Source organism: Pezoporus wallicus, unplaced genomic scaffold (assembly GCF_028554395.1).
Source record: "Pezoporus wallicus isolate ANWC-B61680 ecotype Strahan unplaced genomic scaffold, APGP_CSIRO_Pwel_v1 contig_11996, whole genome shotgun sequence".
NCBI lineage: Eukaryota > Metazoa > Chordata > Aves > Psittaciformes > Psittacidae > Pezoporus > Pezoporus wallicus.
The window spans coordinates 1-541,921 of NW_026641627.1; the positions used below are offsets into that span (position 1 = coordinate 1).

Here is a 541,921-nt window from a genome sequence, read left to right on the forward strand (position 1 = left end):
CGCCGCGCTCCAGTCGCCTCGCCCGCCGGGATCCAGGCCGCGGTGCCGCCGCCCCCCGCCAGGTGAGGGTCCCGGGTCCGCCGCTGCCTGGGCTCCATTCCCTTCGCCCTCCCCCGCCGCCGGGGTTGGGCCGCGCCGCTGCGGCTCCGCGGGAGCGTGCGGGGGAGGCCTCCGCGGCCTGCCCCCACCTCCGTCTCCCCGCAGGCCGGACCCGTTTTCTCCCCGCTGGCCGGCCCGGCCAGGGGCTCCCGAGGCCGCAGCGGGCCGCGGGGTCTGCCCCTGGCGCGCCGCGGGAGCGTCCCCCGTGAGGGGCGTGGGGGGGCGGTGGCGGGTCCTGCCTCCCCCTTCGAGTAACGGAGCGACCCTCCCTCGGCTGCCGCTGCGGGGCCCGGGCGGGCGGTGCCGCCTCCTCCTCCCCCCCCCTCCCCAGCTCCGGGCCCTGCCCCGCCCTGGGTGAGTCACTCGCTCCCCGAGGGCGAGGCCGGCCGCGCACACCTGTACCGAGCGCCCTGGGCAGTGCCGCTCATAGCCCTGCCCTTTCCGAAGGCTCCCGTTTGCACCGCCCCAAGCCCAGGAGAAGGGATTGGGGCAGCCTCGCGGGGTCCCCAGACCGGGAGCTCCGGCCCTGCCGGAATGCTGGGCTCGGGGAGGTGCCATTTCTGTGCCGGTTGCTGTGAGCCTGCTCACGTAAGACCCAAGGCGATCACGGAAATGGCCTGAACGCTTTAGAAGAAAAAGAAATGATTTTATTATTATTTTCGAATTTGGGTCGTTTGTGTCTATTTGCGAATAGAGGTGTGCTTAGGGAGGGTGCCAGAGGGAAAGCAGGTTGCTTCAAGCCAGTCCCAGCCTACAGAAGGGCTGGGCAGTAACTCGGAACTACCAACTGTAGGTTTTATTTGAGGTATGTACAACCAGGTATTAATTGGGATGATCACGTATCAGTGGTGTGCATTCACTGTGTTAGCATACAGGAGCAAAAATGCATCTGATGCAGAGATCACAATATTGATTTGTTGCTTTCAGCCAAATTCGTTATTAATAGTTAAAATACCTTTTCTAGTGGTAGGAAAGCAAAAAGCACATCATGTAGCACTGGCAAAAGTGAATTCCTAGGTAAAAATAGCAGAGATTTTGAGAAGGTGTGGAAGGTTTTGTAAGTTCAGCTGCTGTGGGAGTAGTCGTCTTCACCCATTCACTGCTGTGGGACACCTCAGTCAGAGATTTCTAATATTTTGTGGAAAGAAAAGCCCTTGTTTTATAGTAATAATGAGATATCATCTGGTTTAGAAAAGAAAATAAGAATGCAGTGCCTTTTTCACTCGTCATATTAAAGGACTTCAGAAATATACTGTGTATAATTTGTTTATTAACTTGGTGCCAATAAAGTGATAGACTCGTTGCACAGATGGGCCTGGTGCAGTTTTCTCCACCTCATTATGTCAGTACCGCATGTTCTGATCTCTGCTATTTTGATGTTGTCTCTTTTTTTCCCTCTAAGCAAGGCCTTTGCCAGTCTGCAGCTTTTTGCACTGCATCTGAATAAACTCTGATGAGGAGGAGTTGAGTAAATAATGATTTGAATAATGAGGTAAAAAGCTAGTACTGTAATGCGTCTGGTATTCTGATACCTCTAGGATCAGATATAAGACCAGGCGTTATCATAGCATGTCTCTTCTATGGCCATGCTTCTTGCCCCACCCTGTAATAGAAATGTTCTCAGTTTAGTATTAACAAATGTGATTTACCGGTGATATGAACACATTAGTTTGGCATGAACTTTATGCCTGGGGGAAGATTTTTGAGGATAGCTCACTATTTCCACCTGGACTCTAGCCAAAACCAGTTCTGCTAGTTGGAACAAAAAGGTATTACCCTGTGAGTATGTTGTGCTTTGGAACCACGTGCTTGTCTCCACCTGCAGCTGTCTGATGTGAAGTGCCATGGGTATGAGGAGCCTGGTCCCTCATTTAAATGACATGAAGAAGAACAAGACACTGTGTTTAAGTTGTCTGTACAATATCCTACATGCTATTGGTACTTGTCATTGAAATTTCTTAATTGTCTGTGGAGCTTGGAAATGGTTGAAGGTCACTTTATTCAAAATTTAGATTGGCCTTTAGGAAGCAACAAGTAGCAATGGCAGGGGATGGCCAGAGCAGGTTTAGGCTTGGCTTTAGAGAGTGTTCATTTTATCTGAACATGTGCAGAAAGGTTTGAGCTGAAGGCCAGGGCAAACGGTTAATCAGGAGATGCAGAGGAGGCTGAAGTTATGTGCTGTACAAGGTCAGCAAGAATATCACAACTATGAAGTCATTTTCCTTTTTCCCTCATTATGAATGCGGTATATTTTACTGAACTTGTTGTTTAAGCTCTTGTCAGGAAGATTTTACTGTTCAGCTCTTACCAGGCACATTAATTTTATCAGTTATTTAGCAATAGGCTTTGAGGGAACTAAAATAGAAAAAACACAACTAATAAAATCAAATGCCTGATAGTGCAGTCAAGCAAGAGACGTTTCTTGCGCTCTATTTAAAGAGTTGATTCCTTTCCTATAAAGACTATCTCCTGGGAGTGACAGTCAGGTGACAGTGAATGCCATCAACATCATCCAGATCCTTGGGCCAGCGTGTGTGTACCTGAATGATGGAGAAGGATTTTCCATTTGGTTTAGAAATAGTAACTCCAGAGCTCTTCCTCTCTGTAATTCTAGAGCTTTAATTCAAAATACCACATACCTCATGTGAATGTTCAATTTCGGAGTGAATTGCCCATCCAGGAATCAAATAAGGTATGTTCGCGGACTATTGGAAGATTGAACAACAAACTCTGGACCAGTCTGCTGCTTTTCCTGTTATAATTTGAATGGACTTGCAGAGTTGGTGACTGAGAAGTGTGGTCACATCCTATCTCACCAAATGGGGTTTTACGTTCCTTTTGCAGTGTAATGTGCAGGTCTGTTAACCCACATCTCTACTTGACTCATTAGGGACCAACATGTCAAACCAGTAACCACTCTGCATTCTCACCAGTGTTTATTTACAGAGTGAAAGTGTTTGTCTGATAGATTCTCATGCTTGCTATAAAGAGAAAACCAGTACACAAAATCAATGACTTAATTATCAGAAGAAAAGGTCATCAGGCGCAGCAGACTTCAGGCCAATGTAGGCTTATTGGTGTTGTCTTGTCAGTTCAATATGTTACATAAGGCAGATTTTTTTTTCAGTCTCAGTTTTCACTTGATTTCTGCAGACTTTAAACACAGTTGCTTCTGGTCTGTTCTGGATTTGTCCTAAACAGCTCATAGAGATTGGAAACAATATGAAGCAGATGGGGTAACTGCTGAGTAGTAAGATGTACTTCTCGAGCTCCTGCAGTCTTCTGAAGAACAGTATCTGCATGTCTTACTCCTCAGCTGTTACTGATACATAAACCTCCAGTTCTATGTGTCCATCCACTCCTGAAGGATCCGTGTTCTGAATTCAGGTGCTGTTCCCAGGATGGTCACACCATCCCCTTCATACCGTGTCTTCCACTGCAAGTAACAAGGCAGTTACAAACGAATGTGTTTTACAGGTTCCTAATACAATTCAGCCTTTTGTCTACACAGGCATGAAGCTTTTCTGGGGGTGGGAAGTAAGCACTTGTAACGTTTAGTAACTGCATACATGCTCTTCAGCATTTGTAAGAGAGATTGAAAGAACTCTAGGCTGTATGGGAGGTAGAGGTAAAAAAAAGTAATAAATCACATTTTAAGTGTGGGATTTAGGATGATACAAATTTCTGGCAGCTGCTACTTTCAGCTGTGACTGCTGGTGATTGGTGCCCCTTATTGTAACTAGGGTCCAGCCACTTCCTTTTTGGAGGGCTACTCGCTCGTGGTTTGACAGATTCTTAAGACAGTGTCTTAAGAATTTGATATGTATTAATGCATCTAATATGAGAATCTTCTGCTTAGAATGGGCAACTTCCAGGACTCCTCCGTGGCTGAGATCTGCACGTCTGCTCCTTTTTCCATCTTCCCTCTTTTCCCCTTGCCAACATGGCATGGCTTCCTTAGTGCTAGAATAGATCATTCCTGTCGGCCTTCTGTTCATCACCTCTGTGTGTATTGCTCCTAGCTGCAGGTAACCTTTGTTAGATGGCTTCTGTTTGTGGCCTAGGAGTATTTTTAGCTCTGGGCTTTGCTTGTTTCAGACTGTGGCACACTGATCCATTGTTGGTGTGGCTTTCATCTCCTCTGTGGGAGGGACCAGTTATAACTGATAGTTGCTTCTTTGCCTTTTCAAACATCACTCCTTTCCTTATATCTTTTTTCCTTCTGGCAAACACTTCCCTCTTTTGGAGCTCAAGCCAGCATAGCTCTGCAAAGCTCTCTCCAAGCTTCTAACAAGGTAAGCAATGGAGAATCAAATTAGGATTTTAAGTGTTCCTTTATGCAGCACCCTGTGAACGAAATCATGGCAGGCTTATCGTCAGTTGCAGGTATTTTGGTGTGGACCATTATTTTCTTACTGCATGTAACTCCTGTTAAATCCATATTGTTGAATAATGTTTTGTGTTTCATAGCGAACTTCCTAGCAGTGCGGGTATTAACTAAACAGCTCAAGCCCCTGCATACTGAATTTTTATGTCCAAACGAAGCCAGTAAAGTTCTGAGGACCTCCATCTTCATTAATTGGCTTGAGTTACATCTAAGATGTGCGTAAATTAGATTACTGAAGAAAGTTGTTTGATGAGAAACAACATTCTAATGCTTTGTGCTGGTATTTTGCCTGTATAATTGATACGTTGAACTGGTTTCTGGATCTCTTTATCCACTAGGTCTTTATGCCCTTGAAGTTCCCTTTGTGATTTCATTCATGTGTCCTTATATGAACCCATTGACTGTCCTGAACTGACTTGCATCTAAAGATAAATATGTCAGTGAGCCTGATAAAACAAACTACACCATTTCTAAACTAAACTGTAATGTTTGTAAATGGAATTCTGCATGAATGACTTGTCTGGGAATCAGACCACTATTGGCAAAGTGCAGATCAAAGATAAAACTGACCTTTCAATGGCAAAATGTAAACTTTGTTGGAGTTGCTTGCCTCTGGACTTCCACAAGCAGGCTTTTCCTACATAATAATCACATTCCATAAGAAGAAGAGAAGATAAGACAGCCGCAATAGAAATGCTTCTAGAAGCTGTGCAGACTGTGAGGAAACTAGAACTGCTCTGAAATGGTTTTGTTTAAATGCCCTGTTATTTAAAGTTGGCCCTTGTAATGTAAAAAGCATTCTTCAGGTGTACTTTGTTCATGCTCAGATTTTAGTGAGAGGGTAAAGAAATGCCACTCACAAATTGCTGCCTGCATTAAGCGCATAGTCTCGGTTTAGTGCTGAGATAAGGGAATGTTTATGAGGTTCAGCAGACTCCACAGTGAAAACTGGGGTGGTTCTCTCAATGGTAAATGGTCTGATGATATCCTGAGGCTTGTTATATGTTGGTACTATGAAATCCTTCGGAGCAGGGGAAAAGATGCACATCACAAGTTCCACTTACTCCTTCATCAGAGTAAGTGGATAGCTCTTTTGATAGCTCTGCAGAAAACAATGATAATACAACATGCCCCATGGTAAAAGCCTCTTGGGGAAGAAACAGCCAAATTAATCATGCCTTACAAGACCATGTCACACTGGTACCTACAGTCAGTCTGTCTTGTCAGGGGTTTTGATAGGAAGTCTGTGTGTCACCTTTAAGTAGGTGCCAGAACCCACTAGTTTAAAGGTAGTATTTGAAATTGAACTAAACTACAGCCCAGCTTTACTTAGGAGTCTAAAGAGGTCTCTTTCTAGGAGGCTGGTTTTAGTATTGCATATCGTTACTTGAGTGCCTTACGTGGATGGATGCATTAGGCCAGATCTGCAGAGGATCAGATGCAAGCAGGAGTGAGTGTGACTTGCAAACGTACAGCAGGTAGGACATTTGATTGCTGAGTTTACTTGAGCTTTCATGTACAATAACATTGACCTTTTATCTTTGGTGATTATTTTTGCTAAAGTGGAGTATCTCCATCTGAAGGGATTGAATATGCTCATCTCAGTGTAATTGTGTAGTGAGGACTCCAGCCTTGGCAGTAGGGTACTCTGAAACTGCTCATGCGCACGATGGGAATTTGGGGCTGCAGCTCATTGTCCTGGTTCAGGTTTTAGGATAGGGAGCTGGTTTCTTTGCATGATAGTGTGGTAGGTGATACTTGGATTAAAATACAAGCTGAGCAGCATGTGCGAGACATTCTCCATCAGGAACTTGTCAGACTGGGATCTGCAAAGGAGAGAGCCAGGAAGAAGGCTACAGCAATCACTTTCAGCCTGTTGGTTCATTATAATAGGGCTGCAGATTTTTGTCTAATGAAGGTAAGTCCATGAACAGCAATTGTAAACTTACTGTTCTTGTTTGCTTTTTATTGTTTCTTTAGAAGTTGTTTTTAGGCTGTTAGGTCTCAGCCTGAAAACTTCTTAGCTTGGACATTAATTGTCCTGGTTGGGATTTAGGGAGTAGGAGAGGAACATTGTTGCTCAGTACTGACAAGAATAACAGTTCTGGGTCTGTCCCAAAGTGAACCTACATGCCTGAGGAAACTACAGATGAATTTGGGGTGTCTGTGAGTTCATGAAGTATTGATGTCCACTTTGATAAAGGAAAAGAAACTTGTTTAAATTCTGTGAACCTGGCCCTAGGTGGTTGAGTATAAGGTTGGAAGCTTGATGGCTGAGTTAACCATATGTTAGCATCATCTTGCAGAAATAAGCAACACTGAGGCTGCCTCACTGACATGTTCTGTACTAACTTCATTTGTCATTGCTTAAGCTCTTCAGGGGCTGTGTAGTCACGTGATGCATTTTTCTTGGCTTCAGTTGCTAAACTGCCTTATCAGAAATGATAAACAAGTTGTTTCCATGTAAGCAATTAGCTTTGCAGTAGTAACCATCATGTGAGCCATGTCCTGTTTGCTTTTTGGGGAATGTCAGTGTTATTTAAAAGGTTTTGAAAACGTGAGGCTGCAGCCACCCTTGTCATGTAGAATAATCTATGGTATGTACGTTGATGCATGTATTAAAACCCAGTTTTCTGGCAGAACAATATGAATGAACTTTCCATAGTTGCCAACAGCTACAGCTTTCCTGGGTATGGTTTATTTTAAACACACAGAAACATCTCTTGTAGTGTGCAGGAATCTTCAGTGTGAGGAGGAGCTGTCCAGGGCTTCAGTGCTCCTGAGTTGCTGCTGCTGTATAATAGTGGAGGGAAAACCAACCAACCAAAAAATCAAACCACAGCTGTACCTGGTGGTTTCTGGGTTAGAACATGCAGTGTCTCCCAAGCTGAGTGTGGCCAGTATAGGAAAGGGGAGACATTTACATAAGGAACATATTAATGTGCTTAATGCCAATATGAATTTTGCTGCATTTTGAAGAATAATGCTCACCTATCTTCAGGATTGTGATTAGTCATTTACACACATAGAAATGACGCATATTTGGCAAAAGGTCAGGTAAATTCTTAAAAAGAAACCCTTTGTATTACTTTTCTAGAGTTGATAATTTCCCCCTTACTGGTGACTGTGAATTCTGCTTCACGCTTCAGCATGAACTTCCACAGTGCAGACAATCAAAGAGACTTTTTCTCTTATTTGTATTCCCCACTGATTACAGGAGAGCCATGGATAAAAGTGAGTTGGTACAGAAAGCCAAACTGGCTGAACAGGCTGAGCGTTATGATGACATGGCTGCTGCTATGAAGGCTGTCACTGAGCAAGGACATGAACTGTCCAATGAAGAAAGGAATCTACTCTCAGTTGCCTACAAGAACGTGGTTGGTGCCCGTCGTTCGTCCTGGCGTGTCATTTCCAGCATTGAACAGAAAACAGAGAGGAACGAGAAGAAACAGCAGATGGGAAGAGAATATCGTGAGAAAATTGAGGCTGAATTGCAGGATATCTGCAATGATGTTCTGGTAATAATCCAACAGCAAAAATAACAGTAGTTGGTACTGCAGCATTCTTCAGAGAGGCTTAAGGAATCTTGTGCTGTAGATACTGCAGCACCTTAGCAAGGGAATAATTTTGCATAGCCTCAAGCTTGAGTACAATTCTAGCTCCTAGGGCATCTAGTCTGTTTCTTAGGGAATTTGTTATAACAGAGCATTTGGATTTTTTCAATAGAAAACAAGCAAGGCAGTGTTGAAGGCCCCTGGTTGCTGGCTAGGGATCACCATGAAAAGAAAATTTGAGATCTGGGGCACTGGCATGAGTCCTGCCTACCATTTAAATTCTTAAATGCTGACATTCTGAGGCGTGTTCAGTACTTTTTAGGTTGGAGAAGGTGTGTATTTCTTCCCCAAACTGGTTTTGCTATTTTTTCCACTTAGACAAGAGGGATTCTTTTCGCTGCTGTTCAGTTTGCTAAAGATCAGTCAGGAGCAGTTGCTGTCAGTACTGTCAGTTTTACATCTCTGGATGCGCATGTGCTGACCATCCACTGTCCAGCTTTTCAGCTGGAGTTGCAAGTAAATCATTTTTTTTTGTGGATAATTTCATTGCTCTGTATAGAATTCAGGTTTGTGGCAGCAAAAGTGACCTGACCCATGGTAATGTCAAGCTGCTGCTTTTCATTAGCTTGGTTGTAGACACAGGTTCGCCTCAGTATGCTTCAAGGAAGATCCTTGCACTCTTAAGCCGCAAGATTCTGCAGGAGCAAACTGTGGGTAGCCTCAATAGGGCGAGTTTTCTGCTTTCCAGGGATTAGGTTACCAGTAATTCTTCTTTTGTTCTGAGTTTAGACAACAGTAGGCAAAGCGATTAGCACGTGCGTATATGTCAGTCATTGTTATAACAGTTTGTGCTTACTATTGTAATGAAGGCTGTTTCAGACATTATTTTTATGACTGGGGAAAGAAAAAAAAAATATGTTTCCTTTCTCAGGAACTCCTGGATAAGTACCTTATTGTCAATGCCACACAGCCAGAAAGCAAGGTCTTCTATTTGAAAATGAAAGGCGATTACTACAGATACCTCTCAGAAGTGGCATCTGGAGACAATAAGCAAAGTAAGTAGAGCTGAAATCTCTCATTCTGCTGGGGGCCGTGCAGAATAAAGTATAAAAAATACTTGTGTTCTTTTCCCCATAACATGAAGTATTTCTTTTTGCTGCTGCTCTCTAGTATTGAAGATGTGCAGTGCAACTCACTTTTAGAGAAAGACTTCATTGCAATTAACAGACATTCATCAAACCTGTCAAATTCTGTTTGCAGCCCATAACCTCAGTGACTGATTTTCAAGCATATTTGTCAGTGTAAAGTCCTGTTCCTGGAGAATGTGTTTTTTTTTTCTCATGGAAAACGCTTTCCTATCATATCTTATTTAAACTATGAATTTAGCTCTCAACTTCTCACTGCTTGCAAGCTTTATGAATGCAAATATGGGATACTGGGTTGCTGGGTCCAAAGCCAGTTCATCCTGAAGTGGTAAAGCAATACTGAACTGTGCCTGAATTCCTGGTGTCTCATTGTGGTCTGTCTTGCAAACTCAGTTTGAAATGCCCTTCTAGAACTTATTGTTACCTTTTAGCCAGGAAGGAACTGTTGTCTTTCCTCTGAAATGTGAAACTGAAATACAAAGTTCATAACCCAGGTGTTAAATATGTCCTTCAGTTTAAATAGGTAGTTTGTCCCTGTGTGATTTTGTCTGGATTTATTATTCAGAACTACTACTTCCTCAGCTAGGCTGAAAGCAAGTGTTTAATCAGAGTGTACTTTGACTTAGGTAGAGCCTTCTGTGCATTCAGATTGGTTGGAATTTATTTTGAATAAATTCTGTTTTAAGTCTCTATAAAAAACCTGAACTGTTTCTGCCTGAATAGTTCAGCCAGTGGTAGGCTTTTACATCTGAAAGCACTGAAAGAAGCATCTGTGCATATGAAATTGTATGAATTTTTGGTGGCACAGTAGTCTAGACCAAGCTCTAATACTTCCATCATGAAGTCCATGTTGTATTGTGCATTAATATGATTGTAATTACTTCTTGCAGCAACGGTAGCAAACTCACAGCAAGCTTACCAGGAGGCATTTGAAATTAGCAAGAAAGAGATGCAGCCAACACACCCCATTCGACTTGGTTTGGCTCTAAATTTCTCTGTCTTCTACTATGAGATCCTAAATTCTCCTGAAAAGGCCTGTAATCTGGCAAAGACGGTAAGCAGACTCCTCATATTACCTGTTTTTTTGAAGCCTAAGGAGATAATTACATGGTTACAGTAGCCCTTTTATAGGTTATTATGCTTTTTCATTACAAATTCCTTAAAAATGCTGGCATCTTTATTGTTATCCTAGTATGTTTTCAGGTAAGTTAGCTATACTAGCCAAGCTTCAAGTAAAGCTGGTTTGCTAGCACAATTGATCCAGTGAAAGGGAAGAGAAAAGCGCCTCTTCTTAAGTCTGTAATTCTCTTAGAATGTGCTTGTGTCACATTTGAACACACTTGGATTCATTTAGCACTTCTAAAGTGAAACATTTAAATTTGAACGCTTAGCAGATACATGAAGAGTCATCTTTGTGACTACAGTTGTAGCCCTGAATGTCCTTGTATATCTGCATGCATGTGTGCCTCTCTCTCCAGAGACCAAAAAGACTGTGTGATGGGTTGTGCCAAATGAATAGCTAGTCATTCTTTTTCTTGCCCTTCTCCCTAAAATAGGATTAGAGCCTTCTAAATGGAGCTTTTTGCATCTGTGAAAATTGTCTGGTAGTAACCTTAATAATACACCATTAGGTGAATCTTTGTGTTCTTAAAATGCACTTGGATAATACCTTGTAACAAGGAGTGATGTTTTGCTGTGCAAAACGCTGCTGCTGTTCCTGCTTTTTTAGTGAATGTGCTTACACTGGGTTTGAAGCAGGAATGAAGAAATAGCACTTATTCATGGCTTTCGGCACTCAGGCTTGCAGCGTGGGCTTTCACATGTAGCAGATCAATGGGAGGAATGGCTTTATTAATCTCTAGGGGAACATACCTGATTTCCTATGCTGTTTTGGAGAGAAGTCCAAAACCTTCCACCCCACCATCAAAAAACCCTTGTCTTCCCTTTTCTTGCCTACTTACTCATGTACAATATATATCAACATAATGGTATCTTTGTCTTTTACTGCAAATTTACACCAGCAAGACCTTCATTTTTAATGAAAGTATTGCTTTGAAGTGTTGTTCTTAAAGCTGACTTCAAGCTGCACGAATCATTCTTCAGTGTGGCAGAGAGTGCACTTGCCTTTTCAGTACTTGATGTTGGCATGGTAGTGAAGTTGTTCTGGGCTTTAGGCTGGACCCTGAAGACTTCTGTTTTCCCACTGGTTGTCTAGTGATCCGGTGCTCACTTTGGTTTACGTTTCTTTTCTGTTGGTGGAAAAGAAATATACTGGGAGGTTTTGTCACAGAATTTGGGTAATTGAATAGGGATGTGGCAAATGTGTAAGCTGTGTGTAAGCAGAAGTAAATCCCAGAGCAGAGTGTGAAAGAGCTGTCTTGCATATTTGTAGGCGTTTGATGAAGCGATAGCAGAGCTGGACACGCTGAATGAAGAGTCTTACAAAGACAGCACGCTGATTATGCAGCTGCTTAGGGACAACCTCACTGTAAGTATCTTGGGGCAAACCATTCCACTGTGCACTGTTACTTAGGCTGCTGGACTTAAGTGTGACTTGACATCAGACAACTTACGTAGTTTTGTGCCATTGAAAGCCTTTTCTGAGACATTAACTGCACGTTAGCTTTTTGTAATCAGACCAGTTAACTTGCTTGTTTAAACCACAAATCACTCGATAACCACTGTAACAAACTCAGAATCTTCTTGGTAGCACAAAGTGGAGTTTGTCTGTTTACAATAGCCAGCTTTATGTTGAGCTTGCAAACTTCTGCTGCCTTTTTGTTTGTTATTCTCTATTCATTTTCCAGTTCATTATTCTGTAGCTTTAACTGTCATGTTCTGTATTGCTCTTATCTGAAAAAATTGCAGACTTGCTGCTCATTGTACTGTCTTCCCTTTCCTGACAGTTGTAATTAACTGCATGCTTTAAGTATGAACATATGTTTGTATTTTCTTACAGCTATGGACATCGGAAAACCAGGGAGATGAAGGGGATGCTGGGGAGGGAGAGAACTAATGGCTGTCACGCTTCACTATATGTTCAATGTCACCCTGTATCCTACACATATATCCCTTTGTGCGACAAGCAAAAAGAATAGTACATCGACTTTCACAACCTCAACGTAGCAAAAACTGTCTGTGGGGTAAAACCGGTTGGTTGGTGTTTTGTGTACTTCAAGCGGAGGTCGGTTATTACAATGGCATTCCGAACTTTCCTATTAGGAACATTTCCAGTTATGATTACCGTGTTTATATTTTTAACTGAACACTGTGATTATGGGTTTTGTGAATGCAATTGACCTTACAAAACTCCTATTGGTAGAAAAGTAGACATCAATTATGGAAACTCCGGCGAACTTCAATTTGGCACCAAAATAGTCGAAGTACAATTCTGTTGTAAAGTTGTACAGAAAGTTATAGAGATTCTATTGTGACACTGGGGCATGGAAAGAAAACAATCCAGTATATGGCATTCCAGTTAGTGACACTGCTATGGGTTAGTTTAACAGGCACACTGTAGACATTTGTAACCAAGTCTGAGGCACCGCTTCCAGTCAAAAGCTCACTTTGTCCATCCTGTCTTTCTGGGGATGGGGTTTGTTTTGGGGAGGAGGGTAACGGGGGAGTTAGCAGCTTGATTTCCGAACTCTTTACACTGGCAGATAACTGGGATTTGACTTCTAAAAGTGCTTTCATGCTCATACAACATGCATGACTCAGCCCCTTCCCACAGCAATAACATAACGTAATTACACCTTAGCCTTCAGTAGTGAGGATTCTTGGTTCACTACCATGGACTTGCAATAGGAGAAGATTCAATTTTTTGAATGGCCTTATTAGTTTGGATGATACCATGAAGTGATCTGCCACTTTTGCATTACTTTAATCTTAGGTGAATCAAAATCTCCATGGTATTCCCATTTTGAATTTATCCTGAGAACTTCTAAAGTAATCCACTGAGCCACCTTTTAGTTCCCTTTATAGCAGTTTTTCTCCCACTGGACTCTGTTCATCCTCAACCCTCTCACATGTTAAAACTCCATTAAAGCAGTTTTGGACTCCCACATATGCGTCATCCTTTCTTTGATTATGGGTGATGTCAGGATGGTGGGTGAGACCTGCTCAAGGACAGGTTTCTTTCTTGGATGTCTGAGAGCTGCCAGGGCTGTTGCAGTCTTCAGCTCTTGTCTGCTATTTTTTGGTAGTACCAGGATCTGGCTCAGACGTTCAGGATCTCCCATTTATCATACTGGAATGCAGACCTACACATTTGTGATGCTTGTAATATTTGAGCTCCACACCTCACCTAGTTATGTTTCAAACATGTCCCATTAAAGAAAACCTAATGAGAGTTGCGTGAATAATGCAGTGGAAAAGATACGGGATAGTCACCCATCAGTCTCGCGGTATCATCCCCCTCCCTTCACATTCCACTTAGGTATAGGCTCCATCTGTTTGTCTATCCATCCATCTGCTGAAGAGAATTTCATGCACTGATTTTAAAACTCCCCTCTACTAGCTGAACAAATTGTGCAGTTAATACTTGGCGCTTGATAAATGCAGTAGTGAATGTGGAACCGAGCCTGTCTGTATATCTGGTAGCTCTTTTCGCTTTGTTTTTACTGACCAGTATTCTGCCTAAAGTTTGCTTCTGTGACGGTTATATTGCCTAGCACACACGTGGTTGTGAGAATAGTATAGCAAAAAGAAATACCTGGTTATTGATGTACTAGATTTGTGTATGTCTTTTAAACAGTTCTAGTTTCACCTTACACAAAATAATCAGGAAAAGTGTAAAAGAGTTCAAAAGTGAATAATAAAAAATTTTATCAGTTGTTTGTGTCTCTTTTCTTTGCTCTACTGGGTCCAAAACCCCTGTGGTTGGAAAAGCACCATTTATATTAAATGCTCACTTCTTGGATTGTGCGAGTCGATTCGGGGTTTCCAAATGCTTCATTACTCAGTCCTTTGCAGAGAGACTTCCCCACACACAGTGTTAGGGCAGAATCTAACTGGCTGCTGACCGAGTACTGATCTGTCCTGTGCCATGGCTTTACACGGTCATCCCTCATTATATCTGAAATCACTGCTGCTTTGTCAGTTTCTTCATGCTTTACGGACTTACCTGCTCTTAAATCATTTCATAGTGTTCACTAACTCCCAGTCTGGCTTGTGCTGATGACACTGTCAGCTCTGAGAAGGAAAATCCCAGATCCTGCTAAGCTGCTCCTGTTTATGGGGCCTCCAGTTAACATCTCCCATCTTTATGTCTCTTTGTGGGGGAAATAGTCTGGGAGAGTGATCAGCAGCTGGGGACCTTTGCTGATCCTCAGCTCCATAAAGTTAAGGATCAAAAGGAAATGTTTGTATTTTGGAAGTTACTCTACCTTTTTTTGGGACAGGGCGCTCCAGCTCCGCTGGGAGCCCGGGTGTGCTCCGCATTTAACCGATGTCATGGGTGCTGCTGCGGCTTCTCATTCCTGGCACTGGTGCTCGCCTGACCTCTGGGTGAGGCAGCTCCCTGTGGGAAACCACCAGAAGGCTTTTCCGCAGGAAAAGCTGCTCCTACTGGTGCTGCCACCGACCCTTCCCAGAGCGTGGAGTGGGGTGGAGCTGAGCGACCACACAGGGATGGGGTGTGTGTTAACACGGTCTGTGCCGCCTGAAGCAGGCTGGTGTGTCTGCTGAGCACCATTCCAGATACAACGGGGGCAGGTGAAGTGCCTTTTTTCATGGTGTCCAGTGGCCCCCTTCAGCTGAAGTCAACACGAGGCACTCCCCCTGCTGCAATCACTTCTTCCCTTCAATGTGCAGAAGTAGAGGGTGTGTGTTCGAGGAACAAGTCCAGCTGAAACATGGTGTGAGGGGCGCAGCACAGCCCTGCAAACACTGGGGGAGCTGCTGGTGACACTGCCCTGCCTGCCCTGGGCCTTGTCACATCAGCAAGCTCTTCAATGACAAACCATCACCTCCCCTACACGTGCAGCACAGCTGGGGTGTGATCTCGGTGGATGAAGGCGACCATGCAATACTCAATCATCCAGACACACGGTGACGGCAGAGGGTGGGTTACGGATCCTGTGGGCCCCCACTGGATGGCGAGGGATCTTCCTTAGAGTCATGAGATCACAGAATCGACCAGGTTGGGAAAGACCTTTAAGATCAGCAAGTCCAGCCATTGCCCCAGGGCTGCCAGGACTTTGGGAATGCATAAAGCGCAGTGATGACGGGTTAGTACCGAGCTGTTGGTATCTTCCCGGCTCCTGCGTGGATTTCTTAACTTGAGGCGATCACCTACCAGAGCCTGCAGGCGGTTTCCCCGGAGCGGGCGGGTTGGACACGGACACGCACCCGCTGTCAGCGTTCAGGGGCAAAACACGGCACCCGCACCCTCCCGCTTATCCCAAACGACCCGAGACGCGCGGGCGGCCCCGGCGGCCATCTGCAGACCGGGGACACGTCGCCGCTGGCTCCGCGGGGACACCGCTGCCAGAACCGAACCTGCCAGCGGGGCGCTGCCCGCGCAGCTCGGGGCGGGACGGGGCGGGACGGGGCGGGCCCGCACTCGGCACCGCCGCGGGAAGAGGCGGGCGGTGCGGGCAGGCGCAGCCGGAGCGGTGCTGAGCGGTGACCGGAGCTGAGCCCAGGCTGCCGGAGCGCTCGGCGTGAGTGCGGGGCTCCCGGCTCGGGCGGTGCCAGCCGGGGCTGGGTCTCCGGTGGAGCGCAGCGGGGCCGGGCAGGGCAGGGCAGGGCAGGGCAGGCTGCTCGCTCCTCGCTGCTCGCTCCTCGCCCCGCTGCGGCTCTGCCCGCCGCTGCCTGTTTGTGCTCAGCCCTTTCGCTGCAGGGGCTCGGCGGCCGCGGGTCCCGCAGCGCTGCTGGGTGCGCCCCGCCCGGGCGGCTCTGCGTGCCCGCTCCTCTCCTCTCCCTCTCCTCTCCCTCTCCTCTCCCTCTCCTCTCCCTCTCCTCTCCCTCTCCTCTCCCTCTCCTCTCCCTCTCCTCTCCCTCTCCTCTCCCTCTCCTCTCCCTCTCCTCTCCTCTCCCTTTCCCTTTACTCTGAGCCCGGCTTTGCGGGCTCTGGGAGCCTGGGGGGTCCCATCGTGGCTGCCCGAGGGGCTGGCTCAGCTCGCGGAGCGGGTGCGCGGCTCTTGCTGTCCTGCCCGCGGCGGTCACTGGTTTGGACTGAGGAATTGTTTACTGCAGCTCTGTTATGTGTGTGCGGTGATTTGGGGCATCCGTAGGGTGCCTTAATTGGTGTCTTAGGCCTTTTGAGCTTGAAGGTAAGAGCCCCAAAAGTGCGCTTGAAGCTTTTAGGGCAGGAGCTGCATTTCTGTTCCTTAAGGCAGCACCCTAGGGGGCTCAAGCAGCGACTGTCATCTTCATGCACAAGCTTGTACCCAACTAAAACCAGCGAGAGACTGAGCATCGATTTTCCTGCGTTGGGAACCTCGTCATCAAGCTGAGGAATTGGGAAGGGCTGGTTAAAAAGGCGTGTTTGCCTTGCTGGAGGTGCTGGGAGCATTGGTGGCAGCAGGGTGGGCTGCTCCTGGGCAGCACTTGTGCATCAGAGCAAACCGGTGCTTCCTCCCTCTCCTCCTCCTGAGGGAGGAGTTAACATGGAATTCTCTGGTGGAGAAGGGCTCGTTCCCTTCCGAGGAGTTAAACTCCATTTTATTTCTCTTGGGGTTTGAGTGGGGAAAGGAGCAAACGGGGGCTGTGGTGTGTGTGTCCCTCTGACGCTGGTGTTGTGAGGGCTGTGATGTGCGCATCACCACGGCTCAGCTTTTGCACCAACAGTGAAGTGTCCCTTAAAAACTTGGGAACTGCAGCATCCTTGGGACATTCCTGGTCCTACTGATGGGAAGGGCATGGACTGCATTGCTGTGCATTGCCAGCCCTGGTGTGGGTCTGTGGTTGCCGCATGCAGTCTGCACCCTGCAGCCTTGGGTCTGTGTTCCTCCACAGCAGAGTTTTGTGGTTCACCATGAACGCCAGCGGCCCTGGCTACCCCTTAGCCTCTCTCTACGTGGGAGACCTGCACCCGGATGTGACCGAAGCCATGCTCTATGAGAAGTTCTCACCTGCTGGGCCCATCATGTCCATCCGAGTCTGCCGGGACGTCGCCACGCGCCGATCACTGGGCTATGCCTACATCAACTTCCAGCAGCCTGTGGATGGTACGAGCCCAATAACACAGTCACGATCCCAGTAACGCAGTCCCAAGGAGCTGCCCGGCAGCGGGGGTTTGGGGATGTGCAAGAGATGGCAGTGGGAAAGGGAGGAGCAGTTGTCTGAATGGTTGTGTCCATCAGCTGTTGGGGCTTGGACTGATGCATCTGCTGATGTTGAGTTTTGGTTGTAACTAATCCCAGTCTGCTCTCAGCTGGTGACCCATCCCACTCCCATCTCTTCTTAGGGACTGGGAGAGGATGCAGCAACCAGGCTTTGGGTTTGTGGGCTGAGGAAGGTGCCTTGCAAGAGCTACCTCCCTCCATGAGCTGGCTCATGCTGCAAAGCTCTTCTTCTTGCAGGCATCACAGTGATACGGAACTGTAACCAAAAGGTGTTTCATGCTGGGGATGGGGAGGTGTTGGCTTAGTTGCCCTGGAGACCAAAATCTGTACTGAGAAAACGAGTTTGACATCTGCCAAGCTGGAGTGTGGATGCAGTGGGTGATCGCATGGGAATCGGACATGCTTTGGAGATTAAAATAACAGTTAAAAAGGAAGGAGTGATGTGGCTGGAGGGGAGGAGAACAGCCCCTGCCTGGCCCTGCTGCCCTGGGAGGCAGAGCCTGGCCCGTTCAGGTTAATGAGCCCTTGTCCAACAGCATCCCTGCTTCCTGTGCCCACCTCAGCTGCTGTGAGATGTGAAGGGGATCTGTCTCTATTGTCCTCTTCTCTCCCCTGTGTTTGCTTCTTTGCCAGCGGAGCGAGCCCTGGACACCATGAACTTCGAAGTGATCAAAGGCCGTCCCATCCGCATCATGTGGTCCCAGCGGGACCCCGGGCTCAGGAAGTCAGGGGTTGGAAACGTCTTCATCAAGAACCTGGATGACTCCATTGATAACAAAGCCCTGTACGACACGTTCTCTGCCTTCGGAAACATCCTGTCCTGCAAGGTACGCGCACCCACGGGTGCTGCAGGGACGGGCTTGCTGCAGAGCTGCCCCAGGTTCTCAGCAGGGTGCTCTAGCCAGCTAAAGTCACTTTCTTGTCTTGCTTCCCACAAAGCCTCCTCTAAATTCCCACCTGCTTTGGAGCCAAAAGGCGCTGCTGTGTTTCCTCTGGAAACAGGAGGTTTTCCTTCTGTCCCTTCTTCTTCCCAGTCCCCGCACAGATACATTCGTGTTCTATCTGAACTGAGTGCCTCGGTGGCGCTTGGGTCTTGGTGAGCCACAAGCTCCTGGGAATGGGATGTTGGGGAGGGCAAATGCCCCTGGGAGATGAGGGTGGGTTTTGCTGTGTCTTACTTGTGTGGCCATGGAGAAAACCAGTGTCTGCCTCTTGCCTCCACCTCGCTCGGTGTCTGTAGGTGGTTTGTGATGAAAATGGATCCCGTGGCTATGGCTTTGTTCACTTTGAGACTCACGAGGCAGCAACTCGGGCCATTGAGACCATGAATGGGATGTTGCTCAATGACCGGAAGGTGTAAGTGCCGGAGAGGAGAGCATCCCCTCCGCTCTGCGCTCGGCTCTGCTCCTCCTTTGCCTTGGTGCATGCTCAGGATCTGCCACCTCCTGCTGCTCTCTGCTTTCCCGTCCTATCCCCACTGGGCGCAGCAGCTCCAGGGCAGTGAGTCACTTGTGGTCAGTGCCGGTGGAAGTGTGATAGTGGTTTGGAGCCATTCCTGCTGCTGGGGAAGGAGTCCAGCCCTGGGCTGTGTTTTATCGCTGAGCAGTGCAGAGCACCCACAAAGCAGGGCTGGTCCTCAATTGTTGTCTGTCAGCATCAGATAATCTGGGCAGGAAGAGGTTTTGTTGTTCATCAGCTCTCTGTTAATGTTGCATCATCTTATTCTCTATATCCCTGTCTTCGCAGAGACAAGCAGCTTCCCAAAGGGCTTGGGGATACTTTGGAGTAAGAGAGTTGGCACTTGGTGGCATCCTTTGTGGGAGTTTTGGAGTGACATCCCCAGCGTGGGGCTGTGCCCTGTGTTACTGCCCTCCCTGTTTCAGTAGCTCCAAGTGGGGTTTAGACAGGGAAGCACTGAAGTGGGATGTGCTGAAGTTGCTGGATGTACAACACATGGTGGGTTTAGGGGTGAGCAAAGCACGGCCTGAGGTGATGGGGTCTCTCTTGGCCTGTACCAAGACAGAAGTGCCTGCATCCCTCTTCCCTCCCCAGGGAACGGGGAGGGTTTCAGGCCCCTTTCCTTTCCTCCTGCAGGTTTGTTGGCAATTTCAAATCCCGCAAAGAGCGCGAGGCAGAGTTTGGGGCTAAAGCAACGGAGTTCACCAACGTCTACATCAAAAACTTTGGGGATGACATGGATGATGACAGGCTGCGGGAAATATTCTCCAAATTCGGTGAGCAGGGTTCTGGAAGAAAGCATCCTCACAGCGGATAAAGTGGAGCTGTGGCAATTGCAAAGAGAGTGGGGGAGAGGGCTTGAAATACCGAGCCCCTTCTCTCAGCATCTGACTTGCTTAAACACTGCCTCGCTGAAGGGCACAGTGGTTTAAATCATTGGGACATTACATGAGTTTTCCTGCTGTGATGGAGGAAAACTTGCATTGGGTTCTCTCCTGACAAAAAAATACAATTTTTTTTTCCTTTCTTGGGTAACAAAAGTGAGTTTTCTTGTTTATTAGGTTTTTAAATTGTCCTGAATCCACCGTGTCATCTGGCTATGGGAGCCCTGGGAATGAGAGATGCTGGGTCTGGATTTAAAGCCAAAAAGGGTTTTCAGTTTAGTCCATTACTGGAGCTTGCCTCTTGTGACAGCGCTTAGTGCTGTGCCAACCCATGGATCCTGCTGTCTCTCCTCCCACTTGGCTCCTCCGTGCTGCCATGACCGCACTGGCATCTCTTGGTGCTGCACCCCTTTGGTGGGCACCCTTCAGACGGGCGCTTTCCTTCCCTATTGCAGGAAAGACGCTAAGTGTCAAAGTCATGATGGACAGCACCGGCCGCTCAAAGGGCTTTGGATTTGTCAACTTCGAGAAGCATGAAGAAGCCCAGAAGGCAAGAGGCTCCTCACTGCCTGCCGTAGACCTGAGCTTGTTGCCTGCTGATGCCTCTCCGTAGGGAAAGGACCTTACTGGCTTCATGCTTGCCTGGGTGCTGCGCTGTCAGGGGTGGCTGGATGGGCAGGATGTGGTGGGGAGGAGCAGAGGGGAGGACGGCTCTGCTCCCGGTGGGGCTGGCCTGGGGCGGGGGTGAAGGGCAGAGCCGTGGCTGTTGGCCTCGCCCTGTGCTCAGAGCCCTTCCCCGCGCTGGCAGGCGGTGGCTGACATGAACGGGAAGGAGATCAACGGGCGCATGGTGTACGTGGGCCGAGCGCAGAAGCGGCTGGAGCGGCAGAGCGAGCTGAAGAGGAAATTCGAGCAGATCAAGCAGGAGCGAGTGAGCAGGTACCAGGTAAGGGGACAGCGGGATGCTCCGTCCTGCAGGGCTGCACCAGCAACAGGCGCTGGGCACCCAGAAGCACCCTGTGGGCACAGCACAGGGCTCTCCAGGGCAGACCAGCGTGCTGGGTCCTTTCTGCAGTTAAACCTCTGTGCAAGGGTCCAGTCACTGCCTTGTAATGTGCTGGGAAGTAGTATTGGGAAAGAGGAGAGAGATCTAAACCCAAGAGGATGTTGGTCAGTGAACAAATGGGGCTGCTCTTTTCCAGAAACTAAAATATTAGTCTGGAAACAAGGCAGCTTCCTGAGGTCCTGGAGCAGCTTCCTAGCCATGGTCTGGGTGCCTCTTCACTCGGGGTGTCTCACCTGTGAGTGGAGCACACATGTGGTTCTGACTCCTCTTGTTAGTGGGATGTCCCATCCTCTGGCTGAGCTGCTGGTGAAACAAGCTTCCAGCTTGAAAAGCTGCCATAAACTTCACGAGCCTAAGGCGCTTTTTTGCCTGTTTGCAGGGGGTCAACCTGTATGTGAAGAACCTGGATGATGGGATAGATGACGAGAGGCTGAGGAAGGAATTCTCTCCATACGGCACCATCACCAGTGCCAAGGTGTGCGACTGGGGCTCATGGGGTGCTCTCAGCCCTTGGGAATGGATTGGGATTGTTACCCTGTTGAGTTGCAGATCCCTGCTGATGGCTTGTATCCCAAGCCAAGTGTGAAGCCCTGCCCCTTGTACCCCACGCTGTCCTGCGAGCTTGTTGATGCAGCGAATGTTCTGTAGCTTTGCCGAGTTTCCCTGGCCCTGGTGAGGTTCAGGGTGTGGGACCTTAAAGCCACATCATTCTGAATGCTGCACAGCTGCTCTGTGGTTTGGGACCGTGGGACACTGCTGCAAAAGGAAATGACCCACAAGCCACCTCTCTCTGAGGAGAGCAGGGTGACAGGCTGGGGTTTTGTCTACTGGAGAACCGTCAAAGTGGCAGTCTTGCCACCAAGACTGGTGTCAGCCTTCTCCTGAAGGCTGTGCCCATGGGTGCAGAGGGATGCTCTGGCTTTAAGGTCAGCTACCTGCAGCCTGCTGGCTGCCAGGACCAGTGTCCCACTGAACCCAAACCGTGCTGGCTCCTGCAGCATTAAGCACTGGAGCATTGCTGACCCATGGGTCCTGTGGGGCTGGGTCACAGACCCTCTGGAAGATCAGAAGCTGCAGGTCTCTGGCTGGCCCAGACTCTGCCTTCACTTCCCAAACCTGCTGCTTTTCCCAAGGAAATCTTCCCATTCCCCAGGGAATCCTCCCTGTGCAGCCCCAACCATCCCACCCTGCACTCGGGGGCTGCAATGGGGTGCCTGTACCTGGCAGGTCCCAAGTCCCCCCTCCCAGTGCGCTGTGCTTTGCGGGTGCTGCAGTGATGTGTGGACTTAGCTGTCTTGTTCTAATCTGATTTTAGGTGATGACAGAGGGTGGCCACAGCAAAGGGTTTGGCTTTGTATGTTTTTCCTCCCCAGAAGAGGCTACCAAGGCCGTGACAGAAATGAACGGGCGGATTGTCAGCACTAAGCCTCTCTACGTTGCACTCGCTCAAAGGAAAGAGGAGCGGAAAGCAATCCTCACCAACCAGTACATGCAGCGATTAGCCACCATGAGGGCCCTGCCTGGCCCTCTCTTGGGCTCTTTCCAGCCCCCCCCGGGGTACTTCTTACCCCCTATTCCTCCGGTGAGTACCTAATGCTGAATGGCAGCATCACACAGGGACCAGGATTTGCCCTAGTCTTGAGGAGGGAGGAGGCAGTTGGGCTGAGGAGCATCTCTCGGGTTGTGCAGACTGGCATATGGGATTGGTGGGACTGGTGGGATCAGCACCAGGGCTCCCCATAAGCAGCGGGGCTTGCCAAAATGCTGGTGGGATGCAGGTGCCCCAGGCAATGGACTGCAGGTTTAGCAGCTACTGACTGCACCTCAGAGGAGGGAACCAAGGAGGAGTTTGGTGGGAGGGTGTGAGCATGGAGAACAGGTCTGCTGGTGAAATGAGGGGAGGGAGAAGGGTTACAGAGGCACCAGAGCTTGTGAGGAGGGGATAAGTGGAGCTGCTGGAGGACACAAGGCAGCAGGGCTGGAGGTTGATCTTTCAAGTGCTCTGGCACGCTGCAGAGCCTGTGTTTGGCTTGCGGCCATGCGGCAGCGGCTGGAATGCTCTGGGTTAGACGTGGCTCAGCTCTGCTCCCAAGTCACCTTGGATAATGTGTTCTTTCCCAGCCACAACCCAGAGCTACCTTCTACAGCTCCAGCCCAGTTGTCCCAGTCCGTCCTGGCACTCGCTGGAGTGCGCAGCCCTCCCGGCCTCCCCGTGAGTCAGGCTCTTGGGATGGGCTGGCTTCAGTTGGGCACCGGGGGTCTCTAAATGCAGCACAAAGTGTTGCCTGGAGAAGTACACAAGGGTTTGGTGCAGGGGTCACGGTGATGGGCCCTGGGGGATAAGGCATTAGGTTGACCCCAGAGGTGAGGTGCTCCCGAGCTTCTCCCCCACTGCAGTCACACATCCGTCCATGCCTTATGCTGCCTTTGTTAATCACACTCCATCTCTACAGCAGCGTATCCTGCAGTTACTCCCATCCTGAGAGCTGCCGTGCAGCCCCGGCGCCTGCTGTCCAACATCAGCACCATGAGACAGGCATCCACCCAAGTGCCCCGTGTGCCCCCCCAGGCACAGAGAGTGGGTAAGGACCCAGCTCGGACATCACCCTTGGCAAAGGAGCTTGTTGCGAGCTTGGGTCTGCTCCCCAGCATGGACTGGTTTGTGGGAGTGCTCGTGGAGGAGCCTGGGTGGTGCCCGTGGATGTGGTGGGACTGGAGCAGTGCCTGTAGTAAATAAGTGTGTAACTCTGGAGGGAGGTTGTGGTCTTTCAGGTAGTGGGGTGGGTCTCTAATATGTAGGTTGGTGTTGTTGGCTGCTGCTCACTGAGTACGTTCAGTGAAGATGATGGTGATGCAGACACGGCACCCTGAGGTGGGTGCTCGGGCTGAGGTGGAGGTTGGGACCTCTTGGGCAGGAGCAGAGGTTCTCGCAGGCTGCTGCCAAGGCCAAGCCTCCAGTAGAACACATTCACCTTAGAGCTGTTTGGAGCTGTGGCCTGAGAACCAGGCCTTGCTGGTATGCCCAGTGCTTGGTTGTGCTGTCCTGGTGTCCCCTCCGCTGTGCCAGCATCACATGGCTGTGCTCCTGCAGGGCTGGGGATGTGACCCAGAGCACTCCTCACCCCCAGAGTGCTGCAACCCTGTGTCCGCCTTTGTGTGAGTGAGGAAGAGGAGGATGCTCGCCAGGGCTTGCAGTGTTAGCCCCTGCTGGGCTCCTCTGTGGACGGGCTTTGAGGGGAGGTTTGAGTAGTGCAGAGTGGAAGCTGCTCAGCTGGTGGGTGGGTGAAGGTCTGATGTCCCCCAGAACATAGAACTGCCTGGTGGGGCAGCATCCCCTGCAGCCCCAGCTTTGTGTGGTTTAGCCCAAGTCATCTCTGGCATTGGGGGTCTTCTTGATGAACTGAGTGGTGGGATCAGGACTGTCCTTGGCTTGTCCCCTCCCTTTGTCCTTGTCAAAGGACCTTGGGGTATTTCTGGAGCTTAGGCAATGAGGTGTGGGTGCCTTTGCCAGTTCTCTGCCCTCTGTGCAGTCAGACCAGCCTGGGCTGGGTGGCTGTGCCCTGCCTGTCCTGGAGAAGCTGCCTTTCATCTGGAGGCTGCTTTGAGCCCAGGAGGGTGTTTTTCAGGCCCTCTGCCTGAGCGCGCTGCCCTGGTGGCTTCAGCCTCCTTACTCATGTTCCTGTCCCATTGCAGCCAACATCGGGACGCAGACAGTCAGCACTCGGGTGTCCTCGTCGCCCACCCTGCCGCGGAGCACCCCGCAGTACAAGTACTCCTCAGCCGTCAGGAACATCCAGCCCATGGGGCACATGTCGCCTGTGGTGGCCCCGCAGGTAACCACAACGTGCATCAGTCCTGGTCCTGCTCTGGGTTAAAGTGGCTGCAGACCCCAGGCAGCCCCATGGCCCTGTCTATGCCTATGGGAGGGATCCTTCCCAGGGAGCTGCTGGGGTAACTGGGGCTGTGGATCCAGTAGGCACACTGCTGTGATGCCTGGCTTCAGCTTGCCTGGAAGCTGGTGGTTGGATGCAAACAGGCAATGCCAGAGCCTGCATCAGCATCTCGGAAGGGTGAAATACCCTTCCTGCAAGCGAGGTAGCTCACGCATCCCTTCCAGCCTTTGATTGCTGCTCTTCTGTTTCTTCTCCAGGTGGGAGAACCTGCTGTGCACGTCCAGGGGCAGGAGCCCCTGACAGCATCCATGCTTGCAGCAGCCCCTCCTCAGGAGCAGAAGCAAATGATAGGTGGGTGTCACGGTTGCTGTGCTAGAGTAGGCTCAGCTGTGAGGCTGTGCGTGCGTGTGAGGCCATGTGGACTTGGATGCACCAGGGAAAGCGTAGCTGCTAGGAGAAGCTGTAGAACTGTGTGGGATTGGTCTGAGATGCTGCTTAAAGAAAAACACAAACTAGACATTAATGAATTCGGGCTCTGTTGAAGGGTGTGGAAGCAGCAAACTCGGTCCTTGTCTGTATTAGCTGCCTGGCAGTCAGCGTCTGAAGCTCTGCAGGAGAAGCAGGGCTCTGTGCTTCCAGGGAGTTTGTGATTTGAACCCCGAGCCATCCTGCATCACTGCTGCAGGGGTTAGGGTCAGCTCTGCTATATGGTTTGTGGGCTTTGGGTGCTGTTTGGCATCCCAGCGGTGGAACAGACTGTGCCATGGTGTTGGAGGGGTCTCGCAGCTTGTGCTTGCCCTGCTCTGCCTGGGAAGAAACTGCTCCTGCAGAGGCAGGTCCCTTCACATGCACGCCGGTAGGCAGCATGGGCAGCATACACCATTCCACTGCCCTTCTCCTATGGCAGTGCCTGCTGCTGCCTGGCTTCATCCAGCTGCTTCCCTGCCTGCAAACACTGTTGCTGCGAGATGCTGAAGTTTGCTCGTGAGCAGTGATTTTTTTCCATCACCGTCCTTGTATCCCTTTTCAGTTAAAGGGACAGAAGTGGGAGGGCAGGAGGGCTTGCACTGGGTTTGGAAATGCCGGAGTTCTTGAACAGCACTGATGTCCTCCCTGCTGTTTGGAGCAGGTGAGCGCCTCTACCCTCTGATCCATGCCATGCATCCCACGCTAGCTGGCAAGATAACTGGGATGCTGCTGGAAATAGACAACTCTGAGCTGCTGCTGCTCCTGGAATCACCTGACTCCCTGCACTCCAAGGTAAGGAGGCATCAAACACATCACATCCCAAAGGGCTAACTCCCTGCTGCTGCAAGGGAAGGTGATCATGGCCCATAAGAAGAGTGGGAAGAGAAGTAGCTGCTGGTTTGGGGGGGTTAAGTGAAAAATGAGCAGGAAGGGCCCCGGGTTGATTGATTTGCACCCAGTGCCTGACCCCCTGCCCCGCTTCAGAAAGAGGAGAAGCTCAGAGCAGCTCCTTAAAAGCACAGGGAAGTGCTGGGAAGTGAGGGTGGGGGGAAAGCAGGGCAGGTGCTCCCTTGAAGGAGATGGGGATGTGATCTTTCCCGAGAATAGAACCCAGACAAGCGCTGCCTGCCTGCAGCATCTTCAGCTTCCTCCTTAATCCTGGTGAATATTTTGCTTTGGTTTCCATCAAAACAGTTGCAATGAATTGACTGCATCTCCACTTTGCTCCGGGGAGGCAGGGCTCACTTTCATCCTTTCATTGAGGATTTTTAAAGGAGCCTGGGTTCTTTCAGTTTTGCCTATGGAGAAGTCCGATTTCTCTCTGGCCAAGTTCTGACTCCTATAGAAAAGGTGAGGTGCCCCAGCATTTCTCTAGGGAAGACACAGAAGAGGTCTTCAGGCTGATCAGTCTCCTGCAGAAGTAGCGGGCTTGGAATTTATCGTCATTATTGAAGTCCTTTATGTGCCAGATCAGGACCTGGAATTTCCTGGGGAGCGCGCTCCTACACTGGAGCAACTCAACTCCCTCCCCTCTTGTGCTCTGTTGTAAGATTGAGGAGGCGGTCGCTGTTCTCCAGGCACACCAGGCCACAGAGACCTCGCACAAGGGCAGCGCTGGGTTGTTCCTGCAGTAACCCAGGTAGGTGCAGGACCTGCCGCTGGTGTCAGCGGGTGGTGACGTGCTCAGTGGCTCCGGTTTCTGCCTCTGGAGCTGGGCATTGGGTTCCTTGTCCAGGAACCAAACCAGGGTAAGGCTTGAGGAGCATCCTGAGTATCTTTGTAATATCCCGTTTCTTCAGTTGCAGCCTTCATTTTCCAGACTTAATCATACTGCAGAGACATGGTTCTGTGGGGGTTTTTTCTATATTGATGAGAGCAATGTCTGTGCAACCAGGAAGGAAGATCGGAAAAGACCTGTCTGTAGCTCTAGTGGGGACCAGCACAATCTTTCCTGGGACTTCCCAGTGTTTTGTTTTTTGTAGACCCTTATCAGTCGATACCCTACAACATATTAGTGTGGACTTCATCAGGAGAGCTGCCCCTGCTGTTGAGGCTGGGACAGACACATCAACAAGCAATTCAGACTCATGCACTCCTTTGAATAGAATATTTCTTGCCTTGTGGTCGCAAGGAAGCCCTGTGTTAACCCACGTGCAGCTGAATTTCATCTTGTCTGAGTGAAAACTTCCTAGCAGTTGAAAATTGCATGTGTGGGTTCTTTTGTTTCTTGTAGTCTTCAAGAGAGCCCTGAGAACGTTGCCTTTGAAGAACAGCAGCAGCAACCCCACCGTGCCTTTGGAATCGTGCCTGTACAGCGACTCTGGCTTATCTTCAGTGCCCCATCCTATTTCCTGTGTGTATCGTAAACCTTGCCAATTGCTTCCTCCTGTACCTATAAAGAAATTACCCCTGTTAATTCTCTTGTTTCCCCTGAAAGCACATAGCAAACTGTAGTGTGGAACCCAGCCTGGTTCAGTTGCCCAGGAAATGACAAGTGATGGTGAATCATCATTTTAGTGAACTTATTGGGTTCGGTAGTTTTATTTGTTCTTGTAGCTGGCACTAATAAAGAATTGATGCTTTCACCCCTCAACAAATGGGTTAGTTTCCTTTGCAGAAAGCCAGTAAATACTTTCCTCTGTTTCGTGCAGGTGGAGGGATGGACTGGAGTCAGGCTGCTGTCATTAGTGTTTGAAGCTTGTGATGCTGGTGGAGCAGCAGTCCTGAGAGCTGGTGGGAGGGGACATATAGGATTAAGTGAATGAATGTCCAACCACCAGGGTCTCCTTGTCCTTCCTGACTCCAGGAGGATGGCTTTAAGCAAATTTCATACAACCTTCATGGGTTTTATCCTTTCTAGATAGCTAGTTTTAACTTCCTTTTGAAAGGCGTCATCTTCCTGTGGTTTTCCTTTTGTAATGGACCCTGTATGCCTGCAGGAGTGCTGGCACCAAGTATGTTCTGCTGTTCACCCTACCATGTGTGTGTCTGGTACATGGGACCCAGCTTCTGAGGTACTGTGGAGTAGCTGTAAATCAAAAGCTGCTTCTCCTCTGTGTGTTCCTGACCAGTGGTTTCAAGGAGTTACTGATGGGACTGAAAACCTTCAAACCTGCATCATCCCATTGGGATGCTCCCTGCTTGCAGCTGGGATCCATTATTACTGTGTTCTGCTCCCTGGGCCTCTCCCAGAGCATGTTGCTGTCAGCATCCTGGCCTTTATGTTCTGCTCCTCCTATTTAAGAAAGGAATTTCAGTCCCTAGATGCTTCATGGTGCTTGAGACTGGCGATGCATTGTCCTTATTTGACTGCTTCCTTGAGCTGACAGGAGCACACCTCCGTCAGCACCACCCACCTTGTGTGCTGGTGTTGCTGTCTCAATCTTCCTTCTGTGCTGTATCATACTGTCAGCTCAACCCGCTGCTGAGTCATCCCTCCTACCCCTTGTTTTCCTTCCAGTGTTTTAATAGAGTTGCTTACACACTTCTTCCTGCACAGCGTCTGCTCGGCTGGGGCTCTGCCCTGCAGCTTTTCATCATTCCTTTTTCTTGCCTTTATTTTGTCAGTTCTTCTGACCTCCATATTTATTTTCCACATAGTGGACACCTCACCTTTAACTGCATTATTTAGGTATCTCCTTCTCAGTGAGATGCTTATAAAGGACTTGAATCCACTTGCTTACAAGACCTTCATTGGTTATTTGTCCCAGAGCGTAACTGTCTGGAAGCTTTCATGCTTTATCCCTAAAGGAAAACTAAATATTTTCATGAGTGTAATGCACATGAGGAGCTGGAGGGGAACTGTAGGGGTGCATCCTGCTGTTGACTGGCTTGTCTGCCAGTGTAATAGGGAAGTTCAGGTGTACTGAATGACGGCCTGGCTGGAGAAGACTGCAGTGAATCTAAAGGGAATGCAGAGAATGGGACCAAGGAACACAGGGACATCAGAATAGCTTAAGAAAGGATGTGAACAAGGACCAGGGGCTTTAAAAGGCTTATCAGAAAAGGTGCAGCTGTAGCTTGGGTCCCCATGTGTACTGGAGAACTGGTTTGCAGAGTAGCTTCCTACCTGAACTCCTCAGGGAAGCCTGAGGCTTTAGAGAGCTGAGGCAGGAGCAGCGATGCAAATGTGAATCTGGAGATCTGGGGACAACAGTCTGGAACAGCTGCTGTGGCTTTTGCAAGGGGTGGATGAAGGCTTGCCTCTGTGACAAACACTGGCTGCCCATGTAGACAGTGCTACCGCTGTGTGCCTGAGAAGTGTCTTGCACGGACAGCAGCACTGTTGCTAGAACAGAAAGGGAGATAGCAGCAGAAGTGACCCTGAACTTTGAGCAAAACAAGACTCATTGCTTCATGTTTGTCTACCTGCGGGCATGTGGGGGGAAAGTCTTAGAGATAAGGTACAAAAAAGCAGTGCTGCTGCTGAGAAGGGAAGAGGTGAATGCTGCTGCTTAGAGGTGTTGTCACAAATGGCTAAACAGTGCAGGTATCTGCCACTCCAGATAACCGCAGGGCTGTTAAAAGGACAGCTGTTCACTAAGTGAAGCCAATCTTCCTGCTGTATTCTGTGACCTTCCTCTGCTTATCTGTGTACCTCTGTCCTGTGCTTCCCCACCCTGAAATCTATCTATCAATCACACTTACTTGTTTTGAGCTCAGCAAGCACTGGTTGCATGGGAGCTGGTGTGATCTGTGCCCCTCAGTGAGTTGTTTTAAGCCCTGGCCATTCCAGCTGATGGAGTACAGCCCTGGGACCTACAAAAAGCTACTTAACATCAGGCTAAGGTAAGAAGTTTTTGTCTTTACTGGCATTAGAGGGATTGCCTGCTTCCTAAATTTACTTCAGTGGGGTACCTGCCTGAAACATTGGCTCCTGGGAGAAGCAAGGTGGGAAACAAAGGTATTTGCAACCCTGACTTAAGAGCTAGCTTCTGGCTCCCAGTCTGTACTGTAAGTTTGCTCAGCTCTAGTGTTGTCCAGCATCTCGACTTAGTATTTAAAGTACTCTATCCATGCACAGTGTGCAAAGCTGAGCAATTGTTAGAAACCTTCATGGACTGTCACTGACACAGCCAAGGCACTATACAGCAGTGACTGAAGCCCTCTGACAAAAGTGGGGGGGACAGTATGAAGTGGTTAAAATGTTCCAGTTCCCCTATACCATCAGTCACATAACAAACACAGCTCTAAAGTGAAAATAAACATGGCTTTAATGCGAAACAGTTTTAATGGTTTACAGGATAGCTCCAAGTATCTCTTCACCTACCATTTCAAGTCAGTGCCATCAATACCAGATAAGCAGAAGAGCACAAAAAGTATAAACATGCATCAAAGTAGTAAGCCAGGCCTCACTGGGATGTTACTGCATATCCCCCTCCCTGTAACACCATGTAGCAACTGCTCCAAAAGGCACAGAGGAGCTAGAGTGGTTTAAAAAAACCAACCCAAAACACAGGAAACCAACCCAAAATAACAATTGTAAAATTGCCAAGCACCCATAATCTTAAAGAAGTAGTGCACAGTGTAACAAGGCAGGCTTCACTTGCTGCTATCTCCTTAAATGTGCAGATTAATTAAAAGAAAGTTGCTACTGTAAACACTGCCCAGCCACACTAAGCAGAAGAAACTCAGCTGAGGGCCAGCAGGCATCAACTGGGAGAGAGAACAAGCTCAGCCCTATGCAAGTAACTGTGCCTGTTATAAGAATGGTGCGTGGTGCTAGGGCGACTGCAGCAACCTCATTTAAGTAGCAGCAGCACAAATGCAGCAGAACTGTCACCTGAATAAGGACAAATAAAATCTCTGCAGCTCTTCAGAAAGAGAACAGCCACGTCACATGCATCTTAGCTAACATGGAAAAGAGTCCCTGAGGCTGATGGTTACAGGGAAGTTAACCTATATGCCTCTGAGGGAGGGGCATTAAAACTGAATGATCTTAGAACCAGATAATAAAGAGTTTGATACAGATTGTGTGTCTTAGCATTCATTGTGCTGGCACAGAACTTGTTACATCTCAGCAGCAGTGGATGATGGATTTCAGTACTGATCCTGATTAAGACTGGTCCCTGTAACAACACCAGAAGGGAAAAAGCTTTCTTCTGCGGTGGAAAACAAAGCTTTCCTCGTTGCTTGGTTACTCTAGGCTCTGTTCAGTTCCTGCAGTAATCTCAGTGCAGCTGTGTTCTTTGGTTCAGTTTTCAACAGGCTCTTGATATCTGCAATACTTGATTTGTAATCCTAGAAGGAGAATATTTTTGAAGTGTTAATGTATTAAAAATTCAGTCCAAGGAATTACTACCCAGCAACAGAGGCAAACGTAACACAACTAAGCCTGTGACTCCCTCTCTGTAATTGCTTAAGCACTGGCATCGGTGTAGCTGTTCTAAAACATGTTCAAACTAGGGCCGAGAAGACAATTCTGTCACTCAAGTGGATTCCAAGTCCAACATGAATACAATATGTCATCCAGTACTGCCTACAGAAACTCTCAGCAGACACGAAGAGATAAAACTCTACACATGTAGCTGCTTTCAGCATCTCCAGAAGCAGGACCTGACACTGAGAAACTCACGAGAGACAAATAGCAAATAGTGATGTGAAAGAAAATCCCCCCTCAGCCAGTACAGGTCCTAGCTATCTGACAGCAGATAGTGTCTAGCACAAAAACAAGTTCTAAAGGGCATCTCTGGTTCTGATCATGCATGAACAGCCTAGAAGTGTTCAAAACCTCCTGACTTACCTTCAGTTCTTTCAGTGCCTGAGCACGCCTGTAGAGCGCCTTAACATTTTTAGGATCTAATCTCAAAGCTTCTGTGCAGTCCTCTACTGCCTCCTTGTATTGCTTCAGAGTTAGGTAACAGAGTGCTCTGCAATACAGATACCTAGTTAGAGACCTCTGGCTAAAAGCAGCATCTGCTGCTGCAACACATGTAGCAGATCTCAGCACAAAGCTGGACTCCAAAACCGTTATGTCATCTTACTCCTTGAGCTCAAGTTTCAGTTAAAAGCAGGAAAAAAGAAAAAGGAGTTTTTCAGTCCAGAAAATAAAGAGGATTTTCAGAGCAACCCGCTCTAAAACTAAGAACCTGTATTTCAATATGCAGGTTCCTGTCTACATTAGCCAGATGTGCTCTGCTTGCAGCAATTGCCTTAAAAGTACTTTATAGCAGTCTGCAATTTGTGGCTCATGGGACATCAGACACTACTCAAAATACCGCAGTCCTGGCAGACAAGCATTAAAGGGGGAAATCCCTGAGCACCTCCAAGGGCTTTTGTAGTACCTGATCACAGAACATTATAGAAACTACAGGGAAGACTGCACTTGGGGTGAACATGTGTGGTACTTTTGTTTTATTCATTTGTTTGGGAGTAAACATTAGCCAGCTCTGTCACAAGTACCATGATGACTTCTATAAGGGCCAGGAGCAGTGAGCTCTGGGGCAATGAGCGGGGTAGTACCTGTTGGTGTAAGTTGCACATTCCTGGTTGAGCTTCAGACTCTCACTGTACTTCTCAACTGCTTTCTTATGGTTTCCTTTCTTTACAAGTTCATTTCCTTCTTCCTTCAGAGTGCGAGCTCTCTCCAAGTTAGCAGCAGCCTTGTCTGGAAACAGCATGAAAGAATACAGAATGCTATAAAATAGGCAAGAGCAGCACAGCCTCCCAGAAAGCAAATATCCCCATACCAGAGGTGAGACACAGAAACATCATAGAATTCAGAATCAACAGAAAAGGCTGTGGCAGAACCAGGCCCAGATTTCTCCAGGCCTCAGCCCCAGCTGCAGGCACACCAAGCCGGTGTGGCAGCACTCTTGCTCATCACCCTCCTGAGCCGCAGGGCTCTCTGCCCTGCCCAAGGGCTCACTCTCACCTGGTTCTCTTTGCGGTGCAGTTGCAGGAGGAGTGTTTGCCCCAGGGGCTCCAGCAGAAGGAGCGCTCCACCTCGTCTGGGCAGAAATGGGGACTGTGGGGATTGGTGGGAGCTTCTGGCGCCAGTTCACACCATCCTTCTCCAGGAGGGCTTTAGTCATCCTGCAAGAGAGAGCTGGCAGTCACCCGTCTGCTGGCAGGGTAGGTCATGCATAGCCAGTCCCTTTTTAACCTGGCTCATGTATCAAGAACAGCATCTCTCCAGTAATCCCTTTACACGTGCATCTAAACTAAATTCCTTCTACAGCCAGGACAGTAATGAAAGGACCTTTGTATCATCAGGGCTAAAAATATCATAGGGCAAGACTGTTAGAGCTCAGGCAAGAGAGAGACGTGTGTGTCACTCCTCAGTCTGGCAAGCAATGAAGTAAAGCAGACAGGTCCAGGCAGAGAAAAGCATAACAACAGCCTGTAACCCCCGTCAGCACAGGGAGGCTTAAAGGACAGGGTGCTGGAACATGCAGATGATTATTTCCTTTAAACCAGGCACTGAGCAAAGCAGAAACAACGCCATGGAATTAATTCCCCCCCCTCCACCAAAATCTTGTAAGGAGCTAAGGGCACTAGCAGACAAATGGAGCATGGCCAGGTCCTGCATGAAGCATCAGAGGCTTCTGTTGCTTCATCCGTGTGCTTGGGACCCACCTTGCTCCTGACGCAGTGGCAGAAGCAACGCATGGCTCACCGTGCTGCCGCGCTCCCAAGCCTTTGGGTGCTGTCTGCAGAGAGCGTTACCTGTTGACACCATCGTGTGCCGCCTGGACGGAGCAGTCCACCTGCAGCACCGTCTTGTAGTCCACGTAGGCCTGCGGGTACCTCTCCAGAGCCTCGTACGCCGCTGCCCGCCTGAGGAGGGGCTTGATCCCGAAGGGAACCAGGTCGAGAGCGCTGCGGCACAGAGGAGAGAGCGGCCGGGACGGCGTCAGCCCGGGCGGTGCGGGAGCCCCGGCACGATGCGCCAGCCCAGGCCGGCGCTGCTCCGGGCCGGTCGCCCTCCCCGCCGTGCCTCCCGCCCTTTCCACCGGTGGGGAAGCAAGGGAACGAGCCCGAGCCCCAGCCCCGGCCCCGCCGCGGGCCCCACCGGCGCTCACCTATTGCAGTCGGCAACGCAGAGACTGCAGGCGCCGTCCTTAAGGCGGCAGGCGGCGCGGTTGGCGAGCAGCACGCTCCGCTCCTCGGCGGCGGCCTCCCCTGCGCCGGGGCACAAGCGAGAGAGGTGTTGAGCCGAGGTCCGCCCGCTGTCCGCCCCCCGCCCGGCCCGGGTTGGGTTGTGCCGTACCTGCGGCCTCCAGCAGCTCCAGCGCACGGGTGTAGAGCTCTGCGGCAGGCCCGTACTGCCCGCGGCGGAACTCCTCATTGCCGGCCCGGCGCAGGTCGCTGGGCGATGCCGCCATCGCGCTGCTGCCCGCGCCGGGCCGGGAACGCCCCTCTCTGCCCGGGCGGGCCGGGCGCTCCCCGCTGGCTTCCGGCGGCGGGCGGAAGCGGCGGTGCCATGGAGGGGTGAGGGAGTGACCGGCCGGAGGAGCGACCGCCGCCCGCAGCGCCATGGAGGCGGTGCAGCTGCGGAACCCGCGCCGGTGAGCGGCGGGGTTATCCCTGCGGGGAGCGGGGGTGCCGCGCTGCGGTCGGTCCCGGACCTGAGGGGTGTTGGTGCGGGGCCTCACGCCAGCGGGAGCGGGGCGGCCGCGCTGGGCTCCTGCCACACCGGCCCCGAGCTGCAGGGAGGCGGCCGGGGCTGTCGGCTTAGTTCGCTTCGCACCGGGGCAGCGCCGGTAGGTCCCTGCTGGGACAGCGCTGGGCTCAGGTGGTGGAAAAATGGCTTCAAGTGAGGTAGCGGAGAGGACGCTGCGTCCGGCGGCTGCGGAAGCTCCCACCGGTTAACGTGGTTGTACCGAGGGCGCGCTGGTGTAGCGGCTGAGCCCGCGGTTGCTTACTTTTCCAGCTCTTTGGGTGAGCTTAGCGCGGGTTTGTCACCGTCCCGAGCCCAGTCACGCCAGCAAGGAGCGGACCCGGTTCTCTGAGGGGTTTCGGGGCGATCTCTGTATGAAGCCGTGAGCCCCGTATCTGGGGAGGCCAGGCGGCAGCGGAGCAGGGCTGCAGGGGGCTCATCTGGAGTCAGCGGCAGTGTGAATGAGCGTCCGGCTGTCAGAATGCTATCGGTGGCTTGCAGCTGGGTCCCGGGGAGCGCTTTGGGCAGCGAACAAAGGAAGCTGCTGGCTCCCGCCTGCAGTGAGAGTCTTCTTTTGTTAAACAAACCAGCAGCGTGTCTCCTATTAAAGAATAATCTGGTTTTGTTCTCTAATTGCTTAGGCCGGTGTTTGACTGGAAGGTGATTCAGAATAGCTCTGGATAACGGCTTAGGCGAGACGGGGGTTGTGTTGCTGTTCTATCCGTGTTGTATAAACACCCCGTGGAGAGGCAGAGGTGGCTTTGACAGCAGCGAGCGCGCAGGACGACCTGGGCAGTGCAGAGTCCATGTGCTCCTGCACTGCAGCAGAAGTGAGGCAGTTTGATGCAAGCAGAAGTTGTCCGGTTGTTGTGTTTGGTTTGTGAAAAGCCTTTTCTTGTTTGTTTTGACCGGATGTGGACCCCATCTTAATGGCACTCAAAACGATTTGCCCCTTGCATCACTGCTTTTTGGGCTCCTTGGAAGTGGTGGCTTGTGTGGTCACTGATGCGTGAAGGTTTTTTCCCTTTCCTCCTCTTCCCTGCCCTTTCTCCTTCCACGTTCTCACGAGGACAAGTAACATTCTGTTGGTTAATGCTTATCTTTGCAGGGAAGCTAGTGACTGCTTCAGTATTTCACCACTTCCTGAGTCTACTTCTTTATGTTTCCTTTGCTTCAGGAAGCCATTGTATATACTCCATGCGTGAGCTGCACCTCCTGTATGGCTTTTGTACGTAAACATAATAGCCGGGGGTCAGTGATTAGGTTCTCATTCTGTTTAAGAAACTGGGGAGAAAATATATTTAGTATGAAAATTCGCATGTCCTGTGGTGGAGTCATGATCTTTAAAGCAGTGAGAGCTTTCAGTAGTTATTTGCAGTTGCAGGCAACCACGCATGTTTCATTTTAAGTGCTGCTCGCTGTGAGACCAGTAAGTTCTGAAAACTCTGAGAATAATGAGTTTCTGTGTTTCATAAACTTGTAAAAGCTGGTTTGGGGCATTTGGAGGGTTTTTTTTGGGTGGTTTTTGTGTTGTTTTAGTTTTGTTGTTGTTGTTTCAGACTTTAGTTGTGTGAAAACCAAAGAACACTCATTTGTGGGCTCTTGCTCGACAGTAAAATACTTTGTTTTCAGCTCATTTTTTTTTTTTTCTATGTAGTTCTTAACTGTTTCAGGAGGTTTTTTGATGAACAGCTGTTGGTGTGGTAGGGGTAGACTGAAACAAATGTGGTCAGTTCTTGTTGCTTTGTGGATGGAATCTCTCTGAAAGTTGTACTGGAGACCAGTGCGGCTGAGTGAAGGATCACATAGCATCCCTTCCCTAGGAAGTATTTCAGCTGACTCTTGTTATTAATGCATTTAAGAGGGATGGACCAAGCAGCATAAAGATCCTGAAAGATCAGTTTCCTTTTATTTTTTTTTCCTGTTAGAACTTTCCTAGTATATGTCCAGGCTCACAAATTTAAGATCTGAACTTCTGGTATTAAAAATGTACAGGTGAGATGAGTATTGCATCCTTCCTTCTAACAAATGTATCTCAAACATACTCCAAATGCATTAGGGAAGATGATGTTGCCTTTTGCATGGCCCTTACTACATATCCTTCTGTTCAAGACTTTGAACTTTAGCAGGTGTGTCCAATAGCTGCAAGACTGCAGTGCTGTGCTGGGATTTGACCACCAGCATATAGATCCTGAGGGGTGTTTCCACCAAGAAGGACTGTTATTTGTGTGCCAGATCGAATCCTGTTCTCTGCAATTCCCAGTCCTCTTTTGCTATTTGATGCTAATAACATTCACTCTCCTGGTTGGGTGAAATAAACTTAACTTCATAATCAATTTACTTCTTGCTAAGCCTTGCATATGTTTAAATGGTGCTGTTTATTCTTCTGTTTCAACAAAGCCCAAACTGCTGTACAGTTAAATATAATCATTTCTTTATTCTTTCATATGCAGGCAGCTGAAGAAGTTGGATGAAGATAGTTTAACCAAACAACCTGAAGAAGTATTTGACGTGTTAGAGAAGCTTGGAGAAGGGTACGTGTTCTATTCCATGTGCCCAGTGTATGTTTCTCTAAGAACAGATTAGTGTAATGGGTATGTGTTCAGTGGTCTCTGATTTTTCATTTTTGTCATGATGCTGTTACTGCAAAGGTATGGACTAACATAGCAACAGTGCTTGGTTAGTAACAAAATAAAGAATTTGTTTCCCAAAAGTACGATATCTTAATCCAAACAGTAGCTTACAGCTCAGCAGCAGGGAGTTAAAACACTGTTGAAAGATGCTAATTTGGAGCTGATAGGGCTCTGTGGGAGCTCAAGAGGTTTTGTAGTTCATCCCTGGTACCTCCTGTGGAAGCTGCACAAAGTGGAAATTAACTTCTGTTGCTTGGTAAGGTAGAGCAGCATGGGAGCACTCAGTGAGTGACATGTTTGCTGCCTTAAGCAGCTCATTTGAACAAAACCCGAGTTGTAAATCTGCCTGGATGTTGGAAGAAGCTGGAAATAAGACAGATAATATCTGACAAGAGCAAGCAAACCTCTGTGACACAGCTGTAGTTGTTACTGATGCTCAGCTGGTACTGTATGCTGGGAAAAGAGAGAATCTGATTGGTTGGATTTGTGTAGATTTCCAAATTTTCCAAAGCTACAGGCAATGTGGTGGTGGTTGGCTCTTTTCTGACCATCTCAGTGTGCTGCGACTTACTTGTATTAGGTTTAGAAGCTAGTGGACTGATTATTTACATTAAAAACTCAAAATACTCTCAGCAGAAGGCCAGTTAATTTTTCACCTGATGGCTGCACTTGCAAAAAGCATTTGCATTTTTAAAATGTTAATGTATTCAGTGTTTGTTTAATATTTTGTTTCATAGTTCCTATGGCAGCGTGTTCAAAGCTATTCATAAAGAAACGGGTCAAATTGTTGCAATTAAGCAAGTTCCTGTGGAATCTGACCTGCAAGAGATCATAAAGGAAATATCCATAATGCAGCAATGTGACAGGTAAATGTGTACTGCAAACCCCATTATCGTATGCAAAGAAAATGGCATTTAATCAAATAAAAGCCATGATGTTGCCTTAAATGTTTTTTAAAAGGCTGGACTTGTACGATCAAGTTACCTCGTATCAACTGAGTCATGTTAACTGACCATTTGGGTAGTGTTAACCCCCCACAGGTAAGACAACAAAAATGTAGCTTGCACTAAAAGAGCATTAAGCTGAGTTGAATAACCTTGCACTTGCTGCCAGCAGAGAGCTGAGCATGTGAGCGGTTACTGCAGTTCTGCCCATGTGCTATCACTTGTTGAGCATTGGTAACTTGATGGTGTGCTAGAGCAGCAGTTTCCATGTCCAGGGGGGTAATGACTTCTAAAAATGCTTCGGTGTGGACACAGAAAACTGTTAGAAGAGGTTTTTTTGTTGGCTTGTTTAAGGGGCACGTGGACGAGAGCCACTAACGCATGACTGCTCTTGCATGTGCGTAATCAATGTGCTGTCACCTGCTTGGGTGGCAGAAGTGTCCTTCATGGCCTTTTTTTGCCTGTGGAAGTTCTAGCACAGTACAAGCTGTCTGCTGATGTGAGCATCCCCAGAATAACTTGTTGGTAGCTCTCTGGGCTGATGGTTGGCTCTTTGGGTTGTCTTTGCATGCTTCTTATGGCAAAAGATTTTGTAACAACTTAATGAAGAGCTCAGGGGTGTAGAAGACCTCCTCTCAAAGTGTGTCTAAGGCTTAGTTTAAATAAACTATTTTCTTCTGGTATTGTGAATCTGGCTTTAAGAAACATTGCCTTTGGATATCAGGCATGGCAAGCTGTTTAAAATAAGTTGCATTAGCACTATGGAACTGTGAGGCCAGTCACTCACTCTTACTGTGCTTCGCTCTCACTGTCTTTAAATGAAGGTGACTGGTGGCAGACAAAAAATGTAACTTGAAAACAATTTGTTTGTGAAAAATCTTACTGTGTAACGTGGAAATCATTACTAGGAGTCTCTTTCTTAAAAGAAATTAAATATTAACATTGCAAGGCCTGAGATGAGACCTTACAGTTAAGAAGAGCAGAGGGGGCGAGTCACTGGATCGTCGATTAAGTAGGAACATTGTGCACTGTGACGTGACTTGCCACTTCCACGGTTTTTCCTTAGAAAAAATTCAGCAGATTGTACATTAAGTGCACTTTTGTTTCCTAGTTCTGTTCCCATAAATTCAGGAGTAGCCTTTCTGTTAGTGGTCTGCAGAGGACAGATAGTTATTCTGACCAACGTACTTTACTAGGATTTTGGTTTTTAGGCAGCCAGAGGTCTGACTGTGAGAGGCAGTCCTAGGTTGCACTGGATTCCTAAAATACATCCTGGACTCACTTGTGAAAACAAGTAGGTGCATGTGGTAGTGGGGAAACATTCATATTAATTAACATGATAACTATTTTCCAGTGAACTTTGGACCTTATTTAATGTTTCAACTTGGTTGCAAATGCTCTGCAGCAGCTTTACTGGGGACTGCTGTGGTCTGTTTCTCATTCCCTTGTCCTGCCTTCTTGCTTGCCACAGCACTGACCTTGCTGTAATCCAATTCAGGGAGCTAAACCAGATTGAAGCTAATCACTTCTTATTTCTACGGGATTTATTTTCAGATGGTTTAGCTCCCTGAACTGCCTTACTGGCGGGTCGGATGAGCACCACTCTGGGGAAGAAGCTTGGCAGGGCTGCAGCAACCCTGTGCAAGTTCAGACTGGTTTGGAATACTTTTAATCAGGGTTTCAGCGGCACTTCAGCTCTGAATTTCTAAAGCATACTTAGGGACTCTGCAGTGTATTGTGCTTATTCAGTTATGCTGGTGACTGATGTCTGATGCTTTGTTTTCTTCTTCTTTTTTCACATTTCGTAGTCCTCATGTGGTGAAATATTATGGCAGCTATTTTAAGAACACGGACCTGTGGATAGTCATGGAATACTGCGGCGCTGGATCTGTGTCTGATATTATTCGATTACGAAACAAAACCGTATGTCCTTTCTTCTTTGAATATGTAAATGGGAAATAGGGGTGTCCAGCAGCTCAGGGGAGCTGAGTAGTCTGGACATAATTCTCATGTTGTTCAGTGCCTGACACAACCATTGACCAGAACTTGAGATGCACGTCCTTTGTTCCTCTGAAAGTAAGGGAGTTGATGACATTGATAGAGTTTTGCTTATCTGGGTAATGTAATCAGTGGAGCAGATTTTGGTTTGTTGGCTTTCCTGAAAACCCAAACCAATTCCAAAGTAGAATTTGTAGTCTGTTTGACTTGACTTTGCTTTATTTTGGCTATTGCAGGATAAGAATTATTAGTTGAGAAAGGGTTACGGTATGTGAAGTGGTACATGTGTATGCTGACTGGCATCTAGTTCTACGTAATGCTGTAACTCACTGACTAATTTCCCCATTAGTACAGCAACCTTTAGTGAAGGCAATTAAATGGCAATTAGTGAATCTCAGGAAGCATAGACTGAAACACAATAATGCTACATCTCAGCAGCTGATGGCTTGGCAGTAACTTTTATTTTCTTTAGCTCACAGAGGAGGAAATTGCTACAATAGTGCAATCAACACTGAAAGGACTAGAGTACCTGCATTTTATGAGGAAAATACACAGGGACATCAAAGCTGGAAATATATTGCTAAATACAGAGGGACATGCTAAACTTGCAGATTTTGGCGTGGCAGGACAACTTACAGTAAGTAAAACCAAGATGCATGTGTACACTTCAGCTTATCTTTTTAACCTGCATGTGAGTGTGATGAGCTTGTGGAGACTTTGAGGAGTTGTTCTGAACTGGGTTTTAGCACTTTACATTGACATAATAAGATGCTAAACCAGCAACAGATTAGAGCAGAGCTTCCTCTGTGGAAACCTTTATACCCAAGTAATGGCTTGAGGTAGCATTTGCTGATTTCTGCAGGATATCTGTAACTTCTGTAAGCATATTTCAATTCCTCTTTGCAGCTGTCTGTATCCCAGCCTTGCTGAGCCTAATAGTGTGCATGTGAGTGGAAGATAATTAGGGTGATAATTCATTAATGAACATTTTTGACTAATACAGTTCCCTTTGCCTGGATCTTGATCCTTCTCTTCTCCTCAGGACACCATGGCAAAGCGGAACACAGTTATAGGCACCCCATTTTGGATGGCTCCAGAAGTGATTCAAGAAATAGGGTATAATTGTGTTGCAGACATCTGGTCTCTGGGAATCACTGCGATAGAAATGGCTGAAGGCAAGCCACCATATGCAGATATTCATCCTATGAGGGTAAGGACTGTGACCTTTTAAAAGGTATGGAAAGGACATCTTGCTGTTGTAGCTGGCTGAATAACATCTTGGTGTGCCACCTGCTTTGAATTTGTTTTCTGACAGTTCTTTGCACTGTTGATTAAATGAAAAGCAGGTCTTTGAGAAAGAGAATCTACATGGGAAAGAAAATCACAATCCTCTTCCATTAAGACATAGCTGAAGCTCCCTGTGTTAAGTGTGAAGAAATACATTTTCAGCTGTATTATCCAAAGTGATTTTTTTCTTTTAATGCAAATACAAATTTTTTAAGACAAAAAAAGCAGATTTGCATCACCTGGGGCACAAAATGGCTCAGACAGAAGTGTAAGCACCTAGTGAGAAAAGTCTGATTTCTTGTTACTTGATCCCTCTGAGCAAATTTATGTATAATATTGGCACAAACTCTTCAGAAGCAGCAAACTCGAAATGTCTGTTGTTCTTTAGTACCTATGTCTGTTTGTGTGTGTTCATGTTGTATTGTTGGAAAGCATTAAACTTTGTTTGCAAATCTGGACTGTTCTTCTGGTTTTAGGCAATTTTCATGATTCCCACAAATCCACCTCCAACATTCCGGAAACCAGAGCTCTGGTCAGACAATTTTACAGACTTTGTAAAGCAGTGTCTTGTCAAGAGCCCAGAGCAGCGTGCCACTGCAACCCAGCTTCTGCAGGTGTGCCTTTTCTTACCAGTACATAAGCTCTAGAGAAGGCTTTCTAGAGCAGGCAGTGCCCCGTGGCTGTTGAGATCTTGGTTTCATTTCTTGCTACTCTTGCTCACTACAGACTTTACTTTTTAATATGTCATTTTGAAAATCTTACACTCAACTTCAAATTTTCAGTTCTTTTCTAAGGCCCAGTCTGACTTCAACTTCCCATCTGTGTCTTCTCTGGGTTGGGTTTTTGTTTGTTTGGCTTTGGAGGGGTTGTTGCTGTTGTTTAGTTTTGGTGTTTTTTTACTTTAAAGTTTTCACCAGCACAGCCAAGAAACTGCCTCTTAAAAAAGGGGATGCTAAATGAAAGTGATTGCTCTGAATGGTCTCAATGGTGATGATCTGTGTAATGGTTCTTGACATCTAAGCTGCTCAGGAAAGTAAGTGGAGTTGTGGAAGGGAGTGAGCCAAAGGTCTCACAGCAGTAGTAGTGCCTTTGGGGCATGGTCTTGTTTGGAGGTCTCCCTCCTCTGCCAAACAGAAGTATTGGATTTTTATTTTAGTAATGTATTAAACCTTAACTTTGATTGGAAGTAGACTATAGTAACCATGTTTTATAGTTAGATCTTGGCTTGGGTGCAGTGCTTATTTGTTTTCAAAATCTTTTTCAGCATCCTTTTGTTAAAAGTGCCAAGGGAGTGTCAATTCTGCGAGACTTAATAAATGAAGCAATGGATATCAAGCTGAAACGTCAAGAGGCACAACAGCGTGAACTGGATCAAGATGATGAAGAAAATTCAGTGAGTATTTAACAGCAACTGTGTACAAAGTCCAAACTCTTGCTCCTTTCATAAGGCTTAGCTGCTTTGGTTTTTGTTTTGGCAATATTTTATCCACTTGCTCTCGAATTTTATGCAGTTACTGAGGTTTATACTTAACCCAATGCTTGGTCCCTTCTCAATCTTTATACAGTGGGATAGCAAGCATGCATGGCTTGCTGTTTAGCTTATAGTGTAGCTCCAGACCTGTGATTGAATAGGTCTGCAAAGGAGTGTATGCAGAAGACTTGATGTATTTTCCCAATTGGATTATATTATTTATTCAGTAATGAGAATTGTTCATTGTAGATTTAGGTCTTAGACTGCTCTCCTGGTATAAAGTAATAATATCACCTGTGATGCACTATGATATAAGTATGTTGTGTTGTTTTACTATTGTTGTGCTTTAGAACCTCCCTTATAGAAACTTTCTACTACACAAGAGCAACCGACAGAAACCTGAGGTGAGGGCATGACAAGTGTCCAGGGGATTGCTGTGAATTTAAATTTGAGCTCCTTGTTTCAGTGGTTACAGCATGTAAATATGGCAAGCATGTTGAAAGCTGTTTTTTGAGCCTCTGCCTGCTTCAACCTGAATAAATGAAATGTGCTACAAAAGGCATTATATGCCAGACCTTTTCAGAGGTTAGACTTGAACAGCATGGCCCACAGTCTGGATGGTGAAGACATTGTTCATCTAGTTTTCCAGTTTAGGACTGCCTATTTATTCAGTGTGGAAGTAACTTTACTGGTCATGTTGCCATGATGTTGGCTCCAAGAGTATTGTCCCTAGTCTGTATTTCTTCATTTCTGACTGGTCTGGAGTCACATTGCTGAGAGATGATGTCTTTGTAGTGGAGTTGGTCTCTGTCAGTGTGTGTGTTCTCTTGAAGCTTCTCTACTCCTTGTCGGCTAGCAGAAAAGTGTTCCTAAGCACTTCCCAAGTGCTATGAAAACTCCTGCTTTAGTCCTTTGTTAAATGATGTGTAGCTAGCAAATCTGTTACTTCCTCTCACCCACTCATCTCCACATAAAATTACTTTTCCTCCATTAGCATTTCATGTAGTTTTCTCCTCCTTTTGCTATTGGTTTTGAGGCTGGGAAGTAAATGATGTAGACACCTTTGACAGAACAGATAAAATGCATGGAACACCAGAACATGGAGGGGTGTACTTCCTTTCAGTGACATTACAGCTTGATGTGCAAGACCTGTGTTTTTCCTCTAACGCTAATACAGATCAGTAAGGCCATGGTCACACATAAAGAACTGTGAACTTTATCCTCACAACCGAAGTTGAGTATCTCATCTAAGGTGAGATGCCTAGAAACCCTGCTGTAAACCTGGGAAATGACTTTCATTCTTTAAGTTGAATAGCTGAGCCACGTTTCCAAGAAACTAAATAGGTTGTGGAAATTTTGACCTTATTTGTGAAATCCTGGTCACAATCTAAACTTAGTGAAGCACACACCACCTAATGAAACTACCACCTCTGGCTGACTTCCTGGGCCGGGAAGTTGTCCGACCAGAATTTGTTTCCGGAGCTTGTGTTTTCCACAGAGTCAGTCTCTTGAGCCTTGACAGCTATAACTCAAACTTGTATAGCATTAGCACCTGTTAGCAAGTGAAAAGATAAGAAATAGTTTTCATGCAAAAAAATCACTCACTTTAATAATTTCTTTCATTCCTTTTAAAATAATTTCAAATTCAGTTCATTTTTATTCAGTGCTTCTGAAGTTGATAGCAGGTAAAATTACCTGAATGTTAAAGACAGGCTCCTAATAATTTTTCATCAGTGTGCCACGTGCACTCTAGGCTTAGACCTATTGCTAATAACTAGTGACTCCTCAGTGAACTGTACCACTTGAGACAGGGGTTTTAGATCAACTGTTAAAACTGGTAACATGACTAGGAACACTAATGACTGAAGGAGTGTAGTAATCTACTCTTGCAGAGGGTCACCAGGTCAAAAATGAGATACAACTTGTATTGAGAAACTTCTGATCATTTATCTGTTCTCTTACTTACTACACTGGCAGAAAAGCACAGAGACTTTTCATTACCTGTTTGGAGATGACAGGGAGAGAATTTAAGTGCATAAAACAAAATGTTGCTTCTGTGTGTATTTGTAAATATCTCTGGATTAGTAAGACTTGTCTGTATTTAAGGACACGTTCTTCATGGGCCTTCACCATCACCAGTAAAAATGTATTTGACATTCTTGTACAGGAAGAAGATGAAACTGATTCAGGTACCATGGTGAGGGCAAGTGGAGATGAAACTGGTACCATAAGAGCTGTCAACACCATGACTGATGGAGCCAACACAATGATAGAACATGATGGCACCTTGGAATCCCAGCTGGGCACAATGGTCATAAACACTGAAGAGGAAGAAGAGGAGGGCACCATGAAAAGTAAGAAAACATCTTTAGCTTCTAGAATATTACTTAAGACGTAATGCAGGCTATGATGTGTATTTCCAACCTGCTTTGATTTTTTTTGTGGTTGCTTTTAGTTGTAGGGAGCTAGAACTCTTAGGTGAATGCTGTCTGGCAGTGAAGAAGAGACCCTTTCTAGGTCCAAGTTTCAAGCCATTCTTTTTAGTCTTGCACTTGGTGTAGCTGATGAGTTGTGCACAATGTCCACCAGTTTCTGTGGTGATCAAAACCCATCTGATTCTTGCTAATGTGGGGGGTTTTGTTGGTTCTTCGTCATTTTCACAGAACGTAGAGGAGTGAGACTAGCATAGGGTTAATAGAATAAATTCTGTTGCTTTAGCAGGTGATCTGGCATCTGAAAATGGTAAGTATGTGTCAGAATTGATGCCTCAAATTAAGGGCTATGTTTATAAAGTGACAGATATCTCCCAGGTTTCAAGCACAGCAAGGCATGCAGTGGGAGGAGACAGCATGTCTCTAGACTGGTGCGTTTCTTTAGCGTTACCTTAATCACTGAGGACAACTGAATAAACTCTGTGTTGCTGTTTTGAGGCATTCAAGTTGAAATCTGTTCTACCCTAAAATAGAAAAACTTAAAAAAACTGCAAGCCTTGTCACAGGATGGACAGGTTTTTAAATGATGTAGCTCATGGATATTTGCTCAGGGACTGAGGAAAGTGCTGAGTGGAGGCTCAGCAGTGGTTAAATACGACTATCATGGGCAAGGCTTGTTCTCTTGCACTCCTTCCAAAGACTTCCTTGGCTGTCTGCTTTTGACCCTTCAGCTATTGTGAGAGAGGAGAAAAATTTTCAACATGAGTTTTCTTAGGAATTTCTCTGTTCAAAGCTTTTTCTGTGTGGGGTCCTTCTGGAGCTTGTGGAAAGATGCTGGTTTTGAGGGTGAAATTTCATCAGAATCTGTTTAAAGTTTTCAAATTTTGACAACCACTGATTGAGCACATGAAAAGCCAGATGTGTCAGCCCATGTAGCAGGTTGTGGCAGCAAAGACAATGGAGTAATGCTGTTGGGCTTTGTGGAACAAGGTAGCTTTGGCAAGGAGACAAAGGGATGCTTAGAGTAGCTAAAATGTCACTTGAAGAATGGGACGTTAACAGCCTTAAACCTAGAGCAATTGCAGTTTCTTTACAAATAGACAACACTGTTAGTTTCTCATTGCCAGTGTGTATTGTTCCATTTGGTGATTCATGATAACAGGGGTTTTACTATTTGTGGTGCTCCTGCCTCGGCTGCCAAAGGTGTGTAAGTGCCTCTTCAGTTGATCTTCCTGTATTTTAAGATTGCAGCGCTTGTAACTCAAAAGCATCTAATGCTGGCTACAAACTAGTGTGCAGAGATTTAGAATCATAGAATAGTTAGGGTTGGAAAAGACCTTAAGATCATCTAGTTCCAACCCCCTGCCATGGGCAGGGACACCTCACGCTAAACCCTGCCACTCAAGGCTCTGTCCAACCTGGCCTTGAACACCACCAGGGATGGAGCATTCACAGCGTCCCTGGGCAACCCATTCCAGTGCCTCCTCACCACTCTTACAGTAAAGAACTTCTTCCTTAGATCCAATCTAAACTTCCCCTGTTTAAGTATTAACCTGTTACCCCTTGTCCTATCACTACAGTCTCTCCCCAGCACCCTTATAAGCCCCCTTTAGATACTGGAAGGCTGCTCTGAGGTCTCCACGCAGCCTTCTCTTCTCCAGGCTGAACAACCCCAACTTTCTCAGCCTGTCTTCATACAGGAGGTGCTCCAGTCCCCTGATCATCCTCGTGGCCCTCCTCTGGACTTGTTCCAACAGTTCCATGTCCTTTTTCTGTTGAGGACACCAGAACTGCACACAATACTCCAAGTGAGGTCTCATCTTTGAAGAGATGCCTTTGATAATATCTTTTGCAAGGGCATAGTCTCATTTTGAGTAAAATCAGTTATGAGAGTATAGCAGTGTCTTCAATATAGTGTAGTATCTGACCTCAAGAGGGAGCTCCGGAACTAGCTCTACATCTCTGTGACTTGAAAGTCGAGTTATTACTTTAAAGCTTCCTTAGCCTTCAGACTCTAAAGCACTCTGTTCTTCAACTGCTGCTGCATCATGGTATTCAAAGCTGAGTATGCAGCAGAAGTGCCTGAGCAGCTCTGCCTGCTGAAGGAAGTGTTCTGAGAACCTAGGTGCAGGTGATGGTTGACACTGTACCACATTTGTGTCGATGGGTGTCACGCAGTGATATCCAGTGAAATCCAGCTGTGCTCAGCACACTCGGGCTGTGCTGTGTTTTCATAGCTGGTACCTGCATTCCAAGAAATGTGATGTTAATGAGTATTACTGTACCAGACTAAAACTTCATTTTTAACACCTTATTTTCTTCCTTTGCCAGTACTGTAATTCTGGAATACAGGCTGCTGCACAGAGCTGTTCTGTGTGTATTTCTCAGCCGCACTGCAAGGCAATGTCTTTGAGCAGCTTGCCCTTCATGTGAATTGCCTGTAGCTCCATTTTTCAGCTTGCCATTTCGATATTCGTGTTCTCATAACAGTCTGTTAAATTGATTTAATGGTGAAGCTCATCAGCCTGCTGCAGAATTCTCTGGAGCAAGTTCTTTTTGTAATCTTAAATATAAATGTAATAATGCTGTTTGAGGTTGAAGAAGTTTCATTGATTTGTATTTTTAAAGACATCTCTATTTCATTTGGCAGCTTGTGTTATGACTCACAATAAAATCTGTTTTAGGTCAATAAAAATGTTCTGATTTTTCTTGTATCGCATTAGGAGAAGAATTTAGCTTCCTTACATGTCTTGGGTTTTTTAACTGCAGGCTTCTGAGATCGTTCTCTAGCGCTTCTTCCTACTTCCAAAATACAAATCTCTGTCTTCACCAGTTTTTGGCTCGGTTTCATTTATTCTTAATGTAAAAAGTGTTTATAGGATACTGAAATACAATGCTTTTGATAGGATTGTCTTAGAAATGTTCAGCAAATAGCTTTCAATAGCCTTGAAAGTGATTCTTTTCATAAATCAATTAATGACTTTTCAGGCTCAGAGGAAAAGCATTTGTAAATCCCAGTATATTACATTGCAGGGGAAGTTTAGTTTTGTGGTCAATTGAGCTGTAATTCTGTTTGCTTAAATTCTTTCATTTGCGTGGCTTTTTTCTGAGCACTCAATATAAATACTCTGTCAGCATTAAAAATGTCACTGTGACATTCTGTTATGCGTTTTGAAAGCACTCAAGTGATTGCCTGAAACCGCAGATACTAAATTGTGCTGTGATGCATTTTACTTATAAATCGATTGCTAACAGATTACTTCTGGATTGCAGTTAAACTATTCCAAGGAGACTTTGGAAGTAGCTGAAGAGCTGTAGATGAACAATGATTTGTAATAAGACATTTCCATTGTGGTTGAAAGCTGGACTAACTTTTGAACTGTTAATATGTCTGAAAGAATCTTTTCCCCATTTTTCTATGAGCGAATACAAAGTGCTAGTAAACAGTGCAGCATTTTTTACTCTTTTTGCTTTTTCTACTTTATTTGCTATAGGTCTTTAGATAGTGGAAACTTGGCATGAGTTTTTCTCTTCAATTTAGAGAGTGGAACATAATTTTATAATATAGCAGATAAACATATTGCCTTCCTTGGACACTGCAATACAATCAGATCCAAGTGAAATAGGATCTAGTTTGTCTACTACTATAATCTGTCCTCTTTTCTACTTTAAAGGGCCTCTTGCTTGTTTAAGCACCAAATAAAATGACACTGGAGAACAGAACTGCCAGCAGTGGTGTGCATTGGGCTGTCTGGTTTTGAGATTGAAATGAATGAGGGATCTGGAGATGGTGGAAGAATTGTGGGTGTGGGGCTTTATTAATGCAGCACGTATTCAGTAGTGTCTGCTGCAGAGGTAGACCAGAAGCTCTAATAACGCTGTTGCCTCTGTCTTGGTAATGTAATGTGCAGGTAAAAATTCTTCATAGTTTGTGAATGTTTAAAATAAAGAATTCTAGGCTTTGTTCTCATAATACAGTTCTGGGTGGTTTGGGTTTTGTTATGCTTTGAGCATGCTGACACTGCTAAGTATGGTTGTGTCCTTTCAAAAAGATATTTCCCCTTCTGGGGGGAGATTGGATTTCATTAGTAAATTAAATGAGCTAAGATGCAAACTTCACAATTTCCCATTAGAAAAATGACTTGAAGTAAAGCTTGTTAGTCTTGGTGGCTTTATGAGACATCCAGTAGGCGATGCTTAAACCTGAACCTGAGAATTGTTACTGCCAAGACTTAGGGAGCTTTTTTCCCCTCAGTAATTAACCTGTGACTTTTCTAGTAAAGCAATGACTATAAAAGCTGTAACATGAACAGCAAGAGGAATATGGAAGCTTTATGTGATTGTGTTAATATTTTAATTGAATGAAGTATTACTGGTATGTAGCTGAGGTAGCTGTCGGTGGTGTAATACCAGTATTTGTCAAAAAAAGTGCAGATTCATGTTACCCAAATACCTGATGCAGGTACTGTAGAGAATAGCTCTGCATCTTGTCAGGATTTACATCACTTGGGTATCAAAAGATGTTGGCTGTGTTTTACCTCTGGTTTCCTCCGTAGACTATAGCTCTTTGTAGCAGCTTCACTACTTAGAGTTATTAATGTCCACTGGTACAGTTCTGTGTTTTAAGTAAATTGGACCATTTAGGCATCATTGGGCCATTGAACACTCTTAGCATTATGTGTTTAAATAACACACTGTTTATAGAAACTCCTACACTGATTAAATTCTTCTTGACTGTAATAAGCATTGTACTGCTACTCTCGAGGTGTGTGGAATACAAATCTTCACAGGTAGGTCTTCCAGCTGTGCTGCTTTCTGAGTTCTATCTTAATAGTGTCCTTGCTGGCAAACTTGACATACACAGGGGCTAGCACAGGTTAAGGATATCAAGTTGCGTGGACTGCAGGCTGTGGTTCTGAGCATTAGGAGGAGTTGTATATGCTGTCACTTTGTTGTGGGGTTTGTTTTTCCTGTTTGAATAGAGATAGGAGCTCAGTGCAGGGTGTTAGCGATTGAAATAGGGGTTCTGTGCAGACTGAAGCATGAAGTGATAGCCGGGAGCTGAGTTGGATGCTTGTCCACCTTTGGTTGTCCTGAATATTTGACAAAATGTTAACACTAAGACAGAGTTAATCATCTGTTAATATTTTTGCTGAGACATTGAAATTGAAGAGATGTGTGTGTTTAACACAGCTATTTTTGCTGTTCCTAACACGTTAAATACTCCTGCATTTGTGATGAGGGCGATAGAAAGTAGAGGAGTTATTTCTTTTGTTCTCTGAGAAGCAGCATTGTCTTGAAGATGGGAAATATTACTAACAGAGTCCTGAATAATGTATAGGGGCAGTATGCTTCAGGAGACTCAACCAAGAGACAGAGTAAATCACTTAGTAGGTATAGCCATGACCCATAGCCATGCATATATTTGCATGTACAGGCAAACTGTAACCTACCTGTCTCTTCTAAGAATAAGCTTGCTTTCTACTGGATCAAAATAAATCCTGGAGAAAGCTTTCCTCCTGAGCAGGAATGAGAAAACCACAATATAAATGCCTCAACTGCGGAAGTTTAAAACCAAATTAATTTTTACCAGCAAACTTTTCAAGCTTTGGGAAAAAGATGTTCCATGCCATGTTTTTTTCTGTTCTCTCTAGAGAAGCAAATGAGTTTCTAGGTTATGAATAGAAAGGGTGTTAGCAAATACTTACTTGGTTATATGCCCTTTGGGGAGCCTGAGCTGTTACCCATAGGGTGCTGGACCTGATGACTGCATACCTGTCATGAGGTTGTTTTGCTGTTAAGACTCATTAGAACATGAGCCAGATGATGCAGGGTATGAAATGTTTGCTTCTTTCTTGATGCACCTTCACATCTCGCTGTCTATGACACGTTCTGTGGTTGCTGGACTAAATTAACAGTTCAAGCTAATGAGGTGAAAGACATAAGGTGTCCACTGATAATTTGTGAATGCAGGTTTCTTCCTCCATTAGAAATACATAACTGCTTTCTTTGCTGAGTTTTTATGTAAAAGGATTCAAAAGGACGTAACCTGGTCTTTAGCAGCTCTCATTACTGTGAGGATTTCCTCCTCTTTCAGAATGAATCCTGTTATATGCACTACAGCATTGAATGAGTGTTGGTCCTCTTCTCCTTAGATGATTTTTATAGAATCATAGAATCATTTCATGTTTTATATTCATTAAAAGAGAATAGTTCGGATACCAAGCATTGATTTTTATGGTAATTTAGGAGCTCTTTCCTGATAGCAACACCTGTCAGGTATATTCTGGTTTGATTTAGTTTGAGATAGGCCATAATTATGGGAAGACTTGTCCCCATAACACTTCCTATCTATTGAAGCTTATGTGGTTTGCTTTTCATATGAGGAAATCTCAGCTTGTATCGCCAGTGGGTGAATTCATTAATGATGGAGCACTTTTTGCTCTGGTTGAATAAATTGGCATCTCTCTGCTCCACTGCATAGAATCACTGGGTCCTGATCATACGAATTACACTGTTCAGCTCCTAAAGATAATCTGTGATCTCTTAAGAAACAGCCTGAGGCAAGTAAAATTGCAGTTCCATTTAAAATTTAATATTAATGAAGCATTGCTTGCACGTAATTATCAGGCAGTGTTTTGTGCATCCTAAATACAGGTGCATTTTCGGTCTTAAATTCAATCTAAAGCAGACAGCAGCTCACTGAGACTGCTGGGGACTGAGCCTGTGAGGAGTCAGTGAAAGATCTATGCTTATTTAGACCTCTAAAATGAAAGATGACATTGGATATGAGAACTCCTTAAAATAAAAGTACTAAAAAAGGGCAAGGAGAGAAGGTGAACACTGTAGAGGATGATGGTTTGAATGCCAAGAAGCTGAGGCTTGCTCAAAAGCAAGTGCGTATACACTGGCTACCCATAAACTGCAGCCTGGAAATGCGAGGGTTTATGACTCCAGAGGAGCAGCAAGCCTGTCAACAGCAAGGACAAGGCACCAACTGTTTTACAATAGACCTTGATCCCTCTGTGAGAGGGACTGTATAGTCTTGTATATGGTAGCAGAAGGCTGTGCTGCTTGTCCCAGCGGCTCCTTTCTGGCATTACAGCTGAATAAAGGCAGGTAATAGCTCTGCTTCTTCAAAGTTAACATGAGTGCTCTTCACTGCATGTCTGCAGAGCTCTTTTGAGCTCCTGCCTGCAGGGGTGCAACTTCTGAGCTTTGTGCAGGGCATTTGTGATACTTTCCTAGCACAAGTCAACTTAAACCTGTGTTGCTCCTGACACCTCGTTGTCATAAACCCAAGTATTATCCATTGCTGAGGCCAGTTGTCCTTCTAAAGGTTGAAGCCTTCTGAAATCTTGACAAATACATGCTCCCAGTATCAGGTTTTAGTTTGATGTTGCTAATGTAGTTATTGATCGCTTCATTGTTGATTTACATTACCATCTTTGTAGATGAATTTGTAGCATGTTCTCATGATAGTTCCCATCCATAACTTCAGCTTTAATTTTGTGAAGGGAGGAAATCTCTCACCATGGTTTCCAGGATAGGTATCATAAGTATTAACTGTCTAAACTGACTTGAGTAGAGAGCACACAAAAAAGTGTTCCTGAAGTTATCTTACTTTCTCTCATGACAAGTATTGCAGCTCTAGAATATTCACCCTATGGAGATAACGGCAATCTCTTTCAAGAGGAAGAATAATAAGTCAAGGATTCTTCTGCTGTCAAGTTTGAGTAGAGAATAATAATTCTAGAGAAAAGCAGAAATTCTGGTTTCATTACCCAGCAAGCTTGACAGAAGGACTTTGTAAATCCCACTTTCCTTTTGAAGGCATCCTTTGAAGCTCAAGAGCTTCTGAAAACTGTCGATTGTGAGAGCTAATTTGACAAAATCAACAAAATGAGTGCTTTGATTTCTGGGATTAGATGTTACTGAATGATCTGGTTTCATGAATGCTCTTTACTGCTGGGAGAAAAGAAAAAAGTAAATCTCCTGTTGGTTTAATTGACTGTGTTGTTCCTTCTCTGTCATTCTACTTTCTCTGCAGCATTGTATGGAAATACAAATGGCCTGAAGGCTCTCCACACCCTCTTTGTCATCTTTTGCTTGATGTAAGGCAGTATGTTGCAGTCAGCCACTACCCCTGACCTCTTCCATTCCTTCCAGTATTGAGGCTGGTGATGTTTTTGGGAAGGGAGCACATTGCTGTTTAAGTTTTTCTTTAAAACTTGCCCTTGCTGTAACCTGGCAGAGGAGAGGCTCTAGTGTGCTGAGGCCACTGGCTGCTGCTGATGTTGCCTTGCTGGTTTCTTGCAGTGCCCTGTATCTGTCAGTTGTCTTTTGTCTCATCTGGGCTGTTTGTGCTTTGGGTAAGGTCTGTCCCATCTTTCATGGTACCTCATGCAGTTAGACTTTGCTTTCCACTGCTGAAAGGGTACACTTAAATCAGTGGTGAGCTTAGCATGGTGCTCCCTTAAAAGTCAAAATCTAAGGGGATATTTGTTCGCAATTTACAGCATTCTCTACCTTTGGACCAACCAATTTCAACTCTTCTTCTGTTCTCACACATAATACTGGTGTTCTTAGACTTTTCTAAACATGACTTTCTACCAGGCAGCACTTGTGAGCTTTCCGTGGAGGGCTCCTGCCAGCGTCTGTGGCTCCCTACAGCCAGCCCAAACCTGCAATTCTGCAGTCAGCTGGACCGGCTCCAGCAGAGCTGTGGTGTTCCATTTGTGTAATTAATACAGCTCCTAAACGATGACTACATATCTAAATGGTAGACCGTTAATGGCTCCAGGGACTTCTCGTGGCTCATCCTTATAAGCAACTCTTTAAGTTCCAAAATAAATGCATGATGAAGCCTTTCTTGTGACTGCAGGGTGACCTTCTCATAAAAGGCTCTTCTCTGCCACAGCTGTGATCTCACTTTCTGTCAAACCTTCATATTTTAGTCTAACCCTATAAAACCAGGAAGTTAAATGCTTTTTGGCACAGACACGTTTAGTTCTCTGTCATCTTTCAGCAGTATCTGCTTCTGCAAATAGCAGTGATCGATTTTTGTCTTTGGCTGCCTGTTATCCAGATCTTCAAGATATAGCAGTGTGATTCTTGTGTTGAATTAATAGCAGATCATCTTTGGAAAGATGACACTGATGTTAAGCACCAACATTAATGAAAAGAAATCAAGTCGTGCTGAGCTGATAATTGATTTGCTATAATGTCTTTCTGTCTCCAGAAGTGTTTCTGTTGGTCTTGCTGCATATGCACCTCTACTGAGTTCATAGCAGCAGCTACAGCTTCGGGCATCTTAAATCTGTATTCTGGCTGTTTATAATTTTATCTCTCCCCCCCCCCCCCCCCCTTTTTTTTGTCAGTTGGCAATCTCTATTTTAATCAGTTCAAACAAAAATGGTTGAGGATGCAGTGTCACACATTGATGTGTATAAATGTACTAAGATTAGTGACTAAATGTACTGAAATTGGTGACTAAAGGTTTCAAGTGCCTGAAGGAAGTGCAGAGTTAAAGGTGTCTGACAGGGGGTTTGAGGGATGTTAATGACAGCTTGGCAGGGACCTCTGAAGGGCATCAGTCTGCTTCCCTGTGCCGTGGCTGGGACCAAGTGCAGTGGTTGCTCACAGCCTTGCGTAGTCATTTCATCCTTGCTGTGTTGCACAACCATTCCTGTTGTGAAAATTTTCTTCAGCTGAGTTGCCCTTGCTACTGTTCAGATCCTTCCTCTCATCCTTTGCTGGGTGAGAGTAGGGCTCTGGTGGCCTGTTGGGATGGGAGAACGCAGTGGAGCCTCTCCTGCCCTTCATATGCTGAACAAACCCCCTTCCCTTCCACCCTCTCACTATGGCAGAGACCCCTTTGGTGTCATGACAGCCTTTTGCTGCAGCCTCCCACCAGCTTTTTGGTCACTGGTAGGGGTGAAAATCCAGTTGTACTCTTCAGGGTTATGAACTCGCCACCACTGCTTCATGTGCTTCCTTCATCTGTTTCATTTCTGCATGAAAACAGACATTTCATTAAATAAAGCTTGGGTTTGGCTATGCCTTTCAATAATTCAAGTTGCCAGGGGAGAGGAACCTCAATCCATCTCACTGTTAGCAGTTTGATGCCAGTGCCAGCACGAGCTGCTCAGAACATGGAAAGGGATTGCAGGTCAGCTGAAGAGCAGCACAGAGGAATTCCAGCCACTCCAGCAGCAAGTCAGCTTCATGCAGGATCCAACTTAAAGACCTATATGCAAATGCATATTGCGTGGGGAATAAACTACTGGAGTTTGAGATCCTTAGGGCAGCATGGAGGGTGCGCAGTAACCCTGGACTTCAGGGGAACAGACTTTGGCCTCTTCAGGAATGTACTTGGTAGAGTACCTTGGAACAAAGCCCTGGAGGGAAGAGGTGCCCATGAAAGCTGGTTAATATTCAAGGATTACCTCCTCCAAGCTGAGGAGTGGTGAATTCCTACAGAGAGGAAGTCAGGCAAAAATACCTGCATGAATAAGGGGCTCCAGGACAAACTCAAGCGCAAAAAGGAAGCCTGCAGAGGGTGGAAGCAAGAACAGGTAGCCTGGGAGGAATACAACCCAAACCATTCCATGATTCTAGGATAATTCCATGATGCTACAATAGGTTGTTGTTCAGTTGGTGTAACCAGTTGTTTACAAATCCTGCAGTTGCTAACACACAAGATGGGGGAAATGAGCATGGTTGTTTCAGTGACACTGAATTAAGCTCTGGCTTGAGCAAACAGTCTTTAAGAAAAAGAACTGGAGCAAAACGCTTGCTTTCAGAGTCTCCTTGCTGCAAACCTTTGTTTTCAAAACATAGAGTACAAATGATAGAGATTTTCTGTCTTTTTTCCTAGGAAGCCTCAATTACTGAGACCTAGGCTGGCTGTGTATAGGTTAGCATCGGTAGTTATGAATTCCTCTATTGCTACAAAACTTGTTGGTGTTAAACATTGCTATGATTGGCCATAGCCACTCGCCTCCTGCTTCCAGCAGGCTGGACAGCAGCAGAATCCAAGGGGTGCATTTACTTTGCTCTAAATAAATGTTTTATCACTTAGCAGTAATTGGATTGCTATTGTGTTTCAGTAATTGTTCCCAACAGCAAATCTGTTCTCTATTTCGTAGATGTGTTCCCTGAGTGACCTTCACGCAGCTTGTTTTGAAGGTGTCTGTCGTGATCTAATTCTGGATGATGAGGGGTTGGGTTTTGTTTTTTAAAAGAAAGGGAGCTGCTGTCAGGGGTAGAATAATTTGTCTTTGCTCCAGTTGTTATGGTGCGGAAGTGTAAGCACTTCAGTTCATGCTTGAGCTTTTAGCTGACCCTGGAGAGGCAGCACGATGCAGTGCTGTTTCAAAATGCATCATGACATTTCGTGCTGTGTAGAACCACGCTTCTCTCAGTATCACAACCCAAATGCCCTGCCAAGGTTTCTTATACTTCATGGAAATTTGTTCTTTAATGTGTCTATAGACAAATAACCTCCTAAAGTATCTCATAGCTGACCAAGGAATTCATACACTTGTCTGAGGATCAGTCAGAGTCTGTCAGGGAAGCTCTGGATCACTCAATGGCAATTTTATGTGCAAGAGTAATACTCAGTGATTAAATTTTAATGGATTTTCAGAGCAGCTAATATTTTTTCAAGAGGAAAGCAGTGCTGAATGTCCTTAGCGAGCAGTCTTGTGATAGCTTGCCTTCTCTACAAACTCTTGCAGGAGAGCCTGCATTATGCAGACTCCACAAGCCCATCAAAGGACAGCTCCATCCCCTGTGTGCTTATCTGAAGCTCTAAACTTTTGGTTGATTGCCTGCCTGATAGACTGTATTTATTTCAAATGTGTGGCATTCACAGTGAACTGATTTCCACAGTCCACAATTAGGCTGTTCTGATGCCATTTTCTGTTAACTCTAGTCCTGCTCCTGCTTTCTGAAAATGATGGTTTCTGTATTGCCTAGGACATCCATTTCAAGTACGAGTAACCTCCTTCAGTATCTAGAGAAGCGTGTTTTATCAGAACAACAACATTTTACTAGGTACTGTCACAGTGCTTACTTCCATTATGGTCACAGGTTTTGTGAAGCATTTTATCATAACGAGCAGCACAGTAGCATTAAGCTGTGAGTAGATTTTAGCTGCATTTGCAGCTGTTGTGGTGTTGTGGTGCAGCCTGTTAAAGCATGTTTGCTGTGCAAGGTTGCCTCTTCATTTAGATTGAGACTCTTTACAAGATACAAGCTGCACTCAAACACACAAGCCAGGCCAGGTTTAAGTGTGAGTAGTCTGGGCAACATCTGATGAACCAGTTGTACTACTAAAGAAATCACATTTGGAGATCACAGAGAGGTTTGGGTTGGAAGGGACCTTAACCTCATCCAGCTCCAGCCCCTGCCATGGGCAGGGACACCTTCCTCTAGAGCAGGTTGCTCCAAGCCCCATCTGATCTGGCCTTGAACACTGCCAGGGATGGGGCAGCCACAGCTTCTCTGGGCACCCTGTGCCAGCACCTCAGCACCCTCACAGGGAAGAATGTTTTCCAAATATCTAATCTCAATCTCCCCTCTGGCAGGTTAAAGCCATTCCCCCTCATTCTGTCCCTATAGGCCCTTGTCAAAAGTCCCTCTCCAGATTTCTTGTTGGCCCTTTTAGGCACTGGAAGCTGCTCTCCAAAGTTATTTTGACTTCTTTGTCTCTCTTTGTACCATTACCCATTTCTTATTATCGCAAGTTTCTTAAATGCAGTCTGGAATTGAGTGGTTAATTTATATATCTGGCTTATTGGAGTAATCCTCTAAGAAAGCGTGTTCAGAGTACTGACTGACTGCTTATAAAAAGAGAACAAGAAGCTTTGCAAACTAATTAAGCCTTTCTACCCAGAAATGCAGACTACTTCTACCCAAGGGGAGTTATGTGGTATTTGTATGGTTGACATGCTTTTGAAAGCCTTGCTTGTGTACTGTTCTATTCATAAACATAAAGATGAGTTTCTGCTTGTAAAATAACGCTTCGTTAGTTTTGGATCTTTGTATATTTTGCGGTGTATGCAACCTGGCTGGGATGAAAAAACCCAGCCTCTCTAGTTGGTAGCACTTTAACTCTAGTATTCAGTGCATGAAGCTTGTTCACGTGGTAGCATGATTTGATGGATGGATTGTAGAGGCCAAGGCCTCCAGCATTGTAATCACTTGTGTGGTGGGCTTTAAGCTTCCTTTTTCCAGTTTTCTTAGTACACAGCCAGTTTTATGATTGAAAAAATAGTACTTTAGCCAGTACTTTATCAGAACTACGTGATTTAGTGTGTGCTAAAAAAAATAAAATCCCTTTTGGATATGAAATATAACTGAAAATATATTTTTCAAAACACTTGTTTGGTTTTATTTTTACTATTTCTAGGGAGAGATGAAACGATGCAGCCAGCCAGACCCTCATTCCTGGAATATTTTGAGCAGAAGGAGAAGGAGAATCAAATCAATAGCTTTGGGAAGAATGTGTCTGGCCAGACAAAGAATTCATCTGATTGGAAAGTACCACAGGATGGAGACTACGAATTTGTAAGTCTATACTTTGAAATTCAATCAGTGTGACAATCTTTAAGAGTTTTAGTCAGAGCTGCTATAAGATTATTTCTTGTTTTGACAGACTAATGGAAACTTGAGGAGATTCTAATTGCTAATGCTTTTAGATGTGGCATTTTGAAACACTCGTTTTCTTTAGGTATTTCTTGTTAATAGGAACCAGTCATTATCTGTATACTTGCCTTGTTTAAAAGCAAACAAAGGAACAAAAATGAGGGTACAAGCCATCTTCCTTTACTTCCCAGTTTTGCATTTAAAACAAAAAAAATACAGAATTCCAGATGGCAGTTGGAAAATGCAAATCCAGAATGTGTAGTGTTTGACAAAGAACAGTGTTAGAACCATTGAATTTCCATGTTTTTCTCCAGCTTTGGCACTGGGCTTTGTTATGTTATATAAACATCAAACTTGTCTTCATTCTTGCAGATCTTCTGTTTCAGTCTTTCTAACTAAGATTCATGTGGTCAAAATTTTCAGGAACTTTTCAGAAGTCCAGAGAAAGATTTACTCTTCATAAATTTGATATCGTTCTTTTTTGTGAGGATGGAAAATTTCTGCTTGGGGTTCAGAATGTCAGAAGATTCATGCTGTCCTGAACGATGCTCCTTCCGCTGTATTTTCTTTCAATAACACTTCACTGCAAGCACTTTGTGTGTTGTGCACCTTTACGATGTCTGTTGGTGTTGCCCGTGATTCAGATTGTCACGCTGCATTCAGTAGCTGGAGAGGTTCACTCCACCTTTACAAAGCAGTGTGGAAAGCAAAATCCCGCTGCTAGTCACGACTCCAGGAGATGCTTTATTTTGAGGCTGGGATAAGAGCTGGAGCCTTTCATTCTCGTTGTGCAGGTTGTATAGACTACTGCTGTTATGTACGTTTTGTTGTCTGTGCTGCTGCCTCTCAAATTTTCTTATTTAATGACTGAAAAGGACAGGTGGCTGAAGGACCTGCTGCATTCTCTCTCCTGTAGCCTGTTGTGGTTTAACCCCAGCCAGCAACTAAACACCATGCAGCCGCTCACTCACTCCTTCCTCCCTGTCCCATGTGGAATGGGGAGGAGAATTAGAAGAAGGTAAAACCCCAGTGTTGAGATAAGAACAGTTTAATAATGGAAATGAAGTAAAATAATAATAGAAATAATAATAAGAATCATAGGAAAAGGAGAGAAGGAGGAATAGAATTCAGGAAACACAAGTGATGTACAGCACAGTTGTTGACTATCTGATGACCGATGTCCCTGAGAAGTGATCAGTGGCTCCTGGAAACATCCTCCCAGTTTCTATGCTAACCATGACCTGCTTGGTATGGAATATCCCTTTGACTAGCTCGGGTCAGCTGTCCTGGCTGTGTTCCCTCTCAGCTTCTTGTGCCCCTCCTCACTGGCAGAGCATGAGAAACTGGAAAGTCCTTGATTTAGAGTAAGTGCTACTTAGCAACAATTAAAACATTGTGTTACCAACACTATTCTGACACTAATCCAAAACACAGCACTGCATCAGCTACTAGGAAGAAAATTAACTCTGTCCCAGCTGAAACCACGACATAGCCCTTCGCTCCATGTATCTTTAGCCTGAAGGCTTAAAGTCTCTGCAGAAACATGTTTTGCATACATAACCTGCAAGCTGCCTGTGTATCACAGGGTCTGGGCCAAACATGATTCCAGTCAAATCAGATACTTCATTTATCTCATTCACCTTACATGCTGTAACTTCATTTAATGATAAACAATTATCTTTCCAATGTGTGGTGTTTCCCAGGAAACCTCCTGGGTTTGGACTATCTTAGAAGTCCTTTGTAGTCTGCGGAAGATGGCCCAAGGGAAAATTTGCTGTAATTATTTCACTTTCTAATTTGGTTGATAACAAGTTTACCAATTACCCTTATTTCCACTGAGTACGTTGTGTTCCACCCTCCATACCATGAGCTGTAGGTTCAGGCTGCACCCAGAGAGCAGCATAAGCAGTGGGGATGAAACAGGAAAGGTCGGTGCCATTCTAGCAAATGGGACTTAGACGTATTTTTAGAACGTGTGAAGCAACTGTTTAACGTGCACGTGGCCTTGTTTTCTGATTTCCATTAGTACTGAAGTATTGCCCTGTGCATGGATTACCAGTGCTCTGGAAGCAATAAGAGCAAGCAGTAAAAGCTAGCAGTAACTCAGGCTTTGGGTCACCTTCGTTTAGTAATCTGTAGAAATTTCACTTCCCAGCTGTATTTATTCCTCCAGTTCAACTGTGTATGAATATCCCAGCCTGTCTTGCATGCAAATTTAGTAACAGAGCTACTTTCTTTTCTGTAGGACAAGAAAAATGTATGAAAGCAACCTTTATAAATACACGTGGGTATTTGTTTAGCTGTTATCTGAGGGTTCGCAGTAACTTCACGTTGTGTATTCAGAATTAAAACTGGGTATTTTTCCCCTTTGGCTAAAAATGTATCAATTTGATGGCTAGTTCTGGGTAAAAGTAATGTTTTTTAATGCTGTATTAATTGAAAGCCTCAATGAAATGAGCATTGTGGAATGAGAAAAAAAAAACATTCATTAGGTGCATCAAGTCCATCTGTCCTAGATACGACTGCAGCTATAACTTACTTCTGCATTGTCAGAGTGGGCAGGTTTGAGCAGACTTGGTAGAATCTGCAGGATTCCAAGTGGAGATGAGAACAGTGAGATGCTGGGTGAATACAAGTTCCTCCTGGGCCATAAGAAATGATTGAAATATTATTGCTTTGTTCTACTGCAGACTAGATAAATATGCCTTCTGTATTCTGTATTCTCTTCTGTATTCCACTCCCTCCAATATGACTCGCGCCTGGAGTCTCCTGTCTTCCGAAAAAAAAGGGCAATACTAAATTACCAAAGATTTTTGATCTCTTCCCCTGTGGGAAAACCATTTGACCTTTTCTTAACTGTTTCTCTGAAGCAGGCAAATAAGACACTCTTTATATCACAGTGGCAATGTCATGTTAGATGGGGGTTAGACTGAGTCAGCCCCATCCACTGCAGAGCTGAAAACCCCAGAGATCCTGTTCTGAAAGGTAATGAACTCCGATACTCCAGACATGGTGCTCTGGCTGTCCTGATTGTGGTCAGAGGTGGCATAAACCCAGTGTATTTCCAGCAGTGTATTTCCAGCCTTGGATTTCTGAGGTAGAAATTGTTACTGACTGATTAGTCAATGCCTGATGGTGTTAATGTTCATCCCTACTCATGTATAAACAGGGATCTCTAAAGATTTAAGCCCTGCTTGATTACAAAAAATGTTTTCAGGAACATTATGATTTATTGAATATGGGGGAAAAAAATACTAATTATTGTCAAAAATTCTTGCATTTAGGAAGAGTATAACAAACTCTAATATGAAAATGCCGCAGGGGTAGACTGTTAATGGGCAGGCTGCAGTGTATGTGTAATTCCTAATTGCCATAATCAGATCTCAGGATTTTTGGAGCTGAATTTCATTTTGCCAGTGAGCGTTAGTCACATACTGCTGCGCAGACTTAAATTAATAATGCCAGAAGATTTGTTTAGACAATGTCCTGCATTTTTTCACTTTAATCTTTCAGTAGTACTGTAATATACAGCAAAATTAATTGTGCAGCATATCCTGCCCTTAGACACAACAAACCCTTTGCTTATTCCTATTTTAAAAGCCTTTTAAATGCTTTGAGTGGGTTCTAATATCACTTGTGGCTAAAGCAGGATCACTTCTTTTCTTCTGGCTGTGCTTGAAAGGCCTTCAGTTCTTGCCAAACCTGTTGTAGCACGTTTCGGTGGATCATCCAGAATGCTGGGTATTATATCACTAATCATTTCATTGAAAGTCTATTTTGTTAGCAAATTAGCAGGTTCCAGCCATTCATGGCTTATGGTAGCTATGACAATACTGAAACCTTTTTGGTGTTATTTCATGCATGTGGTATTGCCTGTGGCAAAAATAGCGGCAGTAGACCCCTGTCAAGCTTGAATTTTGCTATCATGATGCAGCTGCTGGGTTTTTAATACCTGTAGTGTTGAGCTTAGGTTTTGCTGTAACTCTAATTCATAATTTCTCATGTATCAGTGAATCCATGCAAATTAACTATCCTAGGGGCTTGTTTTGGATGTGGAGTCAAATAGGACCTAACTTGTAACAGACACTAGAACAAGAGTACTGCAGGACATCAAGTCTTTCTGCAGGCTTTACACAAGGAGTTGAAGCTGTTTGCTCCAAGGCTTTTTTGATTGCAGTACCTGTGTATGTGCCAACCCTTCCTGGCCCGTGCAGCACAGCCTATCAAGAGCTTAATTGGTACAGACACTTCTGCATTGTCTTCAGCTGCTCTTGCTATCTGTACTTCACTGGAAGACCACCAGGTGACAGCTGAGCTTTTGAAGGGAGGAATTGCCACTCACCTGCAGGACCTCACTGGAGAGCTGCAATCATCAGCAGTCATTTTCTGCACTGGCAATCTCCATCCTCCTGCTGCAACTCTGGGGAGGAGCCTGACATTCAGAAACAAGGTTCATGTCTCTTTCCTAAGAAGTACCCTGGTTCCTTTGGAAAGACCTTGATTTGCTTGCATCTGCTAAGTCTTGGTAAATGAGACCTTTCCTTTTTCCTACAGTTATCAACAGCCGGTAGTTTGGTTCTTTCCTTCTCCCTCCTTGGCTCAGCGAAGAGGATGTGCCTTCACAGGTTGAAGCAGAACTTTGGAGCAGTACTTTTTTCCTTACAACATACATTCTTGAGAGTCTCAAGGTTTGCAGAAGGGAGTAGACAGGGCAAATTCCTCAGCTTTCTATGGAAGGACTGTGGGAGATGGTGGTTGTCATGGCCTTTGTTCACAGTTCAGTGTGCTGCAAGGGAACCTGTTCCAGCTCTTGTGTTTCCATGCTCCAAGCGCTATTCTCTGCCCTAGCTCATCTTTTTAGCTCCCTTTGAGAAGTGTCTCGTTGGCTGCTGATGGGAATTTCTTTGGACAGGAAAGATTGGTGTGATTTCCCCCAGTTCCAAAACAGACTTTAACACTTTTCAGTGCACAGTGTCATCTGTTTCTCTACTGCTGAGGAGGAGCATCCTGCAGGCAGTAGAACTGTTGCCTCTCAGATTTTTACAGAGCAAAAGAAGGAAGATGAGCAGGAGGTGTTAATTGTCTCTAATTGGGGGGAAGAATGAAGGTGCTGATCTGCTGCCACTTTCGCCAGGGCTGCACAGTTAGAGCCCTCTTGTACAAGCAACAGTTTTTGTCTCCACCTCACCATCTGCCAGAGATGGGCAGAGGAAGGACTTTGCTGAGTTCCAGGAGCAGGAGGGAGGGCTGGGTTTGATCCCACAGCTACAGATCTCTTTCCAATAACCAGTTTTCTAGCCTCTTGCTTCCAAAGTGTGTGGGCCCCAGCTTGCTGACCTCCCTGCGGATTGTACTCCTTAAAATTGACTGGGTTTGAAATGAGGCATTTTTGTTTCCAAAGTGTCTGTAGACTGCTTATTGTGGTCTTTGGGTTTGTTTAGGAGCTCTTGCTCCAGACAGAGTTCTTCTTTACACAGAGCCCTGCCAGGGGCTCCTTGGAACAGCATACTGTAGGAATTGGATGGTTCACCAGCCAGGGGGACAGGGGAGCAATAGAAGCATATTTCACAATTGCAGTTAGTTCAAATAAGAGACAAAAGCAATAGTCTGACAAACTGTTGAAGCAAAGCATCTAGAAAACACGTAAATTTTAATAAAGTTCAGCTTCCTGAAGTATATTCACATCTTTTAGAGTTACTGAATTGTACGTACTGCAAGAGCTGATACTGCAACTGCAGCCTCTTTTAAGTAACTTTGAATAGCTCTACGTCCATTTATACTTACCTGATAGGAAAACATGATCTTTTTGTAGGCAGAGCTTTTAACAGCTACTGCTTTTTTACAAGTATAATGGAAATGAAAGCAAGCTTTCCTCTAACCTGAGCGGAGGTATAGTTCTTTGAAGTAGTAAAGGGAAATAGAAGTTTCTGTTTACTGACTCAGTGTTTGTTATCCTGCTCTCATCTGGGATATACTGGGTTTTATTAACATTACATCTATGCTTTTACTTAGTAGTTTGAAATATTACATTGGAAACAAAGATTTTAAAATAGGTAAATAAATAAAAACACTTCTGGTATCATTACCATCCTCCAGAGAAGGAAAGTGTGTTAGCCTAATGGTGTCTTTGGAACGTTTGGTTGAGCAAATGGCTGCTGGTTTGTAGTGAAATCCTGAATGTGAATCCTTCTTCTTAAACACACTGGGTATTGGTGTGATAGCAAGAGACTGAAGTTCTTACTGAGGAGATTATAGAAAGCTTAATTCTTTCAAAGCAAGTCAAATCGCATTAGGATCTTACTGTATTTGTGAGTCTGGTGGCAGACACCAGCCTGACAGTGCCTGTAGATCAGTCTGCTTCTGCAGATCAGGTGTGGTCCAGGCAGAAGGATGCCAGCCCCAACAGATCCCTGCAGGCTGGAGTCCTAGCCAGCACAGCGCAGGGACTCAATGCAGTGATTGATGCTCCATACGCTGCTCAGCCCTGCCATGAGTCTGCAGAAGCTCTGGCTGGTATCACGGTTCACAGTGTTAAGTTTCTTCCATCACACTGCTGCTTCCCCTACACCACTATAGAACAACTACAGTTCAACACAGGTGTCACAGCGTATTTCTTCTCTCAGCTCAAGACTGTGATGAAGAATGGCTGTGTACTGGAACTATCCGTTTCCTTCACTGGAAATGATTTATGGGGATGAACTGTTAGAGGGCAGGTGATTTATTGCTAATCAATAACAGTAAACACATTCTGCTTTACAATGACCAGGGTGTCTAATTTATTGTATTCTGTCTGTGAAGGTGTTGTTTGTCTTGTGAACAGCTTATTGTCTCCAGTACCTGCAACATTCAATGTCTTCTCTGAACATTCATTTGGATAGCATTTATTAGCAATCTAATACTGATGCTTTATAGCTTTACTAGCTTTTGTCCTTGTAAAAGTCCAATCGATTAGAAACTTGGGAATATTTTCTGTATAGTTGCAGTCTTTGGAAATGATGGCAGGATAAATAATTGTCTCTCATTCTGCTGGAACTGGTCTTTGGGTCTTTTTTAGCAGTAGGAGGAAGGCATGCTGAGGATACATGGATAAGGCAGATGCTAGAAGAAAAGTACTTGCATTACATGAGTAAGCTGCTGTTGTGTGACTTTTTATAGTTCATCATTTTATAGTGTTTCCCGATTCTACTGTGATCCTCAGAGTTTTATCTTCTTTTTACTTCTTTTAAGCAGCTTGGTAAAGGTGTCAGATGCAGGCCTCTGCACTAAGCTCTCTGGTCCTCCTTTCTCCCATCCAAATTACACAAGTGAATAATCTGAGCTGGTTACTTAAGACTCCAGAAAGTCTCTCTGCGTGAACAGGAGCAAAAAAAAACTTTATTAGAATGTGCACATTTGCCAGTCATTTAAATGGGATTATTTGAAGATCAAATATTCTTGAGACTTCTGTTGAATTTATGAAACTGGGAATACGTTCTTTATTTTCTAAGAGAGCAATTTGCTCTGACCCGTGTGTGATGAAAGAAGAATGATTGTTCCAAAACTTCATTTCAATGTGCATAGTTTCGCATAGAAGGAAAAAAAAAAAGCTTGGTGAAAGTAGAGCTTTTTTAAATAACATTTTTTATGAGACCAAGCCAAACACTTTGAGTGAATCTTCAGGGATTTCTCTGGCCAAAAGTTTCTTCCCTTCATCTGTCATGAGCTCTCCTTTTTCCCAGCAGTGGATGGACTAAAAATTGCTTGTCAGGCACCGATTTCTTCCAGTAGTTTTACTTTGATCATAAAGAGGGCTTATTTGCCAGGGCATTCATCAGTTTGAGAGATAAAGCCAGATCTCGGGTGGCTGATAGATGGCCCTGTCTGGATCCTATGCAACTAGGGCAGATTCTTAGTTGGGAAGCAAGTAAATGTGAGGAGATACTCCTTTGTGCTGCGCTGAATCTAGAATAAAGCTTGCTTTCAATGGGAGAGCATTAAGGCCATGGGGGGGGGGGGGGATGTCAAAACCACATTCGAATAAAAAGACTGTTTTTTTCTGACAACAGAAGGCAGTCCAGAATAGAGCCTTTTCAAACCTGAAACCGTACCCCCATGGTATCTCCTGCTAATTGAGGGAGATCTTGAAGTACTGTGTAGTACCTAGGCGTAATTTCCACTGTGAAGTATGATTTATAAAGAGAGACAGGTTTTGTGATGTTTTATACATTGGTTTTAAATGTCACCTGCCTTGATTCATAACATTCATGTCCCTTAAATGGATTTCCTATTTTTTTTCCTTCCACCATCTGCCAAGAATTTTTAAAGCCCTGCTAATTGTTTGTGTTTCTTCTAAGCATTACTCTTTCAGCATATTTAGTATGTTCTTCCCAGCAAATACTTTTAATTTGTGACATCTTTATGAAAGAAAATGGTTCCTTTTGTCACTTTGTAATCAAACATACAGTCATTTTAAAAACAAGCCCAGGAACAGCTTGCTTATCTCGCTTATTGTTTGTTAAGTGGCCTTGAATCTTTTGTAACATTTGCATGATGAAGACACTCTGAACCTTACTGCAAACCTCATCAAATTCATAGCTGCTTCAAACCACTGATGTGATTTGCAGCAAGCTCCATGTATGTAGGTTTTACAAATGTTTCTAAATTCCCTTTACAACAACAATAAACCCCCCCTTGAAGATACCACATTTGGTTTTTAAAATCGTTAGTAATAGTTGAAATTCAAAACGGGAGTTCAGTGGCTTCACTCTTATATCTGCTGTGGAAAAGAATAGATTTCTGCTCTCTTCGGTTTAGTAACAGGGTCATTGCTCACCACCTGCTTTCACTTTGGCACATACTGACATTGATTGCAAAGCACTTACTGCCACAACCTGCTGTCAGATTTTCGTTTTTTGCTATATTTTTGTATATAGCAGGCCTTCTGTGACATGAGGCTTTTAAAGGAAACTTTCAGTGAGTGGGAAGTAAAATTGAGTTGCTTTTGTGTTGAATTGCTTAGATCATAACCCTTAATGGAGATTGAAATAATGTAATCTGGAATCAGCTTCATAATGAGAGTGCTCGGACTTGTAAATTCCACATCCCGGACTATCTTTGAGGTCCCTTTCCTACTGTTGCATTTAATCGGCTGAGACATTGACTGAAAGTTTTGTGGATGAACTAACTAACAGAACTTCACCCAGGGTCTTTGATCGTGGGATTTGTTCCACCACCACTGTATGTTTAAGGTCAGGCTGCAACGTGCGTTTCTGCTTTGGAAGGAAGGGAAGAGGAATTAATAATTGAAGGTGATACATTGGAAAAATCTCCGAGCGTACTGAATTCTTTAGAAACCCTGTTTGAGCCTTGTTATGCCTTGAGATCTGTTTTCAAGGCTGGGTGTGTTCTTGGCACAATGTCTTCCTTAAAGAAAGAACACTGCTGCTGAGATAAGATCTGTTTGAAATGCTTCTAAAATCTTCCTGCAACTCATCTGTCAGCGCAAATGTTTGTAAAGGGTAATGTAGCTTAAAATGACAGTCTCCTCCAGGTTTTTCTCATCTGTAGCAAAAAGTGCTGCTTTTGGGGACCCTTTGCATCAGGAGCCTGATGGGGCTGCTCTGGATGGCCTCTTGGAGTCTTTAGACCATAAGGGGAAAGCCTGGGGATAAAGCCTCCATGAAGCCTCTGTGAATACTGTCCAATGGGCAGGGTCTCATCTGGACAAGTGCTTGAAATAAGGTACTGTGGAGGAGCAAAGTTCTACTTTTTCAGTAGAGAAAGTAGTGTTTTATTCAGGATAAGTGATCCTGAATAAATGAATTTGTTAATACTTGTGTAAAGCCCTTGGGAGCAAGGGAGAGAGGAAGACGGGGTATACCGGATTGGAAGGAAGTTCCATTACAGACCCATGTACCCCTCCTAGCAGAACTCGGTTAAACCTCTCAGACTTATAGAGGATTTTATTTGATTTAAAGGAATCAGCATTTTCTGACAGATTGCTTTTCTTAAAGATTAAAACCCCACACTGGTCAGCTGTGTACTTTACAGTTGAATGGTGCAGCTGCCAGATCTTCAAAGCCCAATGCCATGATTTATTTTAGCGTGTCCAGAGGTATTTTGGTACTCTTACTTAAGAAAATTAAAAGCGTAATCACTTAAATGAGGACAAAAAACCTTTGCTGTGTTTTTCCTTAATCGAATCTCTGGCAAGCAAGTGTTTTTTATAAGCAAGTGATGTTCCTTTTCTGCTCTTTTTTACTTTTCTTGTCCAGACAGGCTGACCTTTTAGTTTGGTTTCTAATTCAGTTGCTGAAAAAAGCCCCAGTGAGATAAGTTGTCGTTGTGGTTCCAGGATTAGTCAGCCAGTTTCTAAATCCCCAAAGGATTTTTAAGATTTGGGCTCCCTGAAGTTCAGTGCTGCAGAATAAAACTGACACAACTTGTCATTTCCTTTGTTTAGATTAAGTGTGTACAGTACTTGGGATGATTCTGTGAGTGAATAATGTTATTCATACTCATAATTGATACTAAGGCTAAAAAAGGAAATCTAGTCTTGGAGCTTGGAAGATTAAAATGCATTGCTCTTTCAATTACTGCATTTTTTAAATGACCACTTACATCAATGAGTAGAGCTTCGGATGGGTTTTATTCCTTAATATAACTTCTTACAATGCTGTGAGTAATAACAGTATGCTGAGAGTAATAACAGAGGTGATATGGTTGTGCTGGCCATAACACCAAAACTTTCTTGAGCCTTACAGTAAGGATTACTAAAGTGCAATTCTTGGCTTAGAGCAGCTCAGGGATGCCAGCGTTATTGGTGGAAGCTGTGGTCTTCCTGCAGTTGTGCAGCCTCTTCTGCTCTGTGGGTAACCGCTCTGCATAATCACTGCATAGTTATGTCTGGGTAGCCAGAGTAGCCAGGCAGATCGGGATGTTTGCTATAATCCTCTGAAACTGGTTCCAGTATTGGGGAATTTTCTGGTATCTTGCCAGCAGCAAAGCTTTCCCCTTGACCTGCTGTCAAGAAATGGGGGGAAACCTCCAGACTGTGGGGAGGGTGAGAAAGCAAAGTGACACCACCTCTTAGCTGGTGAAGGAGCAGTTGTGTGTGTCTTCCATAGTGGTCATAGGAATTAGCTACTGAAAGTACACTTGAGTTCTTGCTGAATGCGCAGGGTCAAACATGATGGGTGCAAACATAGCCTGAAACAAGAGATAGTTGAGTAATAAAACTATGGCTGATCTGGCTAAAGAGCAGTGACCTCAACAGCCACTGGTGAGTGAGGTTCCATCAGTGGTACTGGTGCTGTGAGCAGCAGTGTCCCAAATGCAGGGGCAGCTTCCCATGCAACCCCATCAGGCTGTGCCTGTGTGGCAGCTTGAGAGAAGCCTTCCCAAGCTAGCAAGATGCTAAGCTGAAAAGAGGGGTCCTGGCAGTAGATCTTCCTGCAGAGGCAGGACAGAGGGAAGTTTCCAGTACACATGATCTCCATGGTGTGTCTGGCATGAAAGAAAATGGCACACATTGCCTTCCGGTAATTCTGCAGGAATAGTACAGATACAGTGGTCTGGTATCATACAGCTTTATTTTAATCAAATAAGCAGAGCTACGTAGAAAATATCTAGGATCTTTGCTAGTCTTGTGGCAGTAAGATGTTTCAGTAGCCATAAACCTCTGCATTTCTGAAAGTAAGGCAAAGCTAACCCAAAAACATCATCTGAGAAGGCCTGGGTCTCCTCTGCTATAACTCTCTATTAAGATATTTATTTCCAATTCAGCTAGAGATCAAACACTGAATGTGTGTTAGTGTCCATCTGTCCTCCACAAAAAGTGATGTGCTTGTAGTCCTTTATGTATTTCAGCTGCTTGACTTGCACTGACTTAAGAATCAGCTCTAGAGCATGTGATGATCTAGTTGAAAGTTGAGTGTTCTTTCTTTGTGGGAAGTCGCCTGCTGTCAAGATGAGGTGGCCTGAAACAACTGTCTCCAGATGTACACTGAGCACAGCCCCTGTTGGCTTTCTCTGGGAAGTTCTAGCCACATTGCTGTTTTGACTTGGGCTGGGTGCTGCAGCCCGTGGTGTGTTTTGCTAGCACATTTCCTAAATAATTAAGATGCATTAAAAGCAGAAGCTTGTGCTGCCGAGACTTATTTTTCAAGTCCTTTGAAAGATTAATATCTGTATATTTAATCTTGCATGAAATCCCATGGTGAGCGCATTTCATCCACTGCTTTCATAACAGTGAGGAACTTCAGACATGCTGAAATGCTAGAAGGAGAATTAGAGTTTGTGTCGGCACTGGGGTTCGTTCTGGTTTACTGTAGCCCCTCTGTAGCGTGGCTGCATAACAGATTGGTAGAGTTGTAGGGACCTGACAGTCATGATGAAAAAGTGGGTGGTAAGTGCCTCTGCCTTCTTAGATTCTGGCGTCCCTTGCATTTCACATCTTACAGTGAATAAATAGTTAATGCCTGCTCATGCATTACATCAAGGCCTCCTTATGCTAGAAACATTGAAGAGAAAAGGCACTTAATTTTTAGATCAGTGATTGAAAGTCTGCCAAATGGTATTGAGCCAGCATTTCAGGAAAAAATAGAATCCCAGAATCATAAAATGGCTTGGGTTGGAAAGCATCTTAAGGTTATCCAGTTCCAGCCCTTCTGCTGTGGGCAGGCACGCCTCACCCTAGACCATGTTGCCCAAGGTTCTGTCCAACATGGCCTTGAACACTGCCAGGTATGGGGCATTTACCACTTCTTTGGGCAACCTGTTCCAGGGCCTCACCACCCTCACAGTAAAGAACTTCTTCCTTTTGTATCTAACCTGAACTTCCCCTGTTTTAAGTTTGAACCTATCACCTCTTGTCCTATCGCTACAGTTCCTGATAAAGAGTCCCTTCTCCATCATCCTTGTAGGCCTCCTTCAGATACTGGAAGGCTGCTAATGCTAAGGAAATGCCAAGAAAATGCTAAATGCTAAGGAAAAAAATGGCTTGCTATTGCAACATCAATTTATATCGGCATTTTCAAGACCTAAAGTCTGGTGCACTACTTAGCATGAGAAATCACCCTCTACATTTAATTTTGGCCAGAGAAATTGAATGCTTTTTTTGCTGGTTTAAAAAAAGTGCATAGTACTATTCAGTAATCTGTTCCCTCAGAGTATATTTGATAGGAGCATTTAATTGTTACTGTGTTTAACCAGTCTTTCAAGTTACAGAAGGCTAATTCCAGAATAATCTCAGTTCTTACACTTGTCAGAGCTCGCATTCATGAATCCCTGAGATTTGACACCTCTCCTTAGCTTATGGTCTTCTATGGCACCCATGCACTCCCGCATGCTGCAGGCTGAATTATGCTCCGAGGTGGTTGCTACAAATAGTTGCAGCAAGTGGCATCCAATGGGTGACTGCCTCCCAAAAATAAAACTCTGCTTCAGGAGGTGATAGAAGAAAAGTTCAGAAGTTGAGGTGGAAGCGCATCAAGCTGATCTGCAGGATCGTGGCGAGGAACTGCAAGTATGCCCTTGTTTTTATTGGAAGGGAAACATCTTGATAGCATTGCTGATAGCCAAGGTCAAGTGAAGTGAGAGTTTAATCAATCTCTTCTGTCAAGAGCCTTGCATCCCAAAGGACGTCCGAACACTTAATAGACTACTTGTAGGAATTCTGCTGTGCTTATCTCTGGTACGTAGCCACTTCTGGTGTTAAACGTGATCAGTTGCCTTCTGTGAGTGGCTCAGATGTGTTTCCATACAGTCGTAGTCCCAGTTTGGTTGGTTCGATTTGGTTTTGTTTTTCCAAAGTTGCTTCTTGCTACTTTTCATTATCTCTAGCAGCAAATTCCTATTTGGCATTTAATGTTTAGCATAGCTTAGGTAATTTGGTTTGGATAAAAACCCTTCTCAAGTCATGTTTAGATTTTGCTTGTCTAAATACACACAACTAGATGAAAAGTTGTGCTCCTTACTAATATGACTCAAGATGCCTTCAGTTTCTTTGGGGGGCTTTGATCACTGGGCATGCAGTCAAGAACTGACAGATTGCAGCATAAAACTAGGCAGAAAAGGAAGATAAAACAACAAAAGCTATGCTAAATAGACAATGAATTTGTTTTGTCTTTAGTTCCCATCTAACTCATGTCTTTTCTACTAAAAATTTATTTCCCAGTGTAGCGTGGGAAGCTGCAATTTTATTACTTCTGTATTTTAGTCTTCAAACTCCCACTGCCCCTTATGAAGTGATAATTGTTGAAGCCAGTTTTTCCAAAGGCTATTTAAAACCTGAAAGTTTGACATCAAGTTATGTTAAGCAGTAAGTGCCACCTGGAATATTTGAGTGAAAGGCAGACAGACTGCTGCAGCTGGGTGTTCCCCTTCTAAAAAGCCACAGGCTACTGGTGGTAAAGGTGGGAGGATATTCAGAGAACACTCTGTGTGAGTATGTGGAAGACAAGTGTTTGAACTCAGATATTGTGGTAAAGGGGTATGACTGGAGGGCTGAGGAAGGAGAGAACAACTTCCTAATTTTATTTGCAGGATCTGCAGTACATCAAGACTTGAAAATCTCCTCCTCCTGCAAAACTGTTCAAATCCTTCCACTGTGAGGAAAATAACCTCATCTCACCCATGTCATATATATTCCAGTTTTGTTCCAGAAGCCAGGATCCATCTGCACATTTGAAAGATGACTGTAGAGCAACTGCTTCCCCTCGCTGGAAACAGGGTTTGCGTTTGCCACAAGCTTCAGGACTTCAAGATAGTATTTAAAATCAAAGCCCAGATAGCATGAAACATTGCAAAGGTGCAAAGAAAAAAGGCTTTGTGCTAAATCTAGGGATCAGATTCAGTGTCAGCAAGTAAGAGGAAAGTTGCAGGAGGAACATGTTTTTTGCTTGCCCCAAGATAATATTTTTGATTCCTGTGCAGCTGGTAAGTTAGTGCTCTGCCGAAAGTCTTTGTTGGGCGAGAAATGTGTGAAAGCTGCTGGGAAACAGCTCCGTTTCTATTTGATGCTCATAATTCATGCAGCAAGAGGATTTTGCTGGCAGTGTTTTTTGGTAGAGAAGCAAATAAGAATGATAGCTGAAGTGACTTGGGGATTACTGGGCATTGTATTAGTGCCAGTAGTTCAGATTGGTCTGGGGCAGTGGTGACCTTGTACTGCTGAAGGGCCATTGAGGGACTGGAGGAGTATGGTAGGTTCCAAACTGGTCAATCTATAGACCCTGTCGTAGGAAAACCAGGCATGGGTGCTCTTCAGTGTATGGGCTATGGGTACAAGAGAACTAAAATCATTTGCATTAGCCTCTAATTCAGAAATTTTTCACTTATTTTTGGTTTGCTTTTCCTGGGGACAGGGAAGGGCTGAGCTCATTCTTTAGGCTTTGTGTTTTGCAGTAGATCTTGTGTGAAACATAAATCTGGCATGGTCTGTTTAATAATACTGTGGCAGGTTTTTAGACTGCCTCTTGCTCAGAACAGACATGCATAGGTATCAATTTCAGACCATGGTGCCCTTGAGTATCGAACCTGTGGCTCTCTCTAACATGTCTGCAGAGAGCCTTTATTTATTCTCCTTTTGCTGCTTCGATTTTTGCATTCAGTAGAATATCGTGTTGCAGTGACATTTTTACCTGACTATAACAAATGCTTTCTCCCTATTTTTAAAACACTGATTTGAAACGATGGGAACTCAGAAGTTGCTGAGGTGAACGTTCAGTGGAGTCGTTATCTGCAAGTCTGAAATGCTGGCAAAGGGATGTCATGAATAGCTTGCTGCTCCTTTAGGAGGAAATTGTAGATCAAAGGATCTGTTCCTGATTTGCCCACCATTACTGCATATGCATAGAAAGGCTGTAGGTTATGTCTTTCTGATAGACGTAATTATATACGTCCATCTGAATGACATAGTAAAAATCATCAGCATATTAAGACATGATGTTGCTGTTAGTGGTGTTTGCAGCCTGACGAACAGCGAACAGCTCGTGGCGGTAAGGTTTTCAGGTGAACGCTGCACCTCAGGTGTTTGTCTTCAGTTGGGCATTTTTACTGAGTTAGGATTGTTCTCAAAACCTTGAGAAAAAATACACTCTTCATGAAATGGTTAAAAACCAGCTTTCTGCACGTACGACATTGCTTGAACAGTTTCGCATCTCTGCCTCCTCTCCCTGTCAATAACGTGTTTGATCAACCTTAGAACAAGTGTTTGATATCAGTCTTTACATTTGAAATGAGATTCCTTCCTTTAAAAGTTTGTCCTAGCTATTTGATCACTGTGGATGAAAACAGATAGCTTTTACAAAGACATTTAGACTTCTTACACAGAACTGTTGAGGAGAAGTGAGCAGAGGAATAGGACTGAGCCTGTGGTTAAAACCAGCTCTAATTGCAGCTGTTCAGCACTGAGACTTTACCCTAAATAACTGTCTGTCAGGAGGTGCTCTGTCCTTGTCCTTCTTATTTTGCTTCTGGCATTTCTCTAAGAGAATAATGTCAGTATCCCAGGAGTCTGCCACTGCAGAGACAGATATGCTGGAGTTTAAAAACTTCATTTCTGGGAGTGAGTCTGTCTGTGGCATGGGTTTACAGTGAAGTGTCATGCAGTGAAGTGAAGCAAAGGCCATCAGGTATAAACAGTTCTCTTTTTTTTTGTGCCTTTAAAGATGCATGTGCAGGTGGAAGGACAAACTGAGCACCAGCCCATCTGGGTCCCAGGGCTCATGTTGTTTGCACAGTGAGAGCAGAGGGCTGAGCATCCTCTGCAGCTGCGTGGGCTCTGGCTCTCATTAGTCATTGGACGCTTGTCAGTCTCTCATCAGCTCATCTCTGGTGAACAGTCACGTTCTAGACCTTTACTAGTGTTGCCCTTTGGCTTTTCTTCCTCTCTCAGGGGTAGCATGGCGTTCCCGGCCACACTGACATTATTCCCGATGAAAACTCTGTAATTAATTAATCCTCATAAGCACACAGCATTGCACGATGTTTTTCTGTGCTCTTAGATTTTTCATTGCATCGACTCTCCTCACTTCCTTCTCCCATTATCCCCGTTCTGTTTAACCTGTCATCAGTCTCCTTAAGCAGCTGTAAGGAGTACATCGTCTCCTTAAGATGCAGTACTTTGTTCTGCATCACCCACTGTGCAGGTAACCCACAGCTCGATGTGTTCATATTGATATATATCTGTAGGCTTTTGCCCACTCCAGACTTAGCTGTACTCTAAGCATCTTCCATACTGTTTGCCATCTGTCCTGACAAACATAGTCCCAGGAGTTGTCAAAACCATTGCATCCCTTGGCAGGTAGTTGCTTACAGTTAGCAGAAAGACTTTGTGTGTCATTATTGATGAAGGATGCCCTGGGATGCTAAATCATGTTCCAGTACATTAATAGGGAAAGACCATCACTGCAAATCTGCTCTGCCCTCTGGTCTGCCAACTCTGGCAATTTTTTTCTGCCTGTAGGCAGCACCCAGCACTTTAGGAGGGTGTTGGAGAAGGTTCAAAGGGCATCCATGGAAGGTTACAGCCCTAGGAGAATTTCTGACATCTCGTAGTTGGTTTAAGCCATGAGCAAGGTCTATTAGATCTATTCCCAAACTCAGTAGTCTAGCACTGGGTACTGTGGAAGACATGGCAGCCATTTTTTTCCACTATAGCTGCTTAGTGTATGTGTTCAGTACTTGAATTAATGTTTTCTATTCTGCATTTTTATTTGACTGTTCAATTCCTTGGACTGTGAGGAAGGGAAATGTTGAATAATTACCTGCTCCATAATAAATTAGTGTGAAAAGGCAACTGGTGCCATGCATCAACTTAAACTGCTGTCTAGTAAAGTTGCATTAATGTGTTTAAATAATGTATAGCTTTGTGGAGGAAGTGCTTTGTCTTTCTAATGAACAGTTGCCTGATTGGAGAGACCCAAAGACTGTGTACCCTTGCAGGAAAGGTTTTGCTCTGTGTGTGCCTGGATTATTAATGTGGATTTGTGATCCTGTAACTGCAACCAGGAAATACCTCATTTAGCAGAATATGCTGAAAAATTTCAAATGACCTTGTGAGATATCTGCTAGCAGATGACTTTGTGGTTTGGGGACTGGGATCTCTTCCAGTAAAAGGAATAAGGATCAGGATTTCCATATTTTAGTGTTTCTATACATTGTAAGGACTGATGTAAACTGCCATTAAATAGCCAGTAATTCAGTTATTGCCTTAGAACAGGCATCAAGCATTTTGTTGTGTTTTTTGATTCAGAAATAGCTTGAAGAATAACTGCAGTAGCTGACTAATTTAAGAGCTAAACCAGGACAGCAGCATCGCTTGCATTTAGCTGAAGTAAAGATAAGTCACTCAATTACATCATTTGTTGAAAGTCTAAAAATTGACACTTCTTTGTTCCCCAAAAGCCCTCCTGTGTTTCTGGGAATCACGTGGCCTTGGATGGGAACAGGACTGCTGCCTGGGTGAACATCTGAAGCGCTTCCAGTGTCTGTACTTCTTAGCATTATCCTAAGATCTTGTGTGTTCCACAGGTTATACTGTTATGTAAAGGGTGTAGCTGTGGAGATCCTAGACTGGCCCAGGTCATGCTTGGCATCTCTAATCTCAGAATAAAACTTCCTGTGCCAGTTCTCACCAAACTGGCACACACAAGAGAGCCAATTAAACAAAGGGCAGGCAGATAGGGAATTCAGTGAAGGGAAGCTTGTCTGCACGAGCCTGACATCTCCACGTGTACCATGAAATACAAATTGTACTTGCATACTGTATCAGTATGAGGCTGACCCAAACTGACCTGTTCTGTGTGTTCTGGGGTTCCTCACCATGGTTGAGGTTCAGACAGATTGTGCATAAATGCAACTTAAGTGAATGATTTTTTTAATTCCTGTTCACCTACAAGAAAGCTAGAGAGAGACTTTTGACAAGGGCAGGTAGTGACAGGACAAGGGGAAATGGCTTTAAACTGACAGAGAGGAGATTTAGATTAGACATCAGAAGAAGTTTTTCTCCATGAGGGTGCTGAGGTGCTGGCACAGGGTGCCCAGAGAAGCTGTGGCTGCCCCATCCCTGGCAGTGTTCAAGGCCAGGTTGAACACAGGGGCTTGGAGCAACCTGCTCCAGTGGAAGGTGTCCCTGCCTGTGGCAGGCGGTTGGAACTGGATGATCATAAGATCTCTTCCAACCCAAACCATTCTGTGATTCTATGATTCTGTATCCTTTTGTCACTTGCCAGAAGGAAGTTTAGTAGAAAGGGGAGGGGGAGAGAACTTTGCTTCTGTTCCACCTCAAGGAGCATTTCTGTTGTAAGCCTGCAAAATGAAGTGTTAGAAAAGCAACTAATGTGGGACACATTTCCCTGGGTTTGTACACTCTCACTGTCACTAAACAGAGCATGTAATGTGCCTGTAAAATGAGCAAGGGCAGCCCAGAATCCTGAGGCTCATGCCAGTCTCATTGAGGGCAGCAGTCTGGAGCAGAACTGTTCCCCCTTCTTCTACTGGAAGATGTGTTGTGACCATCAGCTGGGCAGCAGAATCTCCATAGATGTGTGGACGGTGGCTGCAGTGATGCTGATGTCTGTTCTTCTTTTGTCTCCCTGCTAGCTGAAGACTTGGAGTGTTGATGAACTTCAGAGGAGGCTCTCAGCCCTGGACCCCATGATGGAGCAGGAGATTGAAGAGATTCGCCAGAAGTACCAGTCGAAGCGGCAGCCGATCCTTGACGCCATTGAAGCCAAGAAGCGGCGGCAGCAGAACTTCTGAGCCACCAGTAGAATATTCCTCCATCCTCAAACAATCAGCCTCTTGCTTTTATGACTACTAAACAGATTGATTTCTATTGAAATACGCTAGCAAAAAATAGAGGGCAATACTTCTGCTCATTTATTTTTCCATAGCACCTTTTGTGAACTCAGGAATGCCATTAAGTGGAAAATCCTGATGGTATGTTTTAATGTTAGACATATATTTAAAACATTATTCCGAAGGAGTTTTGTTACTGTTTTTAGGGGGGGTTGTTTTTAAATGGGAGGAACAGGTAGAAATAGGCTAATGGAAGTTGGCTCGCTCTCTTTTCAGCTGAACTTTCAGTAGTCCATTCTGGTTTTAAGTTAATATGGATTGTGGTATTTAACGGCTGCATCTTTTGTGGGGGTTTTGTTTGGTTGTTTTTCTTTGTGAATGCACAGACTCAATTTCAAGCTCTTAGCTGTAACTTTCTACTGTTAAGGTACTGATGAGTTTTAGGTCACCGGAGAGAGCAGGTGAGAACACGTTCAAACTGTTCCAGCCTTTTGAAAGAAACTGAAATCTCATTTTAAAAGCCTGTAATAAGCCCCATGCCTTACACTGTGTGCTTTAAGCAAGTGTGGTTTCTTCAAGACCTCAGTTTTGTCCTCTTTTTGTGTACATTATGAATTGATACGAGTAGATAAAGCATGTTGTGCCTCCATCAGAAATTGCATTCTGCAATTTAAAATCCACACCGACTTAAAACCAAAAGCCAGTTGGTGATCTCATTCCCCCTCATCTGTCTGCTTGGAAATGTCCTTCAGGGAGACCCTGCTGACGGTGGAGTGTTGGGAAAAGGAAGCAGTATTGGAATGGGTGGAAGTTGTGTGAACCTCTCTCAGGAATTAGGTACTTCTGCTGTGTCTGAGAGGACTTAAAAATCTCCACAGTTTGTGAAACGTTTTGTAGGCTTCATTTTGGATTTACATCTTTAGGTGCTGGAATAAAAACTTAATTTCACAATCCTTCACATTTCTGCAGGGTTTAGCACATCAGAAAAGTTGAACTGGAAGTGAAGACTTTGTTGAATTAACAAAGATGTGCATTTATGGTGGTGGAGAGAAGGCGGAGTTGATCTGGATGAGAAGACAATTACTGATGCCCTACTGGGAGAGATTGTATCTCTTATCTTCCAGTTCCTCTGGACGATCTTGTGTTCTTTCTTCAAATTTCCCTGATGTTCCTGCCTGGTATAGCTCAATCAGTGAACATGCCCCAGCGTGTACAATCGCTGTGAGGGTGGTGCAATTAACTCACACCAGAAGAGTGGAGAGTGAAATGGAAGAAGCAAAGAACATCGTCGCAGGGCAGAGACCAAGTGGTGCCTCTGCCCCGTGGGCTGTAACACAGAGGTGTGTAGGTTTAGCTGTATTTAGCCTATGATGAAATATTTGGACAGAGCAAGTATTTCTACTGATTTATTTTTATTTTCACTCTGATGGAACAGTTTCCGTGTCACTCTTCTGCAGTAGGCCTTGATACATTACCTAGATACTTAAACTAAATAGCAGTGTCTCCTGAATCAAGTGCTGCTAGAGAGGTGAAGTGTTCATTTCATGCCTCCATAGGCTCTTTGTGCCCCTTGGGGCAGACTCTTGGCTACTGTTAACAGGTATTCTCCATTGCTGTGAAAGGAACCAAGCCATTTTTACCCCCTCTGCGGATCTGGTTGCATCCGTTTGTCTCAGTTGATCCACAGTGTGAACAGAGCTGTTCTGGAGACCAGCAAACCAGTTGTCCCTAAGGGCAAGGGGAGGCAGTAAGCAGTGTAGCTAGGGTGCTGAAGGAAGAGTCCATCCTGGGATAACCAGTGAGCTGATAGCCTCAAGTGTTGGGCAAGTTTTGAGTTGGCGAAGCCAGGTAATTAAAACTTCATTGTTGTTCACAGACTAAAATCCCTTAGTCTGGGCCTTCCAGTGCGGTCTGGTGAAGTGCTGTTGTGAACATCAGGGCTCACACAGTGCTCGTCTGGAACCTGTGCAGTACGTTTTGCCCTGGGCGTGTGTTCATTATGAGTGTCCTTTGCATCAAAGAAAATCCTGCATCTGAGGAGGGATTTCCCTGACCAAGTGTTGGATCTTGCATTAGTCACTTGGATGGATCTGGCCCAACCTGTGGATATGTGACATGGTAAATGGTGCACTGCCTGCATGTGGATCAAGCAGATTCTACTTGGAGTAGTTTTACCTCTGCACTGTGTAGGTAACCTTCTAGTGATCGGAGGGCATTAGAAAACCCCAGTTTTAGGTGAAACACCACAGGGTGGTGTTTATTTACAGAATATGCAAGCTGAGACTGCTGTAACTGAATGTAAGCACTCTGGAAATACTCTGCTTTGCTGATGTGATTGTCTTAAAGTACAGCAAATGAACCAAAATAAGTAAAACTGGTCCAATGGCTTAACTGTCTTTGAACCTTTCTTAAATGCTTGCAGTGGCTGAGACTTGATGGTGTTTCTTGCGCTTGGAGCTCTAATGAAGAGGAATTATTTTCTCCATTGATTTTTCAATCTGTTAGAGAGAATAATTCCCTTTTTGGTCCCTTTGTAGAGTGGCTGGGAGCATAAATACCTGCTCACTTCTCAGAGCCCTCTAGGCTAAGACCAAGGCTTGTTCCATCAGGGAAAGCTGTTCCGACAAGGTTCTTGAGCAGAAAGCCTGCTGAATTGTGAAGCTCCGTTCATGTGCTCCTTGGGCCCATCTGCATTGCTGAAAGTGTTCTGGACAAACCATTGTCTTTGCTTCTAAAACCCAGAGATACTGATGATGTCAGTCATGTGAGACTTAAAAATGTGAAGTTTGTAGCTTTAACTTTTTTTGTAACAAAGAAATTAGCAACACTGGCATAAAGTGCTGACTTGAAATGCTATTTTGTAAGATCTGGCTGTTTGTATATAATAGTGTTGGGTCATTAGTTTGTATATGTATGAAACAGTAACTTTTATTGCATTCCTCTGAGTTTGATACAGGAGATTTTGTTTGATCTTTCTCACATACCTTGCCTTATTTGTTCTAAGGTGCAAATAAACACTCTTTACCTGAAAACATCAGTGTGGTGACTCATATTTATGCATTAAACCACTCTGGTGTATTATTGCTTATGAGGACAAGTTTTAACATGGCATGCCTCTGGTCAGCCTGTGGTATACAAAGTTCTGTAGGAGCACACAATTAGTAAACCTGTCAGATACACGTTTTTATACAGGCAGCTCTTTGGCCTTAGAACGTTGCTGATTCTGCACCTCAAGAGGAATCCCAGACTGGTTTGTGTTGGAAGGGACCTTAAAGCTCATTAAGCTCCAACCCCTGCCATGGGCAGGGACACCTTCCACTAGAGCAGCTTGCTCCAAGCCCCTGTGTCCAACCTGGCCTTGAACACTGCCAGGGATGGGGCAGCCACAGCTTCTCTGGGCACCCTGTGCCAGTGCCTCAGCACCCTCACAGGGAAGAGCTTCTGCCTAAGAGCTCATCTCAGTCTCCCCTCTGGCAGGTTAAAGCCATTCCCCTTGTCCTGTCCCTACAGACCCTTGTCCCAAGCCCCCCTCCAGGTTTCCTGCAGCCCCTTTAGGCACTGGAGCTGCTCTGAGGTCTTCCCTGGGCCTTCTCCAGGCTGCCCCAGCCCAGCTCTCTCAGCTTGGCTGAGAGAGCCCTGAGCTGCTCCAGCCCCCCAGTGTGAGAGCTTTGCTCCAGTTCAGGGGCAGGCTCGTGTGCTGCCGGCTCCATGGCACTTCACCAGGACACATTGTGGACAGTTTCCCTGCAGCCAGAAGCATTCTCAGCCCTTCCTGGAGCTGCAGACGCAGGAGGTTCGTTTGCCCCAGAGAGTGCCCAGCAGACAGGCACGATGAGCTCTGCCGTGGCTGTGTGCTGTCTCTGCTCTGTCACTTCACACTGCAGCAACCTCGCCACGCCTGCAGTCGGGTTTGGGACTGGGTACGTGTGAGTTTATCAGCCTCCCTTCGCACCAGGTGAGGCTGGAGGCTCACACTCCGTACCCTCGCTGACTGGCTGCGCTTTCAGCTTTCTAGCTCAGACAAAGATGAAGCTGACAGTGAGTGGGAGCTGCCTTCCATGGAGAACTGCTGGGTTCTACGTGGTTTCCCTGAGCCGTTACTAAATCTGTCCTGGAGGGATGACTAACCGAAGCCGAGATCCAGAATTCATTCAGGAGTCAGCCTTGGTTTAGCAATCCCGGAAGAAACAAAATAGATGTGAGCTTTTAAATGTTAGAGGAAGGAGCGTGGCAACCAGAGGGAGGGAGACTGCGGGCACCTCTAGTAACCGGGAAAGCCTGCAGAGGTTGCATTTCTCAGCAGCACCACAGGCTGCTGTGGAGCCCCAGCACGAAGGAAGGGCTGCCCTGCCAGCACTGCAGCCATACCAGGGGAGTGTTGCCCTGCACTCCCTTCATGCTGGAGTAGGGCACCTTCTTGCACAAGTGTTAGTCCCATACAAGTAACAAACCCAACACTGACAGGCAGCCATGAGCTGAGGCTGATGTTTAGCCAGTTTTTTCATCCCCGGGGTGGGGGGAAGTCAACTTTCCACGGAGCCTGTAGCACCAGCAGTTTTCCTCCTCACATAATAATCATCAGTACTAAGGTCCAGGTATTGCTGTGCCAGTGTCCTTTATGCCCGGCTACTCTTTCCTACACCCTCCTTTTGTCCCATTTCCTCTTGTCCACAGGCCAAAAGAGTCTGAGCACATGCTTTAGAGAAATGCTTTGAGTGCTGGCTGACAGCCCTGACCTGAGAGCGGGCAACTTTTCATTGCATTTATCACCTTGGCAAAGCTCTGAAGAATCAAACCAGGGAATACCCATGGGCTCTTTCCACACTGGAAGTGATTTAATTGCCTTTTAAATTTAAGAGACAATACAGGAATTACAAGTAGTGCTCATTCAATGCGGACCTGCTCAAGCACTGACTTTTGACCCCCTGAACTCTGCTGAGATCAAGATCCTGTGGGCAGGGGACATCCCAGAAACGCTGCCATTGAGGAGTCTTCCCTCCCTACGGAACCATCCCTTTAAAATCTCCCAGTTTTCCCATACCCAGCTGAGCGCACAGCCTGTGCTCAGGGTCGTCACAGATTGGGAAGCTGGCAAGGGAAAAGAAGTTTTAAACCAAAGTAATGATGTTTACTTTGTCTCTTTGTGCAGAGGTGTCTAATTCTCCACTGCACAAAAGAGCTTAATAAGGTCACTCCTCATTGACCATTCCCAGGAGGCAAAATTCCCTCTTTCATCAATCGCTTTGTGATTGTGGGGAGCAGCTTCTGTAGAAATAACCTGATGAAAGCAGGTAATTGATTTACCCACTGTGCCAAGTGAAAACGCAGCCACTCTCGGGAAAACTGATTAGGAATTAGCAAAAGAACATGAATTTCCTACTTGCCTTAGAAATAGCAAGTCAGACCAGTCCTGGCAAGCCATCGCTGCGCAGAAGTGCCTTCCTAACGCGAACGTGGGCTGTGATCACCCACTCCTCTGCTGCTGGGCACCTTCCTGCACCCAGTTCTTCCCTGCTCTGCAGAGCTCGAGCTCTGCTAGATCTGCCTGCAGAGCAGTGGGAGGATTTTCCTGGTGCAGTTACTCAGAGCCATTCAAATCCTGATGTCTTCACCGAGAGCAGGAGCCTAAAAAAAGAAAACATCTTCCATGGCTTTCCCAAACCCGAGCTTGGAGCTCTCACACAGCAGTCCCTTCCAAGGGCAGCCCGGGGGCTCGTGGGATGTCCTTCAATGCCTTGCTTTGAACCCCCACGTTAGGGAAGCTTTTGCCTTGGAAAGATTAGCAGCAGGTGGGGCTTTGGGGTTTTTTTAATGGAAAAACCCTCAAAAGGAATAAAGATTAAACTCTGTTTTCAGCCTTCCCCTCCTATCACATCTAGCAGAGGAATGTGCTTGGCACAGGAAGAGCAGCAGTAAGTCTTCCCCTGCCCAGCCACCCCCCTGCAGACACACAGCCCAGAAACACCCTCCCATTTCAGAGCATCGGAGAGGCTGCATCAGGAGCCAGTTCAACTTTCTCTGCTGCCTTCAGGATGAAGGAGGATAAAGCCAAAGGGGCACAAACTACACCCCCTGAAACAGTGGAGAACCAGCTCCCAGAGAGCAGCCACCCCCTTGCAGACGCTGCACATGCCGGTGGGATATCTGCTCTCTGCAGAGAGCTGGTGCTGGGCTTGCTCATCCTATGAGAGATGCTCAGCCTCTGCTCCAAAGGCTTAAAACCCCCTGCAGGTGCCAAGGCCTTTCTTCCTTAGGCAGCCTGGTGCTGTGCAGTGCTCTCCTTAGGGCTCTTCTAAACCTTCCAAGGGGCTAAGGAACTTCTCAGAGCTACAAGCAGTGGTGGCCAGAAGCAGCCTGTGGTGATGTAGCTTTATCAGTGAGAGCCCTCACCTGCTGGTGACCGCAGTCCCTGTCGTGGGCAGTTTGCTGGCTGGACACTGGAAGCTGAGCTGAGCTTTGTCTTTGCAGCTGAGAGCCATTGGGAACACGCATACATCCTCCAGCCTCCTGCTGACAAAGGGGTGCCTGAACCGGTGTTTAACCAAGTTAAGCAAAGGACTCTTGCTACTTGAGCTGTAAGCTGTATTTCCTTTGGAAACGGAGCCTTTTCTCCTTTTAGCCCCAGACATAACCCACGAGCCTGGGCATAAAATGAGTTTCTTTGTACAAGAGTGGCTATTAGGGGGAATAGCAACTGCTGCTCCTCGGCTCCCAGCACTGGTTTAGTTCTCACTGGCAGCTCAGCTCTCATGCCCCTGGGTGCTGCTGATCACAGTGTGTGTGCTTCTGCAGATTCTTGCTCTTCCTGGAGCCTGCTGCCTCCAACCAATTCCCTCGCATTCCTGGGATGTCCCATTCACTGGACCTCCAAGGAGAGGGGTTATCCAGAATTCTCCATCAGGGACGGCTCCAGTGGTCCAGGCACAAAGACTATCACCCACCACTGGGACAGGGATGAGGCAGGGGCTGTATGAGTGGGAGCTCTCCCGTGCACCAAGAGGGTGCTGGAGATGGCTCACAGGGATGGATTATCCCATCTGTTTCCCAGGGCTGCTTGCACCAACCATGAGCCCAGCCCCACACCACCACGAAACAAAACCAGCGTGCAAAGTGGGTCACTTAGGTCTTTAATAAAATATACAGTATGCATCCCATGCATAGATAGAAAATTAATTTACATGCTCTTTATTATTTGCATAATGCTTTTTAATTAATACATGTAATTCAGTCTTCACATTTTAATACAGTTTGCTACTGGAATACTTACGGAGAGAAGGGGAAACTCCTTCCTTTATTCAAGTAACAGTGCAGTGGGAGCTGGTTGGAGCAGACGATGCTGCTCACCAGTCCCAGCTTGCAGTAAGAACGAGCGCAGAGCGGACCACAGACTGTCACTACTGGAAGACTTATGATGCCAGGAGGGTGAGCACCCCCCGTCCCACACCACTGCTCCTTGGGGACCCCTCCCCGCATCCCACTGGGGTTCATGCTGGCACTGGTTTGTCTTTTCTTCCCTGTGATGAGCAGATGGCTACAGGCAGAGCCAGCACCGCAACTGTGGCTGTGCCGAAAGCCAGCCAGAACAACCCATGGCAAACACCAGGATCCAGGAGCCTGGGGCCACCCTGCAGCCATCCACCTATTTTGGGGCTGATGGAGTGACTGCAGGGAGCACATTTCTCCTGCTCAAGACTGGCACTGCAATACAGGGTGTACTCCTCTGTGCACAAAGGAGCCACGAGTTTCCAAACAGAGAATGGGAGGTGAAGGGAAAACTCCATAGGGAATTAATGCTGTGCTGGGAGCAGCCCCCAGTGTGCTCAGACAGGCTGGGGATCCAGGCAGGAAGGGGGCCTGGTGCTCTGGGTGGATCTCCCTGCCGGCTGTGAGGTGCCCAGAGGCTGCAGTGAGGAGGAGCAGAGCAAGGTCCCCTCTGCCCTGGCCTCTTGCAGACATTGGGGTGCTCCCTCCCTGCAGAGGAAAGGCGAGAGCATCAGCACCCAGGGAGAGGTGATACCTGGAACAGTGTGACCCCCTGCTTAGGCACTCCTGCCCCTGCCTGGCCCCAAGGCAGGGAGGGACGAGGCAGCAGAATGAAGCCAGGCTGGAGGTTGTGGCGAGGGGGACCAGGGCATGTGCTGAACCCGGCTGGCTTTGGTCACCTCGTCCACCCCATCACGAGCTGCTGCAGACCCTGGGCTCCCTGGCAGCTCTTCCTGCAGTGGAAATCACCAGCATATGGCAATGGCACAGACAGCATCCCCCCGTCTGCTCCCTGACAGCCCTTTGCAGGGACTTTGCCTCCTCCCTGCCCCAGGAGCTGGGTGCCAGCAGCCACACAGAGCAGCCCTGTGGCTTGGGAGCCCCATGGAGCGAAGAGCTGAGGGGTCTGAGCCCTCCTGGAGGTAGCCCCTTGATTCCCACGGCTTCACCTCCCCTGGCTGCTCCTGCATTGGAGGGCACTGTCCCTTTTGTCTGTCATCCCTGGCTGTGTCCCCCCTTCCTGGACAGTGCTCCTGGTGCAGCCTCAGCCTCACATCCCTGCGGGTCCCAGCGGTGGCAGCTCAGGAGACCGGTTAAACTCCAACTGCAGTGGAAGGAAGGTGAGGTCCAGTCAATCCCACTGCAGGGGCTGGGGACAGTGGGGCTAACCCTGAGCTGGGCACCACCTCTCCTCCTGCACAGATTCATTTCCAGCCCTTTTCCCCATGGTTGCTGGGACAGCTGAGCTTTTCAAGGCTGCTTCCAGCTGGGGTAGGACTGGGGCTGAGCTGATGCCAAACTTGTACAGGACCTGGAAGGGCAGCCAGCCTGGGAGGGGGCTGCCTCAGTCTCAAGCTCCTAAACCTCACCCTGGGAAACACAAAACCTCAGGGCAGAGGAAGATTCCCCCTTCACACAGCCAGGGCAGAGCCTGATCAGGGTCATTTCCATTTCTTTATTTCTCACTCCCTTTCTGGCAGGGGTCTGTCCAGTGCCGCAGCCTCTGTCTGCAGCCATCGCTGGGTGAAGGCTGAGACACATCCAGGAGGACCCAGCCACTGCATCCCCGGGGCTGGAAGCAGATGGGCATCTCCTTCAAGCCCTCCTTGGTCCTCTGCAGGGCAGGGGCGATGCCAGGCGCCACGTTCTGGTGCAGCAGCTGTGTCATGCTCACCGTGAGCAAGCAGGTCCCCGGTGCGGCAGTGCGGTGGGGTCAGGGTGTGTGGTGGGAGCCAGGGGTCAGACCGCGGCGGTCGGGGCTGCCTCTGCCCACGGAGCTCTCACTCAGAGCCTCCGAGTCTCGGTCGTGGCTGGAAATGCTTTCGGCATCCTCGGGGTCCTTCTTCCCGCTGTTCCTCACGGCCGCCTCCAGCGCCTTCTGCTTGCGGTAGAAGTGGGAAAACTTGTTGAAGATGATGGTGATGGGCAGCGCCACGACCAGGATACCCCCAAGGATGCAGCCTGAGGCGGCCAGCTTGCCTGCCACGGTGACGGGCACCACATCGCCATAGCCCACGGTGGTCATGCTGACCGTGCCCCACCACCAGCACGCTGGGATGGTGTCGAAGCCCACATCTTCCTCCTTCTCAGCGGTATAGGCCACACCAGAGAAGACAGAGACCCCCACGGCCAGGTAGAGCAGCAGGATGCCCACCTCCCGGTAGCTGTGCTGGAAGGCAAAGTAGATCAGTGGTCAGTGATGGTCGGGGGGGCACCACCCCTGTACCAGCCAGGACACTGGGATGCTGCAGTGCAAATATAGCCCTGCACATCCCCAGTGCCCCTGTCCACCTCTGCCATGGGATGACCCCTGGGGCTGGGCTAAGAGGGGTCGGGAGACTTGTGGGTGACCCATGTGAGTGGGGCATTGGGAAATCATCCCTGGCACCCACAGCCACCCTTCTGCCCTCCACAGCAGCGCTGGGAGGGAAAGGCAACCTTGTGCTTCCCAGCCAGGGCTCCCAGGCAGAGGCCACTGCCCTGTCCCAGCGCTGGCTCCAGCCTGATCTCGGCTAACAATGTTTGAACACATCATCTTGTTATCTTGGTGGGTCCCCAGAAACTACCTCATGGACAGCCTCTAGGTGAAGCCAGGCCAGGCCAACCACACACCAGTGCCAAAGCCACCGTCAGCCTCACAGCAGGGCTGGTCCACTCACTTATCGATGGTCACAAGCACATTTCCTGAACGTTTCTGCCCGACAACCTGCCAGCTTCATTTTCATCTTCTGGGGAAAGGAAAGCAGAGCTCTGACAGGGTTTATTTTCTCCCAGTCTCCTAAGAGGCAGGGAATGCTTTATTGGAGACCACACGATGACTAAACGAAACAACATTTGAGCAAAGCAAACAGCAGAAGACGTGGGAAAAGAGCTTCCACGGTCAAGACGAGGCATAAAAGAGGTGGATTCTCAGTAGGGAGCAGGAAGACTTCACTTTGACTGCTGGCAAAAGATGTTCAGCTATTGCCAGCTATACCGAGGGGAAATAATCTCCTCCTCCACCATCGCCTGTGGCTGCAGATGCACTATAGCAGCTCCAAGGGAGCTCCTCGTGAAGGACAAACAGCTCAGAGCCACCAAGCTTGTATCACTTGGCCATGAAAGCCTTGCTCCTGGCTGGAGCTTAACACACGTCTGTACATCCCAGCTGGGGAGCAGCAGAGACAAATAACCTGGTGCATTTTTAAAGGATATCAGTTATGGCCCTGGGATGTGCTGGAGGGTGAAGGGGAAGTCAGGCACCCCAGTAGATCCTACTGCTTTAATTTACAAGCATAGGGGTGGCTCCAGGAATCCCCCAGCTGATCCTCAGGCACCTATTTGCAGCCAATTATCCTGGAAATGTGTGATTTGCCCATTGACCCAGGGGAAGGCAGCTGGGCCTCGGGTGGGAACGCACTTTTAGCCGTGGTTTGGGTGGGATGCCTTGGGAGATGCCATGCTGGGCAATAAAAGGCTGCAGCAAAACAGCACCCTGGCAGCAGTCTCTTTGGGTTCCTGACTCAGTGTGAGGTTTGCTTGCCCTGGGACAGTCGGGGGCTGTGCGTGGGCTCCTTCCTCTGCTGAATGAACTTCTTTTCTCCAGTACAGCAGAAGACAAATGAGATGGAAGAGCACAGTCTGAGCCTGGCTGGAGACACCAGTGTGGGGACCAAGCCCAGAGATGGCCCGTGGTAGCGACAGCAGGATGGTGCATCTGCCATCTGGGGACGTGCAGCTTTGCATCTTCCAATCTATTTGTGTGTTCAGGCCCCTGAGGGGACAGAGAACAACTCCTGTAGATCCCTGCAGATGCCTAAATTACTCAGGGCCTCACACCTATTGACTGCCAGTGGGAGATGGGCACCAAGCCCACACTGGGGAAGCTGCAATAATGGTAATGGATGTCGTGTATGGCAGGAGGGAAGAGGAGGGGGAAGCCTCTTCTCCAATTAAATAGACCCTGGATCAGGCCCCAGGCAATCTGAAGACCGTTCAGGGTTTACGATGCACAAATGGCAGAAATCCCTCTGCTAGCACTTTCGTGGTAGGGGAACAATTACTCAGCTTGCTAGAGCCATCGCTCCCACTTCCTGGCTGTTAACAGCCTTTACTCCTCTGCTGCTGCTTTACGCTCTGGCAAGAGGAAGTAAATTATGATTAACAAGATGTTGTAATTTATGTGCCCACTAAATCACAACGCCAAGCTGCTGCATCAGATTTGTGTCTTCACTCATCCCCGCTTACAGCCGGCTCCGGAGTCCCCAGGAAGCGGCACTTTGGAGCACGTCATTCGGTGAATCAGCGGCTCGGCAGAGGTCGGAGCCGGGATGCTGCTGGCTCCCTGGATCTCGTCTGCTGCTTAATATCATGCAGATGAGCCCATCAGTCCCTGCTCTGCTGCAATGTGCTGTTCACGCATAAGTGGAGCTCAGAAAGGGTTCAGGGAGCCCTTCCCGAGTGTACAATTTGGTTTGAATTTTGCAAGCAGCATTACCCGGGTCTGTCGCTGATTGCTCTTTCAAGGTGAGGTGAGTGTTCAGAAGCGTGATGCAGGTAGGACTTCAGGCATCCTCATTTTGAACAATGCTCCCTGGATGCTGTTTTCAGCAGGCTTTGAGGATGCCAGGAATTTTTTCCCTCTGCTTATTCTGATGCCCTGTGAGCTTTGCAAGGTTTGGGCTGGGCTGGTCCTGCTTTACAGCAGAAGTTGGCAGAACAACTTTCCTGCTTGCTGCCCATCCCTAGCCACACTCCAGGATTGCTTTTCTCCATGGCTTACACATGGGGAATGGGTTCAACCCTGGCAGACAAGTCCTGCCCATACCACAACATCCTGTGCTGGTGCTGGTGCTGCAGCAGCAAGAAATAGGGTGTCCCCCTTCATCCCTGCCCTTCAGAAGCAGCAACACCCAGAGCTGCCAGACATTAAGTGGGAGGAGAGGGTGCCTGACACACCCCAGAGCTGGCAGCTTATTGGGAATGAATCTGTTCACATCCCCAGGCCATACCAGAAGTCTTCTCCTTGCCCAGAGACTAAAGGATTAAAAAGGAGACAAAAAGACAGTTTACCTTCAAGGTGGCTCCCAGTGACCTCAGGCCGGTGGAATGCCGCGCCAGCTTCAGCACCCGGAATATCCTCATGAGCCGAAAGACCTGCACAACCTTGCCCAGGTTGCCCAGCTCCGAGTCACTGCCCACGGTCAAGTCCACCAAGAGGGTGAAGTAGAAGGGCAGCACCGAGACAATGTCAATCAGGTTCAGCGGGTGCTTGAAGAACTTCCTGGGGCTGGGGGAGAGCAGGAGGCGGGAAGACACTTCGAAGGTGAACCAGGAGATGCAGAAATACTCCAGCTTGTGCAGGATGGGTTCATCGAGCACATTGCCGCTCTCATCCACCTCCTGGTACTCGGGCATGCTGTGGATGCACATGGTGGCGATGGAAACCAGCACCACACTGATGGACACGAAGCTGAAGAGTTTGCTGGGGATGGAGTAGCCGGGGTTCTCCATGGTGAGCCAGAGGCGTTTGCGCACGTTGCCGCAGCGCAGCGTGCTGTAGCGCAGCAGGTCGTGGTTGATGTCAGAGATCTCATCGGGGGACGTGTCCACGCTGCTGACCTCGCTCTCCTCGTCCCAGTTGTGGTGCCGGCTCTCCAGCTTGCGCTCATGGTAGCGGTAGCTGCAGCAGGAGTCCAGGAAGAACTCGTTGATGCCCCAGTACTCGATCTCCTGGCAGAAGGAGAAGACGCACAGCTCCTCCATGACGTGCAGCTTCCCCGTCTGGTAGAAGTGGAGCACGTAGAGGAAGAAGCCAGGGTTTCGATCAAAGTAGAACTCCCTGGCGCTCACGTCGTAGTCATCGCAGAGCTGCAGGATGGACTCCTCCGAGTCGCAGGAGAGCAGCCGGCCCAGGCGGGTGTTGGGGAACTTGGAGAGGGCGCTGGAGCTGAGCCGCCTTCTCAGGCCCCCCACGTTGATGTTGATAACGTCCTCCTCAAAACTGGGACCCCAGTAAGTTAAGGTCTTGTTGACCATGATCAGCAGAGCGGGAGCCGGTTCCACCTGCGGGTGAGACACAGCGGGGCTGGAGGGGACGCAGGGCTCCCCACGAACCTGGTACTACAGGGTGGAGGGCAGAAGTACCCTGGGGAGTGAGGAGGGGTGTTTGAATGTTGAAAGGTGAGGACAAGGGAGAGGGGAGAGATGAGAAACAGTTTTGGGCAGTTGATCTTTGATGTGTATGGAAGGCAAAAGGAAAAAAAGCCAATGATTTTTCCAAGCGAAACCTTTCCTTAATTTTTACCTCTTAAAGTTTCTCCCTTCACAGATTGCTAATGGAAAGCAGCTTCCTGCACCCCCAGCACCTCATCGTGGGGCTTTCCTTGTTCAAACAGGTAATTAGTCACTGAAGAGAGGATTTATCCCCCAGAGAGCCTCCCCCATGGAAAAATATCATCATCATCAAATCCCGACCGCAGTGATTCTGTCAAAGAGCTTTGTACCCCGACTCCTACATTGCTAATTAGACCTGGTCAAAAAATTCTTAGGTGGTGCAATCTTCCCAGCAGCAAAGGCAGTTTTGCTAAAATCAAAGTGTTTCCACAGAAGGTGTCACTTTTAGAGGGATTTTCAGTGAAAGAAGTGTCAAAACAATTCATCTGCCTGCTTTGTTTCCTCTTGCGTGCTCTGTCATGTAAAATATTAAGATTGTTTTAATAATGTTAAAACATAACAAAAACACGGTTCAGAATCATTGATGACTGAATTAAAAAATGGGTATATTGGTAGGGAAATAAACACCCAAGTTTTGCTTTCTGTTGTGTTTCAGGATTTTCAAAGTTTCAGGGGGCCAGGCTTTTCCCTGCAGCAGAAATCCCCTTTTTTAATGAGAAGCAGCTGAAGCATCTAACAAAGAGAAGCATTCCCACACCTTCATATGCATTTACACCTCTCAACCAGAAGCTTAGAATAAAAAGGCAAATAAAAAGGTTTGCACCCATATGAAATCAGACTTCTCCACCTACCTTATTTGTCAAAATGCCTGGGGAAACACAGAGCAGCCCCGTACCCACACGGTCCCTCTGCTCCTGGCACCAGCGTTCTGGGTGTCCTCTGGAAGGACGCTGCATTGGCTCTCTTGGTTGAGGGATTACAGTTTTTACCCACACATCAATTAATTGGGAAGAACCCACCTATCAGCATGACTTGCTCCTGAGCTCTGCCCTTCAGGGTCACTGCTGGTACCAACACGACTTTTGTAGTCAATGATGTTTTATGCTGCAGCAGTCACTGAGGTATTTGTGACCTCCAGACTGGCCTGTCTCCTGTCTCAAAAGCTTCCCTCCCTGGTTTTAATCAACCAGCATCTTAGGAAAATCCCTCACCTTCTCTGTTTTGTGTCACCCACTGAAGTCTTCAAACTTTTAGGTGCTGCAGGGATGGAGGCAGCAGGAGCCAAAGGAAGGGCTGCATCAGTCCTTATGGTGATGCTGAGGTGCCACCAGAACCTACATGGGACAGGCTGCTCGGACAGCAGACACCAGGGTTGAACGCCACGTAAGTGATATGAAGTGGGTCCCCCTCACCCCGGTTCCCCTGCAGACCCCATTGCACCCCAGCCTGGCATTGCTCACTAGACATCTCACATCATTTGGGGGCAGGAAAAGGGCTCTGCGTGTTTTCCAGTGTCTGAGAGACACAGCATAAAAGGTTGTCAGACTGGGAAGGACCTGGGGTACCCTTCCACATCTAAATCTGGGGGTCAGAGCAGAGCTGGAGAGGGGCAGGTAACGGAGTAATGGTTAGATATAAACCCGAGAGGAACATTTTTAAGCTGAGCAGGGCTGTGGGTGCAGCAAATGCCAGATCTGTGTGAAATAGCCTGGCAAAGGCATTTGCTAACTCCGCTGCATCTCTCAGCCAGGGCTCCTTAAAGATACAGGCTTTGCACCACAAAGCCAGCACTTCCCACTACACAATGGCTGAAGGAGGCAACTGGGTTGTGGTAAGCCTCAGAGCTTAATGGACTCATTGTGTTGCCTTTCAAAGGAGAGGGGAAAAAAGAGAAGGATCAACTTTTTTTAATGGTTAAGACAAAAGCAAGGGAGAAAAAGGGGTGTAAACACTCCTTTTCAGGGACAAATTGGAATTTCTGTGACATAAGCTTTTCCAGGGAAGACATCACACAGCCCATCTGTGGGGTGGGGATGACTAATCCAGAATCCAGGTTCCTTCCAGAAGGATGCTCATGCATTCAGGCTACAAACACACACACAGGGGCTGTGCGGGTGGGTCTGTGGGATCCTGCTCATCCCACACCCATCCTCAGCCGCTCTTGCACCCTCCCTGTGGAGCAGCCGCTCTGGGAAACCAGGCCAAATGTCACTGTAATCAAAGGCAAGGTGGTCTTGGGGCTGGGCTGAGGCATGGAAGAGCCCAAGTGGCTACCAAGGGCTGCGCTGGGATGTCAGGACAAACCCAAAAGGATGCAGAACCATCCACAGCGCATGGCTGTGCTGTGGCACGGTGGCTCTGGATGGGATGTGCCAAACCCCAAGAGCCGGGAGGGAGATGCCTCACAGCTCAAAAGAAAACCAGCAGGTGTCAGGCCTCTGTGAGCCTTTGTACCCAGGGAAATCCCTCCATCCCCCTCTGCATCCCACGCAGGAAGCAGCACGAGAAGGGTCACGAACTGAGATGCTCCTTTCTGATGTTCGCTTCTGAATAGAGCAAATTTCTGCCCACATACAGCTTTCAAGTAGGAATCTAAAGCAGCAATTAATAGTTTTATAACTCTTTTGTCTACTTGTTTCATGACCAGCTACTCAACTTCAGAACAATACCGGAGTTTGAACTAAGACCTGGCATCATCTCCGCTGTGGATCATCACAGCACGCACCCACCTTGCATTTGCAGCAGTATCTGCTGGGAAACAGAAGCTTACTTTGGAAAGGCTGGGTGGTTGTTTTACTTTAAAGCGCAATGGACAGAGAATACAAATGTGTCTGTCTGCGGTGATGGGAATTGGGAAAATTTCCCTTCAGTCAACCCCAAATTTCCATGAATGATTGGAAAAGAGAACAGAAGAGACCCAGTCTCTTTCTGGTCAATTTTGAAATACATTGTAAGCTATTTTAAAGAGACAACCATCAGAGTTACACAAGCCCAGTGTGAGCTGGGTGTTGGGTGTTCACATGGATCTGTATCTCCTGGAGGAAGAAATCTCTGATGTATGCATTTATGACAGTGAAAATATAACAGATCAAGCATTTCTGTAAGAAATGCAAGAAGAGTTTCCCTTGACAACATAAATTTTCTTAAAGGCTTTCAAGTGGAAGTTAGGAGTATTTATTCTAACTGGCAGAGGGGAACCAAGGCAGCGGGAAGGAAGATGCTAATAGACATTCAAGTGAGGATGCAGCAAGTGCAGGGAGTATTGCACACTGGGCCTTTTCCAACCAGGTACAATGGATTTAGATTAACGGTCCAAATCAGAAACCCTGTACTTACAGCTCAGCAAGGCTTCCCAGACTTGTGGTTTGTCTCAAGGGAGCCATTAGAAATGCCTAGAGGAGGAGGAAACCCTTATCCTTTGTCTGTAGTCCCATCCTAAATGCTCTGTCACCCCGGTGACACCTGCATGTCCTGGGTGTGCAGGTGTTGTGGCTGCAAACCACTGCAGAAGTCCTGCATGGGATGCCCATGGGGATGGGATAGGTTTGGGGATCCCTTCCTGGGTACCTGATGGAGGGAGTGGACTGGCTGACCTCCCAGCTCCTGCAGGATGGTATCCCTAGCAGCTATGTGATGGGTCAGGTCTGGAGAGACGCCTGCTTTCTGCTTATCCAGAAATGGCCCTGCAGAGCCCCGTCTCCATCACTGAGCAGCCCTGTACCATCAGCCTGAAGATACTCAGGACCAAGCCCTTGTTTTGGAGGTGAGCAGCTCTCCAAGCGGGCAGGAAGGAGCATGGAACGGGAATTCCCATTGCTGGCTGCTCCCTGAAACAGAGCATAAGCTGCTGCTGTACACTGAGAAGCTAACACTGAGGGCTCTACACTGAGGGCTGGGGATGCAGCTGGCAGAGAGACTCCCTACTCGTTTCAGGGTGCAAGAGGGAGTCATTACCAACAGCTCGGTTTTCTCCTGCAAGCAGGCAGCCCAGGACCTGCTGCGGATAATGCCTTGTCCTGAGCCAGCCTCTGCTTCCAGGTCTCTCTTAGCGGGTGCACAGCTCCCCGGGGGGACACCCGCACCTAGCCCCGTTCCTCGGAGAGGACGAGGGGTGGCCCCTGTGATGAGGAGGCTTCAGGGAGAAGGACTCTCTTACCCCCGCCTGCAGAGGAGTGTACCTGCACAGAGGAGTATCCCTATGCCCCGCGTCCCAGCAGCATCCCGGCATGTGGGTGCAGCACGGCGGCTCTCTGCTCATTCCGGGATACCGGTGCCTCGCTTCCCCGCTCATCCCGGTGTGTCGCTTCCCCCATCCCTGCTCTCTCCGGCATGCCGCTGATTTCTTTGCCCTCTCACCCCGGGATGCCGGTGCACCGGGTGCCTGCCGAGCCCCAGGGTGCTGATCCCTGCAGTGCCCGGGGATGCTGGTACCCCGCGTTAGCGGGATGCCGGTGCCTCGCTCCGCGCTGGTCCCTGGGTTGCGGATCTCACGGTCCCTGCCGCGCCCCGGGAAGCCGATATCCGAGTCCCCGCGATGCCGGTGGCTGCAGCACCCCGGGATGCCGGTTCCCCAGTCCCCCCCTCCCTGGTGCCTGTGCCCGGGTCCCCGCGGTACCGGAGCCCGGCCCCGCGCCGCCTCTCACCTGCCTCGGCGCCGCTCCCGCCGCAGCGTGCGCGCCCGGCGCGGAGCCGAGGAGCCCTGCGGGGCCGGCGGCGGCGGCTGAAGCTCCGCGGGGCAGAAGGGGGGGCCCCCGTGCTCCCGCCCGCCCCGCCGCCCCTCCCGGGGGTGCCACCCTCCGGCCCGCCCGCCCGGAGCCGCGGGGAGGGGAAGCCGGTCCCATTCCCGGTCCCTCGGCAGCAAGGTGGGGCCGGAGCAGCGCGGTTCCCCTGGGGTAGCCCCCGAGCTCTGTGCAGGGATGCCCCGAGGGGAACCCGGGGCCAGGAGTGGGGACAGCCGCCACGATCGATGTCCTTACCTGGTGGAAGTGCCCTCCGCAGCCCGTGGGACGGCGGATGGGAGCCGCAGCGGGCTACAGGACTCACCAGCACCTTGCAAAGCTGCTCAAGGGGCAAGTGGGGCCCCGGGGGGCTGAGCAGTATGATGGGCAGCGAGCAGAACCCGACCTGGCTGTCAGGCTGAGCAGGGCCCCAGTAGTGGTGACACCTCGCATGTGGACAATGCACCTCTGCCCTTGCAGTCACCCTCCATGCAATCCAGCTCCATCTTTCTCCTTGGGATTGGGGGTACGTAGGGCACCGGGGGCAGCCACCCGGGGAAGAGCCCCCCTGGCTTGTTGAGCTCGCCGTTGGCTCTTGAAAGGCTCGTCAGGAGGTGGGTGAAGGCAGCAAGTCCTGGGCATGGCACACGCTGGGTTTCAGGTCACAGAGCTGCTGTCACCACCTGGAGCCATCCCCACACAGCCTGGCGACCGGTGCAAGCACACCAGCTCCCCCAGAAGTCAGCTGCGGGAGCAGGACGTGGAAGAGAGGATATGAGACCTTCCCGAGGTGATGGCTGGGGCTGCATGTCCTCACAGCGATGGCTCATGGCAACCGTGTCAGGCAGACAGCTCACGCGGAGTGAGACTTCACGCCACTCTCCTCATTGGATCCATCGGCTTGCTAATTCCAGCCCGAGGGGCTGGATGGAGCCTGTGGGCTCTCACCCTTCTCCAGGCTTGCCCGAGGCCGGCTGGGAGCTCTTTTTAGTGGCCAGCATCTTTCCCCTGCCCGCACACCCGCCTCCTTCTGCCGCGTGTGCTGCCAGCCCCGTCCCTGTGCCAGGCAGCTCTCTCCGCTGCGGGGCCATCAGCGTGTTTCCATGTGTGTGATGTGTCAGACTGTGTGTGCCGTGTGCTTGTTTACATGGGAAGGAGGCAGCGGAGGGAGGGGGAAGGGATGACTTTGAGGGAGGCCTCAGAAAAGAAAGAAAAAAAAAACCAAACTGAGGAGGAAAAATAAAACAACCCTGGGGGAAATTCCTCTGTTCTGTGATATGAAGCAAAAAGCGTTTATTTTTATGGCAATTAGGGATGGCTGAGCATCCCTGGAAGCTGCAAGATAAACATGCCCGCCTTTGTCTGCTCGGGGCACTTGCCAGCCCAGCTCTCAGTGGGTGCTGAGGCCCAGGAGGGTGCAGCCCATGGGGAGGGAGGAGGACTGGCTCCCACATGGGGTTTTCTCTGCCTGTCACTGACATAAGGGGATCAGGGTGAATTTCCTTTTCCTTTCTAAAAACATTTCTCATCCATCCACTTTTTAGAGAAGGAGCAGTGCCTCGCACTGCAAGAGCCCCCACTCTGTCCAACACTTTGTCTCTGCACCAGAACCTCCTTTCTGCTCAGCCACAGGGCAGACCTGAGCCCTGTCCCCCCAAAACCAGCTCTCCCAGCACTGGGAGGTTTGCCGAGTGTCCCCTAGGCTGTGAGAAGGCACTGAAGCGTGAGCGGGAAGCGAGGCAGGACTCTGCCTGTAATGCCCCCAGGATGGAGGGGTCACCCCAGGAGGGGAGACACCTCTATGGCCCCTTCTGCAGCTCAAAGCCTTGGCTGCAGGAGAGCTAAATTCACCTTCCAGGCTACTGAGGCCCTGCATAGGCTTGTGCTGGCATCGCAGCATCCTTCAGGGGGGGGCTTGACTGCAGCATCAGTGGCACCTGAGGTGAATTTCCCCTTTGCTGCTCAAACTCAGAAGCGAAAGGCCTGACTCTTCCATCAGCCAACCAGAGCTTGGTGGCCTGACACTGGCGAACTGTGGCAGGAAGAGGAGACTCCCATTTTAAGGCTCCTTCCCAGCAAACTGAGGTGCAAGGGCCCTTACACAGCGGGGTTTGCAGCCGTGCTGGCAGGGTGCAGCTCCTCATGGCACAGGCCAGCCCTGTGCCTCCACCACCACTCCTCAACCAACTGGCAGTGATGTGAAGACAGGAACAGACAGAAAATCAGGTCAACTGGAAGCACTTTGCCATCTCTTCCTTTCATGTCTGCCCCCATCTTCCTCTCCTGGGGAAGGCAGGTCTCCTGCCGCCGAAGCCTGGGGGGGATTTTGTCCATGACCGTACAGCAACAACACATGGATGGGAGGAGAAACCTCTCACCATGGTCTCTTCTGCAGTCTGGAAGCAAATTGCAGAGGCAGGGTGAGTCTGAAGCCAGCAGCCATTTCAGTGCTGCAGTGAGTCATCCCAAAAGGCGCTCAGCTTGTGGCAGCTCCCTTCCTTTCTTCTTTCTGCCTTATTTTATTTAATAGGTGATGTAGCAATAAATTAAATAAATAGGGGAATGTACGTACAAATATAGCATGTCTGCAAGTTCCTTTAATTGAAAGAAAAATCTTCAAGCACTTTTCAGCCCCTTGGACATCCATTGTGAAAGGCCAGAGCTGCTGGGTATGTGCCACATAGGAGATGGGATGGAGAGAGATGAGTGCTGGCACACCTGCGAGCGCAGGGGGATCTGTGGAGCCGGATACTGATAGGGGCTGTTTAATGCCAGGGACATGGACACAAAGCATTTCACAAATAGTCCTTTCCAGAGAGAAAGAGCTAAATTAGGGCAGATGCAAAAGCCTGCTCTTGAGATTCGCACTGGCAAAGACTTAATACATGGGTTTTCCTTAATACTTTATTTTTCCCTGGTGGTTTCTGTGCTCGCTGATGTGTTTGTGCCCCCCAGGCCGCCCATGAGCTCTGGGAGGGGCTTGCTCTGGCTGGATGGGTTTGGGCTTCTCCTTCCCATGCTGTCAGCTGTCCCCGTGCAGCCTTGCCTCTCCCCAGAGCCAGCCAGCAGGATGATGAGGAGGGAAAGCTGAGCCATGGTGGCAGCATCCTCTGAGCAGGAGGAGGGGAGTAAGGACCATCAGCCCTGGGGGTGCCATCCCTACAATCACCATCTTCCTCCCCATCTTCCTCCTCCATCTTCTTCCCCATCTTCATCCTCCCACACTCCATCATCCCATGGGGCAGATTGCTGATGCTGCAGCTCCATCAGCACCAAGTCCTGCTCCTTGGCCTGAAGTGTCCTGCCCATGCAGAGGTGGTGTCTGCAGGAGGAAGAGGCAGAGGAGAACGAAGGAAGCCAGCAAGCCCCTGAGCATCCTTCAGAGCCTGAAGACCCTCTGACATCAGGGCCCCTCTCACTGCCTCCAGCAGTGCTCTAGCCTCCTGTAGGGGCCCAAAATACAGCACCCTTACAGCAATGGGTGAGCTTCTTCCCCTCACGTGAGTGTAATTCTGTCTATACTCACACTCCTGCCAGCACAGATGAAGCTGGAGGCAGAGCTGCAACAGGAGCCTGGTGCTCTCCAAGAACCTAAAGCCACTGGGGCACTTTTACTTGCAAAACAACAATAGTGACAATTCATCAGCAATTTATAGGTTTGGCTTGACATTTCTAGCTGCGTCACCACAGCTGTGCAGGGACTGAAGGGACCCAAACCCAGGGGACACTCTTTGTCCCCAGCTGTGGTGGAGAGGCAGAGCCCCAGGGCAGGTTTGCTGCTCTCACCAATGCCATCCCCTCATCTGTGCTTGCTATGGGATGGAAGTATCTGCAGGATCCACTGTCTCAGGGAAACAGCATCTTTATCCTGACCCTACTACTGCATGGCCCAAGGAAGGCTGCGGAGCTGTGGCAGGTAGCAGGGGGGTCTGATGGCTCCTTGGCCTCTTGTTAGATACTCCTCCACTGCTGCACAGAGAATCCCTGCTGTCTTCATGTCAGAGCACAGATTTGGGAATGCCAGCTATAGATTTTTCCCTGCCGTACAGCTGGCCTGGCATCTTGTCACTGTAGCTTTGAGGGTTTTTAACCAGGATTATTTGAGCAAGCAGCAGAGGAGCAGCCAGGGATGCAGAAAGAAACCTAAGGATGAGAGCTCACTGGCTGGTTGGGAGAGACATGGGCCCTCATTCCTACAACATACACATGGGATCCCAATCTTCATCACTTCCTTCCACCAACATTGCCATGTTGAGGGCACACATCACTCTCCCATTGATTTACAGAGTTCAGGGCTTGCATTTTTAGGTAGATTTGGGTACCCAGACAGGACATATCTACCTTCTTTCCAAAGTCTTGGAGCAGTGGAAGAAGCGTTTGTGTCCCAAGGAAATGCCCACTGGTGGCCAGCCTGTGCTGGAGTGCAGTGTGACACCCAGGCAGACACCCCGTTTTCCTGCAGCGTGGAAGCCTCCTGGTGATAATTTAGACCAACATTCTATTTTGAGTGGCCATAGCGCACGGAGCCAGGGATTCAGTACGTGAGACCCAAGAGCTGGCCCAGCCCCGTGCTGGAGAGGAGGATTAATATGAAAAGCAGTCGTGCATCTCTGACGGTGCTCGGAGCAGCAGCAGGCTGCCCTGGGCTCATTAATGTGATGGAGTCACAGGAGCTCCTGAAGCAGAAAGGTATTTGGGCAATGGCCCACTGCGTACTTTAGGTCTCTGCTCGGTCAGGCTCCAGTCGTGTTGGGACCCGGGTGTTTCTCTGATTAGTACCGTAGCCCTAATTTGTGCCTTGAAGGTCCAAACCTCTCCTTTTGCCTGCCTGTGCAAGAACACGACAGGGCGGTCTGTGATGCTGTGCTGCTTTTGCCCATCTCCCCCTGATTAATGTGAAACCCAGCTCCATGAATCATTCATGAAGCTTTATTTAGTATAATGATTTCTGACATCCAGTGCCTGGGAATAGCATTTTGGGACAGACCGCTTGCGACTGGCGAATGAGCTGACGTTTATCCCATCTGAACTGGGAACATACAGAAGGGGAGGGAGAGGGGCGAAGCAGCCGTGCCTCCTTCCGAGGGAATCACAGGTTGCTCTCTAATTAGCCAAACGTGTAAAAGCTAAATATTGACATAGCTTTGCACTTCCCTGTGTCTTGCAATCACATTGCATGTTATTAACCTACATAGTTGTTGGGGAAAGGAGCATCTGTGTGCGCCTTGGCACAGGCAGGGCTGAAGAGACAGGAATTTCCCTGTGTGATGCTAACAAGGAGCCCATGTGGGGCCCAAAGGAGCTGGGAAATGACTTCCCCTCCTCAGCTGGAGCTGGGGAGTGGCTTGAGCTCATCTGGGCTGCCCTATAAGATGAATAGCCCACCCTCTTCTTCCACAACACCTTGCTATGGGGAGGCAGTGGTTTCAGTGGGGAGGGTCTCTGCAGGTAAGTGGCCCCATTTGGAAGGGGATATGTGGGTACCCTGATGGCTGTGCTGGTGGATTTGGGGGTGATGGTGAGTTTATGACCCTGACCTTGCCCAGAGCATGTGTGTGGGCCATGAGTTGGGAACTGTGTGTTAGTTTGGTGTGTGAGCAGGGACTATTGCAAGGCAGGTGCTTACAGAAGATGCTTTGGTTGCTTCTGGTTCTTTCCTCACTGTAAGCTGCTTTGTGTGAGTCTTCAAGTGCTTCGTCAGCCTTTGCTAGAGCTGTTCTTTGCTTAACATCCCAGCTGCTTGTCTGAATGAAGGCATCAGCCTGAAGAGAGGCTGCGGGTCTGGCCCTGGAGCTGAGAGCTGGGACTGCAAAGAAGGCATGGGAGAGGAGCTCGGCAGCCCTGCCTGTGCTGCTGCCCAGCCTCCTGCTGAGCTCTCACATATGCCTTCATACAGAGTGCCTTAGTGCAGAGGGGAGATACTTCTGTCTGCTCTCTTTCTGCATGGGGACAAGAGACTGCTGCCATGCAGGGATCTCCCTCAGCTCCAGGGTGCTGCCGGGCCTCATTTTAATGCCTTCCTTTCCTTTTGGGTCCCTGGCTCAGGAAACTCCTGCCAGTATCCAACAGGCTTCCTGGGTGTGCAGGCTTGTGTGGCTGCAGCGGAGAGCAGCCTGGTGAGGATCCCTGCTGGGATGAATAGGGATGGAGCCAAGCAGTTCGGCACAGCTCTGCTGGCTCTTGGCTGTCATGGGGCACGCAGAGCTGCTTCTGCATCAGATCGATGGGCTTCATCACAAGCAGCTTGTGAGGCTTGGCAGCACTTCAGGCAGGAGAGACATTGCAGTGGGCTGCTCTGGCATCCTCGCACCATGGCACCATCCCCTGCCAGACCCTGCTGCTCTGGGGGCTCCCCACCAGGCAGAGGCCTGCTGCAGTGCAGAGGGCTGATGTGCTTGAGCCAGGCAGAGCAGACTGATTCCATCCTGGCTGTCTCAAAGCTTCCCAGGTGCAAATGCAGCCTCCTTCCACCATGCAATCCAAGGCTGAAGCTCTGCCCTCCCAGCACTGTGGGTCTAGTGCCGTGTGTTCCCCTCACTGTGTTTGGGGAAGGCACCTAAAAGGGTTATTGGTGCAACCTGGCCAGGCAAACTAAGGCATGTTTAGGGCAAAGTTCCTGAGGACAAAAAGGGCATCCCTGTGTCTTCAGAAAGAAATAGCTGGAGGGCATCAGCTGGTGTGAGGCAGCTCTGGCTCTGACCACCCCTCCCTGCTGCTGGAGAGGGAGTTGGTCCAGGCAAGGAGCTGAGTTTTCTATAAATCACCCCGCAGAAGGAGGCACAGAGTGAATTTACACATCTGTTGACCTTCAGCAGTGCGAGGACTGCTTGTATGTATTTCTTCTATGGTGGGGACCGGCATGGTATTGGCTCCTTTACCCACTGGAAATCCTGCTGCTGCTCTGCAGAGGCCATGAGGGCTGCATGTAGCACCTGAGTATGGGCAGAGCTGCTGCCGAGTGAATCTGCTCCTCCTGGGGTATTTTCTCCTCTGGATTTTGATGTGATTGATGCATCCTGCTGGGAGCTCCCCAGTGCGGCTCTGGTGGTGAGCTGGGTGTTGCTGGAAGTGCTGTGCACACAGGTAGGGGTCTGTGCCTGGGGGGAGGATTTCTTGATGCAGGTGGATGTTCACAGTTGGTTCATTGCCTCGGGGTTTCTAACGCTGCTTTCTGTTTGGGAGCGCTGCAGGACTGAAGCAGACCAGATGTCCCCATAGCATCCTCTAGCCCCAAAGCCATCTCCTGCCAGCCTGGGCCAGCAGCTGGGTTGACGGCAGTGACATGGGCAAAGCTGGCTCTGTCAGAGGGCAGGAAGAGGGACTTTTCCAGGCCATCACATAGAGATGTGGAGACACCAGGCAGCAGGTTTTGGGAGGATGAACCCCTCCTGTGTTGCTGCCTTGCTCTTGTCTCAGTGGATGAGCTGCTCCACCATCCAGCTGTGTGTGACCATAAGCACTAACCAGCTGTGAGATACCCCATGCCTGCAGCTCTGTGCTTAATCAAACCAATTAGCAATTTAATCTTGTTAACAAACCAAGATAATTGCAGCATTATCAAATTAGGCAGCTGTATGGAAATGCCTGCTTAATAGCTGATAATAGCTGATCCTGATGGAGGAGGGAGGGTTGTGGTCTGTGACTAATGACTGGCAGGAGGTGTAATGAGGCTTCTCTGGGCTGCCTGGGTAGGGGATGGTTTGGGGAGTGCTGGGGATCTGCCCCATCACCCCATGGCTTGTGTGGCCACAGGGCTTCCTGCTCACAGGGGTGGGTTGGTGTAAGGGTGCTGGAGTTTCCCCCTGGTAGGACACAGCACTGGTCAAAAGCAAGGTCTGATTTTACATGGAATGTGGCTGTTGAGCTCCAGCCCTTGTCCTACTGGATCACCTGGTGTTTTCAGCCTCTCCTGGCACACAATTATGCCTTCCCTCCGTTGGCTGCTAAGCAGAGAAGTGGCCTTTCACCATAAGGGGACTTCCTCCTTCTCGGTCACTGAATAATTTGAGTCTTTGCCTCCCTCTAGTTCTTCCATGGTGATCCCCATGGAAGGACTTGCTCCATCAGATGCTCTTCCCAGCCTTGGCCAGGAAGCATCCAGTCTCTGCTTTGGGCCATATGAGATGTTGATCCCACAGCCAGAGGCTTTATCCTGCTGTATTTGTGGGTGGTTTTATTATCTGGCCAGTTTGTGCTGCTCTCCAGAAGCCTTGCTCATGCCTAGCAGTGGGGCTCATTAGCTCAGCCCTTGCAGGAGCAAATGGGAGCTGGGCAGCTTATGAGGTCTGCTTAGGACTTGAAGGTGATGGAAGCAAAGCGCCTCCTCCCTGCTACCACCCAAATGCTCCTTTCCCCCTGTTGCCCAGGATTTGCTCATCTTCCTCTCTGTTCTCTCTATTCTATGCAGACAAACCAGGCTCCTCTCTCAGTCTGGGCTGGGGCTGCTTGCTCAGAATATGATGGTGGGATGTGTGAGCTATGGGGCTGGGGAGGGGCTGTTTGGGCATCGGCACAGGCTGGGGAATGCTCTGCCCCTGCAGCACATGTGGCAATGCCTGGCTCTGCTCTTGCACTGGGCAGGTCCCTCGGGCTGCACACACTCTCTCCTGTTGATGTTTCCTGGCATTTCCTGCTCTTTCTGGCCCCAGCGCTCAGCTGTACAAGAGCCCCTTTAGAGCTGTGGGTTTGTGCCCTGCCTGGAGGCTTTCACAGGCAATTTTCAGCTGAGTTTTTCACCACCAGCTCAGGTTCAGTGAGGGGCTCAGCACCAGCTGGGGTTTGGGTCTATGTAACCCCCCTCCTCTGCCCTCCAGATGTGCCCCAAGTGCTTGCAGGGATCTGCCTCCTGCATCCCCCCCAGCCAGGCAATCAGCCCTGTGGGGAGTGGTTGGGGGGGATGGACATGCTGCTCTCCAGAGCACCCCCACCCTGCCAGGAGCATCCTCTAAAGTGTCCCATCGTATTTTGCACCAGCCCCTTCCCATTGCTCTTTCCTCCTGGGATCTGTATGCCTCTGGATGGATTTCTCGCCCCTCCCCACACTCTAGGTGTGCAGCTGATCTGTTTTCATCCTCTTCCCTAGGCGGAAATTCCAGGGTGAAAGCAGCAGTGGGAGAATGGGCCCAGAGAGAGGCAGGAGGAGGTGGGGAAGGGAATCACCCATCACAAGCATCCCTTGGACAAGCTCTTTTATTTGTTCAAGCAGCAGTGGGGAAGTGGTAGCACTGCAGCACTGTCAGCGGTGATCCTGGAGCCGAGGTGGTCTCTGAGCATGGCTGGTGGCTGTTCCCATCCTTCCATTAGCCAGCACTGGGCAGGACAAGCCTTAGCAGAGGTATGTGCAGCTAGCTGGTGCCAGATGTGGCTCGGGCACGCTGAGAAGGCGCCTTGGTCTGTCCTGGGAGCAGGAGCTTACACTGGGGAAAGGGAAAGGAAAGAACAAGCTGGGTCTGGTGCTCAGAGTAACCCCAGCCCAAGAGTGTGGCCATCAATCACCCCACCACTGACAGTGGAGGGCTCTGGCAGCCGGACACTGCTCCATGCCCAGAGCCACCATTGCTGTATCCCCGCTCTGCTCCCTGGGGAGATGGGTGCAGGAGGGGTAGCTCCTGAGGCCCTACCAGAGATCAAAGGGGGGTAGGATGGGCGCGAGAGGCATCTCCTGCCACAGAAGGATGGGCAGCACTTCTTGTACCGCGGGCACTGCCGGTTGGTGAGGCACTTGTTGGGTGGGTTTTGCATCATGCAGCGGTAGCGGACGGGAGGGCAGGACCAGGCGCTGCCTGCAAGAGGAGAGAGGTGTTGGCCACGGGCTGCCTCAGAAAGATGCCCCCATCTCCTCTCCCATCCCACAGGATCCCTGCTAACACAGCTCCCTCCCTACTCCTGTGCATCTCCTCTCTGTGCCTTATCCGGGGCATCTCCTACCTGCTGGCAGCTCCGTCCAGAGGATGAGCATCCCTACCAGGAGAAGAGCAGCCACCGACTTCATGCTGCTGTGTCCTTGAGAGGTGTAAGTGTGGAGAGATGGGGGATATGGGCATTTAAAGCCTTGGGGAGGATGGGGGGCAGGGAATGGGGCTGGGCATGTGCTGATGTTTGTACCTTTTTCCTCTGCTGTTGCATGGCATTTTCCGGACATCTTTTGCACAAGATACACTTGGGGTTGTCCAGTTGCTCAAAAAGCAGTTATTCCATTGCACAACTGTGCCCTGCAGCTACACCTGGGGCTGAGGGACAAGCCAAGGAGCGATTGTCCAGGGCTTTGCCTCTCAAGCAGGCTGGAGGCAGTGGGGCTGCTTTCTCCTGGGCAGGAATGCTTCTCCAGGAGAAACCGTTGTGACCATATTGCGTTCCAACCCGGAGGTCCTTTATATGCGTTTCTCTCTGTACCTTGCTTCCATGTGGACCTGTAAACCAGACCTTACGGCATGATCCAGATCAGCATGGGGCTGGCTGTGCCTTCCCAGGGATGATCCTTTGAGGTTTTTATGGAGGAAACCTGCCCCAAACACTCCTGGTTCCTGCCCTAATGGTGGTGAGAGTTATTGTGGGGAAAGCAGCTTTGGCTTAGCCAGGAGTGAGTTCTTCTCAAGCTCTGTGGGGGTTATCTGAACCTCATACCCTTCCCTGGGAGGCTGCTGCCATGTAGGAAGCAGGTTAGTGCTGAAAGGAAGTGGTTGGCCTCACCAGGGTGGGATAATTTGCTCCATACAGCCCTGTCATCAGCCAAAAATCCCTGTGCGGCACAAGGACAGCAGAACTGAGCCCAGCTTTAGCTGGCTGTAGAGATTAGGGGCTATAGTCCTTGCTCAGATGGCAAAGACCCCACCAGCGTTCAGGCCTCCATCTGTTCCTCCCTCCCAAGGAGATTGGACCTCCCCTCCAGGCAAAGCTGTTTTCTTTAGGTGCTCTTGGGCAATGGGAAATTACTCCATTTCCCACCAATGGTCCCCATTGCCTTGTGTAATACCAAGTTCCTGGAACCTTTGCTTGGGATTTCTGAGGCTAGCAGGAACGGAAAAGGCACAGGGAACGTCCTGGGAGGGAAAGGCACCTGCAGCCAAATCCCCCCCCCCCCCACCAGTGCTTCTGCAAAGGGCAGGCTGGGGTAGCCCCTGATTTTGCAACCAAGCAGGGCAAGGAGCAGGGAAAGCCTCTGCTCCGTGCAGCCCCTGAGCCGTTGCCCTGGAGCCCTGCTCTGCATCCAGGGCATTGTGAGCCTTAATTTACTGGATCTCCGTTAATTATTGTCCGTTTTCCCTAATGACCTTGTGGCTGTATTTAGCTCTTTGTGAAGGCATTTAATAAATAACTGGGAGGATATTTAGCCAACCCAAATAGAGTTTGAGCTGAGCACCAACCATTTAGCATTTTTAATGAGAAATATAAGCATTGGATGATTTCTAAGTGATTCTCTGGCATGCAGCTGGTTGCTGGGATCTGGCTGAAGGACTTTTGATAGTGCTTTATCCATAGGAAGTTCATAGTGTGGAAAGGCAGAACCATGCTTCTATTGCAAACTCCCACAGAATAAGCCAGACTGTGGCATTTCTGTGCACTGGACCACCTGCAGTCCATGTGTTGTACTCTGCCACATGTGCAGAACTCATTGTTCCAGCGTCCTCCAGAGCTGTCCCCATCCCACCCTGCTCATCTCCTCCATGGAATGCACTTCCAGAGCCTTCTCCTGAGGCAGCAAGGCCTGAGCTGTGCAGTGCCAGGGGTGCTGCTGGCTGAAGCTCCCAGCCAGGCCAGGGTTCTTCAGTCCCTGTTTCCATGGGATGGTACGGAGGGACCAGCAGTCACCCAGCTCAGGGCTTGGCCATACCAAGCCCCAGCCCTAGCAGGGTGCACAAAGCACATGAGGAATAGCTTGTTCCCTCTAAAGCAGCCCTTGTCCCCTACCAGGTGATGGAATGTGTTCAGCCCGAGATCCATCTGTCTCTCCATCCATCCATTCATCCCCAGCTCATGGCTGAGGATGCTCCGCTTGTCCCCAAGCCACGTCCACCACCTCAGGGTGCTCGGGAGAAGGGGGTGCCCCCAGCTCAGTGGACCCTCATTAACTCTGGTGTTTGGTGCCATCTAGTGAAAAGCCATTAATGAGGCTCTGCTCCCAAATGCGATCCCACAGATCCCACCTCAGTGGATGCCTGGCTTCTGCTGCTCCTTCTCCCCTCTTGCTTTTCCCGTCCAAGCTGCCAGCCGTCATCCAGCCTCTCCATCTCGCTGCCAGCTGAGCACCACTTGGTCTACAACTTCCCCTAGTATTTGCCAAAATCACACTGGGCCAGCTGAGACTTACTCATGCCCTTAGGGAGTGCCATTATCTGCTTTAATCAAGCCTGTTATTAAGCCCCAAATTCAGCTAATTGCTTCCTTTCCCCTGCAGTTACTGTATGTTTTAGGGAGCTGCATACACCAGGGAAGTCCCACATTTGGGACTGCAGATTTGGGATCCCTGCAGATTGGTCCCTGCACTCTGTAGCAATAGGATATGGCTCGGATGTGGCTTGTGACCATCAGCACTTTCCACCCCCCCATCTTGTCTGCTGGGTTGCAGGGTGAGAGGGATGGGGGGTTATGGGGTGCATGAGAAGATGTGGGGCTGATGGGTATGATATGGGCTGACAGGAGCGCTATGGGGTTGTTAATCATCACTGCTTCATTCAGCAGCCCAGTAAACAGATATAATAAGGCTACAAATGCCCCAGTCCATTCCAGGTAGGACAAGAGCCCTCCTCGCAAGCCATCAAATCCCATGCTGACCTGGGGAAACCACTGCTTTCAATTGCATGTGGGAAAAGCTACTCTTCACCTCACAGAACAAGTGCCTGAGCTCTTCCCAGCTCCCTTCCCCAGAGCAGTCCCACCAAGCTCCACAGCCCAACCCAGGCCCTGCCTTCATCTTCCTGCTCCTCAGCTCCAAATCCCAGTCTCAAGCAAACAGAAGGTAACCAGGTACCAGCTCCTCGAAGCCCGAGGCCAGGGCTCTGTCCTCTGCATCGTTTCTGCTGATGCCTCTGTGGCCCTGCAGCCCAGCCGAAAGGAGAGGAACAGGTCATACAAATCTTGAGGGTGTTTATTGTCAGGATAGAAATTTCTTTATATAAAAGAAGTGTTTAGGAATTTCTTTATATAAGTGTTTAAAATCAGCACTACCCCACTCTCAGTATGAAATCTATATACACACACATGGATAGTTATGGAAAGAATTCTTACCATTTTGCTATGTGACTAAAAAAACCAAACAAGACGACGACCAATTCCCAAACAATTCTGCCAAAAGAGGGCCAAGGGGATCTGCTCGATTCCTGCCATCTGCTTCCCCATGGGTGCACAGCCGGGTGCCATGTGGGAGCTGGCTGGTCTGCATCCATCCCTGTGCACTGCCTGCAGCTATCCTGGCCCCAACACTTGGCGGCTCCCAGGGTACCATCACTGGAGGGGTTTTCTCTTGCAAAGCTGGGTGCTGGGGACTGTGCAGGGGCTGGTTCACTCACCTCGCTCTGGGAAAAGGCCGGGTATCAACGCAGAATCATAGAATCAGCTGGGTTGGTCCCCAGCACTGCCAAGGCCACCACTAACCCATGGCACTGAGGGCCTCATCTACACGGTGTGTGAGCACTTGCAGGGACGGTGACTCCAGCCCTGCCCTGGGCAGCCTGTTCCAATGCCTGAGCACCCTCCCAGTGAAGAAATAGTTCCTAATATCCAATCTAAACCCTCTTCCAAAGCCCAGCCTGCCCACGCAATCACCCCACCTCATCCCAGAGCTACCAGCTCAGAGGACTGAGGCACTGACTCTGGCTGAACCCCTTAGCTTCACTGCAGGGGCTCTTGCTCAAGTTCTTTTTTTGGTTTGGGTTTTTTTCTTTTAGGATTTTGGGGATTTTAAATACTCTCCACACACCCCCGGGGGTTTTGTGATACAAGAACAAACACTGATGCTTTACAATAACCTAGCAATAACAATGCCATGTAGCTACTGTTCATCCCCGTGCCCCGTACGAGCGCTGCAGCCCTCTGTAAGGATCACTTCTTCTTGGCAATCTGCTTTTCCAAGTCTTCAAGTCTGGCTGTCATCTGAGCAAGTGAATGTGCTAAGGAAACAGTGTGAGCCAGACAGCCCCCTTGAGGGACCCTAAGATTTTCCCTGTTCCCATTTACCCATCCCTCCCCACGTGCAGTCTGTCCCTGGGCTGCCCTGCATCCCGGCAAGCCCAGGCATCACCCCAAAGGATATTTTTCTCAGTCAGGCTCTGCAGGATGGCCACGGTGTTCGTCTGGAACTGCACCAGCGCTTCGCACTCACAGGGGCTGCGGATCTCGGTCTCCCCTTTGCCTTCCTCTGTGACCACGGGGGTTTGGGTGCAGTCAGAGCCGCGGCCTCGTGGTGCCCAGCTCTCCCCTGCTCCCGCACAGCTCCAGTCCCTTGTTCCTACAGCCACTCCCTAGGGCAGGACCTCAGCCTTGGGGCTCCTCTCCCCCATTTCCCCCTTTTCCCAGCCTCACTCCTTTTTGCCAGACTGCATCCCTGCCAGCAGGAAGCTCACTGCCAGGCATCACCGCAAGTGCCAGGAGCAGCGTGGGGTACACAACGCAGGGTGACAGACACAGAAAGCACCCCACTGGCTCTGTGGGGAGAGGAGGGCTCCCCCGACTTGGAGCTGTGCCCCCCAGGGCACCCACCTGGGCAGATGTTCAGCTTGAAGTTCTCCACGAGGTGGGTCATGGTGGTGAAGTCTGCTGAGTAGGAGAAGTGCTGTTCCACGGGCTCGGAGGCGATTGCTCTCAGCTCCTCTTCCACAGCCTTACCAACACCCACAGCAAACATAACAATCCCTGCACGGCAAGGACGGATCCTGAGCACTGCGCTGGCCACCCCACATCCAGCAGCCCAAAGGCAGCAAAGCCAAGGATGCAGGGTTTACACTGGGCTTCTCAAATACACATCACGAATTTAGGCAGGAAACCACTGCGGTGCAGGTTGTCGCATGAAGGATGCTGATCAGAGCAGCCTGAACCATGGCAGAGGCACTTCTGCTCCTGCAGACCCGGCTGATGTAGCACCCCAAGGCTGGATGCTGCAGCCTTCCCCCAGAGCCTGACTCCCCGAGGAACCATCCTGCAGTGCTCAAAGCACTGCGGTTTGGGGTTCTCCAGCACCTCATACCTGACTCCTTTGCTCTCCTGGCCCATTCAGAGATGTCATCCTGGGAGCGCCCATCTGTGAAGACGAGCCCGATTCTGGGGATGTTGTGGGAGAGAGGCCTGGCACCTTCCAGCTCGGAGAAGCTGTGCTCCACCATGTGCTTGAGGGCAAGGCCCGTCATGGTGCCCTTCTCCATGTACTCCACCTCCATCACCGCCTTCTTGATCTCGTCCGCGCTGTGGTACTTGTTGAGGGGGAACTCGGTGCGGACGCGGCTGGAGTACTGCACCAGCCCCACGCGCGTGCCGTGCGGGGACACCTCCAGCAGGTCCACGATGCGGTTCACAAACTGCTTCACCAGCTCAAAGTTCTGGGGCCGGACACTCTTGGAACCATCAATCACCATCACCAGGTCGACGTGTCCAGACCCACACTCTGGGGGCACAGGGGTAAGGTGAGAAGGGACAAGCCCGGCCATGGGCACCAGCAGAGTGAAGGTGCCCAGAGCTAGGACTGGGCTTCAGGACCCTGTGTGGACCCCCTGGAACTGCAGCCCACATGAGGCTGGGAATCAGGGCAAAGCATACCCAGGGGTCTCAGCCCCAAAACCTCCACTGCCACCCCAGCATCCCCTAAAAGTCTTTCCTCGGTCTCCCTTTTCCTCAAAGCTCCTGTTGTATCTTCTGGGCCCTGTCTCTGAGGACACAAGCCCATATCCATCCCTGCAGCAGGCAGGGCGCTCCCCAAGCCCAGCCAGCTCTCCATCCTTTTCCAACCCAGCTCAAACTCCCACTTAGATCCCCAGCTCAGTTTCAGGTAAGCCCTCTCCAGGAGCACAGAGCCCAGATGAGGAGGATGCCAGGAGCCTCATCCCAGTACTTACTGCTGCACGCCTTGCCATCGGCCTGGAGCTGCTGGCCCTCGGGGCACACGCAGCGGTAGGAGCCCTCTGTGCTCACACACTTGAACTCGCAGCCATGATCCACCCCATTGCAGAGGTCAGTGGCTGAAAGACAAGCCAAGGGCACAGGGTTATCCCCATTCAGGTCCAGGAACAGCCCTTTCCCTGGGGACTGGGCAGGACATAAGGGTATCTGCCATACAGTGCAGGCTGTGCCGTACCTCTGCAGGACCTGCTGTCGGGCTGCAGCGTGAACCCGCTGCGGCAGCGGCAGTAGTGCCCGTTGGGGATGCTCACACACTCGTGCTGGCAGCTGTGGTTTCCGAAGCTGCAGTAATCGATCACTGGTGGGAGAAGGAGAGGGGTGGGCAGAAAGGGAAAGACAAGAGAAGGAGAGGAAGAGCGAGAAGCAAATGAAGAAGGGACAGGAAGGGGGGGGGGGGGTGGTGCACGTACTGGTGCAGCTCTTCTTGTTCTGGTGGAGGTAGTAACCCGCACGGCAGTGGCACGTGTACGACCCACGAACGCTGACGCACTGGTGTTGACAGCCGTGTCTCCCGTCTGCACACGCATCAATGACTGCAGGGAGCAGGACACCGTCACCCTCCTGCCCCAGCCTCCCTGGGGCAGCTAAGCAGGGCCTGCTTCAGGGCTTCACAGCAGCTCCCAGCACCATGAGACAAGAAGGAAAAGTCCCAGGGTGATGACCAGACCCGCTAATACAGCTTTGCCTTCACCATACAGGGCTAAACCACTGTGCACTTTGGTGGCTGGGATGTGCATCCTCCGGTAACCCTGCCCAGAGCCCCCTCAGGTTGTGCCCACATGAGCCCCAAGTGGCCACCCCAGAGAGGTGACCAGGATTTAGCAATACTGAGTGTCCGCGGTCATTACACACCCAGGAGGCAGAAGGCTCTGTGCACAGAGCACCCAGGCTGCTGCTGCCCTCCCTGGGTCTTGTGCTGCATTTCAGCTTCCCTCCATGAGGTCTGTAACTACAAGCCCCCTACGAGAGTTAGGACAAAAGAAGGGTTTTTACAGGAACAGGTCTTTCCGTCCACGTTGAGCCTGTAGCCTGGGTTGCATTCACAGTAGAAGGAGCCAGGGGTGCTGATGCAGCTGTGCTGGCAGCCGTGCTCCTGTCCCATGCACATGTCCACCCCTGCAAGACAGAACAGGCATCAGAGCAGCCAATGGGCTGATTAACGGGGACCCCAGCTCTGCCACGTGCCCTGTCCCTGCAGGCGAATCCACTGGGATGACCCACACAGCCCCAGTCCTCCCAGCCCCAGTGTTCACCCACTGAATTCCAGTGCACAGACACGGACACTGTGCGGGGCAGGTTTCAGAACCGCCTTGGCTTTTTGATCTACGTGAGTGCTAAATCAATGCTCAGTATTAACTGATACTGATGACAGCTTGAGCTGAGTAAGCAAAAGCTTGAGCTCAGCTGGAACATACCGAAGGAGCCAGGTCTGTGTGCCCATGCAGCCAGGAAGGCAGTATTTGGTGAGCCCTGGAGCCCCCGCTCCAGCACACGACTCACCACAGCACTAACGCAGCCCTGCACACACAGTGCTCCTTGCTAGAAAACACTGCCTGGAAAAGGCTGGCAGTTGTCTTCTGCCCTTCAACAGATGCTGAAGCACACGAGCAAGGTCTTGCTGGCTTGCTGCAGTGACAGGTCTCTGACCCCAGCACGGCAGGTCCCAGCCTGCAAGCTCCTGACCAGCACCAGCATGGCCATGGTGAGAATCAGCCTCCTGGTTTATTAAACACCAATGCGCATGCAGCAGACGCCGTGCATGTGTCTGTGTAGGAGGAGACCCTGTTAGAGCCACGTCAAAACGTACACAAGGCTCTGGGATGTGTCATCCATCCCCGCCATACCCAGGGAAACCAGCTCCACATTTCCTGCTCTTTAGTATTCCCATCACCATTCCCGTGATGTGCTGGCTTGGGGCAGAGCTACCACGCATGGGCGAAGAAAATCACTTGTAATGTTTTCAAAGCCTTCTTTATGTCACCCCAGGAAAGGTGAGCAAGAGGAAAGGCCACCTTGCTTTGGTATCCTTTGGGGTCCTGGCACCACGCTTCCCTGTCCATACTGCTCCCAGCAAGGGCAGCCACCCCAAACACCGCTCTGAAGGTCACCTTTTAGCCCAGGTGAGGAGCAGGCACCAGCACCATCCTTGCCCACCCCTGCAGCCACGGCTCTCACCCACCGCAGAGCTTGTCCTGGAACTGCTTCCCAAACTGCTGGATGAGCTCGAAGGACTCCACCAGGAAGACGTGCTCCTCCAGCGGCGGCGAGGCCATGGCGCGCAGCGAGTTCATGTCTGCCCGCTGGATGCCCACGGCGTAGATCTCAATGCCAGCGTTCCGGGCCTGGGTGGCCACCTCGGTGACACGGTCCTGGGGCCGTCCATCCGTCACGATGATGGCGATGCGGGGGATCTTCTTGTGCAGAGGGCGCGCGCCCTCCTGCGTGGTGAAGGCCACGTTCATGGCGTACTGGATGGCCAGCCCCGTCATGGTGCCCTGGGCCAGCGGGACGATGCTGTTGATGGCCTTCTCCATGTCCGCCCGTGTGAAGAAGGTCTTGAGGGAGAAGATGTTCTGCACCTGGCTGGAGTACTGGATCACCCCCACCCGTGTGGCGTTGGGGCCCACGTCCAGGCTGCTGATGATGTCCATCATGAACCGCCGCATGGTCTCGAACTCGAAGGGGCGCACGCTGCGGGAGCTGTCGATCACAAACACGATGTCCAGAGGACCTGTCCTGCACTTCAGGGCTGGAAGGGGGAAAAGAGACAGTTCAGCCTCACAACTGCCTGTGCAGAGCAGGGCTGGCAGCAGAGACATCCCTGTGGGGTGGCTTGAGGGGTGCTCAGTGGAAGGTGGAGAGGGCACATCTGTGCAGCCCCTACTGCCAAATAACCTCGTGGAGGGTGCTGGCAGAGCAGAAGCAGGGATGACAGGCAGGAAGATAGGCCCTGGCTGTAGGGAAATGGCAGCATCCCCTCCTCCCCAGTACCACCCCTTTAGCCAGACCCAGCTCCTGCTCCCTGCATTTCCACAGCCAGCAGCCCCAGAAGCTGCAGAAATACCACTTTGTCAGCATCTGCCCTGGCAAGGAATAAGCACAGGTTTAGGCAGCAGCATCTTCATCCCTGCAGCAAATCAGAGCATTAAACTGTAAACCAGACCAGTGCTTTGTGCTGTTCTCTGCAAGCTGCAGTCCCTGCCTCAGACCTCTGCACCGCATGGGCTCCTACTCGCTCAAGTGGCAAGCAGGAACACACTGCTTTGGGCAATTCCGTTCCTCCCCACAGCTCCAGCTGTCCCTGGCTTTTACCGCATTTTGCCGGTTTCTGCCTAAAACCGGGGCTTGCTTTGGTGATTTGTCTTTTATTTTTTAATGGCAGCAAATGAGACACCGAGAAGCACAGCTAAGGGCATGCACATGGCAGGGATCAAGCCAAAGAGCCTCTCTTGGACATACGGGTGCTACTTTCAGTGCAAACTTGGAGAGTATTTAGCAAGTGAAATGCCAATGAACATATTTTGCTTGGCTTGTCTGTACTTAAGCCTGGGAGAATTTGGCCCTAATGGTAAGCAAACACTTGAGTCCCCTTGGGATGCTGCCCAGACCCAGGCTGTCATCTCAACTGCTCCGAAGGTCTCCAAGACATACCTGCTCCTTTCTCCATTTGGTGCCTTCACTGTTTCTAAACTGGAATTGACTTGGAATGGACTGGAATTGACTGGGTCTGGTGTTGGGGCCAGGCTCAAGCTCCTTGCTCCCCTGGACACCGCTGGGGATTTCGGGTCCCACGCCTGGGCAGATCCTCCATCCTGCTGGGGATGCCTCCAAAGAAGAGGCATCGAGTCCCCCTCACCTCAAGCAGCAAGGGCTTCACTGCGCTTCTCTCTCCTCCAGGCACTCCCCACCAGCCAGGGCTCACCTGCAGGTTTTGGTCTGGCTTCCAGCATCGTCAGGAGGAGCAGGAGGAGCGGGATGATGGGCAGAAGCTTCATCATGGTTCTGTGCGACCTCACGCTGCAGGGACTCACTGCGGGGAGAAGGCAATGTGCAATGAGTGCTGAGGGTGGGCCAAGCCACAGGGTGACATTCACCTGCGGTGGGTGTCCCCAGGCAGTGCCAAAACCCCTCTGCAACAGCAGTTTTGACAGACCCATCCCCAGACGCCTCTGGACCCACGTGGGACTTTTCCCATTTAAGGACTGGCAGCCTCAGCACAGCTAAATTTCATTACAGCAGCGGCAGTCTGCCACAGGGTCTGATTTTCTGCTCTGGGTGGAGCTGGCCAAGCCTTATTTTCACTCTCAAACCAGGCGGATGGGATGTTCAGCCAAATACTTTTTCACTGGCGGAGCTGCTGCTCTCCGCAGCCAGCCGGAGAGTGGGAAAGCTGCACCCGGGGATGCAGAGCACCTCCTGAAGCTCCCTTTGCCCAGTAAGAGAAGCCCCCAGAGGAAACACCAGCACAGACAAAACCTCCTCAGCAGCGGCTCAGAGTCACTGGCAGGGATCATTTTTCCAAGCAGCTCCATAAATCTATTCTCTGCCTTCTTCCGAACTACCTCTGGAGAGCAGAAGCCTCTGCAGGGACAGGGTGCAACGGTGCCCATGCAGATGGGCTTGCACCCATTCCCCCCAACCAGGCAGGGTGCTGGGTGAAGCATTGCCACTCTCCTTCACATCACCTCAGGGGACCCCACCGCTGTCACCAATGTTTTTTGCAGCTCTCCGTATCCTGCTGGCTGTTCTGAGGGATGCTCTGCACCCCAACACTGTTTGAGGTGGGACAGTTGAAGGAAAAGATGTTTAAATCAGTTACCCAAACCCCAGTTTGTCACTTGTCTCCCTCCCTGACCGCTTCTGTGGTGCCTTTCCCTGCCTTTGCCCAGCTCCTGCAGGGACACGGGTTTAGTTGGTTTATTTTCATCACTTTTATGCAGCCCTGGTTGGAAACCCAAAGAGCTAGGGGGTGAAAATGCCACAGGTACTGCAGCTTCCCCTGGGATACAGCAGCACCATGACTGGGCACAGGTACTAGAAGGGTGCTTTTAGAAAAGAAAAAGCACACGGAAATTCATTCTATCGGTGGTTATCAGCTGTGTTTACTTAGCCCCAGGAGGTCCCAGTTGTAATTCATCACCAGGGTTGCCATTTAATTGCTCACTGGTTACGTGCAGCCCTGAACCTCATGTATTTGATAGCAGGGACATGGATAATAGGTTTCACAGCTGCATCTTAAAATTGTCTCCAGACTCAGCGTTCACACCTGAAAAATGACACTGAGGAATAAGGACAGAAAAGGGCTACAGGAGGAAAGTGGGATCCAGAAGCCTCAAAGGGAGAGACTCAGCCTTTTCCCAGGGAGTGTGAGCACCCAGCTCGGGACGTGGTGGCTCCTGCAGGAGAGACCACTGGGATCACTCTGGTGGGATCACTCCAGTGGGATCCCTCCAGGTTCTGGAGATGAGGGGAGGCTGCAGCCCAACATACATTTTCTAGGAAGCCACGGGGCTTTGTGGGCAGGAGTGCCTGGGTGTCTGTGCACCCTCACAAGAGCACCATGTGCAAGCAGAGGAGCAAACAGCCCCTCCTATCCCAGCTTTGTTTCCCCATTTAGCAGATTCTTTTCCTAGCAATTTTGGGGGGACAGAAAGCAATCCCTAACCACTAAATATTCTGGGGAAAGTTATGCCACCTATAACACTTCTACAGCACTCTGCTCTCCAAGCCTCCCTGCAGTGGCAGGCTGGTATTGAGCCTGCATCACATAGCATCCAGATAGCTTCAAAGCCAGCCAGAGACAGGAATGAGGTTTTGGGCCAGAAACCAAGGAGAAAACCAGTTCAAGACTGATCTATTTTTAACAGCATCTCAGCTTTGGATGAAGTCTTGGCACTCCTCATGGCTGGAGGGGCTGATGCTGCCGGGACAGGGCAGGGCAGCTCAGCCATGCATTCAGCACCAGTCCTGGCAGCAGAGAGCCAGGCTGGAACAGCACCCTGGTCCCCAGTTGAATATAACGCCCAGCCCTGCCCCAGCAGCAAAGCGGATGGGGAAGCAAAAGCAATGGGACAGATGCCCCCAAGCATCTCTCCCACCATTCTGCACCAGACATTGTCCCTGCTACACACTGTCCTCACTCCCCCTGCACTTGCATCCCCATGGAGGGGCTCCCCCACCCCGAGGGCTCCCCCAGTTCCCCCCTGAACCTCCTGCTACCACGCAGGAGTGGGAGGGAGATGGGTGGGAAGTGACCGGCTGGCAGGCAGGTGCTGCAAGCAAGGCAAACACAGCACCGGCTGCAGCACCAGAGACCTTGAGATAACACTGAGCTATAAAGGAGAAAAGGTCCAGGCGGGGCGAGTGCTGCCCTAGCAGGGCTGGCTCAGCCGAACCCAAGCTGAGAGGGACACGTGGATCATCTCCTGACCTTTCTGAGCAACGCGAGGGGAAAACCAGCCATTGCTTGTCCCTGCTGAAGGAGATGCTCAGTTCGTGCTGCAGAGAGGGTGACTGAGGGAAGAGCCACACGAAGGGTCAGCAATGACGCCAGCCTGCTCTTGACTCTCCTCCTGATCTCGGATAAGGAGGACATGGAGACGAACCCCCAGATGCAAACAGGTAAGCCAGCAATGCCTTTCCCAGGGCACCTCCACCAGCAGTGCTGTCCCCAGGGTGCCTGCATCCCTCCCGGTTCCATCACTTGTCCGTCTGCTCTCCCTGCCAAGTGCTGAGTCTCAGGAAAAACAGCCGCTTCGGGTTTCAGCGTGGCCTCCTTGGCAGCTCCCTCCTGGCTACAGGTTAACAGAAACGCTCCCAATATTCCCCTTCTGGTTCATCCACACAGGTTGGATCAGGTGCATCCTCCCCTGGGCAAGCCCAAAGGACAGGGCATGGCAGGGAGCATCTCCCTACCCTCCTCACAGGGTTACAGGGGTGGGAGTTTTATAGACTGAATAGAGGGGATGAAGCAGATTGGGAAAGAAGGAGTGAAAGGCTCAGGAGGTGGCAGTGCATTCAGAGCCCAGGGAAAGCCCCAGCCATAGTGTCATTAGGAGTAAAGCAGGTTGTGGGCCACGGCTATGAGTCATGAGCCAAGTCTCAGGTACAAGATTTCATATATTTGGGCACATCAGCCTTTAGCTGTGACTTCTGTTTATGGCAAAACCCACACAACCCCAGCCACAGGTCCTGCCTGGGCTTGGCAGGCCTGTGGCACATTGTGGGAGCAGCAGCAGCAGCTCTGTCCTGGCTCCAGATCCTGTGAGAAGCAGGACAAGGGATCACCATGCATTGCAAGGAGTGGGGAACAGTCAGGAGCCTCTGACCAAGCACACTGTTACCCAACACGCCAAAGCCGGAGGGCTGTCCATGCAGCATGCCTGTGCATGGGAGGAGGCATGCACAGCGAGCCTGGGCATGCATGGCAGGGGTGCATGGCACTGATGCCACCTCTGCTACCAGCTAATAACACGTATTCCTGTGCTGGAAACCTTGGCTGATGGCAGAGCAGCCCTAGACGTGATGTTCCTGAGGCTCACCCACCTCACTTGTCTCTCCGTGTACCCTGTTTTGCTCTGCAGGGCTTTTCTATGTGCAGACCCAACCAGCCATTTTTGGCAGGGTATAATTCACTCGCGCATCAGTGTTAACTGATAAAAGTGCTCAAAAAAAGGCACAGATTGGCTCAGGAGCCTGGACACAGACTTCTTGTGTTTAGGACACCAGAGTCCTGCCAGGACAACAGCAGAAAGACTGCAAGAGCTGGCCTCAGGCTGGAGAATAGGGAGACGAATTTTAATGTCCTCAGCAGGACAAATCATGGTTCAAGTCCATGCCCAAGAGAGAGGCTGCCCCAAAAGTGCATGGAGAACCAAGGGAGGAAGACAGAAACATGTCTTGCCCCAGGCACAGGGGACAATGAAGCAACCTACTTGGAGAGATGCAAACAACTTACATCAACCTGGAGGCATCTCCTGATACTTGATTTTGCTGTGGAAACCCCTACGGGCTGCTGCCACATTGTCCATATATTTGCATGACCCTCAAGCTGTGTGAACAAATGAGGCCCACAACAGCCCCGGAGCTGGATCTACCCTCTCCTGGAGGGTTACCCAAAGGTTGGTTTCTTTCAGCACAATCCACAATCTCAAGGTGCTCCCTGCCTGCAGGTTTATGGCTCTCAGCAGTGCCTCTGCTGCTTATGAGATGGATTCAGTGCCATTTTACATGCAGCGTTGACCTTGCACTCCATCACAGCTCCACCATCCCAGTGCTCATCCTCCACAGCAGCTGGGTGACGAGCTGCAAATCCCATGAGAGCAATGACAGCAGTGCAGTTTTCAGAGCAAGGAAGAGGTAGGGAGCACAAGCACTCCAAAACCAGGGAAATGGCCTGAATTTCCAGCCCAAAAGGTTTTTCTCCCCCAGTTTAAGGACTGACGTGTCCTTGGTTCTCCCCAAACACACGTGTGGGAGAACAAGAGCAGACTCTTTCCAGGACATTGCAATACTCTCTGGTTACAACGCTACAGCAGCTTTGCTGGGCCAAGTGCCACCTGGAAGGACACGTTGTTTGAAAACCAAGGTTGTATTTCTCAAACAGCTCGTCGTGGCTCCAAACCCAACAGGAGGGAATCGGCAGGAGTGCTGTAACGGGAAAACCTTGCTGGATGCAGAAGGGACTACTCTTGCTCTCTCTTTGCCCCCCTCCAAAAGCCGATTCCCTGTTTTATGGGCCCCACTCCTGCACTCACTAGGATTAGCATGCTCACAGGGAGGGCAGGAGGAAGACAGGTTTCTTGTCCAGGTCTATTTGCAGGCTAAGTGACAGACATCTTTGTCTCACAGCTCATGGACCTAACATCATACAAGTTCTGAGTGGCTTACACTATGAGATGCCATCTGAAGTCCCCTTGGGAAAGAAATGCTGGGTGTGCCAATGGACAGAGCTCTAGGTATTGTTCACAACAGCACATGGGGTCCTTCTCTGCCATCAGTCTGTCTGTAAAAGACCTCTCAATGCTCTGCATGTCAGCTAGGAGGAAAGCCTCTTGCCCAGCCACCCTGTGCACTGAAACACACTGTACCTGGGCTGCTGTGGCCACAGCTGGCAAGAATAAATGCCATATTCATTTGCAAATTAAACATGGCCTTTTGAAGCACATGTATAGTCAGACAGTTCCCCTTGTTCAACTCATGTCAAGAGATGCCTTCTGTTTCAGAACTGTCAGTGGCATTTCCCTATTCCTCTCTGTCCTACTGCAAACCTTTGGCTGCACATGTCCTGAGCTGCATGACGTGGAAACCCACCCTGCTCCTAACTGGTATCTTAAGTAAAACTGGAGGGATATTGGACACTGAGATGTTGATGAAGAGTGGTCAGCAGGGGAAAGACCCACCTTTACTGACTCTCTTCAATAAGCAAATGTTTTTCCACAAACAGGCCCCTGGAGGACAGCTGAACAGGGCCAAGAGACTTCAAACTTTGGAGGGAATGAGGTCCGGGCCATCCAACAGCTGAGGCAGCATTCCATTGCCCAAGTTCTTGTTCTGGGAGGAAGGTGTTAGAGAGCTTTTTTTTCCCCCTAGAAATATGCATATTCAACCACAAAGGAAAGAGAAACAGCCCAGAGCAGCTCCCGGGCTGGTGCAGTTTGTCAGCAAAGCTGGTACCTCTAAGCAGTAAGATTGATACTTACCAGCAGGATGTCCATTTCCCAAATCCACTGGGACCACTATCCCCAGCTGACCTCCGGCAAGCTTACATGGCACAGACAACCACAGAACGCCTGCTATTTCAGCCTCACAACCATAGATTCATTGCCTGACCTCCTTCTCTAAATCTTTATATCGTATTTCTCTGGAGACGTGACTCAATGTGTTGGCATAAGAAAACACGCCAGGAGAATATTCTTGTGCCTCTCCCTTTTATCCTACCCATCCTGCTATGTGTTCAATTGAAATAGCAGAAAGTGAGAAGCATCTGGTGGCTGCAGAAAAGCACGCGGAGACTTTTCTGCCCTCCTCAAGACAGAAAAGCAAGCTGGTTGAATTCTTTGGCTAGGTACTTTTCACAGGAAGAACCACAGAAGCAGCATGGGAAACTGCTCCCACCTAACTTCACTGCTGCCACATCCCCCTGACAGTGGGACAGCCAGAGAACCGCTGTCACAGGGCTGGAACGCTGTCACCCCATAGGGGATGCATCACAGAACTTCCACCAGCATCGCAATGGGCTGCGGTCTCACTTCCACCCGTGCTGAAGAGCTGGTGCATCCGTGTGTCAGCCTGGCCTTGTCAGCATGCTCCAACACTGCATGGAACCCTCTTGCAAGACTTCCAAGGGGACTTAAAGCAGCATTTGTGGCCATGGCTGAGGACCTCTGCTGTTAACAGACATACTCCTACCGATTCCTGCTATAGACCATGGACTCCTACGGGTCCGCAGACTACAACTCAAAGGCTCCTGAACTTGTATGCTGGCAATCAACCAGTGAAGCAGCATGACACAGCCCAGACACAGGAAGGCTGAAGTCTGGAGAGGAACTGAGTTACTGACACCTCTCTGCAAGAGGCCACAGCTGATCCTAATAGATTTCCTTGATAGGCATCAGAGGGACCAGGTTAGCAATGGATTGTATGTGTGCAGCTAAGGGCTTGCAAGGTAAGAGATCAGATGTTTGCAGACAAAGATGCAGGCAAAGGCAGAAAGCTCCTAGGGAAGATGGATCCAGCCTCCAGTAATGAACACCAGGAAGGACAAGCTGCCTGAGAACCAGAAAAGCTTCCAGACACGGGATCAAGCACTGCAGCCTGGGGGCATCCCACATGGAAACACTGCCATAGCTGTGCATCAGCCTCTGGAGTCTCCTGAGCACATGCCAACACCCTCCACTGCTTTAACAGGGCTGGTTTCCAGAACAGGAAAGGGAACTAAAGGCTCCTAAGTGCTAACAAGGTTACTCGATATCTAAATGTAGATCTGTGCTGCATGTATCTGAGGGGTGAGCCCTGCTAGTCTGCAGGAGGTAACAGAAAGCATAAAGTCCAGGTCTCTGCACCAGGCTGCTCAATGGAGCCCTTATGGCAGCTGTGTGAGCCCCCTCCCAATGGAGCCCAAGTGATCAATTTGCTTCTGTTTGGGCCCAAAGTGGAGCAAACACGGTTACTGAGAGGTAATGACAAGTGGCAGGAGCCACTCCGGCTCCTGGCATGGCTGGAGGAGGCACGTGGGACACCTGGCACAGGAGGGACTGACTGGTCTGGGGCAGTAGCTGGGTTTTATGAGTTTCTTTATAAGCACCACTCAATCTCTTGGGGGGGTTCTCCCCTGTGTTTTTCCTAGGTCCCGTTTCTTCACTCACAGCTTGTCTGCAATTCCCGTGTGCGTGTGGATACAAACACTACTTGTAACACTACTTTATTTCCCCCTCCGCGTTTCAGCGCTATTCATGGAGCATTTGTAAATGGCATTTTATGAGCACGGCAGGCACAGGGCTCCACAGTGAACAAAGGGGCTCCTATTGGAAACTTTAAAGATGTTTAAACAAAGGCTTCTCTTGAAAACCTTTAACCCCTAATGCCAACCTCAAGGGAAATGCTATGCTATGAGCAACGGGAGCACAAACATCTTCTGTGACCACAGAGAGCCTACAGCAAGCTGCCTTGTTGGCTATGTCTTCTGTTTACTACTGTGGCCAGCAAGGGTAGCTCCCGGGCTCAGCTTGTACCAATCAAGTAGGATTTCTTTAATTCTTCAAGAAATAATGAAATTACAACTTCCCCCCAAAAAATCAACAACAGCTTTTTTCCCAGTGGGATGCAGCAATTCCCTGCCTGCTTCAATGGAAAGTGCTGCTTTACTACAAACACCAAGAACTCTTGCACGCTTTCCGGATGGGAATCTGTATTTCAGATGAGGCCCAATTTATCCATATCCTGGTGGCAAATTTCAGGGCTGAGATCTGAGAGCAGATTTCCCCCCGCACACACTTTTTGCTGATATCAAATGCCGATCTAATGAATCCTTGCAGAGATCACAAGAATCTGCTTGTGAAAAGCAGTTTATACTTGTTACTGAGGACCTGCACGCTCACTGCCTGTGATTAATTGCTCCTGTGCTTGGAGCCGTTTACTATCAAATCTTTACTATCAAGAGATGCTACTGAGGGTCCCACAGGGACCTCATCATGTATCTGCTCAGCTCCACTTATCTCGGACGGCTGCGTGTGACCATAAATAAGATGAGTGCAGAATAATCTGATTTTCCAAACAAGTTTTCCCATGTAATTGCTCGGAACAAAAGTGCCCAAAGCTAATTTTTCCCTGGGAGATGGTTGGAATTACAAGGCAAAGGTGGGTGATTGCTTGTGCAAACATATTTATGAGTATGCACAGCCCCAATTTTCCAGTCGTGCAGAAACAGCACATAGCAAACCGAGGGCACTCTTTCAAGCTTATCTTCCTGCAGGATCTCATCTCCTATGGCTCAGTTCGCCTTGCCCAGGTGTACCAGACCTTATTATTCTCTGCTAAAAGAGATCCTCGGTTGTATAAGCAGGAACCTGCCCGCCAGATAGGCAAAAGGTGAGCAGAGCAGAGAGACAGCAGAGAAGAGTTTACATCCTCTGCACCGGCCCCCTGCTCAGAGCAGGACATGATCAGAGAGAGGTATGATCAGAGCCGGGTACCAGGATCTCCTGCTGCCCCCCGAGACGCTCATTTGGGGCTCAGTGGCACAGGGCCACACCGACAGGAGCTCGGGGTCTCCAGCCCCAGCTTTGGGGCAGAAACCTACGTCAAAGGCTCTGCTTCCCCAGTCCCACCTCAGCTTTGCTCGCTGCTCTTCACGCCCAGGACCACCAGCCCCGCTCCACGGACAAGTCCCCGCAGAGGGACCAACCCCCGCGGCGGTGCTCGGCGCTGCGCACCGGGACGGGGCCACCCTCACCCTCCTCTTCCCCTCTCCTTCCCTCCCCGCAGGGCCGGCGGCACCCGCGGAGCCCCTCACTCACCCGTGCCGGCCGCGGAGCCGCTCCCCGCCGCGCTGCTGGGTCAGGTACGGCGGGCGCGGTGCGGGGCGCGGAGCTGCGCGGTTCCGAGCGCGGCGGCAGCAGCGGTGGGAGGCGGCGGGGCCCCGAGCGGCATTTAACGGGGCGGGGGGAGCGGGGGGAACGGCGGGGCGGGCCCCGGGGCTGCGTTGGGGGGGGGGTGGGTTGGTGTCTGTTCCGCCGCCTGCCCCGGCGCGGGGGGTCCCGCGGAGGAGCGGAGCTGCGCGCAGGTGGAAGCGGAGACCGGCGGAGCTGAGCACGGACGGGTTAATGCCAGCCCGTACGGCGGGAGCTTAGCGGCCAGCGAGAGCCCCGGCTACTGCCTGTGTCTTTTCCTCCTCCTCCTTCCTTTTTCTCTTTATATTTCCTTTTATTCTTTTTTTATTTTATTTTCTGTTTTCTTCCCCCTTAATGTTCTTTTTTTGGTTTCCTTTATTTTAATTTTTTCTTTGTTTTCTTTTTCTTTCCTTTATTTTCCTTCGTTTTCCTTTGTTTTCCTTTATTTTTTCTTTATTCTCTTTATTCTTTTTTTCTTTTTTTTTTTTCTTTCCTCTTCCCCTCCTGTGGGAATGCACCCAGGAGTCTCACAAACTTACCAGCTCCTGCAAAAACGAGAGTGCAAGCTTAATATCCATTTGACCTCCAATGCCCTGGGACTTTAGGAGCCTCTGCAGGTAGTGGCTGCAGTGTGGGGATGTGGGTTTTGAATCAGAGCTATAGAGCTTCGGGTTGAGATCCCAGCAAGCAGGTCAAGTGACGGGCTCTGTAGTGATGGAGACCAGCAGGAGAAGGAGAAACTTCTTAGACAGCCAGGAGTAGACCTTCCCAGCCCTGCACATCTTCTCAGCACTTAGATCAGTCTAGTGGTGGTAGGAACCACCTTTTAGTGCTTTACACGACTGAGTTTTCCCTACCTCTTTGCACTAACACCAATGGCTACATGAGGAAGAGAGAAAGAAGACTCCAGTATATTTGAACCCACATTATCAGCGTTTTCTAGCAGACAAGGCAATACTGTGCTATCCAAATTGGGTGTTTGGTGCTGGGACAGGAGCAGGGCAGTGGGAACACGCCCAGGATGACCACCCCAGCTGGCCCCCTCTCCCCTGCAGAGCTCAGCACCTCGGCGATTTTGTGCTTCCTGGTCTCAGCTGGTGTTTGCTGTTGGTGTGGTCGATAAATCCCCCAAGCCCAGAAAAGGCTGAATTTCACTTGTGTGTGCAGTGAGGGAAATACAGCATTTATAAATACCCATGCATATACAAGGGCTTGTGGGTTGGGTTGGTCTGGATTAAAGGAGGTATTGAAAAATGAGGGAAGCCAGAAACTGCAGGCTTCTCATTTCTGTGATTTCTAATGGCTTTTCCTTTTGCATAAACATTGCATTGACTCCGTACCCAAGAGCACTGCAGGCATTTTCTCTCCTGCTCTGTACAAAATATAACCTAGACCTCTAAAATGGATATTTTTTATTAGGATGTTTGGTTTCCCCAAGCTGAGGAAAGAACAGTTGCCCTCTGTGGCAGCAGGCACCCAGCAAGCATCAGGCAGCCGTGTCCTGAGGGCAGCCAACAGCAGCTCCTGTGTGCGGGAAAAGCAGCAAATCAATCTCTGCACTTGAATTCAGTGTTTGCTGTGCCTGAGGACACTGTTACCATGAGTTAAAGTTCTTGTATAAGGAGCTGATGTGAAGACCTGGTTTCTAAACAATACCTGTCGGGATTGTAGTTTGGTCTCCTGAGCTGGTACTTTCACTCCCAGGGGACTGAAACAAGCGGATGCCTTCATCTGCAGGCTGAGCTGGTGAACGTTTGTGAACTGGGGAGCAGCAGAGGGTGGTTTGCTTCTCCTGGTGCCCATGAAGTGTTTTTCTGCTCCCGTGGTGGCCCAAGGGTGCACACAGAGGGTGTTTTAGGACTTCCCGGCCTGGGGCTAGCAAAGACCCATGGGTGTCCTGGGGTCTTTCCCATCTGCAACACCGGGGCAGAGCTGCCCCAGAGATGCACCTCAAAAGCGCGCTCACGCCTTCTCCTGAGACACATCCTGACCTAAAGCAAGGGAGAAGTGGCGCTGAGTGATGCCAGGCTGAGCAGGGAGGGGGAAAGACTTAAAAACTCAGTGTAGGAGAAAGGTGGTGGCTCCCCCTTTGCTCCCCCCTGTTTCCACATAATGCCTAACTGTGTACGAGAGCAACCGAGTCCCAGCTGAGACCTTGGGCTCTGAAAAGGAGGCTTTTAGAATGAGCTCAAGGAGCCCAGCCCATGCAGTGCTGCTAACATGACACTGAACTAACACTGCACTACAATCAAAGCATTTTAATAATTTAATATAATAAATTATATTAAGGAAGGAGTGAATAATTCCCTGTAACCCTGAGGAGGCTGGAGGTGCCAGAAGGAGCCAAGTGGGTATATTGAGCTGCTTTAGCAATAGCCCTTTGACTCTCTGAAGGTAAATTTAAACCAGATGAAGGATGCTGGGTGGTCGCCTCTATGGGCAGAATGGCAAGTACTGTTCAGAAGTGCGTCACTGAAACAGTTTAGCCCCCAGATTTGGGAGGCAATGGCTGCGGAGAACAGACAAAGAAAAGAAAACCAAGTTCCTAGGTAGTCATTTCTCCAGCTAGGCACCCAGTCTGAAGAACTATGATCTGTTTACCTGCCTTTGGCATGCACGTTCCCACTTTAAGCAGTAAATAGCATGTGGATAATTATTCCAGAAGGCTCTTTAAAAAGCTCTGGGCAGAAACCCACGTGCCTCTGGTATTACGTGCGGATGCAGGGAGCAGCGATAGCTGCACAAGCCTGGCCCTGCCCCGAGCCGGTGCCGCGGGAGGCTCTGCGGAGCAGGCGTTGCTGCTGGCCATGCTGTCAGCACACGTCTTAATCCACAGGTTTTGGCAGTTTGCTCCTGAACACTCCCTGCCTCTGCGTGGCCTTGGTACCGGGCTGTTCCTTACTCTGCTGATGGGTTACTAGGAGCTCCCAGCAGCGCCGCAGGGATCGGAGCTTTCCAGGCAGACCCCAAGCCACACAGATGGGCAACGGTGGTGGACACTGACGGGGTGGGGCTCGTCCTCTCAACTGGGACGTGAGCAAGGGCCCAAAGTGCTGCTCCTCATTTTGCACTACGTAATGACGAGTCTCACCAGGAAACAATCCCCACACCCAGCCTGGTTCTCCACTGCTCTGCGCCCGTTGTCCCTGACAAACTGCGGGCAAAATGCGATTGAACACAGTCAGCGAGGTTTAGTACCCGTTTATCACTGTGCTGCACTGATGTAAAAGAATATCCAGTGTCTGGCCAACGGACAGCCTGTTCCTCGATTCACTTCCACGTTTATCCTGATCATAATCAGTAGTTACGTTAAAAAAAAAGTGAATACTTTTACAGAGAGACTCCCAAATGGTGCTTTTAGATGAAGGAGAAAGCAGCAAAGGCTGATCAAAGCTGAAATCACATCACTGCTTGGCAGCGATGAGTGAGACAGCTGCCGATTGCCATTATGGAAAAAGATCAAATAACTTTCTGATGGGATTCCTTGGCTGTGCAAAGATACAAACCCTTCAGTAAGCAGAAAAGGGGGAATGAAGCTTTTCAGCAAGACTGAGTAACCCACCCTGAATAGTGTTGGTAAAGTTCAGCTTCAGCATGCTGGAGCAGGAGTGTCCCAGCCCTGTGATGGAGGAGTGGAGGGAACAGATCCAGCCTCTGATAAGAGGTAGTGAAGGCAATCTGAAGGTCTATGTGGGATCTGTTAAGGGTGATCTGAGTGCTTATCTGGAAAAGTTGCTCCTTCTGCCTTGCCATGAGTGCCAACTGGGGTGAGCTGTGGCTGAGCCCAGAGCCATAGCACTGGGCTCCAAGAGGAGCTTGGTTGCAGCACATGCTCTGCAGTCAGGAACAGGCTTTCCATGGCCATAAAACATTCATTTCCCAGACACAGAGCAGCAGCTAATGCTGTGGGTGACACTGGCACCAGCTGTAAATCTGATTTTGGCAGAGCTCTATTGATTTATGCCTGCTGGTGATCCAGCTAACACGTCTGGGCTAAAGAATTGAGAACAAGGAGGGCAGGAAATTATATCACCCGTCTAATAACCGAACCCAGCAGTGATGGGAAAATCTGTGAGGTGCAAAGTGCCAGGTCCCAGGGGGACTACCCAGAGGAGATACTGGGTAAATATTTGCTTGTACGTGAGATGTGTTTGTCTCCCACATACAAACAGGAGAGCATCAGCTCCACCTGCAGTGTGGGAAAGCTGGAAGTGATGTGTGTTTAGCATGAATTGTAACATGGGTCCTAGGAGCTGCCCAGGGCACAGCCTTTATAAAATGCACGTGTTGCACTGGAAAGAACAGAATTGGCATATGAACTGTTCTCAAAGGCTTTTTGCAGTGACTGCTGCTGCTTCTCTCTCTGAGAGCTTGCTCTGGCCTCTGAGCCCAACAATGTCTCACCACCACCTTCCTTGGGGTGCCTGGCAGGACCAGATCTGTCTCTCTTCACACATCTGATTGTTTAAGCCCTCAATTGTTCTCCATTTCTAGTCCATTTAAGAGGAAGAGAGACTGGTTTCAATGGGGATGCTCCATTGCTTACATCTTGCAAGATTATCCCTGGGTTGGCCACGGCTGATGCCCCCCATCCTCACCGCTTCTTCTCTGAGCAATTCTCCAGTGCCGCCCACAGAGAAACACAGAGCTGTTGTCCTAACACCAGCAGGCACAGACACCCCTTTGCAGCAAGTCAAGGGAGCTCAGCGCATGAGAGACGTGAACTCAGGCTTAAGTCCAGACCTTTTCAAAACCAGCCACACTGGGTCCCCTTTCTTGAGTGTGCCCAGCTACCACATCCCAAACACTGGTAGATGTGCGAAGGAGGGGCTTGCAGCACTTCTTCCTTTGCTTCTGGTTTCCTGTTATCCAACCAAAGGTACTCAAGGGGTTGAGGGGCTCATGATCCCTCCCTTCTCATGCCCCAGGTCTTGCAGACATGTCCCCCGTGGCAGACCAGTGGGACCCATGGGCTTGGCCAACCTCACCTCTCTCTAGCCAGTTAACGCCCAACCTACTAAGTTAACAGAGTTAAATACCTGGTGCATGGGAACTCCTTCTAGTTAATAGAGCAGAAACAATCGGCAAAACCACCTACTTTGTCAGCCTTGGAGAAAAACACAGCTATTTTCACCCAACAGCCCTTGCTGAAGCCAACAAGCAGCTCCTCCTTGCGTGACAGCTCCCCAGCTGCGCTCACGGCTCAGCAGCATCATTGCCCAACTCACCCAAAAGCCACACAGCAACAAGCACATCAGGTGGAAAACCAAATTAATGATCAATTTGAGCACTGCCACCACTGTGAGGGACTGGAAGCCTTAGAAATGTGTGTTTCTGTGCTATTAACATAGCGTGTTGGATGAAAAACTGATGAAGTGTTATGGTTTAAGGACAAGCAGTTACTCAGTTATCCAAACTCGTTAGTTTTCAATGCCAGTCCTGGTCTTAGAGCAGCTGAGCTCCAGCGTTTTCCAATGAGAAAACTTTTCCACCTTCTGGCTGTACGCAGAGGGAGCTCCAAGCACAGGGCTGGTAGGGCAAGGCGAGGAGCTCTGTTCTGGTGTTACAGTGCTGGGGCACCCCTGTCTTGTAGATCCAACCCCTACCAAACCAATCTGCTTCAAGACGGCGTGCGGAGGTACCTGCAGCTGCCAGCGGACCAGACAGTGCTGATACTGCATGCCAAAGTGGCACAGAAGTCATACGGCAATGAGAAAAGGTGGGACATTATTCCAGCTTCTATAGCCACTTCCAAACCAGCTGCCTAAAGCTCGATGTCAACCTAGCTAGATTCCTCTGATCTAGGCAAATGATTTGACACGTCCCCTCCCCATCCGCTCACAACCTCTTTGCATTCAGAACCATTATTCAGTCTTACCGAATGACACAAGAAGGATTTTAATCCCCAGCTGCATTCATGCCAGTGAGACATTCCTTGCGGTGTGGTTCCTCCCATGAAGCACTGGAGATGAGAAATCTGAAGTAAAAGAAGGGAAGATGCCATTTGAGTCTTACCAAGAAAGAAATTACGAAGATGAAGGGGAGGGGAGGTTCATGTTTTAAGTGCTCTGGAAATCCAGAGGGCCACAGCAGGGGCTGGGGCGTTCCCATCAGTGCCCACGGCCTCCGAAAAGCTGCTATTTTTGTAAATCCTGCCCACGCTGCAAAAACACCTTGAGGTTCTGGCTTGAATCTCCCAAATCTCTGCTCCTGGGCAGTGACGTCACACTGTGGCACTGCAATATAATTAATTCTCCATTAATCCTTGGGATATAAATAAACCCCCGTTATTATTGAGCGTGAAGTAGTCCTGAGGCACCAAGCTCTACCTCTAAGGAATAACCCACCCAAGCCCCAGAAGACAGCTCTAGGCTGAGCTGGCTGTGCCCACAAAGTCTTCATCCCTTCCAGTGCCCTGATGATCCATAGGTAAATGTTTTAGTTCAGGACTGGGTCTTGCAGCTGGGAGGGAAGCCCCTGTGTTGCTTCTCCTCTGGGACAGCCGCTTTCTCCTGCTCCTGGAGAGCAAGGGATGAGCATGAAAATCAATGCCAGGTCTAGAGAAGGAGAGGAAACCAGCACAGAGCTGCCAGCATAAAGTTTAAAGGTGCTGGTGCTGTTTTCCTTCACGGTGGGAATCAGGGGCCCATGCTGTGGGTGACTTATTTAAATAAACCCGTACCCAGGACTTTAGGGCTCTGAAACATTCAGCCCCCTGCCCTGGTGTTTTCTGTGCTAGTGCTTTATCCAGGATCAATAGGGGATGAATCTGCACCATTCACACAAGTGTAAAGACAGTGGAAACCCAAATAAAACACAGGAAAATAGTTTCCAAAACACTAGCTATAGATTTATTTGCGTTGGGCTCTGAATCTAGCTGTGAATGCAAACTCTGTTCCCAACTGGCCAAAACTGCCGCCTGGCAGAGGCGGGGGGCCTGATCCCTCCTTGGCTCAGGGCATGGGGGGCCAGGATGCCCTCTCCTCCCCCCTGGGGGCTGTCCCATGGCCTGCAGCCAGTGCAGGGCAGAGGGGCTGAGATGACTGCTTCAGCAGAGCCTGGTTCTCCCCACCCAGCCGTTTGCTGTAGCATCACGTACCTCCCAGGGCACAGGCTTGTTCCTGATGCTGGCGTCAGCTCTCACAGCCATCCCACTGACCCCAAGGAGCTTTTCTGGGTAAGAAAATGCTCTCTTGTCTCCCTAGGTTTTTCTGCCCTCCACCTTGTGTTTACCTGAGCGGGCCAGGATGGAAGTTAAAACAGGAGCAGATGAAAGGTAAGTGCTGGGCAGCAGCCCTGGACCTCTCCTCCCGCAAGGCTGAGCCCTCTGTGGTCCAGACCCAGGAAAGATTGGACCCTGGACCTGGGCCACCCAGCACACCAGGAGGAACCAAGCCCATGCCTGTGCTGGTTCTGGAGAGTGCTTCTCCTGATCTCTTCCAGCCAGGGACCCGGGAGATGCAGGTTTTCGGGTGTGTGGGTACATGGGGCTGGACAGCATGGGCAGCAGCCTGATGGAGACACAGAAGCTCAGCTTTGAGGAGCAGCCGGATGCAAAGGTAAGACCCTCTGCTCCCTGGGGCTGTAGGGACACCACTCATGCAGGGGTTGGGCTGTCCCCAGCATCACCCCACACCCTGGGATGTCACATCGTCCTCTTCCTTGAGATGTCACAGTCCTTCCTTCCTAGACATCGCTCCCAGCTCCTGCTCTGCTACCCTGTTGCATGCAGCAACCCAAGCAGCCAGGCAGGCTCCCACACCTTCAAAGAGCCCTGTCTTTGAGCTCCATCTTGTCAGCTCAACAGCCCTGTGGCAGGCAAGCTACCAAAGGTTGCACAGCTCCCTCAGCACTGGGACTTTCTCCCAGTGAGCAGCACTGCTGCTTATCACAAAATGGAAACCCAGGGTTTCATTTGCAGATAAACAGCCAAAAAAACCCTCCACTGACATCCCAAAGTTCAAGAGCTTCAGCAGAGCTCTGGCATCTTTTGATAGAGTAAAAAATAGAAGGAAAAGCATTATCTGGGGTCCCTGAAGAGCACGGGGTCTGAGTCGGGCCAGAAACCTTACAAAAAGAGCCTTTGTCTGCAGTGCTTGCATTGCTGCTAAAGCACAGTGTATCAGCCAGGACAGGGGGGGAAACCATAAACCCAGGGTTATTTCTCATGTTATGTGGGATAAATCACACGTGAACATTCATTTCCATGAGGAATTCTCTGCCCCCAGTGTAAATAAAGCCTCTGCCGATCTGCAGCTCTTCATTCCACCTGTAATAACATCTCCGGTCATTTCCCCCTTTAAATGAACCCAGGGCTCTTTGAAAGGGCACTATTATGCCCTTGTGGGGCAGTGAGGAGGGTGAGGAAGGCTGGTGGGGCTGGGCTGGAGCTGCCAGCAGCCCCTCTCTGCCCTTGGCAGGGATTTGGCTGTGCGAAGGCGCTTTACATCTCGGATGCGGACAAGCGCAAGCATTTCCGCCTGGTCCTGAAGCTCTTCTTCAGCAACGGGCAGGAGATTGGCACCTTCCACAGCAAACTGATCAAGGTCATCTCCAAGCCTTCACAGAAGAAGCAGTCACTGAAGAACACAGACCGTGCGTATGGGGATGGCTGTGCAGGGAGGAAGGTGTGAGCGCAGGGCGGGATGCTGTCCAAGCGCTCACAGCCTGGCTCTGGAGTGGTCCAGGTTGAATCCAAAGCCCATGGAAACCCCCCAAAGAGGATGTATCTGGGTTATTGATGTCTCCTTTCCAAACACTTCACCCACCACCATGTGTAATGCACTGGTGCCAGCATGCTCCCCACACCTTTGAAAAGCCAGCAGGGCTGGCACTCGCATACAGAGAAGGGCAGCCAGGGAGGATGCTGGCTCCAGCCAGGCTGGGGGCACCAGTAACACGGACTTGTTCTCCCCATAGCTGAAGCACAGACCTGGCAAGTACTAACCCAGCCTCCTCTCCCCGCAGTCTGCATCTCCCCAGGCTCCAAAGTCTCCCTCTTCAACCGCCTGCGCTCCCAGACAGTCAGCACCCGCTACCTCTCCGTTGAGGGGGGAGCCTTCATCGCCAGTGCCAGGCAATGGGCAGCCTTCACCCTCCACCTGGGTAAGGAGCCTCATGGGGCTGCTGACACCAGCAATGTTCAGGGCTGCCTCACTACCACCCTGGCTCTTCCATGCTGCAAACTCAATTCCTGGGAGCAAAAGGGGTGGGAATTAGCCTAGGGATGTGGGAACCTGGCTCAGGTCTCACCTCTGCCCAACGTTCCTGATGGGTCTCTGGAGCTGGTAGCTGTTTCCCACTGGCTTTGAGGGTAGGCATCATGCCCTGAGGGCACATGGGCTGTGACAGGGTCAGCATGAGCAGTGTTGGTCTGGGGGTTCATCAATCCCAGCAAGTAACTTGGCTGGGAGAGGCCAGAGCCCAGCAGCCTCCCTGCCTCCAGCGGTGTCCCTGTGAAGTACTGCATCCCAGTTGCACTCTTCTGTGCTGGGCTCCCAGAGAGCAGCAGCCTCTCCAAGCAGTGAGCACCTGCAGAGGGGAGAAAGCAGTAAGACAGCACCAGCATAGCACACAGCAAGGCAGCCCAGGTTAACCTGCTCCCCTGTTCAGGGCAGTGACTGCCTCTCTCCTTCCCCGCAGCCAATGAGCACTGCACCCGGAGCGAGTTCCCCCTGCGGGAAGGGTACATCCGCTACGGCTCCGTGGTCCAGCTGGTCTGCACTGCCACTGGCATCACCCTGCCACCCCTGGTAAGCCTTCATCCCTGAGGGTGTCAGGCACAAGGGCCTGGCTGCTCTGAGCATCGGATACCATCCCAAAGATGCTGCTGCTGCTCCCCACAGATCATCCGGAAGGTGATGAAGCAGTATGCCATGCTGGATGTGGACGAGCCCATCTCCCAGCTCCACAAATGTGCCTTCCAGTTCCAGGGCAGCGACCGCATGTACCTGTGTCTCTCCACAGAGAAAGTGATCCAGTTCCAGGTATGGCAGCAGGAGGAGGGGATGAGGACCCCTGCAGTGTTCCCTGTCCTCTCTCCAAGCTGCTCTGTGTTGCTGCCGGCTGGGGAACATGTCACCAGGAGGGGTCTTCCCTTCCAAAGGGGGTTTGCATCCAAATTAAGGTCAGAATCGTTGCATAGCCATTTGCCTCTGGGTTGCCTGCTTCGGTGGGACATTGTCACCAAGGTCTTTGCAAAGGCATCATGATCCCCATTTCCTAGTGAGGGAAGCAGTTGCTTGCTGGAACTGAGACACCAGAGGCAGAACCCCAGCCCTGGTCCCCACTGCAGTGTGGTGCTGTGAACTCTCCACAGGCATCTCCCTGCCCAAAGGAAGCCAACCGGGAGCTGCTGAATGATGGCTCCTGCTGGACCATCATCGGCACCGAGACAGTAGAGTACACCTTCAGTGAGAGCCTGGCCTGCATCCGTGAGCCCGTCAGTCCTGTGCCGCTCATCACTGCCCTGCAGGTAGGTACAGCACCAGCCATGGGTCACCCCACCTCTCCATCACCTGCTTCCTGAGCCTTTGCAGTCGACGTCTCCCAGTTTTGGATGCTGTGGGAATGACCAGGTCTGGACTGCTGCAGTGGGGACATGATGTGCAGCAGGGACGGGATGTGCAGGCAGAGCATCCTGCAGGAGAAGCAGATTGGATCATTCCACCATGTAACACACTGCTGTGCACTCTGCCCGTCACAGCTCACGGGTGGTGGGGACGTGGCCATGCTGGAGGTGCAGGGGGAGTATTTCCACGCACACCTCAAGGTCTGGTTTGGAGATGTAGAAGCAGAGACGATGTACAGGTAACATGGCCGGGGAGCAGGGCAGGGAATGGCAGCCGGGTTTGGGCTGCGCTGGGCAGCTCTGGGAGGGACGTGGCTGCTGACCTTGGGGACAGGGGCACTTGCACTGCTTGTTCTGCGAGACCAAGCACAGGAATTGCAAGGAGAGGCAGGGATGAGTCTGGCTGGTGCCTGCTCTCTGCCCTGGCTGCAGTCAGGATAGTGATGGTGGGGATGACAGGGACCTCAGAGGGCTGCAAGTGACCAAGTGACCTTGGCAGAGCAGCACAAAACACTGGGGAGGAAAGGGGAAACTTGCTGGAGCTTCACAATGTGCTCAGGCTGGAGGAGACTTGTGGACACTCACTGCCAGCTGCTCCTGCGGGGGACTCTCCTTATTTAACACACATTTTCCTCTCTTGCACTGTCCCAGGAGCCCCAAGTCTCTCATGTGCGTTGTCCCTGATGTCTCTGCCTTCGGCAGTGACTGGAGGTGGCTGCGATACCCCATCACGGTCCCACTCCTGCTGATCAGGGACGATGGCCTCATCTACTCCAGCTCCTTCACCTTCACCTACACCCCAGAGCAGAGCTTCATCCCAGGGCAGCAGGTCCTCTCGGATGTCCCGCAGGACTCAGACAGATTACTTGACAGCATCCATCAGGAGTTCACTAGGACCAACTTCCACCTCTTCATGCAGAGCTAGCAAGCTGGGCAGGCAGAGGCTTGGCCTGGGAAGGGGAAGCAGCCTTGAGCCACGCTGGGGTTCTCCATCCAGGGCTCGGGGTGGCCCCACCAAGGGGTCCACCCCATGCATCAAACACCCACCATGTTCCTGTGACTTGTTGACTTTTTTCTTCTCCATGGCAGCATCTCTACCCTGCGGAGATCTCGCATGAGAGCATCAATAAATCAGGCTTGAAGGACTCTTTACAGATTCAATTGCCTCTTTACTAACCTTCATGATTTACCTCCTGTGCTGGCACAGAGCATCACAGCCCCCTTGATGTCCTCAGTCCATATATTCAAAGGCCAGGATGGAGAGGGATGCTGCATGAATGCGACCTTATGTCTTATTGACCTATACCAGGAATCGTTGCATTGCTTCTGTGCTTTTCAGTAATGGGGAGTTGATTTCCAGCAGCCAAACACCCAGCAACAGATGTTTTGGGTTTTTATTGGAGGCCCAAAGGGGGTTATTTCAAAAGGAAAAGGGAAAAAAAAAGAGAGAGAGAAAAAGCCCTTCAGTGTGAAACCCAGCCCCTTCCTACTGCTGTGGCTCTGCTGAGCTCTGTTGTTTTACACACTTATTCACACAGAGAAACTGCAGTGCTGGCACCAGCAGGAAAGTGCTGATCTGAAGATGCCATAAAAAGAAGCCAGGTTTCTTGAAGCCAGACCTGAGCTTTACACAGAGCGGGTCTTAAAGTTTTATTTAGACTTTAGATCTCCGAGGCATCAAAAGACCCGTGGTGTACATGGAAACCTGCTGGTTTGGCAGCCTTGAGCTGCGTTTTGAAACAACCCGATTGACAGACCCACAGAGGTTTCTAACCCACACTGAACTCAGCAGCTGGGAGCAGGGGAAGCGCGCAGTGCCCCAGGACCCACACACGGGCATCCCTGGCTCATTGCCTGGCTCGCCTGCATGGTTTGGGTGCTGGAGCTGCCCAGACTGAGAGCCATGGCTCCAGATGTTGAATTCAGGGCTGCAGGGGATCAATGGCCTCGCACCATCCAGCATGGAGATGCACAGGGGTGCCTAGTGTCTCCATCTGCAGCTCATGCATGGCCCTGGCTCCCATGGGTCTCCAGTGTCCTAACCCAGGGCTTCCCAGTGGGCAGCACCTCCCTAAACTCCACCAGGAGATGGGTTTCCTTCTTCTGTAAAACAGGAATCTCACAGAAGGTGAAAGGCTCTTGGCAGACACATCTGTGTGCATCTGGAGCTGCAGCTGCTGGAGGAGCGACTCGGGGGGAATATTACAGCTCATGGCAACAGCCAAAGGCTGGTGGAGGAAAGGGCTGGAGGACAGAGGAAGGGGAACAATGTGAAGGGTGTTCACAGGGGAGTGAGTGCCTCGAGCAGGAGGCAAGTCCCAGTGCACTCAGGTGGTGGTAGCAGTGGTATGAGGTCTCACTGCTCCTGTTCCTGTGTGGCAGCTGCTTGGGCCACCCCATCAGCCCATGTCTACCATCCCCTGCCCTCACCTCCCCAGCAAATCCACCCCAGCCATAATGTAACTGAGGGTGAGATGCAAGAAACCCTGCAGTTGACCTGAATCAATCCCTCATATTTCTCCCAAAAGCATTTTCTCCTCCATCTCCCTGGGGAAGAACTGGAGGGCTGTGAAAAGATGGGGCCAAATATTTCCAGCTTCTTTCTTCCTGCATTCCAAACAGGAGTGTCTGGAACCCACGGCCTCCTCGACCCTCTCCTTTTCCTTGGAAGCTGGAGCATAATTCACGTTTTATGAATGGAAAGCACCCCTGGCTATATTTAGCAGCAGCTTGGTCCCAAAGGGCAGGAGGAGCTCTGCTTGTTGACTTCAAGGGCTTGGAACAAGCCTGCCTTGTTATGTTTACGGCACAGCGCTTTGCTGGAGAGGCCAAGGAAGCACCGAGTGGCTCATTCTTGAAGCCTGATGGATTAAGCAAACAGCCACAGTAATTCAAGCCACATGGGGAAAAGAGAGGTGGTGGCGGGCGGGCTGGGAGGGCTCGGGAGGCTCCTGCCTTCCCCCGCCTGGCCACGGGCTGCGTTTAATCTGCTTTTCACTGCAGGACCTGCAAATGGAACCAAGGAGCTTTGCACCTCCTGGAGGAGGCACTGCCATGGGGAACACGTGCGGAGGGTCACAGCGGAGCTGTTTGTTTGCAGAATCCCTGATTAACACAAACGTCTCGCCCAGGCACCAGCCATCCAATTGTGCGCTCCTGCTCCGGGGTCGGCAGCGCCTGCCTGCAGCCGCCTGCAATAGCTCAGCACATGTCAGGGGTGCACGCTCGGGCCATGCTGCTGGCTCCAGTGAGCTGGGCTGTCCCACAGAGCCCATCTGGCAGCTCTGCTGTGCTCCTGAATTGTACGTGGAGCTTCCCCCACCCGCAGGGCAGCCAAAAACATGGGGATAAAATGAACACAGACACCCCCCCCAAAAAAAAAACACCAACCTTCACTCCAAGAAGTAGGGATTTAGGAAAGGTATCAAGTGCTTTAGGGATGCCCAGGATAACTTAACGCTGTGTGGCATTGCATGAGCATCTGCAGGTGATGGCAAAGCTTGAAGGCAACGAAGATCCTCTGCTCCCGTCAGGCCAGGGGGCCCAGAGCTCCACCACTAGGAGCTATTTCAGCTCCCGAGGTGATCGTCCCTACAAAAACACAAAGAAGAAAATAGATCCTGGCTTTCCTTCCATAAAACAAAACCCCGGAGGAACACGAGGGCTGGTCCTGGGGTGCCTCCGTTTCTGCCTGGGCTGTGCAGCACCTCCCAGCCCTTTGGAAGAAGAGCTGCTGCCATCTAGTGAGCCCACCTCCAGCAGCCAGCCTGCTGAGCACCACCACACTCATCGCACTGCTTGCCCCGGAGGTGTGCTGGGTGCTGGGGATCATCGGGGCATCTCCGGCCATCCCCAGGGAACATCATCTGCCACGCGGAGGGTGGGCTGGTTTTTGGCTGGGGATGTAAGGATCGGGGCAGTGAGGCGTTTGCCTTGGCAAGGGCAGCCCAGGGCAGATCCCTGGCACCTCCCTGCATAGCATCCTCACCCTCTCCCCAACACAAGCATGGTCAGGCAGTGGCAGTGCTGCCAGATCCCTGCTATCCCCCAGGCAGAGCCTCCGGGTGGTCCCAACGGGCCCACAGCCCCCACTGCTTGCTATAAATGCCTGCCTCACCAGCCCTTGAGAACAGAGGATATGGGGATGCTGCTCTGCCCACCAGCAGAGGTGGGGCTTTAGCCCATTGCATACACACTCTGCGCAGGGATGCTCAGCGCGATCTTCACCTGTGTCGTGGTTTAAACCCAGTCAGGTAACTCGTTCACTCACTTCCCCCCGTTCTTGCCCTCCCCCTACTCCCGGAGGGACGGAGAGGAGAATCAAACAGAATGCACCTCCCACGGGTTGAGATAAGAACAGTTCAGTAACTAAGGTATAACACAAATCACTACTGCTACCACCAATGATAACAATGATAAAGGAAATAACAAGGGAAGAGAACACATCACCTCAGGACCAACCAACCGATAACTCGCCCCCCCAGCCCGACCAAGCACCGACCCATACCTCCTCCAACCCCGCAGTCTCCCAGCCCTTCCGGCTAACTCCCAGTTACATCCTGGGCATGACGTGCTGTGGTATGGAATAGCTCTTTGGTCAGTTTGGGTCAGGTGTCCTGTCTCTGCTTCCTCCCGGCTTCCCCTCCTCCCTGGCAGAGCATGAGGCTCACAAAGTCCTTGGCCAAACCAAAACATCCTTGTTATCAGCTCTGTTCCCGAGCCGAAACACTGCACTGCACAGGCTACCAAGAAGGAGAAAAATGACTGTTACTGCTGAACCCAGGCCAACCTGCCAGACCCACATAGGGCTGATGTAAAGCCCCCAGCTCACTGCTTGTGAGGGGCTGCCCATCCCACCCTGCACCAAGGGGCTGCCTGTGTGAATGGGAGTGAAGGGAGCAGCAGACCCCCACACCAGCACCCAGCATGGGAGCTCAGAGTCCCACATGCACCGGATGAGGCACCGCAGGGGCAGAAGAAAAGGCACTTTATGAAACCTGCTCCAGCACATGGTTAAATTAACAACAAGGGCAGGATCAGTGCTGAGAGCCAGGGCGAGGTTTGCTCTTTGCTTTCTGCCCTGGGGAGCACAACCAGGAGTATGGCTGCAGGAGAGGAGTCCCCCACCCTCTCTGTGACACCCCGCGTTTGTCCCCATGCCCCTGCCCAGTGCCACCAGCCCCACAGGGCTGCCTTTGTGGCTGTGCGTGGTCACTGATCCCTCGCACCCCGCCAAGAGCCGACACGTGTGTGTGTGCGCGCAGCCCCCCCGGGGCAGGTTTGAAGGGCTCTTTGTTCCCCCGTGTAATTATACCCAAGCGGGGGAATAGAAACGTGCTGAAAACCCCTCGCTGGACCTTTCTGACAGGGGCCGGGGCATCCGGCCACACAGTGGCCCCATTGTTCCCTCCCGCATGCCTGGAGCAGGCAGCCCACACCTCCTGCACACACACATGCACACACACACCCTTCCCTGAAATAACCATCCCCTGGGTAAAAAACGTGTCTTTTCCTCTCCTAACATCAATACTGGGCAAAACACCCCAAGGCTCCCCCTGCCCAGGGCTGGCAAGGCGATGCTGCAGCAGTAAGGGCAGTGCCCCTGGGTGAGCCGATGCTGTTAAGCACTGGGAGCACCCCCAGCACCTCAGGGCCTCGCACCAGTTCAGCAGGGGACATCCACACTCGTGTCCTTCCCTGCCCATGTCAAACCCCACAGAGATGTGCGGTCATATCCCAAGTCCTTGCCCTGCCTTATACAAAAATGGTCCTGCTCCATGGAGGCAGAGCAGCAACGGGCTTACAGCTGCAGCAAACTGGTTTCCAACAATGAACTGGTCGGTGGTGGTTGACCAGGACAGCAGCCCAGGATTGCCAGCCTGCCCCTCATGCTGGTCCCAGCAGATCACCTTCAGAGTTAGGCAGCCCCAAGCTCTGGTTCTGCTTTCAGACTGTGCTTCGTCCTGAAGCAAAGAGACATCCATGAAGTGGCCCTGGCCATCATCCTTCTGGTAGCACCAGGAAGGGCTCAGCAGAAAGGAATGGGGTTTTGGGGCACCTTTGCCAAGCATGGACTTGCAAAACAAACCTTCAAGGAGCACAACACTCACCTTAGCGGCCAGATCCTGCACAAGCATGGTCTGGGAGAAGGACCATGGCGGATGCTCAGTGCCCTGCACATTTGCCTTTCTTGGCCACATATGCCAGCACCTGGGATGAGAGGCCACCAGTCTGAGGTGAGCATCCCGTCCCTGCAGCTGAGTGGAGATGCACTCACAGGCCGGTCCCAGTCAGCTTCCCTCCCGTGGGAATCCCGCAGCAGGGAGGCTGAGCCAAGCCAGCACCCCTGCCCTGCAGATCCCCAGCAGCTGGGGCTCCACAGAGCCACCACCGCCCAAGGCTGGGGTGCCGCTGGGAGCCAGGCTGGCTCCACCACACCCTCCGCGATGCTGGGCACAGCCCTCGCAGGTCCGGGCTTGCCCGTGGCTCTGGGGACAGGTAGCTGTGAATGCAGCAGCTCATGGCAGTTCACTGCCCCTGGGCTGGCACAAGCAGGGAGTCCCACGAGCACCCACTGCCCCTGCGGCCCGGCGGGAGAGCGGGAAGGGCCCTTCCCCGTGGCACTGGGGCAGGATGGGGGTGCTGGTGAGCTGGGGGGCTCTCTGCAGCACAGGGCACAGCATGGTCTGATTCCCAGGCACAGAACAGAGTGGATTTGACTTTGAGGGGTGAGGCGGGTGCCAGCCCCCAGCTCCTGGAACACGTTGCCCACATAGGGAAAGCCAGTCCAGCACCTCCCCAGCCCTTGCTCAGCCTGAGCACCCCCACATGCTCACTCTGGGGGTCTTCTTTGCCCCAGACCCACGCCATGTCCAGCACTCGCCTCCTCCCCACAGCAAAGCCTTTTTCAATGTCTTTTATATGGAAATGGTTTCCCTGTGGGTCCCAAGTGCCTTTCAGAGCCCAGGACACCCCTTTATGGGCAGCTTTGCCCACGAGCTTTGGCTTCAATGGCTGTGACAGAGCCGATGCCTCGGCAATGCTTTCGCTCCCCATAAGGAGCGCGGAGCTGGGCTGGGGAGCACTGTGGAAAGTGCTTGCTTCCACCTGAGGGCTCAGGAGCTGGTGGCACCTCCAAGTGTGAAGCTGTTCCAGTCCCTCCTCTCCAGTCCTGCCAAGAGCTCAGGGCCTTCCGCTGCACTGAGGGTCTTGTAATGAACTGGAAAAGAAAAAGGGTGGAGGGAAATAAGGGAGGAAAGAAAGAGAAACTAAACAGGAAACGGAAAACGAAAAAGGAAACGAGGAAAAAAAAAGAAAACGGGGGGAAGGGGAGGGATGGGACGGAGGAAAGCGGAAAAAGAGGAGGGAAAAATCAAACGGGGGAAATAAAGGAGGGGGAAAAGGACGAAAAGCAAGCAGGAACCGCCCCGTAACGGGCAGGGTTCGCCGGGAGATGGCAGCAGACCCCCGGCGAGCGGGAGCGAACGGCGCCTCCCAAGCGGAGCAATGCAGGTCCGCGGGGCTGCGGTTTTAAACCCAGAGCAGCGCTGGGAGGAAAACCAAGGTCCCTTATTCCCAAAGAGCAGGAGTTCACAGGGCTGCAGTGCTGATGGAGGGAATGGGGACCAACCCATCCCGGGAGCCACGGCTCCACGAGGACAGGCAGGCAGCCAAGGCTCCCGCTGCAGGGATCTGCAGAGTACCCGTCCACATTGCTTTGGAGACAAACAAGGCGCTTTTACGCCGAGGGCGGTTTTGGGAAGATCACGGGATTCCTGCAGCCCGGGAGAGAAAATAAAACATATTAAAAGGAAATAAAACACAAACACAGACCGTTGCAAGCAGCGCTTCCAGGAACTTGGCAGAGCCACACGAGATCACGAAGGCAGTGGGTGAACGTCACCGGTTTAGTGACAAACAGCAGCACCCACGGAGCAAAGGTCAGCCCCGGGACTTGCATCACCCAGTGCTAGCAGCAGATCCACAAGTGTTTGCTATTCCCTCCCCTCTGAGGGAGCCTGAGTGCGAGGCCCGATTTGTTTCCTCCATCCCCGCTAATCCCAACCGCCCAGAGTGGGAGTTCCCACCAGGGAGAAGGGAATTGGTTTTCTCGAGGACGATAATCCAGTTAAATACAGCACTTCTCAGGAGACTCGGTGCTTTTCCCAGTGAGCACAGCCCAGGAACTGCCACGTGCCCAGGGACTTGTGTCCTGTCCCTTGAGAGCACCAAGTTTCAGAGTAGAGGGCTTGGAGAAGCAGCTTCCTCCAAGAAAGATCTTGCTTAAGAGCTGCTTTAGTCCAAAATACCCTGAAGAAGGCACCTATGGACTTGTTCCCACAACAGCTGATTTCAGGGAAGCTGAAACAACTCCACTGGCCACTTGAAGGTCCACATGACTGAAAGAGGGTTGGCTTGAAACTTGGTGGACCACAAACCTGCACACATTGCTCTTGTATCTTTGAGGGTGCAGGCACATGCTGTCACTGGGGGACATGCACAAGCCTCTCCCTAGTCCCCCCTGTTTCTTCCCACTGCAAGAGGACAGATCTCTAAAGGTGCCGTGACAAAACTGATCCCCAAAGAGAGGGTGGGCTCACCTCTATGCCATGCTGCCTCTCCTCGCCTGAAGGAGCTTCAGCAGCTCCAGAAGCCCGGTGACACTGGTCCTCCAGGAGTCACTTGGGGGTCAAATACTGAAGGCAGCTCATGAGCTACAGACAAAGCTTCTTTGAGCTTCAGGCCACCACCAAGCCACATCCCAGCCTCCCCCCTTTGGGAAACCAAGTTACACAAACACGAGCTCCCTGTTTTTCTCACTCCCAAAAAGCTATTTCTGATCAAAAATGGTCCAAAAAGCCAGGTTTAGAAAGTAACAGTTTATTTGAGAAAATAAAATCAGTAACAGTGGAAAAACCCCCAAGAGCAATTACACAAGAGAATCTAAACACCCCGAGAAGCAGATGCTGCTCCTGCCTTTCCGGTACCACTGTCCATTGGCAGTGAAGTCCTCCCTTCTCCTTCCCAGTCCACAGTGACCTCTGTGCAGTTTTTACAGCTTCCCAGCGCCTGCAGATTCCCTGAACACACTTGTACTGGGACCAAGTGAGCCAGTCAAGCCTTGGGAAAAGTCCTTTCACACGGTGTCTCAATACAGGGCTCCCCCTGCATTCCCACTTGGCCTGCCCAGCTCTGGGAAGCAGCTGCCACCAGCTGAAGCTGAACTTTTGTTCTATTGCCTCTGTGAATTTGGCCTAAAGCCGACAACAAACCCTCAGTGAGGAGGCTTCAGGAGTCGATGAAATTGCTGAACAGCCTTCCCAACCAATCTGGTTTTGTGCTGCCTAACGCTCAGTATGGGGGCCCACACTCTGGGCTTCACCTGAGCCACATCAGATTCAGAGAGCTGCAGGAGCAAACGACATGCACAAAGTTCTGTAACACCTTCTTGAAACAAAGGCATTGGACACACACATTACCCTTCACTTTAGGAGTGCTGGGGCAATCAGTCTAACTCTCAGTAGAGGTAGGAGCTATGTACATGATATATTAAGAGAGACCCACCATGGGAGGTTCAGAGCTAGCCCTCTATGAAAGCTCAATGCTCCCAACTGAGACAGACTCCCAGCTACAAAAGCCAGGCCCCTGCAAGAGGCAGGTACTTGGCACAGCACCACAGGGACTCTGCAGTGCAGCCAGCCCCCAGAACAAAGTTATTTCCACCATACTGTGAGCTTCCAAAGAGTAACCCCAGGTGGGGATCTCTGCTCCAAAGAGGACCAAACCTGGCACATCTCCAACCGCCTGCTTCCAGGCACAGTCCAGGGACACGCGACAGAGCCCCAGGGTTCCAGCTGCTCCCAGCTGCATCCCAAGCACCAGGCAAGACACTGGATAAACAGCAGCACAAACGAGACCAAGCCTCTTGCATACAGTAAGGCTGCTGAAGAACAAACTCCAGCCTTTTCACTCTTAACTGCATTATTCCTCAGTAAAATATATAATATATAGCTCTATAGGACCGATTATAATATATTACAGGCTAGAAATACTCTCTCATCTTTTCCCCTACTTCAATCATATTATGAATCCAATTTTGCATACAAATTAATCCTAGAAGTTATTGCTTTGCGTTTATAATTAAAATTCACAGAATAAAGCTTAAATAGTTTTCACAGAGACTCATTATATTAGTGTTTTACATAAAAAGGATAAAAGTTACCAACCAAGAGCAGCCATTTCAGAAACTATAAATAATTCTATTAAAAAAAATCAATTCCTAAAAAAGTTATGGGAAAGCCATAAATATCTTTACCCTCTACAGTAGCTGCTATAGAAATAGAAGAAACCTGTAACACACTGTAGCTAGCTCTGCTTCAGTTGAGAATATGAATCATATAAAACAACAACTCTAGAGAAATGCCCGGCCAAAGGAAACACAAAGGGAATGAAAAAATAAATCTGAGGAAATTAAAAAAGTAGATTTTTTTATTATTATTATTTCAAAACTATTTCTACAAACTTTATATAAAAATTAGGCTATTTTCTTTAAAATTTTATTAAAAAGAACACCTCCTACAAGCAATCCTTACCAAAAAAAAAAAAAAAAGTAAGAGACTGAAGGCAAGGAAAGGGTGCCCCCATAGCCAAACAAAGCCGGCTGTCCTGATTTCATGGACTAATGACCCTTGCCTGGGGCTGACAGGAAGAGACAGAAGTCTCCTAGGGAAGACATTCCCATAGGCCCTTTATGGCATTCAGGGATTAAGCCCCTATGGGCCTTTTACTCCCCTGATAAGGCAACATTATCTGTAGTGTAAGAGATTCATAAATAGTTCTCCACAAACATGCTCCACATCACCAGCCTGCTGCAAGACTTCTATTAGCAAGGTTTATAAAAAGAGCCATCTTCTATAGAAGCAGCCAATCTGAGCTCAGCACATTGGATGCAAACACATGGTGTTTGCTTCCATACAGTCTGCTTTGTGTTTATATACCCTCTATGAAACCAAGCAGAAAATTTGGCATCTTGATTCTCTTTACACTAGCTTTAGAAACAAGAAAAAAATACACTGAGGTTTATTTTTTTTCAGACTCTTTGTATTTCATTGGGCCCTTGGTAGCTGAGTGGGATGGGAAGGGTCACGTAGGAAGTTTGTTTTTTCTCAAAGTCACTTTGAAATTCAATCCAAAAAAGAGCATTTGTTCAGCCCATCTCATCTGAGGGCACAGTGTTTCCATACAGTCTGTTTGTCCCTTGATGGGCACAAGGTGCTGCTGAGCTTTAAGCATAGAACTCATTTGTTGGGGCTTTCTTGTAGATGGGTTTCTTCCCAAGGTCATAACTACCTTCATCCTTTTTCTTCATGCGATAGACTAAGATGAGGATCAGGAAGACAGCAAACAGGAGGCCCACTGCCCCTCCTGCAATGAGAGCTGGGGAGGAAAAGAGAGCATGGAATAAGTCTTGGACAACTATAAACCATCAGCTACATCCCAAAGTCTGCTTCAAGAGAACCAGCCCCCAGAACTGCCTCCAGAGCCTGCATGTCCATGTGCCTGTCACCACATGTGCTGGCATTTTCTGCAACAGGACATGTTATTGGCAGAGGCCAGAAACTGCTTTCAATCTAACCACAGAATAATGCTCCACATTAACCAGTTTGTGTTGATGTTCCTGTTCAGTGCAAGAAAGAGGTTTTGACAAAAAGACATCTCCACGTGTGGAGGCAAAACAAAAACACCCACCACAACCCACAAACAGCCTCAACACCAGGAGAATGGTACAGCTCTGACTGAAATGCTTTATTAACTACCTGTGTGAGCACACTCTGGGGACTCTGCATTTCAATTTAACAGCACTACTACCACCACCTCCCTCCAAAAAATAACTCACACCCACCCCAACAACTAGGAACCACAAACCCTCGAAAAACCCAACAAGGTCTTCTCTCTCCTCATACCAAGGGTGGCCACAAGAATTCAGTAAAGTTTATCCTTTGCTGTGGCACCTACTCATTGAACAAATCAGCTTTGTTAGGTGGCTTTGCAATCCACTCTTCCAGGCACTCCTGACTGGGAGGATGGCTGCAGATTGGCAAGATGTGCAAGGTTTGTACTCGGACCACCAGGCCAAGTGCTTGATGAAGTGTGCCTTCAGACAGATCTGTCCCCCATGCTGAGGGGAAGCCAGCCATTTGGTTTTGCTCTAGACAGAAATACTTAAGATTTTTAACAGCTGACTAGGCATTTAAATCCCTTAGAGAAGTTGTTTGGTTCCTGGCAATGATCAGAACAGGCAGGACTTGGGCCGAGGTTAGACAGAAAATGCCTGCATTTGATACAAAATGATGTAATTGATTTATGGCTAGATACACCTCCTGTTGTGATAGTACCTGGATGCAGAGCAGCTGCCACGTTCTTGTGTAGCACTGTTGGCTTAACAGTCACCTGGCAGCTCAAAACCAAGCTGTTTATCCCAGCAAGGCAAGCAATAGGCTTTTCTGTTCAAGGACTAGAACGCAGAAATGACCCTGCCACAGGCAGTCATGAAAGTAACACATTTTGCTCCCCTCACCAACAAGGAACTGCTCCCCAGGCAGCCATTATGATTTACAGTATTAATGATTTATCAGGGACAAGGTGGAATATTACCTGTAAGGACTTCTGTTCTTTCAAAGATACTGCTGTTGGCTGTACTCGCTGCAGAGATCTTGTTGGGCAGGTTCTCTTCAACAGGTACAGCTTTGCCTGGAATGATTTCATTGTCCACCATTGTGTTTTTCCCCTTCCCTTCTATCTTCCCCTCAGTATCTCCAGGGATATAGTTGTCAGATATCTACAGAATATAGACAAACCACACCCATCAGTAAGCAGCACCCAGCCTGCCTGCAACTCAAAGCGGGAGGGTGTACAGGGAGAAGAAAGTTTGCTTAGTGCATTACGAGAACACTATTCCTGCTCAAGCAGGTGGAGTCATCTTGATGCCATGTTCTGCAGGGGAAAGGGTATTCCACAAAAGCTTCATGGACAGACAAGGGTAGCTCCACATCGCTTAAAACGTGCAGAGGCAATACCTACCACAGGAGCGTCCATGGTGGTCAGATATATGGCATCTTCAGAGTCCAAGTAGTCTGCAAAGGGGAACAAAGGAAAAAGGAAGTGAAAAGGACATGAAATTTTCCTCTCATGACATTCCATTTCTCCAGAATTCAGACACTTCCTGCAAACCAGCAACTGCAGACAGAACTAGGACTGTAATTCCCTCTTATCTACTAGTACTTTTACCATTTAATTGCTTTGATTGCACAAGACCATGAGATGTAATCTTAAAACCAGGAGATGCAATCTTAAAACCAACACCTCTCTCATGGGAGGGGTCTTCAGCTGGACAGATCGGCCCCCCTGCAGATTACCAGGAGCTGCCCTGCTAAGCAACTCTGCTATAGCTTGCTAAGCTGCAGCTAATGGAGGACAATGCTCTCACCACCCACCCCTAAAGGAGTTTGCCAACCCTTGAGTTACCAGATCTGCCTGAACATGTCAGACACCGATTTCAGCACTTGTTCTTTCCTTTTAGAGAACAAATGTTCACATAAAGGGGACATGAAGCTATAGAAACTGGTTTGGGCAGGGAGCTTTGCATGTCACAGAGAGTTCACTTTAACAACAGTTAGTCCTTCACCTTGTTTGGCCTCAGCCAGGGTACTAACTTTCAGTCTTTTAGCACTGCATCAACAATAGATTTTTTAAGTTTCTCAGAAGTTCTTTGGAGTTTGACAGGAAAGAGATCCAGCTCATGAGCTGCCTTTTCACTTGCACCAAGACAAGCTTGGATGGACTCCATCTGTTCTCCCCAAGTGATTCAACATTATGGTACACCACTTTCACTGTTCTCATCTGTGAGTGACTACGATTCACAGGGTGTTCTCATCCCCACCTGACACTGCCCTTCCCTCTGGAGCTCTGGCTGTGCCTTTAGCACATCACTCATGGGCTGCTCCTGGAAGAAATTTCACAGCACCTGCTGAGGGAGGACCCATTCTCCTTCCCCACTTACCTCCAGACCCAGATGTCTCATCTATATCTAACTCATCAGAAGTTAAGTGAGGCCTGAATTCACCAATGTCTTCATCATCTGGCAAGTCTCCGGAGGCAGGATACTCAAGCCATCGGGCGTCTATGGTCTCTGTTTCTCTCACCTGTAAGTGAGGGCAGAGAAGTATTAACTACCAGACAACTCCTTAGAAGCATTTCACAAAAGGCCAGGAGTTCCAGAGCCTGTGCTAAGCACATCGCTTCCATCAGAAGAACTCTAAATGCTGAACCACCTCCCCACCAAAAGCATTATCTGCATCAGCCTGAAAAATAGCTGAATTCCCCTGGAATTTCTCAGAAGTGAGAGCCAGCAGGGGAGGGGAATTTCCTACAGGTTCAGAGGGCAAAAATAACACAGCAGGATCTTGGTCAGGAGTTCGTAGCAAAAGCATTTGGAAAAGGAATACCTTCAGCTTGCGGTAAGGGGGGGATTTGGAAGGACTTGCTATTCCCAGATAAAAAGCTTGGCACCTACAGGTCAGGTTTTTGTATAGGATTGAAGGCTCACACCAAGGCAGTTCCTTGCTCCTTGTGTTGAGAACAAACCTACTTTATCACCCAAGGGTTAAAAACTGGTCTTTCAGTTCAGCTGAACTGCAGTGCAATATAATGTGATGGTTCAAGAGCACTTGCTGTCAATAGGGACTTGCCTGAAGGAAGAGCTTCCTCTGCCTCACCTCTTAAAACACACGTAAACAAGCAAGTCTGTAAAATGAAGTCCATGATCCTATGGGCAGATGACTGCACGTTAGCAGGAGAGCCTCCCAGAGAATCAGCCATTTGGTCACAACAGCAATTTGCACACCAGAACTCATGTGCACTTGGAGCTTCAAGGAGCCACAAGCCCTCACCAAGCTTATGCTATTTCCCCAGCACTATTTCTCCTCACCCCACATCCCTGGGGCCAGCCCCAGTGAGGGTACCACAGGTACGAATGAGATCTCAGGTTGCTCAACACCAGCCCACAGATTCCAGTAGCTCCAGATGCTTCCACAGCCATGAAGTCATCCCCATGCTGGGGGACTTGACCCCTTCCCCTAGGGCAAAAAGCATAACTGGTGGGATGGGTCCCATAGCTATGGGCTAAACTGTCTGTGTTTTTCATGCTGCTCCCACAGAAAGATTGAGAAGTCCTTCAGAGGGATTGTCTTCCCAAGAGAGCATTGTTAAAGCATCCCTTTACTCCACACTCCTGCACATCCAATGGCTCTTCTTAATGAACAGGCTTATCATGAGCCTCACAGGGTGAAGATCAGAGACTCATGGGGACAGTTAGAGGTGGGTGGCACCAGCCAAGCCCCAGCAAAGCAGCAGTGGGCCCTGGAGTGGCTGGGATCTGCCTTCCTGCCCTCCTGGCCAGGGGTGGCCCACCCCACAGCCCAGCAGTGACACTGAGTGATGAATTACATCTGCTATTGATCTCCCAAGCAAAGGCCAACAATCAGGCACAAGCCATGTGTAGGCCTCCTCTGCCCACAGACCCAGCCCTGACCTCCTTGCCCAGCAGCTCACTGGTTTTGCCACAAAGAAGGCCTTGTGGTCAGGACAAGATGTTTCTCTTTTTGCATAAGGAGCAGTGGCTACTAGATGTGCTTCTCATCAGCTTATTGAGGCATCTTTGGTTTCCCCAGCAACTCTGCTGGAGGAGAACTGAATGAACAGCCTAGAGGCTCTCTCATCCCAGATCCCTGCCTGACACTGGGTGGTGGGAAGGGAGCTGGGGAAGGCCAGCTGGGAAGACATCCCCTCCCAGCCTGGAACCGGGCATTCCTAACATTATGGATCACTCACCCTAAGGCAAATTCATTTCAAGATACGTGAAACCCAGCCAAAACCAGACCTGCAATGAAAATTGCTGCCAGCATCCAGTAGCTATTCCCAGGATAGCTTCTGGCCATTCCATCAAAGGGCAGGAAGAGCCCAATTCCCTTTTAGGGTACCAGGGCTGGGGAGCACATTTGCTGCAAGACCTGAGCCTGGGCAGATCCATGTTGGGAAGAGCACCATGCTGAGCTGCACCCCTGTGCCAGCTCATGCTGTGCTTCATTATGAGTCACCAGCCAGTGCCCGAGCAAGGGCTGCTCAAGAAAAGCCAGGTCTAAGCCACGGTGTGGCTGGAGAGCTGCTGCCTTATCAGCTCAGGCCAGCCGTGAGCAGAGAGGTGGCAGCCAGCCATGGGGATTAGTGTATGCTGCAGAACACACCGGGTTTGGCTATCAGAAAACCCTATTAAAATAAGGGGAGACAGTGTTTACAAGCCAGAGGACATGACAAGGAAATGACTGACTCACAAGTGTAAATAAGATTATAAGGGAGCGTTCCCTGAGCTCACTCTTCATCATCCTCTTGTGCAAGGACAAGGAAGTTCCTGGAAGCCATAAGAGCTTCTCAAGCCATATGGGCAACTTTTCCTGTGGGCAGCAAGCCCCATTTTACAGATTAATCTGCCAGGGAAGTCAGAGGGCTGCTGGGCACCTCCAGGTTTCAGGACATGCTTTCCTAGGGAGAAGGCTCCCACTGGGAGCTGCGGCTTAGGGAGCCTGTGAAGAGTTAACAGTGGAGCACTGTGCTCACAGGGCAGGTCTGGGGCAGGCACATTCCTTGCATACACACCTGCAAGAGGGCACACAGGCACTTTCACAAGGGCTTCGGGCTTCCCAAGCCGCCACATGAAGTGCTCCCCAGAGTATGGCTTTAAAAGTGCAGCCCTGTCCAAGAGGATTCAGTCCTCCCTACAGCCCTGCTATGAGGTGAAGCAGCACCACCGAAGGTGCCCATGCTTCCTCCTGGCTGGCAGGCAGCAGCCAAGAGGAAAAAGCCCGAAGACTGCTGCAGGATGACAGTCAACCCTTGCCAAGTCATCTCTGGCCACACTCGGCTTAACACCTCTTGTAACTGCCAGCTGGAGAAGGGCACCGGCTGCTCTGAGTCTGCTTCCCATCTCCTGTCATCCCAGCGCTGGAGCTGGGCCAGGGACTTGCTGGGAGAGCCGGACTGGGCACTGCACGGCTCCACCTCACCCTGGCAGCAGAAGCTGAGCCCTATGATCAATATGCTCCCATCCAGGAGGGGTCTCTACAAAACCAACCTTCCCCTGCAGGAGTCTAGATCCAGGACTTTCCCCCCCTCATGTTAAGCAGCTTTATCCCCAGTAAGCACCAATGGGAGATTAACCAACATGCTGGTGAGCTTTTCCTGCCTGCCAGCGGCAAAATGAATCTGTTTATTCCCTGCCAGCCACCCAGCAGGTCAGGCACATGAACCATGAGCGCCATTCCTGGAAAAGCTGGACACAGAGATCCCATGTTTGAGCCCGGACAAGGCTGCACTGCTGGATGAGGCCATACACTGTTTGCTCAGCTCAGGCACAGGAACTGCACCCCTGGCACCCTGAGCCCTGCTGCGCTCCATCCATAGCCCACCCCATTTGGTGCTCCTGGGGTCTCTGCTTACAGCCCCAGCAACAGCCTCTTCTTAAAGCAAGCACAAGCTTTTATGGAGGCAGCAAAGCAAAGTTTCTGTTCAATGTGTGCATTTCCCCAGCTGCTGGCTAGTTCTGGGAAATGCCAAACCCAGGCAGTTCGCCTGCCCCAGCCCACACGTCCTCACCACAGCCTTTGCAAACCCATTCAAAACAACCCAAATGATGCTCTGGGGCAGAGACAAAGTCCTCCAGACAGGGAACTGGCTTTTACAGCTGGCCCTTGTCTCTGATAAAACACACCAGGGCTCATTAAGTTTCTGTGAAGGGTCACAGGCAGCACACTGCAAAGGGTGTCAGAGCCCACAGAGGCTCGGGCATCCAGAGCAAGGAGATCTTTATTAAGTTTATAACTTCAGTGTTATAAACTTCAGAGCCCCAGCACTTGCTCCTGCATCTGTCTCCCTCCCCAGCACTGTGTACACAAGTCCTGGAGTAAACAGGAGCAAGGTGAAAGTCAATCTTTCCTAGACAAAAGCACATGGAGCTGGGCCAGCCTGGGAGGTGGCACAAGAGGGGGCAGAGGCACAGATCTGTTAACTCGTTGTAGCCTGCAGGAACACGTAAATCCAGGCTGCTCCTGGGGCTTTTCTCAGGTGCTCTGTAGTAGGGAACAGTGGCACAGATCACCCCAGTGAGCAGCATTACACCAAATACCGCTCCCAGGCCTCTGCTCTCACAGACAGAGGTCACCTCGCACCACCACAATGCACATCTACAAATTAGACAAGAGAGGGCTCCTGTATGACAGGGGCAGCTGCCCACATGGCCCAGCCTGGTTATTAAGGGCTCATTCTCACAAAGCCACAACCCTGGCCCTCGTGCTGCCCGGCGTCACGAACCAAAGAGCACCGAATCCAGTGGGACCTTTTCAGTGCAAGGATGTGAAAACTGTGTAAACCACGACATCCAAGAGAGGGGATTTCCATATGGTTCACTTCCACCCAGCTCCTGCAGGAGCAGACAAACCAGGAAGCTAGGAGTGAGCTCAACCCCTTGAATCACTTCCCAAAAGCAAGGAAGCAGAATAGGAATACAGTGCTGGAAACAGGCCAGCACAGACCAGTGCTGACCTCCAAAGGAGGGAGGTGTGCAGCGAGGTAAAGGCAGACAGCTCTGACCCCTCCTACAATCCTAGAATAGTTACGGGTGGAAAGGACCTTAAGATCATCCAGTTCCAACCCCTCTGCCATGGGTAGGGACAACTCACACTAGACCATGTCACCCAAGGCTCTGTCCAGCCTGGCCTTGAACACCGCCAGGGATGGAGCATTTACCGCTTCTTTGAGCGCCCTGCACCAGCACCTCACCACCCTCACAGTAAAGAACTTCTTCCTTATATCTAACCTGAACTTTCTTGTTTAAGCTTGAAGCCATTGCCCCTTATCCTGTCACTAGAGTCCCTGATGAAGAGTCCCTCTCCAGCATCCTTGTAGGCCCCCTTCAGATCTTGGTAAGCATTAAATATTATTAGAAGTGACATGAGCTTCCAGCACAGGCAGCTCCTGCCAGCCTAGTAAGGGAAGGGTCTGTATTTTCACCCCAAAACACTCTTTATTCCCTTCCTCCATGCTCCAGTTCAGTATAGGGAAATAATAATAATAATAATACAATAATAATGCCAAAGATATTTTTGCCTTGAGAGCAAAGCAAATATCACTATTGCACTCTCGGTCGCACCTAAGTCCTTCAGCACAGCACCTGCAGTTAAAGAATAAATATATTAGTAATTCCCCTTGTGCCAACTCCTGGTGGCCATGCTCAGAGGGTCCCATTTTTCCTCTCATTCCTGGTCAGTCTGTCCCACATAACTTGCAGCACACGCAGCCCACACTGTGCCAAGGGACAGAAGTTAAACAGGTCCCATCCAGGCACATGTTTGTATTTAGTCGCATGACAGGCTCACCCTGAGGCTTCCAGACACGGTTAAATACTACTGTGCCTTTGCTCAGCACTTTTCAAGCAGTCCTAGAGCAGGACCACAGGCGCAGCAGCTTTGGACAAAGCCAGCCTTGCTCATCTCCTCTCCAACAGTCAAGTGCACTCCCATCACAGTGAGCCATGAAGGTAAATCCAAAACACCTCAGAGGACTAAGTGGGACATCGGGGACAGAAGTCCAGATCAGCTTGCAAGCAGCTCATGGCTGACAGGAGGGGATAGCACTGCATCACCAGTACCCCAAAACAGTTGCTGCATGCTATCTCCAAAGAGAGGAAAAAATACATCTTTTAATTGTGTTCAGTAACACAGGCAAAGAACAGGGTCTTTCTTAACTAGAGAGAGCAATGTGCAGGCTGATGAACTGTTCAGCTGCTAAAAGCATCACTAGTTCAAACTGACTTCAGAGCAGCATCCCCAGTCCCTGTCCAACCAGGTATCCATCTCCCTGCAGCCACATCACCATCCTGTGTGCTCCCGCTCTGCAGCCCATGTGCGCAAGAACACGCACCCAGCACTGGCATAGCCTTAGCCTGGGTCATTCCCCCACTTGCCCTCACTAGCCGGGTGATTCCTTAAGCTGTGTGGCCACAAGCAGCTCTCCAGGCAGCAGTGCAGCCATAATCCCTGCAACAATCACACCGTAATCCCAGGCTCTGGAGAGGACCTGCTCTCCCAGTGCCTCCCCTGCAGCAGGGATGGATCACCCTGGGCTCTGCTTCTCAAAATAGGTTTCCCTGCACTTACAAAGTCAAACCTCTGTTACCTTTTAACTCACATTTTGCTTACACACAAACTGCTGTCTTCAGACCACACCATACGTGCGTGTGCCTTTCAGGCCATGCCATAGAAGCAAGCAGGAGGAGGCCACAGAGATTACAAAGGAACGAATTCTTGTTTAACTACTCTTGCCTGATTATCAGCCAAGAGCAAAGCCATAAAGATTGAGTTCTTTGCCAGACAGGCACATGCTGGGATCTGTTCACTGCAAAGGTGGCAAAATAGCTGCTCTAAACACTCAATACCCAGTGCCAGAGACCTACAGAGCCAGAGAAGGGGACCATGGCTTCTCCCCTCCAGCTAGAGGGGATAAAACTCAGCAGGCAGTTGCAGATGGCTGTTTGTCAATCACTTACCCTGAAGCAAATAAAGATAAGGCTCAAAGGGAAACTGCAGGAGAGGAAAGCAGGAGCTCTCATGTGACTCGGAAGAAAAATAACTGTGGCAGAGACATTTTGTGCCCTGAAATGTTCTCCTGGTCACAGGCAGTGACACACACCTACTTCATAAAGAGATTATGGGGTTTTATGGTATTTACAAGCCTAATCATAGGTATTTCATATACTTCACTGCCCAGGCTCAGTTCAGAAGCTGGAGGAATCTATTCAAGGTTAAAGAAGGAATTCAGTCTTTCCAGCTCACGACTCACTGAGTTGCCCTACTCTATACCAGGAAGCTCCACTGCATCCTCATCCATGGAAGGTAAAAAGGATACAAAGGCCCCAGCAAAGCAGCTTTTCCATAAAGGGTGCTTTCTCATGCTGATACCTCAGGCTTGGGGTATTTCATAAGATCATATTTCCCCCTCACGCTGGAGAGAGGCTTGCCCTTGCTGCCCTTTCCTAGAAAACAGCTATACCCCAATACTTCCCTGTGCACGTACCCAAGCAGAATTTCCACTTGGCAAGAAGCACGTGACATGCATTTTCAGGATCCTTATGCTCCCTCGTGCCAGTGTTAGCAAAATTCAGCCAGGCAGACACCCAACTTCAAAGGGTGCCTTTCCCAGCTGGCTCCCAATGCTGCTAATCTCAGCTTGTTTGTTCAGTCAAGATTCCCAAAGCTGCTCCATACAAATGCTTCCCCTCCCACAATCCATTTTAATCTAATCACAAATAGTAGCCCAAAGACTTAAGCTCAGCCCAGGCGGTTGAGCTCTGCCAGCAGTTACGCTGTTTAGTTTTGCTCTGTTGGCAAAGCTGCCAGCAGAAAGTTGTAGCAAAGGAAGTTATCAGCATGAAAGCACTTGAGACAGTGGAGCTGAACCACTCTGCTATCGGGCTATACCCGTGTGAGCATTTATTCAAACAAACATCTCAACAGCAGGGATTTTCCTAGTTAGCTGCAGCAGCAGAGCCTGGGTTCTCAGTGCATGGGTTGTGTTGTTTCGTTTTGAACAGAGACATTCTCAACTTGTGCAGAAATTGCCTTGGCTCGCACCCAGAAAGCGGCAGACACAGTTTGTGCTGTTGGGGATAATGCAGCTGTACTGTAGGAAACCTGTCAGTCCCCAGAGCATTTTCTTCTCTGGGATAGCTCTGGACTCCCAGCCAGGCTTCCTTCCCAATCTGAGCAGAGGGTGAGCAGCTGCCGGCAGTTTTCCAGCCCTCTGTGACCACATCTCTGCACCCACAGTGTCACAACCAGGAGCAGAGGGACCCAGCTATTGTTTTCGTCACTCCTTCCTTGGCTCTGCGAAGCCCGCGCTGGGCTGGCCTAGCAAGTTGTTTAGTAACCAACGCGCAGGACCAGCTCCTCATACTCAGCCTCAGGAAATTTGGAATTAGCGCCAAGAACAGCCCGCACATAAACAGTCTCCTGAAAGATCCTGGCTCCAGAGTCTGCTCCCACTGCACACCGTGGATTTGCAATAAATATTTATCTCACTGGGGAACAGTCTTCCAAGCAACAGCTCCTGACATCACTAAGACTTCACTTCCATTTGGGGCAGAGGAACAGTTTCTCTGCTTTTAAAGGGGGCCGCTAGCCCACAAAAGCAGCTTCTGCCACCCTCACAGCACCACACTGGCCAGGACCTGTCCCTCCACCTATGGGTCCCGCTCCTCTCCAGGCCAGCACAGGGGCACCCCATCACACCACGTACCCTCCATCCAGCCATGTTCCCCCTTACCCACAGAGATGTATAACTACTGTGCCGTGCAGGCTGATCCCAGTGCAAGTCAATGGCACTTCCAGAGTCATTAATGCACGTTAACACTTCTTTTTATTGCTGTAGTTTGACTGTAACGGCAGCTGAAGGGCAGAAGGCAGAGTGAGCCTCACAGCAAGGTAAACGGGGCAAAGCCACATCACTTTGTATTCAAGTTTTAGAGCAGACAGCAGCACGGGTTTAGCTGAACTGCGGTGGAGAGACCTTTTCCCCTTCAGCAGCTAAGACAGAGCAACATCAGAAGAAAGAGATCTTTCCCATGGCAGACTCTGCTTTCCCTGACAGAAGACAATTTGTTTAGGCAAGAGGCAGCCTTGTTTTTGCTTGACGTGACACCAGCTGCTTGGATAACTGTGCTATGGGTCTCCAAGTCTCCTTCCTGCCCCAAGGAGTGTCTCTCTGAGATTTTAATTAACTGCTTTGATTTTCAAGTTATCCCAATAATTTGTCTAACAACAGCCCTTTGGCATTTTACAGGCACAGTCTCAGCCTCAAAGGATTTAAGGATAAAATTGTCAAGAGTGTGTATTTCCAGCACAAATAGGACTTTCACAAGCAGTGTATTTTTGAAGTCAGCCAGCCCTCAGAAACAGAGAGGGACACAGCTACATCTTGTGTGCTTTCCCCTCCTACGCTGACATTTTCTCTGGATTCAGGATTAAGTATATAACCCGCCCTTCTGAGACTTTCCCCTCCTTCAACTTGCTTTGAAGGCTTTCAGTCATTTCAGATAACACTGCTGCTTCCCTCTCTCCCCCGTGCAGCTCTCATTTTGAACTGCCTGAAAACACAGCAGCTACACAACTGCCAGAGCGAGCTGGTGACTGCTCAAGACATGGCCATTTTCCGATCTGCCTTTGCCAACACCGACTCAGCTACTGGCAGTAGTTATACAGCAGAGCCCGATGGCTTTTTTACCCACCATAAGCACAACCCCAGGCAGATTAGAAAGGCAGCAGTGAAGGCAGTGGGTGCCAAGGGAGCACAGTCTCTCTGCCATGAGAAAGGATCCACCTCTGTGCTGCAGCTCCGCGGAAGCCTGAGTCACTGTGTTCGGTAAGGGGCCAGGGCCGTTACTCAGAGGTGACAGCAGAGTCTCCAGAGCTGTGGGGCCAGGCAAGTGCCAGAAACCCTGACTCAGAGCATGACCACTGCGAGTCAAAGCCGAGGGCAATGCAGCAGAGCTGGGCAGAGGCGGCAGCGTTACTGGACAACCACACACTTAAAAACAAAGCAAAACACCAAACTAGAAGCCTGAGCCAATGTAGAGGCGCAGCAGTAACAACTCACTAATGTATGATCTTTTACAGCCCCTCCAAGCAGTAGCCTATTAAAAGTTAAAACTCTTCAACCACGCTGCCCTGTCTATTCAAGAGCCACCAAACCCGGTCTCATCACAAGAGTCTCATTCTAGTGTAGTCCATTTGAATCCTTAATCTAAAGCATTTGCATTCCACCGAGGCTCAAACAAACAGCCACACATGCTCTGCAACACCAGCCCTGAGGTCAGGCATGCGCGAGGTTTGGGTTTGTAGTGTTTCAACTGCATTAGCTGCTAGTTTAAGGGTGCAAAAGCAGCACAACCCTGCTGTTGTTACAGGGCATAAAGGAACAAGCTGTATGGAGAGGAGTGGGAGAATGCAGCTACAAGCATCCGAGAGCAGGCTAAAGAGGATAAATGTTAACTCAAGAGCAAGGAAGTGTTTTGAAGGATAGACACGCTGGCTTGCCTAGCCAAAGTGATAGCTGGGGGGTTCTGGAGGATCAGCTTGCCAGGATAACTCAATCGAGTAATCTTATGAGTCATTTATATTGCTGACCACAGAACCACAGTTATCACACTTGCCTTATTGCTAGTTATTATCACTGAATTGAAAAAAAGATAGTTTTAAAGACAACCCATCAATCCAGCCACTTGAATAACACCACAACACATAAAATGCAACAACTCGGTGCTAACTTGCAGGCAAGTGGATTCAAGCAGCCAGCACACTTTCAGCAGAGCATTTACCAGCATCAGGGGTCAGAGGAAAACTAAATGTAGCTGCAGGAGTTGTGCTGAAACCTGCATGCAGAGCAGCCAGGGTCCCTCCTCTCCATCACTCTGAAAGCCAAGGTAGCAGCCTGTGGTGAAGTGGGGCAGGATTTTATCGAGAAGGCAGTAAGTGATCACAGGAAAACCACAAGGTCACATTAAACTCCACTTCAGGCATTTGGGAGCAGCAAATGGCCTCTCCACCCCAAACGTTCAGACAGCTACAGGCAATAGTAAAGCCATTAACAGAGGCTTGGAGGGGAGAGAGGAGGGGAAGACGCACCGGAAAAAAAACATTTTCACTGTTGTTGGACTGGATACAGGATTCTGCAGGACCACGAAGTGCCAAGGCCTTGGGAGTCAACAGCAGGAGGGGCAGGAAAAGGAGCAATCTCGTTGGCTAACAGCCTGAACTTCCTAGAGTGAATGAGCCTCTGCTATCCCGAGCCCGAAAAGTACCAGTGCAGCCCTGATGCGCTTCTTGCATAACCTGCTCGGAAAACTGAGCCACAAGAGAAATGCTCTCCAGCCTAGGAGCTGGCAGGCATTTTGGGATGAGGACTGGGCAGCAGCACAGCCTCCCTGCCTGTGCCCCAGGGGTGATGGGTCCCACCATGTGGGTGCCTCCATGGCTCACAGGAGTGAGACAAGACCATGTGCCCCTGAACTCCCACCACAAGAGCTGCGCACTTGTTCACTGCACCCCTGAACTTCCACCCCAGGTGGTGTACACTTCTTGTTGAGAGAGACTTTTTCTTTCTACACATTAAAGGCATTTCATCCAGCCAAACTGCTCTAGGTTGGGCTACCAGAAGTCATGGGTTCCTTCCCTTCATGACTAAGGGACATCACCTTAAGACACTGTAATTTTGCCACTCTGTGTTTTAAGGAGGCTGAGCAAAGCAAGGGCTTGCTCTAAATCTTCATCTGCCTTGTGAGTTTGCCAAGTTAGAAGGTAAAATAAAGTAAAACGTGCACAGAGCGATGTCTTGATTTGATTGGGAGGGACAGATGAGAAACTGGGCAAAGAGCAGAAAGAACAGGCCTCCGGGATCAATGGCAGCAGGACAAGCCAAACCGGTTTTAACATTAATAATGCTGCACTACTTTCCAAACACAGCTATCATCAACAAGACACCAGCTTTGCCAATCAGGCAGCCTCCAAGCATGATTGCTTTAAACCAGCAAACACAGCCCACAAACAATACTGAAGGCTCCCCCCATCCCTGAGCGATCTTCTGCCAGCAGCTCCTGGGTTGGATTTGTGCTGTCTATAGGGACACAGACACAATGTGGTGCTGCACAGAGACTTCTCCTGCGTACTTCAAGGCAGAAAAGTAGAACAGCTACAACAAGGTTGCAGCCTGTGAGCACTGCACAGCTCAGGGCTCTCAGTCCTCTTGCAGCTTAGAGGCAGAGGCAGCCCCAGCCCACAGCTCACAGGCTCCTCGGTCGGGGGGAATATCCTTTGCTTCCCTTCTGTGCTTCCAGGGTACTTTTAGATGCTAAAAGCACAGGAAGGCTCAACAACTCTGCCCAAGCAAGGACCCCGAGTCCTCCAGCAGCTCTGCTGATCCCTTCCTTGGCTGCACTAGCAGCTTTCTCCCCATCTCCATCTCCAGGCCCCTAAAGCATCTTCTGTAGGACCCCCATCCTCACACAGTGCAAGCACAGGGGAGCACCTTGCCCACACAGCCTTGCGCTTTCTAAAGCACCCAGTCGGAGAGGGCTGGGGACCAGCGGGAGATGTCAGGCTTCAGTCCCTGCCCCACAGGAACAAGACATGTTCTCACCCTGAGCTGTTGTGACACAACCCACCCACAGCCCGAGCACCCACGTCACCCCGGCACTTCAGCACTATTCCCCACCCTCTTACACATTCAGGATTGCTTCACGCGGAGAAATCCCATGGACACAGAAAGCTGTGCGAGGGGAAAGGAGCCAAAGCATTTCTGTTTGTACAGGCTTAGGGGAATAGCTGAGCACCAAATCCCTCGCAAAAGCCAGGCTCTTGCATAAGCACCAGAAACACAATCCTGGTCTTGTTAAGGAACAGCTACCTGTCTGCACCCTGTGCCACAGAAACACCAGAGCCGCATGCTGTGCAGCCCTGCACGTTTTGGCAGGGCTATTAAATAAAGAACTTAATATGGGAGGAGCGCCAGCAGAACTCTCCCAAACAGTGTGTCATCCTCAACTCCTCCCCAGCTGCCGCAACCCAAACCATTTGTTTGGATAAGGCTTTATAGGGGACCAGTGTTACTTCTCAAGCACACACTCCACCTTAGGTAGCTTAAAAGATGCAAACACTCGTCTAAACTCTATATAAGGGTTTACAGAATACATCTGTTCAAAACTTGTTGTCTTTGCAGAAACCCGATGCTTGCAGACCACTCGGCTCCCCAGGGAGACCAAGCTGCATTTCATACCAAACATGGTCAATGCAACTTCCAGATGCTGTCTGCCCCAAAGGTTTGCCCTACTAGTTTGGGCCAGTTCTCAAGCGAGCGATTCACATGCTTAAGAGCAGGGATAAAGACACCAGATTAAAGTGGATTTGGGCTGGCTGGTCATCACAGAGAGTAGCTGACAATTACTACAGATGCTCTCTGTGGGAGTTTCCCATTCCACAACCAGCCCCACAGCCCTCTTAGAGGGCAGTTGAGCAGCTGAACCTTATCTGTCCTATTCAGTCCAGAACAGAGCAATGGGGATGATTAAATCTAGTTTGGAGAACTGATTTCCTGCAGTTACCTTAATCTCAGCAGCTCTTTCCTCTTTTAGCAGGGGAATCTGCCCTGTTTGCACTACCAAGAAAACGGATACATGGACCCAAACAAACAGCAGGGAAGGCAGAATCCCAAAATCTCTGCTTCACCCAAAGATCCCACGTGTCTGCCGCTTCAGGCATCCAAAGTCTTTCAGTTCATTATATATTTAAGAGACTCTTAAACCCTCCATGGTAATGCATCATTTTTTAAATCTCATATGGAAGCGAGGAAGGCTTAATGCAGACAGAAAAACAACAGGGACTGGCAGAGCCGAACTCAGGTAAGGCTGGAAAGCCTGCCCAAGCACTGTAAGGCACTTATCTAACCCATCGCACATTCACAATAAAAAAGGGATTAAGGGACTTAAGTTCCTGACCAGCGGTTGGAGATCAAAGCTGTAATGGAGAGTGGATCATTCCTATCACATACCCTTGTACCCTGTACTGCTCTTACTCGCCAGCCCTGATTGCAGAAGGACAGGACGAGGCTCACCAGCGCACAGGGGACAGAAGGGACAGGACGAGGCTCACCAGCGCACAGGGGACAGAAGGGACAGGCGATGGAGCTAGAGCCAGGGCTTTACCCGGGGCAGGACCGGGCCGACACACCGCTGCTTCGGCACCAAACGGAGAAAGCAGCGTGCGAGCCAGGAAAGAGGCAGGGAACCGGAGGAAGGAATGGGAATTGCCCCCCTGCGCCGGAGAAGGGCGAACGCGTGGGGGCAGCTCCCGGACCGGCAGCGATGCTGCTGCCGAGCGGGACCCCCCGCCCCGGAGCGCCCATCCTGCCGGGGCGCGCAGGCAGGACAGACCTGACCCTCACCCCTTCCCTTCCCTTCCCGGCCGGACTCACCGACTCGGCGGCAGCGGCGCGCAGGAGGAGGCCGAGCAGCAGAGCGCGGAGCAGCGGCGAGGCGCGGGGCAGCGGCATGGCGAAGAGGAGCACGACCACGGCAGCACGGCCACGGGCAGAGCGGGCTCTGGCCGCCCCCCGCCGCCGCCGCCCCACTTATAGGGATGGCGCAGCCCCGCTGGGCGGAGCGCCCGCCCTGTCCCGCCCCGCCGGGAATGCCCGCGGCCCCCGCCCCGTTCTGCTGCCCAGCGCGCTGCGAGCCGGCCCGGCGAGAGGGAGCGGGGAGCGACACTGCTGAGGGGGGGAAAGAGGGGGCGGAAGGGAGGGAAAAGGGGCAAAAGGGAAAGAGTGGGACAGCGACTTTTTATAAGGACATGGCTGCCCCATCCCTGGCAGTGCTCAAGGCCAGGTTGGACACAGGGGCTTGGAGCAAGCTGCTCCAGTGGAAGGGGTCCTTTCAAGGTGCTTCCAACCCAAACCATTCCGTGACTATGAAAGGGAAGGGGTGAAAAAGAGGGAGGAGGGGAAAGAAAGGGGAAAAGGGAGGAGGGAGAGGGAGAGGAAAAAAAAGGGGGGGAGAGAGGGAAAGTGAGGGGGAAAAGGAAAGCAAGGGGGGAAGAAAGGGGGTGGCTGGCACACAGCATCTACTTTCGCAGCACTCCACAAGTGATAGTCTCACATTCACACCAAACCAAGAACCACTTGGGCTGTGGTGTCACCACTGGTTATCAGGGGTGTTACATCACTCGGGTCTTGCCAGAGGTGGAAAATGAAACCGCTCCATCTGTTTTCTCTGAAAGTAGCAAGCACAAAAACCCCACAGAGACAAAGAAGGGAAAAACCCATCCCCACAGTGCAACTATTTTAGTTTTCTTCTCTCATTAATAACTATTCCTGACCATTGGAATTTGCTTGAAACATCCACTGCAGCCCCTTCACAACCAGAGGAACACTCCAGCTACCACACTGGTACTCACCGTGTCAGGCCCTCTCATTCATTCTGCAGTCACACCAGTTTGCACTTGTGCTCTTGTTTGTAGGGAAGACTTCCCTAACAGGGAAGCAATATACAGGCTACAAAGAGAGTGAGCATTGATCCCAACTGCCAGGTAGGGATGGATGCAAACTCTGCCCCGGTACTACAAAGCTCTCCCAAGAAAACTTCCAGCCCTCCCCTTGTTCCACTTTAGCATGCCAGCCCTCAATCAATCCAAAAAGATCCCTAAGGTGAAGCAGCCTTCCCAACTGCCTGTTCCTTTGGGAATGAAGAGGTACTAGGGTGTGAGCTGCGGTAAGAGGTCTCCTTGATGTTTGTTACGATCATGCCTGCACACATGAGCAGGAGAATCTCTGAGCTGACTGGCTGGCATAATACAAAGTGACAAGGAGAGCTGCTCAGAGCTTTAAAATAAGGTCTGCAGACAACATGCATCCAGGTGAGGGTAGGAGCCAGCCTGGAGGAGGCTGTGGTGGAGCCTCCTCTAGCACATGACCCTCTATGCTAAGGACAGTGATGTACCACTAACCCTCCGGTTCACCTCAGCGTCCACGGCCACCAAAGACACAAGGGAGGGATATGTGCTGTTACAACCTTCCTTATGACCCTCACTTCATTACATAGAGGAACTGATGCAAATCACTCCTGGTGCAGCCAGAAAGCCCAGCCCAGCAAGTCTCCAGCTCTGGAGAGCCAGCAGAGGTGGGCAGCAGAAGATGGAGAGGAACAAGAGTGATGGAGAGGCTGTGTTGACTGTTAAAGACTGGTCCATACCATGGCACCATCTGCCAGATGAGAGACAGCAGTACAAGGTGGCCAGAATTACTCCACTCCTCCCTAACCCCCTAAATGGCACCGGTTATTTGTGCGCATGTGGCCGTGACTCCTCAACACCTCCTTCCAGGTAAAGCAACCACCACAAAGATGCTTTGAAAACCATCACTCTATTGCAGCTACAAACACTGCTAACTTGCTTCTTCACTTCCTCTCCAAACACGCACATTACACTGTGCTCCTCCTGGTTGTCTCACCTCCTGACACACGCCAAGAAGTCCCCCTGCATGGCACAGGACAGCATTTTCTCACCAAGGGACTTTCTGCTTTGGTAGAACAGAAAGGAGCCAGTCTGCCTACCTGGCCCAGGGACATGCAGATTATGCACCAAAGTCACACTGCACACATAGGCCTTCAAGCAAACAGATGGAAACCTTGGGCTTCTGGAAACAAAAAGTTAAACTCAACCCTCAGGTACTTTCCAACTTTGAGAACAAATTTATGTGACTTTACCAATGACATTTTGAAAGAGCATTGATTAGATCCACCTCCCTCACACACACACACACAAGCTTTCTGCCACTGTATCTTGGAAGAATTCATATGAAAGGAAATGCAGCCACAAAAGTCATAATATGGCTCTGTAAACACAAAACAAAAAATAGCCTCATTTTGCTGCATTTTGCCCTTCAAATGTCCCCTCTCAAAATGCTGACATTCTCCTCTCTCTGGAATCATGGGTGCATGTCACACACAGAGAGCAACAGGACAGACAGGCCCAGAGAGAAAAAGTGCACAAGTGGAATGGGTTTTCCTGTAACCTCACTTCAAGTGAGAGAAGCAGAATTACAATAAAGCACATGTAAAGCCACAGGCTTGTTCTGGGTGATGAATTCTCACATTCAAGGTGTGTCAGTTCCTTTCTCCATTTTAAAATTACTGTTGGCAGAGATCTAACACAGCCCGGTTACCATTGTTCCCAACCCAGTGTTCAACAGTTACTCAATTGTTGCTTTGAAAATAAAAATAAGGACCTGTCAGTTCCCAATACATGACCCAAACATGCTGGAAGTAGAATGGAGTCCAAATACAATACATTGGGAGGGTGATGAGAATCACATTTTTATATGACACACCAAGAAATGTCTTGAGAAGGCCACATGCAGAGCTCTTTAGACAATTCTAAATCATAAATGCTACTGCACTAAGCCAGGGAAAGAAAGTCTTCAGCCAACCTTAGCACAGATCCTACAGGCAAAAATGAGCTTAGAGCAGGATTCTCAAGCAGAAAGAAACCTTAAGTAGAGTTTTAATACCTCTTAACTCCATTCAGTACACTGAGCTCTTTGGGAAAACACACCTGCACACTGCACGGGTGGAGGAAGAGGAACGGCTGAAAACTCTGAGCTTGCATTTTGAGCTACTTAAGGCCAAGTTATTCTGAAAATCATAGAATGGTTAGGGTTGGAAGGACTTCACGATCATCTAGCCTTACTGTTCCTTAGCACAAATCCTACCTGTCTGGCAAAAGGGAAATGAACCCCAGGAAAGGTCAGTTCAGGCAGCACTGCCCTTTGGACACCAGCTGGTAAACTATGGATCACCTACATAAACAGCTTCCTGTTTTTCTCCTTCCCGAGGAGGAAAAACAATACCATCCTGTATAGCTATTTCTTATGAAAAGAATCCCTGGCTAAATAGGGCATTATTTTTCCTCACTCCTTTTAAAGAAGTGACCACGGTAGTTGCATGTGACGTGGGTACATTCCCAGGGATCTGCTATGTCCTGGGCATATCGCCACTTCTCCTTCCACCTGCTGCTCCTCACGACACGCAGATGTCACTCACACAACAGTCAACTAGCTAAAAAGGGACATTCTAACCAGAAACCAGGCCAGCAGCATGATCTCTGTGTTTTGACATCCTTTTCCCCTTCAACACGTCTTTCCTTCACAGCCATCTCACACTTTCATTTGAAATAAAATGGAAGAGAAGTAAAATTGAAACTGCTGCTATTTCCCCAATGCTTGCTTTCCAGGTCCACTTCAAACTCCTGCCACAGAGCAGGGCAGTGGGGCGAGGATCCCTGTGAGGAGAACACCCCCACTTCCAGGAGAAGGACATGATCCCCTCAGTGGGATGAGCCTGGAGAGGAGGGACAGACGAATCCACGCCACATGCCCTCATGGAGTCAGCCAGGAAATGAACTCGGGAACCGCGCTGCAGCTGAGTCGCAGCACAAACATCTTTATGCCACAGCGCTTCACTGCGTCCGTCCTGGCACACTGCGGGAGGGAGCCTGGACTCCCAGGCTGAGCGGGGCTGCCCTCAATTGGCAGCAAGCAAGCAGGGAGGAGTCTCGAAGTTGGAAGGAATTTGAGTCAGTGCCTCCCAGAACACCAGCTCCTATCCTGTGGCCCCAGGGACTATTGGATAAATAAGAAATATCGTTGCTGATGACTTTGGAAAGACACCCAGCAATTAAAGCAACAGCCCCTACCTCCCACAAGCTTGAGAGTTTTAGTATCTGTGCCTAACCAACCAACAGTTTTTGGTGGCAAAGGGGAAGACAGTCCTATAAAGCTTGAAAAGGAAACACGGAGTGAACAGTACTTTCTTAGTTGTGGCTTGCACATCTTGGAGAGGCAAGCACAGCACATTTCAAGAAAAGATACCAATTTCTACTAAGAATTAACAGAGGAAGTGCTGAGTCTCACAGTTCATGCTCAGCAATGCGCTGGCAGCAGACAGCCCTCACAGGGCTGGGATTTTCCAGTGTTCAGTTCTGCGCTAAGGCTGAAAGCTTCTGCAAAGACAAATTCTCTGAAGGGCCAAGTAAGAACTCAGCAGCAGTGCCCCACATCCATCACACGCAGCCTCTAACTTGCACAATCCTTTCTAGGAGGAGCAGGTCTGGAAACAGAGAGGAAAATGTGTCAAACCTGCCTTGGCACGTGACATCCACAGAACGAGGAAGGAAAAACACGCAGCAGAGTGGCACAGGGAACTTCCCATAGTGGAACATGGAAAAACGTCATGAATGTCAGAGATCATAATCTGAGTTCCCATAGCTAGAAGTATTCCACACCCAAAAGTGATGTGAGTCTACAACCTCCTGTAAAAGCTGGGTTGCCCTTTTGCCCTCCTCCTCTCTTTTCCAAGTAACAAGAGCTCTGTGGCAGCTCCCACAGCCATCGGAGCAGCCCAGGGGTACTGCCTCTCCTTTTTCCAGCTCCGTTGTCCCATGAAGCCTTGGGGATTGTAGCATTCAGGTAGCCACAATTCTCACATCAGAAGCCAAGCGAGCAGGACAGCTTACTGAAGCCACTAGAACAAACTCCAGCAGCCAAGAGCAGATCACAGAACAGTAGAGCAGGGCACGAGGGACTCCGGCACTTGCCCATTTCATGAGGCATAAAAAGAAGAAACCACCACATACCAGAAAAAACTTCCCAAAAGAAGCCAAGCCCTACCCATGACCAGCAGAATAACAGAAAGATGCCACCAGTGTGTACCAGTACTTGTAATAACATCTTGGTGTCCTACAGCCTAAAGTTAAAAAAAGTACCTCTTTGCAGCAACTACCAACAGTTTCAGCACCTATGGGAACTGGCATGAAGATGAAAGCAAAATATCCCAGGACAATCATTGCTTCTGTGTTCAATATTTGTGTCTTTCTAGCAAGGGCTGCTCAGACAAATTACTGAATAACAGAATCATCATAGTCACAGACTGGTCTGGGTTGGAAGGGACCTTAAAGCTCGTCCAGTTTCAACCCCCTGCCACGGGCAGGGACACCTTCCACTAGAGCAGCTTGCTCCAAGCCCCTGTGTCCAACCTGGCCTTGAACACTGCCAGGGATGGGGCAGCCACAGCTTCTCTGGGCACCCTGTGCCAGTGCCTCAGCACCCTCACAGGGAAGAGCTTCTGCCTAAGAGCTCATCTCAGTCTCCCCTCTGGCAGGTTAAAGCCATTCCCCTTGGCCTGTCCCTACAGGCCCTTGTCCCAAGCCCCTCTCCAGGTTTCCTGCAGCCCCTTTAGGCACTGGAGCTGCTCTCAGGTCTCCCCTTCAGGAGCCTTCTCTTCTCCAGGCTGCCCCAGCCCAGCTCTCTCAGCCTGGCTCCAGAGCAGAGCTGCTCCAGCCCTCGCAGCAGCTCCGTGGCCTCCTCTGGCCTCACTCCAGCAGCTCCACTCTTGTGCTGTTGCCGCAGAGCCGGATCAGGACTGCAGGGGGGGTCCCCCCAGTGCGCAGCAGAGGGGGGGAATCCCTCCCCTGACCTGCTGCTCACGCTGCTATTGCCGCAGCCCAGGGCCCACTGAAACAAACCCGTGTCAGCCCTGTGCAGAGATGGGCAAAGCCCGGAGCCTGCCAGCACGAGCTCGGGGGCTGGCTCCTGTGCCACGAACCAAAGCCGTGCCGTGCCCTCCACCGCAGCCCGCTCTGCGCCCGCAGCGATACCTCTGCCACTGCCCAAGGCCCAGTCGCTGAGGCGAGGCCTGCCGGGCTCCTCCGGGCCGAGTTAACCAGCGGGCTCGGCTCCCTGGTTCTTACCTGCCGTGCAGGGAGGGCTGGAGCAGCGGCTCCCCGGCTCGGTGCCCTCCGCTGCCCGCCATGCCGCGGCCCGGGCTCGGGGTCAGGGCCAGGGCCAGGGCCGGGGATAAAGGGTTAGCTCCCGAAGAGGCCCTCCACTGCGCTAGGGGGCGCTGCTGCGCGGGGGTGGCCGCCACTTCCGGGCGCGCCGGGGCGGGCGGGCGATGGCGGCGCAGTTCCGCAGCTACGTGTGGGACCCGGCGCTGATCGTGGCGCAGATGGTGCTGCTGCAGGCGGGGTACTACAGCTCGCTCGGGCTCTGGCTCGCCCTCCTCGGCACCCTGGGCAGCACCGGGCCCTCCCTGCACCAAATCTTCAGCGACGAGGTGAGGGCGCGGGGAGGGGGCCTGGGGGGGGGGGGGGGGGGGGGGGGGGGCGGGCGGTGTTCCCCGGCGTTAGGGACAGCCCCCCCCAGATAGAGACAGAGCGGCTGCAGGTGTAGGTGCCCCCAGGATGGAGGCAGGGCCCTTCGGTCAGTAGAGGTGCCCCCGCTATAAAGCCAGCACGTTGCTGTGTGGCGGTACCCGCAGCAGGCAGACACCCTGTACAGGTACCCCCCGTATAAAGTCAGCATCCCCCCACAGGTGATCCCAGTATGGACATGCAAGCCCCCCTCCACACTCTTGTGTAGATGGCACAGGAACAGACCCGTCCCTTTTCTATAGGCACCCCCGGACAGAGCTCTTGGAACGACTGCTGTAACTGCTCGGGCTCCTCTCATAGATCCCAATCAGTGCAGGGCCATGCCGGTGCGGTGGGGCCGCAGGAAGAGATTGCTTGCTGTGGGCTGCGATTTGTGCAGTGGTTTCCTACTAATAGTCCCATGTAGATTTTAGGATTCTCAACCCCGCCGGGGAGGCTCTCCATGATGGCTTTCGTCCTCAATGCGCTCACCTGGTAAGTCAGCAACTAGCTGGAGCTCCTGTGTCTTGTTCTTTCTTAACATTAAACTTTAAGAGAATTCAGCATCTCCTGAAAGCCCCGTGCCTGACTGAGTGTGTCTCTTGAGGGCAGTTGGGAGCTACTGACTCCTGACTTTCGGGATCCTGAATAAGTTATTACACTTCACTGCTGGGAATAAGATTTGCTTCTGTGAGAGATTTTACTGGAAGTTAGAATTAATGGATGTCAGCAAATACTTATCCATAAACAAGAATGTATTTTTTCTCCTGCCACTGGGCAGAGATTCAGGATTTAAAAATTCCTGCCTCATTCTCTACATTAAAAGCTCATTTCCCTGCCGTCATGTAATTACAGAGCTGTAAGCCTGTAAGTCTTGCTACAGCAGCCTGGAAAAAGGTCAGGAGCAACCCATCCTTAAAATATTTAAGAAGCTTCAAACCAGCTAAATAACCTGCATTGACAACTGCTAATAGCTCTTGCTATATCCCCTCATCCAGAGGCATGGCACAGTTTTATTAATCTCCGTGTTTATTTTGCAGTGCTTTGGGCTTGCTGTACTTCATCCGCCGAGGAAAGCAGTGCCTGGATTTCACAGTCACAGTTCACTTCTTCCACCTTCTGGGCTGCTGGATTTATAACTCGCACTTTCCCTCCACGCTGACGTGGTGGCTGGTGCACATCGTGTGCACCGCGCTGATGGCTGCCATCGGGGAGTACCTCTGCATGAGGATAGAACTCAGAGAAATCCCCCTCAATTCTGCCCCCAAATCCAATGTATAGACTCGCTCTGGCAACAACATGCTGCATTATGTTATTGTTTCCAGCACAAGTGCATCTAATGCCCAAGAATCATCACTGAAGAAGCACAGCAGGTCTGTTTAGACTTGGGTGGGGTTTTTTGGGGGGACCTTGGTGACTGCATGAGTGTGAGCATCTCCTCTGGCCTCAGTCAACAGCAGGGGAGGAACAGATGTTTATTTTGCTAACACAAAGCATTTAATATGACTGTATGGCGAGTGTGCTCTTAAACTCTTTGCTCATGAGACTGTTCAAAGTCAGGTAGCAAAACTTGATGTGTGAGGAGCATGTGGAACTAAACGTGGGAATGCCCTGTATGGGTAATGCAATGGTCAGCTCTTCTTGGAGGAGCTGCACAGTGAGCAGCAAGGCTGGGAGCTGTCGCTTCCAGGAAAAATAGTCAAAGTGAATGAATGGGGAGAAAGAAAATAGCTGTACTTACCCAAATCACCAGCTGAGACCCTAAATAACCTATAATGCTGGATGGATGTTTGCTGTTTCCATGTTTAATACATAGAGATATGTCAGACAGCAGTTTGCTGAAGAAATCTTTTGTAATAATAAAAATATTATGTTGCTGTGAGCATGTTACTGTTCTCCTGGGAAGCTGAGCACTTCAAGGACACCTTGAGTGTCTGTGTCATGGCAACAGAAGGATACAGCCAGAGAACACGTGGCTGTAAAATGCCCACTCTAGGACACAAAAATTCCTACAACAGCTGTTTCATACCTCTGCTCCAAAATGAAGACATCAGCGAGTGCTGTGCTGGAGGTCAGCAGCATAACCCTCACTTCAGGAGGAATATTGGCCAGTCCAGGGTCTCCACATGTTCAGCCCATGGCCATGCTGCTCTTCCTGGCAGGCTGCAGAAGTCTAGCAACAGATCTGGTCTGGCAGAGGTGATGTTTAGTTAAATGTAAGGCTGCTGCTTGTTCCTCACAATAACAGGATGTGCCTATAGTTAGAGACACTGCAAAAAAGCATTACCTGTGGGCAGGCAGGGACACCCTCTTACTGCCAAGGGGCCAGAGCTGGATGGTTCCTCGAGATCCTGCAGACCTGTATCCTGCCTGGTTTCCGCTGAGGGGTGGCCAGTTTGTGCAGTCCCCAGTGAGGGCAAATCCACTTCTGAAGACAGATTTTTCTTCTGTGCAGCATCTTGCTGCAATAACTTTCCTTTGTATGTTAATAAGTGTTAATTTGAGGGAGTTATTTGCTAATTCACCTTGTTGAAAAGTGGTGGGATGATTTGAGATGCACAAGTTGATAAGCTCTTTGAAGCTGCTCTTTTGGCTTTTGTTACTGGGGGAGCTGTATTTCAATTCTGGCTCTCTTACTCAGATCCTGTAAATTAAGGCAGGATAACATCCTGATGTTTTAAATACTTGGCAGCTGTGCTGCAGAGGAGGATTGCCGGTTACATTTATTTAGACAGAACTTTTTTTACACTCTGGGATTACACCAGGACCTTTTCCTACCCAAAAGCCCCTTCAAGCACAGTTTGAATCTTTCAGAGGAAAGACTTGATGCAAGTTTCTTTCTGGGCAGGAGCCAGCGCTTGCTGGAGGGACGCCCTTGCTGGAGGGACACCCAGAGGTCTCTTCCGAGGGCTTCCCCTGCAGGTCTGCTGTGCAGTCAGCAACACAGTTCATCCCTCCTCAAAACCCTGTTTCTCGTACGCAAGGATTCTTGCCTGGCTTCCAGTCGCCTTCAGCCTGGATATAAACTGGACTTCCAGTAGGTGCCAGTATCTCCTTCGGAAAAGAGCAGTGAGCAGGGTGCTATTGGCATCGGGGAGAGCAAAGGGCACACTCCGCCTCGGGGCAGACAAACACTGTCTTGGTGTCAGTGGTATTTTAAGGCTGTTTCAGGGTCATTTTGTCCTCTTCTGGTTTTTGTTGCTATTGTTGAGAAGTAGTCCTGCACAGGGAGAGTTTGCAGATTTAATTCAAGGCTCAACACCACAGCACAGTGGAACTCCTGTGTTCTTTAGGCAAGTGGAAGCTGATTAATTACAGTGACTATGAGTGCAAAAGGGAAAGCCACATTCATCCCATTTGTTCAAGGAGAATGGGCAGCTGATCCCAGAGCTGCTGTGAGATCAGATTGGCTCTCCTTTAAGAACAGACACGAAAACTGCAGACCAAGGAACACCCCCTTACTCCCTGAATACATGAGGTATGCTCTGAGTGCTTCAGCAGCCTCCATTGCAAGGCAGGAAGTCTGGGGTCATCTTTGTAATCTGGAGAAACTCAGGACAAGGCCACAGGAAGAATCCTTGACAAATGCCAGGCTGTGGGACATCCAACAAGCTGCAGTGGGTCAGCAGCGCTATAAGATCCGAAACGCTTTCTGAAAGCCTGCTGACTGCCTATGAGGGCTGAGTCTGTATAGTACTGCTTTTTCAAGGAAAGCTACTGTAATTGTAGAAGTTGTGCTAAAACTGAAATACTGATTGAGGAGGGAGGCTCTGAAATTCATCACTCTCATAGTGAGATACCCAATTTTCACTCACGTGCTTTCAGCCACATTTAGAAGCACCTTTGGCTTAAAAAAAACCAATCCTCTGCTCTATGCCAGAACAGTGGCAGATGGTCTTTGTTTCTTAATAAATCTTTGGGTTCTGTGTGCAATAGATGAGGGATTTTCTTCCAGGGAAGATATGCCCCAACACCTGCTCTTCTTAGAGACAGCAACAGTGTCAGCTATTTGCATCCATGGCTCTGCAGAAAGACTTCTTGGATATCTCTGCTGAGACTTCCGTATTCCCCTTCCCCAAAGCTGTTTAGAAGTAGGAATTTTTAACAGAGAAAAAGTTGCCAAATCCAAGGAGAAGCCAAGAGTTGTGGGATTTTGGGTGGCTGTGCTGATTTCTTTTCCTAAGGGCATTAAACACCTATTCCGAACAAAGAGCAGGTACAGCATTTGGATCCAAAGGACTCCAGACTTGGTTATACCCAGTACCCACCTGCTTCAGCTTTCCCCAGTGCAAGCCACAGGCAGGAGAAGAGAGAATGGGAAGTGGGGAACAGGATCAAAGAGCACACACTGCTGTTGGAATGGAATAAGAACAAAACCCAAAGTGTTTCTTTCACTCCAGGTTTTGCAGTGCTCTGCTTTACCCTTTCTCCACTGCTTCTCGTAAGACTTTGGGCCCGAGATGCCGAGTACATCCCTAACAGCTCTGCTGTCTCTGGAGAGCCCAGATGCCTCATGTTGAAGTGCTGTTTGAACACCAGCTGCTCCTCGACTGACTTCTTGGAATTTGCCTCAATTTATTCACTCCCTCCTGCTGCTGCAGGAGCAGAGTTAAGTGATAGGGAAGGTAAAAGGAAGAACACGTGAATGCCAAGTGAGAGCAGTATAACCCAACACCACTATTGGCAGGAAGATCCTTTGCTGTAGGAGCTTGCCCACATGCCTACAATACATCCAGTGGGATCTCTGGAACTAGCAGGGCCTCAGATTACCTGCTCACACTGTAAAGCACGTTTTCAGGTTTTGGGACACCATTTCAGAATGTCCTTATCATTTATGGGTGATGTCATGTACTGCTGTGCCCACTCCCATGGTGGGCAGTGCTCAAACCATCAGCACAAGGTCCTTGTTCAACGTTTCTCAGGAGCATGTGGAGCCATGAGCATGCCCAGCTCCACACAGGGTGGCTGCCTGCCCCATAGCAAAGACAAAGCAAGTGCCCTGGGAAGGGGGCAAATGCTCTGTGGAAACAGCCAAATTGATGTGTGAAAGGCAGCCTGAAATACTCTGCAAGGCATAGCTCCTATGGGCTGTGCAGCCAGGCAGGGCACAGAGCTTCAGCAGCATCCTCAAACACCGAACTGCCTTGTACTGCCCAATAATGTGGTGTTTTCCCAACATACCCAGGAACCACTTGCGAGCCCCTCTCTGTTGCAAATACTTTTGTGCTTGTACTGAAGCTGCAAAGCTAGCAATGCCCTGAGCTGCAAAGGAGACAAGGGAAGACAAGAGCCAGGACAAATACCTTCTCCCACGCTGTAGGCTCTACAACAAACTTTAATACTCTGGAATTACACTGGCACCCACAGAGCTGCTTACAGGTACCTTGGGGAAAGCTTTAAAGCAAAAGAGTTGCTAGAAGTCCTCTATCCTAGCTTGACATTCCTTCACGCCACTCCCCCCCCCCCCCCCCAAATATTTTTGCCCTCTATTTCCTTAGAAAAGGGATTTACACATAACACAGGAGTTACTCAGGAATCCAGATGCATGCAAGAGAAGACATCATGCACCTGTGATTAGATACATGGGAATGCAGGGGTTTCACCACATCCTCAAATTAAAAGGGACAGTACATGGAGGCAAGGTCTCATTTCTGCCTTTAACTGCATGTACACCATCCCCTGCCCCTCACAAGTCAGCAGTGAAGATTCCCATCTTGGTTTCAGTGCCCAAATCAAAAACCTGGAGAGTTGATCTGGTGGAAAGAGTCAGCAAAGCAAACAGGTTTCCTTCCAGCAGCCACGGAAGAATGCAAAAGCATCCAGAGTTCAGAACCAATTTATCCTTTTTCTCCACATCCTCTGCCCCATATCTGCAAGTTCCCAAATTCTGCAGTCTGCCAGATCTGTCCCTGCCTTGAGGCAGAAGGGGAAAGGCCTTACTCCAAATTACAGAGGAACAGCAAAACCCAGGAGACGCTGCCAAGCAATTCCATGTCTCACAGGCGCAGGATGGAGCCACGTGTTCACTGAGCACCACACAGTGTATTCCTCAAAGGTTTGGAAAGGTGATCAGGAAGATGCCACAACACACACTGCCACCACCTCTGTTGTGATACTCACAGAGCTCCAGTTCATAAGTTCAGCCAAGTGACGATGAGGGGGATACCGAGGATGGAAACGTTTGGAACACGGGTCCAGGCAAGGCTCTGGGCAGTGCTGGGGCTGCAGAGCTCAAACAAACTGCCTTGAAATTTGATTTTCCGAGACTCCGTTCTCAGCATCTCCCAGATGGCTGCTGCTTCCTTCTGGCACTCCCAGAGCGCCGTCAGCGCACACGCATGAAATTCATCCCAGTACCTGCAGCCAGGGAACACGGCATCATCAGCCCCTTTGGACTAGAACAGCAGCAAGATGCTGAGCAGGTCCCTGCTTCCCCCTGTGCTTTGTGCAAGCGTCCCAGACTACCCATCCCCTCCACTGTCTCCCAGAGCATCTTGGCTAAAACCCCAAACCTCAGAACACAGAAATCATTTCATGCCTTTTCCTCATACTCTGCAAGTCACAGGCCATCCCCTCCTCTGGAAGTGCTTCTCCTGCAAAATAAAGACTTCTCCAAGGCACAGATAAGGCCCCAATGTGACGCTTGCCACTAACCTTACCCCCATAACTTCTTTGAAAAAAAAGGAGTTTCTTTTACCTGAAAAGAGCTTTGCAAAAGCATGTTTTTACTGCAGCTGCTTTGGAGCAACAGGGCAAGGCAGGGACCAGCCATGAGCAGCATCCCCAAGTCCCAGCAGGCTGCCCTTGCTCTCCCTCCACTTCTCTTTTCCTGTCCCTCCTTTTGCTGGGGCTGGGCACCACCTTTGAGCCACAATATTCCTGCAGCTGGGGACTGCATACAGGACAGGAGCAATTGCTCTGCCACCTTCCCTGTGCCACCAGGACACCAGGCACACATGCCACCCCTCGGAAAGGGGATGCAGCCGAGCAGGGATTCTGCACATGGGAAAGGAACATCTCGGTTTTGTCCCACGTGCCCTGTGCTGGACATGCCAGGCAGACCCCAGCCCTCTGCTTAGTTCTCCTCCCGGGGCTTGCGTCAGAACACCAGCTGTGAAGGAGTTCATTAAACGGAGCCACTGGGGCAGAATAAATATCCCAGACTGTAAGAAAAGCTGGTGCCAACCCGGGTAACCTCTGCACTCACACCCGACCTGCAGCCGCAGCAGAAGGCGGCTCTGCCAAGTGAGAGTTAAACCTCTCAGGCAAAGGATGGCTGGGGGCAGAAGGGGGATGACAGTTCCTGCCTGGTTCTGCTGTCAGCCAGGATGGCAATTCCCAGAGTTTCACCCTTCACAGCCTCCATCTGCTCAGCCAGGCAGGCTGTAGGCACCCCACGCTGGCTCCCAGCTCTGCATCCATCCCTCTCCCACAGTCCCTCAGCAGGAACCATGGCAGGAAAGCAGACAGCAGTGGAGAAAGCTGAGGTTAAAAGCTAATAATTCAGAAACATTTCCTGGCAGGAAGCTGGGACATCATCAACCTTTGCCTCCAGCCACAACCCTGGCTAGCCATGCACCAGGACCAGTGGGAGAAGCTGGCACATCCGAGGGGTGCAGAGCCCCAACCCTGTCAGCGGGGAAGATCCCAGGACCTGCTCTGAGGTTGTTAGTGCCCCAGAGCCTGCAAAAACCCCTCAACTCACACATTTTATGTGAGCTTCAGCAGAGGAATCGCCCTCCAGCAGTCAGCCATGGCACACACTGCACGCTCTGTTGTTTCCTAACACCAGGAAGCCACATTTCCAGGCAAGTGTACTGCAGCCCAAACCAGAGCAGTTCCAATTTCAACCCTGCCTTCAGTCATGCCCCATGGAAGCTGTTAATCCTGAACTAGGACTGTCCCATGGCGATGGGGGAATAGAGCAGGTCACAACCAACCTTCGAGTGCCAGGCACATTTGCTGGCACAGGAATGCATGAACAAAATACGTTTAAAAATAATGGCGAGTAGTTAGCTTTCCATTCGCCTTGAGCAAAAGGGTTTGTTCAAAGAGAGAAAAACTTGGAAACAAAGAAAACCAAAGGGAATGGTTTCCACACTGGCAATAACCAAAGTCAGGCAGGAGGGTTGGGGACCTTCCACTTACCTCGGCAGCATCATCCCATCCGCCTCCACTGACTGCCCCATCCCAGATGCTCCTGCCCTGCCACAGCCCCATCCACACCAGCCAGCTCTGCCCAGCCCGAGGAGCACATCCAGAGCCTCCATCCCGTGGCTGAGGGCAATGCCTTCCCCTGCAGCCCAGGGCAGCTTTAGGCAGCTTGGAAAGCCTGACCCAGAGGGCACTGCACCCTCTGCCTCTCCCTGGCAGGATTCCACCCCCCAAGGCATGTGGGTTTTCCTTTAACTGCTGTCTGCATTTCCTTCCATCTCCTTTTCACTGCTCACAACTCACTGCTGGGGACACAGAGCTGCCCCGTTTATCTCCACAAGCATTTTATATCCACCTTTCCCTTGCTCCCCACTCCCGGCCCCACTGCTTCTGCTTTTCAAGCAGACCTTTCCCGAACCTGCCCCACACCACTCCTCCTTACCCAACTCCACTACTACCGCTGTGCTGATGAATGTCCTCCCAATGCTCTGACCTTGGGACACTTGCTACAAACTCACCAAAACCAGAGGAGAGGCAAATTCCAGCCAGAAAGATGAAGGCTCTTGGCAGGGAGGTAAAAGGCTTGGTTCAGGCTGGAGGATCCAACTGGAGGCTGGGTGCAGGCTGCTCCCCGCTGGACCCCGGGACACCGCAGCCATGGGCGAGTTGCTGGATGAAACCAGAGTCCCAAGGGAGACTTCCCAGGGGAGCAGAAGGGGTTGGATCCCAGCAGCCTTGCTCCTCCCGGCTGTGGGTGTGCAGGGAGGGGGTCGCAGGATGAATCCTGCAGTTTGGAGCTATTGCCCAGCTGGAGCTGAGCAGCAGATGGGTGGATGGAGCCCACCAGCTCTGTCTGAAACTAGAGCAAGCTGGGGAGCGTTCAGGAGACTTCAGACAGCAGCCTCTAGCACAGGGGCAATGCCCAGAAGCCACACTGGACGTGTGCCATAGATAACCCCGGAGGTGGGACACGCAGGAGGTCCCGGCATGAGGCTGTACTCACCCACAGACTCGGTGCAGCCCCTGCAGCTCGATGCCATCTGCCTCCTCATACGTAGCCATATTCTTCCCCAGCTTGAGGACGCAGTCTGAAAAGCCTTGGTAAATGTTGGTGCAGGCAGTGCCCGATGCCAGCAGCCCAGCAAGGTGCCCTGCAGCCAGCGAGGGGTCGGTGTGAGCACCCCAACCTTTGGGGACAGGGCTCGCCTCCTTCCCGCGGTGACATGGGCAGCCCCGGACCAGTGCCACTGCCACCCGGGCACTGTAACACCCACCACCCCCCTCCACGTGGGACACACACAACCCGTGCACCGACCCTCACCCATCCCCAGCCCTGCCTGCAAGTGCAGAGAGCCTGAAGGAGCCGCTCTGCCAGGGCAGGGAGCCCACGTGAGGACACTTGGGGTGCCCCAGCACCAGCACCCCGGGCAGAGAGCAGCTCAGCACCGGCAGCCAGGACCCACCTGGGAGAGACAAACGGCACCGGCCCCAAAAGAAGAAAAGGAGGGAGGGAGAAGGGAAAGAAAGGGAGCCCGCATCGCACTCCGGATGCCACCTGGGAAGCGCCCCCGAACCTCCGCCGGGGCACTGCCCCCCCCCGGGACAACCTTACCCATGGCGAGGAGCAGCACGGCCGTGCCCCACCGCTGCCCCATCCCTCCGCGGCGCCAGCCCTGCTCCAGCCGCTGCCGGTATCCCCATGGCTGGCAGCGCTGCCCGCCCGCCTGCGCGGAGAGGGCGCCCGGCCCCAAGGACCGCTAATGAGCGGCTCAGGCTAATTAATTAAGGAGGGGGCTGGGCCGCGGCTAACGAGCACCTGGGGGCAGCCCCGTACCCACACGCACCCCCCGCCCCCCACCGCCGCTGCATCCTGCACCCCTGGATCTCACAGCATCGCATCCCCTCGGGACTCACTGCCAGTGCCCGCGGCTCCCCATGCCCTGTACCACGCATCCAGGGCCCCATGGGCCCCATAGCACCCCTTTGACCACAGGGCAAAGGTTCACAGAACCCCAGACTGGTTTGGGTTGGAAGGGACCTTAAAGCTCATCCAGCTCCAACCCCTGCCACGGGCAGGGACCCCTTCCACTAGAGCAGCTTGCTCCAAGCCCCAGCGTCCAACCTGGCCTTGAACACTGCCAGGGATGGGGCAGCCACAGCTTCTCTGGGCACCCTGTGCCAGCACCTCAGCACCCTCACAGGGAAGAGCTTCTGCCTAAGAGCTCATCTCAGTCTCCCCTCTGTCGGCCTAAGCCCATTCCTCCTTGTCCTGTCCCTACATGCCCTTGTAAAAAGTCCCTCTCCAGCTTTCTTGTAGCCCCCTTTGATCTCTTTAATGGCACAGAGCAAGGCAATGGAGTACATGAAGGAAAGAGCTGAGTGTGCATCAGTTCAAAGACATACATACCAGCACCTACAGCTACAAAATATTTTCCCCTGATCCAGGCACCAGCCATTTCCAAGGCTGCCATGGCCGCTAGAATGTAACTTAGGATTTTGATCCTGGCTCTTGCCCCATGAGTCCCTTCTCCATCAGGAAGGGGAGTGGAAGGTTTCACAGCAGCTTTGATGGCATCGCTGCAGGGGTTGGCCGTAACAGAGCTCTCTTTTAGCTGGTGACAGCTTTGCTGTTCGGGACACTACTCCCCACCAGGCCACAAACTGCTGCATTGTGGGGTTATCACCTACCACCCATCTCTGCACAGACATGAGATAAACAAACATCTCAATTTGGAGTGTTAATTGGCTATGTGCACACCGGTTCATGACGACTGATTTTGGGATAACACTGGGATGGTTGTGCAAGCACCCTACACCCCAGGACCCCAGAGCAAGTGGAATCCACACTGCCATAGCTACACGTGCTCAACGAAAATGCAAAGAGAACGTGGGTCAGAGACCAACAAAAATCTGTAAATGGAAAAAGAGAACAACACAATAGACAACCAGTTTTCTTGGAAGCTTCCTTCCCACTCTGGAAAGTCCGCATTTTGATAAGTCCTGAACGAAAACAAATCCCTGCATGACAGCACTGGCAGGTGACCATGGCTCCAGCTGCAGCCGCCAACACCTGGTATCCCAAAGCAGCTCCAGCCACAGACCCTCTTCCCAGCGTGTGGGATGGGGACCGAGGGACTCAGTGGGAGAAAGGGACGGAAGGGGGAAAAGGCTTGGTTTGGGCAGCAGCAGCATCCAAGAGGATGCCGGGCGCAGGCTGCTCCCCGCAGTGACGCGAGCCTGGGCACGCTGTGATTCTGGGGTTCCATGACTGATGCCTTGTACGTGGCCGTGTTTCCCCCAGCTTGAGGAGCAGCCCGAGAAGCTTTGGTCAGCGCTGGCCCAGGCTGTGCCCGATGGCAGCACCAGACCAGGTGCCCTGCAGCCACCAAGTAGTCGGTGTGAGCACCCTCACCTCTGGTGCCTGGCCCGTGCCCATCCCTGCCCACAGCTGCAGAGAGCCTGAAAGAGCCGCTCTGCCAGGGCAGGGAGCCCACGTGAGGACACTTGGGGTGCCCCAGCACCCAGCGCCAGCCCCCATGGCCCCTCCAGCCCTGGGAGCTCAGAGCAACTGGAAACCACTTGTCTGCCAAAGCCACGTGTGATCGCAGTGAATACAAAGAGACTGGGTCAGGAGAACGTCAAGAAATGTATTTACAAAACAACAAAAAATAAACAAAATAAACGACAAAGAACAACCGATCTTCTCAAAAATACAACTCTTCTACCTAAAACTACACCTATTCTACGTAAAGAACAACACTTATTCTTAAAACTACGTCTATTCTACCTAAAAGAACAATGCTTATTCCTAAAACTAAGCCTATTCTACCTAAAAGAACAACGCTTATTCTTAAAACTACACCTATTCTACCTAAAAGAACAACGCTTATTCCTAAAACTACACCTATTCTACCTAAAAGAACAAGGCTTATTCCTAAAACTAAGCCTATTCTACCTAAAAGAACAAGGTTTATTCTTAAAACTAAGCCTATTCTACCTAAAAGAACAAGGCTTATTCCTAAAACTACACCTATTCTACCTAAAAGAACAACGCTTATTCTTAAAACTACACCTATTCTACCTAAAAGAACAACGCTTATTCCTAAAACTACACCTATTCTACCTAAAAGAACAAGGCTTATTCCTAAAACTACACCTATTCTACCTAAAAGAACAACGCTTATTCCTAAAACTACGCCTATTCTACCTAAAAGAACAACGCTTATTCTTAAAACTAAGCCTATTCTACCTAAAAGAACAAGGCTTATTCCTAAAACTACGCCTATTCTACCTAAAAGAAGAACGCTTATTCCTAAAACTACACCTATTCTACCTAAAAGAACAACACTTATTCCTAAAACTACACCTATTCTACCTAAAAGAACAACGCTTATTCCTAAAACTACGCCTATTCTACCTAAAAGAAGAACGCTTATTCCTAAAACTACGCCTGTTCTACCTAAAACAACAACGCTTATTCCTAAAACTATGCCTATTCTACCTAAACCTACAAGTCCTATGTGAAAACCGAACAATCTTCTTAAAAGAGCAACAATCTTCAACAAAAACTCTTCTACGGAAAACATCCAACAGCGTGAAAACTTCTCTGTCGACCAGCCCTGGAAACAGGCAGCACAAGGTCATTTCAGTGAGGCTACTGATGGTCATTGTGTTTGCCACACGCTGGGGAGAGCGGGACTCTGCCGCGGGGCTCAGCCCTGTCTGGGGCTGGGAGCCGGGCTCTACGCGATCACACTGGGCTCGCGCGTCCCAGAGGCAGCGCAGGGCAGCGCGGTGGTGGCGCTTGTGCCGCCGGGATGAGGCCACCGGGCACCACGTCCCTGCAGCGGGGCCGTCGCACACAGCCCCAGCCCCAGCGCGGCAGCAGCCGACCCACCCTGACTGCCAGCAGTGGATGGGGGGCACATGCTGCCTTACCACTCATCAGCTGGTATCCATCACCTCCTCTACATCCACCTCCATCGGCTCATCCACCACCCCATCCACCTCCCCATCCACCTCCATTGGTTGTTCCTCCTCCACCTTCATGTCTACTTCCATGGACTGCTCGCACAGCCTCACTTGGCTCTGCATTTTCTGCCTCGGATACAGTGCCCGAGGGGCAGGGAACAGAGCAGTAGGAACGGGAAGGAACGAAAAGGGCTGGGAGTAGGGCAGGAGGGCAGAGCAGGAACAGGGCAGAAGGGATGGAGCGCACAGGTGGGAGCGAGGCAAAAGTGTGGGCTCAGGGGTGAAGGCGTGTGCTGTTGCCTGGGCACGGGCGGTTGCCACTGTAACGCCGGCTGTGACATCACCCCAGAGTTCCAGAACTGCTGTGAGCAGGGGATGGGGACGAGCCCTGAAGGGGCTGCAGCTTCCTGGGGGACACTGGGCAATCGTTACGTGACCTCCTGAGACCACAGAGACAAACTTTAGAGGATCCTAGAATAGTTCGGGTTGGAAAGGACCTTACCATCCTCCACTTCCAACCCCCCTGCCATGGGCAGGGACACCTCCCACTAAACCCTGCCACCCAAGGCTCTGTCCAACCTGGCCTTGAACACCGCCAGGGATGGAGCATTCACAGCTTCCCTGGGCAACCCGTTCCAGTGCCTCACCACCCTCACAATAAAGAAATTCTGCCTTATATGCTATCTAAACTTCCCCTGTTTAACTTTGAACCCGTTACCCCTTGTCCTAGTACTGTAGTCCCTAGTGAAGAGTCCCTCTCCAGCAGCCCTAGAGCCCCCCTTCAGATACTGGAAGGCTGCTCTGAGGTCTCCACGCAGCCTTCACTTCTCCAGGCTGAACAGCCCCAACTTTCTCAGCCTAGCTTCATAAGGGAGGTGCTCCAGTCCCCTGATCATCCTCGTGGCCTCCTCTGGACTTGTTCCAACACTTCCATGTCCTTTTTCTCTTGAGGACACCAGAACTGCACACAATGCTCCAGGTGAGGTCTCACGAGAACAGAGCAGAGGGGCAGGATCACCTCCTTCCACCTGCTGGTCACGCTCCTTTTGATGCAGCCCAGGATACGGTTGGCTTTCTGGGCTGCGAGTGCACACTGAAGCCGGCTTATGTTCATTTTCTCATCTACCAACACCCCCAAGTCCTTCTGCGCAGGGCTGCTCTCAAATCTCTTCTCTGCCCAACCTGTAGCTGTGCCTGGGATTGCTCCGACCCAGGTGTAGGACCTTGCACTTGGCATGGTTAAACCTCATGAGGTTGGCATCAGCCCGCCTCACAAGCGTGTCGAGGTCCCTCTCGATGGCATTCCTTCCCTCCAGGGCATCAACCCAACCACACAGCTTGGTGTCATCGGCAAACCTGCTGAGGGCGCACTCAATCCCACTGTCCATGTCAGCGATGAAGATGTTGAACAAGACCGGTCCCAGCACCGATCCCTGAGGGACACCACTCGTTACTGGTCTCCAGCCGGACATTGAGCCATTGACCACAACTCTTTGCGTGCGGCCATCCAGCCAGTTCTTTGTCCACCCAGTGGTCCATCCATCAAATTGATGTCTCTCCAATTTAGAGACAAGGATGTTGTGTGGGACAGTGTTGAACGCTTTGCACAAGTCCAGGTAGATGACATCAACTGCTCTACCCCTGTCCATCCCTTCCGTAGCCCCATCATAGAAGGCCACCAAATTGGTCAGGCAGGATTTCCCCTTAGTGAAGCCATGCTGGCTGTCACCAGCCACCTTGTTGTTTTTCATGTGCCTTAGCATGCCTTCCAGGAGAATCTGCTCCAAGATTTTGCCAGGCACAGAGGTGAGACTGACTGGTCTGTAATTCCCTGGCTCATCCATTTTCCCCTTCTTGAAAACGGGGGTCATATTTCCCTTTTTCCAATCATTGGCAACTTCACCTGACCTCCATGATTTCTCAAATACGATGGCCAGAGGCTGAGCAACTTCATTTGCCAGCTCCTTCAGGACGCGCGGAAGGATTGCATCAGGTCCCATGGACTTGTGCGCGTTCAGGTTCTTGAGATGGTCTCGCACCTGATCCTCTCCTAGAGCGGGCCTAGGGTCTTCGTTCTCACAGCCCCTGCGTCTGCCTTCCAGGACCTGGGGGGTGTGCTCAGAGAATTTGCCAGTGAAGACCGAGGCAAAGAAGTCATCAAGAACCTCAGCCTTCTCCAAATCCAGGGTAGCCAGTTCTTCCGATAGCTTCCAGAGGGGGCCTGCATTGTCCCTAGTGTGTCTTTTATTCGCTGCGTACCTCTAGAATCCCTCCCTGTTATCATTAACATCCCCAGCCAAGTTTAATTCTAACTGGGCCTTAGCTTTCCTCATCTGGTCCCTAGCTTCCCAGACAACATCCCTGTATTCTTCCCAGGCCGCCTGTCCTCGCTTCCACCTTTTCTAAGCCTCTCTTTTCCTTCTAATTTTCCTCAGCAGCTCTTTATCCACCCAAGGAGGTCTCCTGGCCCTCCTGCTGCACTTCCTTCTAGTTGGGATGCAACACTCCTGAGCTTGCAGTAGGTGATCCTTGACTACCAGCCAACATTATTGGGTCCCCCTGCCCTCTAGGGCAATATCCCATGGAACATTCGTAAGCAGGGTCCTGAAGAGGCCAAAGTCTGCTCTCTTGAAGCCCAGGGCAGTGAGCTTGCTGTGCGCTCTTGGCACTGTCCTGAGGCTCTTGAATTCGACCATCTCATGATGGCTGCAACCAAGGCTGCCCTGGAGCATTATATTTCCTGGTGAGCACGAGGTCAAGTATGGCACCTCACCTTCTCGGCTCCTCTATTACTTGCAGAAGGAAAGTTGTCTTCCACACAATCGAGGCACCTCTGGGATTGGTTGTGCCAGGCCCTACCCTCCCTCCAACAGATATCAGGGTGGTTGAAGTCCCCCATGAGAACAAGGACCGGTGAGCTTGAGGTTGTTCCTATCTACCTATAGAGTGCTTCATCCACAGAGTCCTCTTGATGAGGAGGTCTGTAACAGATCCCCACAGTAGGACTCTGTGGGACACAGTAGGACACTTTGGTGCTTAAATCATCAATAAAATGGGTGAAGCCTGTGCTGGCCACCTCCAGATGTGCCAGGACCGCCTCCTGTGTTCCTTCCCTGTCCCACAAGCAGTCAGTGATCGACCTGAGCAGTGCTCCTGTGATGCAGTTGGGATGCGTCCATGGGGTTGGGATTCAGCCCTGCTCAGCCACGTCCTCCAGCCGTGCCCGTCTCGGGTGAGCCCGTGCCAGAACCTGCACCCTACGCACAGCGAAGGCTGCGAGGGCAGCACAAGATGTGGTGCCAGCAGTGTGTGTCCATCCCTGCCTGCTTCAGGAGGGCTCTGCAACAGCTCCGCACCTTGAACTCGTGCGTCCCCGTTGCATTTGCACGCACACCTCATGCACGCAGCAGCTCCCCCTGCACCCCACTGCCATTCTCCTGCTGGCCGCTCCCCCTCCCTGCCCGCGTGCAGGGTCCCCACATGGCCACATCTTCCAGTCGGGCCCATCACGTGTGAGCCCGTGCCAGAGCCTTTGCCCCATTCGCAGTGAGGGCTGCGAGGGCAGGACAAGATGTGCTGCTATCCCAAAGGCAGTGCAGGGCCGCATGGTGGTGGCGGTTGTGCTGCCAGGACAAGGGCACCAGGCACCATGTTCCTGCAAGCAGAGCCCAGCCCTGCTCCAAGCCCAGCCCCAGCCTCAGGCCCAGCTGCCTCTCTGGGATGTGGCCATCGTGGCTCACACCAGCCATCCATGGCTCTTGGGCGGTCGGAGGACAGGCCAGCAACTGCATTCACTGCAGCGGGGGAGCACTGTCGGCTGCACATCTAGGGAACAGGTCCTGGGAGCCAACCGCCCTTATCCTGCTAGCAGGGTCCCTGTGGAATGGGAGTGCAGGATGCTTTGGATGGCAGCACCTTCCTGCTGCTCTTAGACAAGAGGAAAGCCTGCTGCAGGGCTAACAGGGTGGTAAGCAGCATGGCAGAAGTGACCGTTGTCCCTACCTAGAATGGTGGATCGGCACCTCCTCTTGTCCTCCATGGTGCATCTGGTCCTGGGCATCTCTCACAGCTCTGTCTTGTTCTCAGCACCGTGCTGGGAATCTCTCAGCACCTTCAAGCTGAGGCTTGGTGCTCGCTGTCAGCCACTCTTCTCCCTGGTCTGGCACTTGTCCCATGTTGCTGTCCCGGTGTGCTTCCCTGCTGCCATCCCCTGCTTGCAGTACCGGGATGACTCGGAGCAGCACCTCGCCAGGCCAGGAAAGGTGTTTCCCAGCAGCCACGTTTAAGCACAGAACAGAAGCAAGAGCCTGTGCTGCAGATGACAGGGGCTGGAGGCACTCGGTGCTGACAGCACGGTGAGCACTGCCTGTGGGGCAGCAGTAGGCTGAGCAGCCTCCGGGCAGAAGGGGCTGGGGCACCTCTGTCCCTGAGGGCACCTCCTCCAGCAGGAATATTATGGACTGCTTGCCCTTGGCTGGGCTGGGACGGGGCCAGCCTACAGGATGCTGGGGCTGCCCCCAACATGCTGCCTGTGCCCAGCCTGGCCTCCCAGCCCCTCACCTCTGCCTTCACACAGCACTGACCCTCTGAAGCCAACTCCCGGGGCTGCTTCTACACAGGAAGGGCAAGAAGAAGCCAACTGCCAACACAAGAGGGGTCCCCACAATGCCCATACCCATCCCTACCCACCTGTTTGCCTCCATTCTGCTGTCTCCCAAAGGATCATCCCATGCGTTGGTCTATTCCTGGTCACTCTGCCCAGTGGTCATGTACTGACAGTGCCGAGATACATCCTGTGCCGGTGAGCTCTGGTCCCTGCTGCTGCCAACAGCAAGCATGGCCTTTGCACTACCCCAACAGCACTGCCCAGGGGCCAGAACAGGAGATCAGGGGAGCTGCAGGTGGAGGATTTCATAGAATCATAGAATCTACCAAATTGGAAAAGACCTTTAAGATCATCAAGTTGAACTGCTACCCAAGGATTGCCAAGGCCACCACTAACCCATGTCACTAGGGGCCTTGTCTATGCAGTGTGTGACTACTTTCAGTGACAGTGATTTCCTGGGGTGCACAGCAAGTACAGAGCTGCACCTCAGCCTCTGTGCAGCGTGGGGCATCCAGAGGAACCTGTGTGCTGGCTTTGCCTACCTGAATGTCTACCCTGGAGACCAGGACAGGCAGGTGCATAATGTACCATCCTATGGAGAAGAGGGAACACTATGGGACCAGAGGGTCCTCTGCCCACCCTGCCCAAACACACAGGGTACATGGCAGTCACCAACACATGCAAACACCCTTGCAATCCCACAGCTCTTGTTACCCAAACCAACTTCATGGACTCTGCAAATGTTGTTGCAGAGCGGGACCAGCCAGCCCTGAGCAGCTCCTGGCCTCCTGATGGCCGCATTGGTGCCATTTCTCAAGGCCATGTACACAACAGTGCTGTAAACCCCAGCCAAGCAGCACCTCGGTGCAGCCCCGCTCCCCCCGCCTCCCCCCTGGCCCTGTGGAGATGCTCGTTTCTCAACAGCCACATTCCTCTGAGGGTGTTTATGGCTTTTCTGTCTCCCCACTGTCCCAGGCTAAAATCGACCCTTTTAAGGGAGCCACAGGACCACGGGTTGCTGGAGCCTTGCCTGCTGCGGGCTGCTCCCTCACAATGTATTGCCTCGTTCACTGGGAAAGCAGCCCTGCCTTGTTTTTCTCTTGGCTCCACAAGTTACTGATGGAGTCAAGCTGCGGCTCAGTCCTAACCCCATCCACACATGCCTCCTAGAGAATAAGATCTATTTTCATCAGCAAGTGATTCACCTGCCTGGCACTGGTTTACCTTTCCTGTAGCAGCTGACGACTCCTCAGCTCCATCCTCGAAGGCAGCTCCCTTGACTTACCACCCAAACCTCTAATAGATGAGAAACCTGAGCAGGAAGGGCAGGAGGAACAAGTCACATTACATTTTCTCCTGATGACGGGTGTACTTTGATGCTGGCTCCCCTGGGACTTTTGGCGGCAGCTGAACTCTGTTGCAGAGAGAAGAGGCATTATTCCTACCTGGGCTTGTGACCTGGATCTCCAGGGCACACTTCGCAGTGACCTGGTCCTTTGTGGTTAGGGTGAGGGCTGTTGACACAGGACAGTGTGCTGTCACCCTATGCTGGAGGCACAAGGGAGGCAGGGGTGCTGTGGCAGCCGAGGCAGACCCTGCAGGTATCTGGCAAGGCTTATTCTTAGAGCTCTTCACTACAAGGGGAGACTCTCAACTGACTTCAGCATCACTTCTGTCTTCTCTCACCTTTTAGCCAGGAGCAGGCACACTTGGCCACAAGCAAAAACTCATTACATGGAGCTGGCTTGCCTGTGTTGGGTTAATTGGAATAAAACATGTACCCTGCTGAGCAGCACGGCTTGTGCTGAAGAGCTGGGATGAGTCAGGCTCCGTGCCGATGATATCGCTGCTTCTCCAGCCGGCTCCCACAAGGCAGGACAGAGGGGCTGCAGCAGCACGGGTGTGTGTCACCCTGTGCAGGCAGCACACACACACCCCATCCCGCAGTAGGGGCCACAGTGAGTCCAAGGGAACTTGGGGTGCTCCAGGGGACACAGGACCAGTCTCTGTCTTGCAGCAGTAACTGGTGCCAATCGACACAGACGTGTCACATAGCAGAGATGTGAGGTAGTTCCCTGGTCCTCGCCTCCCTGCCAGCAGGGCAGGGGGTCAGCAGGGAATGGTTGATGCTTCCCAGAGGCCGTGCCAGACCACACAGAGCTGTGAGCAAGCCAGAGCCGGCAGATACCTGGTGGAGATTTGCTCCTGCACCTCTTCAGAGATCATGAAACCTTCCACCCTACACCAGCCTGGCTCCCCCGGCCCTCCAGGTCTAAGCCATAGTGCTGGCAACACACACTCAGGTGGAAACCATCAGGCAGGATGAGGGTGCTTCTGGATACAGATAAACACATGGGCAAAATTCATCCCAAAATTCAATCACCATGTGAGTGAAGCCAGCAGCTATGGACAAGTGCACAGGGTGGGGACACCAGGTCCCCAGCATAAAGCTGGGTTTCAGGAGCTCCCAGAGGAAATGGAGGGGACAGCAGAGCAACAGTAGCTAAAACAGAGCTGGGAGACAAACAATAGCCAGTTATCTTTAGTCATCCAGACAGCGAGAGAAGCACATTGAGAACGGAGCAGGCGGGACACGCCACAGACACTGGAAACTCCCTATCAGCCAGAGAAAAGGGCAGAGTGGATGCTGCCCCCGTCCCGGCTTGGCAGTGAGCGGCTGCGGGCAGAGCCGGCGCTGGGCACGGCGAGGCACTGACTCACCCTGCTGAGATACAGGAAGGAGGCGGGCGGCCAAGTCCACTTCTCTGCCAAGGAGCAGCCCTGATGTGCGGAGCTGAAAGTGGGAGAAAACACCCCGGAGTGGGATCAGCGGGGGGATGAGGGTCTCAGAAGGCTGGAGGCGGGCTGTGAGGGACCCCACGGCCCATGCACGCAGTGTGCTGTTGTCTCTTCTGCATCACTGCGTGAGCTGGGCATTTAGAGAAGAAAAGCATAAAAGAAAACCCCAAGCAAGAACGGGGACAGTGCTCCCTACCCAGGCAGAGCCCCCTGCCTCCAGCTCTGCCCACCCCTGCCCAAACAGCACCTTCAGCCGGGCACTGCGTGCGCAGAGCCGCGGCGCACGGGCTCTGTGGGGGACGCTCTTTGGGGACCGTGGACCCTACATGCGGACTTTGTGCGCCCCGAGAGAGCAGAGACCCTTCGTGAGGAGCGGGAACTGCGCACGGGACCCTTATCTCCGCGGGGACCCTGCACGGACGCCCCTGAGGACCGGGGTTTTCGCCCCGCAGGACCGAGCAGCAGTAACCCGGGGACGCAGCCGGTAGGCGCCGCCGCGATGCCGCGGGGCTGGGCGCCCTGGCACCGCCCCGCGCAGCGCCGAGCACCGCCCCGCAGCGCGCAGCATGGGCGAGCGGCGGCCGGCGGTGGGGGGGTGCTGAGCCGAGCCCGATTGCCCCGGTCCGGTCCGGTCCGGTCGCAGCAGGCGCCCGCCGCATGTCGGGGCCCGGGGCGCAGAGCCGCAGCCGGCGGCTGCCCGGTAAGTGTCGGCGCGCGGTCTGCTCGGCAGGAGGGTAGCGGGGCACCGCACCGGACGGGCAGGGCTCGGGCTGCCCGTGGCCCCTCGCATCCTCCCCGCAACACCCGCCCCATGCCCCTTGCAAAGCAGCCGGGCCCTCCCTTTCCATCCTGGAGCGCCCCGACCCCACCTGCTCCAACCTGCTGCTTCCCGTCTGCTTCGGGCAGGGGCTGCCCGGGAAGCTCCGTGCCTGGGATGGGGATGCTGGGATGGGGAGGCACCTGCGTGGGATCTGAGCCGGGGACCTGTTGGGCAGCGGGCTTGTTGTGGAGTGGCATCGGTACCCCTCTGAGCCCTGAGCCCCCGGTGGGGTGTAGGGAAAGAGGAGACTGAGCAAACCCGGCGAGCACGGGGGATGAGGGCAGCCGGGGTAATGGGAGCTCGCATGGGGACATCCTGCCACGATCCGGGCCCAGCCTTAGCACACCATGCCCTGGGCATCGTGCTGTCCTCATGGGTTTCTTGTCCTCACGCTTCTTTTTGCAGGAATCAAAGCAGGGCCCCATAATGGCAGGGTCTTGTGACAGCCTCTGCCGCTGGGGAAGGAGCTCTGGGCGCAGGGATATTTTTAGTACTGAGACTCAGGGGATTTGGAGATGGCTCGGAGGAGCGCAGGCAATGAAATCACGGCACAGATAGGGGTTACGAGGTGCCATGTCCTCCCTCTCTCATTCCCCCCCCTGCTTTTTCCCAGCAAGTACCTCTGCCAAAACCACTGCCTCCTTCGCACTCGCCTGGTGCATTTCCTCTCACGGGGGCTACGGTTATTTTTTGCTGTGCTGCAACACGAGGTCAGATGTGCTGATCGAGAAAAGACTGTGAGAGAATTAACACTCAGGCAGCCAGCGTGTCCGGGCATCCTGTCTCCACACAGCCTGATCCTGCCTTACTCTTTGGGGCATTCCCAGCTCTCCACACCAGCTGCTTCTCCAAGGGCTAAAGAAGTTCAAAGGCCTTGGGATTTACCCTTGTCCCACAGTGGTTTTGGTGGGACAGGGTGATGGGGAAACGTTTGCGATCTCAGCAGAGTCTCCTGTCAGATGCTGTGGCAGCTGAGGATCTGCATCTTCCTCCTACCCGACCTCCTCTCAGCATTGCACACAGGGACCGGGAGGACAGGATGCAGTCTGGCAGCAGTGGGATGCCCAGCTCTGGAGGAGTGGAGTCAGGGATTCGGGCTCTGGGAAAGCACAGGGAGGACAAAAGCTGGCGGGGCCAGCCTGCCCCAGCTCTTTCATGCACCAGGAAACTGGACCGTGCTTGGAGTGACCCCTCGTTTGTGCTCTGCTCACCTCCCCATCAACCCCTGGAGCTTTCCACAGCCCAGATTATATTTTAGGACCTTCTTTAAATCCCTGCCAGGCTGTAGCCTTAAGAAAAGGGCATCCCCGTCCTCTCTTGGCCTTGTGCCGGCACTAGCAAACCCTCTACCACCCCTGAATACACCCCTCCTGTTCACCAGCACGGAGGGGGGTTGTACCGGGATCCCACTGGGCAAGGAGGAATGAAAAACACATCCCCTCCTATCTGAAACACAGCCAGATAGTTGAACTGTGCTCTGCTCCCAGCCTGGATGCTGGGTCACAAACACCCTGAGCTGGTGCTCCCAGCACCCTCAAGCCTTGTCTTGCTTTCACCCCATGCTAACTGCACCCCAGGAATGCTCCTCTCCCAGCCTGCTTCAGCAAGGGTGAAGATGGGAGAGCTCGCGGCAGTTTCCTTCACAGCCTTTCCCTGCTGCAGCAGTGGCTGTGAGCCCAAACCCTGCGAGGGCAGAGGGACCAGCGGGGCCAGTGTCCTCACCCACAGCCCACCCTGGCAAGGAGGAAATCCCTGTCTGCACCTCCTGGGGGGATCCTGCCCTGCCCGCCCAACCTCTGCACCAGCGCCTGGCCCTGGTTCCTCTCCAAGCTGCGCTGGCTTGTAAGCCGTGAGAGCCGGAAGGATCTGAAGGCAGCGGGGCGCTCCGTGCTGTGGCAGCCGTGCTGGGCGGTTCAGCCAGCGGGGAAGAGCCTGGCCCTGAATGCTGATCAGCCTCAGCTCCTTTGCTGTAGTAATAACCATGACAATAGTAATAAAAGCCAGGCCACCAGCAGGTACCAACAGATCCCCCACAGTGCACAGGGGCCGCATTGTGCGTGTGAACGTGTCCCGCGGTGGGAACATGCCAGCGGGATGAGACAATCCCCACGACTGACAGCCCGGGAGTGTGAGTGGCCGTCACATGGGGAAGAGCCGCGGTAGGGAACGCCACTCTCCTTTATTTCCCCGGCAAGGGCTGCTGAGAGGTGGCTACACTGGCAGGGCTGTTCGCATCCCCCAGGCCCGGAAGAGCCCCGGGAGGGGGGAAGGCTCCATCCCCGACTCTCACCACGGTCACGGGTCAGGCAGGGCCAAGCGCAGCCCAGCTGCTGGCGTTCCTTACATAATGGGATCTCAGTGCTCGTGCCTGTTTCCTCAGCGAGAGCTCAAAAACAAGTTCATAAACAGGTCCTGCTAATTTCTCCTGCAAGAGAAATCCTGGCGCCCACAGGAATGCAGCATTCCTGACTCTCCCCAAGCACACTTACCGTGAGTATCGGTCACGTGCTCTGGAGAGGTGGACAGCAAGAACACCAATGGCACAGCTCAGCCGTGATCATGGCGTTTGGGACAGCACCTGCCAGCATTCAGGTTTATTTTGTGTTTGCACTGCAAGAGGATTTAGAGCTTCTCGTTCTTACCTCCACAGTGCCATCCCTTTGGCACAATGGTGCACAGTCTGTCACCCTGAACCTGGAGCCAGTGCAGCCTCTGCCCTGAGCCCAGCCTTCCTGGAGCCTGATGAAGTCCCCTCGGTGTGGTGAACTGCTGCAGTTTGCCATGGATTTGGCACAGCTGGGCTGAGAAGCAGAGCTCTGCCTGGCACAGATAGTACAGGTCTGGCTCCAGCTGCTGAAGTGAGCCACCTTCATACCCAGTGCCCTGGTCACCTGCTCCTTGTCGTGGTTCCATTCTCTTGCAGATAGCACAGGGGAGGTAGGAGTTTTTTGCTGTACCCCAGTGGCACTGGGCTACAGCTGCCGGTCAGCCTTGTTAGGAAAGCTTCACCGGCACGGTGTGTCCCTCACTGCAGCCATCAGCCTGGGCGCTGCACAGCACACTGAGCCTCTGCACCACAGCAGGCACCCAGTGCCTAGGTCAGACATGCCAAGGCAAAGGCCCCTTCAGGCAGCCCAGATTGCTGCCCTGGGCATCATGGGATGAGCAGCCTGAAGAGGACCAGAGTCTCTTCCAGAAAACACATGGTGACCGGCCCTGAGTCACAGCACATTCCGTGCTGTGCCCCAGGCACAACCTGGCCTCCCAGGGCAGTTGCCTGCAGAGGATGGGGTTTACCTGGAGGATGTCCCAGAAACAGGGTGAGGAGGAGCTCTGGGGAGGGCTTTCAGCAAGACATGACATCGTACTCCAGGACACCTCACCAGGCTCACCACCTCTCTCCCATTTGGGTCCTGTGCTGCTACACACTGCTGACAGGCAGCCTTCCCGCTGTCCTCACCCCACTCCTGCCAGACAGGGTGGGGATGCTGCTCCGGCCTGGAGGAGCAGAGGATTTGGGCCATACTCAGGCAAAGCAGAGGATGTTTGTTTGGTTTCCTTGGTTACTGCACTGCCTGCTCTGCTAATCACATTTTCCTTGTGCCGCTAGGCCAAGAGCGGCAGAGAGGAAACCTGGAATGGCTGAGGTCAAACACCAGCCTGGGAACAGCCAGGACCACCGGCTCTGGACCATTTGGGTACCTTGTGGGTACCCAACCTGAAAGGGAGGTACGATGCCCAGGGATGCAGCAACAGCCCAAAGCCTCCCATCATTCTCTCTGGTGTGAGCTGGGCCACAGGCACCGGCACTGAACTGCAGGAGGAATTACAGGAATGAAAATGTTTGTAGAGGCAGAAGCCAAGCTGGCTGTGCGGGCGGGGATGTGAATAAGGAGCCTGCAAGCGTGGGTGCGGCTGTATTTATAGTGACGGTGGTGGCAGGGGTGCGCGTGTGTGGAGTGACAGGGTTGCTGATGCCTTTTATTCCTTAATACATCCCAGAAAGCCTTGGAGCACTAATGCCAGTTTGTCCTTGGGAGTTTCCTCAGCTTGTTAGCGTTCACAGACATCCCTCTGTTTTATAGCAAGGAAACTGAAACTTGAACATGTGCAAAACATGGCTGATCTCATAACAACACCCTTTGCCCCCTTGATAACTCACTTCAGCAGTTGTGAACACAGCCTATGAGCTCCCCACTTCTGGCTGCTCTGCATTTCAGAAGTGAGATCTGAGGTTCCAACACAGCAAGTGCTGGTGATGCTGCCAGTCTACTGTGTAACAGCTATTCACGGTGACTAAATCAGTGTGCGCTGGTAAAGCTGAACAGAAGGGACTCACCTACCTTCCATTATGGCCATACCGCGTGAGCTGGGCCAGGCAGAAGGGCTTGGACAGCCCTGCCTGGTCCAACCCTCCCCACCTTTCTCCCCAGCCAACATGGAGCAGGCACAGCGGGGCCTGGACACTGAGCAGATGCAGCAGCAGCAGCTGAAACTACGGGACCGACAGAAGTTCTTTGAGGAGGTTTTTCAGCACGATGTGGATTTCTTCTTCCCTATGTCTCACCTGCAGATAGAGCATCGGAGACGTAAGTGCTGCAGGCACCAGCATGGGGCTGGGGTGTTTCAGGGAACAGTGACACAGGCAGTTGAGATTGGTGGGACATACCCAGTCTAAAGACAGCTGGCGACACGCATGTCCTGCACTGAGACAGGACCACACAGGCTGCCTGTGGGTGTGCTGTGCATTACTCACACCACTTAACTGAAGTCACTGCACATGGGTACCCAGGCTAGTGCCCTGCATAGTCACTGGCTTCAGACAGGCGCCTCCAGACAGCAGTTTGAGACAGGGACAAGGACTGCAGTGAGACAGGAGGCGATTCCAAAGCAATGTTTTAAGGAAACATGATTTTTCTGGGAGCCCCTTACCAGCAAATAGGATTCAGTTTCCCAGGGCAAGGCTGGCCTCCCTCCTGAGGGTCCTACCTGCACAGGACTCATGGAGCCCTTTGCCTGGCACTAGCACTCACCTTTTTGCTGGCCTCTGTCTCTGCAGCACCCTTAGGCAGCATTTCCTCCATGGAGGTGAACGTGGACATGCTGGAGCAGATGGACATGATGGACCTGTCAGACCAGGACACCATGGATGTGTTTCTGGGCTGTGGGACAGAGGAGAGCAGTGCTGCTGGGCCCCTGCCAGGTATGTGCAGTCCCAAACGTTCTGTGGACCAGGCTGGGAGCCTTTCCAGTGCCCACATCAGCTTGTTCCTCAGCTCTGGCCACCCTGCGTGCAGATACACACACACTCATGCAAAGATACTTGGTGCTGGCGTCTGTGAGGCTGGAGGGACCTCAGGCTGGGCTGGTCCATGTCAATATCTGCCTCCACAGCCCAGAGATACAGACCTCCTGTAAATACCTTATGGTGGAGAAGACAGGAGAGCCCAGGCACTCCCCAGAGTTTGTGGGGCAAGTTCTCTTGTCCTGAAGCTCCTCTGGAGCAGCCAATGTCTTGTCATGATTTCCCTGGTCCCCTCCAGACTGCAGAGCTCCCTGCACTGAGCAGAAAGGCTGCAAGACCCCTCCACATCCCAACCAGACCTCAGGGAGCTGGGCTCAGGTCCTGCAGGGTGCAGCATCTTCCTCCACACACGCACAAGTTGAAGTGATTCACCGAGGCTAAGCAGAACGTCTCCTTGCCTGCTGCAGCCAGTGGCTTCACACAGCATGGCTCCAAGCTGTGGTTCACAGGAGATGGAAAAGGCTCCATTGTCAAAAACAGGGAAGGAATGTGCAGCACTACCCAGAGCCAGGCTGGGGGTGTGAGATGGGGAACAGCTACAGCCACCACATGGGGAGCAGCCAGGAAAGCATATCATGCCAGGGAGTAAGACACGTATTGGAGGGGCTCTCCATGAAGTTTAGGGAGCAGTAAGCCTCCAGAAGCATTTTTATTTCTCTTACCACACTCTCTTCCAGGGGCAGATGCCAGCCAGTGCCCAGAGGAAATCACCCTGCAAGTGCCCAACGCAGCTGAGAGCAAGTCACGCATTTCTTCTACATCCTCTGTCTCCACGGATCTGAACAGCCTGGACACCAGCGAGGAGGGGGCTGAGACCCCTGTGGTGCAGTCAGATGAGGAGGATCTGCAGGAGGACGGTCCCAAAGAGCAGGCAGCAGCAAGAAGCTAGCAGCCAGCTCTGCCCTGCTCCCAGCTTCCTCACATGGACCTGCCAGCCCAGAGGAAGGAAAGCTGCTGGCACTCAGTAAACCCCTCACTGGACTGCTGCCCTGCAAGAGGGGCGAGATGAGTTTCCCCTCCTCTCCCTCTGCAGGTTCTCCTGGCAGCCAATGGAGAAGGAACAAGGGGTACTGTAGGCTCCCCAAATTAACTCTTCAGGCTTTGCTGCTAACACTCCCTGCTTCACTCCCCTGAAACGCTCAGCAACCCACAGCCCCACCATTCCCAGAAAGCCATCCCTTGGGATCCCAGCTCCCCCTGCCCTACTGACAAAGGTCCTGTCCAGAGAAGCGTTTAACGATGGCATACAGAGAAATAACACTCCAGTCTAAACAACCAGTGGCTGTGTGTGTTCTTGGGAGAAAACAGCACTGGGGGTGAGGGTTAGGTGGGGCTTGTACAAGGGTGAGTGGTGTCAATCCAGCGTGCAAAAGGTGCCATGCAGGAGCATACACAACAGCAGCAGCCACTGCTGCCCCAGCACAGCATCACAGCAGCAGCCCTGGCTGGAGGAATAAAGGAAGAGCCGTCAAATGAAGCCACTTTTTAGCCCACTACAGTTGCTCCCTGCAGGACAGGTCAGGAGGAGCTAGGCACAAAGCTGGCCAGAAGCCTGCTGCTGCTATCAGTGGCTGCAGGCCAGGAAAATGCTGTTCCTGCTCTGGCTGTATCAGCACAACCGTGGTCACCCCCTCGAGGAAAAGAGCCTGGGAGATAAGCAAGAGGAGCCAGGGAACACTCCTCATCCCGGCTGCTTCCGGGGGGGGGGTCAGACCTTACTACGCTCCTTCCTGCACAGCCCACCCTCGGTGAGAACGGCTGCAGCACTCCGGTTATCCGGGAACGACCGACGGGAATAAGACGTGAGCTCCATCGGCACAGCCTCGCAGCTGGTGGAAGTGGGGTGCTTCCAGACGGCTCTGTGCCCAGAGATGGGCGCTGCCCTCCGGAACGGAGACCTCAAGGAGCGAGTGAGAGCAGGCAGCGGCGGGGAGGGCTGACACGAGGAGGTTACCCGGGGACGGGCACGGTGGTGGCAGAGCCCTCGTACACGGCAAAGCCTTGCAGCGAACCGCCCGAGCCCGGGCCGCTCTGGAGCTTCCCCTGCGGCTCCCGTTCTGAACGCCGGAGGAGGGAGCACCCGCCGGAACACCCTCGCTCCTGGGCCGGGAGCAGGCACAGCCGCGCAGGTGGCGCCCTCCCGCCGCTCCGGCTTCGCTCCCCACCACGGGCCGGAGACCGCGAGCCGCGGCCAGGCCCTCCCCGGGCGGGAGGAGACGAGACCGGGCCTGCAGCGCCGCGTCTCCTTGGCAACCCCGGAAGCCGCCGCCATCGGCCCTACGGCCGGAAGCGGAAGTCGGCGGCGGTGCGGGGTGGAGGGATGCTGGCGCTGGCGGTGCTGCTGCTGGCGGCGGCCGCGGGCCCCGGGCGGCGGCGGCGGCGGGCCCCGGTCGGGACGCGCTGCGGGAGGAGCTGCTGCTGAGCCCGCTGCCCGCCGGAGACGTGGCCGCCACCTTCCAGTTCCGCACGCGGTGGGACGCCGACCTGCCGCGGGGCGCCGGTAGGGCGGGGCCCGGGGGCGGAGCCGTTGAGCGAGGTGACGGCGTGCATCGGGGTGGTGACGTCACCGCGTTTGGGGATGACGTCAGCGGGGCGAGTGACGTCGGAGGCGGGGTGAGGTGGCGGGGTGCTGAGGTGAGCGGGGCAGGGCGAAGCGATGGCGGGGAGCTGAGGGCTGCGGTGACATCAGCACGAGTGACGTCACCGCGGTGATGCCATCGGGCTGCTCGTGATGACGCGAGCAGGGGGTGGCACTAGGGGTGACATCATGTTCCTGGTGTGACGTCATGGGGGGGATGAGGTGACCCTGCCCATGGATGATCAGCATCCGTTCCAACCCCAACTGTGCTATGAGCTGGGCAGGGGCTGATGCCGGCTGCAGTCTCTCACTACAGGCTCTTCCCGAAGGCGCTGGGGCAGCTGGTGGCGGCGCTGGGCGTGCGGGAGCTCCACCTCGCCCTCACCCAGGGCTTCTGGCGCACCCAGGCCTGGGGGCAGCCGCCCCTCCAGGCACCCGCCGGTGCTGAGCTCTGGGTCTGGTTCCAGCCCACCGTCACTGAGTAGGTATCCCAGCCACAGATCTGTCCCGCTGGGTGCTCTCTGCAGCCACCGCTCTGGGGAGCCGCCCCTCTCTCATGTCAGACAGGCAGGGCTCCTGAGTTGCAAAATGTCTGCTGGAATAAAGAGCCTATGAGCAGCTGTAACAGAAAGCAGAATATAGCCCCCAGCTGAATGCATGGGGCAGGGTGTGGTGCTGAGGGCAAACCCCTGTTCGCTAAAGGAACAAATAACTCCCTTATGGGCTCTGTGATGACAAACCTCTTGTTCTGTTAATATGACGGGGTTATATCTTGACCTCTCATTAGTGACTCACTTCCTTTGACTGCCATCCTGTGCCTGTCACCATCTCCCTTATCACTCACACCCTCTTTCAGCCCCAGCAGCCCTCTGTGTACTCAGAGCTCTCTTCTGCCTACAAATAGCCTGTTCTGGATCTGCTGGTTATGTCAGCCTTCAGAGCTGCACCAAGGTGTCACTTGACAGCAGCCCCTTCCCCATACACCATATATCACCTTCTGCATGCGCCCTGTTCCCCCAGCCTCTCACCCCATGTACCAGCTGCACCCACTACCATGTCCCTGCCTGAAGTGGCTGCCCCTGTCCCCCAGATCTCATGCATTAAAATAAAATACCTAGAGAGCCAGAAAGTACATGACCTGCAGCCTCTACCTGCATGCTCCTTGCAGCTTCTGAAAACCACAGTGAGCTCCCTGGTGTATTTATTGAATGTTGCTAACTTCATGCTTATTTTTCCAAGGATTTGAGCTGCTGAGTAATCTCTGGTATCTGTTCTCACACAGTGTTGACAAAGCCTGGAAAGAGCTAAGTAACATCCTCTCAGGAATATTCTGTGCTTCTCTCAACTTCATTGATGCAACCAACACAGTCACTCCAACAGCATCCTTCAAACCTCTGGGCTTAGCCAATGGTGAGCCAGGCATTGCCCTCTCACTCTTGCTTCTATCTTTAGTACTGCCCTGTGCCATTGCAGGGAGTCCAGCCACAGGTCCTGCAATAGGTCTGGGTCTGTACAATAGGGTCTGTTAACCTCCAACCTCTTCCTGGAAGCATTTCCTCTCCCTACAAGAGAGGCTTGGATTTGAACAGAGGAAACCCACAAGCAGTACGTGGCTGAAGCTCCCAGGCCCTTGTCTGTGTCTGAAGAATACTTTATGAAACAGGACTAGAGGATTTAAGGACTCATGAAGAAAAAAATCTGCTAGAATGTGCCCTCCCCTGTTCTTTCCAAATCACTCTGAACACAGTGGGATCTATTCCTGATTGAGCTCATGGCATTTTGGGCACATTGAGAGGGTGGTGGGCTGTGAGGTGCACTGGGGGTGGAAGGGGCCCTGCATCTGTTCTCATGCCTGTAGCAGTACCAGCATGTTGACTCTTCACCTCCCTGCCCAGGGACAGATCATGATCTCCTGCGATACGCTGTCCTGCCCCGGGAGGTCGTCTGCACTGAGAACCTCACGCCTTGGAAGAAGCTGCTCCCGTGTGGCTCAAAGGTAACAGCAAGTCCTGCTGCCTCGTTGGGCCACTGCTGACGGCTCTGGGTTCCTTCCAGTGATCCAGGAGTGTGCAGTGGGAAGTTTCAGCAGGGCTTTTCTGTCAGTGGAGGGAGAGGACAGACCTAGGCTGAGTTTCACCTTCTCTCCGTGCAGGCTGGGCTTGCTGTGCTGCTGAAGGCAGAGCGCTTGTTCCACAGCAGCTACCACTCACAGGCAGTGCACATCCGCCCCATCTGCAGGGTAAGCACAAGGCTCAGGGCTCCCTCCTTTAACACCCCCAAGAGAAAACGCAAAGCCTTCTTGTGGCACTGCAAGGTGACACGCTGGTTTGCCCAACTCCCCTGTGGTGTGTTCAGCACTGTGTCTAACACAACTGTTGTCCTGCTTCCCTGGTCTTACTTACATTCCGATGGGATTCTTGCATTCCTGGTGGAGTTCCAGCTCCATCCTGGTTTCCTGCCCCTTTGGAAGGTGTGATCAGTCACCTATCTCTCTCGTGTCTAGGATGCCTCCTGCCTGGCTGTGTCCTGGGAGCTCAGGCAGACCCTCACTGTGGTTTTTGACACCTTTTCTAGTGGCCAAGGAAAGAAAGGTAAACTTGGCAGCTCTGTGCTGTGCTCCCCTAGTGCCCCAGCCTGAAGCACATCACTGCCTGCCACTAACTTGGCTTCCTGCAGACTGGTCCCTATTCAAGATGTTCTCCCGCACACTTACTGATGCATGTCCTCTGGCATCGCAGAGCAAAGTCTACGTTGACATCTCCCCTAAGAACAAGGTAATGCATACAGACTAGAGAATACCCCCTGCTTCCTCAGATCAGCCACTTTGTGTGACTCAAACATCCTCCACCCAGCATGGTGGGATCCCCCAGAAGCCCTTCAGGGGAGTTCCCTCAGGGCAGTGGGGTTGAATGGGGGGGTATTGTAAGACCACTTGAGCTGGCTGTTGGGTGGGGAAGCTCAGGGCGGGATGGAGTGGCCTTGCTCCAGTGCTGCCAGTTCCTTCAAGGGGCACTTTTCCTTTAATGGTCCATTTGTTTTCAAAGGAAAAGGAGTTACTGGAAGTAACCCCTGCTCCAACATCTGTATATGAAGCTACTGTCCAGGGAGACAAGAAGACCTATGCCGTCTATGACCTACTGAGCCCCTCACTCTTTAATACCTCTCACAGCCTCAATGTGCAGTTCAAATGGAAGCGTCCTGAAGACAGCTGTGAGTGACCATAACTTCCCTCCACCTGCATCACTGGCCAGGACTTTAGGCCTAAAACTCACCTGGCATGGCTCCCCGTTCCTGTCTCATTTTCTCCTTCGCAGCGGAAATGCCGATACCCGTACTCCATGCTCAGCGCTACGTGAGCGGGTACGGGCTGCAGACCGGAGAGATCAGCACCCTCATCTATAACACCCACCCGTACCGGGCCTTCCCCGTAATCCTGCTGGAGACTGTGCCCTGGTATCTGCGACTCTATGTGCACACTCTGACCATCATCACAAAGGGGAAGGAAAACAAGCCAAGTAAGTAAACCCTCCCAGGAGCCCATGCCACCCAATTGATTCTTTTGGCACAAGTGGCTCATTCCAGAGGTGGTTTAGTCCCTCCCTTGGGCCTCAGTGATCACTGGGAAACAAAACATCATAGGATGTTTTCCTAACCTTCCCTTCAGCCCTCACAGCAGATGAGACTTTATTAAGTCTGTTTTATAAAAGGCTCATGGATTGCATTTCATAATCCAGTAACAGGCTAAACAAAAGTGAATTGATTTTTGTAGTAAAGGAAATTCAAAACTGATGACTGGGTCTTATTTTGCATTTGTACCTTTCCTTAGACTTTCATGGGTCATCAGATTTATAGCTGTAACACATGTTTTTTGAGCTGTTCATGTTCACTTGCCCAGGAAACCTTTCCCAGAACAGTGGAAGCAGGAGCTCCCACCCCATGGGAGATGTCCAGGCACTGCGAAATGGAACAAGGTCTCCCTGGTGCCACTGACACCTCTCTTTGGGGTTAGGTTACATCCACTACCAGCCAGCTCAGGACCGGCAACGGCCTCACCTTTTGGAAATGCTGATCCAGCTGCCAGCCAACTCCGTCACCAAGATCTCAATACAGTTTGAGAGAGCCTTACTGAAGTGGACAGAGTACCCGCCAGATCCCAATCACGGCTTTTACGTCAGGTAACGCATACCTCGGCTCCTTGTCCCCTTCTGGGCCTATGTAGGACTTGCTGTCCAGGTCTCTGGGGACAGGGAAAAATTCTTGCCATCTCTTTGCTGACAGCACTGACACTAATATGTCCTCTGTCTCCTTAGTTCATCTGTGCTTAGTGCCCTAGTGCCCAGCATCATTGCTATGAAGGACATGGATGTGGAGGAGAGCCCACTCTTCACCTCACTGTGAGTGTACCTGTGCTGAGGAGCAGGGCTGTACCTCAGCACCGGCGAGCTGCTGGCTGCTGTCATCCCAACTGGTGAGCACGAAGCAGAAGTCCTGTGTGGGCTGACTCTCCCTTTCCTGCTTCCACTCTCCAGGTTTCCTTCCTCTGATGGCTCCAGCTATTTTGTGCGCCTGTACACAGAGCCACTGCTGGTGAACTTGCCAACGCCAGACTTCAGCATGCCCTATAATGTCATTTGCCTGACCTGCACCGTGGTGGCAGTGTGCTACGGCTCCTTCTACAACCTGCTGACCAGAACATTTCATGTGGAAGAGCCGAGCCGGGGCGGGCTGGCCAAGCGGCTGGCCAACGTCATCCGCAAGTTTAGGGGGGTGCCCCCTCTCTGAGAGAAACCACGGCAGCTCCATGGAGAGATCCAAGGAGCAGAGCACTGTTGGCCCCTTGTCTTTGATTGAAGCAGTCTGCTCCATTCTTCTGCCTGGATATCTCGTCGGGATCCAATAAGCTGAGAGATTGGTTCCATCGTGAAGATGGGAAATGACTCTAAGCCCATTGACTACTGAACTGCACTGCTATGGGATTGGGAAAGGTGTAGGACTTCTGTTTGGGAGAGGGGTAATTTATATGCTGGGAACAATGCTAGAAGTAAACTTGACCAGTTTTGTACATTTGTGCTGCTCCTGGTTGTTTTTACTTTCTCAGCCCCACGTGCAGATTTGACCCTGTAAGACTGTGAGCCACTAAGTCTCCAGCATGCTACGTGAGCCAGCTGGGAGGAGATGCAGACACGGGAAGGGATGTGACTGCAGCAGAGATGGGTTCATCTATCCTACCACCTCACCTGCAAAGCTGCCACGTTTCACAGCTCCCTCGTTCCATGCTTCACCACATTTGAGCCAGTCTGCAAATTAATTGTTGGCCATGGTGTATGTCTGTCCCCTCTTTCTCAGGAAAAAGCTTCTCTAGCAGTGTTTTGAAACCCCTCCATCTGCTCAGCCCTCTGCAGCACAGGATCCTCCTCTGCCGCCTTGGTATCGTTTCTGCATATCTGTCCAATGGCTCCTCTGCACCCACAGTATCCGCAAAGCTTCTGAGAGCCTCTGGGCTCAGAAAAGCCCAAGTGCTGAGCTGCAGCCAGACAACTTACTTGGTAGGGACACACAGCTCCCTACAAGCAGCTAAACAATGCACAGGAGCCCATTAGAATAAATATTACTCGGAATCACAGCAAAGCACAGCCAGAGGTCCTTTAAAAGCTTCCACTTGAACAGAAAGACCATAAAACTCCCACTGCTTGGTGTCCTGCATAGAACAGTCTGTTCCCACTGTCCTGGGTTTACCTTTCCCTTCCCTGCTGGAGATGCCTTCTCTGCAGCTCCTTATGGACCCACTCCACTGGATGGCTCCCTGCAGCCTGCAGAGCTGTCAAAACATGAAATACATGAGTTTGGGAGGATCCCTCTGTCCCTGCTTGCTATGAAAGATGCCACAGGCCTGGGAGCTCATGCTGGTTGCAGCCCCAGGACTGCTGCTGCGGCTCCGCCAGCCAGGCTTCAAGTGCAAAACGGAACTTCTTTATATAGAAACTAGAACTAAAACCAAACAAACACCAAGCGAGTGTGCAGCTCCTGCATCAGCAGAGGGAAAAGCAGCCAGGAATCTCGGCCCACACTGCAGTTTGCAAAGAGAGTTAAAGACCTTAATTTGTTTCAGGTTGGGTCCAGTATAAATCATGCAGACTACAACCATCAGCACGGAGCAGTCAAGGTCCCACTAGCCTGGCTCCCCAAGCATTAGGTGGGATCTGGCAAAGCGCCCCAAGCACTGGGGCCAGTGCCCATGGGCACAGCTGGCACCACAAGCCAAACCAGACAAAAATAGCACAAGAAACACAGCACTGCTGCAGGAAACAGTGTCCCTGAGCTGAGGAGGAGGAAGCAGCCTGTGCCAGGGCCAGCTGGGAGCTGCCATAGAGGTGGCATCAGCCAAAGGGTTTGGGGCCGTCCATGTGCAGTGCCATAAACCAGGAATTTAAACAGCCTGTAAGGAGCTCAGCTCAAATTAACAGCAGGGCAGGAGGGAAACCATCCAGGTGGGATTCCTGCCTGTTGGACCATTGAGGGAGTTGGTCTTATCACACCCATCAAACATAGGGGCCAGCCAAGCAGAAAGCCCTATGGGACATGCAGGTGGCTCTGTAACCATGACTGGGTGGGTTTAAACAGCTGGGGAAAACCCAAATCTTAGTGTTTGGGTTTGTTTTTTTTTTCACGGACTATTTCGCTCCTTCCCCTGCATGGCCCCCTTGGGTCAAACTGTGCCTGGTAACCTGCTGCTGGGTGTCTGCAAAGGGAAGGGCTGGAGCTGGAACACTCACAGCAGCCCAGGCTTTGCTGCCAGCACAGCAATACTCAGCCAGTGTCACAAACAGAAGAGTTTAAGAGAGCTGTGTCTGCTCTATACCTCTTTGAGACATAGCTTAGGAAGGGCGCAGGTGCCCACTCTACCGCAGCACCGAAAACTGGGGCCCCTCGGGGCTGGATGGGACTAAATCAGCAACTGCCATGCGCAACAAGAAAGCAGCATGTAAGCAAACCTAAGAATAGTATGTGATGCAATGCAGGGAAGCAAGGACTTGGTGTGGCACACAGTGCAAACACTCTGAGCATGTGGACAGCGTGCAGTGGTTTGTAAGGACACGTGCCAACCGCACACAAAAAAAAGCCTGCAACCACCATGCAGCCACATACAAGAGAGCACACCCAAAGCAGGCCACCCGTCTGAGAAACATGTGAGCTGCCTGCAGACATGCAGTGCCCTTCCATATGCAAGAAAGCAGGTGAACAGTGCGTAAAGCAGCACGCAAACAGTGTGTAAAACTCCATGTGCACAGTGTGCCATGCAGCCAACGTGCCAGAGCCACGCTGTGCCATGCAGCTGCAGCAAACTCTGTGTGAGAGAGCGTGCAAATGACGCTTAAAATTTAAAAGGGGAAAGAAATGCATAAATACAGATATTTTCTGTGAGGGTGCTGAGGCGCTGGCACAGGGTGCCCAGAGAAGCTGTGGCTGCCCCATCCCTGGCAGTGTTCAAGGCCAGGTTGGACACGGGCTTGAAGCCACCTGCTCTAGTGGTAGGTGTCCCTGCCCGTGGCAGGATGGTGCCTGTGGAACTGGATGAGCATTAAGGTCTCTTCCAACTCAAACCATGCCATGGTTCTGTAACTGTTTATAAAGGAAGGAAACTGGAGAGGCCACACCATGAACCCTGTGCTCAGTTCTGGGCCCCTCGCTACAAGACAGACATTGAGGTGCTGGAGCGGGTCCCTGGAAGCGTTCACACCCGCTGCAGCCGAGGCCCTCCGTGCCGTGGGTTAGCGATGGCCCTGGCAGCGCTGGGGCGCGCATGGAACCCCGCTCCCCAAGCTCCTTCCCCACCACGCCGGCTCCATGGGACGCACGCCCCGCCGCTCGTGGCACGCCCGGCCCGCGCAAGCGCATTGACCCCCGCTCCTCACTCCGCGCACGCGCACTGCGCGGCTTCCAACGGCGCCGCCTGACGGACGGGCGCGTCCCCGGCGCCGGAGCTCGGTCCCTCGGCGGAGCGGGGGCAGCTGCGGCCGGGGCCCGGTGGACGGCGGCTCCCTGCCGGGGCGCCAGGGCGGCCTCTCCCATCCCGTCCCTTCCCTTCCCTCCTCAGGGCGCGGCGCGCAAGGGTCCGCGGAGGAGGCGGCCCCGGGATGGCGGCGTGAGGCGGCTGCGCCGCGCCGTGAGTACGGGCCGCAGGGGGCGGAGGGGAGCGGGCCGAGGGCTTGGGGGGGTGTGCCGGGGCCCGGCTTACCTCCGGAGCGGCGGCGGGGGGGAGAGGAGCCCCCATAGGGGGGATCCGCGTCCCTGCGGGCCTCGGTGCCGGCGGAGGTGTGCCGGGCCCGGGGGAGCAGTTGGGTAACTTTGGGGGCCGGGAGGCAGCCCTTGGCTGGTGCCGGTGCGGGGAGAGCCGCGCTCCCGTAGCAGAGCCGGCTCCAGCCCCGCGAGCACGCTGAGGTTATCGCCAGCCTCACATGGGAGCACGGCCGCGGCGTGTGCCCCCCGCCACGGGCTCCTCTTCCCCCCTCTACACCTCTGCTCTTGTCGGCACCTTCCAACAGCAGGCCCAGGCCCATTTCCTCCCAGAGCAGCACAACTCCCTGACATCCTTCCACCCAGCAGCGCGCTGCTGTGCCCGGCCGGGTACCTTCCCCCGTGGATGCTTTCATCCGGTTGCAGAGCAAGCGTACAACCCCTTTTGTTGTACAAGCATTGCTTATTACATCCCAAACGGGCAAGAGAATATCAGAACAAAGCTCTTAGATGCAACCCACAGCACGCCAATCTCTCCTATACTTCATTTCCCCTGTATTCAAACATTGCAGTTGATCTTGAAAATACTGTGGTAGCAGAGTACCCTTTGCCTTTTAACTGCCCAAAACCTCCTGCCAATGCTGTATTTTTGCCTTTCTTTACCCAAGATGCAGAAAACTGGCCTTTATGAGACTATTCAGACTTCTGAAGCCCATTGAAGGCACAGAGAAGAGATCCAAATTGAAACTCGTTTTTTTCAGGGAACTTGGAATAGGCCTGGAGTTGGTTATCTTTGGCAGTTAAATAAAGGCAGAGGGTGGGAATGAGGACCCCTGAGGATTAGTAAATCAGTGCAAATGAAGGTAGTGATACTTCAGATGACAACTGTTGATGCTGACATCTCTTCCCCACCACAGAGCTGGCTGACTTCAGGTTTTGTTCCTGTGATTTGCTGTGCAGAGAAACACGGATCATACCCTGCCCTCCTGCTCACAGGTGGGGTTTATTCACCCCAGTGCTGGCAGGGCACTGCAGTCCTGGCGGAGCAGGCACTGCACTACCTCTGGACACATCAATCCCCAGTCAGTAATGAAGCTCAGAGAGCAGCTGTGGAAGCAGTGAAGACAGTGGCTTAGCAGAGCCTCTGCTTTTCATGAAACAAGTTGATTTGGCTTGTCTCAAGCTTGAGAAATCAGAACACTTCATAACCCCAAGGCTTGGTTAGTCAAGGATTTGCCGCTCTTTTGGACACTGTCTGCAATTGTATTGCACCATTTCTGAGCCTACATCAAGTGTTCAAGGCACAAACTTAACAGAGACTGGGCTGAGGCCTTTGCTAAAAATTGAAGACTCGCTTTTTCCAGCTGAGTCATAACCAGCAGATAAAGCTTAAAAAAATAGAATAAATAGGAGCAAGGCCAAAAACCCTGAAGTGAGATCCCTGATACTGTAAATAGGTCTTAAGTCTGACCAATTATGGTGCTTGGGTTTTGAGAGAAGGAGTTGGCATCTGGAGAGCTGGTCTGCTGCTGAGATTCAGCTAAGAAAAGCAGGCTTGTTACTTGATAGCTCTTTCACCTCTTTCCCCCCCAATACTTTTGATATTGTGTATTTTTAGTAGGGTTTTGGGTGCTACATGGTATTTGAACACATACTGGCAGTGTGAAGCACTGCCCACACACATTGGTTCACAGCATGTGGCTGTGACAGTTTTTGGTTTAAGTGAACTGTACCACAGGTCAGCCTTATAGGTAAGAGGCTCAGTGCAAGTCCCTGAGGCTTACTCTTAAGTTTATGTGCATTGTGTAACCTCAGAGATTTTTATCTAGACAGTGTAGCAGAAACTTCAGCTTCTGGGAAAGGGGGAGATTGGCACCCCCCAATAAAAAGGTTACTCAGTGTTTTATCACAGCCCTTTTGGCTGCCAGCCTGGGTGACCGTTTCTGTAGCATCTGCTGGGGATGTGCCTTGTTGAGAGTACTGGCTTAACAGCTGCCTTGGTAAGGTCTGAACAAGCTTATCTTTTACATGCTTAGTGAAAGCTGGTTGATTATTCTCCCCTATCAGGGTAAATGGACTACTAAAGAATTGAGAAAGGTACAGGCTTGGTGTTGACATGCTGATGTATAAAACCTGTGGTTTAGGAACACCTCCTGGCCTCTTAATTGCTGAATTATCTTGTAGAATATCAAGGAACAGCTTGTGAGCTCCTCAGATGGATTTACATGCAAGTGTGACTGATGCATTACAAAGCACTACAGACTTGGGCTGGGCTAGTCTTTTCACTTGTCATAATTAAAGCTTAGTTTCTGCCTGGGAAAGGTTTGCAGCTACCCTCCCCCTGGGGTTGGAAAACCCTCCCCACAAACATATGCCAGTAGGACCTGCTGGTTTTGAATGGGCTTGGGAGAGTAGATGACAGAAAGAAAGGCTGCCAACATGATGGAAGCTGATTACTAAGCATGTGGAAAAATATTGGTTTTTGCTTACTAGTGAGGTGAGCAGGGAACCTCCCTGGAACGCCTCCTGGAGCTGGCAGGGAGGAGGCTCTGGCAGCACATGGAGGTCAGGGAGAGCAGCGGGAGCGTCGCCTGTTCTCTGCTGCTGAGGGGTCTGAAGTGAGTTCAAGTGGCTCCGAGAGCTGCAGAGGAGTGAGAGGAGGCAGTGGTGGGGCGATGAAAAGGAGCTGTCTGGTAAACACGAGTTGTCGCCAAGTCAGATGATTGAGCAGGAGCACGAGAGCAGTCTGGAGGATAGCAGGACACCAGCCTGGCCAAGGAACGGGATGAGTCAGGCAGGGGGAGAACAAGAGCAACTGGTTGAGGAAAAGCAGGATGTGGTTGTGAAACAGGGAACTGGTAGGAATACTGTTGGGTGACAGGTTATTATTTGCTCTGGCATGTGGTAATCTTTAGCCTAGATCATCAGGAGGGGACAGAGAAAACAAGGTAGGAATTCTTAATTTGCAAGTTTCACCTCGCTTGAGAATCAAGGCAAAGCTGGATGTTGTGTGGCTTCAAGAACTCCCTGGATGCCACGGAGACTGATGGTTCCCTGCTCAGTAAGAGTTATAGCGGGAGATGCTGCTTCTCTTTGATGGATAGCATGGAAAGAGAGCTCTGTCTCACTGCCAGCTGTATAAAGGAATCTTGAGAGAGTAGCTAGGAAGAGTGCATGTTACTAGTGGAAAGTACATGAGGAAGATAAAGCTGCAGAAGTCTCTCATAGTAGGTACCTTGTCTAAGAACAGCTGTGGGATGCAGCAACGGCTCTTCAAACTTTAGCTAATGGATAGTGGAGAGGCACACGAAAATAGAAACAAACTGACTACAGATACAAGACTAGCTTCAAATGTTTTCATTTGTCAAAAGTCTCAGAGGTTTGAAGGGCATTGGCTTTGAAACTCACAGTAAGAATAACCACTATTAAATGATTCTTTCTTCTGTAGTGGTTGCATTGATTGTTACAAGCAACTGGCTCTGGCAAGAAATACCAACATTTAAATGTGTATAACTTGTTCTGAGAGAGCTTTGTGTTTGTAGGAAGTGTTCAGGTGATTTTACATGCTTAAAAATCGACTTCAGCCTTTGCTGTGGTGAGGAGGCCAGCCTAGAGTGAAATGCAGATGCATCCCAAATTACAATTGCACTCTTAAACTGTAATCAGGTGTAAAGTTTAGGGGCTAAAGGCTCAGTAGTGACACATTGCCTTATTAAAGCCTACTGATTTGTGACATTGTCCTGGAAGATTCTAGAGCTTTGTTCCAGCCTTGTGCTCTTCTGACACATTGTCTTAGGTTGTTTTTTATCCATTCCTTTAGACACAGAAAGCCCAAAGCAATTGACTGTGGGCACTTTAAAGCTTCAAGAAAGGGTGATGCAAAGATTACCACATGTGTCCAGCTACAGTCAAGCTGATGTGACTTCAGGGCTGGATCTAGCAAGAGAGTGACGTGATGTTTAGGCTGTGTTTGTACTGCTCAGTGTTTGGAGCACTTGGGAGAGAAAGACTGTAGGAAACTTCAAAGAAGGAACATTTCGGGAGGATTAAGGCAGCTGCAGATCATTGACTTGGTACAGTTTTGTTGTATTCAGTTCAGTCTGAACTAAAAAGCTGGGTGGTGGGGTTTAATTGCCTCCCTGGTCAAGTGTTTGGTGTTAAATCTCTCCTCCCCATTATTCCCCTGGGATAAAAAAAGTTACTTAATACTTCAGAGACATCTCAGTGGTTCACAGAGGCTAGCAGACAGCATGGTTTCTTATGAAATAAGTAACTCATATTTCCAGTTTACAGATGGAAGAAACAAGCTTGGGACCAGGCTTGTCCTTAAAGCGAGCAACCTGCATAAAACAGGACATACTGGGAGTTTTATTCCTTTGACTTGATCCATATTGCAACGTGATACTCTTTGGCTGCCTTAACTGCAGCTTAGTTTTATTAATTGAACACAGGCTGCCCTCTCTCTGTTGGAGAGCACTCTCTTGCAGGAGCAGCAGCACAACACTTTCCCCAGATACTCTTAATCTGTTTGCCTTGGTGGAGATTCTGGCCTGCATTCTCTCTGACTAATATTAAAACAGCTCCTGCTGCTAAGAGCACAGTGCACGGCAGCGTGGTTCCTGCTTCTGACAACAGAGCTAGTTCATACCTGTGAGCTCACAGAGCTGTGAGATGAGTCTGACCTCTGGTTTTTTGGAAGAGAACCACGTGTGGTTTTCTCTTGGCTTTTCTGTGCAATCCCTCCTTCTCTCTTCCTTGGCCAGCAAATCCCTTCCCCTGCCAACAGGAGTGGAATGTGCTGTTTGTTTACCTTCTCACTCTTTCATCCTACTAACCTTCCCACCCCCCGGTTGTAATCCTGACAGGCTTGGCTCAGCCCTGCATCCTTCTGACAGAGCACTACTAACCGGAGTATTTCAGGAAAGGGATTGCTGCAAGAAGCTGTTGTGTCCAGACCCTGCTTAGTGGGGGTGAGGCCGTGGCATTCTGCAAGGCTGGCACTATTCTCTGCCTGTCAGTGCTCAGCGTTGCTGGTGCCATCATGATGTGCTACAGGATAGCAGGGAAGAGCTTCTCAAGCTCTTTTCCAGCATTCCCATGTATGGTTTTTCCTTTCTGGAGTAATAAGCTATGAGTACCCTCTTCTTGTGGTTTCCCTACAGTATGAACTGTGGGAAAACTGCCAGTTATTCCCTCCCAACAATACTGGTATCTTCTAAACTGGTATTGCTATCCCAGACTGCAAAACTCCACTCTTCTGCTCCCTTTGACTAGTTCTTGCTCTATATAAACACCTTAGTAAGGTATTTATTGTTTTTAAAGCCATCTGAAATTCCTGGATGAAGATGTTTGTACTGCTTAGGAGAAAACCCCACATACTTGGTGTAGTTGATGTGGTTGCTAAAGGCAGAAGCATGTTTTGTGGACTTGTGATGTGCTGCCATCCCTGCCACAAGCCCTTAGAGGCCACCATTTCCACAGGGGTTTATAATAATCCAAGTTGAGGAAATCCTGTGTTTACAGCACTTATGAAAATTACAATTTTGAGACTGCCTTTTCTTTGATCTGTTCACATACTTTGTCTTATCTGACTTTAGCTGATTGGCAAGGACTATAAATCCTTAAGCAGGGACTGTCCTGCCTTTTGTTTTGCAGCCTGGACACTGCTGAAGCTTTCCTGGGTGGTTGCATGTATAGCTTGAATTTTATGCTGTCCTGCTGGAAGACTTCATAAGGGGTCTCTGCCTGGGAAGGAAACAGAGTCACACTTCCTGGACACTTCTTACATTAAGGCTGCCCTAACACTTTGTAGCACCTTGTACTTTACCCCTCAGTTACATTGCTTTATACATCACTCAGGTCTTGGATGGTTTTGGATGAGTGCAAGTGTAGGGCGAGTTGTGGCAGTTTGTTTTCTTTTCCATTTCCCTCTCTTCCTTTCTGTTCCTGCCCTATACTAAAGAAAATGGTCTCAGCTGTCAGCATGAGAAAAAGCACACAGGATACATTTCTATACTAGCAATAACTGTGTCCTCAGCTGAGTGGTTCAAAAAGCAGGAAACTTTCCACCACCTCTGAGACACACCAGGATTTAGCACTGGGAGTTCAGGCATCAGCATATGATGCTTGTGAGGAAATGAAGTGTAGGAGAAGAATGTCTGTTAATTTTGTGCTGTGTTTTTCTGACAGTCTAACATTTCCCCCCTCTTACAGAACAACCTGCCCATCAGGGGAGCTGCTGGAGACTGTTCTGGAGCACATCTGATCACTGCTGCCACAAGGCCCCAACCAGCCATCCACAATGTACTGTCTTCAGTGGTTGCTACCTGTCCTGCTCATACCCAAGCCCCTCAACCCAGCGTTGTGGTTTAGTCACTCAATGTTCATGGGCTTCTACCTGCTCAGTTTTCTCCTGGAACGGAAACCTTGCACAATTTGTGCCTTGGTCTTCCTGGCGGCTCTATTCCTCATCTGCTACAGCTGCTGGGGGAACTGCTTCTTGTATCACTGCACAGGATCCCAGTTGCCAGAATCAGCTCACGATCCGAGCATTGTGGGCACCTAGAAAACGATAGTCTTCCAGTCTGCTGAGGGCTCTTGTTTTGCTTTTCAAAAAGGGTTAGGGCTAGGGAGGAGGGAGGGGGTGTTAGGCATGTGACTGGAGTAAAGACAGCCTGTTTCCTGTAACTGTGTGTGGACTGGAGTGGCAAATTCCTCCCACTCTGCCTGTGAAATTCGACTTGTTTACTGTGTGAACTCTGGCAGCACCACCTGCTTTTTTAGAAGCAGATATCTTTTTTTTCCCCTCCTTCCCGTATCACTGGGAAGGGACACCAGCTCCTCCTGACTGAGCACTGGTGCAGGACCGAACTGCTGGCCTCTGCCCAGCTGTGTGCAGTGGTGCAGTTCTGTGTCACTCACTTGTCTGCGTTAGGCCATGGTGGTCTAACTCAGGGCTCTCAACCCTCTGATTCTGCTCAAGTAGCTGCAAGATTCTCTCCATCTTTGTGTGGAGCCAGTCTTCCCACCTTGCTGCTGCAGGGCAAGCTCAACAGCTCACAGATGCACTTGGCCAAAAGCTGCTGAAGCCAGAGGCAGTTGAGTCACCTCCTCCTGCTCAGCCTGCCAAAGAGATGCATGCACTGCCAAAGTGCTTTCTGAACTACTTATGCTCCAAGATCATAGCCTGAAAGCCTCAGTTATGCTGCTGCTTTTATAAAGCCTCACAGGTAGTGGAGACTGACTCTTTCCCTCCTAGATTTCTAGGGTTTACCAAGGCTGATAGGATGAATAACCAGTATGCTGCAAGATGCAGGGTTTTGAAAGCCACTGTGAGCCTCACCCTGTAAAACTCATGCTAGTCCAAAAGGCCAGGCATGGGCAGGGCAAGAGAGGATCCCAAGGTGGAGTCATGGCTTGAAGCAGGAAAGTGCTTCAGCCATTTTCAGTGTGTTTGGGCCAGGGGTGACAGAAAGTGCTGGTGCTACTGACTGGAGAAGGGAGGAGGCCTGAGGAGTGCCCAGTGTCTCCACCTCCCCTGGCAGAAGGACGTCAAGAAGCGGTGGTGGTGGTTGTGGTGGGTCAGTCCTACAGCCACAGCTGTGCAGAGCCCCATGCTGTGTGCATTGCTCTGTACAGCTGTGGCTCCTGGGGAGCCCAGCCTGGAGCAGAGGTTGGTTTGTGAGAAGCCTTAGAGGGTAACACAAAACACTCTCTCTAAACTTTAAAGGTTTCCCTCCCCTTTTCCATCCGTTTGTCTTTACTTCAGCCTCATAGTGGAGAGCAGCAGAAGTGGCTGTTGCTCTCCTGAGGAAGTTCAAGCTATGAGGTTGTGAAACTTCCAGAGTATTGTTTGTTCATTGCACAGCTGTTCAAAATGTTTAATAAAGCTTTATAAACTTTGGTCTATGGCCTCCTGCCCAGCATGATGCATTGGCTACTCATTGCAAATGCCTTAGCCCAGCAATCATGTGTCTCTATTGTTCTGTTCCCAGCACAGTAACCCCTCTCCAGCAAGAGACAGAGACTGTTTGCCCTGTACCTCCTAGTACCAGCTCTTGTTGACTGTTTAAACTGACCTGAGAACCATACTGGTGATTGTAAAACAGATTCATCTTGCACACAACACAGGAGGTAGCTTCTAGTTGTATCTCTGCACTTAAGTGACACATTTCCCCTTGGCGTACTGCTTACCAAGTTAAACAGTTCAATTGCTGTGCCCTGGACACTGCTAATCTCCAGTGCCAGCTGAAAGAGCATTACTTACCCAGCACCTATGTGGTGTGAGCCCGTCCCATGACACCACATTGTCCTGACCTATCCCCTGCTGTGGGCAGAGGCCCTGTGGGCACCCAGGAACACCTTAGTTCGAGGGTGTAGGAGCTGTGCTGCTGGAGCTGAAACCAGCTTCTACCTTTGCCCCAAAGCCCTGAAGACCGAGTCCAAGTTGGAAAGGGTTCAGGGTATATTAGTGTTTATATGCTTAAAAAACCAAGTGCATGCCACATCACCAAGAATAGAAGTGACAGCTCTGTCACCTGCCAGGCTGAGGGAAGTCCCAGTAGCTGTCATATCAACTGCAGTGTAACAAATAGGAATGGGGAAGGCATCTCATTTGCAAGCTTCAGTAAGACTCTGGTGTACATTGAGCACCTTCTAAGTTTAAATCTAATGCAAGCTAATGCAGTCAGTTCTTCAGAGTGTGTTTTGGGTGCTAACTAGCCAGGTTGCACTCTGCGGCAATTTAAATCCTAGCCAAGAAGCCAGACAGTCCTTTGGCTGAGAGCTTTGGGCACAGGGTTCAGGACAAGGCTAAGAGCTTTCCATCTCTGAGACCCATCTGGGAGACAAAAGCACTTCAAAAGGGAGGCTGCCTGTGACAGGAGAGATCTGGCAGGTCGATGGGCAAGAAACCTCCTTTCTGCAGCCCTCCCACCCAAGTGTAAGGTAAAGAGCACTCTTTGATACACACACAGCCCTCCCAGCACATAGTGTTACCCTCTTTAGGGCACTGAGATACCATCTTTGTTTTAAACACAGAAAATTAAAGCCACTTCATCATGGTCAGACAGAAAGCCTCAGGCAAAGTGAGGAACCCAACAAGGGCTCTCATCCCATGCTAATGCCCCGCTCATCCTTCTGTATAAAGGACCATGAAAAACCAGCTGGTGACTGCAGAACAGGTCTAACCCGATGGCTTTTGAAAAGGAGCATCACAGTTGTCCTGCTTGTGCACCACAAACTGGGCTGAGCCCGTACAGACGCAGCATTTGTGCTCTTGGGCAAGCATTTGCTGGCTGTGTGGAAGAAATGAGCTGTTAAGGAGAAATGAGATGTTTTGCTTTTTTCTCTGCCAGAAAAGCAGTGGGGGACTCTGTCCCCCAGTGTCCTGGAGCCACCAAGGGGTCCCTACATGGGGACCACACTGGTGGGCAGGCACTGCACTGCAGGAGCTACGCTAGTGGCTCAAAGCAGTGGGGTCTAAAACACAGCCGTGTTGTGCCAGGTCCCATGAGCCTGGACACTGCCCTCAAGGGCTTTGGCACAGAGCGAGTCTCATCACCTTGCTGTATTATAAAATGCATCCATCTGCCTGATGCTCCGTAGATACAGACGCCTTAAGCTGTTCCTTTGTCCTTCCATTTGAAGGAGAGATCATTTTCTTTTCTAGGTCACACAACAGATCAGTGGCACAGCAGGGTCAGGAAAGCAAAAACAAACCAAACCCATGTTCAGAGCCCTAGGAACAGACACAGCGTAGTGCAGGCAGCGCTGGGCTCCTCGCTGCAGCCCCAAGATCTGGGGGCTTGTCACTCCCCTCCTCACCACTTGTCAGGTGGAAGCAGCATCCCCAAGATGAACAACTGGGAAACCACAAAGCTTCCCGTGGAGAAGGTTTAGCCATGACTACCAGGCTGGTTTGGCTTTTGGAACCCTAGATCTGCAGGACATCCATGTCTCGGGGCTGGTGTTCACAAGTCAAGCTCTCCAGCTCCAGCCTGCTCTCCCAGCATCTGCTGGTCCATCCCTGGATATTGCTAGGTGATTAGTGCCTGCTGTCTGGATGCTCTCCCTGAGACAAGCCAACAACGTGGCCTTATTACTTAGCAGCAGAAAGAGGAGAAAGGGCGATGCCATTGAGGAGCTGTTTGGGTTGGAGGTACCCACCATTCAGCTCAGAGGCAGCTGAGTCCAGAGGTGCAGGTCTGCTGGCAATAGTGCCAGGATCCCACAGCCTCCAACCTCATCCCCTTGTGCTGGTCCAGGCAATGCCCCCAGCCAGGAAAGCCACAAACATCACTCAGGGCCACAGAGAGCCCTGCCCTGCCAGCATCCTTTGGTCTCTATGGTTTCCTAGCCCTCAGCCACCATGGGAGGTAAGCTACACGTCAGGTAAGGACTTCAGCCCTTCCCTCCGGAGGCTGGAGATTAACTCTTGGCAAGAGGGTTTTGCTACTCCTCTGAGCAAAGGTAAATCCTGTGGTAGGAGGACAAGGGAGGACAGATGGCTCAGGTGCCACCCAGACCTGCTGCTGAGGGGATGACCCAAGCGCCTGGCACTGGGGCTGTGAGCAGCCCTTCAACAACCACCACCCTGCTCCTGTCCCCAGAGACCGGGTCTGGGCTGTGAGAGGGACCCCAGAGCCAAACCATGGCCCCCAGGATTTTTGCTCTGAGGGATCCTCAGCGCATGGAGCGCTTCAGGGCTACCCTAAATGTGTACTCAAACATTTATCCTCTGGGAGCCTGGATCAAGAGCCAGGACTTGATGGCACTGGGGAAAGTGAAGGGGATGTTCAAACCAAACAACTCACCCTCAGCGCTTTAGAAACCCATTGCCAGCACAAACTGCCCAGCACAGGACCCCCACCAGCCCTGGGGGTAGCCACAGCCCCCACCCTAACACTCAAATCCTCTCCCAGGCACAAAGCAAACAGCAAGATTAAGTCCATTAAAGGAGGCACGTGGTGTAATCCCCAGGCGCATCTGCCCGGCTCAGGCTGGGGATGCCTGGCAGGGGCTCCTGCGGGTCCAAGCGGATCCCAACCAGTGATTCACACCTCCTGGACCAGCAAGCTTCTGCCCCTCCAGGCTAGTGTCACCCCCTTCCCATACTGCTTCACAGGGTTGGCTTCTGCAGAGAGTTTAGGAGCAGAGAGAGGTGTCACCAAGGAGGTGACTCCATGGCACAAGAGCCACCAAGCACAGCCAGGGTGGGCTGCAGGTACTGCTGATTGTCCTGACCGTCTTTTTAAGATGCTTCAACTACCACTGAGGCCGAGGAGCAGAGATGGGGCAAAGGGGACAACTAGAAGAGCGATGCCTTAGGCAGTGCTTGGAAGTCCTGAATGCATCCCCCTCATCCCTTGGCCATGACTCACCAGAGACACGCTGCCCCAGGGCTCAGGCTGGACTGCAGCCCCCTGGCCTCCCCACAGCACCCCTGCCTCTTCCTCCTTCTCTGCACATCCTCTCCATGCCTGCCCTGGTCCCCAGCAGCAACGCCAAAGGTGCAAAATTGAGAGCTGGAGGAGCCTTGGCTGCTGCTTCCCTCCTAGGCATGACCTCACCAACCCACCCCTGCCCGCACATCACACACAGATAATCCCTCAGTCACTCAGATGCTTTAGAGAGAAGCAAACCATAAAGCATGAAACATTTAAGGTGATAAGACTGAAGCCACTTACCAGCCTGAGGAGGGGGAAGGAGCAGGCAAACCTAGGGGTTTGGAGCACTAAAACCACCCTGGACTATGGTGGTGGAGAAGGAGCAACAGCAGCATCAACCCTGCTTTCAGAGGGGCTGCTCCCCCCACACTGTGCTATATATCAATTACTTAATCACAGACTGAGGGATCCCAATCAGCTCCTAATTACCCCGCCAAAGCAGGCCTGTTCCTTGTAGCTGCTGATGAAGCCGATTGTGCTGATGGGAGGGCTGCCCCTCATCCTGTCCCCCCCCCAGCCCAACTGATGGGGGTTGGCAGCCGGCTCTGCTGCCCGCTGTCACCCTGTCACCCACAGACCTGTGGGACCATGGGCAGGAACCCAGGTGTCCCAGCACACAGAGGCTGGGAAGCACCTATGGGTCCCTCGTGGCTAATGCTATGTGCTGATGGTGTGTGCCACAGTATCGGCGCTGCGGCTGGGATCCCACCGGTGATGCACGCTGGCTCAGCTTGGAACACATTGGCTCGATTCCATCCCCACCATGGCAACGCGTCCCCACCGGAGCAGTCCAGGAGCTGTCCCTGTCCCTCAGAGCAAGAGGGACACAAGCGATAAGGCTCTTCTTGCAGGAGCAGGCACTGGGGCTTTGCTGGACCACGAGCCCACGTGGGCAGATGGGATGGCTCCAGCAGCGCAGGAAGGGCACCAGATCCCAGAATCATTGGCCAGAAGAACCATCAGAAGCAGCAGGAGCCACACACAGGCACTGCACGTGCCCCAAGAACCACCAGCCCCCCTCACAGCGATGCTGAGATGTCTTCTCATACATGAGCTACGCTTTCTTGCTGTGTGCGTGAGGTCTGTTTGTATTTAATTATCAAACTGCTAAGTATTTACATCAACTTTTGGATTTCAGAGCATCTCCACCCACCACCACCCACAAAGCTGGGCCTTTTTATAGGGGATTTTTTCCAAAATTTTATTATTATCCAAAAAAAAAAAAAAAAAAGCTAAATATTTTACATAGACACCAAAAAAGGGGGGGGGGGGGGAAGAGGGGAGCTGGGGAGAGAGACACAGACCCACATGTTCTCTGCATAGTCAGTTGGAGATCTTACAAAACACTGCTTAAAAAATTGCTGTCGGCAGAGGAGGGTAACTTGTAGGACATTACTGACCCCAGGAAGACAAAGAGCATCCTCACTTTGGGGCTCCCCTCTGGAGTTCATTGGCTTAAAAAAAGAAGTGGCAAACAACGGTGATGGAGCAGAGGCCCTCCGTCCCTGGAGCCTCTGGGTCTTGCTGGCTGCAGCGGCGACTCCGGAGACGCTGGGTCCCACAGAAGCATGGATGGACACACGGACAGGCAGACACACAGCCCCAGCCTCGCACTGCAGCGCTCCTCCAGGGTCACTCTGCTGTCTTTGGCCCCAGCACATCTCCTTCGTCAGAGCTTGCCAAAAGCCATGGGGAATCAAACCAGCCCAGGGTGCTCCTTGCGCCAAGGCTGCGCTCCTGCTCTGCCGCTTGCTGGGAAGAGCCAGAGAACGAAACCACCGGGTTCAGCCTGCTCCCATCCTGCTGCGTGTGTGCAAGACCCCGTACGTGCTGCAGACAACCAAAGGCCAAACTGAACATGTGCGTTTGCCTTCTCTCCCCCCAGCTTTTGGGTCAAATCTGGCTTCCGCACGTTGGTTTTAAGGGGTTTCTCCCGGTGCTGGGGATTTTGTGTCGCACAGGCAGAGCTATGGCACAGCCACGGGACGGGGCTTCTCTGGCAGCGCTGATGGGGATGCAGCAGCCGCCTGTCCCAGGGATGCAAACATGGGAAGACCCAGAACATCTTGGAGGGTCCCTGCCCAAACGCAGGCACAGCAAACCTGTGAGGAAGCGTGGGGAGAAAAGGCTCTAGGTCCCCAAATGATTAAAAACCAACAATCCATTAAACCAGTCACTGTTCTCCAAGCCAGCAGGATCTCTCCATCCTGCTGCAGTCTGTTCAAGCCGATTTTGAGGGTTTTACTCATTAAAAAGGAGCCACCAACCAACCCAACGAGCACTCGGTTCATAAATAAGCAGCCGGCGAGCTGTGGGAGCAGTGGCGTGCCTGGGCCCTGCTCTGGTGCAAGTTTGGGAGGTGGTTTTGGTCACTCCCATGCTCATGCTCAGCTCCCACCCGGCTTTCATGGGACACTGGCACTGCAGCAAGGGCTGGTGACAGATGGTTTGGGATTTGCTGCCTGCAAGGAGGCTGTGCTGGGGGGGAAACCCAATCCCACAAGTAATGGGGTGGCAAAGAAAGCCCAAGGACCACGAGGTAGGTAAAGCTGCTGGCTTCCCTTCCTGGGTCCTTCACACCGGTGTGTGCTACCACCTCGTCCAGTCCCCATCCCACCCCTGGTGCAGGAGAGCATCCAAACAGCCCCCAGCTTGTTTCTGAGCCAGGACGCCCAGGACCCAAGAGGTGATGGAGCAAAGCCTCGTGAGCCACCATGGCGAAGGGTTTCCAGCTGGGAACAGCCACAGGAGAGGGGAAGAAGCAACACATGCAACGAAGTCATGTCTGGGAGGGTGCAGGGACCGCTTGGGGGCTATGTACAAGCAGGTGCTGGACAGAAGAGTGCAGGGGCTGGTGCCACCCCACTGGGGTTCAGCCCCATGGGATGGGGGGGGGGGGCAAAACTGAGCCTGGCGAGCCACCCACCACCGAAACAGGGCTGAGGCCCTTGGGAACAAGCAGGGGGGAGAAGAGGATGCAAATGGTACAGCACAGCGTTCCCCAGGACTCTCCTCCAGGATGGCAGCCCATGGCTGCGGATGCTCCCACTGCATGGGGACTGCAGCCCAGTGGTTGAGATGTGAGGGGTAGAGGGAAGGCAGCTAAAAACATACGGGGTGGACAAAAGCATCTGTGAAAGATGAGTATTTCCCCAAAAACACTCACACACCCTGAAGAGCCACACGTGCCATGCACCCAGCCTGTGGTGGCACCGGCTTTGGTGGCAGGGCCAGCCCAGAGGATGCTGCTGGTGGCAGAGCTGGGGAGGGTGGCAGGGGGGGGGGCTGTGGTGAACTTCCCAGGGGCGGCTGGAAGACCAGGAATGCTCAGTGGGATAAAGTGCCGCCAGGGTGACAGGGCTGGGCGAGGGCTCTGCTGGCAACCCCCAGTGCTGCTCCCATGTGAAACAAACAGGTCCCTTGGGGGAACAGATGCAGCTGGAAGATGTGAACGTGCACCCGGGTGCTCCCATGGGATGGTTCTGGTCACCGGCGCCATGAGCAGCCACATGTCGTACTCCCAGTGCCAGAGGGATGCCCGAGGAGCAGGGGTCATCAGTGTTCTGCTGCCACCCACACCAGTGCATCACCCCATCCAAACAAGGTTGTGCCTTCCCCATGGTGAAACGGCCCTGCCAGCGCTCCCAGGAGAACCAGAGCCAAGGACGGGGGTGCTGGGATGGGTGAAGGGCAGGGAGATTTGTGCTGATTTAAAAAGGGGGTGCAGGAGATCGGGGCCATGTGTCTGAGGTGGGGTGACGCTGTCCCACAGTTCCCCCAGGCTCACCCCAGAGCTGCTGGGGAGGGAAAAGGTCTCCCAGAAGCCAAGTTTCTCATCAAGAGATGCTCCGCTCGCCCTCCGAGCCGGCTCTGCCGGCACCCACAGGCTCCTCTCGCCAGCGGGACGGCACCGCTTCGTTAAACACGGGCCAGAAGTCTTAATGAGCGATGGGGACACCCAGAACCTCTCCTGGCCGCATCCGGACACGATGCCCCATCCCGCCTCAGGGCTGCTCCACAAAAATCCAGCCCCTCGCTGGGGCGGCCAGCCCCCGGCACCCCATAGCGAGGATGGCAGCGTCCCTGGTGCCAGGAGGAGCCCCGGGTCTATAGGTTCTCGCCAGGCTGGTACTGGGGCTCTGTCGAGGTGAAGTAGTCCTCCAGGAAAGCCTGCAGGTACTCGAAGGTGGGTCGCTCCTCCGGGTCCTTCCGCCAGCACTGGCACATGAGGTCATGCAGGGACTCGGGGCACTCGGGCGGGCAGGGCATGCGGTACCCCCGCTCTACCTGGTCCAGCACCTCCCGGTTCACCATCCCTGTGTGCGGCCAGAGGAGACAGGGTGTTGATTAGAGCCAGGCCAGATCCTGCACCTCACCTTTCCCAGAAGACATCGTGCTGGGATGAGCCTTATGGGAAAACCCTGGTGACCCCCCAGCCCAAGAGCGCTTGTCCCTGCCAGTCCATCACCTTGCTTAGGGATTACAGTGGGACAGGGTGGCTGTGACCCTGCTCACCCAGCCCCAGCAGAGCAGGATGTGACCTGGGCAGGAGCAGCTTACCCCAGAGCCCACCATCCCTGCATCCCTGCCCAAAGTGCAGGAGAAACTTTGCACCAGTTTACTCCTCTGCGAAGATGGCCCTGGGGCCACTGAGTGCTGGGGGCAAGCACTGGGGCACTGCAATGGGGATGGGGCTTCCACTGGCAGCTACCAGCTCTCACCTGGGTATGGCACTCTGCCCTTGGTTGTCAGCTCAGTCAAGAGGATGCCAAAGGACCAGACATCTGACTTGATGGTAAACCTGCCATACAGAGCAGCTTCGGGGGCTGTCCACTTGATGGGGAACTTGGCACCTGCAGGAGAGGCAGGGTGAGGGGCTGCAACCAGGGCCTTGTGTTGTGCCAAGATGCAACACACAGCCCTGGGGAGCAGAGACCAGTGCTGGTGCTGGTTCCCCCCGGGAGCACCGGGCACACACCTTGCCGAGCAGTGTACTCGTTGTCCTCGATGAGCCGGGCCAAGCCGAAGTCGGCCACTTTGCACACCAGGTTCTCCCCCACGAGGATGTTGGCTGCCCGCAGGTCCCGGTGGACATAGTTCATCCTCTCCACGTAGGCCATGCCGGATGCGATCTGTGGGGACCAACACATGGGGCACCAAGGCTGGTGGGGTGACGCAAGGATCCCCGGGGAGCACCCAGCACTGCCGAGGGGAGCAGCTCTGCAGCAAGACCCCTCCTCGGGTGTGGGAACAACTGCTTGCCCAACAAAACCCACACGGATACAGGTCTGCAGCAACAGGCAAATGATGGTCCCTGCCTGCAGCCTGGCTCTGGGCTGAGCACCCATTGGGGATGGTGGAAACCACCGCAGGGAGGCTGCAGAGAACCTCACCACCCGACAGGGCACAGCCCCAGCAGCCCAGCGAGGTGCTCGGGCAGCCACTGCCTTTGGAAGAGGATGCAGGAGGCCTGGGGATGCACAAACCCACCTGAGCTGCCATATCCACGAGCTGGGGCAGCCGCAGGTACTTGCCCATCTCACCCTTCAGGAAGTCCAGGAGGCTCCCTGCGAGGAAGACCACAGTCACAGCAGTGCAGAGGAGCGCAGGACCTCAGCCTCCCCCAGCATCCCTCCTGCGCTCACCCTTGCTCATGTACTCAGTGACAATGTAAATGGGCTCCTCTGAAACCACGGCGTAGAGCTGAACCAGCTTCTCATGCCGGAGCTTCTTCATGACCTGGGCTTCCTGCAGGAAGGCCTCCGGGGACATGGTGCCAGGCTTCAGCGTCTTGATCGCCACCCGGGTGGTGCCGTTCCAGGTCCCTGTGCACAGGACACGCTGCTCAGGACACGTGTATGGGGCAGGGGGCCCATCCCTCGCCTGCTCCCTCACGCCACTGCAGGCTCTGGGCACTTGGGGAGAGGATGCGGTCAGTGACACGGGGACAGGGGGGTGGGAATGGTCCTTACCCATCCACACCTCTCCGAAGCAGCCCTGTCCCAGCTTGACCTCCAGCCGCAGCGATTCCCGGGGGATTTCCCAGGCATCCTTGGCAAGGCCTTGGGTCTGGGGCTTGGAAGTGGGGCAGACATTGGTGAGACGATGGCACAAGCCGTCGGCGTGTTCTAGCACAGGAGGGGACAACGCCAGGGTGACACTTGGGCATTTAGGCACATGACATCTTTACCCCACATCTTCCCTGTGAAGCACCGCAAAGACCCCATACCCAAACCCTCACCCTCTCCCCTAAAACCCAACCAGCTTTTCACCAGCATCCCCCCTCAACTGGTTTGGGGTCCCCCAACCCCATGCTGGCTTCTCAGCAGCACCTATCTTGCACTGAGGGCAGGCACAGAACCAGGGCATCCCCCAGACCCCACGGGGACCCCAAGTGACTACCCACTGGAGTAATAGGCCACGAGCTGCTGCAGGCTGTTGAACTGGGTGCGGGAGGTGATGTAGAAGCCACCACTGTCCAGCTTGCGGATCTTGTAGTGCTTCACATTGAGCCCCTTGGCGTTGTCGAAGTCGGAGACAGAGAGGCAATAGGCACCTGCGGGCAGGATGGAGGGGTTGGGGAGGATGCACCACAGATGGGTGCCCCCCATGGGGTCCCACCCAGGGGGTGCGTGCAGGGGGGTAGGACTGGGCGTGCAGGCTGCTGCTTCCCCCCGAAAGCAGAGGATGGGGAGCAGCTCCTCATGCCAGGGAGGGGGTGTCTGGCACACAGCCTGGTTACAGCCACACCATGTAACCACAACCGCCCCCAGCCAGGCTGGCACAGAGACGAGGGTCTCCTGGAGACCCCCGCTGCAGAAGGAGGTGGCTGTGGGGTCAGTCATTTGGGCCCACTGCTCCCCCAGCATCCTCATCAGCCATGCTAACAAGAGGCATCATCCCTTCCAGCCCCCCCCCCAGGTCCCTCTCCCCGGTGCACAGCACCACGGATGCTTCCTCCCCAAGAAATACTGCTCCTGGCTGGGACCCACTCCCAGAGGAGCCAGCACACAGGGATGGAGCATGTCCCCCATGCTGGAACCAAGCAAGAGACCCCACTGGGTTCTGGGGGCCCAGCAGGAGGGTGAGCAGCTCCCATGGCACAGGGATGAACATGGCCCTGACAGCAATGAGGGGACACAGAAGCAGGGGACAGGACCAGGCTGGGGGCAGCTGCTGACCCACAACCCCAACATCTCAGAGGGGAGCCAAGCGGCCGAGGGACCCAACTCCCTCCTCCACAAATCCCACCATTGGCATCACTGTGGCAGCTTGTCCCTCCTCTGGCCACAGGAGAGCAACACTGCACTCCACAAGTAACAGAAAGGAAGATTTATGTGCTGCTTGAATGAGCTGTTTCCACCAGGATAAACTAAACAGTGGCAAGCTTAAGGCATCAAAACAGAAAGGAACATCAAGGAGCTTTTCCCAAAGGTGCCTTTTGGAGGCAAACTAAACCACATCTGTAGGTAAGAAACAGCATCCTCAGGCAGCCGAACCATGAAGATCACAACTTGCACTTTTGGGGAACAGGAAACAGCGACGAAGAATCATTAGATTTGAAAGAAGGACCCAAAGATTCAGCAGTACCTCTGCCTGGCTGCCCAGGAAGCACATACCCAAGATTTTGCCACTGGGGACTAGGAAAAACCAAACCCACCTCCTTGGGGGTGTAAAAAAACCACCTCCCAAACCCCAAAATCAAACAAACACCACAAAACCCACTAAAGAACAGGAAAAAGAGCATCCTGCCTGCTGGTCCTGTCCACAAGGTTCAACTCTTTCCTCCTTCTCCCTCTCCGTGCACTTCAGACCTGGGACTATGCAGTGGCCGAGGGGACCGGGGGCTCTGTGTGGTGCCCCACTGGTGCGGAGAGGGGCTCCCCGGGCTGGTCCTCCCCATCCCCGCTCACCTTTCGTGGTCTCGCTCTCCCGCACCAGGAAGGTCCCTCGGGGGTTTTCGGGGTTCAGCAGCAGCCGCTCGGACTCGCGGCGCGTGATCTTCCCAAAGTACCACCTGCGAGAGCGAGGCAATGGCTCAGCCCCAGCATCCTGCCTGCCCATCGCCTCCCCACCGCACATTGCAGAGACCACAGGCTGTGTCTCTGGGCTCGGGCTATGGGTACCGTGGTGTACCATGGGGGTACCGTACTGGGGTGCACCATGCCCACACACAGCATCAACCAAGGAACAGCCTGCACCGCACAGCATGGAACGCCTGAACTCCAAAAGCCTCCCCAAAGGAGGGGCTCCAGGGACCCCTGAAGCCCTCGAGCTCTTGTTGGGGGGACAGCATGCTGCTGCCTGGGGGTGGGTGAGGGTGCTGAGGCACTGGCACAGGGTGCCCAGAGAAGCTGTGGCTGCCCCATCCCTGGCAGTGTTCAAGGCCAGGTTGGACACAGGGGCTTGGAGCAAGCTGCTCTAGTGGAAGGTGTCCCTGCCTGTGGCAGGGGTTGGAACTGGATGAGCTTCAAGGTCCCTTCCAACTCAAACCAGTCTGTGATCCTATGACATAGGTGTCACCTGCGCTGGGACTTACATCCCCTGCCTGCTCTCCCTGTGTGACGGTCACCTCTGTGCCCAGCCTGATCTGCACAGGCAGCATCCTCACACATAGATGGGTGTCCATGCAGAAGACTAAAAACCAGACCGAAAGCATAACAGGTCCACCATGGCCCCTGCCATGCCACTGCTCATCCCTCCACGGCACAAGCTCACCGCACCTCTCTGCTATGGGTCTTAAAGAAAGGCTGGAAAACATTTAAGGGGTTTGCAAATTCAAAGCAGGCAAAAATAACACGAAGGAAGAACCCACGAGAGGGGCAGGGGGAGGAGGAGCACTCAGAGTGCGTTTGCTATCCCTTGTCTTTAAACTGTCTAAAAGATGGCAATTACTCTTCAGCCTGGATGGAGTCTGAGGGCGCGACATAGTTACTGGGGATGTAGCCCGTCTGTCCTGTAGTGAGGGAATGAGCCAGCCACCAGTCACCTTCCCTGCAAGAGAACCAAAACACACTCAGTGTGAAGCCAGGAGCCACCCTGGCCAGCCCCGCAGCCCCCAGACCCTGGCCAGGAAAGCTCCTCCTGCCAGACCCTGCCTGTGGCTCCATGTGGACAAGCTCTTGGTATCAAGGCAACCCATCCACATATGGGATGCTTTAAACATAAATTGGGCAGTCAGAGCCAAAATACCTCTGGAGCCACCTGAATGCCAACAGGGTCTGGCTGGAGGTTGAGAAGCATTGGGGATCCAAGGCAGCAACAGGCAAGGGGAGGAAGGGGCAATGGGGAAAAGCAACAGAATGATGGCAGTAGTTAAAAAAAGCACCAGGAAACCCCAAGTTTGTTAAACACAGGCTGCAGAAAAGCAAGAGATGGGGCAGAGGTTTGGGCAGGCGGGTGAGACCCATCCTGCAGTGATGCCCAGCGCGGATGCAGTGAGCTCCATCCAGCTTGGGTGCCACTGGGACAGGCCCCCTGCATGGCTGCAGCCCCTGACCACGAGATGCACTTGCACAGCCATGAGTGCAGCTCACACAGAGCCAGGCACTCCGCCGTGCTTGTCCTGAGCACAGCTCTGCCCTGCAGGAGCCCCTCTGCCATCCCCAGCACCTGGGGCTGACCCATCACCCTCCTGCCCCAGGCACAACGGCCCCAAGCATGTCCCCAGGAGCTGGCAGGGTGCGGGAGCCTCCTCACTGCTCTGCCCTCCTCACTGCAGGTTCCTGCACAGGACAGGGCAGGAAAGGACAACAAATAAAGGACAACAGGACAGCAGGAGGTGGCTTCCCCTTCCCCACAGCCAGCAGAGCTTCCTCCCACCACCTGCATCTGCTCACCCTTCAAAGACAGAGTCAATTTATCCTGACCAGGAGGGAGATGAGGCTACGGGAAAACTGCGTTCATGGGAACAGCACCACAAGGATGCAAGAACTTGGCAGGACGACGTCCACAAACACTCCACAGAAAAGCCTTCATAACCTCTATCACCACTAGAACACTCAGCAGATCCCACATCCAGACCTGTCCCCGGCCCCTGCAGATGTGTAAACCTCCATCCTTGCTCCAGACACACCAGCAGCTTGTGACTTTTGCTCGTCCCAGCTAAACCAGTGATGCTTTGGAGTGGATGGGAGAAGCTGGACACAGCCCCCAGCTCCCTGTGATGGTGTCAAGGGAGGGAAAGCGAGGACCCTCTGGGCATCATCTCCTACCCAGAGACTTGGGCTCTGCAGCCATCTGGGAGCCCACCCCCAGGCTTGCAGTAGCCCCAGGTGGTGTTTTAGCTTCTTCCAGCCCCAGCACATCTCACTCAGGTAGTTTGGGCTCCCCAGCCAGAGCTGCTGCCCAGCCACCTTTCCTGAGGTGGCTCCAAAGGGGACAGGAGGCTGCCTGCGCTCCTTTCCCATGGGACCAGAGAAAACAGCTTTTGCCTTGTGGCTTTATTCCAGCTCGGACTGCAGGGCTGCAGGCTGGGAATGCAGCAAACACAAACGATTCCAAAAATGTCTCAGCGGGGGAAAAAAAATAAATCATCATCATCATCATCATCATCATCATCAAAACAAAGCATTTCAACAATTCCCTGCACAATCTTACCCAAAATACCCCACCACATCCCTGCTGGCTGCCAGCTGGCTGGGAGGAGACCTCCTTCCATTGGAAATAGTACCATGAGAGTCTTTCTGCCCTGGGGGGGTGTATGTATTCAGCCCATCCAGGAGGCTGAGGGAGGGTCACTGCAGACAGCCTGAGCTCTGCTGGATTGCTGCAGTGACACAGAGGCTTCTCCCCTTCCTGTACCCAACCCTAGCCCTCTCAGAGGATCCAAAACCTGCAGCCTCCCTGCAAAGTTGCTGGTGGCCAGTCACAGCCATGGGCTCCTGCAGCCCTTCCCAGGCTGACCCCAAGCACTCTCCAACACCCCCAGGGCACCCACTGTGCCCTGCCAATGGAGCCCAGAGGAAGGGGACATCCATCCCATGCCTGCCTTTTGCTGTCCCCAAAGCACAGCAGCTGGAGCAGCTCCCGGACCATCCCCAGGCACTCAGTGAGAAGAGACATTTACCCCTCTGAGCACTGCATCAACTGCACAGCTTCCTGCACTGCCTCTCTGCCTGCAGACATCCCATCCACACAGCCATAGCAGACACCAGGAAGGTCAGCAACCAGATCTGCACTTCCACTGATGGGCTGCATTGCCAAAGAGAGCCCTTTTGCTCCCCAGAGCCCATTACACCCCGACCCTTCCCTCTGACCGAGCCTTTGACAAACAGTAGCAGAGAAACAAGAAGGATGGAAACCCCGTAAGTGGTATAAAGCATAAAGAAAAAACACTCCTAAATGGGCCCAATCTGGACCCCCAATGGTCAGAGCTCACTTTGTAACAGCCCAAACCAGAACCCAAGCCTGGGGCTAACACACTGCTGAGGCTGTGAAAGCAAGACACACCAAACCCCCCAAATCCAGGCTTTTCTTGAAGCGCTGAAGCCCTGCACATCCTGGACTTCATGGATTAAATGAATTACCATTAATAAACAGCATTGGAACAAGGAGAACAAGGATCAGACTGAAAACATGTTTGTGCAACACTGCCCAGCCATTGCAGCAGAAATATCACCCCCGGGATGTTCCCTCGTCTTTCCACCCTTTGACCGTGCAGAGCTGTTTTGGGTGCCCAGGTTGGGAGGAAGCAGTGGAGGGACCAGCAGGAGCTGCAGACCCCACAGACCTGACACTGGCTCCTCCTGCCAGGCTCCAGACTGTGTATGCCATGTGTTAGGACTGAGCACACATGGGTTTAATACAGGATCAGGTTTGGAGCATCTTCCAGCCCTGCTCTACGAAGCAAGTGATGGGTGTGCTGTTACAACCAGGATGGAGAGCAAACAAGCAGGAGCCAGATCTCTAAAGAAGTGCTTGAGTCCCCTGAGCCACTCACAAAAAATCAAAGTAACATTTAAAAATGCAAAAATAAAAGCAAAAAAGGCCAGGAAGGAGCAGAGAGCCAACTGGAAAGGGACTGCAGGGGGGTGCCAGGCACAGACAAGGAAAGCAGGCTGGGTTCAGAGCTCCTGGACACAGTGCTGGATAGAGCAGAGCCCTGGCACAGGAAGGGGCTCCCTGCTCTGCCCCACAAAACCATTGGGCAACCATCTCCTCCCAGCCCCGCTCCTCCCAACCTTGCCCTATGGGCAGCAGAAGGGCTTTTGGCATTTAAGATTGCTAACAATAATAATAGTAATAATCTGCAATACACACCTGACATCCACTTTTCTCCTAAACGACAGCATGGCACAGAGGAGAGAGAAGAGTCAAGAGAGAGGCTGAGATCAGAGACACCGTGCAAGCACAGGGGAAGGCACCCACAAAGCTGAGAGTGTCCAAGCAAAGGAGAGGGAGCTGAGTGCTGCTGGGGACAGGGGACCCATGGGGACACGGCTCTGCATTGGAGGGCACGGACTGGCCAGCAAGCAGAGGAGGTGGCTTGGTGACAAGGCTGCAAGGCAACAGTGACCAGCAGCAGGGCTGGGAGGACGTGGGAGCAGGTGAATGATTGCCTCCAGCACCGGTGTCCTCGGCCAAGTCACTGCAGCCGTGCGAGTTTTGGCATATCCCTCTTTGAGCACCCATCTCTGGGGAGGGCTGGGGCCAGGCTCGGGGCTCCGCAGGAGGGAGGACGGTGGCAGCTCATCCACGCGGGCTCGGCTGCAGGGACAGGGACACTCACGTGTTGTTGACGATCTGCAGGCGCTCTCCCTTCTTGAAGGACAAATCCGTTTCGGTCCGGGACTCGTAGTCGTAGAGGGCCACGAAGGTGGTGACTCCACCTGCGACACAGAGCACTCAGTCACCGGACCCTCCTCTCCCACCAGCCAGTAAGACACAGACCTGCTCCCCCTCCTGCCCAAAAGCAGGAGACCCCATCATCACGAGAAGAACCTGGAACCAAACCCACAAAGACCCAACCGAGCCCCCCCCCACCGTGCCCAGCCCACACCAACCCGCCAGCGCCCCGGCACGCTGCGGCGACGTGACCGTGTCGGAGGTGTTGAAACCTCCAAAGAGCTTGGACTCGGCAGCCATGGTCCCGAAGGAGCGGCTGGGGGTGCGATGGGCATCGGGAGCAGCCGCCTTGCTGGGGGTCTGTGAAGCTGGGTATCCCCCATGGTGGGTGTTGTCGGTGGGCTCCAGGCTGCGCCGGCGCTGGCTGGGGTCTTTGGGCTTGCTCTTGCTGCTCCCCATGGTCCCAGGCTAGAGGAGACAGACACACAGAAGACTATTATTATTATTATTATTATCATCATCATTATTACTAAGAAGCTGCTTCCCAGGACTTGTGTGACAGACACTTGCCCACTAGGAAACAAAACGACCTCTGGAGTCTGTTCAAGCACCAGCTGCCAGGCAGTCTGGCCATCCTGCCCTTGCCCTGGGATAGCGTCGCTCCTCATTAACACCAAGCCACCTCCTGCATGGCCACAGCAGCCAGGAAAACACAGGGAGCGGAGAGGGAAGCATGCTTAGCTGTGGGCGTAGGGAGGGCGGATGCTGAGTGTGGAGCATGGTGCTTGGGAGCATGGTTGCTCCAGGGCCAGGCACCGCCATGGGATGCAACTCAGCATCCCATACAGCCACCCTTCCTCCTACACAAGGACTTGTACCAGGGCACGGACAGGAGAAGACAAAACCTGGGCAAATATTCATGAGTTTGGATAACTCCAACTGCAGATATTTGGAGAACCCATAGCTGCATCACTCTGCTTGCTCAGGATGGGGATTTAAATGCTGAGGATGGCCCTGTGAAGTCCAAACCGCAAAGCAAATAAAATATATAAAGATAAAAGTTGAAATCAGGAGCAGTTTCAGGCAGTTAGCAGCTGGGATCTTGTCTTTATATATAGACATGCCTTCTTTTCCACTCAAGATCATGCTCTATAAATACCTTCAAGGTAACGATATAAATGAAGGAAGGGAATTATTTGCAGTCTCCAAAGATAGCAGGATACCCAGCAGTGTCCTGAAGCTATGGAAGGAAATATTTACGCTACATCACGCATGGCAGGAGGGAAAAGGGAGGTGGAGACAACCAAGGAGGAAAATATCTCCGATAAGAACAAACAAGCAGAGAAGGAATGGAGGAGGCAGCCGCTGCCCGCGGGGTGCAGACCTGGATGCAGCCACCCGTGAGGCTTTGCCAAGGGCTCAGCCTCACCCAACAGATGGCTTTTCTAAGCCAGCTTTTGACAGAGGCTTGGGCTGAGCCCCCATGAGTGGGGCCGGGGCCACGGGGCAGCTCCAGCAGCCTCCACAGCCCCAGCAGAGGTGGGGTAAAGCCCTCCAGTTCCTGCCATGGGGAAGCTTAGGGGTGCCAGGCACAAGCTCTGCTCCCCTCCCAGCTCCCCTCCCCATGGCGAGGGCTTTGCCTGGCAATCAGGGCTTATATCCCAAAGAACCCAACTTCCATGTGCTGTTTTCCAGCTCCCAAATTGCACAGGGGGCCAGCAGCATTCCCTGTCCCGCTCCCACACAGGTTTGCTTCACCTGCAACCATGCTGGTAGTTGGGATCAGACCTTGCCAGGGTTTGGGAATCAGAACAAAGTGATTTTTGGGGCTGGGTATGGCTACAGCAGACACTCCAACAGGGAGCGGAGCCGTTCTTCCTCTTATGCACGCAGGCAACAAGGAGGGAGGGACCAATGCCTCTATCTGCCATGGGACACGGCCCACGCGTATCTGTGCTGGGCTCTGGGGACCTCAGAGCAAAGGGAAGGTCAATCATAAGCTTTACACTTGCAAATCGTCACTGCCGGCAATCCAGAGACAGATCCCGTGGCAAAGAGGAAGAGTCCGTCCCATAAATAAACACGCTTTTAAAAGCCTGGTGCAGAAGATGCTAAAGCAGAACTGCAGGAGGAAAGCAGGACCTCAGAAACAAGGAGAAAAAGCCCCCATTGGTAAGAAAAGCGATCTCACCATGGGATCCTCCCCATCCCTTTGCTCACCTCCACCCTGGGCTCCGGTACCCGCTGGTGCTCCCGGGATGCACAGGGAGGAAAGCGGGACACGGCTCGGCTGTGACCGTGCAGCTTGTGACTGCCCACGCGACCGTGAGCAAAGGGCAGAGCTGCTCAGAGTTTCCCCTGGAAGCAGCACTTCCCCAGGCAGGAAAACACCCAGCCCGGGCAGTGGATTTAGCAGCACTCTGGGGCCACGAGCATCCCCTGAGTGCACCCCGCGGGGCTGCCAGCCTAGGCCAGCAACTGATTTACCAGCATCATGAGACAAATCAAGAGTATAAAATAGTCATTATAAGAGATTAGCCGGGAGCAGAGCACAGGAAAGGGAGAGTGGATCCCCCAGGCACTTCCCCAATGTCCCCAAAGCAAGGGGGGGTCCTCCCTACACAGCCATTAGCCTGCAGGCATAGAACATGCATCCTTCAGGCATGTCCTGATCAGGGACATCACAGCCAGTGAGTTCATCCCTCCTTGCACAGTGGCTTTGGGGAGGGAGAGATCTCCATACACAACACAAGCTCCCAGCTTGTGCCTGGGTGCTGATCACCCTTTGCAAGGGCTTTGCTGGGTCCATGATGGTCACCAAATCCAGCCCTTGGGGCTTTGGCTGCAGGAGCCTAAGATGGGAGATGAGGAGGAGGCACAAGCCTCTGGGGAAGAGGCTACAGAGCAGCGATCCCTGCTCTGAGCTCTCCTGCTCCTAAACACCTGCATGCACTTGCTTCAGCATGGCTACTGCACAATGTAGGCTGGCAACCCCAAAACGTGCCCAGTGGCACTGGCAGCCTCGTACTGTCCCCGCTCCGAGTCCCAGGGAACTCAGCCAGTGTGACCATGTAGCTTCAGCCCTGCGGCTGCCCCGGGGAGAACATTCCCAGCCTTCACCCAGGGAAGAGTGGGGGGCCCAGAAAGCCCGTGCAGCCCCCACATCGCTGCGCTGGCAGCCGGCAAGGAAAGGGTGCAAATTCGTCCTGGAGGACTCAGGGATTGTGCAAGAGTCTGGCAGAGGAGTTATCAAAGACAGCAGGAATGTGCTGTGCAGTCAGATCCCCGTGGGGGGGGCACCAGGGAGAGACCCCTCTGCCTTCAGCAGAGCTGGCAATGAGACCCCCAGAGCCAAGGGGCAGAGAAGGAAGTGAACGAACCCATTGCCTGGTGTGGCAGCTCCCATCACACCCCAGCAGCATCGCTAGGAGCTGTGGGACTGCAAAAGATACCGACCACCAGCGGCTCCACTGTATTTACGTCTAATGTAGGGTATTTGTACGTGAAACAGGCTGCAGGCATGCTCAGAGCCGCCTGCACCCCAGCCAGGGCAGCCCAGCCGATGCCTGGTGGGGTATTTCCCTGCTCCAGTGCTTTTCACAGCCAACAGTGCTGGGACGGGGGGCTCAGCATCGCTCCCATCCCGGCCGGTGCCTCGGCTTTCAGCAGGGCTTCCCCTCGCAAGGCTTGTGTGGAGACAGGCTGGAGCTCAGCCAGCATTCCCGGTGCTCGCCTCTGACTGATGCGAGGCGGCGGAGGGAGCAGCGTTCCTGCGGCGGGGATTAGCACTCCGGGCACGTCGCAGCCTGCAGGAACTCCCCTGCCTTCCGCTCCGGGGGTCAGCGCCAGCGGCAAAGCACAAACCACCGCGGTGCTGAGTTGTGAGGCCTCAGCTCTGTCCCCCACGCCGGGGGGAGCTCCGAGGGATGGGAAGGACGAAGGGAGGGTTGCGCTACCCAGCACCCGAAGGGACTGCTGCAGGGCACCCCAGACCGGAGCCCCCCGCAGAGGGTGGGGAGGGTTTCCCTTGTCCTAGGTGGGCTCACTCGGCAAAGCAGCCCGGTCCCCCCCTTCCCGGGCCGTCGGAGGTGTCTTACCAGCGCTTCCCGGCTACAGCCTCGCCGCGGGGTGGGGAGGGGCCGCCGGCAAAGTCAGCTCAGCTCCCGCTGCAGCCTGCGAGACAGAGGGGACGTCAGCGCCGTCAGCGCCCGCAGCACCCGCAGCGCCCGCCGCCCTCTCCCCCCCGCGCCACGGTCTGGCGCCCAGGGCTCCCGCTGCCTTCCTCCTCCTCCTCCTCCTCCTCCTCCTCCGTCCCTCCAGCGCGGGGCCGGCAGCTCCACCAGCGCGCTCTGATCTCTCATGTGTGAAGAGGGGACAATTCTCTGCTCCACTTCATCAAACCCACCCGCGGATGGGAGAGGAGGCGGCTGGAGCCACCCCGAGTGATGCCCTGGGGTGAGAGGGGAGCACAAGGCACTCCTGGCCCACCCAGGGGTTTTCGGGGGGCGAAGCGAAGCCGGTTCCCCTGGACACACCAGCATTCCCGGCCCTGGCTCTCCGGACAGCCGGGACCGGTGGCAGAGAGGGTCGGTCACCAACTGGGGACCTTGTCCCCAGGGATGAGAGTCACCTTCTCCATCGCCAAGAACACACACAGATGCTACAGCAGGAACCATGCAGCTCAAGCCCTGACTCAGCCAGAAAAGCAATTCTGTCAAAAAGGAGAGTTTTGTGCCACAAAAGTGCATGATATGGGGACGCTTCGCAGCAGCAGTGGCTTGGGGCAGAGATTCAGGCAGAAAGCGAAGCAGGGATGTGCCAGGGTAGTCACTCATCTGGCTCTGCCATCCCCTCCCAGCTCCCAGATCTGCAGGAACTGCCCCTTCTCCCTGCTATTCTACCAACAGCAAGATCTCTCCAGCCAGCTCTGCTCACCCAGTGCTGGACAGAGACTTCAGCTTGCCTGGCACAAGGGGATCCAGCCCCTGTGGCACCCCCAGCTTCATATCCCAGAGCAGCATCCCACAGGCTCCTGTCCTGTCTGGAGCCCAGGTTTCACATCTCACCCAGGAGGAACATCCCAGACGGATGGGGACAGGGCAGGCAGGTTTTTGCTGCCCTGCCATCTAACCGTGCTGGGAGCAAGCCTGGAAGCAAGAGCAGCAGCAGCCTCCTGCCTTCACACAAGGGCCATCAACCTTGAAGGCATAGCAAGGGGAAGGCTCATACAGAGACAGCACCAAAGGAGGAGCTGCTGCCCCCCCCCCCCAGCACCGACAGCTGCCATCACTGCCTTCTCTGCCCCAGCCCAACCTGCTCAGCCTGTGCATTACCCAGAGCACAGCACACAGCCCCACAGCACACTGTTATAATGCTGCAAACACTGTGGAGTGATGGTGGAAACCACCAAGCAAACCTCCGTGGGGTCAGCATCATGCCAGGCAGCCCCCTCATCGCTCTCGCTGGGTGGGTGCTTGGGGTAGTGGCTGTCACACAGAGGATGTGCCACACCACAGGTTTATTTTGATGCGTTCCCCCTGCCCCCTGCTAATAAGTTTTGTCACTATTTTTGGTGCATTTGATTAGGATAATGAGCAGCAGCTGATTGACAGCTCTGTAAGACTTTGTATGGTTTGTAATTTGTACTTGACTAATATTCAGTGGCAATAATTGCACAGCAGGGTGGGAGGTGGGGGGGGGAAGCTGCAGTCTCAACTCTGGGGTGCAGCACATACAAATAAGGCTGTGCTGCGTACACACGTGGTGCCCGTGTCCCTCTCACCCCTGGCCACTGTGCCACTGGGCTCCCAAGCCCATGTTTAGATGAAAGAGGACCAAAAAAAAGCCACCAGGCAAACCCAAATGTGCCACATGTTGGGGTGGTGGGCGCAAGGTCCTCCGAAGGGAAAGGGACAGGTCCCAGCATGACTGCAGGGCGGATGGATGCACTTGGCGCTGAATGGGAGCATGAGGGATGCAAGTGCAGACACGGTATTTAGTGGCTGAAAGTGGCAGAGCAGCCTGCCAGCACTGCCATCCCCGTCTCTGCTGCTGCCTTCTGCACCCAGAGCCTTCCAGGCCCCCCATTCCCATGGGATGAGCTGCAGCCAGAGGGTAGGGTGCCAGGGGCTGAGCCCAGGGCAGAGACCGCAGCAAGCAGAGAGCCGCACCGAGAGGCCACCACCGCCCTCCCCTCTCCAAAGCAATTAAAACCGAAGCTCACTTGGCTGCACAACTCAGCTCTGATCAGACCACGGCACACGAGACAGCGGCATCCCCGCCAGGCACTGACCTGCCCAGCATCCCCGCTCCTCCGGCACGCGCGCCCCAAAAGCTTGTACCCCCCACATTAACTGCAAGTAGGGATGCAGGAAAAGGGTCGATCCTCTGCCCTACCTCCCCACAGAGATGCTCTCGCAAAGGCACAGCGAGGGGAACCGAATATTCTCCAGCAAGTCCTGCTCTGGCTGCTCCCCACTGCGCCTGGATCGGATCGCTCCAGGATACTGGCCATGGTAACGCCAGGCTGATAGCGGGGCTGGCGGCGGAGGAGGAAGCGATCTTATCTTCTTTTCAAAGACACTAACAAAAGACACTGATTGGGAGCAGACACAACACAGCAGTGCGGCTTCTGCGAGACAGGAGCAGAAACCTTGGGAAAGGCTGCGGCAGGCTGGGGCCCAACACCAGGCACGGAGCCTTGGGGAGGGAGATGTCTCCGGCAAAACAGGCTCCGTCCTTGGGGCTGCAAAGAAACCGGTGGGTGCCGAGCAGGGGTGCGGGGGGAGAGGTGAGTGAGGGGCTGGGGGCACCAGTGTTCACCAGCTGCTGGTGGGAGCCGAGGCTTGCAAAGGCCCAGCGAGATTAATAACATGAACTGTCTCGCACCAGACTGAAAAATGAAGCATGCAGGATGGCAGCGAGACAAAGCAGCCTCGCAGCACCCAGCCCACAGGCATTGGCGATGGGAAGGAGCAGAGCGCGGCAATCCCCATCCTACCCTGACACACTCCATGTCCCTGTGCACACAACCTACCCCCTCCCAGCAGGAGCCGTGTCCAGCCAGGGCACGTCCATGCAGGACAAACAGAAGCCATCTACAAGGTGTGCCTTTAACAGCAGAGATGTGGGGCTAGAGGCAGGCAGCCGAGCGCCAAAAGGCACTTCGCTGTCCCCTGTGTCCCCCAGCACAGGCAGCACAAGGTGGCAGTGATGCTCCCGCACCCAGACAGCAGGTCAGCACCACGCCAGGGGTGGTGGATTGCTGCCATAACCACAGTGAGGTGGTCCCGGAACAGCCAACACCATCCTGTCCCCATCCTCACATCACCCCCTGCTCCCTCCCCACATTTTGGTAGGAGACACAGCCCCAGACACGCTCATGCAGCGGCTTCACCCTTGGTCCCAGAAAATGCTACTGAAGTCTTGCCTTTTCCCATGGCAAACACCACGGCTGGGGCACCGGCTCAGCCACACGAATACAGCAGGTCACTGTGTCCCCCATGGAAAAAGCAGTTCCTGTCCCATGCTCTTGGGCTTTTCTTGAAGGGAAACACAGAGGCACATCTCTACCAGCCCCACTGCAGTGGGGCACCACTGCGCCACCTGAGTCCCAGGTGCTGGTGGGGAAGGGGGAGCTGCTCCCCCAGCCCCATAAACCAGGGTTTGACGCTGCAGATCCTCTCCCTGCCCAGCTGCCACAGCAAGGGCACGCCTGGATCGTGCCTCCAGCCCCCTTCCTCCACAGGGACACTCATTTCTCACCTGACTCTTAAAACAGAAGGAGAGATGCAGAGATGCTCAATTCATCTCTCAGCTTCAATTCAGGAACTGGGAAAGCTGCAGGCAGGTGCCCCCACTCTGCCCAATGACCGCATGTCAAAGGCACCTGGGTTAAGGCATCCCAGCTCATGGAAAACTCTCCCAGAGGAAAGGACTTGCTGGTGGAGGACGGCAGCACGGCTGCTGCATGGGGCCCAGTGACTCTCCCCACACATGTAAGTCCCAGCCCCTCCCACTGACCCTGTCAACTCCCGTTAAATTTAAAACCAGCTTAATTAAAGCTCCACAGCCCAAGTAGCTGGGGCCATTGGGTCACGAGAGGGGAAAGTATAATTAAGTCAACCATCCAAATTCACCCCCTTAAGCACGGGGGAGAGTCACGGTCAGGAGCGATGCAAAATGCCTCTGAAAAGACACGTCAAAACAGGGGGCTTAAGAGACCAAATCAAACCCCCGAGAAGCACAAGAGCAGGTTCTGGATGTTCATCTGGCCAACAAACTGGGAACAACCAAACACAAACCAAGCTGTTTTCTCCCCCAGGGGATGGGAGGAGGGAAGGTGGCCATTGCCCTGTCACATCCCCATCGCTGTGCTGCAGCACCTGGGGACCAACAGGGCTACAACTTCAATCTCCTGGCCTGTGGACGCAGGCAGCCTGGGCTGAGCCGCCACAAGGCTCACCCGCAGCCCTGGCATTGCACGCAGAGCTGTGCTGTGGGGCTTACCTTACTGCATAGGGAGCAGTGGGCAGCCCCATCGCCCCTTCCCACCCCTGTGCAGCAACAAAGCCACCCCAAAAATCAGGGTTCCCACAGCTCTGCCAGCCCCGAGCCTGGATCCAACAGAGACCCCCATGTTCAGATAGAAAGTGTTTGGGGTCAGGGAGGAAATAAAAGCGAAGGCTCCTGGAGCCCCCACTGTCCCCTGTTATCCACGCAGGAGCTTTGGGACAGGCGGAGAACAAACACACAGGTCCTGCAAGCCCAGCCTGAGTGTGCTGCTTGCACACAGGGAGGAAAGGGAAGCACCTCGCTTCCCAGCCAGCGTGCATCCTCCATCCCTTTCTGCACTGCAAGGGCATCCTGCCAGTTAGAGATGGGGAAATAAAAGCTCTCTCACCAGGAGGGTGGTCCAGCACGGGACCAGGGCTGGAGAGGTGGTGGGATCTCAAAGCTGCCCAGGTGCTGGTGAGCCTGACCTCGCTGGGGCTGCTCCGGGTCAGAGCAGGGATGCCTGCAAGTGCCTCCCAGCCTGACTCAGCCTGCGCTTCCAGCATTCCCACCAGGACACCAGCCAAAGCCAGGAATTGCCCAACCAGCTCCAGCAAGCGCTTTCCAAAGGCACACAAAGCCTTTGGCCTGGGTTAACCTGAAGCAGGCTTCTCCCAGACAGGTGATGAGGGCACTGCTCTCCTCCTGCCAAGTCCAGAAGGAAACGAAAGGAAATGCTTCCAAGGGCAGGAGTGCCTGCGGGGCCGGGAAGCATCAACCCTGAGTAGGGAAGCACCAGCATCAAGCCAGGCCAGCAGCAGATGCTGGAGCTCCTGCCCACCAGGAGCCATGGGGCGATGCTTGCCCAGAACAGCCTCTAGCTCAGCATTGGGGGTTCAGAACCCCTCAAAATGTGCCTTGTTAACACAAGCCCCACCATGAGCTCCCACTGCCCACCATCTAATCCTACAGGTTCCCCCAGCCCCATCACATAAACACTGTTCCCATCCTCCTCCAGGTGAAGCACTGGGAAGAGGGACCAGCCCTGCTGGAAGGGGTGACAGAGATGCAGTGACACAAGCTGGCCTGAGGAGGAGGAGGAAGGAGGAGGGAGGAGGATTTCTGTTCCCATTTCTGCAGCAGCTCCTGTGGCTTCAGGAAATGGAGTTTGCTTCTGCTTTCTGGAAGGGGACATCTGCTCAAGGTGCTCTCTGGGGATGGGCACAGCGCAGCACCCAGCTCCTGGGGAAGGGGCAGTGGCGGGCTGATGGGACTCATGGGTGGCTCAGATCCAGCCAAAACACCACTGCCACCGCACCCAACAGCACCGCAGCAATTTCACCCCCGGGGTGAGGATGGCAGTGCAGGCAAGGTGCAAATCCGCAGGGCAGGGGGAGGAAGGGGGCAAGGAACAGGCAGGAGGCAGAAAAGCTCCGGATCTGAGCAAGTTCCAACCTCCCGTGGCCACGCTGGCGTCACTGCTGAAACATTTCCACCTTCAGAGAAACCAGCCCATCCAGTCCAGCCAGGAGAGGAGCTCCCCCGGCCCCCCGGGATGGAGCCGCAGCCACACCAGCCCTACAAAGGGGTCCTGCTGGACCCCCGTGGCTGGGAACCTCCCATCAACCCTCCTGATGTGAACTGAAACACTCGCTGGTAAAAAAGGGACAATGCAGGGGTGGTATTGGCACCCTCAACACAAACCCTGAGCATGGCGCTGGGCATCGCCCCGCTCCTGGCTGGGAGCCACAGGAACTTCGCAGGACACGTGCCGGGGTTCACTGCAACGGGAGGGTCTGAAGGAGAACCCAAGCAGAGGCCGAGGATCCTCCATCACCGCTTTCCAACACTTCCCATTTTGCAGACCCCTGAACAGTGTCAAATAAGCAGGATCCCACGCAGCAAATTTATGCCAATTATTGGCCTGTTTTCCTTGGCTACTCTGGGGCATCTGCCTGACACAAGCCACGTGCTCCAGAGAATGGCGGGGCCACCAGCCCGAAGTCACACATGCTATGGGGACAGTGGGTGGCTGTGGGTCAAGGCTGGCTGATCAGGATCAGCCTCCAGCAATGCACCTCCGCAGCCATGGTGAGACCTGGAGCAGCTCCTGCTGCAGTGGGCACAGCCCAGGACCGTGGCTCTGGTCTCAGCACCACCAGACCCCACGTTAAGGCATGCCCGGAATGCCTGGACTCCACAGAGCCCCAAGAGATGCTGGTCCCCATACGTGCCACTCCCATCTGCACCACCAAAACAAAGCAACTCACTCAGGATACGTCAGAGGAAGCAAGCGGGGGGGGGGTCTTGGGGGGCAAACGGAGGAGATCAGCATTTCCATACCCAAAAAGCTGCTCCAGATTCACCCCATCACTCCTGGGGTGAGTGGGATGCTCAGCGGCTCCATCGGGAGAGGAGCCGGGTGGGAGGTGCAGCCCCAGACAGTGCTTGTGATAAACAGCCCGAGCAGATGAAAAACAAAGGAAAACGCTGAGCTGGAGCCTTTTATCCCTGCCCCTCCTGGAGGGGAGAGCCCGGCTCCACACACCCCTCCAGGTCCTGCACTGTGGGGAGCGGACACCAGCTATGGGTGAGATGGATGGGACCAGCCCTGGGCTGCAGACGCCCGGCAGTGGCATGGGATGAGCTGCACATGGACCTTGCACTCTCTCTCCCACGGCATCTCTCGTGCTGCTCTTGCTACCTAGAACAACCATGCCGAGCTGGAGCTGCCCCCTCCCCGCCCTCGGGCAGAGCCTGCAGGGATGGGATGAAGGGACAAAGGGATGAAGGGATGAAAGAACAAAGGGATGAAGGGCATCTCCGCTGCTTTCCATCACTTGTGGCTCAGGCGGCTTCAACAAAGCCCACCCAGACCACAGCACCAGAGCTATCCCCATCCCCAAGCACTAAGAATGGCACAGATCAGTGCACGTACACAAACAGATGTGCACATCCACACCTGGCTGTGCACGCAGGAGGGGTTGGCAGGCAGCTCCTGGCAGCTGCCCTCATGTCTCCCTGCCCTGCCCCTGCACTCTTTCCACCCCACACACTTCCAAACTCAACCGTCCATGATGATGGAGCATGAAACTCATCCTGCTGGCAGTGACTTCTGCAGCTACACGTGCACCTTTCCCTGTCCCATGGCACCCTCCCTGCCCGATGCAGCAGGGTGCTCACTGGCAGCTTCCCCTCAACCACACGGAGGCCTTCCTTCCCTGCAACGCTCCCCTGACGGGAGGGGAAGGAAAGGGCCCAGCTGAGCAGGGAACAATCCCTACAGCCTTTTCACGGTGGTTTATTCTGCAGAAGTCACCAAGCTCACGCTTCCTCCCGGGAGCATCCAGAGCGCTCGGCACAGCCTGACCCCAATGCCACCGGCTGCCACCCGGCAGCACCACCGAGCTGCAAGGGCTGCAGAAGTCAGTGCTCCTCTGAGGAGGAAGCCCTTGAAAACACCACCCAAGAGGCTACAGCCAAGCAGGTGAGAAGGCGGTGGCACTTCATGGAGGTCGGATTGCATTTGCCCTGCCTAAAGAGCTCTGCCCATGGTGCGTGCACAATGTAGGGCAATGCAGCTGGGGCTCGTGGGACAAAGGGAAGCCTCGGTGTAGAGCTTCAGGGACACCAGCTTCCCAGGCGTTCTCTGGGGAAACTGAGGCACGCAATGCTCCTTACAAGGTGGGGAAGCAAGCGAAACCCAGAGCCGGTGCTGCACCTCCAACCCCAGCATCCTGCTAAAGGATGCCCCGAGGTGGGACATTTTTAGGATTGATTTAGCACCATCACACTGCCCCCAAACTGGGGCACGGCAGGAGAAAGGGGACACATGGCTCAGGAGAGCCTGGACCTGTCAACCTCACCCATGCTGGAGAGAGCAACGCAGCAGTGAGCTTTCACCATCATTGCCCAGGTTTTCGGTGGCTGAGAACGCCAAACACCATCGGGAAGGCTGGGAGCAGCCACGCTGGGGGGAAGCTATCCTGCAGCACACGGTCACGTTTTCCTCCATCCAGCCCTAACACAGCAGGCTCAGGGCCAGTCGAAACCTCACGGTCACGGGAGTGAGACCACAGCAGGTCAACCATGGCATGGGACCGGGAAACTCGGAGCCGGCTTCAACACTTGCATTATGGGGAAGGAAGCACAGCACAGCCGAGTCACAAGTGCCCCCCTGTCATGGGTGGCAGAGGCGCTGACCCACTGCAGACCCAGAGCCACTGCGGTGCCCTCCTGGTACTGGGGCCAACATCTGCTTGGACACATTCCCCACTGCAAGGCGAGGGCAGGCTCGCTACACCTCCCCCCCATTCCTTGTATTTTTGCCTTAAAAGCCCAGTTCTGTTCCCCAAATTCCTCCAGATGATCCTGCACACCAGGCTATGGGGACATCAGATGCTGCACGTCCACTGACACCCCCTGGAGCCAAGGGCTTGGGCAGATTTCTTTAAGGTCTAAACTAACATCAACTGTAAGGCCCCCTCGCTAGCCCTGCCAGACCCCAGCCCTCCCCAACACCTCCCTGCTCCGCAGCCAGATCCATAGCCCGAAGGGAAGTCAGTGCAAGACGCAGATTTGCAGGTCCTGGCTCCTGGCCCAGGTTCAAACCACATTTGTTCCTGAAATCTGTTTCAGGGCTCTATTTTCAAAGCACGTGTGTGCAGAGGCATGTGCAGAGCAGCACCAGCTCGGCTGCAGCCAGCGCCCAAGTCGCCTGTGCCAACACGGGGCCAAGTCGGGGGCCTGGGTCAGACAATTCATGGTACTATTTTTTCCCTCCTAAGCACGCTCTATACTGGCCTAGCTCACAGCTTCTGCCCATTTAAAAGACGAAGGACCAAAGGCATGGCTGTTTCTGTGAGCCCTGCCTGACACACTGCACATTTTTTTGCTCCCCAGGGGAGTTTGTCCTCACCATCCGCAGCTACAGGCAGTTGAAAAGAGGAATTTGGACTGGATCCATGCTCCTGTCCCAGGAACAGCCATGCAGGGATGGTTACTTCTATGTAGGGATGCTTATTTCCATGCAGGGATGCTTATTCCCATGCAAGGGTCCGAGCTGCTCTCCAGGCATCACGTTAAAGGGATGTCTCCTGCACAGAGCAGCACAGGGATGTTGGTCAATGGGGATGGAGGCTGGACGTGTCTCCAGGGCGAGATGTGGAGCGCTGCGGAAGTGAGCTCACATGGGAAATTGTTCCGTGAGATAAAGGAACAAGTTGGAAACCGAGCTGCAGAATAGACAGTACAGGAAACAATAGCGCTTCAGATTAGGCTTTCCAGTTTCCCCCAGCGATGCCAGGAGCTTGGCGCTTTGTCCAGTGATGCTCGGGGGTTCCCCCCTTAGAGGCACTGGCAGGAAGCTCCGACTGTTTGCTCACTCCTACCTTCTCTCTTTCAGATGTTGCAGGCATTTGCTGACTGTTAAAATGAGAGGTTACAGACCAAGTCCTTCAGGTCTCATTAGATAAAGAGTTTTAGCTCTGCAATGACTTCAAAGGCCAGGCGTGATCCTGGCTCCAGCAGCAGGGAGAGGCAGGCGGGATGTCAGAGGCACAGAAGCCCCATGGTCCATCCCCTCCTCGCCTCGGTGAGCCTGCAATGCTGCTTCCCGTGCTGTTAAAGGCCTCCATCCTCTCTGGACCAGTGATGACCCCTCCGTGCCACCGAGGCAGCAAAGGAGCCTCTTGCCTCTGCAGCAGAGCCTTCACACAGGTCGGTCACCACAAACCACAGCTCTTCTCTTTGCTTGGTCCTCCAGGGACGGCCCTTTCTGCCTCCCCATGGTACCTCCGTGACTTTCCATCACTCTGGCACAAAGTCATTAAATGGGCAGAGCCATCGCTAGGGCATCGCCATCAACACAGGGAGCACTGCAAGGCCACTAACGATCGAGACGGGGAACATTGGACCTCCCTTAGCCGCTGCTGCGCCAGCCTGCAAATAACCCATCTCCCATATAAATACATACAAATACAGGGCTGTGCTTTGGCAGAGCCTCTGAGGTGAGGTGCTTGGAGGAGCCTCTGCACTGCTGCTCCCAGGTCAAAGCATGGAACCAGGAACTGACCCTCGATCCCTCAAGCAAAGTGCCCTTCGCTGACAAACCAGCACTAACTGGCTAATGATTACAGACACGGCTCCCTGCGGAGCAACGCTCGAGGCTCCTCTCAGAGACACCAACGCCCAAGGTTTTGCTATGGGCCAGATCCTGAGCCAGCACGAAGTGGTGCAGAACAGCTGGCTCAGCACAGGGCAGCCCAAGATCAGCCCCTCTGGCTGGGAAGGTGTCAGGAGGAGCCCACAGTGGAAAGAACAGACAGGATATTGCTTGAAGCACAACACTGTGGATGTGCCCCGGCATGTCCCCATCCTCACACCTCCCTGGAGAGCCCTGCCAATGCCTTCCCTTGCCTGACCAGCACAGAGGGGTCCGGGTGTGTTTGAGGTGCTGGGTGCTGAGGGGGTCTCCCCTGGCAGGGATGAATAGTTCCCCACTGTTAATGGCTGGACCTTGGCAAGGTTTGCATCACTCGGTTCTCCCACAGCACACTGGTCACTGCGGGCAGTGGGTATCTCCTCGGCTGAGAGCAGAGTGACCAAGTTCTGCAGCTCCTTCCTGTCATCACCCTCCTCCTCTGGGCAGCAGCAGCCGGGTGGGAGGAAGAAAACTCAAGTGTTCATTGCCTCCTTCCCACAGCTCAGGTCGCACACAGCACTGCTGGGTATGTGCTGTCCTGTCCTGGAGCACGTGCTTGCCCCAGGAACCCTCTGGGCTCTGCACTCTTATTGCTGCTCCCAGCTGCTAGTGCCATGGGGCAGTGGGTCCTGTCCCAAGGGACACACCGGCTGCACTGAGCACCCGCTTCACGTCCCTTCCTTTGCATGGCTCCTGCGGAGCCAGGAGGCTGAGTGAGCCAACAGCACACAGGGCAGCACAACACATTCCTTGCCAGCTACGACCTTTACTGCTGTTCCACAGCACTGGGACCAGGATGGGGACTGGGACCTCCCGGCTCCGAGTCCAGGGGGCTGAGCCCTGGCATGCACAGCAGCCACGGGGGTGAGGGAGGGCTGGGGAAGCAGTGCACTGTGCAGGGCCAGCAGAACGGGGGGAGCTGCAGCAGATTCCCACTCCTTCCCAGCAAGCACGCAGGAGGCTGCACAGCTCCCCGAGACGATGCTCAGCACCAGACAGGACCACACTAGGGTCAGCGCCATGAGATACCACCCCACTCCAGCCCCTGTACCCAGCAGCCCTGTGCAGTGGGTCCAGCCCCACAGGCTGCCCCCCATGCCCGACCCAACGGCCCCAGGAGGCAGCACAGCCTGCCCGAGCTCCTGCACAGCGAGACAGGATGAAAGCCGACCTCGGCCACATGATGCTCTTCCGTGGTACCAGGGACTGTGCCAGGGACAGTGGGGACATGCCAGTGCCACCACTCACAGCCACACATAAGGGTTGTTGGAGCACCCAGGCTGTTATGAGGGAACTTCCCGGCTGGATAGAGCCTTTAATCAGGCAAAGCAGAGCTCTGCACCCCCCCAGTTCCAGTAAGGGGCAGAGCGAGAAGCCTGGCTGGACACAGCTCTCCCGGCCCACTGGGGCTGGACACGAGCCCCCAGAATTACCGGTGAGCAAACACGCCAAGGGAAGCGGATCAGGAGACATCAAAGTAGGGGGGCGATGAATATTTCATGTCCTGGCCTACATACAGCCCGGCTGTCCCCGCCCTGCGCTCCCGGGGGCCCCCCACAGCCCCCGATCACAACAAAGGGGAGTTGCGGGCAGGCGGGGCCGCCCCGCCGGACCCTCAGCATCCCCGGCCGGGCCCGTGTGCTCCCCGCTGTACAGCGGCATCCCCCGCCAGACCCATCGCTGAGCCACCCCGCAGCATGTGCACCCGCCGCTGGACCCACCGAAACCCAGAGCCAGACCGCGAGCATCCCCGCCGCGACCCACAGCCGGCTCACCGGACCGCGGGCACCTCCCGCTGCCGGACCCACAAACCCGCCCGCCGGAGCCCGGGCATCCTCGGCTGGACCCGCAGCCTCCTCGCCGAACCGCCAGCATCCCCGGTCGGACCCACAACCGGCTCACCCGCTTGTGGGCATCCCCCCGCCAGCCCCACACGCGGACTCAGCGCATACCCCCCATCCCCTCCGCCGCCCGCTCACCTCCCGCCTGTGCGCGCAGCGGGGCCGACCCCTCCGCTCGCCTCCAGCGCTCGGCCCCGGCTTTGTCTCCGCGCCGGGGGCGCGGCCGCCGCCCCCCGCCGCCGAGCTGGGAGCCCGCCCCGGGTTGGGTCGCTCCGCGCCGGGCGCTCAGGGCAGCGCCGGCGGCAGCAGCATCGCGCAGCGCCGCGGACCCGGCGCGCTGCTGCCTCACCCCTTGCACCGGGGCGGGGGGGACCCACGGGCAGGGGAGGGGAAAAAATAAAGAGGAATATGGCAGCAAACCGGAAACGGCGGAGGGGGGGAGCGCGCAGCCCCTCCCCTGCGCGGGTTTGTTTTTAAGGGAGAAGGCTCCGAGGTGCGCGGGACGCGCAGGAGCTGCCTGGTTACGGCGGGGGGAACACGCGCAGGAGCAGCGGTGGTCCCGGTCCCGGTCCCGGTCCCGGTCCCGGTCCCGGTCCCGGTCCCGGTCCCGATCCCGATCCCGGCTCTCCGGTCGTGAGGGGCTGGAAGGGACTCGGGGCTCCCCGCGGCTGTGGGGTTGAGAGCAGCGCTCCCCGCCCGGCGCTGTTGTGTTTACCTGGAAGGCAGAGCTGGTGGAGGGAGAAGGGATCTTCGGGAGGTTAAACCCCGGCTGGTCTGGGGTTGGCGTTACTGAAGAGGTCTGGCACGCTGCGAATCGCGGGGACGAACGCTGCGCCTCCATCTGTGCATCGCCATCCTCACAGGGACACCTCGCTGCGGTCCCGGGGGCTGCAATAAACGTACCCCCGTCTCCGAAGTCAGGAGGAGGCAAAACTTCAGGTTTGAGGAAGAGCAGGGGAAGAGAGCACGTCCGGGGCCGCCCTGGAGCACCCCGAATTACCACGGGGCCTTTCGGAGGCAGCAGCGTGTCCCGCTGGGGCACCTGCCCCGTCTTTGGGTTAAAGCATCCCCCAGGTCACCCCTGCAGCTGGTGCCAGCCTCTGAAATGAGGCAGAATAGAGCTGCGGGTGTCCCTGGGGTGCCCGGTCCCTGGCTGACAGCATCCCCCTGTGCAGGACTAGGTGAGGCGTGCGTGTGTCCCGCCCCACATCCCGCTCAGGCAGGTGTGCACATGGGGGCAGTTCCAGCCATCCCTCCCCTTGCTTCTCAACACCTTCCTCTTCCAGCACTGGGAGGAGGTGGAAGGTGCTCAGCTCTCCCCGGGCACGGAGCAGTGTCGGGGTGCACAGAGCAGTGCTGAGGCACACAGAACAGTGTCGGGGTGCACAGAGCAGTGTCGAGGTGCACAGAACATTGTCGAGGTGCACAGAGCAATGCTGGGGTGCACAGAGGAATGCTGGGGCACACAGAACATTGCCGGGGTGCACAGAGCAATGCTGGGGCGCACAGGGCAATGCTCGGGCACACAGAACATTGCCGGGGTGCACAGAGCAATGCTGGGGCACACAGACCAGTGTCGGGGTGCACAGAGCAGTGCTCAGATGTACACATGGGCTCAGGGCTCACCTGGGTGTCCCAGCACCTGTACTGAGCCCACTGGGGCTGCGTGCCCAGCTCAGTGGCACTGGCCACCCTCCCACCTTCCCCAGTAGCGATCCACTGAGGTGTTCCCTGTCACTTCATCCTGCAGGAAGAAACGGGATGAAGAGTCCGCTCCTCAACCCCCATGAACCAGTTTCTGAGGCACGCTCGGCCGCTGGCCGGCTCCAGTGACCCTTGGGCTGTATTCCCACCGCCAGCACTGCCTCTGTCATCCCCTGCCCACCGCTGCGACCAACCGCTGGAGATGCTCCACAGGGATGTCTTTAAAACCCCATTACTCTGAGGGGGGATCTGATGCTTCAGCAACCATTGGGGAAGTTAATAAGGCGCAGGGAACTACGTGGTGGAGTTTTTCTTTCAGTTTCCCACCCCCTCCTTGAGTTATTAACAAAATATTTCCCATGACACTGGTGAAGGCCAACGAATCCATGAGTCACCCGGAACAAGGAGTCACGCACACACTGATCCATCAGCCCTGGCCAGCACATTGCAGAGGGGCCCTTCCCTGGGAGGAGCTGCTGATAAGGGCCCTACAGCCGCGCTGAGCTGGCCAATGCCAATGGTTTCACACTTTCCTTTCAGCCTCTCAGCTCCTTCCCAGGCCTGGCAGAGGGAGTCCGAGCTCCCCCCACCCGTTGGGGGTAGCAGCCCTGCTTGCTCCTTGCCAGAGCATCAAACCACAGCCTGGTTTGTACTGAGGTTTTTTGGGGGTGTTAATTCACAGGCACCCCCTCTGCTATCCAGCTGGCATGAGGATGTGTAGGGAGGGAATCCTAATGACCAACATGGGATTAAGGAATTAACCACTCCGTGTGGGTACTGCTCTGCTCACTCATACTTTGGACATCCTGTAGGGAAAAAAGGGGGCACGGTGGTGCCTAGGGTCCCCCCATGCCTCCTCCTGCTGTGCCTGCACAGGGATACAGGAGGCTCCCCTCTCGCTCCTGATCCAGCAACACCCGCTCCCGCAGTGCCAGAACTGGAGCGAGGAGGCACTGCTGGAGGGGAGCGTGGCCCAGGGGAGCGGGGGCCTGGCCCCAGCCCTGGGGGAGCAGGTTGGGATGAGTCAGCCTCCCCCGGCTCCAGACCCAAGTCTAAGATACAATTATGACTTGTAAATGTTTGAATTTTGTTTTCCTCTGTTGCAATCAGCTCCCTTCCTGCGGGCTGAGCTGCACTCACACCGCTCCTCCCCGGTGGAGCTCGCCTGCTGCTGGAAGGCAGACGGCAAAGGCCCTCTACCTGCAACACCCCGGACCTCATCCACCGCATGATCTCTTCCTCGGTGAAGATGCCAATGTGTAAAATGGCAAACAGACAGTCTCTAAACCCTGCCTCTTATCTTTTGGGCTCGGATCCAAGAATGTGCCCTCACAGGACTCTGACATGAAACATGCAGTGCTGGCGATGCTGCGATTTAAGACCATGTGAGTTTAAGCAACCCAGTGTCCCTGGGTGCAGTGACAACACTCCCCAGCCGCCCACTTGCCCTCCTGCCCCACTCTGACTATTTACCTAATCCCCAATGATTCTTTTTTTTAACCAACCAGGGATTTCAGTGCCTTATTTCAGAAACGTATTTGCTTGAGATGATTCTTCCTCTTCACTCCTAAATAGCACCGATACAACCCACCCCGGGGAGAGGAAGAGGCTGCAGAAACTGAAAGCCAAGTACTTGCAAATGAAAACCAAACTATTTCTGGTGGCTCAGTTATTACAGCCCCTCTTGAAATTACATTCTAAGAAGAAATCAAGATGGACTAAGGTATTTCTGTGCTTTCCTGCTGACTTCTACACGAGTTCCATTAGGGCAAAGAAGACAGAGTTAGTACAGGCGATGCACTGTCACGTCAGGACTAAGTACGTGACGCCTTCCTCCGCCGGCTGAGCAGATCAAACTGCTCCACAGGGCTCCTGAGGAGCTTTCTGGATCCAGTCATTGATCTGAGCCCTGACCTCTCCAACGTAGCTGTGGATTTACAACAAAACATCTATTCATCTCCAGCCAGATGCTTTTTAAGCATCCCCTTGGCAAGCGTGAATACGTTTTGTGTAGTGGGTTCTGCTCCTGAGGAGAGCTGCACTCGGTTCACTGCAGATCCCAAATTATCTGCACAAATTATTACTATTAATAATTGAATGGGTGTGTTTGAGATGCTGGATAGAAGCAGCCCCAGCTCTTGGCCTGAGATTTTACAATCATTGAGCTTTACAGCCCTGCAAACAGTGAGGGTGTGATGGCAAACCATCGGCACCAGCAGCCCCCTTAGAGGAGCTGCTGTTACAAGCTCAGGAGCTATTTTCTAAGGGGGATTGACCAGAATAACTCCTCCACTACGAGCCATTTGGCAATGTTTCATGGTAGAAATGCTCATTCTGGCCATTCTCTCACACTGAGCATCAGGGCTGCTGGAGCCAAGTGCCAAACACCAGCATCCTGCAGGTTGTAGACTACAAAGGGGCAGCCGAGATACCACTGTGGGGGCTCAGGACAATCTGCCACGCAAGAGGGGCCCTTCACCTCAGCACAGAGATGGCCCCAGCCAGGAAGTGTCACTGCAAAACTCCCTGGGGAAAAGGACTGGGGAAAACCACTGGCTGGTGATGTGCAAATGTTTGATAAGGAGGCACCAAGTTCAACAGCTGGGGGGGGGAATTATCCACATGTTCAATAGAGGCAAAACATTTCCCACCAGGTTTCTGACTGATAAAATAGGATGTTTCCATATAATCTGAAAGTTATCTTGGAATAGCCCGTTTGGGCAAAAATCCAACACTTTTTGCTTGTTGCCTCAGAAAAGCCACACACAAAATATCACCATTTCCCAGCGGTGGAAATTCTGCTTTTTGGCCAGTCTTAGTATCAATAGAAAAGAGCAGCTCAGAAAAGCCCACAGAAACTCATCCGGATGAGACTTACAGCCCTCGTTCCAGCTTGCTTTGCCAGCAGAGGGATCTGGCTGGCACAAAGCTCTAGTAGCCACATCCAGGCTGCTCTGCCCGCAGCATTCCCTGGAAGCGGAGGTGTCCCAGGCAGCCACCCCAGCAGCATCCTGCTGCTCACCGGCCCATGAGCAGCTGCAGCCTGCGCTGAGCGGAGCTGTGGCAGTCACAAGGGTTTTTCCCCTTCATCATCCAGTCTTGGTCCTTCCAGCAGGGGATGGGCGAGGGAAGCCAGAGTCTGAATGTGAAATTTAAACCATATGATGTTTGGGTCTGTGCTCAGTTTGAAGTGAGCTGAAAAAAGGGGAGCAGAAATGGTTGTGGCTTCTCTTCTCTTAAAACCTGCTCCCCCTGCTATTCCCTTCACTGCAGAGGCCTGAATCCATGGGGACATCAGTCACCCAAAGGAGCCACCGCAGCATCACAAGTAGCTGGCTCCTTGGGGACCACAGCCATGAGGACCCTCCTCTGCCATGCAGACCCAGCAGCCATGGACCAGCCATTCACTGCAGCGAGGGCCCTTCATGTGCAAGAGCTGCCCTCAGGAGCCAGGGGGACACAGCCCCACACCAGTTCCTGCCTGCACTGCCAGAGCCAAGGCACAAATACCAGCAGGAAGCATCTGGAGCAGGATTCCTGAGGGAGGGAGCAGCTTTGCTCTGCGAGAGTTCACCAGTGCCTGTTGTACTCCAGACTTTGGCTTTTGGCAAGGTGAATTCACAAGCTTGGGATGGCTTTTGAAGAAGCAGCAGCCAAAGGGAAGGCAGCCGGGACTAGCCTTGGAGCCAGGGACTCCCAGGTTGTAGTCTCTGCTTCAGCAGAGTATGAGACATCTCAGGCCACTGCTGATGCCTTTCCATGGCCCCAGTCCATGAACTGGGACTGGCTGACCTTAACAGAGAGAGGCGGCACCTCGGAGGCTGGGACAGCCTTCTGGCAAGGAACAGTGTGGGTTTCACAAATAAGGAACACTGCTTTTACCATGTAAATAGGACTTCTAGTAGAACATGGTACTAGCTCCTTGTCAAGAACAGAAGATAAGAAATGAAAGCCCTTCAACCCCCTCCATCCACAGCATCCCCCATTCAGGAGCCGAGCTCTGCAAGTGTGACATGAAACATCAACCAGGCAACAGTTGGGTTTAAAAAGCAAAGCAGATGTGATCCAAAGCAGGTTTACCTTGTACCTACCAGCCAAAAATGCTGGACTCAAGCCATGGAGGAACCTGTCAGCTTCTCTCCTCTGGTCTATGACACTGTGGTCCCGGTAGGACTGCGGTTTCCTGGTGCGTGGCTGCTCACGCCTCCAGCAAGCAGGGTGCAAGGAGCATCAAAGCCACATCGGGGCCTCCAGGCACTAAATAAAAGCAGGGAAGCTGGGAGAAGTGAGCAAGAGGTTTGGGATTGCACAAGACTAATCTGTATGTGCTGGCAAGGAGGAGAAGGATCTGAATGGGTGGTGTGAAGGACACACAGCACCAGTGCACTCATCACAAGAGCTTGGAATCATAGAATCATATCATAGAATGGTTTGGGTTGGAAGGGACCTTAAAGCTCATCCAGTTCCAACCCCCTGCCATGGGCAGGGACACCTTCCACTAGACCCAAGCCCCATCCAACCTGGCCTTGAACACTGCCAGGGATGGGATGTGTAATATTTGATTGCTTTAATTCCTCTTGGCTCAGGGGGAGGCTGATGTGCATGGCACAGCTTCCCGGGTAGACCTGCGGCTTCCAAGGTGGAGGAGAGATGTCCTTCCCCAGCAGCTACATCTGCTGGTTGGAGAAATCACGAGGGAAGAGAAACACGCTAAAAGGGCTGATTACAAGGGGGCACCTTTCTCCATCCTGGATGCTTCTCCACATGTTCTTTCTTTGTATCAGTGACAGCAGGTAAGATGCACAGTCTGCCACTGGCAGGTAAAATTTGGCTGCAAGGACAGAAGAACTGCAATGGACATGAGTATACAGAGTGGAAGCATCAAGAGGAGGCATGAGGGGAATTATGGTGACAGCAAGGCCACAAATTGGGAAGAATCAGAATGAAATGGGGAAATCAGCTGAATTTCAAGGGAGAGGCAGGAAGCTGAGTTCATTGCCCTGCGACTGCCAGTCCTAAGCAAGAGACATTTTGATCAGCTACTGCATACTGGCCCATGTACCAACATCCAGAGAACATCCCCCAAAACACACTCAGAAGCCAGAAACAACCAGAGGAGACAAACAGGACCTTGGACCCCCAGTAACTGCCAATTTAAGAAGAAATGCAAGCACTGATTACAGTCCATGTCTCCTGCCAGAGAGAAAGGGAATGCTCCCCAACCAAATCATCCCTTCTGGCTGGAGGAGGAGGAAGAGGAAGGTCAGATCCCTTCCCAGTGCCAAAGCTGGCAATCAACCTTATCAGCAGCCAAGCAGCCACGCTCTGTACTCCAGCACTCTCCATTCATCATCCCATTTTCTCGCTGCAGTCAGTCTCTGATGCCTCATGAGATTAACAAACAAACAACTAAATCAATACAGTCATCTCGATCCCTGCAGGCCACAGGCTGTGAACAACATAACTTCTGCCTGGAAGAAGTATCAGCCTAAGAGAGGCTCCCAAGAGACAGGTCCAGCACTCCAGATCTGTCCAAAAATCAACACATGCACACAGGGGAACAGTTCAGCAGTGCCCTGGGAAACAGGGATACTGAGCAGCTCCTCCCCTCCTACAGCTTCCTTATTTTCTCAAGCATCATCAGATCCAGCCTTGACCCTCCCTGAAGCCCAGCCACTGAAGGAGTATTTCCACATTCTTCATGACAGACTGGGGAATAATCTTGGTTCTTGACTCGACAAGGGGGCTGCTCTGCAAACACCAATCCTCCTTAAAGGCAGCCTTGGGCTCTTCAGTTTCTATCAATAGGGAACCTCACCAGAACCCCTCTGAAGCAGAGAGAAGCATATTTGTGAGAATGAAAGTAAATTAGGTCTGAACAAGATTAACAGGGATTTAATTGAACTGTGTGAACTGGAACTCCAGTCACAAGCTACTTATTAGCCTGCCTCAAGGGACTGTGCTGCTTGTGCCTGAGGAGCACAAGGATGCATTGTGAGTGTGGGACAGCTCAAGGGGATGGTGATGGCCACAGCTCTCAAGATGAGTGTGGTCAGAGAGGCAGAGCTGTGGGAATGTGATCAAAAACGAAGCAAGGAATTCTCAACTCCCTACCATGTTTCTTCAGAGCTGAGGCTTGGTCTGTGGAGGGAGAGGAACTTCATGACAAACAATAGCAGAGGAAACTCATCTCTCAGCCCAGCTCCAGGGCCTTGGGTGGCAGAGCAAGGTGCTGCTTGTCCCATGCTGCTAACTAGCTGGTATCTGGAGGCAGACCTTTGAAAACCTCCCCTTCAATAAAATTGACTTAATGAGGCCTTCAGCTCCCTTTGGGATGTTAATTACAAAACAGCCTGGAGAAAAATGCTTGGGAATTAGAGGAGTCACCACACTGGTCCTTCTCTAGCTTTGGTTTTCTGGTGAAGAAACCAACAGATGCTTGCCAGTTCTTGGCTACCACTCTGGTCTTACCACTGCCAAGAAGAGACACCAACCAGCTCCACACTCCTGCATGTAAACCTGAGCTACAGCCAAGGGGCTCCTGGAAATCCCTATTACCAGCCTACTGAATCCCATCTAATCCCCTGCTTGCATTATTAACAAATGATGCCTTTATTATTGCTACCTTCATGGGGGCTCTTGGAGCCAGAATCTCTCCTGAGAGGCAAATTCATTTAGTCATTGCGCCATTTCCTCCTTCCTTCCCAAGGAGCTGAAGTTGTACTGGGAGATAGTTCCCTACTTCCAAGTCAAACACAGATGAGAGATGCACACATGCCTGACAGTATTAAGTAACCAATTTCTCACAGATTAAATGATCTGAAAGGCTTTCCCTTAATGGATCATTTTTATGAATAGGTTATTTATGTCCCTGTGTTCCTATAGTATGAGTTCTGGCAGCTTTCACAATGAATGCATGGAAAAGGCAGTACAACTTTAAAAAGAGATTTCTTTTTAAACAAAGAGATTCTGATTGTATTTATTACACATGTCAAGAGAAACTAAAACACATGGGATATTCATCATCTCTAAAAACACACTATAAGTTCAGCTAACAAAAGCATTCAAATAGGTGTAATACTGTTAGGAACAGACTGGGACATTTATCTTAATCCCTCCTCCCCCAACAAAACCAAACCCTAACAACCATGATTTCCACTCAGCAATGAGTAAACCAGCCAGATGCAGATGTGAATGTAGTAGCCTGCTATTTCAGGTAACAACCACAGAGCACTCATTGCTGACTGGTTCTTAGCTGTAGAAGCACTTCTATATTTTGGGTAATGCGTGTGTGCTACTCTTTCAATAGTTGCAGTTCCATTAAAGCATTAACCCCCTCCTTTAGGCAACCTGCAGAAAACCAGTCTTTTAGATGAAACCACCACCATCCTCTTTTATTAAAATGGAAGAAATGATCTGCAGTACCTGTCCAGGGCAGTAGCCACGCTCTTCTTTCCCCTGCAGATTCCAGACAGGAACACAGGTCCGTAATGGAAACTTATAACAAAATATTGTTGTTATTTGCCTGGGAAATTTCTGTAATGTTTCTTTGTAATGAGAACTCAAAGCAATTGTAGAACGCTTGAGTCTCCCATGCTTTGTTCTGTCCTAATATTGCCTTTATGTAGCTCAAAAGAAGGAAGAAAAAGGAAATGCTGAATTTAAAGCAGAACTCTTAGCTGGATTTTAAGCAGTTCACCTTGGTGTCAGCATTCTGGTTAAGGGAAGCAGAGAGCCTGGAGCAGAGGAAGCAGTGAGAGGTTAATCAAACTGGTACTGGGATCCATTTGTCTCACCCACCAAAACCAAGAGCGAGCAGGGAACATGGCTGCTCTAAACACCAATGGTGTAAATGTGTTGTTCAACTCCTGTTAAAGAACACCCAGCAGCACAACACTGCTACCATATCTGGGCTCCCAAGGCATTTGTAAATTGAGGATGGGAGGCTATGTATGCAAAAAGGTTCTCAGACTTCCAGCCCTGCTAGAGAGAAGCCTGCCCTTCAAAGCTGCTCTGAACCCTGGGTGCGCCTACAAGAGCAGGTTCTCCTCCCATTGACTCATTCATGATCAAACAAACCAAGATGTGAGCTGGCTTCAGGAAGCTTGAGCTGCCCTACAGAGACTCTGTGGCTGTGTCACCACCTATCTCTTTCCAGTCCTGTCTAGCCATATTTAAATCTAATACTAGGTTGTCCCTGGACCTGGAGGGGCAGAGCCTGAAGGAACATTGTGTACATGTCTCTTGCTATACAGTCATGGTACACAGGCAGCTTGCCACCCCCTGGATCTCCTCAGGCTGAGATCATATTTAACTTCAGGGAGAATTCAGCAAGAGGAGATGCAGGAGACTGCAACAGGCAAGGCTGAGAGGGAGACTGCAAATGCAACAAGCCCCAGCCATGTTGAAATGGAGAATGTGGTTGGCGCTCAGCTGCCTGACGGGAGGTTTATCAACAGTACAGCCAGGCAGTGCTGTTTGATACACAACCAGTTCCCTGCTCCAAGACTCTCACCTCAGAGCAGCTTTTCTCCAACACACACAGTACTTGGGAAAAGAAACTTTGGAACCCCATTAACACACACATTAAATTTTGCACCTCCCAAAATCAAACTGTTCCTTGCTTTTTGCAGTCCCCACCACAGCCTCAATTCCCTGAATTGCACCTGCTTTCCAGGGTGGGAATGTAAAGTGCATGGGTGGGGAGTAAGAAAGGCAGCGATGCTGGGGAAATGAAAGCTTTCATCTACTGCAGTCTGGAATCTGATGAGTTATTACCTAAAGAATTAAAGAATATGACAAAGACATTATTATTAAGCCATAAAATGCAGCTATGTATTTCAGACTAGATGACAACAGAGATGAATGAATACAAAGCTGTGTAGTGTGGTATCCTTGATCCATTTGATCCCTCTGCCTTCAAAAAATACAACACAAACCAGTATCCAAAGTAGCAACCCATGCTCCACCTTCTCCAGGGACTGGACTAGGAACAACAGCCAGCATGGTGGAGCTAGGACAATAGGTCTCTCTAGCCAGCAGGAATGACAGAAGTCACTTTAATGGTGATTGACACATTAATCATGTCAGATGAAGTCCTGGACATATGAAGTCCTCTTTCCTTATAAGAAATCTATGGTGGAACCCCACCCCTTCCACTCTTCTAAGTTCCTTCTCCCTTGTCTCTGAAAGGTAAAACATGGCAATGCCAGAGAACCATTTAATCTAGTGAGTTGCCTTTGATGCCATCTCCGGGGAAGCGTGATTATAGGTGATTATTTTGCCTTTTGAGGCTCATTGCTCATGCCTTTATCGTTTCTTTTTGGTTTCCTTCTTAGGTTTCTTGCTTATCTGCGGAGCAGTCGCCTTTGACTTCTTCACTGTCTCTGAATTCTTGGGCTCAAAACTCTCAGAGTCCTACAAGAATCAATTGAGAAACAGTCAGTAACTTGTTCTTGTGATTTGCTGACAGCTCGCTTTGGGAATCTGAGTATAAGCCAAAGGAAGCAAACGCTGGGTGTCCCTGTTGGAACACTTCTATATCAAACTGAGCCTACATTTAATGAGACTCAAGCAGCACCATCTCTGACTCTCCTGCATGTGCTTTTTGATGTCAGTTTATGCACAGAAGCAGCTTGTTACCACAGAAGCCATTAAGAGCTGAAGTGTCTAAAACAGCATTTGGAAAATAAAACCAAACCCAACTTTAAAGGAGAGAAAATCAACACTAAATGAAAACAATTCAAATTAGGAAAGGGAGAAGATATCAGATAATCACCAGTGGAAACATTCACGGTATTTCTGCTAAATGTTAACCATTATCAAGGGCAAGACAAAAAATACTCCCCCCCACAGTAATAAGAATGCAAAGTTCAAAGCCTCCAAACTGAGCCCCAAATCCAGGGTGGGAATTGCAGGCAAAGCTTTTTTCACCTGGACTAAGAAGGAATGCTTAGATATGCTCCTTGTTTCCTTCAGGGAAGATGACAGATAGTATTTCAGCCCTGGGAAGTAAAGTCTAGTTATCTTGTAAAAACACAAGGGAACAGCGCCAGTCTCATCTGAGAAAGCACACACATGCAGATTGCCTCCTTTCATTAAATGCATTTGAGTATAAATATTGCTTTAGCATCTTGGTTTCTATCAGTCAGTGTGTGCCAACTGGAAAAGGACACACAAAAAATGGCTGAGCAAGACGTGCTAGTTTCAGGCTTCCAAGACAGCGCTCCAGATAATGGAGGGGGAGGCAAGCATCTCACAGTATCCTTTTAATCAAAGAGCTTGGTTCAAACATCTCTCAAGTTACTGGGCTATTAAGAGTTCACATCTGTGTGGCTTTCCAAGGAAGGAGACTTGGCTGGCTTTCCAAGGGCTGTAATCGGTGTATGGAAAGCCAGCAGGCTCTGGAGGAATGGAGCAACATGCAGTATATTGCTCACAGATGCAGCTGCCATAAAGTGAACACTGCTGCCTTCTAACGTTCAAACCAAGGCAGACTTCAAAGCCCAAAGCCTCCAAGACAGAGATCCTACTATGCTACCCAGACTCAATCATCATTCCCAAGATCTGGAGGGGGAGCCTCTGGCGTTCACAGTCTTGTAAATTAGTCATATGGACAGTAAATCTAGAGGACATGTGGAGAAAGTAAAAAGTAGAGCAAGCAAACGTCAAAGCATGCTTGCAAACTCAAACAGTAACAGGTCTTGAGCGTTAGCAGTTTAATCGCAGGCCTGGTCTTCACTTTCACACTTCAAACTAAAGCTCTCACTTTTTCCAGCTCTCAGGAATCAGGCTCCTCAGTGCTTCTTAAATATTTATCAGGGGAAACCATGGACTATAACAGATGGGTGCTGGTGGCTGTAGAATAACAGTGCAAGACTTGCAATGCCACTGCATCGTGACCACCAGCCATGACCATCATCTCCCTGCTGGGAGCTGCAGCTCCTGAGCAGGACAGAATGCACCAATGCTGGGGCAGTGTCACTAAGCCAGTACATCACTGCAACTTCACATCACACCAGCAGTTAAAGGTGGAAAAGCTGGGTCATGAACTACATCCTTCACACCATGCCTCGCCCTCAGGCATTCCCTTCCTCACACAGGCTGAAAATTTCCATGCTTCCTTCTGCACAAGGCAGATAAAGATAGCCTGAAAACAACACTTCCCATGCTGAGTTGTTACTGAAAATACACCACAAGCGTTTAGACAAAATCTGTATCAAACCACCAAACTTGCTGCCTGATCACCAACACTGAAATCCCTGTCCCCAGCACATGGAGCTCTTTTATCTGAAAAGCCAGGGGGTTGCAGGTCATCCCAGTGGGGTCCAGGTTAGAGGAACAGGAGTCCTGTAGCTCACTTGAATCTTTCACTTTAACCTTTTCCTGCACCAACTGCATCGAAGCATCCTTCACTTGGTGGCATTAGATTGGGTGTCAGTACTGAAAACTGCCTTCCTCACACTGGAACCCCAGACTGGTTTGGGTTGAAAGAGGCCTTAAAGCTCATCCAGTTCCACCCCCTTGCCATGGGCAGGGACACCTTCCACTAGAGCAGCTTGCTCCAAGCCCCTGTGTCCAACCTGGCCTTGAACACTGCCAGGGATGGGGCAGCCGCAGCTTCCCTGGGCACCCTGTACCAGTGCATCAGCACCCTCACAGGGAAGAGCTTCTGCCTAAGATCTGATTTCAATCTCCCCTCTGGTAGGTTACAGCCATTCCCCTTGCCCTGTCCCTACATGCCCTTGTCCAAAGCTCCTCTCCAGGTTTCTTGTAGTCCCTTTAGTCACTGGAGCTGCGATAAGGTCTCCCCAGAGCCTTCTCTTCTCCAGGCTGAACAAGCACAGCTCGACCAGCCTGTCCCCAGAGCAGAGCTGCTCCAGTCTTCAAAGCATCTTCGTGACCCCCTCTGGACACCCTTGAGCAGGCCCACGCCCTTCTTACGTATCTTAGATACCTTGCATATCTTAGAATATACTAGAAATATCACCTGTATCTTGTTCCCAATAACTTCATACAAACTAGAGCCCAAAGTCATTTCCTGAAAGGCAAGTCCTGCGAAGGGGAAACTCTGGCAATTAATAAAGCAAATCAGCAGGTGGACAATCTGGTGTTGGGACTAAAGCCACTTCCTGCACAGTCAGGAACATCATGTACATTTAGCACACCTTGCCAGTGCTTCAGGTCACTTTTTTCACTGATACTTAAGAGAGCCCCTGGCTCAGGTATTTGTTCCTGACTTTCTAGTATGGTGGTAAATCACAAGACAAAAGCCGAAGGTGGAAAAGCTGGAAGGAAGAAAAGAGAACAATGAAACTGTCATCAATCCCAGGGGCAGACCATTGTGTCTCCGTTAGCTACTCAAAGTTGCCTCCCATCCTACTTTCTCCAACTCTGCCCATCAGTATTAAAGAGCACTGCTTACTGTCTTATGGGATTTGGACACTGGCAGGATTATGGCCAGCACACAGATAAGCTGGAAAATGGCTCCAAAGAAGAGTCCGTAGCGTAGCACATTCTCCATAAACGTGGGCTCAGGGATTTCAGGTGGGGAGAAATCCAACTCAGCAGCCATCGTGGGTGCACCCTTCTTCTCTAATGCTCTCAAGAAGATTGGTTACTACAAGGAGGGAAAAAAAAAGCGCAATTATTTGCATCATGTCTTCAGGTATTCACTTTCCATTATCAAAAAATGATGGACTCTCTCATGCAGGTTTGTTGAAGATACACTTGATCTACAGAACCAATAAGAAAGAGGGAAACAAGTGTGACATTTTATTTGGATGCTTCTCTTTTACCACCTGCCTATGAAAATAGTGCACCAATACTACTATCAGTTCATTTGCAAGTGAGGGGAAGACAAACACAATATAAACAATGTTCACGAAACAGCAAAGGAAGAGCTTAAGAAGAATAGATTCTCCCTGGCTTTCATGCAAGATGACTATTACACTGTATATGTGGTCACAGCCTTGTTGGTTTAGATAGTGTACAAAGCCAACTGCTACCTAAATAAACCACACAGAAGGTAGATCTGTTGAAGACAGAGGATGAGTTATGTATTTAAAGTTAGGCATGGTTTTAATGGCCAGTTACACTAAGCCCCATATACCTTGAGATGGTCACACAGGTAGTTTGTGGCAGAGTTAAACATTGACCTCCTGTGTCCCAGGCTAGTTTCTCAGCCCCAGGACCATCCTTTCTTCCTTCCTTTATCTTTTGTTAATGGAGCTGTCAATTCATTCTATGAATGAGTAATGGCTTTCTACATTAAGGGAGAACTCTCCTGCCAGAATTGCTGGAGCACACCACAGAAAGTCCCAAAAGGGAAGTTCGGTTAGTCCGAGATGCCATCAGAGCTCAGCTGTGATTACTGTCTGAATCAATTCTCCTGACCTGTATGAGACTGGTGCATACTTACTGAATCAGCACTACTTACTGATACTTACAATTCTCTGTATTACGAAAGCTTGGGTGTGAGATTGTGCTGTGTGAATGTTTCAGCTGAATGGTGGTGATCTGCCTCCTAGAAATTATCTCCAAAGCAGGCTCTGTATTTCTCAGCCTAGGAGGAGATTTCTACACTCTGCTGATGTGACCTAGTTCAGAAAGATGCTAAACTTAGACTACAATCTGAGTAAAGTTATAGTTGATAAATTTAAGACAATTCAATGCTATTGCATAAAAGGCAAGTGTCATTTGGCAAATGTCATAACATACTAAAAGGAGTGGTATATAAATTACAAGAAATAATTTTAAGTCATCTGAAATGTGGGATATTATTTTGAGTTTTGAAAGAGAGGGGAAATTCCAAACTCCATGAGCTGCAGCCCCAGGAAAACAGAGACTGTGGAACCCCAGTTACTGATGATTCAGAGGAGCAGAGCAGATAAGCCTTCGCCTGGGATGGGGTGTGAGTGTATATAATCCTGCCTCTGAATCAGGCACTAAGAACAAATGACCTTTCATGGCCCCTTCAGGTCTGGACTTCAGTGAAAGGGTTGTTTTCTTTTCCCCTCAAATTCTGATTAAAACTCAGTAAGCAAAAGCCATGTGGGACCTGTGCAGGAAGCCACAACACACACTGGACCACTCAGACTTGGCAAGTCCCAACACAGCCCCAGAGGCTGCACAGGACATACCACAGTGTCAACAAAGCACGAACATGGCTCATCCCTAAATGCTTTTAAAGTTAAAAAGGCCCTCTCCTCCAATCCACTAAGGCAGCAGCTCCTCAGCAAGAAACAGAACCATGGGAAACTTCACCCTTGAACTGCATTTTATCACAATGTTATTTATGGGGCTATCTCTTGAAAATGTTATTCTTGCCCACCCCCTTCCTCAAACAGCACAGGAAGGGATGTGGCTTCACTCCTCACCTGGAGCTTTCTCAGGACAAACTCCTACTGAGATTCCTGACTCATACACCGGAAACAGAGCACACAAAAATAAGCAAGAAACTGATACAGTGAAAACAAATAATCCTCATCTTCTGCAAGTCTCCTCCTCCTTTCCCCTTTTCTGTTTCACTTCCCTTGAGGGTATTAGTAATTCTCTAACAAATCCCAGGTGACGTGACCAGCATCAGGAGCTCTCAAGCAGGCTGGCAGCAGCTGCCACTACCATTTTAAGCATTACCCCATGAAATATGCTCAGAGGACCTGACATCATGCTCCAACTAGTCATAGAGTGTCCTTGCTTGCACAGGAGCCACAGCAGGTAACCCCCATTCCAACCTATCAGTGGACCTAAAGTAATGTTTGCAAAATTCTTCCCTGTTTTAAAACGCCTGTGGTTAACACAGCACCCAAACCTGCCCAGGCAAGGAGGCTGAAGCTTACATACATGAGCAGGCCAAAGCTGAACCTGGGGGAAGCAGGGTTCAGCCTTTCCCACCATACACAGAAGCTTGCACAGGGTTTCCTCACTGCAAGCACAACGTCCTTGCACTGTACCTTACAGCTCATCCAGCAGGTCCCTGGATGACAATGGAGTTTTCCTCCCTGTTCCCATGAGGCTAACAGTTTTATCACCTCTTCCTTGGCTGCTGCTTCTTGTTCACAGGTTATCAACCACCTTTTCCTCAGACCACCTCACCTATTAACATGGCTACACTTAAAGTAGCTGTTCTTAAACTGCATTTAAAGACGGGTACTCCTATGTCAGACCCTGGGAAGACACTTTCCCCTCACCCCTCCAGCTTACTTATCCGGTCTCACAGCAGCTACCACCTCTCCCCGCAGGCTTAGCCATCTTGCTGGAACATCACAGCAGAAATAGGTCACAAACACGTGCACTTCGTTATGGGAACTGATTTTGACTATTTGCCTCTATCAGGATTTTACTGCAAACAGCTACCCCTGCACAAAAGGGTTCTATCCTCAGGCAAAGCCAGAGCTGTACCACAGGACCAGTGAGAGGCTACTTAGGGCTACAGGTTTGTGCTCTTCCTCAGTACCACCACTGAAGATGCAGCCATCCCCCTAGACACAGGATCAGACCCTATCATATATAACTGTGTGTTTTCAGCGTCAGGGCCATAAACCAGCCACCTCAATGAAGCCAGGACACACTCAAACCTTTCTTTTTGCTGTTCTGTGTTTCCCAGCTGGCATCTTCAAGACCTAGTACTATATAAATAATCACTGTAGGACAAAGCTATAGAATCACTTTAAGTGATAGGCATTAGCTTCCTATTGGGGTGGAAAAAAGAGCAACGGTATTGGTGCAGAAGATAAAAGCTGCTGTCAAAGGATAAGGCAAGAAACGACTTAGTAGGTGCTAGGATGGAGACTGGCCAATACTGCCTTCAGGGGTATGCGTGTGCTCAGCACCGCTATAAACAGCCATCACCGGGGCTGAGCAGCCCGGCTGCAGGCTCACGGGCCCACTGTCCCCAGGCATACGGGGGTCCGAAAGGAGAAGCAGCCGTGCAGCCTCAGCGCAGGGCACACACAGCTCCTCCTCCCTTCCCCACGGCACCGCGCTCTGCCGCAACCAGCCCGGCTGCAGCACGAAGAGCGGCCGCTACGGAGCCGGCGAGGACCCCCTGGGGCAGCGCTCCAGCAGAGCCCCTTAAAGCAGAGCCCCTTCCAGCAGCCCCGCCACTCCGGACCCCGCTACAGCCCCCGGACCCCATCCCCGGTCCCCCCTCCCGCTGCCTGCCCGCTCACCGCCCCGCTCGGCCAGGCCTCACCGTGCCGGAAGTGATCCCCGCCCAGCCGGAAGCGCTCCCCGCCCCTAGCAACCTGCCGGGGCGCCGCGTTGCTACGGGCGGCCTGCGGGGAGGCTCCGCCGCTCGGTTCCTGCCCAAGGCCCCCGGGACCGCTCGGCTGCACCCGCCCCGGCTGGGGACTCCTGGGGGTGCCGGCACCGGGGGGTCCCCACAGCAGCCAAGCACCCCAGGGTCCGTGTACTCACCCCCTAAATCAGCGCGAGCTCCTTAATCCCCACCATCAATAGCGTGGCCTTTCTCTCCTGGCAGGTTTCTCTTTATCCACAAGGTTTTGATGTGCTCCCTTGAAGCGCTCTGGCAGTAATAATTAAGCCACACGCTTCTGGCTTTGCTTTTGGCCAGGGATTTAGTTTGTTTTTAATATTCCGATTCAGTACCCAGCTCTGAAATGGAGATGTCTCGATAAGATGGAAAATTAGCTTGCGCTCTGTTTGGCTCGTTTGTGGTATTTAAAGAATGTGATTTGTTTTGCTCTTTTCCTAACCCTAAAGCGTCAGGAGTGCCAGGTTAGTTTTGCTGCAGAGCTTCACTATCAGAGAGCCTAAATACTCTGGGGAAAACCTAATCGGTTGCTTATCTACTGGAGGGAGTGAGGTATGGCATTTGAAATGAAAGGATTATCTAGGCTGTTACCAAGCATTTGAATTAAATGGGTATTAATGAAGCTATTTCAACGGTTTTGAGCAATTGGATTAAAAACCTTTCATCCTTTTTAGTGCAGAAGACTTTACAGACAACTGGAGAACGCACCCGGCTGCGAGCTGCAGAGGCCAGAGACACCTGGACAATGAAATTCTTCTAGCATAAAAAAACCTAAAGAGAAAATGACTCTTAAATAATTACCAGAGCTTTCACTGCCCCTGGTGAGCGGCTGCATGGGGTGAGGGCTGAATGCAGAGACTCAGGGAAGGTGGTCATTTCTGCCCTTTCCGCTCCCAAACACTGGCTGTTGAGGACACAAAGATACTGAATGTATTGTGAATGTCAGGAGAGATCCTCTCAGTATTAAATTCCTCCCAATACACTGAATTTGGTGGTGCTGCTGCCCACACACCTTCTCATGGGCTCCAATCCTCCCACTTTGATGTTTGCCCACCAAGGGGAAAATACACACTTGGGTTGCAACTGATCCGGTACATTTCCTTCATTCTCCTCCTCTCCCCCAACAGAAACAGCACTACTTACTCTAAGTACGAAGAGGTAAGTGAGGCTTGCAGATCTGATGCAGCTCCTGCCCATTCCCTCTGCTGCTATCCCGCCCCTGAGGCTGTGGAATCCAGCAACACCAGCTCTGCTCAGGAGACACTCACCCTTCCGACCGCAAGCAGGTGGTGCCATTAGCCCGCTACAGCTGCCTGTCACCAGCACCTCACTGCCCCATTCCATTCAGCTGACTGGGGAATGATTAAAAAGGAAGCTATTTATATATATATAGACATATATAAAATAGAAGATATTTTTCCAAAGCCCACGAGATGTGAGTGGGTTTCAAAGCTCAAATTGATTCAACAAGCAGAAATGTCCATTTTGTCAGCACTCAATTCTAAGCAGAGACAGAGCTCAGGCATGAAGTGTTTCTCCACATCCAAATCATCCTTAGCTTTTTTAGTTCTTCCTACAGTTCTCCTTTCATTTGCACTGCAGTGTTTCCTGCATGTCTTTGCAGTGAGACCTATTTGTTACCATTCCTTAAACGTGTACACCACATCCTCATGCACCACTCTTTTCATCCTCAGGTTGCATTTTATTCAGCCAGGAAAAAATTAATTACAACTGCTTTCACTTTTCAGCCCTTACTGGAAACGTGGACTTCCTCATTCCCTCTCCATAACCAACATTTTACTTTCTTGGTACCAGTAAAACATCTCATTAAATTCTATGTTTTATCAGCTTTCAAATTGCTTTCCTAAGATGAGCAGTAACAGCAGCATTTGGATTCTGACTGGAAACCAAGTGACAGAAAACACACAGACCAACACCCAGGTGGGAAGTGGTGGTGCTGGGCCAGTCACTACAGCCCTTTGAGCAGAGAGTGGGTGTTCATAGACCCTGCCTTAACTCTGCTTCTCCATCCCAAAGGTCTCAGTGTTAGGACTGAGGCTGGCTCTCTCTGGCTGTAATGTGCTGTGTGTAACCTTCTAGCTCCTTTCCTAACTGAAATGAGAGTGGTAAGACCAAAGAAAAGCTCCTTAATTACTGAGATTCACTTCTGGCATCTGAGCTCGGGCAGCTGGGTTTGGAAGAGGAAGGAGGTGGTATGTAGAGAGCCAGAAATTCAGGAACCAGTAACTCTTGAGCCTACAGCTGAGTGTCACATGCTGATGTCTGGCTGAAAGTCTTGGCACTTCATTTGGGTGATGCTGAAACGCTCCAGCAGCTCTGCTAGGAAATAAACAGCACCAGACAGGTACGAGCTCTATCAATGGATCTCACCCACAGAGCTCCTCAGCCTCCTGACAGATACACACCTCGTAGGCTGGTGCTATTTGTTCCATTGTACTCTCAGTGCTACATAAACGTTTGAAGATGAAGTAGGCTTTTCAAGCAGGCTTTAAGCACTATGAGACAGTCCTTTCTAACAGCACTTCTTGCACATTTTATATTACTGATTTTGCCTATTTCAAATCTGATCCCATGCTTCCCACTCATCCAGAGGGACTCCCTACTTGAGATTATTTTGATAAATGTTCGTATTCAGCTTCCTACCAATCCGAATTCCTCAAGGGAAAAGTCTCACCTGGAAATCTACTGGTCTTCAAAGGGTTGAGTCAGGAGCATCTGAAGATCCAAATCCCCATACTTTATCCTGCCAAGGTGAAGAAACCAAGTCTTATATGGTTTCTTAACAGCAAGTCTCACCTGCTGGGTTTAAATTTTGGGTTCTCTGCTTTTTCCTTAGAAGAAATTGGCAACATGGGACAAATCCTGTCTTTCTCATTTTATATTTCCAAAGAAATCATGGAATCAGAGACTGGTTTGAGTTGGAAGGGGCCTTAAAGTTCATCCAGTTCCGAACTCCTGCCACAGGCAGGGACACCTTGCACTAGACCAGGCTGCTCCAAGCCCTGTCCAACCTTGTCCTTGAACACTGCCAAGGATGGGGCAAAAGTGATTGCAAACCTAGGAATGGAAGCTCCTGTGTATGCACTGGTAATGGACCATGTAATCAAATGATTGATGATGAACTTATTTATGCCTTAGTTCTGCCACTTGGGATATTAGAACCAAATAAGATGGCAAATCTAGGCAAAAGTGTAACTTCTAAGGCAGCTCTGTTTAATTTACCACTAAGCATTTGCGGTAAGTTAGTCACCACTACATCTCTCACATAAAGAAAACCAGAGAGAACAGCTCTGTGGGGCTCTATCAGGAGTGGTGGAGATTAGAGAAGCTGGGGACCAACAGCCACCATCTGTGCCATTTTGGGGAAGTGCAGAAAAGCTTTTGATAGCTGAGAATATGGGATAGGTTTTTTGCCAATTGATGGTTTACTTTTTACTGTCGTTAGTTCTATCTCACAAAGTAAGCAGCACCATTTCACATCCTGCTCATCTTATCTGAAGCACTACGTTCTGCACCTGGAATAGACAGGGGCCGTTTTTTAAATCATGGCATGAGGACCGGAGGAGGTAAAGCTAAGAGGAAATCAATATCTGGGAAATTCTGCAGGATCCTAACACTGTTCTTTGTCAGCAAAGGATTGACACTGAAATAAAAGGAGCTGGTGTGCGCTTCACCCAAGGACCCTACAGATGTTAGGTCTGAATGGATGTGTGATCCAGCAGCAGAAGGTACCTATGGCAGCTTGTACCTGGCTGTAGACTTCACTGGGCTTGCACCCAGTGAGGACTTGGATTTAGAGGGCAAACAGACAGTTATCCACTGTGTGATGCTAACCTGGGAGGTAATTTGAGTTACATACCTGTGTTTGGGGAGCCAGTGGATGCTACCAAAACCAGCTGTGGTAGGGACCATGAGAACCAAAACCATAGCTGCCAGCTCAAATACACACTGCAACATGAATGGATGGATGCAAAACCAGATACAAACAGCACTGGATCCTATCACAATCTGTAGCACCTTCATGCAGAGACATCAGCAGCCAGAGCACCCACTGTGGGACTCAAGCAGAGGCTGAATACTGGCAGTAATGGTGATCACAGCAGTTTCTGCTGCAGCAGAAGTAGCCTCACTAACCAGAGGGAGAGCTCATGGTATCTGCTGGAGGAGCTCCACAAATGACCCTTCTGGGTCCTGGGAAGATACAGAGGTTCTGCCTGAAGCTGGGACAGGAAATCCCGGGAACAGAAGAGCTGCTCTATTTATGCTATTTCAGGACTCCTAAGCTGGATACACCCGACAGAGCCTGGAGGGGTTTTAGACATTTCTGCTGCCCCCTGCAATTAAATCAGAAGTCATAAAGAGGGCTTGTTGTGTGAGTCTTGCTGGGTGCAGCTGTGCACGACAGGAGCCCAGCCCAGGCAGCACAAGGAAACCCCTAGCATGATGGAGTTTTATATAGCCTTCTTTGAAAGCAGCTCATTTGAGATATGAATGTGGATCACAGCCCTCCTAATCCAAGCTGGGCAGCAGGCAGCTATAAACAAGTCCATTACAGACTGATTCTCCTTGATCTAACAGATATTGCCCAGTATCTCACAGCAGCTTTGTGTAAGGCCAGGCACAGAGAGAATCAGCTCAAAACCATGCTATAGGATAATACCTTGAAATAGTGTTGTCTCTCAACTGGTTTAACAACATGGTCTGATTCATCTGTTCAGCCAGTGTAGCACCAAGACAGTGGAAGAAAAATAACTCATGCTGAAAAACTGGTGCAGCCAACCTCACACATGAGAGAACATGAACAGACTGCTTCCAAAAAGCAGTCTGCAGAGACAAGAGCAAAGCTGTGTGCACCAGAACAGGGATTCTGGAAAACCACTTCTGTGCTACCCAGAAATCCCCTTCTCCAGTGCTCATGAGTAGATGATACACCTGCTATACCTGCCGAATTTGCACGGTAGATCCTCTCCCCATGAACAGGCTGGTGGAGGAAGGCAGTAGTTCTTGCTTCTCTTCCCATTATTGTTTTGTTTAATTCCACTAGAAGGACCCTGACTCAGTTCAGGGTCAGCTCGAGCTCCTGCTTTGGTCCATTCAATCTTTTTTCATGTTTCCTCTGCAAAGTGGTCTGGTCCTGACTTGTTACCAAAGGGAACATGAGCCCTTGCAGCACCCAGCGGGGAGAGCCCAAAGGCATTGGTGCACAACTGTTACTTAACACCAGAGTCACCTGGCGTGCTGAGCTCACTCCAGCCTTTCCAACTGTTGGGTTATTGCTTACTGAGAGCCCATGGTTTGGAAGGAGGATGTTGCTGCACTAAGGAGTGAGCCATAATCCCAGTGCTGATTTTTCACCTCGGCAAGCAGCAAAGGGGCAATGGCAGAGGGTTAGAGCAGCGCTGAATGCTTCTGCTTCCCTGCACACACAGGCACCCATGTGCACACCAGAAGCACCATCCTTCCCTACAGCCCATCTCTGCCACTGATAGTTGTGATGAGTGCTCTGGTGCAAGGTGAAGGTATGACAGGCATGCATATGAAGGCAGATACGAGTCAGCTCACCTGCTGAAACTTCTTCCCAGCGTCGAGTCACACAAGCCCCGAGACAGGAAGGTCTGGGTCCCCATCAATTCTGGGCCTTATAAAGCTGCTATGAAAAATATGGCAGGTGGAGCTCATGCTGGCATCTCATTTTTCACTCTTCTGAAATGTCCTGGTCTTCTTGGCACCATGGCTATGTGTTCTTTTTAATGGGGCTTTCACAGACCTTGTTCCAGGACTGAAAACAGCCGCCAGCACATGTGGCACCCCAGGGAAGACCCCTGCCTTTTCCCAGAGCACATGGAGAGAGCAGGGTTCTCCAGCTGCTCTGTGAGCTTGATGTGAAGCTGTGATGTTTGTGAGGGACTGAAGCATGAACTGCCCCGCTAATGCTGCAGGTGCGAGTAACAAAGGAGAAGGAGGAAAAGGCTGATAATCAAAGAAAAAGAAGACAGCAAAAAGATAAGCCCTCCTGAGTAGGCAGTGTGAGAAAGTATTAATGGTTAACTCACTGTCATTGTGGAATAAAGCGAAAAAATGCAATTGCTAAGGGAAAGAGAAGTTTACCTTGCAAAGCAAGTTTGCCATTCACTCCACCAGATTATTGTTGTTATTTGCTCTTCACCCTTTGAATGCTAAAGCATTCAAATGACCCCTAACGACAGACAATACCCTCTGCCCACAACCTCCCTGCCTGTCTCTCTGCACACACACAGAAAGAGGATGCTAAACACGGCATGGAAATGCAGAAGGATAATTGATTCTCTGACGTGTAGAAGCCCACAGGACTCCTGAGGGAGCACAGGTATAAAAGGAGGAGATGCACCTCGCTGGCAGCCAGAGGACAGCTGGGGGAGATCCAAGTGTCCTCCTTGCTCAGCACGTGTCCGGTCCCCAAGACCCCGCGGGGCTCACGGAGGCAGCTCTAGAGAAGAAGTTGTATTTGCAACAGGGGAAGGAAGCATCCGGGCAGGAGCCGATCGAGGAAGCGCCTGCTTTCTAAGGGTAAGCGTGAGCCTCTGTACGTGCATGTAACAAGATAATGGCTATATGGAAATTGGAGACAGTTAAATTACACTGAAATGCAACCAAATTAGCATCAGTAATCAGCTTTGGCAGGTACAACAGCCTTTGTATCATGCAAGACTTCTTTGTAACAAGTTACAGAACGAAACAATAATTGAACTATAGGATAAATGCAAACAAATAGAATTATAATATAGATGAGCCTTGTAAAAACATGTTAGATGCTCACTGGCTGTAGCACAGTTTTCCTCTTTTGCTATACAGGTGTGGGTTCCTTTTACCTTGGAAAACAAAGGGTGTTTTACTTACCTGCTGATAAAACTGTGTTTGAGCCAAACCAAAGTATGAGGAAAAACACAACAGTATTGTTGTAGGTAACGTGAGGCAGAGCAAGGCACTGAAAAGGATTTCTGCTTTTCTAATGTAGGATTTCATACTAGAAAAGTCTGGACTTTATAAAACAGCAGGCATGGTAAATGCTTCATTTCATCTACACAGTGGTATTTTTAAGAGTGATCAGGTAGGGTTTCAGAACCAGTAAGATATGTTATCCACCTCTCCGGCATCATTTCTACAATGCTGCTGTTAATGCTGCACAGGGTGGAATGAAGCTATTAGCTTTATCTGCTGGAATGGTGCGAAAAGCTCTTCATCTTAAGGGCAATTTATTTATTAATCATTTTTGCACATGCTGCCAGAATGGAAAGCAAGGTGTCCCTCACCTCAGGGGAACTGCGAAGGTGACAAGGCTTTGCAGAGCTTCCAAGTTGCAGGAGACACTTCAGTTCCCAGTGTCTCCTCTGCAATATGGGAAGGGGTTCAGGACCCTGATTTCAGACTCCTTCTCAAGGGAAAAAGGGGGACAGAAACACCCCAAAAGCTAGGATAAGAAGCAGACTGTAGTTAAGGGAGAGAAGACAAAACAAGACAGGAGGGAAAAGGCAAAGCCAGAAACAATTAAAAAGAAAAAAATCAAATAATAGAGAAAGAAAATCCAAAAAGATCTCAAAGGGACAAAAAAGCAGTTCTGGAGAAAACCCAGCATGCAAGCATGAGAAACCAGGTACAGAAAGTGGTAACTGGGGCTGTATCCTAGGAAATAAAAAGGGCTTGGTTTTCATTTACATGGATACTTCTCAGCTCACACAGCAGTTTTCCCGGGACTGATTAAATCTCCTGGTTGACACTGTCTATAGATGCAGGTGCCAGAATCTCCTGGTACCCCCCAACAGATTCTTTAGATCATCTCCTCTATGTGAAAAGATTGTATTTGGGATTTGTTTTGGAGCTATTTAGGGGAGAGCAGAGAAGCGGGATATCTTTTCAAGTTCAAATGAAAAAGAGGGCAAGCAGGAAAACTGCACTAAAACCAGAAGCTCTGTAGGTCTCTTAGACTCACTTCTTTTGCTTCTTCTGAGCATTCCTCAGCTGTCTGAGGCAGCCAGAGCAATTCCAAAACAGACCAGGTATGAGAGGAAGCCATGAGCAAACAAGAAGCTCTGTTGGAGCCAGGAGCAATGGTGCTGCTCCCAGGGGAACAGACGGGAAAGCTGCTGGTCCTATGGCTGACAGCACAAGCAGCAGGAACCAGGCTGAGAATGAGTTTGTGATAAGAAACCCCATTTCTTAGTGCAAAGCCTTTCCCCATGGTTGTCCCTGCACTTCTGACACTGCCACTAGTTCTGTTCTCTTCCATGGTACCAAGATCAGACCCACATGCAAGATCCCCAGTCCTTCCCCAGCCTTCCCCTCACTGTGTTATCTTACAGTCAGGAGAGTGGGCAGCTATGTCTGAGCAGGAGAAGAGAGCTCACTGCTGATGTTTTCCATCAGAAGGGGCCCCCTCCTACCACCACCATCAGTAAAACCCACTGCTTGGAAAGGCTGCTTGGGCAATTAGAAGCCCAATCAACCCCTTTCCATTCAGAAGCTGCTCTTTTTGAAATAAAGTATTGGTATACATTTGGAAGGTTGTTTTTCTTCTCTTACGGAGATCAAACATCTTTCTGCTCTTTTATTCTATAAAATAAGACAGAGAACAGTGAAACTTGGTATTTTAAAGATTCCTATCCACATTCTTAAAGAATCTTTTTTTGAGCAAAAAGATCAATCACTTTCAATGGAAACTCAGGAAGAGCATTCACTGAAATACCTTCCTCCTGTCCTTCGCTTCCAGAGACAAAAGCTCCTGAGGGTGTGTAGCCTCAGCCCACTGTCCTGAGTCATTCCCAGCCCCAGGACATGAAGCAGTGTCTATCAGAAGGCAGACAAACACAGCTCAATTCCATCTCACCTTCCACCAAAGCTGGTGCTCAGGGCTGCGTAGACACCTCACCAAGTGGTGCTGGGGGCTCCCCTCAACACAGCAGCAGATCAGCCCTCCTGAAGGGATGTGTTTTGTCCAGTCCCCCTCTCTACCCAAGCACAGTGACTAAAAGTTATTGGGGTTTGTCTGGCTAACCAAGCTCAGCACTTGGTCTCCCCTCACTGCCACTGACTGACTGCTCTGCATTTCAGGTGACTCCAAAGGGTGGAAGATGCTGGATAAAGCCACCCTGCTCCTGTTCCTGCATTTAGTCACATGCTCCATCTCCTCTCCTCTCTACCCAGCTCTCAGGTAAGCTGCTGAGGGTTTTGGCCACGCTGCTTCATCTCTGTGCAAAATAAGCACGTGCCAAATTAAGGTTGCCAGCACTTCAGATGAACTGTATGTGTGTTGGTGAAGCCTATTTCTTTGCCCTGGCTTAATTCTCTGGGTACACTACTAGCCTAGGGGTGGTTTCCAAAGGCAGTAGGCACCTGATGGAGTATTTCAGCCCAGCTGGTCTTAGAATTGAATGCTGGGTTCTGTAAAGGGAAACTGGCTATGTCCAGAGCAGGCAGCACCTCCAGCTCCATCACTGGCTACAGTCTGTGCCTGCAAGTCAGAACTGCAGATACTCTCATCCATGAACTCTGCAGCTGCTTAGTGTACTTCAATGTGTACAAATCAATGGAAGCACAAGGTCCTATAATGTGGATTTGCACATCTCATAGAAAATGCTTTAGCCTTGTGCAAAGCCATGGCATAACAATACTAGAACTGCTGGAATTCTGCTTGAGGGTGCTGGGAGCTCAGTGAAGAGGAAGTGTGTTTGAGGCAGCTCTATTAATCATCTTTTCACTGCTGAAATAGCTTCAGGACAGTTTGTAGTTGAGGAGAGTGACAAACACCCCTTGCACTACTGAGGAGATGGGCATGGCAAAAGCAGAAAGAAAAAGCGGAACAGGGAGCAGTGGTCGAGAAGACTGACCCCTGACTGGCTACGGAGCACATCTCACTGCACGCCTTGGGTTCCTTTTGCAGGTACAGTCCAGGGCTGGTTGCTGGCAAGGCCATGAACTTCCAGCTACAGCACAGCAGCCCATTGCAGAGCCATAACCCCTCAGCAGAGGAACAGGAGGAGGAGGGTTTATTAACAGACCCCACTAACAAAAGGTTTGTACCTCACGTCTCAGCCTTGCTGCAGCCAGAGTACACCAGTTATGATCTTCCCCCAGCCCAGGAGCAGGCCAGAAGGTTGCTTAGACCCACCAGCACCAAAGTCGAGGCTCCAGCTGAGCCCTGCAACTGCAGCAGGGTCCAATCCCTCACCATCACCAATGTCCAGCATCCTGCTGTCCCCCAGCAGCAGGTATGTACTGATGGGCCTGGTCACAGACCCAAGGCTCCTGCAGGGAACATAATATCCACCAAACCCTGGGAATCCATCTGCTGGTCATTAGAGCCTCTCCTTTCCACCCCTGCCAGGAGATGAAGGATGGTTATTTCTCTCTGAAGCACAGAGGACTCATTCTTACAAGTACAAGGCTACAGGCCAAGTAGCTTGTGCTCCCCTTAGCTGTGGATATTTAGGAATATCCCCAGGCTAGAGACCTGCTGGAGGTTCCTGTCACCGTGTCCCAGGCACAGCCCTCCCAGGAGGTAATGGTGCTGCTGCAGAGCATATAACGTCCAGCCCCAACTCTGCCCTCTCCCAGCTTGGGGTTCTCCTCCTCCTTTCCACTGCTTTTCTGACCTCACCTTTGGTTTTCAGGCACTTCTCCTTCCTTGTTTTATTGTAGATACTGATTAACAGACATTTTACTTTGTCTGCTGCCTCCATGTCAGAACTGAGCTCCCTCAAATCCTTTACCCTCCAACACTAACACAGTCCAATACCAAAAGGCATTTGGTGTGGTTACCTGTCCCTGACAGCAGCAGTGTTCCATCCAGTGCATTTTGTGCTGTGAACCACCCACTTCTCACCGGGAAGGTTTGTGGCTGGCTCAGAGAGCACAGCCTGTGCTTGTCTTTCCCCCAGGACGCAGCGCCACGCGGATGCCATATTCACTGACAACTACCGCAAGTTCCTGGGGCAGATTTCTGCCCGCAAGTTCTTACAGACCATCATTGGCAAACGCCTCGGGTAAGCCACAGCCCTTTGCTGTACTAGGGCTGACGTTCTATTATTACACCAGGCACTTTCTTTCATCCAGGTAGAAGAAATAGCCACCTTCTACTGCAACAGAAGCAAGCTCTCCTGCTGTTCCATACCCCAAAGGGCATCCTGCATCCCTGTGTCTCAGACCCCCTAATCACAACTACCATTAAGCAGCTTAATTAATCTTTTCCTCCAAGTCTAAAAGTGTCAGATTAGCTCAGAGCTCTACCATAATACCGACAAGTGATGATGGCTGCAAAAAATAGTTACAATGCTCATTCAGGAAAGAGGTATCCCTGGCCTTTTCTGAAGAAAGAAAACAGCCTCTCCACAATGATTTGGGGAGCTCTGGCTGGATAGATCAGTTCTTGCCACTAAAGAAGACAGCTAGTCACTTGAAAGCCAGCTCTGCTCCCTGTTCTAACACAGGAGCAAACAGAGCTGACAATTCCTTACTGAAATTAAGCATAATGGCCCCAGGCTCAGACCCAGCAGGTTTACTCACTGCGCTGCTCAGCGTGAGCCAACCTCTGAGTGAGGGATTAAGAAGCATCTTTGAAACAAAGGTGTTTCTCTCTTTGCATAACAGAAGCAGTGAGAGCAGCCCAGGAGAAGGGGTGCATGGATTCCTGACAAGGCGCCAGTCTGACAGCATCCTGATGGACAGTCGCTATCACCAGCACATGGTTCTCTTGGACTTCCTGGGAGCCATTCTGCAGAATCAGAGGTAGGTGGGAATCAGTTTGCTATCTGCTCACTGCAGGAATAGGACAAGGTCCTTACTGCTGTCTGGCTTCCAGATATAAAGCTGCTGGATTAATCTCATAAGTACACTCAGGGAAAGAATAAAGCTCTTACCTAACCCCATAACCCAGCCTTACATGGGCAAGTAGGGTGCAGACAGGAGCAGCCTGCCCTGAGCCAGCCTGCACCACATCACTGTGCTGTCTTCTCAAACCCATATTTCAGTAAAATACCAGTGGAAAGGCAACAAATTTCTCCCTCAATCCCAATTCTACCATCACTATCCCATTCTCTTCTTTCACAGGCCTCAGGACATCTCCAGCAGTCAGTTAGAAAGCTTTCCCAGCACCCTGGCTAAGCTCATGTAAATATTTCTCCCTTTTTCATCTCCCCATGCTCTGGTGAGTACTATTCCCTGCTCAATTCTGTACATAACACACTGCTGCTGCACTGCTCAAGCTGTTTGAAGCCTCCCCTTCAGAGACACCAACCCCCACTGCTGCCCATGAAAACAGGTGCTTGCTGCAATTTAAGGGGAGAAAACTCCCACTCAATTTTGTCAAGTACCTTAAGTCCTGTCACACTGAACAGACCACAAGTGTTGTGAAGCTGCATGTGGATGGGGGTAACAGGCTTGCAGCCTTGTAAAGCCATCTGAGCCTGTGTGCCCAAGTGTTTAAGCTGGCTAAAGGCAGACAAAAGCTTTCCCCCAGGAGCAGACTCTGCCTCTAGATCCCTGGGACACTTCAGGTTTTCCCTGCACTGAATAGGAGGGGAAGTCTTACTGTTTACTGTACCCTTCGCTCCTGAAAGTCACCACCTGAACCCTGAATTACACTGTAAACCCTGCCAGCCCTGGGGGGCTGAGAACTGGCAGACAGTCCAACCCTGGGGAAACCTTCACTCGTACAAACCTCAGTTGTTCTGATTGAAGCAACCTCATCTTACTTCTCTGTCCCACAGAAATTAAACCTGTCCAGTCAACAATACAAAGGGGCATGGAGAGACCTGTGTGCATACTGAAGGGGGCTGGGGGGGAGGAACTGTGCCTATGGATTCAGCTGGGAGAACATGGCCTTTCAGCATCTCTCTTGTGATGCTTCACTTGGTTACCTTTCCACAAATAAGGTCAGCCAGGACAAGCCTCCAAAGAAATAAAAGACTTCTGTGTGCGCTCACAAAGTTTCCTCATAATTCTCTTTTCCTCCTGCTTCTGTCTAGAATAACTCAGAGCTCTTGGGCCTGACTGTACAGTAACCTCCACAGCAAGGAAGACATTCCCAGGCGTGAGCAGCTCGAAACTGATGCATATGCTCCTCAGATCTGTTCAAAGGAACACAGTTCTGATGCATTGCTTCATTTACTTCAGTCTTTAGAGTCTCACTGCCCTCTCTAAATACTGGTCTGAGTACTGAGACAAAAACCCCACCTCCATGGCTTAACCTCGGGCTGCTTTACATACAAAACCTAAACCAACCAGTACACTTGTGATCCTGGGGACATGTTGTCTACTGATTAAGGTTTTCAAAGCACAAAGCAGAGCAAAATTTCTGCCAAGTCATCATTCTGTTTGAGGGCCTGATTAACGAAGCCACCCAAAGGCCCCTTTAGGCAACTTTGTACACTGATTGCAGCCTCCTCTAAATAGATGCTGATGGCACAACCACACGCAGCTTGGATCAGGGGGAGGCAAGACATGAATCCACATGTCTACCACCCATTAGAAACACCGCTGTGGGCTGCTACTGTCTGTCTCCTTGGCAGCAAAACTGAACTCTAAAATGCTCAGCTAAAGTTCCTGCTCAGCCTTGAGGTATCCAAACTGAAGCTACAGCTCTGCAAGAGTTAAAGGAGATCCCTGTGCATCAGATTGGGCTGGCACTGTTTTAATTTAATGTGTCAGCCAGTGGCTCTGAACACCACGGCAAGTTACAACTAAATGTTTATTAATCCAGTGCTCTCATGCAGCTCCTTCCTTCTCTGTCACCCCAATTCTGTTGTTTGTGTAATAATTATGTCTTCAGAAATGTAAATAACAACAGGATGGGGGCTGCTTTCCCCCCATTACCAAGAAATAAAAGTTGTTCTTAATAAACCTGTCCAACAGCAGGTGAAGATGGCTCTTTGTCTGTTGAAACCTCAGTTTCTTGGTTCTGAGCCCAGAATGGAAGATGTCACTGGAAGACAAGTGCCTGTGCTAATGAAGGCACGAGGTACAACACCAATACCTTCAGTCAGGTTGGAAAATGTGGCATGCAAATATATATTAAGGTCTCCGAAACCATCCCTCCTTGCACTCAACTCCTTGCTAGCATGCAGCAGAGACCAGCTTATTTTTCCTCAGGTGACCGTATTTTAGGATGGGAAGCTTCAGTACGCATGGGAATCAGTTCATACTTGCATCAAATCCCTACCACTTACATTGTCATGGTTCCGGTTGTACAATTCCAGCACTATGAAAGTATTACTAACTGCCCAGCAGGACTGGGAAACAAAAAGGGGATGCTGAGGGAGATCAGTGAAGCTGTGGCAGCAGCAAGAGCACCAGTGGGTAATCTGTTACCCCTCCACAGGCAGGCAGCTGTCAGTGAGACACAGGCCATCCTTCTGCTGCACATACAGCTGGGCAAAGAATGCACCAAAGTAAAAACAACCCCAGCAGGCTTGGCTCTGAATGTGGCTGTAAATTTTGTGAAATGTATTCTATGATTCTAGTGTGTTCAGTAGCAGCTACCACACTTGAAGCCATTAGGACTTAACTTGCTCCAAGGAAAGGCATCATGAAAAAAAAAGCAGCTTCCTAAAGCAGTAAGTAAATGTGGTAGCAACCAGTCAAAGTTCTGTTAAGCGGCAGCAAAGCTGTATGCAAACACTGGATTGGATACTCCCAATGAAATCAAAAGATCTGTCAAAACCACTCTGGAGAGACCTAAGTTTGCATGATAAACAGCTGCATGAGTGCAGCTATTTAGGTATAAAAAGGACTCATTTGAGCGTGCATCAAAATGAGGAGACAAATGCTCAAACTCTGGGAGATTAAATATAAAAGCAAATAAAGCAAACCAGAAAATGTCTTGAGGAATAAAAGGCCAGAAGAATAAAAACCACCTTCCCTAACGCAGAGCCAAGGAGGCAGAAAAATCAATAGCAACACATACAGCTTAGAAAAGACACATCACATCTGTGCTCACCTTGACTAATGTACCAGAGCTCTACAGGCCCAGGGAAAGAACTGTCCTAGCACCAAGCATCAGTGGAAAAACTTAACAACAAAGTGGGCAGAAACAAAATATGAGGCTCAAATATGCTCACTACGGTGAAAAGGAACTCCACAGTAAAACACCGTAAATAGTAGCTTAACTATTTCTTGCTTAAATCCATTAATCCCACAGGACTTGAATGGAACATTGGAGATCAGGTTTTGAAGGAGTGCAGAGGAATTTATTAAACCTCTTTGTCATCCTGTGTAACATTTACAATGAGCAAACAGATAGGAACTATCACAAAGAAGAGAAACAGTGAGCTAAGCGTGAACAACTGCAGCAGGGAAGAGCCAAGATGGCTTTTACAGAGCAGCCAGGCCTCACACGTGAAGTTTGTTGAGGGATTCAGCTCCACACCTTTATCCACATGCCTGCTGGTTGATAAATTTTCCTGAATCTCCAAAAGCCATTTGATAAAGTTCCTTTGCCAAAAGGCCTTTAAAGAAACTGGTCTGACATGGGACAAAGAGGCAGGGAGGAAGTAACTGTCAAGTTTCCTATGTGTTTCCCAAGTTGCTCATGAGGAGATTTTGGGCTTTGGCTATCTCTATTGGCATGTCCTTCAATAAAGCCCAAGTGTGCTGCCTGAACACTTCTTAGTAGTCTTGAAGGTAATTACTATTACCTTCAAGAAATTAGAGCTTGAGTAACTCAAACGTGGCCACATGGCAACCAGCAGACTTCTGGCAGGCATTGTTTCACAGAACAGATGCAACATCCCCAATCAAACTTGGAGTGAAAAGGTCACTTCCAGGAACTGGAAGGGAAGTGAACCTGCTTAAGGGATCCACCAAACCTGCCAGGGTCAGGTATGGCCAGGCAGGCAGCACCACAGCACACGGGCCAGGCTCCAGGGACTGCTACAACCTGAGCCCCAGTGGCAACTCAGCACAGCCCAACACTACCCTGAAGCCAGAGAGAAAAGCCATTAGTGGAGAAGTGCAGGTGAAAGCATGACACAAGGGATGGGCAGGAGTGGGAAGTCCCCCCCCCAATAAACATGTCCCTCTGGGAAAGGACATGAAAGAACAGGAAGCTTCACACAGCAATGACTCACACACAAAATTGCCCATCAGAAAAAGCTCTTTCCATTCTCATGTGAGCCCAACTTCCAATCCCAGCCTCAGAGACAGCCAAAGGACACAATTCAGGACCGTTCTTTCCTCTTTATTCACAAACCTTTCAGGATGAGGAGAAACATCTGGGGAAAGGTCGAAGTGTATTTGCTTTTTCCTCTTTTTCCTAAAGGAAATTTAAACATCCTGGGAAAAAAAAGGGGCAGGGAGGATCCAGGGAAGAGGATTTTCTGGATTCATATGAAATGCACTGAAGGAGCATGAACACAATGATGAAAATCAGATCTTTTTTTTTTTTTTTTTTTAAAAAGTGTAACTGGCACCTTTTGACTTAATAAAAAACCCCAAAATCTGCTTCTGCCTTCTTCCTTCTGTCATTTATTCACCTCTGCTCTGAAGGCATTTGCTTTGTTTTTCCACATTTCTTCCATTCTTCTGGGACTAGTGCGTCCTGGAAAGACAAATCCAAGAAAAATTAACTCTTCCAGGCAACAAAGCACTTCCTTGCACAGAGACGTGTCCCCAGACCCCTCATTCGCTCTCCAGGGAAGTGTTTCAGACCAGCCTCTCAATGGGAGTTTATCAGTGATAAAACCAGTGCTGCAATGGAACCGAGGGCTGAATTCAAGGAGGATGGAAATGGTCAGACAAAATGAAGGATAATCTCCGGAGCAGAAGGGATGAATGAGCCTTGTGAATTACACAAGTGAACAAAAAAGCCGAGCTGAATGCAAAGCCTGCAGGTACCTGAACTACTCTTCTACTTTCAACAGGACCAATCTGTCTGCTTGGAATCAAGTGGTCCATGTAAACACAAAATAAAGTTCTTTAGGTCCTCAAGAAGAGGAAGCAGTCTGATGTGGGCACAGCACACCCATCTTTTACCTTCCAAGATGCCAGAGACAGGCACAGCTATGGATGCTGAGCACTTGACAGCCCAGCCCTAAAAGACTGTAACAATGCACTCTTAACTGATGTATCTGGGGCATCAGAAACCCCAGAAATAAGGACAAATGCTCGTGAGTGTACATGGCAGCAAAACATAACTGATGGTTTGTAGATAATAAATTCTGTGCAAGATCATCCAGGATTAGTCACAGCCCATGGGGAATTAAGGAGTTAAAACACCATGTTGAGAGACAGAAAACATGCAAGCTGTGGAGAACACAAGTGAGGCATTTGGTGACAGGCCACTGAACAGCTGAAAGCCCAAAGCTATGGTAAAAAGAAGCATCCAGGGACAAGAACAGCACCAGCAAACACAGCCGGGATGCAGTCAGCGTTCATCTACTAAAACAAGTGACAGCCATCTCCAGTTCCTCTCCAGTTACTTGTCACAGCTTGTTCTGTGCTCAGGTACCTCAAAACACTCCAGGGAGAGCAGAGATAGGAGCAGGATGTTTTCCTCTGGGACATGACGCCAAATTCTCCTTAGGTAATTTTCATGAATCCATCTTCCATACTATCTGAGCTGCAGAGAGGAGCTTACACCACAGTGCACATGGTTTCTGTGACACAGCCACCCACAATGGTTTTAACACCACAAAAACTGAGCTCTGTGTGTGCCTGGAGCACTGTGAACATGAGAAAGCAGATGCTCATGAGATGTATCACTGCAGCAATTGCAGTTTCATCACACGACTTCTCCCAGATGCTCTCTTCCCTCCCCAAAATAAAACGGTGCACTGACAGAGAAATGAAGCCTCACATGCACATTCAAAACCAGGCAGCATGCAGAGCAGCAGGCAGTCCTGCCTCCTACACTGCTGTACATACAGCAAACTGGGACCTTACCTGCTCAGAATGAAAGGAAAAGAAGGGCTTTGTACTGGTGAATGGTAATGGAGACTTATCAGGTGATTGCATTCAATGGAGGGGGCTGACTGCTGCTGACTGAGCCATCATGACCAGTTCGGTGTAACGGGAGGGTGAGCCCTGGACTGGGTCGTGTTCTCATCTGAATGAGGGGGTGCTGACTTGACTGCTGCACACAGAGATCATTGCCACCCCAAATGAGGATGTAATTCAGCAGTCAGAGTGCCTGGCAGCTGAACAGCCAGAATACTGCAGATGGGGATAGTGAGTACCAACAGCAGGATGGGAACAACCCAGGTATCAGCCACTTTCACCATGGCCTCCTCCAGCCAACATTACTAATAATTTATTTACAGGAACAATACTGCTTAAACCAGGTTTATTTCATCACCCAATTGCTGCCTGCTGCCCAGGACAGCCTCTTCAGATGTGCACGTATTAGCATACAGGATTCAGATGATTGAGGAAATCACACAAAGACAATTTAGTTCTCAGAGGACACGTACTGCTAATATGCAAACCCAGCTGCAGCCAAGGACACCCAAGGACTGATTTAAAGCCCAGTGAGCAATGTTGGAAGGATGCAGTTTCAGCTCCGATATCTTTTTGTACACAGAGTGAGTGATGAAGTGAAATGAAAGGCAGCATGCCCAGGAAAGGCAAATTCCAAAAAGGCCCTTACTTCTGGAAGAGCTGGTCACTAGCAAAACCCCCTTTTACCGCAGCGTTCTATACTTTGCCAACCTACTGCTCTGCTCTGCAGCGATCCTGCCAAAAGGAAAGGGGGAGAAAGGTTCAGAGAGGACAGGAAGGAGGAAAGCAGCCCTGCTCCAGGAACCAGAGCCAGTGATAGAATGTAAAAAGCAAAACCAGACCTTCTGGTAACTTCTGTAAAAGATGGTTTATACAGTTCCCTTCCCACAGCCGCCAGCAGTGTCCATAGTGGAAGAGCAGCTTTGCCTCAAAGTGCCATGTAGTTAATTACCACTGCACTTCAACATCTGAGCCAGGCTAGCAGCATCTCACAAAAAGATGTCTTTTTGAACTTTAAAGTCATGTTCAAAGGGTTTAACTTTAGCCTAAGGTAGAAGTTTTACTTTCAAATTTGCCATTGTAGTTGCAGCTTCATGTTGTTCACAGTGAGAAAGCACATGGACACCCCCTGCAGTGTTTTGAAGTAGGAACCAAGCACCTGCATTTATGTGTTAACAGAAGCCCTGGTTGAGCAAAGACACTTAGAAGTAAGCTTCATTGTAATATTTCTCCCCAAATCTGTATCCTAGGCAATCTGTAATTAACAATGATTTTATCATTACTCTCTAAATACAACAGAGCCCCGTTGGCAACAAAATCCCAATAGGAACTGTCATACTAAAAAGGGAAAATGCCACAGTGGAGAAGGCTGCACATCCGAGGGACCAAGGGCTAAGCAAGCTGGGAGGATGGTATGGAAAGGGTTAATTATAGTAATCATCCTCCCTGCTGCAGCCAAGCAAGTAGAAATGTTTTAAAGACAACAAATCATTGCAAACCCCCTGAAAGTCATGTTCTTCTGTTTGGAGGGTTTTTTTTCTTATAGCTCTTATCCTGGTTTTAATACGGTGTAATCAAAAAGTGAGAACCCAGGGGTACCTTTGTAAACAGGTACGCAAAGATAAACAACCCCTAGTGGCTCCAAAGTGGAAAGTAAGAAAAGCACAGGTTTGATGGCAAAGCAGGCCAGTAAGATCATCTTCAAAGCCAAACTCTGCATTAGTACAAAAGGGCTAAAACGTTAAATCTCACATGGAAACCCCACGTGGCAGAAGGGAAGAAGAGGGAACAGTCTGACCTCTAATTAACGCATTGTACTGGCAGCCTGGGTCAGCAAACTGCCTGCAGGCTGTGTAAGCCACGACACATTCACCAGACACTGCACGGCAGAAGACTCAAGTGTGAAGAATCAGTCCAATGCCAGCACAGAAATGAATGCTGTAGCCCTCACATTTTCCATAGTTTTGCTTGGGTGTGCTGTCCTTTGTTGTTGCACACCTCTAATAAGCATCTGCTTCCCTTCCCTTCTGCTACAATCCCCCTGTAGGGAGGTGAAGAGAGCAGTAAAATACTCCCATCTTACCTTCCTCCTCTTAAAACTGATCTCGTAAACACAGCTACAGAAGAGTTGGGCCTCTTCTGCATCGATAGTAGCTTTCAGTATCTAACAATATTGTGAGAGCTTGATAGACCATGTAGCAAAATGAATTTGTCAGTGAATGGGTCTTGCTAGATGTGGGTTTCCCACATCAAAGTGCACATACTTCCACCCTGTGCTTCTCTGTGTGCCTGATCACTTCAGCAATGGCCATTCTCCCTAAAAGAACTGTACCTCAGTGACAGGACCTCACTGCCCCAGTCAGTTTAAACCCCCAATCTGAAAACAGGCACGAAGTGAGACTGAGCAGCACATCCCACACAAGATCCAAGAACCAAAAGCAGTGTTCACTGCTGTATCAGGTACTGACACATGGTAGCATCAATGTCATCTCCTTCCCACTGATTTTAGAAGCAGCTCCCACCAATGCATCCACCCCAGCTTACCGTTTTACTGCTTTCTGAGCCAGCATCCTGTTGCCTGCCAGGAATGTTATGCCACCCAAAATGGCCAAGTACTTCAGAGTCTGGAACATGTTGAGCTGTGTCCAGTAGACATACATGAGTCCCAACATTGCTGTGAAAAACCAGACAGAGCCCATGACTGAAATTGCATTTCAAAGACCATTCGTTATCCTCAGAACACTTGTTACGTTGTACTGCCAGGCTGAAGCATTTGGTTTCTATCTCATCTCTGAAGCTCTGAAACAGCAGACCTGGCACTACACATTATTGCCAGGGAAGAGAGGCATCTGGGTCTCCATCCTGGAGAAAAATGTGACACTGACAGCTCGTAGCCAATCCTCTCGTGGCAGAATTATGTATGTATTATAGACATTAAGGGCTATTAGGAGAGGATACTCTGGATTTCAATAGAGACTACTAACCTTTGCACATCTGCAGGAGCTTACAGTTTTATAAAGCTTCCAAAGAAAATGGTTTGGATTAAGCAACACACTGTCATTTGGGAAACAGTAGATCCAATGTTCTCTCAACCTGCTATGTTTTTGCTATTCTACCAAGACAGTAAATGCCTGTGCAATCAAGGACACAGTAAAATTGATGAAAAAAATTGGTCCAGCCAAAGAACAAGAACTTTCACAGAAAGAGCTTTAAAGAAAAGCTGTAGCCTTTCACTGTAGAAGCAGTCCTGCAGGTTTCAATCCCCACAGAAACTCCCTGTTACAAATGATAAACATGCAATAGAGAAAGTGTGATCTCTGGAAATAAGAAGTTCTATTAAGTACAGATAAATAGTGTGAGAGAGGAGCCTGGATAATGACAGCTGCCACAAACTGATGGCCAAAACAGTTTTATCACCATATTAACAATGATGAAAAGCAGGAAGACAGATGAAAACAAGAGAACAAATGTTATGCTATTATGTCATTATAGTTAATAGACCACAAGCCCATTAACCACCAGGGCTTTCATCTGTAACTCCCAGGTGAGAAAGTCAAACAAATCAGAAAGCCTCTGACACTTACCAGCATGTCCCATGTGAAAAACAATGGTGCTGGGAGCAAAGCTGAAGTTGGAGATGTTGGCACCTATCTTTATCCACTAAAAGAAAAGAAGCACAACTTTAATTACAACAGCTTTGTATATGCAAGCTTTTATTTTAAAATTCAGTACCTTTCAAGCTTGTTTAAGTTCTTCAATGACTACAGTGTATTCTCTACAGAAGCACTTGTTTAGTGCTACAAGAGCACAGAGTAGTAATTTTGCTAGAGAGAACTGTTAAACTCCTCTAGTGAAAATTTCTCCTGCTATTTCTGAATGCCAAACACATTTTCTCACTTATGTTTCTTAAACTGATGAGAGGATGCTGCTCCAGATCTACGTTTTCCAGAAAAAGCAACATTGCCATTTCTACCCTGCTGAATTAATTTCAAACCAAAAGAAAAAAAAAGGCGAGGTTCTAGTTCTGAAAAGGGTCATAAAACCCTTTTCAGTGTCTAGAGGACAAAAGAGAAAGGCATGAAGATGTGAAATGTGTAGTATCAGTGGGATTTTTCACTAAAGTCTCATCAATGTGTATATTGTGAACTCCAGAGACCAGTGGACATGACTATCCGAATGCCAACTTTTGATGACACTGGGAAGGGAAAAATCACTGCCAAGCAAACAGGGATGAGTTTCATCCTCTAAATAAGGAATAGTTTAACTTGCCTAGATGAGATTCTGTATTGCATTAAGTTCAAAACACTGATCTGACACTACAGTGAGTAGCAGTGGATGTTTCAACTGCAGACACCAATACTAATTATATCCATAAATGGGAATCCATCTGATAGGATTAAGTAACACACATTTGGTGATGGATATATTAAGCGCATGCCAGAATCACTGCTTTTTTCCTGTGTAATTCTAACATTAGTTATAATTTAATCTGCCCACTGTTATTCAACATCCTGAGCAGAAGCACACTGGAGAAACTCACCCACCTACTTCTACTCACCAGCAGTGTTTTTCTGCTTTGACTATAAATTCACCCCCCCCCCCCCCGCCAACAATCTGGGAAAGAGACAATACCAGACCAACACCCTGCACTGCCATTGCGAGCTGTGACTCCAGCACTGCTGTGCTAGTTGTGATTAACCTACAGTTTTAATAAGGAGTTTAGCTGGCCAACCTTCTGAGTGACTTTGGACTGTATGGGGAAAGATGTTGTTCTTCTGCGGCTCACTTCACTCACCAGAATGAGCAGCAAAAGCAGGGGGGAAAGAATCAGTGCTGTGAAAGTGTTCGATACCACAGTGGGAGGTCTCTTCTCAGGCTCCCTGAAGAGGTGCTGCAAACAAACAAAACCAACTCATAAGTAGGAGTATTCCAACAGAGCTTCCCAGAGGACCAGCTGCAGCCCTGGTGCTGTTCCCAGATGTTCCTTTGGATGATAAGCATTCCTCTTAAGGCAAAGAGACTTTGAAGCAGTGTCTGTTCCAGCCTCTGCACATTTAATCTCTGGCACAGTTCACTTTTCTTTGCACTCACAGAAGCACTTGTTAGCTTGTCATCAGCACAGATGGCTAGAATGAAGCAAGAGACATCTTCAGAAGCAGAGAGCTTCTGTGGTGCTTCCCTAGTCAAATTTACATGTTTGAGTCTCTTCAGTGACACTAGCTGCTCTCTCATACATAAGACACACAGATTAGTTATTCATACTCTAGAGGAATGCACCACATTTCCTTCCATTAAGCAGTAACTCTGCTCTTCCTTTATTTACATGACCTACACAGAATAAGAAATGAGTTTTCAAAAATAAATTACAAGGAGGACAAATAACCCCAGCAGGACTGGCCGCCATCCCCACACACTGGTTTTGGTTTTAACTGTACCTGGATTTCAGGTTTGGGAACAAAGAGGTTCTTTGACTGGACTGTGGATGGCGCATCCTCTTCTGGGAATGTGATCACAACATCAGCCTGAAATGAAATAGTGAAGCTTCATGAAGTTTGATCTTAATGTGATACAAGTTTTATAAACCTTATTCCATTACTGTGGCTTATTTCCTTATTTGTCAATCTCCAATTGACATGATTTTTTAAAGGGAAATAAGAAAAAGCCACCAGATTTTTTAAGCAGCAATTTCTCCTAAACAGAGGCAACAACAGAACTTACCCACCTCTAAGAACTGGACTTATTTCTAGCATAAAAGGCTAAACCTTGAAGTGCTTGCTGTGAAATTACCAAACCCGTAAAGGTTCTGAAGCTTCTTTTCCACCATGAATGAATGCTCATTTCTGTCTTGCCTTGATGCCTACTTAAAAACTTAAAACAAACAGCAAACCTCAGAGCCCACAAATGGCCAAAAGGATTCTGGTTCACTACGAAGAACAAACATTTGAGCTTTCTTATATCCAGGGCTGTACCATGCCCTCCTCTTCAGACTGCCAGTAATCTCAAAACCACATGGCCACTTTTTCAGCTACATACCACATTCCACAGGATTGGATTTTCCAGAGTGGCATCTCCAATTATCAAGTAAAGAGTGTAGGTACCAGAGGCAGAGTCAAATTCAGTCTTTCTTTCAGAGGTATCCAGTTCAAACTTGTAAACGTTCTTGCTATCTGGTTCTGCAACAAACACCACCTCCTGGCCAGTCTTTTGGTTGTGAAGTCGGACAAAAGTCTAAAAGGAAAGATTGTAATGTTTATGGAGTATCTCACAGTGTTTATAAATGACAGAGAAATAAGAAACTGACCCCCAAATCAGAAAGCACATTAACAGAAGTCAGAGTATAAACTGGGAGTCCAGGTGTCTGAAAATCAGCAAAGTTCTGTGTCTCTTTGAGTAACAACATTAACACAGGACCATACTGGCCAATGGCCCACTTGGGGTAGAGGGTAAAATACTGAGTGTTTCTCCACAGGATATATGCAACAGCACACAACAGGGATGTACACACAGATGGGTTTTGTTAGGGTGTTCCCCCTTCCCTTTTTTCTATTTTATACATAAAAAAAAAAAAAGATTTTAAAGGAAGACCGCATTCAGTGACTTTTCCAGCAAACAATCTGTATTTAAATAATCAGAAGCATGCTTTTACAGTACAGGCTACCTGCACTCATTCTGTTAAGTAAAACATAGCACCAGAGCCAAAAGAGGCTTCATTTAACATACAGCCAAAACAAGTTAACCCAATTCACTTCCCATCTACCAAGACCAGTGATCTCTCACAGTCCGTATCAGAAACAAAAGGCTTCCCCAGACCTATTAAATCTTTTCTAAAGCAACTGCCACCTCAGATGCTTCAAGATGGAACATCTCGGTGACACTGCAATGACAAAATCTTCTCCCAACCTGGTGAGGGATGAGTTCAGCTCCGCTGTTCACGTCTATCAGCTGGAAGGATAATGCAAAATTCTGGTGGCTGTCAGCAGTGAATGAGCCCTTGGCTTTGGCTGGGTAAGCTACCCTGGGAGGGAAGAAACCAAAGAGAATTGAGGTGGTGTTCCAGGAAAATCCTTGCTCTTCAAAGAACCCAAGGCATGCAAGCCTGCCTGGCAGTACCGCAGTCTACTCAGCACAGATGAGCTATTTTATCAAGTCAGGTGAACTAACAGGTCTTTCTCTTCCACCATAAATTTAATGAAAATTAATTAATAGAATGACATCAAGTCATTTTACCTGGTTGTTTTTGGTGCAATGCTCTGATCTTTATCCACAGTAGAAAGATCCACATTGGTAATCCCAACTTCTGTGGAAACTTTTACTTTCAGCTGCAACAAAACACAATAGAAATTACTCAGAGCACTCTACATACATTAATTATGGTCAAGTTCACAGCAGAAGCTTTAGCTCTTCTGTCCCCTTCCCCAGAGAGGGTCTTACACTCAGCCAAAAGACAGAACCTGATCAGAACAGAAGGATACATAGCAATTCTCTCAAACACAAGCAGTTACTGCAGTCTGTAGGTTTTAATGAGCACATTTGTTCTCCAAGCTTCCAAATGCTTCCCTGGAGAACTCAAGTTTCATTGCTAAGGTATTTTTCACCATAAACTACTATTTGTTACTACAGGTTTGCTCATGTGAACCAGCCCCACACCCTCACCCCGAAAAATAATTCACAGGGAACCTGAGAGAAAAGTATGCAGAAACATGAGTTAAAACATTCAGGCCAGACTTCAAACACAACAGTCTTGGTGGTTCCTTTACAACAGAAGGTGTCATTTAAAATAGAGGTTACCCCTGAAAATGCATCCATTAACAGGTGGAATACTGAGGCTAATGTTAGTAAAGCCTTAGTTTGTTTCAAGATGGGAGCAAAGAAAGATGGACTAAGGAAATATTAATGTTAGAAAACGTATGTGAAGGCAACTCCGAGCTGCTGCACACAGGCCCTCCAGCTGAACACCACACAAACATCTCACAAATATTTTAATGCCAGGAAATGTGGTCTCTGCTGGAGTAATGACCCACTAGTTTAGCTCATTACTGTCAAAGCGATGGTGCATTAAGGACAATTAATGCTAATAACAGTAAGGAAAAAAAGCAGCTCCCCAGCAGCCCTCCCCCGTACCAGTATGTCTTATTAGAAGCGGTTCCCACAGAGCTGCCCCAGTGTTAATACATTCCTGCTGGGACCTGGGGAGGAATGTGTGCCAGCAGCCAGCATCAGCAGGGCCAATCAGTTCCCTTCTGACACTCCTAAGTGCCATTACTACTACAACAACATAAATTTGACACACAGAGTAAAGGTCAGTTGTAAATAAGCATCTTCCTCCAGTCCAGCTGGCTGTGTTGGAAGACTTTAAAAGCTAATCTTCTCCTTGAACAGGTGATTGAGGATAAAAACTACCCTGGGAATAGACATCACTGGAGAAGAGAAGGCTCAGCTGTTGATACTGGGGTGACTATATGAATAGTTACAGATGTCACTGTTCTTCTCACTGTAACAGACTTGAGGGGGTATCTATGCATGAAATGAAGACTTCATTTACATGCTGCTTTGGACACTTTCTCCACTACCAAAGCAATACCATATACTACACAGTTAGGAAATATCAAAAGACCTCCTTGACTCTTTCCTGCGGCTCTAGAGCTTATACAGGTGAACAACAAATGCCCAGCTTCTGTACACAGGGAATCAGCAGACAACTGCCAGACAAGCCTTGAGATTTACAGATTCAGATCTTCAGTGCTCTGAAGAACTGTTTTTGCATGGGTACTTTGGGCTGCTCTATAATCATTTCCACTGCTAGCCTTTGTTCATATGCTGTCAGATCAGCACCTAAGTGCTAAGTCAGGTTTGAAATTTATAGAAATCCCTTTTGATCATGTATTAATCTGGTTACTGGTCATAATCCAGTCAAAATCCAGTCCATTACAGAAAAAGCATATGATAAAAATGTCATGCAACTGGCAACATCCTTAATGGGTATAAATAAAAAGCTGTTTCAATGAATAGCACAGAATTAAAATGCCATCAAAAAGTAGACCCACCTCAACCTTGTTAGCAATAAATCGCTTATCTCCATCAACACTGATAGAGAAATCATAATATCCACTTGCAGGTTTCACATTCATGAAGTTCAGCTCAAAGACATCTCTATAACAAAAAAGGCAAAGGGTTAAGTATCCTGTAGGACACTAAAGAGATCATAGCTTGCTACTAAGAAGTCTCCAAATATGCCAGATTAAGCAGGCAAAGAGTGAAATGCAGCAGAAAACTAACATCACTAAGTGCAGCAGAAAAAGAATTCTTCAAAGTTCCCCTGAGGTCAGAAGAACATTGCAATTTCCCAATCCCAATCAGAAGAAAAAGCAACACAAATTCACCATCACTACGAAAGGTGCTTAGTCACCCATTACCAACAAAACACAACTACAGCCATACGAGTTTTCCATTATACAAACATTTCTCTGGTGGAAGAATACATGAGGAAAACAAGAACAAAGCTGTTTGAACACCACCCGTTTGCCTTACAAATTGTAAATATAAGATTATAATTTCTTACCCTGACAGAGTAAATGCTGTCTGTTGAAGGACAGTGGCTTTGCTAGATGCACTCTTGGCGTAGTCAAGTTTTACAGAAGCTTGAGTCAGTGGCTCGGACATAACATCAGTCACTTGTAGCTACAAGAGAAAACCAAGAATTTCCATTAAACCTGTTGCCCCAGAAGGAAAGGAGAACACAGACAACTCACTACCCCCTGTATTACACACCCAGAATTCTTCCCTGCCCATTATCCCAGATTCACCTAGTTCTTTCTAACATAATGGGAAAGCTAAAGTTTGAAATCAGCAGAGCTGACTTCCACACAGTGCCTTCTTCAGGTAGTGGCTGCTAAGCCCTGGGTAAGCAGAGGCTCCCAAGAATCACTTCATAAAAGCACTAAAGCCCCAGATCTACTGGAACCAGAGGCCTGGAGTTAAAAATGAAGGACATCACCTCACACAGTCAGCTTAGACCTGCAGTACTAAAGACTGACCCAAGAGATGAGTTAAGATCTGAAGTTAAGGACTCACCCTGAGTACAGGCTGATGGTGAGACACAGCTGCAGGCCCGTCCGGGATGACAATGACAGGCAAGTGGTAGCGGTTCCGGGATAAGGAACCTGCAGCACAAGCAACGCTGAAAGCCTCTGAGAGGGTCTCAAAGTTCTTCTTGCTAAAAATTGCATTCATCAACTGAATGATTTGATCCTGAAAGAGAAAAAGCAAATTACACAGAAGTGTCAGCACCTTACCACTTGTGCTGGTTTTGGCCAAGGTAATTTTCATCATAGCAGCCAGTATGGATTTGTGCTGGAAACAGTGTTGATCAAATAGGGATGTTGTTACTGCCGAGCAGTGCTAACACAGAGCCAAGGCCTTTTCTGCTCCTCACCCCACCAGTGAGGAGGCTGGGGGTGCACAAAGAGTTGGGAGGAGACACAACCAGGACAGCTGACCCCAACTGACCCAAGGGATATTCCACACCATATGGAGTCATGGTCAGCATACAGAGCTGGGAGAAGTAGAAGGAATGGGGAGATAATCAGAGTGATGGCATTTGTCTTCCCAAGTCACCATTACACATGATGGAGCCCTGCTCTCCTGGAGATGGCTGAACACCTGCCTGTCGGGAATGAATCCGTTGGTTTGCTTTGCTTGTGTGTGGAGCTTTTGCTTTACCTTTTAAACTGCCTTTATCTCAACCCAGTAGTTCTCTCACTTTTACTCTTCTGATTCTCTTCCCACTGCACGAGGGGAGCACAGTGAATATGTGGCTGTGTGAGGCTTAGTTGCCAGCTGGGGTGAAACCATCACACCACAACACTGCAAACTGGCTTAGTATAATGTTATTAATAAAAACATCATTTATAAAGACTGTTTAATTTCCCACTTGCTTTAAAAATAGCTCAAGTTATGAGGCAGCCCCAAACTAGCTTCCTTTTGAGCATCACATTAGCATTCTCATTCTTGGCTGGGAGGTTCCAACCACAATCACTGTAATTGTGCTAAAAACTTGCCACACCAGAATGTGGATGTATCTCTTCAAACTACATGTTTAAGAATGGAAGATACCACCAGCTCAACTATCCAGACCGTGTGCAGCTGTAAAAAGACAATTTGGCTCCACAAGCTGTACAACTGCCTTTGTACAGTAGAGAAGGTCCTTGCTACCTGTCAAGTTAGGAAGGCCAAGAAGCAGTGATGCAATGCATCCCAATGGCTTTGGAAGGAGCCAGTCCAGGCCTATGACAGGATAGGCTTATCCCCTTAGGCTCAGCAGCATCCTCAAACTAAGAGGATTCGCTTTAAAGCAATACCACCAAGAGCAGAGAGTCAGCTCTGGCTCTGGGATGTGCCAAAGCTGATTTGCACTCTCTGAAGTAGGAGTGGGACCACATCCCACAGCTGGTTTTGCAGTGCAGATTTGTAAGTTTAGTGCCACACTGCCCAGGGTACCCAGTATTATTGAGATTCTTCATCACTCCTTGCTAGTCTAGAAAATGGAGGGATTGGTTACCTGTACTTTCATCCAAGCAAAGAGTTATAGGCTAAATTCTAACCAGAAATGAGAATAAAAAAGCAAATAAAGCAATAGGCATATAGTTAGTAAATTAATGAGTACCAATGTACACCACAACTAGAGAAAGTATCCAGACAGATGCCACAAGCCTCCTGCATAGTACAAATCCTGGTATGTTTTTCATTTATATGAGGGCATGGCATAGCTCCAGACCCAGATCAGCATCTGACACTCATTTAAACTGGGGAGGAAAACTGTTTTTTCCAGATAATACACATCAGTCTTCAAAGAGAGTTTAGTGGCATTCTGGAGGAACTCTCACCATTCACAAGAGATAAAGCTTTAAGCCCCAGTAACAGCATTTCTGACAGCACAACACTTAATTTTCCTTGATTGGTCTTTTTTTAAACATCCATTGGACACTGACAGTTTGAATTGTGTGTAGCAGAATCACTACCTCAAAAATGACACCAAAATGACTCTGCATTAGTTTGTTTGGCAGAAGCATGGAAGAGAGCCAAGAATGAACTCAGATGTCTTATGCCAGGTTCTGTCTCAATGCTGCCACTTTGGCTGGTGGTTTAGGGAGCTGCCATTCTCCACAAGTACAGCTAAACTCAGTTAACTTGTGGACAGCTTGCAATAGTAATTTCTGGCTTTATTAAGCTCAAAAGGAATTTCTGACAGACTTTCATTTTAGACAAGCTTTTTGTATCTGGTTTCCTGTTGGTGTATGGTACTAACGCTGTCTCCCCTTTGGGCACCCCAAACTGGGGTGCCTGCATTTCCTCACAGGTAAATAACATCTACAAAGCACATTACAATGCTGGAGAATGCTAGGTAAGTGCCAATACCAGAACAAGCTCCAAAACAAGAGGGTTTTTTTTTTTAATAGCTTGTCTCAATAAACAGAAGAAAAGCTAGGCCTTATTTGCAACTTCCTTCTGTACATCTGAAAAACAAACCAAATTCAGGCAGTGATCTTGAAGGTGGTATTTCCTCCTGGATTCTGTTCTTTAGCATTCCCTCTTACATGTCCCTTTTCACTGAGTGTGCTCATTGTTTTTTCCCAGTAGAAATTCTACCCAACTATAGTGGCCTCTTTGCACAACAGGGACTAGGCAGATCCTCTTTGAGAGCTCCAGTGTGCAAGGGAGGAAAAGGCAAATACAAACCTCCTTCATTGCTGGCTCTGTACCCACATGGTCCGACAGTTTATAGGCAGCAGCCACAAACAGTGCCGTAGTCTCAATTCCTTCTTCAAACTGCAGATAAACTCCACCCAAGTCATCCAGGCGAGCAACAAGATCCTGAAAGAAAGAGTTATTAAGGTTTAAACTGCATTCTAGTAGATCCACAGAAGTTAACTCTACTTCTACTTCTAATGCCTACTCTACAATCGAGAGTATCTGTATGGGATCCCTGACTTATTTTGTAATGGTCATTTGAAAACAGGATTTAAAAAGAAAACATCAGCCTTTAGTGGATTTAACTGCACTTAAAAGTCACGACTTTCTGTGTTTTGGTCTCCTGTGAAACACTTAGAAGTCCAGAAGAAATATCTGCTTGAAACAGTCAAGTCAACCCACATGATACAGGCAAGGAATTAGCAAGGTTGGTTTTCATTTTTTATTTCACATTAATATCTCTTTTAGTACTACAGAGGTCTAAAATTCCTGAATTTTAGAAAGCACAGTGTGTTCCTACCTCTATCTCCTCAACAATGCCACTTAGGTCTGCCTGTTGGGACAAGTACGATGCCGTCTCCAAAGCTTGGATGGTTCTTAAACAGGAACAAACAAAACCAAATGATTGTATGATTTTTCCTTCCTAAGAAGCCAAACATCATTTAAGTCAAAGCAACTACACTTTCTATTCTGAATAAAGTGTTAAACAGCTGTTATTGCAGTCAACTCAAGACAAACAATGTGAAGTGATTCCTGCTTACTGTCATGTTTTTTCACCTCCCAGTACAGGCATCCAAAACAACAGGGCTGAGAAACAGCATTAAGTTTACAGCAACCATAAATGAGAACTATGGCTGAGTTTAAGCCAAAAATCTGTTGTGAATCTTTTAAAAAGAGGAGGCTTCTTTGGGATACATTGTCTTCAGTGAGCACTACTCTTGAATGCAGAAAATTGCCCCAAAAAGAATTTTTCATGCCCCCAGAGGGATAAATATGAGCTGCACAAATCACAGAATCCCAGACTGGTTTGAGTTGAAAGAGGCCTTACAGCCCATGCAATTCCAAACCCCTGCCATGAACAGGGACACCTTCCACTAGAGCACGTTGCTCTAAGCCCCATCCAGCCTGGCCCTGAACGCTACCAGGGATGGGGTAGCCACAGCTTCTCTGGGCAACTTGTGCCAGCGCCTCAGCACCGTCTTAGTAAAGAATTTCTTCCTGATGTCTAATCTAAATCTCCCCTCTTCCAGCTTGAAAAACTTGTCCTATCCCTCCATGACCCTTGTAAAAAGCCCAGATTTCTTGTAGATCCCCTTTAGTTAGTGGAACCCTGTTATAAGGTCTCTCTGGAGCCTTCTCCTCTCCAGGTTGAACAAGCCCAGCTCTCTCAGCCTGTCTTCATAGGAGAGGTGCACCAAATGAAAGCACAGCACCTAATCTGCTACACCCGTATTACAAAAATTAAGTGTTAAAATACCCTTTACTCTAAACCCCAACTGCCTAGAGGATAAACACGTGACAGTGAATTACTTCCAACTGAAAGACTTACGCCAGCACACTTTCCTCTTTGCTAAGACGAGCAGTAAGAGCACTAAGTGCTTCCTGAGATGCCAAAGGAAGGCCAAAGCCACTCAGGGCCCCAACAGCATGGAAGATCTGGGTGACTGAGGAATCCTCACTGACAGCAGCAAGCAGCAGCTCCCTGGTCTCATTTGAAATGGTAACCTGAGGAAAAACACAGGGACCACATAGATTCACATGTGAAAAAACACAGCCTTCTAATTACAACTGATTGCTTCCAGGAACACCACGCTTATTGGCGAAATCCTGGAAGCTTTTGGGATAAAGCCCTTAATCTTTTATTAGTTTTATTCATTAAATCCCAAAGTTTTCCTGTCAACAAGTCAGGATAATCTAAGATTCAGATTTATCCTGGTAATCTGCTACTGCTTTTCACCTGGCATCATATCCTTGTGAAGCAGTACTCCTGAAAAATGGGGCCTGGATAGCCCACCCACAATGCAGCAAGGGTGGCCTGCATTTGTATCCTTGCTGTGGTTCAACACAGGGTTTACATCCAAACAGTTTCTCATCCACCTAAAAAGTTTTTAATTGATGCTGTGAATTCTATTAGAACGTGCTGGCTCCTTTTTTCTTAGCCATCAATATTTATCAAGTAACATCCCCTCGGAATTACTGTGAACCTAAGATACAACTGAATACAACTCACTAAAAGAAAGTAAAAGTAGAAGTTATGCATAAAATAAACCAAAGAAAAATATCAAGGCAAGTATTTAACTGGTAACATCTGCCTTTGGAGCTCAGGGCTCCAAACCCACCTCACAGCCAGCCAGGACCCGGATAGACTGTGCGGCATAGAAGAGGGAATCAACGCTGCTGGAGTCCACATGAGACTTGATGAAATTGCATGCAGCCTGTGAAGAAACAGAAGTTAACTGACAGCAACAGTCTCAAAGCCATCAAGGAGATGTAAAGAGTACTCTGAGTCAATTTCATACATGCTGCTGTGCGTTTTCAGACTGAACTAAAGGCAAATTAAATCCGTAGGAATATTTGCAATCCTACACTGCACAGAAACAAAGGTGATTCCTGTCTAAAGAGATGAATGATTTTCACACCAACTGTACTGCAACCAGAATTTCAATTTAAATTTGAGTATAATTCTAAAACCCATCAAAATTGAAGTCCTGTGGGTGTATTTAGTCAGGAAAATCTCCCAGGACAGAGAGCAGATGAACAGGAATACTGTGGGGGAGTTTCTTTCCCACCTATGCAACACACACAATCATTAATGGAGGCAGAATACAGAGTTTCAGAGCGTAGCCAGGTAAGCAGCTACAGTGTGAAGGCAAGCAGTGAGACTGCTCAGTAATCTGCAGCAGTTTATGTTTTATTAACTAGTTATTAACCGTGTTATTATGTAGACTATTAACTGAACACTAGATAGATGGATCATTAAAACTGCATTTTAACCAGAAAATAACCAAGAATTTAACTGCTCATATATAAATGACAAGGTTTTGTGTATGTGGAACATAGGCCTTTACAAGCAAGACAGGATTTTCATGCTACAGTTACCCAGGAATACCAACAGATGTTCAAGTGTTTTGCCTAGCTATTATTTTTATGAATATTATTTTTACTACCTCTACCTTTTAAATAGAATCACCCCATGAAGAGGTACACCGTCCACAAAGAAAGCCTCATCACAAACCTCAAGCAACAAGTAAATAATTCCTCTTTACCTGCAAAAGCAAAGGCTATGCTATCCCTGCTGAAACTAGGATGTACTAAAAACCCAGCCACACTGACATAAACGAAAGCAGCAAGGCTGAGCCTTGCCTGCAGGAGACCAGTAACCACCAGCCAGGTGTGCAGTGTGGTGAACCGCAACACCTTCAGGAGTGTCACATTAAAGAGTTTGTGGTGCAAATGCACAACACTCAAAGAGAAACAAAATCCAAGTGGTTTAGAACTACTGAACTAGCTGAATTTCTGAGGAAAGAACAACCTTCCATTCATAGCTTAGGTGCATACGTAAGCACACATGCACAGAAGCAGACGTGCCTATATAAGCAGGTCGTTACAAGGACAGCCTTTACTAGGTTTAAACTAGAAATGTCCCAAAGCCTGGAAAGGCAGTAAGCATCATGCTGATGCTGCAAACCTTTGCTTCTAGTCTGGGCACACACGAGCATATTTTATATGCAAAAATAATGAAATCATGGGACCTGGCTACATTCACTGTTAGAACTGAAATGAAATAATGCGAACTCTATCTAACAGGACAGCAAAGCAAACATGCTGCAGGCAGAAATCTTTTGCACAACCCAGGAACAAACCGACAACTGTAGCAATGTCACAACAGGCTATGGAGAGGCAAGCCCTGAAACCACCATTTAGAGGCACTAAGTGTAAGAGAACCCCTGGCACGTTAGTGCTGAGACAAAGATGCCACCTACTCCACCAGCACACCTTAAAGGTTGCCAGTGACCGCCACTGCCTTGATGTGATGCTTGCTAAGGACACAACGTACATCCATCTGCCTCCGACTTCCCTCAGGGCCCGCAAGCAGAGCTCACCGCACAGATCACCGTGTCTCGCGTTGTGCAGCCCCTCAGCACCGCCAACTACTCACCTTTTCGTCTGCCACCCGCACACCCAGGCTGGCGAGGCCCACGATGGAGTAGAAGGCGGCCTGCACGTCGGCGAAGGGCCGCTCCAGCGCCGCCCGCAGCCGGGCCAGGTCCTGGGCGGTGAGGCGGTGGCTGGGGGCCAGAGCCTGGGCACCGGCGAGGAGGAGGAAGCCGAGGGCCGCCACCAGATACAGACGCGGGCCTGCGGAAAGACAAGCGGCTTAGGCCGCGCAGCTCTCCCCGTCCCCCTCCCGCCGCCGCCCGCTCCTTACCCGGCGCCGCCATGATGCCGCCTGGGCCACGGCACCGCTTCCGCCCCACGCCCCGCCTCGGCCTGGCCTGGACCATAGCTCCCGCGCCAAGGAGGGGGCGGCAGGCACAGCGCATTTCTCGAAGGGGTCTCAGCCCCACCGGAACCAGCTCCGAACGCCACGGAACTGTGAGAGAGAGCAGCCCGCGGGGACGGGGGACGGGGACGGGAGAGGACTGGGCAGCCACAGGGCAGCCGAAGAAGAGGCAGCGGCATGCCATGATTTCACCCAATGCCATCCCATCCTGTCCCATGCCATCCCATGCCATGCCATGCCATGCGATTTCACCCAGTGCCATCCCATCCTGTCCCATGCCATCCTGTCCCATCCCATGCCATGCGATTTCACCCAATGCCATCCCATCCTGTCCCATGCCATCCCATGCCATGCCATGCGATTTCACCCAGTGCCATCCCATCCTGTCCCATGCCATCCCATCCCATGCCATGCGATTTCACCCAATGCCATCCCATCCTGTCCCATGCCATCCCATGCCATGCCATGCCATGCAATTTCACCCAATGCTATCCCATCCTGTCCCATGCCATCCCGTCCCATCCCATGTCACCCCACTGCATCCAATGCCACACCATCCCGTCCCGTGCCATGCCATCCCATCCCATGACATGCGATTTCACCCAATGCCATCCCATCCTGTCCCATGCCATCCCATGCCATGCCATGCCATGCAATTTCACCCAATGCTATCCCATCCTGTCCCATGCCATCCCGTCCCATCCCATGTCACCCCACTGCATCCAATGCCACACCATCCCGTCCCGTGCCATGCCATCCCATCCCATGACATGCGATTTCACCCAATGCCATCCCATCCTGTCCCATGCCATCCCGTCCCATCCCATGCCACCCCACTGCATCCAATGCCACACCATCCCGTCCCGTGCCATGCCATCCCATCCCATGACATGCGATTTCACCCAATGCCATCCCATCCTGTCCCATGCCATCCTGTCCCATCCCATGCCATGCGATTTCACCCAATGCCATCCCATCCTGTCCCATGCCATCCCATGCCATGCCATCCCATGCCATGCCATGCCATCCCATGCCATGCCATCACATCTCCTATCATGCCATGTACATGCCACGGAACATCATGCCACGCAGTCTCATGCTGCACCATGGCATGCCATGCCTGTCGTGCTACAGCCTGCATGCCAGGCAGTGCTATGGGATGTCGTGCTACAGCCTGCGTGCCAGGCAGTGCTATGGGATGTCGTGCTACAGCCTGCGTGCCAGGCAGTGCTATGGGGTGCCGCGCCGTGCACGCAGCCAGACCTCAAATTTCATCTTAGCAAAGCAAAGCACATGCCAAACGGTGGGCTGTTATTTTCAGAGCTGATGGAGTCAGGTGCCTGAATGTTCTCCTAGTTTAAAACCACCACTCCTCATCCTATCACAACAGGCCCTGCTAGAAAGTCCCCGTGTTTCTTATGGGCCCCTTTTAAGTACCGAAAGGCTGCAATAAGGTCTCCCCAGAGTCTTCTCCAGGCGGGACAAGCCCAGCTCTCTCAGCTGTTCCTCACAAGAGAGGTGCTCCACCCTCTGATCTGTGGCCCTTCTATGGACCCTCTCCAACAGGTCCATGTTTTTCCTGTGCTGAGGACTGGACACAGACTCCCTCTCACCAGAGCAGAGGGGCAGAATCACCTCTCAACCTGCTGGCCATGCTCCTCTGGATGCAGCCCAAGATACAATTAGCCTCTTGGGATGCAAGCACACATTGCTGGCTAATGTCCCATCTCTCACCCACCAGGACCCCTAAGTCCTTCTACTCCAGGGTACCCTCAATCCCTTCATTCCCCAGCCTGTATCAATACTGGGGTTACTCTAATTTACGTGCAGGACCTTGCACTTGGCCTTGTCAAACCTGATGAGTTTCAATGGACCCACTTCTTGAGCCTGTCCAAGTCCCTCTGGACAGTATCCCACCCCTCATGTCAGCTGCACCATTCAACTTGGTATGAAATGGTGGGCAGGGAAAGGAAAGAAGGGAGAACAGGCTTTGGGATTATGCTATGCTGGTTTTCCTAATGGTCACTTGCAATACCCTGTTTCATACTGCATATTATTTGCATTTAAGTCAAGAGCCCAGTAGTTCAGCTGTCAGAAGGGGCAAGTCCCACTGCCTTTGCTACAGACAGCAGCAGGCTACCTACCTGGTGTGAATAAATAGGCACAAGCAAGCCCTTGGGAATACACTGTTTATTCTTGGAGCTGCCCAGGGCCTATATGGCCCTAGAGCCACACAGCTCTTTGGGTTCCCAGCTACTTCCCTCTTTAATGAGTTGGGCTGCAGGGGCTCCTACAGCCTGTGCAGGGCTCCTGTGTGCACAGGGGGCTCTGGCATGTGCTTACTTTTTTTCTGTAACTTCTCCTTCACAGTTTCCAGAACTTCAAGGACAACGGCTCTGATGTACTCGATCTCTGCATCCTGCTGCTCAGCTCTGGAGACAGTAGCAGAGCTTTGCATGGACGTTGCCTTGCGTGCTCCTGGGATCTGCTGTTTTAGTGGTCTGGGTGATCCTGGCCTTGACACATCCTTACGATTCAGGAACTTTGAAAACGGACAGCATCCTGCAAAGCATGACAAGATGGAGCTAACACTTTCAACAGCCTCTACGGTCGTTTCATCAATACAAGTCTGCAAAGATGCTCTGCTGGAAGCTGCTGGTTCTTCTCCAGACTTGCTCACTACGGAGGCTCTTCTGGCACCTGGCCCCCTGGATGCCAAATGCTCCAACAAGATCTCCAACACCGCTGTCACGATCTCCTGAGCCACCAGTCTAGTTTTGTCCTGGAGATCCACATAAATCTGCAAAAGCTCTGCCTCACTGGTCCTGGCAAACAACCTTCCTTTGACCCCATGGGGAGCCTTCCCTGAGGCATGGTTGGACTGATCCTGCGCCATCACTATCTTGACCTTGTCCTCAGCCAACTCTTGAAGCTCCTTCTCTTCTTCAGGCAGTAAAATCTGCAGCTGGGATATGTTCTCAGGCACTTCCTCTTTGGCACACTCGGAAGGCTAAAATGAGGAGCAGATCATGAGTGAATGTGTTCCTCTGCCTTGGTTTGCTTTCCTCTTCCTTCACAAGACCCCTGCCCAGACAAAGTCTCAGCAATCAAGCTTGAAAAGCTCTGGGTTTCTCCATAGGCCACCCAGCACACAGAGCTTTCTGGTCTCCCGTGGCCAGGAGACAAGTGTCGTGAGCACTCCTCAGAACCAAGCACTGCCATTTCGCTTAGAGCAAAGGGCACTGTAGACTCACTGGACCTCAGCACGGTGAACTATGTGCCATGGATCCTGAACTGCAAGCTAGTGGCTGCCTGGGTACTGCTGGTTGTGGCTGGAGGACAGGTCCCTGGGCACAGCGGGTACCCACAGGGGCCAGTACTTCCTGTGGGCTCACTGGCTCCAGAAGCAGGATGCGTTGGGCAGAGTTGAATGGAGGTGGGAAAACCGTAGAAGGTGCTGCAGCAGGCTCTTTGCTCCAGTCTCTTCTGCCACAGGTCTCAGCCACTCTCGGCTGAGGGTGCTGCCCTGAACCAGAGCAGCCCGTCTACCCCTTCTTGAGGCCAAATGCCAAGAATGGCTGTTTTCGGAGCAGAAGAGGGAACAATCCTTTTTCTTGTGGCACCTGGTTATTATCTGCCAGCCCAAGGAAATACATTGGCACTGATGAGGCCACACCTGGAATCCTGTGTTCAGTTCTGGGTCCCTCACTACAGGAGAGATATTGAGGTGCTGGAGTGGGTGCAGAGAAGGGCAACAGAGCTGGTGTAGGGCCTGGAGCACAAGTGTGATGGGGAAGGGCTGAGGGACCTGGGGGGTTCAGTCTGGAGAAGAGAAGGCTCAGGGGGACCTCATCGCTGCCTACAACTGCCTGACAGGAGGTTGTAGTGAGGTGGGGTTGGTCTCTGCTCCCAAGTAACAAGGGACAGGACAAGAGGAAATAGCCTCAAGCCGCACCAGGGGAGGTTTAGATTGAACATTAAGAACAATTTCTCCACCAAGAGTCAGGCATTGGAACAGGCTGCCCAGGGTAGTGCTGGAGTCACTGTCCCTGAAAGTGTTCACAAACAGTGCAGATGAGGCCCTCAGTGATACCGGTTAGTGTGGACTTGGCAGTGCTGGGGAACGGTTGGACTTGATGATCTTAAAAGGGCTTTTCCAACCTGGTTGATTCTAGGATCCTTTGGACAGGAGGCAGCCTGAAAGTCTACCATGGGCTGCCAGCCTTGTGCAAATCTGGGAAGAAGCTGCGAGTCACAAACAGCAGCATCTGAAATTGTCCTCTGCCGTCATTTGCCATTCTGCAGTTTGACAGCCTGACTGCCATGGCAGGAGGAGCTAAACCCTTCATCCTGGCACAGATACCACCCCGGGCAAAGTGTAATGTGCCCACCGCTTCTTGTCTCTGATTGCAACCCTCTAACAAGGACACGTCGCACACCAGCACAACCTCCTCTGCACCAAGCAGTGCTCGCAAGCACCCTCTCCTGAGACCTGGGTACCAAAGCGCTGCTGCACAGCAGAGGTGGTCCCCAGCACCCAGCAGTTCCTACTCACCACACCCTGTAGTGTGCTGACTGTGTGTCTCCTCTTTCCCAGATGCGTTTTGCAGCCGACCCGATGGAGGAAGCGCTGCACTTTTTCCAGTGCCTCCAGTCTACCGATCCGTTTCTCGATGACAGCGAGAATCCTGTCAAGAGACAGGAAAGCAGCTGAGAAGGAGATGCTCTATCTTGCCCATTTCCTCCTCTGCCATTCCCATCATCCTGCTCCTGGTTGCTTTGCTCTGGCAAATCCCAGCTGCCTGCCCAAGGCTCCAAACACAAACTGCACCAATGTGTTCACAGCCTTCCACGAGTGAGGTTTGTTCACTTTCTCTCAGGGACCATGGGCCCCCTTCAAGAGCGAGTGTTACTTGGCCTTTTCTTACCTCTCTCTTCTTGCCCTCTCACCACTTGGCAACCTCTTTCTTTGCTCGTGCACCAGCCACTCTCGCAGCTGAGAAACATGCAGCTCATCTGGCAGGTCAGCAGCACCCTTTAATTTGTCCACTTCTTGCCAAAGCTTGTGCTGAAAGGTGACACACGTTGTGACTTACTGTTGCTGGACAAGTGTTCATGCCTCTGCATGCTGAGGTATCCCATGGGCTCAGGACAGTGCTCTGCTTCAGCCACGCAACCAGGGCAGAAGAGAAATGCTTCCCTCGGGACCCTGCATGTTCGTACAGACCCTTCCTGCCCATGCCCAGCCCTGCACCAGCTCAGGTAGCAGCAACACCCAGGTAGGAAGCAGCCACACACCAGCTCAGATAACAGCACAGCCCTCACCTCTCCTGCACTGGCTACCTCCCCAGGATGCCATAAGCCCTTGTCACCATACCACTGACCCGTGTCCATGAACACTGCGCTTTGCCTACCTCCTCTCTCCTGAACATGTTCTCTGCATCCACCTTGAGCCTGACCAGGTGCTGCCTGTACTCATTGAACTGCTTCAAAGTGCAAACCACCTATGGAAAGATGAGGGCAGAAATCCCTCAGGAATTGTCAGGCCAGCTACTTCTGCTCCCAGGGACGTGAGCCCCACAGCCCTGTGCCATCCACCAGCAAGCAGTGGCTGCAGCAAGTGCTCTGGGAACCCCGCTTGATAGGGACTCTTTTTAACAGCCCAAAGTCCAAACCTACTCTGCCATCATAGGTGATGGAACCCTCTCTCTTCAGCATCTGCAGGTGGTCCTTGCGATGGTGGTAGGCCTGCAGATGTGGGTCATGCAGGCTGTTGTATTCCATGCTCAGCAGGCGGCAGTAGGGATCTTCCAGATTGAAAAAACCTGAAGACTGGAAAAGCTGCAAGAGAGGTTTTCCAAAGCATGAAGAAGGGAGGAGAGAGCAGCAAAGAAGTGCCAACGGCTCTGCACCAGGGAGCCAGGAGCTTCCCTCTACCCCCAAGCACTGTCAGACTGAAGGGCTACAGTGCCCACTGCAGAGCAGGTGGCCACAAGGACTTCTTTGAATGACAGGGACCCCATAAAAAAGGAGAGCTTTCCAAACCCTTCCCATTTCCTTTACCTTTCCCCCTAGTACTGCCCTGCAGAAGACAGGCTTGGTGCCGGGGTACACAGGGATCTTGGCCCCGAGCGGCAGATCCAGCAGCTGAGCATGTCCTTCTGCCAGTAACAGTCTCCTGCTCCTGAGCTAAAAAGAGGGAGGCATCAGACATTACCTCCATAAACCTCCCACCCCGATGGCAGTTGCCAGAAAGGCTCTCAGAAGACTCCAACCAAGGGGAGTACCAAGAGCAGCCCAATCAAAAGCTGCTCTCTGCTTCCTCACAGCTCCCATCCCTTCCTCAGCACCTCCTGCCTGCTTAGTCACAAACTGGGCTGAGCAGAGGCAAGAACCCCTGAAAACCCTTCCCAACCACTCTTGGACCCCTCCCAGCTCCCCAAGCACATCAGAAAGCCTTAGAGCAGCCTCACGTCCCAGGCTGCTGGGCCAAGTCCTCACCATCAGCTTGTTGCTCCTCTCTGCCTGCTTCCCCTCTGTGCTGGGCTGCATGTCTGTGCCTCCATGGCCAGCAGCGGGAGGGTGCTCCATGGCTATTCCAAGTGTTTTCCTGGGGCTGTAACCCTGCGCTGGCACATCTCACTCCAGAGGCACCCAGTGGCAGCCACCACAGATGCTGCTATGTAAAGAAGTTGCCCATTGTTGCATTGATGCGTTGCCATGTCACTGCCCGGCTGCGCCAGGGCCTGCCTGAAGCCCATCTGGCCATGCATTTGGGACGCCCATTCATGTGCATATGAATAGCATGAAACAGCACGAGAATAAAGAGTGGTCCTGCTCGGACAGGAGGCATTGGACCAACTGTAGACAGGGGCTGCTTTAGAAGCTGCGGGAGTGCCTGCAGTGCCCCCTGGCCCGAGTATATGCAGTTTCCCACGCAGGCACTGAAGAGCTGCATTTGTAGAGAAACTCAATCAAAACGGGTAGAGGCTCTACCATCAGCATGTGGGAATTAAGGCAATGCCCAAACCCAGGTCATAAATGAACTCCTGAGATTTTATTGGGAAGACCAGATGGAGTTCCAGGACCGTTTGTTCCAGCACACACACGCCTTTTGCCTTTCGGCAGGGGACAAAGCAGATAGCTGTGGGGAGTGAAGGATGCCATAGGTAGCCAGTGTGTCTGATACCTACACAACAGCCTGGGGGACCAAGTCATTCTTGGACTCTCCCAGGAGGTAGCAGGCAGCGCCTGACATTCTGCATGGGTACAGAGTGGTTCCTCTCCACCATGCTTTGCCTTCCCCCCCGTGTCCTTCTGCTGCCCCGTCCCTCTCACACATTCCTTCCGCTCTGGCAGGACTCCTCCACAGGCCACAGGCTGTAGACCTCAGAGGTACCATTGCTGCTGTCATGGAGCACCTCTGGGCCACAGTGTGTCCCCATCAGTGTCCCTTTCCATGGGTCATGCTCCCCAGACTACTGCTGGCTCTATCACTACTGGCAATCATGGGAATACAGTTGGAGTTGATGATCTTACAGGTCTTTTCCAACCTAGTTGATTCTACGATTACCAGCACCCACATGGACCACTAGAAGCAGGTAGTAGTCAGTGGGACTTACTAAACTGGGCAGCCTCTTGGCAACATGTCTGATCCAAGCTTAGGGTAGGCATCACAGCTCCCTTGAGTGGGTCAGGCTGACAGATGGGTGCCTCTGTACCTTTCAAAGTAGAGTCACCCACTACTACCACCCACTGCCTTTTTTTGGAAGCCCTGGTAGCTCTCTTTATTGGTGGGGCAATTGGCTGTTGTTCCGTTGTGGCAGGTAACACCCTGTTAGCCCCCTTGCAGAGCTGTGAAGCGGTTCCGGGTGGGCATGTCAGGCTTTGGAGGAAGCCCCTTGCTTTTATTTGTCCTCCTCCTCCTCCTTTTGTTGTTTATTTCAGTTACAGGTTCCCAACCCCCTGGATTAATGCGCTCCCTCCTTTCTGTGTGTACCGGGGGGGGACGTCTGTGGGCTCTGTGCAGTGGTCCCTCCAAGTTTGGCCTTGGAGAAAGCAATGCAGCCCCCTCCCAGCCTCCCTGATGGCCCTCAGTCTTCTGACTGCCTACTGCAGCTCAGCCATGTCTTGCTGCATCATGGCCTCTGTGCCCACCCAAACTGCAGCGTTTGCCCCATTTGCCTGCTCAAACTGCAGTGTTTGTCCTGTTTGCCTACTCAAATTGCCTTGCCATGCTTTCTGGACAGCGTTTTATCCTCTTGGAGGTGCTGCTTTTCCTGCTCCTGTGCAAGTTCTGACATGGACTTTAGCTCCTTTTGTGTCTCTTTCCATTCAGCAGAGACTCCTGGCCACTGTTTTCCCCAGCTCCAGTGCTGGAGGCAGGGGCTGCCTTGGAAACACTGAGAGGCGAGGGTGCCCACGGTACTCCCTGGCCTGTGTATATTCAGTTTCCCACACATGCACTGAAGACCTTGTTGTGACTCTGGAGGTACAATCCTGGGCCTGCTGAAGGCTTTCTGCTGCCCTCTGGGCACCTTGCTCAGCGCCTTGCAGGAGGGATGGGAGGAGAGTACCTGAGCTCCCCCGTTTCAATTGTCCCTGCTTCCTTTGATGTGACTGGCACAGGGAGGCTGAGCAGTGGCAGGACCTTCCCTGGCTGCAATTCTCTTTGTTGCTTGGATTTTCTTTCTTCCTCTAATACCTTTCTTCATGGTTTCCAGAACTTCAAGGACAATGGTCCTGGCATATTCGATCAGTTCTGCATCCGCTGCTCAACTCTGGAAACAGCCTTTTGAGTGCTCTCCTTGGCAGTCTCACACCTCACTTGTGAAACAGCAGTGTTTTGCAGTGGTTGCAACACAGGCAGCTTTGCTCTCTTCCTTTGCTCTCCTGAAGAAAGCAGAGGAGCAGCAGGACATCACTGCAAGGAGATCTCTGCTAAGAGCCTGTGCAGTGTTTTGGAGAAATAAGTGTATTGAAAAAATAAAACCAGACACAAAGTCTTTGCATACAGTACAGAGACTGCAGACATAGGAACATCCTGATGGGGAAGGCTGTGTGGAGACTGACGAGGCAGGCTATCATGGAGTGCTTTGGAAAAAGGAGGAAATTTTACCTGCTCATTGGGTTCATCCTGCTTTTCCAGGCCTACAACTGACCCCATCCACATAAGCCAGCACCAGTTTTGTCCCACCACTGCTTCTGCTGGGCAATCTGCTGTGAACACTGAACTTACTTTGGGACTCATGCCTTGAACAAAGCCCCCTGCCACAGTTCACCTGCTACAGCAGGTCCCCAACTTGGCTGCTATGGAGGCCTTTTGCTGTATGCTCGTCACGTTAACTCAGGTCATCACTTGTGCCAGATCTGGCTGTTGAGTGCAACAGCTGTCTCTCAGGAGACTGATGGTCCAGAGGTATTAGTGCCAAGCTAAGGTTCAGAGACTGACCCAGCTTTTGAGTCTCTGCCTCCAGAACAGCAGCTTTGGGCTCCCTGAGCACCGCTGCTAAGGAGTAAGACAGCTCTTGGTGAAGGTCCGACAGCTCCTGGCTGGTCTTTGCACAACACTCAATATAGTCCTGCTTGTATTTTCGTTCTTGTGCCAGCTGTGTCTGTAGAAGGGAAACCTGAAAGAGGCAAAAGGCTGAGCTCAGACAAGCCCACAGTGTCTGGACCATCCATAGCTGCTTAATACTGACTGTCAGGAAGATGCACCCTCTAATTTCCAGCCCTGACACTCTGTCCTTGTGGAATGGGAAGTAACAGGTTCCCAGAGTCGCCGTGCACTGAACTGAGATTATCAACAATTCTGAGTTTCTGGCTGGCATTCCATCCACATGTATGACACCGACACATTATATGTGTATTAAAGAGGAAGGTTCCTACAGGATTTAGTAATCAAGCTCTCTTTTTTCAACAGAGAGATCTGGGCTACTGACACTTTAGCGCCACAAGCTGCTTCCTCAGTGGGAGTGCTACCGGTTACACAAGGTACTGAAGATCTGTGCTGTTATGAACAAGTCTAAAACAAGGCTGCGTTATGAGCAAGCTTAAAAGCCTGACAGCTAACACACAGAAAGGGAGCAAACCCATTTTTCCTAATTAAAGCATTTCACAAATGAGCAGAGCATAATGTGATGAACAAAGCCCAGGAGGAAAATGATCCTCAAAGGACTGCCGAGGCCTTGAAACTCCTCAAACTCAATTAATTTCTGGCAACACAGGGCTGTGCCTGCTGTCATTTTAGTGGGAGAGACCCACAGCTCTTATGGGCTGTTAGGTTGGCACTGCAGTGCCAGCAGCTCTGGCATGTTGCCCTCTGACTGCTTGGGAGTGGAGGAGATGCACACAGAAAGTAAGACAAAGGGATTTCTTACAAAACCCAATATGCATTGGTTAGGGAATGCCTCCACTGAAGGGAGGGACAGATCTGAGCCTCCTTCTGAAACAGTAAGGGCACCTTTGGGAAACTGGGCTTGAAAAACCCTCCCATGGGAAGGCAACCCAGAGTATGAATGGGAGAAGTGGCCACCTGCTGCAAAGAGCATCCCCCAGGAAGCGGGAGATAAAGTTCCCGTTCTGCTGCTTCCCAGAGCCAGAGGAGTGCCCTGAGTAACCAGCTGAGGACTATTTTTGGAGCAGAGCACCTCACTTTTCCTGCTGAACTGCTGAAGCAGGTCCATAGTGCAGGCAGGCACAGCAGCCACAAGGGGAAGGAGCTTCAGATCATTTTCTGTAGCAACAGAACTTCAGACACTGAGGCTTCCTGGTGCAAAGGAATATATCTTTATCTCATTAAGATATACCTCGATGGCTACAGCAGTGTTCTTGGCTCACTCGCCAGATCTAAGCATCACACACTTTACTCACACAAGTCTTACATACATTTTGCTCTGACCACCTGCGAAGGTTCACCTCCTCGGGGAGACCAGGGTGTAACAGCCCCGGAAAAGTACATGGAAGAGAAGTCTGGCGGCTGCTGCTACTGCCAGTACCACTGTCAAAGGATGCAATAGGGTTCAGTACCTGGAATGCACATTCTTACACAGATAAAACAAATGTCCCTCCAATGCTTAGGTCTCTGACTCCATCCAATACTGGGATAGTGATTAGCACAGAATAGCAATACAAGACTAATGACTGCCTGAAGGCTATAAGCTCTGGCACTGCCTCATTTCCCTAAAGCTCTGATAAGATGCAAGTTGCACTGTTAATTGAGCCAAGAGAAAACAGGAAGAGTCAGCAACATGAGTAAGACTCAGTGGGAAAGTCATAGAATGACTATGGTTGGAAGAGACCTTAAAAACCTTCCAGTTCCAACCCCCTGCCATGGGCAGGGACACCTTCCACTAGAGCAGCTTGCTCCAAGCCCCTGTGTCCAACCTGGCCTTGAACACTGCCAGGGATGGGGCAGCCACAGCTTCTCTGGGCACCCTGTGCCAGTGTCTCACCATGCTCACAGGGAAGAACTTCCTAATGTCTAATCTAAATCTTCCCTCTGGCAGCTTAAAGCCACCACCCCTTGTCCTATCCTTATATGCCCTTGTAAAAAATCCCTCTCCAGATTTCTTGTAGGCTCCCTTTAGGTATTAAAAGACTGCTACAGAGTCTCTCCAGAGCCCTCTCTTCTCCAGGCTGAACAGTCCAAACTCTCTCAGCCTGTCTACACAGGAGAAATGCTCCAGCCCTTGGAGCATCTTTGTGGCCCTCCTTTACATCCTTGGAACATTCTCTATTTTCTGTCACGTTCCAGTCTTATGAATCTCCTCTCATCCCTTTCCCACCCTGCCTGACCTTTAGGCAAGTCAGAGACTAGACCTAGGTGAATGATGCTGTCTGGCCATGGCCAGCAGATATCTGACTGGGTATTTCCACTGCCCAGTGTAATCACTTCCTGCCAGCCAAGCAAAACTCGGGATGTAGCATCATGCAAAGTTGTGCCCATCAGTACAGCAGCCATAGCAGCTGCTGCTGAAAGCTTTCCTACTCCTCACCTGGTTCTGCAACTCAGTTAACTGACGACTGCAGTGCGCATGAGACTCCTCCTGTGAAGGGAACACAAGGATTTCTTTTTAGTCTCCCGCTTGACCAGGGCCATTGTCTATATTTAACTCCTACCAGGTCTGCCACTGGGATTTGCAATCATTCCCCTATATGGCCATAGCCTCTTCCCACCAAGTGAGACCCTGTTCTCACCTGTTTTGAAGCTGGCATCTTGTGCTTGTCAGATGGCAGCGACCCATCACGGTAAAACCTCCTCAGCCTCCTCCGTTCACACTCCACCTGCACGTTGGATAGGAGAAAGGGTCAGAGAAACCTGCCACCAAACAAGGAGCAAAAGGGCCTCTGGACATCATGGCAAGGAGGTTTCCACTCAGAGACTGTTAATTGCATGAGGGAACATTAGGGGCAAAAAGCTACTTGAAACAGACTATAGAAGAGAAAGCACGAGAGGACGCTCTCCAGTGGACCACAAGGCTTAGCATAGGCAGAGAAAGCCTGTTTTACCTGCTCAAGAGTCTTCCTGAGCTCTGCGTTGAGTTGCTTCAGCTCAGTCTTCTCAACTTCCAGCCTTGCAACTTGCTGCTGCAGACGTTCCAGCCGCTGTGACAGGAGCCTCTTCTCTGAGAGCCATGATTGCTGCTCTCCTTCTGCAACAGCCTGGTGAGGAGATTCAGAGGAGATTATGTGAGCTGGTGCCACATGAAGGTCAGAAAGTTGTTACAATCAGCAAGCTGGGGAGAGTGACAGGACTCAGAAATGGACAGTGCTAAGTCCCTTCTCCTCCTCCTGGTCCACGGGCCAAAACAACATACACTCTTCCTAGGAGCCTTCCTCCAGATCACCTCAGTGAAATGGAGTTGTTTGCTCTGCTGATACATATACAGTGCTATAAGTAGTCTTGATATCAGCACTGTAATGATCTATATGGATGCCACTGAAATCTCCCACGGTTTTCACATTTCTTGCCCTTGTCACTTCTCTGCTTCAACAGAGAAGAAATTCACTTCTCTATCAATAGATCCCAGTACCAGTAATCATCCTGATTAAACTCATAGTAATATTTACCAACTAATGTATAAAGCCTTTTATTAGTAGCATGTTTTATATGATCGTATAGTAACATAATGCTAAAAGTATTGGCAGTCCCAGGCAAGTGTGCAGCACAGGCTGTTGCAGCAGTTCCACTGGCAGTACCTAGGTCAGATCATCCTGGAGAAATCCACACTGATTTGCCTTCCTGCATTTTGGACTGTGCCCCAAGTACACCCTGAATGTGCAATGAAGACTTTAACCTGACCTGGCAATGGTATGAATTCCATTGGTTTCAATACATGGGACAACCTGTACCTCAGATATCGACAACTCTGAAAGCATCCTAGAATCATAGAATCAAAGAATAGATAGGGTTGGAAAGGACTTTACCATCCTCCAGTTCCAACCCCCCTGCCATGGGCAGGGACACCTCACACTAAACCCTGCCAACCAAGGCTCTGTCCAACCTGGCCTTGAACACCGAGAGGGATGGAGCATTCACAGCATCCCTGGGCAACCCATTCCAGTGCCTCACCACCCTCACAGTAAAGAACTTCTTCCTTATATGCAATCTAAACTTCCCCTGTTTAACTTTGAATCCGTTACCCCTTGTCCTAGCACTATAGTTCCTAGTGAAGAGTCCCCCTCCAGCAGCCCTAGAGCCCCCCTTCAGATACGTTTCTTCCCGTTCCTACTGCCCTGTTCCCTGCCCTGTGGCAGAGTCCCGCTCTCCCCAGCGTGTGGCAAACACAATGACCATCAGTAGCCTCACTGAAATGACCTTGTGCTGCCTGTTTCCAGGGCTGGTCGACAGGGAAGTTTTCACGCTGTTGGATGTTTTCTGTAGAAGAGTTCCAGTTTTCGTTGAAGATTGTTGCTGTTTTAAGAAGATTGTTCATTTTTCACATAGGACTTGTAGGTTTAGGTAGAATAGGTGTAGTTTTAGGAATAAGCGTTGTTCTTTTAGGTAGAATAGGTGTAGTTTTAGGTAGAAGAGTTGTATTTTTGAGAAGAACGGTTGTTCTTTGTCGTTTATTTTGTTTATTTTTTGTTGTTTTGTAAATACATTTCTTGACGTTCTCCTGACCCAGTCTCTCTTTGTATTCACTGCGATCACACGTGGCTTTGGCAGACAAGTGGTTTCCAGTTGCTCTGAGCTCCCAGGGCTGGAGGGGCCATGGGGGCTGGCGCTGGGTGCTGGGGCACCCCAAGTGTCCTCACGTGGGCTCCCTGCCCTGGCAGAGTGGCTCTTTCAGGCTCTCTGCAGCTGTGGGCAGGGATGGGCACGGGCCAGGCACCAGAGGTGAGGGTGCTCACACCGACTACTTGGTGGCTGCAGGGCACCTGGTCTGGTGCTGCCATCGGGCACAGCCCGGGCCAGCGCTGACCAAAGCTTCTCGGGCTGCTCCTCAAGCTGGGGGAAACACGGCCACGTACAAGGCATCAGTCATGGAACCCCAGAATCACAGCGTGCCCAGGCTCGCGTCACTGCGCGGAGCAGCCTGCGCCCGGCATCCTCTTGGATGCTGCTGCTGCCCAAACCAAGCCTTTTCCCCCCTTCTGTCCCTTCCTCTCACTGAGTCCCTCAGTCCCCATCCCACACGCTGGGAAGAGGGTCTGGGGCTGGAGCTGCTTTGGGATACCAGGTGTTGGCGGCTGCAGCTGGAGCCATGGTCACCTGCCAGTGCTGTCATGTGGGACCCTGCAAGCGGGCAGGGAGGGGGAGCGGCCAGCAGGAGAGTGGCAGCCAGGTGCAGGGGGAGCTGCTGCGTGCTCATGTTCATTTTCTCATCCACCAGCACCCCCAAGTCCTTCTGCGCAGGGCTGCTCTCAAATCTCTTCTCTGCCCAACCTGTAGCTGTGCCTGGGATTGCTCCCACCCAGGTGTAGGACCTTGCACTTGGCATGGTTAAACCTCATCAGCCCGCCTCACAAGCGTGTCGAGGTCCCTCTGGATGGCATTCCTTCCCTCCAGGGCATCAACCCAACAACACAGCTTGGTGTCATCGGCAAACTTGCTGAGGGCGCACTCAATCCCACTGTCCATGTCAGCAACAAAGATGTTGAACAAGACCGGTCCCAGCACCCATCCCTGAGGGACACCACTGGTCTCCAGCCGAGAGATGGTCCTCTAAGCACCAGCAACATAACTGCTCAGCAGCCATTAGCACCCAATTGTAAGTTTAGCACATCAGTCTGGTCAAATGAGCCCTTCCCTTTCCATGCCAAATCCTAAACACAATGTGTTGCCTAAGCTTGCCTAATAAGAGAGAACCAAATACCCATCCCCAGCTTTCACATTTGAGTTAATTTTAACAGCAAGCTCCCTTTTTGGCTAAGCAGATAGTATGCTCATGGGGATGTATATTCTCGTCTATTTACGGGAAACATCATTAGAATCCTTTCTAGATGTTTTAGTTGACTGATGAACAATCATAGTGCCTACCTGGTGATGAAACCGGTCCGTGTCCCTCTCCGAAACCGCAGTCTGAAGGATGGCTATTTCTTTCCTCAAAGTCCCATTGGCCAATTCACACTTCCTAAGGGCAAGGGTCAGGGCTTGTGCTTTCTCCTTCCATTCAATTTCTCCACTTTCAGTCTGCTTCAAAATAGCAATCACACGCTCCAATTCTTTCCCCTTTGCCTTCCTTTCATCTTCCAGTTGCTGGGTTAGCTCCTTCTGCCTTTGCAAGGAATGGTCTCTCTCTTGGAGCACTCTCTTCTTCTCTGTTTCCACTTCCTCCCACTTTTGGAGCTTTTGGATTAGTTTCTTTAGGGTGTCCCCTTCATCTCTCCATTGCAAAACTGATGTGAATTGTTTTAGGAGTTCGCTTTGCCTCTGAAGCTCTTGTTCTTTTCCTGTCAGAGTCTTCTCTAAATTCCTGACTCTGTTTTGCTGGGACTTTATCTCTTCCTCCTTCTTTGTCAGAGTCTGCTGAACATGCTGGAGATCTTCCTGAAGAGCTCTTACTTCCTTTTCTAACTCTTTTTGCTCACTGTGATCCTTGGTTTCTCGCTCCCTCTCACACAAGATGTCTTCCAGGACCTTCTCTTGCTCTTGGTGATGTCTAACCGCCTCGTTGCTCACAGTTAGCCTAAACTGGAGATTCTGCAAGGTCTTTAATTCCTCTTCTCGGTGCTGGAGTTTTTGTTTCAGAGCTTCATTGTCTCCATCCCTCTTCCTCACCACTTCCTCAAGCAGATTCACTTGCTTCTGGCATGATGTTAGTGCTATTTTCATGCTTTCACCCTGAAGCTGTAACATGCTCATTTGCTCTGTCTGCTTGAGGAACTCCAAACGCTTCTCCTTCAACATCCTGCTCATTTCTTCTAGATCCTGCTCTAGACTCTTGGCTTGCTTGCCTTCTAACTCCTTCTGCTCCTGAAGGTCCTGCACATGCTCCTGCAAAGACATTATCTCTTGATCTTTAGCTTCTAGAGAAGATTCAGCATGTTCTAGGTTTTGCAGTACGGCTTTAGCCTGCATTGCTGCCTCCTCCTTTTGCCGCTGAAGCTCAGAGACAGCCTCCTCCAGAACCCCTATCCTTTTTTCTCTTTCTTTCAGAGTCAGTTCTGTAGCTTGAAGATTTGTGTGCTCAGCTTCAAGTTTTTCCTCCTTTTCCCTGCATGCCTCACATTCCTTTCTAAGGGATAAAATTTCTTGTTCCTTTTCCTTCAGTGCCACTTCAAGATGGTGCAGAATTTTTCTCTGCTGTTCAGAGTCTTGTTCCTGTTTTTGGAAGGTCTCAATCACTTCCTTCTGAGATTCAATCATGAAATCCTTATCTTTCAGTATTGCCTTTGTGTATTCTAAGTCTCTGTGTAAGACATTCATCTTTTCTTCTGTTTTTTCCTCATAGCTCCTCGTTTGTTGCTTTTGGATGTCTATGAGTCGGTCCTTTTCTTTTAAGGTTTCTAAGGTCTGGTCCAGTTGGTCACGGAGAGTCCTCAACTGCATTTCCATGGTTTCTTCAGCTTCCTGGATTTGTTTTTGTTGTGACTCAAGCTCTTGATCCTTCTTAGATAAAGAAAGTGCCATCTTTTCCACTTTACCATGAAGCTCTTGAAGTTGCCCCTCTTGCTGCTCCTTGTACTGCTGCAAGAGTCTTAACTGATCCCTTTGAGAATCACACTCACTCTCTCTGTCCCTGAGACCTGCCCTCAGGTGTTCAAGGCTTGCCTGCAGAGATTTCACCTGTTCTCTGTGCATTTCCAGTTCTTGGATTTGCTGAGTCAGAGACACAAGCTCTGAGTTTTTCTCCTTCAAGTTTCCTTTCATATGATCAAGATCCAGAAGCAGATTTCTCACTTGTGATGCACCGTGTTGTTCTAGCATCTTTATTTTCCCTTCCTGGAATTTGATCTCCTGATCCCTCTCCTCCAGCTCTTTGCTCACCTTGCTGACAGCAGCCCTCTGCATTTCTCGCTGCTTCTCCAGCTCCTGTATCTGCTCTTGCTGAGACCTGATCTCCTGCTCTCTCTCCTGCAGCTCTATACTCATCTTGCTGACAGCAGTCCTCTGCATTTCTCGCTGCTTCTCCAGCTCCTGTATCTGCTCTTGCTGAGACCTGATCTCCTGCTCTCTCTCCTGCAGCTCTATACTCATCTTGCTGACAGCAGTCCTCTGCATTTCTCGCTGCTTCTCCAGCTCCTGTATCTGCTCTTGCTGAGACCTGATCTCCTGTTCTCTCTCCCGTAGCTCTTTGCCCACCTTGCTGACAGCAGCCCTCTGCATTTCTTGCTGCTTCTCCAGCTCCTGTATCTGCTCTTGTTGGGACCTGATCTCCAGGTCCCTCTCCTCCAGATCCTTTCTCATCTCAGTCCTCTGCATTTCTTGCTGCTTCTCCAGCTCCTGTATCTGCTCTTGCTGAGACCTGATCTCCTGCTCTCTCTCCTGCAGCCCTATGCTCATCTTGTTGACAGCAGTCCTCTGCATTTCTCGCTGCTTCTCCAGCTCCTGTATCTGCTCTTGCTGAGACCTGATCTCCTGCTCTCTCTCCTCCAGCTCTATGCTCATCTTGTTGACAGCAGTCCTCTCCAGTTCTTGCTGCTTCTCCAGCTCCTGGATCTGCTCTTGCTGGGACCTGATCTCCTGCTCTCTCTCCTGCAGCTCTTTGCCCATCTTTCTCACCTCAGTCCTCTGCATTTCTTGCTGCTTCTCCAGCTCCTGTATCTGCTCTTGTTGGGACCTGATTTCCTGCTCTCTCTCCTGTAGCTCTTTGCCCACCTTGCTGACAGCAATCCTCTCCAGTTCTCGCTGCTTCTCCAGCTCCCATATCTGCTCTTGCTGGGATCTGATCTCCTGGTCTCTCTCCTCCAGTTCTTTGCTCACCTTGCTGACAGCAATCCTTTGTTTTTCTTGCTGCTTCTCCAGCTCCTGTATATGTTCTTGCTGGGATGCCACCTTCTGTTTTTTCTCTGTTATGTCCTTAATAAACTGATCAAGAGTAGCTTTATGCACTTCTTCCTGGTTTTCCAGCATTCTCATCTGTTCCTGGTATAACTTCATTTCTCCCTCTCTCTCTGACAGGATGGCAGTCATATGAGCGAGGGTCTCCTGCAAAGCTTTTATCTCCGATGCCTCTTTCTGGAGCATCTGGATTTTCTCCCGCTGGGTTTCCACTTCCTCATTTTTAATTTTTAAGAGGGACAACGTGGTTTGAAGCTCTTGCTCGAGGCAGTGATTCGTGTCTGTTGCTGTGTTTGCTCGAGCTTCAGAGGCTGACACTGATTCCTGAAGAAGTTTCACCTCTCCTGCCAGTTTCTCTTTAACTGCATGTAGTCTGTCCCGTTCGTGCTGCAAAACAGGGAGAAAAAGGCTCAATAATTCCATTGTTGTGTCTTTTCATATTGGATTTGACTCCTGCTCTAGTGGCAGTCAAGGGCTGCCTGCTCTCTCCCTGCCTCTTGAGATGCTGTGCCACCCTATACATTGCATCTTTCCCAGATGACTCAGCCAGCTCCACCTTCCTTTTTGCCCTTCCCTGAACCTAGCTCCAGTGTGTTCTCTTGGGGAGGAGCTGCCAGAACTGCAGCCAGGATTTAAAGTCCAGATTAAGCACGATTTAGGCAGTGGCTCGATGATGCCACTCTATTAGGAATAAAAAAGAGAACACTTCATTTCCCTTTTTATTATTTGTTTGAACCTCTATTGTGCAGAATTGTCATGGGTTCATCCTCTAGAACCCCACTGTCCTCTCTTGAAGGAGTAATAGATCAGTGTCTGTCATTCTGTGTTTGAAACCAGGTCTAGTTTTCCCCTTGCAGACATATATATTTAGCTGGATCAGCATTCCGGTTTCTCAAATTTGTCTCCTTTCTCCCCACTGTCTGCTCTCAGATGGGTAACACTGAACAGTTTTCTCTATGAGCAGACTTTGTCTTCTCACCCTTTTCCAGATCAGTATTTAGAAATCTACATCTGCATTTGGACACAGCATGACCTGTAAATAGAGGTAAGTTTGAAAATTATTTTCACTAAAGCTTCAAGGCAAAAGTCTTCAGAATTGAGGAAAAGAAGCACCCTGAATCATAACTGGGGTTTTATGTGACTGCAGCATCTTTTCCTACTTACTCAGAAGGATGCAACTGGGAAAATTAAACTGAAAAACTTGCTCTTTAAGAATTCTTAACAGAAGGCCAAAGAAATGTAAGAAACGGCCTTTCGCAGCATCTGCCAGCCTCACCAGGACATCCTTTCTTTGCTCCTCAGCGCTCTCAAGTTTCCTTTCCAAAGATGCCACCTCTTGACGTAGAGTCATAACCTCCTCCTTTAAAGCAGCGGCCTCTTCCTGCAGGACAGCTTGTAGAGAGTTCTTCTTGTGTTCTGCCATCTGTGTCTCTGCAAGCAGTAAAGGTGAAGGTGAAAGGGAAAGCAAGACCAAAGGACAGAGAAAATGTAGTATCTGTCTGCCTGCAGTTTCCAGGCCCACAAGGACTTTCAAAGCAGACATAAATCAAGGAAAGTTCAGTCAGAGAAAAGAAGAATTAATGTGGCAAGGTTCAAAAGAATGTGAAAACGTGTTTGCTCTTCTGCTTGGTGAAAGGCCAGAGCTAAGAGCATGGCAGCACATCACCCACAGCGTCAGATGCAGGTAGAACTGACATTGATGAAACAAGGAGAGAGACAGTAGATCAGAGTCAGATCTAGTGTCCTAAATGAAAAGGAAGAAGCAGCAAAAATGAAGGCTGACTGGGACACAGTTAATTGGCTGGGAAGGCTGATGTTACAGAGAAGGACAGACATCAATGTTGTACTTGAAGTGTACAAACTAAACTGACAGGAACTAAAGATGGAAAGAACCAAGTGGGACAAGCAGGATCCATCCAGTGATAGAATTTAAAGTCTACAAGCTGTTACCATATGTAGTAAGAACTATAGATGTTCCAGAAAAAGTGATGATCTGAGGCTTTGGAAACTGTCCTGTAAAGACTCTGAAAAATGATGGGAAATTCCATCTTAGAGAGGGAACAGGAAGAAATACTGATCAGGTGAAGGTACTACATGAGTAAGTGACAAGCTGTGGGGGAGGCACTGAGCAATGCCCACATTTCCCTGTTCCTGTAGTCTGAGACAAGGAAAACAAGACACGAGATGAAAAGCAAATCTCACGGGGAGAATGGGAAAACAAGGACAGAGAAAGGAGCAGTGATGCCTGTCCATATGTGACATAGACAGCCCAATACCCTGGAGGCTCTGAGCGAGCCCGGAGATTAGAGGAAGAGGTCATAGCTACACATGAAAACAGTTTATAGATAAATGCAATGTTAATATGGTACCAAAGGCATAAGAAGGAAGTCGCCAGGGACGTAAAAACCTATGTTTGCTATGGCAGTGAGCTCAGACATGAGATCAGTATCAGCAAGAAAACAGCTAAGAAGGATGGACAAGCTCATACATATACACAGGAGCTCAACATTGAACTAATGCTCTGTGAATCTGCCATCTAAGAGGAAAATGAAGTCAATACAGACAAGGCTTTTAGCTGGTTGGTGCTTTTAAAGAGCATACAGAGAAGGATGCTGTGAGGCATCAAGCTGCACCTTCTTAGCAGTGACATGCAACCTGAAAGGCACCACGTCTGCACATTATCACCAGCAGCACACTGGACCTTTCTCCGTGAAAGGCCTTAACATGGTTCTATCGGTGAGTCTCATGCTTGTTGTTCTCCTTCTCTTCCCATCTCCAGGCACTGTGTGTTTCCCCTGCCTGGCATGAGAGATCCCTGCTGGTCAGACAATCAGCGGGTTGGAAAGGAGGATCTGTACCTTCCTGGCTTTGAGCCAACTGTTTCTGCAGCTCTTGATTGTGGGCACTGAAATGGTCCCTCTCAGCTTGCCTCTCGCTCAGCTCCAGCTCAAAGTCCTGGATCTTCTTCCTTGAATCACTCTGGAAGGGGCAAGAAGGGAAGTATCACCTCACAGAGCCACTGCTGGCAGGAGACAAAGATGTGCAAACACCAAGGCAGAAATAGCCACGGCAGGAGGGGACAACTGGACAGTAAATGTGATCATGAGTCTCCTTTCTCCCTATGGCAGCAAGCCAACCTGACCTATAAGAATTTACAGCTGTTCTGGCTTTGGCAATCTGCTTGTCAGTTCAGTCTAGCAGAGGTACAGGGCTTCTGGATGCAATGGACACACATTACCAGATCAAGCTGAGTCTGCTTCAGGTGCTGGCGCAGGTCTTGCAGGGCTGCTGCCACTCTGTCCACTGTGAGCTCTGCAGGGAGGTCCCTGGCCTGAGAAACAGTCAGATCCCAGATATGGTCCTGTTCTGAAGAGAGAAGCCATTCTGTTTCAAGATTGAATTGAACGGTCTCCAACACACAAGGCCTCTTTATTCACTGGAGAAGGTGGCAGTGCCTTTAAAACTTCCCAAGGCTTGAGTCAGCCTAAACTGAAAGGATGATTCTATCCTATCAGGATTGCAAAGAACCACACCTCCCTCCATCTGCTCTCCTCTAGGTGCCCTACAGACTTGTTAACCCAGTCTCCCACGCTTGCCTGGACTCCAAGTGACTAAGTCTCTGCTGTCACAGATCATGTGGTGCAGAACCAAGTGCAGTTTGTCCAGCTGGGACTGGGCTTCACAGTGGGCACTGTTAGCCTGCTGACACTCCATGGCCAGTGCCTTTGCTCTGTTCTCTGTGCTACAAAGCCTCAGCTGCAGTTCAGACATCTCAGCCTCCAGCACGTGCAGAGAGTCCTTCAAGCACCGCTCGCCTGCTCGGGACTCCTCCAGATCCTGCAGCAGTTGCTTCTCCCGAGCTGCCAGGTCAGCCTCCTTCTCCAGCACTACCTCCTGCAGTGACTGTATCTGTAACACAGATGCACAGAGCCTCAGAGACAGTGCTGCTGCTGAGGCAGCAGAGAAGGAAGGAGAAGAAATGAAGGAAAAATTACTTCAAGCAAAAACCACATTAGAAACAGAAAGCTCAAAGCCAAGGACTCAGAACAAAATCAGCTAGAAACAGGTATGTGGAGGCTAGGGGCCCAAAAAGAAGTATCCCCATCCCAAAATGAATGGCCAAACTGTCTGGCTTTCATGCTTTCCAACCTCAGAAATGAAGCTCTCCTGTGTGTGGAGACGGGTTTGTGGGGAAGCGGGGTCGGTTAGAGGGTGAGGTGGCAAATCAAGCATCCCTGCATGGAGGGTGGGGCTTCCAGGGATGCTTGGGAGCAGAAGGGAAGACAATCAGCATCCTTTATGGTGCATCTCCAAAAGGCCAGATGATCTGGCTGCACCTTCCACAGACTGCAATAACCAGGTTGCTTAGTGCCCAATAAAGGTAGAAACACCATCTGGGGACATCATTTGTAATAGAGATCCTGGGAAGCTCCAAAGGAGTCTTCCATTTCTCCTCAGAGGGTTAATGGCTCAACGTCTCTGGGCAGAATACAGGAGCGTATGTTGTTGGGAGGGAAAATGAACTGGGGCCTACAAACTGTCCCTGGAGAAGGGGATGCTAGTGCCCACGCCACCTGGTTGTTGAGCTCTTTTATTTCTCTTCTGTGGTCTGTATGGAGCTGCTGGGCCTGGTGAACGGCAGAGAGAAGCTGAGACACTTCGTTATGCTGGGCAAAGTTCTTTTCTTCCAGGGTTTTGAGGCTCTGCTCCTTCTCTTCCAGAGACAGGGTCAGCCTGAAAGAGAGAGCATGCAACCCATTACTATATAGTAAAACATTTAATAAACTCTTAGGACTTCCACCACCACAGGGAAAATTGCTTTGTCTGAGGTTTGTCTACACAACCAGGCTGCTTGTTCAGCACTCCTGTTTCTTGTGTGCCTCACAGGGGAATCCAGCTCAGTTCAAAATCATGGTTTTAAGATGGCTTCTGCCAACCAAAGGTGTCAGGGTGGAGGACTGATACAGATCCCCAATATTTAAAGTTTACTGGACCCAAGGTGGAACTGATGGATCTATCTAGCTCATTGTACTGCAGCTTTCCTGCCTCCTTTGGTGTGTTTCAGGTTTGAAACACCTGAAAGTTTCATTTACATTATTAACACGCTGATTTAACAAAACACCTTTTAAGGAAAGGACTACTCCAAAAGCCACTGTCTTCAGAAAAACTGTCACTGAAGGATTAAAAGAAATGAAAATGAAAGACATCAAGAGAATGAGACATCTGCATGGGGAGTTCAGAGCTCTGCTTTGCCAGAAATGCTGCCACAGCCCCTTTTATATGCAAAGATCTGGAAGAGGGAATCCATTAAACAGACTGGAGAGTCTCACAGGCTTTCACTTACCTGGCTTTTTCGCTCTCTAGGACCTTCAGCGAGGCCTCAAATTCTGTGTTGTGACGCTCTACTTCTTCCCATCGACTCCTCTCCCCCTCCAAGGACCGCAGACACATCTGCAGCTCCTTGTTCTGATGTTCTACCTCCTCCCATTGACTCCTCTTCTCCTCCAGGACCTTCTGGAGGTGCGCAACCTCCAGCACCTTCTGTCTTGACAGTTCCTGTGCCTCACTCAGATCTTGTTGAGCTTTGCGGCCAATCTCTTGCTGGGACTCTTCAGAGGCTGCCAGCTGAGATGTCAACTCCTCCACCTCAAGTAAAACATAACAAAGCAGTCAAAGACTACAGCTTGTCCCAGGCAGCCGTATCACATAGTGTGAGCAAAAGGAAAGAACAACTGGAAATTTCACCCTAGCATGAAAATACTGGATCCACACTGGAGAGAGGCAACTTGCTTAAAAATCTGAGTGGGTCATCATGTTCAACTGAAAAAGCACCTTAAAAAACAAGGCTAGCAGCAACAGGCCAGCAGAAATCCGTTCTGATGATGGATTCGTTCTAGCAAACAGGCCAAAGGACTAGCTCATCTGTCCAGAGCAGCAGCTGAGATTCAGCTGCCAGTAAGTCTCCTTTCAGACCAGTGGAGATGGAGACCACAGGATGATGGCAGCCCGAGGGACTACCCCATCAGCCTGCTGTTTGCAACAGAAAGGCAAGATGGAGACCAACCAGAGACCACCTATTTCATGACTGGAGTAGCTATTGCTGTTTCAGTCACCTGTTTCTGTAGAGCATCTCTCTGCTGAAGAAGGACATTCGCTTCCTCTTTGATGGTTTTAATTTCTTCTTTGTGCTGTTTCTCCACTGCCTTGATCTTACTCTGAGCTTCCTGCAGCTCTGCTTGCAGCTTTTCTGTGATGTTCTGTAAGCACAAATGGAGAGCAAGTTACTGGGACTGGCTATCAGGTTCAGCTTCCTCCTCAGTAAAGGGACCAGCAGCCTGATAATCTAGTCACAAGACAGGCCATGAACTTAAGCACCAGGAATAAGGTCTGTTACAGATACTTCAAGCCCAAATTTAGCACCTCTGTTGACCACATGAAAGGACAGAAATGGAACAAAGCTTCTGTGACAGCAGTTGCCAGCAAGGTCAGGAGTCACCTTCATGGTAGACAGGAGTCTGGTAAGATCCTACCCCCTTGCTGCAACCCTCTGCTGAACTCATCTTAGGCCCACACTGAATCTGAGCCTGCATTTACTGTCCCACCATAGGCCTGTGGGTCTCGACATGTCTTCAAGTACAAGCCATTGGCTCTGCTACCTGGCCTAGCAACATGTGGCTTATGACAGATGCCATTTCACATCCTCAGGCTATTATTAATCTAAAGCCAGCCCACAAAGCTTGCTGGAAGAATTCAGAACCATATTGGTCCTTACCAGGTCTTGCAGGAGCTTGTTTATTTCCACTTCATGATCACTTTGACACAGTTTGAGAGTACTGTCATACTGTTGCTCTGTCTGCAGGAGCTGTTGCGTCATGTCTTCCCGTTCCTGCCTCATCAGAGATCTCTCTGTTTCCAGCTCCCATTGAAGGCACTTCACTTCCCCTGCAAACACAAAGGGCAACATTCAGAGTCTACAAAGAAATGGTTCTGACTTTACTGAATGCAAATTTCAGTGTAGGAGGGATCTCCCTCCAGCTCCTTCACTCCTCAGAAGCACTGCAGGGAGCTGTTCTTATACCACTTTGGGCAGAAGGGTCACCAGGAGCCAAGCACATGAAGCTCTCACCTTGTATCACCTCCTTGGCCTGCGTGACTGCGTGTAGCTGCATTTCCAGCTGACTCCTGGAAATTTCCACCTGAGATAAGCGCTGCTGAGCCTCAAACAAGCTGGATTCCAGGGTGTCCTTCACTGATCTGCAAGTTATGAATACAAAGAGAAATGAGTTTCTTGCTCCTGACACCCACAAGGAGTTACTCCAGTAAGAAACCATTCAAGATCCCTACCCCCGAGTATGGAAAGTTGTATTCAGGGAGCATATTTATACCATTTAAAATAGCAATGCAGGCCCCTCTGAGGGAACGTCCGGGCCTTCCTTGTGACCTACAATACACAGTAAGACCATTTGAACTGGATCTCAATAGTCAAATCTTAAATTGTTCTTGTCTGATCTATGACACATGGGTAGCTCTGCCCCCTAAGTCTGTGCCAGCAAGCAAAAGCCCAGCCTCTCCTCACAGCCTTTACAAGTAGCTGTGCAGGGGGACAGAACAAGAATTTCCCTGGCTGATTCATGACATTTTAGTGGAGTTCATAATCTGGCTCTAGGTAGGTAATTTTCCAGCTTCCCTCTGTTTAAAAGGGACTAAAGAAATAAATCAGATGATACAGTAAAATCTCATGCTTGCAGCAGCATTTGTAACAAATCTGAACTAGATTTTGTCTGAACAAATACTACCTGGAAGAGACAGCTATCCTTCAGTTTAAACTGCTGGAAGTTCAAGGGAAAACTTGCTACTTTTCTCTAAGCATTGCTAACCATGCAGGCAATAGCCCAAACAGCTTGGCACTCTTTTAAAGAGAAGCTTTGATACAAATTGTAGTATACTTTTTTTTCCATTTTGCTCAAGATTCTTCCATTTTCTGTCCATGGAAGGTGAAAACACCCGAGAAGCACACAGGATGCAATGAATCCTTGAGTAATGATTCCCACCTCTATAATTACAGACCTTTGATAACATCCTGCCTAGGGTCTCCTCCCTGCCTTTACCTGGACTCTTCCAGCTGCTCTGAAAGGCCTTGTCTGTCCCTCTCCACTGCTGCCAGTCGCACCTCTAGGGCAGCCTTCTCATGTACCAGCAATTCCTTCTCTTTGGATGCTTTGGCCAGCGCGTGCTCTTGGCGAGAGGACTCCTGGCGCAGCTGCTCCAGGTCACCTCTGGACAACTCTTGCTGGTGGTAAACCTGAAACAGGACAAGATATAGTGAGAGTTGTATGCAGAGCCACCCAGTGCCAGTTCCGAATGAGCCAGAGGACAAAGAACTCCTGTACTGTGGCCTGAAAGCTTCCGAGCATCACCTGCATGCTGCACTAATACCTTGGGCTGCAAAAAGGGCCAAAAGGCACTGTTAACTTGTAAGTGATAAGTAAGGCCATATTGGGTGGCCTGGGATCAGACCAGACAGCTCCTTCAGGGCAAACATACATACTGTATTTCGTGCAAAACCATTGCATCTTCCTGAACTGCCACCCTGCAAACTAAAATCCTATCAGAATCTATTCCCATGCCGGGAAGTTTCAGGAGAGGTTGAGCAAAAGCAACTGCTCAGAACATCCAGTCTAAACCTCGTCCAGAATAACTTGAGGCTGTTTCCTCTTGTCCTAGCATTTGTCACTTGGGAGAAGAGACTGACCCCACCTCACTACAGTCACCTTTCAGGTAACTGTAGGGAGCGAGGTCTTCCCTGAGCCTCCTTTTCTCCAGGCTAAACAACCCCAGTTCCCTCAACTGCTCCTCATCACACTTGTGCTCCAGACCCTTTACCAGCTTTGTTGTTCTTCTTTGGACACACTCCAGCATCTTAGTGTCTCTCCTGTAGTGAGGGGCCAAGAACATACATGGGATTCGATGTGCAGGTTCACCAGTACCCAGTACAGAGGGATGAATGATCACCTCCCTCATCCTGCTGGCCATGCTATTTTTGATAACAGGCTAGGATGCTCTTGGCCTTCTTGGCTACCTGGGCACAAGCTGGCTCATGTTCACCTGGCTGTTGACTAACATCCCTCCCAGGTCCTTTTGCCCAGGCAGCTTTCCAGGCACAAAGCTGCGTGTATGTCTTAAAATACAATTTCAGCAGTTTCAAGATGTCATTCCCATTCTTAGCAGCACAAACCAGCAGGCATTGACTCGCAGCTTTGTCCTGCTCTCTAGGCTCAAAGAAATGGAGTTTTGAAAGCAGCAGATTTCATAATAAAAAGCATAAACAGAAACATGCAGCCTTGGGTTTTGCTTCAGAAAAGGGACTCAGAGCTACACACTTTGTTCCTTTTGACACATATAAGAGCAGGAGCCGCACTCGGATTCATGGACAACACAATCATCTTGCAGCTTATCAAAAGCCAAAAAAGAGGTCAACACAGGCAGGTGGATTGAAAGAATCCACAGAAGCAGAGGACAACACAGAGAATTGCAGAACAGCTCTGCAAGCCACCAATATGTTTCCAACAAGAAGAAACCAAAAGCCTTGTGATCTCTAGCACTACCAAGGGTCTCCTTGACAAAAACATCACAGAATCCAACAGATACAGCTACACTGAGCCAAGCAGTCAAAAGCCCACCCAGAAAGCAACAGGTTTTTGGTCTCACCTGACTGAGTTTCTCTTGGGTTTCTGTCTTCTCCTTTGCCAGGGTCCTCAGCTCTATCCGCAGCCCCTCCTGTTGCTCCTCTGCTTTCTTCAGCAACTGCTCCAGATGGGCTTTCTCTGTGCTGAGCTCTTCAGTTGTTTTTTCACACAAGCTCAGCTTATCCTGGCCAGAGATCTTTGCTCTCTCCATCTCATCCACTTTCACTGACAGAGCTTCATTCTCTTGCTCCAGCTACAATCACAGAGGCACAGAGGAAATAAAGTACAGGAACATTTACTCTGTAGGAGGTTTGGCTTGAACACATGCAGGAACATTTCCATATTCTGTCAGTCTCACTGTTGAAAGACAAGAAGCCTGAGAAGCAGCAGCAACTACAAACTCCTGGCAAGATCTCTGGCAACTCTGCTCACCTGCAGCACAAGTTGGTTCAACTGCACTTTATCCAATGCAAGAGCTTCATTGATACTGCTCATCTTCACTGCTGCAACACGTAGATCAGCTGTTTCAGCACTCAGCTTATTCTGAGCCCCTGACAACTCTGCCACTGACTGCTCTGCCTGAAGGGAAAAAAGAACATGACAACAAAGGCAGGAAAATCCCTGACTTCCAGCAGCAGCTCCAGATCCCCTTTTAGATCTCTGATGTACTCCAGTTCAGCACTCCCAATAAGCACTACCCCAGAGAGCCCGTATGGTGTGATCACCATTTTCCAAGTGGGGAGGACAACATTTTCCCTGTCTTCTACTGCCAGAAACAGCATCTGTGATGGTTTTGCTGTCACAACTCCCTCTCCCACAAGTGCTACCTAGGAATAAGGTGATCATACCTTCTCCAGTGCTACGGTAAGCTCATGTTTCTCCTGCTTCAGCAGATCCCTCTGAAGGTGCAATTCCTCCAGTGTCTCTCTTGCAATTAACAACTCACTCTGTAACAATGAATTTTTTCCTTCAACTGCAGCTAAGTCCTTCAGTCTATGAGAAGGGGAAAGACAAACAAGTTTATAATGTAAAATACATTCTCATTTCCAAAACCCAGATACGTACCATGCCCAGGACATGGCAGTATGAATGACTCCTAACAGCTTTCTGCGTACACCTAAGGAATGCTGGAATTTCCTGACTAGAGCTGCATTGCTCTTTGTCACTGATGGAGGTGAACCATTTGCCATTGAGAAAGTAAAACAAGCTTCCAGAAATCACAGAACATTTCCAAAAAGTTCAGTTCAACTGAACAGCTTCCTGCCTGTTTGTTCTTGCTTTCTTTTTTGAGGTATTGGCTACAACTTCCCAAAGTTCTTTGCCTACAACTTCCCAAAGTTCTTTGGGCAAGACAGACTTTTAAGTCAGATTCGTAGTCACAGAATCCTAGAATACTTAGGGTTGGAAAGGACCTTGAGATCATCCAGTTCCAACCCCCCTGCCATGGGACACCTCCCACTAAACCATGTCACCCAAGGCTCTGTCCAGCCTGGCCTTGAACACCGCCAGGGATGGAGCATTCACAGCTTCCCTGAGCAGCCCATTCCAGTGCCTCACCACCCTCACAATAAAGATTTTATTCCTTATATCCAATCTAAACTTCCCCTGTTTAAGTTTGAACCCGTTACCCCTTCCCTAGTCCCACAATTACTCTTGCCTTCAGCAGCGAAACAATGAAAGAGCCTGCAATCTATGTGGTGAAGAGGTGTGTGTGAATTCCCAATCCAATAATCATAGGGTCACAGGATGATTCAGGCTGGCAGGGACCCCAGGAGCCCTCTAGCCCAAGCTTGAGCTCAAAACAGCTGGGGTCAGCTAGGGGATCAGTCCAGGCTGCTCAGGCTTTATTCAGTTTGGTCTTCCAAATTTCCAGGGATGAAATCTACACAACCTCTCTAAGCAACCTGTTCTGCTGCACAACTGCCTTCATGGTTCCAGTTTTTGTTCTCCTTAAATCCAGCTTGAACCTCTCTTGTCCCAGCTTGTGCCTGTCACCAGCTATCCAGGTCAGGTTTGGAATGATGTTTTCAAAGGGTCATAAAGGACGCACAAGGAGGCAGCCAGACCTGCCCATGTGCTCCCTTCCCATTTCTGCGCTACAAATGATGAGCACACAAAATTTATTATCCTTATGTGGGCCTCCTAAAGCCCAGCAGTGCCCACCCCTGCCCAGAGAAAGCTTTAACACTCACAGGAGCTCCTTGTCATGATGTGCTCTCTCCAGTGCCTGCTGCCGCTCCACCTTTTCCCCCTGGGCTGAATCTTCCTTCAGCTGCAGTTCAGTGTTACTCTGACGCAGACGTGAGGCTTCTTGCTCTGTTACCTCAAGCTGTTGCTGTAACTCTTCCCTGGTTTTCTCGAGGTTTGCACAGTCACTGCAGAGACAAGGTTCAGTTAGAATAAAGTGGCCTGAAAGTCACAGATCCCGTTTTCATCATTCTAGGATGGAAGGAGCACAGTAAGGAGGAACTTGCTCTTCCCCTCACAAGGTAACTGAAGAGGGAAAGAGAAAGGAAGGCTTTTGCTTTCATGCAGTGGCTAGGAAAGGGCACCCAAAGAACAAGAACTTAGAGAAGTAGCACGTCAAGAGGCAGGCATACACACAGCAGGGCAGGCAAGTTCTTTGCCCAAAACACCTATGAACTCCCAAAACTGGAAGCAGATTGCCTGTAGAACACAAGAGGAGGAGGAAACACTCACGTTCTGAGTGCTTCTACCAGAGACTGGAGGTGTTGCTGGTGGCTGCTGGACGTCTTGCATTCCTCCTCCACTTGCTCAATCCTTTGCTGCAGCCTCCTGCACTTCCCTTCCTGCTCTCTGTGCTGGTGCAGCAGGTTATTGATAGCGTCCTGCCTGGCAGAAAGCTCTTCTTTTAGGGCCTGTGAAGGATGGGGAGGCAAAGAGCACAAACAAGCAATAAGGAACAGGGAAGATGGCTCCAGACAGATGAGAAAAGCAGCAAGCAGAGAGACAGCTCACCTGAAGGCAAAAATCTATGATAAGGGTTGGAGATCAAGGAGAGAAAAGCAGCAGAGCACAGAGGTGGTGGGACTGGCAAGACAGCACAGGACCAAGAGTGGGAAGGCTAGAAAGAAACCAGCTAAACTGGCTAAGCAAAGGAAAAGGTTTCAAGCTAACTGAGGCATTAGCAGTTGAGCCTGCAGCCAGCAGTGAAGACAAGCAGAAAGTCTCACCTGTGTTGCCCCTCGCCTCCTTGCCAGTGCTTCCTGCACCAACACAAAGGCATGCTCTGCATCAGTGAAGCTCAGAGAAGAGAGGATGTTGCTAGACTCGATGTGCTGGGAACTGTCAGTGGAGGCAATGCTGACCATGCTGTCACTGTCATCTAACACCACCTGAAAGCCCACATCAAGCTGTTATTCTTTTTCATTCTACTTGCTTTTCTTTATCTAGTTCTCTTTTTTCCCCCACTTCATCATAGAGCCATTCAAAACTCAGTTCTCTCATTCCCTCAGTCCACAAAGAAGTTTTGCCCCTATGCCTACAAACACATCAGGGATTTCTGAATACAGCTACTATAAACAAGAAGAGACAAGTGTGAAGTGGCTGGAGGCTGCCTGAGCACCCATTTTCTTGACGCTTTCAAGAACGATTTTGGTCTCCTTCAGTTTCTTAGAGCCACAAGCACCAGATGGACACTGGAAATAGCAAGGAAAGGAAACACTGGTGCTGCCCAGGGAAGAAGGAAGCTGATGAACACCGGAAAATAGCAGTGAAAAAGCTAACATTTAGAATTACTCAGAGCAGTAGTACAAAAGGATAAATACAACTGTGTAAGGGGAACAAACTGACTTTGTGAGAGGCTATCTAAGAGATCTGATATTAAACCTCCCCCCACAGAGCGAAGTTTAGGACTAAGTTAAGGTTACCCCTAAACAGTTGGATGAGTTGCAAATCTGGGGACATAATAATGGTCAATGAATGTAGAGTGAGGGAGCAGAGCTGGCCAGTGCACCAATTGAGTCAGTGACCATTTATAAAAGTCTGAGGAACAACAGAGTCATTGCTCAAGGAAGGTGGGGGAAGCATCCAAGAAAAACTGGAGGAATACAAATGTCAAGTAGAGAACTCAGAAAGCACAGTCCAAGAGAGACTTTAGCAGGACGGTGAAGGCAAAGGTACTGAAACTTCCAGCCAACACAGCCTGAAGTGTCACAGGACAACTTGGGAGTTCAAAACAGGTTTTATGTCAGAAAACTGGTATAAAAATGAAACAATCAGTAGCAGTTTACACAGTTTACAACACAGATCTAGTCCCTAGGCTTGTCTGTTGCCTTCCTCAAGTACTTTCAAATCAAATTTACAGGAATGTGGTCTCAACTCCGGACTTACCTCAGTTATAGCTTTGATCAGCTTCTGGAGCGAAAGATTCTCTTCTTCAGCACTTTTAGCCAATGAAGCTTCATATTCTTTCTCTAACCGACTTGCTTCCTAAGAACACAAATAAGGAAAGGGTGAGCAGGGAAGAGCTGCTCCCCTCTGTAGCATTCCCATCCTCAGTAGCATTGTCATACTGACAAGCCTCAGCCTGAGTGATTCCAATATAGTCCTTCCCACATCTATTCAGTTTCTTCTCTGCTAAAACCAAGAAGAGAAAGCCCAACAGCTAGTTTTTATAGGCTGCTATCCAACTGTCAGTTCCAAGGAACTTCGATCCCCCGGAGGTTTAAATCACAGACAGAATAGCACCGGTGGTACCTCCCTGAGGAAGATACTTGCCTTGTGTGCAGCTCCCCTGCCACTGCCTGCACCTGACTCCACTTGTGCCATGACACAAGGAATATTTGGGCAATGTGCCTCATGTTCCCACACAGTCAGCATCTTTGCCACTTTCTCTTGAGGAAGCCACTCCTCCTTGCTAAGACTGAAGAGCAAACACTGGGCTATCTCCCAAACAGAAGTAAAACATACTAGTAACTCCACAGTGTTGTTCAGTGTTTTCATGGTCTTCTCCTTCTCCTCGTTTTCCTTCTGAGAAAGTACAAGCAAGGCTGAGAGCTCCACCACCCTGAGAAGAGAAGGTCCATGTGCCATTCCAAAAGCATTGCCCACCATCCCCTGTTAAAGAGCTAAGCAGCTCCCAGAAGCATAGCAGAGAAAGGTCCAGCCAGAAAACACCACATCTCTATAGGTAAACATGCAAAACGGTTGCAAAATGGCACTTCTGGCTCCAAAGGCCTTCTGTACTGACAGCTCCTTGCAAGACTGAGCACAGAGGTGCTACACAGCTTATGATGACCCTGGGCAAATTCCTCCCAACTCCTTCAGCAGAGCCCTGGGTAGCAAAAGGGCTGTACAAGAGACAGCGCTCTCTTTACACTAGTCTCAATTTCTCACCAAGAATCAGTTAACAGCAGAAACATTGTCATATACAATCTCTTTCCCAGTCTTGTCCTACTCAGAAGAGCTGCTTCTGTCAGCCAGGTGTTTATTTCTATCCTTCGAAGGCAATAGTTTGACAAGGGACAGAAATAAGGCTGTGCAGAATGGCTGTGTTTTAAATGTGAACATAGCCCATCCATGAATCCAAGAAGCAGCCACAAAAGATAATGCTGTCAATAAAAAAGGTGAAAACACCTTTACCTGTCTTGAAGCTCCTTCTTCTCCAGGTCCCCCTTAACTTGTAAGCACACCACTTCCTGAGTCTTCTGGTTTATTTTCTGTCCTGCTTGCTGCTGTGCCTCATCCTTCAGGACTGGTCTACCCAGAGTGACGGACTCCCAGAGCTGTATGCCAGGGTTTAGATGGGAGCAGTTTACAAGGATAGCTCCAGAAAGCCTCATCTGCTCTGCCTTCAGCTCTGTAAGATCTCTGAGGAAGAACAGAGAGCAAGCTAATGTTCATGCCACCATCTTTATGAGCTGACTCACTTCTGGAAGCGTGTAACTGTGCAATAGTAAAAGCTGGCAGGAAAGAGGACATCTTTGCTGGGGACAAATCATTCATCTGCCACTTTGGGACCAGGACACCTCTTGACAGTTGATCAATGACTACAAGACAGCTGAGGAATGAGTCCATTTTCTCCTCAGAGGTAAGAAGGCTTCAAGCACCTCAAATTACTCTTACTAATTGTTTTACACCTAGATGATTAAACAACCTATTAGCATCAACACTTGGGATGGCTAAGAGGCTCACGACAACATCTACACAACAAACATTTCGGAAGGTGGTGTAAGAACAAGCCTAAAATGTTATTAACAAAAGAAGTACAAATAATACAAGAATTAACTAGTAGGTCAGGCATACTCTACACACTAAGGAAGGCTTGCAATCAAATGAGATAAATGGCTGACAGTAACACAGAGTCTGAAATTGCATGCTGACACCACAATAATGTACTATTACAGCTACACTGGTTTTGTTTGTGCAGAAGGCAACGGTGAGAAAGGAACTTCACAGAGCCAAAGAACAAGAAAACAATCACAGAAAGAGGTATCAAACTAAGCAAAATACATTGAAGAACTGCCTCTGCACTGCTTATAGCCTGAGCCCCTCAGTTTTATCTGAAAACCAGCATCAAACAAAATGATTCTGAACATAGCCTAAAGCGTAGTCCTTCAGACTGCCAAAGGAGAAAGCCTATCTTTAGCTGCAACTAATATAACATGGAGGTGTAAAGGGAAGCTGCCTTTTTCCTGCAAGAGCTCCAGCCTCAGCTTCCACTCACCGGTCAGTGGCAGTCTTCATCGCCAGGAAGTGCCGGCGGAAGGTCACCACCTCACGCCACAGGCTGAGGAGACGGTTATGTTCACCCCTTACGTAGTTGTCATAAAGCTAAACATGCAGAGATAAAAAGAAATGCCAGTTTAGCCTTCACTGCTGCTGTACAAGCCTTTCAGATACGAGAGGGTTCAGGTAACTGTTTTCACCAGGCATCCTTTAGTAACTATTGCAACTGGGGCATCAAGGACTAAAAAGGCACCACATAAGCACCCTCAGTAGACCTGAAATCTGACTTCAAAGAAGAGAATATTCACACTTCTGCAAGAATGGCTATCAGCAAAGCAAACTGATCTTGGTTCTTCACCTCACGTTGCAGAGGTGTCTAGAGTCTTGGTGGCGGAAGACAAAAATAAGTCCCTCCAAGAGGAGTGTCAACAGGCTATGGGCAAGGGAGGCCTATCCTGTTCTTCTGTTGGCTACTCTGACTCAGAAAACACACAGACCTCTCCAGTCTCCACTGCTGTAGGCAGAGATTTAGGAGCTACTAAAAAGAAGAGCATTCCCGTGTGACTGTCCTCCAGTGCCCAGCAACAGCAAATGTTTTCCTTCAAGAGCAAGCAGCATGGTCCATTAACACAATGCCCTCACACTCCTCCATCTTACACCCATCTTCTGCTTGTCAACACTAATACATCCTCAGTGTAGCCACAGCTTTCATACAGCAAGCTCTCTACGCCAGCAACAAAATGCATTCCCATTCCACCCTGGCATCATGTCTGACATTCCCGTAGCCCGACCTTACCTCACGTTCATGGCGCCATTCACTCTCCTTCAATTCCAGCTCCTCCCGCGCCCTCATCCAATCTGCCATCAGTTTTCCAACATCTTCTTTGAGGGCTGAATTAACCTCATTCGCTTTATCGAGGTGCTCCCGCAGGAAAGCATTCACTTCTGCCAGATTCTCACGCCTGGGAAAGGGAGAAACAACAGTGAAGTCACTGAACAACTGCTATCCACAAGCAGCATCGCCATATATTTCCTACTCCCTCAGAACTGACTTTGTTTTCAAACAGAGGAAGTAAACGTGCTTCCTAGGGTTAGCTAAGAGCTCTCTGTGATAGCAAACTCATTTGCTTTGAGTCTTCATAGTTGCAGATTTCCATCTACAATTTTGCTTCCCCCTTCCTCTTCCACTTTGATCATGCCGGCACCTCATGTCTTGCCTCCCCTTTGTGCTGTCTGGTCGCTGCATGCACCACCTTTCTCTAGCATTGTCAGTTACTGAACCACAGAGTCATTTAGGCTGGAAAAGGACCTTTAGAGGTCACCTGAAATAACCTCCCTGCTCAAAACAGAGCCATTCAGAACACAACGCTACAAAAGCGCCATAGAAAGACATTGAGGACCTGTCTCCCTTTCAAGCGGGGGAGACCGGGCAGTACCAATAGCTAGGTATTCCCTCACTTCCAGGAGCATTCAGGATACCAAGTATGAGGGAACACTTCTTTCTTTTACCTTTGATGCTCCTCTTCCAACTCAAGCAGTGCTTTCTCCAGGCTCTGGTCATCTTCTTCACACCTGCCTGGAAGGGACTCCTTCAGAAGAAAGGAAATATTAAATGCTTAGTTACATTCTTGTGTTCCCTTCACTACTGTTAGCACCCATCGCTTTCCTCTCCATTTGTTTGGTATCCCAGCAAGCTTGTGGCTTCTTCCAGGCATACCAGTGCCAGGACTATGGAGAGGAAGGGAGTTACTCAGTGAGTAGCTCTCCTCAGGCTCCCATGGTTGCACTCTCACAGCTAGGTAACCTCAGCTCATGACCTTGAGTGCTCACTTAAGACTTGGAGCCTGGGAATACTCTCCTACCCTTCATTTTCCAGGTTTACTCTAGCTGAGCAAGCACAGAGACAGCTCTGTATGCTGAATGCCAGCACTCTCACCTTCCAAAATGCTATGCTTCCACCAATTCTTTTTCAGAGACAGACAGAGAATGAATGTAACAGGCAGTGTAGCCTGAACCTAAAATCCTTCTTGACAGGGTTTTCTGGACTGCATTTCCAAGACTACTGCCTGCTCTAAGAATGGCAACTGGACAAAACACCAACGGGCAAACTTAGAGCGCTTCTTCAAACCAGTCTTGTTTTCCCCTGTCATTGCTTTGGGGAGCTTTCTGTCTGCATTAACAAACGCTACATATACTGCCTTTAGTTGGCAACCTACACACTCACCCCTCCTGCTTCCAGCTGCTGCTCCAATTCTTGACACCGAGTCCGGTACTTGAGTACCTGGATGGATACATGGAATGAAGGTGAGCAAATGCAGGTTGTAACTCGGCTCCTCCTGCAGTAGCTTTTCTCTTAAGTCTTTACAGCCCAAGCACAGTACATTTCACAGCGCTGTGGATACAGCCAACAAGCCATGATATAGGGAAGCTTCACTTTATCTCGTAGTAAAGGCATTGAGACAGGGTTTCTTTCCCACACCGCGCTTGCTGCTCACCCTAAGATAGCAGTGGCAAGCCGAACGATGAAACTGACTTAGCCCTGCCTGCCCTATGGCCACCATGGACCCCAAACAGGCACGGCCCGACCTCCGCCCGGCTCCGGCCGCCTCCTCGCCGCCAGCACTCCCGCGCCCCACGCGAGCCCGGGGCCGTTCAAAGCCGCCCCTCGCTGGCTCAACTGCTCCCGCGGGGGCAGCGCGGCCACAGGAAGGCGTTTGTGAGCCCGGCATCTTTATTCGAGCCCGGCCAAGACCGAGCGAGCGGCTGCGGGAGGCGGCAGCAGCAGCGCGGGCCGGGCCGGTACCCAGGCCTCCCCCCCGAGCTCCGGGCTCGGCGCCATCCCGCCCGCGGCAGCGCCGGGGAGGGCCCGCGTTCGCCGCCCGCACTGCACCGCACGGCCCGTCCCGGGCAGCTCTCCCCAGCCCCGCCGCTCACCTTGGCCTGCAGCTGCCGCACCAGCACCTCTTGCCGGCGCTGCGCCTCCTCCGAGCTCCGCAGCCGGAGCCACAGAACCTCCTGACCCCGCGCCTCCAACCCGGGCTCCGCCGCCATGGCCCGCTCGGAGCCGGGCCCGCTGCCTGCAAGACTCCGCCCCGCTGCGGCGTCCGGCCCCGAGCCCGCCCCGCGCCCAGCCCCCTGCCGCCGCCTGGTACCTGCCCACCGGGGCAGATGCGGTGCTGCCGGCGCGGGGAGGACTGCTTCTGGTGCGGCTTTTGCGCCAGAAAGATCGAGAATTACCCCAGAAGAAACTATGTAATTATCTGCCAGGGTTAGAGCTGCCGTGTGCTGGCAGAACCCCAGAATGGGTTGGCTTGAAGGGACCTTAAAGCTCACCCAGCTCCAACCCCTGCCAGGGGCAGGGACACCTTCCACTAGAGCAGCTTGCTCCAAACCGCGCCCAACCTGGCCTTGAACACTGCCAGGGATGGGGCAGCCACAGCTTCTCTGGGCACCCTGTGCCAGCGCCTCAGCACCCTCACAGGGGAGAACTTGTGCCTTAGATGTAACCTAAATATCCCCTGTTTAACTTTTAACCCATTGCCCCTGGTCTTGTTGCTGCAGTCCCTGATGAAGAGTTGCTCTCCAGCATTCTTGTAGACCCCCTTCACATATTGGAGGCTGCTCTGAGGTCTCCACACAGCTTCTCTTCTCCAGGCTGAACAGCCCCAATGTCCTCAGCCTTTGTGTGGGAGGTGCTCTAGCAAAGGCCAAAAGGCCCCAGAGGGGGAAGACAACATCCTCAGAACTGTGTCTCATCAGCAAGAAGTTGGCAATGAAACTAAGTTTAAAGGTATGCTGGAGCGGACTGCCTTCATGATAATGCTAAAAATGACACCCCATTGAAATAAGAGACCCCACAAACCATGTGTAGTAAAACAAGGCCATGTTGCGTCTTTAAACATAGGAGGTAAGACCTAATGACTGTGAAATACTGATCAAACGCTGTACTATCTAATAACTTGTGCGTATAAATATAATGAAAAGGCCGGCATGGGGTGTGTTCCGCTTGTGGAAACACACCACTGAGCAGCACCCTGTGCAGAATCATAGAATCCTAGAATCCTAGAAGAGTTAGGGTTGGAAAGGACGTTACCATCATCCAGTTCCAACCCCTCTGCCATGGGCAGGGAAACCTCCCACTAAACCCTGCCACCGAAGGCTTCGTCCAACCTGGCATTGAACAATGCCAGGGATGGAGCATTCACAACTTCCCTGGGCAACCCATTCCAGGGCCTCACCACCCTCACAGTAAAGACCTTCCTTAGACCCAATCCAAACTTCCCCTGTTTAAGTTTTAACCCATTACCCCTTGTCATATAAATACAGTCCTTAATGAAGAGTCCCTCTCCAGCATCCTCATAGGCCCCTTCAGATACTGGAAGGCTGCTCTGGGGTCTCCATGCAGCCTTCTCTTCTCCAGGATGAACAGCCCCAACTTTCTCAGCCTATCTTCATATGGGAGGTACTCCAGCCCCTGATCATCCTCGTGGTCTCCTCTGGGCTTGTTCCAACAGTTCCATTTCCTTTTTATGTTGAGGACTGTTGCAGAATGGCTCCAAGAGCAAGGCCATGGATCCTTAGAAGCCTTGTGTGAGCAAAGCAAGTGTAGGCCTCACAGGTAACCGGAAACCGGATGTGGGAGGAGAATGTAAAGGAAGCCGTGTAGAACTAACCAATACTGTTGTGACTAGTAGGCGTGGCTAACACCACGCGGATATGAGCGAAGTGCGCCACAAATAAAGGAGAAGCTTGCTTGTCACCCATATTGGGTTGGCGTGTCTTGCTTCTCCTCGCCGCTAACAAATGGCGCCCGAACAGGGATCAGGACTACAGGGTCCCGGTTAACGGGGACCCGGAATACAGGGCCCTGAGTGGCACCGGCGGCAGCGGCCGTGGAGCGTGGGCAGTGCTACTGCGGTGGCGTGACTGACCCGGGTGCTTGGACTGACCGAAAGGAGTCCGCCGCTGGGGCGAACCAGATACTGCTGCATCGGGAGGACGATCCAGTCTTGGACGATCCAGAAGAGGACGATCCGGAAAAGACCGGCCACGAAAATGGACCGAGAGGTAGCCCCTGATTTATTACAGTGCGTTTTATAAAAGCGGGGAATTGAGCCTGAGACTCTAAAGCAGCTAGCAGGTCTAGTGGCTGTAGGGAAGGCTAAGGGATTTTTGTAGATCTTAATACAGTTTTTGAGGAGAGTGAGTGAGGAAATTTTAGTGATGAACTATTTGACTCAATGCTTAATGAGGATAAAACGGCAAAGAAACTCGGTAAACCATGGAGAGAAGTAATAAATTGTATTAAAAGATACAAGGTGGAAAAGAGCAAGGCCATGCTGTAGCAACGGAGAAACTAGGAACAGACATCCCTGGTCGGTTGAAGCTGGGGGAAGATTACAGCTCATTTCCCCCAACTCGCGGGCTGCTCCCTGTGCTTGGAGCACAAGGTTTTCCCCCCCCACCCCTTCTTTTTCTCCCCCTCCTTCTTCATCAGAAGGTGCAGCGAAGGAGGTGCAACTCCCTGCTCCCCCACCACCCCAGTTCCGAAAGTAGGGACTTTGAAAAAGACAGAGAAAGTATATTAGAAGGGATACGCATGATGAATGTCAAGGAAGCTGAAAGGAAGAGGATGGCACCTCGGTGCCAGATCGATTGGGGCTCCATTTTGAAGCATGCAGTAGAAAATAGAGATTATGCGCTAGCGGGAGATTTAAAGGAACTGCGAGCCTTTCCAACCCACTATGCCCTAGAGTGGAAATTTTTAACTCAGTTACGGAGGAGCCAGGTCTGCAGATGGCCACATGCTGAAGGAGAGACATCTGACAAGAAAGTCATAGCTGCGAGCAAGAGAGACCCTGAGTTCAGCCCAGGATCAGACCCCGAATCCCCTGAATCCGAACCAGATTTATATCCTCTGCTTCCAAACTCTGACTCTTCGTCTCCCGGATCAGTCTGCTCAGCTCATCAGCAACTACTTACTGGCCTTGGAGACGCCCAACTGCAACAATTGATGAAAAGGCTTGAAGCCCTCGAGACTCGGATTGACACATCTCCATCAGCGCCTCCACCTTACCCTCCGTAAAAACCCTTCCTTAAGGCAAACAGGGGGAGGGGGTGGGAGAGGTAGCGGGGGGGGGGGACCACAAATCCTGCACTGTTGGCATGGGTTAATCAAAGAAGCGATCATTACTGGTGAATTTTCTGCAATGGGCCTCTCTGCATATCCTGTGTTTACTACACAGCAGGGGGCTAAAGGGTGGGAAGCTTTTGATCTCAAAATAGTTAAGGAGGCCTGACAAGCAGTGACCACGAATGGGTTAAAATCCTCTTATACTCAAGCTGTATATGTTATGATTTTTTCTTGCAATTGACAGGGGGAGCCCATACAGTTTCTCTGTGATACTCATGTACTAGAAGTTGGTAAATATAAGTATGTCCAGGTTTCTATCAACCCTTGGAGACCTTTGTAGATACTGCTGGCCACTTCTTCCAGCACAGGCTGTCCACCTGTGTCGGAATGAGTGTGCATTTTGGTCAGTATAAAAGCCCGAGCCTCATACGATGTGGGGGAGGCAGAGCCTCTGTGGGGACGCCTGCTAAGGTTGAGCCTGCCACCTCGCACTGCAGTGATGCTTCTCAGGCTGGTTTGCTATTAGTCTCCACAGGGTCCTTGTGCCACATTCTGTATATGGAACTGTAGAGGGAGTAATGATTGTCTGGATTTTGTGCTTCAAATATTGTAGTTGAGGACAGAGGACACCAGAACTGCACACAATACTCCAGGTGAGGTCTCACAAGAGCAGATTAGAGGGGCAGGATCACCTCCTTCGACATGCAGGTCATGCTCCTTTTGGTGCAGCCCAGGATACGGTCGGCGTTCTGGGCTGCAAGCGCACACTGACGGCCCATGTTCATTTTCTCATCCACCAGCACCCCCAAGTCCTTCTGCGCAGGGCTGCTCTCAATCTCTTCTCTGCCCAACCTGTAGCTGTGCCTGGGATTGCTCCGACCCAGGTGTAGGACCTTGCACTTGGCATGGTTAAACCTCATGAGGTTGGCATCAGCCCGCCTCACAAGCGTGTCGAGGTCCCTCTGGATGGCATTCCTTCCCTCCAGGGCATCAACCCAACCACACAGCTCGGTGTCATCGGCAAACTTGCTGAGGGCGCACTCAATCCCACTGTCCATGTCAGCGATGAAGATGTTGAACAAGACCGGTCCCAGCACCGATCCCTGAGGGACACCACTCGTTACTGGTCTCCAGCCGGACATTGAGCCATTGACCACAACTCTTTGTGTGCGGCCATCCAGCCAGTTCTTTGTCCACCCAGTGGTCCATCCATCAAATTGATGTCTCTCCAATTTAGAGACAAGGATGTTGTGTGGGACAGTGTTGAACGCTTTGCACAAGTCCAGGTAGATGACATCAACTGCTCTACCCCTGTCCATCCCTTCCGTAGCCCCATCATAGAAGGCCACCAAATTGGTCAGGCAGGATTTCCCCTTAGTGAAGCCATGCTGGCTGTCACCAAGCACCTTGTTGTTTTTCATGTGCCTTAGCATGCCTTCCAGGAGAATCTGCTCCAAGATTTTGCCAGGCACAGAGGTGAGACTGACTGGTCTGTAATTCCCTGGCTCATCCATTTTCCCCTTCTTGAAAACGGGGGTCATATTTCCCTTTTTCCAATCATTGGCAACTTCACCTGACCTCCATGATTTCTCAAATACGATGGCCAGAGGCTGAGCAACTTCATTTGCCAGCTCCTTCAGGACGCGCGGAAGGATTGCATCAGGTCCCATGGACTTGTGCGCGTTCAGGTTCTTGAGATGGTCTCGCACCTGATCCTCTCCTACAGCGGGCCTAGGGTCTTCGTTCTCACAGCCCCTGCGTCTGCCTTCCAGGACTTAGGGGGTATGCTCAGAGAATTTGCCAGTGAAGACCGAGGCAAAGAAGTCATCAAGAACCTCAGCCTTCTCCAAATCCAGGGTAGCCAGTTCTCCCGAGAGCTTCCGGATGGGGCCTACATTCTCCCTAATCTGTTTTTTATTTGCTATCTACTTGTAGAATCCCTTCCTGTTGTCTTTAATACCTCTAGCTATGTTTAATTCTAACTGGGCCTTAGCTTTCCTCATCTGGTCCCTAGCTTCCCGGACAACATCCCTGTACTCTTCCCATGCCACCTGTCCTTGCTTCCACTTATAAGCCTCTTTTTTCATTTGAATTTTCTCAGGAGCTCCTTATCCACCCAAGGAGGTCTCCTGGCCCTCCTGCTGCACTTCCTTCTAGTTGGGATGCAACACTCCTGAGCTTGCAGTAGGTGATCCTTGAATATCAACCAACAGCCTTGGGCCCCCATGCCCTCTAGGGCTGTATCCCATGGAACCTTCCGAAGCAGGTTCCTGAAGAGGCCAAAGTCTGCTCTTTTGAAGTCCATGGCAGTGAGCTTGCTGCACGCTCTTCTCACTGTCCTGAGGATCTCAAATTCGAGCATCTCATGATTGCTGCATCCAAGGCTGCCCTGGAACATCACATTTCCAAAGAGCCCTTCCCTGTTGGTGAGCATGAGGTCAAGCACGGCACCTCTCCTTGTTGGCTCCTCTATTACTTGCAGAAGGAATTTGTCTTCTACACAATCGAGGAACCTCCTGGATTGCTTGTGCCGGGCCGTACCGTCCTTCCAACAGATGTCAGGGTGGTTGAAGTCCCCCATGAGAACAAGGGCCTGCGAGCATGAGGCTTTTCCTATCTGTCTATGGAGTGCTTCATCCGCAGGTTCTCCTTGATTAGGCAGTCTGTAACAGATCCCCACAGTAATGTCTCCCATAGCTATATTCCCTTTAACCCTGACCCACAAACTCTCTGTGGACTGCTCACCTGTCCCCAGACAGAGTTCCATACTCTCCAGCCTATCCCTAACATAAAGGGCAACTCCCCCTCCCCGCCTGCCAGGCCTGTCTTTTCTAAAGAGCCTGTAACCTTCCATTCCAACACTCCAGTTGTAGGAGCCATCCCACCATGTTTCTGTAATGTCTATTATTAGATCATACTCCGGAGACGTGCACACATCTCTAATTCTTCTTGTTTGCTCCCCATGCTACGGGCATTTGTATAGAGGCATCTGAGCTGAGCTCCAAATGAAGCCGGCTCATTGGCTGGAGTGGCTGGGATATCTCTACCTTGCTCCAAGCATTTATTATAGGTTCTGGCAACTGACTGGGTGTGTTGGGATGAAATGGTTCCCCCCCCTCCCCCAACACATCTAGCTTAAAGCCTCCTTGACCACTCTGGCAAGCCTCCTACCAAAACTGCTCTTTCCCTTCTTTATCAGAGCAGCTCCACCAGCCCCCACTAGACCTGGCCTACAAACTTGGGTCCCGTCTTCAAGGCACCCAAACCCCTGACTATGACACCACCCTTTTAACCAGTTATTAACCTGGCTAATCCTCCTAGCTTTTTTAGGTCCTCCCCTGTATCCTGGAGAATTGATGAAAAGACCACCTGAGCTCCAGAGCCCCTAACCACCTCCCCCAGGGCTCTGTAGTCCTTCTTTATGTTCCCCAGGCTACTACTATCTATATCCCTAGCACCCACATGTATCACCAGGAGTGGGTAATAGTCCGTGGGACTTACTAGAGCAGGCAGCCTCTCTGCCACATCCCTGATCCGTGCCTCTGGTAGGCAACACACCTACCTTGAGACGGGGTCTGGCTGGCAGACGAGTGCTTCTGTCCCTTTCAGTGTAGAGTCCTCTACTACTACGACCTGCCGCTTTTTCCTAGCGGCACCAGTAGAGATCTTCTTTACCAGGGCATCAGCCGGCAGTTTCTGGCTCGAGTGCATTTCCTCATTAGCCCCCTGCAGGACTGCAAAGCAGTTCTGCATAGGGACAAACAGATTTACAGGGAAGCCCCTTGCTTTTGGTTGTCCTTTTCATCCTTTTTTTTGTTGTTTTTTTTTTTTTTTTGTCACTGATTCCCAGCTTCCCAGGTTAACGGCCTCCTTCTTTCCTTCATGAGGCAGAGGTGAAGCTCGAGGCCCCTGCACAGTTTGGGCCAGGAGCAAGCATTCCTGCTTCCTCTCAGCTTCCCTGACATCTCGCAGTCTATTAACAGCATCCCGCAGCTCAGTCACCTGCTGCGGGAGCACCGAGTGCAGCCCTGCCCATTGTGCACCCTCCCCTCACCAGACCAGTGCAGGCACTCTCTGCACCCCGAGCTCTGTACTGCAACCTGCCCTCTCATCGGCTCTGTCTGGGTGCCTACGCTGGCCACCGCCGGGGCAGCCAGAGCAGAGCTCCCAGACCGGGCCCTGGTCATATCCCCTCGCAAACTGCCTCGACTCGCCGCGCTCCCGGGGGCAGGTTTTTAACCTGCTGCGTCAGGCTCCGCCCCGTGTGAGTCAGCTGCTCGCTCTCGTCAGCTGAGCTGCCGGCTCCTGGGCAGGTCCTGTCCAGGACTTGAGGCTCCCTCGGTGGTTCTTGTCGCTCTGAGTTGAGGCTCCTGGACACTGATCTGCCCCCCCACCCCGCTCCGGTGTTGAAGGTGTCCTCTGTCGGGCTGCTCACCTCAGCAATTAATTTGATTAATTGTTAATAGTTACTGTGTGCTGCAAGAATATGTATCAAAGTATAGTATACTAAGCTATTGTATATGGATCCACTCATACAAGAAGCTACTGAATATGCATCCAATTATACTATTGCAAATGTATCCAAATATTATACGGTGAGCTATTGCAAATGTATCCAAATATTATACGGTGAGCTATGATAAATGTAACCGTAGTTGCTCTGTATTACAAGTTTTCAAATACGATGGCCAGTGGCTGAGCAACTTCATTTGCCAGCTCCTTCAGGACGTGCGGAAGGATTGCATCAGGTCCCATGGACTTGTGCACGTTCAGGCTCTTGAGATGGTCTCGCACCTGATCCTCTCCTAGAGCGGGCCTAGGGTCTTCGTTCTCACAGCCCCTGCGTCTGCCTTCCAAGACCTGGGGGGTGTGCTCAGAGAATTTGCCAGTGAAGACCGAGGCAAAGAAGTCATCAAGAACCTCAGCCTTCTCCAAATCCAGGGTAGCCAGTTCTCCCGATAGCTTCCAGAGGGGGCCTGCATTGTCCCTAGTGTGTCTTTTATTCGCTGCGTACCTCTAGACTCCCTCCCTGTTATCATTAACATCCCTAGCCAAGTTTAATTCTAACTGGGCCTTAGCTTTCCTCATCTGGTCCCTAGCTTCCCAGACAATATCCCTGTATTCTTCCCAGGCCGCCTGTCCTCGCTTCCACCTTTTATAAGCCTCTTTTTTCCTTCTAATTTTCCTCAGCAGCTCTTTATCCACCCAAGGAGGTCTCCTGGCCCTCCTGCTGCACTTCCTTCTAGTTGGGATGCAACACTCCTGAGCTTGCAGTAGGTGGTCCTTGACTACCAGCCAACATTATTGGGTCCCCCTGCCCTCTAGGGCAATATCCCATGGAACCTTCCGAAGCAGGGTCCTGAAGGGGCCAAAGTCTGCTCTCTTGAAGCCCAGGGCAGTGAGCTTGCTGTGCGCTCTTGGCACTGTCCTGAGGCTCTCGAATTCGACCATCTCACGATTGCTGCAACCAAGGCTGCTCTGGAGGGAGTTCAAGGTGCGGAGCTGTTGCAGAGCCCTCCTGAAGCAGGCATCTTGTGCTGCCCTCACAGCCTTCGCTGTGCGTAGGGCGCAGGTTCTGGCACGGGCTCACCCGGGATGGGCACGGCTGGAGGACGTGGCTGAGCAGGGCTGAATCCCAACCCCATGGACGCATCCCAACTGCAGCACAGGAGCACTGCTCAGGTCGATCACTGACTGCTTGTGGGACAGGGAAGGAGCACAGGAGACGGTCCTGGCACATCTGGAGGTGGCCAGCACAGGCTTCACCCATTTTATTGATGATTTAAGCACCAAAGTTTGTCTCTGTGGTCTCAGGAGGTCACGTAACGATTGCCCAGTGTCCCCCAGGAAGCTGCAGCCCCTTCAGGGCTCGTCCCCATCCCCTGCTCACAGCAGTTCTGGAACTCTGGGGTGATGTCACAGCCCACGTTACAGTGGCAACCGCCCGTGCCCAGGCAACAGCACACACCTTCACCCCTGAGCCCACACTTTTCCCCCGCTCCCACCTGTGCGTTCCATCCCTTCTGCCCTGTTCCTGCTCTGCCCTCCTGCCCTACTCCCAGCCCTTTTCGTTCCTTCCCGTTCCTACTGCTCTGTTCCCTGCCCCTCGGGCACTGTATCCGAGGCAGAAAATGCAGAGCCAAGTGAGGCTGTGCGAGCAGTCCATGGAAGTAGACATGAAGGTGGAGGAGGAACAACCAATGGAGGTGGATGGGGAGGTGGATGGGGTGGTGGATGAGCCGATGGAGGTGGATGTGGAGGAGGCAATGGATACCAGCTGATGAGTGGTAAGGCAGCATGTGCCCCCCATCCACTGCTGGCAGTCAGGGTGGGTCGGCTGCTGCCGCGCTGGGGCTGGGGCTGTGTGCGACGGCCCCGCTGCAGGGACGTGGTGCCCGGTGGCCTCATCCCGGCGGCACAAGCGCCACCACCGCGCTGCCCTGCGCTGCCTCTGGGACGCGCGAGCCCAGTGTGATCGCGTAGAGCCCGGCTCCCAGCCCCAGACAGGGCTGAGCCCCGCGGCAGAGTCCCGCTCTCCCCAGCGTGTGGCAAACACAATGACCATCAGTAGCCTCACTGAAATGACCTTGTGCTGCCTGTTTCCAGGGCTGGTCGACAGAGAAGTTTTCACGCTGTTGGATGTTTTCCGTAGAAGAGTTTTTGTTGAAGATTGTTGCTCTTTTAAGAAGATTGTTCGGTTTTCACATAGGACTTGTAGGTTTAGGTAGAATAGGCATAGTTTTAGGAATAAGCGTTGTTGTTTTAGGTAGAACAGGCGTAGTTTTAGGAATAAGCATTGTTCTTTTAGGTAGAATAGGCGTAGTTTTAGGAATAAGTGTTCTTTTAGGTAGAATAGGAGTAGTTTTAGGAATAAGCCTTGTTCTTTTAGGTAGAATAGGCGTAGTTTTAGGAATAAGCGTTCTTTTAGGTAGAATAGGTGTAGTTTTAGGAATAAGCGTTGTTCTTTTAGGTAGAATAGGTGTAGTTTTAGGAATAAGCGTTCTTTTAGGTAGAATAGGAGTAGTTTTAGGAATAAGCCTTGTTCTTTTAGGTAGAATAGGCGTAGTTTTAGGAATAAGCGTTGTTCTTTTAGGTAGAATAGGCGTAGTTTTAGGAATAAGCGTTGTTCTTTTAGGTAGAATAGGTGTAGTTTTAGGAATAAGCGTTGTTCTTTTAGGTAGAATAGGCGTAGTTTTAGGAATAAGCGTTGTTGTTTTAGGTAGAACAGGCGTAGTTTTAGGAATAAGCATTGTTCTTTTAGGTAGAATAGACGTAGTTTTAGGAATAAGCGTTCTTTTAGGTAGAATAGGAGTAGTTTTAGGAATAAGCCTTGTTCTTTTAGGTAGAATAGGCGTAGTTTTAGGAATAAGCGTTGTTCCTTTAGGTAGAATAGGTGTAGTTTTAGGAATAAGCCTTGTTCTTTTAGGTAGAATAGGTGTAGTTTTAGGAATAAGCGTTCTTTTAGGTAGAATAGGCGTAGTTTTAGGAATAAGCGTTGTTCTTTTAGGTAGAATAGGTGTAGTTTTAGGAATAAGCCTTTTTCTTTTAGGTAGAATAGGTGTAGTTTTAGGAATAAGCCTTGTTCTTTTAGGTAGAATAGGCGTAGTTTTAGGAATAAGCGTTGTTCTTTTAGGTAGAATAGGTGTAGTTTTAGGAATAAGCGTTGTTCCTTTAGGTAGAATAGGTGTAGTTTTAGGAATAAGCCTTGTTCTTTTAGGTAGAATAGGTGTAGTTTTAGGAATAAGCATTGTTCTTTTAGGTAGAATAGGCGTAGTTTTAGGAATAAGCGTTGTTCTTTTAGGTAGAATAGGTGTAGTTTTAGGAATAAGTGTTGTTCCTTTAGGTAGAATAGGCGTAGTTTTAAGAATAAGTGTTCTTTACGTAGAATAGGTGTAGTTTTAGGTAGAAGAGTTGTATTTTTGAGAAGAACGGTTGTTCTTTGTCGTTTATTTTGTTTATTTTTTGTTGTTTTGTAAATACATTTCTTGACGTTCTCCTGACCCAGTCTCTCTTTGTATTCACTGCGATCACACGTGGCTTTGGCAGACAAGTGGTTTCCAGTTGCTCTGAGCTCCCAGGGCTGGAGGGGCCATGGGGGCTGGCGCTGGGTGCTGGGGCACCCCAAGTGTCCTCACGTGGGCTCCCTGCCCTGGCAGAGCAGCTCTTTCAGGCTCTCTGCAGCTGTGGGCAGGGATGGGCACGGGGCAGGCACCAGAGGTGAGGGTGCTCACACCGACTACTTGGTGGCTGCAGGGCACCTGGTCTGGTGCTGCCATCGGGCACAGCCCGGGCCAGCGCTGACCAAAGCTTCTCGGGCTGCTCCTCAAGCTGGGGGAAACACGGCCACGTACAAGGCATCAGTCATGGAACCCCAGAATCACAGCGTGCCCAGGCTCACGTCACTGCGCGGAGCAGCCTGCGCCCGGCATCCTCTTGGATGCTGCTGCTGCCCAAACCAAGCCTTTTCCCCCTTCCGTCCCTTTCTCCCACTGAGTCCCTCGGTCCCCATCCTGCACGCTGGGAAGAGGGTCTGGGGCTGGAGCTGCTTTGGGATACCAGGTGTTGGCGGCTGCAACTGGAGCCATGGTCACCTGCCAGTGCTGTCATGTGGAACCCTGCAAGTGGGCAGGCGTAATGTGTGGGGTTTGTTCATCAAGAAGTTTAAAGGGAAAGAAACTCACTGTAACCGTCACTGTGTGGAACCATATTCTTTTTTGTTTTGTAACTATTGTACTTCGTGAGTTATAAAGGGGAAGTCAGTTGTATTATTACACAAGATTATGAAAAGGAAAAGGGGGGGGGTAGGTAGTTCAAAGTTATATCTTGTTGCAACATCTAAGGGATGGAGGTTGCGATAATAGTGAGGCTGGTAATGGACGCCTCTCGAGACCTCTGGAAACTTCTCGAAACTTCTCGACGGTGAGGCCCCAGCAACAAAGGGGAAGCAATGGAAAAGAGCCACGTCAACATCTGAGCGAAAAGAAGCAGCAGGATTGGCTGAAGCCTTGAACTGAGAGGTGTAAAAGACAACCTCCCAGAGACCCTGTGTGTGTCTTGGGCGGAGCGGAGGACTCCCCGGCACACCCAGCGCTGTTTTTTTTTTATCTGCTATTGCTTGCTCAATTTAATAAAATTTAAGTTTTAAAACGAGATTGGCTCTCTCATTGATAACACAGGGAGGGGGAGCGGCCAGCAGGAGAGTGGCAGCTGGGTGCAGGGGGAGCTGCTGCGTGCATGAGGTGTGCGTGCAAATGCAGACGGGGACGCGCGAGTTAGAATCATAGAATAGAATCCTAGAATAGTTAGGGTTGGAAAGGACCTTACCATCCTCCACTTCCAACCCCCCTTGCCATGGGCAGGGAAACATCCCACTAAACCCTGCCACCAAGGCTCCGTCCAACCTGGCCTTGAACACCACCAGGGTTGGAGCATTCACAGCATCCCTGGGCAACCCATTCCAGTGCCTCACCACCCTCACAGTAAAGAACTTCCTCCTTATATGCAATCTAAACTTCCCCTGTTTAACTTTGAACCCGTTACCCCTTGTCCTAGCACTATAGTCCCTAGTGAAGAGTCCCTCTCCAGCAGCCCTAGAGCCCCCCTTCAGATACTGGAAGGCTGCTCTGAGGTCTCCACGCAGCCTTCACTTCTCCAGGCTGAACAGCCCCAACTTTCTCAGCCTCAAAAAAAAATAAGCCTAGCTTCATAAGGGAGGTGCTCCAGTCCCCTGATCATCCTCGTGGCCTCCTCTGGACTTGTCCCAACAGTTCCATGTCCTTTTTCTCTTAAGGACACCAGAACTGCACACAATACTCCAAGTGAGGTCTCACAAGAGCACAGTAGAGGGGCAGGATCACCTCCTTCGACCTGCTGCTCACGCTCCTATTGGTGCAGCCTACGATACGGTTGGCTTTCTGGTCTGCAAGCTCACACTGAAGCCGACTCATGTTCATTTTCTCATCCACCAACACCCCCAAGTCCTTCTGCGCAGGGCTGCTCTCAATCTCTTCTCTGCTCAAGCTGTAGCTGTGCCTGGGATCGCTCTGACCCAGGTGTAGGACATAAGCAGCGCCTCCTGGAGGAATAAGCAGGATCTCCCCTCTGAACAGACTTGGAGTGTGTTTGCAGAGGTCCCATTCAAACAGGCAATGTTCCAGCACCGCTTTGCTCTGACAAATGCTGTGCAGATACCATTACCGGCCCTGGAGAATGCCGGGGTAGTGCATGCTGCCTGAGGATCCTAGGAGAGAAGGAGCAGAAGGGAACAGCCCTTACCCTGGTGTTGGTTGGAGGGGCATGGTGGCACTTGGGTATGAAGGATGTGAGCGCAACAATGGCAGAGCAGGTCCATTGCTCAGGGAAACCTGTGGAGCAGCTGGAGCTTCCTATGAGAAACTCAAACTTCAGCCCTCGTCTGCCACTGGTGAAGGAGTTCCAGTTCAGTACGAGAACAAAGCATACACAGATGGAATTACTGACTTTTTTCCTCCCTGTTTTGCAGCAGGAAGTTGCCAGACTGCAAGCAGTGAGATTAAGCCTGGTACAACAGAGAAAACATCACACTGACAGTGTTAGCTGTGAGGAGAAGCAAGACACGCCAACCCAATATGGGTGACAAGCAAGCTTCTCTTTTTTTGTGGCGCACTTCGCTCATATCCGCGTGGTGTTAGCCACGCCTACTAGTCACAACAGTATTGGTTAGTTCTACACGGCTTCCTTCACATTCTCCTCCCACATCCGGTTTCCGGTTACCTGTGAGGCCTACACTTGCTTTGCTTGCACAAGGCCTCTAAGGATCCATGGCCTTGCTCTTAGGGCCATTCTGCAACAATTCCCCCCTTTTTCTTTTGTGCGAGCAAAACATTGTGGGTTATTCTGTTCACTTGTTTCATCACACAACTAAAAGCAAGTCTAACAACTACAGTGATTGAAATAACAATGATACATAAGCGCAGTCCTTCAAATAGCAGTGTTTTAAGCCAACCTGTAATGCCCCATGAGGACAACCATTTAGTTATCCCTAGGTCATTGCTCACTTGCAATTGCTGGGTAAGCTGAGCCAGGGTTTTCAGCTGTGCGTGTATCGAATTAGAATGATCAGAAAGATTCATACAACACATTCCATCAAACTCTTCACATCCATGTCCCTGTGCCAACAACAAAAAGTCTATAGCGGCTCTGTTCTGCAGTGTTGCATGTCTCACAGAATCAACATCAAACAACAAATCAGAAATTGCCTTCGATGTAGTATTTGTCTGCTTAGCAAGCCAGCAACCCAGTTTGTTTAATTGAGCCAAGGCCCTGGCCGAAGCACTTACAGTGATTTGGCATATTATGTTTGGATACATGCCTTGAAGACCCTTAGTGACTAGCATATAATTGGTTAAAAACAGGCGTCAGAACTCAACCTTGAAAACTTGCCAACAGTCCACATTTCTCATTAACTTGGTGAATTCCAGCCTCTTACCTTGCTTGCTTAAGCTTCTTTGGGCCTCTCATGGCCTTGCTGCATCTTTCAGGATTATTCAGAATTTATGTACCAATTATCCATTCTCCTGTGAGAACACTGTCTCCACATCTCCCCCCTTTTGTTTTGTATCCAGTAACAAGTTGCTACTACAGCAAGGCACACAAATTTACATTAGCAGAGTAACTATTACAGGGTGCAGCAGCATGTTGAAGATGCTGATGGCAGTGAGGGACTAGCCAAAGAAATTTCTTACCAGTGGAATTCTCCCACCGTCTTATTTTGTTCCATTACCTGCTTTGTAAAACCACCATTGTATTAGAATCTTTCCAACTTTTGCCTTAGCCAGGTGGACAGCCTGTGCTGGAAGAAGTGGCCAGCAGTATCTACAAAGGTCTCCAAGGGTTGATAGAAACCTGGACATACTTATATTTACCAACTTCTAGAACATGAGTATCACAGAGAAACTGTATGGGCTCCCCCTGTCAATTGCAAAAAAAAATAAAATCATAACATATACAGCTTGAGTAAAAGAGGATTTGAACCCATTCGTGGTCACTGCTTGTCAGGCCTCCTTAACTATTTTGAGATCAAAAGCTTCCCACCCTTTAGCCCCCTGCTGTGTAGTAAACACAGGATATGCAGAGAGGCCCATTGCAGAAAATTCACCAGTAATGATCGCTTCTTTGATTAACCCATGCCAAGCAGGATTTGTGCCCCCCCCCCCATACCTCTCCCACCCCCTCCCCTGTTTGCCTTAAGGAAGGGTTTTTACGGAGGGTAAGGTGGAGGTGCCGATGGAGATGTGTCAATCCGAGTCTCCAGGGCTTCAAGCCTTTTCATCAATTGTTGCAGTTGGGCGTCTCCAAGGCCAGTAAGTAGTTGCTGATGAGCTGAGCAGACTGATCCGGGAGACGAAGAGTCAGAGTTTGGAAGCAGAGGATATAAATCTGGTTCGGATTCAGGGGATTCGGGGTCTGATCCTGGGCCGAACTCAGGGTCTCCGTTGCTCGCAGCTATGTCTTTCTTGTCAGATGTCTCTCCTTCAGCATGTGGCCATCTGCAGACCTGGCTCCTCCGTAACTGAGTTAAAAATTTCCACTCTAGGGCATAGTGGGTTGGAAAGGCTCGCAGTTCCTTCAAATCTCCCGCTAGCGCATAATCTCTATTTTCTACTGCATGCTTCAAAATGGAGCCCCAATCGATCTGGCACCGAGGTGCCATCCTCTTCCTTTCAGCTTCCTTGACATTCATCATGCGTATCCCTTCTAATATACTTTCTCTGTCTTTTTCAAAGTCCCTACTTTCGGAACTGGGGTGGTGGGGGAGCAGGGAGTTGCACCTCCTTCGCTGCACCTTCTGATGAAGAAGGAGGGGGAGAAAAAGAAGGGGTGGGGGGGGAAAACCTTGTGCTCCAAGCACAGGGAGCAGCCCGCGAGTTGGGGGAAACGAGCTGTAATCTTCCCCCAGCTTCAACCGACCAGGGATGTCTGTTCCTAGTTTCTCCGTTGCTACAGCGGCAGTTTTCTTTTCCACCTTGTATCTTTTAATACAATTTATTACTTCTCTCCATGGTTTACCGAGTTTCTTTGCCGTTTTATCCTCATTAAGCATTGAGTCAAATAGTTCATCACTAAAATTTCCTCACTCACTCTCCTCAAAAACTGTATTAAGATCTACAAAAATCCCTTAGCCTTCCCTACAGCCACTAGACCTGCTAGCTGCTTTAGAGTCTCAGGCTCAATTCCCCGCTTTTATAAAACGCACTGTAATAAATCAGGGGCTACCTCTCGGTCCATTTTCGTGGCCGGTCTTTTCCAGATCGTTCTCTTCTGCATCGCCCAAGACTGGATCGTCCTCCCGATGCAGCAGTATCTGGTTCGCCCCAGCGGCGGACTCCTTTCGGTCAGTCCAAGCACCCGGGTCAGTCACGCCACCGCAGTAGCACTGCCCACGCTCCACGGCCGCTGCCGCCGGTGCCGCTCACTCGCCGTTCCGGGTCCCTGTTACTCAGGGCCCTGTATTCTGGGTCCCCGTTAACCGGGACCCTGTAGTCCTGATCCCTGTTCGGGCGCCATTTGTTAGCGGTGAGGAGAAGCAAGACACGCCAACCCAATATGGGTGACAAGCAAGCTTCTCCTTTATTTGTGGCGCACTTCGCTCATATCCGCGTGGTGTTAGCCACGCCTACTAGTCACAACAGTATTGGTTAGTTCTACACGGCTTCCTTTACATTCTCCTCCCACATCCGGTTTCCGGTTACCTGTGAGGCCTACATTTGCTTTGCTCGCACAAGGCCTCTAAGGATCCATGGCCTTGCTCTTGGAGCCATTCTGCAACATGACAGGACAACGTACTCTGTTAAGCTTTATTTCATAAGCTCATGCAGAAATGCCACAAACAAAAATGACAAACAGACTAGTCTATTACACAAATTCACTTATTCACCACTATATCATAAGGTTTCATAACTTATAAGCCATAACTCTTGATTTGTGGTGAGGCCTTGAGAGGTCCGTGGTGGCCCCGTGTCCCAGCTGGCAATACCTCCTTCCATGGGCACATCCTCACATGCTGCCCACATGGTCCTGCAGCCTCCCTAGCACTCCACGCACCCGCTTCAATACCTCCTCCTCATCCACACTGCGGAAGGCCTCGGTGGGGGTGATGGGGAAGGGGTGGTAATTCGGGTACTGTGTGGCTTTGCCATCCACGCCATAGCTATGCAACCACTCCACCTCCTCTGCCAGGCCCCTCAGCTTTGGCTCTGCCACCTCCAGCCACCGGGCCAGCCCCACCAGCCCTGGTGGTGCCTCGAAAGCTTTACCACAGCAAAGTATGGCAGCCACCAGTGCCTTCCCCAGGGCCTGGTGCACCTTGAAAAGGACCCAGTTGGAGCAGCAGCACCTGATGTCATTATGGGCTGCCTGAAGGTCACTCTCGGCTTGCCGCAGCCACCGCTGCGCTTCTGGGATGGATGGAGTCAGGGCCATGGCCTCCTCATTGCACAACCAGGAGCCATGGTCTTCCCATTCCCAGCGGTGGTGCTGGGCAGCACCCAGCAACACCTTTGGCTCCCTGCTAGCCGTGCTGTGACCTCCACTGCCCTCTGGCATCAGGCTGCGGCAATCCTTCTGTGGCTTCTGCCTTGCCGCAGCCTCCCCATGCAGCCTCTTCTCCAGCTCTGGTGCCATGACCTCCTCTGCCTCTGGTGCAGCACCCACCAGTGCCACATCATTCTCCTCCAGAACAAAGGCCACATCCCGTGGCTCCTGGCAGACCAGCATTTCACGCAGCACTGACAAGGCTTGTGCTTCCAGCTGTCCACCCAGGATGATATTGATTTCCTGTGCTAGTGTCTCCAGGACCCTCAGCTGGTGCCGGCTCAGCACCATCTCTGCATGCCGGATATAGAGGAGCCGCTGGGCGCTACCATCCAGGCACACATGCACAACCCGTGGCTGGGAGGTGCCCTCTACTTTGGCACCATTGTGCACCAGCACAGTGCGGATGTCCTCGCAGCACTGCACTTTCAGCTGCTCCAATGCAAAGCCACAGTCCGCTTCCATTTTTCTCATAGCCCTGTGGCTCTGCCACTGGAGCAGGGACTCCAGCCCCATCCTAAACCATGGTGACACCAGGAGGGTCTGCAGCCACCTCTGCCCAGGGCACTGAGAACCATAGCGGCATGGCTGCAGGCTGCTCTCCAGCTGCTGCTCTGTCACCTCTGAGAGCGCCCGTGGCCGCAGGCGCTGTGGTAGCATTTGCAGCAGCCACCAGGCATTGCGCCCAATCCCCGGTAGTTCAGCCATAAACACAAAGGTCTTCCCCAGGACCTTGGAGGTATTTGAGGACACGCAGTCATTGAAGTACAGCTCGTGGGATGACTCCAGGCAGTCAGCAGTGCTCAGCAAGTACAGCTCAGACACGCTGGAGAAATCAGGGGGCTCCGCTGCCTCCCGCAGCAGCTGGAAGAAGTGGTGCGTGGCCAGCAGGACTGTCTTCTTCTGGACGGTATTGAGGGTCCTGCTGGCATGGCTCTCCTGGTGGATTTGGGCCAGGACACGGCTGTAGTGAGTCAGTGTGGGGAGAAGGACCACCCCAAGGTGTTGCAGGAGGTCTCCATAGACACTTATGTGGGGGTCAGGTGTGAGGAGATAGGGGTAAAAGCAAGCCTCGTCCGGGAGTGATGTCACTACTCGCCATGGCATGGCCATGTCCTGTGACTTGGCCAGCACCACAGGCAGCTCAGTGAGGCGCCCTGCATCCACCTCGTTCAGATGGGTCTGCAAGAAGTTGTACACCTTCTGGAGCACATTGGCCCGTGTGTTCAGCTGCTGCAGTGTCTGGCAGGCTACCCTGCACAGCTGCTCCAGGTTGGCCACCACCAGAGCAGTGGGTATCTCTACAAGGACTCCCATGGCCTCCAGGAGGCTCTTCTTGAGTGCAAAGCACTTTGGCAGGATAGCGGCTGATGTCCACAGGAGCTCAGCCACATCTGCTTGGCAATGGTAAACACTGCCTTTCAGGGCCACAGGCTTAGTGCAGGCTGCAAAGGGGGGGTGGAGTTTCCTCAAGTTTTGGGGGATGTCCAGTGGAGGCAGGAAACGGATTGAGGCAATCTGCTCCAGGAAACTCCCTGGGGGGGTTTCTTCAGGATTGTCCAACAGGCTACAGAGCTCTTTGAGCATCTCCTGCTGTCGCATCAGCAGGTCTTTAGCATGGCACCCAGCCTGAGTGGCTTCTTGTTCTATCTCCAAGGCCAGTTCCACAAAATCCTCCTCAGAGAGGCTGGTGCGAACACCTGCCTGAAGCAGGAAATCCTCAGCAGCTTGCTTGTGGTGACCTAGCTCCTTGAAGAAAGACTTGGGCACAAAGCGGTGTTGGAGCCGCAGGGTGCTGAAGGACTGTGTGTTGATATAGAAGTAGGAGGCCAGGCGCAGCACACCTTGGGCATCAGGTATAAAGGCCACAGCCCGAAAAGCTGCCACAACAGCTTTCTCCAACTTAACATCACAGATGAATTTCAGGTTAAAGAACAAGCGCAGAGCTTCCATAAGCTGCTGTGCTGTGAGCTGGGACAGCCGGGGCAACACCACAGTCTTGAAGAGCTGCTTGTCATCTGTGACCTCCCACCCCAAATCCTTGGCCAGCTGTTGGTGCATCTTGTCTGCTGTGAGCAGCACCATATCCTTCTTCAGGTTGTACAGGGTTTCAACACCCTTGGGCAGTTTTGGGAACTGGCTTTTGAGCAGCAGCACCTTGCAGGAGGGTGCCACAGAAATGTAGTCCCCATTATACTTCTGGAAGAGAGGCAGGAGCTGGAGCTGCTGCAGTGCCAATGAATCCAGTTTTCCTTGCACAGAGCACAGCAGGACAGTAACATCCGTCTCTTCTAAGTCTCTCCAGTGGAGATCAGCTCTGGTGTCTGCCAGCTGTAACACCAGAGCCCTGGGATCTCTGGCTGACAGTGTCCTTGTTTTCAGGCAGTGGTAGGCAAATTCAGGAGGCAGCAGGAGCCGCTGGAGCATAGGGATGCCCAGTTTGTGCAGCACCTTGGCCACTTGTGTGTCACACTCAAAAAGAACATTGGGGAGGGAGGATAGAGGCAGTAGGTGCTGTGAGCCTGGCTTATTCCCCTCAACAGGCAGCACTATCACATCCCGGAGATCATTCATGAATGAATTCATGTTTGCCTCCAACTTGTCTTGGGTCAGTTTGGGTGAGTAGATCACAGTGCTGAAGAACTTCCACAGCTCCTTGAGCCACTTATTCCCCTCTGTGGTCCAATTCAGGTGACCCAGTGCCTCCTGGATGAGTGGTGTGGCCTCCAGGAGGTCAAGCTCCTTCACAAAGCAAGGCAGGGTCAAGACAGAAATTAACTCGTCGGCAAAGCGGTGGCACTGAAGGGGGAAGAGGTGGGCAAAGGAGCTGCGGAAGACTGGGTGGTGGGTGCTGAGGGCATTCAGGGAGCCGTCTTGTGTGGCCAGCAAGGGCAGGCCTTCCAGTTCTGCCTCGTCCACATCCCGAGGCTCCAGGCAGTGTCTCAGCAGGATAGCACAGCTCTCCGGGGTCCTCAGGGGTGTCTTTGCTAGCATGCAGGGCACGGGGAGTGCCAGGGCCTTGAGGAAGCGCCGTAGAGAGGCTGCCTGCAAGGCAACAGCATCCACACAGGCTTCAGTGAACTCCTTGTAGATCTGCTTCAGGTGAATGAATGGTGGCACCAGGTTCATGTTCAGCTGCTGCAGCACATTCTGGAGAGCTGGTTCAGGAATTGTCTGAAGGAAGTATGGCTCTGTTAGCACATTCCCACCACCTGGAGATGCCCAGGTCACTGTCACCATGCTGTCAGGTAGCTTGCTAAGTGTCTTGATGCGGTACACAGGAACCAGGGGTGCACAACTGACATGCCTGTAGACATTCCTCACCAGATCCTGAAAGGTGGGTTGTGCCTCTTTCACAACAGGGAAGAATTGGAGGTAATGGAAGGCCAGATGCTGCTGGCAGACCTTCAGGGACTTGAACTGGAGCCCTTCAGGCCCCAGGGCTTTCCACTGCCTGGCGAGAAAGGCACAGTATAGTGGAGCCATCAAGCGCTGGAGCAAGAAGCTGTTCCAGGCTGCCTCTGTGCTTCCTGAGTCCTGGCGGAGAACGCGTCTGGCTGCATCCACAGAGAAGTTGGCATTGATGTGCACAGGTAGCCCTGTGCTCAGCGGCAGTGGGAGGGTGCAGAAAGCTTTGCCTGTGAATTTATGCAAGACCAATGGCTTCAGGCAGGCAGCCACAGCCCCATAGGGCAGCCGCCCAGGCACTGGAGATTCCTCAGTCCCCTCCTGCACCCCAATCTGGGAGATCACTCTCCACACAGTGCTGGCCCTGGCCCTGCTGGTTTTGACTGTCATCATATAGGAGACAGAGGTGGGGCTGTTCTCATCCACGTCTTGGCTCAATCTCACTTGATATGCCCGTCTCAGCTCTGCATCATGATCTGTCAGCTCTGTGTCCACCCGCAGCCTCTCCAACAATTGCTCCCCATCTGGGGGGATCTCAGAGAAGACCACGGTGCGGACGTGCCGGAGGAAGAGCACCAAGTCCTCACCTTCCTCAGCCAGTACTGTCTCCATTGCCATGATGTCTTGGTCTTGCACAACTCTTCCAGACACCCTGGAGAAGATAGCCCCAGTTGCAGTGCGGAGGGGTAGACGGAAAAGGACACCCTTGTTCAGGTTGAAGAGGGAGGGTAAGAAGGTGCCATAAATATCTGGGAAGCTCCTCTTGAATTCAGGGGTGACAGCAAACATCCCACCAGGACTCTCAGTTGTGGCTGTGGGCACGTAGGAGAGATGAGGATCAAAGACACACAGGGCACTGTCTCCAGTAAGGAAGGCTGGGCAGTCAGTAAAGTGATAGACAGTGTTGAAGCCAAGGCCATATTTGCCTGTGACATTCTGCCGGCCTTGCTTGCCACCCACCCCCAGAAGCTGAATGCCTTCAATGTCCTGCTGCTGGAAGGGCCTGTCATTGTAGATGCAGAGAGCTGGGCCCTGCAGCGATGTCCATTTTTCACCGAAAGTGGCATCTGCTGGGTGCTGCCGGCGGTCCCACACGAAGTGCACAAGCCTTGCACCAGCATCATCTGCATTCTGGACCAGCTCTGTCACGATATCACGAGCAGATGCTGGATACTCACCCAAGATGTTCTTCAGCCGTGTAGGCAAGTCTTCATGGGCACCAAATGGCTGTGCCCAGGGGCTCATGCCTGCGATGAGCAGTTGGCTTTTCTCCAGTGCTCGGTGGCGTGTGGTAGGCACACCGCAGCGCTGGGCTATGGCTCGGGATAGCTGTTCATGGCACAGCAGGACATCTCTGTCCATTGGCATCCACGGCATATCATTGAAGTGGAGCTTGTCCCGTGGACGTAAAATGCCCTCCTGGTCGGGTAGAAAGAGTCTTTGGGTCTGGTAGGCATCTGGCTCTTTGTCATCTACCATCAAGCCAACAGACACCAGCCGCAAGGCCAGAGCCAGCTCTGCGGCAGGCAGGGGCTCTCCAGCGTGCATCTCTGCCAGGGTGTGGAGGACTCTGGCATAATCATCCCAGGTGAATGTGTGGCGCAGACCCACACACTCCCAGAGTTGCTTGTAGGGTTGGTACTGCTCTGGAAGCTGGTGAAGATATGGGGCAGCCTTAAATGACAGTTTCTCAGCCACAGCCATGAGTGGCACAAAGTGGGAGCCCACCAAGATGAAGGGCTTCTCTTGGGCCACTGCAGAAGCCACCTCACCCCAGATGGAGTGATCTTTCTGGAGCAGTGTGTGCAGGTAACTGTAGCAGCAATGGGCGCTGTCCTGCAGGTTCTTCAAAGGGAGAGCATTGGAGCTACAGCTCAGTGCCTCCAGCTGCTCAAGGACTGTAGCTGCTGGTATCTGCCGGTTCAGTCCCAAGAAGGATTCCACTTCCCTGGGGAGGCTGAAATTTTTCCCCAGCACTTTAGGAGCAAAGACAGGGTGGATGAGTCCCACTAGTGGGGCTTGGAGGTAGAGCTGGCCAGCAGGCAACAGCACATGTTCACCGGTTGGCAGTCTACCAGGGAGGAAGGGCACAGACTGGAGAGCTGCCTGCATGGTGTTGCTCACCCTCTCCTCCAGTGCATCCTGAAGCAGCTCAAGGATGCAGGCAGCCCTCTGGTAGCCTTTGGCATGGTCCTCGGTCCAGATAAGTTTCACTGTCTTTGCCCGTTCCAGCAGCTCTGGCAGGGTCGTTTTGTCCTTAACCATGCCCAGCCTCTCCAGTTGGCTTAGTCTGTCTGGGGAAAGGAAAGCATCCCCAGTGGGGAAGCGCCCATCCTTAGGGTCATATAAAGAGGCAGTGCGGCCTCTGGGATGTACCAGGCAATTGATGAGCTGCAGGTGACCATGAGGGGTGGCAGGAATGCAGGGCACTGTCTGCAGCACTTTGTTGACATCATGGTGGGACATATCTAGTGCATGGAGAAGCAGTGGGTCCCGGTCAACAGCAGAGAGGTCTTTCAAATTGGGAAGCACAAGCTCGCAGTAAAAGCGGGGCCAGTCGTAGATGCCAGCTTTCGCTGCCTCCCCGAGGCCCTTCTGCACCTCCTCTGGCAAGGCCACAGCTAACAGGGGATAGGGCAGGGTGGTGGCAAAGACACGCTTCGCCACAGCACCCAGCTTGGGGTGTCTGACCACAGCTTGGTGAAGGAAACGAGCGTCCTGCAGGGAGCACCATGAGCGGCCATCAGAAAAGAGCCTGAGACCATTCCTGGATGCCACAGCTTGATAGAAACCAGTCACAGCCTCTGTAAAGGGGTAACGGGCAGCGTTAGCGTCTGGCCAGAAGATGTGATATTCATAGTTCTCCAACTCACCTGCCTCATGCATGGAGCGAAGGAGATCCAGTGCCCGGAGCCAGGCAACAGGCACGGCGTTGCGGAGCAGCATTCGATTCCATTCACCTCGCTCTTTTGTGTCCCACAGCCCCTTACGGTTTGAGAGGATGCTGAAGGCCCCATGCACATGGATTGGCAGCCCTGAGGTGACTGGGATGGGAAGGTGGCAAAAGACTTGCCCCTCCTCGGCACCCAGACGTGGCACCCACTTGCCGTCTTCAGCAGGGGCAAGGGGAAGGGCCACACCAGCCATGGGAGGTGAAGGGGAGTGCCCTGCCTGTGTATTCTTGTGAAACAGTTCCAGCAGTTCCGCATCACCATGACACACCAAAACTAAGTAGTGCCACGTGGTCTTGGATGCTTCCTCGCAGGCTGTGAGCTGTTCAATGGCTGCCCAGCTAGGGGGGTCCCCAGGGGTGCCCATGTCTCGGATCTCCTTTCGCCGCAGCATGGCCAGGGGCATGGTATCCTCCGCAGAGGTGGCTGTGTCTGGCAGCATCTCCAGGGACATCTCTCTCACCTTGTGCAGGAAGAGCAGCAGGAGCCGGTTAGAGCCGAGGAAGCTGGTGCCAAGAGACTGAATGCGCACTGTACCAAAGGCCTCTGAGCAAATCTTTGATGTCAAAGCTTCCTCCTCAGTGCGAAAAGGCAGACGGAAAAGGCTTCCTGGAAAGGGTCCTGGCTTAGGCAGGCGGCACCCAAAGATACCATGGTAGGGCCAGAACTGCTCAGCAAAGGCACGGAGGATGCGTGGTCGGCTGGAGAAGTCCAGGCGGATGCCAGGGCTGCCGGCCCTGGGGATGTGCTTGCCCAGATGGGTGCCATTGGGATCAAAGATGAGCAGTGTTTCCCCACTCAGCACTGCCGGCACATCTGTGACACGATAGACAGAGCAGAAGCCCAGCCCAAAGCGCCCGATCTTGCCTGCCTGGCCCTCCTTTGTAGCAGCCCCAACCCGTGTGATGTTACGGAGGTCATCCTCTGTGAACAGGGCATCGTTGTAGGCCCAGAGGGCTGGGCCGTGGCAGGCGCCCATGCCGGGATCTAGCAACCCAGAGGTGGCCTTTCTGCAGCGTCGCAAGTCCAGGAGGAAGCGGCACACGGTAGCTCCAGCATCCTCTGCATTCTGCACCATCTCTGTGAAGAGGTCACTTTCGTCGCCATACTCCCGGAGGATGTTGCAGAGCCGTAAGGTGATGGATTCCGAGGGGCCGCAGGCGGTGAGCGGCTCTGGCCCCAGCACCCGCGTACTGAGCAGCTCCGTGCCAAAGAATGTCGCCGTGCTGGACGGCACTGCCACATGCACCACCTCCTGAACATCCTCCTCTGCGTCCAGCTCCATGTCCAGGTACACGGTAGTGGCAGCCGGACGGAGGGCAAAGCCTGAGCCCTCCAGGATCCTCACAGGAACTGGCACCGTGCCCTCACCCTGGTGCCCTCGACTCTTAAGCCACTGCAGGACAGCTACAACCACCTGCAGCTCTGCTGCAGTGCCAGCTCGGGAGCTGCGTGTGTCTATGTCCTGCCCAAGGCAGTGCAGAGCTGCTACTGCTCTCTCCTCACTTACCCTCATCTCCACTCCCCAAGCCCTAAAGAGGCAGCTGTAGGGCAGGAAGTCAGGGGGCACCCGGGGCACCAGCATCCCCAGCTCCAGCTCCTCAGGATAGCTCAGCACGGCATCACGGGGCAGGACAAACCCAGCTCCAGTCCACACCACAGCATTGTCCGGGGCAGTCCCAAAGGTCTTTAGGTTTTCCTGCATGTGCTGGTAGACAGGCCGGAGTGCAGCACCTACCTCATCCATGTCCCTGAGCCCTGCCAGCTCCCTCAGCTGCTTCCACACTTTCTTTGGTGGTGGAGTTTGGCTCAGCCCCAGCTTCTTCTCTGCCTCTGGCCCAAAAGCAGCAGTCAGATGCATGGCAAGCCCCACCAGGGGCTGGTACCGGGTGGACCGCAGCATCTCTGGGGACAGGAAGGGCTGCCCAGGCTTTCCAGTGCACTTGGAGCTAGGCACCCACGGCAAGGACTGGAGCTGCGAGAGCTGTGCACTGCTGAAGCCAGACAGTGCCTTGGGGTGGTTGCAGACTTCGATCAGTGCCTGAGCTCTGCCCAGAGCTGCCTTGTCACCCTGACTCACATGTGCTGCAGCCTTTAGGATGTCCGAAGGCAGCAGGCACCCCTCACCGTGCCGCAAGCCCAGGGTTCTCAAGGCCCGGAGGACAGGCGGGCTGCAGAAGGCAGCAGGAGGAAAGCACTCGGGGCCCAGCAGTGCCTGCAGGGTGCTCTCACAGGGGTCGTAGAGGTCTTGTGGGCGTGCAGGGCCGTTGGGGGTCTCCAGGAATGCCAGCTTGCTGCAGGCCTGCTGGAGCTGGGGGCTCTGTGCAAAGAAGATGTCTCCCTTCTGCAGCACCCAGAGCAGCAGAGCCTGTGTCTCAGCTGCCCGCCCCGCATAAGCACCCCTGGCCACAGCTCTGACGGCCTCCAGCATCACTTGGACTACACTGATGAGGGGCTTCTGGAGCCTCCCCAGGAGCCGACTGTCAGCTTCATCTCGGCACTGCAACGTAGCCTCTGGCAGCACCACATCTCCGGGCAGCTTCAGCTCTGGCTCCATTGCCAGGGTGCCACTGGCTGGCACCAGCTTTGCGGGCTGTGGGGTGGCCAAGCAGGGCAGTGGGATGAAGAGGGGCAGAGCAGCCAGTGTGGCCCTGTCCTGCTTTGTCAGGGATGGGATGTCTGCCAGGTAGAGCCGGAGGGTGTTCACATCCACAGGAGGCAGTGAGGCCAGGCGGGAGGCCACAGCTGCAGCCCCCTGCCTGCCCAGGGCCCGCAGGACATTGAGTGGGGATGGAGGTAAGACATAGTGGGGCAGGCAGCGGTGCCATGTGCCTGGAGGCACCACTGAGCAGCCCAGGACCTCCAGCACAGAGCACACAGCAAGTGGCAGGCGCTGGTCCTCCCATGCCTGGAAGATAAGACTGGACTGGGGAATCAACGGAGCCAGGCGGATGCTGGGGGCATCCAGTGGGGACAGGGCGATGAGAGGGAGCCCCTCCAGAGGGCCCAGGTTTTCCACGTGGTGGACCAGGAATTGCCACAGGGCTGGGAACCAAGAGGCTGGGGGCTGGGGAGGGCCTTGGTCCAGGTACCAGGTCACTGGGGTTGAAGGCTGGGACGTCCAGGCAGAGGGCAGGGCCAAGCGTAGGGTCCGGACAGTCATGGCTGGATCCAGCAGAACCAGGTTGGGGAAGAGACCTGTGTGCAGGAGCAGAGGCTGGGTGAGGAGTATGTGGGAGCGGGGACCTGGAAGAGGGTACCCAGGATGTGGGGGAAAGAACCTGAGATCTGCAGGGGATGGAGCAGGGGTCATACTGGGGATAGGAGGACCTGGGCTCTGGAGGGATAGTGGAGGAATAGGAGGAACAGGGGAACCCCAGACTCATGGCAATAGAGAAGATCCAAGAGGAAAAGAGGTGTAAGAGGGACCAGTATTGGAGGCCACAGAGGTCCTTGGTTGGGGAATACAGGGAGAGCCAGGATCTAAAGGAGCACAGAGGGGATGGGAGAATGTGGGAAGAACATCAAGGACAGCAGAGTACCCAGAGATACAGGGAAATGCAGGTAGGAGAGGTGGCCCTGGGCTCAGGCAATGCACCCCAACCTGGATAGTTGGGGTGACATTTGGGATCTATAGTGCTGTTGAATGGAATGCTGGGGGAAGGCCAGGAAGTGGCCTCAGGCAGGGGATCATGGACCCCAGGTATGTACAGGGAGCATCACTGTGGTACAGGGAGATACTTGGGCTGCAGAGGAGCCCCAGGCTGCACAAGGGTGCCTAGGGGTGTAGGGTTTAAAGGTGGTGCAGGGACTCCCCATCTCTTACCCGCCTTGGCAATGCCTCGCAGGAGGCTGTCCAAGCCTGGCTCTAGGTCTGAGGGCAGGAAAGACCCAGCCAAGCCAGGCAGGAGCTCCCTGTGGAGACAAGCAGAGGTGCTGGGGGACCAGAGGGGCAATGGGGCCCAGACAGCCTCCTGGACACGGCTCTGCTCCCACTCGGTGATGCGGATGAGGAGGGCAGCGAGGTGACCAAGTGTCCAGGTTCGGCTGTGGCCCCTCTTTCAGCTCAAGAGCGGGAGCGGTGCCCTGGGCAGCCAGCTTGTGTGCCCACTGCCACGGGGAATGGGGCTGCCTGGGGCCACGGACTCACCTGGGGCAGTCGCGCGTGTCCACGTAGACAACGTCTGATGCGGTTCCAAAGGCCACAAAGGTCCCATCCGCGCGGGGCAGGAGGGGAAGCCCCCGCAGCTCAGCGTGGCCCCCATCCCCAGCCACATAGCGCAGCAGGGCCAGCCGCTCCGCCTCCGGAATGCCCGCAGCGCCGTGGCTCCGCAGCACCTCCCGCACGTGTCCCGCCGTGGCCTCCCGCACGCCTTGCGCCATCCCCAGTGCCAGAGCCCTCCTGACATGCACCGGGACCTCAGCCACCGGCTCCCCGGCTGCCAGCAGCAAGGCCCGGACCGCGCGCTCTGCATCCCCCGTGGCCGCGGGCAGCAGCACGGCCTCTGCAGCACGCAGCCACCCCTTGGGCCCCGCTGCGGCTGGCACCAGGGTGGGGGCGGCTGCCAGCCCCCGGCACACGTGGGTCACCAGGCTGCGGGTACGGCCGCAGCCGGGCGTGCGCTCGGGGTCTGGCCACATGCTGTAGGCGTCGGTGCCGGGCAGGGCCATGGCCACAGCAGCCATGTGGCTGTAGAGCCGTGGCAGGAGGCCGAGCAGCAGCAGGGTGTTCCAGCGGGCATCTTCCTCACCCTCCTCACCCTCCTCGGGCCAGCGGAGGTGGCGGCGGTCATCAGAGAGGGCGAAGGGGGCACTGGCATGGACGGGCAGCCCCGTGGCGGTCTCGTCGGTGGCTGGCAGGGGTAGGAAGCAGCACAGCCGCCCTCGGCAGGGCCCATGGAGGGGGTGCGCCAGGCTCAGCTCGGGGCAGCACCCCAGCTTTGCCCCCAGCTCCACGGCCGGACCCTTCGTGGCCCTGCCCGTGGCCACCAGCCACTCGCTCCTGTCCCCCGCTCCATCCCCACGCAGGGCCAGCAGGCACCATGCCAGGCTCAGCCCCTCATCCCCTGATGGCGCTGGGACAGGGAGAGGCTGAGGGGATGCCGCGAGGGTCCCCATGAGCATCTGAACCCCATCAGGGGCCACGCGGTACAAGGTCACACGGCGGATGTGGCGGAGGAAGAGGAGGGCAAGAGGGGCCTCAGTGAGGAAGGTCTGGAGGAGGCTACGGATGCGCTCGGGAGGGGAGACCCCTGCAGCGATTCCTGAGGGCTGCCGGCGGAGGGGGAAGCGGAAAAGGGTGCCCTGGGCAGAGCCACGGCGCTGTCCCACAGCCTCCAGCCCAGCCCAGAAGGGCTCGAAAAGGCCAGGAAGGTCCTGGGCTGCAGAGACATCCCAGCGGGCACCAGCACCTGGCAGCACCCGGCATTCGGGGTCCAGCACCCCCAAGGATGGGGGGCTCAGCACACCTGGGAGGTCTGGAGACAAGGGAACCATGAGGCCACAGGGATGGCATAGACACCACCGCCTCCCCACATCATCCCAACCCATCGGTGTCCCAGGTTCCCACCTGCTTACCTTCAAGTGCAACCCCACAGTGCCTCCCATGAGCTGAAGCTTAATCCCACATCATCAAGCCCCCCCCAGTCTGCCCCTGCAGCCCTGCCCTCCATTGCCACCCCAGCCCTGCCCTCCATTGCCACCCCAGCCCTGCCCTCCGTTGCCACCCAGCCTCTCCCCAGCATACCCCCACCTTCAGGTGTCCTCACTTCGGACACAGCCCCCCCATTTCACCCAGCCTCAGTGACCCCCCATCACCCACAGCCAGTTCAGTGCCCCCAGTACAACCCATACCCCCAGTTCAACTCCAGTTGAACCCCCAGTGCCACTCACCAGTGAGGTGGTAGACAGAGGTGAAGCCCAGGCCAAACCGCCCCACGGTGCCGGGGTCCTTCCACTTGTGTGACACCCCTGGGCTCAGGATCCCTGCCCAGTCCCGGGGGCACATCAGGGCATCATTGTAGGCCAGGAGAGCTGGGCCTGGAGGGTCAGGACCATGGGTTAGGGGAGACTTGGGACGTGTAGGGGCAACTGCGACCCATGCTCAGTGTCCCCACAATCTCAGTCCCCCCTCCAGTCACACGAAAGTCCCCCCCGGTTCTCCCTGTACTGAGTCCTCCCAGTACCCTCAGTGCCCCAGCACAGCCCAGAACACCTCACTGATGCCAGTTCTCCCAGTCCACTCTGACTCCTCTTCACCCACATCCCCCAGTCCCTCCCAGCGCCACCCCTGCCCTTTGCCCCGTCTCTCCCAGTGCCCGCAGTGCTTCTCACCCTGGGTGCCCTCCAGCCCTCCTCTGGTGACGTCGAACTCCCTCTCATCAGACACAAACACGACCTCCTTAGCGCCGGCATCGTCAGCGTTCTGCACCAGCTCCTGGGTTCGGGATTCAGGGATCAGTGCCCGGACACCTGACACCCCCCCCCCCGCCCCTCCAGCCCGCAGGGTAAAGCCCCAACCCGCTGTACCAGCAAGGACCAGGGTCTGTGCAAGGACCACCACGCAGCCCGGCTGCCTGCAACCTGCTGGGCACCAGAGCGCTGGGTTCCGGGGGGTCTCACCTTGAGGATCTGCCCCCCATCGGGGTACTTCTGCAGGATGCTCTGCAGGTAGTCAAGGAAGACGGGAGCCCGCTGGCAGAATGCCTGCCTGCAAAGCAGAGAGAATGGGAGCTCCGGGGGTAACCAGGACCCCCTTGGATCCCCAGGATGTCCCCTTCCTTGGCGGGGGGTCAGGGGCTCCATCTCCTCGCGGGACCCACTGAAACAACCACCTCAGGGATGCCCCACACCTCCCCAAGCCCCCGTCTCTCCCTGTGCTGCTCCAACAGCTGAAACTCCTCAGCCCCGCACACTCCCCACGTCCCGCAGCAACACTTCGGGTTTCCCCCCCTACCCCTGAGCCCCCCCCGTCCCACCGACAGCCCCCAGTGGTCCCCGGCGGCTCCAGCCGTCCCCCCTGTCCCCCATAGCCCCCCAGGGTCCCGCTGCTCGCACTCACGCGTCCGGCGGCGCCGCGCTCATGACCGGCACTGCCGGGGGGGGCGGTCCCTTCTCCTGCAGCCCCGGCAGTTTCGTTTCTCCTCAGCACCCGCCTCTCCTTTCCGGGCTCTTTTAGCCCCAGGATTGCAGCCGGGAGGATGCGGTGCGGGGGGGGGGGGGGGGGGGGGGGGAGGCAGGAATATGGGAATATGGCAATGGGGCCGTGGGGATGTGCCGACGGTACGGGATACGTGGGGATATGGCCATGGGGCAAGGACCATAGCAAGGGCTATAGCAATGGGGGTGCGGCTATAGAGTGAGGGCCATTGGGGATAGGAGTATGGCTATGGCAGAGGGGTATGGCTGTGGGTTGGGGACGATGGTAAGGGGGCAGTGGGGACATGGGAATACGGCTGTAGGGATGGGGCTACTGGGGCATGGTGATGGGTCAGAGATTCATGGGAATGTGTCTATTGCGCAGAGTACAGTGGGAGCACAACGGCTATGGGACTGAGGCCATGGAGCCATGGCCATTGGGAAGGGCTTTAGGGGCATGGTTATGGGGCAAGAGGCATAGGAATGTGAATCAGAGCATGCAAGACCATAGCAGTGAGGTGGGTTCCACTGGGGTACAGCCCACAAGACTGTGGGGATAAGGCTATGGGACAGGTGGCCATGGGGCTATGGCAATGCAGTGGGACCCATGGGTATACAGCTATGGGGTGATGGAGTTACATGGGATATAGCTATGGGGTAGGATTGCTGTGAGCAAGGGCACATCACCACGGCAGGTGGGGATATAGTTGGAATTGCTATAGGTTGGGGGACAGTGGCATGTGGCTATATGTTGGGGCATGAGGGACATAGCAGTGGAGTGGGAAGAACATACAGACATGGAAATGGGGTAGGGAGGAAGTGGAGCATGCGTATGGGGTGATGGGTACATGTAGGACATAGCTTGGAGGGGACAACTTTGGGACATGTCTGTGGGATGGGATTGCTGTGGGATGGGGGAGACGTGGCCATGGGTTGAAGGGCTGTGGTGGGATTGATGACAGGGAAGGCTCAGCAGCTCTCTTCCAGCTCCCCATGCCCTGGGCAAAAGGTAACAAAGAGCCCACCTGACTCCTTCAAACAAGTCACCTCTGAGGGGTGTCCCTACCTGGTGGACCTGGGTCCCCATGAACAGGCAGCCAAGGACATCCCCCAGGCACAAGAACTGTGTGGGGACAGGGAGAACAGGAGGGCACTGAGAAAGGCGTCTTCAGGGACACAGGCAGTGGGGAACAGTCCCACAGCCCATCCTTTCTCTGCTCCCAGATCAACCAAAGCATCTTCCCCTATTTAATTAACTCTCTGTTACCACCAAAGGGAACTCTGGCCACAGCACTGGCCAACCCAGACCAGGAAGCTGAGGCTGGAGGCCAGGCCCCAGCTGTGCTGGGAGTGAGCACAGTAACGACCCTGTTGTTGCTCCAGCACAGGACAGGGGAGGCCTGGATGGGTGATCCAGACCTACAGGCAGAAAGTATTGCTAGTATCGCTGTCCCTGCTCTAATGAGAGATGCTATAGGGCAGGTGGGATGGAAATGGAGGAGGCCAAAAAGAGCCACAAGGGAAGCCAAGTGAATTCCTTCCTATTCCACTCTGTGGAGTCACCAAACTTGTGCCATAGCTGTGGGGGAGAGCGCAAGCTGGACATAGCCTGTGGCCAGACCAGCTTTAACCTGCCCGAGGGGAGACTGAGATGAGCTCTTAGGCAGAAGCTCTTCCCTGTGAGGGTGCTGAGGCGCTGGCACAGGGTGCCCAGAGAAGCTGTGGCTGCCCCATCCCTGGCAGTGTTCAAGGCCAGGTTGGACACAGGGGCTTGGAGCAAGCTGCTCTAGTGGAAGGTGTCCCTGCCCGTGGCAGGGTTTGAAGCTGGATGAGCTTTAAGGTCTCTTCCCAAACCAGTCTGGGGCTCCATGACTCATGGAATCCTTTCCCTCTCCACCAGCTGGTCTGCACTGTGGCGGGGGGCACCATGCAGGGCTTCTGAGCATGACAAGGGGGCATGACACGGTGCCGAGGACTTCCCTGACCTCAGTGAGAAAGATCTGACAACAAACAGAGCAATAAACCACCCGGTTTAGTGGCAGAGAAGAAAAAAAGGAGAACAAAGATTTTACCTCCCTTCAGATGCTGGGGACATCTCCACAGATGGGTCCATCAGTGCTGCAGGAGAGTGGGGGGTGTCCTGCCTCCAAAGGAAACCAATGTTCACTTGCATTCTACATCTGCTTTTTATTCTGTCTTACTGAAACAGCGATTTTATGGCGTCATGCGTTGCTGGACCCTTCTCACCAAGACTTAGAAGGAATCCCACAGCTTCCCCTGCCCTGCTTACAAAACATCACCCTATTTTGCAAAGGCTGAGAGAAACCATTTCCCCTTCAAGTGACCAGGGCTGAAAAAGAAACTAAAAGCCCAGAGAGCTTCACTGCTAAGGTCAGCAGGATCCTAAGACCACATCGTCACAGATGCCCAGCTCTGGATTGGTGACTTGGACATCCTGATTCCTGTTCAACCACCCCAGCCCTGCAGAAGCCATGCAATAGGAGGTGCTTTGTGGCAGCAGGGGGATATCGGGACCCACAAGAAGCTGCTCAGTGCCTCCAAAGCCTTCCCTTGCTTGAGCCAAGGACAGAGGGAGCCAAGAGGAACATGGTGCTGCCTGTGACCACTGTGCTGGCCTTTGGTGAGTTCCAGGGGCTCTGTGGGCTCTCAGAGGGTGACGTGAGGCATCCGGACACTCCGCAGAGGAGTTACACAGCTGCTTCTCTTGCAGGCACTTGGCTGCTGGCACAGAGCGAGGCTGCAGCCGGTGAGTATCATGAGGAGGGAGATGGGGAGTTTGGCCACTTCTCTGCTCCCTCACCCCAGCACTGCAGAGCAGACCTCGCCCCTGTGTGGAGATGGGGCCTGAAGCCATTTCCAGGCTCGCCACGGGGACTCGTGTCTGTGTGGCAGCATCTCTGTCCCTGTGCAGCAGCATCTCTGTCCCTGTGCAGGTGCCCCCACCATCTCCATCTTCCTGAAGCCTCCTGGGGTGATCCCACCAGGAGGCTCCACCACCATCTGCTGCAGCTGCCAGCGTGACGAGGGGAATGTTGTGCTGTACAAGGACGGGAAACAGCTCCGTAGCCAGGAGCTGCGTGAGGGCAGGGCCAAGTTCCCCATCTCTAACGCCACCCAAAAGGATGCAGGTCCCTACAGCTGCCATTACCTGTCTGGAGGCACTGTGCTGGCTCGCAGTGAGACCCTGGAAATCACAGTGAAAGGTGAGGGATGTGCAGTTACCCCTTCACGTGGGGTCAGGCTCTAAGGGGCACACAGGGATGCACTTGGCTTCCCCATGCACATGGTGGGCAGGGTTTTTCCCTTCTTCCCTTGTTTGGAGAGGTGGGGACCATCTTTACCACTGCCTGAGCGAGGTGTAGGGGTCACGGAGACGCTGGTGGCTCCCATGTTAAAGCCCAGCACACCTTCTCATGGCCTCTTCTCTCCCAACAGAGTTCAGTCTCCCCAGACCTGTCCTCTCTGTCATGCCGGGACTTGAGGTGGCTGCAGGAGCCTATGTGACTTTCCGCTGCACCATCACACACGCCAGGGCTGGCTGTTTCCTGTACCTGGAGGGCCACAACAAAGCTCCTGACTTAATTCATAAGGATCAAGATGATTTCAACCTCCCCCGGGTGCACAAAGGCAACGAGGGCCGCTACAGCTGCCAGTGCTACAGTGGGGCTGCTCTGATGGAATGGTCTGATGTCAGCAATAGCCTGGATTTGGTGGTGAAAGGTGAGACATCCCCCAAGGTGCATTTGACCCTTCTCTTCCTCCACTGCCACATCCTGGAGGAACTAGAAAAGAGGATGTGGAGGATGAAAGCAGGTATAATAGGGGTTCAAGCAGAGGATTACAGCTTCCTTCAGACATGTGTGAACCTTGCCAGTTCCTCAGAGAACCTACAGATGACACAGGGTTGAGGCAAGGGTCCCAACAAGCGTCGTATGTCTTGTCACAGTGGCTCAGCACGGGTGGGTGAGGGCCAGCTCCACGTCCGTGTCCCACTGTCACTGGTGCCACTGGGTGGATAGGGGATGTCCTAGGGAGGTATACCCCTTGGGGCTCCCTGTGAACCCTTTAGCCCTCTTTAGCCCAGCAGTGTCTCCTTGCCCATGAGTCTGTCTGCCCTGGGAACCTCACATGTGCCCCTTCTGTCCCCTGTTGCCCCTATGGGAGGGCTCCTTCGGTCTGTCAGCTCCCTTGTGAGGGTCCCCAGTGACTGTCCCTTCCTGCCCCCTGCAGACTACACCTGGAGCAACGTGGGGCGCCTGGTCCTGGGCGCCGCTGTCCTGGTCCTGCTGGGGCTCATCGTGGCCGAGGACAGGCACAGCCTCCGGTGCATTTCGCCTGTGGGGAGAGGTGGCCACCAGGCTGCTCCCTGCACCCAGAGCTCCCTGTAACTGGGACCAGGAAGGGATCACTGGGATTGCTCCAGCATCTCCTCACAGCAGGATAACTCACCACTCCCCACTGACTGCATCCGGGGCCATGGGGCAGGATGGGAGAGAGAGACCTCACGGCAGCGGGTGAGCCCTCCCTGCGGTGTGTGTGCATCTGTCCCTTTCCTTCTGCCACCAGGCCTGAATAACCAGCGTCCAGCTGCAGAGACTTCCACTGCTCACAGTCTTTTATTACTTTAAAACACTGACGAAACACATCACGCTGTCCTCTATATATATAAATTTACTTTGAGACAGCTATAAATTTATATATATAGGACCTTTAAACCTCTTTATACTCAGGACACAAAGTTCCAGAATAGCTTCACGGGCTACAACAGAAGTAGTTTTGTTATGAAAACACAAACCTCAAAAATGGGGGGGGGGGGGAAGAGAAATTAAAAAACAAGTGCAAAATGAATGAAAGTGCAAAAAAGTTTCTGCTGCCAGAACCGTGCTCCTGCCCCTGCACCTTCCCCTGTGCCCCTGCAGGGACCAGCAGCCACCGGCCCCAGAGGGAAGGGGTGGACTGGAGGAAGTGAGGAACGGAAGTGGCTGAGTCACATCCCTCTCCCAGCTCCCTCCTGCTCTCCCTCAGCTGCACTCACAGCCCCAGCTTTGCCACTGCAAAACCTCTGCCAACCCTTCGAGGCCATTTGGAGGGCTTCTGCCTTGTCTCAAAGTGCCTGTGATGGATGCGGAAGGCACCAAGGGAAGGCAGAGGCCGGCATGGCCACACTCCTGCCTGCTCTCATGGAGATGGAGACCCTTGGCCTCGCACCACCATGATGCTGCCTGTTTCCATGCAGAGGGAGATGCTCCAACTGCTCCCGTGCCCCAAGACACCTGCAGTCCCAAAGACACTTTGTGCCCGGGTCTGGAGCACATGGTGGGACATCTCCCCAAGCCAACAAGAGCAGCAGGAGCACAGGCTGGGGGCCTCTACCCACAGACCCATGACTTGAACAGTTCTTCATTGACTTGGCAATGCTGGCTGCAGCCACATCTCTCAGAAAGACCGCAGCGAGGAAGCTGTGGCCACACTCAGCCCCACTGTCCTTCTCCAGCACCTCAGTGACCCGGCAGTGAACATCCCCCTGAAGAGTTTGCTTGGGCAACAGGGGAAGGATGAAAAACTTTGGTGCTTCTGCCTTGGTCACAGCTGCCCTCGGTGCTGCCTGAGGGGGACTCCCAGTCAATGCTCTGTAGAGATAGCCCTGCCGAGGCCAGGGGTGAAGCAAACCTTCCTTGTCCTGACTTCCTGCTGGGAGCAGAGACAACCTCTGCTCCCAGAGGACACTACACCCGAGACCCTGGCCCAGAGCCTGCTGCCTCCACAGCCACAGAGACCACTACATTAAAACAGCAACGCACAAACAGCAGGGGAAATGGTGGCGTGGTACTTCCACAAACACCCATACACACACACACACACACACACACACACACACACACACACTGCTTTGGGTTTGGTTTTAAAGAAAACAAGAAGAAGGTTCTAAGTTTTAACAGTAAATAGCCCTTGACCACCTAAAAACCCTGTAACTCTCACCCAGATGAATGCAAAAGCTTTGCACCCAAACAGCTGAGCTGGCCCAAGAGGCTGATGAAGTGATGCTGGAGACAGCGGGTAAGTGCATGTGACAGAGGCCTCACACCACCCTTCCAGTGGGGCCAGTTTTCCTGGCAGCGCCTCCCTGAACAGAGACCTGGGGTCCAACCTCACAGCCAGGCCCCAGAGCCAAGGGGAGAAACTTGGTTTGTGATGCTCACTCAGAGGGAGGCCAGAAGAGCATAAAGTAAGGCAGTACCCCATGGGCAGAACTTCCTGCTGGTGCCCAGGCAGAGCATGGCTTTATCGCACCCAACAGCAGAGCAAGAGCTGGTGGCTGTGGTTGTACTCAGTCTTGTGGGTCAGCCATGGTGTGGCTCTTGGTTCCTCTTCCCCTCCAGCAGGGATCTTCTGAGTTCGACACCACCTCTGCTCTGCAGGGCAACATGAGGCTCTCCATCCTTCATACTGGTTTCAGATCCAATACCAGGGTAGCATCTCCTCTCCCAGCACCCAGGGCAGGGCTTAGTCCCTTCCGCAATAGGAGGGATGAGTGAGCATGACAGCGTGGAGCAGGCCTGAATAGGTTGCTTTTGTAAGATGATTCCTCACAAGCTCAATAACCACATCCTGTGAAAGGAGCTGTTCCATTCCAGATCCCAGCTGGAGAGTCCCCGCACTGTTCACAGTCTCACAGCTGAAGGCCCCAGGGCTCCTCTTCTTCCACCTCAGCACACAGTGGCCCAAAAAGAGACTCCCCATCAGGTGAAGAGACCAACGTCAGGACCATTTACTGTGGATCAAGGGTGACTTGGGGAGTGAGTATGGGAGCCAGAGACACGGCTGTTAGTCCCACTCCCCTTCTCTCCACAGCTGGCCACAATGCAGTGCTTGAAGAGATGGAAGAACATACAAAAGGAAAGGAGAGGGAGAGCTGCCTAAATCAAACCCAAGCATTGACAAAACAAATACACGGAGTAGTTGCAAGTCCTGTGTGAAGAGCAAGCAGCAGACGTCTCAAGAGCAGGTCAAATGTGACCCCAAATATTCAATAACAAAGAGTCAAAGTGCTACATTTCCATGGGAAGCCTTGAACAGATTGACCCAGGTGTGACAGTTGCTGGTGCACTTGCTAAGATCTCTTCATCCCTGTCTTTGGGCACTGGGAAAGGAGGAAAGAATGTTTTGCTACTGATATGTCATTCTTGGGAATGGGAAAGAAAGTGGATGTAGGACTCGGATCACATCAGTGTAGGTCTGTCAGGAATGGAGGCTTCCCTAGCTTTGGAGTCCTAGACTCCATTACAAGGGGGAGCATTCCCAAAGTGCCTGCACCCTTGTTGAAAAGGTATTACGTTACTGAAGGGACAGAAAGAAACCCAGTTAACTGCTGAATCTCTTCTAGCTCTGCAGGTGAGGGATCCAGGGCCAGCAGAGGATCCTGCTCTTCAAACAGCAAAACCTGGGGGCCTTGTGAGGGCAAAATAGGGGGAGAAGGTGGCTTGGCAGGGTTGAGTCAGCCAACTCCGGAACACCTTCAGAAACAGATGTCCCTATGGAAGAATGAATGCTTCTTATCCTTAGCAGCTGTCTCTGCTCTAGAAAGGGACTTGTTCCCAATACATGAAACAAAGAGGGTCCGAATCTCCTTTGCAGAGCATTTTCTAATTGCTGCAAGGGGAACAAGTTAACCAAGCATCCTTTCTCGCAGAGATGTGCTGGCCAAGACAGCCTGAAGCCCAAGAGGAAATAAAGCTTGCTCTGCACTCATCAACCCAGGCCCTGCGGGGCCCTGGGGTGCTGCATTACCATAAAAAGGCATAAAGCAGAGACACTGGTTGTAGGCAGAGCAGCAGCCAGGACACGGTGCTCCTTGGAAGGGGCAAGAGTTGGGCCACTGGTTCCCAGTGCAGTGAAGGAGCAAAGCAAAGTCATCATCTGGCCTTAGAATGGGAAAGTCAAAAGAATTCAGAGACAAAGGCAAAGTGAGCAGAAGCTCAAGAGTGTCCCTTGGAAACGATCTCAGCATGAGGCCCCCAGAGGAACACACTGGGGTAAAAAATGAAAACCTCTCTCAGCTGCTGAGCAAAGCCAAGACCGGCCTTTAAATGGGTGCAAGGATGTATGGAGGCAGTCAGTCCTTCCCTTACCTGGGTGATTTGACTGGTCGTGTCAGCCCCCAGCTGCTACACCCTCCACACTGCTCCCCTGTGCCTCACCACTGCCCTGAATCAATGCGGTCACAGCAAGACACTGCTAAGAGAGGCCAGTCCCACATCAACCCTCTGCCCTACAGCCCCCCCAAGGCTTGGGGCCAGCCTTTGCCCAGTGCTGGAGGAGAAGGGCAGTGTGGAGTGGAGAGGAAAGGATGGGAGATGGACTGGTGGGAGAGCAGAGATGCAGCACCCGAAAGGACATGAGCAGGACATGACAAGACGTGGTCGGTCAGGGGGAATCTCTGTCCTGACCAGTTTGGCAGCACCAGTGCTAAGAGAAGGTCCCAGCTGAGTGAAGAAAAGTCACTTTAAGGTGTCGTCAGCATTCTTGAACATGAGGATGGCATTGTAGATCTTGAGTGCGGGGCCCAGCTTGACACTCATAATCTTGACAATGTCAGCCTGCGTCAGCAGGAGGAAGGCCTCGCCATCGATCATCTGGGGAGGAGAGCAGGGACAAAGGCACTCACCGAAAACCCAGACTGTGACCTCCTAGGGACAGCACAGGCACAACCTGGGGACATGCACAGTCACACTCACCCTCAGCCAGGTACCACGGATGATCCCAGGGAGTAGGGCAGGGGCTACCCACAGCACTCCCATGCTGCTGCCCCAGACAAACACAGCTTGTGTGTCCAGCAACAGGGCACAAGGGAGAAAAACCCTTTCCAGGGGCTCCTCCCAGGAGCACACACTGCAGACAGCTCGGGCTTCTGCTGTCTGCACAGCACACAGCCAGCAGGCAAGCTGGTCTGAGCAAACATCCATCCATGCATTCATCCATCCATCCCCTGCTCCAGGTCCTGGCAAGTGTGCAGGCTGCCCCCAGCTCAGCTTTGCAGGCCTGAGCACAGGAGGCATTTACTACCAGGCTGAGATACTTGCTGTACCCAGTGTGCCCAGGATCAGCTTGCCGTGGGTGCACTGCACATATTGGAAAGCAGCTCCTCTGTATGTCTGTCCACAGAGGAGTCTCATAACAATGAGACTGACTGACATACAGTGATGCACCTAACTGCTGTGCAGATGCATTGAGAGGATGCAGATGGGGAAGGGTGAATGGGTGAGGAACAAGCAGCTTTTCTCAGGAGGTGATCATGAAGGAATCCTCATTCTCTTCCTGCTCACCCACCTGAGCCTCCTCAGAGGTGCCCTCCCTCACCCATGCCAGGAGAACAGGGCAAGAGGGTCACTGGCCAGTTCCTCCCTGCCCTGTTGGCAAACAGCCATCCTTGCCCACCTGCACTCATCTTCCAGCACTTCTCACCTCATCCTTGAAGAGCTTGGCTTGGTCCTCACAACCAGTCAGAGTCTGAACAAAGCTAAAGACCTTGGAAAAAAACAGAGAAAAACATCAAGACAGAAGCAATGTTTCTGGCTGGAGACCCCCCATGACCCCACACCCTCACTTCCACAGAGGCATTTGGTGCCCTGTAAGGTAACACGTGGCTGTTAGGCCAAAGGCTGCAGTTGCAGCAAGGTCCCAGCCCTAGAGATCACCCTTGCACCAGGGCACAGTAGGTGGCCTCCTCCAGCCCCAGAGCAGCAAATGCTACAGCATTTGCTCGACAGCCCGGAGAAGTAGCTGCTGAAGCCCGCCTATACCTGGTGGATGTACCATAGTGCTGCACAGCCAGGCAGAGTGCTCCCAGCCATGACAGTGGGTTAGGAGCCAGCACACAGTCTTTAAAACCACCTTACCTCATCGATGGTCCACTTGGCCACTGTGGCTGCTGTGATGCCGGCCACCCCAGGCAGGAGTTTGCAGTGCTGCTCCCAGCAGAGCGAGAGGGAGCGGTCGGGGTGTGCAGACAGTGCAGACATGAAGAGTGACTGGTGCATATTGTCTGAAGAAATAGCTGCCAACAAAAATGCAAGATGTGATCCAACGTAGGACAAGAACATCCCATCCTATCCTACAGGCCTTGGAGAGGGACCAAGCAGAGCTCTGGTAACGGGCAGATCTCTGTCAGATGGTCAGCTTTGGTAGTTGACCCCAAGCTCCTGGTGCTGACCTGTGTGAGCCAAAGGAGACCTGCCTCCTACAGCCACCACCCCAGCTCTTTGAGCCCTGCCTCTGCAATGGCACTGTGGAGAGGAGGCACTTACTCTGGAAGTCTTCCTGCTGGATCTTCCGGTACTTTGGAGGTCGCCCTCTAAAGAGACAGGAAGACTGATTTCCAACTGGGTTTGGACTGGCCCGAGGGCTCTTCTCCACACCGCACAGAGCAATGCCTTGGCAGTGGGAGCAAGAATTACCTCTTGGACCCTGACCCAAAGGGTTGACAGCTAAAGACACAAAACATGGGAAGAAAAACCAAGAGAGGTGCCCAACAGAGCTGGGAAGACGAACACCAGCCGCCAACAACCATGCTCCCCGTGGTCAAGGAGCCTCAACAGCTTGGCCATCCCTCCCAGCGATGGCAGTGGCAGCACAGAGGCCCTGTGCTGCTGACGGGGCTCACCAGGACTGCCCCTACCTCCCATGGTGCCGAGACTTCTTTCGCTGAGAGAAGCCAATGAGGTTCCTCTTGCGAGCCGAGGCCTCGCTGTCGGACAAGTCTGCTTTCAGCCTGCCCTGGTTCTTCTCTGCCAGCGGGCACCCTGAGAGGCAGTAATGGGCTGTGAATCTCCCAGTCACGTGTCCTGACCCATCACATCCCGGCGTGGGGCACTTCCTAGAGGACAGAGGGGAGGCAAGCATTGGACCAGGCTCAGAGCAGCATGGTGGGGCACCCATCTGCCCCTAAGCGTGGGAAGCTGGAGCCCTGGTCATAGAAGGCAGAGTAAAGATGTAAACAAAATCCCAGTGAAAGGCTGCTGGGTGCATGGGCACACCCAGTACCTCCAGGTACAAACACCCATCCCACCTTCTCCACTGCTATCACAGTGACCCTGTGCAAGTCACCAGTGCTGATCCTCCCTTCGTTGCCCCCACAGACATTCAGATGAGAGTGAGGAGGAAGAAAGTGCCACGAGTGTGGCCAGTAGGGAAGCCCCTGGGAGGCAGATCTGCCTTCCCCATCCTCAGAGATGCTCCACTATACTCGCTCCTCTTGACAGCAGCCTGCTGTGCTGGGGTTGGCATGACACTGTGCCTGGTTTCCCCTGGAAAAGGCCTCACAAGTGACTGACTGAGCTGGGGAAGATGCACTGCTCCTTCTCAGGACTTCCCAAGCTCACAAACTCACAGTGAAAGGCATCCATGAGGGGTGGGAGGCACATCTTGAAGCTGGTATCAGTGAACAGCATCTTAAGGGTACTGTTACCGACGTAGTCGGTAGATGGTAGATGGGCACATAGGGCACCCCCAGGGGCTCTGGGTACACAGGACAGGCGTGGAGCAGGAGCTCACAGGAGTTATACCAGCCACAGGCTCCAGGCTGCTTTGGGGCCTGGCCTGTGGAGAGCAAGGGCTGACCCTAAGCACGGAGCAGAGCCAGGTATGGGGTGGGTGCAATGAAGGGCTGGCTGCTGATGTGGGTGGTGGGTATGGAAAAGCAGAGGAAGGGCCATAAGGGAAGCTGTGCCCCTCTGAGCCACACTGGGGAGCTCACCTGTGGTGAAAGCTGTACTTGGAGCTCTTGGTGTGAGGGATGCTCTTGCAGCCCAGCGTTGGGCAGCCCCCATGGGCAGAGGAAGCTGGTTCCTTTGGCCCTAGACCAGGAGCAGAAACAGAAGAGAGACTGTCATGGGCTGCAGCCCCAAGCAGAGCCAGGGCTATGGGCTCCCTGCCTGCCCCAGACAGGGAGGAGTTTTTCAACTGACAGCTCCACAGAAAAGCCCTTCCTTCTTGCCCATCCTTAGGCCATTTCTATGCATGGACAGGTAGTGGTGAGAATGGGGATCTGGCACACTTGGACCCTGGCTGTGAGGGACTGACCCAGGTACAGGACTTACTGAGAGGAGGCTGCAGTGGGTGTCCAGTTTTTGAGCACCAGCCTATGGGGTGGATGTCCGGATGATCTGCATCAATCCAGAAATCATAGACATGACTCCAGCCATCAAAATGGATCTGGGGAGAGACAAGCAGTGGGGTCACCCTTCAAACCTCAGGGCACCTTCCTGAGGAGTTCTGGAGCCTTCCAAGCTGACAGCTAGCAGCAAGGTAGAGCTGAACTGCAGCACAAGGCTCTTCTCCATTCCTGGAGCCAGGCACTCGGACCTGCCAACTTCCACACATTGTACTTCCACAGACTTCCACATGCTTTGCTACTGGAACTGGCAGTGAGGTGGGAAGGGTAGGATCAAGCCAGCACAGTACTTGAACACAGGCTCAGCACCGATACTCCAACACCCACCTTTATCCTGTGATCTTCCACATCCTCCACACTGGCCACTCGGATGAAGGATGGCGTCCTCCTGTCCACTGCCTCCAGCTTCATGTTGACCAGGAAGCCATGGGGTGGACGCTAGGGCCAGGAAGAACCCAGGTCAGTGGGGAGCAGGGCCATGCTTCCAGCTCCTGTGCCCCTTGGCAGCCTTCCCAGCAGTGAGCACTCCTCAAGCCCAGCTCCCAGCCCTGGCCTATCCCAAAAAGAGCCAGCCCAGCTCACAGTGGCAACAGGAGAGAGTGGCTATAGGCCTCCTGGATATGAGCTGTGTTTTAACAAGATGTGAAAGATGTACCCAAGGGAGGAAGGTCTCCATGACACATTTTGGGGCTCTATCTTGCAGCCCCACTTGTCTGGACACAGCTGCTGTTGCTGCAGTTAAAGACAACAACTATCAAGCAAGCCTAAATGATTTCTCACCACCCAGCTCCTGTCTAGCTGAGGGCATCGTCATACTTCCCATTTTTCCAAGAACTGCTTGCACAGGATAGCCCTGACTTCTGAACTTGAGTATAGATCTGAACCTCAGGCCTGTGGCAGGAGCATCCTCAGTATTACTTGACTTTCATAAAGGTAAAGATCTGACAACAAAGAAAACCCAAATCTCTGCCTAGGCACAGTGCAGTAGATGATGTGGCACTCACCACTTTAAAGGCCCAAGATGGGACAGCAGATGCTCCAGTTTCCTTTAGGTACTTTTCCCAGGTGAAATTGTCAGGGTCAGGATAATCTAAAAGCAGGGAAAATGCAGAAGGCGAATGCTGCAGGAAGACAGCAAGTACCCCAGAACATTCTACTGCTTTTGACCAACCAAGTCTGAGCCAGACACATGGGAACCTGAGAGACATCAAGAAATGCTACTGTTCTCTCAAGGACAATGAAATCCAGGGTACATGGAAGCAAAAGCATCTGGGCCTGCATAGACAGCTTGGGTCCTCCTTGTGTCTCCACTCGGTACAAGACAACCACACAAGCACGTGTGCAGGAGCCTTGGCAGGAGCATGGCTGTGGCCTTGCTGAAGAAAACTGCCTGGGCCTGCAGACAAGCAAAGGCCTCAGGGTTCCCTGTGCCGCCCTGGATGCGTGTCCCAGGGGAATGCACCACTGAGGGCTGTGCTCTCAGGCCACTTACTCACCTTGAGGAGGTGTGAGGGGTTTGCCGTGCTCCTGACACCATCCAACTGGGTGGATGTACGGACTGCTGGGGTCACACCTAGAACACAAACCCAAAGTCTTACACAGGGCTGAGGTACCTGGCTCAGCACCGAGAGCATGGGCTGCAGGGATCCAGGGCAGGCCACCTGGTGCACCCCTAGGTCTGTACCACCAGCAAAACCCCCTGCATAAGTCAAGGTCTTCTACAGCATCCAGCAAGGCAAGGACTAGGGCAAGAGAATGTCAGCTCAGAGGGCCAGGGCACGAACATGCCCTGGTTTCCAGCCCTGCAGCAGAGCTATCCAGGCAACAGCAACTGCTTGCTGCAAGTGGGGAGACAGGCCATGCCTTTTAGAGCCTGGAGTGGTGAGAGCTGAGGAATATGGGAGGGCTTTTGTCCTGGTCATAGCTCCCCATAGCTCAGAGCACACTCAGGTACTGCTGCTTTGCAGGTCTGCCCCAAGACAGTGCAAGCAGCTGCCCCGCACCATGGAGTGAAGAGCAGCTGGAGACAGAAACTGCTGCAGCCCCAGGGCAAGAAGAGGTCAGAGGATTCCAGCCAAAGGAAAGAAGTTGCTCTCAGAACCCTGATTGTGCTAACTGGCCATTTTAATTGGCCTTAAGCAGCCTCAACTGGGACACTTTCCCACCCTGGTGACAATCCCCTGCCTACAGATGCAGAAGCTCCTTTAAGATAAGGCCTTCAGTCTCTGTATTGCTTTCTGCCTCCCAAAAGGATTTCAGGGTGAGCCCACAGCATGTGATCATGTCTGACTTTGCCCCACATTAACTAAAGGGCTATGGCAACGTCCCAGGAGGTCTGTCCCCCAGAAGGGTGACCCTCTGCTTCACTAGTGACCTATGCAGCAGCATGTTGGGATTGTCTCTCTTTCCCAAGCACCCCATCACTCTTGCTGAAGCAGTGGCAGCGTTTCCCAGCACTGGCACCCCAGGAGCCTCTGTGCACCTACCAGTAGTCGTAAGTATCATCCCAGTTGTCAAAGTGCACCAAAAAGCGATTGTCCACCACGTCAGTCACTGTGGCAACACAGATGAGGGAAGGATTCATGCGGTCAACAGCTTCCAGCTTCATGCCCACCTCGAAGCCTGGGGAAGCCTCGTGCTGGGGGGATAGAGGTTTCTTTCAGAGCTATGGTCCCAGCATCCTCCTCACCACTTCCCTTGCCCATTGCAAGGAGGCATCTGCCCAAACTCTTCCTGGCCTCCAAGCAGGACCAGGACCACTTAGGACCCCAGAAGAGCAGTGCTCTGGTGTGCAAGCAGGAAAAGAGGCAGAGGGTGAGTAACTCAGCTTAGCCAGACAAAGAAAGAGGAAAAGAAGTCTTCACACCCTCAGGATCTTCAATAAGCAGTAACCTCCCAGAGAAAAAAAGTCTCCAACTTACATCAGCTCACAAAGGACTTGTAGTCATGAACCTCCAGTGTTAGCAGCAAGCAATGCCCTAGGCTTAACAGGAGGAGCTGGGATGGGACCTTTACCCTACCTTACCTTTATTTCTTGGGTCCAAAAATCTGTGCAGAACACTGCCTCACACACACTAGGGGGATTTTTGCAGCAATGAAGAGGAGGTTTAGACATAATAAATAACTTGGAGAGGCTGATTTATCAGTACGGCTAAGTTTCCTCTGCAGCTGACAAAGAAACCATTAGCATTTTGCACTCTGCTATATTCCCACTTTCCTTGCCCAAGCTGCCATATGAAAAATAAAGGCAGAGACAGAAACAATGAAGACACAAAACAGAGACAAAAGAACTCTACTTAAAAAACGTTAACTGAGGGGTCTGGGGCAAAACAATTGTTGAGAGTAGTGGCTGCTCCTCCTCACCACTATATTCACAACAGATTTAGCTGTCCTGGCTGAATCAGACCAATGCCAATTTTGGGCACACCAAACTAGTACCCAAGCTATAGATCCTCAGCAGCCAAATGTGCCCCATCACATTGAGCAATGCCAGCAGTACACTCTCTGGCCTCCCCACACTGTGGGCTTGAAAAGTGTTGGGTGGACAGAGGGAAGTCCAGCACTGGCAGACAGATTCTGCTCAGCTGGAGGGGAAGAAGTCACACCTGAACCTGGCAGGAAGGAGAAGTTGCTACTCACAGCATTTCGGACCATGAAGAGGTGCTTAGGAGCTGCCTGAGCCTTTGTTATCTTCAGGTAGTTTGTCCAGCTGAATTCTTCTTCCTTATAACCTACAACCCCTCAAGAAGAGAAACGAGAGCAGCAAGTTCACAGAGAGCACCCAAGTGGTCATGAGGCTGAGCCTGGTCATCCACAGCCAGCCCGCCCTCACCCTGCCTTGTCCTGCTGTGGGCAGCCCTGGGAAACCCAAAACCTGTGGCCCAATGTTTGATTCAGGAGGGGTGCTAGGAAATGTACAGTGGAAATCCAGAGCTCAGCTCCTCCCTGGAGAGCATCAGTCCCATCTGCCCTGGGGCACAGCTGCTGGCTCCAGCTTTGCCCCAGAATGGGAGCGAGCAGATCTTTAGCATGATGGGTGCCTGAAAGGTGGTCCTGTGGAACCCCCCCAGTACCGCAGCATCCCCTCATGGGCCCCATCTCCAGCTCTACATTTAGGGGCCCACTACTCATCCACCTTCTTCAACAGCACCCACCAACTGAGACGTGCTAACTCCTTACCTTTTGGGGGCTGGAGTTTGTGCCCAGTCTCCTCAAACCAGCCAGCAGGATGGATATCGGGGGAGTCAGCATTCAGCCAGAAATCATGGCACTCCGAGTAGCCATCGAAGTGGAGGCGCATTCGGAAACCACACACCTACCAAGAGGGAGGGCAGGAAAGGGAAAGGACCAATGAAACCTCCTGCTGTCCCTGGCTGAGCACTGCACGCACCTCTTCTCCTGTATATTATCTCAGCATATCATTTAGGGAAGCAAAGAGTCAATCATAAGCCAGTGCCCAAATTAGGAGGCACATGCCAGTCCCAAAACGTGTTCAGCATGGAAGAAGGCAAGTGTAAGGCCACCATATGCAAGCCCTAAGAAGGGAAGTTCAGGCTGGTGTGTAAATGCCATGGAGGGTCACCATGCTGTGTCCAGTAAGTGCAAGGATTACCTTTTCTGCACCTGGGGCAGATGCTCATGCAGGGATTTTGACTAAAGGACCCACAGGTGACTTACCTCAGCCACTGTCAGGATGAAGTACATAGATGGGTGCTGCGGGTCAATCCCTTCCAGCTTCATCCCCACTTTAAAGCCATTCTTGTGCTGGGAAGCTATTTGGTACTGGAAACAAAACAATTAAACTACAATGTAAGAAATTACACAGGTAGAACCATCCCAAGGAGCACTCATCAGGCTGCTGGGACCAAGAACTTGTGGGTCACGGGTTATGCTGCCATCCAAATTTTAACTCTTTTCCTCTAGAAAACCACATTCTTCCACCTCCTTGTGGGTTTGTCTCTTGCTACTGGCAGGGCAGGGTGTCCCTGGGGAGACAGGGACATGGGTCTGGCTCCTCTTCTGCCCTGGCTATCAGAAGCCTGGGAACAGGGGTGCAGAGCAGCAATGTGGCCTCAGGAGAGCTGACATGTGGCTTTGAGGAAAGGCTCCACCACCCTGCCAGAGCCACAGGGGTGTCCTAGACAAACGTGGGGTGCTTGGGATGGGAGATGGCACCTGCTGGGGAGTGGGACCCAGGGCAATCAAAACTGGAGGCTGATTGGTCACCTACAAGTGAAGATGGGAGCTTGCTAATTGCTCAGAGTCCCACAAAACAGGGAAGCAAAGGAGAAGGAAGAGGGGTGGGGAAAAAAACAGGGAAAGAGAAGAGAAGATGAAAGAAGGAAAAAGACAGGAAAATCCCAACTCACATCCTGGAAGAGATTTAAAGGGGCAGCGACAGCTTTCTGCTCCTCCAAGTAGGACGCCCAAGACCAGCCTTCTTTCTTCTCCTCACTGGCACCTGAGCGCAGCACAAACGCACACACAAGAGGCGCTGCTGAGGGTCTGCTCCAGCCCCTGGCCCTGCCTGCCTCGGAGCAATGTGCAGGGCAGGTCCTGCTGGGGCCACATCCTGCTCTCATGCACAGTCCTGCATCCCTGCAAAGCTCAGCACCATCCTACAGAGCCCCCTTCTCCAGCAAACCATAGAGGGACAGACCCAAGAGGCCCCCTCTAAAATAGGTCCCCATGACCTAAATGTCCTCTTTCACTCTAGTAAGGCACCTAAGGAGCCTGAGGGACAAGCCATTCTGTGCAAAGCATCAGGACACCTCTGCAACCAGTTCTCCTCCAGCCAGTCCATCTGACCATGGCACTGATGGATCTGGGATAGTCAGTAGGATCCGTGCAGAGGTCTGGGAATCATTCCCAGCTGCAAGAGGCATGTGCCCAGTCAAACCAGCAGCAGGCTCACCTTCCACCACCACTCCAGAGGCAACAGCTCTGCTATCCTCTGCTCTGAGACAACCACCTGATTCCCCTTGGCATACCAAGGCCACACTGGTGCCCTAGAGATGCATTTACCTACCTAGTATTCATGAAAAGACAGCATCATCTCTATAGGCAAGAGCTGACCCTTCATTCCATTGATCCCTCTGGAAAGCTACAAAGGCCTTGCCTGAGGGACATGAGGCAATCCAAGTCTCCAGCCACTTTCTTTCCCTGCTTTATAGCACCTGAAGGGACTCCAGGAGTGCTGTGCCTATCCCAGCACTGAGTAATTCACAGCTACAGGTCAGCCACGACAGACAACCTTGTGTAAGGCAGGCCAGAAACACAGGGGAAAACCCAACTCCCTCCTCCCTTGAGCTTAGGGGAAACAGGGGGAAAAAATAGGAACTTGTGGGAGAAATTAAAGCTGAGCTTCACTGAGCAAGGATATTAACCCAGATGCTTTGCTTATACTTAAGAGTGACAAACATAGAATCATAGACTGGTTTGGGTTGAAAAGGACCTTAGGATCATTCAGTTCCAACCCCCTGCTGTGGGCAGGGACACCTCACACTAGACCATATTGTGCAAGGCTCTGTCCAACCTGGCCTTGAACACTGCCAAGAATGGAGCATTTACCACTTCTTTGGACAACCTGCGTCAGGGCCTCACCACCCTCACAGTGAAAAGCTTCTTCCTTATAGCTGACCTGAATTTCCCCTGTTTAAGCTTGAACCCATTGCCCCTTGTACATCCTTATTATTCTGCAGGACTTTGAAAAGAGTGACAGGCATGTTTGGGGAATCTGTAAATACAAGCTCTGTGCTTCTGCAGAATGACAAATACACCTGGAGACAGAGCCCACACAGACTCTGCTACACTGAGGCATCCAGGTGTGCATTTTGTTTGATGATGTAATTCTAACAGAAGAGAGAATGCTGAAATAACCAGGCTCAGCATTGCTTACTTGTATGCAGCAGTGAATGCTCATGCTCAGGACTCAGACTGCAGTGAAAAGGACCTGGCAAGTGAGTATGAAATCTCTTTTTAATAGAGGCTAACTCAGTGTAACATGAGGGGTTAACAACATCTGGCCCCTGCTACTGTCCCTACATTTGGCTATGGAGAGGAGTATGAAGCTGGAGCAGTTTCATTTTAAAATTACTTTGAATACGACCTTTCACTATTCACAGACAAAAGGTTTCCTATAAATGTTTCTTTTTAATATTTTCCCAATTTTTCTTCCCCATCATCCCATTGCACTGCAGGGATAAAACCAACCAAGCAAATGCTGCATCCTCAGCTTGTCTCCTTCCCCTCTGCGTCAACAGCTCTGCATCTGAGATCTCCTCTGATATGGCCGAGGAACAGATCCCCATGAGATGAGACAAGCCTTCAGCAGCACCACACCTACAGGAGCAGCTCCCAAACTTGTGAGCTCCCAATCACGTGAGGAAAGTTCCTCACAAGACCATCCAAAGAGGGGGTCAAAGCCAGATGTGGCTCAGTCACGTTATTGCTCAGGATAGTACCTCTTGCAACACAGTACCCATGAGCATGTAATAAATTCAGCTCCCAAGGGGAGGGACCAGAGAGCACTGTACAGTACGGCCCAATGCCTGAAGAAGACACAGCTGTATCTGCAAGGGTGCACCCTTCTCATGGAGAGAAAGACAGGAAAGGAGAGAAACGGAAAGAGACAGAAAGAGCAGGATCAAGCAAGCAGAGGAGCTTACAAGCCTTCAGGAACATGTTGCACTGGGTGCTTGACTCTGCTGGAGCACCAAAATGCTGTCCCAGACCCACAGATCCACAGCAGGACCCCACAGCTGTGGTGGGTTCACTGACCCCACTGCCCGCCCAGCCATGCATACCGTGCTGGCTCCCGTTCCAAGTGTCAGCCTCTGGGTTGCTGATGGCAGAGTCCTCAGTAGAGTTTTTCCTCTCTTCCTGCTTTTCTTCCTAGACATGACAGCAGACAAAACAGAAACCCATCATGCTGGAGGTCTGCACACAGGTTTGTGCTGTGTGTTGTACCCTTAGACCAGTGCCAAAGGCCACACTGTGCATTTGCAACATCCACGATTTTACTGATGCTTGGCCCAGAAATGGCAGCCAAGAGGATGTGATGATGGGAGCCGATTTTCATGCTGACTGGTAGCAACCACACCTGGAGTGGATCTGCAGAGCTTCCCTGCCATGTCAAAGGCACTGTCCCTTCCCCAGGATACACATCACACAGACACACACTCTTAGTTTAACACTTACTTTGGTGACCCAGACTCAGGAGAGCAGTTGAGCACTCTCTGTACCTACAGCCCAACCAGGACATGTCTAGCACTGCCCAACCCGAGGTGCTCAGCATGCCCGATAGCCGGCCAAGTGTCTAGAAGCTCTGATGATCCACACATTCAAGTCTTTTTGTCATTAACAGCCAAAAGGTTACCTCCTTCACATATAGCTAACATAGCACTGAAAGACATTTGATGAGAACTGTACACATGCAGTACACAGAGGGATGGCCCATGACCCACCCTTGACATCAGCATGTGTGCACACATACCCACCCTGCCCTCTTCCTACCATTTGCTCTGATTCGTATTCTTCCTCCGAAGGGCTCTGGTAATCCTTCCTCTTTCGTTTCTTCACTGGCTTGAGGATTTCAGTGGCATTGGTGCTGCTGGCAGAGTTTTCCACAATGACAGACCTGCATGGAGTAAGGGAGAGTAAACCACTACGGCATGGTGGCTATGGCTGGGTTCTTAGTAAGGGACTAGCTGCTGGAGAATCCCTGTCACCCCACTTCTTACTCACACATGTTCCCATCCCTCCCGACTAATGTATGCACTCCTTTCAGCACACAAGTTGGCATGAGGTTAGAATCAGGGTACAGAACAGAATCATCCTCACACACATGGGTGTCAGAAACCTGAACTCAGGGATGGATCAGAAGTGATCTAGTTTTGTAGCAGGGCTCCAAGCCTCATCAGAGCCACAGAGAGATGCTGTAAAACAAGTCCCAGGAGTCACACTTTGGTAAGCAGTGGGCTGGAAATGCCTTTGTGATCCATGCTTCCCACTGCTACTCTGCTTGCAAGCACCCACTGCAGCAACCTACTGCTCAACCACATATACGTTTATGAGACCACAAATTGAGCAGGAGAAAATCTAGCTTCTGTGCTTCCTGTTGTCCCTGGGGCAAGTCTTCACCCCCCTATATTGCAGCCAGGGCACTCTGCCTACAGGGAAGAGGGGAACAAGCAGGTTTTCCTCTTCATCCCTTGCTGGAGCATGTAGACCAGGGGAGGGAGAGCAGATGGATGGATATGGCTCAACATGGAGCAAACTCTCCTTCCTTTACCTCTCTTTAAACTGCTGGTGACAGTGCTCGCTGCAGAAGCCTCTGCCTTCCCGGGCTCCATCTGACACGTGCCTGCGGCCACAGGTATCACAGTGGCACATGCTTTCTGCTGTTGGAAGCTTGATCTGCTCTGGCGCATCTGAGTCGGAGAGAAGAGAAGCAGTGAGGCACAAGGTGCAGCAAAGGAAAGAGCAGGAAGCAAGAACATGTGCCTCACTCAGGGCCTACACCAGCCAGCACCTGCTGAATGATGGTACCCACCCCAGAAGTGCCACCCTTACCCTGAGCCACAGTAGGATTGTCCCTGCTGGTGGGTGCCACCTCTGAGTCCCCATCTTTCTCTGTGTGACCCTCCTTTACAGCTTCCACTGGAGGCATCTTATCAGCACTCACCACCTTCAGTGTCCCGTACTCATTAATTCGGAACTATGTAATTGAACCGAAAAACAAGGAAGAATAATTAACAAGAACAGAAATGCAATTTGATAGCTACTGGGTACATGTGAGCTCTGAGAATAAGAGGGACATGGTTGAGTCAGTAGTGCCTCCAATAGCAGGACAGCTCTTAGATGATCTTTAAGGTCCCTTCCAACCCAAACCATTCCTTGATTCTATAGTAGAGGCAGGCACAGCACTAAAGTCTCCTATCCTGCTGCCCCTCCCTGCAGTCTGTGCTGGCCTCTGAGCCTGCCAGGGCAAGCACACTGCCTGCCTTGGGTGAGACCAGCACCAGCAGGCAGTATGAGGGGCATGGGGATGGCTGAAGAATGTCTGGTGAGCATAAGGCCACTATTCCCAGAGTGAGCAGGAGCTTGGTGAGAGCCAACTCCATGGCACAGCTTGGAAAGGAAAGATGCCCTGCACAGCAAGTAGCAGTCCTCTGACTCCCTGTGAAGGACAGACCTGCTGCAGCACCCCAGGTACCATGTATTTGCTTTCTTTGCTAAGGTCACAAGATGTCAGGAGCATAGTGATGGGGCACAAGAGCCTCAAAGAGCCAGAACAGCCAAGGGTTCCACCAGCTGGCTGGTGGTCCCTGCCTGCATAAGCTGGGGACTGTCACTTACAAAAGCAAGCAGCTGAGGGAATTGGTGAGGGAGGACAAACACAGTGGCCCAGGGCTACACTTACCCGCAGGTTACTCCCAGGCAAAGTAGCCACCCCATCTTTCCACTCCAGCACACGGACTGTGCTGCAGGTCTGCACCCCGCTGATCTGGGGAATGACAGTAGCTGTGATGGGCTCGCTCCCTGCTCCCCTCTCTGGCCTCTCGGCCCCTGTGCTTCTCTGTGGTTCCCGGGGGAATCGCTGGATTTCTAAGGTGCTCGTGGGAAGGCTGATGGCAGTGGCATTTGCTTGAGAAGAGAAGAAAGGCAACAAACAACCAGAGGCTTACACAGAACACAGCAAGTGTCAGATTCTGCACCCAGGATGAAGTAATCCTGGTTATATGTACACACTGGGGGAAGGGAGGAGGAGAGCAGCCCTATGGAAAGAGATCTGGGGGTCTAGGGTGATGGCAAGTTGAACAGGAGTCAGCAGTGTGCCCTGGCAGATGAAAGAGCCATGCTCTGGGTGCACCAGCACAGCACCACAAGCAGGTCTGGGGAGGTGACTGTCCCACTCTGCACAGCACTAGTGTGGCCCCAGCTCAAGTTCCGTGTGCAGGTTTGGGTCCTCTGCAGAAGAAGGACATCAAACTACTGGAGTGTGTCCAGAGGAGGTGACCAAGGTCTTGAGGACAAGACTTAGGAAGTGTGGCTGAGGTCACTTGGCTTGGAGATGGAAGGCTGAGGGGAGGCCTCATCACAGTCTACACCCCTCTCACAGGAGGCAGCACAGGGAGGTGCTGATCTCCTCTCTCTGGTGGCCAGCAATAAGACATGAAGAAATGGAATGAAGCTGCAACAGAGGAAACTCAGGTTGGACATAAGGAAAAGATTCTTCACTGGGAAGGTGGTCAGTCCCAGAGCAGTGGTCATGGCACCAAGCCTGTCACAGCTCAAGGAGTGTCTGGATGATGCTCTCAGTCCTATGGTTCAGTTTTAGGTAATCCTGCAGGGAGCAGGGAGTTGGACTCAGTGATCCCTAAGGGCCCCTTCCAGCTTGAGATATTCTACAATTCTGTGATAATGCAGCAACCTAGGAGCCCACATGCCTTGCAGAGCAGGCACACAGCCCACTGTGCTGCACTGGCAGAGGGCCCCAGACAGCAGGGGTTTGGTTTAAAACTCAAGAGGTTTTGATCCGCCAAGTGACATGGGATAGGCACTGAGAACCTCTAAAATGGCAACAGCAACAAGGCTTTACCTCACAAGGTTTGGGAGGAGGACACATATACAAGGAGTGTGAGGTTATCAGTGTGGGCAGAGAAGGCTGGGGAGGCCCCAGTTAGGACAAGTCTGCATACCTGGTATGATGAAGGCAGTCGTTGGCAGGTGGGTGCTCTGCACAGTGCTCTCGGTGGTGACCACATGGACACTGACCTCCCCAGCAGTATTGCCCTTCGTGCTTCTCACAACCTCCATCTCTGCTCTGCTGTCCATCACCTTGCCAGAGCACAGAGCGAGACACTGTAAGACAGCAAGACAGAAATCAAGTTGGGTACAAGTACAAACCTGACAAAGGAGTGAGAAAGAGACTCTGGAGGATGGTCCCCTCCCTTTCAACCATCTCCCAACATAAACCCCTGTAGGACATGTCAAAGGCCTATTGAATCCAACAAAGAAAAGCCCCTATTATGAGATCCCAGCTCAGAGCCTGCAAATGCCAAGGGGTTTTTCTTACCTAGCACCACCATAGGATGCTCTGAGCACAGCAGGTCCACCACAAGCTATGGATGCTCCTGGCTCCCACTGATGTAGGCTGTGACAGAGAGTTAGCAAGTCCTACCCTGGAGCAGACACAGGCTCCTCCAGTTCCCCTTCCAGTTCTCCCGCTGGGCAGTCACCCTTGGTCTTCTAACTGGCTGTAGGAGAAGAATTTCACAAGTGGCAGGAATTAATCAGGGGGTGGAGGGAACATGAAGTCCATTGGATGCAGCTGAGTTTCTCACAGGACTGGTGATGTTCAACCCATTTAGCCATGAATTTCAAGAAGTAGGCATGGTCCTGAGGGTACTACTAGGCTTTACTGGCCCTGACCAACCTCTCCTGGACCCCCCACCCATGACCCACCCCATCAGCCCCACCATAACCTGTCTACGCTGTACTGCAGCAGTGCTGGTCTCCAGCTGCTGCCTGGACCTAACCTGCTGGCTGGCATCCTGGTTTGATCTCAGACCTTGCCTGGTGACCTGAGCTCTAGCTGGACCTTGCCACAGTGACCTTGCCATCTGCCTTGCTCAGTTCCCTGTCCCTGGGGCAGCAGCTGGCCTCTGTTGTGCCCCAGCAGGCAGCAATTCCAGTAACACCATACAGAGACTGAAGAATGTGGGAAGCGACAGATTTAATAACCCATTTACAGCTAATACCCCGAAGCACAGCACTGCTGATCTTCCACTTTTTTACTAGTTTATCCCCATCCCTTGAGCCAAGGCCCATCAGGCCCTGCTGCTCCTCCACTGCACACCAGAATCCTTTCTTTCTTTCCCACAAGAAAACCTTACTCTGCTCCTCCTTTTAGTTGTTCTGTCCATGTCCAAGCATGCAACATCAGGGCTGCTCTATTAGCACTGCTGAAACTCAACAAGATGAATTAGGGAAAGATGAAGAGTGGGACAGATGGTAACTAAAAGCCCCTGATCCAAGTTGTTTAGTTTCTTTTGTCTTTCAATTAAAGCCACACAATAACATTCATAAAATTATACAACAAACCACCACTTCAAAGGCAGAAGACGACAGCAGCTCAGAGGAACGCACACAGTAAGACAGCAAGAATCACCCCGTAACAATGGTGCCTACACCAGGATGTTGAAAAGAACCGAAGGAACTCACCCAGCTGGACACCAGACTCCAATTAAAAGCCAAAAATGAATTTGGCAGCCAACCTGTATTGGTGCTTCCTAATTCCCACCAGCAACCTATTTGCTTTCTTAGGCACTTAAACCAGATATTTATCCTTGATTCATCACTGGGGTTAAATGTTTCAGGGACAACTCCTTGTTTCGTGTGAGCTGTTGATGCTTTTTTATGTATTTATTTAAGCAGAACTTGGGACTGGAAATGCCTAGAAAAAGAAGAGAAATAACCAGATCCAGTGCTCAAGCTGGACGATGCCCAAACTCATCTCTCTACAGCAGTCTATGATGTTGGCCAACACCCAACACCAGCACCCTGGACCAGCGGCTTGGAAAGCAAGCATTTTACACACAAGCCTACAACTCTGCTGCAGTCTCACAAAACCACAGCAAAGCCTGATCTGCTGTTTGGAAAGAGGAGGGATACATGGTGCAACAGGCCATAGAGGAGCATGGAGAAAAGTAGCTCCCAGCATACATATGCTGTACAGTCCCATCAGCACTTTTATAAAGGACAGCCTGGTCAACATATATGCTTCTTTTCATCACAAAACTGGCTTAAAATAACTGTACTTCAAACAATATTAATATGTTTATTGGCTTTGTGGCTTCTCAGATTTTTAAGTATTCCTGAAGTCTGCACTGGAGCCACACATCTGGAAAGCTAAAGCTTGACAGAAAAAGACTCAGAGGTCCTGGTGGACACCACATTGAACATAAGCCAGCAATCTGCCCTTGCAGCAAAAGAGGTGAATAGTGTCCTGGGCTGCCTTACAGAGGATAGAGGGATCCTTCCCTCTGCCCAGCACTGGTGAGGCCATCCCTGGAGTGCTGAGTGGAGCATCCTCTCCATAGCCTGGGCTGTTTGTTGTGCCCTGGGCTGGATTAACACTCTCCATGCTACAGGACCCGTTCAAGCACTGCAGCGGTGTCATTTTCAGGCTGCAGGTCAACACGTGTTTGAGAAACATCAGAAGGAACATGGTCAAGCGTCCACTGTTAAAGGGACTTCCAAGCTCTGTGTGTCCCAGAGAGGATCCCTTGGGAAATCAAGGGATGAACAGATCCATCCCCTGTGTCTGACAGAACCCACTGGGTCATGCCTGGGCAGCGCCTCACCCCACACACGCCCAAACCGGGACCAGTGCCGAACTCGTCCAGGGGAGATAAGCACCTGCCCGTCTCTAGTGTCTGCTGAGATAGCCCCCGGCTGGGCGTAGTGGCTTGGCTTGACAAAATACACTTGGCTGCACCTAAATGTTTCACTCCTGAATGACCGGTTACAGCGGGGCCGCCGGCAGAGCACAGGCTCCCGCCTCCAGGGCCCTCACCCCAGCCCCCGCCGCGGCCCGCCCGGCACCGTCCCCCCGCCGATCCGCTCCGCCCCGCTCGGCTCGGCCCGGGCCGCGCCGCCCGCCCGCCCCGGGTGTCTCCCGGTGAAGGGCGGCCATGGTGGAGCGTCCCTCCCCCGCCGGGCCCGGGGCCGCCCCGCTGCGGGGGGCGGCGCGGAGCGGGCCCGGCCCCGCCGCCCCGGGCCCCAGCACCCGCTCACCCAGCCCGGGCCCCGCCTGTGGGGCAGATCCAAGGCTGCGAGGCCGGGCGGGGAAGGCGCCGCTCTCCTTACCTCGGCGGCGGGGCCCGGCCAGGCCGCTGCTCCCAGCCGCAGCCGGGGTTGCCCGGCCCGGTGTGCGCTGCGCAGAGCCGCGTGCGGGCGCGCCCGCACCGCACGGCCCGGCCCGGTGCTGGCGGGGGCTGCGAGCGGGGCCGCACCGGGCGGGCCGAGGGATTGGGGGGGGGGGGAATTTGGGGGGGGGGCGAGAGGGGGAAGGGGGGGGGGGGAGAAGCCGGCGGCGGGAGGGGCCGTGCGGGAACGCGCGCGGGTGCGCGGGGAGGGGGCGGCAGCCGGGCCGGTTGGAACGCATGCACTTAATGAGCGCGTCGCCATGGCAACCCGCGCATTCCGCCACGCCGCAGTGCCGGGGCCTAATCCCGCCGCAGGATTTCGGGGAGACGGGGAAGGGATTTGGGGGGGGGGGGGGGGGGGGTGTTGCCATGGCAACGTCCGGCCCGAGGATACCCCCCCCCCCCCCCCCCCCCCCGTAACCCCAGGCCGCCCCCTGCTCGTTCCGTGCTAGGTGGCCTCGAAGTGGCGCTGGGGGCCTGGGGGTGAGTGTTGGGCCCAGCGCCCCCACCCGCACCGTGCGCGGCGCTGGGAGGAGGCCGGAGCACGGGGCTCCGCTGGTTTTGTCTCCTGGGTTAGAGGGGACGAGCTTGGAAGGCAGAAGCCGCTTGAGTCACTTGGAAAGTCACGAACAGAGACCTGACCCCCGCCATCGCTGCGGTAGGACGTGCTCTCCTCAGCAGCCAAGACCCCCCAGTGCTGCAGGCCTTGCCTGAGGTAGGTATGGGCTGCCCGAAGCCTCTCCCGTGCAGCACTGAAAAATGACTGGAGAACATTAACACGGAATCCCCAGATCACTGGGAAGCAAAAGGATCCCTCAAACTAGCTCTCGGGCGAAAGTGCAGGGCAAGAGGAGTGCTTCCTAAGTGCTCAAAACCCAGCGTACCTGCGCACCCATTAATATTTGATGGCCACACAAATGTGCCTTTCGGATGCATATTCTGCTTATCCACAGAAGGTGAGAGTGGAAGGAACCAAGACTGGAAGCACGAGGACCAAAGAATGCACAAGAAGCTGCCAAGAACAGCACCTGATGTGCGTTGGACCGGCCAGGGAGAAGCAAGAACCTCCCAACTGAACAGCTCAACTGCAGTGAGCTCTGGCTGGGCCACATCCAGGGCCCAGATGGTTCTTGGTCACCCTGTGGAGTGCAGGAACAAGCTCTTTGTTTCTAACATGAGTATCTGTCAAGTTTGATCCACCTTGAGTTTTGTGGTCTGCAATGTTTAATGCATTAAAAAAAAGTGAAGTCACAGACTGATGAAGCAATTGCATCCTGAAAATCAGGAAGCAAGTAACAGGGGTTTCCTTTACTGCCACTGCCCTCAAATAAAACTTCAGTGGCACAGGATAGAACAACGTTTTCTCATATAAAGCCCTTTCTGCTACAGTGGGACCAGAATCGGGAATCAGGAGCAGAGTGAAACTCAGGCACTTGAAAAGCAACTGAGCATTCACCTTTTCCCATCATTTTTCTGTTCCTGGCTATGCTTGCCATGAAAAAAAAATCATGAATTCAGAATGATAAATTCCTGGAAAACAGCTACTTGAGGCAAAAAAGAGGAGGCATCACTGGCTTCCCAGTGAGCTCTCTGGATGCTGTAATACCAGAGCATTTCTCCCTCCTGTGCCTCAGCTTCCATTTCCACAACCTCTTTATAAAACATCTGAACTTACACATACAAGCTGGAGGATGGGAGGCTGGGAAGCGGCCATGGAGAAAGAGATCTGGGTGTCTGGGTTAATGTCAAATTTAACCGGAGTCAGCAGTGTGCCCTGCAGCACAACGGGCCAGATGTGTCCTGGGTGCACGAGCACAGCACCATGAGCAGGTCGAGGGAGGTCAATGTCCCACTCTGCAGGGCACTGGTGCAGCCCCACCTTGAGTCCTGTGCGCAGACATCTTCCTGTTGCTGCTACTTTGTCTGCAGTATGGATACAGCTGCTGTGGTCCAGTCCTTCTCGCATAGGAGCACAGCCAGGTTCATCCAACTTAGATACATTATTGACAGATGTTGCCAAAAGGGTGCAAATTTATAAGCTACCTCAGAGCAGTTTATTTCAATTATTTATTGGATTATGAAACAACTGAAACCTTCCCTTGACATCTACATACACATTTAGCAAAAAAGTAATGGAGGGAGAAGCTCTGAGAGAGTTAAGATCCCACATTCTGCTATTTGCTTTCCACCTAACCACAAAACAAAGCATGGGAGGAAAGGGCTGATCACAATGTTAACAGATACCATTATGCTCCCAAGAAGAGATAAAGTTCTTGAACTGTTAATAGCTGCCACTATGCAAAACAGTATCTATTTTAGTTTTGCTTCTCACCTTCTGAAGTAAGGCATTCCTATTCATGTTAAATAGACATTACAAAGCACTCAAGAAACACAGCCAGGATCTGCTAATCCCATTGCAGGAACTTCATCTTCTAATCAACAACATTTGAACTATTCATCTTTCAAATGATCACAGCATTTTGCATCATCTCTCAAGGACATTCTGAATGTCCATTCAGCTTAATTTTCAGTATTGCTAAGCTCCTGAGCCAAATTCCCAGGTTTTGCTCTTCATGTCATTGCTCCGTGGATGCTATGTGGATGTTGCTATATTAACCTGAACCAGATTGGGAATTGGGAACAGTTCAAGGTTGTCCATATGAGTAATAAATCCAGCAGCCATGTTTTAAATGCCCCTCCCCATGGCTCATGCAGAGAATTACAAGCTTGTTTGGGATGGAGTCATCTCCTAGTTGTGAATTAACTCTGAAACTGCAAAAGAGTTAAACAATGCTTTACGTAGGAAAAAGGAGTGTCACCTGTTCCAGCCACTTACAGTTTCACTCTGAGCACAGTAATACTGCTGGGTGAGATACTTGTTTTGGTGTACATCAACCACAAATCCGTGCTCTTCTAGCTTACAGCAAGCCACTGCGCTGTACCTGCTTTCTTAGTGATATAAACAGCCATTTCAAAGGGTATGTTTGGTGATAGCACATCCTAAATCCTTTTGTTCCTAGATGTAAAGGCTGAAGTGAACCTTTCAGGGCCTTGTCATCCACAAAGAAGTGAGCACCTCTATTCTCTGCCCCTTCCACTGCCTTTGGGGACAGTCAAATTACCTTCCTTGCCACTCACATGCTCACTCAGCACCACCAAACCATACAGCACTACCTTATTTCATGTTTCAGGGCTGGAATCAGACACCTTCCTACATCAGGAACATCCTATTTCACAGCTTGCTTGCTCACCTGGCACATCAGGGACTCTCCCTCAAAGCACTGAGCTGGAAGCAAAAGCCTGGAAGAAAAAACCCTTTTGGGCAGGGAAAAAGAACTCTCTTTTATGACCTGACACAAGCAGTCAAGGAGACGAAGTTCAAAGCACACAAGCTGTCACCCAGAAGTGCCAAGCAAGAGTGAATTTGGTTTAGTACAAGGGGCACGGAAGGTTTTGGATTCATGTCTTAAGGTGTTGGGTAGCTTCATGAAGAGCACTGACTCGCCACATATGTGAAATAGAAACACTTTCCTACTATCTGCCAGAGTTTGGGAGAGACAGAAAAGGGTTTTCACCATCTAACCTTGAAGCAGCTATATCACAGGAGTCACTAATGTAAGAAGAGGTCTTGCACTTACATCAAACACCAAAATACAGGAAAAATAGGTATTTTTCAAATACAGGAAAAGGCTAGGAACAGCCTCCAAATACAACCCCAGATCCTAAGCCTCCTCTAACAGGAGCCTTGATTTCTCCTTCGCAATTTGCTGTAGGACATGAACATTTTAAGTCAATCCTGCACTCTGCAGCTGATAAGGCATGTTTATATTTAGTCTTTTTAAGAACTTTAATTGGTTATAGCAAATGCAGAATAGTCAGGATGCCCAGTGCTTCAGCACACCCTGAAAAGATGGCTCCACATTTTGTAACCAAACAAGATCAATGCCAGATGGTTTTGCCATCAGCTACTGCTACAGACCAAAGCAAGACAAAACTGCTGCAACACACAGCAAGCATGGGAGCTATAGTCTTTTACTCTTCCATGCAGACATTTATCCAAACCACACTCCCGTAATACATGTAAGAGGATCTCAAGAATAACCATACTTGTGATCGCACACCCCAGACCCAGACTTCCACTCCTACAAGAAGTGGTGCTGACAGAGTGAGAGGCATTCCAGTGTGTGGGTTTTGCTGGTTGTCACAAGCCTTGCACTTAACCGCACTGAGTCAGTACCTGGCACTACTGAAATCCTACCAACTTTCCAGAGGAAGCAAATCCAGAATGGTGCAAGTCATGCCAGGGAATTCCTGCTTCATTTGCACAGCACAGGGTTGTTTCTCTTGCACAGCAGCCAAGGGAGACATAGTATGTGGCTCCACTAGAAGAAATCCTTGGTATTTAAAGGAAGTACAGGCAAGTCGGTTAAATCCAATCTAGGGCCCTCCTGTAATTCATGAATAAAGATGACTCCAGACATACCTCTTGTCATAACCACCTCATTTCAGTAAGCTAATATAGCTGGTACAAGCCACTGTTCTGTATCATTACCCAAGACTGGGGTGCTACCAGCCAAGGCCTTCTCATGCTGGCACTGAAAGCCGGTTTTAGGAACAAGCCATTACCAGTATCTATAAGCATGTGCAAAAAGTAGTTGTTACCATTGTGTTTTATTACCACAACAATACAGAGAGATACTGAGAACAGGCACATAATCCCTTTTAATCTACCGAGCTCAGTTCATGTTCTGAGTGCCACATGTATTGTAGTGATGAGCCCCAGAAACAAATCAGAGGAGCAGCTCTCCATGGAGTGTGACATACTCCATCACCAGCATAAATAAAATCAAGAGACATAATTTTTTTTTTGCCAAGTTTAAGGGATAGCAGTATTTCCACAAGTGTAGCTTAGGGCTGTAAACCTGTATTTAACTATTATTGTGGTCCGACTTGTGCAGAATAGTCCCCAGTACTCCTTCATACCTGAAATCCAATGCAGAGGAGGCATTACCTGCACTGATCAGAACTGCAGCATTGATTTATTCCAGTCATTATGCTAAAATACACCTTAACCAGCTTCAATAAAATAAGAATCACTTGTCACAAATTTAACTAAACACAGGGGTCACCTCATTCCAGGTGCAGGAACTTCAAGCAGTTAATGCCCTGTGGCTTTAGTAGTGACAAACACCTGCAAGACTCCATAGTTGTATAACAATCATGGGGAAGCTTGGCAGCTCAAGATTTCCATGTGTGGGATAGAAACAACAAGAAGTGTACAGTAAACCAGCACCAGTAACTGGGCTGACAGCAACACAAACCATGTAATCACAGCCATTCAGATTACATCAGGGATGTGAGATTATCAGGCAAAACTAAATTTGCTTATCCTGGGATCCCTCTTCATGCTACCACAGCTACTTACACACAGCAGGCAAAGGCTCCAGCTTTCTAGATACGATCAGGAAATGTTTAAGAAACAGAATTAATTCTCAAGAGAACTCATTGCATTGTGAAGCAATTCCAGGAAAGAAAAACCGGCAGAGTCACATTTGAACACGCATTCGATGTGCTCCTTGTGCCTGGTGCAATTCATCTACACAGATGGGCAAAATTCTGAGCAGTCAGGGGTGCTGCTTCCACATCCAGTCACACTCCAAGGAAGGACAATGTGTTAGGCCAAAGGGTGCTTGGCTGGCTAGCTGGTCTCAAGCACAAAACCAAGTGCATTTCCAGAGCTCCCAAGTCTCTTACTAAAACAAAGAAGTTACTCCAGCAAAAGAGGTAAGTAGGATAAACTGTGATTTCCCCAGCATGAGGCAGAAAAAGAATCCCATTACACTGCAATAAACACAAGAGTTTGAGTCACCGATTTAATTTTATACAAGTCAAACTACACGTTGTATAAAGAGTACAAGGCAGTTCTAATGTTCGCTATTGCATGTTACAAAAATCAATTTAGCTAGAAAGGGGATTTTTTTGATGAGTCCTATTCCACAATTTGAGTTGGCAACTGTGGTTCAGCAAAGCCTTTGTTAAGACTAGAACTCTAGCTCAAAGACTACATTTCCCATAAAAGTTCAGACTTACACACAATAGGATTATAGTTCTCATCTGAAGCAAAAACGTTAACATAAATGAGTCAAAAAGGAGGGAAGACAGTGTTATTTTAGCTAGTTTTCATATCCAATAGTTATTTAGAGGCTGACAAACCATATGACATACTAGTGACTTGGACTACATCCAAGAGACACATGAGTGTCTGACAACAGTGACACTGACACTCAAGGGGAAAAAAAAAAGTCAGAAAGCTTTCCTTCTTTCAAGTAGGAAACACAGGGGGGTTCAGCAATACTGTATGATACAGGTTCCAGAGTACCTTTATTACCTTTAATACAGTCACAGTATTGGGGTGGGGGAATGTTCTTTTGGCAAGTTAAGATACAACAAACACACTCCAACTTGGGTTTATTGCTCATCTAAAATCTTCCCAGTATTGTTACCGGTTTATGTAGTTTGCAGCCTGCTTCCAGAACTTAAGCTGAAACAGAATTCTCTGAGCTGACCAGCAAGGCAATCCTGCCCTTGGCAGCAAGCTGGAACCTATAAGCTAATGATATCCATAGTTCTAAGACCATGAAGCAAGGAAAAAAAAAAAGAAAAAATAATGATAGTTTAAAAAAAGCCCAGATTTAAGCCTGTTTATATTCAGTTTATTTTTCTTTATAAAAAACCACTCTACATTTAAGAGTAGTTAAGTTACTCCTGTGGAAATGCTATAAAATCAAAGTTTTAGCTGAATTTCTACAAAAGGGGGAGTTTTAGTGCTTTATACCACCATCCGAGCTCTTAATTTCCAATCTGGGATACAAATTAAACCTTTATGCCTCAACTTAGTTCTTAGGCCATTTGCTCCTGCAAGAGAAAAAAAAATCCCAACCTCTCAAGTACTAACATAACACTAATGGCCTGACAAGTAGGAAAGTGTTCCATAATAGTGTGCAATGTAAGAGGAGAGTTCTAGTCTTAATCTCTTGAACTAGATCTTGATCGTGAGCGAGATTTTGAACGAGATCTGGAGCGGGACCTCGATGCAGCTCTTTTGGGTGGCGACTCTGAACGAGCCTTGGCAGATGGCTGCTGCTGCGGAGAATTGGAACGAGACCTACTCCTTGACCTGGACTTAGACTTAGCATCTCCTTTACCATTTTCTTTGGGAGATCGAGACCTGGACCTGGATCTGGATCGAGACTTCTCAGACTTCTCCTTGGATCTGCTGTGAGAGCGTGAACCCCTGTCAGACTTGGGTTTTGATTTGCTCTTTGATCTAGACTTCCTGCTTTTAGATCTGGAACGTGAGCGGTCTTTGCTTCGTGACCTGGATTTAGAGCTTTCAAAAAGAGACAAAGTTTATTCTACATGAACTGAAGTGTACTTACAGCAGTTGGCAGTATCTATCAATGTATAAGCAGCAATTCCTGTACTAACAGAAAACAAGGGATCAACTCACCGAGAACGGCTTTTGGAGACACTACGGGACCTGCTGCGGCTGCTCCTACTTCTACGACTTCTGCTTCTAGACCGTCGTCTAGAACGTGACCTAGAAACACGGAATATGTAATTTATTCCTCATTCCTTGCCTAGTGTGCTCTGCTATCTAACACAGAAAGGCTGCCCAGGAACTTCTAAACAAGTATGGCCACATCAAGTTGTACTATCAACACACCTGGATCTGATACACTGTCAATTAATTGCATCTGATGCTTTACATGTGAAAAACTCTCAAACCTGTCTTTACTGTATGTAGAGTAACTCTTTCTACATTCTTGAGCATCATCCTCTTCCTAAAGCAGCTGAAGGCCACTCCCGCCTGTAGGGCTACCCAGACCCATTTTTAGCCCGAGTAACTTGATACATAAACTGACTTGTCCCAGAAGTTACCTTGACCTGCTGCCAGAGTATGATCGCCTATGGCTTGACCGTGGCTTGTCTTCAACCAGCCTGATCTTCCTCCCATTTATCTCTGTGCCATCCAGTTTGTCCAGAGCACGCTTCATGTCAGAGTAGGATCGGAACTCAATCACTCCTTCATTTGTACGCTCTTTGTGAGCATCTGCATAGGTTACCTCACCAGCTTGCCTCATGAAATCCTGCAAAGAGTAGATGAAGAGTTGCATAACTATTCGCCACACTCTTCACAAGTACATGAGCTTAAGACAAGTCTCATCAAACACAGAAGCACTAATTACATGTAAATATTCACACACAAGTATCTCAATTATTTCCACCTAAATCAAAAGGAACATCAATTTTAAAGGAAGCCATTGCTTCCTGCTAGTCACAACAGGCTCCGTGGTGGAACATTAATACATACTTTCAAATCCTGCCAACTACAGCGACTGGAAAGGTTTTCAACAATCAGTCTGTATTCTGTACGAACAGGCGGTCCGTATTTATCTCTTCCAGATTGTCTCCGACTGCTATATCCGCCACCACCCCCACCTTTATTGTACAAAGAAATAAAGTTAGATTGTCTCCTAGCATGAAGAAAACTAAATGTTCTGAAAAAGTTAGTTAAAACAGTTATATTTACTGGAGTAGGACTTTATTTCTCTAAGCCTCCAATAAACTTTGCAATTTTGCCATGATCTACATTAATGGCAAATCAAACAGACTAAAATCCTACAAGTCTGTGCTCCTAAGTTCTGTTAGAGAGTGACTGCTCCTTATTAGATTCACCTTGCTAAGTTTTATTTTACAGAACATTGTAAAATATAAAACTTAACTGATTACATGCATTTCTACAATTTACAAAAACGTTTACTAGTTACACTAAGTACTTACATCACAGTATGAGGTTTTTGGTGGTGGTTTGGCCACAAAACACGCAAGGTAACAGTCACCTAGTTCAGTTTAACCAGTTTTGTCTAACCCTTGGAATCCTCACCATCACCCTGCGTCTAATGGCAAAAGGCTGCTGTCGTCATGGCTTCCGGTAAGGTCAGCCAAAGGGTCATAGGGCAAGGGTCACACAATGTATGGAAAAGCCATGGCCAATCAGGAAAGGCAGTCATCTTAGCCTCAGTGGACACAGCCTCAGCCCCACTGGTCACTTTTAAATTGAAACATCAAGGACTTGTTAAAAAGTTTGAATTGAACATGCAACAATTTTAAACAACATACATTTGATTCTTCTTAAGACAGAACCCCGCCCCCCCCAAAACACCAAGCTCCTAGTGATAAACCAAAGTTGAGCCTCAGTACTTTGAGGTTACAGTATGAGGCTGGTTCAGCTCTATATAGCTCAGCTCAAGAAGCTACACGAATCAGCTGAACGTGGAACTATTGACAATATCCCCCACTCAGCCCAACAGATTCCTACTTGAAAACCTCCCCCCACCCCCTCTATATATTCAACTGAAACATTCACAGCTGAGTGCTTCCACCCCAATTATGCAACAGTATTTATTAATGTAAGTGATGCGACATCACCGTTCGATTCAAATACTCCCCAAGAAAACAGAAGCTCTAAAATTAGCAGAGCATTCCGCTTGTAATGAACAAGAAACCTTTTCTAGAAGGCCACAACTTTGCAGCCACAATTGCCCTCTAATCTCCCAACCTATCTGCCCTCTTAAGTTTCTTAGGGGATACCCAAGTGCACGGCTGGTGCCAGGAAGAACGTTTGCGGCGCTAGGCCTGCAGCTTGCTCCCTGCCATGCACCGGGTACCCCCCCCGCGCCGTGCTTCCCCGAAATAGCAACCCCCCCTTTCCCCCGCTCCGCCCCAGCCCGCGGGACTCGGTCCCATCGCTCCTTCACCCCCGGCTCTGCCCTGCCACACACACAGCCGAGCCGCCTCCCCTCGCCTCCCGCCCCTCGCCCGCATTAGCCTCAGAACCACGCAGAAAGACGGGCCAGTACTCACTGCGACTACTGTAGCTATACCCGTCCCTGTCGCGGCGGGGGCCGCGGGCGTGCTCCACGATCACGCGTTCCCCGCACAGATCCTTGCCGTTCAGCTCATAAACGGCATCATCGGCGTCTCGGGAGTCCTCGAACTCCACGAAGCCGTAACTGCAGGAAGAAGAACGGCGCCATCAGCCGCCCGCAGCTCCGGTGATACAATGCAAATGTAGGGACGTGGTTACTCTACTTCTAGGCCGCCAGCCTAAGGACCGGGAGTTGTGGTGGTGAGGCCAGAGGAGGCGGCGGAGCTGCTGCGAGGGCTGGAGCAGCTCTGCTCTGGAGCCAGGCTGAGAGAGCTGGGCTGGGGCAGCCTGGAGAAGAGAAGGCTCCTGAAGGGGAGACCTGAGAGCAGCTCCAGTGCCTGAAGGGGCTGCAGGAAACCTGGAGAGGGGCTTTGGACAAGGGCCTGTAGGGACAGGCCAAGGGGAATGGCTTTAACCTGACAGAGGGGAGACTGAGATGAGCTCTTAGGCAGAAGCTCTTCCCTGTGAGGGTGCTGAGGCACTGGCACAGGGTGCCCAGAGAAGCTGTGGCTGCCCCATCCCTGGCAGTGTTCAAGGCCAGATTGGAGCAAGCTGCTCCAGTGGAAGGTGTCCCTGCCTGTGGCAGGGGTTGGAGCTGGATGAGCCTTAAGGTCCCTTCCAACCCAAAGTATCCCATGGAGTCTGTGATTTTTCCCAGCTGCATGAAGAGCAGCTCATGGTCACCTAATGCTTCAGTGCTGTGAGCATCAATATCAGTAATGCTACTGCCAAAGACACTGCTATTGCCTGCAGATGTTGCCCTGACTTAATCTGTAACGAAGGGACTGATGAGTTTGAGTTAAAGAAGTGGGGGAAATCTTCATTCTCACTTTTTTTCTCATGTAATTAAAGCTTGATTCATATGGTACAACAGACAATGAATGACCTCTTTCTTCTCCATTATAGTGGACATTGCTTGGAAAATTTCTTCAGTTCTGTGAGTGTTTTCTGTCTGCTTTAGAAAGATTTATGCAGGTAAAGTCACTAATTTCCAGCCCTGCTGTAGTCTTTTCGTACAATATCACCAGGAGATACTTGCAGGTAAATTTAACTGTTAGCCAGGCTGTAGTGGTCAGCAGCTCTGTGTAGAGAATTCAAAAGGCTTTTTGTTAGTCTTGAGCAGCCTGACACAGAGATGTGTTGTACCTTGCCCTGAGCCTACTGAAATAAAAGCTCTCCTGGAAAAGCTGGGTTGTCTCTCACACTCATGGTCTTCAACGTTCAGCTGTTCTGTTTAGAGGACAAGCACCAGTGCTTTCTCAGGATCAGGTATATGGGAACACTATTATAGCTATTTATGGCTAGAATGCAGTAGCATCTCTGAGCCTCTCCCATGGACAGCAATATCACTGCAGTAAGCTTTGTATACACAGAAATAAAGGGTGGATTCTCCTACCAAAGACGTGCAATATAGGAAAAACCCATTTGTTTTAAGTCATTTGTATCTTCTTTGACGTGACTGCAGGTTGCAACACGTGACCATAAAGGTCTTCTCCCCACTGCAGTTGTATCCTGTTATTTGCCACTCCTGTTCTCCTGAGAGGATAATGATTCACTGGCCTAAAGATTAAAAACCTTGGATATGAGCATTCATCTGAAATGTCTGTGCTGGCACCTATGGGGTAGGAGAGCTGCATGCTAAGACTTGCTGGAAGCAACCCAATTAGATAGTTCTTGGTAAAACATCCTGTGCTCAGTCGAAGATAGTGTGCAAGCCTGTCCTGAAGTTCGAGGAAAAGAAGGAAAGCTAAGCCTGTTCTTAAGGGCTTCCCTGTAAGAGGATGCTCTTCAGGATCAGAGCCTTAAGTAACTGCCTTTCCAGAAAGATCTTCGGTACTTTCCTCATGGCCCATAAAAGCTGCTCTCTCGTAGGTGATAACACTCATTTCAATGTCTCTGCAACTTAGTATAAGGAATTTCTTTCCCCCTTCCAACAGGGAAAAAATAAATTCTTCATACAGAAGCACTGTTTGTGTATCCTCTGAGCTCCGAGACCTCAGCTGGTATTTATATCCCTGCCTTTTCTGGGGAGAATATCCCCACATGATGCCCTAGAAATGGATGAAAACCAGTCTGGTCAGGGCCATATGGAGCACAGGTAGTCCCTGCACTTTCTGACCTGGTTTTCTGCATGCAAAGAACTGAGCTGGGACTTCCCCATCCTGAGTGCTGGGATGTCAGGCGGCAGCAAACAAGAGCAGATGAGGGAGCCGGTTCTCCTGTAATGAGACAATCAGATAAACCCACTCCCAAAAGCAACACTGGGCTGGGGAAAGTCCCAAAATGAGAGCCTGCTTATATGATGGCCCTCTCTGGGAGGACATCTCAAAGCTTTTGACAGATGGCAACAGCCTTAGGGGACTTGTTGGCTGGGTTAGGACCAGCCTGATGCCAAGAAGGATAATGACAAAACCTCTCCCTATTCCAGAGCATTTTAGGGACCTATCTGACCAGCCTTGGCTATAGTTAGAATGGTTTAGCCCTGTGCTTTCTTATGTCTTATGGTCTGTTGGTAATCCTGGAAGGCAAGAAGTGGCTGTACAACAGTGACATAGTGACCAGAGATAAACCTCACCTCTTACACAGTCCAGGCAGGCTGGTGGACGTTGCTCAGAGATGCACATAAGATCCAATTACCTTCTTCATCCTTCTGGATTGGTTCCCTCATCCCAGTTCCCTGACCTCTCTCTGTTTTGTCCTGTTAATTTTGATGCCCTTGACGTAACAATCCTATTTCTGATGTGCATGAGCACACATGCAGCTGCACATTCAACCTCTGAATCAATAGCCTTTCTCACACAGTGTTGTGAGTGCTCCTGACCCCTGGGAACCCAGGATTCATGTCTCAAATGCATTAGTTTTGTGTCCTGATCCATCAAATCAGCTGGCACTACAGAACTGGAAATTGCAGCTCTGTAGTTCAAACCTTTGGTGCTTTTCCCTCGGCACTTCAGACAAAGAGAGAAATGGGGAAAGAGAACTATCACAGTCATTTCATACCACTTCCATGGCAGAAGGTGGGAGGAGCATCAGAAGAAGAAATTACAATTCATCTTTTTTCCTCCTAAGGGCAAAAGGCTCTGATCTCTCCATACAAAGGTCTGAAGTCTGTAATTATTCAGTCTGTGAGATGTGAAGCAGAGCTCTGCTAATCTTTCATGGGCCTTTTATTGGTAGTCCAAGAAAAAATAATCACCTGTAATTTGTGTGTCTTGTTGAGGGCTAATATTTGGGCAGTGATTATTCCTTATAATCTGTTGTCAGAGGAGCCCTTGGTGTGAAATTCGTGTTCTTTCTCCAGCCCTGCCAGCAGCAGGTTAGGCCATATGTGAGTGTCTCATGAAAACAGCATAAAATATGCATATCATGAATTTATTATGCACCAGCTGTTTGTGGCAGGACTGCGGTGTCTCAGGATGCTGCTGTGAAGTGTCTGCCTCTGTTACACTTCCCTCTCCCATCACCTCATCCTCATCACACCTCTCTTGATGGAGAACCCAGTTCTGAACCTGGGTGCTGCTCAAGAGGAAAAATGGGCAGACTGGCAGGTTTTTCCACCTTTTCCATAGTTCCTTTGTGTGAATCCCATAGGCCTTAATGCTGAAGGGCAGATCTGGATGCACGTGTAGAACATGGGCAAATTCAGTTCAGGCCTTTGGCATCTGGAAAGTGTGATCATTGGGTGTTTCACTGCAGACAGACCTGCATCTCCTTTTTGGCTGTGGGGAACAGAGGCTTAGGGAGGCCAGGGGCTGTGAGGTCTCTCTCTGGCTGTCTGCAGGCCCTATCTGCAAGGGTCCCTTCTTCTCGCACATGGCTCCTCCTCCCCAAAATTCAGGGTCAAGGAGTGTTGCAGGGGATAAAGTTCTCTTCCGTAGGATGGGGGAGGAAGGCAAACTGACAAGTGCTGTTACAGAGACAGGCCACTGCAAGTCAGCATGCTTTAAATGAACGATTTCCTATGGATTTTTAGTCCTCCACCTGCACAAACCTGTTAAAACTTGAGAGCTCAAAAAAGCTGCTGTCATCCAGTCACAGCACAAACTAAAACCTCTAAGTGAACCAAGGCACAGGAGATGTTAACAGGATCTGTTGTTCAAACAGCTCGTTCTTCTGCTGTGCCTCAGGAGCTCCTTTGTTCACTGGATCAGCCTTGCCATGGACTCCTGAGCATCATTCCAAGCTTTGGACCAAAATGGGGCCTTCTGACACGTGTATAGAGCTGCTGAACTGACTGTGACTGTTTCTGTGCATTAGTGACTAGGATGTGACTTTCTCCTACTGCTTTATAGCAATATATGAGTGAATGTCCTTATAAGCCCTGTGGCTCCCCTCTGGGCATGGTCTTTGAACACCCAGATCAGGACAGCAGCAGAGCACAGATGATGCACATGGGTTTTAGTGGCTTTCATGATGTACATGTGCTATAGAATAAGGGTGGAGAATGTGCTGGTTTTGGCTGGGGTAGAGTTAAATTTACTCACAGTAGCTGGTATGGGGCCATGTTTGGACCAAAGAGGTATTTCATACCACTGGACATCATGCTCAGCATATAGACTGTGAGAAGAAGGAAGGGGGGAGGATGTTTGGAGTGATGGAATTTATCTTCCCAAGTCACCATTACACATGATGGAGTCCTGCTCTCCTGGACATGGCTGAACACCTGCCTGTGGTGGGAGGTGGAGAATGAATTCCTTAATTTGCTTTGCTTGTGTGTGGAGCTTTTGCTTTACCTTTTAAATTGCCTTTATCTCAACCCAGGAGTTCTCTCACTTTTACCCTTCTGAGTCTCTTCCCATCCCACTGTGGGGAGAGTGAGCAAGCAGCTGTGTGGGGCTTAGTTGCCATATGGGATTAAACTATGACACCCAATGTGGCGGCAGGAGGTGGTTTTGACACCCAGCGTGGAGCTGGAAGGGTTCACGATACTGACAGATTTGGTTGGAATATGCTAGATCAAATTTATAGTTGTTATTGCTATTTAGCTATTAATTATCAGGCTCCTGTGCTTGCCAGGGGGCTTGCTTGACGTACTGTATATAAGAGTCTAGTGCTTGTTAGTGGTTGCCTTTTGCTTCCAGTGCTTGTTGTCCTGCTCTACTGCTTATCATCCAACTCCACTGTGCCTGGGAATGCTTTGATAAGAGCAGTGGCCACGTGCCTGGGCTGGTAGATGCCCAGGGGATTGCTGCTGTTTGTGTGATGCTGCGCTGCACTGGCTGGAACTCCAGTGTGAACCAGAGGCGAAGGGACTGTGACCTGTGGATGAGTCCACAGGGAGCAGGATGCGCTGAAGCATCTGTGGCTGTGGATAAGTGCACACCAGAGCGGGTATAACCCTTCTGGTTCTCTCCCCGTCCCATCACGGCGGAGTGAGGCAGTGTGGAGCTTCGTTGCTGGTTCAGGTTAAACCACAACACGTCACAAAATGCCTGAGAAAAAATTGGCTGAATTTAGACTAAGAAACCTTTGATCTGGGATGTCTCCAAGCCTGAATCCCAACCTGTGCTGCCTTATAAGCATGTAAAAAATAAGTGATACTTTTTTATATGTGTCCTGTCCAGCTCTTCTAGATTTTAAAACGTGTCGGGTTTGGTTTTCTTTCCTGCCAGCCCTCGTCCCTGCCCATCGCTGCAATTCTCTGCCACAATATCGAGCAATGGTACTGACTGCCCAGCAGAGGGGTGTAGAATCATAGAATCCCAGACTGGTTTGGGTTGGAAGGGACTTCAAAGCTCATCCAGTTCCAACCCCTGCCACGGGCAGGGACACCTTCCACTAGAGCAGCTTGCTCCAAGCCCCTGTGTCCAACCTGGCCTTGAACACTGCCAGGGATGGGGCAGCCACAGCTTCTCTGGGCACCCTGTGCCAGCACCTCGCCACACTCCTAATAAGGGAAGTATTTCCTCCTAAAATCTAATCTGAATCTCCCCACTGTCAGTTTAAAGCCATTCTCCCTTGTCCTATCACTACATGCCCTCGTAGAAATCCCCTCTCCAGCTTCTTGTTGGCCCCTTCAGGCAATGGAAGCTACTCTAAGCTCTCCCTGGAGCCTTCTATTCTCCCAAAGGAGAAGAAATTGGCAGAAAACCAATATACAGACAGCAAACCTGCTCCCGTTTCCCCTGTTTTCCCATCCTGCTCACTGGCAGGCAGCTTGTGCCCTCAACTCAGCACTGTGAACCATGGCAGCCCAAAGGCAGGCGACCACCAGAGTCACAGGACGCTGGGGCACTCATCCACGGAGTCACAGTGTTGGAGCCGTGGAGCTGGTGTGGGTATGTCAGGGAGGGAGGGAAGTCAGGGTGATGGAGATGAGAAGCAGCCTGGCAAGCCACCCAGGAGCCTGTGGTGCTGTGGCCCATACCACTGCCCTGCTCTGAGCACAGCACTGATGACGTGTCTTGCCCATCACTCTGTCTGTCTATTGTCCCCACTGGTGACTGGAGCATGCTGTGACCTGCTCATGAGCAGCAGTGATGCTTTGTCTCCTCTTGCATGCTCTCCTCTCTATCTTTGCATTCACGGCTGCTCAGACAGCTGCCTGTGATGTGTGTTTTCCTAATGAGACACTTTGGGGCCTTCAGCTGACATCCAAATTTCTTTCTCTCCATCTGCTTTCCGGCCTCTGTCCATCTGCTCTTGGTTCATGTCAGGCCTGGCTGAAATTTGTCACTGTGGGATGATGCTTCAGGGGTGCACAGCACAAGGAGCCCTCTGGGATGCCCTGATAAGGGTTTGCAGCCAATCCCCAATGCTGCTGGTGCCTTCTGCCAGATCCATGGCCAGCATCTGCCTGCACCCAGCCCTGCCTGTCCCTGCAGGCAGTGTCTGTGTCCCTATTCTTGAGATGCGCTGCAGCATCCGGCATGGAGGGATCTCAGGGTAGGAGGGGGGAAGATCCTGGTGTAGGCACAGGTTTGCAGATGGGGCTCCAGAACCTCTGCTGTGAGAATGGTGACGTGCTGAGTCCCTTTGTGTGCCACCCTGAGGGGCTTTTATCCCCATCTCCTGCTGTAGTCCTTCACTCTGGCATTCAGCATGTTTTATTCTGAATATAAAGCAGGAATTCTCTGGACTCCAGGAGCTGAATGAGTGGAGGGACTTGGCAGCACGGTGCAATGTTGACTCATTAATCTGACATCACAGAAAATGCTCTGCATTAAGGAGATTAATCACAGCTTTAAAAAAACCAAACCCAAACCTCTTTAACTTCCACGAATCCTCCCCATGAATCCCTTTCTGTGCTGCCCATGATGCTTGGCCTCCTCAGCTCAAACTGAAGCTTATTTAACATTAAAAATCCCGCTCCCAACAGTATTAATAAAACCTAACCCCTTTTGGGCTGGACATTCAAAGAGATGATCTCCCTAAGAGAAGCAACCTGTCAGAGCTCCTTCCAAACCACAGGGAAGGAGCAGGATTTGCAACGGGGGAGCATGAATACAAATGTTTCTGGAAGGAAGCGGAGGTTTAAAGCTTGGCAGCACAATGCCTGACCTGCTGTCATGGAACTGGTGGCACGTGGAGGTTGGGCACGTGTTCTTCACTCTGCCTGGTTGATGGGAGGCTCTCCTTGGAATGCCAGCAAGGATTTCACCTGGAGCACCATGATGAAGCCAAGCAGCAGAGTGGGACCCTGGAGCAGCGTGGAGGAGCCCCAGCTCCAGGAGATCTGTTCCCCAACTCTGTTTCCCAAACAGAATTGTTGGGGAAGAGCAGACAGGGAACGCCGTGGTGGTGGATGAGGTGATTCCACCCTGCCAGGACAGGGCTGGTGGGCGAACAGAGGCATCCTGGCACACAGAAGCAGGCCTGGGCTCCACAGTGGCTTTTAGGCAATGGCCCTTTATTGCCCAGGGAGGGGAAAAGTAATTCATTCACTCTGGTAAGACTTCAGAGCATTCCTGTTCAGTGAAGAGACCAGCAGCCAGTACTCATCTGCTTATCCTGAAAGCCAAACATCTAATGAGTGATAGAAGACTTTCACACATGCTGCAAGGATAAACATTATCAAATAATTTATTCTTAGATCTTTATACATGAGCAGAAATAGAGATTTATTCTCAGCAGTGCAAACTGCTTTCCATGAAGGTTATATCTTTGGGCTTTGAATTAAGATGTCTTGAGTTTATTTTTCTCTGCCACAGCTTTATGTGCTCAGACTTTAGAATTAACTGGGTAAATCCAGCAAAACATCTCTGGGCTACGCTGTGTGTGTGTGAGAGGCAGATATTTAGTGCCACATATAACTAAATGGAAAAATTACTTTGGTGAAGGCAACTGCTTGTGCAGTTGGGCAGTCTTTTGTGTTGTGCTTCCAGAGCCTGGGATGGAAGGTGCGACTGAGAACGTTTCAGTACCTTTTAGGTGACACGGAGCAGGAGATCGGCATATTTGTGGATGTTTCAAGGTAACCTCTGTAAGAAGAGTTCATTCATTTGCCTCTCCCCAGATTTTATGGAGTTGATGGGGTTTGGTTTCCTTCCATTTTGAAGCAGTCCAGCTTTTCAGAGCAGAAAACAAAAAAGATTTGAATTCATGACTTAATTTTACCCTTTTCCCACAACTTGCTGGCTGGCTGACAAGCCTATTTGTAAGAACGGTTTAGTTTCCACTGAGCACAGTCCTAGGTAGGAGATTGCTTGTGAATCATCTAATAAGCTAAAGCTTGTTTGTTGCTTTGGGTTTGGTTTTTTTACAGTAGAACCTAAAATGTATCCATTGTTCCAGAAAAAAATAAAACCCAGGGTTCTCAACCATGCCTGCAGCGTTTGCCACATGATCTGAAGACACAGGAGTTGGCCACACTCCTGGCATCTTGGTGATGCCTGGGTACTGCGGACAGAGCTTGCGCAGGCTCCTCAGGGCCATGGGCAGCAGATGTGTGGGTTTCAGCTGGAGCCAGGTAAGGATCTGAGATGTTCCATGAGATGGCAGAGAGGACTGTGAAAGGCTCTTGCTACCACTGTGGTGACCTTCTGAAAGCTTCTTAAATGGCCTGTTTCCACCTCTGCTTACTAGTCCTTGGGAATGAAGCCTTGAGCAGCTAATAAGAGATTTAGATACTTGGCCAGCTGAATCTGAGCCTTCCAGTCCTTACAGCAAGTCCAGCCTCCCAGGATGCTCTTGAAGTTGCCATAGGCCAGACCCTGGCTTATCATCCCTGTGTGAAGCACTTGGATACAGCCAGGCAGATACAGGGATGTAAGGAGAAAAGGAGAGTGCACAGGGTGAGAAGTAATGGCATTAGAGCTGAAGACACATTAAGCTGTCTGTAGGGTTTGTGGGAAAGCAAAGCTGATTTTGTTTAGGCAATACAGGCACTGGAGTGGAGCGGCTGCATTTCAGCCCTGTGCTCCCATGCCTGGACAAGGAGAGCTGTGGGAAAGCAAGTCAGAAACTGGCCTGGGCCCCACGGATCATGTGCATTCTCTGGGCTAGATATCCCTGAGGTGTACATAAGGGTAAAGTTCAGCCCAGAGGGTGACACTTCGCAAGCAGAATGCTTCACTCGGCAATATGAAAAAGCAATCAGCCTGCCTTAATTGTGATTACCAGTGACCTTCCCTGGCAGCTCCCCTGCTCTTGTTTATGAATCTGGAGACATCAGCACCTTCTAATAATGCTGGGCTTGCTGAGAGGAGATGGAAAATAGATTGTTTGACCGACACTGCCCCATTTGCAAGCGTTTAGCCTCCTCCCCTGCATCCTCCTGCAGGCACAAGGGAACTGGGCCAGCAGTGACTGAAGTGTCTGCTGCTCCTGTCCATTGGGCTTCCTCTTGCAGCAGCAGGACTGGATCACTTTGAGATAGACACTAGTGCAAAAGAATTTACACTAGCAGATCTTGTCAGCACTCCCTCCGGGTTCCCTGGATGCCAGCAGCATGCTGGAAGACCAGGTGTAGGCTGGGACTTTGTAGACCACAGTGCTGTACAACCATGGTAAAAACCAGGTTTGCTGTGCAAGCTGCGTAGGAGAGTAGGAAAAACCTGACAGTCAGCTGGTGCTGGCCCCAGAACATCTCAAAGTCTTTGATGGGGTAGCAACACATGTTAGAGGAGCATGTTTCTCATGAGTACAAAGAAAGCAAGACAGGTAACAGCTAGAAGAGGTGATGGTCCTGTAATAAGGTAATAAAGACTTTTCCCTCATCCAGGAAAAGGGGTAAAACATGATGCATTTCTGCCTGCCATGTGTTTTAGGAGCCTTCGATGGTGTATCTCCATGAGTGGGGTTTGCTCTTGCTCTGAAGATTGAAAAGAGCATCCTGACTCATTAGGACTAGGGCAAAGCCAGTAGGCCTCATTGGTAAAACAAGCATTGTGGAAGGAGAGAGAGCTGTACTTGGTGGCAGAAAGGATAAGGTGGCATGTGGTGAGATGGGATCAGCCAAGCACGCCCTCCTGCTCTCACCCCAGACACAGCCAGCTCTCTTCCAGCACCTACCTGTTCTCTGATTCCTGCAGAGCTAGCACAAATGATCAAAGCAGACAGTCAAAACTCCTTTTTCTTCCCTACAGACTATTGGTGGCAGAGATTTTGATCACTTTCAAGGGAAGAGGCAATTAGCAACTAACTGAATTAAGTGGAAGGTGCAGCGTTTGAGCTGACTTTCTGCTGCTTCTGTGGCTGTCGTGAAGATTACTCATACCAATGAAATAATTGTTTCCATAGCAACTAATGTACTTCATTGGGGAAGAACCAGAGACACAAATAACAAAGACAAAGGCCAAATCTATAATGCAAAGAGGCGTTTGCAAACAGAACAAATCACAGCGCAGCGCCTAGTGATGGGTTCACTGTGTGCTGCCTCTGACACTGTATGGGATGGAGTAAGGGGAATTCCACAAGCAGAGGAAGGTGGGGAAAAAACTGGGCAGGGCAAGAGGCTGTGTGGCTTGGTACAAGGGCCATAATCTCTCCTAGTGAGTTTAGGTGGCTGTTGCTGCAGGATGTCTTGCTCAGAAAGCTCCCTTTAAAAGCATGGTGATTTTAATGCTAGCCCTGTATGTGCAGAAACAGCAAAGCAGGGATTAAATCTTCCTTTCACCTCTGCTATGGGATCATGGAGTCATAGATTAGTTAGGGTTGAAAAGGACCTTAAGTTCATCCAGGTCCAGCCCCCTGCCATGGGCAGAGATGCCTCACACTAGACCATGTCACCCAAGGCTCTGTCCAACCTCGCCTTGAACACAGCCAGGGATGGAGCATTTACCACTTCTTTGGGCAACTTGTTCCAGTGCCTCACCACCCTCACAGTAAAGAACTTCCTCCTTATATCTAACCTGAACTTCCCCTGACTTTATCCCGATGAATGATCCACAAGTTTTTTGTCTTATTCTGGCTGCAAGTCCTGTTTGTATAGCTCTGAAATTCAGTGATTCCATACACAAGAGCAAACTGCCTCCACCTGCCAGCACCACCCTTCCTGTTGTTCCCTAAATGATAGGGACTGTGGAGGAATGTGTCCATGAGCAGCCTGGCCCCAGCCTACAGCGCCCTTGGGCATTACTGCAGGTCCAAAATAGTCTTTATACCTATCCAGCCTTGTGGAGTCCATTAACTACAAAGGTCTGAAGAACAGGTTGGGCCAGCAGCCACAAAGGCTGGCCTAGATGTGTTTATTCTTTGTTAGTTCAGAGGGGGGATGTTCTGACCTCTAAGGTGTCCACACTCCCATAACCTGTTATGCAGCCACTGCTCAAGAAGTCCTTCTTGTTTTCTGCACTACATTTTTGACTCTTTGTACCGAAAGCAGAGTGAATGTGGCCAGGGAAGGGGATTTACCTGTGCAGCCATCCAGCACAAGGTCTTATTTAGATGTCAACTTTTGCTTGAAATGCACAAGCACATGGTCTGAGCTCAGCAGGAGCCTATTTTGCTCTCATGGCTTGGTCCCAGCGCAGAGCATCGCCAAGTGAGAGCTGTGCAGGCATGTCTGCAACCCCCTGGTCCAAATGCAGAACCAGGCACAGAAGGGTTGCAGGTCTGGTTTCCAAAGCTCCCAGCATCACTCAGCATCTCTCTGCTAAGAACTTTCAGCTAAGATCATGGGGCTCACTCAGACATCAGCTTCTTGCCATGTCATTTCTATTTTCTTCGATTTCCTCATGTTGATGGCCTCTCCGTCCCCAATCCCCTCTGATACGAGGAAGAAATGAAGTATTGATTCACATATGGCACACAGCACTTCAGAGGGAAAGAGCTCACATATCCTTTACTGCAAGTGGGAATAATCAGGCTTAAATGTTGCGATTGATGCTCCACCTGGGGCTGGTTTGGACCTGAGTGGGGTATTTAAGTACTGGCAGGGGGAGATGGCCTCTAATAGAGCAGCTTGTGGCTACACAGCCTGTGAGTTCTTCCTTTGTCTTTTCTGTGGCCTCATGTCTCATACTTGATTCAGAGACCTCCTGGTACAGATTGCTGTGCAGGTTAGCTATTTTCTGGGTAAGGAAATGTTAATTTGACTCTCTCAGTTTTTTCTCACTGTCATCTCCATACAGGCTTCAGGAGTGTGGGACTTGATCTTCCATGTGGGCCCTAAGATTTTCAATGTTCTTTCCTATTCCTGTTTCACCACCTCCTTTCTCCCCCACTGATTATTCTATGAACAAAATGATTTTCTCCTTTTTCTTGGCAAGTGCTTCAGGCTTGCTGCCTACCTCACATTTGAGCCTCTCAACTCACTTTGTGTGCACCACTGTGTAGCCCTGGGCTTGGGTTCTCATCTGGCTTCCCATCCCTGGGGACCCTTTGCTCAGACAAGGAATGGACCTTTGCGTGCCTCATAGAGAGCCTATAGCACCCATCCCTGGGAAGCTCTGCTCAGAGCAGACCTTGTGTGGTCTCATCCTGCAGAGCACTGCAGCCACGGCTCAGATGGAAAGAGAAGGTAAGAGAAGTGCAATGTGCTCCAAGTGGGGACTGGGACTGTGCTTGAGGGTTGTAGCCCTTGTCTTAGTGACTTAGTAATGTGTTTCCCTGCCTACCAGAGATAGCCCATGATTTTGACCTGTAAGAGTTCTCTGGAGTATTGTGGAGCTTCAATTCACCAGGATGCACAAGGTGCTTGTAGTGCCTGAGAAGGAAGGTACTTGAAGAACAGCCAATTAGCTCGATATAATAAGACTTAAATACTTCCCTTGTCATCCCCCTCTTCTAGCTGGTGCTGGTCTTTGTGCTCAGGCATGCATTCAGGTTTCTATAGGCATTCACTCCCGTTTCTTTGCCTGTGTGATTACTTATAATTCCTGTTTAAATTCTTCTCATTTTCACAGTGTAATTAGGCAGAGGAGTGGCTTTTGTTCTGCAGTCAGAAAGCAATTGGCTGTGCTTTTTGCTTCATAGTTGTTTTTTAATAAGGACTTTGTTGATGGCTTTTGTCCTCAGTAGAAAATAAGGGCTGAGGCATTTATGTGCTGGAGGGGCTGCCCTGCCTGGTGAGATGCAGGACCTGTGGAGGTGGCCCGGAGATGCTCCCTATTGCACTCCCATTTTGTCCTCACTGTAACTATTCACTTGCCCTCAAAGGTTGAGGTAACTTGCAGAAGTTTCACCGAGGTATGGGTTTGCTCCCTTTCCCTTTTTTATGATGAGAGTATTTGACTCTCAGGTATTCCCTGGCACCTTCCTATGGGGCTGAGGCATCTGTCTCCGACAAGCCCTGTCCCTTACTCCCATCTGTGGCCATGTGCCAGCTATTGAGCTCCTGTCCCAAGGTGTTTGTGCATGGGTTGCATTGTGCAGTTAGTGCCAGCACAGCTGAGGATGGAGACCTGTGCAGGAGCCCATGCTGGTAATAGGCAGCTCCCTAGGACAGAGAAGATATGCTGTGAAATCCAATTGCTTCCAAAGCCACTTGTTATTCTGTAAGTGACAGCAGCATCCACATAGTTGTGAAAGGAATGAGTACAGGCCTGGCACTTAAATCCATCACACCAAGACACATGTAGCTGCTCTGTCCTTTGCAAGTCAGAGGCAGCCAGGTCCCCTGTGTCCTGTAAGGAGGCAGGTTCAAGTGAAGTATTCATTTCAATTGAAGAGTAGTGAAAGAGTCCCCATTCTTGGCTAGGCTAATGCAGCCAAGCTGATACACTGGGGAGGAGAGCACCAACTCCATGCAGTGGGTGCAGGCAGCAAGGCACCATGGCAGAGCTGTGCTGAGCACCATCTTGTTTCTTCTCTTGTTGAGCTTCCAGGGAGGGATGGAAGGAAAAGAGTGGGACTGGCTACTCTGAGAAGCACCTCTCTAGGCAGCACAGCCTGGGTATTCTGATTTATAGACCCATAGAATGATTTGGGTTGGAAAGGACCAAAGGCCATGTGCTGGGCCCCCTGCTTCACTGTGCTTCATTTTGCTGGCTCTGCTCCCTGCAGCCATCATTTGTACCCTGTGACCTGCCTCTCCTGTCCGTAATTTCCATGCTTTATCCACTGCAGTCAGTTCAATTGCAGCATATGTATGTGCACCCATGTAGTGGTTTGTAGCAGTATCCCATAGTGGTTGGTGGAAAAAGATAGCAGAGAGTGCCCACATCCTCCATGGGAGCTGGAGAGAGTGCCTAAGGTGAGCCCTAGCAGCATTTCAGACATCCCTGGCCCACATGCCCAGCTCTGCCCACAGCTGATCTCACTTCCTCACTGGCATGGCTGATGGTGGGAGCCAGGTTTGGCTTTTCACAAGGCAGCTGGACGATGGGAGCTGCTTCACTCACCAGCATGGGTACAACTGTCCTGCTACACCTGCCCTCCCTGAGTGGCTGCTGGGATTAACTGAACACTTCCCTTAAGGAGCGCTGTCAGCACTGTTAGGCAGAATACAAAATACAAGGTGTCGTGCGTGTATTGGTTGGCTCACTGCATGAGCAGTGCTAAGCCAGGAGGCTTTGGGGCTGATTCTTTGGAAGATGCAAAATAATGACATATTAAATATCCTTTCAGGGAGCTTGCCATGAGGCAGATGTCACGATGGGGAGGGCAGAGCCACCGCCAGCCCAGCATCCCATAGGGGCTGGTGCAGCATGAGGACAAGGTGCCGATGGTCGCTCTTGCCATAGGGATCTGGAGGTCTTGGCTGACATACGGGCAGCCCCTCAGCACGCGACCCCATAGAGCTGCAGCTGAGGCTAGGCAGGGATGTGTCCATGACAAACCACCCAAGCCATCCTCCCTCTGGCTTTTTCTTCTCTTTAAGGTTTATCAGATAATGGACACAATTGTCAGTTCAACGTTAGACTCAATGTTATGAGCGGCAGGTACTTTCAGATGGAGATTATTTGCATGTAATAACACAAGGATCCATCTGTGGACGGGCTCTCCTGGAGAATAATGACATCTCTCGCTGTGCAGGGAGCCAGGACAAAACCCACTCCCTGTTAGTAATCCCCTGGAAGCCACTAAATAGCACTTGAGCAGGGTGTAAGCGGGGCAGGGCTGTGTGCCAGACCTCTCCCTGCAGCAGAGGATGCTATCCGAGATGCATTATTCAACTAAAGGTGTCAGTCCGGCTTTTCACACTTGCTGAAAGCAAAATCGGAGCCATTTGAAGCAGGCTTTTTGGAAACTAAAATTATCTTCACATCGTACTTCTCCTCCAGTAATGCCAGCATTAAATTTTCTCAAATTCTGAGTCAGACGGCAGGAAAAAGGGTAAAAATGTAATTGGCTCAAAAATCCTAACATTTAGGAAAGGATCACAGTGTCAGGCTGGTTTTCTCTTTTCTCCTGTCTCTAAGCCTTTAAGACACTTTGGAGCTGTGGTTTTGTGGGGGGGTTTGGAAGGAGCCATAGAAATTTCCTGTTCCTTTATGTTTTAAAAGGCCAGTGCTTACCTGCGTCGCTGCCTGCAGTCAGCGTCTGGCCAGCAGAACACTCATGCTGCTGCGGGGCCCCTTCCTTTGCCACTTAATGTATCTCCTCTAATGACTGTAAAAGCTGAGTCCTTATCATGATAACCAGCAGCTGAATGTAAAATGAAGAGAAGCAACCCTGCCTGTTCCCTGATGCTGGTGAGAGAAGCACCAGTCATTGGTGCAGGGCTTCCCCTCCTGGGGCTTTTGCATCCTGGTGTCCTCTCACTCCTCTGGGTGCTGGTTGTGGTGGGGATGGGGATGTGGCAGAGAGGTGCTGCCTCCTGTCTCCCCCCTGCCCACAGCCAGGACCGCTTCAACCACCCTGCCCTCTATCTACCAGGAGAGCTGACTCCTCACGCTCAGCATCTTCTCATGGCAACTCCCGACCATCTGCCTGCTCCCTTGTGCTGCATCCCCCTCACAGAGGGGCTCCCTGAACCTCTGCCCTCGCTCCAGCAGCAAACCAGCCCTTATGATGAGACAGTACATACCCACAGCCACAGGCTGGAGCTTGCAAAGGATCACTCACTCTGTGAGTGAAGACACAGCAGAAATTGACACTGTCTTTTCCAGAGCTGGTTTGTGAATGTACCATCAGCTTCGGGAGCTCATATAGGGCAGTATCTCGATCCATGTGTGCTGCAATAGTGGTGTAGGTGTGCTATTTATAAGGCATAATACCATTTGAGCAACTCCAGTGCTTGTGGATGAAACCATATCTGGCTCGACTCGCGGATGACAAGTCATGTTGAGATGTGTTTTGGGGACGGGTTTTTATTTTGTGTTAAAAATGAAAAGGATGATGATGTGATTGGAAATGTCAGGCTTTGTGTGGCGGGGGCGGGATGCCTCTGATTTCTCAGCCAGAGTAAAACTGTGTTATTGAGAAGCTCTAAAGGCAGACAAGCTGAAAATATGGGGTATTTTAAACAGCACACGAGAGGTTTACAATCTGTCACATGCATCTAATTGGCTTTATTATATGTACAAGCTGATAGCCTCCAAATATGCGCTCAATCGTTCATCCCCTGCCGCTGCACAGAGCTCATTGCCTCCTGTGGCTGCTGCTGGCCGGCTCTACTGCACCTCTGCCCCAGCCACCTCTTCTCACCATCCCTCCTTGGGGATGGAGGCCCTTCTCACTGGTGTTCATTGTACTGCACTAAGACTGCACGACCCCTCGAGTGCTGTACAGAGAGAGGAATGGTTCTTCTGGAAGGACCGTGATGTGAGGGTAAGTTAATGAATGATCAGAGAAGTGAAGGCATCAGCTGCTGACTGCTGGATGTGCCACAGCACCAGGGGAAGGATCAGCTGCGGGTGCCAGAGAGCATCTCTGGGCCAGCAATACGCAGTGCAGCCACCTCTGTGGCTGTAACCTCCTTTGCCCACCCACATTTGCACCCCACAACTGCATAAAGCAAAGTTTAGCCCCCTCCTATCTAACCTCTCAGGGGGTCCAAATGATCTGAGATAACCCAGCTTGCTCAATAGACTGTTTTCCTCCAGGACACTTCTCTGGAGCTGTTTCACTGAAATCAGACTTTTTATCTAAATTGTCAATGTCGGTGACTCCTGGTTTTGAAAAGAGAAGTTCTTATAAAATCCTTCCTTTAAAACACCTTTTTATTCCAAGAATGTGTTTCCTATTGTGAAGGAGATAATGCAACATTGTGAAGCGTTGGAAGGAAATGTACCGACTTTGTTGAAATAGAAAACTTCCAAAATGGGTTTTGGTTTGAAAATATGGCTATGATTCTTATTCTTTTACCTTGGGGCTTTGAAAAGAGTAAAGGAAACATCATCATGGTTTAAACTTCCCTGGTTTGGAATAGAAGACAGAAATGTTTTCCCTTTGCAGGAGAAATAAATGAAAGCCAGCGGAGCCTGTGCCAGCTTTTCTTGTGCCCCTCAGCCCTGGCAGCACTGAAGTGCAGCAGATCCTGGGGTGCAGTGTGAGGAGTTAATGCTGCCAGTGGAGCAGCAGCAGAGTTCTCTGTCACACACATCCTCCCTGGCAAAGGTCTCCATGCTGGGAGGCTCAATGAGGAGTCAGGTTGGGCTCTCGCAGAGGTGAAATGCATGTGGAAAGTGTCTCTGGGCCTCCCCTGAGAGGTGGGGTTCATGTCACAAGTGCTCCAGAGCAAAGCAAGGACCCTGTGTGTGCAGCACTCTGCGTGGAGCCTGTCTGCTCCTATGTACCCAGGCCTTGTGCAAGGCACGGCCTCACTGCTTTCCCCTGTGGCTGATCACCCCGATCAGTGTGAAACCCATATCCCTGCCCAGAGCTGTGGTGAGGGGCTGTGGTTCAACAGCCCTTTACACTGGTCCCTGCTGGAGCCCCTCATCAGAGCAAACCGTTCCCAGTTCACCACGCTAGGAAGGCTGACACGAGCCCAGAGAGCCAAGGGCAGCATCCTTGGGAAGAGTCCTCTTATGTTAGCTAAGGACAAAATGTGCATGTTCTGAGAGCCCAAACAGCGCTCTTGGTGCTCAGGGTTGCTCTTGCTCCACATCTGCACCCCAGGAGAGTGTGACTGTCCTGAGCCATCCTGACCCACAGCACAGTGTGTAGAGGGGTGCCTGGGGCAGGGACCATGCTGGGCCTTTCTCTGTGCTTGGTGGAAGCCTGGAGGGTTTCAAAGCTGTACGAGCATCAACCCGCTGGCAGCGCTCCCGGGTAAGATGGGGACATGGTTGTCAGGGCCAGGCAGCGTTCTGATGGAAAGACATCCTTTGTGCAAGGAAAGCTTCCAGAGCAGCTTCCTCCCTGACTCTCTCCTTTTCTGTTTTGAAGGTGCTGCAGAGAGATGCCCGTGCTTTCAGGAGTCATCTTGGCTGGGAGCTAACTTGAGGCCAGGCTGAGCAAATCTGCTGGAAGTGCCTTGGCAGGTCTCTTATCTGCCTGGTGCTAATCCCTCCAGATTGAGAGAGAAAGAAAATGAAGCAAACCTCACATCTTAATGACCAGGATTTGCTTATCGTGTTCCCTCTTTTCCAGGGCTTCCTGATGTCTTTCCGCCTTGCCTGTCAGGAAAGATAGCACTAATGCAGTGCTGAAGTGGGCAGAGCAAGGTGAGAGTGGCTAATGCTGAGTCAGACATCACATTTTAAGGGAGCTGTGCCAGAAAGGAAGAAACGAAATCAAGTGGACAAAACCTGATGTGAGGCTCAAGGCATCTCCTGCCTCACCCTGGGCAAGTCACTTATGCCTCAGTTTCCCCTCTGGGGTGGGTTCACACTGGGTGCTTTTATCTGCAGGTTGAACCAGGGGCTGGAGGGCAGCGCTGCCCAAGGGGATCCATGCTGGGATGTCGAGGGCTGAGTCTGGAGGTCAGTGCAAGCCCTCCACCCATCACACCCTGGGCAGGAGGGAAGGCTTGTGGATGCCCTTTGTTTATCCAGAGGTGGTTTTTCCAAGTGCAGTGTTAGCAGCTCTCTGCCTGTTAATGCATCTGTGGTGAAAATTGCCTGCCAGACGCGCAGGCACAGGGATGTACTGGAGAGCAGCCTGGGGCCGTGAAAATGGAGCTGCTTTTAATCCTGCTGCCTTCTGCAGAAGGGCCCTTTCAAAGGGCAACACCAGCTCCTCTGTGCTGCATCCATCAACCTCAGCCTGATGTGCAGACAAGCCCCCTTCTCCCCAGGCAGGAGGAAGCTGTGGGCTTCTCTCCCCCATGGGGTGAGCCTGCCACTGGTCTTGCTGTGAGGAAGAGCACTAAAGAAGCTCCTCAGTGTTCAAAACCCACTTTGGTTTCTGGCTATGGAGAGCCCAGTAACGTGATGCTGGCACTGGCCATCATTGGGTGCCAAAGAGGCAGCTGTGGGCATCCCACATTAGCTGATGGGGGGAAAAAATCTGCATCAAGCTTTAGGTGTCCTCCTGAGCTGTGAGCATCATAGGAATTAGTTACAAGAGGCCAAGCACAAAAACCATTGCCAAGAAAAGCAGAGGGAGTACGAACAACACTTAGCTTTTAAGGGCAATTAATACTTTCAAACACTTTAATGAACACCACCTCATTAATCCCACTCTCAACAAGCAGTTATGTTCACTGTGACTTTGTGCACTGCCTTCAACATTGCAAAATCTACCCCGTTTCACTGCAAAATGAACATCCCAATCTTCTAGTGTTTGACTCAGCTCCTGATTCAGGATAGAATTCAACCAAAAAAGGCAAAGCAGTCCTTTCTTCCTGCTTAGAGCAGAGGTGTTAGAGTTGGCTGGCAGTCATGGTGCCATCCTCTTTGTTATCTGACCAGTACCTCGGTGAGAGAGGAAGAAATTGGGTGTAAGGAAGCTGCACCATGACCTTGCAGATGGGCTTGTTCAGAGGAGATGGAGAAAGACCCATGTTTGTAGCAGCACCACTGCCTCTTGCCGTGCCTTGGTTTCCCTCTGTGTAAAACATTGCCGTGTCGCTGCTTTGTTGTCGACGTACATCACCATTGTGCTCAGGGATGGCAGGTAAGCAGATCTCATTTACACGTCATGATCAAAGCTCCTGTATTAGCAGAAGTGAGATCAAAAAAGGCCAAAGTTCCCTGGGTTTCTCATCAGTATTCCCGTTAATGACTGCAGGTAACCCCCTTTGCCCTCACTTAAGATGGATCTGGCTTTTTAGGTGCTCTTTTATAGGCCTTAATTACCTGTACATTTCCTCTTCTCCTGGCCTGGAGGTCTGGCACATCTGAGCAGGCTTGCTGTTGTTTGTCTTCACTTCCATTCACACTGTGTTTGCTGTGTCAGCTGGAGCATTAGTCAGCCCAATCCCTGCTGAGGACCAGGGCTGCTCCCCCAGCCCTCCCTGCACTGCAGAGCAGCTCCCTGGGGCTCACCTCTGCTTCAGCCCTGCAGTCCCTGCACTGCAGTGCAATAGGGAGGCATCTGAGTCCCTTTCCCTCCTTGCCCCTATTTCTCATCTGACCTGCCTTTCTGAGAGCCAGGCCCTCGCACTTCTCATGCACTGTGATTCAGTTCAACATGTTTGCTGTTTTATGAACACAGTTGCTCATACGACAGCCGGGCTGAAACCCTATAGGGGTGTTTTGGGGTATTTTCAATGCAGACAAATGGGCTCTGGAACAGGAAGAGGGAAACAAAACACTTCCAGAGTCGCTCAGCTGACGGCAGCCTAAAACCTTGCAAAGATCCTTTAGAAACGCTGCTGCTGGTTGCACATGTGCAGAGCAGCTCTGAGAGCAGAGTGTCGCAGGGAGGCTCCTCTGCGGCAGGAGGAGTAGTCGGGATGGAATCTCTGTGTGTGCACAGCGTGGGCTGTGCTGGTCGCAGGACCTGTGAGCATCCCTCAGGGGAGGCTGGAGTTGGGATCCTGCATGCCACAGATATGTATTGGCAGAGCTGGAGGAATGGAGCTGAAAACACCATCAGCAGACTATGGCTTTTCCCGCATCATAGAGGAGCTGACAGCCCTTTCTTTGCACATCTGGAGATGTTAAGTGAATTACTTGAATCAACAAGCATCCACAGGATTGCTGAGGTTGGAAGGCAGGGCAAGGTGTCCTATTCAACCCCCTGCTCGAAACACAGTCAAGAACACATTGGTCAGGGCCATATCCAGCTGGGGTTTGAGTAGCTCCAGTGATGAAGACTCTACAGCCTGCTCCTGTGTTCAACCACTCTCACGGTAAACTGCCTTTTTCTTATGTTTAAATAGAATTTTCTGGCCTCATCTTCTGCTTCCTGATCAAGTGCTCTGCAGCAGACACCCACAACTGCATCACCCATGGCAGTTTGCCTTCCAACCCAGATACTCTGGAGTGGCTTTGTTCTATGTCCCAAGGCAGAGCTCCATGCATTCTTGCTGCTCCCTCACATAAAGAACAGCTCCCTCTCCTTAGTTTCTCCTAGAGGAGCACTCCCTATGCATGGAATGAGGCAGGGATTTGGGGAATTAAGTTCACAAGTGTCACAAAAACTGTGGCAAAGTGCCATGGGAACAAATGGGCCCAGGGGCCCTTCAGCTCCAGCACTGGACCTTGCTACCTTACCCAGTCTCCATTTGGGTATGCAATTGCATTTCACATTGCAAAGGAATCAACTCTGACAGCTGACGTCTGGCTCTCAGTTTCCCTCGCATCTCCTTCTGTTTTCTCTCTTCCTCTGGACTTTCATTCATGTCTTATATTTAACTCTTCCCTTGTTTTCTGACAGTTTTGATAGCTGCTCAAAAATGGCCGTATTCCAAACGTTGTGTCTGCTTGTGTAGTGCCTGTATTTCCCTGCCAGATTTTGCCTCCTCTAAGTAGGATGCAGCTTTATGTAAAGGGTGCTGCTCTGCTTCCAGTGCCATGCTGGGGATGGCACCACTGCCCACGCTGGGGATGTCACCATTGCCCACTCTGGCCTTCTCCCGGCACACACAGCCCCTGATTTTGGTGCTTGCCCTGGGAATAGAAGGGACCATTTGTTTTTCCCGCTCAGGATATGGGAATGTTTACACAGACAAGGTGTTTTCCATTGGTGTTTTAAAAGAAAGGCAGATTTATGTCTCCTTTTCACTGGTGGGGAGACCAATGTACAGGCTGGGGAAGTGATTTGGCTGAGCCATCCATGAGGTTGGTGGCTTCCAGCCTTAAGCAGACTCTGCCATAGCCTCGCTTTTACGACCAATAGATGCCACAGCATGAAGACTCTTGGCTGTAATACAGCGGTCTTCACGCAGCCAGGCTCTTGAGGGTGGCTGGGGATCTAAGAACAAACGTAATGAACGTGGTATGGGGACATCTGGAGACCATTCCTCTCTCATCCATCCAGGCACAGCTGGCGCAGGGACCTGCACCTCCCACTCTGCTCAGCTCTCCCAGGGGCTCTGCTTTGTATCAGCTTTCCCTGGCTAGATTGTGTGTTTTGCTGTTTGCCTCATGCTATCTGCAAGGCTCTCTCTTCCCTTGCTCTGATTGCAGCACATGGTGGTGGATGAGTGATGGCTGGGCAGGCTCCTGGATGTTCAGGAAAGGAAGAAGGGACAGTCAGGTACACAGGGGCTCCCAGCTCCTTGGCACGCATTTCCCTACAGCGTGGACACAAATACAGTCCTATGGATACATGAGTTTGTGTATCTATGGGTACAATGGGTTTGTGCACCTCGGTGCAATGGAAGAAGAGAAGAAATCATGCCAAGGCACCCCTATTGCATCTGGGGCACAGGAGCTGCCAAATCCTGCCTGCCTGCTGTAAGAGCACGCTGGGCTCTGGGAAATGCAGCTCCCATGGGACAGTGCCTGGGATTTTGGATGGTCCCTCTTCAGTCCTCCTTTCCCTGCCTGCCCTCAGCAGTGATACAGCATGAGTGATACAGCATCGTGGTGGCAGAGCGAGGAGGAAGGATCCAAAGCTTTTGTTTGCTCTCTGAGTTTCAGAAGAACACTCTTTGATTCCAGAACAAGGCTGATATTTACCTTCTCCTCTCTGCCCTCAGCCACGAGCTCAGGCCAAAACTGGTGCTAGGAAAACCAGAAAAACAGAGAGAAAAGGGATGAGATGGAGGCAGGAACAAGAGAACAGGCAATGCGATGCTGGAGGATGGTAAAGAAGAAAAGCAGAATAGGAAGTGAGAGTGGAGGCCTCCAGCCAAGCCAGCCAGCACTCCTCTCAGCCTGTCTTTCATGTGTAGCACTGTTTGGGTTTCTCTAAACATAGAAAATTCCCACATAAAGAATTTTTTTATCCTTTTACCAAGACTGCTGAGTACAACCCAAGCTAAGAGACACTCCACAAGAACAAACACACATTAAACCCACAGAAATCACAAGCAAATGCTGCTTGTTGGTATAGAAATAAAACTCTATCAACCCCAGGAGTTCCTGTGATGGTTGGAGGTAGCAGTGGGAGAGGAACCAGCAGAAATGAAGAAGAACCTGGTAAACTTGGGAAGAAGCCAGGAAGGGGAGTACCACATGGGTACGAGGCTCAGCATCGTACAACTCCAGAGAAACATGGACTTGCCAGCACTCACGTAACCTGAATTCTGACTCTGCATTCCATTTTTGGGTTCAATTTTGATCTATGATAACTTTCTATTTCTTTCTTGCCTTGAACATTCAGTGTTGTTTTGTCATTTGTGTGTGCTGGGTGGAATCCCCAGTTTTCACTGCTTTACTCCGTTGCCCACTCTGCATTTCCTCATAAACTGCATTCAGATCCATGCAAGGTCTGGTTTTGTACCATGGATTTATTTTCTCCGTGGGGAACATTGCTATTTGAAGGCTATCTGGGTAACTGTCATCCCGAAGGTTAGAAACCTGAAGATTAGTTGTGGCTGCCCCATCCCTGGCAGTGTTCAAGGCCAGGTTGGATGGGGCTTGGAGCAAGCTGCTCTAGTGGAAGGTGTCCCTGCCTGTGGCAGGGGTTGGAACTGGATGGGGTTTAAGGTCCCTTCCAACCCAAACCATTCCATGGTTCTAGGAAACCTGTCTGACAGGCCCTGACTCCTGGGCTGGGCTTTGCAGTGGCTGTGAGCTGCCATTGGGGTTGCAGTCTTAGCCTGGTGGGAATGGTGTGTTCTGGAATATCTGAGCCTTTGGCCCCGACCTTTTAGAAAGTTTGACCCAAGATGCCTCAGTCTGAGCCCTTGAACTTTGCAGCAGTCAAACTTTGGGCCAGATTCTTCCATCTTTACCCATTTTCACAACATTTCTCAGCCCAGTCGCTGGCACAACTCCTTGGCAAGGCTCTGCTGTAGCGATCTCCTGTTCCAGATCCTGCTGAGCCAGATGTGGTGCATAGCAGATGATATATCACCAGCCTGACCAGGCAGTCACATCTGCCCATGGGAGCTCTCTGGCTGTGAGACAACTGCAGTGTGAGTGTCGGGACACAGCCTCTGCATCCCGGGAGCTGATGGCAAAGTGGGGAAGTGAAAAATGATGTCTGACATGGCCCCTCCTGCCTGTGATCCTGGCCGTACCTCCATTGCCACCTCCCTCCTCAGCTGCCCTGGGGCCTGTCCCTGCTCCCTGCACCCTGGATGTCACTGCTGCCTGTGGTGGATCTGGATTGGAGCCTGCAGATGGAATGATTCATCAGACATCCAGCCGCAGAGCTAATTGCTTCCTCTCCTCACTCCTGTATCCGGGAAGCAGGCTGGAGCTGCACAGCCTTGAGTGTCCACATAATTCAAGAGCCAAGACCTGAGGATGTATGTGCAGCCCAGGCTGGAACAGTGAGCAGCTTTCTGGCGCCACTAACCTGGTGCAGCCTTCCCCACTTCCCAGGGGAGATCTTCCCTCTCCCCATCTGTCAGTAGCTCCACAGCTATCAGCTACCCATGGTACATGGCAAAGCTTAGCCCTCCAGGGAGCAGTGAGGGATGTGATTTACATTTTGCAGCCTGCAGGAGCCCAGCTGATGAGTGATGCTGTGGGAATGGGTTAGCTATTGCCCCATATCCCCCCCCATTCACTTACTGGGGAGCAGGAAATCCATCCCACTCCATTTGGGCAGCATCCCCCGCTGTGCCCAGGTGCCAGAAGGTTTGGCTGTGGGAGACCAGTCCTCAGTGCTGCATTGCTGGGCTGGTGCCATGAGCAGAGCAGCCTTTGCTCACCAGCCTAGCAAACAGCAAGGCTGCCCTGGGGCCTTGAGCCACCTCTTTCCCCATTCACTGGACCTCATGTGCGGAGTACAGGGATGCCTTGATGGAACGGGCATCCTCCAGGTGTCCTGAGAGGAAGTTTAGCACCCCTGAGGAAGCTTCTCTGTGCTGGGTTATTCCAGCACAACCGAACACCTGAACCGGGACATGCAGCAGAACCAGCCAGCACCAGAGCTGTGCATCAGGGGAGCACCAAGAAGAGAGAAGGTCCAGGAGCTGAAAGAGTTGGAGTAACACCATCATTGTTCCTGTGGGTGTGGAGGACAGAAGGACCTGTAGAAACCTCTGCTGTGCCCTTGTGCTGAGAGCACAGAGCCCACGTGTGGCAGCAAGGGCAGGGCTGGGAGTTGCAGGGCTGGGGCTGGCAGGCAGAGCGCAGCACTCAGGGATCCCTCCCGAGTGTTTTGCTCATCTCTGTGCAGCCGAAACCCATCTGCACTGAGGGGGTGGAGAGCCTGAAGCACAAGCAGGAAGCACTGTCAAAAAAAGCCTCTTCAGTGTTGCGCTGGTGCAATCATGTCAAAAACCCAAAAAGGCATCGCCACCTGCAAAAGAGCAGGCGCTAACTCTGACAGCCTTGGAGCTCCCACCACAGCAAGAGACAGGCGTGGGGCTCCTTCCTGGGTCCCTGCATTCAGACTGACCCAGTTGGACCCCCACAGCCAACAGCGCAGCTCAGAGTCTCCTGTGCTCACTACCCTGTAGCACTGCACCGGCACCGCCAGCAGCCCAGAGCCACCAATGCAGGCACCAATGCACCAGTGGTCCCATCAGACCCTTTGGTTTCAGCATGAGCCCATTCCCGGGGGAAGATGTGCCTCCTGCTCCATCAGCTGAGCAACAATGGGACTAGGCGCTGAATCAGACCTGTGAGCTCTCCTTGCATCTTCAAACCAGGTGAAGATGAGTGCTGTAGCCCAGGGGCAGGGCTTCTGCATGTGCCAATTGCATCTAAAGAACATCCCTGTTTGATGCTTCCTCCTCTTTGCCTTTCTTTCCTGCTACCCGCACAAGCTCCTTCTGGTGCTTGGGGAAATGAAGGGCCACACGGAGCCCTTCATTACAGTGGGTCTCCCAACATCCCCAGCAGCCTGGGGGTCCCGGGGCACCCAGGCAGTCCAGTGTGGCTCTTACTTTCCCCTACACCAGCTGGATTTCAAAGCCCTCACACGACATCCCTTCAAACCTGGTCTGACAGCAACAGGAGCAATACGTGCTCCATGCACAAACCCAAAGTGATGACAATCCCTGAGGATAAGCAAAGCCCTGACGACAGCTGGCATGGTCTGCAGAAGCAATTCCTGCCAAAATGTTTGTCTCCCCAGAGAGGATTTTCACTGGTGCTTCCTGGCATCCCTGACCTTGGAGCTACCTCCCAGAGGCTGGTGAGCTGCCTATGGAGCCTGTGTGCTCATCTCCAGTCTTCGGAGAAGTCACTGCCTTGTTCCTGGTGGCCCCATCAGGCATCCCTCCACATCCCCTCTGCACCATCCAGTGGACCCAGGTGATGCAGTGCAGGAGATGACTTGAGGAGCGAGCTGAGGATGCCTGGCTTGTGAACCCCAGCACCAGTGAGGCATCAAAGGACCAGAGAGAAACAGATTGAGTCACATTGAACTGACCCATATTAAGTGGTTTTGATCTGCTCATCAAACTTCAACAGTTCTTTCTACCTTAGTAATACCTGATGACTACACATCAAAAGCCCCTCACCTGATTTCCTTTTCCAGCAGTAAAATGTGTGTTTTGTTTCCCTGAATAACAAAGTCTGAGATTTCCCTTTTGCCATCTGGATAAACTCAGTTTAGGGAGGTTTGTGCAGCAAGGCAAGGGCACACTGGGCATTGACAGCAAGGTGGCCTTCACAAGGCAGGGACAGCCACAGCACTGCTCTGCTTGGCCTGGAGGGGATTTCAGCCAGAGATCTGAGCTGGTCATCACAAGGAGGAGGTACCAGACAGGAAAAGGTCCAGAGGAGATGCTTACAGGGTTGGTTATAAGTTTGAAGAGCGTGAGCTGCAAGAAGAGGAAGAGCAAATCTAATCTGTCCAGGGCTGGCAGGGAGAAGCCTGAGCAGGGATACAAGAAAAGCCTTCTAAAATGCTGCAAAATCACTAGAAAGAGATTAGCAATCATTTATTCTTAGGTCTACCAAGGATATTTTGTGCAGTAATTGGCTTAATTTGCATCCAGAGAGATTTAGGGTAAGTATTAGGATTGCAAGGGGATTTTCCTTGGGTCACATCATGGCATGTCAAAAGCTGTCTGGGATGTAACTGCTCCAAAACAGCACGCAGAGGAGCAGCTCCTTGCAGTCCCACTGGCCCTTTGGGGCTGTGAGGAACCCTGGAGGGACCCCACTGTGCCAGAGACCATGGGGAGATGTCCCTGGTGAATCTGGGCACCTCCGAGCACCAAGCGCGGGGGGCTGAGGGAGCAGGGGAGAGGGGAGCAGTGGGTACTCTTGCTCCCACTCCTTGGAAGCTGCTGCCCCCTCCATGGGAGAAGGAGATCTTTGCCCAATGGCAGAGGGTGGAAACTGCTCTGGTGAGCTGCACCACTGAGTATGCAAACCAGCCCCACAGCTGTATCTCCAGTTCTCCCATTTCTGATCTCCCCTCTGCCCCGCTATCCTTCCCTCTCACATCTCTCTGTGCCTCTGTTTTGCACCTCCTCCAGCATCCTTTTTCTGCCGTACCCCTCCTGCTCTCCATCTTCCCCATCCCTCCAGCTGCACTCCTCCTCCTCCTTTCTAATCTCTCCCTCTTTATTCTCACGCCTTCTCACACCCGCTTTTTCATTCAGCAGCACGCCATTTCCATTTGAATCGCTTTCCTGACTCCATCCAGGACAGGAGCCGAGCCAGGGTGCTGCATCCTGTCCTAGCCCCACATTCATGAGCATCACGTGGACCGTGCTGGCTGTCACCAGCAAGCCCATTCTGTATGCGTGGCAGCAGCGTGCTCCTCTCTGCCCACCGAGCTGAGCCGAACACGGATTACAGAGCACATGGAGAGGGAGCGATGGTGAGTCTTGCCTGGAGACACACCGAGTGCTCCCCATTGGCATCCCCAGAGGGGCAAAAGGGCACTGGGCAGCCACCCATTTCCAGGGGATCTGCTGGGTCTGCTGGCTGCTTTTCCAAGGGTACAAAGCACCCATCGGCACCATCTCTGCCCATCAGTCCTTGTGGGCCAGCCCTGCCAAAACGGGTACCACAACAGCAAAAGCAAGGGATAAGCATGGTGAGAAGGATCATGTGGTGGATGTTGGTAGGATCTGCTGGCTAGGGGTAGCCATGCAGGTCCTTCCTGCAGGCACTGGGTTTGCTAGGAGTGAAGGTCTGCTCTCACCAGGATGTGCAAGCTCGGGTGTTCACTGTGTGGCTGTGTGAGGGTGCTGGGCTCACCAGGACCCTGCCCAGGCTCTGGGGTGAGAGGTGCCCCCTTGGCTCTCAGTCTGTCTGTGTGCATGTACCCTCAAACACTGCTCACACGCATATGAATTCACTTCTTGCACATCAGCACATGTCAACACCCATCAGGCACCAGACTGCATCATGCAGGGGTCATTGAGCTGGGCTCAATGGGGACCACGGTGGCAGCTCTTCTGCTTCCCCTGGTCCCCCGGGGCTGCTGGCTGAGGTTCCTCAGCTCCTTCACCTGGAGGAGGAAGAGCCAGAAACCCCATCCTGTGGATATCCCCATGGATAGGAGAGGCCCGGTGTGAAGTGCTCAAGACAGGACACAGTTGTCACCAGTGCACACACCCTGAAGGTTCTTGGTCTAGACGGCAGGGCTGGCTGCCCACCCTCCCCACCTCCTTCTCCCTTCTCTTGAGGCTCATTTGCAGAGGTCTGCCTCTCACCCTTGTAACCTTGCAGTCTGCCCAGGCTAAATAAGATTTATTATCTCCCCAGCATCAGGTGGACACAGAGGCAAACAACTTCCAGCCTCATGGGGTGTTTCTTTCCTTCTCTATCAGGTGCCGGTTAATGGATAACTTTCAGGAGTTTTCCTCCTGGCAAACAGGGAGCCCTTCAACATTTTCTTTAACCCCTGGGTTAAAGGAAAGCCAAGAGCTGGTTGGTATCTGGTGAACTGCTCTCTGTGGCCAAGTGGAGCTGGTGCCCGCTTTGCCCCTGTGTGCAATGGCAAACGGGCAGGGTGACACTCTCAGGCCATGGGCAACCAGCCACAGCCACCAGCAGCACAGGAGAGGGGCTGGGAGGGTTTGGTTTCATGTAGAGGATGTAGAAGCTTGGTCTGGTGGGGGGCTACAGGTGCAGCTGAGGACATGTGGGGCCTGCAGCAACTTGGTTGTTTGCCATCAGGAAAAGGGCTATGGTCCCCATTGGGCTGTAAATCAAAGTTCTGCCCAGGGGCAGGGTAGGTGGGACTGGGGTTGGTGCTCTGATATACTCAGGGGAGCCCCAAGCCCTTTACCACTAAATACTCAAGGCAGCCTCACCGTGGAGGCAGTTGGTGTTAAGCATCAGGAGCGGCAGCTATGGCCATCGTCTCCTCACTATGGCAATAAAAGGGGTGCTTTTTAGTTTCTGCTCCGTCTCTAAAAGCAGAGCTGTTACCAGGGAGTTCAATATTTGACAGAAGGTCACATTCTGCTCGTACCAGTGCAGGGGGTGCAATATTTTGCCGTCTTATTTGTGTTTCACTGAGGGCCATTCACGAACCCTTGACTCGTGATGACCCTTGGACCACACGAGCAGAGGGACCGGGCTGCCCTTGGGTGCCAGCAGCACGGTGCAGCTCCTCGGCCCTTCATCTGTGACCGGTGTGTTAAAACATCACTTGATTCCCGTTCTCTCTGCCACGATGGAAGAAGCAAACAGGCAAAGAGGCTTTGCGCTTGGGTTAGTCAATTTTCATGGCAATTTAGCAGGGCTGGTGGAGAGTCATTTTCCAGCTAATTTCAGTTTCTTTGCAGTGCTCCTGAGCTGCGGGGCCTGGGCTGCAAATGTGACGGCAGGGAGCTGCTCAGAGCCTTGTCATGGAAAAAAGCTGACCTGGGAAACGTGGTTATCAGCATTTGATACGAGATGATAATGCTAATTTTGGTCCTGAAGTCTTTCCTTAATAGAAGCGATCAGCTCATATTTATCCCAGCAATTACAGCTGCAAAGAGCTCAGGCAGTTAGAGGATCTCCACCTTCTGCAGCTGAGAGAGAAACGTTTAGATCATGAGAACTAATGCTAACGTGGCCTTTTGAAGGGAATTCTCCCTGTGGGGGATAAATCAGCACCTATCTGTTAGAAACCAGGCCCTGTTGCCCCATGGGACAGGCTGCCCCACATCCGCCTGGTGCAGCCTTGCCAGTCCTCTGGTGCATCTGGCTTTTGTCCTTGCAGGAGGCAGGAGGCTCTGCTCCAGTGCCCGGTGTGGGCTTATGCTCAAGCTCTGACATTCTGAGGGGTGTTTCTGAGGCCGCCTGCAAGGGGCTTTTGCCAGAAAATGTCCCTTCCATGGCATCAGGCCAGGGTGGGCTCATGCATCTCAGCCTACGCTTGATCCCTGAATCCTTCTGAAGTGATGCTCTGTGCAGTGTGACCTGCTGAGGCATCACCATGCATGTGCCAGGGTGTGATCATTGCTTGCAGATATTGGCAGCCCACGTTGCTGCCCTAGCACGTATGGCCTGAAGGTTTAGCAGGACACAAGGCAGAGCACGTATGGCACCACAGTGGGGATGCTGGAGCTGCTGCCAGGGAGCTTGTGTTTCAGGGGCACAGGCAGACCTGCAGAGCCTTTGCAGGGCAGATTCTTACATTCTGCAGCAACAAGGAAAGCGTTTTGCAGCCGCTCCAGCCCTTGCAGCACAGCAGAGCACAGTCCTTGGCTCAGCACAGCTCACTGGCTGCTTTCTGCAGCACCAGCCATTAACCTTTCCACTCTGCCCAAATAAATCAGTGCCTCTGCAGGGCCTTTGGAGCCGGTGAGTGAAGCCAGAAAAGTGAGGGGGAGTGTGTCAGCCTGGTTTGTCTGGATCTCATCTGGCCAACGGGTGGTGTGTCACCCAGGAGGATCAGTGCACACCATGCCTGCGGGCAAAGGTGTCCGGGCACCCTAGAGCGTGGATAAAAAGGCAAGGGCTGAGTGGTGTTTCTTGTGCAAAGCACCAAAGCTGAGAGAGGGCCGGATGAATTCCCCAGTGCTCCCACAAGCCAGTCCAACTGGTTTATGCAAAGAGGGAGTCGCTGGGGTTTCTGTGTTGGTGCTTGTGTCTGTGTTGGTCTCACCCACAACAGCCTCAATTTTAGCATGCCAGGACTTACAGACATTTTCAGCAGCTCTGCCGCCCCTGTGAGCTCCTCACCCAGGGCACTTGGGGCAGGACCAGGGATGGCAAGAGGCTCCTCCTTGCCTTGCCCAGTGCAACATGCCCCTTTGGTCCTGCCAGCAGTGTGCTTTGGGAGGGGACCAGCTGGTGGTGTGAAGCCTCCATCACTCCAGTCCTTCACAGCAGCCCCCTGAGCCTGTGCTCAGCTCCCATCCCATCGGGATGAGGGAGCCTTGGGCAAGCCCTGCTCTGTCTGCAGGGGGTCAAGCAAGACCTCGGCAACCACAGCAGCCCCAGCCAGGGAGCAGAGCTGACACCAGGGCAAGCTGCTCCTGTGAGCCCATCTCTCCTCCTCCTCCTCACTTCTAGTCCCATTAACCAGCATCAGCTGAAGCTGGCAGAGGGCTGAGGACAATTTGCATTATCTCAGCAGTGTAAATAAATACCCTGAAAAGATGACCCTCCCTTCAGGCCTGATCCTGTGCTGCTGGGAGAGGCTGTAGCTGGGTGCTGGATACCCCTAGCAAGGGCTGGCTGGGCACAGGTCTGTATATTCCAATAGTATCTGTGCCCCTGTATGTGATGAGCAATACCAAGGCTGGGACCTCCCTGTGTGCTGCTGCTGCACAGGGAAATTGGCTGTGGAGGTGTTTGAAGTGCTCGTGCAGCATGTGGGGGGCTGAGCCCCACAGCCACAGTGGGGGGGCTGCTCCCTGTGCCCTTGGCTGTGGGGTCGGGGGCAGCTCGTGCCAGAAGCTGCAGTGGAGGTTGCTCGGAGTCCAGGGAGGGAGGCAGGAATCCGGGACAAAACAGGGTTTGTTTCCCAGCCGTGACTCCTCTCATCGGCTCAGCTGCGGGCTTGTGTTCCCACGGCTCAGTGGGGTGGCATCCCCCAGGAGGATGCTGCTCTCATCCCATGGCATCCGTGGGATGGCGGCCAAAGGTCCTGTGTCCTCAGTGGAGCCTTGCTGAGGACCTGCCAACCCTCTGCTTGTGGGGCTGGGCTCCATGGGGAGAGCTCCGAGCCCGAGCTGCGGAGGAGGAGAACTCGGCAAGACCCTGAGGCATTGACCGTGTCCTGCAAGGGGCTGGGGGGACAGATGCAGGGAAAGGGTGATCCAGTGCATTCCCAGGGCTGAAAGGATGCAGAGCTCCCGACATCATCCTGTCCATGGGACACCTGCAGGCGATCAGATGCAGGAGAGGACTGCTCCCTGGCTGGGGCTGGGCTCTGATCCGGTCCCTGCCCTCCACCCATGGGTACAGCAGCATTGGTGGTACAGCCGCAAGCCTATCGCTGGGGATTTGGCTGCTAATCCTCTCTGGAAGAGCTGGCTGTAATCTAGCAATATTGGCTCAGGCTTTTCTTATTAACTTCTCCCAGGCTGCCTGATGCTTCTGACCAGCACATCCAGCGGTGAGGGGCTGCCCTCCCCACACCTTCCTGGGTGAAGGAATGGGAAAGTGAGATGAACTACACAGCACCAGCACTGCCTGCTTTGCACTTTGTTGTTTGTCTTTCCCTGCCTTCCTCTTTGGTGCCAGGGGTTTCTGGGTTTCTGCTGGGGGTCTTTGTTGTTCTCAGTGGGGCCAGGCTATTGTCACACTCATCTTCGTTCAATCCCTGCATCTTCAAGCTGGCAGTTAATTAAGCTGTCAGAGCCTTCTCTTTAATCAGAGCATGTCAGACCCGTGCCAGGGGCTCCCCTCAGGAGAACTGTACTTTCCTGGCAGCATCAGGATGGAAAGACACAGGATATCCCATTGCTCTGCCTGTGGCGGCCTGGGGCAGAGCCTCAGCCTCGCTACATTCCTAAACAGGATGGGACTGATGCTCTCTAGGGACCCGCAGCCCAGGGCTGCATCCAGCTGGTCCGTGCAGAAAGCTCAGCTAAGGAAGGAGGGGATCCCACAGGGCTCTCGCCTGTGTGGGGCAGCATGTGCACAGAGGCTGGAGCTGCTGCTGGGTGCGGGACCTGCCCGAGCCTTCCTCCTTCCCCTCACAGCGCACAGGACAGGAATAACCCATTGCCAATACCATCAGTCTCTTTGCTGGTGGCTCCTAACCCCATCGCTGACTCTCTGGGGACCCCACAGGTCTGCTGAGATGGCCACGAGTGCTTCCTGTGGTTACTTTGCATTTGGTACACCTCTGTTGGGGGGCATCCGGCTACCCACATCCCACCCCGGCTCTCAGGTCCCCTGCCTGGTCAAATATTCCTTCCTCTCTGTCTCCTGCAATTCTTTCCATTGCAATCCTCCTACTCCTGCGAGGTGTCAAGGTGGGATGTGCAGTAACTCTTACGTGGGTCATTTATCTCTTCAAGTTAATTATAAAAAATGCATTTCCTGCCCCTTTTATTCCTAGCTCTCCAGCATGTGCAGAGCTATCTGAAGCATGCCCAACTGTCTGAAGGTCAGCAGGCATTGACAGCAGTTGGTACTAGCTCCTGTTCCTTGGGAAGCAGAGGATGAAGGCAGTGGGAAGCCTGCTCGTCCCCCAGGACACCAGGGTTCCAGACAGGCAGAGATAACAAGGGCTTGATCTGAGGTCTCTGACATCTCAGTCCAAGGGACTTCTTTGAGCTTTGGATCCCACTCGAACAGCCTGGGGGAAGATGGCACCAAGAGCTGGACATGTTTTCTTTGGATGGAAATGTGTGTCTGGAGCTCTTGGATGTGGAGCAGCCTGAGCTCCACTGTGTTCCCATCACCCAAGACGTGTGAAGGGCAGAAAGTGCCCAGGAGCTCAACACGAGGAGCTGTGCTCCCCCTCCTGCTGGGTGGCTCTTTCTTGGAGCCCTCCTCAACCCTTGCTGAGGAGGATGGAGCTGAAGAGCACACAGGGAGCGTCTCACTCGTCCCAGCTGGCAGCCAGCTCCCCCAGCTGCACAAAGGGCCTTTTCATGCCCTGCATAAACAAGCGAGAGGCATGAAAGGTTGTTATCGCAGAGCACCAGCACTAGCAGCAACCCAGGCGGGGATTCCCAAAATAACCCTCCTCCCCGGAGCACACAGCCATGCACACCCCTTTTTCCAGGCTGCTGGGCTTTAGGGAATAAAGGTTTTGGGTGCATCCAGCTCCTCTGCTGAAACCTGAAGCCCAGAGCGAAAGCCTGCCATGAGGCAGAGCTGGTGGTACCACAGCACATGCGTGTGTGCACACGGGATATGTTCGCCTCGTGTTGGAAGTGAGGAAGAACACAGCCAAGCTGCAACTTCTGCTGCATCCTTGTGTTTGTAAGCGATGAAGAATACTTTGCAATGATTATTAATAGCTGATGGTGTGCTTCCCCAGCGCTGGTATTGTAAGGGCTAAATAACAGTTCGTTCTGTGCTTGGGAGGTGGAGCTCCAAGGTGCTTTTCCTTGGAGGATGCTTCCTCTTCATGGCTATGCCTATGAGATTGGACCCCTAGCTGCATCCCCATCCCATCTATGTTCCCGAGGGAAGAGCAGGTTCCCATGTAGAAATGCACTCACTACTGGAGGATGTGCTGACCCTCTTTGCTTTCTATCCCATAAATCCAGGCCAAAGTCACTGCGGAGTTGAATTGTAAGGGGAAAACTTGCTGGGATAAAAGAACTTGGAGGCTCTCGTGGTGATCAGGCAAGGCCCTCATGACTGAACCTGTCCTAATGTTGAACCATGAAACATCTGCAATTTATACCAGTCCTCGTTTATTTGTATTGGCATGTGTTTTCTTATGTTGTTGTTTCAAGTTGTTCTGCTGGACAATGGGAATCTGGCCAGGAGATCCTCACTCGGGTTGGAAAACAACCTGACTCCAGAGAGAGGGTTTCCCATGGAGCTGCTTGGTGGTAACGGGAAGACAGTCCAGGCCGGGCTGTTTGCACCAGGGCAAGACAGGGAGTAGGGGATCCACTGGAAGAATTTGTTCTATGTGTTCTTCTCCCAACTCCTTGGCTTGGCACAGGGAATGCTCCCTGTGGTGCTACTGGGGAACTACCCCAGGGATATCTGGGCTCACAACTCTACCAGTGGGGTCACCCACTGATTATTGACCCAAATTCACTCACAAGTGAATTTAACATTTAAATTTCCTAGGTTTTCTGTCAGAGGATGACAGAACCTCACCCGTTGAGCAGAAATCCCTGTTTTCCCTTTGAACGACCAGAAAGATAAACCCAGACAGTAATGGTCCCCAAGGCACCGCACAGAGCTCCAAGCGCTGTTACGTTTTGCACCACTATGGTGCCACTTTTCTCCTGTACAAGTTCCCTTCCACCCAGCACATCAGGACACGTGAACCATGTCACACGCAGCACATCCATCCCTGCAGCAAGGTGGAGGTGAAAACCATGCCTGCAAGGGGAATCTGAGCAGCCTGTTGAAATGCCTTTTATCTGTAAATGAATGCCCTCCCTCGAGCTTGGCTCCCATGTGGTGGGTTATTTTTTCCAAGAGGTTCCTGCTATTTACCCAACTTTCCAGCTGGGCTTCTCTAGGCACAAAGAGGCAGGACCTGCCTGAGTTTGTACAGTGAGTCAACAGCTCAGCAGGGGATTAGAGCCCACAATCCTGCTGGCATCACTGCCTTGGCTTGAACCACTGGACCATGCAGCCTCATTTTGTTCCTGGTACTCTCTGCTGGTATGTGGTTTGTCAGGAAAAAAGCCCCAGTGTGGCTAATAAAGGAGGCACTTCATAAAGCAGTAAATAGAAGCCCTCCTCATCCCAGCACTTTGTCCTGGCTGTGGTGGTGTTGGGGTCAAGCTCCCCAAGTGAGTGGGAATGGCAGGTTTCTTGAAGGCTGGCGGAGAGGAAGCTGTGGAGCAGCACCCAGCACAGAGCCCTGGCACCCACTGCTGCCAGGCAGGCGACCGTGTGCTGACACACTGTGACAGCCACCGCGGGCCAGCTCTGCCTTGCAGAGGACAAGCAGAGGCAGCCAAGTCAGCTCTTCCCTGCTGGGAAGAGCCCCCAGGCCTCCTCTCACTGCTGGAGACCTGCCTGTCCTGGGGTCCAGCGCAGAGCTGCACCCTTCTGACTTCAGAAGACCCAACGCAGGAACTGTTGTAAGTAGCACATCTGCCAACAGAGCAAAGCAGAGGGCCTCTGGGAGCCCTGTGTGATGCAGGAATTGCTAGCGGGCCTTGGCTACCAGATCAGGACTAGTCACAGGCTCTGAGAAGGAGGGGACCAGCCCCAGCACTAACCTGTGCGTGACACATCCCCTCTGTCCTTTGCTGCTCAACATCTGCGAGGCAAAGAGGGCTGAGCGTGCTGTGCATCTTGTGTTCATGAGTGTCAACCTTATTGTCTGAAAGGTTTCACCGATGGTCACAACAGCCACTGCAGCCACGCTGTGCATCCGGTTCATCCATGTACTTCACGCATTCCTGCGTCCAGTGCATCTCTGTACCCGCTGCATCCATATGCCTGCTACATCCATGCACCCAGTGCATCCCTGCTGTGCACCCAACGCGTCCTTGCGCCTAGTGCACCCCTGCACCCAGCGCATCCATCCCTGCACCCAGAGCTTCCACGCTGTGCACGCAGCTCACCCCTGCTGTGCATTCACGGGTGTGCAGTGGGGTCCCCCCCTTTTCACCCGCATCTCCTGGAGGGGCTGCTTGCCCTGACACCACCGAGCTGCCCAGCCGGGTCCCTTGCCCGCGCCGAGCCCTCCCGGCCCCGCTCCGCGGGCACTGTGCGCGCAGCCCGGGACGCTGCGGGCCGAGCCCCCGCACCCCCTTCCGCGGCCCGTGGGCGGCTCCCGCGCAGCGCGGGGCGGGGCGGAGTGGGGCGGCCTCTCCCCCTCCGCAGCGCCGCGCCCCGGCCCGCCCCGCGCTGCGCTCCCGCCGCTCGGCGGGCAGGGAACGGGCAGGGAACGGGCAGCGGGCGGGCAGCGCGGGCGGCGGCGCGGGGCCGCGCCCGGGAGGCGGCGGCGGGAGCGGAGCGGAGCAGAACGGGCCGGGCTGTGCCGGGCCGGGCCTACAGAGGTGAGAGCCGGGGGTGGGGAGCGCGGGGCCGGGCAGTCCCGGCGGCCCCAGGTGCGCTGCCTGCAGCGGGGAGGCGGGCAGGGCGGCGGGCAGGGATACGGGCAGGGATGCGGGCAGAGATGCCGGCAGGGATGCGGGCAGGCGCAGTCCCGCCGCTGGGAAAGCGGCTCCGAGCCGGGCCTCCCCTCCTCGGCGCATCCCTCACCGCGCCCTGCCTCCCTGTTTCCCTCCATCCCTCCTTGCCTCCAGCCTTGCCCGCCGCGGGATGCTGGGGTCGGGGCGCGGCTCCCCACGGCGCCCCAGCCGGGCACGGGATGCGGGGTGTGGGGACCGGGACGCACCGCGCTTCCAACCCGCGAAGGAGCAAAGCGGAGTGAGGGGAAGCAGCAGCGCAGGCCGGGTCCTTCCGCCGGGATGAGGCAGCCCCGGGGATCCGTAGCCCCGAGCTGCGGGTTGCTGTAATAGCATTTAACTGCCGGGCTGTGATTTCAGGGAGACGATTTACATTAGAGGGAGAATGTGGAGGGAGCCAGGAACAACTTGGAATGGGTCCTCGCATATTTCTGTGGTTATTTTTGGAGTATCGTCATATGGCAGGAGGTGGGCTTTGGAGGTATCCTTGAGCTCAGCATTTTCTCCATAGGCTGGTTACCCGGGAGATCGTACTAGAGGACCTGCGTGGCCCTTTTCTCTCTCAGTGCCTTCTGTATAAAACACTATTTATCTCGCTGTTTCCACGGTGGTATTGTTTCCCTCCGGCATGGCCAGCCTTCAGCATGTTATGGTGGGGACCCTTCTGTGGACAAACAATGGTCTGGGTGTGCGTGGTTGAGTGTTCACAATGTGTTGGGGGAGCGGGCGATGGAAAAAGCTGTGTTTGATTCAGCTGTAGATGGTGTGAGGTGACTCCTGATCAGCCCTTCTCCACTGCCGTGGATGAGGTGTGGCTTTTCCAGCATCCCTGGAGAGACCAGCCCCTGCATCAGTCTCCTTGCACTTAACCGCCACTTTCCCTCCAGCTCTGTCATGCTAGACTGGTCCAAAGTGTTTTTCACTTCCAAACAACTCAAGATGCGGGAAGCACATTTGCTGCCCAGGCCTGCTCTGTGGGGCTGCCTTGCAGACATCCACGTCCTTTGCAGCCCACTGGAGGACTCTGCATGTGTCAGATCCCTTTGACCGTGACTGTGCAGGCTGGAGAGCTGTTCTTGTTGCTGCCAAGCAAGCTCGGAGCTGTGGAAGGCTGGGTTTGGGTGATGATCCTTGCAAGAAGGGAATTACTCTTTAATTACGTTTTTTAGAGACTGGTTTGGTAGGCATGGAGCCTGTCTGTGGAGGCTTCCCCAGGGTACTCAGTGCTGAGGTCTCACCAGGGAGCTCAGAGCCATGGTCTCAGTGAGGACCCCGGTCTCTGCTGCATGCAGAGCTACAGGGCATGTTCTGGAAGGTGTGGCAGACCCTGGCTATTGTAGCTTATGGCAGGTCCAGAACCATCCCCTTTCTCCCAGAGCATTCCCTCCTTATGCTCTGTTTGGTGTCAAAGGACCATGATGTACCTGTCCAGTGGGGGCCGTGAGTTGCTTCCCCACCTGCAGACCCTGATGAGAGCAGAGCATTCACCTCTCCCCTCTGTGCCATCCTTGTGCTATGCTCACTGCTTTAGCCACAGCAGCCTTCAACCAGAGCTCTGGATGCACAGCAGAGCCCTGCCGTGGGGTGCAGGGTGGCTCGGAGTGCATGATGCAGCACCCTGTTTGTGCTGACGGTGGGCTGGCTTTGGCTGCAGGTGATGTGCTCTGCCCCTGCTGTATTGGTTACTTGTTGATGTTGTAGCTGGAACTGTCTGGAATTGTTATTTTTAGTAATTTTTGAGAAATCAGTATTTCCCCAAACTCTCGGGGGAGATGCTTTGTTTTGGAGGAAGCTTCTAAAAAAGGGGTTTTAAAGTCCAGTGTTGTGTTTCTGCTCAGAAAGCATGAGTTTAGATGAGAGCCTCTGTTCCTGGGATGGGGAGGGCGAAGGTTTTGGTACCTTTCCTGTCCAGTGCACGCACAGAGCTCACCGGGCTCCCTTTCCTGAGCTCCTGCCATGGCTGACACCACCACAGCTTCCCAGGGTAAGTGTGTTCTGGCATGCGGATGGGCAGCTGGAGGGGTGCCTGGCTCAGCTGGAGGAGTCACTGCAGTGAGGAATGGGGAGCATCTTAAAATCCATTTTCTTCCCCCAGGCAGCTGAGCTCTGTGTTGAGCTCTGGTTGATGACCTTGGTCCTGGTGAGGAGCTGGATCTCTTGTTGGTTTGCACAATAACCTTTCACACTTTCTGCTGGCAGCCCTGAGCCCTCATCCCATATATAACTCCATCATCCCCCCGTGTTCCCTGTGCTCCTCATTCCTCTAGCACTGCTGATGACTTCTGCGTTACTGGAGGAGACAGACAGGCAGACGGACCAGTCAGGTGCCTCATTAATTCTGTCTCCAAAAGAAGCACTCTTTCCCATAGCTAATTAAGGATTTCTAAATTGGGAAGTCCCAGAGAATGGCCTCTTGGTTAAAGGGCAGGGGGTGGGCTTGGCTCTTCCCAGGCTTGTTCCGAGTTTCCTGCTCAGTCATCACTGGAGCGTCCTTTGCCTTAATTTTACTTGGCTTTGGACTGGGGATATTTCCCTGCCGCCTTGGGCACAGCACTGCAGCACCCGAGTTTCACCGGGATACTGATGGGGGAAGCAAGTGTGTGCGAGGAGATGGGCTCAAGCTTTGTAGCAGATCAGTCTGGGTGTCTGTAAGGCCTGTGTTTGGCTCTGTAGTAGACGTGAATGTGGTGCCTGTCACTTGGAGGTCTGAGCCTGAAGCTCTGTTTTAAACCTAGATGCAAAGGAAGAAACACAAAGCGCAGAGGTTCCTGTGTCTCCGGCTGCTGGAAGCTCCTGTGCAGGAAGACTTGTGCAGCTACAGATACATGGCTCTCATACAGCATCTAAAAATGTGCTTGCGCTGAGGCTGTGACAGTGATGGCTGCGTGGCTTATTGTTCTCATTAGAGCAGTCGGGTGGCTCTGAGTCAGCAGGTTTGGATTTGTCACAGCCGGGGTGATGGCACTGGGGAGACCTGTGAGGGTCTGTGTGGAGGGGACGCTGGGCTCACTGTTGGCTCGTGCTGTCACTTGAGCCTGGAAGGAGTTGTATGTATTTGTGGGTGCTGGAGGACAATCTCCTTTGGGAGCTCCTTTCCAGTACCTGTCCTGTGCCATAAGGGTCTGTAAAGTCGAGCATGACTACTGCCATCGAGGCAGCTTGTCCAGTGGACCTGTCTTCCGTAGGCACATCACCTTGTCTGGATTACAGGATATGGGAAGCGTGGTGGGAGGAGACTGTCTTTGATGGGGTCATGATGCACTGTTTCCTTGTGGCTGAACATCCAGTTTTCCTGTCCTCCCAGCCCTTGGGTGGAAGCTTGTGGGTTGTCCAGGACCTAAGTGTGCCTTAAAGGGAAGAGGAGGAGACTTGGACAACCACATCTTCCATTGTGGAAGCAGTGGCTGCTTTCTGCAGCAGCTCTCCTGTCCCCACAGTGTGCCCCTGGTGCAGAGCAGGATGTTGGGCCCAGGTCCAATGGATGTCATTGTCTTCGATGATGGTTTCTCCCTATTCCCTGCCTTGCTCCAAGGAGGTGAAATGGCTGGGGGCGCATGGAGGCATCTGTACCAAGAGCTGCTGGGTTGCACTTTAGTACCACCGGGACAGGAACCAAGCTGTGCTCCCCTTGCGCTAGACAGGGAGCTGTGGGACTGCGTGGAAAGGGGCAGTCATCCCAGAGCCCTAGGTGAGGGATTCGGTACAGATACTTCACATCTGCTTGTCCCAGTGCACAGATGAGGGTGGCCTGAATTGAAGCTGAGAATGAGTCAGTGCCTTGCCTATAGCATGTGCCTGCCCATGGGCATGCTCATGCACACTCCCAGGTTTGCTGTCTGGGATGGTGGGAGTAGCAGACAGCCTTAAAATCTGGATGGTAATGCTCTGGAAGAGGAATTTCTTTCCATCTGCTGCTGATGGTCCATGTTTTGCCCTCCAAAGGGCAATATTCGTGCTCTGGGCTGGGTCTGCCCTGTGTAGGAGCAGCTGGGTTTGTGTAAGCAGCATCCCAGGTCTGGTGTGATAACAGCACAGAGAGGAGTCTAGGCTGACCCTATTGTGCTCAGAACACGAGACAAATGAGGCTGAGGCTGCAGATCTGCAGTTGCCAGCAGGTCAGCAGTTTTACTGGGGCACTTGGCCCCTTTGTGGAGATGAACTGTGGTGGCAGTTTAGTATCTGCTCCATCCTCCTGCTAGAAACCAGTCCTCTGCACACCAGCTATAACTGGACCCTGCCGCCATCTCACTGGGCTTTGCTGTCCTTGACCCCTTCTTGGCCCAAAGGACTGATGCTCTTTTGCAAGGTATTGGTGATGAGGAGGAAACCAGGACCAGGTGCTGCACTAGTGTAAAACGCATCCTGCCTCTGAGGCGATGCTGAATGAGGATTCACAGCCCAGCCCTGCTGCCAGGTTCCACCCACCGGCTCCTTCCTCCCTCTGCTCCTACTAACCCAGTGCTGGGGCCCTGCTCGCTGCCTGGCAGCAGAGCAGGGATGTGTGCTGGTATCCTTCCCTCAGTATCAGATGGAGAGGAAAACACAGGGTGGAGTCATCTCTGCACAAAGGAAATGTTGAGGTATCGTTTCTGCCTTCAGTGGATTGGGGAGAGATTAAACAGGATCTTAACACATTCACAGCCCCCTTCTCACCTCGTTTTCCTGTGAATCTGTTGCTGTCGTGGTATCTTTCAGAAGATAATTTTAGGTTTGCCTTCTCTCCCCCCAGCCCCCCTGCTCCTGCATCAGGCTTTTGAAGGGAAACACGTTTCTATGGGAGAACAGAATGAGCCATTTCACGAGACATTTTGTTATGGGCAGAAGGGCCGGGAAATCTGATTGTGCGTTTGAAATGACACATTCCCCTTTGTAACCAGCTAATCGGCCTTGCTGGGGTGAGAGCCAGCAGAAAGCCACCCTGCCCGGGCCAGGGGCAGGCAGATGCGTACCCTGACCGGCTGTGGGGTTTAAGGGGGAATGGACCAGCCCTTCGCATCCTCCTCCTGCCCATCCGCATGGGACCATCACCCAGGTGGGCAGGCGTGCAGGGCTGCAGTGCTGGGAGGGGTCCTGCAGGTTTTTCTCTTTAGTGATGCTGTTGGGGAAGCAGTACCCCTGTGTGTGAGAGGAGCAAGTGAACGTTCTAATGAGGTGCGCTGTTCATCTGGAGGAGCTCGTGCTGAGCGTGGGATGGCGCGGCACCTGACACAGCGTTGGGTCTCTGTTTTGCTGGCGATGAGAGGGAGGTGGCGGAGGTCTCGAAGCGGGTGAGCAGTGCTGTGTTAAGGCCTGAGGGGTGGTCATACAGCTGGGTCTGCTGCTTGCCGTGGGAAGGTGCAACGTTCGACAAAGAAACAAACTTTGGGGTGGGAAACCTCCAGTCTGCATTCTCAGCAGTGTTGCCTTTTAGATTTACTGCAGGTTCTGATGAAGGTACTGCAGAGTGAACGGTCCAGAACAAGAGAAACCTCCTTTGAGGTCTGATGTGGCTCTGGGTATACACATGCCTTGTGTATAGGGGCCATTACCTCTGCCGATTCACTGGGGCTCCTCTTCAGGGACCCAAAGAATGCTTTCTGGTGGTACAGCACGAGTAGATCTTTATTGGTCACCTTGGTCCCATGTGCTGTACATCTGTAAGAAATGCAGCTGCCTTTGGAGTGAGCAGTGGAAGTACCAGCCATGGACAGTTGGACACCGCTGCCCAGGCTGTGTTTTGGTGGCAGCTTCCACTGTTGGCGCTTCCGTGCTGCTGCAAGAGCCTTGGGGCTCAGTCCCACCTCGGCACAGTGTTGCTGGCTGTGGGCAGGGCAGCCTGGAAGGCCCATGGTGGTGTGGTCCATGGTCATCTCCTGCTGAGCGCTGCCTGGGCTGCTCCTTCTCGGTTGCCCAGAGCTGGTGTGATCCCAGGGCAGTGTGGAACCGTGCACAGCTGGACCTCTCCGTGCTTCACGCTCAGCTAAGCTGCCCTGGGGCTGCTGCACTGTCCTGCCCTGTTTATGTTCCTGCTCTGATGGGCATATGAAGGGGACAGAATGAATCCTCATCCCCTTCCTCACCCTTTATTGGACCCATCGGCATTTCTGCAACGCGCTGTCCTAGATCTGTGCGAGCTGGCCTCAGCACATGGCTCCCTCCTACCTAACCCCAGCCGGTGTTTGAGCCCGCAGCGGTGCCGGCTGGGATCAGCCCCTTTGCATGGACCATAGCCTTTGTCTGGCTGCTGTTGGTGTCCCAGCGCCAGCGCTCACGCTCGCCCTGCCGGGGTCAGGCGGGATGACTGCGATGACGATGTTGTGACAATGTGGGTCACTGTGGGATGTTTTCGAGCCCAGGGCACTGTCTGTGGCCGAGATGCTGTATGCACTGGCCCGGCGCCGGGGACAGCTGCGTGGCAGGAGATCGTGATGCAGTGTAGCATGGATTTTTGCTAGCGGCAATGTTATGGGGAGCTGCTTGTTTGTAGGCAGAAGTGAGCAGGGTTGGGGGAGGGTCTTGCTCCCAGTGTATTCTAAACCACTTCATTAATATGATACTAATTGATGCAATAGTTCAGATCCCAAAATGTCCATAGCTCAGAGCCTGTTGTGGTGCCGGCCGCCCTGATGAATGCAGCTTCACACAGCAGAAGATGGGAAGGAGGGATGGTCGGTGTGTGATGGAGAGCACAGGGCTTTGTTTGGCAGCATTAACACAGGCAGGCTGGGGTGCATTGAGTGTCACTGCCCTGCCTTTGGGGCAGTGAATGCATCCTCCCTCACTGGAGGAACGTGGTGCAGGCCTGGTGAGCCCCGGGTGCTGGTGTGATGCCCCTTCTTCTGCGCTGATGGAGAGCTGGCTGTGTCCTGCTGCTGGGAGAGGGCAGAGCCCTTCTCATGGGGCTCTTCCTCTCCTTTGGCTCATTAGCTTCTGGTCGGTGGCATCTGCCCGAGTAAGAGCATTGAACAGCAGCTGTCACACACTAGTGACATCCCTTGCTCCATGGGCAGCGCAGGCTCCGTGTGTGATTGGAAAATTGGGAAAATGCTATTTTGAGGTCTGGGAGAGCAGTGAGTCGTGCACAGGGGCATGTGTTTCGCTCCTGTGCTGAGCGCTGGGCACACAGGTGCCTATGGATGGAGGGACCTGGGGCTATGGGTGCAGCCAGTGCTGGTGCCACAGGGGTGCCCACATTGCATCCCAGCCCTGCCCCCTGTGCAGTGAGCAGTTGAGTGAGTAAAGCCAGTCTGCATGGTGGCTACAAAAGTCCCTGGTGGGCAGGGGTGTATACACAGTGCCAGTGCATGATGACATCCTGCTTGTGCTTCCTCTTGTGTGACAGTGGTACAGAGCTGGGATGGGACCACGCATGTGGCGGTGGCTGTGACTCCCTCCTCTTTCCATGTCCCTCATGCAAATCATTTGGGGGTGCAGTTTCTCCCTGTTCAAAGTTGATTCTGTTTCCTTGGAGGCACTGAAGCTCCCAGCCTTATTGCATCAGATTTTCTGCCCAGGCCACAGCATTGTGTCCTGTTCCTGTCTTGAAGGGAATTCTGGAGCCCCATAGCTGCCCAGCCAGGTATCAGTCACTCTGTGTCACCCTGCTGCTAGGGGACTCTGTCCAAATGGAAAGTGGAGCAGCTTTTGTGCCCGGAGCAAGCTCTTTGGAAAGCTGCTGTGGGTCAGCGTTGCTCAGGGCAGGCTGTGTCGTGCCATGCACAGCTGATGTTTGCTCAGAGAGTGACAGGTTTTTGCTGAATCCATGGGAGAGGTGGGTGCTTTGCATAGGTGGGTTATCCTGACTGCTTTGCTTCTGTGCTTAGGGGAGGATGGTCCTTGCCTATCGAAGATATGTTTGAAAAGCAATCCTTAGAAAAGCAGGTCTCTTGGTGTATTTGCTGCGCTGTGAGGCTGTGCTTCCTTCTTCGTGTAACTGCCCTGGTGAGCAGTTTTTCCTCCTCCATCAGATGCAGTTGTCATCTAAAAACAGGGCCCTTAAAATGCTGTTTCAGGGCTGGGGCTGTTCCTATTAAAACCACTGATTTACTCCTGGCGTGCCAGAGCTGCTGGTCACTCCATGGGTGAGTGAGCAGAGCTGGCTCCCATGGGTCCTGCATCACTGACCTGCATCTCTACCCGGGCAAAAGTCCTGCTGACCAGATGTTGGCCTTGGCAGGACCGCAGGGTCCGCACCGGTGAGCCAGGGGCACGGGTGACAATGGGGTGGCACAGATGGGCCTGAAAGGAGAAGCTGGGTGGTGCGAGCCGGGGCGGTATCCGTTTCCCTTGAGAGGTGTGTTGGTTCTGCGGCACTGCCTGTAGTAAATATTTGCTTTTATCACTCAGATGAGCAGAGCTGGCTCGCAGCGGGCAGGCTGCCTGCCTGGGAAGGTGCTGTTTTCACATCAGTCTTCCTGAGAGTAAAGCAGCATCTAATGTAATCTGGAGTTTACATTCTCCAGCAAGCAGCTTCGTATGGAGTCGATGCAGCGCTGGAGCCGTGCAGGCACCATCTTGTGATGAAGTGCCTGGCTGGCGTCCTTCCGTGCACTCGCCATCAGCTCTGGGAAGGGGTTTTATTCCTTTTGAGCCAAGTCTGATCTCTCCTCTTTGCAGGTTCTGAGCTGTGCCTGAGCGGAGCGCTGAGAGCAGCCCCTGGAAGCAGCGTGAGTTTAGCCTGAAAGCTTTTATTCTCCTTTCCAGATCCCACGTAAGGCTGAGTGGGTTGTGTAGCGTAGAAGGGGGCTGCTCAGCACGGGGCTGGTGCTGCAGGGAGGTTTGTCTGCCAGAAACCTTTGGTGGGATTGGAAATGTGGCCTGGAAATCACCAGCACACACAATGGGCTCTTTCTGGCTGTCTCTGTGTGCTGGGTTTTCCTAGTAAGGAGTAGGGCAACAGCCCCTTTGCCAGCAGAAAGGCTTCCCCAGTCTTTGCCCACTGAGGGAGCAGCTTTGGGATGTCGTGCTTAGCGCTGAGTTTCCGTGCTCTCTTTTGTGTGCAGGGTTTGAGGAAGATGATGTGTTTGCAAACCAGGCATTGTGTTTTCTTTGTGAGGATCTGAGCCCAGGGTGTAGATCCCTGGGCTTGCAGGGACTGGCCTGAGATGCATCCCCAGGAGGCTGGCACTGGCAAGCAGCTGGGAGTGAAGTTGGGAGAGGACAGCGATGGGTCTGAGCTGTGGAATTAAATGGCTGGGATGCCTGGAAGAGTGGAAAGCTTGTGGTGCAGGCCTTCTTGGAGACCCTTGGGGTTCCTCTGGCTGGGTGGGCTGCTTGGCTCTGGGGCACAGTGGGTTTGCATGGTGCTGTGCATGTGAAACCAGATGTGAGCTGCTGCTGCTTTTGCTCTCTGACCTGCAAGGACCTGGACAGAGAGCAATGCAGCAGTGCTACCCTCGCTCTGGGTCGTCATCTGAGCACTGGGGACAAGGAGCTCCATGGCTGCACTCCCCTGTCCTGGCTCTTTCCCAGTGACAGGAGCACGCAGCAGCGTGCACCGTGAGGCTCACTGCATCTGCACTGCTCCGCTGCCTGCAGGGGCTTGGCTCCTGCCCACACAAGGCAGAAGGTGCAGAGGTGGGCAGCGGATCCATGTCCTAGCTGGGGGCTGTGGTGGGCTGCTGTGATGCGTTCCTCAGGGCTAGAGGTGTCTTTATGAGTGGATTCTCACCAGCTGTGCAGCAAAATCACCCCTTCTGAAGGGCTCTTTGTGGGTCTGGAGGGATGCCAGCGCTTGTGTCTGGGGTGCATGTCTATAGAGAAAGCAAGGAGAATGACGGGGTGCCTTGTCCCATTTCTGGGTCGGTGGCCCAGGCCTCGGTGTCTTCGGTTTCATGATTCCCTCTTCCAGTTGTATCTGATGGGTTTGAGGAAGCCCTTACACAGCAGAGCTGCCGCGCGGCTGCGTGCTCCGGGCAGACCTGCCCAGCCATGTGCCTGTCGCCTGTGGGTCCCAGCTCCACGGCAAGTCTGAGCAAGCAAAGCCTTGCCAGCACAGCCCGTGCTGTGCTGCTCTGTGCCGAGGGAGGTGTCCCTGTGCTCCTGGTGGGGTTGGTGACAGCACAGGCATCATGCTGGTGCTGAGCTGCTCATCCCTCTCCGTTTCCACAGCTCCCTCACAGCTGATGTAATATCCCACCTCCTGGGTGTCACGAAGGGCTTGCTGCTGGGATTTGATAGGCAGGAAAGGATTATCTGCTTGGGAGCTTGCTCGAAGGAGGTGGTTGTCCGTCAGTTAGACTGGGTGATTGCTGTAGGTTCCTTCCAACTGAGCTACTCCATTCTGCTTGGAAGTGGTGCACAAGACCTGATTGTTGACTTAGGGAAAATAGCACTTTTTAGCTGCTGCTTTAGATCCCAGACAAATAAGGGCTAAACAAACATATAACACCCTAAATAAAAAGGCTCTTCTGGGGCTGCAGACCAGAGGATGATGACTGTAGGCAGAGAGCTTGGGCCTTACTTTGTAAGGAAAGAGAAGATGGGAGAAGGCAGGGCTGAGCCTGTGCCTGAGCTGGGCTCCCGGCAGAGCACCTGGATGTGGAACTGGTTTATTATAGAATCCCAGACTGGTTTGGGTTGAAGGGACCTTAAAGCTCATCCAGCTCCAACCCCTGCCATGGGCAGGGACCCCTTCCACTAGAGCAGCTGGCTCCAAGCCCCTGTGTCCAACCTGGCCTTGAACACTGCCAGGGATGGGGCAGCCACAGCTTCTCTGGGCACCCTGTGCCAGCACCTCAGCACCCTCACAGGGAAGAGCTTCTGCCTAAGAGCTCATCTCAGTCTCCCCTCTGTCAGGTTAAAGCCATTCCCCTTGGCCTGGCCCTAAAGCCCTGGTCCAAAGCCCCCTCCAGGTTTCTCATCAGCCTAGAGAGGGTGTTTAGTCCCGAAACTCTGCTCAGGCAGTTTCTAATAGCTGCAAAGCGCAGATGAGCGCAGAGCAGCTTCTGAGGCCAGTCCCAGCACTCTGGGCAGGATTAGCTCATTATAAGCATTAGCTCAGGATGCTGCAGGGATCATCCTTTGCCTGACAAACACTGTCAGTCTGTTTTACAGGGTAGCTGGGAAAATGAAGCTGTTCTTTCCTCCCTGCCCTTCACCCCATGCAGGCAGTGCCGCAGCCCCTGGCAATGTTGCTGTGGGGCAGGGGTTCACTTTCCTCTTGACTTGGGGCCCATCCTTACTGGGAGAGATGCCTTGGTCAATGAAGCTTGCTCTGTGCCACCCCAGCTGCTTTGGCCCGGGCTGAGCAAACAGGTTTGTGGTATGTGGCAATGCGTGCCCTGAAGGCTGCTGAGAGCTGCCAAGCTCCCTCAAACTCAGCTTGGGAAAGGCTGGCTTCTGCCCAAACACCCTGCTTGCTTTGGCTGGGACTTGGAGCCTCTTGTGCATCACATCTCAGTGTTAGGAGCTGGGCTTCCCCTGTGCTGCGTTAGAGCTGGAGTGAGCTGGGATGTCCCCATCTCTGACCCCCTCTGCCTGGCTGTTGAAGGCTTTTCTGCCCGGGAGCCAGGCTGGAGCTGTGATCTTGCCCTCCTCTGATGTACAGCTCTCTGCTTGGGTGGCAGGAGATGGGGCTTTCCTTGGAAGATGCAGCTTTGCTGCTCCGGTGGCAGGGAGCTCTGTTCCCATGTGATGTACCACCCTCACAGCTGCTTTTGGGTTGTGTGAAGGGCTGGGATGGGCTCCTGCCTTGCTAAACTGGTGATCCCACTGGGGCTGGGGGAAAGGAAGAGCTGTCTGTCCTCACATCCCTATGGAGGAGGACTTGCCACCCAAGACTGGTGTTTCAGCAGCTTTTGTGGCACAGCAGGACCCAAGGGATGTGGAGCTGTAGGCAGCATCGGAGCAGGCGTGCTGTGGGGTGGGATCTGCAGGATTTGCTCCCAAGGGTGCATGTGGAGGCTGGACCACGTGCAGGAGAGCTCCCAGCCCTGCCATGGGTATGCTCCAGGGCAGCGTCTTCCAGCTGATGGATGCTGGTGGTGACACCTCTGTGGGCTTCTCCCAGCCCAGCTTCCCCACAGCCCTTGCTGCTCTCCCCTTTATTCTGGGACAGAGGCTTTTGAGTTTCCTTTCTTGATTTTTGCTCCCTGTTCCTGAAGGGGTTAAACAGTGTTTGGGCCACTTCCCATCCTCAGCAGCTACAAGAGCAGGTTCTGAGAGCTGCTCAATGGAAGGCCATCAGCTTCTGTGGGGTATGATCTACTCCCCTCATTGCAGCTTGCCGGGCTCTCTGGGAAGGGCCAGTTCTTCATGGAGCTCTTTGTTGCCCTGGTCTTGACTTGTGTCCTTCCCCCCCTTGCAAAGAAGGCAGGACACTTGGTAGGGTGGTGGGAAAGCTGGCAGAGCACCAGAGGGACTTCTGTGTTTGATGAGGAGTTTTTGGAACCTTTAAGGCCACCAAAGGTGCTGGATGTAGAGTGAGGTTGGGTTTCCTTGCCAGTGGTGTCCCCTGGAGGATGCTAATCCTGCTCCCATGTACCTGTAATGGTCCAGGCCATTCGAGGTAGCTGGCACTGAGATGGTGTCCGTTGCCCAGTAAACCCCATGGCAGTCAGTGGTGGCTGGCAGGGTGAGCAGGAGTGCTCCCTGTGTCCCTGGAGTGATGCTTCTTGTTCCTCGACACAGAGTTATGTTTTAATGGTGAATTTTGGACAGAAATGGCAACAGGGCAGGGAAAAGAGAAAGCTGCTGTAATCCTGCTATGGATTCAGCATGGCTTTTGCTGCACAAGACCACTCAGCTGCATCAGAAGTCGCTGGTACCCAGGTTGCCGGGGAGACGGAGACGTTCAGGCGTGGCGGGTGCCGTGGCCATGCTGGGCAGATTGTCATCCCCCTTTTGCTGCCACCAGTGATGGCCCCAGCGGCTGTCCCTGATGCTGTTGCTGAGCAGTGTGTGTGTGCTGCCTCATCCTGAGAGGTGCTGGTGATGGAGCCCCCACCCCAGCAGCTGTGGCTGCACTGATGCTCTGGTTTGATGCACGGGAGGCTGGGGAGAGCTGGATGAATGGGGGTGCTTCTGGCATGGGTCAGGGGCCCACGCTCCAGAGCCATCTCCATATGGGTCCCTTGTGCTGGCCACAGTGGGGTGATGCTGGTGGGGGTGAGAGGCTGTTCTGGGGTGGGAGATGGCCTTGGTGCCACTCAGCTCGTCCACCTGAGAGATGGAGAGCCCCATCTCTTGGAAAGGCTGCACCTCTCCTCTTCTAGAAAGGCTCCCGCCATGGGCCACTTTCAGGTCCCTGAGTAGTGACCAGGGATGGGCGAGCAGAGACACGTGGTGCTGTGCCAACCTGGGGTAGTTGCAGTGTGTTGGTGCTCTGCCAGGGCTGTGTTTAGCTGGGAGGGCAGGAGCTGTGCCAGCCTGTGCCCAGGTTTGCTTGGCACAAGTTGTTTGCTGGGGAGTGCCGCCACCTCTGCCAGCCACTTGTATATAGAACCTCCCATAAACACCCAGCTCCCTTGGGTTGCGTTGCAGTGGAACCAGCTCAGCTGCAGTGATGGGGTCCCTGCTGCAGCACCCTCCTGTGCTGGGAGCCATTCTGTGCCCAAGGTGCCTGGGTTAGGACCTTCCTCTCTGAGCACCAGAGCAGGAGGTGCTGGTGGTTATCTCAAGCTCTGCCCATGGCTGTGATGGGGAGGAAAGGCATCATTCAGGTTTACTTTTTCCCCCGTTTATTTTGCTTCATTTTTTTTTAATAGAAACTTCTCCAGCCCTTCCTTCTGCTGTCATTTAATTGTCCAAGTTCCCTGAATACCCGTCACCTGCCTGGGGGTAGAATTTGAGACACATGAAAGCTAGCTGAGCTTCTGCAGGCACTGAGCATACATCCTCTGGGAGCTGGGGAGAGATTAAACAGCCGAGAAAAACAAGTGCTCAGGATTGTCCAAGAGGTAAAATGGAAGGGCTGGGGGAGAACAAGGGAAAACCAGCAGTGTTTGCTTGCCAGAAGATGTCTGCTTTGTGCCTGGGGTGGTGGGTCCCTTATGGCAAGGCCTGGAGGATGCTGAGTGGGAGTGCACCAGACTGGAGCAGTTCTGCAGTGAGAGCTGGGGTCTCCATGCATCTCTTTCAGTTTTGATCCTGGCATGGGTTTGTAGAGCTGTTCATCAGGATTATATCTGTGTGTCATGTAAATGACTCTGATTCCTGTCACCCCTTTGGCAGGGTTGGCATCTTCTTGGTTGGAAGTGAAGGATTGGTGGCAGGGATGCAGAAGGCTTAAAATGAAGTGGCAAACGTGGTGTCATACCTGGGCTGGATTCATACATAGGGTCTGTGGGAAGATGTGAGTCTGGGCAGCGGGAGCACGCATGCAGCCACCCAGCACCCTGTATGCAGTGGGGTGTTGCTGCCTGCGACTGGCAGAGACCTGCCTGGACCTGAGGGGTAAATCACACTTCAACTTGGCAGCTGGAGAGGGAGGAAAATAAAGGCAGTTTAAGCTTTGTATTTAGGAACAATACAAAGCAAATCGGATAAATACACAGGGCCTTTGCCTCCTGCGGTGCTGGCACCCAGTGCCAAGCTGCAAGGAGGCTCTTACTGCGGGGTTGAAAGCTTGGGAAGCCCCTTAGCATTCTTAACGAGAGGTTGGGGCAATGTGCTTGTGGTTGCATTGATTTCTCGCAGCACTGATGATTAATCAGATTTTCAGGTGCCAAGTCAAAGGAAAAGCTTGGTTTGCTCTCCAGCTCTGACCCATGAGAGGTCAGACCTTTGCTACAGACACCGGTGCTGGGGATAGTTTAAGGAAGCCCCAGAAGGTCTATTTTCCAGTCTTGATTTTCCATGTTAATAGCAATTTCCTGCTCCTCTTGCCAGACAGCTAATCTGTCCTCACTCAGAGGTGAGATGAACAGCAGCATAAATTGCAGGCACTGTCCAAAAAGAACAGTCTCTTCCTTGAGCTACAGCTCCTGCCTGTTTCACTTATTGATCTGCTGCTTTTCTTGCTGTGAACTTGTGCATTTTCTTCCTTGCAAAGGAATTTTGGGCTGTTTGGAGGGGATTTTCACAAGTACATTGGCCTCTATCAGTTGGGAAGCAATAGTGATGCCGAGGCTTGTTATTTGCCTGTTGCAGCTTGGGGACTTGCTAGGAAGGACGCAAGCTGTGAACAATGATGCTGACCAGAGCACAGAGGGGCTCAGACGCATCAGTGTCCCTGGAAAAGGAGGTTGTGTGGTGCTGTGGGAGATGCATGTGCCTGGTCAACTGGGCTGGCTGCTTGAGATGAGCTCAGACAGCATGAAGTGGTTTCCATTGTCCTTTCCCTTCCATTTATAGATGCTTCTCCTTAGCAACTATTAGCTTCTGGAGGCAGCAGCTGGATTTGGGGTGGGAGGTCTGCCTCACCTAGAAGCTGTTCCCTTTCCTGTAGGCAGGGCTGGGGGCTGAGATGTGCGGGCTGATGGGATGCAGGGACAGATTGCAGCAGAGCACATCCCCAGCACAGCCAGACCCCGGTGCTTCAGCAGGAAGAGGGAAGCTGGTGGATACCAGGAGGAGGTCTCTGGTGTCACCTCTGCTGCCAGAGCCTTGCAGCAGAGCTGGTGCTGCTTGCAGGGACGTACAGATGAGGTGGCTCCTGCGGGATGCTGGTCGCTAAGCAACCGGCAGAGGTGGAGCTTGGGTACCATCCCCTGCGCCGCTGCCTGTCTGCACTGGCATTGCCCACATCCTCCCCAGGCAGTGCAGTGGGAGGTCCTGCTGCCCTGCTGGCTGCACCACGCTGTCCTGGGCACCCCAGGGTGAACCCTGATTTGGGGTTCCTCTGCCCAAGATCAGTGGCACCCTCACCCTGGGGAAGGAGGTTGTCTTGAAGCTCTGTTGATCCTTTTGTTTGGGGCTTCCACTTCAGTGCTGCTTCCCTACCTGGTTCTGCACTAAAAGCAGGGCAAGAAGTGGAGAGCCCCAAGGCTCCTGCTCCCTGTGGCTGGGCCAGGGGCTGTGGATGCAGGGTGAAATGGCTGTGGAACACTGTGATAGCATATTTCCCCCCTGGGACAGTTGTGCCAATAGAGCCTAGGTGCCTTCGATTTGCTTCAGGTGGTGGTTGTGCTGAGACAGGGGTAGTCAGGGTGGTATGGGAAGGCTGGGCATGCAGAAGAGTTTGGGGAGGTGTTGATGTCTGCACTGCACAGATGTCCTTACTCAAGACTGTCCCTTAGGGCAGCTGCAGCCCTGCCTGGGTTGGTTGTGGCCATGGGTCTCTTTTCTTTATGACCTTCCCCAGGCTGGGTGTTTGCAAGGTGCTTGGAAAGTCTTTGGATCAAATGACATCCCGCAGCATGGGATGGAGCTGTGCCGATGTCTGCTGACGGATGGGGAGGTTGCTCTGGGTGGTGGCTTAAACCCTTCAGTGCATCCACAAGGCTGGTTCACCATGTGCCATCACACTGGAGGATGTTGTGTGCTGAGTGTTAAGCAACCCGCTTTCTTCCCCGCCCTCTCTTGTAATATTCCAGCCTGCAGCCAGTGCTTCTTGCTGGACCTTTCCTGGAAGAGCTGAATGCCCTGGGCGCACCAGGGTATCATAAATGTCCTGTCTCCCCACTCTTGGTGTGCTCTGAACAATGCGGACAGCACAAGCACACCTTTTAAAAGGTATGTGTTAGCCTGGAAGAGGCACATTCCTGCTTTACAGGGCTGCCTGAAGTGACAGAGGGGCACGCTGGCACCCTTTGGATTTGCAAGAAGCTTTAATGACCTTCCACACCCCACTGGGCTCTTTCCTGGAGCAGTGGCAGGCTGTGGTAGTTGATGTGGTGCTGGGTTGCTGGTGGCTGTGTGGTTTCTGGATCCTGGTTTGCTGTGGGATCCCGCTCTCTGGGAGCAGCAGCAGTGGCTCTGCCTGAGAGCAGGGGATGGTTTTTAGGGGATGGTGGCAGTGGGCATTTCTGCTTGTGCTATCGAGTGGCTGTTGCCAGGGGCAAGGAGCTAAACTGTGAAGGAGCCAGGCTCTGGAACAGCATCGGTATCCCCAGAGGCTGCTGGACTGTGGGGCTGCTACCCAGGCTGGGCATGGACGAGGGCACTTGGCTTTTGGAGAGGAAAACGGGTGAGACTGGAAGGCCCTTTGGTTGTCAAGGAATGCAAAGAGGTCTCAGAGCGCTAAGCTGGAAGGCCATGGTCTGCCAGGATGACAATGATCTGTTCGTGCTCCTGTGGACCTTCCGGAGCAGGGAGAGCAGACCAGGAGATGAGGGGTGGCTGGGGCTGCAGACTGCACCAGCTCTTTCATCTCACTGATGGGTGCTGTCTGGGCTGCACTTTCATCTGGAGAAGCACAGGGTGTTTTTGCAAGGGCTGAACCACTGCGCTCCTGACCCCACTGGTTGAGAGGAGATCATCGTTTGCGCATTAATGCCGTTGTGGGGAAGGTGTTTCTTGGCTTCCCAAGCTGTTTGCTGTGAGGGGTCACAGCAATTTACTCCTGAGCTTATTTATTCAGCTGGGAGGTGTCACTCAAAAGGGTGGCAGTGAAACCTTGCTTAAAATGGCCCGAAGTTGCTCAGGTCTTGCAAAACAACCGTGTGCGTGGTGGGAGCAGGGAGGAGGATGTGCTGCTTCTGCATCCTGGAGGACGAGGCGCCTTGGCCCCATTCCCACTGGGTTTGCAGTAGAGGTCATGCTCCTCTTCCCTGGGTTTTCCTAGTGCCAAAATGACTGGGGCCAAAGCATGGATGGAGCAAGCAGAAGGAGGGTTTGGACTCTGGAGACAGACTCTGACCTGGCTGCTCTCAACGCTGGCAGCTAAGCTGTAAGCTGGAGGGGGTGGTGAGTTGCTATTGCTGCCTAACTCAAAGCTGACTTAGGGGACAGCCCTGCCCTTTCCCTGTGAACTCGGTGGCTTCTTAACTTTGCTTTGTTTTGTTTTGTTTCCTCCCTAACTTTCTCATGATGCATTTTTGATGTACAACATGATGCCGCAGGGAAGCTGAGCCTGGCTTACAGAGTACAGTTTGCTGAAGTACTCGGGCTGCTTTATTAACCCTGGAGCAGGGGGATGCCACCACAGGCAGCAGGTCGCTGCCCATCTCCCGAAGGTGATACCAGAGGAGGACAGTGAGGTTTGTGGCAGGGGAGGCGCTTTCCTGCCTGTCATTTGTGTTTGCACAAGGCCAGCATCCTGCTCCGGGGTCAGATGCCTCTGCGCTGCCTGGCTCGCACATGATGAGCGAGCAGATGTCTGGGCTCTTGGCAACTGCTGACATAATATAAATGCATAATTGCCCAAACACAGATTCAACACGTGTCAATTAGGTCTGTGCTTGCTGCAGAAGAGCAGCTTTGCCAGCCCCAGTCAGAGAGGTGGGAGAGCCCCATGCTCCTCCTGCGTGGTGGATGCCAAAGCTTGTGGAGGTGTTGCGCAGGATCACTGCCCTCCCATGAGCGTGCTGCCATGGGATTATCTCATCCTTGCTGCCCTTACTCTAATAGTTTCCCTCACTCAATTCATTGCTTGGCAGCTCCAGCCTGGCCATTGGGCACCCTGTCGATGAAGAGCCACCATCCACTTCTCATCATGGTGCTCGTGGCTGCTTCAGCCCTGGGTTTGACTCCTTTTTCCCAGCTCACCGTCCCTCAGGAGCTCCAGGTCAGATCAGTGGTTACAGAGCATGCCAGCTCAACAGCCCAGACTTGCCAGGCTGGCTTGGGGCTGGAAAGAAACCACCTCTCCTGACAAAGGTGTCTGTAGTAGCCATCAAAGCCCTACACTGGTTTAAGGTGCATTGGTAGAGCAGGCTTGGGCCTGTCTTCAGGAAGAGACTGGTCCAGACAGCCTTGATGAACCCTTCCTGCCTTGTTGGCAGGCAGGCTCTGAGGTAGACCTGTCCTCTGCTGGAGGAGCTGACGTGTCCCTGCAGTCACTGGAGCAGCCTCCTGTGGTTACTTGGTGGTGATGTTCTCCATCACCAGGTGAAACCTCTGCCCTTCCCTACCTGAAGGCAGGAGCTGTGGCATAGCTGGGTCCTCCTGATGATGTGCTGTTGTGTGGTGGGTCAGCCTTGGTCTGGTTAACAGGACAAGGCAGCAGAGCTCAGTTGGACCGGTGTGAGATCTGGTCCAGAGGGAGGCATCTGAGGTGAAGAGGGAATGCTCATCCTATCCTTCATGCTCTGGTTTGACCTTCATGAGCTCATAGCATCCTGCCAGGCAGGAGAGCATTGTGCTATGTTGGTCTGACGTCTCCCTTCTAAATGCTCTTGGCTATTGGGTGGGAGTGAGGCTTGGAGGTGATGGGAAAAGGGTGAGGGATGGCAGTGTGGCTGTGAGACCACAAGTGGTTGCGGTGATTTGGATGGGTGTATGGTGCAGGGCTTGTGGGTGGATGGAGGGACGATGCCTGCAGGCACCTCATGGCTGCAGGGAGGTGCTGGATGAAGGGGGTGGTAGCAGCAGGGGATGGAGGAGCCATAAAACTTCCCCCAGCACCCCAGTGTCCTGCTGCTTCGGCAGTAATTGAGTCCTGCCATGCAGGGAGCCTGTGGGATGCGGTGTCCATGCTCTTGTGCTTTTGTCCTGCCTTTGTGTGCATATTGAAGTGCTGGCTGGGCAGAGGAGCCGCATCATTGGGAATTAGAGGATGCCTTTGGTGTGAGGCAGAGGTGGAACTACTTTACTGTAAATGGGGAACATCAGAAGAGATGTGGTAGTCTGGAAAAGGACTTGGATGCTAGGACATCCATCTGTGTGACTGATCGGAGGGACAGAGAGAAAATAATGGCACATGAAGTGGGAACATAGAGACAGGGCTTGACACAAGTGAGCAGGCATGAGGAGTTCTGAGAGCTGTGGTTACACACCCGACTGCAAATCTCAGTGCTGCGATTGCAAAGCTTTGCTGTCCTGGCTAACGGGGATCTGCAGGAGCCAGGCAGAGGTGAGAAGCGAACCCCAAGGTCCATCCAGCTACAGACAGCAAGCGCACGTGGACCCTTATGGCACAGCCAAGATGGCAGGAGGAGAAACCAAATGCTTTCAGTTTGGACACAGCACTGCTCGGTGTCAGCCCACCGATGCCTCTGCTGGCCCTTTCCTAAGGGTTGAGCAGAGAGGAGCTCCAGGGGCTGGTGCTGCAGGGACCTCCCTGGGCTGTCTGCCTTGGCTCAGTGGCTCTGTAGACCTGCTGCCCTCTGAGGGTCTACAGAACCTCTGGGAAGGATCAAGGCTGGAACCTGATGGGGCTGAGAAGGCGCTTTCCCAGGTCCTACTGGTTGAATGGTGCCCACAGAAGGATGATGTCCCTGAGTGAGCTTCTTCCATGCAGGGCTGGGCTGATGTTGGCACCAGCTCTCTGTGGGGCTGCTCCCATAGAGGGGTCACAGCGGCCTGGGATGGTGGCAAGCTGCACAGCTTGAAACAGGAGCTCTGCCCTGGCTCATCGGGACAGTGACAACCACAGCCTTAGAACTACAGGGAAGGAGGCTGGATGAAATGCCAGAGAATACCTCTCTCATGTGATGAGGATAAAGCCCTGGTGCAGATGTGGTGCAGGGAGAGGAGTTTCCACCACTGAAGTCTATTAAAAGCTCATACGGGCCAGTCTGGATGGAGCTGCTCCCTGCGATGAGCCGAGTGGGATTAAATGACTTCCTGAAGCATCATCTCCCTGCTGCAGCGGAGGCTGCTGCAGCCTCCCTGGGGCTTGCAGAGGCGGGCTGGGGGCCTGGAGGAGAGGGTTGTTGGGAGCGAGCGCGCAGGAGGCTGCGGGGACCGGGGCTCCCGCGTCAGCCGCATCCGGAGCCTCACCTCTGAGTCAGCGTTTCGCTGGCGATGAATCACAGCGGTGCTGCAAGACACGGCTGCTGCAGGGCTGGAATTAATTGTCTGGAAGGAGGGCAGCGCCACAGGAGGGAGAGAAGTTGTTTTCCCTCATCTTATCAGCGTTTCCCAAGCCTGGCTGGGAGGTTCACCGCTGGAGAGAGATGTGCTTTGCCTGCAAAGGGAGCTCCACCTTTTGGTCCCCTCCCTGGCAACGCCTGGGGCAAAGGGTTTGGTGAGCTGATAGCATCCAGCCATGCTTGTCCTGACCCTCTGCCTGGCTGGAGCTGCTTTGGTCACTGGCAGCCTCTCTGCCCTCCGGTGACCCAGCAGGGAGGATGTGATGACCTCCCTCTCCCCCCATGGGGAGGTACCTCTGGGTCCTGCCAACCTCACTGCAGGGCTCCTTGAATCCATAATTCAGGTTAAAAGTGGGGTCACCTGCTGCCCTTCTCCTGGTGGAGAGCAGGTGACCCCCAGCTCATGCAAATCCATTGCAGCACAAAGGTAAATTCATTGAGCCAACATGAGGGTGATGGACAAGCTCCACTGTCACACTTCAAAAACGTTATGAATGTCCTTTCTGGACTCGGATACCCTCAACCTCAGATGTGAATTGTCAGAACTGCCCGCAGGTGTGATCCTCTTCAGAGGCTTGGCCCTGTCCTCAATGCTTTTGCTCACAGCTGGGTTGGAGGCTGAGTACTGCATCCTCAGTGCATGCATGTCCAGGTCGGTGCTTTCCAGCCTCTTCTTGTGAATGATTTTTTGCAGACCAGGCCCCCTGCAGCAAGCTGGAGCCTGGTGATGGGTTTATTTTAGTTCCATTTTCCAAGTCATTGAGGAGTTTTCTGTTTGCTCCTGCTTTGTGTGTCCGGAGTGTCCGGGCACTCAGATACCAAAGGACGGATTCTCCCCAGCTCTGCAGGGAGACAAATGCTGTTGCTGCAGATATGTCTTGAAGTGAGACTAGTGAAGTATTTTCTTAGTGAGGCAGGTAACAAAGGTTGTTCAAGGCCATGAACCTCTTGCCATCTGTCTCCACCAAGCAACCATTAGAGGGCTGCTTTCTGCGATGAGCTGCCTGATGGGGTCCTTCCCAGCACATGTAACCCAGGCTCCTTGTTGCTCTTTCTAGCTCCTGCTCAGCCCTGTGACTTCTTCAAGCTCCTTTGACACCTCCTTGGTCCTTTTGCATATCTGTAAAATGCCTCAGAGCATGGAAATTTCCAGGTGATGGTTTACCCTGCGGCAGCTGGGATCCAGCTATGCTGCACTTATGGTTTAGGGACTCGGGTGCAGGAGCAGGCACTGCAGTGCTGGTTGCTCTGGGCACAGCTGGGGACCAGCACCATGGTGGCTTTGGGACTTGGACCTTCTGAAGTAATGGTGCATGGTGTGTGTGCACAGTGAAGATGCTGCATTAATGTGTATAATGCGTGCATTATGTATGAATGGTGAATGTAAAACAGGCAGGGAAAGCAGCCTGGGCAGAGCTAACTGCTGCTGAACGACAAGCAGTGCAGGGATAAAGGATATAAGGCAGGAGGGCATCGGAGTAAATCTGTTCCTGAGAGCTGGTTGTCTGGTGTGTGGGGTGAAGCCGGGGCAGGGCTGGAGGGAGATGGCATCCCAGCTCCCGGGGGATGTGATGGGGAGCGGATGGCAGAGGAGAGGGGGCCAGGAGCATGTGGGGCTCATCAAGGGAGACATGGAGCAGCGCAGGGGCTCGGTCAGCTCCGCTTCTGCTCCTCCAGGCTTGGTAGCATGGCCTGACCCTTCCCTTTCCCCTCCATGGGGCTTGGGGAGGGCTGTGGGTCCCTTTTCTCCTTGCCCTTGAAGCTTACCCTATGCAGCTGAGTCCTGCTCTGGTGAAGTGGGGTGCTTCCCGCAGTGGGTACAGTGTGCCCAGTGCTCCGGGGTGGCAGGACCCTGGTGCAGGTAGCACTAGTGGGGTCCTGGGGCAGGACCGAGATGCCTTCTCCTCGGCACCATTTCTCCCCCGCAATAGCCCCAGATCTGCCCATGCAGCCTCAAGTCCCCGCTGTGTCCCCCAGCATCCCATGGTGTCCTCTATATGGAAGGTCAGTGCTGGTAAGGGAAATGAGGGAAGCCCGCGTGCTGCGTCCTGCCCCGCTGCGCCTGGACTTGCCTTTTCTTCTCACACCCTCTTATCCCTCTTCTGTCCCTTTCAGCCTTTAAAACATTTATCTTTGATAACTGCCTGCGAGCCTTGAACACCTCCAAGGCTTCAGAGCGCCCTTGCCTTGGAAGATGCTAAAAAGCTCTTTTCTCCTGTTCCTGGGCACCTGCAGGGGGTGTGTGTCCTTCTCTGCAGGAGCCTGGAAGCTGCTGCATTGTGGGGTCCAAGGGTGGATATTCTTGTGCATTGGAGGGGGTTCTTCCCCTTCTCACTTCCTGCTCCTTGTTGGAGCTGTGGGTCTTCACTATCAGACAGGCTGCTCCCTGGTGTGCTCCTGCCCCTGCTGTCCCAGCAGAACTGGCTTCATCACTGGAATGTTGACCCCGAGATGGGCAGGTATGGGCTGCATGTGCTCTTGTTATTTAGTCCGATTCAGTGATGCTCTGGGGGTTCTTGGGGTCCTGATCCTGCTTCAGTCTGTTGTCACTGGTGGGGATGTGGTTCATGGCTGCACAGCCACAGGGGTGCCGTTGCTCCCCATTCCTGGACATACATTCCTTGTGGTTGACGATTCAGTGAGATCCTTGATAGGGTGCAGTGCAAGCACTAGTAGCGCAGGGACCAGCAGGACCCCATTTGAAACCTGTTGCTGTTCAGGTCTCCCCAGTGCATCACATCTCACCAGTGGCAGGTTTTGGAGGCAGGGGGAAGAGCATTTCCACAGGCTCCTGCTGCCGCCCTCCTGCTTTGGGCAGTGCTCTCGGGGTCAGGGAGCTTGGCTGAGGCACAGGGGCTGTGCACAACGTGATGAATGAGGTTTTTCCCATCGCACGTCAGGTCCAGCCTGAGGCACGGCTCGGGTCTCGGGGTCTTTGTCTGCCACAATCTCTTTTCCGCCCTCCTTTTCCTGTCTGTGTTTTGTCTCCTCTCTCAGCTCTGGGCTGACTCTTCCCTCTGCTTGCTGACACTTCCCTCCTCCTCCTTATTCCTGCAGCTGCTCCAGACAAGGAGGTTTTGCAGTTGTGGGTGCTCACAGACGGGTGATACCAGCCCTGACTGCAGTGGGAGAGGTGCAGAGCAGCAGAGAGCTGGTGGCCCCCAACCCCACACCTCCTGGGACAAGGAGGGGGTTCAAGCTGGAGATGCCATTGAGAATGCTGAGGCTGCCCTGGCTGAGACCCCCTTGCCAGCGGGGTTTTCTCCCTCTGAATCCAGCACAGCCAGGCTCAGTGTGGTTGGACCATGCAGTGGGTGCCTCCTGATGGCAGGAGCCTGTCAGAACTCTGCCAGCAAACACCAGACTTTGCTTGGCTTGTGCTGCTTCTCCTGGGGCTCCCAATGGCTTAGTGTGCTCTGGAGCTTGTGTCCAAGCTGGTGGGTGCTCCCTGGTACAAGGCACCTGTGCAGTGTTACCTAGCCCCAGTGCTGTCCCCCAAGGGACAAGGAGTATCGTGCCGTGGAGGTAGGGATGTGTTGGGTGTCACGCTCTGCACTTCACTGTGGACAAGGGTGATGAAAGAGCTTCTGTTCAGCTCTTGCTGCTGGTGCATCTGCAAGCTGAGGAGTGCAAGTGGGGTTGCTTAGAGAGGTGTTTTGGAGGCAATGTAGTGTTTGCTGCCCTAGAACCCCATGTAAGAGATGGGGCCAGGGGGTGATGCAAGAAAGTGCCAGATTAACTTGGGATGAAGATGTACAGTGGGTCCGGCTCCTCGCTGAGCAGCCAGTGCAGAGTGTGAGCCCTCCCTTCGCTGACAGTGCATGTAAAGGGCAGGATCCTGGCAGGATCGAAGCCTGTGATGGCTCTTTGGTGCCTTGCCCTTAATGAGTCGGCTGTTTGCAGGCAAGGGGTGCAGATGGGGCAGGCACCCGCATCGATGTGGGACCCTCCTGCCATGCCACGGGGCTGCGCTGCGGACACGGAGCTCTTGGCGAGGGGGGAGCCCGGCAGTGGGATGGGAAAGCAGCCTGGTTCCCAGCTCTGCTGTGGCTGCGGTGCACATCAATCACTGCACGGGGGTGTTGGGGTTGGGAAGAGGCGGCTCTGCAGAAGGCGCTGCCTCGGACGCGGCGGCAGCCTGGCCGCGATGAGCTCTGCTGGAGCCATGGGGAGCTGGCACCAAGGTAGGGCTGGCCCCGCGCAGCGGCGGCAGCTCCGCGGGATGCTCTGGATTCAGCTGGAAGCGGGGCCCAGTGCGGGGAGCACCAGTCTGGGTGGGATGCAGGTCCTGGAGCCTGGATGGGGGCCGGGGCTCTGTTCCAGCTGGGAACAGTTTGGGGCAGTGCAGATCTCTGCCTGGCCGGTCCTGCATGAGCAGGAGCGCTGTGCAGGCGCCGGGAGCTGCGGACGCGCTGCGTTTCTTTTCTCCCCCCTTCATCACAAGCAGGGTGGCTCATAGGGATTTTGGCCCTGCTGCAGAGCAGCACAGGAGAGCTCTCCGGGCTGCCTGATGCACTGCAGAGCAGTGTGGGGATTTGCATGTCCCCCAGTGCCAGGGACTGAGTGACAAAGGGGCTCAGGGGGCTGCATGGTGCCAGGGCTCTGGGGACCGTTTTCCTTTTCACTTTTTATGTGTCCTTGGAGGATTCCCAGGTTTCCCCACTGAGACTCCTCTCGTGGTTCCAGGATGGCTGCAAGCTGCTGCCTCTGCTCTTATCCTACCTGTCCCCTGCCAGCTCAGCTTGAGCCCCACAGCACGGGTGCTGGGTGCCAGCATGGGGCTTTGCACAGAGACTTATGCCTGCCCCTGTCTGTGATGCTTCACAAGTGAAGTGTCGTGGATGGGCAGCATCTTTGGTAGGGAGGAAGGTGGGGAAAGCAGAGCCCAGGAGCAAAGGGCTCAGCCTGGAAACCCAGCCCATCAACAGGGAGTGAATGGGGAAGGGGAAAGCAGGCGCAGGCAAAACCCTGTTTGGAGGTGGAAGGGAGGGAAAGGCTCTGTGGGGGGAGTGCTGCGGAGGCTGGAGCCAGGATATGGTGGGGAAGTGTGGGGGCAGAGCGTCTGGGAAAGCCGTGAATCCACACTCCAGCTTGAAGGGAGGAAAGAGGAAAACACCAAGGGAAGGAGGAGCAGGCAGAGAGATGATGGGAGGAGATTATAGGCATGACAAGCAGGTCTACTTCTGATCCTGCTAAGGCTTTCTTTGCAGTGTACCATTCACACGTGTCTGATTCGCTAACCCGGAGCCTCGAATGGCTCCAGCCGTTTCTTGCCCTGAGGAGAACATCCCTCAGTTTGGACCCATTTTGAGTCCAGTTGTAGCAGAAGCGAGCTGGCCCTTGCCAAATCCAGGGCTGTGGGTGTGGAGGAGTCCTTTATCCAGCACCCTGCACAGAGGAAGGGTCTGGGGATGGTTCCTGCTGCCTGGGCAGGTGGAGCTGCTCCAGCCCTAGCTGCAATTCCAAGGGAGCAAGCATGAGCAAGGCTAAGGGCTGGGATGCCCGGCCAGGCTGCCAGGATTGGGTGCTGCTCCTGCTGAGGGTGATATTTAGAAGCAAAAGATTTGGGACGGCGTTTCCACTGGTCTCAATCAGGGTTGCTGCAATTGTGGTCAAAAACTCTTCTAAAGGTTTGTGATGACAGTTTGTCAGTTGAGATGTCCCTTTGGCAGCACGCTGGGACCCATGTCCTCTCTCAGCCCATGGTCCCCCACACTGGGGTCTCCTGGGGGGGCTGCACCGCAGGATGGGCCAGCAGGCACAGATGCAAGCAGTGCTGGGGCCAGTGGCAGTGCTGCAGGCAGCTCCATGCTCCCGTCCTCTCTGCTCAGCTCCACCGTGGGCAGAGGACCGCAGGCAGCAGCGCTGCCCACACGGACATGGCACCAGCTCCTGAATGCAGCCGTTGTGGCTGTGCCCGGCCGTGCCAGTGTGACCCCCCCTGCCTGTGCTGGGACCGTGCACATCTGCAGGGCTCAGCTGCAGCTGTGCTGTGCCCCTGAGGTCGCTGGCTTCCCTGGCATACCCGTCTTCCTCGGGGCATCTCCTGGACCCTTCTACCCCAGCAATGAGTTTGCAGCCACATGCAGGGGAGAGTGAGGGGCTTCCTGCTCCTTCTTGAGCCCATCCTGCCGTGGGAGCCTGGAGGGGCTCATTCCTCCCTCCTCCCATGTTCCACACTGCTGGGGTAGGAGCAGTGCCATAGGGATGGGCTCAGTGGGACCCATTGCTGCACTCATCAGTGCTTAGATTTCTTCTGAGCCTGGTCTCCCTTCCAAGGTGCAGGAATGGTGGTGTTGGGGTCCCCGTTGGTCTGGGTTGTGCTGGAACCTGGGAAAGGTGCCAGTGGTCGGGATCCCAAAGAACAGTGGCAGGAGAAGCCAGTCCATGATGGGAGCAGGAGATGGTACCCAAGGGCTTGCCAGACAGACCCCTTTGACAGGGCTCCTCCACCTTGGCACCCTGTCTCCTGTGCTCATTTGGTCCCTGGATCAGGCTCCTTGCCTATTGTCAGAAGGATTGAGCTGGAGCTTCATAGGCAAAGGGTAGGAATGGCTGGGAGAGATGGGGTAAATTCCTGGTTTGCCACCCTTAAACATCCCCCATCATTTCCCCAGGGACCAGTGCTTCCCGGTGAGGGGCAAAAACAATTTGGAAGAAAGTTTAGAAACCTCCAGTGTGAAAGCTTTTGGCCCAAAGTGCTGGTTGTCATTTTAAACATTAAAAACTTCACATGCCGGGATCCAAATGGAAGAGGTTGGGAATGATCCGCACAGGAATTGGAGCTGGGAGCGCACAACTGCTTCAGTTCACAGCAGCCCTGTTTCCTCTGTGGAACAAATAAACCACTGGTGACCTTTGGAATCTTCTCGTGCCCTCAGCCGAGCCCTGGGCTCCGCAGGAGAAGCAGAGCTGATGTTTCTCAGGGGCCGGTGGCAGCTTGTCCTGTCAGCAGGGGTGAGATCCTGGCTCTTGGTGTGAACCAGGTCCCTCTGCGGTGTCACTGCCGATGGGCTGTGGGACAAGGCTGATTCTGGGCAGGGTGCCTTGCTCTTTCCCTTCCCTTGCCTCCTTTCTGAGCCAGTTTTAGCAGTTTCTTTGGGTAGGGTTTCGCATGTCCCCGTTGTGCCGAGGACACAGAGGTGGGACACGAGCTGTGGTGTGAGGTGTAAAGGAAAGCCAGCAGCTTTGTGGAGGACACCGAGCTTAGTGGCGCAGCTGATGCACCAGAGGGATGGGATGTCACCCAGCGGGACCTTGGCAGGCTGGAGACATGGCCCTGGGTGAACATCATGAAGGTCACCCAGGCCAAGTGCAAGGTCCTGCACATGGGTCGGGGCAATCCCCAGCACCAGCACAGGCTCGGGCTGGGTGGGAGGAAAGCAGCCGTGAGGAGAAGGACTTGGGGATGCTGGTGGGTGACCGGCTGGATGAGGAGCTGGCTGGGGCCTGGGCAGCTAGAGTGGCGAATGGGTGACAGTCACAAAGGGTGCTTGATGTCCTGTGCTTGTGTGGATCATCCCAGGAGCACTTGCCAGCCCCGTGCTGTGTTTGCATAAAGGTTTAAAAACTATAAAGGTGGTGAAACCCCGTTACTGAGCCCCCCAGCCTGAGGTGCTTCCACCTCCCCTGTTCCTGGCCTGGGGTTTGGTTTTGCATCTTGCATGGGACAGGCAAGTCTTGTCCCACCGCTGTGTGGGGTCTGGCCATGCCAGTCGTGGGAACTCAGCATGCTGTTGCTGCTGGGAACTCCAGAGGGGCAAAACAACAGCCATCCTGGATGCAGTGTATGGAGATGTCCATGTTTGCCATTTCCTGTGTGAGTGCAGCCTTTAACCTGACTCAGCTTGGTGTTTCCTCCCAGGATAAACCCTTCTGCCCATAAAAAGTACCAGTGAAGGTTCTGAAGGCCCCAGGGCTGTGGGGAGCAGGGGGTTATGGCCAGCCCCACTCCCATCTGTGACTGAGGCGTGGGGCATGAGCCCTGTGCCCTGAGCATGGCGGGTGTCCATCCCCACACCTCTGCCTCACCTCTTCCAGCTCATTCATGATCATGGGATCATTCCCAACCGCTTCCATTTGGTTCTCAGCATCCTGAAGGATGCTGGATTCACAGGGAGTCCTGTGAAATCCTGCTGCCACCACCCTTTGCAGAGCCATCTCCTGGCAGGGGCAGGGAGCTGGGTGTCCGGCAGCACACCTGTGTGTGCAGGCAGTGGGGCAGAGATGGGCAGGTCCCATTACATCTGAGGCATCCCAGGCTGCTGGCTGCCCGGCAGCATCCTCCATCCCCATGCACCCAGGTGACATCTCCTGTCTTCCATTGTGGGCGGTGGCAGTGGCAGAGCAGGGTGACCATCGGCCATGACGACGGAGACGGGTCCTGGTTCGGATGTGAGGAACGCACAGGAGGAGGCTCCGCAGCAGCAGCTGGAAGCAGCCGCAGCCACCAACCCCTCCGGCCGGGACACCGAGGTCAATGAGAAGCCTGGAGCACAGTCTGATGCCCGAAATACAGAGCTGGTGAGTGAATGAATGGGTGCTGTTAGATGCAGCAGAGAGGAAAGCACAGCAGAGGAATGGGCTCCTCATCAGGGACTGTAGTGACAGGACAAGGGGTGATGAGTTAAAACTTAAACAGGGGAAGTTCAGGTTAGATAGATAATGAGGAAGAAGTTCTTTACTGTGAGGGTGGTGAGGTGCTGGAACGGGTTACCCAAGGAAGTTGTGAATGCTCCATCCCTGGCAGTGTTCAAGGCCAGGTTGGACAGAGCCCTGGGGACACGGTTTAGTGTGAGGTGTCCCTGCCCATGGCAGGAGGTGGAATTGGATGATCTTAAGGTCCTTTTCAACCCAAACCATTCTATGACTATGCCAGCACTCTGCTACCCATCACCATGTCCTTGCTGCAGCGCAGGGGCTGTAAGGAGCCCAGTGAGGTGGGCACCTGCCCTGTGCTGCTGGCCCCAGAGGAACATTCTGGAGGGGCCCAGGGCAATGGATGGGCTCTGCCTACACAGGTCCTTGTGAACAGGCAGAAGGAGCGGTGCGGCAGCACAAGGTGCTGACTGTGCTGGAAATGGCCAGCGCAGGAAGGGAGGAAGTGGTTGTCCCATGTCTCAGGACTGAGGTGCCCCTGATGGCAGCCTCGGAGCCCCCAGGGAACTGTGCTGTTCCTCTGCTGCCTGCTGTTCGAGGGCTTTCCCCATCTGTCTGCCTGTCCATCCTGGCAGCAGTGCCTGTGTATCTCCCCACTCCAGGGCACAGATATGGAGGAGAAGGACTACAGCGAGACGGATGGTCTCTCTGACAAAACAACCCCCAGCAAGACCCAGAAGTCACCCCAGAAAACCAGCAAGAAAGTGAAGAGTGCCCTCTGCAGAGTGACCCTGCTTGATGCCTCCGAGTATGAGTGCGAGGTGGAGGTGAGTCCCAGCTTCAGGTGCTGCACTGGCACCAAGGGGAGGATGCATCTCATCTCAGACAAGCGAGTCCCCAGTGTCAGGCCGCTTCCAAGGACACCTTTGTAGTGTCTCCTATAGAAAAAGATCCACAGAAATAGCCATTTAGGTTGAAATGTCGAAATAAGTGAAAAATCTGCAAAGACGGACCCTAGCAGGGAATTTCAGCCCAATGAATCCGAACTTGGCAGCTACTCACAATAGAAAACAATGCCTAAAAAGCAGAAGCTTAATAGATGGGGGATAGAGCTCTGCCTGGCAATATGTGCACGACACATCCATGTGCCAGCCTGTCTGCTGACACCTCGAGCACGCGGCGTGTTGGCTGTCCCGTGAGCTGAGGCAAAGGATGTGTGTGCACGTGTTCGTGCGAAGAGGCTGACAGGCGTGGGCCCTCCTGGCTGTGTGCATCAGCTGGGTTTGTGTCCGTGCTCTCTGTGTTCATCTTCTCATCCCTCCATATAAAACCAGCAGGACAGGGATCGTGTGTGAAGTTGGTGTGTGTGTGTGTGTGTGTGTAAGGGTGATAGATGTACACATCCTTTAGCTGCATCCTTGTGCGTGCAGGCAGGGTCCAGCACACCCCAGTGTTTGTGCAGTGTCACAAGTGTGTGGCGTGGGCTTGCACAAGTGCACATGGGTGCACATTTCCCTGGTAGTGGCTGTCACTACAGGAGACAAAGAGCTGCCTTGACACTGGAGGATGCTGCAGGGCTGCTTCATCTGCTGCCAGCACAGGGACCTCTCCCTTCCAGGACAGACTGCGGACACGCAGGGTTAAATCAGGAGTTGAGGCAGGGTTTCGTGGAAGGGTCCTATCCTGCAGGGCTAAAGGCAGCTGGGAGGAGCAGTACCTACCAGGAGTGCCTCTTTCTGTCCCCAGCACTCCCTCCTGTCTCCTGCCATGGGCTGGGGAAGGTGGCACTGGTCTGACCTGTAGCATCGTCCCGCTGGGATGAGCATCTTTAGGGACTGGTAACTTTGCTTAAGAATGTAAAAACTGAGTTGTTGAGGAGCAGAGCTGCTGGTGCCTTTGCCAGGGAGAGCTTTGCATTTGCTGCTGGTGAATGAGCAATCGGGTTTTTGTTGGCAGCAGCTCGGAGCTGGCTGCACAGAGTGGACCTGCATCTGTATGCAGGTCCTGCCTCCCCCAGGTCTTGGCTGCACAGGGTTGATGAATGCGAGGAGCGTGGCTGCCTGGGACAGCCAGTGATGGGGGGATCTGGCCCCCTGCCTGTGGCACAGGCAGCAGAGCCTTTGATCTCAGCAGCCCTGACTGTCCTTTAGCAGTAAAATTTGTCACAAAGCCGTGTAAAGATGGGTTGTCACAGAGATGAAAGCCCTCCTGAAGAAGAAAAGGAGTGGAGAGCACCCCAAGGACTGCAGGAGGCTCATGGGGCACATGAGCAGCTGGTGTGAATCGCCATCCCCTGGCTCTCCCTGTAGCACTGGCCAAGCCAAACAGGCATGCAAGCACAAACCTGGTTACAGGCTCACTGGCAGCTTCATGAGCAGAGCAATACCCCACACTAGGCATGGGCAAGGATGAGCTCTCTGCTGTTGTAGTGCAGAGGATGGGGTCAACTTTGAGAGCTGCTGCTCTCTGAAGAAGCCACCTGGGGTATAGAGAGAGGGTTTAATGTAGAAAGGCTGGTGCTGCTTTTCTTCTTCCTTTCTTGCAGGCCCCATGGGAATAGCTGTGCCTTGCCTGCATGCTTAATGGAGGCTTAATTCACTTAAAGTCAAAAAGGGAGTCAGACTTCAGTGTGACACCCTCTCTGGTTTGGCATCACTGTCTCCTGGTGTGATGGGGCACTGGGGTCTTCCCGGCTGGTGGGACCTGCTTCCTGTACCACACTGAATGGGTTTGAGCATGCCCTGCGGCCACCTGAGTGGTGCTGCTGGGTGAGAGGCTGCTCTCAAAGGCAGCTCAGCACCTTCTGGTGGTCACCCGGAGGGGCCAGGGCTGCCCTGACCCTCCCCAGTGCTCCCTGCCTGCACGCACCGGGTCTCCAGGAGCACAGGGGAGCTGGTTCACCATCGGGCTCTCCGTGTCTCCAACAGAAGCACGCCCGAGGCCAGATCCTGTTTGACATGGTGTGTGAGCACCTCAACCTCCTGGAGAAGGACTACTTTGGCCTCACCTTCTGCGACTCGGACAGCCAGAAGGTGAGGATGGGGGAGCCCCCTATGGCCGCCCTCTCTGTGGGTGGGGGACACCCCTGACCTGCTGTCTCCTCCTTGCAGAACTGGCTGGACCCTTCCAAGGAGATCAAGAAGCAGATCCGCAGTAAGTGCTCAGTGTCCATCCTCCCCAGGCCTGGAGCATCCCGGGGAGGTGGGGTGTCCAGATGTCCTCTGGCCAATCCCCTTCCCACCTCTGTCCAGGGTGGGACCTTTGGCAGGTGGCCTGGGGACAGGGATCCTCTTGCTGCCTGTTACCTACCTCTGCTCCTACTCATGACAGGCATGGGGGTCAAAGGACCCTGTCCATGCCACTGGAGAGCTGGCTGAGACCTGGACCCTCTTTGGGTGCCATTCCCACCTGCCCTGAGCAGTGAGGACAGGGATGGGGGCCTTGTTTGGAACAGGTCACGGGGTGCCTTTGCCCATGATGCTGTTGCCTTGCTGGCGTGGCAGAAGGGCTGTTGCCCAAGGTGTCACCTTCTGGGACATGTGAGGCTTTCGCTGTGACATTGATAGTCACGCTCAGCTGATGGCTCCTGAAGTTGTGGTGCCTTTCTCTCCCCAGCCGTTTGGGGACAATTAACCAAGTCATGCTAGTGTCCCAAGGGCTGTTCTGGCAGCTTCTGGAGCCCCCTTGTGCCTGCCCAGTGCCAGGCTTGGGGAAAGCAGTGGGACCACGTGGATGCTTGGATGCTCCTGTCCTTACTGCTCTCTCCCCTCCTCTCCCCTAGGCGGGCCCTGGAACTTTGCTTTCACTGTGAAGTTTTACCCTCCAGACCCTGCCCAGCTCACGGAGGACATCACAAGGTGAGGAGCATCCCTCCATGGGCACAGCTGCCAGGGCTAAGACCAGCTGGGAGTGCATGGAAGGGAAGGGCTCAGGCAGGATGTGGGCAACGAGGGGATGTCTGGGGGCTCGTTGTCCATGTAGCGTGTCTGACTCATGCAGAACAGGACCAGGAAGGTGGCCACGTAGCATGAAGATAGCAGTCCCCGTGGAGAGCAGTGCACGGTGGGGTGCATTAGGGAGCCCCGGCAAGTGCCTCTGCCCTGCTCTCACCCTCTGCCCCTCCTGCAGATACTACCTGTGCCTGCAGCTCCGTGCGGACATCATCACGGGGCGCCTGCCCTGCTCCTTTGTCACACACGCTCTGCTGGGCTCCTACGCCGTGCAGGCTGAGCTGGGCGACTACGATGCCGAGGAGCACGTGGGCAACTACGTCAGCGAGCTCCGCTTTGCGCCCAACCAGACGCGGGAGCTGGAGGAGCGCATCATGGAGCTGCACAAGACCTACCGGTGAGCCCCGGCACAGGACGGGCTGGTGGCCTCGTGCCTGGTGGGCACCCGAACACGTGTCCCCCTCTCTGTCTCCCTGCAGGGGAATGACCCCCGGGGAAGCGGAGATCCACTTCCTGGAGAACGCCAAGAAGCTCTCCATGTACGGGGTGGATCTACACCACGCCAAGGTACAGGGCTGTGGGGCTGCCAGATCAATGACCAGTGCCACCCCATCCTGCCCTGCTGTTTGCACACCCCCTCCCTGCCCAAGCCCTCTTCACACAATGAAGGTTCAACAAGGACATGGCTCTGGGTGGCTCTGTGTTGGAGCAGAGGAGCTCCAGAGATCCAACCTCAACCATTCTGTGTGATGCAGTGACCTCTCTGTCAGCCAGTCCCCTGTAGCAGAGCACCAAGCAGGAGGGAGCGTGGCACTGCTGGCTGGACTGGTTCTTACTGGGCAGCTGAGTAGTCCCCTCCTGTCCCTTTTGCTTCCTGCAGGACTCCGAAGGCATCGATATCATGCTGGGTGTCTGTGCCAACGGCCTCCTCATCTACAGGGACCGGCTGAGGATCAACCGCTTCGCCTGGCCCAAGATCCTCAAGATTTCCTACAAGAGGAGCAACTTCTACATCAAGATCCGCCCGGGTGAGGTGGGTGCCATGTGCCAGTGCAGCCCCGGGCACAGCAGGGTGCCCACTGTGCTGGCCTGCGGCTGCCTGGTGGGGATGCCCTCGCCTGGCTCCAGCCTCTGCCCCAAGGGTCCCAGGCTGGTGTTCATGCTGGCCAGGAGAGCACATCTCCTGGGGTGGATGGAGGCTTTCAGCGAGTGTTTTCTTGTTCGTGCTCTTTTCTCACTGATAAAGTGACTTCAGCAGGCTGAGGGCACCCCAGGCTCCTTCCCCCACCAGGCGTGTGCTGTGAGGCCAAGGGTGTAGGGAGGTCACCCAGCAAGGGAGGTTGAGGGCTATTTTTGATGAGACTTCCACGTTTCCCATGCTTTTTAGTTTGTTTTCTGACTTTATTTTCACTCTTTTCACTTTGATATGCACCGATGGGAGAGTGCATTTCCACCCACCTTCTCCAGCAGGCAGGAGGGCAAGGAGAGTGCATCTAAAATGGAGAGTAATGCCTTCTCACCAAGTTGAGCTGTTAAAAGGGTTTTGTTTCTTGAGGGAATTTATCTTGTGCTAAAAAGCCATTTACAGTTGAGGGAAGTGCTTAGGCCAGAAGTGTTGGGATGTAATCTCACCACTGAGTGGGGCTGGGCATGGACCTTCCCAGCACTGCTTTGAAGAAGACTTCTTTTGCGTGGTCGTGGCTCCTGCCAGGGGAACCTGAGTGCCTTGGCATCCCATCATGTCCTTTAGGGCAGGATCTGCCTATAACAGCGTGTCTCTGTCTCCCCCAAGTACGAACAGTTTGAGAGCACCATTGGCTTCAAGCTGCCCAACCACCGCTCTGCCAAGCGTCTTTGGAAGGTCTGCATAGAGCATCACACCTTCTTCAGGTGAGGCAGACCTTCTCCAGGCCTCCCTTCTTGGAGGCAGACACGCAGTGGGTACACCTGGCGGGCACGGCTGGGGTTGCTGATGCCATTCCACCTCTCTCACACCTAGGCTGGTGTCCCCGGAGCCGCCTCCCAAGGGATTCCTGGTGATGGGCTCCAAGTTTCGGTACAGCGGGCGCACGCAGGCGCAGACCCGGCAGGCCAGCGCCCTCATCGACCGCCCGGCTCCCTTCTTTGAGCGCTCCTCCAGCAAACGGTACACCATGTCTCGCAGCCTTGACGGAGGTATGCCCCAAATTGGGGAGGGGGAGGGAGATTGGTCCCTGGGGGAGCGAGGGGGATGCTGTCCGCCTCATCTGGCAGGGTTATAGGATCCAGCAGGCTTCCTTCTGGAGGCTGTCCCCAGCCGCATCCCCATGGCACCCCAAGTGATAGCTTAGATTACCCTCACAGGGGGATAGGGTTGGGCAGCAAGCTCCCTGTGCCCTGGGACCCCCTGCTGTGGGGCACTGAAGGCTCCCGAGCCCCCAGGTGTGAGCTGGCAGGGGCAGGGGACAGGGGCTGTGGGGCTGGGGAGGGTTTGGGGCTGGCAGGGCTGGGGTGATCTGGGCTCTCCTCCACGGGCAGAGTTCTCGCGCCCAGCCTCCGTCAGCGAGAACCACGACGCCGGGGCGGAGGGCGAGAAGCAGGATGAGGACGGTGAGTTTGGGAGCAGGAGACGGTCCGAGACGGAGGACGAGGAGGTGACCACCCCGACGAAGATCAAGGAGCTGAAGGTACAGATGGGACGGGCAGAGGAGGGTGGATGGAGGGAGCAGGCTGGCTCACGTCTGGAGAGGGCTGGTGGGATTCTTGGGACATGGCACTTGGCCTCACCAGTGGAAATGGGGCTGTCAGACGTGCTCAGCTCAACTCTGATTGCCCACGTGTCCAGGTAGTCTCAAAGTTCATCCCGAGGCAGGGCTGGATCTGGGAGCAGCCCCACTCTAGGACAGGGGTGGGGATTGGGCAGGCCAAGCACACGGGGCACCCACTCCCCGCTCCATCCCCCAGGCTGGGCCAGGGACACCCCAGCCTGTTTTAGCTCCATGCTGCAGTGGGAGGGGGGATCTGGTCCTTCTGCACCCCACCAGCCCATCGACTTAACTGTGATGTTTGTGACAAGTTCCCTCGACTGACCCTGCTGGTTACTTTTAACCCTCTCTTTGCTGCCAGCCGGAGCACGAAACAACCCCCAGGCACAAGCAGGAGGTATTCTCTCTCTGGAGTATCGTAGTCCTCATTGGTGCATCATATTGTCCATCCTTCCCAAAGCAACACTGTGTGTCACCCTATTTACTGGAATACAAGATGCACTGGGGCAGGGGGTTGGATGCTAGAGGAGCCCGATGAGCAGACAGCTGGGGGTCTGCCCCAGCGCGCACACGGCATCTTCTATCCCACTAAGTAAGGGAGTCCTAATCGTACGTGTGAGCAAGAGCCCTCCCAAGGTGCAACGGCGCCGAGTCCTTGGCCTGTTGGGAAGACCTGGCTTCTGCTCCTGTTCCTGACTGCGCCATGTCCTCGCCTCGTGTCTCCTCTCCGCCCAGCCCTACAGCCATAGCTCCTCGTGCAGGCCGGTCCCATCGCTCCCACCGACACCCTGACCCGTGCTCTGCTTTCGCCTGACCCAAACCACCACCGTCACCCACCCTGCTCTCCTGCAGCCCGGCTCTGCTCCGCTGGGAGCCGGCTGGAGCTCCTCACGGCACTGCGGCTGCCAGCCCACCCCTCCGGGGGCAAGTGAATGGCCTCAAGCTGCACCAGGGGAGGTTTAGATGGAGATGAGGAGCAATTCCTTCCCCAGAGGGTGCTCAGGCATTGGAACAGGCTGCCCAGGGCAGGGCTGGAGTCACCGTCCCTGCAAGTGCTCACACACTGTGTAGACAATGCCCTCAGTGCCATGGGTTAGTGGTGTCCTTGGCAGTGCTGGGGATGGTTGGACTTAAAGGTCTTTCCAACCTGGTTGATTCTGTGGGTCTCTGAGCTGCCTTCAGTGGCAGCAGCAGCACCCATTCCCGTGCCAGAGGGAAGCTGCCTGGCTCTGCCTGCCCGGAGTGCTGGCTGTCACAGAGAAGAGAGGGGCTGCGCCCTTCCCTACACAAACTCTGATGTCAATGGTGGGTCCCCATCAGGAATGTTTCATCCCAGCCTAGGATCCACAGCTGCTCCCAGGGGGTTCCCTCTCCACTCACAGTGGAACATGGATCTTCACTGGGGGTATCCACAGGGGCAAACACAGCCAGGTGGTGGGGTTTGCACCACACAGCCCTCAGCATCCCGCTCGGCACCGCAGGCAGACCCTGCCAGGGTAGTGGGCACCGGTCCCAGTCCCTCCCCTGGCCACCTCATTGCTTCCCCCGCTGCATGTGCATGTGCTGCTCCCCCAGTGCACCCCGAGCCCAGAGGTGGGCAAACCATGAAGCACTTCTCCGTGGCTCCATGGGCAAGTCTTTTCCATGAGTTGTGCTGAGCCTTCAGGGTCTGTGAAATTTGGAAGGGCTTTTCATGGGGCTCTCTTGGGTCTCTGGGCTGTTGCTGAGGAGAAATACTGGGGGAGTATTTTAGGTGACTCGTTTCGAACCTCAAAAGAGGTTTGAGTTTGAAGCCAGGGTCCTTGCTCTTGCTGGTTCTTGCTCTGAGCCAGTTTGCCCACCTCTGCGGCAGGACCAAGGGAGCCACCCTGGTGCCTGTACCGTGACCAAATGATGCTCTGAAGCCTAAACCCCACCTCGCACTTGAGCGCTCTGAGCTGTCCTCTCTCCACAGCAGGCTCAACCCCACCTCAGGCTGCTGTTGGGCCCAGGCTGGTCCATGGCGATCCAGGTTTGGATCCATGCTGGACATCTCTGACCTCCTGCCCTTCAGCAGAAGCCCAATTCAAATGAGCTCCATTGGAAATGCTGGTTTCCTGCCCTGTTGGGACAAAGGCTTGGGCTTCCTTTGTGCCTGGCACAACAGAGCAGCAGAGGAGGCTGCTGGTGTTTCCAATAGGTCCCGATCCCTTGCTGATCCCAAGCGAGAGCCAACTCTTCCTCCAAGTGGCTTAGCTTGCCCTCAGCAGGCCGTGCTGGAGATGCCAAAGGGGCATGCTGTGCCCATCACGGAGGAAAGCCTGCCACGCACATTCGGCCACGTGCTGCCTTTGCTGCTCCCTGCAATGGTCCTAGTGAGAGCTGCAGACCAGGGCGCTCTGATGCGCTGGTCATTTGGCTCTCGAGACCCTAAATTCAAGCCGAATGTGAAGCAAACCCTCCCAGTGCCCTTGCTTACCTCTTGCCTTGGCTGGTGCTTTAATCACCGCTTATCTTCCTCTCTCCTTCCCCAAGTTTTTAGACAAGCCAGAAGATGTTTTGCTGAAGCATCAGGCGAGCATCAATGAGCTGAAACGGACCCTGAAGGAGCCCAACAGCAAGCTGGTTCACAGGGACCGGGACAGGAGGCTGCCTTCCTCACCAGCCTCTTCCTCACCCAAGCACGAGGATGAAACACCAAAGGGAACCCCAGAAAAGGCCAGCGAGGTTTGTTCCACTGCTTCTCTCATGGAGGGGATGAAGCTGTTTGCAGGGAGGTGTTCCTTAGCTGTTGGCCTCCTGTGCTACGCTGGTGGTGGAGAATACGTGATGGGGATTGGGGTGAAGGGAGGGGGTCTTTGTCCAGGCTGTTGTCTGCAAGTTTTGTAAGGGTTTAACTGTTTTCACACTGCTGGTAGTGATCTCCCCTTGTGCCCAGGCACTTGGTGTTGAACTTCTCGTCCTTCCCCTGTTTTGGGGGACCTGAGAGTTGGGCTGTGGCTTTGTTACCCCATGAGATGGGGCTTTCCTCACCCTTCCCACCAGCAAGGCTACCTTGGGGCTGTGCCTGGGTGGTGTCCTCAGCAGAGCAGGACCCAGCGCTGCACAGAGGTGCCCATGGTGCTCCCACCAGCCGGGACCTGGTGGAGGGGCAGGTGGTGTCACACCAACATCCTGCACACACACGTCCTCCCTGCTGGCTTTGTGGTGGGACCATGAGTGTGAAAGGAAGAGAGCTGGAATTGGGGGTGCTGGGAGCCCCCAGTTCTGTGTGAGGTGTGTGGATGGGGCACAGATGGATGCTCTGTGGTGCTGGGCTCCTGGTTGGCTTGGGACGGGCATTGTGTGGCAAGGCCATCCCCATCACCAGCCTGGGTGCCCTCTCCCTGCTTGCTCTCCACTCTGTAGTGTTCTCTCCCCCAGGGTGGCTCTGGAGCCAGTCCTGTGCCCACTGCACTGGGGATGGCTCCAGGCAGGGGGGATCCACACACAGGAACCCCTCTTGAGGATGTGGGGCTGGGCTGCGAGGAGGGTCTGGGGTGGCTGGGTAGGGGCTGTCTGCAGGGGATTCATGGTGTGCATGTGTACCTGCTGGTCCCCAGCACTGACCAGAGACCCAGGCAGAGGTGAGCTCATGGCCCTTAATCAAAGCACTGACCTGGGAAGAAGGACTTCACCCCACATCTCTTTTACAAGCAAATATATGAAGTGCAGAGATATAAACAGAGCATCTTGAGCTGGTATAGCTGTGACCTCTGTTCATCCATCTATCTATCCATCCATGCATCCATCCACCCACCTACCCATTTGTTCCTTCATTCCTTCTCACGCTCTCTCTCTGTCTCTCTCTGTCTCTCTCTTTCTCTCTCTTTTCCTCTGTGGGTGCTGGGGTTTCCATGCTGGCACAGACGATAGAAGAGGACACCCTAGACGATTTTGCATCTGACCACGGAGCTTCCCTAAGCATGGAGTCTTTCACGCAGAAAAGCCTTGTCTCCTCTCCTGAGGTTGTCACCATCCTCCTTCACTCTCCCCCTGCCCTGCCCTCACAGTTTTACCCCTCCATGGGGCCCTCCAGCCTGCCGAGGTGGCTCCTTGCCCTCTGAGCAGAGCTCGAGCCATTTGCTGCCCTCCCTGGGTGGGTCCCCTCCAGCAATGGGCAGGAGCCCTGGCCAGGTGAAATCTGTTCCCCTCGCTGTTTATTCTGGGCTGTGAGACAGGGCCCTGGGAGAGACCTTCCAGTGGAGCCCTGGTGTCACCCCCAGGCTGGCTGTGCTCTGGGTGAGGGGGCCATGGTGGAGACCTGGGATTCCCGAGGCGGTGCTGACCCAATGGCACAGGCGGGTGTTTGCTCCACGTGTCAGCAGGCAGCTACAAGCCGCCTTTAGCAACCCCTTGTGCTTTCCTCTCACGTTGGCTTCAGTTACACTTCCCCAGGCCCCCTGAAGGAGGGTATGTCTGAAGGCATCAAAAACGTTGGACTTGTCATGCTGCCTTCAATGCCTTCAGTTCAGTGTCATCCGAGAGCCCAGGGATGAGGAATGTGGGTGCTCAGCCCTGCTTGCAGGCAGGGTTTATGTCACGCAGTGGTGGGTGCTTCCCAGGATAGACAAGAGCAGAAGAAAACTGGTCTTTGAGACTTGGTTCTAGGCCAGCCTGGGCTTCCCAGCAGGTCTAGCACAGCAGCCAAGTTAGCTCTCATGGGTAAAACCCATCTGTGAAAGACCTCAGTGCAACCCAGTGCTCCTGGCGTTTGCTGGCTGCCTCTTTTCCCATTTCCATGGATTAGGAAGCACTAAAACCTACATTGGAGGCAGGTGTGGAGGAAGGGACCTGGAGAGCAGGCAGTGATTGGTGAAGGGGTATTGGAGAGCCATGTGTGAGTGATGCTGCAGGGAGCAAGGTCCAAACCAGCCTGTGATTCTATGATTCTTTGGCTATTTCTGATTCTCTTCCTTGTGGAAGCCCTTCCATTAGTAATTGGTTTTCCTCCTTTCTCACTCTCCTCTAATCTCATCTTCCTTTCCCTTCCCTCTTGTTCTACTTCCCTTTGCCCCCCTTTTTCCCCTTACTCAATATTAGTTATTAGGTTTCCAGTTTGGGCATGACTGCTCCAAACACTCACCCTGCACCCCTGCGTGGGGCATCACTGCCTTTTTAATGGATTCCTTATCCCAGTTAGAGCAAGCAGCCAGCCCCCCCCTCACTGGGGCCGGAGAGCATCCTGGTGCCACAGCCTGCAGAAATGATGATTCTGTCATGGGCAGAGCCAGCCCCACGGTGAACGCTGCAGAACCATGTCCCTGCATTGCCCTTTGTGCGTGTGCTGCCTAGGGTAGGGTGGCTGGGGGAGGCTGCTGGGCTTCTGCATTGATGTGAATCTGCCTTCTCATGGATTGTTTTCTGTCTTCTGCCCCAGAAGGGGTTGAATTTTAGCAGTGCTTTATTCTTGCTCTTGTGACATCTTTAGTGTCCTTCAGGACAGGTACAAAGGTACAAAGTGCACAGTAATCTAGTTTCCTCCCCTGCGGAGCAGCACGCATGCACTGTGTGGTATATCACGTACCCACTGTGTCCTTGCTGCAGGATGCTCCACAACCTTTGCTCGGTCCTTGCCTGGTCCATGGCTGTCTCAGTTGCCAAGCTTGTGGTCATCTTTTACATTTCACAGGTAGCCTTTTACAGGTTACATTTTCTGAACCATTTGGTTTCAGCATTGCCCGAAACCTCAGCTAAATAATTGCTTCTGATGAGATTTCCCTGGAGAGCAGGAAAGGAAGGATGGACTTTGGGGTGAATCTGAGCTGCAGCATCTGTCAGAAGGGAAAAGGGCCTTTCTGATGCCTAAAAGTGGTGTTTTCTCTTGCTGGTGCTTTTGGCAGGTTGAATAGTTTTAGGGCACATGGATGAAGCTGAGAGTGAAGCTACTCAAAACACAGACCTTTCCTTACAGTGAAATCTCACTCTTTGCTCATGGAGATTGCCAGCTCCAGCTGAAAACAGGAGTCAGATGGGGAGTCCCAGTTGAGAGATGCCCTGGTGGCTGTTAATGCGTCTGCTGGAGCATTGCTCCCACTCCTGTTTCTAGCAAAGCTGCAGATATGTCAGTGAGCCACCACCCAGAGCAAAACATGGTCCCTGGAGAGAATAGAAGGGCTCAGTCCCTGTCACAGCATCAGCCCCTTTATTTTCAGTCCCTGCTCTCCATCAACAAGTTGCCAAGCTCTTTGTATAGACCCTGCCTCAACTCTTGCATGAACAATAATACTTTAGTCATCCCTGTCCGAGGCAGATCAGCTTTCTGTTACTCCTGACAGCAGCCACCGGCAGTTAGGTAAAGTATGTTTGATGCTAACTCTTCTTGCTCCAATTGCAATGCAGGGCTCGGAGCATTGGGTATTTATAGAGAGAGAAACTCCTAGAGTGGAAGCAGTAGCTCTAAGGAAAGCTCTGGGAGTCAAGAAAGAAGCACGTGCAGGTACCTCAGAGGTGAAAATGGGCACGAGCGTATCCAAGGTGGAGATGGCAGGAGGGAAAGCCAAGGAAGTGGCAGGCCAGGAAGAGCCAGCAGATGCAGCCCTTGATACCCGGATGAGAGCAAAGATGATCGCTAGTCCCGAGGATTTTGAGTCTGTGTGGGAGGATGAGGTCTGTGAGAAGGAAACCATGGGGGAGCCCAGCCTGAAGGCAGAGCGCCTGCCAGCTGAGAGCAAAGAGGAGCCCCGAGAGCAGGGCAAGGAAGTAACCAGCGGTGAGCCGGGTCTGCCCAAGCCACGTCAGCAGCCCGAAGAGAAGCAAAGGGCCAAGACTGTGGGGCCAGAGCCTCCCCAGGGGGAAAGCGAGCTCTTCTCCAAGGAACGTGCCTCTGCAGGCTGCAGGAAGCAGGAGGCCAGAGCTCCGGCCACAGAGCTCATTAAAATCAAAGTGAAGGCTAATGACGAGAGCTCGGAGACCTCCGCAACCCAGAGGATCATCTACTTGGGAGATCCGGAGGAAGAGGAGAAGGACAGTAAAAACCTGCTCTCGGAGACTGGAGCATGGCTGGGCTTGGAGGAAAGAGAAGAGGCTGCTGTGAATGCACCCAGGGAGGGATGTGGGCACATGGTGTCTGCAGGAGATGGGTTCCAACCCCTGTCCTCAGCAAGTCAGCAACACAGGGCAGCGTCTGGAAAACCTGCCGAAGCACTGGAGCAACCCTGGGCAGGCTGGGATGGGACGGGGCAGGAGGAAGGGCTGCCCTTACAGCAAGAGAAAGCCTCTGCTGTGCTGACAGGCTGCGGAGCACCCGAGGGAGGTGAAGCCCTACTGAGTTCCCAAGAGGTGGGACCAGAGGATAAGGATCGAAGTCCAGTGGGAGGCTCGAAGCAGTGTGGCCTGGCAGGGGATGGCCATGGGGCTGAGGAGCACAAAGGGAGCCCAGTACAGAGCCCGCATATCTGCATGGCAGCGGAGGGGCTCTTAGGAACAATTGATGACAAGGAAGAAAGTGCCAGAGTGGTTCTTCAGATGGAAGAGATAGAGACCCAGTCGCCTCCATCAGCTGTGCCCGAGCAGGGCCGTCCTCACACCACTGCAGGGTCAGAGGGGGATAAACCCAGCTCTCCTGCCCCTATGTCCTTTCCTCATCAGTCCACCCCTGTCCCTGCAGAGCCAGCCCCAGGCACTGAGACTGAGGCCAGAGATGTGTCCCAGGGCACCAGCCCTGTGAGAGTTGTGGCCATAGCCAAGGATGTGAACTCTGCAGCAGAGGGGGCATGCAAAGAAGCAAGCCCTGTGGTAGGCAGAGGAGCACCCAAGGATGTGAGCCCTGTATCAGAGGTGGCAATACCCTGGGGCACCAATCCTGAATCTGAAGAACAACCCCAAGACACTGCATGGAAACCATGCCAAGATGCAAGTCCTGTCGCAAAAGGAGTACCCCAAAGCACAGATGCTGCACCAGAGCCCATCCAGGTCAGAGACCCGGCCACAGGGGAAGTGGCCCAGGATGTTAATCCTGTCACAGCGAGGGCAACCCAGAGCAAAGTCCCTGCCACAAAAGAGCCACTCCAGGAGGAGAAGCCCATGAGAAAAGAGCTCTCATCAGGGAAGTTGACCAGAGATGAAGGCTGTGGGATGGAAGAATTGTCCCATGACAAAAGCCCTTGGATAGAAGAGCTGCCTGCCAAGGCAGAAGAACCAGAACAACAGACCATAATAAGAGACCTGCCTCAAGAGGGTCCCATGGCTGAAGGGCTGCTCCACACTGCAGATCCCAAAGTGCAGGAGCCATCCTGGGACTTGGAGTTTAATGTAGGACAAGGTCTGCAGTGCAGGAGCCCTACAGTAGGAGAAACTGCCAGGGACAGTGACCTTGCCCTGGGGCAGCCAACACAGGATAAGTCCCCTCCCAAAGAAGATGCTGATGTCCTACACTCCAACGCCCCTGTAGCAGGACTGTGTCAAGGAAGCAAGACGTACCGGCTCTCTACCTTGATCTTTGAAGGCGGGGAAGAGCTGCAAGTGAGCAGTGGGACACATCCAGTAGAGTCTGGGTCGTTGCTGTGCACGGCTGGGAGGACAGGAGCTGTGTCCCAGGAGCACGGAGATGTGGCCTCAGGTAGCTGTCAGGACAGCGACTGCTACAGGAAAACCTCCGTGGCCTCTAAGATTAAGATGTTTGAGCAAAGCGAAGAGGAGCGAAGGGCAGCCCAGGAAGACCAAGAGTCTATGCCTGAAGCCGAGACAGCAGCAGAAGCAATGGGGAAGATGGGTCTGGCGATGCCTGTGGCTCCGGTGGGACCTGTATCCAGTGTGGGCTCCTCAGCCCTTGGGCAAGGGGCTGGTTCAGGAGACACCTCGCAGGCTCTGTCTCTGAAGGACAATGTTTCTGTGGAGCACGAAGGAGAAGACAGTGCTGACCTGGCCTCCCCTGACTCTGGCTGTGAACTCACACTGGCGGAAGCCGTGGTAACTCTTCCAATGAACTGTCCGGACGGAAAGTTCATGCGCATGTTGTGTGGCTCTTTATGATCATGTCCAGTGGCTCCCCACACATCCATTGACTGACAGCAGTTGCTTTGCATCCCCTGTCCTATGTATGTGTGTGTGGTCAGGCTTCTTTGCTGAACGCAGACCCGCTGGCCAGCTGGCTCATCGGCTTTTGTTTTGTGACACCCCCCTCCCAACGTCTTGGCTCCCTGGAGAATGCCCCTCGCTAAACCCAAGAGCGGGCACCAGAGCTTCATGTCCAGGAGCAAGAAAGGGAGTCGGGGGGTGGCTGGAGGAGCTGTGACTGTCCCAGACACGCACACACACACAGCAGCAGCGTGCCCATGCTTCCAGCTTCACCCTCGCATTTCTTACGTTGATATCCCTTCTTGCTTAGCTCGCCGGCCTCACCCACCCTCCCCTGTCTTGGGCAAGCTGGTGGCTGGATGATGAAATAGCTTTCTTCGTTCTTGTAAGCACTAGATCGGCTCCTGTAGAGTTTGTTTCCTTACGACTAACCCTTTTCTCTAATCCAGAGCAAATCTCAGGAACCAAGTGGGGAAGAAAAGGATTTATCTGACCCGTCAATAAAATCCAGCCTGAAAGAAGAGAATTTAAAGACTGCTGTTCCAGTGGTCTCCCAGGTCTCAGTGCTGTTTTACTAACTGCTTTACTGTAGTATGAAAGCTCACCTTAACCAGCTGAGGGCTGTGTGCTTCCAGCTCCTCTCCCCTTTGCAGAGCTGTTATGTATATATTTATACACACACACACACAAACATGTATGCAGGTGTGTTCCTCTTGAGTTTGTTTGACACCCTGTTTCTCATACCTCTCAACCTCCAGCAGAACCAAGGAAAGGTTGTGCCAGCACAGCCTGGCTCACTGGGGGGTGGCTCTGGTTGCAAACACTTGGCCCAGAGTCCAGGCCGTGGGTTTCCTGTGGCATCAGTGTCCTTAGAGCTGTTCCTAAGGGAGAACTGCCTAGAGCAAGATGCAAAGTCCAGCAATGGCTCTAGATTTCTCATGGCAAAGTGTGGCGAGGGCAGATGTACCCTCTGATGGTGGAGTTGAGAGGTATGTCCATGTCTGAAGAAGAGCTGATGGAGAGTGGTCATCCCTTGGCTCTGAGCGTGCTGTCAATTACACTGACCAAACCCTCACCGAGGCCATCCCTAAGGCTCACCCCAGCTGTGTGGTGCCTCTGGAGCCGTTGTGTTGGTGGGGTTGGTCCTTCTCCCTGGGGTGATGCTCCATGGGTCCCCACACCTGCTCAGTGGAATTGGCACACTCCTTTGCTTCTCCTCCACCGTGCGTGGCTGACGGGGCCCTTTCCTTTCAAACTCTTCTCTCTTTCTTTCCCTTTGTTTGTTTCCGAGTGCCCAACCTGACTGATGTACAATAGCACTGGCGTCTCAGCTGTTTCTGAATGTCTCTTAAGCAGACCTGTTGTTTTGCGTACATCTGCTTCCACCGGGTGCACTGACATGCCTCCAAGCTGGCCAAGCTTTTCTGTGTGACTGACCCTTGAGATGATTGATTACCAATGACTATTGGCAAAGTCAGATTGAATAACCCTTCCATCCCCACCCTGCCCCTGCCAAGTCGCTGCTGTCAGAAAGGTTTCAGTCTCCATGCTTGAGTTGTGTTTGACTCTACTCTGTGATGTTTGCTGCAGCCTTCTTTCTCCTCCTCCTCCTCCTCCTCCTCCTCCTCCCTTCTTCCCTGTCGGCACTGCCAGCGCTGCCATGCCGCGCGGTGCTCACTGTCTCCGTCTGTCTCCACCATTGTGTCTCATTCAGAGAGCGGGCTTGAGGGAGGGCACAGAGGAGAGAGCTAAGCCACCGCGGCACAGGGCTCCCGAGAGCGACACCGGCGAGGAGGAGCAGGACCAGGAGAAGGACTCGGTCTTTCTGAAGGACAACCACTTGGCCATCGAGCGCAAGTGCTCCAGCATCACGGTCAGTTCAACCTCCAGCCTGGAAGCAGAGGTGGACTTCACAGTGATCGGTGACTTCCACGGCACAGCCTTTGAGGACATCTCCCGGAGCCTGCCCGAGCTGGACAAAGACAAGAGTGAAACGGAAGATGAAGGCCTGGTTTCCTTCCGGGACATTGACAAAGTAGTTCCAGGACTGGAAGAGGATGTCAAAGGCGGGGAGAAGGTCTCCCAGCCCAGGCCAGATGCCTCCCAGCTAGAGGTACACAGGGATGCCATTCCACCAAGACTGTCTCAGTGCCATCATGCCTCCGTGTTCCTTGTCCTCGTGCCTGGTATTGCCTCACTGGCATGCACTCCATGCTGGTTTGGAAGAGCATGCTAGCTTTCAGACATCCCCAGGTTCCTGTTTTCCACTGGTGTACACCTTCATCTGTGTTGCATGGCTCTGTCGTGTGTTTTGTGCATCTGCTAAGCAGGAGAAGTCATCGTCGTCTCCTAATCCCCTGTGTTTGGCTGCATACCCCGTCCCTCGCACCACTACAGCATGTCAGCAGCTGGGGTGGGCACGTGTCACTAACCAACGGCTCTGTCCTTGTGTTTTGCATGAAGCTAGTGACCAATTTGTGTAGTGAAGAGCACTGTGCTGCCAACTGACCTCTCTGGTCGTGCCTTGGCTGGGAGGGATTTACGGAGTAGCTTGTGGGAGCTGCTCCGAAGCTCCTGGAGGGTCGCTCCAATGCCAGGAGTGATTATGAGAGGGCTCAGATGCATGCAGCATGCATGTGTGCCTCAGGGAGAGGACAGTATCGCATTGAAAACCTGTCCTTGCCAGGGCAGTGCTCCAGCCCTGGCAGGTAAGTCCCGAAAGCTGCCTGGAGCTGCCAGGGTGAGTCCAGACCTGGAGCCAGGAAGAAGCTGCAGAATTAGAGGGGGGTTGAATTAGACCCAGCCTGGAAACTCTTGTGAGGAGCATTTGACACTGTGGGCTCCAGAGTCACAGCGGGTACATGGGTATGGGTGATCAGCTCCATGGTGCCCCATGGCTGGCACCAGGCAGGGAAAGCTGCTGGTTTGGGGATGCTGAGCATTCCCTGCACAGGAGCCCTTGGCAGCTCCAGCTTCCTGTAGCAGGGGAGTGCTGGAAACCTGTCTCCATTCCCCTAAGGTTCTGACACCCCAGGAGCTGCTAGGACCTGGTCCAGAACATAACCTGCTGCAGGGCATGAGTGAAATGGATTTGGTGGGTCTCTCCCACCTTTTGAAGACCAGTTTGACCTAACCCATGGTGTCTATCCGAAAAGTCCCTGAAAACCCCAGGGACAGAGCGTCAGGTGTGATTTGGGCTACATCAGTCACAGAGGGCACTGTGTTTGGTGTCTGCCCAGAGCTGTCCGCTCTTTGCCCAGGTAGGGCTTGGTGTGGTGCTTGTAGGATATCATACATGTGTGGCACTTAGAGGAGTGGAGCAGGGACACTCTGCTCATGGGGCACAAGGAGTGCTCAGGGCTGTTGGCATCGTGCCCCTGTGCCTGACTTGTTTTGTTTCTTCTGCAGTCATCAGCCCCAAAAACTGATGCTGTGACCATCAGCCAGGGGCCGGGCATGAAGAAGCCTGAAGCAGACGGCTCTGCTCCCCACCAGGTTGGCACCACAGATGCAGTCCAGGTGATGTGGCTGCGTTCTCCTGTAGCCCTGCTCTCAATGGCTCTGCCAAGCCTCAGTCCAGCAAAACCTGTCCTCAGGCAACAGCACTGGGAGGGCAGGGGCTGAATGGGGCAGTCGGGGACCCCCGTTCACCCTTGTCTTGCTGGAGTCATAGAATCATAGAATGGTGAGGGTTGGAAAGGATATTAAGATCATCCAGTTCCCCAAACCATCAAATCAAAGCCCGCCCAGGGAGATTCTATGCGTATCCCTGGTCCCATCTGCCATGCTGCCAGGCAGCACTGGCACATGGGGACATCTCCAGAGGGTGACAGCCACCATGCATGCTGCAGTACACATGTCCGTGGCCCCATGTCCCTCTGGCAGCAAGGACAGCCACAGTGTCCCTGTGTCACCCTGTCCCTGGCACCTCCAGGCTCACCAGGTTTCCTCTGCAGGTGGAAGGAGGCACCCCAGGCAGCAGGGACTCCACAGCCACTGCTCACGCTGGCACCGCAGAGGCAGTAAGTGGGGCTGGCCCCTTGATACTTGGGGGGGGACCCTGCAGTCCCTCTGCTCCAGTGAGGGCAACTGGGACCAGTTGTGCTGGGAGGGACCCTGCCCCACTGTGGGGATGTGATCTGCTGTGTTTGCCCCGTGTTGCATCTCAGCCAATGTGCCCGTCTGCTCTTCTTTCAGGATCACAGCACCAAGGCTGGGAAAGGGGCCGTTCCCACGACAGACCTTCGCTCCCTCTCACCGGTGAGGGGGGAACATGGCACCGCCAGCCCGGCCAAGTGGTGGGGAGGGAGGGAAGCAGCCCTATGGGGCTGGTCCCACAGGGCCCCCTCCTATGTTGCCAGCACTGGCACCCTGTGTTGTTACTGGGAAGAGAGAAATGATGCTCAGAAGGTTGGGGTGCAAGATGGAGGGCACTCGCTGCCTGTGGCCATTCTCCTGTGCTAGATACACACCTTGAGCATCTGCAGGAGGATAATGTCTAACAAATAGCACAGTCCCTGAAGAAGTCTATAGTGGGATGAGTTTTCCTACTTTATTGCCTCATTTTGATGGCATCAAGCCCTGCTAAACGCCCCAGGCTTGTGCAGGGAGAACATACCCAGAGGACAAAGCTAAAGGTAGCCTTAGAGCTCTGCAGTTAAGGCGGCCCTGAGGATGGATGGGGAAGAGCGAAACTCAGCCATGAAATCACCTCCCTACTGCAGAAACCCTTTCCTGCAGCTCTGGGCTTGGAGTAGCTGCAGGAACCTCTCCCTCGTCCCCCCAAACCCATGTGCGGTTGGAAGCAGAGTGCAGTGTTTTTTTCCCTTACCACTCTCTCCCCTCCTGTGCTTGGCTCAGTAGTTGCATCCCATTAGGAAGGTCGCAGCTCTTTGGGAGGCAGCACTGGGGCCTCCCCCATGGCAACCCCACTGATGCTGCTGCTCTCTGTCCTGTAGATCACCAGCGGCTCTGCTGGGAAGGACGTGCTCACCAGCATATTCAGTGCCACTGCGGAAACCCTCTCGACTTCCACCACTACCCACGTTACCAAGGTAAGAGCAGCTCCAAGGGGCTGATGCAAGTCACTGGGATTTGAGTGTGGGGGGATTTATATTGTGGTTGGTACAGCAGAAAACACCCCTCTCCTTACAAGCTGAAAAAGGATATGCTGTCCCATGGGGGATGGTGAGCCAGCACAGCATCCCAATACCTGCTCTGAGTGCCCCATACCCCAGCCAGGCATGAGCATGTGGAACTGCAGGCAAGGACAGCCATGTATTGGGTGTTCATCACCCGTGCACCACCCTGTGAACACAGGCTGTGCCCACCTCTACCTGCTGGTAGGCTGGGAGGGCAGGGAGTGGAAGGGACTCTGAGTTGGCTGCAGCAGCGCGTGTGAAGGTCCCTGCCCGTGCAACTGGGGTGGATGTTTCCATATGTGCCTAGAGCCAGATCCCAGGTACCCCTGGCCCAAGAAATCCACAGCACCAGTGCTGGAGTATCTCACCTTGTGTCAGCTATGGGAGCTGTGTTAGTGTGGGGTTTATTGGGTTTGTTAGAGCTGAAGTGGTGCAGGCAAGGGGGAGTATAGTAGGAAAAGAAGGAGATGTGGCTACATCAGTGGACCTCACCCATGGCCATTTCATTTCTCAATGAATTGCACATGAATGAAAGCAGGAGCTCTGTGGGGACAGCTGTGGGTGAGTGCTTTCCTTCTTGTTGTGCAGACTGTGAAAGGAGGGTTTTCTGAGACCCGAATAGAGAAGCGCATCATTATCACAGGAGATGAAGACGTGGACCAGGACCAGGTAGGAGCAGGACACCCTGGCTTTGCCCGGCTCTGGCTGCCCCCAGCTGCAGCACCACATGCTTCTGGTTCTGCCTTGTACCCGTTTACTCCTTCTCTCCACAAACTGACCCCTGAGGCCCCAAACCTACCAGCTCTGTTTGGCAGGTCCCCATGGGGTGCAGTGGCACCATGTGAAGTTCCTGCCCAGCTCCCACTAGTGCCTGCTGCAGCAGTAAAGGTGCCAGCACAAAGCCAGTGATGGGACACCTTTATATTTCCTTAAAACACATTTCCAGTTGCTCTTTCTCTGCTGAAATACTCCCAAGTGACCCAGGTCCTTCCTCTCTTTCCAGCAGTCTCACTCCAGGTAGACTCACTCCAAGTGATGGTATTCTGCATCTGCCTCCATGATAGAGGAACAGAAAGTGGCAAAGTTTTATGATAAAATAACAGAGATCAACACACCTCTCTAGGGCCATAGGTCATTTTCCTGGTGGCCTCTTCTGTCAGGCTACAATGGGTTCAGCTTTGAACCTCTGCATCAGTGTCCTCCTGGAATCCCACTCTGCTCCAGCTGCTTTCTCTCTGCTGGTTCTGCCTGGCTGAGAGCAGTGGACCAGAGTTCAGGGAGGGGATGATACATGATTTCATCCTTCTGGTTTCTAGGCACTGGCTTTAGCAATCAAAGAGGCAAAACTACAGCATCCTGACATGCTGGTAACCAAAGCTGTGGTATACAGAGAAACAGAACCTTCTCCAGAGGAACGGGACAAGAAACCTCAGGTAGGTGAACAAGTTACCAGGTATGACTTAGATCTGCTGTACAGGGTGGATGTAACTGGGCAGACACCTCTGGTCCCCACCAGCTGCAGGGGCTGGTAAAGGTTGCTGCTCCTGGGCTCTAAGGGTGGCAGCTCTCAGCCAGCGGTTCCAGTGTTTGCAGAAAGGAAGGTTTCCTCAGTCCCATTCAAATCCCCAGGCTGTCTGTTTATACACACACATGTACAGGCAGCAGCACACAAGGTTTGCACCTCCCCAGAGCAATCACAGCCCCAGACATTTTTCCCCAGGGCAAAGCTTCAGGAGTCCTGCCCACTCCTACCCCCTTCTCTGACCCTGTTGCTCCTCCATCAGCCGGGTTGCCACAGCTCTTTGGTGGTGGCACAGTGCCCTGTGTCAGAGCAGCTGGGGAGCAGAGGAGCATGGTGGAGAGATGGGGAGCTTCTGAAGGAAGCTTCACTGCTCTGTCACCAGTGAGGCTGCAGGTGCATTTTGAGAGGCCTCTTTGGAATTGTGGGTTTGTGTTTCTTTATCATCTGTGGATTTTGATTGGCAGCTTTTAAGCTTGGAAAAGTGACCAGCTCCATTGCAGCCTGGAGGGTCAGAAGAGGCTCTTGCATCTGCCTAATCTTACCTTCTATCCCATACTACAAACGAGCCCAGGCAATTCTGCATCACTTAGGGAGATGCCCAATTTTAACTGAATGGCTTAAAGTAAGGGAGCAGTGACTCACCTTTATCTCCAACACACCAACATCTACACCAACACCAGCCCAGAGCTCCTGGTAATGAAGTGCAAAGTGTGGCCCCAGGTGTTTGCAAATTTCCTCTCTCCAGTGTCCTCATGCAAAGAGGAGCCCTTTTATAGCTGCAGCAGTGAGCACCCCGTGAGTGGTCATTTCCATCTGCCTTGTACAGGAATCTTGACCAACATGTTCATGGAAGTCAGCACCTGTGTTCAAACCTGGAGAACAGCGGAGAAGGAGCCTTCATGCTGGATTTGTCAGCAAGACATAGACATCCTGGCTGCAATGTTCATGGCGAGAGACAAAAATTTTTAACAAAGGAATAGCAAATATATTATATATATATATATACATACATACATATATATATATATAAAACCAGGAAACAAAATGCATCCTTGCACTGCTGCTATATGCTGGAAACAATAGCAAACAACACCACCAACAAACAAAGCCAACCCTCTGCAGATAAATTGAAGAATTTACTGGATTGGTGATAAAATAAGATTAAAAAAAAGAAATCAAATCATAATAATAACAAGAATATTGTTAACAATAAGCCACCATCTTGCATGTTACATTAAAGGATACACAATCATGAGTTCATTTGTTGCACACTGAATGGAAAGGAAAACTGCTTTGCAACAAAGCAAGAAATAAGCAAACTTGAAATAAAATAACAAAACCACAAGCAGAAGCAAAACCATTCCCCACCTCTGGAAAGAAGAGAGAAAAACATTGAATTTATTACCTTAGAGTTATTTTCTGATTCACAAGTGTCGTTTTGCCCTTCTCTTTCCATGCTGGTTCTTTTGCATCCTTTGGGGTTCTGTTAACTCTTCCCCTTCCCTTCCTTATCTTCTCCTCTGTGCACTTGTCCAACCTCTTGTTCTCTGAAGGTATTTAAGAAGGGGTTTCATTTCAAACAAAACAAATGATATGTATATGGTTTCTCATTTATAAAGAAGCAGGCTGTAGGGGTTTCATATGGATGTGCATTTAAGTTATGTATATTATTATATATAACGAGGGGGGAGGGAGGGAACAATACTGAAATAATTCAACAGTGCTGGTAAATATGATGACATTTTTAAATTATTAACTCGTTGATGGACCGTGGTTGGTGTATTTTGAGACTCTTGGATCACACGTGGGACTCCAAGTCCTGCAAGAAGAGAACGGGGAAGGTTTCAGCCGCTGCTGGATTTGGGGAGGAAGGGAAGAGGGTGAGAGATGGGAGGTGTCCCGCCGGCTGATCTGCAATGCGTGGTGGTTGGATGTGGAGGGTCAGTGGTGACTTGGATGGGCAGGGAAGGAGGTTGAGGCTGTGGCTCCAGCAGCTGTAGGCATTCATCTCCCTGGCCCTCTCCCAGAGCTATGGGAATCAGCTGAGAGCAAGGTGGCAGCCGCACGACTGCGTTCATCGCTTGCCTCCAGCCCAATGAGCCGTACCGGTGGTTGGGGTGGTTTTGCTTTGTTTCTGGATCCCAGTAATGAAGTTACTTGAGCTTTGTAGTAGGGTTGAAGGCAGAGGGGTTGTTTCTGCTTTGCCTCCCCTGCTACCCAGGGTGTGATGGCAAGGGCTGCCCGAGGCACTGTGGCTGGTGACAGTGGTGGCAGGGTGGTGTCAGTCCTTCCCGGACCTGCCTATGGATGGGCAGTGGAAAGACTGAGCTGTCTCCATCCCCTCAGAGTGTCCCCAGCATCCCAGGCTGGACAAGAGAGCCCTGGCCCTCTGCATAAGAAGGTGTGTATGGAGGAGATGTCAGTGGAGATGCCTTCCCCCAACTCATCCCAGCTTCGGCCCTTGGCCACATGCTTCCTCTATGGCTGCCTTTGGAAGAGGATCATGGGCCAAGCCCAGGGCCTTGTACACTGTGAACCAGGCAGTTAGGGTAGACTTGGAACCAAAATGAGAAAGTAAAGGAAATAAACGGGTTTCCTTCTTGGAATCGTCTCTAGCTCCTGCGGAAACAGAAGGGCCCATGACTCTGCACCATTTTGCCTTTAGTCTCCCACCCCTCACACAGACTGTGCCCAGAAACAGGTGCATTTTGCCAGGTCCTGCAGTGGCTCGGAGGATTACAGAGAGCAGGAGAGCCTGCGCTGCAAGGATGTGGGCAGCTCCTGCTCACTGCCTCTGCTGTCCTAGGAGAGAGCCTGCTCCCTGGCAGCCGCTGTTCACCACCACGTCCCTGTAAAGTCTGTTCTTCTGGCAGAGGTTTCTCCTGCAGGCGTGAAAGGCACGAGCACAGGCTGCTGGGGAAGAGAACATTACTGCTGGCTGGTGCCAGTGCTGCAGGTTGTGAGGGTCTCCCCTGCTTCCATCCAAGCGCCTTTAGTTAGAGACCAGACCCCCAACCAAAAGAGTGCAAGCAGTTGTGAAGAGCCTGCTTTTCTCTTTTCCCAATACCCCCAAACCAGTTGTAATCAGCAGTGGCACTTTCGGAGAGAGGCGGGGAGGTGGAGGACTTGGGGTCTGTGCAACAGTGCTGGTGTTCAGCACACTGCGTGTTCCATGCTCTGAGGAGCCCACCTGGCTTGGACACCTTTAGGACCCAACCAGAGGCTGCTGTGAAGCTAGATACTTGCTTTTGACATCGTGTAGCTGTGAAACTGAAGGTTCCTGTTCAAACGATTGGCCTTACAGAGTTAGACTTGATGTGCGCTTGGACTGAAGTGAGTTACGTTTGGAGTGAGCAGATGCAGTCCCTGGCTTCCGCAGTGTGTTCAGTGGGTGACGGTGTTTAGAAACTGTAGAGAAAAACACAAGGAAAAAGGATAGGAAAAAGCTCCCAGCTTGTTCAGCGGGTGAGGTGTGGGGTTCCTGCTGCTCAGCACCACCTGAGGCCCCCGTGGGCTCCGCTCCCCCAGCCTGCCCATCCCCTTGCTCTGTTTCAGATAGCTGATCACTGCTTGCTTTCTTCCCGGGACCTTTCTGTTGAAAGGGGTGGGAGACACGAGTGCCTGTTTTTACCTGATCCCACAGACTCATTCCAAACCTGGCCTGCGATTGCATGAGTAACAATGACAGTAACAGTAATAATATTTATTTTTATTTGAGAAGCACCTTACCAACCAACCGCAACGCTCTGTTGTTCCTTCACTAACTCTCCTTTTCCCTTGTTCTCCCTCTCCCCCCCCTTTGGTCATACTCCTTTTCAGTGCTTGGTGGTGTATGCGTGTGTGCTCACTGTTCTTGTATTCAATAAAAGTGAAATAAATGTGTTTGATGCTAAATCAGCTTGAGGCCTCAGCGCACTCTTTCCTCCCAAGAGGATGGAGAGGGGGGAAGCGCAATCACGGTCTCTGCACATGGAAATGCAGGACTCTGCTCTGCATGGCTCTGTCGTCCTGGGAGGGAGGACGTGGTGCTAGGAGGGCGTCTGTCCCGCTGCGGGGGTCTCCGTGCGTCTGTCCGCGGCAGGACCCCCGTCCTTCTGCCCAGCCACGGGGCTCGCTGGCTCGCAGCCGGCAGCCGCGGAGGGGCACGCTCAGCTCTCGGCTTTGGGGGGCAGCGAAGGGCAGGGACGCCCGCTGCGGGTCCCGGGGCTGGGCCGGAACGACTGTACCCGGAACCGGCGCACCCGGAACGGCTGTGCCGCCCGGGCGCTTTTTAAGGAGGAGCTCGGCGGCAGCGGGCTGGAGGTACCGGTTGTGCCGGTAGCGGCGTCTCCTGTGTGGGCCATGGCGGGCCCGCGGCTGGAGCCCGACCTAGCCCGGCAGCTCTTCTTGGAGGGCGCCGCAGTCGTAGTGCTGGGTGTGCCCGCGGGCACCGAGTTCGGCATCGACTACAGCACCTGGAGCGTGGGCCCCAGGTTCCGCGGCGTCAAGATGATCCCGCCGGGCGTCCACTTCCTGCACTGCAGCGCGGGGCGGGCGGGCGGCCGGGAGACGGGGCCTCGCACCGGCTTCTTCCTGAGCCTGCAGCGCCGGGACCTGCGGGTGCTGCGCTGGGACGCCGGCAGCGAGGCCGTGGAGCTGGCGCCGGCGGGCACGGAGGAGGCCGCGGCCTTCAGGGAGAACCTGCGGGAGCTGGACCCGTTCCTCGGGCCGTACCCCTACGAGACCCTCAAGAAGTGGGTCTCCCTCACCAGCTTCATCAGCGAGGCGGCGATGAAGAAGCTGCAGCCGGAGAGCGGGCAGATCTGCGCCTTCTCCGAGGTGCTGCCGGTGGCGGCCGGGAGGCTCTCCAGGGACCGGGCCGAGCAGCGCCTGCCGCCCGTCGATGCCGAGTGCCGGAGCTACGCCGAGGGCTTGGCGCGGCTGCCCCAGATGAAGCCGAGAGCCGGTACCGAGATCAGATTCACGGAGCTGCCCAAGCAGATGTACCCCGATGGTGCTACGCCGGAGGAGATCACCAGGCACAGCATGGACCTCAGCTACGCGCTGGAGAAGGTGATCAGCCAGCGGTACGCCAGCCAGCCTCGGGATCTGCTCGGTGAGTGCCGCGCATTGCACGGTTACTGCTCCCGTGCTTTGGGAGGATAAAGTCATTTCTCTGTAAAACCAGGGCCCCAGATGAAACCTGCTCCTGTGCTGTGGGCCCCGGTGCCCTGAGGTCTCTGAATTGCGATTTGTGGAGTTTTCAGCAGCTTTAGGGCTGCTTCCCGTTATGCTGGTGAGGATGCGCTGCTCGGTGCCCAGAGCTGCCTCTCTTGCTTCTGGGCACTGACCCAGATTGTCTCAAATTAAGTCAAAAGCAGCAACCACATCTTGTGCAAAAGGGGCCTGTTGCCTGGCACCAGTTAAGTGAACCTCTTGAGGACCGGGGGCACTGAATGGGGCTGAAAGTCACCGTTTTCAGATCCTTGTTCTCGTTTCGGGGTGCTGCCGGGTGGTACCTGCCTCCCAGCAGTGCCCAGTCCCTGCCTGGCTGGAGCGGTGGCAGCTCTGCTCTGTGCTGCTGGCGACTCTCTGTGGCAGCGTCAGGGCTTTGCCAGCCCTGTAGCAGGGGGACATCCCCAGCGGGGGGCTACAGCTCCCGGTTGCAGGGTCCCCGTTACTTGCCAGGCTTTTTTGTCAAGTTGAGATACCCATAAATATCAAATCCGCGGAAGTCCTGGAGGGGGGGTTTGTTTCGTGGCAGGATGGAGGGAGGGCTTGGGACCACGGCCAAGCTGCAGCATTGGTTCTGCTGAGGTTTGCAATAACCCTTTGGTTTTCCCTTTCTCCAGTTTTTCTATGTTAATGTTATGCAATTTATTCTTTATCAAAATCATCAAAGACAACTTTAGGCTATGCAAAGGATGAATTACCTTAGGAAATGGTGATGCCATCAGTCTGGCAAAATAGCTGATGCTAAGGTATCCAGCAAGCAGAACCTTGGCTCTTAATTCAATAAGGGATAACATCTGTTAATGTTAACTCTCCTCCCCCAGTGTTCCCACAGCCCTTCTGATCTGGGGCAGTAGCATTTTCACTCCTATGTGGCTCTAGAAACCTGGGTACAGGTAGACTCAGTGCTTGCAGAGCAACAGCAATGTGTGACTTCCTATATGGGTGTTATTTTGAGAGTGCAGATGACAGTCCTTGGTTTGCTGTTTATTCTGCCTGTAAAGTCAGTCTCTGAAGGTGATAATTACAGTTACAGGTGGATGTGCCCAGTTATGCCTTGCTTTTCCTCCAGCTGAGGAGCAGAGAGTTAGGGAGTAGTCTGTGGAGCATTGATTGCTATTAGCAGAATCTGGAAGGGCAGAATACACATGTGAAAGGCAAACCCAGAGATTTATGCTATCATTTACAGTGTTTTTGAGAGGACACGTACCTTGGGTATGTTTTCATTCTAATGTGTTTTGTTTTCCTTTTCTGAATATGCACAGCTGAGTTGCAGTTTGCTTTCATCTGCTTCTTGATTGGAAACGTATATGATGCGTTTGAGCACTGGAAAAGACTCTTAAACATCCTGTGCCGATCTGAAGATGCCATAAGGAAGTATCAAGACCTTTACGTCAATCTGATTTCTGTGCTGTATCACCAGCTTAGTGAAATCCCAGCGGATTTTTTTGTGGACATTGTCTCCCACGACAACTTTTTAACCAGCACCTTGCAGGTATGTTTGTTGCTGCCTCTTGAAAGATGGCAGTGGGAGGAGAGGGCATCGAAGAAGCTGTGAAAGCAATTAAGCTACTGTTGAGCTGCGTGGGAGCTAATGAGCCTATCTAAGCACACACATGTTTGCTTTTACTTTTTCCTTATGTTATTTCCAAAGAGATGCCATTTGCTTGTCATCTCAGAGTTTGATCTGCTCAAGCTGTGCCTAGAAGAGGCTAATGCAGTATAAAATTGAGTTAGTCTGCATGCGGAGAAGCCAGCAAAATAAGGCAACAAGAGGAACAGCTAATGAAGATGGCCACAGCAGAGACTGGGGACTGTGTCTTTTATGTTTTCCTTGCAAATAGTGCCCGTTTGTTTGTTTTTTCTCAAATGCCATTCATTCTTTAACACAAAAAGCAAAACTTTGCCGTAAAAGACTGATGATGCTGATTTCTGGTCAGCTTGGGCGGTCTGCTTAGTATGCAGAGAAGTTGCAGTGAAACCTTATTGAGCTTAGGGCATTGATAGGATTTAAGAAGTCTGTTAGCCTTAGTGCGTGGAGAGTTTATCTGTGTTAGCTTTTGCTCAGCTTTGAGCACAACTTTATTTTTGGAGTTTGATCCAAGGTGAATAGAGTACAATATAACCTTCACTGAGTATGCAGCCCTAACAATGTTCAAAGGGGGGGGGAAGAAATAACATATAACTAATAATAACTAATTGCAGTTATGCAGGAGAAGTGGGAAGTATAATAGTTTAGTTAGATTTTGTAATAACAGCCTTGCTGTGTAACACAGCTCTGTTAAAAAGGGGCAGTTTCATGGTAGAATGAACAAGGAAAAGGCAAATGATCATCAACAAAGCAACGAACTTTGCTGCTCTTGTCAATGTTTTATTCAGCTGTCAGTAGGTCTCTCTCAAGTAAGAGCCTCCTTTTTCCCCCAGAGGGTTTTCCCTTCACTTCCATTGTGCAATGATATTTTTTTTTGGCTTTGAAATACAAGTTTCTTCCTATGGAAATGAATTCTGGCTCAGAAGAGGAGCAGGGGCAGGCTGGTGAGAGATGGGCTGTCAGGCTAAATGCCCAGTTTAAACATACGCAGGTGCTTTAACTCTCAAAGTGCTCACAGAAGCTGTGACTTTGAAAAGTTCATAAATTTGTATGTGTTTAGGTGATGCAGGGGAGCCACGTTTAGAGGTCAGTGCAGATTTCAGTGCCCTGTGCAAAAGGAAGCGGCTGTGAGGGTGTAACTGGACTTTTCCCAGCCAGCTCCCATGAAAAAAGTCCTCCTTTTTTTCCTTTTTGTTTTCCTGCTCACAATTTTTTCTGTACTTGCAGTTAAGCATATTTCATAATTCTTTGGTACATATTTAATTACAAATATACCCCTGTTTCAAAGAAAGTGATTGCGTTAATGCAACTACTCCTTATGCTGACTTGGTGGAGTGAAGACAGGATGTCTGTCTTAGCTCTGGGATGAGAGGAGAAGTGTGGGCTTTGTTTAGGCAGCCCCAAAGCTGGAGTGGTTCCCAGGGTGGGAGATCCCTTACCAGTGGCCTAACCTAAAACTCCTGGTGCATCTTCTTGATGATCTCTTTGTAGGAAAGAGATGCCCAGCTTGTGCAGTGGCTGAGTTCTTAATGACCTCTTCTCTTTTAGGTGTTCTTTTCCTGCACGTGCAGCGCTGCTGTTGATGGGACCCTAAGGAAAAAGGCAGAAAAATTCAAGGCTCACCTAACGAAGAAATTTAAGTGGGACTTTGAGGCAGAGCCTGATGACTGCGCTCCTGTCGTGGTAGAACTTCCTGAGGGCGTGCAGGTGGACTAAGAAAAACACTTGCTTACAAATAAACTGCTTCTTAAAATAACTCCTCTCCACATTTTCTCCAGCCTCACCAGCTTCCTGAAGTCTGTTCCTGAGCCTGACTCCTCTTTCTGCTGTAGAAGCAGATATGGAAAACCCAGCAGGATTCCAGGAGACTGAATTATTGGAAGAGTTTGGATATGGTCATATGGCTGCTTTGGACACCACCTTTTTCATGCCTAGCTCTTTGTACCATCTCATTCAGTACTTAGCTGACCACTAGATCCTGTCCTTCTGGTCCTGACCTGGAGGGAACACCCTGTCTAGAGGGCATCTGTGGTTTACACTTGAAGCCCTTGTTGCTCTGATTTAATGCCTTCTGAGCAAGGAGTGGAAATCCACATAACTGGTCAGAGCAGCTTTTGACAGCCCCAACCCTGGCTGTGAACTAAGAAGTTCTGTTCTTCATAGGCTGGGATTACAGGGGTGTAGCCACAACAGTTTCAAAACTGTGTTGAATGCCTATGTTTCTCACTGTGATTTATTGCAATGATCAATAAATCATTTGATTTGGGTCCTCCTTATGGAGGGGGACTCAAAACCACAATAAAATGCTTTCCATTACATACCCCGAATACTGGGGTATCTTATTCCCATTCTGTTAAAGCATTTTGTAGTTACTGCTCATCCTGTTGACCCTTATGTAAAAGAAAATTAACAGTTTAGTAACAAGAAGTAGAGTTATTGGACTGTAGTCACCCAGTCTTGAAGAGCCAGCATGAGTTAAAAGGTCAGACTTCTACATGAACTGGATCCTCTGTTTTGATACAATTAGAAATCTTATGGATTGTCACTGGTGACAGTATCTTCTTGCTCCCCACAGGGAGGGTATAAGAAAACCTGTGGTGCTTACTGAGAGCTGCAGAGGGATTTAACCCTACCACTCACTTCTTACTTTCTTGGCTGTTATACTGCCTCAGGAGCTTGTCTGTATGCATGTCTAATACTGTTTGTTAGCCTTTTATAGTTCAAAATAAATCTCAAGAGACCCTTTCCAACAGAAAATATCTGTACAAATGAGTTGTTCTGTTACTTAGCCAAAGCTTATGATACAGTGACACTGCCCTTTCTTTCTCATCGGGATGTCCAGTGTCCCCAGAAGTAATACCACAATGGTAAGTGTGACATCCAAGGACAGCTCGTAGAACAGCACATGGCAAGACAGTGTGTTCTGGGAAGAAGGTATGTGATGAGGTGTTCAGATAACTGGGAATTTACCACAGGAATCAGTTGTCAGGAGCCTCACCCACTGCTCTGTGCTGTGTCTTCCCTCTCCTCCCTTTCCTCTGCACTCCGTTATTCTGGTGTCTTGGTCTGTCATAATCATTTAAAATAATGATCTCCATATAGACCACAGGCCCTTAGGGGAGGTTACTCTGATTTGGCAAGGGTGGTGCTTTGTTTCCTTGTCTGTACCACCCCTGAGAACTTTTGTATGGTAGTTTGGCTGTGCTTTCCTCATGTTACAGAATCACAGAATAGTTGGGTTGGAAAGGACCTTAAAATCATCCAGTTTCAACCCCCCCACCATGGGTAGGGATACCTTCCCCTAAACCATCTCGCCCAAAGCTTCCTCTCTGTATCCACAGGCAGTGCTGTCTTTCCAGTGTCGAACTGGACAAATCATTTGTAATGGATGGTCTCAGCTTTGAAGAAAGCTCTTTGCACCAAGCTGATGACTGGTTCTGTTGCTCTGAAGGAGAACACCAGTCACTTATGTAAGTAGTAAGCAGCGAAGGAGCATGGAGCCTGAGACCTGCCTGGCTGGAAGCAAGAGAGGAGCTGTGGCTGCAGACCAGGCAGTACAAGTGCTTTGCAGGCTGTCCTGGCACTTGTTTGAGGGATAGATTAATTTGAGTGTGTCTTTGTTAAATCTCAATAACAGTAACTGAAAACTAGCTTCCAAAGTGTGCAATCATTGGGTTCCCATAATGAACTATACTTCTAGCAACTGAGAGAGAGAATGTAATTGTACTTCCTTTGTGCTTTTCTCCTGTTTGCAAGGGTTTAGTAGGGAGAGGTAGTATCTTCCTATTAAACCCACAGAATAAGTGCCTTTGGGGACACAGTCCCTTGGTCAGGTAAGAAATAAGCAGTGAACTTGCAGCTAAATACTGTTTGAGGTGTTCAGAATTCAACTGCATTACATGATTCAATTGCATGCTTTGAGGGAAAAGAGAAGCTGGCACATGTGAAACAATCTGTGTTGGATGTTTGTAAGGGAGGGTTTAAATCTGCGAGGGAAAAGAGTGCCGTTATTCCTGTTGAAGTCCTCAAGAAGGAGGGTATAAAAGGAAAGTGGTAAAATGTAATAGAAGGAATGTTTTCTTGCCCTTATATAGCCCCAGGCCAGCTATGGTTATGATGACACTACCCCTTCTTCCAGCTAAGATGAATACAGTGATCTGAAAGCAAAAGAGATTGTGTGTGTGTAAACACACATTACTGAAAGCTAACGAACTGTAATATGTGATGTGTTTGCAACACTGATTCAGCAATGAATTTGGGTCAGGACAAGCAGCTTTTGGTGAGTTGTGAAGTGGCACTGAAGCATGAGGTACATTGGCCTCCTGCTTATGTGGAGAGTTGCCCAGCTGCCAGAGTTGGGGCAAACTCACATCATTCCTGTCCTGTGACTCGCTTTCGCTGCAAACTGTGTTGGAGCATGGGCCCTACTTAGCCCTAGCTGAGGTTAATCACGTGTGAACGAGCAGTGGCATGAACTGACCACTGGACACCCCCAGAGATGCACTGCATGCTACATTTACAATGCAAAGCCTAGTGTAAGTATATTCAACCCTGAGAGCTGCTACTCCATCTTTCACTTCCAACCTAGGCTCAGTAACATCCACCAAAACAGAGGTTTGAGACTGATCTGTATCCTCTGTGGGGTCCCTTTGTTTTCCTGCACTACACCAAAGAGAGTTGTTTCTTGTTTTGTCGACTCTGCAAGTTCATAGATGTGGAATGTGGCACCTGAGGCTTCCTTCCTGTCCCAGTATGGGGGTACAACCTTTTTTTATTGGGAAGAGAAATGGCACATATTGCTCTGCCAATTCATGCAGTGTTGTATGTGATCTCCACCACCTCCTCTGCAGCAACCAAACAAGCAGACAGACCACTTCTGTCTTCTTCCAGGTGGATTGCTGCTGGTGACTTCATCTCATCACTGATGAGCACGCACAGTGTAGCTTTGCAGTTCAAATTGGTTTTGTGTGGCAGCTGTCTCAGCAATGCTTTAACTCCCATGACATCAGTGCTTGCAGACCTTGACTATCACCAAGGTTGTCTAATGTTTGCTGTTACCCAGAGATGTAGAGGTGGTGTTCACTTGTTCAACTGCTCTTGTCCTTTAAATGCAGACTAAAGATGAAAGGGAGCAGGTGGGGAGGCTGTGGAAAGCAATCAGTGACTCTCTGTAGCTTGATGGTGCTGTGGTTTTAAATCTGAAGTGAGCTCAGGGTTAATTATTGAACCAGCAGCTCTTCCTTGCTGCTGTCACTTCTACTGCTTAATGATAAGTTGAATTTTTGCTTATTTGCTTGTGGTAATCCCAGTCTTTCTGTGTGCATCCTGCTTCAGTTCTTTTTTTATTAAGCTTTTCTACTGTTTGTTGGTATCATACCCTTATTTTTGTAATCCAGAAATAACAAATGATAGATATCCATTTGGTATTTGTGTGTCTAACAGCTACCAGGAGTGATTTTTTCAGGGTTTCTTAGAGGTGCACCACTTTTGTTTGGAGGAGCATTTATTTCTGCTGCTGCTTTGACAGCTGGACATGGACTGTGCCAGCTGCTGCAGATGGAGTGGCTGGCACCGAGCTCCTGGAATATGGAAAAAGATGAAATGGAACATCTTCATTCCTTTCCCTGGAAAAGGAAATCTTTGGCCTCTGATACTGCTGTTCATTGTCGAATGAAGCTACGACAGTGGCTTATCCTGCAGCCCTGCTACTATAAAAGGGATGTGTTGTGAATGGTCATTCCTTCCCAATGTGCTCAGCTCTTCCAGAGCTGTTTATGCTCCCCCGTGCACCTCTTGTCCTGCTTCATGGCTGAGATTTGGCAGTGCTGGAGCCTATCCCAAGGAGGCAAGTGTAGTACAAACCACAGTGTGGAGCTGGAGCATGGGTGGGAGGATGCTCCATAAAGCATGGACTGTGCCGGAGCCTGTAATTAATGCGCAGGAGGCATTGCCTCTGCGGGGGCTTCATTAAGAGAACATAAATGAGCTGCAAGGCAGCCTTAATACAAATAAACAACTCCAAATGGGTTAATCAATAGGAGGAAAAATCCATACAGGCAGCCTGTCGGGGTGGCTGCTTTGGGTATGTGGTCCTGCCTGCCTCGGTGGGTTTCAGCTTTGTGCCTTCACGTGGAATGAGCTGATAGCGGGGTGCTGCGCAAATGGGTTGTGCAGCTGCAGCCTGGCCAGGTCTGCCTTGTGCCCACTGGGCTCTGGCTCCAGCATCTCTTCTTCCCCTCAGCTGAAGGGGCTCCACAGACTGGAACCAAAAAGGCTGTGCTCGTGTTTGTTGTAGCATGGTTGCAAGATGAGGCAGCCCCTGCTGGATCTCACATTTGAGCAGGCAAGAAGTGAGGGGGAGAAGGAAATGACAAGAGTTACCTGTGGGGCTCTTCCTTTACTGTGAAAGTTGCTCATAATGCCACTGACTGGTAAGAAGCTTGTGAGGGCAAAATTCCAGGAGCAGTGTGGTTATAATGGGAGTTTTCACAGCTTTCCCCCCCCCCAAAAATATCTGGGGATAGGAAGGGGGCATTTGAGCTGTCTTTACTGTGAAGGTTCCTGCAAGGAGAAGGAGCATCACTGGCAAGAGCACTGGCTTCTTCATGTGATTTAAAGCAAACGTTACCATTAGGATTTGGATGGAGAAAGTTTCTACTTTGCAGAGAATGGTTTTCAGTGAAGGAGAAGGACCTCTGGGTGGCTCCACCTTCACAGGTCTGGCATTGGATGCTGTCATCCCTGCAGGCGCGCTACAGGAGCAGCTTTATTTTCCGGAGCCGTCCTTCTGCTTTAAGTACTCGGCAGCAGAGGGTATTCGTGCCTGGCTAATGCAGCTAGCCGGAGACAGTCTTATTCCAGGCAGGAACTGCTTATAGAGGCGGTTATCCAGGGGAGCACTGCCTCATCACTGAACACTGGTGATGTGTCCTGAGTCTGTGCTGGACATCCCAGCTAGAAGTGATGCTTCACATGCGTGCTGAGGCCCTGCAGTCACAAGTAGGTCTGGAAACAGGCTGGCTGCTCCAGCACCCAGTATTGTCCCCTCCATGGAGCAACAAAGCAGGCTTTGCACCACGTAGTTCTGCAATAACCTGTATTTAACGGATGGCTGTTCCCAGTAATGTTAATTGTTCTTTTAATAATGTTTGTTGGAGGATTTTATGGAGCTACATTCACAAGTGTTCCCTCAGTGCTGCTTGCTCCTTCTCTGTGTAAGTTCTTTGTCCTATTTAGACAGCTGGGAGCTGCTCAAACATGTTAAATGGCAGTAACCCAAACCCATGGATGCGCCAAAGGGACCCTGAGCCTGGCCACAGGCAGATGGGGATGGTTCTCTCCAGGGTTACCTGTGGTGAGAAGGTCAGAACAGTGACATGGGCCCAGCCCAGCTCACACCATGCACACCTGAATGCATCTGTGAGAGTCACAAATGCTGCTGAAGTGAATTCTGGGCAGGAGGTGATGGAGCAGGGAAGAGCTGGGAAACTTCACAGCAACTGGGAAGAGGAGACAATTCAGGCAGGAGAAGCGCTGGGTGGTCCCTTGGGCTCAGTTCTTCCATTTGTGCTAAGCACGGCCTCTTGTCTGCTGGTATTTTTGTGTTGTTTTTCAAACAGCCACTTCAGGATTTAAAAAGCATCACTTGAGAGTCTGCTGATGGCTGCTGTGAGCTTTACAGGCTTCTGAGAGACCTTCCATGTGCAATCCGGCAGGGACCTGTTAAACACATCGCCCAGCTGTGGTGCATGGTCACTCACGGCCCTCCAATGGCTTTATTTCATTAGCAGGAGCTCACTGGGGAGGGCTGTGCATGTCCTTCGTTGCTGGAGGTTCATGCTACCCAAGTGTGTTCATTTAATGGACTGGTTTTCTTAACAAGACCAATAACCAGTGTGATCTAATGCTCCTTCTGGGGCTCTCATTCACTTTATTCCCCAGCAGAAGCAGGCAGGTCAAGAGCTCTCCTGCATTAGCAAGAAGATGTTCCACCTTCCTTATTATCTACCGTTCTCTGCAAAGATTCTTTTAAACTCCCAAAGAAAACGTTACCTTTGATTTACCTTTCTCTCCCCCCACCTTCCTTTGCTTCTTCAGACAAAACATTTATTGCTACTTCAAAAGACCAGACAACATACTGTGTCAGGCATCCTAATCCAATCTAATGCGACTGAACTCCATCACTCATCCCATGCTTCAGAACTGAAAGGGAATGGAAGGGCTTTGTCTTGTGCCAGCAGTAAACCACTCAGTAATAGCATCTTTTGGCTGGTTTCACCAGTGCCACCAGCAGGGTCCCTCAGAGCTGGCTGACCAGCCTGTGTACAGGTATGTGGATGCGCAGAGAGCTGAGTTACCACCGTTTGCATCACACAGCTGAAGTTACTGAGCAGCTGGGTGGGTTTGGGCCCTGGTTACTGCCAGTGCCTCTCAAAACCTTCTCTTTGCCTTTTGTACTTAAAAGTACTATTTGTCTGTAGCTGGCAGAGTTATACTTGGATTTCACCTGGGGAAACTGTGTGGTGTGATCCCGGATTGCACAGCGAGAGTGTGACAGAGCCAGGAGGAAGCCCAAGGCTTCTTCAAGCATCCTCTCAGCTTCTGCTCCTCCTCATCTGGCTGCTGAGGCAACACTGGTACCCGGCTGTCTGCCACAGGTTGATGGTGCTGAGACTGCAGCACAGGCATGGTCAGAGCACCCATGTGCACTCAGGGCTGCGATGGCACTGGGGCTGTAGATGAGAGCAGCCTGTGGCTAAGGGCTGAGCCCTGACCCCTCAGTGTCACATCAGTCCCAAGAGGAGCTCCCAGCCCTGGCTGCGTGTTGTGCTGTTGTCCCTGCCTGCCTGGTGCAGCGGAAGGATGGGTGAGTGTCCCCTTCCCACACGTAGCAGCCCTGGTGCGGAGGAGTTGAGGAGCAGCTAATTGCTGTGCTCCAGAAGAAGGAATGAATAAAAAGGACTTCTGCAAAGAATATTGTCTCCTGGGGAAGAAATTACTGCTCTGCTCCACCCACACCATGCATGAGTGGCCTTCAGGGATTGACTCATCCCTTCCTTTCCTGCAGGCAGGGCTGTCTGAGCTGGGGGTGCTCCCCTCGCCTTTCCGCTGTGGGGCAAGACCAGGGTTCCCTGCCCCTCTTACCCCTGTGCAGGGCTGCCAGGGCTCAAACCCTGCAGTAAACCCCTGCCTGTGGCTTGGGAGTGACGACTGGACGTGGCCGATCCAGACGCCCATCCGCACACGTGCGTGGCGCTGTGCTGATGCTGGCGAGCACGTGGCAGATGACAGGTAAGAGTTAGCGCTGCTTTGCTCATCGCAACACGATTTGTCTGGCTTGTACCAAATGAAGCATTGAGCTGCAGGGATCTGCGTCCTGATGAGGACACAGTGTACCGGAAAATCAGGTGCATGGCTTGATAGCGATATGATGATACAATCTGGGCTCATACAAGCAGTAGCTCTCAAGAGACAAGAGCAGAATTCAAGGAGCCAAGCACCTCATGAGGAAACTAGAGAGACATGTGGGAAGGAGATGGTGAAGACTAGATCTAGGCTGTGATGGGATTGTTGCCTCTAGCTCAGGGTTATGGATCCATCCCTCTGGGGGCGAGGACTGTGGTCAGAAGGTGGCTCTTCACCCTCCACTTGGTAGTGTGGGATCTGCTGCTGCATCACACGTGCAGGAAGGTGGTGGTGTTGGTTTGCCTCTCTTATTTGAGGTCTGCTCTCCCTTGGCAGGACAGGCTCAGCTCCCCATGCCAGGCTGGTTTCATTTGTGCTTTGAGTTTCATTTTCTTTATAGAATAAAGCATTTTGAGATGCAGCCGCTGATTCCATGAGCAGGCTGCTGGTGCTCAGGGGGAGGCTGGCTAACAATGCAGGAAACATCACTGGGGGATGCCTCATGCAAGTGCCTAATATGCATAATTTACCAGACATGAATATTAATGAACAGCCCAACCTAACCCCTTGTAAAAACAACCAGCAACAAAACTGCTCCTGCAGCTGTGGGGAGGTCTCGTTTCCCCATCAGCAGCAGCGGGGCTTTCTTCCTGCTTCCATCAATGCTTCCCTCTGGTTCCCAGCTCCTCCCTCGGTGCCGGGTGAGGCGATGAAAGGCAGCTTTTAACAGCTCCTTGCTGCTCTCCAGGGCCACACAGGAGCTCGGCCTGGACCTCTGAGGCTCAGTGCAGGCTCAGGACTCCCTGCCTCGCACAGGGGAGGTTTTCATAGAAGTGCCTTTGTGACCAAGGTATTCCTGTTTGGTTTGGGGTTTTTAATCCACCTTGGGCCTATCTTACCCTCACGCCTCTTTTCCCACCCTGCTGCTGTATATTACTTTATAGTCGCTGTAGAGATCGTGTCAGCTGGCACAACACAGTGGATGAGTCAATGCTGTGGCACTAAGAGTAGGTTGACGTCCCCTGTAATGTAATGTAATGTAATGAACCTCCATTTCCATGATTTAGACCTTCAGGAGCGGCTGCCTTCCGTCCACCCTGAAGGAGCTGGTTCCAAGTGGAGCCTGGGTCTGAGCCCCGAGGCAGGGGCTCTGCTGCTGTCCGGGTTTTGGCTGTATTATAGCAAGTATAAAAACTGGGGGAGTTGGCTGGGATCCACCTTTCACTGCTCGGGAATGGGCTGGCATCAGTCAGCGGATGGTGAGCAGCTGTGTTGTACATCACTTGTGTTCTATTCTTCTCTTTAATATTATTATTATTAATATTAATTATTATATTTTACTTTATTTCAGTGATTAAGCTGTGCTTATCTTGACCTGTGAGTTTTCCCTTCTTACAATTCTCCTCCTCATCCCTCCAGGCATGAAGAGTGAGCAAGCAAGTCGCTGAGTGGTACTCAGTTGATAGCTGGGGTTAAACCACGACAGTTGCCAAATTGCTTCATATTGCAGCCACTTCTGGAGGCAAAAAGCAGCTGAGAACTCCTCAGAGCATCCCCCAGGGAGCCTGGTCCCTTGAACAGCCACAGCCCCGTGGGTTGACCTCCCTGGGGAGCAGCACCCTGGTGTTTTGGAGACATTCCCACAGTTCTTGCTCATGATAAATGTTAATGGATGTGTTTATCGTGCCCAGTGACGTGGGTTCCCAGCAGCCCGGGAGAAGACATTCCAAGTTGTGGCACCGTCAAAGTTTAAGAGAGGTCGGCAGTGTGGGGGGAGATGGGTGAGAGGGATTCGGTGCAGGATAATGCACCAGCTTCTTTCCAGCCTGCCCTCACACCAGGAAGGCAGGAGGCCAGCCCAGACTGATGCCTCTTCCAGTGTATTTATGTCTCTGCACATAAGCTTGTACGAGGGCATGGAGAGGGCTCTGCAGTGTAGGAGGCTGGGAGTTATCAGGTCCCTGTGTGCACAGTAATGTTTTGCCTCTTCAGAGGGATTAATGGTGAAGCAGTCATGTGCCCTCAGCTCTCCTGCTCTGACCTTCCCTGTCCTCTCCTTTCTTCTCTGCAGACACCTTGGCCTTTAGTTCTAGAACATCTTGAATTGTTTAAACCTGAGTGAGACTTCCAGTTTTGGGGTTGGGATACAGGAACTGCTGCCTTCCTGAATGGCTGCACTCTTTCCTCCAAGAAAATGGGAGCCTGAATGGAGAGCATCAACCCATAATGCAGCCTTCCTTTCTTCTGCTAATGTTCAGTCACCAGTGAGGAGGGAAGCTCTCAGCTCCTGCCAACCAAGTGATGCACTATTATTAAAGCTCTGAAGCAACAAAATGCTTAATATCTTTGAAGTGCTTTCCAGAGCCTGGAGTGAAATCTCACAGCTGCAGTGCAAGACTGAACCCCACCAGATGCTTGTAGGAGCTCTCCATTCCCAGCTCTGTGCCAGCAGATGGGACAGTGGGATGCTGTCCAGGCCCTGGACAGCCACAGTCCAATCCCCTTCCCTGGGCTCACACTGCTCACAGGGGCAGGATGGGTCCCTGGAGGACCCTTGGGAAGTGAGGTTTGTGTTTCCCTGGCAAAGCTGATCATGCACGTGGGTTTCTTCATTTATCTCCCAAGGTTTTGGAGCAGGATGGGGGACACGTTTGGACTGTGATGGTGGTGGTCCAACTTGGTGATTGCTGGAGAATTCTTACCTTTCACTGAGGAAATCAGGACTGCCACATGCAGGATGTGCATGGGGTGTCCTGGGGTCCCGGCTCACCTTTCTGGTGGTGTCAGAGACACAGCGCAGGGCTGCCACAAGATGGGGAATGCAGGATCTCCTGTCCTGCTTTGCCCCTTTGAGCACATCCCTGACCCCTGCACCCCACAGCTTCCATTCCCCATGCATCCCTCGCTGCCACAGGGCAGGACAGGAGGGGAGCAGAGATGGGGACATGTCAGTAGGAAGCCCCCTTTCTAACCGCCCCCTGTGCCAAGTATGGGAGAGCGCTGCTGAGCCCAGAGGCATTGCCGCTGCCTCTCGGTCGCAGTGCATCATCTCATCATTGCTCATCTCCTCCTCCCTGCTGCTGCCCTCATTTGGCTGCTTTTTGTAGATGAAGAGTGGCCTTTAAAATATAGGACAAGGTCACCCTTCCCTCCCCACACAGCACTGTGCTGTGGTGCTTGGTGACAGCAGCTTTGCAGAGGCACTGCCTGCGGGTGCTGAGGGCTGCCCCATGAGGACATGTGTGCCCCTTGCCTGGGCTGGTGGCTGGAGCTGGCATCCACCAGTGCCTCTGCTGCTCTGTACCAGGCTTCCCGTGTCTCCTACACCCTCTCCTTTGGGCTGGCTGCCCCTTCATGTCCTGCTGAAGCCCTGCTTCTCATCTCACAGGAGGGATGCTCAAGTCCTGCCCAAGTGTCTCCAGGGTAACGGGACTCAGTGGTTGGGGTTGCAGTGACTCCTGGTCCAGTGTGAGCCACTGTGGGTAGAAGTTTGTTTCCACATGAGCAGGAGACATTCCTCTTGCTCCTCACCAGGCTTGTTTGCTCCTCCAGTGTCAGGTCCATTTTACTGCACCTTTCTGCTCCTTCCATTGCTGCCAGACATTGTGGTGTGCGTGCCAAAGCCCTCTGTGGTCCAGGCTGTCACCATTCCAGCCCGACAGAGCCAAGGCAAAGTGTGCAGATGAACTTCCTTGGGAGCAGTCCAAGCCTGAAAGTCCTCTGCCCTCCTTCCAAGCATAAAGATATTGAATATAAACAGCCTTGTTATTTCAAGAGGAAACAAGGGTCTGAGGCAAAGCCTCCCAGAAGCAAACTCTCAGCAGCAATAACACTTCTTGACGAGAAGTTTCCTTGTGCCTGACCCTGGTTGCTCTCCAGGTGGATGCCAGCACTCCCATAGTGCTTTTAGTTAATGGGGAAAGATAGTCCTGATGTCCTGGCCAGCACCGTGCCTGTGCAGTGCCCAGGGCTGTCCAAGCTGCTGCTGACTGTTCTGGTTCTCTGTGCTGCTGTGTGCTGCCAGGATCTAGCGCTCTGGCTGCTGTTCCTGATGTCCCTAAGCCTGGGGACCATCCTGTTCCCAGGGGTGCCGCAGTGTGCTGGGGGGCAGAGCCAGAGGTGGAGGGACAGGAGGCCAAGGGCAGCACAGGCACAGAGCACACTTCACCAAGGTGCTGGCTGGGTGCCTTCTACCTGCAGCCCTTCCATTGCAGTCTCTTGGCAAAGGGATGCTGTTACTGGAGAGAGGAGGCAGGTGGTCAACCCAAAATAACCAGATGGTGCTGTGCCTCTGAATGTAGGACAAGGTGGACCTGTAGGTCCCGTGGTCTTGAAGAGTGTCTGAAGGTCTCCTTTCGGTCTCTGAATACAAGTGCAAGGCTCAGACCGATGCTGTCTGCTCCTGCCCCAAGCAAGGATCCAAAGGACCACAAGAGCCGCTTGGGTCCACAGTCTAGGGATGTATAGCTGGTTCTTTGCCTTGTGCATTTCTCAAGGATGCCTTTTGGTCCTGTGGCCCAGAGGCACTCACTATTTATGTCTTTTGGAGCCAAGAACTCTGGGTTCAAGATTTATAACTATTAGGATATTATGTTTATTCAGTTATTATATTATACTGAGGTGTAACAGGCATCCTTCCACTTTTCCTCTGAGGAGATAAGCCCGCTAGAAAACGTGCCCATGATTAACTGGTGGCTTGCTCTCCCTGTGCACAAAGCTGACTCCTGTTCATTTGCATCCTGATGGGTACTGACAAGTGACGCAGTGGTCCTGGGTTTGTCCCCCAGCTTGGGCTGGGATTCCAGCTGTGGAAGGGGAATTATTGCCTTGGCTCTTCCCCACTCTCCTGCTCTGTCTGGCTTGATCCATGTGAATTAGAAAATAGCAAGCTCGGTGTCATAACCAGAGTTTGGCTCTCAGATCTCAAACTTGTGGTGCCCAGAAAGGCTTGGTCTCCTTCGAGCCATTCAAACCGGGAGTCTTCCATGCATCAGCCAGAAAAGCAACCCAGCCTTTCAGTTCTAAGGGTGCTGAACACACCTCTAAAGGAGGTGCAGTTCTGTGGTCTTCCAGGCGTGCTCTGACAGAGGCTGTTGCAAGATCACACTGGGCCGTGTTCTGTGCAGTTATATTGACCTGACCCACGTCTGCTTGGACCAGTCGCCTCCAGATGTCTTGTCTGAGTGATGGTAAGAGCATTTTGCTGGCTGAACTCCCTAACCCAGACTGTCTTGGTTCAGAACAAAACCCAATGGAATTTGGTTTTCCTACCAAGAAAGTGTATTTTGACCACGCTGACTCATCCACACAAACTGTCCACAACTGCATGTTTTCCTTGCTGCCTCATAAACACAACTGCCACTTTGCTTACACCACCTTGTTCTTCATGCAGACAAGTAGACGAGGAAGACCCAGTGGAGATGGGCTCTTCCATGCTCAGTCAGTGAAAGAGCTCTGCTGTGAAGTTCAGGCACCGTCAGCTTTTATTAACCAGCATTAAACTTGTCCCTGCAGACTGGCACCATGAAAATTTTATGTGGCTTTTAGCAAGGCTGGGTGGAGCTTTTTAAACATCTCCATCTTGAGACAGATGCAGGAAGAAATCTGTGCCAGGCCAAGCAGCCAGGAGGGAGTACATTGAAACCATAGCAGTGTGACTCCAGATTGTGAGGTGACCTGTACTGGACCCGTAGTGAGGTGACTCTGTCAAAACCACACTGACTTTTACCTGGTTTTTCCCTATGGAATGCAAAGGCATTGGGAAGTTCCCAGAAGTGGGAGGCAGCTCAAGTGTGAGTTTTGCCAAGTGGCAGACCTGGAGGTTGAGCTGCAAGCCAGCGATCATTAAGGTAGCGCTTATTTTAATGACTGGCACTGATTGCAAAGCAGGCAGCTCAGCACCTGCGTGTCCCTGCAGCCCTGCACGTTCTGCTTCTCTCCAGTCCTGCTCTTCAGATGCCACAGGAAAATCGTTCCACCCTGTAGGGCAGTGGCACTTGCAGAAGGCAGCCTGAGGGCAATCTCTCCAAGCACATCCTGGATGCTGGAGAGGGGCTCTTCATCAGGGACTGCAGCGGTAGGACAAGGGGTGATGGGTTCAGACTGAAACAGGGGAAGTTCAGGTTAGATATAAGGAAGAAGTTCTTTACTGTGAGGGTAGTGAGGTGCTGGCACAGGGTGCTCAAAGAAATGGTAAATGCTCCATCCCTGGTGGTGTTCAAGGCCAGGTTGGACAGAGCCTTGGGTGGCAGGGTTTAGTGGGAGGCATCCCTGCCCATGGCAGGGGGGTTGGAACTGGATGATCTTAAGGTCTTTCCAACCCAAACTATTCTATGATCTGATGTCTGGACCCCATGAACTTGCACTCTCCCTTACCCATAGCCAATCTCTGACCCTGTCACTATATTAAATGTCCCAGCTCACTGGGCTGCTCCCCAGTGCTCTCATGTGAGGGGCCTCTGAGACAGATTTAGCATTTCGAGTGCAGAGACAAGCTCTCTTTTAGGGCACGAGAACCATGAGAGATGCGCTGAGCACAGTGTGTCTCAAAATCCTGGCTGGAATGCTCAGGCCTTTATGCTCACTGCTGCCCTTCCCTGGGGTCTCTCCTGGTGTGGCTCAGGCTGGCTCCAGCACTGGTGGCTTTTGCACTGCATAGAGTCATAGAATCAACTCAGTTGGAAAAGACCTTTAAAGTCACCAAGTGCAACCGTTACCCCAGGACTGACAAGTCTACCACTAAACCATGTCACGGCAGCAATGTAATAAACACCCTCTGGGGTGGATGTAAGGAGAGGACAGAGGGAATTGAGCCCCTTGTCATCAAGCTCCTCAGCTGAGCTCAGTGGGAGAGGAAAGCCATTGCCACAGCCTATCTGCCACTGCTGGTCCTGCTCCAAACCCCGGTGCCATGGATGAGGCTCCTGTTCCCCTCCGCAGCTGAGATCACCTCCTCTGCTGCTGATGCTGCGGCGGCGGATGCAGGTTGCTCCTCCAAGCCCTGCCTGCCTGCCATCCCATGGAGGACCCGTTGTTCTCTCAGCCCCAGGGATGGGCACCGGGTTCCTGATGCCACCAGAGACTTGCAGAAGTACGGCTGGGGATTTATTTATAATCTCCCCAGTTTCACCTGCCTGCTCAGTCATAACAGTCCCAGACACGCAGCCTTTCCTCCCCCGTTTTCCATATGCTAATGCTTCCCTCTCACCTGCCAGGGGCTGCTAATAGACTTGTTCATGTCAGCCTGACAGACAGCCCTTGCATTTTCTCCTCCTGCAAACTGTGTGGCTGCAGGAGAAGGAGCCGTGGTGGTCCCGTGGCTTTCCCATCAGCTGGGGTCCCTTGGTGCCTGGATCCGAGACCTAGGAGGTCTGGGACAGGCATCCTCTGCCTTGTGCTGCTGTGCCCAGCCTGCCCCCAGGAGCTGGTGGCATGGAAGGCCAGGTACAGACCACAGCAAGCTCAGCAAAGGCTGCCGGTGCCAGCTCCCTGCCTCAGTTTCCCCACGGCACATCCACATCCCTGTTTTGCCTCAGTGCCTTTGTTTCCACTTACCTCTAAGCCGAAGCAATTGTGCTGTTCCCGGCTTCGCTTTAAGGGCCCGCAATAATCTGGATCTTTCCAAACCCAGGACCAGATGTGGCATAAGCCTCCGTTCCTCACCTCAGTCTCCCGCAAGCTCTCCAGTTCCGTGCCCCCATGGCAAACCCAAACGCTCTCCTCCTCCTCAGCCTTCTCCCAGCTGCCAAAAGAGCCCGATGCCCTGATGCAGGACCTGCAGCAGCTGGAGAGGTGCGGGGCACCAGCATCCCACAGTGCTGGGGCCAGTGCTGTGCCAGCCCTTGGCAGCCTCCCCTGGTGAGAGGCTGTTCTTCTCACTAGATGTTACTCGTGGTGAGCACCTCCCTCCATTTGTGGACCTTTTGAGGATCTTTCATTTCCAAGGCATTTCCCCCCCATCCCTCCTTTTATTTTTAAATTAAAAAAGGGAAAAAAAGAGATGTTTCCATAGGAACTTGGTGAGAGGCTGATCCCCACCTCGTTATTTGCTCGGTGAAAGGAACTTTATTTTTGTCTGTTTGTGTACGTTGTCAGATTTTGGCTAAACCTACTTTCCTGACTTTGTACAGTGCGTTCTTTTAATCTTCATTTCAAATGCATTCATCCCGTGGCTTAATTTATCCCGTATTGTGATCAAATTTAGCTGAAAGCAATCTGCTTTTGCCAATTCTGAATATTCATCAGCTGCCTCATTCATCCACTGGAGCAAGCCCTGCTCAGAGCGCTGGGCGCTGCTGGCCGTGTGTCTTGCTCGGGGTGCTGCCTTTCTGCTTGTCCTTACCTGCTGCACTGGTGCTGCTTGGAGCGAGGGAGCGATGGGTGCTTGGTGGGTACAGGCTCCCCAGCACCGTCCTCTTTGGACCTGGCTGAAGACAGAGGTAAGGAGGCTGGGAGAATCATAAGGAGTTGAGAAGAGGAGGGATGGATGCCCTTGACATCTTCATCTGGGGGCTCTGCAGCTGGTGGAGGATATCTCCACTTCCCTGCCCTCTGTATTTGTTTAGTCAAGGACCTTTCTGATCTCTCCTTGTGAGCCAGTTGGCCCCTTCTTTATCCCAAACTGTCTTGTTTCAGTCCCCATCCTCCTGGGAGTGTATGGATGCAACGGGGAGAACAGGAGGTGAAGCACCCACAACCCAGAGCCCAGAGAAAAAAATCATGGCCAGAATGAGGTACAGTCTGTGCTTCCCAATAGTCCCCCCTGGCACTGGAGCACAAGCTGGGAAGGTGCTGTCACCATTCCCTGCTATTCTAGGCCTGTCTTGCCCATGTTTTGCCCTTAATCTCAGCCATGTATCACCAGCAAACGTGATTGCTGGTGATGTGAGAAGTTACACATCCTGCTTCCTGAAAACCCAGTGACTTGTACTTTTTAGGGAGACATTGCACCTGTTTTGGCAAGTCCCATGCAGTGAGCACGGCTGTGAGAGGCAGTGCTGGGGTGAGCAAGCCCCCTCTGTGCTGATGTGGAGGTTTTCAAAGGAGTTTTTGTATGGATTGAACTGAAAAGATAGGGGATGGTCCCATTCCCTGCTTCACCTTTGTCTCTGTGAATCAGCAGTGTCTTAAAGAGGTGAAAATGTTTGAAAACTGGAATGAAACAGCCCTGTTCACTAGATACTTGTGGGGAAGGAAGCCCATAGGAATTGGAGAGGTGGCTTGTTTTGATGAGTGCCTCTTTCCTTCCCTGCAGCTCAGCCTTGCAGGTCCCAGGGGCTTAGGAGCAGCCAAGGGCAGGGCCGTGGCACTTTACAGAGCCACATTCCCCCACTGCACCAAGTGGGCACTGCCCTGTCCCTGGTGCAATGACCCTACCGCTGGTTTGCAGAGCAAGGCACGAAGGTGTGTGGGGAAGTGATGCTCCCACAGCCCTACCCCAAAGCAGTGTTAGATTCAGGGTCTGATGGCTGTTATATGATGCTGTTCCACCAGACCATGACAGGTCCTGAATAAAATATGCCTTCAGCCTCCTTTTTTCATCCATAAGATGAAATCTAACAAAACTTGCATAATGGATCAAGCTGGCCCTCTTCGTATATTCAGCTGGAAAATGTACCTTAGGTGCCCATGAGCTCTTCATGGAGAGCTGGATGGTTGCTGGCCATCTCCCAGGCAGTGCTCAGCACCTTCAGCAGTCAGAGTGCAGTGCTTGTGATGTCCTCTTCTCCTCCTGGAGAGATGAAATCAGTGAATTCATCGATAAATGAAGTTTGGGAAGTGCTTCATGAGAGAGCTCGGAAGCTGTGGCAGTGCTGTGGCTGAAGAGCCAGCTGGGTGAGGGACACAGAGTTCAGCTTGCTTTTCAGTGTGCAAAGTCTGGGCTGTTTGCTCTATAGGCTTGGGAAGGGGGAGAGGGGATGTGTTTGCAAGGTCTCAGAGATCTATTTCAGGGCTCTCACTGGTTCTCCATATCCCCTTGTTGTACAGAACAGGACCCCCTCTGCTGCAGAGCTGTACCCAGGCCTGTGTGTGAGCAGCCCCAAGCAAACATCACGGTCAGAAGGACTCAGCATCATCTGAGTGAAAGGGACTGAGCACTTTGTGCATCACCTTGCTCTGCAGATGGGCTCATGTGAGATGCTCGGAGTGAGACAAAGCAGAAACTCATGCATAATGCTACCTCCAAATCTCCCATTTAATCCATCCCTCTGCATTAATGTCACTTCACAGCTCTTGTGCTGCCCCTAGAGACTAGAGAGATTACTGGGAAGGGAGCACGCTGGTGTTCTGTCCTGGGCTCCTGCAGCACTGTGCCCCCTTACACTGGCTGAGCATCTGCCCCTAATCTGGTTTAGCTGCATACAGCTCAACAAAACCACTAAGTGGAAGTGGATTGGCTTAGCTCCCCTCCGCTAACCCAATCTGCGAATTGGATCTGGCTGGGTTTTGCAGGGTGTACAAGGCTGTTCTGGAATCATTCAGGAGCTCTGCACAGACGGGCTGCCTCGGAGGCTCTGTGCCATTCCCAAGCTGGCTGGCTCCACTGCCAAGCTGCTGGGAGCACGCTGTGATGCGCCAGTGCGGGGCTGGTGGGCATGGTAAAACACATCTTTCCCCATCTCCTCTGTGCCCTTTTGCAGACCCACGTCACCTCCCATGTCCCTTCGCTTGTTGCAGCAAGAGGAGTGGAAGGATGAGACCCTGAACTGATCCATTCCCTTCTCTGCAGCCTTGTCCAGACTGACAAAGCTTCAAAGGCAGGAGCTGGGAGCGCTGCAGGGGCAGCTATTACTGTGCTCTGGCACACTCGGTGGGACAGGGGAAGAGGAAGGGATGAACAGGGTCACGACCACTGAGGGTGGCTGGAGACACTGGTACGTGTAACACAGCTCATGCATCCTCCATTTGACTTCAGCAGGACTGCTCCTGCCTCTCAAATCATTTCTGCCACTGGGCTGGTGGTGAAGCACAACCACTTGTGCTCACAGCCCTGGAGCACAAGCACCCAGCCCTGCCAGGACCTCACATTACTCTCCCAGGGGGAGAAATCTGGAATGAAGGGCAGGTGGGCAAGGGCTCAATTAGAGCCATAGATCTCAGCTGAGCCCCCTCTATAAGTATCAGCTGAGCACAGCATGGTGCAATGCTCCTGCAAGCTACCAGGTCACATCTACAGGGTAAAGAATGGCAGCACTATCACAGTCCTGCCCTGCTATCACTTCTCCAGCGCAGGAGCAACACTGCCCAAAGCCAAGACTGGACAGAAGCATGAAAAAGGTAAGTACAACTCAAAGCATTCTTCCTCCCAAGGAACCTGGGGACAGAGGAGAGTCTAGCCCCTGAGTTTCCATCTTACCCCATCATCATTTGGTCAAGGAGCAAGAGGGTGCCTTAGCAGAAATAAGCAGATTAATTTTGTGCCTGCTGCTTGCCAGGGACAGGCTGTGTCTGTGACCAGCAGCGCTGTTAAGATGTGCACTCACGCATCTGCTGGAGCACCTTACTCCAGAGACACTCTTGGCCTCCTGCAACCAGCGTTATGGCTCCCTGGCCTTTCTGATTACTGGGCTCGTTCCTATCAGTTCCTGTCTGCGGCTGGTGCTGGCTTTGTGATTTCCCAAGCTGCTTGCTAGGCAAGAACAAATTGCTTGCTGGAATCAAGTGAGATTGGGCATGTGTTCTACCGGGACAGCTGCTTTCTTGGGGTGTTTTACAAGGAAAAGAAAACCTCCAAAGCTTTCAGAGACAGGTTGAAGGTTGCTGAAGTCCTCAAGGCTCCAATTTAGGTCAAGATCAGCCTTTTCTTATTATGAAGGTAAATGTCATATAGGGAATAATTTCTGGTCATGTCCTGAGAGCATTTCTCCTCTCAGATGTATGTCTGACACAGCTCACGTCCAGACCCAGCTGTGAGTGTGGCACCTCAGCATCAGTTGTGATAACAGATGCAGGAGAGGGAAGTGTTAGCCTCGCTTTTATTTCCAGGCGTTGTGACACTAAAACACATTGAGAGAGTGGCTGCTCTGAGGGTTTGTGCTTTGAGCTGGGCATCCTCCTTGTCTGGAGACCACCACCCCCTGTGAAATGGTGATGATCCCTATGCCAGTGCTGCTCCACCTCTCTCCAGCGAAGCCTGAAAACGGGGCTGACAGAACTGGGACCCACGATTCTCTCCTTTAGCAAACGAAGTACGGCAAAGGAGCACAGCTCCAAAACCCCAGGCCACCTGGGGCCTTTGCATCCCTTACAGGGTGCTGTGCTTTCCCTCTTCTCTCGCTTCCTTTGTGCGGACGCACACGCGGTGCCCTGTGCAGCGAGCTCTGCTCTCGGGCACCGTCCCAGCACGCCAGCATGCAGCGTTGATAAGAGCTCATCACTGCGCTGACTTGATGTTTGATGGCAGAATGAGGCAAGTGCTGTGCCTTGGCAGGACCTCACCTTCCTTCCTCGGCAGTGCTGAGAGGAGGAGAAGGAGGCATGCTGCAGGCTTTGTGTCATCCCTTGCTCTTCTGGGAGCAGGGAAGAGCGGAAGGGAGCTTGTGGCATGCTGGGGGTAACGCTTGGGTGTTTGGTGCGTTGTGGGACAACCAGTCACAACAATTCACAATAATTAGTGAATTTTAGTGATTTTTATGACCTCGCAAGAGAAAGAAGTGGGGAATGCTCCTTGCTACACATTGGGAGGGTTTGGGATCCTCTGTGAAGAGCCGATGGGCAGAGGAGGGGTGCCAGGATCAGCCTCAGCTGTGGTAGCTTGGAGTTGGTGTCAGCTCTCGTGCTGTGATGCCCTCGCTATGGGTGTGACTGAGGGAGCCAGTGCTAGGCAGCTGATAATGTGGACTAGAAAGAGACCCTGAAGGCAAACGCGGAGCTGCTAAAAGCCCTGCACAAGGCACAGCTTCTTGGGAAGGTGGCAGGGTGCGAGAGATGGCTCAAATAGTGCTTTCCCTTTTCTTTGCAAGTAGCGGACGGACTGGAGAGGGGAAGACTGTAAGAAGGCAGCTTAATTTCTTACAGCAGCCTGCTCTGAAGCACATGATGTTTTTAATACTTTCAATTAAGGCAGGCAGAGGAAGCAAACTGTCACAGGGTATTGCAGAGAACTGAGGAGCTCCGCACGCTGCACAGAACCTGAATGAAGAGCAGAAATCAGTGGCGTGCACACAGGAGCTTGTGGCTCTTGTAAATCTAAAGAGGCAACGTTCCCAGGGCTGATGGATCCTGGGTACAAGATGAGGTCTTTTAGCAGTTCTGAGATTGGGGAAAAAGGCTCAGAAAGCCACCAGAAGGACACAGAATTAACTGCAAACCCATTAGGGTTCACTCACGAGCGTGAGTTGCCCTGATACGCTTGACCTGATAGAGGACCTGGTTGTTACAGCTGTTGTCAACTCTGAGCTAGGGCGCTAGCTTGGAGTTTGAGAACAGCAGCACACGGGTCTTGAGACAAAGAGATTGATGGGAAATGGCTGTGAGGGAGGTGACTTTCCTCTTTAAAGAGGTTTTGCAAACAGGGATGAGATAAAGCCACTCTCATGACCACTGCTCAGGTCAAGGAGAGCTGAAAGAGTGCTGCCTATAAGAAAACGTGTTCTGCTGCCTCTGCCAGCTCCCCTCAGTGCCAAATGAATTGCTGCCCTGGTTGTATCCGCAGCAGCTGGGAGATGCCCTGAGGGAAAACGGGCACATGTTCTTGAGGATTCAGGATCTCCAGCAAGAGGTGGTTTCTTTGGTGTCCACTGACATTGAGTTCAGCTCTGAAGTGCTCCAGAGAAAATGGTCCATTCAGGAGAGCATGGCGGGCTTTCTGCTGAGGACCTTTTGATCTAAGAGGAACCATTAAAACCCATGACCAGCCTGTATGGAGTCTGGGGAAGGTGTGATGACCTAAAGTAACGAAAAGGATGTCCGTGGTAAATAACATGTTTGGGGCAGTGATGGACCCAGCGAGGTGCCAGCTTTGGCTCTGAGCAATAGCTGGGAAACACCAATGATATCAGTGTGAGGGAGATCTGGCCCAATGAGGAGATGTGGAAAGTTGCCTATTGCCATCCAAATCATCAGGAAGATTGTGCCGAGCAGTGGGGACCGTGCTCCTGCATTGAGCTCACACCAGGCAAGCAGCATGATGGCTTTCCACGTAGGGTACCAGGGCTGTGCCAGGAGGTGTCCTGTCATTCCCTGCCCTTCTTCTCGTGCTGGCAGCCCCCTTCTCTCCCGGTCTGCTCCCACTTTGGCTCTGGTAAGTCTAGCCCTAGATTGAACAGAAGCTGGCTACACAAAACCCTTCTGAACTGGCTGTATGAGGGATGAAATGGTTCTGTCCTTTCCCAGCAGCTAATGTATAGACAGTCAGAGCCATTTACAGATGTCTTCCTGCTGCAGTCTTGCTCTGGAACACAATAGTAGCCCAAAAGATGATGAATAATGAGACTGGTTTTATCCATTAACTCCGCCTCTCAGGCGTGTGCTCATATACAGAGTACAACCACCTCACGTTACTTGACAGGCAAGAGGCTGCAAGAGTAGCAAATCTCCGGGGATGCTGACAAGAAGGTGAATCACGAGCTAGACGGAATCAGGCAGACAACTGCCAGGCGAGCACATGGCTGGATAAACAGAGGTACAGGAGCTGATCAGTAGGTGGAAAAGCATTAAAGATCCTTTCATGGTTCACCTGTAGCGCAATAAATAAGACTCGCATCAAGAGCAGCGAGCACATCTCTCTGCGGACTGCAGGAGGGTGAATAATGTGCCTTTGGCATGATCTATATGGAAGTACAATAAGGTCCCTGATTAATACAGCCAAAAACTTTTGTCTCCTATGCTTCCAGAGCAGGTCGTAGCGAGTTGAGATGTGCAGAAAAAAGGGAGAATCTCAGCTCTGCAGAGCCAGAATTTCTGGTTTTCCACTGTTTTTCCACTTCTGAGATTTTTGGTCTTAAAATTGAGCTTTTTCTCTGAGATGCACAAAATCGATATTTCCAGGCTGAGAACAACCTGAATCACCCTTTAAAATTTGATATGGTTTTTTTCTGCTTTCCCCAGTGATTAGAGAAATGGGCCATTTTTAATGAAAATATTTGCAGCGTTCTGCAAGTTTGTTGTGAAAACAGGATGATGCTTGCATTCATGATGAAGGGTGAGGAGACCAGCAAAGAGCATTCCGCTGTTTCCTTGCATGTATTAGTCACCCTTTGAGTGGAATAAAAGGGATGTATACAGATGTAAAGGCAAGCAGAGAAACAAATCTGTAGTAAAAGAGCACTTTGTGAATCACAGAATGGTTTGGGTTGGAAAGACCTAAAGATCATCCAGTTCCAACCTCCTGCCATGGGCAGGGATGCCTCACACTAGACTATGTTGCCCAAGCCATGTCCAACCTGGCCTTGAACACTGCCAGGGATGAAGTATTTACCACTTCTCTGGGCAACCTATGCCAGCGCCTCACCGTCCTTACAGTAAAGAACTTCTTCCTTATATCTAACCTGATCTTTCCCTGTCTAGGTTCGAACCCATCACCCCTTGTCCTATTGCTACAGTCTGGATGGACAGAACACAGGACAAATAGGGTGCAATTTGGGCAAAGGTTTGCATCACTGTTGTTGGTATTTAGGTAGAGTGGTCCAGTGTTTGTATTATATCAAAAGACACATCACGGTGTGTACAACCACCGCTGATACATCCTAATAGAATTATTTTGTAGTGAAATGTTTTGACACTTTGAACAAGGCAGGAAGGAAAGCACGCAGCATACTAACGAGAGGACCAGCAGTTTGCAATATATGAAATAATGGTTTTAAGCTAACACAAAGCTATTGTGTCAAGGTAGTTCATTAAAACACAGAGCAACACTTTGATCTAGAAAATAAGATGTTTCAATCAATGCTGAAGTAAAAGCAGTTCAGAATGATGTAAAACAAATACAGTGATGGGAATGAAGTAGTGGAAGAGATGGAATCCATTGCCCCATTGCGTGCCTGGTGCATGTTATACAGTACTGCTGCTGACATGTCTTGAGTGGTAGAAATGTAAAGCAATGTAATTTGTATCCCTGGGGAAATGCTGAATTTAATTATTTTAAATTTGTATATTTTATTCGAAAACACAATTTTCACTTTTGTTTTCCAAGCTGTGTTTGTTCTGGGATTGCTTGTTTTGTAGGACAGGCTTTTTTTCCCTGAGCTGGAATTAATGCTGGCTCCAAGATGTGACAGTTTCTTATTAAATGCATTCTCCAGGTTTCCACCACTGGTACATAGGGCTTGTTGCCTCCCATCCCACTGCCCCTTTTTTGGGATGAGGCAGAGGGAGACCTTCCTGCCCGTGGAGGTGTAACACTGTGCTCGGGGCTCTCCCTGAGACTTGATGCCCTTTGCAAGGCTGGCAGGAACATGGGGCTGGAGTAGGTGCTGCTGGTATCCCTCCCCAGCTGCCTGTCCCGGGGTTGGGAGTGCTGGGATTCTCCATGGACCAGTGGCATTATTAAGGAAAACAGCATTTAAGGGGGTCACAATCACAGCCTCTGACTTTCCCTCTGGGACCTAATTCTGTTCCTCACTCACAGACACAAGGCCCAGCTCCACTGGGAGGCTGCAGACCCCAAGTATCTCCAGGAGCAGAACTGAACCATGCGGTCCATCACTCCTCACACTGTTGCTGAGGACCCGTTTCCTACTCCACACACTGTGGAGGAACAGCAGACAGCCTGGGATGAGCTGTGTGGCATTAATTCAGTCCTGACTGCTGTCAGCTCATGAAGATCCAGAGAACCTCCTTCCTGGGGTGCAGCATCCCAGCATCACCGTGCGCTTATTTCCTCCCAGCCCCAGGCAGCAGCTCTGTTACTCTTCCCATTCAGAGCAATGCTGCGGGCGCTGGTGCCTGTCCAAACATCTGCAGCACCATCAGGATAGAAGTCTCACTGCTGCTCCCTATGGCAGGCAGTGTGTCCTGCTGCCCAGCCTCCCTGGCCAGGAGGCAAGCCTGCTGTTTTCTATCCCACTGGGTTTTTCATATATATGCTAAACAGATAACCCTGGCTGGTGGACATAACCCATTCATCTTAACAGGGCTGGGATCCATCCATTTTCTTCTCCTGTTTTGCAGGGTTGTGCCAGAACTTGCTGGTGGTACCCGGTGTTAGAAAGTGATAGGATGCTGCAGATCTGCCAGGGGACGGCACCAATGCACACAGGATTATGCACACAGGTAGGCAACACAGTTGTATCCAGCAGACCAACCCCAGAGAGATGTCAGACCAGAGCACCCAGCTCCCCCTTGCATGAGGCAGGGAGCTCCTGAAGATCTCCCTACTTCTGGATTTCATTTATTTCCAGTTATTTATTTTCCACAGTTGTTATTGTTAAACCTTCACAGATTTCTCTTTTAAGCAGTTTCTGGTCTCCATCTACTCTGGGACGCTCTTGGCATCAGTAGCATCCCGTGGCAAGGAGTGCCACGGCTCTGCCTTCAGTTCAGCACTGCATTTGTGCTGGTTTGAACCTTGTTGCTGTCGGCTTCATTTGGAGTAAAGCACTGTGAGCTTTTCCCAGGTCTAATTCCCGTGTGCACTGAAGGGAACAGAGCTGCAGCCTGCAGCTCCTGAGATGCCACAACCTTCCCTGCGTGTTACAATGGCCTTTCCATCTCATCTCCAAAACGTGCCTTGTGTGCTGTGTCTGAAACATACAACCCCACAGCTAACCGTGGTACCTCCACACTGCAGGGAGATAATTAAAACTAATAATGATCCGTGTTGTAAGTGATTTTAAAAACAAAGCACAGCTATTTCTATTAAGCTTTTATAATGCTTTTATAGGCTTTTATGAAGCTTACAGTTGGCTTTTTTAGATAATTAACTGCAGGCCCTACCCTAAGGGATGCTGAGGTTGCACCTCCAAACCGGCCATAGCCTCCCACCCTGTCAGGGGACACCTCTCCATCCATGAAACAAAACGTTTCTGATTTCCCCCCACCCTGGTATTAAGCTAATTGCTCTGTGATAGCTCAGTGATCCCACATGTTGTGTTTGCTGCTTCTCAGTCCCTGGAAACCCTACTTCTCTTGAGGGAACGCGAATCTGGTGCTTTCCTGGACTCTGCATTTCTCTTCTCTCCAGCTAAAAGTGGTTCTTTCCCCAGCTGCCTTCTCCCCAAGAAAAAGCCCTGCAAAAGGGGAAGCAAACCCTGGTTCCTTTTGTCTTTGCTTTGCCCAGGACTGCTGGCTGGAGATGGGATCTGGAGATTTAGAAAGGACAAAAGATGCGATGGATGAGAGTGGAGCAAGCCCCGGATGTGGTCCCATGAACACGCTTGGAGGTGTGAAGCGGCAGCACCTCCCATCTCGGGGTTGTGTGCTCCATCTGAGGAAAACAAGGTATCAAAGTCCTTCTTTATAAGAATGTCTTTCACAAGGTAACCAGAAAAGTGAAAAGAAAATGTGTTAGGTATGCCCTGCCAATCAAATGTCTTCTGAGAGCAATTGGATGTAGCGTGAAGGGAGGCAGGTAACATGACAGAAAAGATTACCCAAGTACCAAAGCCTATTTGCCATGGTGAAGCATCCCTGGAATAGCAAGATCCCCTGCCCAAGGTACACAGGGGTGCTTGTGGCTGGGCTGCCTGGCAGCCAGCACTGGGCTAAGAAAGCCTTCACCAGTCCGAACCCAACAAATCCAACCCCACAGCCCTAAACATGGCTGTAGATGATGCCCACCTCTGCTTTGCTCCTCGGATGACAGCTTCATCATTCCTAAGCGTTTTGGTTTGAATTCAGTCAGGCTGTAAAAATATTCATTTTATCCCTAGCTCAGATGTTGAAATTGAATGTCACTTAGAAGCAGAAACCCAGAATTATTCTGCGAGAAAATGCTAAAAAGAGGTTCTTCAAAGTCTGGTCCAAAAATAAAACCCATTTTCCAGTGAGGCAGTTTGCTCCGTGCTCTGCACAGCCCAGCAGTGGGGTCGGCTCTGCCCATGGCAGGTCTGCGCTGCTGCCCACAGCACATAAGATCAGGACTTCACTTCATGGGTATTTCCTGGTCACCACAAGTATTTGTAACCTCCTGTAAACCTATTGCCCAGAGCTGCACTGTTGGGATTCTCACCATCTTTTCCCCTCCTTTCCTTGCTCCATGCCCTTGGTATTATTCTCATGTAGCAGGAGCTTAGAAATACAAACTCTGAAGGTTTATATACCAGAAAGCCAATGCAATTGCCAACAACTCTGATTTTGAACCTCTCCAAAGCTGTAATCCAATGACATGGATTTAAAAAAGAGTAATTTATCTTTTTGTATGTTTCAGTAAGGCTGATTTTTCTCATGTGTAGCCTTGACTGTGGTGTTACCTCCTGCTTCTGCCAGGGGCCTGGTGCCATAGGGGAAGGGGTTTACTGTGTCTCGTGCCCAAGCAGAACCAGAACACCTTGGATATGTCAGCTCACCCTTAGACTTGGTTTCCTGGTGCTGCAAACCTATAGGGAAACCCCATTTTCAGCAAGCACTGACCAGTCACCAGAGCAGGATCCTGGGAGGAGACAGGTACCCAGGGGAGAGGGATGCTGCCTGCCACCAGCCTGGGCAGTGCCCTGGCAAAGTGAGGCTGGCAGCTCCATTGTGCACCCTATCCCCATGTCCAGACCTCAGCATTTATGTCTCACATGGGAAAGGAACCTTACTTTGCCATCACCTTTGTGGGTAGTACACTGGCTTTGCTGAGAAGCCTCCCTCACTTCTATTTCTGGGTCACATCCTCAGACCCCCTTCTTATCAGGTTGCATCTATGTCTTTGATTTGAATGCATTGCTGTTTGGCTGGTGTATATACCTCACCTGCATCCTCCCCGGCAGCAACGTGGCTCGTGCATGGCTGTTTGCATGCTGAGAGCTATTGCCATGCCCACTGCATCTGAGAGCAGTGTATAAAAATACTGGGTTTTGGGGAGGGTGTGTAGATTTTGGGTGCGTGGTTTTAATTAGAAATTGACATTTCTAAGCTTTTGGCTGCCAAGCAACAAGCATCTAGAAAATGATCTCAGTTGTGATATGTAGGTACCCAGCGTCCATCCTTGCTGCGGTATTTAAAGCCTCAAAAAGGGCCACCTCACCGTTCATCGCACAGGCACTCATTGGTGGCTAAGTTAGCAGTTAAGGTAGAAGGAAACCAAAGCAGAGCGGCTGATCCAGGATCCCATCACCCCACAGCCCTGCTGGAGATGCAGAAGCCAAACATGAAATGACGAGGGAATGGAATCTGGTACCAGAGCCAGTAGCATGCTCTGAAGCTGCAGCCTGAGCCTGGCTGAACGGAGCCCTGGCTACTCTGTGGACCAAGCCCAGGACTTTCCCAGCCTGAGGACCTGGCCCCTTGTTCAGTGGGCAAACAGGAGCGTGCAGCATGGAGCCCATGTGAACAAAGCACAGGGGAGGCAGGGAGCACGGGACACTTGTGCCTCTCTGCACCCGCTGCCATAGAGCCTCCCTGGCCTCATCCTTAAGAACAAGCAGCTTCCTCCTTGCCTTTCCTTTCTGGGAGAGGTTCTTGCCTCGAATTAGCTGACTGACTCACTGCACTCTTTGCAAAACAGTGTTTTGTCCTTTCTTGCTTGCTTGCAGCACCTCTGCTAGAGCTCTGCAGCCAGGCTGGCAGCAGACGGGAGCAGCAAGAGACAGTGTCCAGGAGCAAAGCCCTGCAAAGCTTTGGCATCTCTGGGCCATCCTGTAGGTCAGAGGTGCTGGTGGAGGCAGCACGCTCCCCCTGCACAGCCCTTGTACCTCTGGCCTCCCCTGGCCTGGTCTGGCAGGAGAAGGGGTTGAAGGTTGAGCTGCTCAAGAGCTGTGGTCAGAGTGGCACCATGATGAGCTCCTGAGCAGCAGGAGGAAGGTTGAAGCTGCCTTATTCATGTCCCTCTTCCTTTCTTTGGGCAGACTCATTTCTCATAGAATGTTAGCCAGAGCTTTGCAGGTACCAAATAAACCAGCACCTCTTGAGGAACAGCTGGAAAGTGCCATAAAATGCTTCCTAGTGCCCAAGCCATGGTTTTCCTGCAGTAAGAATGTGCAGACAGGCATGCTGGAGCAGACTGATGGCCTGTCTGGTCCAACACTGTGTGTCCAGCAGTGGGTGGTAGCAAGTGCTCCCAAGGATGTCATTACATGTTCCTAATGTGCTTATCTGGTGGACGGTCCTGTCCTGTGGGTCTGTAGCAGGTCTGCTTGTTTGCTTCCCTATCTGGCCTAATGTGACTGCAGATGCTCCTCTTCTCCTAAGTGCTTAAGCTTCTTTCTGAATCTTACTAAGGTCTTTCCTTCAGTTTTATCCCATTACTCCTCATCCTTCCCACCTGATATCCCTTCAGATAACTAGATATGGCCTTAGACTCTCAGGCCTGCTGTGCTCATTGCTTGGCTTACCATGCGTTCAGTTGAATTTGGTGTGTTGCAAACATGAGTGTGAGTCTGACCGAGTTCAGTCACTTATTTCACCCTTCTGAGTATTCACTTCTCGATGTTCCCTACTTTTTATGCTCTCTGAGGTAGGGAACAGGGTATTTTTATTCCAAGATATCATCAAGTATAGGCAATGCATCTTGTCTATGTGGGATTTATCTCTCCTCAGACATGCTGATGGTCTCCAGCTTGTTCAGGCAGGGTAAGAGACCCATAAACTGCCTGTAGGTGCCATCTGTCCTCGGGTAGAATGTGGACTTCAAGCCTCCAGCAAAGCCACGTTGCCTGGAATGAACGAGTACCTGGTTAGGAGGAATTTCACAGCAAAGGGTTGCAGAGGCTGCTCTGACAGACCATTGCTTCTTGGTGAATGGGCTTTGTAAGAGCTGCCACCTTGGACCAAAGCAGAGAGGCATTTTCTGTGAGCAGCACAGGAGACCAGGCTGAGGTTTCAAGCATGAGGCCGAGTTAACAGCCCGTTACTCACCAGTGCTTGGTTTCAGCAAGGAACAGAGGGGAGAAGAGTTGAGAGTGATGCACTGAGAGAACACCAAAGTGCACCAGGTCTGCCCTCTGCCTACCTGGGAGGTGCTGGAGGTCTGCACCGTGCTGTGGTGCACCTCTGATCTTTCACACCCCAATGGCCTTTCACCCCTCGGTGGCCTCCAGAGGTATCTGCAGCCCCCTGAATGGGATTGTAAGATCTCACTGGGAGAACTACATCAGTGCAGAGCTTGGGGGATGCCAACTCATCCTGTGTTCAGTGCATCTCTCACTTTCTGTGCCTCCGTATGTCTGGGGGGACTGGACCCCACACACAAATGGCTGTTGCCCTGCATCACCCTCAGCTGGGATCATTGTGGCTCTTCCTTATTCCCCCAGGTCCTAGGTCAGTTGGTTGCTTGCCTCTAGGTTTTATGACTCAACAGCCCCAATACTGCCTTGCTCGTGCTCAGCACTGCATCCATCGCTCTACACTGCCACCTCACTTATTCCTTCTCCTCTGATCCCCCTCTCCATATGTTGTCCTCCAGTCCCTCCCCAGCTTTTCTTGCTTTCCATGCAGAGCCAAGCTGGGTCATTTCTCCTGTTGGCAGTGAACATTTGGTCCAGTATGACTGAAATGTTCAATGGTATCTTTGACAAATAATGTCACCCTTGGAGACTGAAGCAATCCAGTGCCAGAGAAATCATTTCTGCTAAACAGCAGAGAGGTGCAAGCCACATTCAAAGACTGTCCTGTGGGCTGCTAAACCTCCAGGAGGATAGAACTTGGAACAGAAGGGCCTTTGTGTGAACAGGATGGCTTTTGTTCACAACACTCCAAGTGCCCATTGCTCATACAGTGCCACAGTGCAAGCCCCAAACCCAAGCCAACTCCTTGAGTCAAAACAGTGCATTTTGGATCTGGTTCTGCCTTCTCCCCCCTAAACGACTTTGTTCCTCTCAGCGAATTGACCTCCCACACAGCATCCTGCCACCATCATAAGGCATGTAAGAGATGCTGACTTGTCAACACCTGTCCTCTGCTGCTGCTCCGTGGAGACAAATCTCCCCTACCGCCTTGGTAGGTGTATCCCTGTTTCTCCTGGCAACCCATGTTCCTCCCATGGAGACAGCCCCCTCACACCTTTCCTCTGCTCTCTCCCTAACGTGTGGGGCTAGAGCCCCTCAAACATCTCTGAGCATGGAAAAATCCCCCTAAGTTGCTGCCCCAGATCCCCCAGGCCTTCTCCTCCTCCACCTCTACACTCCCACTCACTGCCTTCTGTCCCACTTGCTCAGCAGTGTCCTGTGTCCAGGTTCCTCATGATGATTTCAAAGGCCATGCTCAAGCTTCATCTTTGATCTTTCCCCTGGTCTCCATGCTTCCAGCCGCACTGGCATAGAGAGCTGGTCCTTCTGAGCTTCAATGATGTCCTCCCCTGGTTTTCTGCCTGCCTTTGTTGTCTTTTCTTCTCTGCCTCTTCTTTATGCCCGCCTCCCTCTTCTGCTGGATGCCCACAGCATCCTGTCCTTCAGCCCTTTCCGTTCTCCTTTCACACATTATCTCTGGGTAATCTCCACCACCCACTGACTCCAACCGCTATCTCTATGGTGACTCTCGGATCCACCGTGCTGTGCCAGACTCAGCTTTTCCTTTCAGGAGAAATCAGCAGCCTGGCTGATGGTTCCTGGTGCAGGTCTAACCCATCAGCCCAGTTTCAACACCATCACAGCAGAGTTCATCCCCTCCCACCAAAGCTTCCCCCATCTCTCTCAAGCAGACAAGACCTCCATGCAGCACTGCTCTGCACCACCTTGAGCTTACCTTCCTTGTTCCAGCTATGCCTGAATCCCACCCATCCTCTCCATCCACTGCTTCCAGATAAAGCCTTTTATGTTAATTCCTTCAGCCAAAATACTTGTCTGGGCTCAAGTACGTTGCCTTTTGATTAGTGCTATGCTCTTCCCTCTGGCCTGACAACAGCAGCCATGTTGATGAATACTCATCACACTGGCTCCTGGAAAGATTATGTCCCCTTTGCCTTGAACATATCACCTCCTCCCATGTCTCTTTGATTCTCCTCCTTTTATCACCAGGAATGGGAGCCATTTGTCTCCACTTGGAAAAGCCTCTATGGCCATCTGTGCTGTTCCTGCTAGTGTGCAAGTCCCCTTCTGACTCCTGTACACCTGAGAAGTGAGGTTGGGGCTGGGTTTGCAAACCCCCCCAGTTGCCCTTCATTCCCACTATTCCTTTATCCCACCATCACATTCCTCCACATAGGCTTTACTGGCTTGCTAACTAAAAAGACAGCAGGGGAGCATGCCAGCCTGCCAGGGCTCCTTTCCATTGCCCTGGGCACTGCACCTGGCTGTAGACTTCTTAGGACACCAAGTGGCTTTTCTGAGGAGCACACATACACTCATGGGAAAATCAGCACTAAATAGCATCATTCATGCCTTCATCTTCATTTCCTTTCAGCTGGGGCTGACATAAGGCCCGGGAGGGCTGTCGAATAGGCAGGGTGATGGAAAAGGCACTGGCCCCTCAAAGCCTAAAGATTCAAGAGGGACTGGTCCTGCCACTGGGATCCAGAAGCCTCCTTGCCTTAGAGATGAAATGCACTTCTCCTCTGCAGCAATGTGCTGCCTTTCAAAGTAAGCCATTCACCCAGCTTGTGCTCTCTTTTATCCCCATGCCTCTGGGCCTCAGTCTCCACCATTGACAAATAACCTGCCAAATTTCAGTTTAAGAAGAAAAACCATTTGGAAGCTGACAGGCATTTAGAGAGAGGGTTTGGAAGCATGCGGGCAGCCTTCATCACCCTGCAAAGGGAGCCAGGCACCCTTGAAACTTGGGACAGGAAAATGCCTGGGTTGGGAAAGACTTTAGAGGGTGGAGAGAGCACTGTGGGGCTCGTTGTTCTTCTCTACTTGGTCATTTCCCCTTAGGGATGAACTGAATGGTCAATTCTGTATTCAAGGCTGCGAAGACAGCTGCACTTTTGCTGAATCTGCTACAGGAAGGGAAAAAAACAAATCTCTATATTTCCATTTTCTGTAGAGAATGAAGCCTCTTCCCCAGAAAGCCAAGCTCTTCATTTGCAAAAGCACCAGGGCAAAGTGATGGGAAGATAACCACGATAGCTGCCCATAGCACCTTGTGCTCACCCCTCAGGCCTGACCCTGAAGCCTCTAACAGAGGGTACAGAGGCTGCAGCCTTATTTCTATAGCAAGGAGCAGGGCTTGGCTCTCCGAGCACCCCAGTTCCCCATGGGGCAGCCCTGCTCAGGCCTCCCAGAGCAGCAAGGTCCATGAATTAGCCATCAATCACCTCTGGAGCCGCAGAACTGCCCAAGGCCACACTGTGAATCACATGGCACCGTGAGTCCAAGAGGTCAACTCAATGTGTTGCATGGACCCATCTGCTCAGTGTACTTAATACCTTGAAGGGGCATCTGAATGGAGGGGCTCTTTCCCCACACAGGTTCCCCAGCTCTCCCCAGGCGAGAATGATGAGGGTCAGGCAGGATGGGCAGGGGAATGTCTTCCACCCTGTAGGACCAAAGCATTCTAAGAAGATCCGAGGAAGTGTGAGGAGCAAGCACAATCGCCTGCAGCCCAGTGTTGGCTGCCAGGCCTGGCAAGCTCACCCCCAGCCCATGGCAAGCTGGTGCCTAGGAATGCACACATGCAATGGGATGACCAAAAGCCATGGGCAAAAGAGAAGTGAACGGCTGAGCCTAATTTGTGCAAGGTTGTAAATCACTGTGGCAGATGGGCAGTGGATTATTTTCCAGAGGGTTAAGCAAGACCCAGATTAGGAAAAGCTGGGAAATTTTGGTGGGGTGTGCAAGATATTGTCCTGGGGCTCAGGACACGTGGACCCCAGTGCTTTTTTTTGGGGGGGGTCCTGGCTGTGCGGAGGTTGTGGAGGAGCCCTGTGTGAGGATGGCAAAGCTGGGAGGCTGCAAGGGCAGGTGTGGGGCAAAGCACACAAACTGTGCCCTGGGTTGGCTATATGGGCAAAAGGTGCCCCCGATCTTTACATATCCTTAAATCCAAGCTCCTGGTGGAGTGGGTGATGACCCTCAGGCTGGTGTCAGCCCTGACTTGGGGAAGGAGGACATTTCGGTTTCACAGGGGAGCCTTGATGCTGCTCTGGCCCTGCGTGGGGCCGTGCCCACTGCCTGCCTTCCCCTGGCTTCAGTTTGTCCCTGCCGCCCTCACAGCACCCCTGGGTGCTGGGCTGGATGGAGGGTGCTGTGCCGGCCCCTCTCCGCTCCCTGCCCTGATTTCCTTATGGAAATCCCAGAGTCTGTTCCAGATCCAGCTCTGGTTTTGGGGGCAGCCATCTCCCTCTCCTTCTCTTTCCTCTTCCCTCCTTCTGCTCTCCTTCCTCCTCCTCTCTCTCCCTC

The 541,921-nt window shown here is 51.4% G+C and overlaps 26 protein-coding genes and 1 long non-coding RNA gene across 51 annotated transcripts; 12 read left to right on the plus strand and 15 right to left on the minus strand.

Annotated features, from left to right (window-relative positions):
* Positions 1–6: 6 nt before the first annotated feature.
* YWHAB (tyrosine 3-monooxygenase/tryptophan 5-monooxygenase activation protein beta) lies at positions 7–14,020 on the plus strand. The gene is made up of 6 exons (XM_057424609.1): positions 7–62; positions 7,704–8,004; positions 8,972–9,095; positions 10,076–10,239; positions 11,578–11,673; positions 12,145–14,020. The coding sequence occupies exons 2-6, from the start codon at positions 7,711–7,713 to the stop codon at positions 12,199–12,201; spliced, it is 735 nt and encodes a 244-aa protein (XP_057280592.1). The 5' UTR covers positions 7–62; positions 7,704–7,710; the 3' UTR covers positions 12,202–14,020.
* Positions 14,021–15,828: 1,808 nt separating this feature from the next.
* PABPC1L (poly(A) binding protein cytoplasmic 1 like) lies at positions 15,829–28,033 on the plus strand. 2 transcript variants are annotated; one of them, XM_057424659.1, is made up of 16 exons: positions 15,829–15,850; positions 17,148–17,359; positions 18,110–18,303; positions 18,717–18,832; positions 19,571–19,710; positions 20,274–20,368; positions 20,627–20,764; positions 21,264–21,359; positions 22,200–22,466; positions 23,006–23,096; positions 23,338–23,466; positions 24,578–24,717; positions 25,035–25,128; positions 25,907–26,037; positions 26,796–26,884; positions 27,479–28,033. In XM_057424659.1, the coding sequence occupies exons 2-15, from the start codon at positions 17,167–17,169 to the stop codon at positions 26,877–26,879; spliced, it is 1,908 nt and encodes a 635-aa protein (XP_057280642.1). In that variant the 5' UTR covers positions 15,829–15,850; positions 17,148–17,166; the 3' UTR covers positions 26,880–26,884; positions 27,479–28,033. The 2 variants fall into 2 exon arrangements, with proteins under 2 accessions (XP_057280642.1, XP_057280643.1); XM_057424660.1 differs by lacking the exon at positions 27,479–28,033 and having other exon boundaries at positions 26,720–26,857.
* A 3,182-nt stretch (positions 28,034–31,215) lies between these two features.
* Positions 31,216–34,740, minus strand: TOMM34 (translocase of outer mitochondrial membrane 34). Its single transcript, XM_057424637.1, has 7 exons — positions 34,457–34,740; positions 34,269–34,368; positions 33,913–34,065; positions 33,119–33,279; positions 32,707–32,851; positions 31,988–32,114; positions 31,216–31,485 (listed from the first exon to the last, which is right to left on the minus strand). The coding sequence occupies exons 1-7, from the start codon at positions 34,722–34,724 to the stop codon at positions 31,387–31,389; spliced, it is 1,053 nt and encodes a 350-aa protein (XP_057280620.1). The 5' UTR covers positions 34,725–34,740; the 3' UTR covers positions 31,216–31,386.
* On the plus strand, positions 34,605–314,049 carry STK4 (serine/threonine kinase 4). 2 transcript variants are annotated; one of them, XR_008974272.1, is made up of 12 exons: positions 34,605–34,754; positions 37,300–37,380; positions 38,217–38,345; positions 40,232–40,346; positions 40,894–41,058; positions 41,464–41,631; positions 42,185–42,322; positions 42,973–43,101; positions 45,347–45,533; positions 59,029–59,186; positions 78,849–79,260; positions 314,035–314,049. XR_008974272.1 is itself a non-coding variant. In XM_057424631.1 (11 exons), the coding sequence occupies exons 1-11, from the start codon at positions 34,723–34,725 to the stop codon at positions 79,005–79,007; spliced, it is 1,461 nt and encodes a 486-aa protein (XP_057280614.1). In that variant the 5' UTR covers positions 34,605–34,722; the 3' UTR covers positions 79,008–80,313. The 2 variants fall into 2 exon arrangements, 1 of the variants encoding a protein (XP_057280614.1); XM_057424631.1 differs by lacking the exon at positions 314,035–314,049 and having other exon boundaries at positions 78,849–80,313.
* Positions 88,184–98,512, minus strand: KCNS1 (potassium voltage-gated channel modifier subfamily S member 1). Of its 2 annotated transcripts, none has more exons than XM_057424635.1 (3): positions 97,661–98,512; positions 91,581–92,573; positions 88,184–88,698 (listed from the first exon to the last, which is right to left on the minus strand). In XM_057424635.1, the coding sequence occupies exons 2-3, from the start codon at positions 92,544–92,546 to the stop codon at positions 88,243–88,245; spliced, it is 1,422 nt and encodes a 473-aa protein (XP_057280618.1). In that variant the 5' UTR covers positions 92,547–92,573; positions 97,661–98,512; the 3' UTR covers positions 88,184–88,242. The 2 variants fall into 2 exon arrangements, with proteins under 2 accessions (XP_057280618.1, XP_057280619.1); XM_057424636.1 differs by lacking the exon at positions 97,661–98,512 and adding an exon at positions 97,328–97,445.
* On the minus strand, positions 106,599–107,488 carry LOC130607505 (elafin-like). Its single transcript, XM_057424647.1, has 3 exons — positions 107,330–107,488; positions 107,023–107,184; positions 106,599–106,818 (listed from the first exon to the last, which is right to left on the minus strand). The coding sequence occupies exons 1-3, from the start codon at positions 107,391–107,393 to the stop codon at positions 106,814–106,816; spliced, it is 231 nt and encodes a 76-aa protein (XP_057280630.1). The 5' UTR covers positions 107,394–107,488; the 3' UTR covers positions 106,599–106,813.
* MATN4 (matrilin 4) lies at positions 111,286–126,619 on the minus strand. The gene is made up of 11 exons (XM_057424654.1): positions 126,523–126,619; positions 117,429–117,523; positions 115,686–116,255; positions 114,500–114,622; positions 113,917–114,039; positions 113,682–113,804; positions 113,443–113,565; positions 112,581–112,994; positions 112,097–112,249; positions 111,651–111,755; positions 111,286–111,498 (listed from the first exon to the last, which is right to left on the minus strand). Exons 2-11 carry the CDS (start codon positions 117,502–117,504, stop codon positions 111,440–111,442), a joined length of 1,869 nt encoding a protein of 622 aa, XP_057280637.1. The 5' UTR covers positions 117,505–117,523; positions 126,523–126,619; the 3' UTR covers positions 111,286–111,439.
* RBPJL (recombination signal binding protein for immunoglobulin kappa J region like) lies at positions 119,848–138,334 on the plus strand. The gene is made up of 12 exons (XM_057424630.1): positions 119,848–120,127; positions 126,491–126,566; positions 132,209–132,334; positions 133,821–133,891; positions 134,059–134,174; positions 135,036–135,210; positions 135,583–135,720; positions 136,258–136,367; positions 136,461–136,601; positions 136,934–137,089; positions 137,321–137,424; positions 137,837–138,334. The coding sequence occupies exons 1-12, from the start codon at positions 120,100–120,102 to the stop codon at positions 138,108–138,110; spliced, it is 1,515 nt and encodes a 504-aa protein (XP_057280613.1). The 5' UTR covers positions 119,848–120,099; the 3' UTR covers positions 138,111–138,334.
* SDC4 (syndecan 4) lies at positions 148,264–165,403 on the minus strand. Its single transcript, XM_057424638.1, has 5 exons — positions 165,311–165,403; positions 151,245–151,386; positions 150,266–150,318; positions 149,840–150,023; positions 148,264–148,621 (listed from the first exon to the last, which is right to left on the minus strand). The coding sequence occupies exons 1-5, from the start codon at positions 165,386–165,388 to the stop codon at positions 148,470–148,472; spliced, it is 609 nt and encodes a 202-aa protein (XP_057280621.1). The 5' UTR covers positions 165,389–165,403; the 3' UTR covers positions 148,264–148,469.
* SYS1 (SYS1 golgi trafficking protein) lies at positions 171,792–173,950 on the plus strand. The gene is made up of 3 exons (XM_057424645.1): positions 171,792–171,998; positions 172,502–172,569; positions 173,115–173,950. Exons 1-3 carry the CDS (start codon positions 171,837–171,839, stop codon positions 173,353–173,355), a joined length of 471 nt encoding a protein of 156 aa, XP_057280628.1. The 5' UTR covers positions 171,792–171,836; the 3' UTR covers positions 173,356–173,950.
* Positions 178,075–181,885, minus strand: LOC130607504 (neuritin-like). The gene is made up of 3 exons (XM_057424646.1): positions 181,841–181,885; positions 181,232–181,379; positions 178,075–178,431 (listed from the first exon to the last, which is right to left on the minus strand). The coding sequence occupies exons 1-3, from the start codon at positions 181,881–181,883 to the stop codon at positions 178,206–178,208; spliced, it is 417 nt and encodes a 138-aa protein (XP_057280629.1). The 5' UTR covers positions 181,884–181,885; the 3' UTR covers positions 178,075–178,205.
* Positions 193,148–200,004, plus strand: DBNDD2 (dysbindin domain containing 2). 2 transcript variants are annotated; one of them, XM_057424640.1, is made up of 5 exons: positions 193,170–193,304; positions 197,035–197,153; positions 197,858–198,013; positions 198,484–198,627; positions 199,407–200,004. In XM_057424640.1, the coding sequence occupies exons 3-5, from the start codon at positions 197,863–197,865 to the stop codon at positions 199,616–199,618; spliced, it is 507 nt and encodes a 168-aa protein (XP_057280623.1). In that variant the 5' UTR covers positions 193,170–193,304; positions 197,035–197,153; positions 197,858–197,862; the 3' UTR covers positions 199,619–200,004. The 2 variants fall into 2 exon arrangements, with proteins under 2 accessions (XP_057280622.1, XP_057280623.1); XM_057424639.1 differs by lacking the exon at positions 197,035–197,153 and having other exon boundaries at positions 193,148–193,304.
* Positions 197,128–199,520, minus strand: LOC130607510 (uncharacterized). Its single transcript, XR_008974273.1, has 4 exons — positions 199,392–199,520; positions 198,458–198,985; positions 197,587–198,286; positions 197,128–197,238 (listed from the first exon to the last, which is right to left on the minus strand). It is a non-coding gene; the product is annotated as an uncharacterized LOC130607510 (long non-coding RNA).
* On the plus strand, positions 201,050–206,371 carry PIGT (phosphatidylinositol glycan anchor biosynthesis class T). The gene is given in 13 exon segments (XM_057424626.1): positions 201,050–201,098; positions 201,101–201,229; positions 201,611–201,788; positions 202,590–202,717; positions 203,203–203,303; positions 203,460–203,546; positions 203,811–203,898; positions 203,984–204,081; positions 204,352–204,517; positions 204,622–204,822; positions 205,317–205,482; positions 205,618–205,701; positions 205,837–206,371. Coding segments are annotated over 13 exon segments (1,728 nt in total). The 3' UTR covers positions 206,090–206,371.
* Positions 209,369–217,448, plus strand: BLCAP (BLCAP apoptosis inducing factor). 2 transcript variants are annotated; one of them, XM_057424648.1, is made up of 2 exons: positions 209,369–209,471; positions 215,756–217,448. In XM_057424648.1, exon 2 carries the CDS (start codon positions 215,844–215,846, stop codon positions 216,105–216,107), a length of 264 nt encoding a protein of 87 aa, XP_057280631.1. In that variant the 5' UTR covers positions 209,369–209,471; positions 215,756–215,843; the 3' UTR covers positions 216,108–217,448. The 2 variants fall into 2 exon arrangements, with proteins under 2 accessions (XP_057280631.1, XP_057280632.1); XM_057424649.1 differs by having other exon boundaries at positions 209,382–209,475.
* On the minus strand, positions 223,218–250,552 carry SRC (SRC proto-oncogene, non-receptor tyrosine kinase). 3 transcript variants are annotated; one of them, XM_057424627.1, is made up of 14 exons: positions 250,450–250,552; positions 237,873–237,948; positions 233,994–234,243; positions 233,720–233,819; positions 233,251–233,268; positions 229,885–229,983; positions 228,903–229,006; positions 227,396–227,545; positions 226,962–227,117; positions 226,635–226,814; positions 226,480–226,556; positions 225,968–226,121; positions 225,711–225,842; positions 223,218–225,305 (listed from the first exon to the last, which is right to left on the minus strand). In XM_057424627.1, the coding sequence occupies exons 3-14, from the start codon at positions 234,232–234,234 to the stop codon at positions 225,097–225,099; spliced, it is 1,620 nt and encodes a 539-aa protein (XP_057280610.1). In that variant the 5' UTR covers positions 234,235–234,243; positions 237,873–237,948; positions 250,450–250,552; the 3' UTR covers positions 223,218–225,096. The 3 variants fall into 3 exon arrangements, with proteins under 3 accessions (XP_057280610.1, XP_057280612.1, XP_057280611.1); XM_057424629.1 differs by lacking the exon at positions 233,251–233,268; XM_057424628.1 differs by lacking the exon at positions 237,873–237,948 and having other exon boundaries at positions 250,450–250,543.
* On the minus strand, positions 258,963–268,263 carry MANBAL (mannosidase beta like). Of its 2 annotated transcripts, XM_057424650.1 has the most exons (4): positions 268,185–268,263; positions 266,394–266,439; positions 264,440–264,634; positions 258,963–261,432 (listed from the first exon to the last, which is right to left on the minus strand). In XM_057424650.1, exons 3-4 carry the CDS (start codon positions 264,587–264,589, stop codon positions 261,325–261,327), a joined length of 258 nt encoding a protein of 85 aa, XP_057280633.1. In that variant the 5' UTR covers positions 264,590–264,634; positions 266,394–266,439; positions 268,185–268,263; the 3' UTR covers positions 258,963–261,324. The 2 variants fall into 2 exon arrangements, with proteins under 2 accessions (XP_057280633.1, XP_057280634.1); XM_057424651.1 differs by lacking the exons at positions 266,394–266,439; positions 268,185–268,263 and adding an exon at positions 264,966–265,057.
* GHRH (growth hormone releasing hormone) lies at positions 268,638–281,561 on the plus strand. Of its 3 annotated transcripts, none has more exons than XM_057424643.1 (8): positions 268,638–268,755; positions 268,966–269,112; positions 277,397–277,496; positions 278,226–278,357; positions 279,223–279,327; positions 279,932–280,069; positions 280,391–280,487; positions 281,308–281,561. In XM_057424643.1, the coding sequence occupies exons 3-7, from the start codon at positions 277,417–277,419 to the stop codon at positions 280,452–280,454; spliced, it is 519 nt and encodes a 172-aa protein (XP_057280626.1). In that variant the 5' UTR covers positions 268,638–268,755; positions 268,966–269,112; positions 277,397–277,416; the 3' UTR covers positions 280,455–280,487; positions 281,308–281,561. The 3 variants fall into 3 exon arrangements, with proteins under 3 accessions (XP_057280626.1, XP_057280625.1, XP_057280624.1); XM_057424642.1 differs by having other exon boundaries at positions 268,723–268,843; XM_057424641.1 differs by lacking the exons at positions 268,638–268,755; positions 268,966–269,112 and adding an exon at positions 274,722–274,858.
* On the minus strand, positions 284,496–303,525 carry RPN2 (ribophorin II). Of its 2 annotated transcripts, XM_057424624.1 has the most exons (18): positions 303,450–303,525; positions 303,180–303,379; positions 301,360–301,455; positions 300,570–300,745; positions 299,541–299,616; positions 299,009–299,143; positions 296,345–296,521; positions 295,833–295,951; positions 295,318–295,423; positions 293,501–293,592; positions 293,174–293,288; positions 292,307–292,501; positions 291,709–291,795; positions 291,069–291,164; positions 289,858–289,933; positions 288,818–288,947; positions 286,923–287,008; positions 284,496–284,876 (listed from the first exon to the last, which is right to left on the minus strand). In XM_057424624.1, the coding sequence occupies exons 1-17, from the start codon at positions 303,523–303,525 to the stop codon at positions 286,957–286,959; spliced, it is 2,004 nt and encodes a 667-aa protein (XP_057280607.1). In that variant the 3' UTR covers positions 284,496–284,876; positions 286,923–286,956. The 2 variants fall into 2 exon arrangements, with proteins under 2 accessions (XP_057280607.1, XP_057280608.1); XM_057424625.1 differs by lacking the exon at positions 286,923–287,008 and having other exon boundaries at positions 303,450–303,522.
* FSIP2 (fibrous sheath interacting protein 2) lies at positions 305,700–311,734 on the minus strand. 2 transcript variants are annotated; one of them, XM_057424634.1, is made up of 7 exons: positions 311,147–311,734; positions 309,588–309,713; positions 309,204–309,365; positions 308,939–309,028; positions 308,453–308,592; positions 308,080–308,212; positions 305,700–306,534 (listed from the first exon to the last, which is right to left on the minus strand). In XM_057424634.1, the coding sequence occupies exons 3-7, from the start codon at positions 309,306–309,308 to the stop codon at positions 305,815–305,817; spliced, it is 1,188 nt and encodes a 395-aa protein (XP_057280617.1). In that variant the 5' UTR covers positions 309,309–309,365; positions 309,588–309,713; positions 311,147–311,734; the 3' UTR covers positions 305,700–305,814. The 2 variants fall into 2 exon arrangements, with proteins under 2 accessions (XP_057280617.1, XP_057280616.1); XM_057424633.1 differs by lacking the exon at positions 311,147–311,734 and adding an exon at positions 310,026–310,652.
* LOC130607508 (centrosome-associated protein CEP250-like) lies at positions 311,930–341,439 on the minus strand. Its single transcript, XM_057424653.1, has 29 exons — positions 341,283–341,439; positions 340,573–340,629; positions 339,858–339,937; positions 339,145–339,310; positions 338,347–338,453; positions 337,263–337,490; positions 336,591–336,687; positions 336,012–336,110; positions 334,853–335,014; positions 334,359–334,537; positions 333,851–334,033; positions 332,507–332,651; positions 332,091–332,237; positions 331,681–331,911; positions 330,081–330,274; positions 329,099–329,226; positions 328,745–328,914; positions 328,086–328,229; positions 327,317–327,618; positions 326,547–326,706; positions 325,569–325,881; positions 325,211–325,338; positions 324,831–324,951; positions 323,249–323,403; positions 319,009–322,359; positions 316,035–316,187; positions 315,723–315,809; positions 315,521–315,571; positions 311,930–313,153 (listed from the first exon to the last, which is right to left on the minus strand). Exons 1-29 carry the CDS (start codon positions 341,397–341,399, stop codon positions 312,866–312,868), a joined length of 7,743 nt encoding a protein of 2,580 aa, XP_057280636.1. The 5' UTR covers positions 341,400–341,439; the 3' UTR covers positions 311,930–312,865.
* Positions 341,440–358,300: 16,861 nt separating this feature from the next.
* Positions 358,301–372,215, minus strand: LOC130607516 (sacsin-like). The gene is made up of 6 exons (XM_057424668.1): positions 372,033–372,215; positions 371,745–371,847; positions 371,304–371,450; positions 369,562–370,888; positions 369,238–369,326; positions 358,301–368,609 (listed from the first exon to the last, which is right to left on the minus strand). The coding sequence occupies exons 1-6, from the start codon at positions 372,213–372,215 to the stop codon at positions 358,516–358,518; spliced, it is 11,943 nt and encodes a 3,980-aa protein (XP_057280651.1). The 3' UTR covers positions 358,301–358,515.
* A 2,837-nt stretch (positions 372,216–375,052) lies between these two features.
* Positions 375,053–377,214, plus strand: LOC130607484 (immunoglobulin superfamily member 1-like). Its single transcript, XM_057424610.1, has 5 exons — positions 375,053–375,189; positions 375,280–375,315; positions 375,503–375,772; positions 376,005–376,289; positions 376,800–377,214. The coding sequence occupies exons 1-5, from the start codon at positions 375,156–375,158 to the stop codon at positions 376,955–376,957; spliced, it is 783 nt and encodes a 260-aa protein (XP_057280593.1). The 5' UTR covers positions 375,053–375,155; the 3' UTR covers positions 376,958–377,214.
* Positions 377,215–380,810: 3,596 nt separating this feature from the next.
* Positions 380,811–399,650, minus strand: L3MBTL1 (L3MBTL histone methyl-lysine binding protein 1). Of its 5 annotated transcripts, XM_057424619.1 has the most exons (23): positions 399,613–399,650; positions 396,818–396,998; positions 396,441–396,603; positions 395,162–395,385; positions 394,312–394,456; positions 394,031–394,169; positions 393,253–393,376; positions 392,544–392,631; positions 390,108–390,199; positions 389,416–389,520; positions 388,918–389,053; positions 388,378–388,478; positions 387,225–387,376; positions 386,235–386,311; positions 385,743–385,828; positions 385,066–385,176; positions 384,665–384,779; positions 384,322–384,421; positions 383,245–383,442; positions 382,874–382,920; positions 382,466–382,623; positions 382,032–382,094; positions 380,811–381,202 (listed from the first exon to the last, which is right to left on the minus strand). In XM_057424619.1, the coding sequence occupies exons 3-23, from the start codon at positions 396,574–396,576 to the stop codon at positions 381,068–381,070; spliced, it is 2,532 nt and encodes an 843-aa protein (XP_057280602.1). In that variant the 5' UTR covers positions 396,577–396,603; positions 396,818–396,998; positions 399,613–399,650; the 3' UTR covers positions 380,811–381,067. The 5 variants fall into 5 exon arrangements, with proteins under 5 accessions (XP_057280602.1, XP_057280604.1, XP_057280603.1 ...); XM_057424621.1 differs by lacking the exon at positions 399,613–399,650 and having other exon boundaries at positions 388,378–388,469; positions 396,818–397,837; XM_057424620.1 differs by lacking the exon at positions 399,613–399,650 and having other exon boundaries at positions 396,441–396,579; positions 396,818–397,835.
* A 5,880-nt stretch (positions 399,651–405,530) lies between these two features.
* Positions 405,531–409,770, minus strand: SRSF6 (serine and arginine rich splicing factor 6; the record flags this gene model as incomplete). Its single annotated transcript, XM_057424669.1, has 5 exons — positions 405,531–407,061; positions 407,182–407,271; positions 407,613–407,821; positions 408,046–408,173; positions 409,599–409,770. Coding segments are annotated over 5 exons (963 nt in total), but the record flags the coding sequence as incomplete, so codon positions are not given.
* Positions 409,771–456,130: 46,360 nt separating this feature from the next.
* EPB41L1 (erythrocyte membrane protein band 4.1 like 1) lies at positions 456,131–503,257 on the plus strand. Of its 9 annotated transcripts, none has more exons than XM_057424599.1 (25): positions 456,131–456,180; positions 476,709–476,892; positions 477,630–477,794; positions 479,895–479,999; positions 480,078–480,120; positions 480,749–480,824; positions 481,096–481,314; positions 481,397–481,484; positions 481,798–481,950; positions 482,710–482,807; positions 482,917–483,092; positions 483,435–483,583; positions 484,023–484,058; positions 486,176–486,367; positions 487,549–487,647; positions 490,022–492,589; positions 493,147–493,254; positions 494,412–494,810; positions 496,106–496,216; positions 496,654–496,719; positions 496,895–496,957; positions 497,656–497,751; positions 498,427–498,507; positions 499,155–499,271; positions 500,187–503,257. In XM_057424599.1, the coding sequence occupies exons 2-25, from the start codon at positions 476,734–476,736 to the stop codon at positions 500,193–500,195; spliced, it is 5,376 nt and encodes a 1,791-aa protein (XP_057280582.1). In that variant the 5' UTR covers positions 456,131–456,180; positions 476,709–476,733; the 3' UTR covers positions 500,196–503,257. The 9 variants fall into 9 exon arrangements, with proteins under 9 accessions (XP_057280582.1, XP_057280585.1, XP_057280584.1 ...); XM_057424602.1 differs by having other exon boundaries at positions 496,106–496,192; XM_057424601.1 differs by having other exon boundaries at positions 490,022–492,586.
* A 399-nt stretch (positions 503,258–503,656) lies between these two features.
* On the plus strand, positions 503,657–508,482 carry AAR2 (AAR2 splicing factor). Its single transcript, XM_057424658.1, has 3 exons — positions 503,657–504,455; positions 505,837–506,066; positions 507,711–508,482. Exons 1-3 carry the CDS (start codon positions 503,702–503,704, stop codon positions 507,876–507,878), a joined length of 1,152 nt encoding a protein of 383 aa, XP_057280641.1. The 5' UTR covers positions 503,657–503,701; the 3' UTR covers positions 507,879–508,482.
* Positions 508,483–541,921: the final 33,439 nt, after the last annotated feature.

Coding starts and splice junctions, on each gene's coding strand:
- YWHAB (XM_057424609.1), top strand. CDS start 7,711: ATGGATAAAAGTGAGTTGGTACAGAAAGCCAAACTGGCTGAACAGGCT. Junction 8,005..8,971: donor ATATCTGCAATGATGTTCTG/GTAATAATCCAA, acceptor TTCCTTTCTCAG/GAACTCCTGGATAAGTACCT. Junction 10,240..11,577: donor CCTGTAATCTGGCAAAGACG/GTAAGCAGACTC, acceptor GCATATTTGTAG/GCGTTTGATGAAGCGATAGC.
- PABPC1L (XM_057424659.1), top strand. CDS start 17,167: ATGAACGCCAGCGGCCCTGGCTACCCCTTAGCCTCTCTCTACGTGGGA. Junction 19,711..20,273: donor GGAAATATTCTCCAAATTCG/GTGAGCAGGGTT, acceptor TCCCTATTGCAG/GAAAGACGCTAAGTGTCAAA. Junction 24,718..25,034: donor CGCCTGTGGTGGCCCCGCAG/GTAACCACAACG, acceptor TTTCTTCTCCAG/GTGGGAGAACCTGCTGTGCA.
- STK4 (XM_057424631.1), top strand. CDS start 34,723: ATGGAGGCGGTGCAGCTGCGGAACCCGCGCCG. Junction 42,323..42,972: donor CTGCAACCCAGCTTCTGCAG/GTGTGCCTTTTC, acceptor AATCTTTTTCAG/CATCCTTTTGTTAAAAGTGC. Junction 59,187..78,848: donor AGGATGGAGACTACGAATTT/GTAAGTCTATAC, acceptor TCTCCCTGCTAG/CTGAAGACTTGGAGTGTTGA.
- TOMM34 (XM_057424637.1), bottom strand. CDS start 34,724: ATGGCGCTGCGGGCGGCGGTCGCTCCTCCGGCCGGTCACTCCCTCACC. Junction 34,369..34,456: donor GGAGCTGCTGGAGGCCGCAG/GTACGGCACAAC, acceptor GCCCCGGCGCAG/GGGAGGCCGCCGCCGAGGAG. Junction 32,852..33,118: donor TGCACCGCAAAGAGAACCAG/GTGAGAGTGAGC, acceptor TGCTGTTTCCAG/ACAAGGCTGCTGCTAACTTG.
- KCNS1 (XM_057424635.1), bottom strand. CDS start 92,546: ATGGTCAACAAGACCTTAACTTACTGGGGTCCCAGTTTTGAGGAGGAC. Junction 88,699..91,580: donor CACTGGGAGCCACCTTGAAG/GTAAACTGTCTT, acceptor TTTGCCTTCCAG/CACAGCTACCGGGAGGTGGG.
- LOC130607505 (XM_057424647.1), bottom strand. CDS start 107,393: ATGAAGTCGGTGGCTGCTCTTCTCCTGGTAGGGATGCTCATCCTCTGG. Junction 107,185..107,329: donor CTGGACGGAGCTGCCAGCAG/GTAGGAGATGCC, acceptor CTCCTCTTGCAG/GCAGCGCCTGGTCCTGCCCT.
- MATN4 (XM_057424654.1), bottom strand. CDS start 117,504: ATGATGAAGCTTCTGCCCATCATCCCGCTCCTCCTGCTCCTCCTGACG. Junction 114,040..114,499: donor GGACGGAAAGACCTGTTCCT/GTAAAAACCCTT, acceptor TGCTCCCTGCAG/TCATTGATGCGTGTGCAGAC. Junction 113,805..113,916: donor GAACAAGAAGAGCTGCACCA/GTACGTGCACCA, acceptor TTCTCCCACCAG/TGATCGATTACTGCAGCTTC.
- RBPJL (XM_057424630.1), top strand. CDS start 120,100: ATGGAGACGAACCCCCAGATGCAAACAG. Junction 120,128..126,490: donor GAACCCCCAGATGCAAACAG/GTAAGCCAGCAA, acceptor CCCTCCCCGCAG/GGCCGGCGGCACCCGCGGAG. Junction 136,602..136,933: donor AGAAAGTGATCCAGTTCCAG/GTATGGCAGCAG, acceptor AACTCTCCACAG/GCATCTCCCTGCCCAAAGGA.
- SDC4 (XM_057424638.1), bottom strand. CDS start 165,388: ATGCCGCTGCCCCGCGCCTCGCCGCTGCTCCGCGCTCTGCTGCTCGGC. Junction 150,319..151,244: donor TGAGACATCTGGGTCTGGAG/GTAAGTGGGGAA, acceptor TCCCCTTTGCAG/ACTACTTGGACTCTGAAGAT. Junction 148,622..149,839: donor AAGAACAGAAGTCCTTACAG/GTAATATTCCAC, acceptor TTTCCTCCCCAG/CTCTCATTGCAGGAGGGGCA.
- SYS1 (XM_057424645.1), top strand. CDS start 171,837: ATGGCGGCGCAGTTCCGCAGCTACGTGTGGGACCCGGCGCTGATCGTG. Junction 171,999..172,501: donor ACCAAATCTTCAGCGACGAG/GTGAGGGCGCGG, acceptor AGTCCCATGTAG/ATTTTAGGATTCTCAACCCC. Junction 172,570..173,114: donor GTCCTCAATGCGCTCACCTG/GTAAGTCAGCAA, acceptor TTTATTTTGCAG/TGCTTTGGGCTTGCTGTACT.
- LOC130607504 (XM_057424646.1), bottom strand. CDS start 181,883: ATGGGGCAGCGGTGGGGCACGGCCGTGCTGCTCCTCGCCATGG. Junction 181,380..181,840: donor CGTGCTGCTCCTCGCCATGG/GTAAGGTTGTCC, acceptor CGCTGGCTGCAG/GGCACCTTGCTGGGCTGCTG. Junction 178,432..181,231: donor GGGCTGCACCGAGTCTGTGG/GTGAGTACAGCC, acceptor CCCTGGCTGCAG/GTACTGGGATGAATTTCATG.
- DBNDD2 (XM_057424639.1), top strand. CDS start 193,262: ATGTCGGGGCCCGGGGCGCAGAGCCGCAGCCGGCGGCTGCCCG. Junction 198,014..198,483: donor GCAGATAGAGCATCGGAGAC/GTAAGTGCTGCA, acceptor CTGTCTCTGCAG/CACCCTTAGGCAGCATTTCC. Junction 198,628..199,406: donor TGCTGCTGGGCCCCTGCCAG/GTATGTGCAGTC, acceptor ACTCTCTTCCAG/GGGCAGATGCCAGCCAGTGC.
- BLCAP (XM_057424648.1), top strand. CDS start 215,844: ATGTACTGTCTTCAGTGGTTGCTACCTGTCCTGCTCATACCCAAGCCC.
- SRC (XM_057424627.1), bottom strand. CDS start 234,234: ATGGGGAGCAGCAAGAGCAAGCCCAAAGACCCCAGCCAGCGCCGGCGC. Junction 233,820..233,993: donor GCGTGCCGGGGCGCTGGCGG/GTTGGTGTGGGC, acceptor TCTGTGTCGCAG/GTGGAGTCACCACCTTCGTG. Junction 226,122..226,479: donor TCGTGGATATGGCAGCTCAG/GTGGGTTTGTGC, acceptor TGGTCCCCACAG/ATCGCATCCGGCATGGCCTA.
- MANBAL (XM_057424650.1), bottom strand. CDS start 264,589: ATGGCTGCTGAGTTGGATTTCTCCCCACCTGAAATCCCTGAGCCCACG. Junction 261,433..264,439: donor TGTCCAAATCCCATAAGACA/GTAAGCAGTGCT, acceptor TGATTCTTGTAG/GACTCTGAGAGTTTTGAGCC.
- GHRH (XM_057424643.1), top strand. CDS start 277,417: ATGCTGGATAAAGCCACCCTGCTCCTGTTCCTGCATTTAGTCACATGC. Junction 279,328..279,931: donor ATCATTGGCAAACGCCTCGG/GTAAGCCACAGC, acceptor TTTGCATAACAG/AAGCAGTGAGAGCAGCCCAG. Junction 280,070..280,390: donor GCCATTCTGCAGAATCAGAG/GTAGGTGGGAAT, acceptor CTTCTTTCACAG/GCCTCAGGACATCTCCAGCA.
- RPN2 (XM_057424624.1), bottom strand. CDS start 303,525: ATGGTCCAGGCCAGGCCGAGGCGGGGCGTGGGGCGGAAGCGGTGCCGT. Junction 299,617..300,569: donor AAAGAGGAAAGTGTGCTGGC/GTAAGTCTTTCA, acceptor TTCCTGTTTAAG/AACCATCCAAGCTTTGGAGA. Junction 293,289..293,500: donor ATTGCACCAAAAACAACCAG/GTAAAATGACTT, acceptor CTTCCCTCCCAG/GGTAGCTTACCCAGCCAAAG.
- FSIP2 (XM_057424633.1), bottom strand. CDS start 310,115: ATGGAGCACCCTCCCGCTGCTGGCCATGGAGGCACAGACATGCAGCCC. Junction 309,714..310,025: donor AGAGGAGCAACAAGCTGATG/GTGAGGACTTGG, acceptor CCCTCTTTTTAG/CTCAGGAGCAGGAGACTGTT. Junction 308,593..308,938: donor ACATGTTCAGGAGAGAGGAG/GTAGGCAAAGCG, acceptor GTCACCTTTCAG/CACAAGCTTTGGCAAGAAGT.
- LOC130607508 (XM_057424653.1), bottom strand. CDS start 341,399: ATGGCGGCGGAGCCCGGGTTGGAGGCGCGGGGTCAGGAGGTTCTGTGG. Junction 340,630..341,282: donor TGCGGCAGCTGCAGGCCAAG/GTGAGCGGCGGG, acceptor GTATCCATCCAG/GTACTCAAGTACCGGACTCG. Junction 328,915..329,098: donor GGCCAAGGAGGTGATACAAG/GTGAGAGCTTCA, acceptor TTGTGTTTGCAG/GGGAAGTGAAGTGCCTTCAA.
- LOC130607516 (XM_057424668.1), bottom strand. CDS start 372,215: ATGGAGCCCCTGACCCCCCGCCAAGGAAGGGGACATCCTGGGGATCCA. Junction 371,848..372,032: donor ATGGGGGGCAGATCCTCAAG/GTGAGACCCCCC, acceptor TCCCGAACCCAG/GAGCTGGTGCAGAACGCTGA. Junction 371,451..371,744: donor AGGGCTGGAGGGCACCCAGG/GTGAGAAGCACT, acceptor CTGACCCTCCAG/GCCCAGCTCTCCTGGCCTAC.
- LOC130607484 (XM_057424610.1), top strand. CDS start 375,156: ATGGTGCTGCCTGTGACCACTGTGCTGGCCTTTG. Junction 375,316..375,502: donor ACAGAGCGAGGCTGCAGCCG/GTGAGTATCATG, acceptor GTCCCTGTGCAG/GTGCCCCCACCATCTCCATC. Junction 375,773..376,004: donor CCTGGAAATCACAGTGAAAG/GTGAGGGATGTG, acceptor CTCTCCCAACAG/AGTTCAGTCTCCCCAGACCT.
- L3MBTL1 (XM_057424619.1), bottom strand. CDS start 396,576: ATGGACAGCAGAGCAGAGATGGAGGTTGTGAGAAGCACGAAGGGCAAT. Junction 387,377..388,377: donor TCTTCATGGTCCGAAATGCT/GTGAGTAGCAAC, acceptor CTATCCCCCCAG/CACGAGGCTTCCCCAGGCTT. Junction 385,829..386,234: donor ACCCCTCACACCTCCTCAAG/GTGAGTAAGTGG, acceptor CCCTGCTTTTAG/ATTATCCTGACCCTGACAAT.
- EPB41L1 (XM_057424599.1), top strand. CDS start 476,734: ATGACGACGGAGACGGGTCCTGGTTCGGATGTGAGGAACGCACAGGAG. Junction 480,000..480,077: donor GCGACTCGGACAGCCAGAAG/GTGAGGATGGGG, acceptor TCCTCCTTGCAG/AACTGGCTGGACCCTTCCAA. Junction 496,720..496,894: donor ACGCTGGCACCGCAGAGGCA/GTAAGTGGGGCT, acceptor CTCTTCTTTCAG/GATCACAGCACCAAGGCTGG.
- AAR2 (XM_057424658.1), top strand. CDS start 503,702: ATGGCGGGCCCGCGGCTGGAGCCCGACCTAGCCCGGCAGCTCTTCTTG. Junction 504,456..505,836: donor CCAGCCTCGGGATCTGCTCG/GTGAGTGCCGCG, acceptor GAATATGCACAG/CTGAGTTGCAGTTTGCTTTC. Junction 506,067..507,710: donor TTTTAACCAGCACCTTGCAG/GTATGTTTGTTG, acceptor CTTCTCTTTTAG/GTGTTCTTTTCCTGCACGTG.